This window comes from Cetorhinus maximus, chromosome 16, assembly GCF_964194155.1.
Source record: "Cetorhinus maximus chromosome 16, sCetMax3.hap1.1, whole genome shotgun sequence".
Classification (NCBI taxonomy): domain Eukaryota; kingdom Metazoa; phylum Chordata; class Chondrichthyes; order Lamniformes; family Cetorhinidae; genus Cetorhinus; species Cetorhinus maximus.
The window spans coordinates 46,554,589-47,131,304 of record NC_135894.1 but is presented as its reverse complement, the minus strand read 5'-3'; the positions used below and the strand labels follow the sequence as shown (position 1 = coordinate 47,131,304).

The 576,716-nt window shown below is 42.8% G+C and overlaps 2 protein-coding genes across 17 annotated transcripts; one reads left to right on the top strand and one right to left on the bottom strand.

Moving 5' to 3' along the window:
* Nucleotides 1-98,059: 98,059 nt before the first annotated feature.
* Nucleotides 98,060-430,975, top strand: zbtb20 (zinc finger and BTB domain containing 20). 16 transcript variants are annotated; one of them, XM_078559798.1, is made up of 12 exons: nucleotides 99,210-99,517; nucleotides 203,897-204,007; nucleotides 253,793-253,867; nucleotides 257,810-257,903; nucleotides 269,400-269,583; nucleotides 379,627-379,722; nucleotides 384,736-384,847; nucleotides 391,588-391,683; nucleotides 392,122-392,292; nucleotides 410,152-410,280; nucleotides 411,676-413,295; nucleotides 422,554-430,975. In XM_078559798.1, exons 10-12 carry the CDS (start codon nucleotides 410,214-410,216, stop codon nucleotides 422,910-422,912), a joined length of 2,046 nt encoding a protein of 681 aa, XP_078415924.1. In that variant the 5' UTR covers nucleotides 99,210-99,517; nucleotides 203,897-204,007; nucleotides 253,793-253,867; nucleotides 257,810-257,903; nucleotides 269,400-269,583; nucleotides 379,627-379,722; nucleotides 384,736-384,847; nucleotides 391,588-391,683; nucleotides 392,122-392,292; nucleotides 410,152-410,213; the 3' UTR covers nucleotides 422,913-430,975. The 16 variants fall into 16 exon arrangements, with proteins under 16 accessions (XP_078415933.1, XP_078415931.1, XP_078415932.1 ...); XM_078559802.1 differs by lacking the exons at nucleotides 203,897-204,007; nucleotides 257,810-257,903; nucleotides 269,400-269,583; nucleotides 379,627-379,722 and adding exons at nucleotides 324,600-324,706; nucleotides 336,585-336,757; XM_078559795.1 differs by lacking the exons at nucleotides 203,897-204,007; nucleotides 269,400-269,583.
* A 75,713-nt stretch (nucleotides 430,976-506,688) lies between these two features.
* Nucleotides 506,689-555,264, bottom strand: LOC144691950 (uncharacterized). The gene is made up of 4 exons (XM_078560517.1): nucleotides 555,140-555,264; nucleotides 545,331-545,651; nucleotides 510,553-510,656; nucleotides 506,689-508,628 (listed from the first exon to the last, which is right to left on the bottom strand). The coding sequence occupies exons 1-4, from the start codon at nucleotides 555,249-555,251 to the stop codon at nucleotides 508,464-508,466; spliced, it is 702 nt and encodes a 233-aa protein (XP_078416643.1). The 5' UTR covers nucleotides 555,252-555,264; the 3' UTR covers nucleotides 506,689-508,463.
* Between the last annotated feature and the right edge of the window lie 21,452 nt (nucleotides 555,265-576,716).

The following is a 576,716-nucleotide window of genomic DNA, read 5'->3' as shown; positions in this document are numbered from 1 at the left end:
AAATTAAGTTGGAGGATATGTAAAAATATGGCAAAGCTTTTGTGACACTTACAGATAGTGTGTGCTGCATGCAAGACTCTTAATTAGAGATAGAGTACGATAGAGATAGAATTAGATGGATACCCCAACAAAATTCTCAGCAACAATGGAGAGAGGCAATAGGACAAATTGTTTCCTTCGGCTGCATCTTCTAGTCGGCAAGCAGGGGGTGGGGCCCGCTCACCGACGCGTAAAATGACGCGGGATGACATCGGGCCGGTCTCCCGACGTCACCCCGCGTTATTTACATTTCCAGGCCGGCGCGCGCAGAGCCGAGTCAGCTGCGCACCCGCCGACCTGTCAACGGCCACTTAAGGCCATTAATAAAGTAATTGACGTAATCAATGGACCTGCCCATCCAACCTTAAGGTTGGCGGGCAGGCTGGGATCCCAGGCAGGCTTCTGAAAAAACATGAAACCTCATCCACCGGCGGAATGAGGTTTCATGAGGGATTTTAAAATTTCAGAATATTTTAAAATAAAAGTTATGGACATGTCCCAACTCATGTGACAGTGTCACATGAGGGGACATGTCAGTAAAATCTTTTCATTCTTTAAACTGGTTTTCACATTTGATCCAATCTCCCTGAGGCAGTACTTTGCCTCAGGGAGATCTGTGCAGTCTTTCACGCACATGCGCGAAAGAGCGCGCTCCCGGCTCAGGGAATTTCCCCCTGCCCGGACAGGGAGCACATAATGCTTCCTGGTGCACATCACGCTGGGCGGGCCTTAATTGGCCCGCCCACGTAAAATGGCGACAAGCCAACCCACACACTCACGCCCGCTCCTGCATAACCCCCCCAACGGGGGGAAGATCCTGCCCCATGTTTCATTTGGTTGGAGTCCAGGAAATAATGATCTCAACAGGGCTATCAAAGTATGATTCCTCTTCTTACCTCTCTTATTCTCAGCACTCTCAGTTCTTTCCTCCTCTACTTCCCATGCCTCTCCTCCAATCACTAAATATCATACACTCAACATCTGCTACCACCCCACAACTTCTTGCCCACACTAGCTGCTTATTTCTCTCATCATGCATATTTTGCTAAGCTTCCACTGACATCTTCAAAACCTCACAACAGAGAACAAACACAAATTCCATTCTACCTTGGAGGAGGAAGTGGCACACAAGAGGTGTGGCTCCTGGCTCCTATTGTTATCAGCTATATTGTTGGCCCACAATACAGTCATTTTGCCACAAGGAATATTATCAAGGGGACTGGTAAACAACGTTTCATCTGCCGTAGCATTTTGAAAGTTTTGCAGTGCCCTGACCATGCACCTGGAATGGTGAACATCTGTTGCATTCTGCAATCTTCACAATAATGAGGAACCAGCCCTTACCACATACCTTAATAGCAAGCAGTGCAACAGGAGGAGGAGAAACAGCATGTAGAGAGGGAAGAGTAGGGGAAGAATCAACCATCAGTGTCCCTAACTACCAGAATTCTCAGAGACGGTCACTCGAAATTTCCATGCTTATGGCGCAACGCCGTGCCACACCAACTGGGAAGTGAATAGCTTCATGCCCAATGTTTTTCTCACAGGTTGCTTACAGTCATGCTTGGGAGATTATTCTTCATTACTTGGAATCTGCAGGAACCCAGGAGGTTTGGAGCTCATGATGCACACATGGTGGGCTCCCAGTAGAATTTCTATCATAAAGAGAGAGTCTGTCAGTACAAAGGAGGAAATTCCAACAATGCTACAACAGTACACTGGAAGATCCAGTGAGGGACCTTAAAGGGGCAGAAGTGCCCTGAAAATTGGAATCCATGGCCCATTGTCTGCTTGTGCAAAGATCAAGGTCTTCAACTGGGCCAGAATGAAAAGAGGATACTATGGGCCATAACTTCCAAGCTCCCATGTTTGGATTGGGCGGGGTACCCTAAAGATGCGCTGGGGTACCCCTCTCGGAACTTTGCAGGTAAGGGTTTGCATGGCAATTTCCCTGTACTGAGAACCATCTGAAAGTGTGATTTAAATCGCAAACTTCGGATGGTTCCAACAGGGTTATACCAATAGTTACCAATAGTTACTCAGAAAAGGATAGGAGAATTAAAACCTCTTCTAACTTCGGGGTGACTGTTGTAAAGACCCAGACCAACCCCCCACCCCCACGGGACTAGACCCACACCCCCGACCCCCCAGGGTACTACCCCCACCCCCTGACTAACCACACCCCCATGGTATTCCCCACTTCCCCCAAAACTCCATGGGGCTCCCTCCACCTGCATGGGACTTCTTCCTCTCAGTGGGCCCGACTCACCCCACACCCACCCGAAGCCCAAACCCCTCCACTGCTGGCCGCAAGCCTGACCCGACCTCCCCCCCGACTGAAGTCTGACCCCTCCCCCGAGGTCCAAAATTCCCCCCCACTGAGGTCTGATCCCCACCCCACCCGAGGTCCAACACCCCCTTCCCGAGGTCTGACCACCCCCCAAGGTCTGGCCTTCCCACCCCCACTGAGGTCCAACCCTCCCACCTCCTCCTCCTGAGGTCCGACACTATCCCCTCTCTCCCAGGACCTCCTTTCCCCCCACCCTCCAAATCCTACCTACTTACCTTAGACAGGTACCTTCTCCCTGGCCTGTCAACTCCAATGGACCTTTAAATTTACCTGGTCTATGGCAACTAGTGATGTAAAAAAGAGGGCATGTCCTCCTTCACTTCGACAGAGCTGGACTTTGATGCTGGGCCTCAGAACGAGCTTTTCTGACTGGATCTCACCCGGCCTGTGTCAAAAGGTTGGGCAAGACAGGCACGGAAGAAATTTAACAGAAGTATTTGGGCCTGGAGTGGCAATCCGATGCTGATTACCACTCCAAGGGAGTTATGGCCCTGTAAGTCCTAATCCTCCAGGGGGGAGCTTCAGGATAATTACTGCCACTTCTCCATGCCAGTCTCAGGAAGTGGTATTAGCATAGATAGAAAGAAGAAAAAATTCTCTAATGCCCAGGCCCCTGCTTCCTCTTCCACAATTTTCATGCAACTGACTGGGAAAGAACAGGCGCTGGTTACTTGTGGATGATTGGAGGAAAAATTGTTCATGAATTTCATTGAAGATATGTGTGCTCCACCAGCACAACTACAACAAAAGTATGACAGAAGCCCCAATGAAGTTATATCAGTGGAGCAGGAGCAGCTCCAAAAATAATTTCCAGCTATTATTAGCATGGTAATTCCCATTACCAATGTGTTATAGAAATTTAACAGTATAAATGTTGTCATAAAAGCATTAGTAAAAAAATTGACATCACAGGAAGTCAGACTTGTGGGCAGGAAGTATGTACTTTGGCATGCCGAGCAGATATGAGGACATTACAAATTTTTAAAAACCAGTATGCCCTCTTTAAAAAGGACACTGTTGATCTTTAAGATGGCTGCCACAGGCCACCTGATGTTTGGAACTGCACATTGGCCAAGTTTTTGGAAGCTTCTAAAAGGTGAATTACAATGAATATGCCTAGACCACGTCCTTGTGGAATGTTGCACCAGCCTTTGTCAGGACTTACCTCAAAACAGCAAGGACACTCATGCCTCAGACTTTCTGTCTCCAGGACTACTAAAGAGAGCTAACAAAACTGATTATGCTAAGGACCCCTATCTGCCTTTATTGTATGTTGATGGTTTTGACCATGGGAAGTGGAAGCTACTTCGTTAATATGAACAGGCTATTGATTGCTTTCCATTGTTTATCAATGGTCAGTCATCTTATGACAAGAACTCTTTTTTGAAAATCTTTTATTATAAAGTACTGCTTGCTTTGAAGCAGAATGCAGAAGTAACAGCAGAAGAAACATCACTGCAAAAACCAGGCTATAACATTGGGCCTTTACAGAGCTATAAGGCTTAAAGTTTAAAGCCTCCTTGAAACCTGTTCCAAAAGTTTCTGATTTCGCATGGAAAATGAAACTGATCTTCTGGCCACAAGAATAACCAAGGCTATCTACACTATCTGTTGAACATCTCTTATTCCGAAGAACCTCCATAAAATTTTGTCTTCAGCTATCTGGGCTTGTCTGAACTTCAACTCCAGAGTGGAAAAGCTCCCCCTTTCACTGGACTTTTATAAAAAACCTGAACTGCTAGCTATTCTTTTTGGTTTAATATTTGTAGAAGTGAAACTCCTTTCTTTTACCATATCTTTCTTGTGTGTATTTGGTGTGTGTAAAGCAGCAATAAACCTTTCCAGGAAAATGTTTGTGAATAAATAATGCTCCTGGTTTAAAAATCCATGTAGGTCTGTTGCTAGTGACTTTGGATAAAGTGACCACACACAAATGGGGGTTTGGGAACACACCTCAGCCTCATCTAAATTAAGCCACACTGATTACAGACAGGAGTGGAAGAATTGGGTGAGGAAGTGGTGGTTTCAGCCTATATATCTCCCCTGTCTGTAACAACTTACATAAGTTGTTTTTAATAATATGGATAGATACATTTTATTGTATGAAGAGTGATAATTTCTATCCTAACAGAATGTAGAAAAAAAGGTTAATTTTAGTTCAGTGCAAACATATAACTTATTGTGGAGAAACAGGACCCAATTTTAATTCTGCATAAGTGAATGGTTTTGAGTGAGTTAAAATCAGGCCTATAGGACAAGATATTGGTATAAGTCTATTTATACATCTGATAAGGGCAATGTGCTTAGAGCACTTAACGAATACTGAATGTCTCAAGTCACTTGGAATGTATCCCTTGGTATTTATTTGATCACAAATTTCTGTTATCACTTCTAATTCTGTTTCTTCAAGGGCTTGTAGATGTTCTGTTGTTACTTCATCGATATCTGGAGCTTTTCCTGTACTCATCAATTTCAAAACATTCTTTATCTCTGATATCATAATGTTTGGTCCATTGCTTGCATCTATACCTTGAGGATTCCCTTGATTTGGATCATCATACAATTCATTTATATATTCTGAATATCTTTTTGATACTTCATCCCTTTCAAACAATATTTTACCATATTTGTCTTTTATGCACCACTATCTATTGTTATTGCTTTCTTTCTACCTGTCAAAGATTTCACCTTCTGGTACATAACTCTCATTTTGTGATTTCTTTCCAGCTCTAATGCTTCATCACACATCTTATTATACCATTTCTCTTTAGCTTGCCTACATGCATTCTTTTTTTTTCAATTTTGTCATACTCATGTATGTTTTTCTTTCCCCTTTCTATCATCATTGCTAGTATCTCATCTGTTATCCACTCTCTTTTTCTTTTCTGATTAGTAATACTTCCTTTACAGCATGTTGTGTACTCTCTTTCATGTTTTTCAATTTGCTTTCTACTTCTGGTTCTGAGACCTCTGCTTGTTTTGTTTCCTCAGTTCGGAGACATTCATACTTGTTTTTTACTTTAAGAGTGAATGCCTCTCTGGTGGTCTCATCCTTCATCACGTCAAGGTTGAAATGATCGCACATCTTTCTCTTTTTTGATATTTTCAGTTGTGTCTTAATTTTTTCCACAAGGAGTCAATGATCTGAATTTATATCCACACCGGGATACAATTCTTTATACTATTCTTAAAATTTCATTTCACCATCACATAATCTATTTGATTTCTATACACATTCCCTGGACTTCTCCAAGTATACCATCTTCTTTTTGGTTGCTTAAAGAAGGTGTTTGCCAACATCAGATAATTTTCTTGACAAATTTGTATCAGTCTCTCTCTTCTTTAATTTCTCAATCCATGGCCATATTGACCAAAGTGCATTCCTAATGTTCCTCCACTGACTTTTACATTTAAGTTGCCCATTATAATTACTACATCAATTCATTTGATTTGCTATAACACTTCACGATGTCACCATAAAATGCCTCTATTTCCTGCTCATTGTGATCTTGTGTCGGGGCATAAGCTTGTAGGGCAACCAGATCAAAAGGCTTTCCTTCAATTGTAATCATGATCACTCTTTCTGAGATTGGACAGTAGCCTTGAACTGATCTCTTGTATCTTTTGTTTACTAGGATTGTTACTCCATTCCTATGATTCTCACCTCCCAAGAAGTAAAGCTCATGATTGTTCTTTTCCATCTGACCAGATTCTAACCATCTTACTTCTGCAAGTCCTAGTAAGTCAATATAGTGTATATCCATTACTTGAATGCAATTATCAAGCTTTCCTGCCTGATATAAAGTCCTTATATTCCATGTTCCTATTCTCAAGAAGCTACGTTTTCCATTTAGCATAACAGGCTCAGAAGTTGACCTCTCTTGTAAGTTTAGGTCAACTTCATCATAAATGTGTTGCTTACTTTGTTGGGCACCTATCCTTCCCTGTCACTATTTGCAACAGAAGTGGCTCAGGGGACCCAACCTCTTTTGTAACTTCTATTCTTCGACTATGACTTTCCATGGCTAACTATAGGGTTAACACAGTGTGATGTCCCAGACTCAACTTATGAATAAGGCCAATGTGAGGCCACATTGCCTTACTAAATGTCATAACTGTGCCCTGAGTGTGTCACACACCTTGCTGGTCTTTGCCTTCTGAGCCACTGTCCTACTAACTTATAGAAATCTTCTGCTTCTTCGATTGTTTCCAGTCTTCATGCATATGAGAAGAGGTGACATCCCCACACCATGCCAGCTAAAGCTCAGTTTTAGTTTTGCAGGATTGCATAGACTAGATCCTGCTGAATGGCTGCTGGTGTGCACAACTAGCTTCTTGGAGTCATTAGTGAGTTACTAGCCCTCACAAACATCTCACATATATTCCAAAGCAATGGGGTGCAATCAATTTAGAACTATAAGCTTAATGAGTCATCTAATTAAAATTATATTGAAAATCATAATAGAAATAAATAATAACATATTTGAAGCAGAAATTGGTGAAACACAGTCTGAATTTAGACCTGAAGTAGGAACAAGAGAGGGAATATTTCACCTAAGAACAATTGCTGATAAATATCTAGAAGTAAACAAGAACATACACATACGCTTCATAGACAATAAAAAGGGCTTGATCGTGTTTATCGCCAACAGCCAACAGAAGTGCTGTTGAAATGTGATATTGACAGTAAAAATGTGAGATCTATCCAGAGCCTATATTGGGACCAAATAGGCTAGAAGATGGGCAATCAGTCATGTTTCAAGTGAAGAGAGGAGTACGACAATGTTGTATACTGTCACCAAAATTATTCAATCTGTATGCAGAACAAATATTCAGAGAATTAGATGTACTTCCAGGGATAAAAACTGAAGGCAAGATTATAACAAACTTACAGTATGCTAATGACACAGTGCTACTTGCAGAATCAGAAGAGGCCCTACAAAATATCATAGACCAAGTAACATTTAGAAGTTTAGACTATGGATTGAGTATCAACACCAAAAAGACAAAACAATGGTAGTTAGAAGGAATACATTAGAAGAAACTAGAGTGAAGATTGAAATGGATGGTGTCACACCAGAACAAGTAGATAAGTTTGTCTATTTAGGTCAAATGATAACAGAAGATGATAGATATAATGCCAAAATTAGAAGAAGGGTAGAGATAGCCCAAAGTATTTTTGTGAAGATGAAGTATGTGTTAACAACAAGAGCACTTAAGCTTGTAACAAGGAAAAAACTCATAAGATGCTACATTCTATTCACTTTCCTGTTTGTCTTGGAAACCTGGAAAATAAAGAAAGAAGTGTGGAAGAAAATAGAGGCCTTTGAAATGTGGATGCTAAGACATATGCAAAAACTTCCATATACAGACCATAAGACCAATGAAGAGGTGCTTGAAATTGCAAGAACAAGTGACATCCAGAAAAGAAAATGTCACTATTTCTGCCACTTGATCAGAGCTGAAAAGCTGCAGAGATCTCTTCTAGAGGGCAAAGTGGAGGGCAGCCAAAAGGGGGATCAACCTAGACTTAGATGGATGATGGACATCACAGAGCAGTTGCAGACCAGCTACAGTGGATGTATGAGGATGACGCAAGACAGACAAGCGTGACATACCATGACAGTAAATCTCCTGGTAGGAATAACTACAAGCAGCAGCAACAGCTGAGAACACATGCTAGAATTTGGAGGCTAGAAGCTCAACCAAAATATCACAATAATTTCAGCAAAAATAGAGTGGCAATCAAGGGTCCAAAGGCAACCCCTAAGTTGATTTCCTATCAATTTGGGTCAGCTACAATGCTTTCTACAACCCTGGGTAGGTCAAGAGGGAAGAGAAGAGGGGGAGTGCCAAGTGCAGCATGGCAATAGCCCTCAGTAATGCTACAGAGCTGGGAAGAGAGCTTCCCCTCTTTCTGGCTCCAAATGAAAATAAATGAAAACCAAATTTGCCATTTTGTTGGCTGCAAACTATGGCCCTATTAAAGCTGAAAATGCTGCAGCAAGAACAGGAAAACCTGTGAGTGTGTCCACCACATGTTCAGCTCAGTGTTGACTAATTTCTGAGAGGGACCATAAAACAAGAGTTAGGCCCCCCTCATTAGCAAATGCATGAGATTTAATGCACTTTAATACCAGCCACCAGAAAGAGCTTAATATTGTCTAAGCCAGTGGAACCTTCTCCCGATCTCACCCCTGCACCTCCCTCCAACCCCCCGACACACAGACTTTCCACACAATGAGCAAAATTAGGTTTCATTTCTCCTCCCACTGGGCATAATTTTCTCATCAACAATGAGCAGAAATAGATTTACCTTCAGCTGTATTAAATTTTCTGTGTTGCAACTTCCTTGTATCGTAAGTAGAAAAACACTGCTGAGACATAGAAAAAAGACCAATACAAAGCTTATTTTATTTCTACTGATGCTGAAAAATTTCTGCAATGAGATAATAAGTAAAGTCGGAAGTCCTGTCCTCAGAAATGAAATTCTAATACCAACAATGTTTTAAAACCTGTTTATGAAAAATAATAATATTATGAAAGCATATAAGTTGCTTGCAAGATTTTCTGGCAACTTGAAATAATCTGGAATAAATACCAATTGTATGGTCAGGTAGTTTTCATTTCAGTTGGGCTATTTAAAGTGGCCTTTGATTTAATCTTCAAAGCACACTGTCACCAGAACATGAACTATATATTTTTTATTCATTCATGGGATGTGAATATCCCTGGCAACCCCAATATTTGTTATCCATTCCTAGTTTCCCATGAGAAGGTGATGGTGAGTGGCACTCTTGAATCGCCGCAGTCCACCTAGTATATGTACACCCACAAATCTGTTAGGTAGAGAGTTCCAGGATTTCGATCCCTTGATTATGAAGCAATAGTGATATAGTTGCAAGTTAGGATAGTGTGTGGCTTGGAGGAGAACCTGCAGGTGCTATTGTTCCCAGAAGTTTTCTGCCCTTGTCCTTCTAGGTGGTAGAGGTTGTCACTTTGGAAGGTGCTGTTGAAGGAGGCTTGGTGAGTCTATCTTGCAGTCTATCTTGTGGATGGTACACACTGCTGGCATTCTGTGTCAGTAGTGGTGGTTGTGAATGCTTAAGGTGGCGGATTGAATGCCAATCCATTGGACTGCTTTGTCCAGAATGGTATCATGCTTCTTAAGAGATTTTCAAGTGGCTATCAACAAGGCAAGTGGATAGCATTCCATCACATTCCTGACTTGTGCCTTGTAGATGGTGAACAGGCTTTTGAGAGTAAGGAGATGAGTTACTTGCTGCAGAATTCTCAGCCACTGACTTGGGGCTGACTTTTACCTTCTGGAAAGCGGAGTATTTTCATCCCGCAGCGACGTAATATCTGGTATGATGATGTTGGGTGGTGTTCCCGATGTCATCACGCAGGTAGGCAATAAGATGATGGGTTGGAGAGTCCTGAAATTGGAAGCCTGCTCGCTATTTTGAAATTGATAATTAAGGAATAGCTAACCTCATTAGCAGTCCAATAGGCTGCAATAATATAATCTGGCTGCAGTAATTCACTCTCAGCAAAGGAAAATGCCCGGTGGGAAACTCAACTTTTTCATCATTGCTTGTCAGAGCTTCATTTGGGTCTGTGTGTGACTTCAGCAGGAGAGACTGCTGGGAGGTTTGTGACTTATAATTCTTGGAAGGTGCAGAATCCCTGGCCATTATCAGGGTCCCTAATCATTCGTTTGCCTGCAAACATGTGGACTTTGTGCTTTATCTACACTGCAACATTTCTGCTCTGAGGAATATGGGAATATGAGGGAGATACATCTTCCAGTAAGGAGAAGAGGAGGATCTGGAGCTGTAGAATGTGGAGAGGGAGGAGGCCAGATGTTCAGGGATAGGAGGCACAAGAAGTGCATGAGGGAGCACCACCCGCAGAGGAGCAAGGGACTGCAGCAGCCACAGAGGCGTGGGAGGAGGTCTTACCCACCCAATTGAGTCTACAGGGTAAGGATGACCTATCTGCAGATGACCGACACATAGTGCCTGAGAAGACTCCGGCTTTCAAGAGTGACTGTGACTTCTCTCTGTGAAATGCTGGCTGAGGAGATAGCATCTAACTGTGTGGGGGCCATCCAATGCCAGTTGCCCTGAAAGTCACCATGGCTCTTAATTTTTTTGCTTCTAGCCCACCACTGCCTAAACAGATGCGATGTTTGGATGTGTAGGACAATACACACTCCTTCACCACTGACCACGATAGTTTTTTTAAAATTAATTTACAGGGTGTGGGCTTCGTTGGCTGGGCCAGCATTTATTGCCCATCCCTAATTGCCCTTTAGAAGGTGGTGGTGAGCTGCCTTCTTGAACCGCTGCAATCCATATGGTGTAGGTACACCCACAGTGCTGCTAGAAAGGGAGTTCCAGGATTTTGACCCAGTGACAGTGAAGGAATGGTAATATTTTTCCAAATCAGGATGGTGAGTGATTTTCAGGGGAGCTTCCAGGTGGTGGTGTTCCCATGAATCTGCTGCCCTTGTCCTTCTAGATGGTAGTGGTCATGGGTTTGGAAGGTGGTGTCTAAGGAACCTTGGTGAATTCCCACAGTGCATCTTGTAGATGGTACACACTGCTGTTACTGTGCATCATTGGTGGAGGGAATAAATGTTTGTGGATATGGTGCCAATCAAGTGGGCTGCTTTGTCCTGGACGGTGTCAAGCTCCTTGAGTGTTGTGGGAGCTGCACGCGTCCAGGCAAGTGAGGAGTATTCCATGACACTCCTGGCTTGTGCCTTGTAGATGGTGGACAGGCTTTGGGGAGTCAGGAGGTGAGTTACTCATCGCAGGATTCCTAGCCTTTGATCTGCTCTTGTAGCCACAGTATTTATATGGCTAGTCCAGTCCAGTTTCTGGTCAATGGTAACCCTCAGGAGGCTGATAGTGGGGGATTCAGTGATGGTAATGCCATTGAACATCCAGGGGTGACGGTTAGATGCTCTCTTGATGGAGATGGTCATTGCTTGGCACTTGTATGGTGCGAATGTTCCCTGCCACTTGTCAGCCCAAGCCTGGATATTGTCCAGGTCTTGCTGCATTTGGACATGGACTGCTTCAGTACCTGAGGAGTTGTGATTGGTGCTGAACATTGTGCAATCATCAGCAAACATCCCCACTTCTGATCTTATGATGGAAGGAAGGTCATTGATGAAGCAGCTGAAGATGGTTGGGCCGAAGACACTACCCTGAGGAACTCCTGCAGCGATGTCCTGGAGCTGAGATGACTGACCTCCAACAACCACAACCATCTTCCTTTGTGCTAGGTATGACTCCAACCAGTGGAGTGTTTTTCCCCTGATTCCCATTGACTCCAGTTTTGCTGGGGCACCTTGATGCCACACTCAGTCAAATGCAGCCTTGGTGTCAAGGGCAGTCACTCTCAAATCACCTTGGGAGTTCAACTCTTTTGTCCATGTTTGAACCAAGGCTGTATCAGGCGCAAAGTGGCCCTGGCAGAACACAAACTGGATGTCAGTGAGTAGGTTATTGCTAAGCAAGTGCCGCTTGACAGCACTGTTGGTGACCCCTTCCATTACTTTACTGATGATCGAGAGTAGACTGATGAGGCGGTAATTGCTGGGTTGGATTTGTCCTACTTTTTGTGTGCAGTCAAAATGAACGAGCCAGAGGATTTGTTGCCATGGCTGATTTCCCTAGGTGCAAGGAGTGATCAACTGCAGCCATGTTGTCGTAAAGGCATCAGCAGGCCAGTCCGGGGCATTTTTTAACAGAAAGGTGAAAGTGCAGTTTGTGTGTGACCACAACAGCACACCCTGTAGGTCTGTGCTAGGAAACCTATATATTCAGGAACTCCTAGGTGTCAACTATGTTCTCAGGCCTGGTGCTTTGGAAGGATGGCTGCTGGGTGACAAAGGCTACCCATTGAAGAAGTGGCTACTGACATCAGTGCAAGGTCCTAGGGCAGATGCTGATCGCCAGTATAATGAGAGATAGGCACAATCAGGGCCATCATAGAGCAAACGGCTGGTTTCCTCAAGATGGAGTTTCACTGCTTAGATAGATAAGGAGGAGCTCTCCAGTGCGTGCCATCTAGAGTGCCCCTGCTGGCAGTTGTGTGTGCGCTCTCCACAACCTTGCGCTCCAGAGAGGGGATGCCCTAGTGGAGAAGGAGCCAGGTCAGAGCATTCATTTCTCTGATGAGGAGATAAAGGAGGAGGTAGGGAAATCAGCACTGGGACAGATATGCAAGGGAGCGACTGGATGATTAGGGACAAGGGAGGCCTTAATCCTCCAGTAGCTCAGACAATCGGAGCTTTTTCACATCTTCCACACCGTTTCTTTTCTTCCTCATACCTCTCCAGGAAATTAGTTCCTCGAGTCATGTAAGCACAACCACCATTACTATCATACTCCTCTGGTTGCAACTTGAGACGCATTCACATAATACCATCCACTGAATGTATCTACATCCAGTGTTTCACTCCAGAAATAAACCAGTGCTCCTCTCCATGATGTGCAAACAACGCATCATTTATTTACACATGACATTATTGGCCCTTGAAATTGATTCAAATTGTAAACTCATCCATGCGTACCAAAATTACATACTAATGTGGGGTCTGTTTGATTCTCTTCCGCTTGCTGCAGCATGGTGCTTCCCCCTCACTTTCAGCTGCAGTGGAGAGAGGCTGCTAACCATATGCCCTCTTGCCTTGGGGGACTTTGGCAGTGTCCTCTGGTCAGCTAAGGCTGTGAAGCCCCCCCCCCTCCCCCCTCCGTGGGAGTCTCCTGCACATTGACAGGAGACCCTTCTGTCGCGGCTGCACTCAAGGATATTTGTGCCAACGGCAGAGGGGCGGAGGAGAGACTGTCAGAAGTGCCCTGAGTGGCTTTTCGAAATGACATCAGCTCAAGCTCCACCATGAGGTCCAGCCTCCCTGCTTTCCTGAGAGAGGCCAGAAGCTGGTCCAGGCTCCTAGTCCCTCTATTGCCCTGGCTCTGGTCAATTGAGCACAGAAATAAGGCAATGGGGTACAGGTCGGAGCACATCCCCACAATTATTTCTGCAATCTGCTGGGTTTGCCCCTCCAAGACAGGTGTTAGTATGTCCATGAAGGAAGCCATATGCACTGTCGAGTGGGTGATCTAAGTGCTCATGGCCTGGATGGACACCTCCAAAGTTTGTGCCAGAACATGCAACCCCTCTGGTAACTCCACCATATTTCCATGCACTTTGCGCTGGACGTCTAGCGTCTTCCACCTTACAAACGTCTCCAGAGGCTCATCATCCAACTGGTACTTAGCATCTGGATCACCTCCAGCACTCCTCCAACTGCCAGAAGCCTGCTCCATTTCAGTCTCCAGCAGTTGCACGTGCGACTGTAGTGTGCCCTCACCAGATTGTATTTCCCCTTGTTCCAAGGTGCAATTCCCTACTGAGGTGCTAGTATCTGCACTGCGGCTTGACGAAGAGCAAGGATGTGTCACTGCAGCCTCTGAGGCTTCCTCTTCCTCCTCAAAGGTTAGTGTTGGACCCCATTGCGTATCAGCGACAGTACTCGATGCTTCACCTGTTCAGGAGATGAAAACAGGGAAGGTTACTGCCATCTTCAACCTTTGAGTTGAGTACACATGGAAATACTTCTGCATTGGCACCTCAGGCATTGTGAGATGTTACTCCATTATCTCATTTCACAGCTCCTAACATACATTCAGTCATTCATCACCAATGTATGGGAATGGTCTTGAGTAGGTATTATCAATTCCTCTTTCAACACAACATACAAGGCATGATGCATACTCCGTTTAGCCCTGTAGACACACATCTCTCTCGGTTGCACATAATGTCCCTTGCGATCTCAGCACTCTTGGCCTTCCTCTTATTTTGGCTCCCCCAGTGGATTGGCTCGACTTGTTGCATGTGAACTCCAAAACCTCTTCCTCCATTGGTGTGAAGATCACCAGATCTGATACACTGCCTTCTGCCCTCAATCTCTCAAGTGAGTTGTGTGCCCCCTTTTCCTGCAAAGAAAATGCAAATTGCAATGATTTGGCAGATACTGCACAATCATTCCTTCAGTTTTCTGACCTCTGAGAACTCAGCAAGCTGAGTTGCTGGAAACGCCAAATGAACAGTGCACCTTTTACATTTCTTCCCCCTCCAACCCCTGCCCCCTGAAAAACCCATTAATAGGCCTAATGGCAGTGGACAGTGGCATCAGTGCATCTTCTGCCTTGCACTTCTGATCAGTGCACAACATAATACTCACATTGAATCTTCCCACAGCCCTCTATGCTTGTGCATCTCCTAAGTGGATCCCCACTTACCCTTGCATATCACATTAAGGTTGTTGAGGTGCTTCCTGCATTGCATCCAAATCCTTCTGACAACTCCAAGGTTATTGACCTCCACTGCAACCTCCATCAAGGCTGCTTTGGTCAGGCTAGGAGGTCTCCCTTTACCATCAGCTAACATTAGAGCCTCCTGACTGGCACTTACAGCCTGGAGGATGGTTTGCAGGGAGGCGTCATCAAACTATGGGGCTTTCCTTTTCCTTGCGTGCTGGTCAGCAGTTCTCTGCTTTCTGTCGGCCATCTCTGGAGGCATAAGGAGAGGTTAAAGCCTGATTCTCAAGTTATCCCTGCAATCCTCAGGGTTATGCTTGAAACGCATTCAGCTTTCTCCAGCCTGCCACAGTTCCATTAATCTACCCATAGATAATTAAACACACAAACATATAAAAATTGGCACTCACCTCTGTGAATGAATCAAAATCTCTATCAGCAGCAATAAATTATTTGTTCACGAGTGCTCTCAACCCTGGGAGACCTGACACAGTCCCGTGCCAGGGGCTCCTTTAAATGAGTGGAAGTGACCACCTTCCGGGTCATGGCCTGCCAGGATAATGCCCAAACGTCCTGCCCTCCATTACCCATTAGATGAGCAGCCCACCCTCAGAAAGCCCCACTGGCTGAGAACACACTCGGCAGCAGTTAATTGGCCAATTAATGTATTATTCCAAGTCTATCCAAAGTGGGGATGGGAGTTGGCAAATCGCTCACTTCCAGGTCGGACTTCTGCCCACTGCAAATATATGGCACAAATCTTACCTGCCATTTACCAGCCCAAGGCTGAATGCCATCCATTGCTATTTACCAGCTTAAGCTTGAACGTTATCCAGGTCTTATTTAGGCATCCAGCACACACTAAAAAGGTCGTTATGCTTAATGGGAGTTAATTTATTTGTACCTATAATTTCAGATTTAAACCGGGCAAGATTTTAAATGATTACAGAAATGGCTTCCAGATTTAGGAAGTTGAGAAAGAAAAGAAAATGAAAAGAAACAAAACTGCTTTGTTACTCTACATCCCACAAGTGAATGCTTCAAAAATACATAGCATCAGAATGCACAAATATGTTACCAGTAATTAGTCATAAAATCATCAGAAATGGTCAGTTTCTGCTAATTGCTGATGGTCCTTCCGATGCATGTCGGGGCCCCTCCTCTTGACTGCAGTAAAAATCTCCGATGTGTTCCATCATTTATGCTCCTTTTCAGGGGATGGACCTGGGTTACCATATTGACAGGGCCATACTGTCACATGCAACTTCTCTTAAAAACACAATGACCAATTGTATGCCGAGTTCTTTATTTAAACCATAGGGTTTGAACCGTACCAGGAAGTTGTTCAAATTTCTTTGGCTTTCTTTTGGCAATCTACCACCACACAAAGCCCCTTGTAGTCAGCCTCCCTGATAAAGGTGTTTGTAGAATTTGTTAGATAAGATAGGGCCTAATGTTCCACTAAATCTGAGCCTGTTCCTCACAAATCCAAATATCAATGTTTCTCTTTGCCTGCATTATCTCTGCTCCTTTCCAATAACATTGTTTAGTTTCCCAGCCTTAACAAAGCTCAGCAACTTTAACTTTGAAAAAATGAAAAAGATAAGAACATAAGAACTAGGAGCAGGAATAGGCAATTCAGCCCCTCCAGTCTGCCCCGCCATTCATTACGATCATGGCTGATCTCATTTCGGCCTCAACTCCAATTTCCCACCCTCGCCCCATAACCTTTCAACCCATTACGAATTAAAAATCTGCCTATCTCCTCCTTAAATTTATTCAGCGTCCCGGCATCCACTGCACTCTGAGGTAGTGAATTCCACAGATTCACGGCCCTTTGAGAGAAGCAATCCTCCTCATCTCTGATTTAAATCTACCACCCCTTAGCCTAAAACTATGGCCTCTCATTCTAGAATGCCCCAGAAGGGGAAACATCCACTCCACGTCTACTTTGTCTATCCCCTTTAGCATCTTATATACCTCAATTAGATCTCCTCTCATCCTTCTAAACTCTAGCAAGTATAGGCCTAAACTACTCAATCTCTCCTCATAAGACAAGCCTCGCATCTCTGGAATCAATCTAGTGAACCTCCTCTGAACCGCCTCCAGTGCAACTATATCCTTCCTCAAGTAAGGGGACCAAAACTGTGCACGGTACTCCAGGTGCAGTCTCACCAATGCCTTATAAAGTTGCAACAATACTTCCCTATTTTTATACTCTATTCCTTTCGCAATAAATGCCAAAATTCCATTTGCCTTCCTCATTACCTGCTGTACCTGCATACTAGCTTTCAACGATTCATGTACGAGGACACCCAGATCCCTCTGCACTGAAGCATTCTGAAGTTTCTCTCCATTTAAATAATAAGTCGCCTTTTTATTCTTCCGACCAAAATGGATAACTTCACACTTATCCACGTTAAACTCCATCTGCCAAACTTTGGCCCATTCACCTAACCTGTCCATATCCATTTGTAAATTTTTATTTCTTCATTGCAACTTACTTTCCCACCTATTTTGGTGTCATCTGCAAATTTAGCTATGGTACCTTCTATCCCTGAATCCAAGTCATTAATATAGATTGTAAATAGTTGGGGCCCAAGGACCAAACCCTGTGGCACCCCACTAGTTTCAGCTTGCCATCCAGGAAAAGACCCATTTATCCCGACTCTCTGCTTTCTGTTGGTTAACCAATCCTCTATCCAAGCTAATATATTAACCCTAACTCCGTGTGATCTTATCTTGTTTATTAATCTTTTGTGCGGCACCTTATCAAAGGCCTTCTGGAAGTCCAGATATACTACATCTACAGGATCCCCATTATCCACTTTGCTTGTCACATCTTCAAAGAACTCTAGCAAATAAATCAAACACGATTTACTCTTCATAAAACCATGCTGACTCATGCTGATTCTTCCTTGAGCATTGTTTTCAACTTCACAAGGTAGGCTGGTTGAATGTCAAGCCAAAAATTATGTCAACTTGTTTCTTTTCCTTGTGACTGTAATGAGATTTGGAGCTGAGTGGCTTCAGCAGAACTCAAACTGAGCGTTGGTGAGCAGGTTATTGTTGAGTAAGCGTTGCTTGATAGTACTGTCAAAAACACTTTCCACCAATTTTTTTTGTTTTTCATCCAATTTTTAAAAAATATTATTTTAATGTATTCATTTATTCATCTTTTTTAACCTTTTTCCCCAACCAACCCCCCAGCCCCACCCCTGGGGAGGATTGGGAGGGGGGAGGGAGCAGGAGGGGAGGAGGATGTAATGGGGAGAAGACAGCAATGAGAAGGTAGGTGTATGGGGGAGTGGAAGATGTAAGGAAAGGAGTTCAGCGGGGGGATGGAGTGCAGAGAGGGGAGGGAGTCCAAGGGGAGGAAGAAGTGTGGTAGGGGAGGGAGTCCAGGGGGAGGAAGGAATGCGAAGAGTGGAGGGAGTCCAGAGGGAAGAAGGGATTTAAAGGGAGGAAGGGGTTCCAAGATGGGAAAGAGTTCCAAGGGGGAAGGGGTCTGGAGTGGGGAAGGGGTTCGGAGGGTGGGATGTACAGGTGAATGTGCAAGGGAGGGCTCTGATGAATTTCTGGGGAGCAAACTGAGGGTGGGCGTGGTATGAGGGAATGGTGAGAATGACCGAGGGAAGAGTGAGGCAGTAGAGTGGCAGGGAGAGGTAGAAGGGACAGCAAGGGTGGTAGACGTGGACCCTGGGGATAGGAAGGAGGGGGTTAATGTGGATAGGGGAAGTTAATGTGGTTGGGGTTGAGATTTTTGGGAAAGAAGGGAACGTGCATGTTTACCTGGACATTCCCAAAGGAAAAGGGTTGTGGCTGGTAGGTCACGGAGGGGAGGTGCAAGCTGATGCCAGCAGGGGGCCAACAGTGATGGGGGAAAGGTAATGTGTGAGTGGGGGAGGGGAAAGAACAGGGGGAGTGAATGAAAAACTGAATCACCACCATGGTGTCTAAATCAAAAGTGAAATGAGAATCATGGTGGGCGAGATCAGGTGGCACATGGGAGTGTGATCAGTGGGTGGGCGGAGATGCAGGTCAGCTCAGATGGACAACTGAAAGCAAGCCCTGGGAGGCAGCATTCAAAATGCTCAGGACATTGAGGTGCACGTGATACAGGAAGGATTTGCGAGCATGGGAGAATGCTTGCACCAGGCTCCGAAAGACCATCCGCCACACACACATACACACACACATACACACTTCTCCCTTGAGAATCACTCGTTGGCCAGATGCGCCCTCTGTGGTGACAGAGGACGAGGTTGAGGGGCTCACAGGCAAAGGGGGCATGGAGGGAGAGGACAGCTTCTGAGATTACTGAGTGGATGGCCCAGGGGTGTCCAGTTGGTGCTCTTCCTCCCTATGGTGCCCAGGGGCCCTGCCCGACTCCTTGAGGGGAAGGAGTACCTAGACTGACTGTCATAGCTCACTGAGGATAATGTGCTGTAATATCAAGTCCCACTGTTCCCGAGCCACGACAAATGTGAAAAGTTTGACCAAACCACCAGATTGCCCCAATTCTACCTGTTTAATTTAGGTTAACAGAATACGAGCACCAGGTTTGTAAACTTAAGAAGTAAATAACTGTTTATTGAACAAATTGTCTTTAACTAGTGGCAAAGGAAAGAAATATGAACAGCTAACTTCTAACTCAATATCTTAAACTCTATCCCTTTTTGAATCCCTATACACACATAAGACACACAAAACCTGGATTTTAAGGGTGAGATAAAACAGTTCAATAGCACCAATTCGGAGTACAAGATCAGGTGGATTGGGTTTCGATTGATGTCTTCCAAATTCCTTGCTGTTTGTTGTTGATGACACAAGGTGGTTTCCAAACACTTTCAGTCTGTGGTTCACTGGTTGAAACACTTGCCTTTCAATGTCTCTACTGGTGATTTTTTCCCTTTTCCTCTTGACTGGGATCTTCAGAGAAAGCAAGTCACAGGGATGTGAGGGATAGCCAGCTAGCTATTATGGCAGAATTGCTGGAATCTTACAGACACAGGAGAGAGGTTTCAGGTCTTCCCTCTTTGCAGGCCAGGAGCTGTTCTGTCTGCACTATTACCACACAAAACCCTGGTCATCTGGTCAGGAGCCAATTAAAATGCTGTCGTCAGGCAGTTCCCCTTAGTCCAGAACTCCTTTCCAGCACCATCCTGTTCTCTTATATTCCATTGTAGATGTTCCTCATCTTGTTTCAGCGAACATGTCTTTCAACTGCAGCATGGTAGTTTTTAAACCACAGTCCAATTTTAAAGCCACAGTCCAAGAAAGATTAAAAAAAGGTTCTTTACAAGACGTCAAGGTACCCTGTTTCCCTCTCGCATTGCCACCACACCCGTGGCTCCCGTGATGGAGTGCAGGTCCGCACACATCTCCGCGTTTTGCTGGATCAGGGTCTCCATGGCATCTGCCATCCTCCCCATGGAGACCTCCATACAAACAAATGCAGGTACCACTTCATCAGAGAGTAGTCGGTCGCTTGGCAAAGCTGCCTGTGAACCAAAGTAGAGATACTTTGTGCATGGCAGCGCAATCAAAAGCAGGAGAGAGAGTACTCACATTTGCATTGATAGAGGGATCATATGGCACAGGATCCTCATGAGGGTGTTTGCCACGAACCTCGCTGTCAGTTTCCATCAGTCAGCACAATGGCAAGATCCTCAAAGTGGGTGAGGGTCTAATGTGGGCCACTCCACTCCTGGTCTGGGACCTCTCCCTACTGACATGAGCAGGCTTCTCCTGCATGGAAACAGGTGGAGAGAGTGTGAGCAGGTCACATAGCACTGCATGGAATGTTTGTGTAGTGAGGGGAGCCATGGGTAGGATGAGGACACAAGCTCCAGAGCATATGAGCCTGATGGAGATATGAGAGTGTGTTTGAAAGTGAGTGGTGTTGCCCCTTGAGGTGTGAGATCCCTGAGGATGTGTGATGGGTTTGTGAATGTGAGTTGAGAGTGATGAGAAGAATGACTTATCCTGGTGGAAGGGATGAGACCATTCATCCTTTCAATGCACTGAGTCCTCTTTTGCAGGGCATTGGCACTGACCACTGCTGCCACCACCTCCCACGCTGGATTGGTGATGCAGCTGCCTCTCCTGTAGCCGGAGCATGGGTAGAGGACATCATGGCGAGCCTCCATTGTGTCCAAAGGTAGAAGAGGGGTGCATCAATAAACCGGGGGGGCTGCAGTCCTTTTGCCTTTTGGGGCCAAGCTGTCTTCTGTGCAGCAGTCCTGCTGGAAACACTGAGAGGTGTACATGCAGCTGCACTTCAGATGTGATGCCCGGCATGATGAAGCAGCGAGGTGATGGTATGGCAGGCAAATGAGAGCCTGGCTGCCATTGAAACAGTGTGTTTCTGGGAATGCGTACTTAATACACCGGGTTTGGGATAATACGTTGTTTTCCCCCACCTGTTATTGCACTTAGTGCAAATCTAGGATGATTCCACCCATTAACTCTGTTTCTCTCTCCACAGACGCTACCAGGCCTGCTGAGTTTTTCCAGCATTTTTTGCTTTTATTTCAGATTTCTAGCATCCGCAGTATTTTGCTTTCAACACTTCCCACCACCAAGGGGGTGAAAGGTTATCAAGGGTAGCCAGGAATGAGGAGTTGAGGTTACATTCAGATCTTGCTGATTGAGAATAGACTGATGGGCAATAATTGACTAGATTGGATTTGTCCATCTTTTTGTAGACAGAACATACCTGGCCAATTTTCCACATTGCTGGGTAGGTGCCTGTGTTGCAGCTGTATGGAACAGGTTAGTTAGGGGTAAGCAAAAACAGAATTACCTGGAAAAACTCAGCAGGTCTGGCAGCATCGGTGGAGAAGAAAAGAGTTGACGTTTCGAGTCCAACATGACCCTTCAACAGAACTGAAGTATAGTTAGGAGAGAGGTAAAATATAAGCTGGTTTAAGGTGGGGGGGCGGGGGGAGAGAGAAGTTGAGGGTGGGGTGGTTGTGGGGACAAGCAAGCAGTGATAGGAGCAGATAATCAAAAGATGTCACAGACAAAAGGATCGAAGAGGTGTTGAAGGTGGTGATATTATCTAAGAAAAGTGCTAATTAAGAATGGATGGCAGGATACTCAAGGTACAGCTCTAGTGGGGGATGGGGTGGAAAGACTAACAAGGTATTAGCTGTAGATTTTAAAATAATGGAAATAGGTGGGAAAAGAAGAATCTATATAAATTATTGAAAAAAATTAGGGGTAGGCTCGTTCTGAAGCAGAAGTCTTTAACCAGGATGCTGTTAGGGCCCATAGCCTTTGCTATATCCAGTGCCTTAGCTATTTCTTGGATTGAATTGAATTGGCTGAAGACTGGCATCTGTGATGTTGGGGATCATCTACTCCACACTTCAGGACAAAGATGGTTACAAAGGTTTCAGCCTTGTCTTTTACACAGGATAGATCAAAATTTAATTTTTTAATGGCAACTCATTAAAATTCAACATTTTATGATACATTTTCAGCTATTAAATTTCCTGTCAAAATATTCTTCACCACATGGCATAGAATTATTTTTCTGTGTATTCTATTGAATTACTTTCCTGTACCAGATAATATACGAACATACAAATTAGGAGCAGGATTAGGCCACTTGGCCCCTCGAGCCTGCTCCACCATTCAATAAAGTCATAGTTGATCTGAATGTAACCTCAACCCCACATTCCTGGCTACCCTCGATAACCTTTCACCCCCTTATTAATCAAGATTCTATCTAGCTCTGCCTTAAAAATATTCAAAGAATCTACTTCCACTGCCTTTTGAGGGACAGAGTTCCAAAGACTCAACCCGCTGAGAGAAAAAAATTCTCCTCATCTCTGTCTTAAATGAGCAACCCCTTATTTTTAAACAGTGACCCCTAGTTCTAGATTCTCACATAAGAGGAAACATCCTCTCCGCATCTACTCTGTCAAGATGCCTCAGGATCTTAAAGGTTTCAATTCAGTTGTCTCTTACTCTTCTAAATTCCAGTGGATAAAAGCCTAACCAGCCTTTCCTCATAAGACAACCTGCCCACTCCTGGTATTAGTCGAGTAAACCTTCCCTGAACTGCTTCTAACACATTTACATCTTTCTTTCAGTAAGGAGACCAGTACTGTATACAATACTCCAGATGTGACCTCACCAATGTCCTGTACAACTGAAGCATAACCCCCGTACTTTTGTAATCAATTCCCCTCACAATAAATGATAGCATTCCATTAGCTTTCCTAATTACCTGCTGTACCTGCATACTAACCCTTTTTGTTTCATGTACTAGGACACCCAGATCTCACTGAATCTCTGAGCTCTGCAATCTCTCATCATTTAGATAATAAGTTTCTTTTTTATTCTTCCTGCCAAAATGAACAATTTCACATTTGCCCACATTATACTCCATTTGCCCACTCACTTGACCTATCTATGTCACTTTGTGTCCTTATGTTCTCTTCACAATTTACTTTCCTACCTACCTTTGTGCTGTCAGCAAATTTAGCAACCATTCGTTCGGTCCCTTCATCCAAGTCATTTATATAATTGTAAAAAGTTGAGGCTGCAGCACTGATCCCTGTGGCACACCATTCGCCACATCCTGCCAATGAGAAAAAGACCCATTTATGCCAACTTTCTGCTTCCTGTTAGCTAGCAAGTCTTCTATCCATGCCAATATGTTACCCCTGACAATATGAGCTTTTATTTTCTGCAATAACCTTTGCTGTGGCACTTTATCAAATGCCTTCTGGAAATCTAAGTATGGTACATCCACCACTTCCCCTTGATCCACAGCACATGTGATTCCTTCAAATAACTCCAATAAATTGGTTAAACATGATTTCCCTTTTACAAAGCCATGTTGACTCTTCCTGATTGCCTTGAATTTTTCTAAGTGCCCTGCTATAACTTCTTTAATAGTAGCTTCTAACATTTTCCCTATGGCAAATGTTAGGCTAACTGGCTTGTAGGTTCCTGCTTTCTGTCTCCCTCCTTTTTTGAATAAAGGAGTTATATTTGCTATTTTCCAATCTAATGGAACCTTCCTCAAATCTAGGGAATTTTGGAAAATTAAAACTAGTGCATCAACTATATCACTAGCCATTTCTTTCAAGAACTTAGGGTGAAGTCCATCTGGGCCTGGGATTTGTCAGCCCACAGCTCCAACAATTTGCTCAGTACCACTTCTCCGGTGTTTGTAATTTTCCCGAGTTCCTCCACCTTTCCATTTCCTAAGTTACAGCTATTTCTGGGATGTTACTTGTGTCCTCTATAGTGAAGACCAAAGCAAAATACCTGCCTAATTCATCCACCATCTCCCTACTTTCCATTATCAATTCCCCAGACACACTTGCGAGAGGACCAATGCTCACTTTGTTAACTCTTTTCTTATTTAAATATCTATAGAAACTCTTACTATCCATCTTTATATTATTAGCTAGCTTTCTCTCATACTCTAATTTTTTCCTCCTTATTAATCTTTTTGTCATTCTTTGTTCTTTATATTCTTTCCAATCTCCTGACCTGCCACCCGTCTTTGCTTTTTCTTTAAGTTTGATACTGTCTTTAACTTCTTTAGTTAACCACGGATGGTGGGCCCTCCCCTTGGAATTTTTCTTTCGCACTGGAATGTATATATTCTGTGTATTCTGAACTGCTACTGAACTTCTATTGACCTATCCCTTAACCTCATTCGCCAGTTAACTTTAGCCAGCTCTTCAGCTTTCATGCCCTCATAATTGCCCTTGTTTAAGTTTAAAATACTAGTCTTGGACACACTCATTTCTCCCTCAAAATGAATGTAAAATTCAATCATATTATGATCACTGCTACCTACGGGTGCCTTCACTAAGGTGTTATCAATTAATCCTATCGCATTGCTCAATACCAGGTCTAGTATAGCTTGCTGTCTGGTTGGCTCCAGAATGTGCTGTTCTAAGAAATTATCCCAAAAATATTCTATGAACTCCTTATCTACACTATCGTTGTCCATCGGATTTTTTCAATCTATATGTAGTTAAAATCCCTCATGATCATTGCTGTACCTTTCTGGCCAGCTCCCATTATCTCTTCTTTTGTACTCTTACGGGATGTAGTTACAATTAGGGGGCATGTACACCACTCCCACAAGTGACGTCTTGCCTTTCTCATTCCTCCTCACAACCCAAACCGCTTCTACAGCTTGGTTTCCTGAATTTAGGTCATCCCTCTCTAATGTGCTGATGCCATCATTAATTAGCAGAGCCACCGCTCCATCTTTTCTTAACTGCCTGTCCTTTCTAAATGCCACATGCCCTTCAATATTCAGGTCCCAATCTATGTCATCCTATAGCCATGTCTCTGTAATGGATATCAGATCATACATATTTATTTCTATTTGCCCTATCAATTCATCTCTTTTGTTTCAAATGCTACATGCATTTAAATACAGGGCCTTTAGTTTTGTCCTTTTATTATTTTTGTAGCATCTAGCCTTATCTGCTGATTTACTCTTAGATTTGTACTTTCTGTCCATTCCTGTCACAGTCTGTTTATCACTTCCCATATTAATATTTGTCTCTCTTGCCTTCTCTCTACTCTTTGGTTTACCACATTTTCCCAAAGAGTAGAGACAATGCAAGAGAGACAGGTATTAAGTTGGAAAACGATAAACATACTGTCATATATATTACAAAAAACACTCCTTTGAGTACAAAACCATCTACAAAATCATGAAAGAAATTTGCAATGCCAAAATTTTCACAAAGTAACATTAAGGGCTAAATTTTACACTGATCGGGCAGGCGTGAATTGACTAAACCAGGTGTGAAACCATGTGAGATAATGTCGAGCGAGCATCCTGATGTCATCCCGCATTCACGCAATATTTTGGTTGGCGGGCATATGCGGGTGCTAGAGCTGGGCCCACATCAATTAAAAGGCCACTCAAGGCCATTAAAAAGGCAATTAACCAATATTTCACGTTGCCCATGCGATTTCACGCTCACTGCACAGGCAAAACAGGCAGGTGGGCAGCCGACATTTTGCAAAACCTCATCCAAGGGTGGGATAAAAAGGGTCTGCAGCATTGCCATTGTAAGTAGTGAGGAGTTTTGGAGATAGTTTGCTGCTGGTTGCTTATTGGTGCTAGGCAGCTTCATCTCTGCTCGGGGTTTCATTGTTAGCATTTCCAGGCTGCACGTGAGGACTCATTGGTGTGTCCAAGGTCCCCAGAGGATTTTGACCATGTGGATCCTTCCAGGTATCAGACAGCATTCTTTTACACTGGTAATGGGGATTGTGGTCTCTGCTGGTAGCACCTCCTCTGAGGAAGAAGAGAGGGGCAGAGGGGAAAGGAGGCGAGATGCCCCTATGCAGCTTCCAGGGAGTGACCTGTGGGAGGGGAGGCACAGGCAACAAGGGATGCAAGGCCAGCAGGCAGTCCAAGGTGGAAGGGGCTGCAGAAGACACCACTGTCCTGCTGCCAGGGTTTACAGGCAGTGATGCAGTTACCTCAACGTGTTCTAGGTACAATGCCGATGGAGGCTCCACCTCTCCAGGGAGACTGTGACCTCCATTTGTCAGATGATTGGGCCTGAGATCAGGTCTGACTGTGTGGGTGGACCCCATGCCAGTGGCTTTGAAGGTCACAGTGGCCCTCAACCTCTATGCCTTTGGCTCTTTCCAGGGCTCAGTGGGGGATCTGTCCCAATCAGGTGTCCCCAGTTGCATCAAGTTGGTGACAGAAGTTCTGTTCAGGTGGGTAATGACATTTATTCATTTCCATATGGAAGGGGCCAGCCAGGATGAACAAGCTAGAGGGTTTGCAGTGATTGCTGGGTGTCATGAAGCTATTAATATTTTGGAAAATATTTTTCTTTTAAAATAGAGGTTTAGAGGGTGTGTCTTAATTGGGTTAAATCCAGCTAGTCTGGGTGCTTTGATGGGTACTAGTTTTGATATGGGAGGGAGATATTTTGCATTTGCATATGTTGAATAGGGCATTCAAGAAATGGGGTGAATGCGTGATGCCTTTCTAGCAGCTACCAAGCAATATGTTTATATTAATAATAAAATTGATACTATGAAAGGGGTTTCATTGTTAAAAGGTGAAGTTCAAATAGGTTGTTGATACAATGAGAATTAACATTCAGTGGGGCTGGTAGGTATAACCTCAGTAGTTTTCGGGTGTACAGCACAAAGGCAATGTAAGATCAAAAGGCAGCTGTAAGCCTCCAACTGGCTCCACAGTGAAAAGTACCTCATTTTGAATTTGTAAGGTGAAAATGATTGCCTGGTGTTTGGTTAAGTCTATGGGTTGCTGTTGCCTTACTGGAGATTAGTTTGGGAATTTGTTAAAAGTTATGACAGTAGAAATTTGTAGCCATGTGTATACATTTTAACATGTGTAAATTAATAAAATGTTTCACTTATTTTAATGTAAAACCTCGGGAGCTGGTGGTCTGATTCCTGAATTTAGAGTCGCATCTCAAACATAACACTGAAAATGATAGGTTATGACAGTTGTTTCAAGTTTCCCTCTGGGATTTTTAAATAACTCCACTTTACCAACTGCATCAGTCATAACAATTTGGGGCTCGTCCGGGATAAATTATATTTCCAATTCCTTAATTGGTTAGGAATTGGTGAATCTCTAAGCTTCCGAGTTCGAGAGGCACTTTGAATTCAGGAATTGGTTAGGTAATGTTTAGAAGTGGTGAGACTGCAAGGTGGCTTTGGCAATTGCTAAGACTTATCTGAGAGTAGAAGAGATAACTCTGAGTGGGCAGGAGAAAGTAACCAAAAGTAAAGTTAACAGAGTTGGTGAATAAGATACAATTGGGGTTACCTGATGGTGTTGGGAAATCAGATATAGTTAAAAGTATAACACAGCATCTACAGTTGGAAGTGAAACTTGACACTCATGAGTCACAGCTGAAGGTAGTGAGACTTCGGTTGCAAATGAAAAAGCTTGAATTAGAAGCAAAGGACAGAGAAATGGCTTTTAAAAGGGAATTAGAAATTGTGAAGATGGAGAAGGAGGAAAGAGAGAGAGAGACAGAGAGACAGAATTCCAACTGAAAATGTTGGCAGTTAGAAAAGAGACTAGTAGGTGAGGAAGGATTTATCTCTAGAGTAGAACCCAGTGGGGATATGGTTAAATTTGTACAAGATCTTCCAAAGTTTGAGGAAACAGCTATTGAAGCATTCTTTATTTCATTTGAGAAACTAGCTAAACAGATGACATGGCCATAGGAAAACTGGATGTTATTATTACAGTCTAAGTTTTTAGGTAGGGGGCTTGAGGAATATGCTTCACTTTCATAAGCAATGTCGGTGAATTGTGATATGGTGAAGAAAGCTATTTTGTGTGCATATGAGTTGGTTCCTGAAGCATACAGGCAGAAATTTAGGAATCTGATAAAACAGCCTGGGTAAACTTATATTGAGTTTGAAAGAATAAAACAAAGTAATTTTGACCAGTGGCTATGGGTGTTAAAATAGAGACAACCTATGCAGCTCTTAGGGAAGTCATTCTTTTGGAAGAATTTAAATATTCAATCCCTTCGGTAGTGAGAACTCATGTGGAGGAACAGAGGGTTGATTCTTTAAGACAAGCAGCACAGAGAGCTGATGATTATGAATTAATTCATAGAGTTAAACATTTTTCCATCACCCTTTCAAATTGGAAAAGGACAAAAAGTGGGAAGGTGAAAGGAAGACAGGTAGTCAGGGAAGAGAAGGAGTAGCTGGAAGTTCCCAGGAAGTTTTTTTCTCAGAACAAAAGGAAGGTGCTGAAGGTAGAAGTGACATTCGAAAATTGAGGCGTTTTCATTGTAATAAAGTGGGACACATGAAGTCAGTGTGTTGGAGATTGCAGGGAAAATCTGTAGGAGCTATTGGGATACAGAAAAGCTGTGGAAGTAAAAGTACTGTGGGTTCTGAGGTTGAAGCACAGGAGAAACCAGTGGTTTTTTAAATAGGTGAAACAGGAAGAATCAGTGAAAGGTAAAGAAGTGGGAATGGGTTCACAGTTTACTCAAGAGTATTCTGAGGAGCAGGTTGCAGAAATGTTTAAAGACTTTGTATGTGAAGGGAAGTCTTTCCATGTGTACAGGGTGGAGTAGGCAAAGATGTTAAAATATTAAGAGACACAGGAGCTAGTCAATTTTTAATGTTGTGGGATAGTGATATTTGTTGTTCAGAGGGAATGCTGCAGGAGAAGGTAATAATAAGTGGGGTTCATGGAGATGCTAAATCTATTCCATTGTGGAAAGTAAATTTAAAGGGCAGATGGAAGACGGGTGAAGTTATAGTTGGAGTGGTGGAAAAATTGCCCATTTCAGGGATTCAATTTATTCTGGGTAATTATATAGCTGGATTGCAAATGTGGGTGATGCCTGTGGTAGTTGAGCAGCCTGTAGAAGTGATTTCAACAGAAGTGCTATAGAAGGAACATCCTGGATTGTTTCCTGATTGTGTTATAATGAGATCAAAAGCCCAGAGGGAAGAATAAAATATGCAAGATAAGCAGGCAGTTCAAAGGCAAGAAGAAGGTGTTTAAATCCAACTAGCTGGCACTGTATTTGATAACATTGTTCAGAAGGAAGGAAAGCAGGACAGTTCAGCTGAAGTGTTTAACTCAAGGAGGTTAGTGGAGTTACAGAAAAATGATTTGCAATTAAAACAGTTATATCAAAAGCTTATTCAGAAACCGAAGCAAAATGTATTCCAGTTTGTTATTATCTTCGAGGGAAAATATTAATGAGAAAGTGGCGGTCAGATCATGTCTCAGCAAATGAAAGCTGGAGAGAGGTGCATCAGATTGTTATCCCATTAGGTTATAGAAATGAGGTTCTGAGGATTGCTCATGAAATTCCAATGGGGGGACATTTAGGAATTAGGAAAATACAGAAAAAGGTACAGTGGTATTTTTTTGGCCTGGATTGCATAGGGATGTAGTCAAATTCTGCAGAACCTGTCATAAATGTCAAGTAACAGGAAAATCACAAGCAGTGATCAAGCCTGCGCCTTTAATTCCAATACCAGCATTTGAAGAGCCTTTTACCAGGGTCATGATTGATTGTGTAGGACCCCTCCCTAAAACTAAAAGTGGAATCAGTACTTATTGATAATAATGGATGTGCCTACTAGGTTTCCTGAAGTGATACCTTTAAGAAATATTAAAACTAAAAAGATTGTGGAGGAGTTAATTAAATTTTTCACAATATATGGTTTACCTAAGGAAATACAATCAGATCAGGGTTGAAATTTCATGTCACAGCTGTTTACGAAAGTAATGAACAGTTTGGGGATAAAACAGTTTAAGTCAACAGCTTATCATCCGGAGTCACAAGGAACTTTGGGAAGATGGCATTACGCTTTAAAAACTGTGATAAGAGCATACTGTCTTGATAATGCACAGGATTTGGATACGGGAATTCCATTTTTGTTATTTGCTATTAGAGGTGCACCTAATGCATTGACTGGTTTTAGCCCTGTTGAACTAGTTTATGGTCATGAGGTAAGGGGACTACTGAAATTGATTCATGGGTCAAAATTTCAGAAACTACTGGATTACATATTAAATTTCAGGGAAAGATTGAACAGAACATGTGAGCTGGCTGGGGAACATTTAAAGATATCACAGCAAGTGATGAAAATGAAAGCAGATAAGAAAGCTAAAATTTGCAGTTTTGTTTTTGGAGAAAAAGTACTAGCTTTGTTACCAGTGCTAGGGGATCCATTAAAATTCAAGATTTAGTGGGCCTTACAGGGTTGAAAAGAAATTTAGTGAAGTAAATTATTTAATAAATACTCCAGGTATAAGAAAGAAGCAGAGGGTGTGTCATGTAAATATGCTTAAAAAGTAATTTGACAGGAAAGGGGAACAAAAAGAGGTAGAAGTGCATGACTCTGAAACTGATTTTCCTCTAATCAAATTGGATAATAAGGGGGTGCTTTAAAATTTAAATGCGATATTGAGTTACCTTCCAAGCAAGTGTCAAAGTGATTTGGAAAAGCTATTGCAGTCACACAAATCTATTTGTGGAAATAAGTTGGGAAAGACACATTTAGCTTTACATGATGTGCATATAGAAATATCATCTTCAGTGAGGAAACAACCTTATAGATTAAATCCGGCAAAGTTATCACAAGTACAAAAATAAATTGATTTCATGCTTCAAAATGACATAATTGAATCTAATTGCAGTAACTGAAGTTCGCCTATTGTACTGGTACAAAAATCAGATGGAACACAAAGGCTGTGTGTGGACTATCAAAAGGCGAATGCGGTGACAAAAGTGGATTCATATCCCATACCATGGGTGAAGGATTACATTGAGAAAGTGGGACAATCTAAATTTATCACAAAGATTGACTTGCTAAAAGGATATTGGCAAGTACCATTGTTAGAGAGGGCAAGAGGGATATCAGCTTTTGTAATGCCAAGTGGACTATATCAGTTTAAAGTCATGCCATTTGGTATGAAGAATGCACCTGTGACATTTCAAAGACTGACAAACAAACTAATTGCGGGTCTAAGCAATTTTGTGGTTTATATTGATGATTTAATTGTTTTCAGTCAGACGTGGGAGAAGTATTTACAGCATCTGGAAGAATTATTTAATCGACTACAAGAAGGTAATTTGGCGATGAACTTCTAAAAGCATATTTGCAAAAGCGCAAGTTATGTATCTAGGCCATGGTAAGGTGGCTCCTAGAGATGTGAAAGTCAAGATTATCAGGGATTTCCCAGTGCCTACAACAAAACTAGAAGTTTTGAGATTTGTGGGCCTGAGTGGGTTTTACCACAAATTTGTACCAAATTTTAGCCAAGCGGTTGCTCCACTGACTGAACTATTAAAAAACAAGAAGTTTCAATGGACACTGGAGTGTCAGAAGTCATTCGATAGTTTGAAAATCATATTAACTACGACACCAGTATTGACAGTACCCAATTATGCCAAGCAATTCAAGTTGGCCATTGAGGCAAGCAATATAAGCATTGGGGCTATACTGTTACAAGAAGATGACACTGGGATTGAAAAACAGATAGGGTATTTTTCATGGAAGCTGAATGTGCAACAGAGTAGATATTCAACAATTGAAAAAGAGACTTCGAGCTTGGTGTTAGCATTGCAGCATTTTGAAATTTATGTTGCAAACAATTCATCAGAAGCAATTGTTTACACAGACCATAATCCTTTGAGGCTTTTGGACTAATTTCAAGAATAAAGTGCAAGGCTTTTCAGATGGAGTCTATTATTACAACCATTTAATCTATGTATTATACATATTGCTGGAAGAGAAAATCTGTTTGCAGCTGCATTATCAAGAGTTTGAAGCTTAAAGGAAAATGGGACATTTAAAAAAAAACCTGGACACTGAACTGGAGTGATTTCTGTTGATACCAAGGACTTATGTATACATATCTGTATATATATATATATAGTTATGTTAATGCATGCATCTGGTAATGTAATAATATAATGAGTATAGGAGATAGTGTGAGATGGGTTCTTAAAATGAAACCGTCTTTTAGCATTATGACAGTTCATTTTTCAATAAGGACGGGGATGTCATGAAGCTATTAATGTATATAATATTTTGGAAAATATTTTCCTTTTAAAATAGAGGTTTAGTCTGCAGGTATGTCTTAATTGGATTAAAGCCGGCTAGTCTGAGTGATTTGATGGGTATTAGTTTTGATATGGAAGGGAGATAGCATGCATTTGCATTTTTGAATAGTGCATTCAAGAAGTGGGTTGAAAACTTGATGCCTTTCTAGCAGCTACTAAGCAATATGTTTATATTACTAATAAAATTAGTACTATGAAAGGACTTTCATTGTTAAAAGGTGGAGTTCTAAGAGGTTGTTGATACAATGAGAATTAACATTCAATGGGGCTGGTAGTTATAATTTCAGTAGTTTTCGGGTGTACAGGGCAAAGGCAATGTAAGATCAAAAGGCAGCTGTAAGCCTCAAACTGGTTCCACAGTGAAAAGAACCTCATTTAGAGTTCGTAAGGTGAAAATGCTTTGCCTTGGGTTCTAGTTAAGTCCATGGGTTGCTGTTGCCTTAATGGGGATTAGTTTGGGAATTTGTTAAAATTTTTGATAGTAATAATTTGTAGCCATGTGTATATATTTTAACATGTGTAAATTAATAAAATGTTTCACTTAGTTTAATGTAAAACCTCGAGAACTGCTGGTCTGATCCTTGAATTTAGAGTCGCATCTCAAACATAACACTTAAAATGATAGGTTATGATAGTTATTTCAAGTTTCCCTCTGGGATTTATAAATAACTCCGCTTTACCAACTGCATCGGTCATAACGCTGGGTTCCCTGGCATCCAGGGTGCAATCAACTGCACACTTGTGGCCATCAAGGTGCCAGCAGTTCAGCCGGGTGCCTTTATCAACAGGAAGGGATTCCACTCCATAATGCACAGATAGTTTGTGATCAGTAGATGCATATTCTGCAAGTCCATGCAAGGTACCCTGGCAGCTCCCATGATGCTTACATCCTCAGACACTCCCAGATGCCAAGGCTCTTCCATGCTCCAGCTCAGCTGGATGGACGGCTGCTGGGTGAAAAGGGCTATCCGTTGAAAAAGTGGCTTATGATGCTTCTCCGCCACCCAAGAACAGAGGCAGAGCAGCATTATAATAGGAGTCATGCCTCCACAAGGCAGTGATAGAGAGGACCATAGGTCTTCTGAAGATGCGCTTCCGATGCCTGGACTTTCAGGGGAGCACTACTATACCCCCTAGAGCGGGTGTCACTGATCATGGTTGCATGCTGCACCCTCCACAATCTGGCCCTGGCAAAGGAGGGACTGGAGGAAGAGGACCTTGAAGCAGCTGCACAGGCCACAGAGAATGAATTCAGTAGTGAGTCAGAAGAGGAGCACAGTGAGGAGAATGCTGAGGGTGTGGAGGCAGGCCTCTGTAATCTTCAGGGAGGCAGGGACACCTTGATCCAGCGATCCTTCAGCTAGGCTGCCAAAGATCTGCTCCCACCTCATGCCAGGGCTGCCGCTTCCATCCAGGATGTCCAAAATGCCCCTGATATGTGAACCCAAAGCCTACTCAGTGCCTGTGCAATAAAGTTTAAAGCCATTCACATCCAGCATTACATACTGGCTGTTGTAGGGTGGCTGAGTTGTACTGTTAATGACAGAATTGATCAGCAGACATTACTTGAGTGGAAACCTTAACTTTATTTACAATATACTGAGCAGCAACAACATGCGTGCTTTCAACTCCAACTCTATCTCTACACTGACTGCTGAGGTAGCTCATGCTACTCTCCTATTGGTTACTACAGATCATGTGATCTTCCTTAACAAATATTATTCTTAAAGGTACATTACACACTAAATAAAACCCATAATTACTACACTGGCGTACCCTGCACCAAAAATAAAAGGTGAAGCATACTCAGGCCATCACAACAAAAGCAAATTTAATGTTATTGTCACATTCAAATCACATTGGGCAGAACTTTGCCCTTGGCGGGCGTGCTCGGCAGGGATGGATGGGGTGGTCAGGAAGCTGCCTGCCGTCTGCGATCAGCACTGCACTGCGATTTTACGTGGGTGGGCCAATTAAGGCCCGCCCAGCGTGGAACGCAAGCGGCAGCACTTAGCACTGCTTGTGCGGGCTGCAGGCCTAGCACGAACTTTGAACATGCGCGCATAAGAGCGCTTCAACCTCCCTGAGGCACAGAGCTGCCTCAGGGAGATGAAGCGCTGTTTAAAAAAACCACTGAACAAAACAAAAATGTCATAAAACATGTCCCCTCATGTAACTCTATCACATGAGCGTGGACATGTTTTTAATTCAAGAGTAAAATATTTATTTCATTTTTATTTGCTTTAGGAAACCTCATCCCGCCTGTGGATGAGGTTTCCTATAAAATGCAAAGGCTTCTTGGCCTTTTCGCCTGCCCATCAACTGTTAAGTTAAACGGGCAGTGAAAATTCCAGCTCAATTGTTAACTTAATGGCCTTAATAAGCCTTTTAGTTTCAGCGGGCGAGCTGCCAGCTCCCGCGTGCACCCATCGCTCTAAATATCGCAAGATTGTGCGTTGACATCGGCACACTTGGCTGATGTCAACGTGCTTTATTTCATGCTCAAGCGTGTCGGGCGCGCGCCCGCATGCCAAGCGAAAGATCCTGCCCATTGACATGACCATTATTGGTGTTGATGTCCACACCAGTAGACATATAAACCAAACATAACTGGACAGTCCCTCTTGTGCTCATGGTGCCTTAAACTTACGTCTGCGATTGCTGTGTCTTGGTGCCCCCCTCCACCCCCACCACCTTGTTGGCTGCAGCACTGGAGACAGCCTGCTGACTCTGGTGTCTTGTTGGGCTTGATGACCTTGGCAGTTGTCCTCTGGCCAGTGGGTCCTGTGCTGGCCCCACCTGGGAGGGAGCGGCCAGTGCTACGGCTAGCATCTCGTCACACAGCCTCATCAGATGCCAGGGTCACGAATAGAGGGGTGGAGGAGCTGCTGCCTTCAACTGGAGTGCCCTGAGAGCAGCCCGCAGAAATTACAAGCAGGTCATGTGCCAACATGAGTTTGCTTTGGAACTCCCTGCTCACCATTGTTGGACGGGCACCTAGCTGGGATCCAGGGTGCCTCACCCATCTCCCACACTGGCACTGACCACCTGAGGTCATTGCCTGCATGAGGGCTTGCAGGTCGGAGCGCAACCCCAGGAACCCCTGGTTTTGACCCAGCAACGTCCTGGTCTCCAGCAGTCATCCGACTGCCGGCACCCTGGGCACTCCCTGCCTCTGCCTGTACCTCAAGTGACTACGAAGTGCCCTCACCACTGTGCACTGACAATGTAGCCGACGATATAACGCCCACCAAGGTGCTGGTATCTGCGCTGCTGCCTGGTTCAGAGTGCGGGTGTGATGCAGACACTGATGAAGCCTGGCAGTCCTCTAGCTTCGGGGGCGGCCCTGCTGGGTCCTGAAAATGAGTGCGTGCTGGCAAATCTAAGGGAGAACAAGGACATGTCATTAGTTAAAGTCGTCACTCTGTCACTGTGCATGCCAGGCACCCTGGTGAGACAATGGAGATTTACATCACAGTGCCATCATCTTTGAATGATCAATGGGGACTCCAGGTTTGAGGCTCCCATCAATTAAGAGACTACACTAGAATGGTTGCATAAGCCAAAACTCTCACCTTTGCATACTTTGCTTTGTCTGACACCTCTGACACTTTTGTCTGACACCCCTGCCTCTCCACGGCCAGTTGCACGGGGAGCATGCCAGCTCCCCAGCTCAAGGGCGTCCTGCTCGAACCTAGCCAGCAGCAGCTGGTTGGGCGGGCCTCCTCCTGTCCGTGACCTCTCCAATTGGGGGTTATGGTTTGTTTTCTCCTGAAAGGACACAGGAGTATTGATTAGTTCTGCAGCGCCATAGCAGCCTGGCCGACCCCACCTGAGGAACATCTTGCACCGAGTCATGGCCCTCGAGCCGCAAAGCAATCAGTCCAAGCTGCCAGGGCTCACCCCCTTAGCCAGCCCCTTATCATTGTTAGTTCCCACTCAGACTCTAACTCCCCTGAGCTCCACGGAGGGATGGCCAGCCCTTAACACTTCACCACACTGATCAATGCCAACATGGTACTCACTCTTCCTGAGTGCAGCAGTTCATTGAACCTTTTGCGGCACTGCACCCATGTGCACCACACAACGTTGTGGCTGATGACCTACACTGCCACCTCCTCCCAAGCTCTTTTTATTAGGTGCGGTGGCCTCCTCCTTCCATCCCTTGGTCCAAGGGTGTTCCTCCTGGCAGCCACCTCCTCTAGGAGGACCACGAAGCACTCGTCCCAAAAGCGGGGAGTCGAGTGTCCACCCGACCTGCCCTCCCACCTGGCGCCTCCAGCCGCTGCCGAGGCCATAAGTACCGTCTCCGCAACACAGACTGTATGCTTCTTCACCAGCAGCCTTCATGGGGATGCCTGTGCCGCTTTTAAACTGGCTGCCGAGTCACCTTTGGACCCGGCAGCTGACAGGCCCCCACCACCGCGCGGCCCTTCCCAACCATTAGGAAGCCGAGTTTCATTATGGGCAGGCCTTAATTGGCCAGCCAGCGTGAAATCTCAGTCATGGGCCAATCGCATTCAGGGGCTTCTTTCCCAGCCGCTCCCAGGCCCGCCGATTGCGCCCACCCGACGAGCTGAAAATTCAGACCTAAGGATTGGGGTGGAGTTCACATATAAAGAAGTTTAGCCTTTTGCCCATCCATAGTGTCACATTTTGTACAGTTACAATTTGTTGATGCTTCATACAATTTTCAAAATGTAAACAAAAGCAAACAAAGCCACCCAGTTTCTTCTGCTTTTCTGATCTTGAGATAATCATGCCTTTTTCTAAGCCAAGCAGCTGCCAATTAAAAAAGTCAAACAAAAAGATGTACAAATAACTTCAGCATGTGCCTATTCAAACCACTTCCCCACAGGTACTAGTGGCCTTAAATGTAAGACCAGAGTGACAACAGAGTGTTTAAGACTGTAGACTATCCATTTTAAAAGCCAATGGAAGCTCATGCAGTAGATACTAACACAAGGGGAACATCTGCTCAGGCAATGCCATTTGGCTATCACACTAACAGAATACAAGGGACTTAAGTAATAGGACATCATTACCATCCACCTTCAGAATTTCAGGGATATTCAAGTCATTCTATATTTTTGGAGCATCAACATGATGGCGGAAATCCTAAATAAAAGTGACTACAGGGGAATATGCTTCATTAGAAATATGGACATTTTAAAACACAATTTTATTTGTTTATTTTTATTTGAAAATTGCGTTTATTTGGTGGTAAAGCAAGGGATACATTAGAATGCATAATAACACAAGACTTTGACGCATACATGCCCAGGTGCAAATCAGATTGGACAGTGACTTTCCAAACAATTAAAATCACCAACAGAAAAAGACTCACAGTTGTAAATACCCTGATTGTTTCAGTTTCTGATAGCTTCAGGCTCCAGAAATCTGGCATAGATGTTAAATTTGACTGTGGATCTAAAATGTTCTACTTATGCATTCTGAGGCCAACTTTATTCTCATTTGACAAATGTTTCATGCACCCTCTCCATGTCTGCAATTTCTCGCGTCAGTTAGGGTGTACTATGTACTTCATAATAGAAAGTGCAAAATGGGCTGGTACTGCAAAACTGTAGCTGTCTGAAACCTTTCTAATCACTGGCAGCACTGAAGAAAACCATCCCTCTCATTAGAAATATTCCATACTGCTGCTATCATCTGTATTAATGATAAAGAAGGGAGGAAGGAGGAAAATTTTGGAAATAGCTACTAATTAGGCTATAATGTTCTTATCTTGTCACAATACACCCAGCCCCCAAACGTATGCTGCTGCTTTAATCCAGATAGCCAAGACTCCGCTGCTGATGAAGACATTACTGCTTTCCTCCTCAAGGCTACATTTATCAGTTTTGATATTTCAATACAAATTACTTGTAAAATACATAATGAGCAACTACTATACATTTATATCTGTCCAATAGGAAAACATGACTGAATGAAATTGAGTGACAAAGTTACAAAGCTACAATGACCTGAGGTCTGTCTTTTGGATAAATATCACATATATTACTTCAGTAATATAGTTTGAAGTGCTAGAATTGTTAATAAAAAGTAAAACGACTCAACTTTGCTTACCACAGTTAATGATGGTGATGGAGTAGACATGGTGCACTACATTAGAGATTTTATGTTGATGCAAAACGGTTTTGATGTTTATTGGTGTGAAACTGTCAAATAACTTGAAGCAATTTCAATCCAGAGAATTCAGTCACTAAGAGATATGAGAGACCACTTCCAGAAGGTGTCATCTGTGTTGAGAACACAATTAGTATAAGTCAAATCTGGGCAAAGTTATAATTTCTAGTGCTAAGTTGTTCCAATGTTCTTCCCAAGAATTTTTAAACCTAATAAGAAAACTTTTCAATAACATCAATGATAGGAGAAAGCAGATTTTTAAAAAAAATTAAATTAAAATAATAACTATTCAGGAGTAAACTCTGTGTATACATACATAGTTCATTGTGAAATGCAGCCACGAGTATAACTTCAGTCTGCATCGCAGTCTATAAAAACAAGTCTGAGAATAATATTTTGATGGAAATGACACTCTTAATAATGTTGTGATATCACACAAGGCTATGTTGCCTGGAATAGTCGAATTAAAATTGTATTTAAGGGTATCATGGACTGAATACCAAGTCCAGGGTGTAAAATTACTAATAAGATTCTTAAAAGTCAGCATTAACTACTTTTAGGAACTTGATGATTGCCAAATATCTACACACCCAACAGTTATGGTACTTAAGATCATTGTGTTCCTGCCAAAACATTATTAACCTGACAATACATCACAGAAATTTAATTTCACTCCTATACTTCAATCTTGCATGTTTGGGTTACAAAGCAAAAAAGACTTAAAATGAAACATAATTAATATAGTTTGATGTGAAGAAACATATTTGGAAGAAAAAAATATAAAAAAGTAAAAAGAAAGATAAAAACATTAATTGAAAATAAAATCAGCAAGGCAAGTATAGCTGAGGGGGAACCATTCTTACCTCACCTTTCCACAGAAACCTATAATTGTCCCACCATGACATCTAACTGACTCTTGAATTATTCCAGAATCTTTGCCTCCTGTTAATTATATTGGGTCAATTTCAGATGTCAGTCATTTTTTGCTTACAGTACAATGAGTACACTTTACAAGCACTTCATTCGCTGTGAAGCACTTTGGGATATTCAGAGAATATGAAAGGTGCTATATAAATACAAGTTTGTTCTTTTTATGTGTGAAAAAGTGATTCCTGACATTAGTCCTCAATTTGCCTTTTACTAGTTTTTGTGATGTCCTGCATCTGTGTTACTGCTCAGGATTAACATTTCTATTCAACTTAGTATTTTATATACATCTATGATGTATCCTCTCATTTGTTTTATTTTGAGGATGAAGAGTCCAAATTTTCCAACCTTTCCTCAACTCAGATCTCTGACAAAGGGATCAGGCTTTTGACATTTCTCTGTTTCACTTCGGGACTTGGATATTTTCTTTGAGCATTAGTTGTCATAATTGAACTTAATTCAGGATGTCATAGAAAAATTAAAGCATAAAACTTAAGACCACGCAATAAAATGAATACAAGAACATTCAAATTGGGAGGGATATTATGTTCATAAATTAAACCGCCGAGGTTCAATAATAACACAAGTTTGAATTAAAAGATAATTGGCTTTCCTACTTAGGCTTACCGTTAAGGGTAAGTTTAGACAAGTTTTAGGCAAGTTCCAGTTCAGACACCTATAGAACAGGAAAAAAATGAGGTGGAAAGAATCCCTTTTCACATGCTGCAGATATGTCACTTGTGGGATGGCTAAGAAGTAAGTAAAAGGGATCCATAGAAATGTCAGATATACTTCTGCAATTTTGTTAGTGGAATCTTTTTACAGCAGAACATCTGCTTTGATTCTGCACACTTTCTATGACAGATGAGACAGAGAACTAAAAACTAAGTTTTGATAGTCATCCACAGCATAGTACATGATCACACTATCTCAAATATCTTCCCCCAATTCATTAAATGAGTTTGGAAACATGGGGGAAAATTTTCTCCCCGATGGGCTGGCTGTTTGGGGGCTGACGCGGATGGGTGCGGAGCCGATCACTACCTGCGATCGGCTCTGTGCTGCCATTTTACGTGGGCGGGCCAATTAAGGCCTGCCCAACATGAAAAGCGGCTCCCGAGGATAGCGGGAGTGGGTGGGCGGCAGTGGGAGTGCATTGACCGCCGGGTCCAATGGCGACCTGGCAGCTTGTTCAAATAGCGTGCAGGCAACCTTGCAAAGGCTGTGCATCATGGCAAACAGAAGTGCTCCCCAGAGCGTTGCTGGTGTTCAGGCCAGGCAGTAGTGTAGGGCAGCGGTGCACTGTGCCCCTCGCTTTTCTGACAAGTGCCTAGCTACCCTCCTGGAGGAGGTGGCAGCATGGTGGGAGGTCCTCGTTCCTAGGGATGGGAGGAGGAGGCCCCCCCACCTGACCAAATGTGCCTGGGAGAAGGTGGCAGACATAATTAGCTCCCATGACGTGGTGCGGTGCACTTGGGTCCAGTGCCACAAGCATTTCATTGACCTCTTGCGTTCGGGAAGGGTGAGTAATATGTTGGCAGAGGTCACAACACAGCAAGTAGGCTTTCCCTTCAGCAGCACCGTCCTCCCACCCAACTCTGAGTGCAGTTACAGCATTGAATCATTCATGTCATGTGTCCCTCGCTGGGTGAGCCAGCAGATATTACTCATGCCTAGTGCACCCTGAGAGGGTGGTGCTGAGGTGGGTTCTGCACCCGCAGCATGTGGTAGACCGACACTCAGAGTACTGTTTTGGGGACAGCCTCAAGGATCTACACCTAGGCACAGTGCTGGAATTGCAAAACATGTCAAAGTCAGGCTGCTGACATGCTGGGAGGGGATCTTCCAGGTGGTGGGGCACCCATCCATCTACTGCCCTTGGCATTCCACGTGCTTGTGCATCCTTGCTTTGCAAGGTTAGACCATGTGGTGGCAAATGTGATGGAGGCAGCCTGTGGGCAAGTGGGGGGTCAGCCTTGGCTTCTTGTGAGTGTGCGGCAGCTGCGGGGTGACGATTCACTGGAGCCCTGCAATGTCCCACTCAAATTGGGGTGGCAGGGATGCGATGGCAATCCAGGTACAGGATGGGCTAATCAATGCTCCTCTGTCCTTTTCAGGAGAAGACCGCACACGACGCTGCCAAGCGGATACGGACTGGTGGAGGCCAGGCCCAGTTGGCCATAATCACCAGATACAAGCAGGAGACGATGAAACTGGAGACGCGCCATGCACCCAGGTCGACCAATGGTGATGAGGCTGGGGTGCCACGGGGAGGTAAGATTGCCATGCACTGAGGTCACCAAATGTGTCGCAGCAGCCATCCCACTGTTGAATGTTCAGTGATTGAAGCTTCCAACTTGGGTTGACCATTGATTATGGAAGGATGAGTGCATACTGATCTGGGGGCCAGGCATGCACATTGACATTGTCTCACTTGAACTAATCAAATGTCCCTGTTCTTTCTTTCAGCATCACCAAAACAGGGCCGGGATGAGGAGGAGGCAGAGGGGCCACCTATGACACCTGAGGGTCCAGAACAGATGGAATCACCAGCATCACACCATCTCTGCCAGGCAGGCACCAGCGCAGGTACTAGCACCTCAGTGGGAATAAGAGGCTAGTGTCCCAGGGCACAGCGGTGAGGGCATTTCACACTCGCTTGAGGTGCGGGCGGAGACAGAGAGTGCCCAGGGCGCCGGCAGCCAGAGGACAGCAGGGGACCAGGCACATGCTCAGTCGGTAGCTGCTGCTGTGCCTCTGGAGTCGTCCGTGAGGCAGCAGGCGCTGGAAGTCCAGCAGGGTATGCAGGACTATCTGGCAGAAATACATGAGGCTATGCATGGCATGGTCCCCGTGTTGGAGGAGTCCATGCGGAGCATCACCGATGCAATGAGCCTCATGGCTGAATGCCATGCTTCCTCCATGGAGAGAGTGGCGATTCTTGTGGAGAGGCTCCTCCAGGAGAACCATCAGGGCTTCCTAGGGTAGTGCTCAGACCTGCAAGCAATCACAGTGGCACTGACCTCAGCTGGTCAGTGTCAGTGTGGGAGATGGATTGGACACTAAGTATTCCACCTTGGTGCCCATCCATCAATGGTGAGCAGGAAGGTCCGAAGCGATCTCACGTCAGCACAAGAGCTGCCTATCGTCTCTGCGGGCTCCTCTCAGGGCGCTCTGGATGAGGGTAGCCGCTCCTCCGCCCATCTGCCAGTGACCGCGGGATCCAATGAGGCTGCGGTGACTGGGGAGATGTCAGCTGTGGAACTGGCCGCTCCCTCCCAGGCGGGGCCATCACAGGCTCCACGGGCCAGAGGACGCCCGCCAAGGTCATCGAGGCCAACAGGACAGCACAGTGAACAGGCTGTCTCAAAAGCCAGTGCCAGCAAGGGAGGAGCATCTAGACGTAGCACCCGGAAACGTAAAGTTAAGGCACCTTAGACACACTATGAGCTTCTCAATGATGGTTTTATGTTGTCCCGCTATGAGTTGATGATGAGTTGGTCTGATGCCTAACACCTTTGCATTCAGTTTCTTTTCTGCTTTATTTTTTAATTCATTAAATGTTTACATGTGAGCATGGCTCAGGGTGATTCCTTACTTCTGCAGGTGGACAGGAACCCATGATTTATGAGTGACTTGTTTGTCATTGAGCTTTATTGACAAGGCACATAGCTAATGTTCCTAACCAGGGAGATGTTACTGTCAAGTATCAAGTATGGAGCCTGCAGCCCTGGCTTGGAGGTCCATCTGTGGTGGGCTAGCTGAAGGTTCATTGGATTAAAGCCTCCCAGGTGTCTCTGCCTCCCTGGAGGATGCCCGGGTCAGCATCTACCCCCTCAGCGTTCTCCTGTGCGTGGTCATCCTCGAACTCAATACCGGATTCATTGTGTGCAGCCGGAGCATCCGTGTCTTCATCTTCCTCCTCCACTGTGTCACCCCTTTCCAGTGCCAGATTGTGGAGAGCGCATGATCTGGGGGGTATTGGGGTGCGCCCCCTGAACGGTCCAGGCATCGAAAGCGCATCTTAAGAAGACCAATGGTTCCCTCTACCATAGGCGTTGTGGAGGCATGGCTCCTATTGTACTGCTGCTCGGCTTCTGTTCTTGGGTGGTGGACGGGCGTCATGACCCACCTTCTGAGGGGGTAGCCCTTGTCACCCAGCAGCCATCCAACCAGCCAGGCTGGAGCACTGAAGAGCCTCGGCACCTGGCGGTATCTGAGGATGTAAGCGTCATGGGAGCTGCCTGGGTATCTTGCACAGACTTGCAGAATTTGCATCTTGTGATCACACACTATCTGCATGTTCAAGGAGTGGAAGCCCTTTCTTTTGTTGAAGGCACCGGGCTCACCCGCTGGCGCCTTGATTGCCACATGTGTGCAGTCAATTGCACCCCTGAACGCGGGGGAAGCCAGCAATCGCTGCGAAGCCTCTGGCTCGCTCTGTCTGGCTGGCCTTGTCCCAGAGGTAGTGGATGAAAGTCACTGCATGCCTGAACAGTGCGTCTGTCACCAGCTGGACACAAGTGTGGATAGCTGTCTGGGAGACTCCACAAAGATCATCCACCGACCCCTGGAAAGAGCCGCAGGCATAGAAGTTGAGGGCAGCCCTGACCTTCAACGCCACTGGCATGGGGTGTCCACCCATAAAGTTGGAGCTGATCTCAGGGCCTATCATCTGACAAATGGAGGTCACTGTCTCCCTTGAGAGACGGAGCCTGCTTTGGCACTGCACCTCAGACATATCGAGGTAGCTGCTTCGCCACCTGTAAACCCTGGCAGCAGGATAGTGGCATCTTCTGCGGCCCCTTTCGCCTTGGACTTCCTGCTGGCCCTGCGCCCCTTTTGCCTGTGCCTCTCCTCCCAAAGGTGGCTCCATCTGGAGGCTGAATGTGGACTCCTGGCCTCCACCCCCTTCTGGCCCTCCCTTCATCCTCAGAGGAGGTGCCTCCAATGGAAAGCACAACCCTCATTCCCAGACTAAGTGAAGGCTTCCTGAAACCAGCAAGGCCCCAAAAATGATGTTTACTCATTTCTTGACTTGAAGCCTGTTACTCCTGTCCAAGCAGCTGTAAGAGTTTTGAAGTATTCCTGCTCACACAGGCAAGTAGCAGTAAGTGTAAGCATTAAATGTCTGGCAACTAACACTCACGCCCCTACTCACCCCTCTCATCCTGTGCCCGTGGATGAGGTTTATAAAAACTGGCCTACCCGCCTGCCCGTTTTGGCCGTACGACGACCTGAAGATCGCATGGGCCCCGAAAAATTGGCGTCAATTACTGCCTCAAGGTCCTTAAGTGGCCTGTTAATTAATGGCGGGCGTGCATCGGAGATCATCGTGTGCCCGTCCCCGAAATAACGCGATGGCGCATGGTGACGTCGGGACACTCGCCCGACATCACCACGCGTCATTTTACATGTCGGCGTGTGGGACCCGCCCCTGCATGCCAACATGAAAATTCTGGTCATGAGGTGAAAGAACAATACTTCTAAAAGATGCTCTGATGTAAAGTGAGACCTATTTTCCACTCTAATATTATTTCAATCATGGTCTAGATTGTTCTCTTTGGCACCTATGCTCCCTCAAGTAACAGTAACTGGATTTTATCCCAGTAGCAGGGAAGTGGGACTAGCTCAGTTGCTGTCACAGAGAGCTGCCATGAACACGATGGACCAAATGGCCTTCTATGATTCTGTGGTTCTATGATGTTAAGTGAGTTCTATAACGTGCAGTCACTGATGCAGTGAGCAGTGTCAAGGGGTGAGGGGGGTTGGTGGTTGCTGGAGTGCTTTGGCACTTCTAGTCCAAGTCATTATGGCCATCAAATTCCACTGTAATAGAGATTAATGGAGCAGCCTGGGCAGCATAAAACCAGCAACTGGAAGTTTAATCTTTCTGCATAAGTACCGTGTATATGCGCATGTTAGGACTTCCTCAGGGTCCTGACATTTATCAGCGGCTTGCATTGAGACATTTACCACTCCCAATATTGGAAAATTCAGAGCTGGAGGTTTCCATTGGTTTTATAGCCTTCCTGTAATAGGGTGACTAAAACAGTACACAATGCTCCAACTATAGCCTAAGGCCAAATTAAACCTAGGAGTCCAAAATTTCTTCCTTGTTTTCATACTCTATCCCTCCAGGTAAAAATCCAAGGATTATGTCTCCCTTTTAATGCCTCATCTGCTTGACTTCTATGCTTAATGGCTGGCCTATCTGTGCAGTAAGATCTTTCTACTTCTTCATTTAATTTAAAAGTCATCATTTAAGGTGTATTTACTTCCAAATTTACTTACAAAATGTATTACTTCACATTTTAACACTGAAGTGCATCTGCCACCTATCTTCTTATCATGTTAACATTTCTAACATGGATTGCAGCATACAAAATCAACCCGCCATACATTTTTCCCACCCCAAAAATCATGTTTTTGCATAAACCCAGCGCATATGACGACACACCCCCCTTTTCAGCCATGACATGCTTTACTTGCATTAGTAGTCAGCCTCAATTCTTTACCCCACAAATGCATGTTTTACTTACCCTACAACTGGGTTCAAGGGATCAAGCAGGCAATACAGGCTGTGCTGCGAAGATGCATGGAAGTTGAAGATATACTGACATGGGGCACAATGTGCATGGTGAACAACAAAGAGAAATGAATCTTCCAACAAAACGAATGAAGTATGAAGATGGTTTCGAGCTAAAAGTTGTAACATTTGGTCACTCATCAGTGAGGGAATTTGGCGTTAGTGAAAAAAAGGTGTGAGAATGGAAGACAAAGGAATTCGCCAGATGGCCAAGACCAAATGCGCCATGAAAAAAGAGACCTGCCACTGGCTTGATCTTGAGAAGCATGTATTGGAACAAGTCCTCAAAAATCGTCAAAATACATAGTCACCAGATATGCACACTTAAATGTGCCAAATCAAACCCTGAGTCCAGCAAAGATTTCAGGGCAACAGCTGTTTGGTGTAGCCACCTTATGGAATGAAAATCTCCAATGTTATGACAGAAAACCAAGATCGCTCAGAGATTACCAAACACCTCAATGCCAAAATGACCAGTTTCCAGTGATTCATCACCAAAACAGCGGCAAAAACACGAGTACCCATTCTGCCACATGAAATAGCCATGAACTTTGATATGCCCAGCAACCAAATTATAAAGTGGAAAGGTTTGAAAACAATTATAATGACAACCACAGGACATGAGAAGACATAATTCACGATGGTACTAGCCTGCATGGTTGACAGAACAAAATTAAAGCCATTATAATTTTCAAAAGCAAAACCATGCTGAAAATCAAGTTCCCTGGAGGAGTTTCTGTGCATGTTCATGACAATGGTTGGATGGATAAAGATGGAGTCAAGTTGTGGACTGATAATGTGTGGAATAGGCATCCTAGTGGCCTTTGCAAAGAATGCAGCTTATTGTGGGGAATGTTTAGATCTCATATAGCCAATGAGATGAAGAGGCGCCTGTGAAGAACTAACACCCAAACTGCATTCATATTAGAGGATCAAATGTCTGTAGTTCAACCTTTGGATGAGTGCAAGATCATGTCTGCACCGAATGGAATAGGTGGATGTTAATGGAGAAAAAACCTTCACAAAGAGTGCTGCCCTGCTAAATGTTTTGCATGGTTTGGTCATCAAATCACGGTGTGTTATTAGTGCCCAAAGTGTCATCAGATCATTTTTTAAAATGTGGAATATCCAACTCAATGGTTGGAAATGAAGATAATTTGTTATGGAAGGAAGATTATGAAACCGAAAGCGCCACATGATCCAGTGTCGGATTCTTAGGATGATGCCACAGCCAAAGCACACAAAATTAATCTGATAAACTCTTTGGCTAGAATTTTGACGTCGGCATGCAGGGGCGGGTCTGACACGCGACATGTAAAATGACGTGCGGTGACATCGGGCATGCTTCCCGACATCACTGCGCGCCATCGCGATATTTCGGTGGGCAGGCGCGCTATGAGCTCCGATGCACGCCCTCCATTAATTAATGGGATACTTAAGGCGTTTAAGCCATTAATACACCGTGATTTTCAGAGCGTCGCACGAGTGCAATGGGCAGGAAGGTAGGCCATATTTTTAAAAACCTCATCCATGGGTGGGATATGAGGGGTGAGTGGGCTTATGAATGCGAGTTGTTAGTCATTTACTTTAGAAACTTACTGCTACTTGCTCGTGTGAACAGGAGAACTTCAAATCTCTTCAGAACTGCTTGTACATGAATAACAGGCTTCAGGTCTAGAGTGAACATCTTTTTTGGGGCCTTGCAGGTTTCAGGCAGCCTTCCTTTACCAAGAGTAGGGGTTGTGCTCTCCACTGGAGGCACCTCCTTTGAGGAGGAAGAGTGGGCCAAAAGGGGGAGGAGACCAAGAGTCCATATTCAGCCTCCAGGGGAGCCATCTTTGGGAGGACAGATGCAGGCTCAAGGGGCGTACGGCCAACAGGAAGCGCAAGGCGTAAGGGGCCGCAGAAGATGCCACTATCCTGCTGCCAGGGTTTATAGGCAATGAAACAGCTACCTCAATATGTCTGAGGTGCAGTGCCGAAGGACACTCCGTCTCTCAAGGGAGACAGTGACCTCCATTTGTCAGATGATAGGCCCTGAGATCAGCTCCAACTGTGTGGGTGGATACCCTGTGCCAGTGGCATTGAAGGTCATGGATGCCCTCAACTTCTATGCCTGCGGCTCTTTCCAGGGGTCGGCGGATGGTCTTTGTGGAGTCTCCCAGTCAGCTGCCTACACTTGTGTCAAGCTGGTGACAGACGCACTGTTCAGGCATGCATTGACTTTCATCCACTCCTGCTTGGACGAGGCCAGCCAGGCTTTACAGCGATTGCTGGCTTCCTCTGCATCCAGGGTGCAATTGACTGCACACGTGTGGCCATCAAGGCGCCAGCGGGTGAGCCCGGTGCCTTCGTCAACAGAAAGGGCTTCCACTCCATGAATGTGCAGATAGTGTGTGACCATAGGATGCAGATTTTGCAAGTCTGTGCAAGGTACCCTGGCAGCTCCCATGACACTTACATACTCAGGCACTCCCAGGTGCCGAGGCTCTTAAATGCTCCAGCCCGGCTGGATGGGTGGCTGCTGGGTGACAAGGGCTATCCCCTCAAAAGGTAGCTCATGATGCCCCTCCACCATCCAAGAACAGAGGCTGAGCAGCGGTACAATAGGAGCCACGCCTCCACAAGGGCTGTGCTAGAGAGAAGCATCAGTCTTCTCAAGATGCGCTTCCGATTCCTGGACCATTCAGGGGGCGCACTGCAATACCTCCCCAGATCATGCAACACCGTTGCATGCCACGGTCTCCACAATCTGGCGCTGAAAAGGAGGGGCGCAGTGGAGGAAGAAGATGTAGACACAGATGCTCTGGCTGCAGACGATAAGTCCAGTAGTGAGTCCAAGGATGAGCATGCTCAGGAGAATGCTGAGGGGATAGACGCTGATGCAGGCAGACTCCAGAGAGGCAGGGACACCTGGGAGGCTTTGATCCAACGATCCTTCAGCTAGCCCACCACAGATGGACCTCCAACACAGTCAGGGCTTCTGGCTCCATACTCGATGCCTGAGAGCAACATCTCCCTGGTTAGGAACATTAGCTATGTGCCTTGTCAATAAAGCTCAATGACGAACAAGTCACTCATAACACCATGGGTTCTCATACACCTGCAGAAGGAATGAAGCATCCTGAGTCTTGTTCAGAGCTAAAACATTTAATGATTTCATATAACAAAACAGAGATGAAACTTCATTCAGAGGTGTTGAGCTGCACACCGACTAATAAGCAACTAATACGGGGGCAACAGGAAACCAACAATGAAAAACCCGTGGTGTGTCCAAGGTGCCTTACACTTACAGTTTCAGGTGCTACATCTAGGTGCTCCCCCCTAGCTGGCACTGGCATTGGAGACAGCCTGCTCATTCTACTGTCCTATTGACCTTGATGACCTTGGCAGGCATCCTCTGGCCCATGGAGCCTGTGATGGCCCCATCTGGGACAGCGTGGCCAGTGGCACGGCTGGCATCTCCCCAGTCACCGCAGCCTCATCAGATGCCACTGTCAGTGGCAGAGGGGCGGAAGAGCTGTTGCCCTCATGCAGAGCGCCCTGAGAGGAGACGGCAGAGATGACAGGCAGCTCATGCGCCAATGTGAAGTCGCTTAGGACCTCCCTGCTCACCATTGATGGATGGGCACCTACCTGGGATACTGGGTGCCCAATCCATCTTCCACACTGACACTGATCAGCAAGCAGTGCGAGGGCTTGCAGGTCCGAGCGCATCCCCATGAAGTCCTGATTGTTCTTCTGGAGGAACCTCTCCATGAGAGTCACCACTCTCTCCATGGAGGAAGCATTGCGCTCAGCCATGAGGGTCAATGCATTGCTGATGCTCTGCATGGACTCCTCCATCACGGAGACCCTGGCACGCATTGCCTCACGTATCTCCACCAGGTCTTCCCACAGACCCTGCTGGACTTCCAGCATCTGTTGCCTCAGGGATGACTCCAGAGGCGCATCAACAGCCACTGACTGAGCATCTTCCTGGTCCCTTGCAGTCCCCCGACTGCTGGGGCCATGGACACGCTCTGTCTCCGCCTGCACCTCAAGCGAGTGTGAAATGCCTTCAACGCTGTGCCCCGGGACACTAGCCGACGCTCATACCCCCACCGAGGTGTTGGTATCTGCACTGGTGCCTGCCTGGCTGAGATGGTGTGACGCTGGTGCATGCATCTCTTCAGGGCCCTCAGGTGTCAGTGGCGGGCCCTCTGCCCCCTCAATCCGGGCATGCTCCAGTGAGGCTGAGAGGAAGAACAAGAACATTTGATTAGTTGAAGTTATAACACTGTCAATGTGCATGCCTGGCCCCCAGATCAGGATATGTTCCTCCTTCCATGATCAATGGGAAACCCATGACGGATGCTGAATTCAATAAACAGTCAACAGTGGAATGATTGCAATGACAGACATTGTGACCTCAGTGCACGGAACTCTTACCTCCCACTGGTACTCCAACCTCACCGCTGCCGGTAGACGTGGGCGCATGATGCCTCTCTAGCTCGAGAGCCTCCTGCTCGTACCTGGTGAGTGTGAGTAGTTGGGCCTGCCCTCCATCAGTCCGCATCCATTCAGTGTTATTGTGTGCAGTCTTCTTCTGAAAAGAGAGAGGAACATTGATTAGTCCACCCTGTACCTGGATTGTCATTGCAGCCTTGCCACCCCCACCTGAGTGAAACATTGCAGGGCTCACTTGATTTGTGACCCTGGAGCTGCCATACACTTGCTCCAAGCAGCCAGGGTTGACCACCTTGCCCAGGTGCTGCCTCCATCACATTTGCCACTCACAATGTATGACCTTCCAAAGCAAGGAAGCACTACCACCTAGAAGGACAAGGGCAGCAGATGGATGGCTGCCCTGCCACATGGAAGTTCCCCTCCCAGTCAGTCAGCATCCTGACTTTGAAATGTTTTGGCGTTCCAGCACTGCGCCTAAGTACAGATCCTTGAGGTCACCCCCAAAACAATACAGCAGGTGTAAGTGCACCACATGCAGCGCATACGGAAGCCAGCTCAGCACCACCCTCTCAGGGGCAACTAGGCATGGGCAATAAATGCTGGCCCACCCAGCGAAGGCCACATGCCGTGAATGATTCAATGCAGTAACATGATTCAGAGTTGGTGGGGTGGGGGGGGGGGGGGGGGGGGTGGGGGGCGCGCGCGCGCTGTGGAGAGAGTGGGGGGTGGTGGGGAAGGGGCGCAGGGCGGCCAACCCAAATGCTATGCTAAGTGACCCATGCCAACACGGTACTCATCCTTCCCGATCGCAAGAGGTCGTGAACCGCTTGCAGCACTGAATCCAGGTACGTCGCACCACATCGTGCGCACTGACCCTTTCTGCCATCTCCTCCCAGGCACGTTTCATCATGTGGGGGAGCCTCCTCCTCCTGTCCCTTGGCACGATGATTTCATGCTGTGCTGCCACCTCCTCAAGGAGGGCAGCAAGGCACTCATCCGAGAATCTGGGGGCACAATGCCCCAACAACCTGCCCTCCTGCCTGGCCTTCTCTCCGAGAGCGCTCTTGGGAACCCTTCTGTGCGCTATTGTTGGTAGCCTTTGGAAGGCTGCCTGCACAGTTTTTAACAGGCCGCCATTGGACCTGGCAGTCACTGGAGTCCTGCCGCCGTCCACGCCCTCCCGCTGTTCTCGGGAGCTGCGATTCATGCTGGGCGGGCCTTAATTGGCCCGCCCATGTAAAATGACGGTGCAGAGCGAATCGCAGGCGGTGATTGGCTTCACGCCCTCCCGTGCCCACTCCTGCACAGCCCTCCCGACATGCTGAAAATTCTCCCCTTTGTGTCAGTTGCTGAAGAGAATGAATTTGACTGGTTTTAAAATGCTTTGTTTGTGGTTAAATGTATCTTTGTTGAATTACTTCATTCAATAAACCATGCCACATTAATTTAACGTGAACTACTGGTGTATTTAATGTTTACTGGTGTTAAGTTTTATTTTCAGATTTCAAAATGGTGAACATCCACCCCCCACACTGGGGGTTCACATTTTGTGCTCGATGTATAATTTGACCCCTGTGTTTGGAAGGATTTTTGGAGACTTCAAAGGTCAATTTATATGCCGCAATCTACTATAAGTTCTTCTGTTGTGTTTCATAATCTTTGCCACAATTTGTCAATAAAATAAATGGAAACAAATTTTGACTGATTTAATTTTGTTCAATGCCAACTCAGAACTTTGATTAAATAAGTTAAATAGTATTTATTCTGGGATCAAGCTGGAAGCAGTTTACTAATACCATGTTTGCTAATACCAGAACAGTAAAGCCCACAGTCAGAACAAATCAGTTCCCAATCCGCCACTGACCTCTGCGCTGCATGCGGGCCTGTTAAGATAAAATTCTACCTTTAACATTCCAACTCACAAATTAAGAATGGGAACTTGGTCAAAGTACTTGAAGGCACTATCAATTCATACTGCAACATGACCTGTTGCCTTCAGAACAGAATAGACAAGGGGAGAAAATCATAGGGAAACATGTGTCATGCCCAATCAAGACATGTCATATTCATAACTTTACACATGGATTGCGCTTGTAAGGAAGTTTCTAGAACTGTCTTTTATTTGTTTAAAATAGACACTGATGAACTGTTAAGGTGGCTGCCAAGGGATCAGATGGCCTTTGCTTATTCAACACAGATTACCAAGCCTCCAGCAAGTTCCAAATTGAATAATTATGGGTGGAACCTTTCCTTGGAATGGACATACCAAGACAAGTGTTATCTGTGAAATTTTCACCTGTCTTTGTTCGAAACCTACACAAAACACAGAGTCAATGGACTCCTAGACTCTATGTCTCCAGGTGAGACCAATTACCTACAAGTGTGAAAGATCACCATCTACATCCTATTGTACATCAATGGCCTTTTTAGCTTTAAGCCATTCTAGGTGAATAATGGCCATTGACCATGTGGACAAAACTGGCTTCTGATACTGAGATCCTTTATTATCCCAAGGCCCAGAAGAACCTGGGCAGATTGCAGATGAACACTGACATGACAACAGCGGCAGAGGATGGTTGTGTCATCTTTGCCTTTGAAGAACCATCAGTCGTCAGACAGTCAGAGAACCAGACTTTGAAACTAGCTGCAAGTCATCAAGCAGCCAAAGTATTTAACCTATCCCAATTTCAAAGTTCACCTGAGAACCAACCTCCTAGATACTTGGCTACAAGAAACCTTTCAATCTGCTGTGAACTCTTTGTTTTACAAGACCCTCACTTCAACTTTAAATCTTTGATCTGCCACCTGAGAAACTGGAAACCGAAAATCAGAGACTGAATTCGCCATAATCTGCAAAACTGGACTATTTTTATCTGTATCCAATGTTATAACGTGGCAAATGATGTGTGCCAGGTGGACCAAATCCACAAGGGTAACTTGGTCACGCTATCACAATGGTTTTGCAATTTGTAATTATTACGAGAAGATGTGTGTACTGAATTCAGAAGTAATGAATCCACCAAGACCTTTAGAGATTTTAAAAATTAAATTAAAATATTTATTAACAAAATAAAAGTTTTCAAGTGCATACATAAGACTACAATTACTTAATACTATAACAACTCCTAAAATTCCTAATTAACCTGACTTCCAATTACACACTCCCTTTAAGGCAGCAGTCCAAAATATATTTTAGATTTGAAAAAAAATCAGCAAGTTAACACAGTACCTACTTGACAGTGGAATTCCAAATGGCTTTCTCCAACCTTAGTTGCTAGACACGGCAGGCTTATGCACAAATGGCTGGATGCTTACCCAAGGTTGTTTCACGCACTCCTGTTAGATCTTACATGGCCTTCAAAATAGCCTTTCATTCTTCTTTATATGTTTCTCTCTCTTTAATATTTGAAGTACATTGTTCCTTTGTATCTTTGGAACTGTATCTTTCCCATAATATAAAAACTTTCATGTTGCCAATATTGTCAATAACCTTTGGGAAAAATAAGTCTTGTAAGCCTTGCTTATCTGGCTGGTTGTAAACAGACTAACATCCATTTGAAATCAAACAATCCCTTCCCTTATCTAAAAATGCAAATTCCCTTCACACCTTACATGCTAAGACAGCATCCATGTTTACTCATTAGCATTTCAAGTATATTTCTACGCTTAGCTTCTTTTGATAATTACAAGCTTGCAGTTAACCTGACTTCAAATGTAATTAAATCACACAGACAGAACCATCTACACTCACACCCATAAACCTACTTTATAACAAGCCAGAAAAATATTATGAAAATTATTATACTTTCGTAACACCAATCTTTGTGTGTGTGTGTGCTTGCATGAGACTGAGTCTGTGACATTGCATTAGTTCAGGATAATTGTGAGAATAAATGATCTTCTTTATTTTAACCTCACAAAGCTTGCTGCTGAATTATTTAATTGGACTAGACACTCCAAGGATAGGAAAAAACACACCTCTTTCCATACAAAACACAATGTTTGCGGACAGGAAGAGAACAAATAAATTCTGTCCATGATACATGGATGAGATGGTTAAATCTTTTTGTTTGTTTGTAGGTTAATAGCGTATGCATATCAAGTTTTTCTAGTTTGTTGTTGTACTACACTACTTTGACAATGATTATTTTACGCTTTTGCTAGATCACCAATACATTCCATTAGAGACAACGGACGGAATCTTGTTGAGGCATTAGGGGTCTCGCTTGCCAGTGAGACACCCGCACTGTCTCTTTTCGGTGCTGGTGTTACAGATGACCCGAGGTCAGCAAATCTCATGTGTGGTGTCTATACCCACTTCTAGCCTGTGCGGTGGTGCCTCATGCTGGGAAGGGCAATTGCACAAGAGTGCCTTGCATGCATCAAAAATGTCAGTGGTGTTCAGATCATGACATTTGGATTGTGATGGATGGCATTCCATCTGATTTGCATCTGATTTGATGCACAGATTTGAAACTTGGAACTTACAGGACCAGTAAGCTTCTGTGATAATCACTCGCAGCTGAACATGAATTCAAATATATAAGGCTATTTTAAGGGCCAGATATTCAACTTTCAGGTGAGGTGTTTTTGACTTACTTCTACTTTGAAAAGTTTGTTTTTGGAAGTGTTATAGTGAGTTGGTGCATCCATACAGAGAGGGCAAAGGGTTTGGTCAACTGCCCGCACCAAGTCTGCAACAGTTATGAGAGCTGTAGTTGTAGTGCCTTTGGGTCTGCAACATGACAGACAAATAGGGCTGAGAATGCAGAGAGGAGGAGGTCGGCACAGAAGAAGGAGGAGGGCTCTCCACAGAAGATGCTACCCTATGTGGTTTTTTAGTGACCACTTCTATGACCACGTCGGCTAGAAACAATGTTTGAGGTGTCTCAGATTCAGCAAGGGGATGGCCACAAAAATGTTCCACCTCCTTCAACAAAACATGCAGCTTTATAGCAGCACATGGACAGTGTTATTAATGGCTGTCAAGATTACTGTCACTTTAAACTTCAGATTCTTACATGCAGAAGCAAGCAACAAAGCAAACATCTCCAAGTATGTCATCCATCCCTCCATCCAGAAGATGATGGAGGCCTTTTCTTTCTAGGCAGAGAGAAGAAGTAGGATGAGCGGGCACATGGATTTTCCAAGATAGCAGGATTTCCAATGGTACATGGACCCATCATCTACATGTACATGACTTTGCGAGCTTCCCATGTCAACTGGGAAATATACAGGAGCCTCAAGGGATAGCATTCTATTAATGTGGAGTTGGTGTACGACTCTGCACAAACCATTCTACCAATGAATGCCCGTTATCCTGTCAGCAGTCACAATGCCTTAATCCTAAGGCAGTCTGTCATTCTTGTCATCTTCAGGGCACAAAGAAAAACCAAAGGGTTGCTGATCAGAGACAAAGAATATCTCCTCTACACATGGTTGATGACCCCCTCAACCACCTGACCACACGAGAAGAATGGCATATAATGAATGGACATACCAGGAATATTGAGGAGTAGGCCATCCACGTATTTAAGCAATGATTCCAAAGCCTGGATCGCTTAGAACTCTCTGGTGCATGGATCAAAATTTGTGGAGGTCTGCTACATCCTCCACAGTATTGCTGTCTTGAGAGCACAGCCACTGTCACCAGGCATCCACAGGCCATCCAGGGAGGAGGAGAAGAAGGAGGAAGCAAAGGAGGCAGGGAGAACCTTTTGTTCCAGATGAGCTGCCCAGGAGTGCTTACCAAGTCTCCACTTCCCTTAGGAATTCACCCCTTCACTGCTATGGCTCCACTGTTCCTCACCTTCCAATCCATCTGGGGTGCCCCATCACAGCGTTCTGTTGGCCAAGATCCTGCAATAAAATACACCACAAAAACCTTTCTATAACACCTTTAAGTACAACCAAGTATACATACATAAAATACCTATTCACCACGTATATTCTTTTAGTGCTTGTCTTGCAGGTGTCTTTGCCTGATCTAGTGTTCCTGTGCAGCAGCTGTATCATGGCTGGTGGAAGCTGCTGACTGATTGCAAATGGCCTCACAAGAAATCCTTGAGAAGATCTAGGCCTTTGGGGCCCATCTTCAGATTGCACCAACTCGTTATGGATGGCAGCAGTCTGAGCTGGCTGGCTGAGAGGAATTGGCAAGAGCACTGGCAGATTGGCAATTGTGGGGGCATTAATGCTGTCGTCCTGAGAGAGGGCAACAGGTTCATGCTCTAAAGTGCCACTGCCACTCACCCAGGGAGTGTCTCAGTAATACTAGTAATCTGTTTTGCTGGTGCAAAAATCTTCATGCCCCTTTTGGGCAGTGAGATCTGTAGTTATGATGGTAGCAATCTGAGTCTGCATGGCAGCAAGCATGGATCTCATGATCTCCACCTGAGTTTCCACTGCAGCACTAAGACTTTGGGTGGCTTCCACCTATGCTACAGTGGAAGCTGAGACAGCTGCACCAGACGTGCATCATGGCAAGTGCAGTCTCAGAGTTGGACACCACTTCTACAGTGGAAAGCCAACTCTGCATGATGCAGATTCAGACTTCTCCATGTTCTGTTATGGCCAGGTGAGGAAGGATGCAATGATTCCTATCTTCTACCACTCCTCATTTGGTTAAAGCAAGGACTTTAAATTTTAAAAGGATGTTGAATTGCCAGTTCAGTATGTACTTGGCTGTGTGCAGTTTGTAATAATTAAACCAGACACATATTCTTGAGTTAAATACATAAGGGATTAGTTTTATTGTGTTTAAACCCACCCAGGCAAAAAATGTTAGAAATGTAAAAATGTATCCTACTTCCCACCAATGCACGCAAACACACACTGAAACCACAAGCATGCAGAAAATATACAATGTTAGAGTATCAGAGGTAACATTTTGCCAACTTAAAGTGCAGATTATTAAAAAGAAAGTTAATAAGGCTGCTCAGATTAAACCTGGAGAAAAAAACAAAAATTAATGGAAAAACTCAGCAGGTCTGGCAGCATTTGTAGAGAAAAAGACAGAGTTAATGTTTCAAGTCCATTTTTAAAGTCGTGGCTGGTTCGTCTAGTATACCCCTTTTCTCCTGGAAACACTCTTTGTAGAAATCCAATGATTTTTAGTCGAGAGTCTCTGTAGGAATAAAAACACAGTAAAACAGGGTTCAAAGCTTAGGTGGAATATTGTAAAGAGAGAGAGAGAGAGAGCGAAAGACAGCCGCTCTCTCCAGCAGCTAGAATATCTCTGCCAAATCACAAATTGAAGCATCAACACAAAGATTGTATCACATGACCTCTCTCCATGTCACTTGTATATTCTAAAATATGCTAAACTCATGTCTGGCACAACTCCTCTTAGCCATTGTGTTAGCTGGGATGATAAATTTTTAGTGTTCAAGCAATTAACTCCTGAATGGTTCATTCTTCCATTTGGATGAGATTGAAAGGAAGCTTTTCACACCACCAGGGAGGTCGCTGTCTGTCAAAGCCTCCATAGGCTCTATGGGCAGAATTTTGCCCTTGACGGGCCCAACCGACTCGGCGGCGGGAGGGCAGCCAATTGCCGCCGCCGAAACGGGCCGCGCCACCATTTTGCGCGGGCGGGACACTTAAGGCCTGCCCGGCAGGTTAGTGACTCCCACGTAGAATGGGAAAATCGTTGCGGAGGCGGACGTGTTCAGACCGCTGGTTCCAATGGGGAACCGGCAGTCTGTATAAAGAATGGCCAGGCAGCCTCGTTGAGGCAGTGCACCATGGCCACTCACAGAGAGAGACAGGATTCTCTCGGAGCACAAGAGCAGGAGCAGGTGCAGGAGGAGGAGGAGGAGGGGGGCAGGCTGCTGGATAGGCCACCGGGGGGCCACTGTGCCCCTCGCTTCTCAGATGCAAGCCTTGCTGTCCTCCTCGGAGAGGTGTCCAGCTGTCGGGATATTTTGTATCCAGAAGATGGGAGGAGGAGAGCCCCTGACCTCACCAGGCAGGCGTGACAGGAGATGGGGGAGGCAGTAAGCGCCCATGACAATGTGCGGCGTACAAGAATACAGTGCCGCAAACGATTGAGTGAATTGCTGCGCTCTGGAAGGGTGAATACCATGTCAGCCTTGGCCATTTGACCCAGCAGGTAGCCTTAGCTTTTGAGTCACCCCCCCCACTGCGTCTTACTGTCGTTACTGCATTGGGCATTTGGCACATGCTGGGTGGGCAAACAGATAGTGACCATGCTTACATCAGCCTTAGCGGCTGAGGAGAAGATGGGTTCTTCCTGCAGCATACGTTGGTGTTTGTTGCATTTGAGTAGTCTGGGGGCAACCTGCAAGGGAGGCAGCTAGACACATACTCAGAACTCCAACACATGTCGTATTGACAGTGATGAGATGGTGGAAGGGGAGCCTCAGGTGTCGTGGCCAAGAGCCATCTGCTGGCTTCGGCGCCGCACCTAGTTGTGCCTCCTTGCCATGGGTGCTAAGACCCGTGTGTTATTCAAAGTGATAGACGCCGAATATGTCCAAGGTGACCGTTGGGGGAGGGGATTGGGACCAGCCGTACTATCTTCTGGGGACTGATGACCAGTAGTGTGGACAGGAGCCACTGGAAGCCTCAGATGGGCCACTGTGGTTGGGGTGCGGCGTGCGCGTGCAGAGTACATGAGCGATCAGCCCCAATAAATCCTCTTCTCTGTTCTGCAGGCAAAAACTGAACACAATCTCAGGGAGCGCCAGAGGACTGGTGGTGGGCACGCCATGCTCCAGGGCCTCACCACCTACGAGGAGCAGGCCATGGAGCCGGGGAGGAGGCAGGCGGCCAGTGAGGCAGGTGGCGGCAAGGTTGGGGTGCAGCGGCCAGGTATTTGAGGTCCACAGTCCCATCCACTCTGTCTGCCCACCATCCAAACCACTGATGGTTGCTGCAATCGTTAATGCTGCAACACTGCTCATTCACAGACTGAGACACTCAAACGTGTGGGTCATACACAAAGGTCCCTTGTCCCCTTGAGGATGCGCGTTTCCAGCACCTTCCAAAGTCGCCTTATCCTATTTGTGACCACTATCCCCATAGCCTAACATGCCATGGCATCCCTGCTGCACAGCCAAAGACGTTTTGCATCTTAGGAGTGCTGGTACCTCCACCACGCTATCAGGCAATGCGTCCCACATTACTCTGTTCAAAAGGTCCTCAGCACCTCACCTGTCAATCACATGGCACTCAACTTAAATAAATGCCACCACGTTACTCATCCCTGCGCCAAGGAGAAATATTGCCTTCTGCCCACCCATTCTATGCCCCTCATAATGGTATGAAGGTCAATAATGTAACCTGTCAATCTCCTGTGCTCCACGGCAAATGTCGCAAGTGTTTGCAATGTTTGCTCATCACCGCAACTCTCCAGGCCAGCATGCATCCAGGTCAGGTATCTCTGCACTCTCCCCACTCCAATGCCACATAACATTCCAGATGGCATTCCTTAGGCCATCTGACCAGCCTGTCTGTATGCGCGTCTAATGTTTGGTCCTCCTCTTGACTCTTTTCCACCCCATCAATGTTCGTCTCCTTAGGGTCTTGAAGGGTGAGCGACTTATGAGGCTGGGGGGGAAAGGGATGAAAGGTGTTACTGACTGAACGCTAACTGATGCACTGTCCTTGTTGTTAATTTCAGCATCACCACCGCATGGCCACGGCCAACAAGACCAGAGCCCCCCTCCATACCTGAGGGCCAAGACGTGCAACTTGCGGCACATCATTTCAGCCATTACGGCACAGCGCAGCCACAAACACTTCGGTGGGGAATGTAATGTCGGCTATTGTCCCGGGTCACAGTGGAGATGGTACTTCACAATCACTGGAGGAGATGGCAGGGACAGAGGGTGTCGATGGCGCCAGCAGCCGGAGGGCTGTAGGGCACCAGGCACATGCTGAGTCCGGGACTGATGATGTGCCCCTGGAGATGTCACCAATGCAGCAGCTGCAGGACAAGCGGCAGGGTGCGCGGGGGCATCTGGCAAGGTTGCATGAGGGTGCACTTCAGTTGGTCTCTGCAGTGAAGGAGTCCAGGCAGAGTGTAAGTGAAGGCATGAACCTCAGGACAAAGCTTCAGGCTCCTTCCACTAAGAGATTGGCGACTCTCATGGAGAGGGGCTTCGATCGGATTGAGACTCTCCTGATTGGGTTACGCTCTGACCTGCAAGCCCTCACAGCGGTAATGCCCACAGGTGGTCATTCCCAATGTGGGAGATGTTCTGGGCACCAAGTGTTGGTGCTCGGTGCCCATGCATCTGCGGTGAGCAGGAAGGTCCAATGTGACCTCACATCAGTGCAACAGCTGCCTGTCGTCGCTGCGAGCTCCTCTCAGAGCGCTCCGGATGAGGGCGACAGCTCCTCCGCCCCTCTGCCAGTGACCATTGCATCTGTTGAGGCTGCGACAACTGGGGCGGTGCCAGTTCTGGAACTGGCCACTCCCTCCCAGGCGGGGCCATCACAGGCTCCACGGGCCAGAGGACGCCCGCCAAGGTCATCGTCGCCAACAGGACAGCAGAGTCAGCAGGCTGTCTCACAAGCCACTCCGAGCAGTGGGACAGCACCTAGACATAGCACCTGCAAATGAAAGCATAAGGCACGTTAGGCACTCCATGGGTATGTCATTGGTGATTTTGTGTTGGCCTTAGATTATGGAACAAATAGTTATGTTTGTAAGAAAGACGTTTCTCTTTGATGTTGGACTGAATAAAGTCCAATTTTCTGACCATGGCTGAGGGTGTTTCTTTTCTGCTGCATTTGTATGTTTCACAGACATCTCATGAGTGTTTGAGTAGACATTGATGTTTCTGCACTAAGCTCTTAGTTGCAGCTGATGAGGTGGAAGATGTAGCATCTAAGTGCCACGTGTGGAAGCGCCAGGCAATGCTGGTCCTGCTGATCGATGTGTGTGGAGCTAGCTGAAGGTTCGCTGGATTAAATTGTCCCGGGTGTCCCTGCCTCCTTGGTGTAGTAGCGGGTCGGCGTGCTGCCCCTCATCATCATCCTGTGCTTCCTCATCCTCTGAGCCACTGCTGGATACATCATGTGCAGCCTCATCCACTGCGTCAAGGTCTTCATCGTCAACTGCATCCCCCCATTCCAACGCAAGATTGTGCAAAGTGCAGCATGCTACCACTATCAGAGAGACGCGATCCGGGGGTACTGGAGTGCGCCTCCTGAGCGGTCCAGGCAACGGAAGCGTATCTTGAGAAGACAGATGGCTCTCTCCACCACAGTTCTTGTGCTGCCGGGCTCCTACTGTAGCGCTCCTCAGCTTCTATTTTTGGACGGCGGAGAGGCATCATGAGCCACCTTCGGAGGGGATAGCACTTGTCACCCACCAGCCAACCATCCACCTGAGCCGGAGCACTGAAGAGCCCCGGCACCTGGGAGTGTCTGAGGATGTAGGCGTTGTGGGAGCTGCCTGGGTACCTTGCACAAACTTGCAGAATCAGCATCCTGTGATCACACACTATCTGCACGTTCATGGAGTGGAAGCCCTTCCTGTTGACGAAGGCACCGGGCTCACCTGTGCTGCCTTGATGGCCACGTGTGTGCAGTCTATTGCACCCTGGACGCGGGGGAAGCCATCAATGGCCACTAAGCCTCTGGCTTGCTGTACCTGACTTGCCTGGTCGCAGCGGAAGTGGATGAAGGTCAATGCCCGTCTGATCAGAGCGTCTGTAACCTGCTTGATACAAATGTGGACAGCTGATTGGGAGACACTGCAAAGGTCACCCACCGAGCCCTGGAAGGAGCCAGAGGCATAGAAGTGGAGGGCAACTGTGAGCTTCAGAGCCGCTGGCATGGGGTGTCCACCCACACAGTTAGGGGAGATCTCAGGGCCAATCATCTGACAGATATAATTGACTGTCTCCCTTGAGAGTCGGAGCCTCCTTCGGCACTGCACCTCAGTCATATTGAGGAAATGCTTCGCCGCCTGTATACCCTGGCAGCAGGATAGTGTCGTGTTCTGCGGCCCCTTCCACCTTGGACAACCTCTTGGCCCTGCACTCCTTGTGCCTGTGCCTGGCCTCCCAAAGGTGGCTCCCCTGGAGGCTGATTGTCCACTTCTGGCCTCCTCCTTATTCTACCCTTCCCTTCCTCCTCAGAGGAGCTGCCTCCAGTGGAGATGTCAGAACCCCTATCCAGGCTAAATGGAAGCCTCTGGAAAGCTGCAGACCCGATAAAGATTACTGTCTACAGATTGGTGAGCTGAAGCTTCAAAGTACACAGAAAGCTCTTGGAAATTGATGTGAACTGCTACCGATCACACAGGCAAGTTTAAAACACATTCTGCATTAAATACTTCATGAAAAACATGAACAGCCCCTCTGAGTCTACATATCCCGCTAGTGCATGAGTTTTAATAAAAAAAATCACCTACCCGCCTGCCCGTTGGGCCCGTGCTCCTCAAAATCCTCGTCGATTGGCAACTTAAGGGCCTTAACGAGGCCTTTTAAGCGCTGACGTGCGGACTCCGCCACCCGCACGTCAGCCAGAAAATTCTGCCCTACGTCTCCATGAAATGGAATGTAGCTACACAGATGCAAAAATTGTCAGCCATTTTAAGTCAGTGTCTGCGTTCCCGTGAAAAATCCCTTAATAAAAAGTTTAATATGTGAAGTCTGCCAATGAGATATCAAATTAATTCCATGTAGCACATCTTCATGACAGTTCCTTGTCAGTGATAACAGGCTGTCATTTGCCAAGCATCTCAGTGTGAATGCTCATCAGCGTTCTCCTGAATGCCACCCCATCAATGGCCTGATCTGAGTCCCCTCTGATGAGCTGGCACACAAATGACCCTTTCCCCCTAGCTTGGTTGCAGCCCACTCATGCCTAGTGATCCATCACATGCAGATCCTTACTCTATACTACCCTCTAAGGTAAGCACAATACCACTGTCTGAGTTGGTGGCTTCAATTGTCAGATTAAGTGATAGTGCTGCTTCATTAGTGCTGTGAGGTTGCTCTCTTACTTTTAAGGCTGCTGTGGCTGGGCAGGTGCCAGTTCCTGGGGTCTGAAAGCAGGAAATCAAAGGGGGAGGGTTGGCGTGAGGGAAGGAGGTTGGGCTGGAAAGCAAGAGCCATACCATCAGCAGCTTGCACTTCATTTCAGATAGTAATATGATGGTGAGGTGGGAGTTGGGAAGTAGCATATATCAGGAATATACTGTCATCCTTAATGTTCGCAGTGACGTTGGATTCAATGGCCTCAGTCGCAGAGGCCTTGTGATGCGGTGCACCATCTTCTCAGTATGGTTTAGGTATGCAGATGTGCCTGTTCCCCACCTGTCCTGTTCTGCTGCCTTTGATTCTATGTCATCGTGTCCTGCATGAGAAAAGGTAGAATATCAGTGATTGCGTGGCATTTTGTTTGTTTGTTTGATGTTTCTGCCATTGCTGCGCTTACCTGGAGGCAGCGAGAGGTGGGTGTGAGACTGATAGCATTGGCAGATGTGTAAGGATGAGGTGAAGCAGCTGAATGTCAGGCCTGAGTCATGATTTAGGGACTTCTGATGGATGAGAAATGGGGCATGGTGCATTGAGCAGCGTGAGAGGTTTGGTGTGAGATGTACTTTGAGGATGCATTTACTGACCTTGACCACCCACATCAGATCATTGAACTGTTGTCGGGTCCTCAAAGCCAAACTCTGGGAGTATACCTTAATGAACACCTGCTCCCCTTTTCTTCAGAATGTATTCCTTGAGAGTTTATGGTCTTCAACCCCCTCCACCCTTCTACCCATGGAAACATGAATTTTCTCTTCTTTTTGACCTCCATCAGTAAGGCCCGCAGCACCACATTCATGAACCTCGGAGCCCTCTCTCTTCACTGGTGCACCAATTATCACTTGCATTTGCAGCCAATTCTATTTCAGGCAGTCAGTAGCAGCTTCCTTCTAATGAATGCAGTTCCCCTTTAAGAAGGGCAGGCCACCTTTAAGAGCTGGAGGCTAGTTACAACATCTGCTAATCTCACACAATGCTAGGCCCCCTGTTGAGCGTTCAGCCTACCAGCAGCATAGGTCACTCTCACCTACAATAAAGAAATTGAGGAGGGAGCACAAAGTTTGCATGCTGCCTGCCTCAATGAGACTGGGCACAGGCAGCTCACAAATTGTGACCCCTCACACCCAAAAACAGGAACAAACAATTTTTTAGTCCGAAGTATGTGACAGTCATACTGAGGAGGAGAAGGGAGAGAGGAGAATAGAAAGAATCAAAGCTTGAGAAACAACCAATCAAAGTTACAGGAAGAGATGCATACTTTGGGGGTGGGGTGGGGGGAGGTTTGTGAGCAACATCACATGAGATTAAAAGCTGATTGAAGAACAAATGTGAAAAACCAAGTAAAAGGACATAAGAACTTAAAAGCAGCAAAAAGTGAAGAAAATGGGATTAAATTTGCAGTATTCTGTGATTTAATTTACAATTTAACACATTTTTCAGAATGATGCTAATAAAAATAGCTTACAAACTCCATAAATTACAAAGCAATAGTGATTTATGGTTTGCGATACTCTATTATCATTTACCGTTAGAGATTTCAGTTAACCAAGTGGATTCAACTAAAACCTCAAGTGATTATGCTGCATAAGTACATAAGTCTGTGGTCTTGTTGACTACCTTTGATCCTAGTTAGAACCAAATTGATTGACTACTCGAAAGGTAAACAGTTAGAACAAACTCTAAATTGTGTAATATATCCTCATAACTGCAGAAGAGACATGGTTTACTTTTTTAAGTTAGTTATTTTGGGTCATTTAAGTAACAGTTAATTCCACTGAGTAAACTGATTCTCCCCTGAAACCTCCCAAAAAGACATACGCTTTCCATTAGAAATATAAATATAACCTTACACATATGGCAATATGTTTCAAAGGAATATATTCCCAGTTAATGCTCTACAACGGTTTTATTGCTGACGATTTGTGTTGCATTTAAGGTCCAAAGCTGATAAGAGCAATGCATGGGTTGGGAATCATGGAGTCTGTCTAAGCTTTTGGTATGAAGCTCATGAACATGTATCAAAGAACCTTTAGAATTGATGCTTCTATGTCTAATATGCAGAAGTGAAAATTGATTTCTATTTTAAAAGCCAAATTTTGGGTGTCAGATTTATAAACTTGTCACAAGGCTATGCCTCTTTATTTTTTGAAAATGTGATTTTTCAAATGACTGAAAATTTTTCAATTTTAACTGAGACAGAACAAATTGCTTAAAAATGCAAGGCAACATTCCAAGGTGAAGGTGAGAAACAAAAAAATCACCCTTAGGGGAGTGTGAAGAGAAAGGCATTTCCTAATCCAGACACCCATCAAAACTCATCACTAAGGAAGAGACATTAAAAATGCAGAGTACTGGATATTCAAATAATGGCTGCCACAGACAAAAACACCCAAAGCCTCTTGAAAATACACATTGGGTTAAGTATTTCAAGGCAAGGCTGCTCAGAAGTTTGAGAGATTACAAGTAATACAGGCAGCGTGGAAAAAGTATCTCACCTGGTTCAAGGAGCCAAATCTACCATAAAACCTACCAGTGAACCTAGACGGCATAACAATTACAACATCTTCTACATCTGACTGAATCCAGGAACCCAGCTAACCTAAATCAGCTCAACGTTTAAAATCTACACTTTAAGGCCATATATTATTTTACCTTTTTTTATTGGACTCTAACTCCCCTTATTTCTGATACCTGTGTGTGTGTTTGTGTGTGTGGATCCAAATGACTGCATGAAGGCCACATAGTTATGGTTCTTTTACGGTTAATAAATTTGCTCTTTCTTTGACTCAAGAAGCCCTTGTTTGATTGGCTCCTTTTTGCTCAGAACTTAAATAGTTAAATACATTCTGATTTGAAAAAGGCATATCCTCATGAAAAAGGAACTTAAGTCTTTGTTGTGACCAACTGAGGAGGTTAAATAGATGGAAGCCAGTTTACCTCTTCTCACCTGGTTGTAACAAACTGGATTGCTACTTCAAGACTGGATAGGTGACAACCCTAATGACTATTCAAGTAGAAATTATCTTCTTCAACATATATATTTATATAACCTATTCTGTTTAAAACAGACTTTGAAAATGATCAATAAATAACTGACTACCGAACTGGATTTATCATTTTCTAACATTGGCAGCTCAAACAGCACATTTTATTTTAAATTGACCTCAGTTTCAAGGACTCAAATTGCATGGTTAAAAAGGTGTCTGTGGCCTTGTCCTTTAAATAGGATAGCTAATAAAGAATTGAAACATTAACAAAGTATTGTTTTGGAGTGTTTGGAGTGTTCCTTTAAGTAGAGTGGGCTACAAAATGTAGGATAATGTTTGGAGGAAAAAAAACTGTTGATACTTGACAGCTCAGACATCACATTAGAAAAAGTGCTACTGCCACAACCATGTGCTAGTGAAAATTGTACATCAGGTTATTTGCACCTTTTATAAATAGCCTATTAACACATTTTGAGCATTTGGTTATGTAACCATGAGTTGTTAATGGTTAATTAATGAAATAGACTATGAAACAATTAGATTTTGGAAATGGAATGAAGATCACAACCATAACAGTATTGTACCTACAATGCCTTGCTGCAGTCACATATTTAACTAAAACATGAATTTATGCAGAATACATCACTGCAAACCCACTATAACTTTATCCCTGTTCTATTTCAGAATCCATATTCATTATAAGATGGAACAATTGGAAATTTTGAGAAAGAAAGAGGCTATTCAGCTTATCTGGTTTAGTTTACAGCATTATACAATTCATAACGTTGGCAGCATTCCTACTTTCCTATTTCACTGTAAACAAAAATAGGCAATGCTGAAATTACATAGCAAGTCAGTCAGCATCTGTGAATAGAAAAAAGGCAGATTAACATGTAAGCTCTTCTTCAGAGCTGAAATACCTCAGAAATACATGAAAGTTACATAAGTGAAACAGGATATTGAACCCACCGTTTCATGTTGGTATCTATTCTCTATGCAAACCAATATTTCTAATCATAATCACCTACACTGTTCTCATATTCCTTCATCCTCTTTGGATATTGACATAGTTTCAGGACAGGATTTTCAGGCCCCAGTTGGGGTGGGGACGGAGGTGGATGGGGCCCAAAAAATGCCAGGGTTGAAGGTGTGCCGGTTTCTTGAGAAATGAGTCAGCAAATGGCTGTTACTTAATTTGTTTAGCTGAAACAGGCGCAATGTGTGTGCATGTTCTTTCTGTCTGCAAAGAACAGGGCCCTGTGCATTTATATATACAGTTTCCAGTACACGCAAACGAGCCACACTGTGAGCCAAACTGACAATCTTCAGTTGTCAGTGTAATTCATAGCACACAAAATAAGTGACAGTCATTCACTGACTCATTCCTCAGGACAATGCATTGACCAATCCGGGTCAAGCTGTCTGATTTAAATTTCAAACAATGATTGGCAGTTAACTGTCAGTCACCATCAATTGGTGCATTCTCCATGATAACGCCTCTACCAATCAGAGTCCACTTGCCAACCAATCAACACTCTCTTCTCATACAGTAAAAATTGCTGCTTTCCCTTTGTATTCTTGCAAAGTGTCCTTAATGAGTGGAAGACAGAAATCTTTGACATGTCTCTTTTTTCAGCAATACTCAAGTTCTGTACTACCAAACAACTACTTGCTTCCCCAGATGTTAGGTGAATGATAGGTTGTGCACTCCCAATCATTCCTGGCTGCCCATGTTCAAATTTAATATTGAGCTAACATGCAGATGAAGGCTGCAAGTAAGGAGGCAATAGGCAAGTTGGCCTTGACTGCAAACGGAATTGAGTGTATGATTAAAGACGGGCATGTGCAGTTGATTGTAGCCTTTGTGAGACCTCACATGGAAATTGTTTGGCTTGCTTGTTTGCTTATCAGTCCTGGTATACTCTGCCTTCCTTTCCCAGGCACCCTCTTAAACAAGCCCCAGTACGGCCTGACTTTCTTTCCTGGACACCTTCCCAACCTGCCCCGGAACAGTCTGGCTTCCTTTTCAACACACCCTCTTAAACTAGACCCAGTAGATTCCAGCTTTCTTCCCTGGAAACCCTCCTAAACAAGCCCCTGTAGAGTGTAACTTCCTTTCCCAGACACCCTCCTAAACATGCCCCGGTAGAGTCTGGCTTCCTTCCCTGGATACCCTACTAAATAGTCTGGCTTCATTACCCAGACATCCTCCTAACATGCCCCGGACAGTATGATTTTCTTCCCTGGACAGTCTAGCTCTCATCCCCAGACAACCCTCCCACACTTCTCCGCTCAGCCTGCCTGCCCTGTCCAGCCTTCGCTTCACCCTTCCCCACTTAGCCTGCCTCCCCTTTCCAGCCTCCACTTCACTCTTCCTCATTTGGCCTGCCTCACATCGAGCCTCCGCTCTACCCTTCCTTGCTTAGCCTGCCTCCCCTGTCCAGCCTCCATTCCACTCATCCGTGCTTAGTCTGGCTCCCCTGTACAGCCTTCACGCAGCTTGGACTACTAGCACCTGTCTCAATCAAGAGGCTGATATTTCTGAATGATCCCCAAGAAGGCAGTGACTATTCACTTCAAAATCCAGGAAGAAGTCTACCTCGCCATGCGCATGCCACTTTTATACAGTCGTAAATTTCTCGCTGGCAGAGAACTTAATTTGGAGGGGCACTTAATTATGGCAAGCTGGTCTTTTAATGAGCATGCATGACATGCAAATGCATGCAAAAAGGCTTCCCAATACTGGTCATTGGGAAGCTCGACCTGCCTTTAAAATCCTGAGAAATTAATTATATAAGTTCATCCCACCATTGGAAATTAATTTTTGACCCCCCACCAAATTAAGCACCCCTGCCTGCCAAGCTTCCCGCTTGGCAAAGGTCATCGAAAAAGTCATGGTTATAGATGGGTAGATACCGGGCAAAGTGGTCAGGGGTGGAGAGGAAAAATGGAGTTAAGACAAGAGAAAACTTGCTTGGTGCAATAGTCGCAAGTTGAAATATCTGGCCTTTTGGAAAACTCTTGTTTGTGTAATCCTATAATTCACCTTGTTTAAATCATTGCACATTGCAGAGGCTAAAACTGACTGCATTTTTGTAGGAGGACTGACATCTACAATCACTTGTTTTGTTTACAAGTGATACTTGATTTCTATTCTGTTCTACTAGTACTATTTCTTCCTCATCACAGAGCCAGAAACTAATGGAAAAGTACTGAGCAGATTTATAGATTAATGGGAGTTCTGCTGGTCAATTTTTCTTTCATAGATGAAAAATCCCTCTGAAGTTTGCATTTAAAATATAATTTTTAGGAAGTAGTATATATTTTAAAAAGAAACATAAAATATACATTAAGTCATCATGTAATACTCTAGCTTTAATATTATTAGTTTCAATATATACCACCATTTATGTATTAACATTAAAGGTCAAATTCCAATTATCATTTCAATCAAATCATAGTGTGAAGTGAGCTCCTTTGGTTACAGGTCAAGTCTCTGATATTTCTTAATCCCAAAAGCAACTGCGTCATTGTAAAATATTTTATAAAAATAGTACACTTGTCAAAAATATGCTTAGCTTTCAATTAGAAAATGCAATTCAAAGCTTAATTAATGATGCTATCAACCATGAAATGCTGGCATCCGATTTGGATGGAATTCCAAATTCTTTAGCAAAAAATCATTTACCCTAGATTTCTCTCTTTTCTAATGAAGGCTTTACCTCTTATTGAGGTATGATTCCACCATGCTTGACTAGTGAACATGGCTAGGCATTGCATTGCTCAGCCAATGTTCCAACGCATGCAATTTCCAACCAAAGTCTATAGGATCAGGGATAGGAACCCTTGCTGATATTCCTGTCTGGATGAGGGACACTGAAGCCAGTTGCAGCTTTTCAAGTGCTGTCCTGGCTGAGAACAGCTAACTCCACAGATCAGGAATCAGCAGCTTGGTATTACTTCACATTGTGATAACTTAGTGAGTGCTTTTACTAAATAAATCATTCTAAAGATACCATAGTTCAAATAAGGGATACTATTTAATTCAGGGAAATCTAAGGTTCTCCTCTCTGCCAACCCCCAGCCCTATATAACAGCATTCAACTACATCTTCATTGATTCTAGAGGTTTTTTTTAACTCCATTCTACCATAAAATCCATTCTAAATATTGATTGTTGTTTGTCTGGAGAAGTGTTTCCTGGCATCAGTCGTGAACAAAGTAGAAACTCAAAAGCCTCATGCTTCTTTCTGAGTGAGCTCCTCACTTAGTTCAATCCCTGCAGCTAAATATCCTTGTCCTTCTCCTCTCCCTCCTTCATCTTTTCACTGCCATTCCTCCTGACCACCTAGCCTGTCTCCAATTAATGACCTACTCTATTACACCATCTAGAATATTCATTGCCTTGCAAAGAGGTCCTTCTCATCCAAAAATTTCAACTGTACATATTCTGAGAATTGACCAAGTTATGGCCTAATAACAATGTCTGCCCTCACTAAAGCCACCCTACATCTCTTCCTGCAAGATGGCTACTGGGCAGTCAGCTCAATCATGGGTTTCCCGCTGTGCATGTTTATCTGTGGCCATCTGCTGCTATCCGTTGCTCTTTCTTCGCTCTAATCCTCTCTTCTACTGTTTAAGTATCCCTAATTATAACAGTGGGCAGAAATTTCTGCTCGGCGTGTGGGCGCGCGCCTGACACGTTTGAGCTTGAAATAGCACGTGATGAGCATCCCAACGACATTGCGCACTTGTGCGATATTTTGGTCAGCGGGTGCGTGCGAGAGTCGGCAGCACGCCCGCCGACAATTAAGAGGCCTGGTCAGGCCATTAATTTATTAATTAAGTGCCATTTTTCACTGCCCGTCCAAAGTTACGGCGGGTAAATCGGCCAGGTGGCCTTTGCATTTTTGAAGAAACCTCATTCACTGGCGGGATGAGGTTTCCGGTATTAATTTTAAAAATGTTTTGACATAGGGCGGGATTTTCCGCACTCGCCCGCCGCCGGGATCGTCTGGTCCCACCACAAGTCAATGGACTTTTGGCTGGGGCGCCGCCTTGCCTGCAGCGGGTCCCGCCCGTGACGGGGCCGGAAAGTCCCAAACCATAATTTTTATTATGTATATATACATGTGAATTCTCCATTTTGGAGACTAAGTATGGTGCCGAGTGGGACAAACAGTGCATTTCTTGCTGGGTGGCAGGGCAGGTTCTTGTGCCCAGTTGTACACTCGGAACCTCATTAATTATGCATCGGTGAGCCACTCACCGAACTGCATGACTGACAGGCTCTGATTTGTCCGCCCCACCGTCACCTTACAGGGTCGAAGGTACTGGCATTATATTTAAATGCCAGCCGGACACACATATACACTCTCTACAGCCCAGCTGTGTGGTCTGGTTTTCCTGAGATGGCCCCCAGGAGAAAGAAGCCATGCACCCCAAGGTTAAGTCACAATTCCCTAGTGGTCTCCTCCATGCGGTTCACAAATGCCGTGATGTCCTCTTCCCGAGGGATGGAACCAGAAGGTCCACCAACTTCACCTCGCCGGCCTGGGAGGTGTTCGCAGTGGAGGTCTGTGCCACTGGCATACAAAAATGAAATGCGCTACAGTGCAGGAAGAGGATGAATGATCTAACCTGCTCCGCCAGGGTAAGTCAACCTTCTGCTCACTCCGAACTCACAGTCCCATAATGCAATCAGGCACTCAAAGGGTTACACTCCTCAGGGATCTCATACACAATTAGCAGAGGAGACATCAACGCTGAATGTCTCACGCACACATTAACATCACCACCATCTGATCTATCATCCTGCACAGACAGAATCTTCAGTCCTTATTGGGGAGGGTTCAGCACACACCCATGTTTCCCAATCTCTTTTCCATCCCTTCTAATCACTTCCAATCTATTTGCCTTCATGCAGGCCAAGCTAGCCCACAACAGGAGGGAGAGATCTCAGATGGGAAGAGGGATGGTGGGCATATAGGAGATCATTCCCCTCGAAGAGGAGATAGCCGAGTTAGCAGGGGAGGACAGGGATCGTTCCTGTGGCGAAGGCGAGATAGGCCTCCCCATCAACCCAGTATAATGAGCCCTCCATTAGTTGATCACATCCTGACATTCACAGTGAGTGTCATGCAATGTTGCATTCTGCTTGCTTACGAACTAAATCTATCTTCTCTCGCTTACAGGCGTCAGCAGGCCCAGACACAGGTCCAGCCAACCCATTAGCCCCAGCCCACCTTAGGTGAGGAACCAACCAATGAAGACCCGTCACAGTGTTCACCTGCACCCTCCACCAGTGTAGAGACACATACCTTGATGCGTGCTAGATCTAAATTAGGCTTGGTTGGGGTCACTTTCTGGAGAACACCTCGCTGACACATCTCCACAGCAGTCGGAGGCAGTGACAGCCCAGGTCTCTGGCACTTGGAGGGCTACTGGAGAACAGGCACCTGCTGAGTCCGCATCAGATGATGAGCCTCTGGGAATGACCATGGCACACATGCTGGAGATGCACAGGCAGGTGATGGGACATCAGGCAGAGTATTGAGGGGCAGTCAACAGACTAGAGCAAAGGATAGAGGAGTCGGTCCAGTTTCTTTCTGATGTCGTGGCTCCGACAAGCGAGCACCTCAAGGTCATCATGGGAAGGGTGGTGCCTGCCTTGGAGACCTTGGACCAGCAGGTTCTGCCAGATTTGCGCTCGGACCTGCACTCTATTGCTCCAGGCATAGGTGGGATCCATCAGTGGCTAGGCAAAAGGGGTACGAGGTACCTTGACCTACCTCCAAGTGCCCCTTCTCCTTAAGGAGTCAGGCAGGGGCCCTTGGGCACCCATAGGGACAAGGTCCATCAGCTGGACACCCTGGGCCCAACTACCCAGGAGACTCCAACAAGTGTCCGACTGTGCCCAATCCCCTATGCCTGTGACCCCATCAGCTCTCGGTCCACAGGCCAAGGAGGGTGCATGTTCCCCATAGCAGGAGAACAAAGCAGACCAGGGCCCACCAGGCCTCGGCCCTCCAGAGGATGCCTACTAAGGTCATCACAGATAACAGGGCATAGCAGTCAGCAGGCTGCCTCCACTTCTGCTGCGGATGTCGGGGATGCACCTAGATGTAGTGATAGGTAAGAAAAATTAAGAAATACTGATAGCACAATTGTGGGACTAGTGTTCACTCATATATCATGCACCTTTGTGAATACATTTCGAGTTCATGATAATAGTCTCATCATGTGAATGCCTGTTGCATATGAATCTATGTGCCCTCTTATTGCAAGGGTCACCCAAGCTTTCACTCCCTTTGTGTGCCTCAGATTCATGTTTAATAGACTCATGATAGTCTCTTGCCCATCATGTAAGGGAGATGTGTCAAGCTATATCCTGAAAGTGATTGCACATTGAGATTTAATCTTTTAAGCCTTGCAAAACACCATAGAATTAAGTGCGCTCATGTCTTGGACGGTTAAATCTAATGTTGTGTCATCAACACAGAGCTGTGTTCATTGTGAATGTGAAAGCACATGACCTGGAACCAATATGGTCTCTACAATCATGTGCAAAACTCTGGGGCCGCTCAAGGTGTCTCCGTCAAGTGGCAACAACTGAACAATGTGCAGTTGATGCAGGTATGCCGCCTATCACCTCACATGCCTGATATATGCAGCTTTGGGTGTTGACCTTTCAAGAGTGAGGGCTTTGTGATCCTTGAGGGTTACAGATCCAAGGTTGAATGCTGACCTAGCTGGCGATGTCACTGCACGTAAAGCCCTTTCCAATCACTGGCATGGCGCTAAGGGACAGAAGTGCGCTCCGGTCCCCTTGCTTGGATCTTACTCCTCTAGATCCTTGTGGCTATCAGTGTGTTGCGGGTATGTCTTCTGCATTGTGCTGCTGTGATGGCATCCTCACATGGAAGCTGACCATCATTGCCCTCCTCAGATTCGTGCCCTTCCAAATCATCCTCGTCTGAGGAAATCTCAGCCATCTCCATGTATCCCTGTGGCAAGTGATCTCCCCTTTGAAGCACCAGGTTGTTCAGGGCAAACAGACCATGATGATGTGGGACACCATTTCTGGAAAGTACTGCAGAGCCCCACCTTAACAGTCCAAACAACAGAAGCGCATCTTCAGGATGCCAATGGTTTGTTCAATGATGGACCTTGTTACAGAATGTGCCCTGTTGTATCTTTCTTGCACTTTGTGGACGACGCACGGGTGTCATGAACCATCTCCTCAGTGGTTACCCCTTTTCACACAGCAGCCAATCCATAAGCTCTGCGGCCCTTCGGATATCTGAGGCACCTGGGAGTCACTCAGGATGTAGGAATCATGAGAACTCCCAGGGTACCTGGCACACATGTGCATGATCTGCTTCAGATGATCTCAGACCAGCTGAACACTGATAGAGTGGAACCCTTTCCTGTTAATGAAGATCAAGGGCTGCTGCTAGAGAGCTCTTAAAGTGAAATGTGTGTAATTGATCGCTGCATGCACTCCTGGGAAACTGGAGATCACTCCAAATTCCAGAAAACTAACAGTCTGGCTAGCTTCATCCATTGTGAACTTTATATAACGATGTGCCTTACTGTAGAGGGCATCCATCGCCCCCTTTATACACTTACGTGTTGAGCCCTCAGAGATGCTACATAGGTCTCCTGTGAATCTCTGGAATGAGGCGCTTGCATGAAATTTAAGTGTGGCAGTGATCTTCAGCGGCACTGGCAAGGGATGGCCTCCCAGTCCATGTGGCATTAGATACTCCCATAGAATGTGGCAGATATGAGTCACCACATCACTTGACAAATGTAGACGTGCACGGCACTGTCTCTTGCTCATCTCCAAATAGAGAAGCATTATCGGTATACCCTTGATTGTGCCAGTTGCCTCCTTGGAATGGGTCTGATCTCCTCAGCCTCTGGGTCTTCCTGGGGCACCCCTGGACCATGCGCCTCGGGCAAGGGCTCTTCTCTAAGCTGTGCTAGATGGCTCCTCCTTAATCTGAGCACTGACATCAAGAAAGCAGCATTGACTGTAGCTCCCATTCTACAATCCTTCTTCATGTGGACAGATAGATCCAAGAGATGAATGTATCTCATCCAACAATTACAGACCTCCCACTCCAAGCCAAAAAGCTACTGTCATGCCCTTGGGCTGTGCTTGCGCTACATGCCTTTCCCTATTCCACCTTTGTAGCTGAGGTGCTCCCTCACAGATCATAGGTGTGAAAGAAGCCACCCCAATAACTTGTTATCTCAATCCCATATAGGGTGTAAGAGGGTTGAGCGCAGCCATGTAATTTTGAGGCTCAATAAAGGTACTCATATGCTGCCTAATTTGGATTTGAGACTACCCTGCTTTGCACGATTGGAAAGATTGGATGCCTTGCGCTCTGTGATCCAGGTCAATTGGACAATGCAGTTTGCAAGGTTTGATAGAGCTTCTTGCAAATATCCAACAGCTGTGCTCCCTTAATGGCTGGCTGCCTCTTGACTTCTCACATTCCTCTGATGGTTATATGTTCAATGAGACCACCTCTAATGTGACCCCAATGCCAAGTGTAGTCTTGTGTAAAAGTGCACCCTGAGTTACTAGTTCCAACTTTTCAGTAGAGTCTTCATGAGTTTGCTCAACTGAGCCTTCATCTCCATGTTGAAATTCTAATAAGTTTGAAGTTGCCCCCTGAGAAGTCCAGGCGTGGACTCTTCCCACACTGCCTCAAACCACTCCCGTGTCAACTTTTTTCCAGTTTCATTATTAAACTGAAGCATTGCTTTGGGGACTCAACATCATGGTGCTGCATTTCAACTTCCAGACCAGCTTCGATCCTCCCCCTTTCACGTCCCTCCGATCATCCTGGAACCTGACGATGTGCAGGTAGACCTCCATCCAGTAATTCTCTAGACCCCGCCAGAACCCCTGGAGCCCATGGCGATTGTTGTGGACATTTCTGCCCTCCTCCCTGAACCCATCATTGTGGATGCCCCAATGCCCCCTATGGACCTCACCCCTCCATCTTGAGGCTGTGTGCACGGTCACATACAAAGCCCCCCCCACCCCCACTGCCGCCACTCACATGAAAGCTTTGAGTAGACCCCCCCACCTTTATTACGTTTTCCCCATTTACAGGCTGCGGATGCCTCCCCTGACCATGACTATTCTATCTGCAGTCCAGTACCAAGCCAGCCACCCAAGGACCACTGTGTGTGAGGCACTGAGCATGCCCTGCACACCATGCTATGTACGACCCCTATTGAACAGACAGGCCCTTCCTGGACCGGGATCAAAATGTACCTGTCAATCATAGCCCTGTAGCATGGCTCGCAAAGTCCCAGGACCACCTTCAATCTCCCACCCCGACAATGTGGTCCATACAGCCCCAGTCATGAGACTGCATTAAGCCCTTCTGTCTTGCGCAACATTAACCTCCCTTCCCCCAGTCTAGAGTCTGTGTGCATCCCCTCTCTCTCATGCCATACTCACCCCACCCACCCCCACTCCCGAGTCTGCATGGACCCCTTCCTTTCGGGCTCTTGCTCCTCGACCCCCAGTCATTCCTCTGCCTGTCATTTGCCCTTCCCTCCCTTGTTCCCTTCACCCTCATGACTCTGCCTATTCCTCCCCACTGTCCCCATGCTGGTCTCTGCTGGTAGAGTATAGTCCTGCCTGCAACCCGCAGCACCCTGCGTGAGCAGTCCTGCCTGCGCCATGCAACACTCTGGGCAGAATTTTCCCGTTGGCATGCGGGGACGGGTCCCGCACATCGATGTGTAAAATGATGCACAGTGACGTTGGGCGTGCGTCCCAATGTCACCGTGCGACATTGCGATATTTCGGAAGGCAGGCGCTATAAGTTCAGATGCGTGCCCGCCATCAATTAATGGGCCAGTTAAGGCCCTTGAGGCAGCAATTGAATACGATTTTTCACAGCCCATGTGATCAGGACATGTGATCAGGAGGTAGGAAACATTTGTATAAACCTCATCCATCGGCGGGAGTGGTGATTAGGGTTGTGAATGTGATCTTTCAGGTATTTAAGTGTGAAAGTTACTTATACTTGCCTGTGTGAGCAAAACTCATACCAGCTGCTTGAACAGGTGTAAAAGCCTTGGCCCAGACTCTACAGTAAAGATCATTTTTGGGGCCTGCATCTTTTAGGGAGCCTTCCCTTAGCCTGGGAATGGGAGTTGTGCTCTCCACTGGAGGCACCTCCTCTGAGGAGGAGGGGAGGGCCAGAAGTGGGAGGAGGCAAGGAGTCCACATTCAGCTTCCAGGGGAGCCACCTTTGGGAGGAGAGGCGCAGGTACAAGGGGCACAGGGCCAACAGGAAGTCCAAGGCGGAAGGGGCCGCAGAAGACGCCACTATCCTGCTGCCAGGGTACACAGGCGGTGAAGCAGCCACCTCAATATGTCTGAGGCCCAGTGCTGAAGGAGGCTCCGTCTCTCACAGGAGTCAGTCACCTCCATCTGTCAGATGATAGGCCCTGAGATCTCCACAAACTGTGTGGGTGGGCACTCCATGCCAGTAGCTCTAAAGGTCACAGCTGCCCTCAATTTCTATGCTTCCGGCTCTTTCCAGGGGTCGGTGGGTGATCTCTGCAGAGTCTCCCAATCACACTTGTGTCAAGCAGGTGACAGATGCTCTATTCAGGTGTGCATTGATTTTCATCCACTACTGCTGGGACGAAGCCAGCTAGACAGAGTGAGCCAGAGGCTTTGCAGCGATTGCTGGCTTCCCCCGCGTCCAGGGTGCAATTGACTGTACACGTGTGGCCATCAAGACGCCAGCAGATGAGCCCGGTGCCTTCGTCAACAGGGAGGGATTCCACTCTTTGAAGTGGAAGATAGTGTGAGATCACAAGATGCTGATTCTACAAGTCTGTGCAAGGTACCCAGGCAGCTCCCACAACGCTTACATACTCAGACTTTCCCAGGTGCCAAAGCTCTTCAGTGCTCCAGCCCGGCTGGATGGATGTCTGCTGGGTGACAAGGGCTATCCCCTCAAAAGATGGCTCATGATGCCTCTCCACCATCAAAGAACAGAAGCTGAGCAGAGCTACAATAGGAGCCATACCTCCATAAGGGCTATAGTGGAGAGAACCATTGGTCTTCTCAAGGTGCGCTTCCGATGCCTGGACCGCTCAGGGGGTGCACTCCAGCACCCCCAGATCGTCTGTCGCTGATAGTAGTTGCATGCTGTGCTCTGCACAATCTGGTGCTGGAAACGGGCAACGCAGTAGATGAGGAAGATGTAGAAGCAGTTGCTCTGGATGCACATGATGAGCCCTGTAGAGAGTCCAAGGATGAGCACGCACAGGAGAACGCTGAGGGGGTAGACACTGACCCGGGCATATGCCAGGGAGGCAGGGACACCTGGGAGGCTTGAATCCAAAGAACCTTTAGCTAGCCCACCACAGATGGACCTTCAACACATGCCAGGGCTGCAGGCTCCACACTTGAAATCTGATGCTAAATCAGCCTGGATACTAACATTAACTAAGGCCCTTGTCAATAAAGCTCAATGTCAAACAACTCATGCATAACATCATGGCTTCCTGTCCACTTGCAGAAGTAAGGGATCACCTGAGGCATGGCAACATGTCAAAATTTATTGAGGGAACAAATGTAACTTCATAAAGCAAAAAAAAATGTGTTGGACATCACACGAAGTCTTCCAGAAACTATTATGGGCCAACATAAAAGCACCAGTGAGAAACCCATGGTGTGCCTCAGGTGCCTTAAATTTATGCTTACGGATGCTATGCCTAGGTGCTGTCCCCTTGCTGGCACTGGCATCTGAGGCAGCCTATCACTGTGCTGTCCTGTTGGCCTCGATGACCTTGGCGGACATCCTCTGGCCCGTGGAGCATTTGATGGCCTTGCCTGGGATGGAGCGGCCAGTTCCACAGCTGACTTCTCCCCAGTCGCCGCAGCCTCATCGGATGCCACGGTCACTGGCAGAGGGGCGGAGGAGCTGTTGCCCTCATCCGGAGCGATTTAAGAGGAGCCTGCAGAGATGACAGGCAGCTGCTGACTGATGTGAGGTCGCTTCGGACCACCCTGCTCACTGTAGATAGATGGGCACCGAGCTGAGATACTTGGTGCCCAAACCATCTCCCAAACTGGCACTGACCAGCTGAGGCCAATGCCTCTGTGAGGGCTTGTAGGTCCGAGTGCAACCCCAGGAGGCCCTGAGTGGTTTCCTGGAGAAGCCTCTCCACAAGAGTCACCACTTTCTCCATGGAGGTAGCATGGTGCTCAGCCATGAGGTTCATTGCATTGGTAATGCTCCACGTGGACTCTTCAAGCAAGGGCACCATGCCAGGCATAGTCTCATGTATCTCTGCCAGATCCTCCCACATACCCTGCTGCACTTCCAGTGTTCGCTGCCTCATGGACGACTCCAGAGACACATCATCAGCCACCGACCGAGCATGTACCTGGTCACTCTCTGTCTCTGCCCACACCTCAAGCGAGTGTCAAGTGCCTTCACCGCCGTGCCCCGGGACACTAGCCAAAGATCTAATTCCCACTGAGGTGCTAGTATCTGCGCTGGTGCCTGCCTGGCTGAGATGGTGTGACGCTGGTGACAGCAGTGCCATGGCTTCCATGACATACATGGTGACCTGAATGCTCGCCAAACTTACCTCCCCATGGCACCCCAGCTTCACCACCACCGGAGGACCTGGGGGCATGGCGCCTCTCTAGAATCATGGCCTGCTGCTTGTAAACTGTTAGGATCGCCAACTGGGCTTGTCCTCCGCCAGTCCACATTCGTTCTGCGGAATTGTGTGCAGTCTTTTCCTGAAAAGGAGAGAAGAGCATTGATTAGTCCAGCCTGCACCTGAATTCCCATCGCATCCCTGCCAACCCAGCCAGAGTGGGACATTGCAGGGCTCCAGTTCTTCATCACCCCGCAGCTGCTGCACACTCACCCAAAGAAGCCAGGGCTGACTGCCCCCCCCCCAGTTACCCAAATGCTGCCTCCTTCACATGTGGCACCACAAGGTGTCACTTTGCTAAGAAAGGAGGCACAAGCACATGGAGTGCAAACACCAGCAGATGGATTGGTGCCCCACCAACTGGAAGCTCTCCTCCCAGTATGTTAGCACCCTGACTCTGACATGCTTCCCAATTCCAGCACTCTGCCTAGGTGCCGATCCTTGACTTTCAACCCCATTCTATACTCTGGGTGGCAGTGTCACACATGCTGCGGATGGAGAATCTTCTCAGGGTGAACCAGGCATGGGCAATATCTGCTGGCACACCCAGCAAGGGATACATGCCATGAAGGATTCAATGCCGTTACTATACTCAGATTTGTCAGGGCGGGGGTGGGTGGGAGAGGCGGTGGTATGGTGCTGGAGGGAAAGGATCACGGCTGCATTAAGTGACTTGAGGCAACATGGTACTCACCCTTCCTGAGCGCAGGAGATCGTTGAATCCTTTGCGACACTGGACCCATGTGCGCTGCACCGCATCATGGGAACTGACACTCTTGGCCGCCTCCTCTCACACACGTTTAATCAGGTGGGGAGGCCTCCGCCTCCTGTCCCTCGGAAGAAGAACCTCCCGTCGCACTGCCACCTCCTCCAGGAGGGCAGCTAGGCACTCGTCAGAGAAATGAGGGGCACACTGCCTCACTGGCTTACCCTCCAGCCTGCCCTGCCCCAATGGCCTATCCTCCGGACTTGCGTCATGCACATTGCCCCACTGATGTGCTCTTCTCCCAGCCATTGTGAGCAGCCTTGCAAAGACTGCCAGGCCTTCATTTAAACAGGCCGCCGGGTTGCCATTGGACCCGGCAGTCTGTGCATGCCTGCCACCATCCGCCCACTCCGGCTATCCACGGGAGTCATGAACTACACTGGGCAGGCCTTAATTGGCCCGCCCATCCACGTAAAATGGTGGCGCGGACCTGATCACGGGTGGCAATTGGGTCCACACCCGCCTGCGCCCACCCGCTCCCGCACGGCCTGCCCGACATGGGGAAAATTCTCTCCTATGTGTGAGCAGCCCTGCCCGCGAGCCCCACGTCTCACCTGTGAGAACAGCTTTGGCAATGGTGACAAGTCAGAGAATCACTGTTGCAAGTAGGCTTTCAATTGTTGTACGCACCTCGAAGCCATGAGTGAAGGGCAGATGCAAGCCACTTATATCCGGTTGTGATTCAGACTGATCTAATCTCCTGCTGGCATGGCACGTAATTAGGAGGGAAAAAGTGATTCTGGTGAGTTGCGTTTTTAATGAGCATTCATTAATGCATGCAAATAGAGTTCCCAACATGGAGCAATGGGAAAGTAGACTGGCTATTAGGCCACCATGTAAGTGCTGAGGGGAAAATTCCAACTTCTTTTCCCACCGGCGGAAATCTGACTTTTGGCTTCACACCTAATTTTCCATTCCTACCCGCCATGATTCCCGCCACTGGTGGGACTGGAAAATTCCGTCCCTGGACATGAATTTTCTCTTAAACTCTGCTTCAAATTATTAAACATCAAGACCATGGCTGGAATTTTACCGCCCCATCGGGGCAGGGACAGGGACGTAAAATGCAGCGAGCCATTCTAACCTCCATTGACTTTGGCGGAATGTAAAATCCCGCTGCCGTAAAATATTGTTTCATGTTTCTGCACTGGACAACACCGGAATAAAGAGTAAAACTTTGCTTCTTCAATGATATGTTGCTTTTCCTAACTCTGTAAGCTATCGATAAGGTACAGAAAAAATCTAGATCTATATCTTCCCTCAAACTTGGCTTCAAATTCTTCGACCTGAATTTTGCGCTTGTTGGGTGCGCTTGACCAGCGGGACCAGAAGCAGCCACGCTATGCGCTTCTGGCCGCAATCAGACCCCGACCCCAATGAAATTTGCACATGAAAAATGCTGCAAACTCTCTCTGTAATGCAAATTCAAGTAAGCAGAACTCATAACACCTCAACCCTCAAACATCTTTTATTTTATTTCATCCCGGACATTTTATCCTGCCCTGGATTGAGCATGGTGCGAAAATGTGAAGACTGCCTGGCTGATTGGCCCATGCGCCAACCGTAAAAGCACACGGCCCACGTAAAATCTCTACTAACTGCTTCCTTAAATGGGCTTAATTGCCCGTTTAATTGTCGGTGGGTGCACTTCCAACTCCCCCGTGCACCTGCCAATCGTAATGATGCACACAAGGGGGATGACATCGAGGCAGGGCTTTAAACTAAATAGGTAGGGGGGGAGGGTTCTGGAAAGGGGATACGTAGGCTTACAAAACAAAAGGATACGGCAGCATTGCAGGGCGGCTATTCAGGTAATGATTCCCAGAGAGTGACAGGAGGGGACAGAGTGTACAAACATAAAAAAGGCAGCAAATAGGGTCAAAGGGGGAAAAAATAGTAAGAAGGCAAAATTAATGGCTCTTTACTAAAATGCATGTAGTATTCGGAACAAAATAAATGAATTAATGGCACAAATAGAGATTAATGGGTATGATCTTATAGCCATTACGAAGACATGGTTACAAGGAGATCAAAGCTGGGAACTAAATATTCAGGGGTATGTGACTTTTCAAAAGGACAGGCAGGAAGCAAAGGGTGATGGGGTAGCTTTGTTAGTACGAGATGGAATAAGTACGATAGCAAGTAAAGATCTTCGATCGGAAGATGTAGAATCCATACGAGTAGAGGTAAGAAATAACAAGGGGAAGAAGATACTGGTGGGAGTAATATATAGGCCCCCTAACAGTAGCTATACTGTAGGACAGAGAATAAATCAGGAGATAATGGGGGCATGTAAAAAAGGCAGTACATTAATCATGGGTGACTTTAATCTTCATGGTAGATTGGGAAAATCAAATTGGCTGAGGTAGCCACGACCAAGAATTCATAGAGTGTATTCACAGCAGTTTCCTAGAACAATAAGTTGTGGATCCAACCAGGGATCAGGCTATTGTGGATCTGGTAATGTGTAATGAGGCAAGTTTAATAAATGATCTCAGAGTAAAAGATCCCCCAGGAAACCCTGACATGGTAGAATTTAGCATTCAGCTTGAAGTGAGAAACTTGGGTTGGAAGCAACTGTGCTAAAATAAAATAAGGGTAATTACAAAGGAATGAGGGCAGAGTTGGCTGGAGTGGACTGGGAAAGAAGTTTACCAGAAAAGACGGTTGATAAACAATGACACATGCTTAAGAAAATAGTTCATGACTCAAAACAAAGCTATATCCCAGTGAGGAAGAAGGATTCTAGGAAGGGGATAAACCAACAATGGTTAACCAAGGAAGTTAAGGATAGTATCAAATTGAAAGAAAAAACAAACAATGTGGCAAAGATTGGTGGTAAGCCAGATGATTGGGAAAGTTTTAAACACCAACAAAAAAGATGACCAAAAAATAATGAAGAGGGAGAAAATAAACTTTGAGGGTAAACTAGCAAGTAATATAAAAACAGACAGTAAGAGCTTCTTTAAATATATAAAAAGGAAGAGAGACGCCAAAGTAAACATAGGCCCCTTAGAGAATGAGGCTAGGGAAATAATAATGGGGAGCCAGGAAATGGCAGTGGAGTTGAATAAATACTTTGCATCAGTCTTCACAGTAGAAGTCACTAATAACATTCCAAAAATACTAAATAATCAAGGGGCAAAAGAGGGGGACGAAACAAATACAACAACTATCACTAGAGAAAAAGTACTAGGGAAACTAATGGGGCTAAAGGCCGATAAGTCCCCTGGACCTGATGGGTTGCATCCGAGAATATTAAAGGAAGTAGCTGCACAAATAATGGATGCACTGGTAGTAATCTTCCAAGAATCCTTAGATTCTATAAAAGTCCCAGAGGATTTGACAACTGTCAATTTATCGTGTTTATTCAAAAAGGAGGGAGAAAAAAATAGGTAACTATAGGCAAGTTAGCTTAACATTCATCATTGGGAAAATGTTAGAGTCTATTATAAAGGATGTAATAGCAGAGCATTTAGAAATGCATAATATACTCAAGAAGAGTCAGCATGGCTTCATGAAGGGGAAATCATGCCTGACAAATTTATTAGAATTCTTTGAGGAGGTAACAAGCAGCATAGATAAAGGGGAAATAGTAGATGTAATATATTTGGATTTCAAAAAGGCGTTTGATTAAGTACCACACATAAAGCTGCTTAACAAGATAAGAGCCCATGGTGTTGGGGGCAGTACATTAACATGGGAGGTTAGTTCAGAAGGTTCAGACACTTGGTATCCATGGAGAGGTTGTCAACTGGATTCGAAATTGGCTGTGTGGGAGAAGACAGAGAGTGGTAGTGGATGATTGCTTCTCAGACCAGAGGTCTGTGACTAGTGGTGTGCCTCAGGGATCTGTGCTGGGACCATTGTTGTTTGTTGTCTATATCAATGATTTGGATGATAATGTGGTGAATTGGATCAGCAAGTTTGCTGATGACACTAAGATTGGAGACGTTGTGGACAGCGAGGAAGGCTTTCAAAGCTTGCAGAGAGATCTGGACCAACTGGAAAAATGGGCCAGAAAATGGCAGATGGAATTTAATGCAGAAAAGTGTGAGGTGTTACATTTTGGAAGATCAAACCAAGATAGGACATACACAGTAAATGGTAGGGCACTGAGGAGTGCGGAGGAACAAAGGGATCTGGGAGTTCAGATACATAATTCCCTGAAAGTGGCGTCACAGGTAGACAAGGTTGTAAAGAAAGCTTTTGGCATACTGGCCTTCATAAATCAAAGTATTGAGTATAGGAGTTGGGATGTTATGGTGAGGTTGTATAAGACATTGGTGAGGCCAACTTTGGAGTATTGTGTGCAGTTCTGGTCGCCTAACTACAGGAAGGATATTAGTAAGATTGAGAGAGTGCAGAGAAGATTTACTAGGATGTTGCCGGGTCTTAAGGAGTTGAGTTACAGGGAAAGATTAAACAGGTTAGGACTTTATTCCTTGGAGCATAGAAGAATGAGGGGAGATTTGATAGAAGTTTACAAAATTATGAGGGGTATAGACAGAGTAAATGCGAGTAGGCTCTTTCCACTTAGATTAGGAGAGATAAACACGAGAGGACATGGCTTTAGGATGAAAGGGGAAAGGTTTAGGAGGAACATTAGGGGGAACTTCTTCACTCAGAGAGTGGTGAGAGTATGGAATGAGCTACCATCTGAAGTGGTAAATGCGGGCTCACTCTTAAGTTTTAAGAATAAATTGGATAGATGCATGGATGGGAGAGGTCTGGAGGGTTATGGACTAGGTGCAGGTCAATGGGACTAGTGGAATAATATTTCGGCACAGACTAGAAGGGCCGAATGGCCTGTTTTCTGTGCTGTAGTGTTCTATGGTTCTATGGATAGAAGATTGGCCAACTAATAGAAGACAGAGAGTTGGGATAAGGGGTGGGGGGGGCGCATTTTCAGGATGGCAACCTGTAACTAGTGGGTGGCCACAGGGATCAGTGCTGGGGCCACAATTATTTGCAATATATATTAATGACTTGGATGAGCAAAGTGAATGTACTATTGCCAAGTTTGCAGATGACACAAAAATAGGTGGGAAGGCAAGTGGTGAGGATGACACAAAAGGTCTGCAGAGGGATATAGACAGGTTAAGTGAGTGGGCAAAAACTTGGCAGATGGAATATAATGTGGGAAAATGTGAGGTTATGCACTTCTGCAGAAAGAATAGAAAAGCTGAGTATTATTTAAATGGAGAAAGACTGCAGAAAGCTGCAGCATAGAAGGATTTGGGGGCCCTCGTGCATGAATCACAAAAAGCTAGCATACAAGTCAGCAGGTAGTAGGGAAGGCAAATGAAATGTTAGCCATTATTTCAAAGGGAATGGAATATAAAAATAGGGATGACTTGCTAAAACTATACAAAGCACTGGTTAGACCACACCTAGAATACTATGAACAGTTTTGGCCCCTTTATCTAAGGAAAGATATACTGGCATTCCAGAGAAGGTTCACTAGGTTGATCCCAGGTATGGAGGGATTTTCTTATGTGGAGGTGTTGAATAGGTTGGGCCTGTACTCATTGAATGTTAGAAGAATGAGAGGCGACCTTATTGAAACATGTAAGATTCTTAGGGGGCTCAATAGGGTCAATGCTGAGAGGTTGTTTCCCCTTGTGAGAGAGTCTAGGGCCAGAAGGCATAAACACAGAGTAAGAGGTCGCCCATTTAAGACAAGAGATAGGGAGGAATTTCTTCACTCAAAGGGTAGTGAATCTGAGGAATTCTTTAGCACAGTGGGCTGTAGAGGCTGGGTCATTGAGGATATTGAAGGCTGAGATAGACAAATTTTTAATCAGTAAGGGAATCAAGGGTTATGCGGGAAAGGCAGGAAAGTGGAGTTGAGGATTATCAGATCAGCCATGACCTCATGGAACGTTGGAGCAGACTCGATGGGCTGAATGGCCTACTTCTGCTCCTATGTTTTATGGTCTTATGGACGTGTGCTACTTCACAAGTCAGGCGCACTCCTGCTAAGCCAACATAAGATTCTGGCCCTGGACTTCTCTCGTCATCAAGAAGACGCTCCGCTCTGACTGCACGGGTTATACCATAAGCCCCAACTTCTGTCTCTGATCTGTTGCATTTTTACGGTATTTAATTTTGATCAATTTACAGACTTCTCCCACCATTGCTGTGATTGAGAGACTTCAATCTCCTGTTGAGCTTGTGATTGACCAATTATTTGACTGGGTTTTCGGCTTTGGTCTGGCCAGAAAATTGTTTGCCTGGATCAAAGAACAAACCTCTGCTGCTTCTGGATTTTATGGTGTCCTTCAATTGCACCATCACCTTTCTGATCCTACAACTGACTCTATGCATATCCTACATCTTTATTCCTTCCATCAATGCTTCCTCTGATACTCTACCCTTATATAGTTTCACTTGCTAGTCTTGTTCCCGAGGTTGGACTCAGCAATGCTGACTCCACCCTACCTATAGTATCATTATCTCACCATAGAACTCCTGACTTTAACCTTGGGTTCCTTATTATCTTCCATCTATTTCCTATTTCCAATTTATTATCAGATACTAGACCTATGTAACTTGAGCATTCCAAGTCCATTCATGTGCACATCTACTGCCACTCCAAACCTGAGCCCATCACTCTTTTCACTTTTGTTCTGTTATTACATTTCTCTTTACCCTTTCTAGACCCTCTCTTCTATTATCATGCTTCCTTTCACTTCTCCCTTCTCAGGTACTCTGCCTCCCCAAATCTCTATCCTGACTCTTCAATGCTCCTCAAAGTTCTTGTTCACTTACCACCATTGCAGGCTTGACTCCCTTTTTGATAAGCCCACAGCTTCCCTCTGCATTTCTCTTGGCATTCTCTGAAGGGCTCATTGAGACATGTGGTGCTGGCTCATTAAAAGTAGCAACACCAATGGCCTCATCCAACTCTCTTGTTGACTTTCCCACCCAGTATGCCTGCTGGGTGATAATCTTGCCAGTTGCCTTCTCATCCAACTCACCCCTCCCACTGCTGACCCTGTGGACTTTGCCCCTGGTTAGCTCTCACAGCCCTCTTCTGCATCTCCTTCAGGATTATCTGACAACTTGTGCACAAGGCCCTTGCCATCCATGAACTTATTGTGGGTGATTGCCTTAATGGAAACCTGGATGAGGGGTGATAATTCTTTTCCCTTTAACGATGCCTCCTTGCCTGGCTTTACATTCCACCACTTGCTCCATCACGTCCAATGTGGTTATGTTGTGGTGCTTATCACCAGATCACACTTTGGCCTGCCCATAAACCTCTGGCACTTTCTCCTCCTTTAAGCATCTCACCATGTTCCACTCCTTTCACTTCTCATTCAAAATCATCGTTCTTTACTACCCTCCCAAGTATGATAAAAATGTTCTCACCAAAATATCTTCACTGCTTTCTTTCCTCAGCCTCTGCATTGAACAACCTCTCATCCTTGGTGATTTAAGAAGTTAAGAACATAGGAAATAGGTGCAGGAGTAGGCCACATGGCCCTTCGCACCTGCTCCGCCATTCAATACGATCATTGCTGATCTTGGGCTTCAACTCCATTTTCCCACAAGCTGCCCATATCCCTAATTCTCTTGGAGGCAAAAGGTCTGTCTATCCCAGCCTTAAATGTATTCAACGATGGAGCATCTACAACCCTCTGGGCTAGAGAATTCCAAAGCTTCACAACCCTTTGAGTGAAGAAATTTCTCCTCAACTCAGTTCTAAATGATCGGCCCCTTATCCTGAGACTATGCCCCTCTGTTTTAGATTCCCCAACCAACAGAAACAACCTCTTGGCGTCCCCCCTATCAAGCCCCTTCAGAATTTTGTAGGTTTCAATGAGATCACCCCTCATTTTTCTAAACTCCAGGGAATATAAGCCCAATTTACTCAGCCTCTCATCATAAGACACCCCCTCATCGCAGGGACCAATTTAGTGAACCTTCACAGTACCGCCTCCAGCGCAAGTATATCCTTCCTTGAGTGTGGAGACTAAAATTGCACACAATATTTCAGATGTGGTCTCACCAAAGCCCTGTACAAGTGTAACAAGACATTTTTTATTCTTGTGCTCCAATCCCTTTGCAATAAAGGACAACATGCCATTTGCTTTACTAATTGTTTGCTGCATCTGCATGCTAACTTTCTGCATTCCCTGTACAAGCACACCCAAGTCTCTTTGGATATTAACACTCACAAGTTTCTCACCTTTTAAAAAGTATTGTGCTTTTTTATTCCTACAGCCAAATTGAATAACTTCACACTTCCCTACATTATACTCCATCTGCCATCTTGTTGTCCACTCACCTAACCTATCTATATCTCTTTGCAGCCTCATTGTGTCTTCCCCATAGCTTACCTTTCTACCTAGCTTGGTATCATCAGCAAACTCTGATACATTACCCTTTGTCTCTTCACCTAATTCATTAATATAGATTGTAAATAGCTGAGGCCCCTGCACTGATCCTTGCGGTACTCCACTATTCATTGTTTGCCAACTTGAAAAAGCCCCATTTATGCCCACACTCTGTTTTCTAACCATTAATCAATCCTCTCTCCATGCCAATATATTACCCCCAATTCCATGAGCCCTTATTTTGCCTGTTGACTTTTTGTGTGGCACCTTACCAAATGTCCTTTGGAAATCCAGTTATACTACATCTCCTGGTTCCCCTTTATCTATCCTACTAGTTACATCCTTGAAAAACTTTAATAAATTTGTCAAACAGGATTTCCTTTTAGTAAAACCATGTTGGCTTGTTCTAATCATACTGTGCTTTTCTAAGTACATTGTTAAGACTTCCTTCGTAATAGATTCCTGTATTTCCCCAACAACTGATGTTAGGCTAACTGGCCTGTACTTCACTGTTTTCTCTCTCCCTCCTTTCTTGAAAAGTGGTGTAACATTTGCTAACTTCCAATCTAGTTGGACTGTTCCAGAATCTAAGGAATTTTGGAAAATCATAGTTAGCTCATCCACTATCTCTGCAGCTATCTCTTTTAGAAACTTAGGGTTTAGGCCATCACGTCCCTCAAGTTTCTCCAGTACGTTATCTCTGCTGATATTAATTCCCCTAATTTCCTCACTCATTTTAACCCCTAGGTTATCATTGCTTCTGCCATTTCCTCGTTCCCCATGATAATTTCTCCTATCTCTGCTTCTAAGGGTCCAATGTTTACTTTAATTACTCTCTTTTTATGTACTTAGAAAATCTCTTACAATCTGTTTTTATATTTCTGGCTAGTCTACTCTCATATTCGATTTTTTCCCTTTTTTATCACCCTTTTTTGGTTGCCCTTTGCTGGTTTCTAAAGCATTCCCAATCCCCAGACTTTCTACTTTTTACTCTACATTGTAAGCCTCTTCTTTTAACCTAATACTATCTTTAACTTCCTGAGTGAGCCACGGATAGGTCCTGCTTGCTGAGTTTTTATTCTTCAATGGAATGTATTTTTGTTGAACATTTTGAATTGTTTCTTTAAATGTTTCCCACTGTTAATTTACTTTTAATCCATTTACCCAATTAACCGTAGCCAGTTCTCCCCTCATGCCTATGTAATTGGCTTTGCTTAAGTTTAAGATTTTTGTTTGCGATTGGAACATAACTAATTAACTAGCATAACTATACTTAACTATGACATAACTAATTAACCCTGTTTCATTACACAATACTAGATCTAAGATAGCTTTATCCCTCGTCGTATCCACTATGTACTACTCCAAGAAATTGTCACAAAAACATTCTAAGACATCTTCTGGACCACTCTTGTCAATTGTCCTAATCTATATGAAGATTAAAATTTCCCACAATTTTTTATATTTTCTTCGTTCCAGGTTCCAATAATTTCTTGTTTAATGCTCTGCCCAATGGTATAACTACTGTTAAGGGGCCTATAAACCACTCCCACCAGTTTTCTGACTCTTGCTATTCCTGATTTCCACCCATACTGATTCTACTTCATGATCTTCAGAGGCCAGATCCTTTCTCACTAATGTCCTTATGTCATCCTTTACAAAGAGCTACCCCACCTTCTTTGCTATTCTGTCTGTCTTTCCAAAATATTGTGTATCCTGGAATATTTTTTTCCCAACCTTGATCACCTTGTAACCATGTTTCTGTAATGGCAATTAGATCTAAATCATTTACCCCTACGTGTGCCACTAATTAATCTATCTTAATGGAGATGCTTCGTGCATTCAGATAAAGAACCTTTAATTTCACTTTTTTACTTCTATTCCCATATGACCTTATTTGTTGATGTACATTTTTTGTTGAACTCTCTGTCCCTTCCTGTCCCACTCTGCTTGTCTTTGCCCACATCACTATACTGTTCCGATACCTAATCTTTCTCTTTGGATTTCCACGTCTCCCTTCATACAAACCCTCCCATGTTAGTTTAATGCCCTGTCCACAGCCCTAGTTATACCATTGGCCACAACACTGGTTCGAGCCCAGTTCAAGTGGAGCCCATCCCAACGAAATAGCTCACTCTTCTCTGAGTACTGATGCCAGTGCCCCATAAATCAAAACCCTTTATTTCCACATCACTCTTTGAGCCACATATTTAATTCTCTAATCTGTTTAACCCTATGCCAATTGGCATGTGGCTCAGGTAGCAATCCAGAGATGAATACCTTTGATGTTCTGCATTTTAATTTTGATCCTAACTCCTCAAATTCTCTTCAAAGAACATTATTCCTGGTTCTACCTATGTCATTGGTTCCTACATGGACCATGACAACTGGATCCTCCCCGTCCCACTCCAAGTTCCTCTCCAGCCGAGAGGAGTTGTCCTTAACCATGGAACTGGGCAGGCAACACAACCTTCGGAGCTTCCTGTCACGGCTGCAAATAAGAGTATCCATCCCCCTGACTATACTGTCTCCTATCACTACCACATTCCTCTTTGCTCCATGCACTTGAATGGCACCCTTAATTGTGGTGCTGTGGTCAGTCCGCTCTTCCACCTTGTAATCCTTTTCCTCATCCACACATTTAGCAAGCACCTTGTACCTGTTGGATAAAGTCAGGGACTGAGGCTCCTCCTTGACCACATGCTGGGTCCCCATGCCTGCCTGACCTGTAGTCAAACCCTCTTGTCCCTGACCACTGACAAACTCTAAAGTTCTGCCTAGCTTAAAGAGTGTGACCACCTCTTAAAATAAAGTGTCCAGGTAACTTTCCCCCTCCTTGATGCATCGTATGTTTGCAGCTTGGACTTCATCTAAATAATTCTGAGCTGAAGATCCTCAAGCTGGATACACTTTCTTCAGACGTGCCCACACTAGTGACCAGGATCTCCCACATTCCACAGTCGCACATATCATCTGCCCTGTCATCTTTATCATATTTAATTAATCATAATTAATTAATTACTTTTCCATAATTAATTTATAATTAATAAACCCCACTACTCCCAATAACCTTTCCTTAATACTACCAATAAAACCTTATAATCATTAATAAATTACACACAAGAGAAAGGAGCAAAATACTCACCAAACGATTACTTAGCTAGTTCCTTGTGACCTCATACTTTGATTATTACTTGCCTCTCGTGCTGTTTTCAATCTCCCACTGTTTTTTCCTCTTTCTCCCCTGTTTTAAAATATACTCTCGTTTCTCACGCGGTTTTCAATTTCCTGCTTCTCTCGCCTCTCTCTCTGCTGTTTTAAAATGAACTCTCACCTCTCACAAAGTTTTCAATTTCCTAGGAGCAGCGCTGTTTTATTCAACCTCCATTGCAACTCATCATGCTTTCTCCCCTCTGAGTTCACGGCCGTCATCACCCCTCTCCTTAACCCATTGTCCTTGCAAGCTACTTCCAACCTCCCTTTCCTTTCCAAAGTTCTTGAATCTGTTGTCGTCTTCCAAATCTATGCCCATCTTTCCTGAAATTCTATTGTTGAATTACTCCAATCAGTTTTCTGCCTCTGCCACGATACAAAGAAGGTTCTTATCAAAGTTACAAATGACATTCTACGTGGCCGTGACAAAACTAAGCCATCCCTCTCACCCTTCTTGGCCTGTCACCAGTGTCAGACATGGTTGACTGCTCTATCCTCCTCCAACACCTCTCCACTGTCATCCGGTGGGTGGGATTGTTCTCGCCTGTTTCCATTCTTAGCTATCCAATTGTAACCAGAGTACCATTTGCAATGGCATTTCTTCCTGCTCCCACACTCTGGTGTCTCCTAAGGATCTATCCTTCATCCCCTCCTATTCCTCATTTACATGTTACTCCTAGGCGACATCAACCAAAAGTGCAGCGTCAATTTTCACATGTACGTGGATAAAACCCAGCTCTATCTCATCATTACCTCTCTCAACTCTTTTGTTTTGCTAAATTATTAGACTGCTTATCTGACATCCAGCACTGGATGAGCAGAAATTTCATCCAATTAAATAATGGCAAGACCAAAAGCATTGTTTTCTGTCCCTGCTCCAAACTATGTTCCCTAGCTACTGACTCCATCCCTCTCTTTGGCAACTTTCTGAGACTAAACCAGACTGTTTGCAACCTTGGTGTCATATTTGAACTCAAGATAAGCTCCCGACTACATACTTGTGCCAAGTCCTGTTCACCTATCACCCCAGTGTTCGCTGACCTACTTTGGCTTTCAGTCAAGCAATGTCTTGATTTTAATATTCTCATCCTTGCTTTCAAATCCCTTCATGACCTCACCCCTCCCTATCTCTGCAATCTCCTCCAGCCCCATAATACCCCCTATCCCCGTTGTATCCACACTCATCTAATTCTGGCCTCTTGAGCTTCTCCAATATTTATTATGTCGCTATTGGAGGCCAGGCCTTCAATTGCCTAGGCCTTATGCTCTGGAATTCCCTCCCTACTTCCTTGCCTCTTTCCACTTTTAAGACACTCCTCAAAACATACCTATTTGACCAAGCTAACCTAATATCTCTTTGTGTAGTTTGGTGTCATATTTTGTTTTCTGCTCCTGTGAAATGTCTTGGCACGTTTTATTATATTAAAAGCTCTAAGCAAATATAAGTTGTCATTGTTGTTATGTTTCCTTTGCCTTTCCCTTGCAATTTCTCTGTCTTCACTCAAATTCACATTGTGCATTAACTTCCGCACCCACATCCAATTATCGATTTGCCACAATGCAAAACCTTGCCACCTTTTTCGAGTACTGATGTCACATTTACCCCATTTATATTTCTAACCTTTTATGCAGACTGTCGCTTTTAAACTGCCAGGTATTATTTGACTTGCCATGAACAATGTCGCAGGATAGTTAAAATGATTTACAAATAAGCATGTCTGGAACACATTCTAGTCAAGCTGACCATACATTTATGATTTTTGATGATTTAAGGTAAAGTGAGTATGTAGTTGTTCAAAATATGCAATCTGCTAAAGTCTCTAGATCCAAGCAATTTGTATTGGTGGGGGTGTGAATACACTTTCTAGCTGTGTGTAGAAGGAGATTGATTAACCTTCTCATCAGTGGGCTCAGAGAACTGGAGACCCCAAGACAGCAAAGTGGAAGTCTGGGTCCATTGTAATACTTACTATATTTATACTCTCTTTGAAGATTGTGACTCAGTACTTATAGGGAATTCTCCAATTTCTCATACCTCTCTCATGTTTTACCTTTCTCTAGAATGCAGTAGACTCCTTTTCTATCACTCAGAACTATCCTAGTCTAAAATACCTAATAGAAGTTGCACTTGTGAAGGAAAATATCAGGGGGGAATGAACAGACACCTCCTCATGGCTGTCTAGTGCTGATTGAGGGCTGTGAATAAGTCATACTCAACCTAAAAGAATTCCATGGGCAACATTTTCCCCCCGCTGGGGGGGGGATGTGCGGGAGCAGGCGCGGGAGGGCGGGTTCCCGATCAGCACACCTAGTCGGGGGTACGCCGCCATTTTACGTGGGTGGGCCAGTTAAGGCATGCACGCAAAAGAGCGCACAGATCTTGCTGAGGCAAAGTGCTGCCTCAGGGAGATCAGCTCAGGTTTGAAACATTAAATAAAGATGAGTAAAAAATTTCCCTGCCATGTCATCTCATGTGACACTGTCACATGAGTTGGGACATGTCCATAACTTTTATTTTAAAATATTCTGAAATTTCTGAAACCTGCCCGTTGGATGAGGTTTCATGTATTTTCAGAAGCCCTCCAGGGCTCCCGGCCTGCCCACCAACCTTAAGGTTGGACGGGCAGTTCCATTAATGATTTTAATTACTTTTTTAATGGCTCTATTAGGCTATTGACAGGTCGGCGGGCATGAAGCCGAGTCAGCTGCACGCCCGCCAATCTGAGAATGTAAATGACGCGGGGTGATGTCGGGATGCCCGCCCGACGTCACCCCGCATCATTTTATGCGTCGTCGAGCAGGCCCCTGCCCCCCGCTTGCTGACCGGAAGATGCAGCTCCTTGTATCTTGGCAAATGGGTGGTTAGGGTGTATATGTGGAGAAAATGAAAAGTCCTTATAAAATGTGGAAAAACACAACTTACACTTCTTAAATATTCTAGCATATTAGGCACAATATTGAAAAAATCTTTTAAAGCAAAGTTATTATTTTTCAACAGCTGACTTATTCAAAATTAAAAACATTTAAAATTAAATGAACTTTTTTTCCGACACATTTTACTCTGATCCAATTCCATGATGGCAGAAATCTGAAAAGAATGCAAATGTTGCTTGCACACAAAAGGCTGTTTAATTATTAAACAAAGTTTACCACTTGCTGTCATGATCTCTATATTAAAAATAAGCAACCTGTCCCTTCTTCTGAAATTCAATATGGCAGCCATGTAACTAAAAACATTTGATAAACAGAACAGCTTTGACACTTCCATATCAGTTACTGTAACATAATATGCACTGACTGTTATTTTCTTAGTAAACAACTGGATTTTCACTTGATAAATTTCCGGTAATTATGTCACAAATGTTAATATTTTAGCATGCGTATCATCACACATAAAATAAACAGGGCACATAAGTTAGCTTTTACTATGGCAGCTGTTGTTATCAAAAGTAATCGACACAGAGTAAAACAAAACAGTCCCTTAGAAACAGCACAGTATAATTTTAAAAAACTAACATAAGATTTTCTGTCAATGCTGTGATCTTGTATGACAGCGAGAAACTCTTTTTAAAAATTAATTCAGGGATGTGGGCATCGCTGGCTAGGCCAGCATTTGAGAACGTGGTGGTGATCTGCCTTCTTGAACTGCTGCATTCCATATGATGTAGGTACACCCACAGCTGTTAGGGAGGGAGTTCCAGCATTTTGACCCAGTGAGAGTGAAGGAACGGCAATTTGGTGCCAAGTCAGAATGGTGTGTGGCTTGGATGGGAAATTGGTGGTGTTCCCATGCACCTGCTGCCCTTGTCCTTGCAGTGTAGTGGTTGTGGGTTTGGAAAGTGCTGTCGAAGGAGCTTTGGTGAGTTACTGGAGCTCATCTTGTAGATGTTACACACTGCTGCCACTGTGCATCGGTGGTGGAGGGAGTGAATGTTTAAGGTGGTGGATAGGGTGCCAACCAACCGGGCTGCTTTGTCCTGGATGGTGTTGAACTTCTTGAGTGTTTTTGGAGCTGCACTCACCCAGGCAGAAGGACAGTATTTCATCACATTCCTGACTTGTGCCTTGTAGATGGTAAACAGGCTTTTGGGAGTCAGGAGGTGAGTTACTCACTGCAGAAAGCCCAGCCTCTGATCTGCTTTTGTAGCCACAGTAGTTATGTGGCTAGTCCAGTTCAGTTTCTAGTCAATGGTAACTCCCAGGGTGTTGATAGTGGGGGAGTCAGTGATGGTAATGCCATTGAATTTCAGGGGGAGATAGTTATATTCTCTTTTGTTGGAGATGGTCATTGCCTGACACTTGTGTGGCCTGAATGGTACTTGCCAATTATCAGCTAAAGCCTGAATGTTGTCCAGGTCTTGCTGTGTAGAACATGGACTTCTTCATGTTATGTCTCTGTGTTTTATATTATATAAACCTCCCAATAAGATTGTTGTTGTACAATCACTCCAGGCTATCTGCTTTTATCCAATTGAGGTAAACTAAATTTGGGCTAGTGAACTGGCAAGTATAGTGTCTGAAAGTGGGTCCCATAGCAACACTTCATCAATCTCAGTCAGTTTAACCTTAATTATTAGGTCACTTACATTTCAGGACATATTAGATCTTGCTTGGAAGTAGATGAAAACAATTTTTATCCAAGGTAGCACGAAGTTTAATTGGATATAGTGTATGGAATCAATTAGGTAACAGTCATTTATAATATTGTACATCAAAAGGGTTTCTGAAAATTAAAAGAAAAATGATGCAAACCAATCTGGAAAGTTGGGGAATTTGGTTCCTTCCTTAATTTAGATTTTGTGACAAAGTATAGTAATTCAGTTATTTTATTACTATTACATATTATTTCAAAATAGTCATAGGCAGAATTTTGGAACTGACGTGAAGTTTCCGTAAAATTATATTTTACAATAAAATACTATTTAAAGAACGTCTAGTTCTGAAATGTTTGAAGATTTTTCTTGTTAAAATAGACTTCCAGAAAGATTACTATCACATAATATTTGAAAATGTAATTAGTTAAGAGGTAGGAAAGATCGTGATGCAGTAAGCTTTCCTCTTTGCATTGAAATGTTGCTGTCTCGGCGGCATCCAGTAAAGGAGCTACAGCTGACTTTACAAAACTCTGTAAATCGATGTAAAAACTTGGGTTTTCAGACCACTTTAGACAGGCACAAACTCACTTTCGATAGAACTTTCAGCAGTTTAATTTCGCTATACTATCGGGAACCCGCTCCGAAAAATAGCTCTGCACATTAGTTGTATCAAAGTTTGCAATGCACCAGGGACAACATCATGTCGCTTCATAGATTACCTTACAAGCCACCTGGTAAAATGATACATCATTGGAATCATTTCACCAGAACAAGAAATACCTTTATATTTATTTATATATATATAAACGCCCTCTGCAAACCCAACCAAAAACTTTTATTAAAAAAAAGATAACTGGGAATTTATTTTCTAAAAAAGAAAAACGCCCTCAGCAAAACCAAAGCAGAAACTTTGAAGATGAGGATATGCTTCAGGCTAGTGTTTACAATGGCTACACGTGAGGACAGTGTTTGGGCTCTGAGCGCTGGGGCTCTGTGACGTCACAGGCGGACAGGTTGAATGACGTCACCGCTGTTGCTGACTCGCCGCCTCGCGCTCCCCAACAAACGGTAAGTTTAAAAAGCAGGCTCGCGCACCCTTTAACCTTCCAACACAACGGTCAGAGAGACTGGGGCAGAGAGGGAGGGGAGCAGGGGAAGCGGTACTCGGCTGCTCGTTAACTGCACAGTCTGACTGTTTGTTTGTCTCTCTCTGCGCGCTCTGAGTTGGGGGCGGGGGGTGTAAAGTAGGGTCGCCGCCGCCGACGCGTCTGTGAGTTAATCCCGAGTGTCGGAACCTCACAGATTCTGAGTGATGAACCTTCAGTATCTTCCCTGGGGCCAAGATAAAGCGCTATTCCTATAGCTCTAACCGCACCCCCCCCCTACTTTTACAATAATCTTTAAATGCCAGCGCTCAGGGGGGGGGGGGGTGCAATAAACACACTTCCAGCCTCTTCAGCAAATAAATTAAAACTAACCCCTTATCGTCTCTCTTGCGTTTCTATTTTATATTAGTTTCACGTTATATCTATAGTTATTTCAAAAGAAATAATGGGGCTGTTGTGTCACTTTTTATTTACAAAGAAAAATAATTATGGAGGTTAACTTTTCAGTTGTATATTTTTCTTTATACTTGGGGCTTTATTTGTACCTGTTTGGCTTTGTTCTGTCTGAGTTATGACTGAGGCCTTTCTCCCTTCAGGCGGGCAGTGAGTAGGCCAGTGGATTTTAGGCCGTTTTATTTTATAAGCTGTCACCTGCCGCTTCGAGGCGTCGAGAGCCGTCGGGGAAAAAGGACATAATACAAAACACAAAATGCGTAGAAACTAAACAGGCGACGGGTGGCGTCAACCTAACTTGATGTCAGAAAATTAAAAACTCGCAATGTCCGCGCCCGATTGACGTGTCGCGCGGCCAATCGCCTGCGCGTTCCGCGTGATTGACGTGGCGCGCACACACTGCACTGGCCGCTGGGCTGATTGACAGGTGACGGAACCAATTGGTGCTTCAGCTGCGCTGATTGACAGCTGACACGGGCCAGCCCGTGCCCTGGCTGGACTGATTGACAGGTTGGTGAGACAATGGGAGCTGCTGTGCGGCTGTGTGCCCCCGGGTAGCAGTGATTGATTAGACAGAGCATGTGATTGACGGCGGTCTGAGTCAACCGGGGAGCAGTGTGTTACATAACAGGAATTCGGACCTACCTTAAACCAATCAATCTGGTCAACAGGCAGCAGCCGGGCTGGTGCGATGCTGCACCAATCACTGTAGTCTCGGGGCTGGATGTCTGGTTATCATGTTAGGTTGTCTTTTGTGTATACAGAAGATGGATACAGTATTCAAAGTGTCTACTTTGGAAATGTGTTTTATTTCTGGGAATATATCCCTGCACTTGGGCAAGTAAGGTATGTGACATCTAAAAATAATAGCAGTATTGTCAAATAATTTGGAAACTTCTGTGTTTTTTTCGTTTTGACTGTCATGATCAAGTGAAATTTTAGATTAATTTGAGACTTTAGATGGTCGCTTCAGTGAATTATGGGGTTTTGAGGGCTGTAATAATCTGGTATCTGTGTCGAGCACTGGCTTTTTCAATTGTGCCCTGAGGGAAAAGGTGATGAAGGTTTGGGTGGGTATGGGAGGGGGTGGCTTGCGGGGGACATTAAAAAAAAAATCCAGGTCGAAGTGGGAATTTTAAATTCCTTTGTTCGTTTGATATTCAATGTATTAGTGAAAAAAACACAGTTCGCTGTTTTTCGTCTGCTGGGGAATCTTTGAGAGTAAAAAATGTTAACAGTTTGGTAAAAGTCTGGAAGTGCATTACCAGGCCCCAGCTGCAGAAGATGCAAGTAGTTTTCATCTGGAGACTGTTAGGTTGACGATTCTGAAAAATAATTTATTTAATCAAGGGAGGGGTGGGGGTTGTTTTTAACTTATTTATTTATGTATATACCCTGGAAAATGCTAACTGTTTTATCATCTTTGTTGTACTAAATTGAGCCAGTTTTTTTTTAACGAAGTTGTATTTGCGATTTCGTGTGCAGCAAATACTCTTTTTAATAGTTCTGACTTGCCACCTTTCTATTTATTTTTTATTTGAAAGCTATCGTTGTCATGGTCCATACCTTTCCTAAGATTTTGTTAAAACCATAGTCAACCAACATTGTAGCTTGTTATCAAATTTTTTTGAAAATTACTCATAATTAGATATTTTAATGTAAAACAGAGAATGCAACATTTAAGCAACACCCAAATTAAAAACTAGTTATTATTTTCCTGATTTAGTTAAAAGGGACACGTTAGTACTTTCTGAATTTTTCTCCAGATTTGTTCCTATTAAAATAATAACCACTATATTTAATTACATAATCTTTTAAAAATATTTTGATCAGTATGTTCATGTGTCACCTTATATACGAAAAGCACACCATTCTGACTTTCTGAAACATCGCCTGTTCATTATTTTGGTGTCTATACCTGAATCCATAGACATCTATATTTTTAATAAACTGATGGTCATTATTTACAAACTTCTTGACCTTGTCTAACTAGTTTTGTATTTACAGTTTATAAGTTATTTGAGACATTGTGCACCACCTATAATGACAGCAATGTGTATTACTGTTTGCTCATAAGGAATAAAGCTAATTCTAAGAAATCAGTGGCTTTACTTCTCTATAGATCCTGTGGTTATTAATAAAACTCTCTATAATTACCATGTATGGTGAGGAAGAACACACATGGAATCTTTGCTACAAATATATGAACATTCTCATTTTTTTATGTTACAATATCCTTTTAAATAAGTTGAAATAAAATTAACAACAGCGCCTTAAAGAATAAAGAAAATATGGCAAAATATTGCAGTGTAGATTTCAGTTTTGTTTCTCAAATGAAAGTCTGTTACAAATTAATACTGTTACAATAATGCTTTTTTAACTTGTACCAGGAAATCAGTAACTTTATGAATTTCAGAAAAAAGTTCTTAATATTAGATCTGTTGTTCATATATTTGATAATTTAATAGTTAAGTTGAAAATTACTTCACCCAATGGTAAGGTGGCCCCATCTTGACAAAGTTTTGAACGTATAAGCCACTTTTGTACAGTGAAGGATGTTTAAGGTAATGGGGCCTTGCAACAATATTCCGCATTTTCAAAAAACAACCCAGCCAATCTCCATTTAAACAATCTTAGATTCCTCTCTCTTCTCTCTTTCCCCTTTCTTCCCCCCCATTCCACCTTTGTTTGCTTATAAATATTTACTTCCAAATTATAATGTGATTTCAGTCCTACACTGATTGCAATATATGGACAAGATCAACCTAAAGACATAATCTAATAAGAAAAGCTAAATACAAAAACTGAGATTTTTTTCCCTAAATATAGAAGCTATTTTTTATTCGTTTATTTGCATGTGCTAAGCTGAAAAATAGCTACTCAGTGGAATCTTTATTTTAGTTAATATAATTGCTGATTTGATAATTTAAAAACTTCTTAAAGTTAAAAACTAGTGATATAATACTGTTGCTATGTCAACATTTTGGGTTGAACAGACTTCAGTTGAATTTTGTTGTCCACCTGCTGCTTGATTTCTATTTCTGAGTGGAGATGTCTTGGTCTTGCTGCAGCAGATCTTTTAAGCTAACTGGGAATTCCTGATCCAAATTTTAAATAAGATAAACGTCAATTTAGATGGACAAGGGTGCTTCTTTAATTTGGAAAAAACCTCAATTAGCAGTTCTGGCAAAGCAGCACTTTATTCCCATGGATGCAAAATGCAAACTTCTTATTTTTGCTCTCCTAAAACATTTCTCGAAACCAAACTTTCTATCTACTCATTGTTCACCATCATTTTATACACCAATTTACAAGATTCTTAAGTTGACCTAAAATTTGATTTCATCCTTGCAGAAATGTATAGCTTTACTTGTAAAGAGTTATTTGCATATATAAATCTACATTGTCACAATGAGAACTTCTGCTTTTGACATTAATTTGTTCATCAATGTTTCAATCTACAAATGCTTATCCTCCAGGCTGTGTATGGTTAGAGTTATTTAAATTGAAAGGTTTCTACATACCCTGTGACCTGTGTTTCCTGTGCTTAAGGTTAAGGCACAAAAAGAGAAAAAGAATTGACACATTGCCTAATCAAAAAGGCATAGATTTATGTTTTGCTAATAGGGGTCCATATTAAATCATTTGCATCCCATAATATTTACTAATGGTTGACCTTGTGCTTAAATTGAAAATACCATGTTTGTGGATGGATGGTATGCACCATTGTTTGGAACTTTTTTTTTTGCTGTTTGTAAAGAATTAGAATTTAGCCTGAATACTATATTTCTGCTTAAGTTTATTCTCATGTAGACAGCTAGATACTTGTACAAAATGGGGACATTGTGAACATTGCTGTAGATTTATTTGTAGAGCCTTCAGCAAAAGCTTGCTACCAACTTCTGGGTGTTTATGGCACATAATGTGAGCCAACTATCTCATGTTTTGGAAACATTCCATTTTTAACTGTTTATTTCCTCACATGGATAAAAATAATGGTTGAAATGCAAGGAAATGTTCTTTAATATATTTTGTTTTCGAGAACCACTCTCTGGTATCAAAGAACTTTTCGCATATCTATGTAAAAACAAAAATACACTACTAAAAGCTGCAAAACAAACTTGGTGTACTCTACCATAATTGCAGTTGCATAGATTGTAGTAACAATAATGACACCCTCACTCGTGAGGCCCAGGCAGTGGCACATGACTTAAATAATCTGTATACTAACCAAATCTTTGCATATTGTTACTGCAATAATATGATATTAGTGAAGCTGAGTTTACACATCCTTGTTAGTAGATTCTTTTATAAACCTATCTTTGGCACATATTTACCAGTTTGTGGCTTTTTCATTTCTTCATTATACGTCTCATGACCTAGGATATTCCCTACAGTGCACACACCTTGATGTTAGTATACTCCAAATGCTTGAAATACTTGGCTTCAAAGTACTGTGTTGTAATGTGAGTGTGGTGTACTTTACAGAATGTTTGATAACTGGTTTGTATGTACAAAGGCGGTAGTACAGATTTTAGCTTTCTAGGTTTCCAGATTTGTTTAGCTTTTTTCTTTAAGGTTAGATTTTTAAATAGCTGACACAAAATATATTTCTTTAACTACAGTTTGCTAGTCATATCACTAAAAGCTGAATTGTTAAGAGTATTTTTTGTTTCTTCGTTTCCTTTTATTTTTAAAAATCCATTTTATTAACATTTCAGTCAAAGAACTTTTTATAGATTTACCTTAAAAGAATTTAATTTCCTTTGCTGTTCTTTGTGCCAAATTGCCTTTCACTGGAGGGTGGGTTGTTCTCTATTTTAAATCTAAGTAAAAACAGAAGAAAATAATGCATTTATATGGCATCTTTCAAATCTCAGAATTTCCCAGACAATAGATTACCTTCACAGTTGTAATGCAAGGAACCACAACAACCAATTTGTACACAGCTAGGTCCTACAAACAGCAATGAAATGAATGACCAATTAAATAGTTTTAATAGTTGTAGGTTAAATATGTTTTTAGAGGGTACTGGGAGAAGTCCTTTGCACTTCAAATAATGCCGTGGGATTTTTTATGCCCGCCCTGCAGGCTGATGGCTCTCGGTTTAACATCTCATTAGAAAGCTGGCATCTCTAGCAGCACAGTACTGAATATGTGCTCAAGACTCGAGTAGGGTTTGAACTTAGCACTCTGTGACTCCAAAGTGAGAGTACTACCACAGAACCAAAACTAACATCTTCGGTTTCTCATTGGGCTTATATTCGAGATGAATAATGCATGGTTTCATTAAGTTAACCAGTTATTGTTGATTTCAAACAAAGAAACTGTTAGTTATTTTTAAAAATATAATTTTCATGAAAGTCTAGAATAGATATATTTCACTTATATTGTCCATATAGGAGTATTTGGCAATTATGTGAACACAAGCCACTTAGCTATGTGTGATAATTCTAGGTCAGGTATCTTACTTCGATAACAGTTCTCCAAGGATAATATAATTATAACATTTTTAAAAATTGTTGCTAAATCACACCACATTAACCTGTATTGTTGGTTTAGGAGAAAGACTTTTTTTTATTCATTTCTGGGATGTGGACATCAGTGGCAAGGCCAGCATTTATTACCCGTCCGGAACTGCACTTGAGAAGCTGGTGGTGAGCTGCCTCCTTTACCCACTGTACGTACACCCACAGTGCTGTTAGGAAGCTCCAGGATTTTGACCCAGTGACAGTGAGAGGCCAATGATATAGTTCCAAGTCAAGATGGGGTGTGCAACTTGGAGGGTAACTTGTAGTTGGTGGTGTTCTCATGCTTCTGCTGCCCTTGTTCTTCTAGGTGGTTGAGGTCATGGGTTTGGTAGTTGCTGTCAAAGGACCCTTGGTGAGTTGCTACAGTGCACCTTTGTGGATGGTACACACTGCTGCTGTTGTACGTCAATGGCGGAGGGAGTACATTTTTAAGGCGTTGGACAGGTGCTGATCAAGGCTGGTGTTAAGCTTTTTGAGTGTTAGAGCTACACTTATCAAGGCAAGTGGAGAATATTCCATCACACTCCTGACTTATGCTTTGTAGGTGGTGGACAGGCTTTAGGAGTATCTTGAATCTATATCAGTGTTTGACCTATTACTGGCTGGAATGTGAGGGTGGTAGAGAGAGGAGGAGCTTCTAGTGAATAGAGAACGCAACCGCAGAATGACCCAACACTGTGTATTTTCTCTTGTTTGTGTGGCATAGTCTTTTAAACTGGTTATCTTTCTTTGAAATCCAAAATGATATCTTCAGAGCTTTTGCTTTTTTCTAATTTTCATTGCATTATTAAGTTACAGTATTTTAAATTACATTTTTCTAACAATAACCAGTTTTATAATCTAAGAATTTATTGCAGTTCTGAGCTTTATCAGCAATTGTGGGTAGTCTCTCTTCTGATTTCTGGAGGGCTTCTGGTGTATGTAAACAAGTTAAAAAATGAAATGTGAAAAATTAAATTTGCTTTTAACAATCTGAACTAGGAGGAAATGTGAATTGTATGTAAACATGCCTTCTATTGTGCACTATATAAATCAGAAACTGATTTAGTAGACTCCATTAGGATTTAATTATTGTTGCTATGAAATCTGATTTTCGTCTTGCCCAAAAGAACAATCTGTCTTCATTCAGCATTTTCAGACTCTATTGAAGTTGAACAGGTGAATTCATTGTTCTGGAGGTAGGAGTTGTTCTCAATATCTCCTGATTGTTTCTGATGTCCCGGAGAGCCCACATGTAACCCCAAATTGAGGTTTTTCGAAGAAAGTATTGGAAGCTAAACAAACAGAAAATACAAAATATGTTTGGTAATTGCTAACTAAAAACATTTGGAATGATTTCAGAAAAGCAACACAGAGTTTGAGATATGTGATAGGGAATAGAGGGCATGCTGATAATTCCAATCTCAAAAACTAATGTTCTATCACAAAATGAGAACTTTTAAAGTGGGCATGCCATGTCGGCCAGTACTTCCCAACGTTGAAGACACATCAAAAACATCATTGGATGGTGAACAGTCTTCTGGTTTTCCAGAGCAACATATTAGCCTCAGCAGGGTGAAGATAATTATCATTTGAACAATAAAAACCCTACAAAATATGTGATCTTGTTTTACTGGTGATGGGTTGAAGAGTATTATGCTAGTGTTTAAACACAGAAGAGTACATTATTGTGAGTGAATACAGGTGAAACGCCAACGCACTGCTGGAACAAGGGAATTTCCTCCAGTTTAATTCTAGGAAAGTCTTGTCTTTATAGGAGTACAAATAATCCTATTGTAATAGATTTCTGTATCACCAGTTATATGGGATTGTGATCCTGGTTCCACAATTGCACAACCTTCTCTTGTGGGTTATTCACTGTATTTTTACCTACTACCTACACTGTTGGTTCTTAGAACCTTTTATCCCTTTGCCAGTGTGACAGTTCCATCAAAATAATGATTTTCTCCCTGATTGCTTTCAGTTCTGCTACATAAACAATAGCCAAGTATACTTGTGTGCCATTTCATTAGAACACTGCTACTGCAGGGGAGAAGTGTCATATTCCTTGTGCTGGCCCATGATCTGACAGTATAAAAATATTGAACTCTTGATGTTTTTTGAACATTCACAGTTTTAGTGATTCACTGTTTTTGCAATTTAGTACCAAGTGTTACCACAGGAGGCCCTCAGTCTCCTATGCAAATGTTGGCACTTCATATAGTGCTGGACAGTTGGCTTTTTAACATTTAATTTTATAGCTCCGTGGATTATAATAATATTTTGTGCAATTATGAGCCAAAAAGGTAGACCTCATGCCTGTGGAATTTAAAATCCCTTTATTCTTCCTTTCTGTCTGCGATAGTGCATTCTACTACCAGTAACACAGTAGAAAGCTATACTTTACCACAGAAAATATATTGTCTTAGATGTTGATTCAAACAAAATCCAGTATTATATTCCAAAACTCACTGAACCATCATGTAATGTATTAGAATTGTATGTAAAATAAGATTGTATTTTTAGAATAAAATTGTAGAGTTTCAGTAGTGAAGTATTTTATACTGCATTTTAAATTTTTATATTTGTGTGTGCAATAGATAATATGCAATATAGTTCTCTCCAAAGGGAACAAATTCAGCAGCATCATGACTGTTCTCATGGTATCTGAAGCTTCAGAATTACAGTGGGACAAGTTAATTTGCCCTTGGCGCTGGCAGTCTGAATTGGTTGAGAACCCATTTGTTTGTGCATTTGGAAGATTAGGACACCTCATTCAAATTAGGAACCATATGCCTGTAAGTAAAATAATATATAACTATGCCATTGCATTGATCATGGTGAATCAGTGGTTAGCCAAGTTAACAATAAAGCATTAAAGTAGAACATCTGCGTGAAGACTTTAAATATACTGAATCTCCCAGGGCTTTCCTGATGTGGCTTGGGTTGTTAGGACCAAGAAACTGGAAGCATTGGGGAGGGAGGATCTTGTACGTGGAACATCATGGGTAACACTGAGATGGAACAGTGAGCAGCCCCATGGTTTGGGAATGTGTGGGGTGGTTCCAGGGAGCACCAAGACTGCAGTTGAAGGTTTGAAAAGAGGGCCCTAAGAAGTGGAGACAAGCAGAGATCTGGGCTTCATGGTGACAGGGAGATTTTGAGCATGGTTGGGGGCAGTCTTGTTTGGGAGCATGGGGTGGTTTGGAGATGGAAGTTTTGGACTGGTAAAGGACTTCGGTGGGTGGGAGCTCAGGAAAATGGTACTGAAATTGTCCTTGGTTCTTTTAGGACTATCTAGTCACCATCTACACCTGTTCGTCTCCTCCCTGACCTGACTGCAGCTTCATTTGCTCTGTTAGGCCTCTCCCCACTTCTTTCCCTATTGTCAGTTGGTTAGGTATCAGACTTGGCTCAGTGGTAACTCTCATTTGAGCCGGAAGGTTGTGGGTTCATGTCCCACTCCAGTTTGGCAATTGTCCAGTTGCTCAGTCGAAAAATATCCAACTGACAGGCTTTTAACCTAGGCTCAGGCCTTGAAATAAAAAAGCTTAAAGAAAGACAGTGAATCATACCATTCAATAGACTTGTTTCATAAAAATAGAATATGTAATTTTTGAAGTGTTTCAAAATCTTACCTTGGACTTTAGAAATTCTAAACTTGTTGAATTAATTTTCAAAAAAATGTTTTGAATAATTTGATCTTAATTACCAGTCGGTTCTTTTAGCTAATCATTCGGAATTGGTTTCAGAAGTTACAAACAGTTTCCCATTGGCAGTTTTCTAGCCCCTCACATAGCTTTTGATTTTGTCCATTTTCCTATCTTTTTCCATCCTGATTGTTGATTTGATGCTGTTTTACTTTGACCCAAACTGTGATCTTAAAACGTTGACCCACCCCTCCTTATAAATGTCGACATTTCAAGAATTATGAAAAAAAATATGACCTAGAGAGGTTAAGGTTAACATGTAGAGAGAATACACACTTTACACACATAATTATTATCAGTGGCACTCCCTTTAATTGGTTCCGAGTATGGGTGACGCTGGCAAGGCTGCATGCAGTGTCCGTTGAATGTGATGTTGTGCTGCTTTGAGCTGCTGCACTCATTATGCTGATGGTGTTGTGAGGATTTGCAGGATACTGACCCAGCAACAATAAAATAGTGGTGATATATTACACAATACAGGTTAGTGTTTAACTTAGAGGAACATTTTGGAGATGATGCTCCCAAACAGTTGCTCTTGACTTCCTTGGTTGTTGAAGTTGGGGGAGCGATTTTCAGTCAAGACAGGCTCGACCAGTTGTTGAAGTGCACACTGTGAATAGTGCATACTGTAACCATTGTGTTCTGGTGGCAGAAGGGCAGATGTAGAGTCCAATGGAAGGAACACCAATCAAGCACACTATTTTGTCTTGTATGGTGTTGAACATAGTGAGTGTTTCAGCTATGCCCATGTACCCTACTTGTATGTATTCCATTACATTTTGGGATTGAACCTTGCTAATTGAGGGGTTTTGAGGTAAGCCACTCATTGCAGAGTATCCAGTTTCTGCACTGCTCTTGTAACTACGGTGTTGACATAGCTGGTCCAATTAAACTTCAGACCCATGATGACTAGCAAAATAATGATGGTGAGGATACCTAAGAACATAAGAAATAGGAGAAGAAGTAGGACATTTGAACCCTTGAAGCTTCTCTGCCATTCAGTAAGATCGTGGCTGATTTGATTGTGGCCTTGCTCCACTTTCATGTCAGCCGCCTATTACTCTTGACTCCCTGACAGATCAAAAATCTGTCTAACTCAGCTTTGAATAGATTCAATAACCCAGACTCTGCCAATGTCTTATCAATTACATAGTTAATGTTGTTACAGTTAAGAGAAACAGGTGATGGGTATTAATTGTCTTTGAGCACATAAATAGTGGATAGCTGGGACAGTGGGTTATGTGGAAAGAGAAATGCGAGACTGAACAAGCCAATAAACTCTCTCAATAAAGAAAAGCTGTGTTTTTGGCTTCACCAAATGGTTTGGATCCTGTTAACAGACTCCACTGCTCTCTGGGATAGTGAATTCCAAAGATTATGACCCTCTGAGAGAAGAAATTTCTCCTCATCTCCATCTTAAATGGAAGATCTCTTATTTTGAAACTGTGTCCCCTAGTTCTAGATTTCCCCCATGAAGGGAAACATCCTCTCAGCATCTACCCTATCAACCCCATCAGAATCATAGATGTTTCAGTAAGATCACCTGTCATTCTTCTACACTCCAATGAATATAGGCCCAGCCTCAACCTTTCCTGAAAAGACAACCCCTAACCCCAGGAATCAATCTAGTGAACCTTCTCTAAACTGCTTCCAAATGCAACACTATCTCTCCTTAAATAAGGAGACCAAAACTATATGCAGTACTACGTTATGTGTGGTCTCAGCAATGCCCTATACAGTTGTAGCAAGACTTCCCTACTTCATACCCTACCCTCCATGCAATAAAGACCAGCATACCATTTGCCTTCCGAGTTACTTGCTGTACCTGTATGCAAACTTTTGGTGATTCATGTACAAGAACACCCAGGTCCCTCTGTACCACAGCATTCTGCAGTCTCTCTCTATTTAAATAATTTACTTTTCTATTCTTCCCAACAAAGTTGATGATGTCACATTTTTCCACGTAAAACTCCATCTGCCAAATTTTTGCCCACTCACTTAACCTACCTATATCCCTTTGCAGACTTTGTATCCTCCTCACAACTTGTTTTCCTACCCATCTTTGTATCGTCAGCTAATTTGACTACAATACAGCATGCCTTTGCATGTAATTTCTCCTCTCTTGTGCTCTTTTTCTCGTCCTCTCTTGAGTTCTCTACCCCTCACTGCCTGCTCTCACACTTTTTGTTTTTCTTTTTTTATGCCCAGCACCATTACTCCACTTTGCTCTTCCCTTGTGTCTGCACTGACTGCTGTTCCTTCAAACACATGCTCTATGCAGCTTCCCCTCTTTATATTCCTTTGTGCCTATGCTCACTTGCACTCTGATGATCTCTTGCATGGACACATACTCTGTTTTGCACATTTTCTTTCACTTGGTCTTCATTTTTTCTGGTCTTGTACATCCTCCTGTTCCTTTGCCGCTTCTAAAGACAGAAGCTTTTGGGCATGGAACCTTACCCATCAGTATGTCAGACAGCATCTGTGAAAAGAACAGATAGGACCTTCTGAGGAAGGTCCGTACCCAAATATCCTGTCTGTTCTCTCGTTAGATGCTACCGGACCTGCTCAATGTTGCCAGTGTTTTTAGATTTCCATCTCCTGTGGTGTTTTGCTTTTCGTTCTGATTTTTGATTTAATAGCCCATGACCATGAAGGCCAAATGGGGCTAAGAAGTTTCTACCACTTTTTAAAATGTCATATTGTGCAGTAATTGGTTTTGGGCAATATTGATTCTACAATGAAATTATAATAAAATAGCACATAAAATCTGTTGGGTGAAGTGAATTCTGCAACACCAGGGCAAAGATCCAGTGAAAGGTTGGATCAAGAAATCAAGGAATAGATTGTCCGGTCTTCCCTGTCTCTTCAGGAAACTGAGTTGGAGAAGGATCCTGGACAGATGAATATAAACAGAAGTGGCATGAAAAGCTTTGTAAAAAAAAAAAGACAAGGAATAAGAACAAAATAAAATTTGCATGAAAGAGAGACAGGAAGAAAAAATACAATCTAGTACTTTTATACTGAACTAGCAACTCAGAGGTTGTGAATTTGCAGTTTTAAATTTGAATTCAATAAATCTGTAATATATGAAAGCTTCAGTTTGTTGTCACAACCTGGCTGGCTCATGAATGTTTGGGGGAAGAGAACTTGCTACTTCAAACAAGTCAGGTAGAACATGCGACTCCAGTCCCATAATACTTAGTAGCTTTTAAATGCCCTCTGAAGTTTTCTTGCAATCACCATTATGATACCAGGGCTTAGAGGATTAAATTAGGAAAACTGGTTGTATGTACAGGGCTTGTTTTCCATTGAGTTTGAAGGTTGAGGCTGATCTTTTCGAGGTGGTGTTTGAAATAATAAACAGGGTAGATGCATCTAAACTATTTCCTCTGGTAGGGGATAAAATAAAGTTAAACTATTCAGGAGGGAAAATCAGGAACCTTTTTATACAAAGTGCAGTGGAAATCTGGGACTCTTCTCCCAAAAAAGCTGTGGATATTAGGTCAATTAAAATTTTAAAGAATGAGACAGTAGGTTTCATTTGCTAGGTCAGGATTTTTCAAATTCATTTATGGGATGTGGGCGTCACTGGCTAGGCCAGCATTTATTGTCCATCCCTAATTACCCTTAAGGCAGTGGGGTGAACTCTCTTCTTGAACCGCTGCAGTCCCTCTGGTGTAGGTACACCCACAGTGCTGTTGGGGAGGGAGTTCCAGGATTTTGACCCAGCAACAGAAAGGAACAATGAAACATTTCCAAGTCTGGATGGTGAGTGGCTTGGAGGGGAGCTTCCAAGTGGTGGTCTTCCCATGTTTCTGCCATCCTTGTCCTTCTAGATGGTACTGGCCATGGGTTTGGAAGGTACTGTCTAAGGAGCCTTGATGATTTCCTGCAATGCGTCTTGTAGATAGTACACAGTGCTTCCACTGTGCAGTAGTGGTGGAGGGAGTGAATGTTTGTGGAAGTGGTGCCAATCAAGCAGGCTGCTTTGTCTTGGATGGTGTCAAGCTTCTTGAGTGTTGGTAGAGCTGCATTCATCCAGGCAAGTGGAGAGTATTCCATCAGACTCCTGACTTGTGCCTTGTAGATGGTGAACAGGCTTTGGGGAGTCAGAAGGTGAGTTACTTGCTGCAGGATTCTTAGGCCTCTGACCTGTTCTTGCAGCCACAATATTTATATGGCTAGTCCAGATCCGTTCCTGGTCAATGGTAACCCCAGGTTATTGATAGTGGATGATTCAGCGATGGTAATGCCATTGAATGTCAAGTGGTGATGGTTAGATTCTTTCTTGTCGGAGATGGTCATTGCCTGGCACTTGTGTGGTGCAAATGTTCCTTGCCGGTTGTCAGCCCACGCCTTGATATTGTCCAGTCTTGCTGCATTTGGACATGGATTGTTCCATGTATCAAGGGAACTGGAGCAATGTAGGGTGATTAAAGTTGAGGTACAGATCAATCACGTATAACTGAATGACAGAAAAGGCTTGAATGGCCAAATGGCCTATTCCTATTTCTGTGCTGGTAAGTTTTTTAAAGAAAGATAAAAACAGAACTATTAACTGGCCCAAGCAGCGTAATGGGGCAAGATTTGGGGAGTCTAAACCCAATTGCCCATGTAAAATTCTCTTAACATATAGGGACTAAAAACTGTATCATTCTGTATTTGCAGAATCATACCTATCAGCCAACATCTGTTTCACTGGCAGGATATACCCACCAGAGGTGGTGGCACAGTGCTATACAGTTGAGTGAGTATAGGCCTGGAAATCATGAACATCGACTCTGGGCCCATGAAGCCTTGTGGCTTCAGGTTAAACAATGTTGAGAAAACCTCCTGATGATCATTACCTACCTTCCACCTCAACTGACCAATTAGTAATCTTCCAAGTTGAACATAATTTGGAAGAAGCTCCAAAAGTAACGAGATATATAAGTTACTCTGAGTAAAATACTTGACCACTAAAACTGGCTTGGTAATATTATCAACAGGCCATGCCCTGAAGGACTGAGCCTATATCAACAGTTAAAGAAACCAAGATGAGGAAATAATCTACTTTACCTTTTTCTCACCAACCTACCCCCTACCGACATGTTGTTTCACAATAGCATTGGTAAGAATAACTATTACATAGGGCGGAATTTTACAGCCGTGGTGGGGGCGGGGCTGTAAAATGCAGCGAGCTGTTCAAAAGTCCATTGACTTTGGCAGGACTTGTAAACTCCCGCTGGCCCATTGTTCCTGTGAATCCAAAGTCTCACCTCCACAGTGAAAATAAATTTGTGTAGTATGAAAAAAACTATTGTGCTCATTGTGATAGGTCTAAGCACAGATTTAGCAAACAAAAACTGAGCCATTAATGAGACACTGTTGGCCGTGATCAACTGAATTTATACTTGCACAATTTATAAGATCATGGTCCAACACATCCCTCACTTCTTTCAAGCCAGGAAAGCAATCTTAATTTAATGAGTGCAGTGATACATGGCAGGAGCAGGGCCATGCAGACGTTAGAATAAGATCGATTTAGCGATAGTCCTCCACCAGTCTACCAGCATGCTAAGCATCAAAAGCAGCAAGTTATAGACTGTTAAGTGGTCCATAAATAAGAGGTTAGAGCAAAACAGTTGCCCTACCATATCTACTTGAATATAGACAACCAGGCAACTAAGATGGAGGAGTCTTCAAACTTTCTCATCTTCCACCATGTGCATGAATGCAAGATACCAAACTGATGAATTTTCAGGCAGAAGTGTTGAGTGAATGAAACAAAAATGAAAATTGCTGGAAAAACTCAGCACGTCTGACAGCATCTGTGGAGAGGAAGACAGAGTTAACATTTCGAGTCCGTATGACTCTTCATCAGAACTAAAGAGAAATAGAAACGTGGTGAAAAATAAGCTGATTAAGAGGGGTGGGACAGGTGGAGCTGGATAGAGGGCCAGTGATAGGTGGAGGCAAAGGAGAGATAGCCAAAGATGTCATAAACAAAAGGGGCATTAACGTGGTGATATTAGCTAAAGGATATGCTAATGGTGACATTAAGGGTAGAAAGCAGGATAAGCAAATTGCAGATGGCCCTAGTGGGGACGGGATGGGGGGAAGGGATCGAAATAGGCTAAAAGGTGGAGATAAAACAATGGATGGAAATACATTTAAAAATAATAGAAATAGGTGGGAAAATAAAAAAAAAAATATATATAAAATATAATTAGAAAAAAGGGATCAAAAAGGGGAGTGAGGATGGAGGAGAGAGTTAATGATCTGAAGTTGTTGAACTCAGTGTTAAATCTGGAAGGCTGTAAAGTGCCTAATCGGAAGATGAGGTGCTGTTCCTCCAGTTTGTGTTGAGCTTCACTGGAACATTGCAGCAGGCCAAGGGTGGACATGTGGGCATGAGAGCAGGGTGGTGTGTTGAAATGGCAAGCGACAGGATGATGCCACCACCAAACACATCTTCCCTTCACCACCCCCATCAGCATTCCATAGGGACAGTCCCCTCCGGGACATCCTGGTCCACTCCTCCATCACCCCTTACACCTCAACCCCCTCCCATGGCACCTTCCCATGCAACCACAGAAGGTGCAACTTCCTGCCCTTTACTTCCCCCCTCCTCACCGTCCAAGGGCCCAAACACTCCATTCAAGTGAAGCAGCACTTCACTTGTACTTCCCTTAATTTAGTCTACTGCATTCGCTGCTCCCAATGCAGCCTCCTCTACATTGGAGAGACCAAACGCAGACTGGGTGACCGCTTTGCGGAACACCTTCGGTCTGTTTGCAAGCATGACCCAGACCTTCCTGTCACTTGCCATTTTAACACACCACCCTGCTCTCATGCCCACATGTCCTTGGCTTGCTGCAATGTTCTAGTGAAGCTCAACGCAAACTGGAGGAACAGCACCTCATCTTCCGATTAGACACTTCACAGCCTTCCGGACTTAACATTGAGTACAACAACTTCAGATCGTTAACTCTCTCCTTCATCCTCACTCCCCTTTTTGATCCCCTTTTTTCTAATTATCATATTTTTTTATATGTATATTTTTCTTTTCCCACCTATTTCTATTTATTTTCAAATTTATTTCCATCCATTGTTTTATCTCCACCTTTTAACCCATTTCGATCCCTTCCCCCTACCCCACTAGGGCCATCTGCCACTTGCTTATTCTGCTTTCTACCCTTAATGTCCCCATTAGCACATCCTTTACCTAATATCACCACCGTTAACACCCCTTTGGCCTTCTGTTTATGACATCTTTGGCTATATCTCCTTTGCCTCCACCTATCACTGGCCCTCTATCCAACTCCGCCTGCCCCACCCCCCTTTAATCAGCTTATATTTCACCACATTTCTATTTCTCTTTAGTTCTGATGAAAGTGTCATATGGACTCGAAACGTTAACTCTGTCTTCCTCTCTACAGATGTTGTCAGACCTGCTGAGCTTTTCTAGCAATTTTCATTTTTGTTTCAGATTTCCAGCATCCGCAGTATTTTGCTTTTATCTTGTTGAGTGAATGGTCCTACTCTGCCACAACCTCAGGTGCTAGTGTCTATTTCAATTTGGTTCACTCCACATGACATTAAGAAGCAGCTGGGTGTGCTATGGACACAATAACAGCTCTAAACTCAGACAACAGGCTGAAGTGCTGTACACCAGAGATAAGTACTCCCCAGTCAAGCTGATCCAATCTCGGCATGAGACTAGTCTCAGCCCCACAATGTGGAAGATTTTCCATCCATGTTCCATCCACGGACAGCAGGATAAATCTCACCTAACCAATTAACATTCTATTTGTTTCCTCCCAATCCTCGCTAAAGTGATGACATTATTGATAACATCTGCCATTGAACGCACCTATTCACCAATAACATCAGGCACTTAGGTTGCGTTCTGCCAAAGCCACGTGGCTACAGACCTCATCATAGCCTAATCCAGACATGGATATGTGAGCTGAATACCAGAGGAGAGATGAGCTTTGCTTCTCTTGACATTGAGGCAGCCTACAACCAAATATGACATTTAGCAGTACTGGCAGAGCTGAGCTAACAACTCTATTCAAGAAAGGAAGGAGACAGAAAGCAGGACACTGTAGTTCAATTTGCCTAACATCTGTCATTGGGAAAATGCTTGAATCCATTATTAATAATAGGACATTTAGAAAACCATACAATCAGGCAGAGTCAAAATGATTTTGTGAGTAGGAAATCATGTTTGACTAATTCATTAGAGTTCTAAAATGAGGAGCCAGTTGATGTGGTATATTTGGATTTCCAATAGGCCATAGCATGGATAGAGGATTGTTTAGCTAACAAGAAGCAGAGGGTTGGGCTAAATGATTGTTCTCGGGTTGGCAAACTGTAACTAGTGGAGTGTCACAGGAATCGGTGCTGGGGCCTCAACTATTTACGATCTATATAATGACTTAGTTGAAGGGACCAAATGGTTGCTAAGTTTGCTGATGGTACAAAGATAATTAGGAAAGCAGGTTGTGATGAGGATACAAAGACTCCGCAAAGGGATATAGATAGGATAAGTGACTGGGCAAAAATTTGACAGATGGCGTATAATGTGGGAAAATGTGAACTTGTCCACTTAGGAAGAATAGAGAAACAGAATATTGTTTTAAGTGAGAGACTGCAGAAATTTGTGGTACAGAGGTAACTGGGTGTCCTGGTACACGAATCTCAAAATTGCTAACATGTAGGTACAGCAAGTGATTGGGAAGGCAAATTGAATGTTGACCTTTGTTGAAAAGGGAATAGGGTATAAATGTAGGGAAGTGTTGCTACAGCTGTACAGAGCCTTATTGAGATTGTATCTGGAGTATTTTTTACAGTTTTTCTCTCCTTACTTAATGATGGATTTCCTTGCATTGGATGCAATTCAGAGGAGATTCACTGGTCTGATTCCTGGGATAAAGGGGTTATCTTATGAGGAAAGGTTAAGCAGGTTAGGTCTACACTCATTGGAGTTAAGAAGAATGAGAGGTGATTTCATTGAAACATTTGAGATTCTGAGAAGAATTGACACAGTTGATGCTGGGAGGATGTTTCCCCTTGGGGAGTTTAGAACTAGGGGTCACAGTTTAAAAATAAAGGGTCCCCCAATTAAGATGGATATGAGGATTTTTTTTCTCTTGAGGGTCGCTAGACTTTGGCATTCTCTTCCCCAGAGAGCAGTGAAATCTGGGTCATTGAATCTTTCAAGTCCGAGTTAAACATTTTTAGATCGACAAGAAAGTCAAGGAACCCTATGGGAGCAGAAGAGAAAATGAAGTTAAGGCCACAATCAGATCAGCCATGATCTTATTGAATGGCAGAGCAGGCTCAAGGGGCCGAATGATCTACTCCTGCTATTTCTTGTGATTTTGAGGTCAGTGGGGGATTAAAGAGAAAACACTCCAGTAGTTGCTATCTTAACTGACTGTTCGAGTCCAGTTATCACATCCCCAGGACATCACTGCATGAGTTCTTCATGGAAATGTCTTCAGTCCAACCATGTTAATCAATGAGCTCTGCTTTGCCTTAAGATATGGTGTGGGACTCTTCGATAACAGTTTAGTGTCCAGCTTCATTCACAATTCTTTTGAAAATGAAACCGCTTATGCCAGCCTACACTGGAATGCCAGCCTACACTGGAAAGCATCCAGAATTGTGCTGATATATGGCATGAATATTACCTACCATGTAAGTGCCTGATAATGAAAAAGCCTAGCTATCTTCTCACAATCTTCACTGGCAGAAACAACAGTGAGCCCTCTCCCCTGAATATTTAACCTCTTAGAACATACCAATGACTCGAAGCTGAACTGGACCAGTCATAAAAATACCTGTCTACAGGAATAGAACAGAGGCTGGGCACATTGTGACAAATGGCCCATGTCCTGACCCCGCCAAGCCACTCCACCATCTACAAGGCTAAAGCAATGGAATAGCCTGGACATCTACAGCAACACTCTAGACTCTGGAGACCATCTGGTTTCTTGTACAGTTCTGATGTATAATTCAGGACAGTTCTTAAATATTTTGTACCTATGCTATGGCTGAAATGCACATATTCATTGTGAGTATATGTATGTAAACACAATGCAACACAGAGTAATAAATTAAGTAGATCTGTTGTGTCTGATGCAGATTAATTTACTGAATTCAAAATATATCCACTGATTTCTGTGTAAACCAGGTACTAAACTGGAGGGATAAACTGTCAATATCAGAGGAATGATGCTGCATTAATCTGATGGAATATATGTAGAGCCACAATATTTGGATTTACAATCCAGTCAGCTTTTACAACCTCTGTACTTTTACAATCTGAAGAGTAATACACAAAGGCATAACCAACATGTACCTCCAGCTGGCAGAGAGAACTAGTGTGTACATCTACCTATGCTTCTGATCACCTCATAACTTGATTGTTGGCAATTGTACGAAAATATGTCGTTAACTGTACTACATTTATCATTCAAAAAGCTATTGAACCAGAATTTGCTGCCAAAATTAGTTAATTTAATGTGTATACCAGTACTAATGTTTATGTAACCCAGCAATTTTGGTGAAGACGATATACCCAGTGAACTGTGAATTGGCACAAATTGCTGGACATTTTGCGCTGCTCCACTGTTAGCCTCAAACAGGAGCTTCCAGCTGTGCCATTAAGATATTTTCAATTATTGGTGGACTTTGTATAATACCAACATGTAAAATGAAACTGATGATTAAAATGCAGTGGACTGGTTTTAATATATACTAGCTTTACTTGGCTTTACTTTCTGCTTTTTCTCGTATTATTGTTAAGGTCTCTGAGATTATAGATATTGTCGCTTTACTGCTGAATGATTGCTGTTACAGATTTCAGCGCCGTTTTAGATATCCTCTTTAGTTCAACTGTCCTGTTCGCTCTTGTAAGTGGTCCTTGTATCTTAGTTCAGGAGCATGATTTCATTACCCAATATCTAACAGTATAATCTGGAGGCATAGCAATAGAACGCCTTGTGATCTGATCTAGATTTTGTGTTTTGTGCATTTTCACACACACTTACCCAGTATTTCAGTGGAGTGGCTGACCATGTTGCATATGATATGAATTGTTAAGTTGCTTTGTTTTACAGACATTGAGTTTATATATAGATTGACGGATACAATATTTCTAGTCCGTTAATCAAAAAGGGGGTCAAGCTCATAAGTGATTTTAAAATAGCTTATTAAGTAGTTTATTAAGCAACAGTTTGAAAAATGATGCGTAAGCTAAATAGACAGGAAAAGCATATGATCCATGACAGTTGGGGATGGTTTACCAGGCCTGGAGGGCAAACAGCTGGATGAAGTTGAGTTCTGCAGCTGGGGATGGCAGTTTCTATTTGCAGCCCCCTCATTTGTTCTCTCCCTCCTTGAGCTAACCATGGTGCTAGGAAGCTCTCTCTTCCAGTCTTCCTCCGTCTGAAGAAGACCGGCCAGCCTTGATCACTTTTTTAAAAAAAAACTAGAATAATAAACCAGACTACCATGCCCCTGTTAATCAGCTGAAAGATGCTTGCTTTTAATTCATCTTGAATCCGGCCAACAATTAGCCCTTGTCTTGTAATAAAGTGCCTAAGCTTTTGATGTTTTTTTTTGCAGCAGATTTTGACTGCACTAAATCCTTTGTTACTTAGTCTGTTTTTTGTTATCCCTGACTGGAAGAAGTGGGGGTGGGGGGAAGGTTGTGTGGTGGGGACTTTTGCTCCAACTTCTTTTCCATTTAGCAATTCACCTATAAGCCTGTCAATAAAATTGGATACTTTCCTGCTGCTAAGCATGGAACCTTCGTAAACCTCCAATTTTGGGTTTGAATGAAAGAGTCATACAAGTGAAAGTTGTGGAGGTTGTAGGGGGCATGAAACAGGATGACAGATTAACTCGGCAGGGCAAGCAATACCTGTGGAAAGAGAAGCAGAGTTAATGCTTTGGGTCGACAACTTTCCAGCTGAAATGTTAACTCTTGTTTCTTTTTCCCATAGATGCTTCCTGACTTGTTGAGTATGTCAAGCATTTTCTGTTTTTAATTCTAATTTCCAACATTCTTCATTTGTGGCAGATTAACTGTTGTCCCTGATCATAAAAACACATTAATTACCAGACTTAATTGACATATAAACTTAGCTTTGTCCCAATGACTGCAGTATAATAAAAAAGCATTTTAAACTAGTGTAAACTCATTTAAATATAAATTGTTTCCAATCAGTGGAGAATTGGTCAAAATTCCTCAGGAGTGACAATTGCCATTGCTTCTTTATGCCATTTTTTTGGGAGCATCATGAGTGGGAACTTGAAGTGTAACTCATAAAAAATACATGTCAGATGTATCATTTTATAATACAAGTTGATTAACTCCTAAGCAAAACCAGGAAATGTTTGAAATACTCAACTGGTCAGGTAGCCAATAAACTCTGAGACACTGGCCATACATAATAAGTTGCATTATACTTTATAAGGCCAGAAATTGCATATCACAATGAATAACACATTCAGCTAAGGTAAATATGTGTTTCTTTAAGGCAACAAAGTCTAGTTATTAAGGAAGCATAAAATCAAGTCACTTAGATTCTAGCAAATTATCATGTCCTAGTTGTTTTGGTTCCAGGTCAGATGCACACAGTATTCAGTAACTGGCTTTGTTTCATTGTCTTTAAGATCATAGTGTGTCTTTGAAACTATGAAGGTGCATATTGCGGTGTGAATTTTAATATCATTGGTTGAACTTCTGTGATAGTGTTCACAAAGACTTGTATAAGGAAGTGGATCTTCTTTGGTGGGAGTTATTTGGGAGGGGTGCCTTAGATTTGAAAGGTGGGGGAACAACAAGGGAATTGGCAAAATGAGAAATGTGGGGGGCAGAGAAAGTGAGTTGATTAGTGAGGAATTCCGTGAGGATTAGTGAGGAATTCCGTGAGGACTAGCGGTAATGGGTACTTGATAAGAAATAAATGACTGAGAAATTAAGGGGACAAGTGAGTGCTAGGATAATGGGTATTTGGGGATGGGTCAAGTGGTGTGGTGTGTTGGCATGCTGACCAGTGGCTAGAGTAGATGAACTCCCAATAAGTAATTGGGAAAGTGAATGAGTAGTTGAGAGTGGGTTTTATGATGTTAGTAAATGGGGAGTTGGGTACATAAATATAGGTATTTAGGGACAAGAGCATTTTTAAAAAAAGTTGATACTTGGGAAAGTGAATATTTTGGAGATAGTCAATGAGCAAAGGTTGGGAGCAGAACATTATTACACTGTGGAATCTAACTCTTAAACACAGGTGATGGTCATCAAAAAATTGTATCTATTTGAGAGGCTTTCAAATGCAATTAATTTTCCAGGAGGAGGACTATTTGAGATTGGATCCCTTTCCCTCTCTTTGAATTGTGCATTAGAATTAAACCTAAAAAGCTACCTAAAAAATTAAATCTGCACAGATTTTCAAATCCTTTGGAAAACTCCAAGAAACTCAGAGGATCCAGATTTTGAGGTCAACGACGAAGGTATGGTGCTCACCGCTTACCTAAAAAAAAACTACCCATAAAGATTTAGTGGACTCCAGAGCATAGATTTTGCTTTATTACAACATCACTTTGAATTTGATACCATTTTTTGGGGGACCTGTGGCATTCAGCAACAGGGAGGTTGATTAGTCAATCAGCTGGAAGAGTTGTCATAGACAGAAAAGCAGCAAGTAAATATAATTCACATTTAAATCATTGTAAAGAAAGAAGAATAAAGATTGGGGCATGCACATAGATTAAGGGAGAAGATGAATATCATAAAATAAACTTTGAAAAATAGAGTAAGATTTTAAAAAATCTAATTTAAAATATTCTGAGCAAATGAGTTGCCACACTAATAAAATTAGTTTTTTTTTAGGTTGTAATTATGACTTAGTACACCATTAAAAACTCAGTTACCCCTGACTGAACAAGACTTAACATTTTCATTTTTTTTACAGCAAGAGCAGTCTGTAAGTAGTTGATGTTCGCGTCAAATCAGCAATTGTGTTTTCATCTGCACAGACTGCAACAGCACACCCTGTGGAGGAACAGGGTATTGCTGACAGCAGTTTCTGGGTATCTGTGTTTAACGGTTCTCGTACAGATGCCAGAAGTTGCTGTCAGTTTTACACAGTGATTATGGTGAGCGCTAACAGTTTTGCTGTCATTACAGCCGCAAAGTCTGTAAGACCTTCATGTAAAAGCATAAGATACTCAAACACACATATTTAAAACAAACTTTTGCAATTTAGTTTACCCATGTAAACTGTGAAACATGCTCTTATTTTATTTTGCCTCCATATTCATCAGGCTCAGAAAGAAGAGTTTGTAACTTTTTAAAAGATTTCTGCAAGCATTAAATTAGGTGATGGGTTTCTGGAATTGTATTGCCCTGTCTTTTTGCCTCATACTTTCACTATCACTTCTGTACAGTCTCTTAGCTTAGTACAACTTTAAGTTATAAAGTGCTTATAACTCAAAACCAGCTAAAGCTGCAATAGGGGAGGTGGTGGAGTAATGGTATTGGCACTGGACTAGTAACCTAGGGACCAGAGTTTGAATCCCACCATGGCAGATGGTGAAATTTGAATTCAATAAAAAAATCTGGAATTAAAAATCTAATGATGACCATGAAACCATTGTTGATTGTCGTAAAAACCCATCTGGTTCACTAATGTCCTTCAGAGAAGGAAATATGTCATCTTTACCTGGTCTGGCCTACATGTGACTCCAGATCCACAGCAATATGGTTGACTCTTAAATGCCCTCTGAAATGGCCTAACAGGTCACTCAGTTTATAAGGGCAGTTGGGGATGGGCAATAAATGCTGGCCTAGCCAGTGATGCCCCCATCCTATGAACGAATAAAATACAAGTAATTAAGTCTGTTGTTTTTCTCTTTTGTCTCATATTTGCTTGTGTAGCTCATGTACACATGGTTTTATAAAATGCTTATAAAATTTTATTTGAACTTTTTTTGAAATTTGTCCTTTCAGCTGTTCAAATAATGTGGAAAAAATACATTCAAACAGATTTGCTTGTGACTGAGTAACTATTTGGCTTTTGGCTCGCTAAATACTACTGATACATCCAAGAAAATTATGCACTTTGCATATGTTTAAAGTGCAGAATTGAAGACCAGAGAAGTTGCTGAGATAACTTGGAGAGGATCCAAACAGTTGCCAATCTAGCAAAACATCCAGCAACAATGATTAATCTCTAATAGATTTTAGTGCACCTATTTTAGACTCTTCTCAGCAGTGCTGAGATATTAGCAACTAAATACAGCCAATTTCTAGACAAAAAATTATCCAGGACCAGCATCACAGGAAGTCAGCTGTTTTGAAGACTATATTTCATTGGAACACAAATGGTCATTGCAACATAACTTGCTTCAAAGAAGTTTCATGGGTATTGCATATCTTCGAACCCCATGGGCCATTGCTTTTGTTGTGGAATGGTTTCATAAGTAAAATTTGAAGGCTTTTTGTTAGAGCATTGCTTGCTTAAAAACAGTAAATTATTTACATGGAAAATTCATACTGTAGATGCAAAGGCTTCATAATGTAAATATACAAAAGTGCCAACTGTATACAAAATATCAGTTCAAATTCCTGCACGGATTTTGCTGATGGTTTCCTGCCTGCCTTTTACCTGAGCCAATATTAAGCAGATAATGGCTTGAATTATCATTACAGGTAATAAGGGAGCAGTGATATTCCTAGTAGGCATTTGTAATTTTTTGTTGATAAATTTAAGGTAATTACTGGCTGTCATGGTTACGTTTTGCTGTTTATGCAGCAGTTATGTAAAACCTGTATCTGAAATTTACAAAAGTAGTGATGTTTCTGTTCCATCACTATACAGATTGTAAATTCTACATTTTACAAAGATCATACTGCAACTTTTAAACAACAGCCTCACAAGTGTTACATTATGCTTCTTAAAATATTGGCTTGGGGTGTAAGCTAATTAATGAACTGTTTTATAAATTAATTTAGTAGAATCAATGAAGGAATTATTAGGAAAATACTGATTTTTTTGAAAAAGCTGTGTTTGAATAATTTCGATTTTAAGTAGGATGCTGTATATTAAATGGGGAAAAAAAATAATGGACAGCATCTTTTATTTTCCTTCATTTCTTACCTTCCAAGAGCATGGCATGGTACTTTTCTTTCTTCTCTGTAGTGGTTGGAGTCAATTGATAATAGGTGTGATTCAATGTGATTAGTTTGCTGGTATAGTTACCTTGTTTTTCCGTTATTGGTCTAGCTGATCCATTTCCAAAGTCCAACAAATTAATTTAATCAAATTAAGCTGGAATTTGAGTTTTCAACTCACTGACAAGAAACCTTGTGTTGCTGTCACCATTAGATCACCTCTGAACTTTACGCTTCATCTGTATTAGACATCTGTCAAAATAGGGGATAGGGGAAGGGTTATGGTGTGCCAAAGAAAATCAGTTTACTGGATAATTACTAGTTATATTTGAAACTGTATAACTACTGATATATCATGGAAGCCAATCTTAAAAAAAAACAATAAAACCTGATCAGCTTCAAAAAGAGCTGGTATAACTGGGGAAAAAAATAAACTGATGACTGAAAAACTGCTTTGAATATACTGAATACGGTATGTTGTGGAATGGGACATGTGCTTGTCATGGCTTGAGCTTTAAGTACAGCCACATTCCATTACCTGAATTGTGGAAAATCGTGGCAGCAATTGTACAACTTATTCCTTACTTCTGTGGCACAATTGTAGGTTATTGCATATCTGTATTGACATTCTCTTGCTAAATCTGATAAATCGTTTTAAAGTAGATTTAAAATCTTGTCACACGAAGGTATTGAAAAACACATTGTTGCCACCCAACTTTGCATTCACCTTTCCAACCGCTCATTGTTCAAATCCCTTCAGTTCCCTTTTGAGTTTTCCAAAACACCGATATAGCCACTGTAAAGATCATCAATAATATACTACATCACTGGGACCACAGCCTTCTCATCATGCTTGGCCTCTGTGTTACTTTTGATACTGTCACTCCATCCTCCATCTTCTCCCCTTGGCTTGAACTCTGTGACACTCCATGGTTCCATTCCTGCTTTCCCCAACACCTATCTTCAGATCAGACGTGTGGTATTTCCCAGGGTTCCATGCTGTAAAGTATGTCCTATTCCTCATAAACCTAGTGGCCCTTGGAGACAACATTTGTAATCAAGCAGTCAACTACTATATATATATGCCAATAGCACCTTTCTTCACTAGTTGGTCACCACTATTTTTTAATTCATTTACAGGATGTGGGCGTCACTGGCTGGGCCAGCATTTAATGCCCATCTCTAATTGCCCTTGAGAAGGGGTGGTGAACTGCCTTCTTGAACCACTGCAGCCCCAGTGGTGTAGGTACACTCACAGTGCAGTTTGGAAGGAAGTTCCACAATTTTGACCCAGCGACAGTGATGGAACAGTGATATATTTCCAAGTCAGGGTGGTGAGTGGCTTGGAGGGAAAGTTCCAAGTGGTGGTGTTCCTATGTATCTTCTGCTCTTGTCTTTCTAAATGATAGCGGTTGTGGGTTTAGAAGGTGCTGTCTAAGGGGCCTTGGTGAGTGTCTGCAGTACATCTTGTAGATGGTACACACTGCTGCCACTGTTCGTCAGTGATGGTGGAGGGAGTGTATGTTTGTGGAAGGGGTGCCAATCAAGTGGGCTGCTTTGTCCTGGATGATGTCAAGCTTCTTGAGTGTTGGAGCTGCACTTATCCAGGCAAGTGGAGAGTATTCCATCACACTCCTGACTTGTGCTTGTAGATGATGGACAGGCTTTGGGGAGACAGGAGATGAGTTACTCGCTGCAGGATTCCTGGCCTCTGACCTGCTCTTGTAGTCACAGCACTTATATGGCTAGTCCAGTTCAGTTTCTGGTCAATGGTAACCTCCAGGATGTTGATAGTGGGAGATTCAGCGATGATAATGTCAAGGGGCGATGGTTAGGTTCTCTTTTGTTGGAGATGGTCATGCCTAGCACTTGTGTGGCATAAATACTACTTGCCAATTGTCAACCCAAGCCTCGATATTGTCCAGGTCTTGCTGCTTGGGACGTGGACTGCTTTAGTATCTGAGGAGTTGTAAATGGTGCTGAACATTGTGGAATCATCAGTGAACATCCCCACTTCTGATCTTATGTTGGAAGGAAAGTCATTGATAAAGCAGCTGAAGATGGTTGGACCAAGGACACTACCCTGAGGAACTCCTGAGCGATGTCCTGGAACTGAGATGAATGACCTCCAACAACCTCAGCCATCTTCTTTTGTGCTTGGTATGACTCCAACCAGTGGAGAGTCTTCCCCCGACTCCCATTTACTCCAGTTTTGCTAGGGTTCCGTGTGTCACACTCCGTCAAACACCTTGCTGTTAAGGACAGTCACTCTTGCCTCGCTTCTGGAGTTCAGCTCTTTTGTCCATGTTTGCACCAAGGCTGTAATGAGGTCAGAAGCTGTGTGACCCTGGCAGAACCTAAACTGAGCATCAGTGAGCAGGTTATTGCTAAGCAAGTGCTGCTTGATGGCACTTTTGATGACCCCTCCCATCACTTTACTGATGATGGAGATTAGAATGATGGGGCAGTAATTGGAGGGATTGGATTTGTCCTGCTTTTTGGGTACAGGACATACCTGGGCAATTTTCCACATTGCCAGGTAGATGCCTGTGTTGTAGCTATGCTGGAACAGTTTGGCTAGAGGCATGGCAAGATTTGGAGCACAAGTCTTCAGTACTATTGCTGGAATATTGTCAGGGCCCATAGCCTTTGCAGTATCCAGTGCCTCAGCCATTTCTTGATATCACGGGGAGTGAATCGAATTGGCTGAAGATTGGCATCTGTGATGCTGGGGACCTCTAGAGAAGGTTGAGGTGGATCATCCACTAGGCATTTATGGCTGAAGATTGTTGCGAATGCTTCAGCCTTATCTTTTGCACTGATGTGCTGGGTTCATCCATCATTGAGGATGGGGATATTTGTGGAGCCGCCCCCTCCAGTGAGTTGTTTAATTGTCCACCACCATTCATAACTGGATGTGGCAGAGCTACAGAGCTTAGATATGATCTGTTCTTTGTAGAACTGCTTAGCTCTGTCTATTACTTTCTGCTTATGCAATTTGGCACACAAATAGTCCTGTGTTATAGCTTCACCAGGTTGACACCTCATTTTTAGGTATGCCTGGTGCTGCCCCTGGAATGCCTTCCTACACTCTTCATTGAACCAGGGTTGATCTCCTGGCTTGGTGTTAATGGTGGAGTGGGGGATATGCTGGGCCATGAGGTTACAAGTTATGGTTGAGTATAATTCTGCTGCTGCTGATGGCCCACAGTGCCTCATGGTTACCAAGTCGAGTTGCTAGATCTGTTCGATATCTATCCCATTTGGCATAGTGGTAGTGCCACACAACAAGATGGAGGGTATCCTCAATGTGATGATGGGACTTTGTCTCCACAAGGACTGTGCAGTGTTCACTCCTACCGATACCGTCATGGACAGATGCATCTGTGGCAGGCAGGTTGGTGAGGCTGAGGTCAAGTATGTTTTTCCTTCTTGTTGGTTCCTTCGCCACCTGCTGCAGACCTAGTCTAGCAGCTATGTCCTTTAGAACTCAGCCAGCTCGGTCTGTGGTGGTGCTACCGAGCCACTCTTGGTGATGGATGTTGAATTCCCCGACCCAGAGTTCTGCGCTCTTGCCTTGATTCCATAATTGGTATTGTGCTGTAAAGCTGCATATCTGACTTCAAGTCATGGATGATCCAGCATTTTCTCCAGTTCAACTAAAACACAATTAAGACCATTGTGTCCAGCTCTTGTCAAAAATTTGGGGCTGACTCCATCATCTTTCCTAACCACTCCTGCAGGCTAAACCCAATTTATATAATGTTGATGTTCTGTTTGTCTCTGGTTTTGATTTAGAACTCTGAATCTAATCTGCCACCAAGACCATGTAAAATTATGTCTCTACCTTGAATAAATTTCTGTCAATGCTCTTATCTCTGTACCTTTGCTGCTTCCGGAAGGTGATTCCTCCAGTGCTCTTCCTGTGAACCTCCTGAAATCCACTTTGAGTAGATTCCAATTCATTTAGCATTCTGCTGCTTTGTTTTAAGCTGAACTAAGTACCATATTTCAATTGCATTTATCTCCATTGGTCCCTTGTCCTCCAACACATCAACTTTAAAATTCTTACCCTTGTTTCCAAATCGTTCCATGGCCATGTTCCATCCTTTGACTGGATTGTTCCCCAACCTTAAGCGCCAGAATGAACTTCCATTCTTCAAACTATGGCTTATTATACTTCACTTCCTTTGCTTACTACTGGTGCCAGAGTTTTCAACTGTATCTTACTACCTCTTATCCCATCTTCAAATCCTCTTCATAACATTTTGGTTTCCTCTCTGTTTTGCCTATTAATAAAATGTGTACTAAAAGTGTATTTGTTGGCCTACGTATTCTCTACAGGGCCAACGTTTTGAAATTGTGAAAATCTCATTTATTGTATTGTAAGGGCCAAATTATTCAGCCCATTAAGTATGATTTTTTTAAATTTAAAAACTTGGATAATGGTGGATATGAGCATAGCTTAATTCACTGAATAGGCTCAAGCAACATTCCCTTTTCACCTGCCCATTACAGAAAGTCCTGTGCTAAAGAACAGATATGCTCCCAAACATCTGAATTTACAAATTTTAAACTAGCCTTTAGTCACAGCACGGGAACAAGGGGTCTTTGATGCTTGGAAACAATCATTCATGCAAATGCTTAGAATCTTCGGATGTCAGTGTGTTCAGTGCCAGAGCGAAGGAACATAGCTGGATAAACAGGAGTTGTGTATGCAACCAAAGCGTCAGAACTCAAATCTGACATGAGCATTGAAGCAGAATTAAATTAGCAACAATTTGGAGCACCAAAACTTTGCTACAGTCCTAAGGAAAAGAAAGGAGGTTAATGAGTATGTGTGGTTGGATTTAACCTAGTTTCCCAGAAACTGAAGCAAGCTCCTTTTACAGTCTAAGGTTTTTGGATGATTTGAGCATGATAAAAATAGAACATATATTGTCATGTGTATGCGTTAATAATTCATGTGGAGGAATGTGAACTTTTAGGCTGAATGGCTTTCTTTTGCAAAGAATTTAAAGATACATTAAGCAGATACACAGTATTTTATTAAACAGAATTTTATGTCTGTATACTTTTTGGTTCTTAAGAGTTGGGAAAAAAGAATTTTGGTATTTCTAAGAACTTTTTCATTAAGTACATATTAATTCCTACTTACATTTTAATTTCCTTATATTGTCTTTATTTACATATAGTTGCTTACCTGTAAACCATCTCCTTCAGCTGTGGGATGATCATGTCACAGGCTTCTCGATGTCTATAGTTAATGGCGCTCGATTATCAAAATTCAGAGTATTAAATGAGCAGAGATGTAGGTGGGAAAAACTGACTCATTACTGCATTAATGGACAGTGCCAGTTCAAATTTAATTGACAGTGTTTGAATGCTTTCCTGAGTTGCAAATAAAATCTGAATATGTCTACTCACAACAGCCTGGTAATGTAGTTGTTAAGTCCTCATTAACACTATGTTTATAGATACTGAGTGTCAGTGGCAGTTATCATTCTATGCCACTTCTTTGAGCTAATAGCCAGGTTTCAGCCCATCTTGTTTGCTGCCTCTGTTCAAGCAAGAATCAGCATGGTCATGATGAGCTAAATAGTCTCCTGCTGTGCTGTAACCAAAAGTAGTTCCATAATTTGAATCTATTTGAGGATGAAGATCTGATTAGATCAATCTGAACTACAGGAGAGTAACAATTCTGTAAGGCCTATGTAAAGAGATTGATAATGCAGAGCTCACTGGAGTGATGTTTTTAAATTAAGTTGTTACTGAGTTTGCTGTGATATATTTTTATTCCACAGTATATGTCTCCCGATTGAAGAAAGGATATACTTGCATTGGAGGTAGTACAGCAAAGGTTCACTAGATTGTTTCCTGGGATAAGACTATTGTCCATTGATGCAAGGCTGAGTAAATTGGGCCTACACTCTTCAGAAGAAGGAGAGGTGACCTCATTGAAATATGCAAGATTCTGAAGAGGCTTGACGGGGCAGACACAGAGAGGTTGTTTCCCTTCCTGGGGAACCTAGAACATCGGGGCACAGTCTAAGGACAAGGAGTCAATCATCTAGGATTGAGATGAGAAATTTATTTGCATTGTGAATCTATAGAATTGTCTACCCCAGAGGGTTCTGGGTGCCCCATTGGTGAGTGTATTTAAGACTGAGACAGATTTTTGGTCTCTTGGGGAATCAAGATATGGGAAGGAAAGTGGATTTGAGGCAGAAGATCAGCCAAAATCATATTGAATGGCAGAACATGTTCGGGGGGCTATATGGTCCACTCCTCCTATTTCTTAAGTTCTTCTGACCAGACCTGGAGTACAGTGTACAATTTTGACCACTATGTTATAAATGAAAGTTTTAGAAGCGATGGAGAGGGTGTAAAAAAATTTACAAGGATGTACAGAAATGCTTGGGTTTACATATCAGGAAAGGATGAACAGGGTGATTCTCTTTTTTTCTTATAAAGGGATGGCTAGGGGGTGTCCTAACAGAAATCTTCAAAATTCTGAAGGGTTTTGATGGAGTATACACAGAGAATATTTCCACTAGAGGCCAACAATATAAGATAGTCACCAAGAAATCAAATACGGAATTCATAAAAATATTTTTCATCATGTGGTAAAAATATGGAACTTGTTACCATAGACAGTGGTTGAAGCGAATGGTATAAATGCATTTAAGTGGAGGGTGGTACAAATGCCTTTAAGTGGAGGGTAAGACAACATTTGAGGGAGAAGGTTATATATATGCTTATAAATGTGGAATGATGGGAGGAGGAGCATAAACAAAGCATGAAGTAGTTGGGCTGAATGGCCTCTTTCTATGTAATACATCCTATGTGATTCTTATGTAAGCAAAATCCACAGTGGCTTCAGTGGATGAAGATTTGGGGGTGCAGGGGGGGTTGGTTTGTGGGAGGTATAGTAAAAGACTAGGGAAATTGGAATAAGTAGACATCTTTTTCAGAGAACTGCTGCAGGCTGAAAAACCAAATTACCTAATTTTCTGTTGTAAAATTAAATGAATCAATAAACAGATGATTTTTATGGGTGGAAGTACAATGGGCATCGGGAGCCCTCCAATCAAGTCACTATTCATCATGTATGAGGCAAGATGGTTAGTCTCTACAAAATATTTGACAATAAGGAATATTACAATCAAGACTGATCCTGTCCTTCCCTGGGGTCCACGCCTAATATATTTTCTAGTGGGGATAGCTTTGGCTAATTGCATGCAAACGTACAAAATAGCAGCTGTAGGTCATTTGGCCCCTCGAGGCTGCTCCACCATTTGATCAGATCATGGCTGATCTGATTGTGGCTTCTACTTTCATGACCATCCTCTAGATGCTCTGACTCCCTTGTCAAGAATCTTTCCAACTCAGCTTTCAAAACCTGAAGTGACCCTGCCTCCACTGCTCTCTGGGGAAGAGAATTCCACAAACTAGTGCACTTCTGAGAGAGACAAATTCTCATCTTTCCCTATTTCCAGAGTCAAATTGATAAGACATATTGTAGATAAGACACCACATGGGAGATTGTTAGAAAAGAATAAGGTGTATCGTTTTGGAGAGGGAATAGCAAGCTAGTGCTCCCCTGTCCACAGGTGTTGCATTTTCAGTATTTTCTGTTTTTATTTCAGATTTCTAGCATCTGCAGTATTTTGCTTTTAGATGAAAAAATGGTTAGAAGGGGGAATTAAAGATTATTTTTAAAATTGGTTAGAAATACGTTGTAGTACCCTATAGGGTTCAGTTACTTGTGTCTGTATCCATGGTTTGAATATAGATCCTAGATGAACTGTTGTCAAAATTTGCAGATGACACCAAATAGGTATAATTAATTCTTTAGAAATCCAAAGGAAGCTGCAAAGGGATATAGTTAGAGCCATAGAGGTCTACAGCACAGAAAAAGCCCTTCGGCCCATTGAGTCTGGACCGGTCAAATAAGTACCAAACTATTCTAATCCCATTTTCCAGCACTAGGCCTTGTATGCCATGGCATCGCAAGTGCACATCCAAATACTTCTTAAACATTATGAGGGTTTCTGCCTCTACCATCCTTTCACGCAGTGAGCTCCAGGTTCCCACCACCCTCACATCCCCTCTAAACCTCCTGCCCCTTACCTTAAATCTATGCCCCCTGGTTATTGATCCCTCCACCAAGAGGAAAAGTTCCTTCCTGTCTACCCTATCTATGCCCCTCATAATTTTATACACCTCGATCATGTCCCCACTCAATCTCCTGTGCTCCAAGGAAAATAACCCCAGTTTATCCAATCTCTCCTCATAACTAAAACTCTCCAGCCCAGGCAACATCCTGGTAAATCTCTTCTGCACTCTCTCTAGTACAATCACATCCTTCCAAAAGTTCGGATTCCAGAACTACATGCAATACTCTAGCTGTGGCCAAACCAGCGTTTTGTACAGTTCCAGCATAACCTCCCTGCTCTTATATTCTATGCCTCGGCTAACAAAGGAAAGTATCCCATATGCCTTCTTAACCACCTTTATCTACCTGTCCCACTACCTTATGGGACTGGTGGACATGCGCACCAAGGCCCCTCTGATCCTCGGCACTTCCCAGAGTCCTACCATTCATTGTGTATTCCTGTGCCTTGTTTGTCCTGCCCCAGCGCATCACCTCACACTTATCCAGATTAAATTCCATTTGTCACTGATCAGCCCATCTGACCAGCCTGTCTACATCCTCCTGTAACCTAAGGCTATCCTCCTCACTACTTACCACCCCACCAATTTTTGTGTCATCTGCGAAATTACTGATCAGCCCTCCTACATTCAAGTCTAAATCATTTATATATAGCACAAAAAGCAAGGGACCCAACACCGATCCCTGTGGAACCCCACTGGACACAGGCATCCAGTCACAAAAACACCCCTTGACCATCACCACTTCCTGCCACTCAGCCAATTCTGGATCCAAATTGCCTTGGATCCCATGGGCTCTTACCTTTGTTATCAGTTCCCATGCGGGACCTTATCAAAAGCCTTGCTGAAGTTGAAGTAGACTATGTCAAATGCATTGCCCTCATCTACACACTTGGTCACCCCTGCGAAAAATTCAATCAAATTGGTTGGACATGATCTCCCCTTAACAAAACCATGCTGACTGTCCTTGATTAATCCCTGCCTCTCCAAGTGTAGATTAATTCTGTCCCTCAGAATTGCTTTCAATAGTTTCCCCATCACTGAGGTTAGACTGACTGGCCTGTAGTTCCCTGGTTTATCCTTTCCTCCCTCCTTGAACAACAGTGCCACATTGGCTGCCCTCCAGTCCCCTAGCACCTCTCCTGTGGCCAGAGAGGTATTGAAAATTATTGTCAGCGCCCCTGCTATTTCCTCCCTTGCCTCACTCAACAGGTTGGGATACATTTCATCTGGGCCTGGAGATTTATCTACTTTTAAGCCTGCCTGACCACTTAGAACCTCCTCCCTTTCAATGCTAATTTCTTTAATTATATCACAATCCTACTGCCTGATTTCCATACCCATGTCGTCCCTTTCACTTGTGAATGCCAACAGAATGTATTCATTTAGAACCCTACCTATGTCTTCCGGCTCCACACAATTATCACTATGGTCCTTAATGGGCCCTACTCTTTCCCTGGTTATCCTCTTACTCTTAATGTACTTGTAAAATAACTTAGGATTTTCCTTTATTTTACCTGTCAATGTTTGTTCATTCCCCTTTTTGCACTCCTAATTTCCTTTTTAAGTTCCCCCCTACACATTCTATACTCTAGGGCTTCCGCTGTTTTGAGCCCTCGGTATCTGCCAAAAGCTTCCCTCTTTCTCTTTATCCAATCCTTTATTTATCCCTCGACATCCAGGGCTTCCTGGATTTGTTAGTCCCGCCCTTTATCTTAACTGGAATATGTTGGCCCTGTACTCTCCCTATTTCCTTCTTGAATGAGTCCCACTGTTGACACAGAATTCCCTAAAAGTAGCTGTTCCCAGTCCACTCTGGCCAAATCATATCTGATCTTATTAAAATCAGCCTTCCCCCAATTTAGAACTCTGATTTCTGGCCCATTCTTGTCCTTTTCCATAACAACCTTGAAATTATCTGCAAAATGCTCCCCCACTGATAGCTCTACCACTTGCCTTGCTTCATTCCCTAAAATTAAGCCCAGGACCGCCCCCTCTCTTGTAGGACCTTCTTCGCACTGGCTTAAAAAGCTCTCCTGAATGCATTTTAAGAATTCCACTCCCTCTAAACCTATCACACTATAACTAACTCAGTTAATGTTGGGGAAGTTGAAATCCCACACTATTACTACCCTATTATTTAGATAAGGTGGTAGCATAGGCTAGGAAGTGGCAGATAGAATTTATTGTTAGTAAATGTTGATGTAGTAAATGTTTTTTCAAAAATTACAACAGCAATTATATTTTAATGGAAATAAGCGTGGTGCTGTGAAAGCAGAAGGATTTGGGTTACAGCTTCAAAGGACAATAAAGACAGCATTGCAGATTGACAAAGCCTCAAAAACAGCTAATGGAATTCTAGGTTTTATCATGACGTATTGTATATAAAAGGCCAAGAGATAATGATAAGCCCATTATAAAATGTTAGTAAGACCTTGGAGTACAGTGTGCATCATTAGACTTCACAGTACAAGAAAAATATTAAGGCTTCAGCAAGGCTACAATGCTGATTCATTAGGATGCTGTCTGCTTTTTTAAATTATTTGTTCATGTGATGTGAGCACCACTGAAAAGGCCTTTATTTATTAACTATCCCAGTCAGGATGGTGTGTGATTTGGTGGGCAGCTTGCAGGTGGTGGTGGTCCCATGTGCCTGCTGAACTTGGTCTTCTCAGCAGTAAAGGTTGCAGGTTTGGAAGGTGCTGTCAAAGGAGCCTTTGCAAGTTGCTGCAGCATAGATGGTACGTAGTGTTTACATAGTGTTTAAATTAATATTGTCACTTGGGTAAAAGGGATTCTGTAGAAATACAAAGTAGCTTAGTCCTACTCTGTTCAGGAAATGTGGTTTAAGGTTCCTTCTAAAATGTGTGAAACTCACACCATGTGGACCTGATTATTGATACATTTTGAGGACTGAAAATGAATCCCACTCCTGATTTTCCCCTGTGCGCTGTAAAGCAGTAAAGGTTGCACGTTTGGAAGTTGCTGTCAAAGGAGCCTTTGCAAGTTGCTGCAGCATAGATGGTACGTAGTGGAGTGAGTGAATGTTTAAGGTGAAGGAGTGGGCTGCCAGTCAAACAGGCCAGTTTGTCCTGGATAATGACAAACTTCTTGAGTGTTGTTGGAGCTGCACTCATCCAGGCAAGTGGGGAGTATTCCATCACACTCTTGTCTTGTGCCTTGTAGATGGTGGAAAGGCCTTGGGGAGCCTGCATGTGAGTTACTCACTGCAGAATGCCCAGCATTTGACCTCTCATAACTGTAATATTTAAATTACTTGGTCCAGTTACCTTTGTGGTCAGTGGTGACCTTTTTGCCCCCCAACTGAAAGTGGTTGGGCCTAGGACACTACCTTGAGGAGCTCTTGCTTCGATGTTTTGGGGCTGGGCTGATTGGCCTCCAACTGTTAACCTTCTTACAACCAGTTGGTAGAGGAGGAGACCAGAAGTCAATCTTTACTCAGTTTCAGATTTATTCACAAAGTGAGACATTACAAATGTATAGCTCCTAACTCGACAACCCACCACCGTAACGGTCTCCTTTGAGTATGTCAAATAAACAAATTAATTAATAATCAAATTAACAGCCCCTTAAAGCAGCAAGAGAAACATAACAGCCCGACAAAAAAGGTGCTGGGGATTGAACCTAAGGCCTCATACTTGCAAAACATACACTTGACCACTGAGCTAGGTCCCCATTGGGTCTCTTTATATCCGCACAAATATATCCAGTGAGTGCCCCAAACTGTACAAACTTTTAAATTTATACAGTTAACACCATCAACCACAATATATTCCTTTGTGCTAGGGGTGACTCCAACTGGTGGACAGATTTCCCCCTGATTTCCATTAACTTTGATATTACTAGGGCTCCATGATGTCACACTCTGTCAAATACTGCTTTGATGCCAAGGGCAGTCACACTCACCCCTGGAATTCAGCTCTTTTGTCCATGTTTGAACCGAGGTCAAAATGAGATCTGGAACCAGGTAGCCCTGGCAGAACCCAAACTGAGCATCAATGAGCCGTAGCTCAGTGTTGATAGTACCGCCAACAAAACCTTCTATTACTTTCCTGAGGATTAAGAGTACAACTGATGGGAGGTAATTGGCCAGGTTGGATTTGTCCTGCTTTTATGGGCAGGGTATACCTGGGCACTTTTTCACTTTTTGGAGTAGATGCCAGTGTTTTATTTCTATTGCAATAGCTTTGCTAGAGGGACATGACTAGTTCTGGAGTTCAAGGCTTCAGCATCATAACTGGGGTGTTGTCAACGCCCACAGCCTTTGCTTTATCTATTGTGCTCAGCTGTTTATTGATATCATGTGGCGTGAGATGAATTGGCTGAGGATTGGTAATGTTAAAACAACACATTACAAAGTAATATGATAACAGTTATGCTTCTAATAGTAGAGTGGTAACAACATACATGCAGGATTAAGTGTAAGAGCTTTAGAGTAGAGAGCAAGAGAAGCTTCTTTTCACAGAGTTGGGAGGGCGCAGAATTTATTTTCATATTGGGCTAGGGTTTAAGTTGGGTGGATGAGTGAAGGAAAAAGGAATAAAGTGATATGGGAATGAGGTGACTAAATGGTCTTTAGGACTGTTTGCTTGTGTGAAGAGTATGCATTGCCATGGACTGGTTAGACCCAACGACCTATTTCTATCTTCTACCTTTGTAATTTTGTGTTTCCTGTGGTAGTGCAAAATTACAATTCAGTTTTAGTCCAGGTTTGGATTGCGTATTCTTCAGGACTCTTTCTTCCTGTCGTGTCATATCTCTGGAGGGGGAATACGATGGAGGGAACTTTAATTTTATCAAACTGAGGCAGAGTGATATTAATTAAACAGGGACTAAAAAGAAACAATTTTGGATCAAAGTATGACCTAATTAATGAGTCAATATTGCAACCAGGGTTTGAAAATCTAGATTATTGAAAATTAAAGGTTTTTTTTGTTTGTGGGCAGGGATGAGAGTTATTTGGATAGCTTTTAATGGGGCATAAAATGCATGGTTTAAGTTTGGATGGGGAAGAGAATTCGGGGATTGGGCATCTGGATGGTGAAGGAGCAGACTTTGCTGAGGCTCTTTTCCAGAACCATGGCATTAGCATCCTACCCTTGGGTTCCCTGATCAATCAGGAAGGGCAGGCAGGATGGCATCTCCATTCTACCAAGGGAAGGATTTCCAATTAAACGGATGGGCCAACACTTGCATTTTTGAGGCTGTAGCAGCCACAGCATTGGAGAGGAGATATGAGAAAGCTGCTCCCTGGTATCATCCAGTGACAGACACCTTATCAGCTACTGGCAAAATGTTCCCATCTGCTCCATTCGAAGGAGGTCTTAATCCAGGAGGCTGTAGATTCCAGTTGTGACCTACCTTAGGAACCTGAGCCTTCTGAGGCTCTGGTGCTCAGACATGTCAAGAGATCTGGCCTTCTGCCAATAGACCCTGTGTTGGGAATCTTACCTCTTTTCAGATGGACCTTGGTGCCCATCCACTCTGTCCTGTGGAAGGGCATGCAGCTGAGGTCCTGCTGCTGTTGTTGCTCCCAGTTGCTGGTGCTGATAGCTGAAGTGTTGCTTCTGCTCTTGCTCTCTTCGGAGGTGCAAAGTGCAGATGCATAAGTTGTTCCCATGCAATGATGAAGGCTGACAGCAGGAAAGTGCAGCTGAAGTACAAGAGAGGTGAATCCCAGCCCAATGCCAATTTCAGAGGAATTAACTCTCTGCATGCACACAAACACATTTCCCCTTGCTTGGAAAAAGCCTGCCCTGAGTACCTGATGAGGATCATTTTAGAGCATTTATTATAGAAAACAAATATACTACACTCTTGTTAATTCTAATTCTTCTGTGCTAAAGAATTATATATTCATATGAATTAAGTGTTTTAATCAAAGGAAGTAGATTGCAGTCAAAAAACACTTTTTTAAACAAGTTAATGGGACCAAAGGTCACCAGACCCAGATGGGTACTGATGGAGGTTGGGAGGAGATGGTGGAGGAACTAAAAATTCATACAGGAATTGGACCAAATGGTGGCAAACATTTTCTTTTAAAAACAGGGAAGGGATAAACCATGAAATTGTAGGCTGGTTAGTCTTACTGCAGTTACGGATAAACTTCTAAACACCATAGTGTGGAATGAAATTAATTAATTTTTAGAAAGGTGTGTCTAAACAGGAACAATGAACATGAACTTGTAACAGCAGCTTTTGCATGAGTAATTTAATGTTGTAAGGAAGTCAAAATACAAGTAGAGAGAATGCAGTGGATCCTTTGTATATGTGCATTTTTGGAAAGTATTTGAAATATTACAAGAAATTTTATGAAAAGTTAAGATGCTCATTGGTAGTACAAAACTTGAACATTGCTGAGAAAAAGATTTTTTGTTGAAGTTTTTCATCTTGCACTCATCGGGAGAATTCACAAGAAAATACCAGCGTCAGGGTCTAAGCGGTAGTTAAATGCAGAGAAATGTAAGCAAGTATATTGACTAAAATATATGACAAAATTGAAACAATTTCCCCATTGTGCCTGATTTTGAGATGAACAGTAGCTGGGGGGATAATTTCTTGGTACAATATCCTTTTCCAAGTCTGTGTTCAATGCCACCTGGAAGTGTACTACTTAACAGTTTGGCAGGTGGCAACTTCCAAGTTCCTTAGGTGATCATTGAAAATAGGCATTAAACCACTTGAATATGATAGTAAGGGGTCTAATACTTGATGTAGGATTCCAGTGCCAAATTTAGTAAGATCTATGTAGAACATTCATCAGGCAATATTGTGCTCAGTTTTTCCCAGGTCTGCAGTGGCTAAACTATTGTGGGCCTTAAGGGTGTAGGCAAGTTTTTTTTTAAAAGATGTGCTAACATGAAACCAATTGGAGCAGGAATGTTCTTTCCCAAGTGTGACCTCTGGAGCTCGCCAGATATTTTAGGACACCATTTCCAGTGAGTCTTGGACTTTCATCTTCAGGCACATATTGCCCACTTTGTGCCAGTGTCCTGTGTGAAATCACTTTCCTACCCATTGTTAGCCAAACACTGCTTAGTAATTCTAACAATGTGGTCTAATGGGTGTTCTTCTGATTTAGTCAAGAAGGATCATATAAATAATTAAGGATGGACCTAAGGTAAGATTTGGAGAGGATAAATAGAAATTGTCTTTCCTAGTTGGTAAATTGTAACAAGTGAGCATAGGCTCTGAATTATCAGTAGAAGAATAAAGGGAGAAGTTTGAATTTTTTTCACACATTGAATCACTAAAAGAGAAAGAAAGAACTTGTACGTATATAGTCCCTTTCATCACCTGAGGACATCCCCTTTCAGCCTCCCTTTTGAATCAGGGCCTGTCTTTAAAAAAAGATATAAGTTTTGACCACAGATTCCACCACAATTTCAAAAGGGGAAAAAAAAGTCAAATTGTCCGAATGTAGATGATTTATATGTATGCCCATTCTCATGAGTTAATATCTGCCATTTCAGAGAGAACCAAATAATTTAGTGTGAGATTGTGTTGAATCCAGTAAATAGTGGGCTATTAAACTCTCATGGTGTATCTTTTCCAAGGACAGAATAAAAAATTGCTTCCAGATTGTAGCAGATAGGTGTCAGGGGACTAAAACCCACACTGGATTTTTAAATATTATATACATTCATGGCTAATTTGTAAAATTTTTAAAAATTCAGCAATGACCTTTTAAAATGGCTGAAGCTATGTCTGTCTGTGACCCCGAACACACACAGCTAACATGGCAGTTTCGCATAAACTGACACGCTCCCTTCCCCTGTGGGCTGCAGAGACCAAATTCAAAAGGAATTCAAAGGCCATCTATATTTCATAAACCAGGCCTGGCCAACCGGAGCTGATTAATTTGCTAGGACAAAGGACCCCACAACCACCCTGGTTAGAATGGTTAGGACATTAACAATCTCAGGGACCCACACAAAGGGATACACACCCTTTGTCAAAGCCAGAGTGGAGAGGTGGGAGTCATGTGACATGACCCTGTAGCTGGTGGAACCACTTATATTGCCTTGTGGAGCTGCAAAGCTCAGTCTGCCATTTTACCATCTACAAGCAGCATCACAGAAAAGTGGCTTTCTCCAGGTTTGAATGCCTGGTCCCATGTACACTTTCCACTGGAATTTCACTAGCATCGCCTAAAAGATTGACTCATCTCTGTGTTTACCTCATCGTGGAAGTCAACTCTACTGTAAAAGTGAACTATACAGCACCAGTTTTCAACCTGCGGACCTCTGTGAAGGAATGCCTCATTGGACTTTGATTCTGGACTCTGGACTCAGGACTCACGTGAGACAGTAATTCTTTTCTCTGTCGTCTTTGCTCTGTAAATATTTATTTTCTCTATCCTTCGTTTACTGTGAGTGTGCACAGGAGGCTACATGGCGACCCCTCCTCCCATGTTTGAGTGTGTGCAAATAAAACTACCCCTTTGAGCTCATCCTGTCTCGAGCTTGCTGTGGGGTTATTAATAGAAATTGGATCACACCAACATTGAGGGTTTGGGAAATATGTCACCGCTTATATAGAAAGCAAATCAAAACACCTTTTTGTTTACGGACAGGTGGTGAGAGGAGAAATCAGGGCTGTTTAAATAAACTCCCTCCTGTCTGTAACATAAGACTCACCTAGAGAAATGGCAGTTAAACTATTGAGAAGATGAGTTATATAAAAATTCTAAATTGTAAATCAGAAGAATATGACATTATAGGCTGATTTGATGGATGTACAATTTACCACATAGCCAGGGAATGGAGAAGTCAGATGAACTGAGAGCTGGAGCATGAAAGCAGTGAGACAATGAGGCCCAAGTCGAAGCAAGGATTGACTGGGATCAGCTTCCAGTTATTTGGCAGCTCAGAACAAAGACCAACATCTTGAGACAGTTGAAGCCTTTTTCTTACATACCTTTTTAATCTTCAATCTCCTGTGTTCTAGTTCATTTTACTTTATCTGCTTCTGGTTTACATTTCTTTTTCATTCACTAGTTTCTTTTTGCTTTATTTTCTTATTTTTGTCTCCATTGTTTCTTTAATGTGAAAGCACTGAAACTGAAGCATAAGGTGACTGCCAGAGAAACAGACATAGTGAAATATTTAAGCAGGTGATTGGCAAAATCCTATGTTGGGTGAAACATTTGGATATATGGATGAACTATCTGGTAGTGAGAGGATTGACTTCTCTGAACTTAATTTGAGGGTTGTCAGGCACATTTTTTTTCAGAAAAAGATCTCCCACGATGGCATTGCTGAGGGTTGCATCTAGGTGCTAGAATGTTCACCATAGCAGAAGTCGAGAATGGCCAGGCCTTGGGACAAGGCTTAATTGATGCATTTGCAACTGTTGTTGAGCATTTTATATGAAACTTGAAATATTTTATACAGCTTATTTGCTTCCACATGTTTTGTTATAAACTGTATTTGTTACCTGTGTGTGTTTGTCAGGCTAAAGAAACCAGATGCAGTGACTTATTTCATTCTCTTTTGGACCATTGCTTTTGATAGCAGTTTTTAGGCTTCCGGTTTTAGAATTAAATTTTGGAAATTGTCATCATCGTTTTATTCCTATTTGCTATGTCTTGATTGGCATGTATGTTCTGTACGTGTTCACTTGTGCTTTCTCTATTTTATGGATATCGAATCAAGTGTGGTACTGCAATTTGAAGATTTGCGCCATGCAGTGATGGGCACATAGTGGACAAAGCAACTGGTTACAAGAAGGGGGAACACTGGATTTGGAAATTGGGAAGAAGTACACATCTCTACCATTGAGAATTCAGAAATAAAGTTATAAGAGACATAGTTTCTGGAAAATAAATAAAAACTTTTCTTACTACAGATAAGTAACTTTTCTCTTTTCGCATACCAGAGTCACACAGTTAAATAAATATGAATAACATGAAAAGAAGGGTGGGAAAAGACCATTTGGTCCATGAAGCTTGCATTATCTTGATATGGTGGAATAGGATACACTATTGTTGCCACCCATCTTCCAATCTTGCAGTCTCCTGGGAGAGAAAATATGAAATAAAGACCAATTTATGAAAAGAATTCTAGAAAATTTCTGCTGACTCCCAATGCAATCAAGCAACCTCCAGGAGAATGCAGTGACGTGCAATTCCTTCCAGCAACCCTGTAACCTAACTTTTTTAACATGGAATGCATGCCTTTCTCAAGAACCTGATGGAAATCTATATACACTACTTCGGTGATCTGACATACTATCAGTATGGTCAGAAATGGTTTTTAATAGCAAGAGCTGAGAATTACATAAAACTTAAAAAAAAAACCACTGATTTGCCTTTTCTGTCTTTGACAACATTTTTGCAGTGGTACTTAGTGTTACTGAAATGTTCTGCTTAAATACGTTTTAAATTCAGGATTTTTATTTGGAGCCTCAGTGACTTGAATAATTCAGTCCTTTCAGAGTTTGCACCATTTATAATTTTGCTTGATTGAGTTCTCTGAGATGAAGCGAAATAAAATAAATGCAGTTAGTAATCATTTATATTCCAATTTGTTTTTAAAAATTGAAAAAAATGTAAGCGCAACAGTTTTTGTCTCATAACATTCTAGATTTGCTCTATAGAGTCTCTTAAATATATATTTATTTACTTATTGAAGAAAAGTTGTATCAAATATTTGAGGAAATTATGCTCTACCTTGTTTTGACATTTGATACTAGGACAAATTCCTCATTCTTCCTTAAATTGGTCCCTCAGAGGGCTTTTGCAGTCAGTTAATTTCTATCCAGAGTAGAGGAAGAACAGCAAGTCCTGGCACTGCTTATAAATCACTGCCCTTTCTGTGTATGTTGTAGATGTAAAGTGTGACTTTTAGTTGTTATTTTGAGTTTTTTCAGGTAACATTACTGAAGCACTAGGCTTCTCTGACAGACTCAAACTTCCAAAAGAAAACATTATTTGACAATAAGAGGGAAAAGAGTCAATATCAAGAACTAGAGGGCACAGATTCAAAATAATGGGCTAAAGGGAGTAGAACGGATGTGAGGATTTTTTTTTTCAGTTGGAGTCTGGAACAAACTTTCTGAAAGGGTGGTGGAGGCAGGTTCATTTGAGGTATTCAAAAGGAATTGAATTGCTATCTGAAAAGAGAATGTGCAAAGTTACAGGAATAAGGCAGGGGAGTGGGATTAGGTAGAATGCTCTTTGTGAGTCAGTGCAGACTCGATGGGCTGAATGGCCTCCTGCACTGTAACGATTCTGAGTCAGAGAGTCATAACATTAGGGCAGCGGTCTCTTAAGCAGGCGAGGATTTTCCTGCCTGCCCTGAATGAGTAGAGTGGAGCCAGCATCTGCTCTAGCCACTGGTCCAGTGGTGCAATGTAAATGAGGCTGGGAGAGGCATTTCCCCATCCTGCCTCAATTTTATCTTTTCCAGGGCCACCCAGGAAGCTTTCACCAGGAGGCCACTATTCCTTCCCCTTCCCCCCCCCCCCCCCCCAAAAAAAAAATTAGATCACAGGGCAAGGTGAATAGAGCCCAAAAGGCAAGTCTTCAGTAACCCTTTTGGGGGACCCAGAGGACTTCATGGACCTTATTGGCCTTTATTCTTCACAGCTGTGCCCTTGATTCAACTTCTGATCCCTAATACATAGTCCTGCCAGGAGGCGGGCTTGCAACAAGATCATGCTAATGTCCTAGTTAACTAAATTTGAGCACATGACAAGTGAGACAACACACTTCTGATGCCTTGCACCTGGTAAGATGGTGTAGGACTATCACGGTTGGGGGTGGGTGGAGTGCGGTGTGGGGAACATGACAGTAGCACAGTGGTAATGTTACTGGACTAGTAATCCAGAGGTCAGGACTAATGCTTTGGAGAAGTGATTTCAAATTCCACCTCAGCAGCTGGAGGAGTTTAAATTCAATTAATCAATAAGTCTGGAATAAAATTAATAATCATGAAACTATGTAATTGTTATAACCCATCTGGTTCACGCAAACCTTCAGTGGAGGGAATCTACTGTACTTACCCAGTCTGGCCTATATGTGACTCGAGACCCTAGAAATGCAGTTGACTCTTAATTGCTCCCTCTTAAATGCCCCTAGGAAGCTACTCAGTTGTAGGTGGTTCACCACCACCTGCTCAAAGGCAATTAGGGGGTGGGCAATAAATGCTGACCTTGCCAGAATGCTCACATCAAAAGAAAAAATGTTTTGATGTTTTTAGAGTTTTGAAATAATAAATACCAATTCCATATTGAGCTGAAGAATGACCATGAAATATATGGAATATCAAATTTTGAGCTGTGTTCAATTTTCTCTTTTGTGCAGGAGGAATGAAAGCATTGATAATTCTATATTGTATTTTTATGCTTGTAAGAAAATGATAGGACCACTTCATTATTGGTATGATATTTTGAGCTTAACTGTAAGAACCAACCTGAATAGTGATAGTACCATTGCACTAAAAGTTGAGACCTACCTTTAATGAGTTGATTGAAGGAAAGCAATTTAAAGTATTACCTGAAAAGTAAATAGTACAGAGGAGTTTTCTGCATGATAGGATGGCTGCAATGGCCTTTGGCGAGTATACTGCAGTGAAATAGGATAGGATGGCCCAGGTGCATGCTTGAGGCATACGAGACACATGCCTTGCAGTTGGTTTAATAGGTGTTTCATAGTCTTATCTGGGCAAAGTGGAGGAACAAATGGATGAGAAGGCTCGGATCTGGCTGTGAATGGGTTGTGCTACTTGTGTACAAATACTGCAGGAACAGTCAGCATCTGTAGTGCAGTAACAGTCATTATGGGCAGAATTTTACCCTCATCAGGCGGGCTCGGTGGGGGCGAGCCGGAGTGGCCACGAAAGCGACCGCAGTCTGCGATCGGAGCCTGACTGCGATTTCACACTGGAGGGCCAATTAAGGCCTGCCCAGCGTGAAACACACACTGCAGTGCTCAGCAGCCCTATGTGGCGGGAAGGGGAGGAGGGTGAGTGCGGAAGTACACGCATGCGTGCAGGAAAAGCTCCTTGAGGTACAGAGCTGCCTTGGAGATGAAGATTTTTGAAAATAAAAATGAAAGATTTTAAAAATGTTAAAAACATGTCCAGAATCATATGAGGGGATATGTTATGAATGAAATTTAAACATTTCTATTTAATTTTTATTTGCTATTGGAAACCTCATCCTGCCCGTGGTTGAGGTTTCCTAAAAAACCCAAAGGCCACTTGGCCTTTTCACCTGCCCGTCAACCATAATGTTGGACGGGCAACAAAAAATTGAACTTAAGTTATTACTTTAATGGCCTTAATAGGCCTGTTAACTGTTGGCGTACACACTGCCAAGTCCCCCATGCGCTCGTCAACCGAAATATTGTGCGAGTGCGCGATGATGTCAGGACACTCGCCCAACGTCATCGTGGGTTATTTTTACGCTTGTTCGGGTCGGGTGCATGCCCACCGACGTGCGGAAAATTCTGCCCTATGTGTCAGTCTTTGACTACGGGACATCTCTGCAGTCAGCCACCTTGTTGACTTTTGGGAAGCTGAGGAGTTATTTACTTGTCATTAAAAGTGAATATATCTTATTTAGTTGTGTAGTGGTTATGTATTTTTGTTTTAATGCTGCGCTTCTATCGTATGTCGTGAACTTCTCCATGTTGGTCGTGGATCTATCCTAACTCTAAGTGCCTCTCTAATGGAGTAGCAATCATGATGGGCTGAATTGCCAACTTAGTCTCATTATCTGCATTTACAACAAGCCCTGATGGATTTGCATCAGTGTCAAAGGTTTCTATTGCTGTAAGCATTGTGGGCTCAGTGATTTCAGAGGCATTACCTAGTGTCAATTTTGAAGGGCTATATAATAGCACAGAATCTCTGCTGATATGTGTCAACAAGCTGCTTCTGCACTTCTGGTTTTTTTTAAAGTGGCACATTGGTGCACTTATTATTTTTTTGCATATTTGGAGTTGTCTTTCGATCACCAGCTTTGTGTCACTCAGTGGCCTAACAACTTTTTGCATTACCCATTCTTAATTCTGTTATTTTAGGGATTTTAACCAAAAACTGTAAATTCCACAGTTGGATAATTTTTGATATTTATCGTGATCATGTAATCTGTTCATTTAACAGCTTAAGTGGCATAATATTGCTGTTTGTTTTAATGAGAAGAGAATTGTACATTTTCAAAGCTGCATATTCCCTCAGTTTTATTATCAGTCTGTTATGTTTGGGAGAAAATAACACTTCTCCCATTTTTTTTTACTAAAGGGTGTTAGGGCTCCAGTTTGTTGCGAACAGTTGACATTAATAGAACAGAAAGAACAATTATGAGCAAGTTATGTCTTTGTACAGCACAGTACCTATAAATGTACATAATTGATTGAAATTGCAAATCTGTGAACAAATTGTGGATATATATCATATGAGTTACTGTTGAGGAAGAGCTTCCCTTAATCTTGCTGATTGAGTAAGAAGTTGTGGTATTCAACAAAGTAAGAGATAGTCAGACTTGCTGAGTTTTTCCAGGTATTTTGGTTTTTGTTTTGGATTTCCAGCATCCGCAGTTTTTTGCTTTTATCTAAGAGTCATTTTGGACTCAAAACGTTAACTGTGTTCCTCTCCGCAGATGCTGTCAGACCTGCTGAGTTTTTCCAGGTATTTTTGTTTTTGTTTAAGAGATTATTGCATTAGTGTCTTGGACTGCTTAAAATTTTATTTTAAACATGCTTAACACCAGTAATTTAGTGTGTGATTTAAACGCATGTGTGAGTAGGTCATAGAATGTGAGAGCCTCACGCCTAATGTGTGAGATTTCACAGGTATCAATGATTGGGCTATGAGAGATAATGAAAAAAATATTAAAATAAGGACTTGGAGGAATTTTTAATTATTAAGCAGGAATGGCCGTTACAGACGTAATGTGATTTGCATGTTATAGTGAAAACAGATAAAAGCCAGTAGAAGCACTTCCAATGTTATTTGTGCATGCTGCTCCTGCTGGCACTGATCATTAACAGCTTATGTTAAACAGCTTGGAGCCAGCAGGAGAAGCAGACGCTAATATGCGGACATAATGGTAAAATATTGAAACCATAGTAGTAGAATTTTCCATTTCTTGTTTAGAATACCAGTTATAAGAAATAGAAGCAGGAATAGGCCATTCAGCCCATTGAGCCTGCCCCACCATTCAATAAGATCATGGCTGATCTGATTGTGGCCTTCACTCCACTTTACTGCCTGCCCCCATAACTCTCGATTCCCTTGTAGAACAAAATTCTGTCTCACTCAACCATGAATATATTCAGTGACGCAGCCTCCGCTGCTCCTGGTGGAAGAGAATTCCAAAGACTAACAATCCTCTGAGAGAAAAAAATCCTCCTCAGCTCCATCTTAAATGGTAGACCCCTTATTTTTAAACCATGCCCCCTATCTTTAGATTCACCCACAAGGGTAAACATCCTCTCAGCATCTACCCTGTCAATCCCCTCAGAATTTTATGTTTCAATAAGATCACCTCTTATTCTTCTAAACTCCAATGACTTTAGGCCCAATCTACTCAACCTTTCCTCATAAAACAACCCCTGCATCACAAGAATCAGCCTAGTAAACCTTCCAATGCAAGTATATCCCTCAAGTAAGGAGACCAAAACCACTACTCTAGGTGTGGTCTCATCAATACCCTGTACAATTGTAATGAGACTTCCCTGCGTTGTAGTGTTTTCCCCTTGCACTAAAGACCAACATTCCATTTTCTTCCTAATTACTTGCTGTACCTGCATATTAACTTTTGTGATTCACGTAAGAGGACACAGATCCCTCTGTACTGCAGCATTCTGCAATCTCTCCCCCATTTAAAAAATATTCTGCTTTTCTATTCATCTTGCCAAAGTGGACAAGTTCATGTTTTCTCACATTATACTTCATCTTCCAAATTTTTGTCCACTCACTTAACCTATCTATATCCCTTTGCAGACCCTTTATATCCTGCCCCCAACTTACTTTCTACCTATCTTTGTATACTCAGCAAATTTGGCTACAGTACACTCTGTCCCTTCAGCCAAGTCATTAATATAGATCATAAATAGTTAAGGCCCCAGCACTGATCCCTGTGGCACTCCAGTAGTTACAGTTTGCCAACCTGAAAATGACCCATTTATCCTGACTTTCTGTTTCCTGTTAGTTAGCCAATCCTCTATCTATGCCAATATACCACCCCAAACACCATGAGCTCTGATCTTGTGCAGTAACTTTTTAGGCTGCACTTTTTTCAAATGCATTCTGAAAATCCAAATACATTATATCCTCTGGTTCCCCTGTTTGTTATATCCTCAAAGAACTCTGATACACTTGTCAAACATGATTTCCCTTTTACAAAACCATGTTGATTCTGCCTGATTATTTTCTGATTTTCTAAGTGTCCAGCTACTACCTCTTTCATAATGGATTCCAGCATTTTTCCAAGACAGCTGTTAGACCAACTAGCCTATAGTTCCCTGCTTTCTGTCTCCCTTCTTTCTTGAACAGACATGTTATATTGCAATTTTCCAATCTGCAGGAACCTTTCCAGAATCAAGGAATTTTGGTCTTTCCCCTATAATATGAATATATCTACCAGGGTATTGTCACCTACTTACTGCTCTATGCTAAATAAAATCTGTGTTGTATTTCTCCATTTAACTTGTAGGCTCTATGCTAATTATGAGTGTCATATCAAAGAATGATACAGCACAGAAGGAGACCATTTGACCCATTGTGTTTGTCCTGCCACTTTGAGTGGCTTATCCAATTTAATTCCACTCCCTTGCCCCCTTCCCCATTGCCCTGTCTTGCTTAAAATATTTATTCAATTCTCTTTGAATATTATTAATGCATCTGTTTCCGCCACCCTCTTAAGCAGAGCATTCCAGATCATCATCCAGATCACATGTTAAAAGAAAATTCTCATGTTGCACCTAGATTTTTGAAAATCATCTTAAAATCTGTGCCCTTTGGTTACTAACCTTTCTGCCACTAGAAATTTCTTATTTACTCTGTCAAAACACTTCATGACTTTGAGTACCTAACATAGCTCCCCTTAACCTTCTCTGCTCCAAGGAGAACAACCACAGCTTCTCTAGTATCCCCATGTAACTGAAGTCCCACATCTGTGGTACCATTCTAGTAAATCTTCTAAAACATGGTGCTGGGAATTGAACACACTACTACATCTGGGGCCTAACCTGTGACTTATAAAGGTTTAACACAATGTTTTATCCTCTTGCGCTCCTGTCTATAAAACCAAGATCCTGTATGGTTTTTTAAATAGCCTTCTCAACTTGTCCAACTACTATCAAAAAAAATTTTGTATGAACACCCTCAAATCTCCCTGTTCCTGCACCCTCTTTAAAATTTACTATTTAGTTTATACTGCTTCTCCTCATTCTTTCTACCAAAATGCAGTACTTCACACTGTCCCTGGCTCTGCCAAGAGATGATTACCTATAACAATTCTTTGCTTCTTAGGCATATATGTTACCCATATGGATGTACTTTGAGTTCTCAGCCACTTGTTCTATAACTTTGTAGTCAGTTTACAAATTACTTTCTGAGTTTAAAGTAGGACAAGTATTGCTTAAACCGAAGCAGCTTGTTTTACATTCTTTCTGATTTTCTTCCCCACAAATGAAAATCAGGTAAGCTGTAAACTGGGCTGCCGATTTTGATTGTCACTTGTTTTGTGCCACTTTCAAAGACCAATTTTACCTCCATGTGTTCATTAATATTAAAGTTTTTTTTCATTTCCTCATAAGGTACACTAATCCATAAGTCACAAATTAAATCTAGCTGGATTCATGAATGAAATTTTCCAAGTGATTGGAGTTCCCGGTATTCTGCTTTCCCCTACAAAGTAAAAATAAAGGCCTAGGTTGATGTAGCATTCGAAGTAAAAGCAAAATAATGCAGATGCTGGAAATCTGAAATAAAAACACAAAATGCTACAAAAACTCAGCAGGTCTGGCACCATCTGTATAAAGAAAGACAGAGTTAACGTTTTGAGTCCGTATGACTTCAGAGCTGAAGAGAGGTAGAAATGTAATGAATTTTATATTGTTGAAGAGAGGGGGTGGAGCAGGTGAAGCAACATAGAAGATCAGGGTTAGGTGGGAGCTCAGGAGAGATTTGACAAAGCTGGCATGAGCACAAGACAAAGGGAGTGGTAATGATAGTGTCAAAGACTAAGGCAGGTGCTAATAGTGGCATATAGGTCAGATAGCAAAATGTGTTAATAGCAAAACAAGGGTTAGCGCTCCCTGAAAGCAAAACATAAGAACAAGTTACAAACTGGCCCGGTAAGGGAGGGGGTGGAGGAAAAAAATTCAAACTGGAGGACAGAGTTCATGGTCTGAAGTTGTTGAACTCAATGTTAAATCCAGAAGGCTGTAAAGTGCCTAATTGGTAGAAGAGTTGCTGTCCCTCCAGTTTGCGTTGGACTTCACTGGAACATTGTAGCAGGCCGAGGACAGAAATGTGGTCATGAGAGCAAGATGGTGAATTGAAATGGAAAGTGACATGCTTGTGGACTAAGTAAAGGTGTTCCACAAAGCGGTCACCCAGCTTACGTTTAGTCTCCCCAATGTAGAGGAGACCACATTGTGAGCTGTGAATGTAATAGACTGTATTGAAAGAAGTGCAAGCGAATTGCTGCTTCACCTGGAAGGTGAGGAGGTAAAGGGGCAGGTTTTGTACCTCCTGCGATTGCATGAGAAGATGATGTGATAGGGAGAACACGAAGCGGCACCGATAGCGTCATTGATGCACTGGAAAAAAGAGTCGTGGCAGGAGTCCTGAGTAGGACTGGAACAAGGAATGATCCGCATACCTCACAAAAAGACAGGCATAACTGGGACCCATGCAGGTACCTATAGCCACACCTTTTATTTGGAGGAAGTGAGAGGAGAAGTTATTCAATGAGAGAACAAGTTTAGCCAGGTGAAGGAGGATAGTGGTGGATGGGGATTGTTTGAAGAAGAAGCAGAGAACCTTCAGACCATTCTGGTGGGGGATGGAGGTAGAGTGCGATTAGACTATTCTAAGTGATGCCCACCTGCCCCTTTAAAAGTATTTGACATCCCTTTTCCATAACCTGTATTGTCCATATCCTATCTTTTTCCCCAACTGTGGTAGCAACTCTCCCTAAAATTCCCTGAAAATGATAATGCGTCATTTGAGACTTCTTCAAGTTGGGTTTATGTTTGGATTTATGCAGATTATCTAATTTCTGTGTTCTTTTTGAGCTAATTGGAAGCAATGGCCTTTAGCTTTTCACAAGCATTGACTCGGCATTGCATTCAACACACTTGCATTGCACCTTGAATGGTTGATTCTCCTTTGGTGTTGTATTAAGGACATGATTGAAAGCATTTTGGCATCACAAAGCTAAATTGTACAGACCATGATAGCCTGCATTGAAGTTCTGCCATCTGACTCCAGGATTGAGAAGAGGACTTTGCTGTTTGTAATATCCCAAGAGTATATTACACAGCACATATTGTAATGCTTGTTAACTGAGTTTAAAAGAAATGTTCTATGGAAGATTTACAGATATCTTTTCATGTGCTGTGCCAGTGATTTTAGCTTTTTAAATAAAGTCACAAATTAATTAGTGGTTTTGAATATTTAAAATGGCCATTCAATGTCACAACTGTTGGTCTGTGCTAATTTTTCAATTTAGATAACTTAATAATTATGAATGCACTGATTTAAGTTATAAATCAAGTATTTACTCCTAGAACCATTTTATAATTTAGATTTTGATTATTAGACTAATCAAACCAAATAAAATGGGCCAACTAGACAGAATATTTAGACACCTCAATCCATTGTCTAAAATGTTAGGCAAGTCTATTGAAATGTATTCTGAAGAAGAGTCATCTGGACTCGAAATGTTAACTCTGTCTTTCTCTCCACAGATGCTGTCAAACCTGCTGAGTTTTTTCAGCAATTTTTGTTTTTGTTTCAGATTTCTAGCATCCGCAGTATTTTGCTTTTATATTATTGAAATAAATGGTTAAGTATGCCAATGCCATTTCCAGTGCCCAATGAACTAAAATAAAATCTGCAGTTTTCTAGCATTTCAGTGTTAAAGTATTGCAACAGTGTTAACTAATTTTCTTCTGTGGTAATAAAACCAGAATTACATAAGTCAAATATGTCTAAAGTACCATGTTTAATGAGTGGAGAGGATGGAGTCCACTTAGGGCAGAGGTAAGATGAACACAAGACTCTAGGTGAAGATTGTTGTAAGGGTTTGTTCAGTAGGTCTTGAAGAGGTTGAGGTTTGTAAGGTTGAAGGTTAATGTTTATTGGTACTACCTAACTGTTTACATAGTTTGGACTATACCTTGTTCCTATGTGCTAACTCCATGCTTACTTTTACACCGGTCTCTGCATACTCTTGGACTGACCTTGGTCCCTTGTCATGTGACCCTTTACATCACATTCTGGGTAGTGCTGTTCTCCAGTACCACATGAACCCTTGCTATAACAAACACCCTTATACTGCAGCTCCCCCAAGTCTTTACCCAACATATTTACAGTATAATCTTTCTTTATGTGCTACCCCTTCTCCCCACTTCAAGTCTCTGACTTTATTAATTCAGAAGGTCTGGAGGCTTGACAATTCTTCCAGATCGCATTCTGGTCACATTTGGAGGAGTGGTAGTCTCAGTTGCTTTGGGCATTCCTTGTTAATTTGGAGTTTGAATCGTAGTGTCCTGTGTTTCTGGTATCTGCAGCCCCTCTGCAGGTGGGACAATAGTGTGCTTATCCTTGTTGGGAGGATTACCTTGTGAAGGATTCTTTATAAACAAACATGTTTAAAGCACATTTCAAGAGTTCAAGTTTCTCAACAATTATGAGAAATCTCATTTGGAGCCAAGGAAGGAAATAATGTTACTGGTATATGTTGCAGTAATCTCTGTGAAGAATTGTTTTACTAGCAATTAGTTTTATAGTCTAAAGGTAAGGAATTATCTGACGTCAACTGTGGGCATAAGAATAGTACATCTCCTCACTATTCAGCAGTGAAATTAATCACTATGTTGGTTTGTGACATCTAGCGACTTCTTTCCATGCATGTTATGGTCTGTGCCAAAGATCTGCTAAGGGTTTGGGTTGAATGCTTGAAATTGTAGAAAATAATTATTCCTGGAAAATTAAATGTCACATTCAGTTTTTCAAATATTTGCATATTCATAGTTTTTAAAACAAAACACTGAAAATGGAGATCATCTTGGATGGGATGCTGACTTTATTAACGGAGCAGTCCATGAAGTGTAACAAAGTTGTTGATGTGCTAACATGATGTGATAACAAATGATGCATAATGATCGATCACCTTCATACTTAGGCCTCTGTAGGCTGTAAATGTTCAGTGTTCAATGTTATCTGACAGACACTGCCTTTAAATTTATTACTAGTACTTGAAAAAAGATTGAGTATAAAAACCAGCAGTTTGCCTGGCAGTTGGGTGTTTATCTTGCTGTGGTGTATGGAGGATAATTAAGCGCTCATTGTGCTTGTGTAATTGTGAGAAAAACCTATTCTGTTTTCACAAAGCAACAAGATTTCTTACTTCCTTTCTGAGAAATATTTTATCTTGAGTTCTATAAGAGTATTTCAAAGGGACCTGCTTGACAGATTTTCTTGATTAACCCTTTCTAGACTTCTGGTTCTACTGAACCATTCAGTACTTTACCTTTATTGCTTGTGTTATGATCCCCTTGGGGGGTCTGTAAACCAAATTATCTCTTCCTAGACTAATACAAACAAAACTGAAGGGCAGGCATAGAGGCTGAACAGGAAGCATCAATGGAGACGTTGTATAGCTTCAGCTTACATGTGCTAACTGATCGTTACAAACTAACAAAGATGGCCACCATATCAAATGATGTTACATCACTTCCTGTAATGGCATAACTCCTCACAAACAGATATTTAAATGATTATATTTAACATACTTCCAAACACACTATCACAACATTCCTCCTTTCCTTGAATAGAAAAAAGTCCACATAGTTGTAACATTCTATAATGGGCAGGGTCGGGAGAGAACTTGAGACCCTTGTACCCTTTTCCTTACTGTCTGTAATCAGCATGGCTTTGGAGCTCAGGATGTGTGTGTTTCTTAGTCCTCGGAGTGTGTGATCGATTTTTAAGTAACAGCAGCAAGCTTTCATGGGTTTAAATAAATTTAGAGGATTATTTATTCACGCATTCACCCCAAAGCCTAAATGCTACATCACTCACATACACCATAAAGTTCAAAAGAATAGTGCACTCTTTCAAATTGTAAGCAAAATAATAGTTCATGTGTTTGGCTTGTTGCAGGAGAAACAGTGATGTGGGCCCGGCGAAAGCGGCATTTTTACCTCAAGAGGGTAGTTTAGGTGGTTTCAATAACCGTAGTCGTATATCAGAGATTATTGTAGGATTCCCTCAAAGAGATGGATGCCCAGTGGTTTGCAAAGTTAGTCACTTGTAATTCCTCCTGGTAGGAAGTTTCTTTACAGGTGGACTTGCAATAAGAATCAGGCTGGGAGACTTTTTAGATGTAATGGTCTTCAGGTTTAAAAAGGTGTGGGTCTCCTGCCTTTTCTGCAGTTGATGGGTTGTAGCTGGTGGTCTGTGTGGACTGACTGAGATTCTTTCGAGACCCAGAAAGAAAAAAGGATTTGGTACCAGAAGCAAGTTTCAGTCACATGATGGCATAGTGCCTTCCATTGTTCACATAACGGGTTGGATCCAGGGAGATTGATACACAATGGGGGAATGATTGGTAACCCATTAACATACCAGCTACGATTAGCTCACTGGAAGACCTTATTTGATATTTTACCCTAATGGCTCCAATATGTCTGGCAGCCAATGTTAGTTAGATCTCTTCCATTGAGCTGGTAAAGATGGTCCCTTTGTCCCTGTGAAACCCATTTGCATTTGAAAACTTTCCAGAGGTGTTTTCAGACATGAGTTGATCCTTTGTGCAGAAATTGCAAAAGTCACCTGTCCCTTGGTAGCCATCTTAACAGTTTTGTTAATGTTTCTTTTTTTTAAATAAAAGTCAGTTTCAGAAAATTACCTACAGTAAAGTACCGCCGTTTGCGGGGCTTACGTTCCTGCAATATCTTGCAAACGGTGAAATTGAGGACGGGAAACATGTTTTTGAATGGGATTCAATTAGATAGGTTCTAGTCATGCGAGGGCAGTACTGGACTCTCCAGCAAAACTGTGGAGCAGATTGGGGAGCCTCTGAGCAATACATCGGTGGAGATTTAAAATTGAATAGAGGCGTTATTGCAGCTCTGGATCCAGGAATTCAGACATTTCCGGGTTAATCCTTTCATTCAGGTTGCATTTCAGCTGAAACCATTCCAGTCTCTGCTCTGACATGGCTGCCATCTCCCTTGGGAAAGGAGAGAGAGAAGAAACCATGGATAAACAAACATTACTTACCTGATGGGTGATGCTGTGTACAAAGCATGGATAAGGAAGTTGCAAATGGCAGGACTTTACTGAATGCAGTCCATGTTTCCTTCACTGTGTATGACACTGCTATGCACATGAATAAGTATCCCTATGGAATCTGAAAAAAACAACTATAACACTATTTACAGATAACGTTCAACTGTGACAAGAACATTTGCAACATTACCCTTGCAAGTGCTGTCTACGTTTTGTAGTCTCGGAAACGTACTGGTTGCTAACAGACTCGACCAAACCTTATGACAGTGACGTGTGGGTGTGTTCCTCAACTGTCTGTCCTTTCACCCTGAAGATATTATTTTGGAGGATTGTCCTCAGTTGTTGATGTGTTACTGGTTGTCGCTTTGTCTGCAAAATGTATGGGCGTATGCTTAGGTGATGCTGGTTGGTCACCTTGTACATGGCTAGCAGAAAGTCCCCTGAGGTGAGATTAATTCCTTCGCTGTACTGCACCATTTGGTGTTGTCACTTTATGAACCTGATTTGTTGCATACCTCGGACACCTCCACTGGCATCCATGTCTGTTCTTGCAGATGTAGGATCCTCAATTTCTGACCAATGTATAGAGGCAGTAATTCTGCACCTGTGTGCATCATGTGTGTCTTTCATCTTGTTTTTAGGTGCAGACAGTCTGGGAACATGGATGACTTGGTGAGATGATAACTTGGAAATGTGATTCTCACCAAACAGAATCTCAGCTGGTGATGGCATTGTGTGAAGATGCAGTAAGACAAGTTGGGATAGATTAAACAAAAACAGAATTACCTGGAAAAACTCAGCAGGTCTGGCAGCATCGGTGGAGAAGAAATCAGTTAACGTTTCGAGTCTTCATGACCCTTCGGCAGAACTGAAGCATAGTTAGGAGAAAGGTGAAATATAAGCTGGTTTAAGGTGGGGGGGCGGGGGGAGAGAGAAGTTGAGGGTGTGGTGATTGTGGAGATAAGCAAGCAGTGTTAGGAGCAGATAATCAAAAGATGTCACAGACAAAAGGATCAAAGAGGTGTTGAAGGTGGTGGTCTTTGTCTGAGAAAAGTGCTAATTAAGAATGGAAGACAGGACACTCAAGGTACAGCTCTAGTGGGGGTGGGGTGGAAAGACTAACAAAGTTTTAGTTTTAGATTTAAAAATAATGGAAATAGGTGGGAAAAGAAGAATCTATATAAATTATTGAAAAAAAAGGGAGGGGGGAGAAATGGGGTGGGGATGGGGGGAGGGGGAGTTTAAGATCTAAAGTTGTTGAATTCAATATTCAGCCCGGAAGGCTGTAAAGTGCCTAGTCGGAAGATGAGGTGCTGTTCCTCCAGTTTGCGTTGGGCTTCACTGGAACAATGCAGCAAGCCAAGGACAGACATGTGGGCAAGAGAACAGGGTGGAGTGTTAAAATGGCAAGCGACAGGGAGGTTTGGGTCTTTCTTGCGGACAGACCGCAGGTGTTCTGCAAAGCGGTCGCCCAGTTTGCGTTTGGTCTCTCCAATGTAGAGGAGACCGCATTGGGAGCAACGAATGCAGTAGACTAAGTTAGGGGAAATGCAAGTGAAATGCTGCTTCACTTGAAAGGAGTGTTTGGGCCCTTGGACGGTGAGGAGAGAGGAAGTGAAGGAGCAGGTGTTGCATCTTCTGCGTGGGCATGGGGAGGTGCCATAGGTGGGGGTTGAGGAGTAGGGGGTGATGGAGGAGTGGACCAGGGTGTACTGGAGGGAACGATCCCTACGGAATGCCGTCAGGTGGGGTGAAGGGAAGATGTGTTTGGTGGTGGCATCATGCTGGAGTTGGCGGAAATGGCAGAGGATGATCCTTTGAATGCGGAGGCTGGTGGGGTGATAAGTGAGGACAAGGGGGACCCTATCATGTTTCTGGGAAGGAGGAGAAGGCGTGAGGGAGGATGCGCGGGATATGGGCCGGACTCGGTTGAGGACCCTGTCAACGACCGTGGGTGGAAAACCTCGGTTAAGGAAGAAGGAGGACATGTCAGAGGAGCTGTTTTTGAAGGTAGCGTCATCAGAACAGATGCGACGGAGGCGAAGGAACTGAGAGAATGGGATGGAGTCCTTACAGGAAGTGGGGTGTGAGGAGTTGTAGTCGAGGTAGCTGTGGGAGTCGGTAGGCTTGTAATGGATATTGGTGGACAGTCTATCATCAGAAATTGAGACAGAGAGATCAAGGAAGGGAAGAGAAGTGTCAGAGATGGACCATGTGAAAATGATGGAGGGGTGGAGATTGGAAGCAAAATTAATAAATTTTTCCAGGTCCCGACGAGAGCATGAAGCAGCACCGAAGTAATCATCGATGTACCGGAGAAAGAGTTGTGGGAGGGGGCCGGAGTAGGACTGGAACAAGGAATGTTCCACATACCCCATAAAGAGACAGGCATAGCTGGGGCCCATGCGGGTACCCATAGCCACACCTTTTATTTGGAGGAAGTGAGAGGAGTTTAAGGAGAAATTGTTCAGTGTGAGAACAAGTTCAGCCAGACGGAGGAGAGTAGTGGTGGATGGGGATTGTTGGGGCCTCTGTTCAAGGAAGAAGCTAAGGGCCCTCAGACCATCTTGGTGGGGGATGGAGGTGTAGAGGGATTGGACATCCATGGTGAAGAGGAAGCGGTTGGGGCCAGGGAACTGGAAATTGTTGATGTGACGTAAGGTGTCAGAGGAATCACGGATGTAGGTGGGAAGGGACTGGACAAGGGGAGAGAGAAGGGAGTCAAGATAACGAGAAATGAGTTCCGTGGGGCAGGAACAGGCTGACACGATCGGTCTGCCAGGACAGTTCTGTTTGTGGATTTTGGGTAGGAGGTAGAAGCGGGCCGTCCGAGGTTGGGCGACTATCAAGTTGGAAGCTGTGGGAGGAAGATCTCCAGAGGAGATGAGGTCAGTGACAGTCCTGGAAACAATGGCTTGATGTTCTGTGGTGGGGTCATGGTCCAGGGAGAGGTAGGAGGAAGTGTCTGCGAGTTGACGCTCAGCCTCCGCGAGGTAGAGGTCAATGCGCCAGACAACAACAGTACCACCCTTGTCAGCGGGTTTGATGACAATGTTTGGGTTGGACCTGAGAGAACGGAGTGCAGTGAGTTCAGAGAGAGACAGATTAGAATGGGTGAGAGGAGCAGAGAAATTGAGACGGCTAATGTCACGCCGACAGTTCTCAATGAAAAGATCAAAAGAAGGTAAGAATCTAGAGGGAGGGGTCCAGGTGGAGGGAGAATATTGGAGGTGGGTAAAAGGATCCGTTGAACGGGGAGAGGACTCCTGCCCAAAGAAGTGAGCACGGAGACGAAGACGGCGGAAGAAGAGTTCAGCATCATGCCGAGCCCGAAATTCATTGAGATGAGGGCGTAAGGGTATGAAACTAAGTCCTTTGCTGAGCACTGAACGTTCACTATCGGAGAGGGGAAGGTCAGGGGGTATAGTGAATACACGGCTGGGGCTGGGATTGGAAGATGGGGTGGGGACGGAGGGACAAGCAGGGGTGGAGGGTCCCAGATGGGTGTTGGTGTCGATGATAGCTTGTCCAGTTTCTGAACACCTTTTGATCAAGCATTTGACAGTCCTGACCATATGTATGGCCATCCCATTCGAATGAGGGTAAGGGGTGATGATGTGGAATGGCTGATGGACCATTGTTTGCACAAATCCTGGAACAGTTTTCCCATGTATTATGGACCATTTTCAGATACCACATCTACCGGGGCACCAAAAAGACTGAAGATGATGCTGACAGTGTTGGCTACAGCTGCACTTGATGTGTCTTGAAGTTTCATCACAATAAGAAATTTGGAATGATAGTGACTAGCAGATAGCCTGCCTACAGCGAACAAATCAGTTGCCACCTTACTCTATAGTGATGGCGGTATGTCATGTGGTTGGGGAGGTTCTTTCTGTTGACGAGTTTGGCGTTCCTGGCACACATTATAAGATCTCAGCACCTGATCAACGTCCCTGCTGAAGCCAGGCCAGAACACTGACTTGCAAGCAAGTCGTCTCACCTGCTCTACTCCCATTTGTCCTTGGTGGAGCTGACCAAGCATGTCAGACTGAAGTCTTGCCAGAATGAGCAGTTGGTGTCCTTTCAGTAGCATTCCATTGGACATACTGATTTTGTCTTGATATGGCCAATAAGTTCTCATACCAGTAGGGATCTCCTGGATAGTCCTGAGCCAACTCTTGATAACGACCTGCCACAGAGCTCTAAGTATTGTGGTCTTGAGTAATCTCCCCATCTCTTGTTTTGACCAAAGCATGAGATCCCCATTGTAGTCATCTTCCAAGCTTGCACAGACTTCATCCACTTGGAAGTCGAGCGGTATGTCTAGCTTCTTCCCAGGATTGGACAGCATGTCTGATGGGAGCATCACAGTTGTAGTCCTGAATTTTGATGAATAACCTCTGGAGTCAAGGTAGTGCACTTGTGAGCAGTTTTCTCCAGATCATCTCCAGAGGCTTATGCTCTGTGTCGAATGTGAGCTCTTTCCCAAATAAGTAATCTATGGAACCTGGTGATCTTGAAGAGGAGCAAGAATTTCTTCTTTGAAATTCTCTTGATAAGTATATGGACCAATATCTGTTTTATACATCTAATTTAGAAAAATGTTTTGCTCCAACAAACATTGGATGAACTCTTCTCGCGTTGGTATCTTAGGACATCTATTTAAGGCTGTGTTTAGCCTACTCTGGTCTAAACATAATCAAATTGAATTGTCCTTCTTAATGGCGGTAGAGTTGGAACTGCACCAGTCTGTGTGATGTTGCACCCATCGATTGATGCCTTGTTTTTCCATTCCATTCAGTTCCATTCTCAACTTTCTGGAATGTGCCTGCTGCATTTTTGTGTTGGATCGATTGTGGCATTGCACCTTCTTAAAATGTAGGACTGCATACCCTGTGGAAATCCCCAACCGTGTCAAAGCGATCCGGGTGCAACGTCTGAAGGTCTTGTACCAATCCAATGAGTGCACACCTGTTTTGACGGATGAGGTCCTTGGTGGGGGTCAGCTCATGAAGATGGTTACATACCAGCAACCCTGATACTGCTGGTCCTGATATATCTACAGAACGCCTGAGTAGACTTTATTGACTCTTTGGTTAATCAATAAAGTGCCTAGGCTTCCTAGACCTGGAATGCAGGTACATTGTATACTGTAAGCTTTAAGCTTGTGGGTTGGACCACAGACTTCCATGCCTCGTGATATGTGTCTTTGAGAATGCGAAACAGTAGAGTGCACCTGTGTCAACCTTCACTCTCAGTTGGTGCCGTCCAGCCTTATCGGGGCAGATGACCTGCAGTTTTTCAAAAGCTTCTGTTTTGTTAATGGAGTTGAACTGTTCTGATACGGTGATCTTGTGGAACACTGTTCATCAGTAGCATCTTCATTTATATCCACCTCTTCCATTTTTATCAGGCTTTCCTTGATCTCATGGATTAGCCTATGTTTTTGGCAATTCCTGGAAGGTGTTGCACCTGCTTTCGCCCTGGGTGGTGCTCTTCTGCAACCTAAGCACTGCCCGTTCTGGCTTCTCCCTACCCAGTTCCTGCGGCTGGACCTTCTGCAAAGTTAGACCAGTGCCTTCTAAGACTGTATGTTTTGCACATGTTGGGGTATGCTGGGCATCTACAAGGCTTGCAGAGGAATCCGCAGTTACTGTACACCATGTTCTGCCTGGGTGTCTTGGATATTGCTCTAACAGGCATCCTGGATCCTAAGGTTGGCAAACACTGTCTCCCTGCGATAATTGCCTCATGCCCTGTAGAATGATCCCCACATCCTGTCCCTTCAGTTTTTCCAGGAAGTCCTCCTGGAACACCTCAATAGGGATGGAGGCACTAACCAATTCCATCATTCGCTGAGAGTTCAGCATCAGATAAATCACATCCCTTTGCCTTTTTTCTGCACTGATTAACAAAGTTGTCTAAGTCATTCGCCGGCTTTGTCTGCACCACATGAATTCCAGGCAGCGTATCCTGAAATTCACTTTAATCTTAAACTGTTTTTCCAATGTTGCCCATATTTCTGCTGGATTCTTCTAGTCATCCTCTGACAGACCAGAGACATTAATCCTGCACAGACCTTAGGATCGCCATTTGATAGCTTGCTTCTCTGGATCCACAACCTCGTGGTCTTGGAAGCATTGAACCACAGGACTATAGAAAAGTTACAGCACAGAAAGAGACTATTCATCCCAACGTTTCTGCACTGACCGGAAAAGAAAATATAAAGAAACTAGCTGCCCGTTCTAATCCCACTTTCCAGTACCTGGTATGTAGTCTTAAAGGTTACAGCATTTTTTAGGTGCAGATCCAAGTACCTTTTAAATGACTTGAGGGTTTTGCCTCCACCACCAAACCAGGCAGCAATTCCAAACGCCCGCCGTCTAGGTGAGGACGCTTTTCCTCATGTCTCGTCTAATTCTTCGACCAATCATTTAAATTTGTGCCCCCTGGTAATTGGAATCTCTGCTAGGGGAAACGGGACATCCCTGTCTACTCTATCTAGGCCCCTCATAATCTTGTACACCTCAATCAGGTCACCACTCAGCCTTTCTCCGTTCCAAGGAAAGCAGCCCTAGCCTATCCAATATTTCCTCATAGCTGCAATTTTCAAGCCCTGGTAACATTCTTGTAAATCTCCCCTGTACTCGGTCCAGAACTATTATGTCCTCCTTGTAATGTGGCGACCAGAGCTGTACACAAAAGTCCAGTTGTGGCCTAACCAGTGTTTTATACAATTCCATCATTTCATCCCTGCTTTTGTATTCCATACCTCATCCAATAAAGGAAAGCATTCCATATGCTTTACTTACCACCTTATCCACCTTCAGGGACCTGTGGACATGTACTCCAAGGTCTCTCACTTCCTCTCCCCATCTCCCCCCCCACCACCCCCCCCCCCCCCCCCCCCCCCGCCCCTGTCAAATATCCTCCCATTTATTGTATATTCCTTAGCTTTGTTTGCCCTCCCCCAATTCATTACCTCCCATTTCTCTGGATTGAGTTCCATCTGCCACTGTTCCGCCCACTCAACCAAACCATGGCTATCATTCTGGAGGTAACAGCTACCCCTTTCACTATCAACCATATGGCCAGTTTTTGTGTCATCTGCAAATTTCCTAATTATGCTATCCACATTTAAGTCCAAAACATTATTATATACAGCAAACATCAAGGGACCCAACACTCAACCCTGTGGAATGCCACTGGAAACCGTTTTCCATTCCCAAAAACATCCATCAACCATTGTTCAATCCTTTGCCTAAACAGCCTGAATTCTCCTGGGATATCAGATGATTTCCAGTCTATCTTTGGAATTCTTGCTGCCATTGCCTCAGCCTTTTATTCTTTTCTTCTTTAAGGAGCAACTGTTGCCTTAAGAGCTGCAGTGAACTACAGTGGCTGCAGAGCTAAGGAGGAGCCATGCCCTGAGCTGTGCTGCTGCAGTGTGATCCTTTATCTTGCAGGAAGGTAGGTATTCTGGTGTCCAGGTCGGCTAATGGTGTACCAAATGCAGTGATGGCATGAAGGATTCTGTGCCAAAGCACAATGCTGTACTGACCTCAGCGGATGAAAATGTAGTTGCTTTTACTTTGTCGGCACAGGGTAAAACTGGGTGTGCGCACAATTCTACTACTTGCACTGCTCCCAGATGTGAAAATGATGATCTACTTGCAGCACTTCAGTTGGGGCTTCTGGTTTAAATCACTGTTTTCAGCTGCTGATCAGCGCTATTGACTCACCACTGCTGCCACCATGTTGTATTATCTTCTTCTAGATTAATATAAATGAAGCTGAATGTCCGGCATAACGGTCAAACGGGAATTTTGATCGAGACATCTTGCATCTTCAGCTTACATGTGTCAACTGAAAGTTGCAAGTTAACTAAGATGGCTGCTGCATCATGTGCTATTACATCGCTTCCTGTGATGGCATAATTACTTACATGAACATATTTAGATTATTATTTCGCATACTAACAAATACACTATCATAACAAAAATAACCAAATGTACCAAATAACCCTAAATGAAGAAATTACCAACAAGGGTTTTACCTTTTTGTAACTTTAACACAAATCCGAATCAATGCAAATCAACCAGCAAATGACTGTCAGGATGACTATAAATGGCACATGGAATAGTAGATGCAACAAAAGACGATTGCACAGCAGTAGTAGGCAGTTCACCCTGCCTTTATGGTTCTGGTTTCAGCACCGTGGTTCTTCCAAACAGAATTCTAGTCCTTTTCCTTCAACGTACAAACATACGAAATAGGAGCATGAGTAGGCCACTCACCCCTTTGAGCCTGCTCCACCATTCAATAAGATCATGGCTGATCTGATTGTAACCTCCACTCCACATTCCTGCCTATCCCCGGTAACCTTTCACCCCATTCTTTATCAAGAACCTATCTACCTCTACCAAGAAAACATTCAAAGTCTCTGCTTCTGCTGCCTTTTGAGGAAGGGAATTTCACTATCTTCTGAGAGGAAAAAATGTCTTCTCATCTCTGTCTTAAATGGGCGACCCCTTATTTTTAAACAGTGACTCTGAGTTCTAGATTCTCCCACAAAAGGGAACATCTTCTCCACATCCACCCTGAAAAGACCCCTCAGGATCTTATATGTTTCAATCAAGTCGCCTCTTACGCTTCTAAACTCCAGCGGATAAAAGCCTAGCCTGCCCAGCCTTTTCTCATGCCTGGTATTAGTTTAATAAACCTTCTCTGAGCCGCTTCTAATTTATTTACATTCTTCCTTAAATAAGACGACCAATACTGAATGCAGTATTCCAAATGTGGTCTCACCAGTGTCCTGTACACCTGAAGCATAACCTCTACTTTTATACTCAATTCCCCTCGCAGTAAATGATAACATTCTATTAGCTGTACCTGCATACTAGCCTTTTGTGATTCATGCACTAGGACACCCAGATCCTTCTGCATCTCAGTGCTCTGCAATTTCTCACCATTTAGATAATAAGCTTTTTTACTCTTCCTGCTGAAATGGACAATTTCACATTTTCCCACATTAAACACCATTTGCCAGCTCTTTACCCACTCACTTAACCTATCTATGCCCCCTTGTACTCTCCTTATGTCAAGGAATTAGTAGATTCTCCACAGGCAGCGGTTTCCGCGTAAACAAAGGTCTACCAGTGCAATATTGGTACACTTCTTTCTGGAAATTTCTCAACTCTCCGCTCCCATCGCTTGTGGTAGCATGGATCTGCTGGAAACCCTTTTTTCAGCTTCTCCCTTTCCTCTTTGTGTCTATGTACCACACCGCCTCTGTATTTTAACTTCCTTCCTGTTTCCACTGTTTCCAAGATGAGGATTGCCAGTTCACATAAACCAGTGTTTTGCATTATCCAAACATTATAATTGATCCTTTTACAAGTGATTCAAACTCCTTTGAAGTCCTTTTTAAACATTTTTAAAAACAATTGCAGATTTCCTAAACATTTTAAAGTAATTACAATTTTTTTCTTACTGTGACTGCCTACCGGTCAAAGGTTGTCACACTTGCTTATAAATAATGGTTTCTGTGAATTACCTGTTTAATATGTGATGAATATCTAATTCATGGTCCATGTTAATATTTTAGAGGTAATGTTTAGCTCTGAGAACATCAAAGTCTAACTGTTGAAAATCAGATAAATGCAACTAAAACAGCTTGAAGTCTATTGCCCTTAAAAGGTTGGGGACATGTTGACCTAAGGGATTAACAGTTATTAAGGTAAGAGCCATAAAAAAGCAGATGGGCATACATAGCTGGAGAACTGGAGACATGATGTCTACACTGCTTGCAAAGAAGTGCAGCCCAGAGAGATATTTTGGGAGTTGGAGCTAAATTAGTTTAAAGGCATTCATTGAACCTTAAAAGGCAACGTCTAATGGAGATAGGTGGAGCTTAAGATGATTCTCTGGTTTCGATTTATCTATGAGTTTGTTGGCAGAGTGAATGTTCTGCAGCGGGGGAAGAAGCTGGATACCAATAAGGTCCTGCTGTTAGCAGACTGTAAGCGCTTAGGACTCAGAAGTCCTTGGGAGCTGAGAACAATGCAGAAGGTCACTAGCTCCCTGCTGAAGGCAGTCATGGCTCAAGAGAAGCCCTGGAAGCCATCTATAGCTCAATGCTGCTGGGAGACTGGAGTTCTGAGAAATACAGGGGTAGTGCCAGCTTAGTGAAGTTAGTGGTCTGCGAAAGAGCTGGAATTGTACTGAGGCAGAAGTGCAGTGTTGTGAATCCCGTGGAGTGCGGTCTCAGGAGGAGAAATTGAACCATCAGGAGGTGACCAGTCGTTGAGGCAGTCCATGCTGGAGCAGCCTTTGAGGGAATTCAGAGGCTAGATCGTAGAAAATGAAGAATTGAAGTCTCTAGTGAGGGGTACAGAGTTTTAACACAGTTTTGGTGTTGGAGGGTGGTATATTAGCATGGATAGAGAACTGGCTAACTAATAGAAGACAGAGAGTTGGGATATGGTGGGCATTTTCAGGATGGCAACCTGTAACTAGTGGAGTGCCATAGGGATCAGTGCTGGGGCGACGATTATTTACAATATATATTAATGACCAGCATGAGGGAAATGAATGTACTATCGCCAAGTTTGAGGATGACACAAAAATAGGTGGGAAGGCAAGTGGTGAGGATGACACTAAGAGTCTACAGAAGGCTACAGACAGTGGGCAAAAACGTGGCAGATGGTATATAATGTGGGATAAAGTGAGGTAATGCACTTTGGCAGGAAGAATAGAGGAGCTGAATATTACTTAAATGGAGAAAGACTGAAGAAAGCTGCAGCACAGAGGGATTTGGGGGTCCTCGTTCATAAGAAGATAAGAACTTGGAGCAGGAGTAGGCAATTCAGCCCCTCGAGCCTGCCCCGCCATTCAATGCGATCATGGCTGATCTAATTTCAGCCTCAACTCCAATTTCCCGTCCTCTCCCCATAACCTTTCAACCCATTACGAATTAAAAATCTGTCAATCTCCTCAAATTTATTCAGCGTCCCGGCATCCACTGCACTCTGCGGTAGTGAATTCCACAGATTCAGGACCCTTTGAGAAAAGTAATTCCTCCTCACCTCTGATTTAAATCTACCACCCCTTAGCCTAAAACAATGGCCTCTCATTCTAGAATGCCCCACAAGGGGAAACATCTGCTCCACATCTACTTTATCTATCCCCTTTAGCATCTTATATACCTCAATTAGATCCCCTCTCATCCTTCTAAACTCTAGGGAGTATAGGCCTAAACTGCTCAATCTCTCCTCATAAGACAAGCCCCGTGTCTCTCAAATCAATCTAGTGAACCTCCTCTGAACCGCCTCCAATGCAACTACATCCTTCTTCAAGTAAGGGGACCAAAACTGTGCGCAGTACTCCAGGTGCAGTCTCACCAATGCCTTGTACAGTTGCAGCAACACTTCCCTGTTTTTATACTCTATTCCTTTAGCAATAAATGCGAAAATTCCATTTTCCTTTCTTATTACCTGCTGTGCCAGCATACTAGCTTCCAGCGATTCATGCACGAGGACACCCAGATCCCTCTGCACTGAAGCGTTCTGAAGTTTCTCTCCATTTAAATAATAAGTCGCCTTTTTATTCTTCCGACCAAAATGGATACCTCACACTTATCCACGTTAAACTCCGTCTGCCAAATTTTGGCCCATTCACCTAACCTGTCCATATCCATTTGTAAATTTCTTATTTCTTCATTGCAACTTACTTTCCCACCTATTTTGGTGTCATCTGCAAATTTAGTTATAGTACCTTTTTATCCCTGAATCCAAGTCATTAATTTAGATTGTAAATAGTTGGGGCCCAAGGACCGAACCCTGTGGCACCCCGCTAGTTACAGTTTGCCATCCAGAAAAAGACTCATTTATCCCGACTCTCCCTGCTTTCTGTTGGTTAGCCAATCCTCTATCCAAGCTAATATATACCCCTAACTCTGTGTTATCGTATCTTGTGTATTAATCTTTTGTGCGGCACCTTATCAAAGGCATGAATACCAAAAAGCTAGCATACAAGTTCAGCAGGTAATAGGTAAGGCAAACGGAATGTTGGCCTTTATTTCAAAGGGAAGTCTTGCTAAAACTATACAAGGCACTAGCTAAACCACACCTAGAATACTGTGAACAGCTTTGGCGCCCTTATCTAAGGAAAGATACACTGGCATTGGATGCAGTCCAGAGAAGGTTCACTAGATCGATCCCGGGAATGGAGGGATTTTCTTATTAGGAGAGGTTGAGTAGGTTGGGCCTGTACTCATTGGAGTTTAGAAGAATGAGAGGCGAACTTATTGAAACATATAAAATTCTTAGGTAACTTGACAGGGTGGATGCTGAGTGGTTGTTTCCCCTTGTGAGTGAGCCTAGGACCAGAGGGCATAATCTCAGAGTAAGGAATCACCCATTTAAAACAGAGATGAGGAGGAATTTCTTCTGAGGGTAGTCCATCTGTGGAATTCTTTACTGCAGAGGACTGTAGAGGCTGGGTTGTTAAGTATATTCAAGGCTGAGATAGACAGATTTTTAATCAGTAAGGGAATCAAGGGTCATGGGGAAAAGGCAGGAAAGTGGAGTTGAGGATTATTGGATCAGCCATGATCTCAGTGAATGGCAGAGCAGACTCGATGGGCTGAATGGCCTACTTCTGCTCCTACATCTCATGGCCTTTTTGTGATTGCCAATGGCAACTGATGTCTGAGTGGGTTGCTGAGAAACACATGGAATGTGTCATGGTCACATCTGGCATTTAATGTGCATGTGGCGCATTCAACTGCAGTTTGCCTGTTAATTCATATTTACCTGGTTAATTCTGAATGTTAGAGTATACAATAGATATTGTAAATTGTTTTACTTTTCTGACTTGGTATAGTAAAATGAAACTTAGTGGGACCCCATGCATGATAACAATTTTGGATTAAGGTCTGATGGTAGGCAACTGCACTTGGCTATGGAGGCTTGGTTTTGTGGTGAAAATGAAAAAGAGGTGCTAGGAACAAGCCCAAATTGTATCATATGGTGACAGTTAAGTTTGATTAATGCCACTTGCAATACAGACAAATTTAGAATTAAACTGAACAAGCAGAAGCAACCAGTAATGAAAAATGCCCATCAGGACTCAAAGACATTGGCCACAAACTAGAATTAGCTTGTCAGATATGAGCATATGATTAGGAAATGTTCAAAGCGAGGATGCAAAGGAGCATTGTGGATATAGAGAAAAAGACAATAAATGTTCATGTAGCACATGGAGGCTCTGCACAGCCATGATACTGCAGAAATGAAGGAATGGCACCATGGTGTTGCATAAACATGATGATTCGCATTTCTGGCCTGGTTAATAAATCCACTTTTGCTCCATTTAATTATGGAAAGACATAGATGGATTTTTAAAGAGTGTTTAAATTGCTGACACAGATGGGTTGTGAAACATGGGGAGAAAGACTGTCACTCAATTGGAAAGTAATGACTGTATTCTGACACACAGTATGCAGAGTAAAATATAATAAAACCTATAATAAAATGTTCTTTAATTTCTATAATTGTTAAAATTTCACGAGAAACTTGTAGGCATAAATTTAGAATGGTTTAGGAGATTACATAATCGTATGTACAAAGCATTATCTGTGGAGATGAGAAATGTTTGGAAACAATAATCAGAAGCGGGAGGTAAGGTATTGAAGTAAGATGTAGGTGAACCTAAGTATAACAAACTTGTTTCTAGAGTTTGTTCAAGACAGTTCAAATGCAAGGCTACTGAGAAACAAATATAAAGCTCTTAACTATGCTTTGTGGACTCATGAAATGAGTGGACGGGCAGACCACTCTCATTGGTTCGTCAAAAGAAAATCATCAAAAAGGGATCAGCTACTGCTTCGGAATAAATTTCAAAAGGATGATACCATGGGCTCATTAATTCAAGTATAAGAACATGGGCCACAGAGAGAGTGAATACTTACTCAAGTGTAGATGTGGACCAAATACTATCAAATAACTTGATGCTATTTGATTATTGAGTGAGTAACTCAAATCCTTTAGGAATTTGGAGTCCCAGTACTCATGAATGATTAACCCATATCCACATTACGGCAGGTTGTGCTTTCATCTTGGTAAGCTCATAGTTGGTGCAGGCAGATCAATATGTGAAGGAGAGAAATGTTTTTGCCCATGATTTTATAAATTGTACTCGCTGAGCTGGTGGTAGACCATTCTGGAAAAGGGAATGTGCATTAAGAGCCATGAAAGAACTAAACATCAAATTAAAGGATGAGGAAGAGGCAGCTTGGATAATTACCCAGTATCATGCCAGACTGAAGCAGTGGCAGGTGGCAGTTAAACTGTGCCAGAGCATATGATTTCACAATTTGAACCAGAGGCAGTGGCCAAGGCATGTGCTGACGCCAAACCTCCTGGAGGCATTTGAGGGAGTAGAGGATTCCTCCACTTGTTATTTCACAGAGTACAATGAGAACGAGAGCCCGAATATATTTAACTGAACTGTGCTGGTCAAGGCAGGACCAATTTACCCCGTGCTAGAAGACATGCAAGCTCAGGCCACGGATCTGTGAGCCTAGTATGGAATCTGAGTCAACAGTGTGGCCTAGGTATGAGAAGAGATTTTGATTTAATAATCGAGATTGGAAGCAAAAATGTATTTTGATTTCCTCCTAATAGGATATAAAGCAGTTCAACACACTAGCAGCAGATTGTTTGACATTCATTCTCCCAATATCACTCAGGGCACAGCCAAATTTTACAAAACGTATATATGGTAAATCAGGGGCAGCCACAAAACACTGCTTCAATCCATGCCTATTAAGAGGGTGCGCATAGTTACATTAGGTTATGTTGAGAATATATCTAGTTCATGTATTTTAGGATATAATTTTTAGTTTTAGATATTGAAGTTTAACTTTAGAAAATGGGATAACCACGATTACAAGCTTGGAACCCATTACACTTAAAAGGTTGGGGTTATGTTGCCTTCAGAGGTTAACAACTAGAAGTAGAGTCATATGGACTCGACATTAGCTCTGTTTCTCTCTCCACAGATGCTGCCAGACTTGCTGAGTTTTTCTAGCATTTTTTGTTTTTATTTCAGAGTTCCAACATCTGCAGTATTTTGCTTTCTTCAAGGTAATTAAAATGCTGGGCTTTAAAAATGGCCAGAACACCTCAAGAAATGGCAGTTCAAAAGGTGACCCATGTATGCTTAATCAAGTCAGAATAGAAGAACAAGAACTATAAACAGCAGGTGGGTTTACTTAGCTAAAGATCCGGAGACATGATGTCTGCAAAGCTTGCAGTACGCAGTCCAGAGGGATGTTTTTGTTTTGGGAGATGTAGCTGCAGTAAATTAGTTTAAAAGCATTCAGTAAACCTTGAAAGATTATAAAACCCTTTTACTTTTCATCAGATCAGAAAAGAAATTGTAAATGAGGGATTATTAACTTAAACCTTGGTATGAAGACAGCCCAGAGCAGGCTAAAACAAAAACAGAATTACCTGGAAAAACTCAGCAGGTCTGCCAGCATCGGTGGAGAAGAAAAGAGTTGATGTTTTGAGTCCTCATGACCCTTCAACAGAACTGAGTAATATTAGGAGAAGGGTGAAATATAAGCTGGTTTAAGGTGGGGAGGGGGGGGGGGGGGTTAGGAGGAGAGAAGTGGGGGGTGGGGGGGTGTGGTTGTAGGGACAAGTAAGCAGTGATAGGAGCAGATAATCAAAAGATGTCACAGACAAAAGAACAAAGAGGTGTTGAAGGTGGTGATATTATCTAAATGAATGTGCTAATTAAGAATGGCAGGACACACAAGGTACAGCTCTAGTGGGGGTGGGGTGGAAAGACTAACAGGGCATAAAAGGTATAGATTTAAAAATAATGGAAATAGGTGGGAAAAGAAAAATCTATATAAATTATTGGAAAAAACAAAAGGAAGGGGGAAGAAACGGAAAGGGGGTGGGGATGGAGGAGGGAGTTGAAGATCTAAAGTTGTTGAATTCAATATTCAGTCCGGAAGGCTGTAAAGTGCCTAGTCGGAAGATGAGGTGCTGTTCCTCCAGTTTGCGTTGAGCTTCACTGGAATAATGCAGCAAGCCAAGGACAGACATGTGGGCAAGAGAGCAGGGTGGAGTGTTAAAATGGCAAGCGACAGGGAGGTTAGGGTCTTTCTTGAGGACAAACCGCAGGTGTTCTGCAAAGTGGTCGCCCAGTTTTAAAAGCATTCAGTAAACCTTGAAAGATTATAAAACCCTTTTACTTCATCAGATCAAAAAAGAAATTGTAAATGAGGGATTATTAACTTAAACCTTGGTTTGAAGAGCAGGCTATGTCATCATGGAGATAGGCAGAGCTTTGGAAGGTTATCTGGTTTCAATTTATCTGGCTGTTTGATGTGAGAGTTTGTAGTTACAGTTTCAAAGTGATGTGGTTTGCAGCTCACTGAGAGAAGATAACCAAAAGTAAATGACAGTTAGATAGACCTGCACTCTAAGCAGAGTAAAATACTAACTTCTTCATTGAAGTTATGGAAAGCAGGTAGGGCCTAATCTGTTTGAGTCTTTTGAGGAAACAGATGTAACTAGTGGGAGAGTGCACAGTGGGTGTCTCAGTTTCTTATTGCAAATGAAAGTAATCTGCTGAATTAGCTTGGAAGAATTGAAAAGTAACCACAACAAAGGACTGGGGTATCCATAGTCAAGAGATGGCAAATGAACGTTTTATCTCTGAGAATAGCTGGAGCTGAGGAGAATTCTCCAGAGGACTGTGGCATACTTACGGCTGGTGCCTACAGAAATAAACAACTTTGAGATTGATGTGTCTTATAAGAGAATTCTAGGAGAAAGTAAGAAATAAACCTGATTGGATAACATGTAGTTAAGCTACAGTGTTAATCATTTTTGTTTTGTTGACTTACTTTATATAGCTTGCTTTGTTTTTAAAAAAAAGTGAAATCTTGTGGTGTGGTCCTATTGGTTAAAACAAGGTATTCAGATTTATTTTTAAATGTTAACGGTCTCTAACTGGATCATAACAGTTGTGATTTCTTTCATTGTTACTACTGTTAAAGAGCCATATTTGAGGTATAGTCCATATTGTGAACTAGGTGTCAGGGTTATAATCTCAAGTCCTCTTTGAAGGGCCGAAGTAGATTGACATTGTGCTAAAATTGCCCCAATCCAAATGATGTATATTTCAACTTCTCATCAGCAACCTCAAGATGGTCATTGTTTAGATGTCTCTATGGTGTTAAAATTGTTATTGTGTAACCAATCACCTTTATTTGGTTAAATCGCTTTCAAAGCAAGTGCATGTTCTTGAAAGGAAAGTCTTAAAAAAGAATCAGCAGTGTTGGCTGTTTTATTATCTTGCTGCGAGGTATGAAACTAAACTAGACTCTTTACTGTCATTTAATTCTTGTAAAGATTATACTGTTCTCACCAAGTAACACCTTTTTAAAATTTTCTTCCTAAAAGTACTTCCTCTCAAATTCTGTAAGAACAATTCAGTGAGTCCAATTAATTTATTTCATTAGGCTTTACCAATAACTTAATTTTTGAATAACCTGTGATATGGTCGTTGGCCAGATGCCAAGTTGTTGGTGATATCTGATTAAGGTCCAATAATGTTTTGTTTAAAGTGGACAAAGTTTGAGATTCCATGGAGTTCGCAATAACCTACCCAGACATCTGTAACACTGTGAATCAACAATCTCACTGAGACTTCATATCTCTCTCTTATGAGGGTTTCCAGTCTTCATCTTTTGAAGATCTCGCCTTGGAGCGACCTTTGGAGAGAATTCCAACTCAGATAGCTTCGACAATGGCCCACCTTGCTGCCCCAGTGGCCTGCAGCACAGAGTCACCAACCTTCGAATGCCTTCTGGGATCTTTGGGACTTCTCCTGAGTCCTCTTCACTTAGTTTGCTAACCACAGCCCTTTGGCTACTTTTAACTGAGACCTCTTCCTGTCCCTATCCCTTGTCTGGGACTCTGCCTTTGGGACCTCTCCCTGTCCCTTGCCTGGGATGCTTGTTTCCAATGGTACTCCACTCCTTGTGTCTCAACTTAGATTTTCACACCGTTTTTCATCTCTGCATTGGCATGCTGGACCTGTCCTCGGACCAAAGATCTTAAAATGTTGAATTGTGCTTGCGCAGCTCATTCCCAGTCTGCGCATGCACGGAAACTCCAAGGTCTGTCAGGGTTTGGAGACCCAGACCTCTGCTCTCGACGCTAAGATAATTTGACTTTCATAACACCTGTTTTATTTTACACCCTGTTTGACAATGAATCTGGCATACCTGATGATTTAAAGTGATGCAGGCATTCTATATGTGCCTACCTGTGAGAAGCAAGAATGCAAGAAACATAACTGAGGACAGCAGTACTGGTCCGTGAACTATGTAGACCCAAAATTGCATTTGTATTTACCCTTCAGTTTGGAGAGAATCTATCTTCAGTGCCATATGCTACAGGAGTAGGTTCTGTTTGAAAAGTTCACTCGTTTTTATTCATCTAATACTTTGAAAGGAAAAATATATTTGCCAGTCGTGCCTGATTCAGCCATTACTTTGGTGAGTATGGATATAAACATAACCTTCAACTTTGGCTAGGATATTAGAGTTCTTCCTGCTTCTCCAACCATAAATATTTGTTATAACCAACATAGCAAAAAAGACTGACAAAGTTTCCAATGGTCGTCAGATATATCATTCTCTTCTAAAATCTTGAAGGTCGATTTTGATTCAATAAATAGCCCTCAACAATCTTGTCTTTCAGATTGCTTAACTGGCATAACCTTATCAAACTAGTGGGGATGTCAACATATATTTCCACATGCCATCCCATCTGATGCTGTAGGGTCTTTGACTATTCTTCTCTTGAGGCAAAGGAATGATATGGATTTCCAGGCATGAAGCTTTTTACCCTTTGTTCTTTCATGGGATGTGGGCATTGCTGGCAAGGCCAGTATTTGATGCCCGTCCCTAATTGTCCAGTGGCTTGCTGGCCAAATCAGAGGACAGTTAAGAATCAACCAAATTGCTGTGTGTTTGGAGTCACATGTAGGCCAGACCAGTTAAGGATGGCGGATTTCCTTCCCTAAAGAGCATTAGTGAACCAGATGGGTTTTTACAAAAAATTAATTATAATTTCATGGTCACCATTACTGAGACTAGTTTTATATTCCAGATTTATTAACTGAATTTAAATTCCATCACCTACCATGGTGGGATTTGAATCCATGTCCCCAGACCATTACCACTGCAGTAAACCAGTGACCAGTAAATGCATATTGACTCTGTTTATAAATGAGTAATAAGAATGTTGTTTTCCAATAAGCTATTTGTCAGTTTGTGATCAAAGGTTAAATCAAACCACCTGACGTGTCAGCTATCTCGATTTTATGGGTCAATTCCAATCCGGCCCATTGCCCTGACTTCATTTGGCTCCATTATCCTTCAAGCCTTTTCCAAGAATTTCAGCAGGCTCCCTGCTTTCTGATTTATGAAATCTCAGTATATCCATACTAATGCCCCAGAAGAATCTCTGGAAGCTACTTCTGTACTCTTCTAAGGAGTCTCTAAAGTCAGCCCTGACTATCTGCTGAGAAGGGAAAGATTAAATAAATAAAGTACCTGCATTTTAAGTAAATACCACAAATCCATCATGGTACATTGACCAAAAAATACTTAGCATATAAATAGCTATGTGCCTTTGGCTGGTTTCCTGCAGGTCCAGGGAACCATCGATTGCACACATGGCAATCAAGGCGCCACAGATCATAATGGAATTTTCAACAGCCACAGGGTTTCCACTCATCAATGTGCAACTCATGTGCAATCACAAAAAGGTTATCATGCTTGTTTTCCCAAGATTTTCAAATAGCTGCCATATTGCTTCCACATTGCACAATCTTCCTGAGCTCTCCACACTTCGAAGTGGAGTTGGTGGCTGGCTACTTGGAGATGAGAGATAACCACTGAAGACGTCATTGATAACACCCTTTAGGAGTCTATGCAATGTTGCCTAGTGAAGATACACTCAAAGCCACCAAGCCATGAGAGCTGTGATCAAGCAAGCAATTGGATGCTGAAGATGGGCTTTAGGTTCCTTGACAGATCTGGAGGCACCCTTCATTATAAGCCAGCTCCAGTGTCGAGAATGATAATGGTATGATGCACCTTGCATTAACATAGTGCAGCAGCAACAACTGGAGCTACAGAGGGAAGAAGGTTTTGAGCGTACAGCTTCTTCAGAAGAAGAAAAGGCGGGTGTGGGGGCTTAATGCAGCAACAGTGCATGCAGATAGTTGTCAGGGATGGCCTAATTCTGGTACACTTCAGTTAGACCGAAGCAATGAACCCAACTGGCAACTAAATTCTGTACCAACCTCCAGCACCCCCGACCCTCACCATCTCCCAAGAGAAAGCAACATAAACAGAGTGCTCTGGCATTGGCATCCATTTCATGTCTTTAACTCTTGCCTTACCATTTGTCACAAGTGAGCAGGCAGTATGGCAAAATTGGAAAATGATGCAAACAAATGTTTCTAATCTTACAGAAAAGAAGAAATGTAACAATCCAATGTTTTGTCAAACACCCATGTGCATACCATTGTGCAATTACAGTTCTTTACTCTTTTTTAAGCTACATCTTCATGTGCAACCCTGTCACTTCAGAGGCAGAAGGCAGGCTGCTCCTATCCCTCGGCTGACTGCTGAGATGCTTTTGGCGGACATCCTCTAGGTTTGTGATATGTAAGACTCCATGTGAGAATCCAGCCACCTTTCTTGGCAGTCTCACTGAGACGTGTATATCTGAACCTGTGGATGCACTGCATGACTCCTGCAATGGCGCATCCTCAAAGTGATCTCCTCCACTTCCTGTACCACTACCTGTGGGACGTGTGTGGGGGATGAAAGTCATGATTTTGAACTTTCAAATTAAGAAAAATATTAAACCAGGCACTGGCTGCTGATGTTAAGTCAACATGAGTGAGCACAAATGTATGCCATATGGCTGTGTGATCTTTAATTTCACCAGGTAGCTGGGAGATCACCATTTCTCCATCTTCGATGACCTGACATGCTGAGACTTGGCTTATCTCCAGCGCTGCTTCGCTTGCAGCTGTCAGTATGAAGGTGGCAGGAGGACCACCTCTGATTCTCTGCCTCTCCCTAGTGTTCTGTGTTCTCATCTGCAAGGAGTGAGAAATGAGCAAGTCTAATGGAATGTGTTGAGTGGGTGGATGGACAACATGCTTGGAGAGTCACTACGATGAGTAGTTGTAATGTTACATTAAGATGAGAGTGTGTGAGAGTAGTGGAAGGTCAGATGGGAATGTGAGAAGGTGCATAAACAGAGAGGAATGGGTGCATCTGCAAGGTAAGCTGATATGAGGAGTGACGTGCACTAGGAAGTTTAAGAACGCAGAGTGAGGGAGGTGTTGGGGTTAGACATGCATCAGAATATACTTGAATGCAATTCACCGCTCACTACAGGGCACTAAACTTCTGCTAAAACAAAAACAAAAATACCTGGAAAAACTCGAACAGGTCTGGCAGCATCTGTGGAGAGGAGCACAGTTAACGTTTCGAGTCTGAATGATCCTTCAACAGAACTAAGTAAAAATAGAAAAGAGGTGAAATATAAGTTGGTTTGGGTGGGGTGGTGGGGTGGGACAAGAAGAGCGAGATAGAGGGCCAATGATAGGTGGAGATAACCAAAAGATGTCACAGACAAAAGGACAAAGAGGTGTTGAAGGTGCTGATATTATCTAAAGGAATGGCTGATTAAGGGTAGAAAGCAGGACGAGCAAGGTACAGATAGCCCTAGTGGGGGTGGGGTAGGGGGAAGGGATCGAAAGAGGCTAAAAGGTAGAGATAAAACAATAGATGGAAATACACTTAAAAATAATGGAAGTAGGTGGGAAAAGAAAAATCTATATAAATTATTGGAAAAAACAAAAAGGAGGGGAAAAATCGGAAAGGTGGTGGGGATGGAGGAGAGAGTTCATGATCTAAAATTGTTGAACTCAATATTCAGTCCGGAAGGCTGTAAAGTGCCTAATCGGAAGATGAGGTGCTGTTCCTCCAGTTTGCGTTGAGCTTCACTGGAACAATGCAGCAAGCCAAGGACGGACATGTGGGCATGAGAGCAGGGTGGAATGTTGAAATGGCAAGCAACAGGGAAGTCTGGGTAATGCGGACAGACTGAAGGTGTTCTGCAAAGCGGTCACCCAGTCTGCGTTTGGTCTCTCCAATGTAGAGGAAACCGCATTGGGAGCAACAAATGCAGTAGACTAAGTTGAGGGAAGTGCAAGTGAAATGCTGCTTCACTTGAAAGGAGTGTTTGGGCCCTTGGACGGTGAGGAGAGGGGAAATAAAGGGGCAGGTGTTGCACCTTCTGCGGTTGCATGGGAAGGTGCCGTGGGAGGGGGTTGAGGTGTTAGGGGGTGATGGAGGAGTGGACCAGGGTGTCCCGGAGGGAACGATCCCTGCGGAACGCCGCCGAGGGGGTGGGGGGGGGGAAGGGAAGATGTGTTTGGTGGTGGCATCATGCTGGATTTGGCAGAAATGGTGGAGGATGATCCTTTGAACGCGGAGGCTGGTGGGGTGATAAGTGAGGACAAGGGGGGCCTTATCATGTTTCTGGGAGGGAGAAGAAGGTGTGAGGACGGATGCGCGGGAGATGGGCCGGACACGGTTGAGGGCCCTTTCAACCACCATGGGTGGAAAACCTCGGTTAAGGAAGAAGGAGGACATGTCAGAGGAACTGTTTTTGAAAGTGGCATCATCAGAACAGATGCGACGGAGGCGAAGGGACTGAGAGAATGGGATGGAGTCCTTACAGGAAGCGGGGTGTGAGGAGCTGTAGTATACTTCTGCTAACCTCGTCAGCAATTTCCACCCAGGCTACCTTTTCCTCTGTGGCAGACCTCTTCCTCCTGACAGCAGGGAAGGGAATCTCCCTCCAGGCATTGACAGCCTTCAGCATCAGCTGTGGAGAGGGATTGTGAAGCAAGGTGCTGCCTTGTAACATTGTCCAGGTGTTTCTGCAGAAGACTCAAATGCTTTCAATTTTCACCTTAACAGTGTTTTTTTAAAAAACTTCAGCTGAAGTATGCTCGTGTGGCGCCATCATGTATGTTCGTGCTAATTGATCAGGAAACCCAGAAGTCAGAAGCAAATGTATTTTCTTGAAACCTCTGGGTTCCCCATGTGCTACCAGGCTCTTTTGCCAGCACATGAATGGTTTAAATCCAGCTCTATATTTTTAATGTCCTGTAATTTACAACACCTGCAAGATTTGTAAAATTTGATCTTGTCAGCTTATTGATACAGTGCTGTACATAGCTATATTGCAGTGAGGAGCAAATCATTGTCTTGTTTATATTGGTGCAAAACTGCTCTAAACGTTAGAAGTTATGTTTTATGTGCCTATGAGTAATGACTCAAGGAAAGGAGGTGTGTGATGACATATTGTACACTAAAAACCTGCTTTCACACCAGTGCTATATAACCTGTTGCTATTGGGAGTGGATTAAAATTTAAATTAAAAAAAAATGACCAAAAGATAAATGGGATTGCAGTGCAATATAGAAACAAATTGTTGGAATTTCAGTGTACTGATGAGGGAATTGCAAAGACCAGGACAAAGGCTGCAAGTTCCCAGAAATGTGGATCTTTCACAGACTGCTGCAAGGTGAATGTGCAATTGCTGGGAATCATTAAGACCAGCAGCTAGAAGACCCACTAAAAATTGTTGTCCAAATGTCTGGCATAATGGTTCAAAGCATCTACAAGTAGACATCATAGAAATATTTATTATAGATTCTAACATGAAAAGAATATGGTCAAAATATTCTACCTGTTAAATAAGCAAAATAATCATTACATTGCTTAAAACAAAATAGTAAATACTATGACTATCATTATATACATGTCAGTAATGTATTATGGAGTATTTTTATATCATTATCTAGTTTTATGCAAAATTTGTAGTTATCTATTCTTTAAAAATCTTGCATTTATACACACTTGTCAACTTTTTTTCATTATAAATTCCTACATCTACATTTCTACTAGAAATTGCTTATGTGAAGTTGTCATGTAATTACATCTTTCACACTCTGCATGTCTGTTTGAATACAACATGGCTGAGGAGAATGGAATAGCACAGCTATCAGCTGCTAAGTTTCAAACAAGTTTCTTAAATAGCCAGAAGCAACAGATGTTTTGAAGGCATACATGAAAGGAGAAATCTGCCAGTGGATGAATTTCAGTGCCCTGACTAAGAACTTGCAAGAGCCTTGAAAAACTCAAGCGACTAAGTGTTTTTCAGCTGCACGGTGACATAACTGTTTGGAATCATACAATGCAAGTAAACTGAGTAGAGTTGTTCCAGATGCATCTGCTGAAGAAATGAGGGCCCAACCAGAATATTTTGAATCCCACCCTGATTGCTGACAGCTTTGGCACAGTGATAGCACTCTTCTGAATCAGAAGCTTGTGGGTTTAAGATCCATTCCAAAGAATTCAGCACATATTTTAGGCTGACACATCAGCGGTGTACTGTCAAAGGTACTACCTTTCAGATGAGATATTAAACCAAACCATTGTTTGCCCTTTCTAGTGGTTGTAAAGATTCCCTGGCATTTTTTTAAAGAACAGTAGGGAGTTTAGCCAGTGTCCTGGGCAATACTTATCCCTCAACCAGCATCACTACATCAAATTATCTGTTCATTTATATCATTGTTGTTTGTGGAGTCTTTACACAAAATAGCTGCTGTGTCGCCTACATTATAACAGTGAATATACATCAAAAGTACTTTGTTAACTGTGAAACACTTTGGCATGTCCAAAAGTAGTGAAAGGGCTGATATAAATGCATTTGTTCCTCCGGTGTTGAGATTGTTTTGAATGTCGTTCTAGTTAATGTGCTATTTCATCAGAGGTTGAACATGCAGATGCTCTCCAGTGACTTGAAGCATCCAAAATTCTATATCCATTCTTTTCTAATTTGTGCTTTAGGGTTAATAGTTAGCACTTTATTTTACAATAGTGCCCTATTTTCTCATCAATACAGGTAATTGTTGTTACTTAAGATTAAAATAACAGAATTTTTCCTCTTTTGAGTTTGCCTTTTGAAGAGTGCTTTCAGTTTCTGTTCCAGAGTACATGTTGTCTTATCTTGAGTTCTGATTGCTTGAATATGTTCATGGAGAAAGTGGCCTGCCTTGTGCAAAGTGAACTATGTCTAGCTTTACCTGCCTTCATCTAGTGTATTTAAAGTAATTCATATATTGTATACAAATTAGAAATGAGAAAAGCAGTGTGTATTAAAAAAATGCATCCCTATGCAAAACACACGATGTCATGGGGAGTAAGCTTCACTGAAGGTATTAAAAGGCTGTTTGAAGTTTGAATTGTTGCACCCATGTTTCATGCTGCTAAAAATTCTGAAAATGGTAGTGTGACTTTATTCTAGTAAGGTCTGCTCTTAATAATTATCTCAATTAGTGTTTTTAGTAAATAGATGTTAATCCATTCATCCCATTGCCTTACTCATTTGCAAGAAACACGGCCCGAGAACAATGGTACTGAAACTGCATTGTTGCTACTGGTAACACCTCGGCACAGTGGTGCATTGTAATAGCCATTTACAATGGTCATATTTTGAGTCTAGACCTCAGGCAGACTCCTTTAGCATATAATGTATGCATTTAAGAAAAATTGCAGCAATTTACTGAATGAATATGAATGTTGAATTGAAAGGGTGGCTACAATTTACTGAGCAGAACTGTTTATTTAAAGGAATGATTAATTAAATTTAGCAAGAACTTGGCACTGCCGACCACAGGAAGGCAGTCCTGTGTGCAAACTTCACTCTAAGGATGGGGAAAAATTTCAAGAATGCTACAGGATTGTAGGAAATAACTTCAAATTAGTAGAATTAACAAAAGTTGAATACAAGCAGCCACAATCCAAGGCATACCAGACAATACCGGTATCTAAGAGACTAGGGTGGTAGGCTGTAACAATGCCTTACTCCACCTGCTACTAAAACTTTCAAAAGAACACCACGTCATTGATTAATAGATTTGAGAGTCAAGTTTTGGGCTGAATTTTTGTCAGAGAGGCAGGAAACAAGAGCTGGCTCTGTTTTGGGTCAGAAACCCACTTCCAGGAGGGAAATTGATTCAAGTTCAGATTTCACGGGGGTGAGCCCCTAATTGGTATGGAGATGGTTTTCCTGTTGACTTCGAACCAGTGGGGGCAGGAACAGGGGCAGGTAAGATGAAGTATGGGACTCATTTAAACCCCTGAGGCAGCCATCACTGAGGCTGCTGGTTCTCCTGAGGGAGAAATCTATCAATTGTGTTGAAACCTCCTACTGCACCAGAGGGAAGTGAGATGTCACGGGGAGCCGGGGTCAGGGCATATCCTTGTTTCATTGATGTTGACCTGGACCTAATTCCGGAGGCTGTGAGGGAGAGGAGGGAGGTCATCTTCCTGGAGGATGGCAAGAGGAGGCCATATTGTCATGCATTAGGGGCACCTTTCTATTCAGTGTCATCTCCCTCCTCTCTTAGCTCCTGCTCCTGCCCAGATGAGTTCTCTCCTTCCCTCATTGCCCTTAACGTCCACACCTCTCTGGAAGCCCTGTCATGGTTTTATGGACATCACCAGACTTTTAATTCCAGATTTTTATTGAATTTAAATTTCACCATCTGGGATTCAAACCCAGGTCCTCAGAGCATTACCCTGGGTCTTTGGATTACCAGTCTAGTGACATACCACTATGCCACCACCTCTCCAAAGCATGAGCACCACTTACACAGCACACATTTCGAACAATGACTTACCTGTCCATTGGGGAATTGAACCCCTGTTACCCGGGTGATAGGCGGGGATACTACCCACTATTCTAAAGAGGACAGACTTGCAAAATTTCACTATCTGCCATGGTGGGATTTGAACCCAGGTCCTCAAAGCATTACCGTGGGTCTCTGGATTACAAGTCCAGTGACAATATGGAGAACTCAGCAGACCATCATAATAATTGAAACCCTTGGAGGAGGATATTGGAGGGCACTCCCTGACCAGTTCATGCACCAGAGTTGCATCTTCAGAAACCCAATGGCCTGCTCAGTAGTTGTCCAACTGAGCAGGTCCCTTTGGTTGCATTGCCTCCCACTGGGGCTCCTTTCAACAGGTCAGAGGCCATGCCTCCAAGGAATATCCCTTGACCCCAAGGATCCATCTAAGTGCTTTGAGAGTTGGAGTGAAGATTTGAGGCAGTCTGTACTGCCAGAGGATTAAAGAGTCATGGCAGCTGCATGGAAAGTGAGTGCACACATGGTCGAAGCTCTTGTTGTGGTCGTTGATCAGTTGGATGCTGAGAGAGTGAAAGCCCTTCATGTTAATGGATCTTACTGATCAGTCGTGGGGTGTGTTGATGACTACATGGGTGCAGTCAATGATCCCCTTGGCAAATCCCAATGATGGAGGCAGAACCTAATGTTCTCTGCCCCTGCAAGGTCATGTCCATTGTCAAATGAATATGCTATGCATCTCTGGCAAAGAAGGCGTCATTGACCAGCGAGATGCAGTGGTGCACAGCCATTTGCGATATGCTGCTAAGGTCCACAGCTAATCTTTGGAAGGAGCCAGAGGTGAAGTACTTCAAGGCCCCAGTGATTTTGACAGTTACTGAAGAGCATGGCGACCAGTTCTGCAAGGTGCAAGATCTTCAGTGGTGAGGGCAGAGAAGTCATTGACCATCTACCTGAAGAGTTGCAGCCTCCTGCAGCACTGGATGTCGGTCATCTCCAGATAGCCCTGTCCTTCATGGTAAATTCTGTGCTGACGATATGGCCTCTGTTGCTTTTCTGCCTCACTTTCATCTCCCGTGCCCTCCTGCTGTTCCGGGTTCCACCCTTCCTGAGGAACGCATTGCCCCTCTTCATCACTGGGCCCAAAATCTGACAGTTATGCCCCCAGTGCCATTTGCAATCTTCCATTTAGACAGGGGGCTGGCGTATTGTGATTGACAGCCTTTTCCCCAGCTCTTCTGCCCCAAGGTGCCAGGGGTGTGACAATCCCATTTGATGCCTGAGCACTAAGTGGCCACTCTTGTTGCAATGTGTGCAGCGCCAAGGTAACTTACCAAGTACCGATTTCTCCCTTTGCCCCATTGACCCCCTTTCTGAGCCATGTTGTTGCGTTGGGGCATCCTGGATTGGCTCTTGCACTCAGCTTCTCAAACCAGTGTGCCCCCCCTTTTTTTTAAATATTCCACCCACCCTCCAACAAGCTGCTCCTGAGCTTATTTGACATACTGCCTGGCGCTGGCATTTTTGGGGCTCCCCTGCCACTGTTCCTGTCTTCAGGGGGCCCCAAAAATTCAGTCCTTTAATACAAGAATTACAACATTAGGAGATAAAAGCAAAATACTGCAGCTGCTGGAAATCTGAAACAAAAACAGAAAATTCTGGAAAAACTCAGCAGGTCTGACAGCATCTTTGGAGAGAGAAACCGAGTTGACGTTTCGAGCTCATATGACCCTTCTTCAACATTAGGAAATGTCTGTCAGCTACCTTATCTTGCATTGATGGATCAAAATGTCTGTAATGCCTGTGATACGTGTCTGCATTAAACACATCCAGCTAGCTTGCAGGATGAAACCTTCAGACTCCTTGAGCTTGAATCTGGTGCACTCAGTTCTTGCTGACCACCTTATATCAATAACCTGTCACTTTTATATCCTCCTCTATAATGCAATGGATTTTGGTGACAGGATATGATGTAACCATAAGCAATTTGTTTGGCTAGAATAGAAAAGTGATAGTAATTTATTTTGTCTGGTTCTATAATGCAGGCAGAAGGCACCACTCGTTAATCCTTTTTAGCTCCACACTTTCTATGCATTAGTCCATAGTAACCCTGTTTGCAATTATTAACTTATACACTTGTAAAATAATTGGATGAAATTCTCATCTAACGGCCTATTGTCTACAGGAATGTAGTTAATTTGCACCAGATGTCATATCTTGTTTTGGCTGCTTATTCTGTGCAAAGATGTTTGGGCATATGCTGAACCTGTCTACGCTAAGTTAATCCATGATGCTTTCTGTGCATGTCAAGATATCCGTAGTCATTTTTTTTATCTTTAACCCCTAAAAGCTGCATTAAAAAAGCTTTGTCACCTTAAAACTGACCTATTCAATGCTCTTTCAGATGGGCTTTCACACTTCACTCTGTTGTGTCTTGTGGTTCCCAGAAGTTTGAAATAACCATAAAGCTCCTGTATTTATTTCCTGCAACTTTCCATGTGGCTGGTGGACTGATACATTGTTGTTTTGGTATCTGAATGTAGTGCAGTAGTGAGTGATATGGCACTTGGATACTTATGCATACAGGTTTGAACCTAAAGTTCTTAAAATCATATTTGAATAATATAACAATATAGCATTCTTCCATTTTAAAAAAATATTGCTTCTATATATCAATATCTCTGTTTCAATCATTTAATTTCTTTATTATATCTAAACTAAAGATCATTAACAATCTGTTTTCTTTTTATAGCTTGTTTTCTCAAAAAATGTACACAGTATCGCTTGGGTGGTAGAATGTTGTGCCTCTTCTGAGCTGAAGCAGCATGCTGCAAGTTGGTCTTTTGGCCTGGCAGTACTAATCCTCTAGCTCATCATTACAATTCTGAAGCTTATGTTTCCCTTCCAACCACTCTATGTGCCTGAATTAAACCATTTTTTAAAGCTTCCTTCTGTACCCACTCAGCTTGGCTTTTTGCATTTCGTATTTCCTCTTTTAAACGCTCCAGTATTTCACATTTTAATATTGGTCTGCAGTGTATTATTCTCCAACTGCGCTATAGTGTAAAGTTGCATCTGCAGTTCACTAGTTTGCTGCCTGAACTCAGCAGTGTCATTCTTCTCTTTTTCAAGCTCTTCTATTTGGGGCATATACTGTTGAAGTTTTGACCTGAAGTTCAGGATCTTCATCTTGGATGCCTCCGCCGCTAACTATATAGCACACAGTTTCTCCTTTTCAGCATAACCATAATATCCTGCTCAGCTTTCAGTTTTTTCAGGTCAATGACATTATTCTCTAGTTCTAACTTTGCATCTTTGGAGTGCTGTAGGTTTCTGGAAATCTTTAGCTGCCTGCACTTTCTGAATTAACGTTCATTCCTTTTCTATCAAGAACGATGGAATTTATCCAATTTTTGGGCTTTGTGACTCTAGGAATCACTTCCTTTTCTTCCATCTCTTGGAGCTTTCTTTCAAGCTCTCCTTTGAGTTCTGTTGGTACTTTACGTGGGGGCAAATCATTTTTTTTTCTCTCTGGATCAACAGAGATCTGATGTTCAAAATCTTCAAAACATCCATCCATTTTATCAAAACACTCTAGGTACTTGTGGACGAGATATATCGTGCATCTGATTGGAGGGTGATTTTCAATGGGTACACTCCCTTCAACCGTTAGTGATGCCTCCTTCCTCTCCTGGTTTACTGAGGTCATATGCAGCTCTTCACACCTGCTCAATCCCATGATAGCAAAACCACCTGTTTGTATTGTAGAACATGCAGTTAACGTATTTTCCTTTGTGTGTCCCTCAGCGAGAGGAATGGTCTTAGGGCAGAGGTTTATTTTTATTCCTAGCTGTCGAATCTTTTCCACAATATGCTATTCAGCATGATGTTGCTCTATTTCAGAGCTTATTTCTTTGGGAAACCATTTTCATTCAAAATTTCAGAAAACATCTTTTGTTATAATCTAACTGTTATGTCTTGTGTTTCTTAGAAGTTTGAAATAATCTCACTTTTAGGCTCCTATTCGACGAAGCTCCAGCATTTATTTCCCAGATCTCACGATGTGCTACGCACTGATACGTGGCTAATTCAATACACATACTGTCATGATATAGTGAGTGATAGAACACCCTGGATATTTATGTATACATACTGTTATGATCAGGTGAGAAGGGGTGAACTGGCTCCTGTCTATTCAACCTCCTCAGTCGGTCGCAACGAAGGTTTAAGCTTCTTCTTCATGACGGTATATCTTTTCCAAATCAGAATGTATCTAACTATTTAAACTGTGAGCAAGAAGAAGCCTATCAGATAAGTTTTCCTTCAGCCAAAGAGCAAATTTATTATCCACTAAAGCTGGAAAAAAGATTAAAAACACAAAGGGCAGAATTTTACGGCCCCGTTTTGGCGGGGACAGGACCGTAAAATGCGGCAGGCCGTTATAAATCCCATTGACCACAGCGGGAAAGTAAAATCCCGCTGTCGCAAAATTCTGCCCAAAGTCAAGCATTCGTCCTTCATGCAATCAGGCCCACATTTACACAGGTATCAGAAATAAGATCAGCTGTCTGTAGTGTCACTTCAGTCTCTTCTGATGGAGTTTGTCTGGTCATAGCCTGGATTACCACACAATCAGTGAAAATGCCAGGTACTTTCTTCTGTAGCTGTTCTGTCTCCCTCATCTCGGTCGGCTTCTCTGAGACTACTGTGGATGCTATCACTTTTGATCCCACCAGATCATTGCCAAGGAGCAGGTTAACCCTGTCCGCAGGCAAACTGGAGACGACTTCCACGGTCACTGGTCCAGACACATGGTTGCACTCCAGGTGCACCTGTATAAGGGGATGGGCCTGTGCCCTCTTTCAATACTCTTTACCAACACCTTCGCACTTACTGCACACTCTGGTGGGAAGATCATGGCTTTTCCCAGCAGTAGAGTTTGGCTGGCCCCTGTATCCCTCAGTAGCACTATAGGCTTACTCTCCTCGCTCTGGGGAAATGTGGTCAATCTTTCTTCTGTTACAAAATCCTTGTAACACTCAGGGATACTTTTACGTTCACCCACACTCTCAGTACTGCGTCTACAGGGATTTGCTGCTGTAGTCAGAGCCATAGACTGACCTGCTATGCTCTCTGACTCCCATTTTTCTGCAGGGGGTTTGTATGCCCCAACAAATCCCACAGGCTTTTCCTCTAACCTTCAGTCAGCACGGAGATGTCCTGCCTTGCGGCAGTTAAAACACAAAGGGTTCCTGGCCTAATTTCTCTTCTCAGCACCACCCTTTCTGGCCTGAGGAGAACCCCCTGTGTTTCCAATTGTCCCTTCTCTCCCATGGGTGCTCAGTTTCCTGTCACTCCCCCATTTTCTATCCTTCTTAGTTGGTTAGGAGTGACTAGGGAAGGGTTTCGATTGGAATGCGGATTTATAGACAACCTGATAATCATCAGCCAGGGTTGCTGAAGGCCTGGCTAATGTTACTCTCTGTCCCCCTGTGTGAGTACATAGTGTGAAGAGTGTGGAGGTTTGAACTCCTCAAGAAGAATTATTTCATAAAGCTTTATGTTGGTGGAAGTTGGAACTGGAATTGGAACTTGGTTGCTCACAACAAAGGTTTAAGCTTCTTTTTCACAAGGATATGCTTTTTCCAGTTCAGTGTGTTTTTAACTATTTAAGCTGTGAACAAAAGATGCCAGCCAACCAACCAAGGAGGTTGAACAGAGGAGTGCCAGTGCACCCTTCTCCCCTGGTCGTAACAAAATTGGGAATTCGTGTCCGGAATTGTTCCCACAGACTGACAAAAGCATTGGCGTGGAGAAAATATATTGTTCCTTAAAAAGCTATTTAAAAATTACTAAAGGTTTTCTTCAGTCTCAAAAAACATTACTCACTGCATTGCTTCGTTGATGAGATGTTTCATCCCCATTTCGTGAATTTGGTAGTCACCAGATTGTAAAGAATTGGCATGCTGCACTGGCACTGTTGTGCAAGTTGTTGCTGATGTTGTGTCACTTGCTGGTGATATTTTTGATGTTGCACCCTTTGTTGATGATGCTGTTGATGTTGATGTTGTCTCGCTTGTTAGCGATGTTCTTAGTGTTGATGTTGATGTCTTTTTCTCCTTTTCCAGCTCTGATGTAGGTCGAATCTGGACTTTGTTCTTTCTCATTAGCTTACCCGTTTCAGTCTCAATGATTTATGACCTTGGAGTCTCAGTTTCACCAGCAACTTTTGTTGAGCTCCAGGAATTCATGATTGGATCCTGCACATTAACAGTTTGTCCTCTCAACAACTGAAGCAATGATTTGGCAAGTTTGTTGAAGTCAGTTGTCACCTCCTTGCTTGGCAAAGTGTTCTTGTACTTTGTGCCATTGAGTAGCTCTGTAGGTGATTTAATTTCAGTCTTGAACATCTCTTATCAGCTCTCGTAGGTTTACTGTGTGTTTTGACATGTGAGGTATGAAAATGTCTTACTGAATCAAGCCAAGGAAACTTCTCAGCTCTTTCTTGTCTAATGGAGCTTCCATCTCAGACTTTTTCAGAACTCAGCTGGGCTCCATCAGGTGTGTGCACCATTCCGAAGATCTGGCATTCTGACAGCTTCACAGTGCATTTGTCTGCATTTTGCTTGGTCCTACTTTTCCTGGTTCTCTCCATGGTTTCATGTAGATCATAGTCATGATCTTTTTCATCCACACCATAGACCTAGATATCATCAGCTATGCCAAATGCTCTCTTATATAATCTGTATGTCTCATCTACTTTCTGCTGAAACATATCCTGACTCACTTTAAGGTAAAAAAGGTAGATGCAGGAATTTGTATTGTCCGAAGAGTGTATTGACTGTTGTCAACAGCGAATTCCTCGTCAAATTTCACATCCCAGTAGCCATTTCTGACATCAAGCTTTCTGAAAACATTTGTCCCTGTTGATATCTTTCAGTGTGTGGTCGTGATTCCTCTGTATTGCTTGATTAAGATCTTTGGGATCCAGGAAAATTCTTAGCCATCCATTTGGCTTCTTCCTCACTATGATGGAATTTTCCCAATTTGTGGGGCTGTGACCCTGGTGATCAGTTTCTTTTCTTCCAGTTCTTTGAACTCCTTTTCAAGTTTCTTTTAGTTCTATTGTCCGAAGTAATTTATGAGAGTGATACATCACTGGTTTCTTCTCTAGGTCCATAGTGATGTGATACTCAAAATGTTCAAAGCAACCAACCATCTTATCAAACACTCTGGATACATTTGTACCAGATCTTTTCCGCTTCTGATCTTCAGCTACCTTCAACGTGCAGTGTCACCTCCTTTATCTCGTGGTTTACTGAGAGAAGCTTCAGCTCTTTGCAACCGCTGAACTCCAGGATAGCAGGACTATCTGTTCAGTGATGTAGAACATGCAGTTTGGGTTGTTCCCAGCTGTTAAATCTCTGTTCCACCTTATGCCATCAATATGATGTTGCTTGGTTTCAGGCCACCTTTCCTTTGACACCCACTTTCAAATTTTCAGGAAAGATCTTCTGGTATTGTCCGAGTGGGGTGATGTTACTCTGCTCCAGTATCAAGCTTCAGATTTATGGTTGTGGGCTTAATTCTCACCTTCCTGATCTGAATGGTTGTGTTAATTTATTTTCTTTGGGAACTGTCGCATCCTAGCATATCATGCAGTTGTATGGTTCCTTTACCTATTGTATCCTCAAACTCACTGTCATCTTCCAGGGTATGGATGTTCTGGTTTCTTTTCCTTCTTCTTTGCCCTGCTGCTCTGTCTCTGGTAACTCATTTACCATCTTCTTTCATTGTTCTGCACACCTTTTCCAGTGATATAAGAACAAAATACTGCGAATGCTGGAGATTGAAATAAAAGCAGAAAGTGCTGGAAAAACTCAGCCAGTCTGGTAGCATCTGTGGAGACAGAAACAGGCTTAATGCTTCAAGCCCAATATGACTTCTACGGAACTGAAGAGATGTAGGAATGTGAGGGGTTTCATGCTGTTGAAAAATGAGGGAGAGGCAGGTGGAGAAAAAGGGAAGTTCAGGGATACGTTAGAAGGCAGGGGAGATTAAATAACAAAAATGCCATGGAACAGAAGACAAAGGGAGTGTCAATGATAAACACAAAGCATTGGTCCAGAGTAGGTATTAATAGCAGAAGTTAGGTCAGCACTGTCTGAAAGCAAAATAGCAGAATGTGTTAAAAGCAGAATAAAGGTCAAATTGGGCTTGAAATGTTAACTCTGTTTCTCTCTCCACAGATGCTATCAGTTGAGTTGTCCTAGCATTTTCTATTTAAATTTCTTTTCCCAGGGATTGGGCTTCCCACAAGCTCTCCAGTTTGATCCACATGTGGGACATTTCTTTCTGTCCATGAACTCATGGTCATCCACAACTCTTGCATTTCTTTCTCTCTGTCTGGTGTACATTCTTTCATTGCTGCCTCACTGCACCAATCCTGCTGTCATTCCCTTGACTTAACTGAAGTCTAGCTATTGGGTAGTCAGCATCTTCATCTGTCAACTCGTGAATTCATGTGCACTGGCAGTGTCAACAGCCTCTGATGTTGTGAGCAGGAGCTTGTCCTGTCCAGTCAGAGCTTTTTGTACATCAGGGTGTGCAGACCCCCACATGAGCTGATCTACCAGTGTTTCATTCCTTTCTTTTGAGTTTACATTTTCTGGCTATATTTCGCAATCTCGTTAAGAAATTGTCTACAGGCTCACCTGTTTCCTGTCTCGGGCTTTAAAATTCATATTGGTAGATTGGATGGTTTGACTCTGGCTGGAGATGTGTACTGAATTTCTTAAAATGTTTGTTTGGGATATTATTGTCGGTCTCATTGATCTCCCAAGCAATAGTCAGATCTAATACTTTCTCTCCTGCCCACAAAAGGATGTAACTGACCCTTTCCCCTTTGCTTGTGTCTTTTGGAAAACTACTGAAAGTCAATATGCACTTTTTTGTTTAATCGCCTCAAATGCCTCTACAACATCATCAGCCTCCCAATTCATCCTGAGCTCGAGCTGTGCGTGCGTTGCTGTGGCTGCAGCCAGTTTGTTTTTGCTCGATTCACTCAACGCTTATTTCCTCTCTTGTGGCACCAACTTGGGTTGTTTTTTCTCAATCTAATTCAGCATTTATTTTTTATAATGCTTGGGTTTTACTCACAAATACCTGCTGCCACCATGTTGTGGCTTGTGGTGCACTGAAGTTCAAAGTAATCACACTTTTAGACTCAAATGTAGGAGCTTCATCAAACCTCTCTCTTGAGACCTGATACGTTGTTAATTCGATATACCCAACTGCCATGCAGTAGTAAGTGACGTGACACTCTGGATACTTGGGTATACATTTTGTTACGATCTTCGTAGGGACCGATGGCATTGTGGGGATTCCTTTCTTTTTAAAAGCTAATGGATAGAAAACTAATGGACAGGATTGCACTTATTAAAACTTTATTGTAACAATCAAACCAAAATCAACATACTTCAAACATTAATTAATAGGAAAATAATACTTCAAATGAAAAAGTAAGTTTCGCCTAAATAGTTGATATAACAGATAAGGCTCATGTAGTTACAAGCGCTCGCATCACTTCCTATATAAATATGGCAGCACGTGCAATCTCACATTCTAACTCTGCCTCTGATACATAAGATCCCTCACTTGCCACTCAATGGATTTGGCCAATCAGCTGTTTTCACCTGCAGCTGTATTCTATCTGAATTTCCCGGATACCGCTGACATCCAAACAGCACATCCCTGCAGAACCTCCCCAGCTAGGCTCTCAACAGTTTGATGGCACAAAATACCCAGAAACTACCTTCCCTAACCCTCTTTAAACAGTGTGGTTGGTTCTGGCAAAACTAAAGCAACAACAATGGGGAGGTTGTTCGATCCACAATCCTTGCTCTCCCTGCCCTATTCTCAGAGTCTTCTTGCTTTTTCACCAGGATGTGCTCTGAACTGCAGGTTCGGAGACCAGCTGTAATTTTATCTCCCAATTAGCTGTCATTTTACCCTTTTCTTTATTTCCATCCCCATAGCAACCTCTGTCCACATGGTCATTTCTCAAAACTAAAATGCTTGCCACAAAGTCTAATTCCACCCTTTTCAGAATACTCCCCAGATTCACTTTGGAATTAAAGGGACATTCCCAAAAGAAAATATAGGATTTTCTCCAAAGAACAAGAGTCATTGCAATACACATGAACATATAGTTCCTAGATCATATTGGAATAATACAACAATGTAACATTACAACAATAATATAACAGTATTCCCTCTTCATTAGTGCCTTTTAGAAAATCACTGTCAATTTCCCCTTTGTTTAAACTTCTCATGCCTCTGGAACTTCATCAGCCTCCTAATTCATACTGAGCTGGAGCTGCATGTTCATTGCTGTACTGGCAGCCATGTTGCATGATTCACTCAGTTTTTTCTGTGTCTGTCTGGCACTAATTCAGGTTGATTTTTATCAATGTAATTCAACATTTATTTTGTTTATAATGCTTGCATTTTACTATGGAGACCTGCTGCTGCTATGTTATGCCTTGTGACTCTCAGAAGTACAAAATAATAGCCTGAATCTTCCAATATGGGGAGCGGCGAATGACCCAATTTAAATTGCTGATGCGCCTAGGGACCCTGAGGCACACATGCATAGTACTTACACAGGACATGTAAATTTCCAATTGCCAGGGTTTTTTAATTTGTTCATGGGATATGGGCCTTGCTGACAAGGCCAGCGTTTGCTGCCAATCCCTAATTGTTTTTGAGAGCAGTTAAGAGTCAACCACATTGCTGTGGGTCTAGACTCACATGTAGGTCAGACCAGGTAAGGTCAGCACATTTCCTTCCCTGAAGGACATTGGTGAGCCAGATGTGTTTTTACTACAATCGATGATAGTTTCATGGTTACCATTACAGAGACTACTTTCCATTCCAGATTTATTAATTGAATTTAAATTCCACCAACTGACGTGGTGGGCTTTGAATCCATGTTCACCGAGCATTAGCTGGGCCTCTGGATTATTAGTCCAGTTATATTACCACTATGCCACCATCTCCCCTATCCTGCACGGACTTCTGCATGATTCCCTATGACAGTAGGATCAGTTGGCCAGATCCATGGAGACCTGTGCTGTTTGCCCTATACTTACGCTGGTTTTTACACAGATTTGCTTAGAACTTTCCCTAGCAGATGTGAAGCCTGCTGAGGAGCAGCTTGAAGTAAGTGAGCTGGATGTCAAACCACACCACCACAGCAATGGGCAACCTTGATACAGCTTACCGGCTGCCACACCCCACTCCCTCGGAGGATGCTGTCACCTCTCTCAGTGATGGTTATCCCCCTCTCCCTCCAACCTGATGATGCTAAGCCCCCATCCCGCTGACAATGCTAACCTCCACCTGGAAATTGCTCACCCCTCCATCCAGCAACGTTGACACCTCCCCCCCTATCCACTGACTATATTCACCTACCCCTCGCGGCAATGCTCACACCCACCTCTGCCCCGGCAATGTTCACTCCCCTCTCCTGACTCGCCTTTTGGAATCCCTGGCTGTTGTCTGGCCAATGTTGGGAGAGTCAGCATTGTTGGGGAGTGCGTGGAGAGGGATTAATAAACATTCTTCAGGGTAAGGTGGGGTGTAGATTGAGCTGGGAGTGTTCAGAGTGAGAAGGGGGGAAGGTGAGCCAGGAGGTAGGGAGGGAGGGGCGTGAGTATTGTTGTGGAGATGAGCACTGATGAGGGTGGAGGGGTGAGGGGAGTGGGTGAGGGCGCTGTCCAGGGAGCTGAGCACTGTGAGGGGGGGGTGAACATTGTTGGTGTGGGGTGAGGGTTGAGCACTTGTGGAGTTGAGGGAGGGGGTTAAGCATCATTGGTGCTTAACACTTGTGGAGTTGAGGGAGGGGTGAGTACCGTCAGGGGCGTGAGGGAGGATGGTGAGCACTGTTGGGGTTTGAGCACTGTCGGAGTGTGAGGGAGGTGAACACTGCCGGGATGTGAGGGAGGGCGGTGAGCACTGGCAGGGGGTTGAGCCCTGTCGGGGGAGGGGAGGGGGGGGGCACAGTGAGCCCTGTTGGAAGGTGGGGGGGGGCGGTGAACACTGTCTGGGGTCTTGAAAGATGTTGTGAGAACTGTTGGTGGGGGTGACGGAGGGGCGGGCACTGTTGGAGGTGAGGTGCATTGTTGGGGTCACAACTCCAAGTCAATGGACTGAAGATAGACTTTAAGGGACGTAGCTTTAGTTCATGGCAAAGTGTAGGGGCAAGGCTTCACTGGAATTGCACTCACCACTTGGCCTCCCAACTCTGTTCTTCACAGGATCCCTGCTAGAGTCAAGACAAGAAGGTGCAGAAACTCCAGTGAGTGGGTGGTTTAAATCGCAGTCAGCAACAGATCCGGCACCTGCTCTGCCACTGACAGGAAGATCTGGTCCAGCCACATTTTAGACACAAATGCTGGATGGAGTTCATCAAACAGATTTCTTGCAAACTCTCCATATGCTGTTGGTACATTGTTGCTCTGCTACCTAACTGGTAGTGCATGGTGGGGTACTCTGGATACATATGTATACATATGCATGAACATACAATTCCTAAATCATATTGTATTAATTGAACAATATAACACACACTTTGTAAACTTCACTTCATCCAAAGCACTGCAGTCCATAATCCTATCCTGCGCCAGATTTTGCTTGCCCATTACCCCTCTCCTGATCTTTCAGTAACTCAAATGTTGAATTCTTATACAAAATCAAATTACTGTGGATGCTGGAAATCTGAAACATAAAATGTTGGAAATACCACCCTATTATCGACCTTCACTTTTATCCTATTATCCTCTTCCCCTCCCCCCCCCACCTCTCTTTCCTGCCTCTATATTTGTTATAAGCCTGTCACATCTTTAACCTACCAGACCTGCTATGTATTTCCTGAAGTTTGTTTTTATTTAAAATTCTTATACTTGTGTTTAAATCCCTCATGACCTTGCCCTTCCCTGTTACCCTCCTACAGCACTACAACCTCTCGCCTCCCTGATATCTTTGTTCCTCTGATGCCCCTCGTGTATTCCCATTCCCTTAACCTCACTAATGGCAGCGGAGTCTTCAGTTCACTTGGGCCATATGGTCTGAAATTCCTTCCTGAAAACACTCTGCTTCTCTATCTTTCCCTTTTCCTTTTAAGACCCTGTTTGAACAAAATTTTGTTCACCGCTTATAATGCCCTTCTTTGGCTTCTTTTTTATCATTACACACCTGTGAAGCCCCTTGGGAGCATTTTTCTACCATAAACACTCTAAGCTTGCTGGTTATTAGTTTGAAAAATTATTGACTAACACAAAATTTCTAACGTCTCACACTATGTTAAATATTCTCTAGCGTCTGAGCATTTCCAGAACATGTACCAGTGATTGAATCATGTCCTTCATGTCTTCACACTTAGGAGTCATCCTTGTCCAGTTTTGCTGTGCTTCTTTGAGGCTGTAACATCCCTGAGCAGGACTATGACTAGCCATATAAGGATGAGGTTTCCTTTGGGAAACCAGTATCCACTATTGAAGATGTGTGATCAGGGATCATAATTCAGTTTGAGCAGTAGGAAGACTCTATTACTTGTTACTGAATTTCTATAGAACTTGTTTGGGTGTATAATCATCAGACTGCCTGCAACATCAGACAGGTCATCGGCCTGGAAAGCTAACTGTTTCTCTCTCCACAGATGCTGCCTGACCTACTGAGTATCTCCAGAATTTTCTGCCTTTATTCTGACTCATTAACTTCACATTCATATTTACGTTAGATTTTAGTAGTCTACTAAGAAATCTCAAAGATATCCATCATTTCTGTCAGTGCTTACATTTACCTTTAATACATATCAGAAACTGAGTATTTTGAAAGTTAATTGTGGGGTTTGTAAAAAAAATCTGAATGTCCTGGCTATTAGTCTAAAAGTAGTTAATAATAACAAACTAATTTTTACACACTTTTGGCATGTAACAGGAGCATAGTGTTCTTGCTTAATTTTTATCTACAGTACATGAAGTACTTAAAAATAAGCTACAGTGACTCTACTGAATGTTAAGGTCAATATACCCTGTAACAATTTAACCTGCCAGTAGATTTGTGAAATTCACAGTTGTATGATTGCACGGTTTAGATTTCTGTATCTAATTAAATGCTCAGAGCAACATAATCCAATTGTCCAAATGTAAAAGATAAGTTCTCCTCTGCCAATACAGGGCATAGTATCTTGAAATGTTTACAATTTCTGCATGAATTTCTTTTCATGAAACTTTTTGGAATTAATTTTAAGCACCTTGTTGGCACTTGTTTACTTCACTATATAAAATGCTGATACTTGAGTGGGAATTAATTTGAGTCTACAGTCATCAACATTGCAGTAATCATTTTATCTGACGGATAATCACAAAATGGTAAGGAGCTAAATTACATTTTTGAAGCCAAGTCTTATGGGCTAGTGGGAACCAAGTAATTTAGAGATTGTAACTGCTTGAAGTATTTTAGGGCCTTAATTAAATTTGCTTTTAGAAAAAAGACTTTCATTTATCTAGCACCTTTAATGACCTCGGGACGTCCAAAAACACTTTAAAACCAATCACATACTTATGAAGGATTGACACTGTTGTAATGTAGGAAATTACAGTGGCAAAAGCTGGTGACTGTTCAAGTGACAAGGAATGGTGTTTGTCTGTGATGTGAAGAGAGTAAAGCAAGTGGTGAATATGTTTGGAATGATCAAGAGGTGGAAGGATATGATGGAGGGAAAGTAATAGTTGACAGTGGTAGTGATAAGATTGTAAGATGCTGGTGAGAGAGGTGGAGAAATGAAGAGGTGTATTTGTCCTTGTTTCTCTTGAGGCCATTAAACTTTCTGCATTGAACCCAGGTTGTGGCTATGGTGCTGTTGGCACTTTGCTTGTAATCATCTGGACACTGGCTTTGAGATTGCTTCTGTGGGTGCTAGAAAAGAGTGCAACGTTTCTGGCCCTCATTTCCATCCAGGTTCGGGTGGATGGCACAGCAGAAAAGACCAGGGCCTGCAGGATATTTTTTGTAAAAGTCAGGTCATCCTGGTGCTTCCACCTAGAAGTTGTAACACTTGCCCAATTCACCATGAATCATAGCAAAATGATGGTAATTTACATTGTGTCAAGCCAAGTGGAGGAGCTTTCTGCAAATAATTGGATCAGAGTGGTCACAGAGCGGCATCTTCTAGATTTTGTCAGTAGTTTCTGCCTTTATAAGATTTGATCATTTAACTAACTTGCTACACTTAGGAATAGCGTGGAACATTTTAGCAGACTGTAAAAGGAAGGAGAAGGGGTCCTTTTTCAATATTTCACAATCACAGGAATTCTACCCTATGTTGGCCCTAAGCAAGCATCCCAATTGGAGTTTAGAATATTTATTTGCTATTCATTTGGACAGTGACCCCAAGCTGTTGGCTCAGCATTATCAACTTAGAGTGTGCCTGCCTCTTCTGACTTTATCCTTTGTCAAGCTGGGCTTAACTGCAGGGATTTGCGCAGGATGCTTGTATTTGTAATGGGGTAATTTTCCAAATTTGCACTCCTGCTTAGGGTGGCTCGCTTGCCAGAAGTACATGGTAGAAATTCATGTAGAGCTAGATTGCATCTTGAATATTCCTTTGCACAAAGTCCTAGAAGCTCACCTCATTAGTCAGGTAGCAGTGCTTGACCCACTGTTGTATAGCTGTGGACTCTGGAATGGATTTGTTTTCATAATTATACACACCAGGCAGTTCTTGAGATTTGAGATAAATATCTATCACATACTTTGTGACTTGTCATTAGATTTTAATGTTGCTGGCTGCTTGTCCTGCTGTTTTTGTCATCAGTACCCAGACCATGAGCTTAATGTCTAATAAAAGTACATAGAAGTTACAACACAGAAATTGGTAATTCAGCCCAACCAGTGAGTGTTAACGTTTTATCCTCCATGTCAGCAGGTACACAGTAGGCCAGTCAGCATCTGTGAAGCGAAAAGGGATCTAATATTTTGGGAGTAAGGCTCTTCCTCAATCCTGAAATTGAAAGAAATACGCATAGAAATACTTGACCTTTTCAGAATTCTGAACAATACTACCATATCACTTTGTAAACTGTTGAAATGAAAATAACTCAAATTTTCCAAATATTTCAAAAGTGTTTGCATTTCCTCATTCCAGTAATCCTTTGCAAAGCCTCAGTATCCCTATTATAATATGAGTCCAACTTTAAGCCATTTGGTTTTCAGACTACATTGAAACCTGCCTTGAGGAAGGGCATCTGTGTACCAGTGCTGCATAAGAGCCTTGTTCATGTTGAATTCGCATGGTAATATCTTTCTTCCTGTAGCCTTCACTAACTTGAACTTGATGAAGCAGAACAGCTCCTGCTCATTTCAACTTATTATTTGAAGTTAAGGATTTAAAGTTAAGATTTCTGGTGAAACATCAATTTTGTAACCCTGGACTATTGTCAGATTATTTTAATATGCCTCTACTAATTTTCACTCTCTGAGCTATTCAGAGGGCTTTGTTTTTGTTTGCAGTAGATAACTTTGGAATGTGTGCAAGTGATGTGTAAAGTACCTTCCAATTTTATTTTGTTGAGGTATTTACACATACTGGGCACGTAAGGATTTTGTACATTTGACATAAATTAATCTCTTTCTCAAATTTTCTCTCCTGTTTGAATGAGGACAATTAGCTGGGACTGGCAACCATCTGATTCCTCCTCAAGTATCTACTCATGTGAATCCAAATGATGAATGTTGACTGGTTATTCAACCATTGGATGGAAAGCAGCAGAGTCGAGCTCAAAGTTGGCCAAGATATATATTATGCACCGTCTTGGAGAGGCCAGTGATGGGAACCATGGCTAGATTTCTTTTACCTAGATAGGGTATGCTAAAACCCATTGTAACACCTTGACTGCTGCCTGAATCTGCTAAGAGAGATCAGGAATTTGGAGGTCTATACAAAAACATAAAGCGTGGAACAAGGAAACACTGTTTAGCCTCAGCAAGCTTTGCCCCTTCCAAAGTTCCAATTAATTTTCTCAATTTTTGAAGAAAATTTCTCCCTATTTCTCAAAGGTAAATAAACAGCAGTGAATTGTGATTATGTAACCAAACATTCTGTATGATATATGTCCTTTATGTATGCTGTTCTTGGTATAATATTTCTATTGTCTCATAACCTCAAAAGCAATCATTTTTCTGTGTTTTATCATCTCCCTCTCTTAATGTACTTTTATGTACCAAGTGCATTTCCATTTATCCATCATTTTAAAGGTTACTTGATATGCCTTTAACTTATTTGGACATCTTGAGCAGACAATTTCTTAATGTCATGTCTCCCTTCAGGTTTGAAGGTATTTTGCTCTTGCTTACTAATTTTGCTTTCAAAGCCAGAATTGGATAAACCTTGGCTCAATGAGGACGGTAGGAGCGCATGCCAAGAGTAGCAACAGGCATACCTAAAAATGAGGTGCCAACCTAGTGAAGTTACAACACAGAACTAAATGCATTCCGATCAGTGGAAGCAACATGTGATAGAGCAAAGTGACCCCACAACCAACGGACTGGATCAAGCTCTGCATTCCCACAACATCCAATCGTGAATAGTGGTGGAGAATTAAACAAACACCCAAAGAAGGAAGCTCCACAAATTTTCCCACCCTTAACTAAAGCAGAATCCAGCACATCAGTGCAAAAGATAAGGCAGAAACATGTGCAACCATCTTCAGCCAGAATGGGTGATCTATCTTGGCCTCCTCCTGAGGTCCTCAGCATCATGGATGCCAGTCTTCAGCCAATTTGATTCACTCCACGTGATATCAAGAAACAGCTGAAGGCACCGAATGCAGCAAAGGCTATGGGCCCTGACAACATCCCAGAGGTAGTACTGTAGACTTGTGCTTCAGAATTAGCCAAGATGTTCCAGTACAACGACAACACTGGCATCTACCCGACAATATGAAAAACTGTCCAGATATGTCCAATCCACAAAAAGCAGGACAAATCCAATTTGGCCAATTTTTGCTGCAATCATTTTACGCTCAATCACTAGCAAAGGAAGGTGTTGTTGACAGTGCTATCAAGCCATGACGTGCTCATCGATTGGTTTGGTTTTTGCCAGGGCCACTCTGCACCAGACCTCATTACAGGCTTGGTCCAAACATGGACAAAAGAGCTGAATTCCAGAAGGTGAGGTGAGAGTGACTGCCCTTGAAATCAAGGCAGCATTTGACCAACTGTGGTATCATGGAGCCCTGGCAGGATTGAAGTCAATGGTAATCGGTGGTGGGCTGGTGTAATCTAGCCACAGGCTGGAGTCATAACTAGTGCAAAAGAAGATGGTTGTCAGTCCCATAACATCTCTGCAGTAGTTCCTCAGGGCTGTATCCTAGGTTCAGCTGCCTCATCGATCACCTCCATTATAAGGTCAGAAATGGCGATGTATGTTGAAAGTTAGTGTTCAGTGCTATTTGCGATTCCTCAGATATTGAAACAGTCCATGCTGCATGCAGCAAAACTTGGACAACATTCAGACTTGGGCTGATCAGTACCAAGTAGCATTCACACCACACAAGTACCAGGCAATGACCTCCTCCAACAAGAGAGAATTGAACCATCTCCTCTGGTTCGATAAGGAATGTAGGAGAGGATGCCAGGTGCAGCACCAGGCATACCTAAAAACGAGGGGCCAATGAGTGAAGATACTACACCATTACCGTCACTGAATTCCCCACCATCAATATCCTGGGGGCCACCAGTGACCAGAAACTGAACTGGACAGCCAAATAAATACTGTGTCTAAAAGAGCAGGTCAGAGGCTAGGAATTCTGTGGTGAGTAACTCACCACCTGACTCCCCAAAACCTCTCCACCATCTACAAGGCACAAGTCAGGAGTGCGATGTTGTTGAACTTGTTAAATTAAATGTTGAGTCCAGAGGGCTGTAAATTGCCTAATCAGAAGATGAGGTGCTATTCCTCCAACTTTTGTTGCACTTCACTGTAACATTGTAGCAGGCTGAGGACAGAAATGTGAACAATAGCTTGTAGATTGGTTATCCCAGGTCTGCAAGGAGTTTTGACTGACAATGAGCACCTAATAACTCCCAGGTTATGGGCCAAGACGTAGAGACTCCACCTTTCATCGTACTCCCCACTTGTTTCGATGAATGCAGCTCCAACAACACTGAAGAAGCTTAACACCATCCTGGTCAAAGCAGCCCACATGATCACCATCCCATACACCATCGTATACATGCACTTCCACCACAGTGCACACTGGCAGCAGTGTGTACCGTCTACATGGTGCACTGCAGAAAATCGCCAAGCCTCCTTCAACAGCATCTCCCACACCCATGATCTCAACCACCTAGAACAAGAAGGACGGCAGAACAACATTGGAGCACCACCATCTTCAAGTTCTCTTTCAAGCCACACACCATCCTGACTTAGAACAATATTGCCATTCTTTCACTGTGGCCGGGTCAAATACCTGGCACTCCCTTACAGCACTATGGGTGTATCTACACCATGTGGATTTCAGCTATTCAAAGGTAAATAGGGATGAGCAACAAATGCTGGCCTTGCCAGCGATGCTCACATCTCGTGAATGATTTTTTTAAAAAATTGTATTATATTACACAGAGCTTTCACCATTTAAGAGATCTCTATCATATCCTTTCTGAATCTTCTGTTCTCTAATGTAAGAAGGTTTAGTTCTGATTCTCTGCAGAATTTGGAGGCATTATTCCTGGATTCATTCTTATTAATCTTTAGTGAACTCTCAAGGTGCCAGTCTTGGCTTAATAGTAACACATCTACCTCTGAATCAAGTTTGTAGGTTTAAGCCACATAATCTGGACTAACACTAGTACAGTACTGTTGAGACCTAAATCAAAACTCCATCTGCCAAAGCTAGAGAACTTAAAAGATCCCATGACATAATGTAAAAAAAAATCAGGGCAGTTCTACCAATTGCCACATTTATTCCATAACCACCATCATCACTAATAAACAAATGATCTGGTCATTTATCCAGTTTACTATTTGTGGGATAAAAACAAAGTGTTGGGAAAACTCAGCAGGTCTGGCAGCATCTGTGGAGAGAAAAACAGAGTTAAATGTTTCAAGTGCAATATGACTCCTCTTTGGGAACTGAGAGCTAGAAATGTGATGGGTTTTATACTGTTGAAAAAGGGAGGGGAGCAGGTGGAGCAAAAGGGAAGGTCAAGGATAGGTTAGAGGATGGGGGAGATTAAATAACAAAGATAACATGGAACAGAAGGCAAAGGGAATGGTAATAGTAAAGAAACAAAGCATTGGCCCAGGGTGGGTGTTAATAGAAAAATAAAGGTCAGCATTGTCTGAAGGCAAAAAGTGTGAAAACAAGATACAGACTGGCACTTGGGGAAAACAAAAATCAACAAGGAGGACAGAGTTCATGGTCTGAAGTTGTTAAATTCAATGTTGAGTCCAGAGGGCTATAAATTGCCTAATCAGAAGATGAGATGCTATTCCTCCAACTTCTGTTGTACTTCACTGAAACATTGTTGCAGGCTGAGGACAGAAATATGAACAATAGCTTGTAGATCGGTTCTACTGGGTCTGCAAGGAGTTTGATGTGCACCTATAACTCCAAGGTTATGGGCCAGGACGTAGGGACTCCACCTTTCATCAATGTTGACAATCTCATTCTGGAGGTTGTCGACAGCTTCACATACCTTGAATCAACAATTACCAGCAACCTGTCCCTTGATGCTGAAATAAGCACCAGAATTGCCAAGGCTGCAGGTGGTGAGTTGAATTAAATTGAAATGGCAACCACCTGGATGGTTGGGGTCATGCTTGAGGACTGAGCAGAGGTGTTCTGCAAAGCAGTCACCCAGTCTGTGTTTGATCTCCACAATTTAGAGGAGACTGCGTTGTGAGCAGTGAACACATTCTACTAAATTGAAAAGTACATGTAAAATGCTTCTTCACCTGGAAGCAGTGCTTGGGGAGAGATAAGGTAAAGTGGCAGATTTTACACACCCTGTGATTGCATGGGAGAGTGTTGGGTGTTAATGTCTTGTTAATTAGTTTAAAATGTGTTAATGTCATGAAGGTCAGGAGAAACAGGTGATTGGTACAGTTGTCTTTGAGCACATATAAATAGGGGATAGCTGGGACACTGGGTAGAAGGGAGGAGAGCTATGCGACTGAACAAATCAGTAAACTCTCTTGATAGAGAAAAAGATCTGTGTCTCGGTTTCAGCTTCACCAATCGGCTTGGACGTTAGTAACTTTGGGGATGATACAGACATGGACCAGAGTGTCATGGAGAAACTGAGAATGGAATGGAGACCTTACAGTAAGCAGGGTATAAGTAAGTATAGTCAAGGTAACTGTGGGAATCGGAGGGCTTGTAATGAATAGTATCCCCAGGAATGGAGTCACAGAAGTCAAGGAAGGGGAAGGGAAATGTTGGAGATGGACCATGTGAAGAAGAGAGAAGGGTGGAAATTGGAAGCAAAATACATGATTTTTTTCCCGTTCTGGAAGAGAGTAGAAAGCGGCACCAATATTGCCATTGATGTACTGAACAAAAGAGTTCAGGGAGGGATCCTGAGTAGAGCTGGAACAAGGAATGTTCCACATTCCCCATAAAGAGATAGGCATAACTAGGGCTCATCCAGGTACCCATTGTTGTAATATGGTGTCGCTGTTTTAGCTCATTGAAGAGATCTTGAGACTTAATATATTTAAACATGAACCCTTTATTGTTAGTCTTTAACTATTTACAGATCCCAGGTTACTGTCATGCATGGTGCTGTTACCTCCATACAAGCTGGTTCCAGAGTGTCTTCACTAGACTGTGTTCTTAGCCTATTACCATTTTACTCTATAGATCATACCATGGGCAGGGCTATTCTCCAGTCCCATGTTAACCCTTGCTCTGCCGAGCACCTTTACATTAAAATGGCATGCAAGGATGCCATACAACATCCTCCTTTCTTCTCCAAAGAAAACTTTCCTTTCCAACAGAGGAAGCTATTTGTAATGCAATCTTTACTTGCTATCCCTGCTCCCCATCTCAAGTCTCTGACTTTATAAATTCAGCCAGTCTTGAGACTTGACAGTTCTTCCACATCTCAGTCTATCACGTTTGAAGGAATGGTGGAAGTACGGTGTGTTTCTGGTACTTGGTTATCTCCATTTGATTCGCTTTTTGCACTCCTTTGAGTTGCATTTCTCTTTATTAAGAACCCGTCCGTTTCTTTCGGACACTGGGTTTGTCCTGTTCCATCTGAAAGGAATATGTACTCCATCCATTCCTATAGTGGACTCGAATTTTCTTTTTCCATGGTGTCCACCATGTTCTTGCTGGACCTTGATGTTTCACAGATGGAGTGTTCATTTCTACTTGTTTCACAATCACAGCCAAACATTTATTTGCTGTTTTATTTTCAATCCATTTTGCAAACTTATGAATCCTTTCATTCAGCCCAATGCTTCTCAGTATGTCTGAAACATCCAGTGCTCTTTCTTCTTCTAGTTCCTTGCACTTCAGTGTTGGATTTACATTTTCTGATCTTATTTCTGTCTTGCTCTGTCTGCAACAGAAATTTGTCTTTGCAATTCATTTTGGATGCACTGTTTTCAGGTCTGTCTCCGGCCAAATCTTAACTTGGTTCAGTTCTGTAATTGTGCTACTCACGGCTTCAGTATCCACTCAGTTTAGAAAGTTCAACGGCTTTTCCTTTCAGTTTCCCCTCTTTTGCATTTAACTGCTTCTTCATCTCGGCCTGTCATGTTTGGAGGAAAGGTAGAAGTACTCTGTGTTTCTGGCACTTAGTTATCTCCATTTGATTCTTGTAGCTTTTGGCTTCCTCCTGGAATATTGAACATTGCTGAGTGTTCTCTGCCAACTCGCTCTTTGGTTTGCTCAGAGCAAATTTAACTTCATTTTACTTCTCTTCGGAATGTTCCAGAGGAATAAACTTTGACCAGAGTGATTCTTGTAGTCTGTGAGAGTAGTTCAACAAGTTTTCCTTTTCTTTGCGAAGCTCGCTTATTTCATCTTGAGTTTTCCTGTAATTCAGCATTGTCTCCTCGAGTTACTTCTGCTGTGCTTCCATTCTGCTGTTGAAGACGGTCTTCATTTCTTCATGTTGCTGAATGATAATGCATTCTTTTTTCATTTGATATTGAAGGACAATCAACTGCTCTTTCAACTGTTTGTTTTGTTGTTGATCTCTTGCCAACTCTTTCTTGGCCTCAGTGCATCGTTTTGTTGCTACCGATAATTCCATCACAGCTTTTTCTGAAATAATAGTCAACATCCTCTGTAGCTGCCCATGTCTTTCCATGGCTACATATTGATTCTTCAAGGAGCCTTTTAGGGTTGCAATTTTTTTGCATGCCTTTTCTATCTGCTGTTTTGCCTGGCTGTACATCTGGTTGTGTTTTCCCAACTCCTGCTTTGATTTGTCAACTGTGGAATTGAAGGTCGTTACTTCCTCCTGATACTTTTTGTGTCATCTCTGAAATTTTGTTTATTTACATCTTGGAACAGCATGGTTCATTGAGGACTTCCATTTATCGTGCATTTTCAAAGGTATATACTCAGCTTGAATCTTGTGTGCCAAATATTCTAATTCAGCTCTGATGCAAACATTTTCCTGTAGAACAGCTTCCTTTACATTTTGCATGTTTTGCTTCTTTTGAGTTACCTCAGATAGCTTTCCTTCATTCATAGCCACCTGTGCACTCTGCACTACCACCTGTCTCCCTCGCTTTGGGGTCTTTTGTTGCCCCCGTTCCGGGACATTTTGTTGCCTCAGCTCCGGGGTCTTTTGTTGTCCCCGGCGCTTTATTGGGAGTTTTAAATACCTATCAAAGCATTTTAATATCTCATCAAATGTTGTCGAGTATGGATCTATACGTTGGCTGTGTAGTACTTCACCAGAAAATCACAGAATCACACAGTGCAGAAGAGGCCCTTTGGCCCATCGAGTCTGCACCGATACGTGAGAAACACCTAACCTACCTACCTAATCCCAGTTACCAGCGCTTGGCCCATAGCCTTGAATGTTATGATGTGCAAGTGCTCATCCAGGTACTTTTTAAACGATGTGAGGCAACCCTTCTCCACCACCCTCACAGGCAGTGCATTCCAGACCGTCATCACCCTCTGGGTAAAAATGTTTTTCCTCACATACCCCCTAAACCTCCTGCCCTTCACCTTGAACTTATGTCCCCTCGTGACACAAATCAACCAAACATGAATAAAATCTTATCAACTTGTACTTCTGCTGATTCCTTTTTTTTATTTTGTGGTTCTCCTATGAACTAAAAGATTGTCTTCTCCAAGACTCTCACTCTTGGGTCTGGATTATCCCTTTCCATAGCAGAAACGTACCTGGCTCTTCTAATTTACTGTCCATGACTGCTTTTTTTCTCTTGTATTTACTGCTTTAAATTGTTACCTCTTAAGACTGACAGTGAGGTACCTTGTTTTCCACTTGAGCTGTCTGCAGCTGTCGTCTTTCAGTGCTGTGGCTTTCCTGCATTTTTTCTGGTTTTGGTGGGCTCTCCAGCGACCATGGCTGCTTTTGTTTTTGAACCTCTAATCTTTCAATATAGGGATATTGATTTTCCTCTGTGATTCTTTCCTTTTTTTTTCTCTGCAGGTCCTTTTCTTGGGAGTTTTGACAGGCTTGTGGTCCATTTGGGGCCCTTTTTTTTTCCACTTAAAGCAACAGCACTTTTCTCCTCTGCACTGCCTGCCCTTTTGTTTTTCTTTTCAGGTAACATTTCAGCAGATTTTTTTACTCTCCAGTTTTTATTCTTAAACTTTTGACTCTGCCAACCAATTTTTATTTAGCTTCTTTATTTTTAACTTCACCGCAGCATGGCCACCACTGCTGCAATCTGCTGAGCCCTGGGACTGCCACCTATTCTATAATGTAAGTACACCTTTTTTGTAACTTTACTCATCATCTTGTTAACTGCCCAGGTTCTTTGACTCTGCATTACACAGGGCCTTTCAGTTTTTTGTATTTTTGCTCACCCTTCTTTGTGATCTGACCAGGTATTTTTTTCTTTTTACTCTGCATCACCCAGAGGTCTTGCTCTGGTGGATTCCCCAACTTCTAAGGCTCGAGCGAAGCTTCTTCAATTGTTTCTTCAATTTTTCTCCTTAGGTGCACGTCTCTCTAGTTTGGCTTCAGCTGTTTCTAGTTTCTCATACCTTGGGATACTGTCCTGGTTCATCATTTAAAATGCTGCCTGATGTGGTATCTTTAGGTCTCCCACCACAGCCAACCATGTTGTAATATGGTGTCGGCTGCTGTGGATCATTAATGAGACCCTGTAGGGTTGTATATTTAAATATGAACCCTTTTATTGTTAACCTTTAACTATTTACAGACCCCAGGTTACTGTCACACATGGTGCTGTTACTTCCATGCAGGTTGGTTCCAGAGTGTTCTGTCAAGACTGTTCTCAGTTTATTACCACGTGACTCGATGCACCATACCGTGGGAGGGGCTATTCTCCAGTCCCATGTTAACTCTTGCTATGCCAAGCACCTTTACATTACAATGGCATGCAGACACTTCATACAACACCCATAGCCACACATATTTTATTTGGAGGAAGTGAGACACATTAAAGGAGAAATTGTTCAGTGAGAGAACAAGTTCAGCCAGGTGGAGGAGGGTGCAGAGGATCCGCAGAGACCCTGTGGACTTTATCCCTAATGCCCATCCTCCAAAGCCTATCTCTGTAGAGAGACTCTATCTGTTTGTCCTTTGTTTGTGCATGTGCTGGGGGAATTCTTTAGGAAGAGATAGATATACTTCCCGATTACAATTGTATGTTAACCAGTACTTGCTACTTGTTAAAAGAAATTTTGTTTTTAAAATAAATTAATCATTGAGTTTTTTGAAAGAAGCCTGGTCAAGAGTCTCTTTTCTTCTGAGTACTAAAGGTATAGGTACACAATTGGCCATTTTGGTGAGAAAACGATCTGTGCTCAACAAAGGACTCAGTTTATCTCCTTACACCCTCACCTCAATGAATTTCAGACTCGGCATGACATTGAGCCCTTCTTCCGTCACCTTCATCTCTATGCTCGCTTCTTAGGGCAGAAGTCCTCCCCGTGCTTCACAGACCCGTTCACACGTATCCAATACTCTCCCTCACCTGGACCCCTCCCTCTGGCCTCTTACCTGCTCTCAATCTTTTCATTGAGAACTATCAGCGTAACATCGGCCATCTTAATTTCTCCGCTCCCCTCACACACTCTAACCTGTCTGCCTCTGAGCTTGTTGCACTCAGTTCTCTGAGGTCTAACCCTGAATTTGTTATCAAACCTGCTGACAAGGACGCTGTTTGTTATCTGACTTACTGACCTCTACCTTGCAGAGGCTGAGTGCCAATTCTCAGACACTTTTTCACACCTCCCCCAGGTCGTGACACTACCACCAAACATCAAGCCATTGTGTCTAGGACCATCACCGACCTCATCTCCTCTGGAGATCTTCCCCCCACGGCTTCCCACCTTATTGTTCCCTAACCCCAAACCCATCGTTTCAGCCAGTTCCTACCCCACTGAACTTATTTCTACATATCTTGACTCTATTTTTTCTTCCCTTGTTCGGTCTCTTCCCGCCTATATCTACGGTTCTTCTGACGCCCTAAGTCATTTCAACAATTTCCACTTTCCTGGACTAAAAGCCTCCTCTTCACGATGGACATTCAATCTCTCTACACCTACATCCCACAGGAGAACAGCCTGTGTGCTTGCGACTTCTTACTTGAATGGAGGTCTGAAAATGCCATCCACCATGTTGGTCCTTGATGGACGTCTGGAAGTTCTCACCAACTGGTCTTAGCTTTGCAGGTCTAAATGCAAACTACAGTAAAGTCCCACCGTTCATGGGGTTATGTCCCCACAAAACCTCGAAAATGGCAAAATCGTGAATAGGGAACGTGCTTTGCCATGGGGCTGAGTTAGATGGGTTCCAGCCATGTGAGGGGAGCATTGGCTTGGGCAGTTACTCTACTCTAAATTCTGGTGCAGTATCTGTATCCAACAGATGGGGGAGCCTCTGAGCAATACATTGGTGAAGATTTCAGAATGAACGCAGCCATTGTTGCAGCGAGATTTGGGCATTTCCGTGTTAATCCCTCCGTTCGGGCTGCACTTCAGTTGCGACCATTCTGGTGTCTGCTCCATTATGGCTGTTGTCTACCTGCGGAAAGAAGAGAGAGGGAGAAGAAACTACGGATGAGCAAACATTGCTCACGTGAGACACGATTCTGTGTACAAAGTGCAAAGTATGGGTAAGTGAAAACGTGAACCAGGTAGTCGCAAACGGCGAGACTTTAGTGTAGTTACACTCAGATGCGGGTTCTCTGGCTACAGGCTGATTGCCACACACAATTTTAGACAAGGTAGAGAGATGGAGCTAATTAGGGTAGCCTTCCTTCCTCAACTTGTTCTCAAACAAGACTGAAAGCAAAACCACCGGTTCAAACTTAAGGTTTGCCTCTGCCATGTCTTTGCCCTTTGGTCTTACAGCTTTTCATTAATTAAACTGTTTTGCAGTTTAAAACAAACAAACAAAACAACTTCTCAAGTACCATACAGGTGATTTCTTGGAAGAGGCATGTTTGCTGTTAGTACCAAGATGAACTTATGACTTTTTAAAAAAAAAATCCCAGGTGAGCATCCACATGTGCAGTTAATGCCAAGTCCTTCCGTTCTGTAAAAGAAAAATTCAGTCTTGAGACCAATATGATTCTAACAAAGAGAAAGTGTTTCTTGTTATGATGTTGGATGAGACGAAGAACAAAATGAAACTAAGGAGCAGTGCTATTAACATCTACTCTGAAGGGATGCTTTGTTTCTTTACTACTGCCACTCACTTTCTCACTTTGCCTTTTGTTCCAATACATCTTCAGCAATTTCCACCCCCCTGCCCAAACCACCATGCCTGACTTTCCCGTTTGATTCACCTGACACCCCCCAACCCCTTTTCAATGACATAAAACCCATAACATTTCTACCTCTCTCCAAAGAGGAATCATGCTGGATTTGAAATGTTAACTGTTTCTCTCTCCACAGATGCTGCTCGACCTGCTGAGTTTATTTCTGTTTCATTTCAAATCTCTAGCATCTGCAGTATTATGCTTTTATTTTGCTATTTGTGGGACCTTGCTGAGTGCAAATTGACTGCAACATCTCTAAGTTCTTGAACCCAAGTTCTTAAACTCTACTCCAGTACAGGGACCCTTGAAAATAGGGCACATATAATTCCAAAGCCTTATTGATTGTCTTTACAAGGTTAAAATTTTATTCTAGATTAATGCCCTTGATATAAATTTCGGCAATCGATAACTTTACATTAGTGCTTTCGGTGAATAATTTTTTTCCATTTGTTAGTCTTTTGTGCTGCATTGTTTCCCAGTTTAGCAATGTATCGATTTTGAAATTCACACCCTTGTTTGCTCCTTCTTCCGTCTAATCTTTTCCATCCTTACAATCCTCCAAGATATGATTACTGCTCAATTCTGACCTCTTGAACATCCGAATTTTTATTTCTCCACCATTGGCAGCCACATCTTCACCTGCCAAGACCCAAAGCTTCAGAATTCACTCACTAAGCCTTTCTGGCTCTCTACTTCACTCTCCTTTAAGGCATGGAACCTCTGACCAAGCTTATGACCATCTGTCATAACATATCCTTTGTTGTATAATCCTCCCATAAAGCACCTCATGATGTTTCAAAATGTTGATGGTGTTATATAAATAAAAGTTGTTGAATTTGGTTTGTGATCAGGGGAGCTGCAGTGTTGAGACGATGTTCATGATGCCAGTAATCCTTATGGTACAGGCCGACTTCAATACAATGCAATTCAATCACAAACAATGCATCATTAGTTTATTAACAATTTATATGTTTCAATTACAATTTCCATAAAGTATAGATAAAAATAGCCAATTGGGGAATCTTTGTATCATAACTCATTTAGTTCAACTTAAGTTAAACAGCAGGAAGCATTGGATAAAATATGATTTGCATAAAATAAATTAGATTTTTAAAATGTTCCTTTGCCTCTGGAAAAACATTGACAATAGACTAATTGTACTAACCGAGTATTTAAAATTGCATCACTTGGGAAACATTGTGATTTGATCAGAAATTCTCTGCAATGGGAATGATTGGAAATTGATATCAAACATTGGTAATGGATTTATCTGCTGTCATGAGCCCTGATCTATTTGACATACTTTAACATCAATTTTTTGTTCTTTCTATACACAATATAAGTACTGACTTGCTAACTTTAGTTTGGACAGGCTGTCTTGTTTCTTTTGCATTATGTAAACAGTAAATTTGCTTCTAAAAATGAATACCATCTATTTGTTTACTCTTAGTCAAGGTTGGTGTGCCACCTCAGTATCTTTAAATCCTCTATTTACTGCCACAACTGATAACTTGGTGAGCATAGAGCATACGAATTAGGAGTAGGCCATTCAGCCCCTGGGGCCTGTTCCACCATTCAGTAATACCACCTGATTGTGGCATCAACTCCACTTTCCTTCCTACCCCCATACACTTTGACTCCCTTGTCAATCAAGAATCTGTCTAACTCAACCTTAAAAATATTCGATGACCCTGCCTCCATCGCTCTCTGGAGAAGAGAGTTCCACAGACTCATGACCTTCTGAGAGCAAAGATTTCTCTCTACCTCTGTCTTAAAAGGAAAACCCCTTATTTTTAAACCATATCCCCTAGTTCTAGTCCCTCCCACAAGGGGGGACATCCTTTCAGCATCCACCCTGTCAAGTCCCCTCAAGATTTTGTATGTTTCAATAAGATCACCTCTCATTCTACTAAACTCTAATGGATACAGGTCCAACCTTTCCTCATAGGATAACCCACTCGTTCTTCTTTGAACTGCTTCTAATGCAATCATGTCCTTTCTTAAACAAGGAGACCAAAACTGTGCACAGTACTCTAGTTGTGGTCTCAACTATGCCCTATACAACTGTAGCAAAACATCCCTACTTTTATATTCCATTCTCCTTGCAATACACAACATTCCATTTGCCTTCCTAATCACTTGCCGTACCCTGCATACTAACTTTGTGATTCATGTACCAGGATTCCCAGACTCCTCTGCACCTCAGAGTTTAGCAATCTCTCCCTGTTTAAATAATATGCTGTTTTTTTTATTCATCCTGCCAAAGTGGACATGTTCACATTTTCTCACATTATACTCCCATCTGCCAAAGTTTTGCCTGCTCACTTAACCTATCCGTATCGCTTTGCTGACTCTTTGTGTCCTCTTCACAACTTATTTTCCTACCTATCTTTGTGTCAAGAGCAAATTTAGCAACCAAACTTTTGATTCCTCATCCAAATCATGAATATAGATTGTAAATAGTTGAGGCCTCAAGACTGATCCCTGTGGCACTCCATTCATTACATCTTGCCAATCTGAAAAATGATCCATTTATGCCTGCTCTCTGTTTCCTGTTAGCTAATAAGTCCTCTTTCCATGCTAATATGTTAACCCTACACCATGAACTCTTTATTTTGTGTAGTAACCTTTTATGTAGCACCTTGTCAGATGCCTTCTGGAAATCTAAGTACACAAGCAGCTGAACTTGTAGATTGTAATCATGCTGGAGTATATTTCTATGGGTGTGGGTAATTTGGTGTCTTGCCTAAGACACTCTTTCTTTATGTGAGCATAAGTGATGAGATGTTTTGTTGGAAAGGAATGGAGGAGGGGAACATTACAGCTAAGTCCATGCCTGTCCTCATCTAACACCTGCAAAATATACCTTGTTTAGTAGAGACCAGAGAATTGGATCTTGGACCTATGTGGCTTAGCAGAACACCACCTGGTGCACTTGCATATTAGGCCAATGGGAGGAGCTGATCCTTTTCTCGGAATTTTGTTTCAGTCTGTATGTGTATTACAACAAAAAGTAATGCTGGGGTAATGTGAGATCAGTATCTTAGCAGTCATAGAAAATGCTGTTTGGAACTTGCTACTTGGCTTTTGTAGAGCTGAAGATTATTGTGGCGGGGGGGGGCGGGGGGAAACAAACCATGCTTTAAGTTTTATGAAGCTTAAAAAGATTGAAATGCAGCTGGTTTACCCTCCCAGCTCTATTTTTGAAAAACATTAATTCAACACTATTTTATATTGATATGGCTTTCTTTAGAATTAGTTATCTCCTGTGAGATTGCACACCAAGTGGCTGAGGTGGTTGCAGGGAGTGGTGGGGTGATTGGGGGAGGTGGGGTGCAACTGGAACCAGGAAACTGAAGGAAAAGGAAATAAGAGAAGTGGAGACAGGAAATTATGGTGGTTGAGGACATGCAGTAATGGAGAATTGTTACAGTATATAAAAAACAGAAGAGAGAGAGACAGATAAAAGGCAAAGCAAAAAAAAAACCCTAGAGTAATTAAAATCTATTTCATAATCCATATAATGAGATTGGGAAAGAGAGACAGGAGGGCGATGGTTGATTGGGCAGACAGGAGAGCGGAAGGGAATGGAATGGAGTGGAGAAAGGACGGAGAAGGTTTGGGTAGCGTTGAGCCTGGAACAATATTCCCCTGCCGCAAAGGGCTATGTTCTGGGTCGGGATCCATTTCCAACTCTGATTGGAAGACTATTCTCTTCTCACTGATGGGGAGGAGTTATTTTGCAGAGAGAAAGGTTGATGTAGGGGGTTGGGGATAGAGGGAGATTGAAGAGGTCGAGTTTTAAGCTCTGCTTGGAGAGGAAGAGGGACACCATGGTAATTATAAGCTTTCTAGTCAGATTGGCATCTTTACTGTTCTAGAGTTAATGTTTCTACAGGGAGCCTTGAGTTTAGTATCACTGTACTGCATGAGGCATATAATGGCCTGAATTTTATGATAAGAGTAATAATGAGGCTATCAAAGCTCATTGTTGTTACGGGGAGAAGCAGTATCTGCATATGTACAGTTAAATGCGGAAATCAGACAATTACTGTCTGGGCTACTCCACTGCTCCAAAATCTATGTTATATCATACCCCACCGTGAGCTTCATGCATTCACACACGAATATGAAGAGTGCAAATTATGGTACTTACCCAATGAATACACACTAAACTCACCAGAAGTAGTTATGGCTTGTCCATTCAAGTGTTAAGAGAATTTTTACCAGCATAGTTACTGCCAACCAACACCTCTGGCACTGAGAACTTTCTTTTAAAAGTGCGGAGTCTCATTCCTTCAGATTGTAATTACTTTTTTTTTACTTTATCTTTTATCTGTCTCCATCTCTTCAATCCTATTTTTTTCCCTCATCTTCACTTTCTATACATGATTTTACATTGAATTAACTATTCTAACTTTTCACTGGTTTAGACTTTGCATGTCTCACTAAGGATTCAGCTTCTAAAAGCGACACTTGATTTTGACTTTGCGTGTGAAACACAATGGGAAATATACCATTTATGACCATTCACAGTTTTCAATTTATAACAATCTCATGATAGCACACCTGAAGATAATGCTGTGTGGATCACAATGGCTTGGAATTTGAGAGGAGATGGGCTGTATTTTCCACATTTCGGGGTTGGGGAAGAGACCAATTTTTGTAAAATTAAGTTCCAATGTGCTGCTCAGTGATTGTTAATGCGGCTGATAATGTTGGTGGAAATACCTATGCCAAATTTCAAGATGTTGTTTAATGGGAGTAGATTTGGAGAAAACGTTTGTGTAAAGTTTCAAAATGTTACTCAACGGAAAGGAGGATTTTGGATTTCATGACAGAGGTAAAATGGGTGCTGAAGAAGATTTCCATGGATCTCTGCAGAATTTTCTCATTGTAAGCAGCAATAAGTTCTGAGAATGATTGGGTTTGCATGATCCATGAGCATTTGACATCACCTAATACGTGCAGGTTGTTCCAAGTGGCCCTCAGACATGATCTGCATGTTTAATTTGTGTAGAGGCCAATTTTTCCTTTAAGTTTCAAGGTTGTTAAATTGTTAAGGTTGACTTTGTTAATGACTCGGGATATTGAGTTGGGGCTGCTTGGGAGGTGAATGTGATTCTCTGTCCTGATTGTGTGCTGTTCCATTTTTCTTCTGGAGCTATGCTTTTGGGTTTATACCTACATCAGAATGTCAAGGTGACACTTAAATGTTAGAGTTCAATTACAATTTGTTGGGTTTTGAACGGAGACTACCACACACAAATTCCAGGAGGGTTTAGTTCACTGTAGTATAATGGCATTGTCATTTAAATGTTGGGCGGAATCCCATTTTTTTCATGATGTCACATAACATTATTTCGAGCGGCAACTACAGGTACAATCCCTTATGTGATCTTTAGCTCAGTCATCTTAATATAAAATAGATCGATATTGATTTTGTTGTGCTGCTCAGGTTTCAATTGATAGGTTATTTGCAGATCTGTGCACATTTATGAATAGAATTTAAATATTTACATTGTAATTGTTTGAATACCAAATTATGGCCACCTTAAATTACATGCACATGATTAAATATTAATGGATCAATCAAATTATAAGCAATGTATGATACTTATTTCCTTGGCAACTCTTGGCATGAATGATTTAGAACTATAGAAAGCACTTCATACAAAGCGGGGGATGGTAGAAATTTGAATGCAAATAGTAGCAATCTGGGGATAAGAACAAAGTATAAATAGTGATAAAGGTAACATAGAGGTTAAAGGAAGTAATAATGAAACATGTTAAAAGTAAAGCAGTCATGATGGAAAAACAATTTTTTTGATCCTTTTTGGGGTACGTGGACGTCACTGGCAAGGCCAGCGCATGTTGTCCATCCCTAATTTCCTTTGAACTGAGTGACTTACAAGGCCATTTCAGAGGGCAGTTAAGAGTCAATCACATTGCTTTGGTCGTGTAGGCCCAGATTAGGTAAGGATGGAAGATTTCTTTCCCTAAAGGGTGTTAATGAACCAAATGGGTTTTTATCACAATCAATGATAGTTTCGTGGTCACCATAGGAGATGAGCCTAGCAGGAAAAACAGTGGAACAGCAATGGCAGGAGTTTCTGGGAGTAATTTGGGAGACACAGCAAAAATTCATCCCTAGGAAGTAGAAGCATACTAAAGGGAGGACGAGGCAACCATGGCTGACAAGGGAAGTGTGGGACAGCATAAAAGCTAAAGAGAAAGCATACAATGCGGCGAAGAGCAGTGGGAAACCAGGAGATTGGGAAGCCTACAAAGACCAACAGAGGACAACTAAAAAAGAAATAAGGAGGGAGAAGATTAAATATGAGGGTAAACTAGCCAGTAATATAAAAGAAGATTGCAAGAGTTTTTTTTAGATATATAAAAGGTAAGAGAGAGGCAAAAGTGGACATTGGGCCGCTGGAAAATGACGCTGGAGAAGTAGTAGTGGGGAACAACGAAATGGCGGAGGTACTGAATAGGTACTTTGCGTCAGTCTTCACAGTGGAAGACACGAGTAACATCCCCAAAGTTCAAGAGACTCGGGGTCTCGGGCAGAGGTGAGTATGGTGGCTATTACCAAGGAGAAGGTGCTAGGAAAACTGAAAGGTCTGAAGGTGGATAAATTACCTGGGCCAGATGGATTACACCCCAGAGTTCTGAAGGAGCTAGCTGAAGAGATAGTGGAGGTGTTAGTGGTGATCTTTCAGGAATCACTGGAGTCAGGGAGGGTCTCAGAGGACTGGAAAATCTCTAATGTAACCCCCCTGTTTAAGAAGGGAGTGAGGAAAAAGACGGGAAATTACAGGCCGACTAGCCTGACCTCGGTCGTTGGTAAGATTTTAGAGTCCATTATTAAGGATGAGATTTCAGAATACTTGGAAGTGCATGATAAAATAGGGCAAAGTCAGCATGATTTCATCAAGGGGAGGTCATGCCTGACAAATCTGTTAGAATTCTTTGAGGCGGTAACGAGTAGGTTAGACAAAGGAGAGCCAATGGATGTTATCTACTTGGACTTCCAGAAGGCCTTTGACAAGGTGCCACACAGGAGGCTGCTCAGTAAGATAAGAGCTCATGGTGTTAGAGGCAAGGTACTAGGATGGATAGAAGATTGGCTGTCTGGCAGGAGGCAGAGATTGGGGGTAAGGGGGTCCTTCTCAGGTTGGCGGCCAGTGACTAGTGGAGTTCCGCAGGGGTCAGTGTTGGGACTACAACTTTTCACTTTATACATTAACGATCTAGATGAAGGAACTGAGGGCATCCTGGCTAAGTTTGCAGATGATACAAAGATAGATGGAGGGACAGGTAGTATTGAGGAGGCTGCAGAAGAATTTAGACAGGTTAGGAGAATGGGCAAAGAAATGGCAGATGGAATATAATGTGGGGAAGTGTGAGGTCATGCACTTTGGTAGGAAGAATAGAGGCATAGACTATTTTCTAAATGGGGAGAGAATTCAGAAATCTGGAGTGCAAAGGGACTTGGAAGTCCTAGTCCAGGATTCTCTTAAGGTTAACTTGCAGGTTGAGTCGGTAGTTAGGAAGGCAAATGCAATGTTGGCATTTATTTCGAGAGGACTAGAATATAAAAGCAGGGATGTGCTGCTGAGGCTTTATAAGGCTCTGGTCAGACCACATTTAGAATATTGTGAGCAATTTTGGGCCCTGTATCTCAGGAAGGATGTGCTGGCCCTGGAGAGGGTCCAGAGGAGGTTCACGAGAATGATCCCAGGAATGAAAGGCTTAACATATGAGGAACGTTTGAGGACTCTGGGTCTATACTCGATGGAGTTTAGAAGGATGAGGGGGGATCTGATTGAAACTTACAGAATATTGAAAGGCCTGGATAGAGTGGACATGGGGAAGATGTTTCCATTAGTAGGAGAGACTAGGATCCGAGGGCACAGCCTCAGAGTAAAGGGAAGACTTTTTAGAACAGAGATGAGGAGAAACATCTTTAGCCAGAGAGTGGTGAATCTATGGAATTCATTGCCACAGAAGGCTGTGGAGGCCAGGTCATTGAGTGTATTTAAGACCGAGATAGATAGGTTCTTGATTGGTAAGGGCATCAAAAGTTACGGGGAGAATGGGGTTGAGAAACTTATCAGCCATGATTGAATGGTGGAGCAGACTCGATGGGCCAAATGGCCTGATTTCTGCTGCTATGTCTTATGGTCTTATTACTGAGACTGGTTTTTGATTCAAGATTTTATTAACTATTAATTATTAAATTTAAATTGCATCAGCCCTCATGAGATTTTAGCCCGTGTACCCAGAGCATTAGCTTGGGCCCCTAGTCCATCAATGTTACCGCTAAGCCACCTCCTCTCCCCCTACCATCTGCTTGTATAGCAATGTACAGAGTATCAGTAACCAAAAGTGTGATGGCTCGAAATGTTTTGAGAAATACACCATCAGGGCATATGGATGGATATTGTTACATGAATACGAGTTTAGTAGCGAATGCATGTTATATAAGAAATAAAACAAACTCGCCTTTGAATGGCCTTCTGCTCCAGTGTAAATGCAAAATGTAGAAGCAAAATTCAGTGCAAAGGATATGATGTAATAGTCATTACTTAGACTTGGTTACAATATGGGCATGACTGAGGACTAAATATTCCAGGCTACAAAATTTTGATGAAGGATTGGGAAAGGATGAGTAGTAGCAATATTGGTATAAGATACATTGTGCACGTCCCTGCTTCTTATACATAATCCTCTAAATTCCTCCATCTCAAGTACCTCTTCAACTCACTTTTACAATTACTTCACTTATATAATTATAAAGTAATTATTCACAATTATTTTATTTCTTCATCTTTCCTCTAGATCATTTGTCAATGATTTTCAATCTATGATCTTTAGTTATAGTTTTTCACCAACTATTCCACCAAAACCTCTCATCATCTTGAAAACTTCTATTAGGCCACCTGTGATCCAAGGAAAATAGTCCTAACTTTTCCACCCTTTCGTCATAACTGAAATCCTTCATCCCTGGTGACATCCTCTACATGTACACTTTTGAATGTTTTTTTCCATCTTTCCTGAAGTGTGGTGTCCAGAATTCTCCACTATGTACAGAGGCCTAACCAATGATTTATAAAATTCTAGCGTGATCTCTTCGCTTTTGTATTCTATTCCTTTATTTATAAACCCAAATAGCCCATGTACTTTTTAACCACATGAAACATTTATAAAAAAAATTGCAAGACTGATGGATCCAAAACAGACTCTTTGGAAACACCACTGCAAACTATTTTCCAGTCTGAAAAACATCTGTCCACCATCTGGCACAGTGCCAACTTTTATCCATACTTGCACTTTCCCCTTAATTCCATGGACTTCTACCTTCTTAATAAGCCTCCTGTGGCATTTTGAATGATTTCCGAAGGTCCATATATACAACATTTACTGTGCTATCTTTATCAACCTTCTTTGTTATCTCATCAAAGAACTCAGTCAAATTATTCAGATGGTCAGAGAAGCATTTAGCAGAAACTACTTAATTATAAAAGCAAAAAACTGCAGATGCTGGAAATCCAAAACAAAAACAAAAATACCTGGAAAAACTCAGCAGGTCTGGCAGTATCTGCAGAGAGGAGCACAGTTAATGTTTCGAGTCCATATGACTCTTCAACAGAACTTATAAACCAGCTTATATTTCACCTCTTTTCTGTTTTTCCTTAGTTCTGTTGAAGAGTCATACGGACTCGAAACGTTAACTGTGCTCCTCGCCGCAGATGCTGCCAGACCTGCTGAGTTTTTCCAGGTATTTTTGTTTTTGTTTTGTATTTAATTATAATGCGAGATCTTTATTTGCACAAGAAATATTTAGAATTAATTTGGGGCATGTTTCTAGAACAATATGTTTCAGAGCACTGGATAATGTCTTACTAGATTTAGCAACATAGAATGAACCAGAATTAGTTAACAATTGGACAGAAAAGGGGATATCAAATTGATACTGTGTTTGAGAAGGGAGAGTCTCATGTGGAGGTTTTAAATTTATGTAAGGTGAACTTTGGAGGGATTTGAATTGAATTGGCTTTTGAACATAGTAAACTAGACTGAACTGTTAAAATGGATAAACCTATAGATAAACAGTGAGAATTATTAAAATAGGTTTTTGGTCCGGTGCACAACCATTACTTATTCCAGAAAGGCAACAGTACCAATTATGCAATTAAGCAACCAGGCTTAACAAATAAGGTAAGAAACAGATCAAGATAAAACAAAAGATGTACACAACTGTAAGGGAAAATTGGAAAGCTAGCAGGCTGGATGGGAGATCTATGAAAAAAAGTAACCAGGTGATGCAATGTTCTGATCACACATCCTCTTTGCCCCAATCTGTCATCTACCATCTCTGTCATATTGCCTATCTCCATCTTGTCTCGGCCCATCTGCTGCTGAAACCCTCAACAATGCTTTAGTTACCTCTATACTCAACCATTCCACTGCTTTCCTGGTTGGCCTCTAAAATTCCGTAAACTTCAGCTTAATTAAACTGCTGCTCACGTCCTAATACGTGCCAAGCCCTGTTCACCTATCACCCCTGTGCTCACTAACTCATATTGGTTCCCAGCCCAGCATGCCTCAGATTTAAAATTATCATCATTGTGTTTAAATCCCTGCATAGCTTCACCTCTTCCCATCTCTGGTCTCTTGTGCAGCTCTGATTTTCTCCGCTGCAATATTGAAGGTGATGTTTTCTGCTGTCTAGGGCCCTGAAATCCCCTCCCTCAACCTTATCACATTAGATTAGATAATTCTGCCTTGGGATCATAAAATTGTAAATGCCACTCCACCACATAAGAAAGAATTGAGGGAGAAACCAGGAAATGTAGATCTGTCAGTTGAACGTCAGAAGGTTGGTAGAGCCTGTCATCAAGAAAAGAGTGACCTAGCACTTGAATAAATATGCACTGGCCAGAGAGAGTCAGCATGGAATTTTGACTGATAGATCATGTCAGACTAATTAAATACAAATAGTAATTTGGTAGTACAGAACTTGAATATTGCTGAAAAAGGAGGTATGTGGCCGAAGCTTTTCGCCTTGCACTCATTAGGATAGTTCATAAAAATACTGACAATAAAGGGAACAACAATTTATACTGCCTGAGGAGAGAGTGCTGATTGGTTGGCAAGTGGACTCTGGTAGAGGCGTTGCCATGGAGAATGCACCAGGGAACAGTTAAGTGCCAAGCTTTTGTTCAAATTCAAACTAGGCAGGTCACCTTGTCTTACTGTTCATCACAAGTGAGAAGGCCACTTGCCAGGCAACAGGCTTAAATAGGAAAGTGATGCAAACCATCAACGTTTTTTTTAGGTAACTCGAAAAATAACCAGAAACTTAACAATCCAACATGTAATACATCTATGTGCATACGCTTGTACAATTAGCAATAGTTGAGGAACCAACCAGGGAACAGACTATTTTAGACCTAGTATTATGCAATGAGAAAGGACTGATTAATAATCCTGTTGTAAAAGAACTATTAGGGAAGACTACCCAAAACATGATAGAATTTTCCATTAAATTTGAAGATGATGTAGTTCAATCTGAAATTAGGGTCTTAAATCTAAACAAAATAAACTGAAGGTATGAAGGGCAAGTTGGCTGTGGTGGATTGGGAAAACACATTCAAAGGTATGATGGGAGAAAGGCAATGGATAATATTTAAAGAAATAATACATAATTTAAAACAAATATACATTCCCTTAAGGCACAAAAACCCAACAGGAAATGAGAGTCAACTGTGGGTAACAAAGGAAGTTAAAGATGGTATTGGACCAAAGAAAGAGGCTTATAAAGTTGCCAAAAAAAGTGCTAAGCCTGAGGATTGGGAACATTTCAAAATTCAGCAAAGGAGAACCAAGAAACTGATAATGTAAAGGAGAATAGAATATGAATGTAAACTAATAATAAACATAAAAATGGACTGTAAAAGCTTCTATAGGTATATAAAAAGTAAAAGATTAAAAAAGACAAATGTGGTTCCATTAGAGGCAGAGACAGGAGAGTTTATAAGGGGGAATAGGGAAATGGCAGAGAAGCTAAATAACTTGTATAACTAAAATTACTTGTGCCTGTCTTCATGGTGGAAGATAGGAAAAAACTTCCCAGAAATAGAGAACCAAGGAACTAGCGGGAATGAGGAACTGAAAGAAATTCATGTTAGTAAAAATGTAGTCTGGAAAAATTACTGGGACTGAAAGTTGATAAATTCATTGTGTCTAATAATCTGCATCCCAGAGTGTTGAAAGAGTTGACTGTGGAGATAGTGGATGCTTCGGTTGTCATCTTCCAAAACTCTATAGTTTCTGGAACAGTGCCTGCAGATTGGAATGTGGCAAATGTACACACACATGCACATGCAAATGTACTCATGCATACCCTCTTTGTCTCCCTCACACACATGCTCGTTCTCTCCCCTCGCGCGCTCGCTCTCTCCCCTCGCGCGCTCGCGCTCTCCCCTCGCGCGCTCTCTCTCCCACAGTCTCCACTCACCCACTCAGACGCTCGTGGGCCCTGTGCCCTGTCCTTCACCCATCTGGCCCTTGAACTTGCGTTTAAAATATTACCTTCCCGTTGTTCGCTGCTCACCCAATCACAGGCTAGTTTCTCTCTGCATTTTCTGTTCATAGACTCACTGTGGTGAATCTTCAGAATTCTCTACCCCGGAGGACTATGGAAGCTCAGTCATTGAGTATGTCCAAGACAGAGATCTATAGATTTCTAGATACTAATGATTTGGGGATAGCGGGGGAAAGTGGCATTGGGGTAAATGATCAGCCGTGCTGTTGAGAGGCGGTGCAGGCTTGAGGGGCTGAATTGCTTACTGCTGCTCCTATGTTCCTAAGCTGCAAATAGACTGGTTGACTGAGCAAATAGCTGGAGTGGGGTGGAACTGCTGGCAAGGGTGTGGAGTTTTTGGACGTTCCAAAAGCAATGAATTTAGCCTTATCAATGTTGTAACTGGTGGAAATTGCAGCTCATCCAAGGCTGAATGTTTGACAAGAAACCTGACAACACAAACAGCGGAGAGGTTAAGAGCATTGGTGGATGGATAGTACTGGGCATTTTCAGCATGCAATTGGCAGTTGACCACGTGCCACCTTCAGGTGATATTGAAGTAAGCTGATGAAGAAAAGGGGGACAAAGATAAACCCTTGGAGGACTCCAGAACAATGATGTTGGGATATGAAGAGAAACCATTGCTGGAGGTGCTTTGGGTACAATTACATGGCGTAGAAACAAGCAAAGTCCCCCCCGAGTGACACTACAGGGATTTGGCAGGCTATAGGGAAAAGGCAGGGGAGTGAGTTGCTCTAGCTGAGACCTGGCACAAACACGACAGGCCGAATAGCCTTCTGTGCTATAACAATTCTATGATTCAGTCTTTACTCTGCCTTTTTCTGCTCCTCCTACATGTGTCTACCTTGTGACTTCAGCAGAGGTAGAAGCAGGCTGCTCGTATCCCTGTTCTGACTACTAAGATGCTGTTGGATGATGTGTGGTTTTAGAGACGATGAGTGCCCTGCTGAAGACTGCTCCACCTGTATCTGTGCAGCGTCAGACCCGTCCATTGGGCGCAAGGTACCATGTGGAGTACTGACTTCGGGTGGGAGGGGGCAAGGGATGAGAAGTGAAAACGCTTTGAGTAGAGACCACTTCCATGTCCTCTTTCACCATCATTCCTCTCATGGATCATCCACGCTTTTTGTTAACAATGAGCTGGAGAAAATTTTGCTGTACATCATTCGGGCACAGGCAAGGTTTTGATCAATCCTATTAAAGACAGCTTTCAGAGTGTGCAAGCCATTGATGAGGGACAGCATGCACTTGTTGGACTGAGACGTTTGATGCTTCATGCAGATGGCCACTCAATCTATGGATGAATACATCATCACAAAGGCCTACATGTCGTGGCATTCATGCTTGAGATGGACGCCTCCGATTTCTCTGTAAGCATGCAGTATGCTGCTGGAAAGCCTGTCATTATCTCTCATGTTTTTTGCTGCTGCTCCAAAATTATTCTTTTTTTTTCCATTTGTTTTTGAGGTGTGAGTGTCACTGGCGAGACCAGCATTTATTACCCAACTTTAATTGCCCTTCATGAGGTGATGGTGAGCCGCCTACAACTGTGGATTGCTAGGGTATTTCAGAGGGCAGTTAAAAGTAAGTCACATTACTGTGGGTCTGGGGTCACATGTAGGCCAGACCAGGTAGGGCGAGCAGATTTCCTCTACTGAAGGACACCAGTGAACCAGATGGGTTTTTATAGCAGTCCGATAGTTACACAATCATTATAAATGTGACTCTCATTTTTTTCCAGATATATTAATTAATTGAATTTAAATTCCTTCAGCTGCCTTGGTGGGATGTGAAGTTGTCTCCAGAACATTCATCTGGCCCTCAGGATTGCTAGTCCAGTAACATTACCTCTATTCTAGCAACCCCTGACGCCCACCATCTGCGCCCAGACAAGTAGGAGGGCTTGGAACATCCTGCACCATCTGAGAACTCTCCAATGCTGTCCCTGTTTCAGCCATTTGCTATTGCTCACTAGTGATGTGTGACATACCATGTGAAAATCCAACTACCTGTTTACTAATCTAACTGAGGTGTGTGTAGCTGAGCTGGTTCATGGTCTACATGAATCCTGTGATGATTCAGCCTCAGAGTGAGTGACCTACTCTGAGGAATACTTGTCCTCTTTCTGCTGGACTCTTTATGAACTTGTGGGAGATTAAAAGACATGAATTTGAAATGTCAAGATTAGAAGGCCCAAAGTGAACATTGTGCACACAATTATTTTCCATTGGCTGATGACATCAAGTCTACATGAGTATATCTGGCATGCCATGTGCTGTGTGAAACTTAATTCTGTCGCCAGCTGGTTGGGAGGCTGTCAGGAAGATATAATTCACATAATGTTATTAGAATTTATTGTAAAATAGAGTAATAGTGAGAAGTGTGTGTGTGACTTAATTGGATTAAAGGTCGCAGGCCTGAATGCTTCGATGTAAACATGGTAAACTTGGGGGAAGTTTAGAATGTAAAGTATAAAGGGATATTTGCATTTTTAAATAAACTAGACTGGATTGTTTTCAAAGGAGGGGTGAAATGTGTCACCTAGCCAGGTGAAGTTTCGGAACAGCGTGTTTATTTTTTCCCAAAGATTACTGGTAAAATTCAGTGCTATGAGAGATTTTTATTATCAGGAAGGTAAAGTCCAAAGACATAGTGAAACAATGGGTATTTGCATTCAAAGGGGAAAATATGTATAAAGGATTGAAAGCTGTGTGTAAGGGAAGGTAGCCTAAGATTCAACAAGTGTGAAATGCCTTCAGCTTGTATGTACCAAACTGCTGCCTTCATGGACTGAAGTTAAGAGAACTCACTTCAAATTCAACTGTTCAGGGTATCGTTTACTTTGCCTGGGTCTTTTAAAAATATGTGTTGCCTTAATGAAAGTATAACTGGGAATCAGATTAAATAGGGGATTTAGAAGTTATCAGAGTAGTAATTTGTGGATGCATGTACGTATTTAAAGTCATTTCTCCTATTAATAAATGTTTAATCTAGTTTTTTTTTAAAACCTCAAGACTTGCTGGTCTTATTACTACTGAATTCAAGGCATGCATCTCGAAATTTATACAAATTGCAAAACAAGTTGTGGCAGTTGTTTCAAGTTTACCTTTGGGATTTGAACAACTCAGCATTTACCATTAGCTGTGCCATAACAGAGGCCCCCAGTGCTTTATTTTAGATGGCTAGGCACTCTGAGAAATGGCGTATCCCCAGTGCATCTTCCTCTGCATCTGTAAATATTGCGGTGTCCAGGGGCCACCTCTGATTCTGTGCCTCTCCCTTGTGCCCTATGATATTTACTCCTGCAAGGAAGGGAAAAAGAGACCTACAAGTGGCAGTAATAGTGTGCTGAATGGATGAATAGACAAACAGTTGTTAAGGGTGACTATGAAAGATGCATGTGACATTATATTAAAATAAGGGTGAATGTCAGTGATGGGTGGACAGATGAGAATGCGAGGAAGTGCATATCCAGAGAGGAATGGGTGTACCTGCAAGGTAAGTTGATGTGAGGAATGATGTGCAGGTGTAGGCTTGCGAAGGCAGAGTGAGGGGATTGGGGTGATATGCACATCAGAATGTATTTGAATGTGCCATTGTACAGATCCTTCCTGCCCTGATTAGTGCATTTAACTGCATCCGACATTGTACCCATGATACATTAAGCATTCTTGCTTCTAACCGCAGCAGTATCCAAACATCGGTTTTCTTTTTTTTGCTCTCTGAGGTTTTTCTTCTACTTGCAGGGGAGAGTATTGCCTTGTGATTCTTCACTCCCTGTAGCAGCAGGTGCAGGGAGACATCTATGAACTGAGACATAGTCTTGCTACATTGGGAATCCATTGGTACAGTTGCTTCCCATTCCCCAACTGCACACTCCTTCAGCTGTCAACTTTACAATTCCTCTTCAAATAGTTAGATTGAAATAGACTCGTGTGGGTTGTCATCTTTCCTTCTAAAGCTAAATGGTTGGGAAATGTGGAAGTCAGATGCGAATCCAGTGGCTGGTTTAAAAAGCCATGAACAAATGCACTGCAGATACTTCTAGGTTCCCAACATGCTATTAGCCTCTCTTGCTCCCGATGACTCAAAACTTTAAAATTCCACCTGTCTCTAACGAAAAGTTCGCATTAAAGATGCTTTATAAATTGTGGTTGCAATGGTGGTTGTTGTTCCCCTTATTTTCATCCTGCATTGGCTAAATAGGCTGATGGCTCCAATCTGCCTTGTAGTCTAAAGAGATAGCTAATGCACAAGGGCAAATGATGAGGCGAGGGGACCTTCCTGACCTGTGGATGAAGGTATTGTCATTTGGTCTGTTGTGAAAAACTATTTTTCACTGTTAAAACAGAAATAGCTTGACAACAGTTTCTCTGCACAAATTGCATCCTTTATTAACTGAAACTTACATAATTTGCTTTCGGCCACATCAGCCTGTATAACGTTGGTAACAATGGATCCTGATTAGATAAATTGCTTACTGGAAAATACAATGTTCACTGTGTCTGCCATCAATTCAGAGTATGGATGTATCGTACCGTTGATCATATTATACAAATAAGCTACAGTTCTGGATTAAATTATAAATAACATGATTTGCAGAAATACATAGGATAAATGACACAGAAACAGGAAATTCAGCCCAACAAGTCCATGCTGGTGTTTATGCTCCGTTCAAGCATCCTCCTATCTTTGCTCACCAAAACCTGGCATTGTAACAATCTATCCCCTTCTCCCTCATATACTTGCCTGGTTTCCCCTTGAATGTATCTATACTATTCGCCTCAACCACTCCCTGTGGCAGCAAGTTCCACATTCTCACTAAGTCTTTGGATGAAGAAGTTTCTTCTGAAGTTCCTATTGAATTTCCTGGTGACTACCTTATACCGATGGCCTCTAGTTATGCTCTTCCACACAAGTGGAAACTTCCTCGCTGTATCAACTCTATCAAAACCTTTCGTAATTTTAAAAACCTCTATTAGGTCACCCTTCAGCAGCCTTTTTTCAAGAGAGAAGAGATCTAACCTGTAAATCCTTTCCTGATATGTATACCCATGAATTTCTGGCATCATCTTTGTTAAATCTTCTCTGCACCCTGTCCACAGTACTTATATGTCCATTATTTAATGTGGCAAGCAGAGCTGCATGCAGTATACTTAACTGTGGTCTAACCACGCTTTGATGCAGGTTTAGTATTATTCCCTACTTTTCAATTTTATCCCTCTAGAAATAGAATCTAGTACTTGGTTTGTTTTTTAATGGCCTTGCTAACCAGTGGCACAAATTTTAGTGATGGATGTATTTGCACTCCAACATCCCTTTGCTCCTCTACCCCACCCAGACTTTCAGCTTCCTAGTAATAAGTGAGCTCCCTATTCTTCCTACCAAGATGTATTCCTCACATTTATGTGTTGAACTTCATTTCTGCAAGTTTATTGATGTCCTCCTATGATATGTTGCAGTACTCCTCAGCATTGACTATTTTCCCAATCTGGTGTCATCCATGAATTTAGAAGTAAAATGAACAACTTATATTTATGTTAGGACTGAGGACAGATCATATACAGCAGTTATACTGCAGATGCTGGGTTAAAAAGTACCAGTTTCTTCTTATGTTCTTGATAAATTGTAGTGTTTGATGATACGTACATATGTGAAGTTCTGTACACAAAGAATGCAAATAAATTGCATAAGCAAGCAGATAAAGAACAGTTACAGTTTTGCAGATGATTGATGTACGTATAAAGAGGATGGGATTCATTGGTTGATATCAGTGATTTCTTTCATCGTTCTGATCTGCTTCAGTTGAAGCCAGTGTGAGAATCAAAAGACTAGGGCTTAGTTGAAGGATGAAAGTGAGGGCATAAGGGAGGTTTTAAATTGGAGTTTACATAGAGACCCTAGTGCAAGACATGCCTGGAGGCTAGAAATCCAAAGTCAGCCTCATGGGTCCCAACAGGAGATATCCCTAGGAATTGTTTGTGGTAGTCAGCTTTGGCAGTTTCTCCAGAGTTGCTCCTCAGGTTGGTTTTTTTTGTGTTCCTGTTCAGGCTAATAATTTTGTGTTCTTGATGTTCCAAAGCATTGTTGCACAACATTATATATCATTACTGTGTGAATTTACAATGTTTATCCAATATTCTTGTTTATCGTTTTAGACAGATATTGGTATGACCAAACTTGCAGCATGCTCAAACAATTTAATCAGATACTCACCTGAGATAGAAGTCACCTCATAGTTGAACCTCAATTCATATGTGCAGTTTAGATTACAAAACAGTAGTTAGACCAATAATATTTTGATAGGATATTATGAATTTCAAAGAAAAAAATAAATTTTAAGAATTTTATGGTGCTGAAAATGCAGCCTCGTTTAAAAAAAAGTTTTTGTTGCCAATGATGAAAAGAGTCATGAGATTATAAATGGAAAAGTTTAAATTGTGTAAAATTATAACTTGAAAATCAACTGATCCTCTTTGAATATTATCATAGAAGTAGATTGGACCTTGAATTAACATCTCATCCAGAGGATTATACTGAATGTTCCGGCTAATTTGTGTGCTTGCCCGGCTGCATAGAAGCAGCCTGGAAGATATTGCACAGAAATTGTTCTGTGTTAAAAGCAATGTGTAAAAAAAATAAAATAAAATATATTAAAGGTACTGTGCATTGAAAAACTAGCCATGCTCAACAAAATAATTTTATTGGGAACATAGACAATGTAGTGTTTTCCCTCCATAAAGAATGTCATCTGAAATTGTCAGATTTGGTAGACATATTTGCCTTGTGTGATAGTAATAATGAATAATTTGATTTTATTAACTGCCACATGGCCCCTGTTTAATAACAGTAAATACAAGTTGGTAAATTGTAATGTGCAGTTAAAAAGCAAGGATTATCTTCAGAAGCATCCTAGAATTGGTCAGTACATTGTTATGATCCCTGTCGAGACCAGTAAATTTAGAAAGATATTTGAAATACCGGTGACTGACTGGAAGGATTGCACAAGATTTCACGTTTTAAGACTTTTACTGTGACGTACTAAAGCAATGTTGACTAAATATTTCAGTAGGCAACTTATACTGTAAACTCCCACTTAACTTTTAAAATGACCAAAACTCCCCCTCCATGGTAATAGTTTACCCTGTCCCTTAAGTGAACACTTCCTTCTCCAGGAACCATTGCAAATCTGTTCTCAGCTGCCAATGGCTTGCTTTATTTTTCCTTTCCCAGCTGGGTACCATCTAATCCCCAAACTGACATTCACGGTGACAGTTACTCTGAAGATTTCCCCCTCTAGCCAAAGCTAGGTGAATCCTCCAGCCTCATTTAAATCCTCACGAACTTCATCTCTTCAATCTGAGCACAAGCTCCCCAAAAAATGGCATCTAGCTGCCTCTTTTTCAATTGCTTGCCCGCCCTCATTCTCTCTCACGCGCGCTCTCGCATGTGTGTGGATGCTCAGACCTGTCTGTGAGGTTCAGGGATATCTTAAGAAATCCCTGTAAGTTGATACTACAGTGGCTTTCTATAGTGTGTTCCCTCTCAAAACCCATCTCCATGGCAACATGTATCACATGGGTCTTATATCCAGGTAGAAATGCTAAGAGGCTATCCTTTTCACTCTCAACTGTCTTCTATTTTAGAATTAAATGGACAGTTTGAAGTATAAACCTTGTGTAAAGCTTGACATTCCTAACACCTCCCTGTGAGAATTGGAGACTAACAGTCTACCCAAAGTCAGCACACATGCCTTTCCCATTGTCTCCAACTGTGAACATCTTGCACCTTCTTCCCAATAAAACAATCTGGGCCACACTGTCCCCATAGCAACCAGACCACTCAGGCTGGCCGAGCAGGATCCGGAGCTATCACAGGACACCCTACACTATTCCATTTTCCCTCAAAGTCGCAAACAACTTAAACTTTTAAACTTCTTATTTGTAATAACACTAAATTCCCTTTTACTTTTTGGAACAATAATGTACGCTTCTAAGTCACTTTGTCAATAACTATTTATAATGCAATGTTTGACAGGTTTGAAATGAAATAAAGCAATGGACAGTGCAGTCACAAAGTGCAATAAAACATTTCCATGGTGCTTTTTGGTAGGAATTTTTTTCAATTCATTCATAAGATGGGAGCTTTGCTGGCTGGGCCAACATTTATTGCCCATCCCTAGTTGCCCTTGATAAGCTGGTGGTGAGCTGCCTTCTTGAACCACTGCAGTCCATGTGGTGTAGGTATGCCCACAGTGCTGATAGGAAGGGAGTTCCAGGATTTTGACCAAGTGACAGTGAAGGAACGGTGACATATTTCCAAGTCAGGATGGTGAGTGACTTTGAGGGGAACTTCCAGGTGGTGATGTTCCCATCTATTTGCTGCCCTTGTCCTTCTAGATGGTAATGGTCGTGGTTTTGGAAGGTGCTGTCGAAGGAGCCTTGGTGAATCCCTGCAATGCATCTTGTCGATGGTACACACTGCTGTTACTGTGCGTCGGTAGTGGAGGGAGTGAATATTTGTGGATGTGGTGCCAATCAAGTGGGTTGTTTTGTCTTGGATGGTGTTAAGCTTCTTGAGCATTGTAGGAGCTGCACTCATCCAGGCAAGTGGGGAGTATTCCATCACACCCGGCTTGTGCCTTGTAGATGGTGGACAGGATTTGGGGAGTCAGGAGGTGAGCTACCCATCGCAGGATTCCTAGCCTCTGACCTCTTGTTTCCACATTATTTAAACGGCTAGTCCAGTTCAGTTTCTGGTCAGTAGTAACCCCGAGGATATTGATAGTGGGATATTCAGTGATGGTGATACCATTGAATATCAACGGGTGATGGTTGGATTCTCTCTTTTTGGAGATGGTCATTGCCTGACATTTATGTGGCGCGAATGTTACTTGCCACTTGTCAGCCCAAGCTTGGATTTTGCCTAGGTGTATCTGCATTTGGACATGGACTGTTCCAATATCTGAGGAGTTGTGAATGATGCTGAACATTGTGCAATCATCAGCGAACATCCCCACTTTTGACCTTATGATGGAAGGAAGAATCATTGATGAAGCCGCTGAAGATTGTTGGGTGGAGGACATCATCCTGAGGAACTCCTCCAGTGATGTACTGGAGCTGAGATGCCTGACCCCCAACAACCACAATTGTCTTCCTTTGTGCCAAGTATGACTCCAACCAGCAGAGAGATTTCCCCGATTCCCATTGACTCCAGTTTTGCTGCAGCTCCTTGATGCCACACTTGGTCAAATTCTGCCTTATTGGCAAGGGCTGTACCTCTCCCCTCACCTCGGGCGTTCCACTCTTTTGTCTATGTTTGAACCAAGGCTGTAATGAAGTCAGGAGCTGAGTGGCACTTGCGGAATGAAAACTGGGCATCAGTGAGCAGATTATTGCTAAGCAAGTGTCGCTTCATAGCACTGTTGATGACCCCTTCCATTACTTTATTGATAATGAAGAGTACACTGATGGGATAGTAATTGGCTGGAACAAAAACAAAAATAGCTGGAAAAAATCAGCAGGTCTGACAGCACCTGTGGAGAGGAGTACAGTTAACGTTTTGAGTCTGTATGACTCTTCAGAACTAAGGAAATATAGAAATGAGGTGAAATATAAGCTGGTTGAGGAGGGTGGGACAGGTAGAGCTGGATAGAGGGCCAGTGATAGGTGGAAGCAAAGAAGAGATTGCCAAAGATGTCATAGACAAAAGGACAAAGCGGTGTTGACAGTGGTGATATTATCTAAGGAATGTGCTAGTGGTGACATTAAGGGTAGAAAGCAGGACCATAAAGTGGCAGATGGCCCTGTTGGGGCTGGGATGGGGGGAAGGGATCAAAATGGGCTAAAAGGTGGCGAAAATATGATAGATCAAAATAAATTTAAAGATAGGTGAGAAAAGAAAAATATATTTTTTTAAGTGATAAATTATTGGAAAAAGGGGGATCGGAAAGGGGGTGGGGATGGAGGAGAGAGTTCATGATCTGAAGTTGTTGAACTCAATGTTAAGTCCAGAAGGCTGCAAAGTGCCTAGTCGGAAGATGAGGTGCTGTTCCTCCAGTTTGCGTTGAGCTTCACTGGAACATTGCAGCAAGCCAAGGATGGACATGTGGGCATGAGAACAGGGTGGTGAGTTGAAATGGCAAGCGATAGGGAGGTCTGGGTCATGCTTGCGGACAGACCGAAGGTGTTCCGCAAAGCGGTCACCCAGTCTGTTTGGTCTCTCCAATGTTGAGGAGACCGCATTGGGAGCAGCGAATGCAGTAGACTAAATTGAGGGAAGTGCAAGTGAAGTGCTGCTTCACTTGAAAGGAGTGTTTGGGCCCTTGGATGGTGAGGAGTGGGGAAGTAAAGGGGCAGGTGTTGCACCTTCTGCGGTTGAATGGGAAGGTGCCGTGGGAGGGGGTTGAGGTGTAGGGGGTGATGGAGGAGTGGAGCAGGGTGCCCCAGAGGGAATGATCCCTGTGGAAAGCCGCCGGGAGGGGTGAAGGGAAGATGTGTTCGGTGGTGGCATCATGCTGGAGTTGGCGGAAATGACGGAGGATGATCCTTTGAACGTGGAGGCTGGTGGGGTGATAAGTGAGGACAAGGGGTCCCTGTCATGGTTCTGGGAGGGAGGGGAAGGTGTGAGGCCGGATGCACAAGAGATGGGCTGGACACGGTTGAGGGCCCTGTCAACCACAGTGGATGGAAAACCTTGGTTAAGGAAGAAGGAAGACATGTTAGAGGAACTGTTTTTGAAAGTGGCATCATCAGAACAGATGCGTTGGAGGTGAAGGAACTGAGAGAAAGGGATGGAGTCCTTAAAGGAAGCAGGGTATGAGGAGCTGTAGTCAAGGTAGCTACGGGAGTCGGTAGGCTTGTAATGAATATTGGTGGACAGTCTATCACCAGGAATTGAGACTTTTAGAGAGGTCAAGCAAGGGAAGGGAAGTGTCAGTGATGGACCATGTGAAAATGATAATTGTCTGGGTTGGATTTCTCCTGCTTTTTGTGTACAGGCATACCTCGGCAATTTTAATTTTCCACATAGTCAGGTAGATGTCAGTGTTGTAGCTATACTGGAACAGCTTGGCTAGAGGCGTGGCAAATTGTGGAGCACAAGTCTTCAGTACTATTGCCGGAATATTGTCAGGGCCCATAGGCCTTTGCAGTATCCAGTGCCTTCAGCTGTTTCTTGATATCACGTGGAGTGAATCAAATTGGCTGAAGACAGCATCTGTGATGCTGGGGTCCTCCGGTGGTGGCCGAGATGGACCATCCACTCGGCACATCTGGCTGAAGATGGAAGCAAATGCTTCAGCCTTATCTTTTGCACTGATGTGCTAGGCTCCTCCATCATTGAGGGTGGGGATATTTGTGGAGCTCCTCTTCCATTGAGTTGTTTAATTGTACACCACCATTCACCAGAGCCGTTGAATGTGGGATCGCTTAGCTCTGTCTATCACTTGCTGCTTATGCTGTTTCGCATGCAAGTGGTCCTGTGTTATAGCTTCACCAGATTGACAGCTCATTTTTAGGTTTGCCTGCTGCTGCTCCTGGCATGCCCTCCTGCACTTTTCATTGAACCAAGGTTGATCCCCTGGCTTTATAGTAATGATAGAGTGGGGGATATGCTGGGCCATGAGGTTACAGATAGTGTCCTAGTACAGTTCTGCTGCTGCTGCTGCTGCTGATTTGAATTGTTCACTTCACCTCATGGATGCCCTGTCTTGAGTTTCTAGATCTGTTCGAAATCCATCCCATTTAGCACGGTGGTAGTGCCACACAACACAATGGAGGGTATCCTCAATGTGAAGGCGGGACTTTGTCTCCACATGGACTATACGATGGTCATTCCCACCGATACTGTCATGGACAGATGCATCAGCGGCAGGCAGGTTGGTGAGGCTGAGCTCAAGTATGCTTTTCCCTCTTGATGGTTCCCTTATCACCTGCTGCAGACCCAGCCTAGCAGCTACGTCCTTTAGGGCTCAGCCAGCTCGATCAGTAGTGGTGCTACCGAGCCACTCTTGATAATGGACATTGAAATCCCCCACCCAGAGTACATTCTGCACTCTTGCCACTCTCAGTGCTTCCTCCAAGTGGTATTCAACATGGAGGCACACTGATTCATCAGCTGAGGGAGGGAGGTAATCAGGAGGTTTCCTTGCCCATGTTTGATCTGATGCCATGAGACTTCATGGGGTCCAGAGTTAATGTTGAGGACTCCCAGGGCAACTCCCTCCCGACTATACACCAACGTGCCGCCACCTCTGCTGGGTCTGCCCTGCCACTGAGATAGGACATACCCAGGGATGGTGATGGTAGAGTCTGAGACATTATCTGTAAGGTATGATTCCGTGAGAATGACTGTCTCAGGCTGTTGCTTGACTAGTCTGTGAGACAGCGCTCCCAATTTTGGCACCAGCCCTCAGATGTTAGTAAGGAGGGCTTTGCACCTTTTATGAAGTTCGGACTTTTTAAGAAGTTTGACATTGTACATTGAAAAATGACACACTTACTATGAATCAATGTTACTTCTATCGCTTTTTGAGATGATCAGTTTTACCTTTTTTTGGAGGAGCGAGCGGGAGGCACACCAGAGCTTTGACCTCATTTGGCCTCAAGTTGTTCACTTCACCTCACAGGAGTTAGGGTTGTTAAAATGATATCACTTTTCCACGTAGACCAGTAAACTGAATGAGCAGATTGCTTTTAAAAGCTCTTCCTGTTCATGTAAACAGCACTTCCTATTGGCTCATGATTTTGACAGTACTGTATGAGAGTAGTTTATTTTGTAGATTATGTGAAACACATATCAATCATGCTTGAACATGAACTTTGTTTGTAAGCAGCCGTTAGCACTTAGAAATTAATATTCACAGATCAAATATCATTTCACAGTTCATGATTGCCAAAGTTAACTGTGGGCATGCCATTGGGAGTATGGTCTAAGGACTGGGATAGCTAGAAATCTCTTCATATTTAAAAATGGCATTTAAACCTAGCCAGAAATGAGAATGAAACCATTAAATGTTGGGAAGATGAGTACTATTCCATTGTAGTATTGCAGATTATGATTAACAATGGAAGCTGGAATGGAGTAATATCACAGTACTGGAAAAGTGGAATACATTCCTTCCAATTGTTTCTCTCCATTGTTGCTGTGCCCCACTATTGGTGTTGAGATGTTTCAATGCAAAATTTCCTCTTCATGCTCCATCCCAGCTGGGAAGGGGGACTCTAAAAGAGCTCAGGGGTATAAAAGCTAATTAGTGTAATGGGCAGTCAGATTACAGGTGCAATTGAATATGGGAAAGTATGTGTAATGCATTTTGGAAGGAAAACGAGGATGGGGAACATACACATGATGGAAAGATAGGTAACTGTTTGGATGAACAAAGAGGCTTAGGGCTTCATATGCATAGTTGCTTAAAGTTGCAAGTGCAGTTGGATCAAGGAGGACTTGAGATACTGGTACCAGTTTTGTTGCAGCAGTGAAGATGAAGTAGTGACTTCATAGAATTTATTAATTTAAGAGGGATTTTGACTGTAAATAGATTAAGATAATTTCCTTGGGTTAGAGAATGAGAAAAGAACTTAGGAAATAATTGTTTACACAGAGTTGTTAGAGACTGGGATACCTCACCGCAAGTGATTGTTAAGGCACAGGTTTGCAGAGAATGGTAAGATCTAAGAGAGCAAGACAGTGGAATTAGTTTTGGGTTGCTCTAATGAAGAGCCAACACAGGCGCAACGGGCCAGACTATGGTTCTTCAGGATTTTCTGGATTAAGTATCTGGTTTTAGCTAAGTACTTAAATCTGTATTGTCCAGTAGGGACCACAGCAAATGTAAGTGGGAGCTCTTGCTGATTTCCTCCCCCATCCCTTACTTTAGCCACGTTTGCTACTTGTTTTGCGGGTGGGTTGGGTGTCCCCAAGCTGTGAAGCACTGGCTACTATTAGAATGAGTGGAGCTACTCTGAAAAGAAGAAAAACCAGAATCAGCAGATTATTAGGCTGAAAGATAACCCTTGACAGATGAAAAAATACACCTAGAATTTTGGGGGAGTACTTAGAATAGAAAATACTTTGTTTAAAGAAAGGCTGTAGTTTATAGTATTCTAAGTGGAGGAGAGATTTTGCCTTTTTTGGATAAGTACATTAGCAATTGAGATTGCACTGGATTACCTGGCTCACGTGCAGTCAAATAGCTCTCAAAATAAACAAATCTGAAAAGCATTGAAAAAGCAGCTCGAAAAAATGTTGCCCTAAAGTAATGAGGAAGGCTTTGTGTGAAGAACAGAGAAGCACTGAAAAACTGTATCCAAGATAAATATATTTATAAGGCAAGCATACTATTATAGCACCTAAGTTTGTGAAGCCAAACAGACCTAGAGCCTTTGTAATAAAAACTTTAATTTCAAGATGATGATCTAATTTGTTGAGCTTTAAGAGAGTTTGGAGAGGTGGAGTGTCAAGGAAGAAAAATGCCTAGTAGTAGAAGATGATGGTGATTTGCATTTATTCTGTCCTTTATATCATTGAGTTGTCTCAATGTTTTGGATGCAATGAATCATTTTGAATTATAATGACTGCTATGTAGGCATACCTGGTACTGAGATAGGTTAGTTAACCAAAGATTGGTTAATGTGTTTTTCTTGTGATATTCATTGACAGAAAGCCATTGGTCAAGAAACTAGGAGATTTTCTTGTCATCTTAGATTATGTGCCTTGAGTCCTGGAAGAGGGTTCAAACCCACACCTTATTGAGTGGGTTAAAGACAGTGATCACAAGTAGAGAAGGAAAGCGATCCAGACTTTACTCGGAAAACATTTTCTTTCCAATCGGCAGATTAATAGGGCTTGAAACACGATCATGGAACAGTGAAGAACAAAGCAACATAAGGCTGTAATTACTAAAGAGTGCAGGGCAACAAGCCAAATATAAAAGGAAATAATAGGGCAGATGAGTAAGAGAAAACAAAAATTAGCATTTATATAGGGCCTTTCATGACCATAAGATGTCCTAAATTGCTTCAGAGATTGAAGTACTTTTTGAAGCACACTTGCTGTTGTAATGTGGGGGAAAATGGCACCCAATTTTCACACATCATAGTCCCACAAAAGCAAAGAAATAAATTACCACTTAAAGTTTTTTTGTGACATTAATTGAGAAAAAAATGCTGACCAGGACATTCCTCTTCGTTAGATAGTGCCATTGCACCTTTTTATGACCACTTGAAATGGCAGTTGGGACCCTAGTTTAACATCTTATCTGAAAGACATCACCTCCAACAATTCGACAATCCCTCCATATTGCATTTGAGTGTCTGCCAAAATTATTTGCTCAAGTCTTGGAGTAGGATTTGAAGCCCTGGCCTCTGTCAAATATGAGTGCATCTGAGTCCAGGCTGACACCTTGATGGTTCCAACAATAAGGATTTTTAGATAAGTGAGAAGTCCAGCAGATGCAAACAGGTCTGACTTTTTTCATAGATCAATCTGATTTTTCCCTTTTCATGCTATCTATTCCTGCTCAAATTCCTCCTTCCTCAAGAAATGTTTCTAGATATGGTATGCTTGATATTGTTTGCTTCATGGGTCTTAAGTGGCTATCTATTCCACAAGAGGGATAAACCAACTTGATTCTGCACTCAATCTACATGTCACAGATACATCTGTAATGGTAGGAGTGACCATTGTGCAGTTCTTGTGCAGATGAAATCCCATCTTCACACTGAAGGGACACTTCATGTTTTGTGGCACTGCTTCCATGCTGAATGGGAAAGGTACAGTACAGATCCAGCAGCACCAAAGTGGTCATCTTGGAAGCACTGTGGGTAACCAGGAGCATCAGAATGTATTTCGCAAAAATCTGTCACCTCATGGCCCAGCATTCTACCATTACTATCAAGCCAGGAGACCAACCGTGATTTAATGAGAAGTGTAGGAGACCATGTCCAGATGAACCAGAGATACCAAAAAAGTGAGGTGCCAATTTGGCAAAGCTACAACACAGGACCACTTGCATGCTGAACAACAGAAGTATGCTATAGACAGAGCAAAACAATCCCACAACTTATGGATCAGATCTAAACTCTGCAGTCCTGCCACATTCAGTCATGAATGGTGGTGGACAATTAAACAACTAACTAGAAGAGGAGCCTTGATAAACATCCCCATTCTTCATGATGGTAGAGACCAGCATATCAGTACAAAAGAGAGGTTTGAAGCATTTGCAATTGCGGCCTCCTCCTGAGTTCCCCAGATTCACCCCAGGTGATATCAAAAAGTGGCTACAGGTACTTGGTACAGCAAAGGCTCTGGGTCCTGACAGCACCTGTAGTGTTGAAATAAAGGCAAAATACTGCAGATGCTGGAAATCTGAAACAATAAGTGCTGGAAAAACTCAGCAGGCCTGACAGCATCTGTGACTGAACAGTTCTGAAGAAGAGTCATACGGACTCAAAACGTTAACTCTGTCTTTCTCTTCACAGATGCTGTCAGACCTGCTGAGTTTTTCCAGCACTTTTTGTTTTTGTTTCTGTAGTGTTGAAACCTTGTGCTGTAGAACTAGCTGCGTCCTTAACCAAGTGATTCCAGTACAGCTATAACACTGGTATCGACCCGACAATGTAAAAAATTGCTCAGCCATGGATTCACAAAAACTAGAATAAATCCAGTCCAGCCAATTACTGCCCCAGCCGTTGACTTTCGATCATCAGCAAAGTGATGGAAGGTGTCATTGCTAAAGGCACCTACTCATCAATAACCTGCTTACCGATACTCAGTTAGGGATCCACTAGGGCCATTTAGCTCCTGACCTCATTACAGCCTTGGTCCAAACATGGATGAATGAGCTGAATTCAAGAGAGTGACATGAAAGTGACTGCTCTTGACTTCAAGGCAGCATTTGACTGTGTGACATCAAGGACCCTTAACAAAATTGAAGTCAATGGGAATCAGGAGGAAAAATCTTCATTGGTTGGAGACATACCATGCACAAAGAAAGATGCTTGTGGTTGTTGAAACCTAATCATCTCAGCCCCAGGACATCACTGCAGGAGTTCCTCAGGGTAGTGTACTTGACCTAACCACCTTCAGCTGCATCATTGATGACCTTCCCTCCATCAAAATGTCAGAAGTGGGGATGTTTGCTGATAAGTGCACAATGTTCAGTACCATTCTCAACTGCTCAGACATTAAAGCTGTGCGTATCCACATGCAGCAAGACCTGGACAACATTCAGGCTTGGGTTGATAAGTGACAAATAAAATTCACACCGCATGAGTGCCAGGCAATCACCATTTCCAACGAGAGAAAATCTAACCATCTAACCATTCAATGGTATTACCATCGCTGAATCCCCCACCATCAACATCTTCCAGGCCACCATTAACTAGAAATTGAACTGGACCAGCCATATAAATAATGTGGCAGATAAAAGACTGGGAATTCTGGGGCAAGTAACACACCACCTTACTCCCCAAAGCCAAGGCACAAGTCAGGAGTGTGATAGAATACTCTCCACTTGCCTGAATGAGTGCAGCTCCAATAAGACTCAAGAAGCTTAACACTGTCTAGGACAAAGCAGCCCGCTCGATTGGCACCCCATCCATCACCTTAAACATTTACTCCCTCCACCACAAAGTGGCAGCAGTGTGTACTGTCTACAGCAGGCTTGTCCAACCTTCTCGCGTGTGGAGGGGGGGGGTCACATTTTTTTTTCTTACTCAAGGGCCTTTGAGCAAGTTTTGGAAAGATGAGGTTTGGCACAACATTAAGCTGAATTTCAAAATAAAATAAAGAAAAGAAACACCTTGCTGAGCAAAAATAAAGCAATGGCAAAGTAATAAATTGTTAAGTATAAGAAGAGTAATTAGTAAAAATTACTATTAGAGTGTAGGAGTGTCAGAGTGCATGCCTGGCTCACTCCCAGTCTCACTGCTTGCTCACTGCTCATCCTCACCCCCACACACCAGCACATACTCACACAGTGGGTGAGTGAGAAACCTGAGACTGGGAGTAAGACAAACACACACTCACTCTCACATCTCTGCTCCCACACACACATTCCACACCCCCACTTACCCCCATGCCCCCACTCTTCTCCACTTCCATAACAATCCCACTCTCTCCCTCTCCCACACATGCCCTCACTCCCACAGACACTCCCACACATGCCCCAACTCTCTCCCACTCCCACATACACCTCCACTCTCTCCCACTCCCATACACACCCTTACTCTCTCCTACCCGCATTCTCTCGCACTCACACACACCCCCAGTCTCTCACTTCCCCACAAACCCCCACTCTCTCTCTCTCTCTCTCCCCCACACCACCCCCCCCCCCCAACCCTCTCACTCCCCCACACACCCCAACTGTCACTCCCACATGCGCCACCATGCTCTCACACCCAGACACACTCGCACACACTAGGCAGCATCACCCCCCGCCCATGCCCCTCCATCCACCCCAACAGCCTTTCGTCAACATGACCCTGGCAGCAACAAATCCCCATGGCCCCAGCAGCCTGTTTTCTGCGTGGCTGCTGCAGTCTCTCTCACTCTCACACTCTTTCGCTCCCTCTCTCTTGCTTTCTCTTTTCCAATCAGAGACTATTTCTCTCTCACATTTGCTGTCGATAGACTCACTTATGAGTCTATCAATAGCACGCAAGAGAAACCGTCTCTAGCTGGAGGAACAGCCCTTTGCAGAATCTTCAACTTCTAACTTACCTGCCTTACGGGTACTTTAAACAATGGCTCTGGGGGCCACATAGAGGTGCTTCGCAGACCCCAATCCAGCCCAAGCGCAGCAGGTTGGACAAGTCTGATCTACAAGATGCACTGCAGTAACTCACCAAGGCTCCTCTGACAGCACCTTCCAAACCCGGGACCTCTACCACCTAGAAGAATAAGGGCAGCAGATGGAACATGGACACCACCACCTGCAAGTTTCTCTCCAAGTCACACACGATCCTGACTCAGAACTATATTGCCTTTGCTTCACTGTCACTGGGTCAAAATCCTGGAAATCTGCCCCCCCCCGTCTCACCCCGCCACCCCCACCCCCCAAAAAGCCATGTGGGTGTACCTACATCATATGGACTACAGCAGTTCAAGAACACCACTCACCACCTCTTTCTTGAGGACAATTAAGGATGGGCAATACAAGTTGGCCTTGCTAGCAACACTGGCACTGCATGAATGAATGAAAAATAAATCATTGGATGAGAATGTTCCACCTTCACTTCTCACTCATAACTTGATCACTTTTAAATTTTTCCTTTGACATTTGAATCCTTTGCCAGAGTGAGTAACTTGTCCTGATTAATTTTGCCGCTGGCCTTCATATAACTTTGAAAACTTCAATTAGGCCACCTAGTGGTGCCCTCTTTTTTTAAAAAAAGAAACAAGAAGACTGGCTTCCTTAAAGGTGTTTCATTATAGGAATTCCTGATAAATACTTAAAACAACTCTGCCAATATTTGAAATTGAAAAAGGAAATTCCATGAAATACCCAGCAGATCCATCCACCTCTGAAAAGATAATGGTCCAGATCTTGCTGCCAAAATAATGATGGGTTTAATGGTGCTTACTATTATTAGTATGAAAATCATCTACCCACTTATGGCAAAGAAGAGATACCAAGTGAATTATGAATTGCCAAAGTTGCTGAACAATTTGCGTCACTCCCCCTTGAGCCTCACGAAAATGGACCTTGCCCTCTTCCCCGTGAGTTTCAGTAAATTGCTGTATTTGCACATTCAATGCCAATTAAACTCATCACAAAAGATTAGAGCTAGAACTTAACAATTGATGTACATTTTTAATGACAGATGTATTTTCCTGCAATGCTGCTCAACCTCTCCAGCTAGGGAGAGAACAATTTAAGCCGTGGAGTCTCGTTCTTACAAGTAGTAACTTGTTAGATTTTAAATATTTTTTATTAGAAAAAACATCTTTTTCTTTGTCTTTTTCCCTCTATCTCAGTTAAATCTTGTATTTCTCTTTCTGTACCTGATTTTGATACTAATTCACCCTAATTTCTTCTCCATCATTTCAGCTTTTTTCCTAATCCTTATATTTCGTTGGTCAAGGAGATAAATCCTTACCATGCTGTTATCAGCTCGCACTTCTAGCAAGTTGCAAAGCAAAGAAATTTCAAGCTGAAGGGTGAGGGAAGTCTAACTGAGTACGCTGAGATGATGACCTGCTCCAGAAAAATCTGGGCCATTGTGTTTCAAGTGAAGATTGGCTGGCTGAGAGAAAACGGAGAGTATGCATAAATGTGTCATTTTCTGATTGGCAGAATGTAACGAATAGAGCCCCACAGGGGTCTGCATGAGGGCCTCAACTTTTTACAGTTTAGATCAGTGATTTCAATGAGTGCAGCAAACGCATGGTAGCTAAATTTGCAGATGACACAAAGCTTGGTATGAAAGTATGTTGTGAAGAGGACATGAGGTTGCAGACGGATATAGATAGGTTGAGTGATTGGGCAAAAATATGGCAGATGGGGTACAATGTGGGAAGGTGTGAAGTTGTTCACTTCGACAGGAAGAATGAAAAAAAAGCAGAGTATTACTTAAATGGAAAACGACTGTAGAATTCTGAAGTGTAGAGGGATTTAGGTGTTCTAGTACGTGTCACAAAAAGTTAGTATGCAGGTACAGCAAGTAATTAAGGCCAAAGGAATGTTATCCTTCATTACGAGAGGAATTGAACATAAAAGTAAGGATGTGATGCTTCAGTTATACAGGGCATTGGTGAGACTACATCTCAAATATTGTGTGCAGTTTTGGTCTCATTTAATGAAGGATGCTAATGCATTAGAGGTGGTTCGGAGGAGGTTTACTAGATTGATACCTGGAATGAGTGGGTTGTCTTATGACGAAAGGTTGGACAGACTGGGCTTGTTTCCACTGAAGTTTAGAAGAGTGAAGGGTGACTTGATTGAAGTATACAAGATCCTGAGCGGTCTTGACAAGGTGAATGCAGAAATGATGTTTCCTCTTGTGGGTGAGTCCAGAACTAGGGGGCACTGTTTTAAAATTAGGGGTAGCTCTTTTAGGACAGAAATGAGGAGAATTTTTTTTTTGAGGGCTGCTCGACTATAGAGCTCTCTGCGTCAGAAGGCGGTGGAAGCGGGGACATTGAATATCTTTAAGACGGAGGTAGATTCTTATTAGGCAAGGGAATCAAAGGCTATGAGGGGTAGATGGGAATGTGGAGTTAGTAATACAAACAGATCAGCCATGATCTTATTGAATGGCAGAGCAGGCTTGAGGGACCGAATGGCCTACTTTTGCTTCTATTTTGTATGCTCCTATGGAGACTTGTCAGAAGGTTCGACATTAGAAATGTTACCCCTAACTTTCCACTTTACAGGTGGTAACTGATCTCTGCATTTCCAACATTCCTCATTTTTATTTTAAGTTCCTATTGCCCTGAATTATCTGTTTTGTGGCATCTCACATCAGTGGTTATAGCCTTCTTATGAATAGCCTGAAATATGTGCAGTATGGAAGATGGAATCTAACCAATGTCTTACTCATCAGAAAAGAAAAACCCTTTTTAGACCTGTGCTGTGACCTTGGCTTTTGTAACTATTGCCTTATTTGCTTTTATTTTTACTGCAGCTGCTGATGATTTTCTGTATTTCTTATCTAGTCAGTATGCTGCAGTACTGTTAGGACTTCAGATATGCCTGCTGCTGTCCTGGCATGTCCTCCTAAAGCCCTCATCAAACAAGGGTTGATCTCAGATTAATGGTGAAGGGAGAGTGAAGGTTGTCGTGTTCCCTGAGGTGACGGATTTTGGTACTCTACAATTCTTTGTGCCTCATGGGCATTTGTTTTTTTACTTGCCCTATGTTTGCTCCAGTTTGTGCAGTAGTATCACATGGTTGGAGTTTCCTATCTTGGAGATGTGCCTCTTCACAAGAACAGAATGGTGGTCACGCCTGCCAATATTTTATGGATTGATGGGTCTGAAGCATATAATTTGATGAGGGTGAAGGCAAGGTCAAATAGGTCACTTCTTCATTGTTTGTTCCTTCACCAGTCTGATTTCAATGTCCATTGCTACGAGCTTGGTCCGTAGTAATACTATTCAGCCAGTCTTGAATTCATCAACTCAAAGTGCATGCTTCCATTCCTCAGTGTTTCCTTCAAGTTGCATTCAACATGGCAAAGTACTGACTTTGTCGGTTGAGGGGGGTTGTTACGTGGTGCACAACAGGACATTTCCTTGATCTTGTTTTACCTGAACTTAGTGGATATTCAACCCAAGGATGGTAATGTTGGCTGATGGATATGATTCTGAGTATGACTAAGTCAATCTGTTGCTCTCCTAATTTGGATGCCAGCCCCCTGGAGATCTTTGCAGAGTTGACTGGGCTGAGATTGCCTATGCTTTAACCTTGTATGATACCTGAGTCATTGCTGATAAATCAGTTTAATTTCCGTGAACTTTTTAGTGGTTGCTTATAACTGAGTGATTTGCTGAATGCCACTTTGGGAGATATTAAATCCAGTATGTGACTGGAGTCATATGTACACCATATTGGGTAAGGGTAACATGCTACCTTCCCTGAAAGACATTGGTGAGCCAGTTGAGTTTTTATAACAATCCAGCAAGATTATTGAACTCAGTTTTACAATTTGACATGGTGGGATTTGAACTTTCTCTTCTGGGTTGCTAGGCGAATACCATAACCATTATATTGTTTTATTCCATAAACTAAGTATTAACATGTTGAAAATGTGCCTTAGTTAAAAAAAGATGCGACTACCTATATAGCAAGTGAGAAAGCTTTAAAAGATAATGCTGCCAGCATTTTTACTATGATGTATCACCATGTTATGATTTGTATTTTTAGTCATTTATGGGATGTGGGCATCGCTGGCTTGGCCAGCATTTATTGCTCATCCCTAATTGCCCCTGAGAAGGTGGTGGTGAGCTGACATCTTGAACTGCTACAGCCCCTGTCGTGCAGGTACACGCACAGCACTGTTAGGGAGGGAGTTCCAGGATTTTGACACAGCGACATGGAATGAATGGCGATTATATTTCCAAGTCAGGATGGTGCATGGCTTGAAGAGGAATTTCCAGGTGATGGTATTCCCAAGTGTCTGCTGCCCTTGTCCTTCTAGATGGCAGTGGTCGTGGGTTTAGAAGGTGTTGTCTAAGGAGGCTTGGTGAGTTCCTGCAGTGCATCCTGTAGATGGTACACACTGCTGCTACTGTGTGTCAGTGGTGGAGGGTGTGAATGTTTGTGGATGGGGTACCAATCAAGCGGGTTGTTTTGTTCTGTATGGTGTCAAGCTTCTTGAGTGTTGTTAGAGCTGCACTCATCCAGGCAAGTGGAAAGTTTCCATCACACTTCTGATGTGCTTTGTAGATGATGGAAAGGCTTTGGGGAGCCAGGAGGAGAGTTACTCACTGTAGGATTCCTAGCCTCTGACCTGCTCTTGTAGCCACAGTATTTATATGGCTAGTTCTGTTCAGTTTCTGGTCAATAGTAACCCCCAGGACGTTGATGGTGGGAGACTCAGCAATGGTAATACCATTGAATTTCAAGGGACAATGTTGGAGATGGTCATTGCCTGGCAGTTGTGTGGCGTGAATGTTACTTGTCACTTGTCAGCTCAAGCCTGGATACTGTCAGGTCTTTCTGCATTTGGACATATGAAATAGGAGCAGAAGTAAGCCATTCAGCCCTTCGAACCTGCTCTGCCATTTAGTAAGATCATGGCTGTATGTGTTTCGAGTTCCACGTTCCCACCTACCCCCAATAACCTTTGATTCTTGTTAGGCAAGGGAATCTATCTACCTCTGCCTTAAAAATATTCAATGATCCCGCCTCCACTGTCTTCTGAGGCAGAGAGTTCCAAAGTCGCACAACCCTCTGAGAGAAAAAAAATTCTCCTCATATCTGTCTTATAAGGACAACCCCTACTTTTAAAACAGTGCTCCCTAGTTCTGGACTCACCCACAAGAGGAAACATCCTTTCCACATCCATGTCAGGACCATTCAGAATCTTATATACTTCAATCAAGTCACTCCTCACTCTTCTAAACTCCAGTGAAAACAAGCCCAACCTGTCCAACCTTTTCTCATAAGACAACCTGTTCTTTCCAGGCATCAATCTAGTAAACTTCCCCTGAACCGCCTCCAACGCATTTACATCCTTACTTAAATGACTCCTTCCTTAAGTGACATGGACTGCTTCAGTGTCTGAGGGGCCTTGAATGGAGCTGAACATTGTGTAATCATCAGCGAACATCCCCAATTCTGACCTTACGATAGAAGGAAGGTCATTGGTGAAGCAGCTGAAGATGGTTGGACCTAGGACACTACCCTGAGGAACTCCTGCAGTGATGCCCTGGAACTGAGATGGTTGACCTCCAACAACCAGTACCATCTTCCTTTGTGCTAGGTATGACTCCAGCCAGCATAGGGTTTCCCCCCAAATCCCATTGACTCCAGTTTTGCTGGGGCTCCTTGATGCCACACTTAGTGAAATGCTGTCTTGATGTCAAGGGTAGTCACTCTCACCTCACCTCTAGAGTTCAGCTCTTTTGTCCACGATTGAACCAAGGCTGTAATGAGGTCAGGAGCTGAGTGGCACTGGCAGAACCCAAACTGAGCCTCAGTGAGCAGGTTATTGCTAAGCAAGTGCTGCTTGATAGCACTGTTGATGACCCCTTTCATCACTTTATTGATGATCAATAGTAGACTGATGGAGCGGTAATTGGCCAGGTTGGATTTGTCCTGCTTTTTGTGTACAGGACATACTTGGGCAATTTTCCACATAACCGGGTAGATGCCAGTGTTGTAGCTATACTGGAACAGTTTGGCTAGAGGCACAACAAGTTGTGGAGCACAAGTCTTCAGTACTATTGCCGGAATATCGTCAGGGCCCATATCCTTTGCAGTATGCAGTCCCTTCAGCCGTTACTTGATATCATGTGGAGGGAATCGAGTTAGCTGAAGATTGGCATCTGTGATGCTGGGGCTCTCCGGAGGAAGAGGCCAAGATAGGTCATCCACTCGGCACTTTGCAAATGCATCAGACTTATCTTTTGCATTGATGTGCTGGGCTCCCCCATCATTGATGATGGGGATATTTGTGGAGCCGCCGCCTCCTCCAGTGAGTTGTTTAATTGTCCCCCACCATTCACAACTGGATGTGGCAGGACTGCACAGCTTGGATCTGATCCATTAGCCGAGGAATCACTTAGCTCTGTCTATCATTTGCTGCTTATGCTGTTTGGTATGCAAATAATCCTGTGTTGTAGTTTCACCATGTTGACACTTTATTTTTTCGGTATGCCTGGTGCTGCTCCCGGCATGTCCTCTTGCACTCTTCATGATGTGTGTGTCTTGAGTGCCAACCATCCATTATTTGTATTCTACTGTCCTTTTGCCTTAAGCCTTAGACTCACGAGCAGTCAACTTTTTTTGCATTATTTTAATTAAGTTTGCATCCTGCACCATACTGACCAAGCGGGTGGGCATGCAGTTGGGCTATTGACCAATGACTTTTGAATCAGCCAATAAGAAGCATTTAGCATGGGTCCAAAGTGAGTACCATTTGATATTCTCTGCCTCCATCCAGTATCTTCACCGGCACTCACAATTAGCGCCCCAATCTTCATTTCGATAAGTAATATTATGGACAGTGAACTACAATTAAAATTCAGTAATTTGAGTCTAGGGGATTTTTCCGAGTCTATAAGTTCTTTACACCTGACTAACTTAGACAACATTTTTGTTAATATAACTGATTTATTAGGCTCTAGCTGCAAGTAGCTAATTTCTTTTTGATAAAAAATAGTCACAATCATTGGCTATATAATCTCAATATTCATATCTGCACAGCGTATGTATGTGTACTTTTAACCTTTTGTGTGCATATTGATAAAATAGTAAGATGAAATGCAGAACGTGCAAGTGCTTTTTGATAGCTATGTGCATTCCTTTGTTATCTGCTAAAATGTTATTAGCATTGGTGAATCGCCAGACTCACACCATGAAAACACCACTAACATTGTCTGAATTTGGAAACTGTCATCATGGTTAACTTGCCCAATCAAAGTAACTACTTCAGGCCAACAGAAGAAATCAAGCCAAACCAACAATGAGCTGGACCATAGGGATCGGCATCCAACCACATTCTGGATGTAGTACTGGGGCAGATCTGGTGCATCTCATGCATTTCAACATTCTCAGCAGTCAGGAGTCGAGGTAATTCCCAGCACTGCGTAAGGCATGTGACAAGAATGGTGTTGCTGTTGTCACATCTGTGGTTAGTCAGCAATTTTTATTGGACAACATTGCATTCGGTTGGGTGTGTGAAAGGTTTCTTTTGCGATGTAATTTCTATGTAATAAGATGTCGCATACAGTTTTCCAGTGCTTACATATGAACATACGAATTAGGAGCAGGAGTTAGGCCACTCGACCCCTCGAGCCTGCTCCGCCATTCAATAAGATAATGGCTGATCTGATTGTGACCTTAACTCCACACCCCTGCCTACCCCCGATAACCTTTAACTCCCTTGCTTATCAAGAATCTAACTAGCTCTGCTGTAAAGATATTCAAAGACCCTGCTTCCATCACCTTTTGAGGAAGAGTTCCAAAGCCTCACGACCCTCAGAGAAAAAAATTTCTCCACATCTCTGCCTTATATGGACGACTCATTTTTAAACAGTGACCTCTAGTTCTAAATTCTCCCACAAGAGGAAACATCCTTTTCACAACCACCCTGTCAAGACCCCTCAGGATCTCGTGTTTCAATCAAGCCGCCTCTTACTCTTCTTAACTCCAGTGGATACAAGCCTAGCCTGTTCAACCTTTCCTCATAAGACAACCTACCCATTCCAGGTATTAGTGTAGTACACCACCTCTGAACTGCTAATGTATTTACATCCTTCCTTAAATAAATAGCTTAAGTGACTGCAACTGAGCACTGAAGTTAGTAATAAGATGACATATTTTCCAAAATAAACTTATTCGAACGTAGGGTTCCTTATTCAATGTAAGGATAAGGTTGTCCAGTGTTTAATGAAAAGTGCAGGAAGGCACGCCAGTAGCAGAATCTGAGGTGTCAACCTGTGAAACTACAGCACAGGACTACTTGCGTGCCAAACAGCATAAGCAGCATGTGATAAAGCTAAGCGATCCCACAATCAACGGATCAAATGTAAGCTCTGCAGCCCTGCCACATCCAGTCATGAATGATGGTGGGCGACTAAACAACTAAGTGGAGGAGGAGACTCTTTCGAGTTACCAACAGTCACAGATTGCAACTTCTTTCGAGTACAATCACAGTTCTTGGTTTTCCGGGAGTGGGACATGAACCCACAACCCTCTGATTCAAAGGTGAGGGTGCTAAGTGGAGGAGAAGACTGCACAAATATTCCCATCTTCAACGATGGGGGAGCCCAGCACATCAGTGCAAAAGATAAGGCTGAAGCATTTGCAACCATCTTCAGCCAGAAGTGATTAGTGGATGATTCATCTTGCCACTCCCTAAGGCCCCAGCATCACAGATTCCAGTTTTCAACCAATTTGATTTACTCCACATGATATCAAGAAGGGGCTGAAGACACTGAATACTGTGAAGGCTATGGGCCCTGACAACATTCTGGAAATCCTACTGACAATTTGTGCTCCAGAACTTGCTGCGAAATCTAGCCAAGCTGTTCCAGTGCAGCTACAACACTGGCATCTACCTGACAACAGGGAAAATTGCCCAGGTGTGTCCAGTCCACAAAATGCAGGACAATCTGACCCAGCCAATTACCAGCCCATCAGTCTACACTTGATCATCAATAAAGTGATGGAAGCAGTCATCGCCAGTGCCATCAAGCAACACTTGCTTAGCAATAACCTGCTCACTGATGCTTTGTTTGGGTTTCGCCAGGGTTACTCAACTCCTGACCTCATTACAGCCTTTGTCCAAATACGGACAAAAGAGCTGAACACCAACCAGAGGTGAGGTGAGAGTGACTGCCCTTGACATCAAGGCTGCATTTGACCAAATGTGAATCAAGGAGCCCTAGCAAAACGAGTCAATGGGAATCAGGGGGAAAGCTGTCCCCTGGTTAGAATTAGCACAAAGGAGGATGATTGTGGTTGTTTGGTGGTCAATCATCTCAGTTCCAGGACATCACTGCAGGAGTTCCTGAGGTAGTATCCTAGGCCCAGCCATTTTCAGCTGCTTCATTAATGACGTTCCCTCCATCATAAGGTCAGAAGTAGGATGTTCATTGATGATCGCACAATGTTCAGCACCATTCATGACTCCTCAGATACTGAAGCAGTCCATGTCCAAATCAGCAAGACCTGGATAAGATCCAGACTTGGGCCGATAAGTGGCAAGTAATATTTGCACCACACAAGTGCCAGGCAATGACCATATCCAACAAGAGAGAACCCAACCATCGCCCCTTGACATTCGGTGACATGATCATCGCTGAATCCCCCACTATCAACATCCTGGGGCTTTCCATTGACCAAAAACTGAACTCAACCAGCTACATAAATACTGCGGCTACAAGAGCAGGTCAGAGGCAGGGCGTCCAGCAGAGAGTAACTCACCCCTTGACTCCCTGAAGCCTGTCCACCATCTACAAGGCACAAGTCAGGAGTGTGATGGAATACTCTCCACTTGCCTGGATGAGTGCAGTTCCAACAACACTCAAGAAGCTCGACACCATCAGGACAAAACAGCCCACTTGATTGGCACAGCATCAACTTTCATTCCATCCACCAGTGACGCACATTGGCAGCAGTGTGTACTATCTATAAGATGTACTGCGAATTAACCAAAGCTCCTTCGACAGCACCTTCCAAACCTGTGACCTCTGTGACCTTGAAGGATAAGGGCAACAGATGCATGGGAACTTCAGCACCTGCAAGATCCCCTCCAAGCCACTCACCATTCTGACTTGGAAATATATCGATGTTCCTCCACTGTCGCTGGGTCAAAATCCTGGCACTCCCTCGCTAACAGCACTGTGGGTGTACCCACACCATATGGACTGTAATGGTTCAAGAAGGCAGCTCATCACCACCTTCTCGAGTAATTAGGAATGAGCAATAACTGCTGGCCTAGGCAGCAACACCCACATCCCATGAAACAATAAAAAGAATTTTGAAATTAGCAATATGTCAAGAGTCCTTGATTTGGTCTTGCATATGTGGTACACTTATGCTTTGGGTACAAGAATGAAGTCAAGCATAATGCAAAAAAAAACAAAGACTTGTTGTTTTGTTCACCAAGAAACTATAAAATATTAAAAAATACATGTAGTTTTTAATGTCTCATGTCACTTTCTCCCTCAAATTCTAATGGATAATTGAAGAGTTGGATAATTGGAAGCATGGATGATGGAGGCTGCACTGCATTGGAGGAAAGCAGATGAAGAATTTATCATAACTATACATCATTATATGAGCCTTTATGGTGCAATTATTGCTGCATATTATATCTGTGCATAGAAACTTACAAGCTAGTTCTGAGTTTTCACTTTTTCTGACTGCTGTACCTAAAATGCATGCAGAGCAGTAAGTACTTCAGTGGCTCTGAAGTGCTTTGGGATGGCATGAGATGATATGAGTTTGAAAGATAGTATATAGATACAAATTATTCTAACTTGTTTAGTTAATCAATTATGATACTGAGTTTTGCATCATTTCTTCCACTTCTTGATGAGCACAATAGTGTTTGTCTTCATTCAGTGTTTGCAATATGATACAAAAACAAAAAATGCTGGAAAAACGCAGCAGGTCTGACAGCATCTGTGGAAAGACAGAGTTAACGTTTCGAGTCTGTATGACTTCTTCAGAGCTTTGAAGAAGAGTCATATGGACCCGAAACATTAACTCTGTCTTTCTCTCCACAGATGCTGTCAGACCGGCTGAGTTTTTCCAGCATTTTTTGTTTTTGTTTCGGATTTCCAGCATCTGCAGTATTTTGCCTTTGCAATATGATGTTGAATACACACCATTATTCAATACATGATAATGGGCTGCATTAAAACTGATTAATTAATTAGATTGAGGTCAATTCAGCTCAAAAGAGTGTAAATTCTGTTCCATGACACTTGTAGCCACGTGTGCCTTGGTCTGGCAAATCATATGAATTAAAATAGAAAGTATGTTGTAGCAAATTACAACCCTGATCAGTTCAGTTGCAAAGTTATCTAGGTACCTTCAAGATAATGATCAATTTTTAAAAATTCATTCTCAGGATGTGGGCGTTGCTAGCAAAGCTGGCATTTATTGCCTATCACTAGTTGTCCTTGAAAAGGTTGTGTGGTGGGTCCTCTTGAATCACTTCAGTCAGTATGATAAAGATGCTCCCACACTGCTGTTAGGTAGGAAGTTCCAGTATTTTGACCTAGTGACAATGAAGAAATATATTTTTTAATTACTGCAATTAAACATTAAATGCGGGTAAATAAAATAAACCCACATGTAATGTGCACATCATATAAGTTAAAATGGGGACTGATAAATACAATTTAAAATGGCTCATAATTTTCTTGCAGATTATGTGAAGTCCGAGTTGAATTTAAGTTGGAATAGAGTTAAAGAGAGCATTGCTGGAAGATACTCTTCGTACAGTGAGTATGTTTATTATAAATAACAAAAGCATGGTCAATTGGTTACAAATGAACAGGTAGTGTTTGTCTGACAAGGAACTGTGTTAGCACTGAATCTCAGTCACAGACCTACATATTTGATCCTAATTTGCCTTCAATTTCCAGCAGTGGAAACTTATAAAGTAAACGTTTGATAAAATAAGAAAATCATTGCTAGGATTGACAGAAAAAGTTCAGTTAGTGGGTTGAATGTTCTGTAGAATTTCAAAACCAAAGCCATTTGGATTTGGGCACAATAAGGTTGTCTATGGCTCTTTAACTGTAGGCTTCTCAAACATCTGAGCAGCTCTAATTTTAATAAAAACATGTTTGTAATTAGCAAGTGACCTGCTTATCATCTGTTTCCTGAAACAAGTAACATTTAATGTACTTTATTATATCAAGTGACCCTGTTGCTTCTTCAGCCAAACCTCCCTTCTCCCACTGCCTCAACCCCTGAATCCATGTCTTCCTCCAGTTTTTCTCCTAACTACTTTATCCCTCCTCTGAGCTATTGTGTCCATGAGACACACCTCAGTCCCACTCAGCTGTTGACTACCCAGCTTTCTTTCCTTGACCCCATGCTCGCTGTCAGTGTACATGGTTCTTCTCAAATATTGTTCAACTGACTCAAATTCCACCCACAGTCCCTGTGTTCATGCTATCATTGCATCATCAACAATGTGTCCATCATATCAATATCTAATAGCAATCAGTTTAAACATCAAGGCCCAGAACATCAAAGCTCCAGGGCAGTGTATCTGGGGGGGTGTATCCCAAAGATGCACTGGGGAACCACTTCCCGCTCCCCTGCCCCTCCCCAACCCAACGGAAGTTCCTAGGTAAGGATTGCACAGCAATTGCATGGCAATTACTCAAAGTTCAAACTTCTGAAGGGCAATAGGCCTACACTGGGAACCTTCTGAAAATGCGATTTAAATCGCAAACTATGGATGGCTCCAACTGGATTACATCAATAGTTACCCAGAAAAAGTTAGAATTGAAACCGCATCTACCTTCTGATTAATTATTGTACTGACATCCCCCGACTCCTCACGGTACCCACCATATCATCCCAACTACAGCCACACCCCACTACAATCTCCCGACCCTGACATACCCATGGGATGCCCCTACCTGCCCCTGACCTGCACAGGCCCCCACAACTGCACCCTCCCCTGACTCCATTCCCCTGCCCCCTGCCAACTGCATCTCCCCCCAATTGCATTCCCTCCCCCTGCCACTCCTGCTTTTTGCACTATTTTGCATCAGGCGTACTGCTCTGATGATCACTCTCACTTAAGGTTGAGAAAGACCAGCCCCGCGCTTAAATGGGTCTGAAGAACTTATCTAACTCTCTCAGAAGGAAAGGAATCACCAGAAACATTACCACCCTCCAGGTAGCCATTTTAACTAGATTATAATAAGCTGGATGTTGTAAGGCTCCGCACATTTCTCCTCAACAAGTATCTCTCCGCTGAAGAGTGTACGGTGATGAGTTTTCGAGTTTGCATACAGAAAACCATATGAGACAGTATACTTTCTAAATTCTATAAAAGTTTATTAAAGATCCGAACATGCAATTCACTTTTGATTATAATCGCAACGTTGATAGTTCTAGGAAAGGTTTGTATAATCTTGTTTTTAAAAGAGAATCCAAGTTTTATTAATATTACAGAGCGGTATTTAAAATATCCATCAATGTATCAAGTAGTATTTACCTTAAATCCCTAAGTAGAAAGCTACCGAGTCTAACAAGACACCTCTATCCCAATTAAGGGGAGAACTATCATCACTACACTATAGTAGCTACCTTTACCTTGAGAGATGCTGGAGTGAATCCAATGAATCTAAAAATCCTACTGTGTAGTCCCAATATTTATACCCTAAAAGAACCAAACCAGCAGGAAGCATGGTGAGCACTCATGCTTGGACAGCATCCTTTGTTTTTTGTCAGCATGCTTCAATCAAACAGGATACTGAGAGGTACAGACAGTGGTTACTTCTTTGCAACACCCAGTTTCTGGAATACAGTTAACAAGTTGTTTCTGATCATCCTTTAGGTTATCCATTGTTAGATTGTAGTATATTATAATTTACCAATACCTTGCTGAGGTGATGTAAAGGCCAGTTCCCATTTTTATAGAACTGGCTTGTGTTAGAGGACATCCCGCAGGATGTTGTTTTCCTTGAGCGCACAATTATGCCCAGGTATGTTTATAAACTTTTAAATCTACATCTGGCTGATGAACTCTGCTTTTAATTTTTAATCCCTGCTTCATGTCAGAATCATTCTTTCTAAACTTATAACTCCTTATTTATACCTGGATTCTCATATCTCCATCTTTATAGCTGCATTCCTTCACAGAGAGGCAATTGCTAGTGCATGTTCCCAGGCAGAAAGAGCAGATTTGGAAGGAGCACAGTAAAAGAAATATGACAAAGAGACTGAATAGGGGAAATAAAGACACAGGGAAAGACAAAGGCAGACAGAGGGGGAGAATCTTCTGATTACGAGTGACACCAGGGACCTCCGCTAGTGCATAGCAAGCAGTTTTTCTTAGAATCATGTGAGTCTTTAAAAGAGTTATTCAGTTAATCCCATTGTCCTGTCTTTACCCACCTTGGCCTGAATTTTCTTTCTTTTCAAGTATACATCCAGTTTCTCTTTTCAAAAGTTACCATTGAATCTGCTTTCACCACCCTTTCAAGAAGTGCATTCCAGATAAACTCACTGTATTTAAAAAAAAAATAATTCTCCTCACCTCCCATCTGGTTCCTTTATAGCACTTACTCCCTGCAACATTTTCTTGCCTTCTGTCTGGCCTTTCCCTTAACCTTAAACTTCCTGGTTTTTATCCCTATTTTTTATGCACACCTCTCTGGCTTTCAACGTGACTCACTAGCATTCTAATGCTCGTAGTGTCTACTAGTTTCAAGCTGCATCGTTCTTAGCAACGTGTGAAAATATGCCTTTTTAGCCGACTGAAATTTCTTCCTCTTGCCACTTGCTGACTGCAGCTGCAGCTGACTAGTAGAACTGGAGTCTACTTCTGGTGCTGCTGAACATCACAACCCTCCACGGACTGTCCTAACACAGCACTTCACCTACATTTGAGGACCCACCACAGTGTTCACAGATCCTGCTGCCACCCTCACACAACTGTCACCATCTACCATGCTCCTTGTATCACTTCCCTACAGCCTTGGGACACTCCCATAACTCTTGCATTTTCCCCTAGCCATTAGTTCTGTTCACAGCAGCACCCTTCCCAAATGCTCCAATCCCTTGCCGCCTCCAACCTAGTGCTTCCACAAACCAAGGCTGCCCCCCCATCACTATTAAATTACAACAGCCCTCTGCCAGTACCCCAGACCTTGAGGTTTCCTCCCATCATCAATGGTCAAAATATCCATATCTCTGATGTTGCCTGATCGCACTATCACTTTCCCGATGCCTCTAGACCCCAGGACCACCCTCCCAGTATCCTCAAAATATGCTGCCCAGTACTCCTACACATCTACTGAAACCTCCCTGTGTGTCTTGGACTATATTTTAGGAAAAGGAAAAGATTTAATTTATAGATAAAACCAAGTATGTAATCGCACAAGCATATAATAATTTTCATGAAAATATGCATACAGTGTAATTCCGAAGCTGAAAATACCGCCATCACTTCCAGAATTATGAGTAATAAAAATGTGATTTGACTTATTCAATCTTCATAAATCAGTGGTCCTCTTAAAATATGTATAAAATAATATATCCTTTGATTTCCCATGTGCCATGCCACTCGAGATCCCCTATTGTTAATAAGTCAATGTGTAGTTGTGTTAGAGGGTAATTTCAAATTTTTAAAAAGCAGAGCACTCAAATTTTGCTTACAATACTCAACACAAATCAGAAATTTGATTTTTTATTAGAGAATTATCCAGCCTCCTGTCGCGTTGTAGATGAGGAGTGACGACAAAAAGCACCTTTCAGGAGAGTGAAGGGAAGAGGAGAGAGGTGAAGAAAGTATGTGGGGAAAAGTGTAGAAAGGAGGGAAGAGGAAGAGAGAATGGGAGATGTGGGAAGGGAGGAAAGAAGAGGGAATAAGGTATCAAGCAGGTGTTCCCCTCCCTTTTTGAACTGTTGTCATCACTCTCTCCTCAATCCCAACCTTGGCCCATTTGTCCTCGTCCAAATATCTTGGTGTATATTTTTGTTTTATTACATTCCTATGAAGTATCAAACTGTTAAGTGTTATGTAAATGCCAATTGTTGAGATGGTAGAGAGAGAGAGAGAGAGGAGGAGAGAGATAAAGGCAGAGAGAGGAGCATAGAGGGAAAGGCAGAGAGAGGAGGATAGAGGGAAAGGCAGAGAGAGGATCATAGAGGGAAAGGCAGAGAGAGGAGCATAGAGGGAAAGGCAGAGAGAGGAGCATAGAGGGAAAGGCAGAGAGAGGAGCATAGAGGGAAAGGCATAGAGGAAAGGAAAGAGGGAAGTAGGCAGGGAAAGGGTGGAGAGAAGAGGGAACAATGTATAAGACAGGAGATAGGGGGACGTAGGGAGGGGGAGGAAGTGAGAGGGAAGACATCACTGCATCCAACTCAAATCTCCCAACTAAATTTGTAAATTGGGCCCTGATTTTTTTTTTGCTTTAGAAAATATTCCTTGATATATTTGAGGATTATGTGCTTTTCAGGCCATTTCCACTCCTCCCCCACCTCCTCCTATCCCCCTTCCTCACCCTCTCCCCACTTCTTTCTCTGTTATCCATCATTTCTCCATCTGCTTTTCCTTTCCTTCTCTTCAGTGCAGATTTATTAATACAGCTGAAAATGGGTTCATCACAAATAAAAACGTTTTTAATAATCTAGTGCACTACCTGTGAGTGATCCAATTTTAAATAATTGAAGATGACTTTAAAATCTATTCACAAGTTAAATCAGCAAATAGTAGAAAGTTTCTAAGTTTTTTTAAAAAGCATGGATTTTGCAGTGGTAATGGTGGTGAAATTGTCACTGTTCACCATGATTTCTCCACTGAAGCTGAAAGCAAATTTGGGAGTCTGCACATGTGAATGGAAACCCAGAAGCTGCTGTCAGCATTCTGCACTCCTCTAGCGGATGCATTGTTGAGCTCCTCCACCCAATTCTCCCGTGAATTGACAAAACAGGAAAAACTAGGAGAGGCAATATAAAATAGAGTAGAATTCTAAAGGGAGCGCAGGAGCAGAGGGACCCAGGGCTGTTTGTGCAAAAATCATTGAATGTGGCAGGACAGGTTTGAAAAGCAGTTAGTAAAGCATATGGGATCCTGGGCTTTATAAGTAAAGGCATACGTTGATCCCTGTATTTGGATGGATTTTTCGAGGTTTCAAAGGTCACCTTATACGCAAAGTATAAAAGCGAACCACCAGAGGGTGTGGGTGGTAACCATTTTGAAATATCATCGGCATCCCACGCAAAGAGTGGGTGTGCCTTAAACTCCCGCGCATCTTTGCAACATAGCTTGACCAAGGCCTAGTTATAAGGTACCAGTAAAACATGTATTTTAGGGGTGAAAAATTGAGGCTGACTGCTAATGCGAGTGGCTGAAAATGTGGGGTGGGGAGGGTGCAACTTATATGCCGAGTATATGCAATTAAATGATTTTTGGGCCAGGGAAATGGGTCATCTTATATGCTTATATGTTGAATTATAATGTCGCGATTTACAGTATTTGCTTTCCCAACGGCCTTGTACAATTTGTAAACCTTTAATAATATATCAACTATTACACTCAGTTTCCTCCACTCCTTATACTTTAGCAGGTGCCTTAGCATTGTACACCACGGTGATGTCTTTATTGCTGCTGATCAACATGCCAAAGTTAGCTTTTGCACTTGTTTACTTCACTTTGGTTGCTGGGGTGGTTATTTTTAATTTAAGCAATGTAGCTAAGTTCATTAAGAAGTTATGAAGCAACTGTTTCACAAAATTAATATGTATACTGATCCTCCTGGATAATAAGTCGTCTTTCACCTACATAAACCAATAGAAACCAATTTCACGGCGGTTTGTCTTCAATACTAATGTTAAGTTAGGCCCACTTATTATGGGGTCTATTGTGCATTAACAGGAAATTATGCAAATTCTACATGTTAGTTACAGTTAGCCCTCATTTATTTATGAAAACCTCATCAATGTTTATTGTGTAGAGCAACAGTACTTCTCTGCATGCAAATGAAATTTTGGCTATTCCATTTGTTTACGTTATTATGGGTGCTAATCCGGTAATGGATCCTGCAAAGTATATTAAGATACTGAAATATCAGGAATATCATTATTATAATAGCTACATAAAATGGAAAATTAGCTAACATGTTCCCCCTTGTAATACTTTGGTATAGTTCAGTTGTGCACATTTACATAAGTATACATGTACAGGATATATGGGTCTATTGTTATCCTGGTATAGTTATGTTAAATGCCTCATATAAATGCAAGTTATTCATGATCTTGGGACAAAAATAAACCTTAAAGTTTTCAGCTTATTCTGCCTTCCCTTGGCTCCACCAATTATCCCTAGTTATTTGAAGCTTGATTAGCTAAAACTATTTTTTTTCTCTTTTAATTAAAATGCTACACTCATCTATCTTCCTCTATTTCCTGACTTTCACAACTACTTTGGAGGTGGGAGCACCTTGAAAATACTTTGCTTTTGATAGGTTAAAAACAACTTCAATTGGTTGTTTGGACATGAGAAGGCCATAAATATTTGGATCCATATATTTGTCGTGAAGGTACTGAATCAACCATTCACACGATGTCTATGTCTAGTTGGAGTACTGCAGCAGGATAAATCCTCTGAACTGAATTGTCAGTAATACATTGCATTGTAAGTTATCCACAGCGTAGTAGGAGTTAAATACTGGCGGAGCAAATATTTTCTTTAACCAAATGTTCCCATTAACTGGGTGTCTATTAACTAGCATGTACTGTACTACCTGAATGCTTTGCCTTATAGATTAAATGCTCTTGCGCACATATTTCTACGGTATACAAAAATGCTTGTTAATACAGTTTTGTATTAACGGAGTAAAGTGTTCCTTGTTTATTGGCTCATTGGAATGTTACTATTTGCATAATATGTGAGAATACGAGCATATTCCAAAAGCAAAAATGAAATAGGCATTTTTTGGAAGTGCTGTAAATAGATTTTCAGAAACAATGTTCTTTGCAATAACTAGCTATGTTATTGCTGAATCGAATGATACAATCCTTCCTCATTATCATTATCATTATAGTTAAAGTGGAAATAATATCGTGTTTCTATTTTATAACTTAAAGAATCTGACCTATAAAGCCAAGATTCCAACCTTTAAAGACATTAATGATTAAGTAGCACTGTTTTACACTGACTTTTTTTCTGTTTTGGTTTAGTTTATTATAACTTGAGAGAACTATTTTCTGAACTGTTCCTATCTGTGCATTATTACAGCAGATTATTCTCCTGTGCCCCCTACTGGGCACTTGATAGTCAGATGTATTTGAGGTCAGGTGCATTACATCTGTGAGGAGAGTTTTCTGCAATATTCTTCTCCCAAACTGTAGGTGCTGCCCAAGGCAGATCACCCATCGGCAAAGCCTTGTCCTGGGGCAGAAACATTCCTTGCTGCTAGCATTGGGACATGATGGCTGCTTCTGTAGAGCTGTAGTTAGAAGGCCTACAGCCTAGTGATTCTCTGAGGAATAGGGAATGATTGCAATAAAGAGGCAAACCTTGTTTGCAATAATCTTCAGCATTTCCTTCAGTCGTTCAAGATTCCAGTGCAAGCCCTAGGCCAAGATTCCTGAGGTGCCCTTCATTGTGAATTTCATAAGAACATGCGTACCAACATACGAACATGCAAGCATACATACATACAAATTAGGCACAACAGTCGGCCATTCAGCCTCTTGAGCCTGCTCCTCCATTCAATAAGATCATGGCTGATCTGATTGTGGCCTCAACTCTATGTTCTGTCTACCCCCCCCCATAACCTTTGACTCCCTTGTTAGTCAAGAATCTGTTTACCTCTGCCTTCACCGCTCTCTGGGGAAGAGAGTTCCAAAGATTCACGACCCTCCGAGAGAGAGAATTTCGTCTCACCTACACCTTAAATGGAAGACCCCTTATTTTTAAACTGTGTCTTCTAGTTCTCATCTCTTCCACAAGGGAAAACATGCTTTCAGTATCCACTCTTGTCAAGTCCCCTCAGGATTGTATATGTTTCGATAAGATCACCTCTCAATCTTCTAAACTCCAATGGATACAGGCAAAGCCTGTCCAACCTTTCCTCATAAGATAACCCCCCCACTTCCATCCCAGGCCAATCAAGCTTCAATGTTCTCTGAACTGCTTCTAACAGATTTATATAGTTTCTTAATCAAGGAAACCAAACTGTACACAGTACTCTAGATGTGGTCTCACCAACACCCTGTACAACTGTAGCAAAATATCTGTACTTTTATATTCCATTCTCCTTGCAATAAACAACAACATTCCATTTGCCTTCCGAATCACTTACTGTACATGTATATTAACTTTTCCTGATTCATGTACTAGGACACCCAGATTCCTCTGTGTCTCAGAGTTCTGCAATCTCTCTCCATTTAAGTAATATGCTGCTTTTCTATTCTTACAACAAATATGTGCAAGTTCATATTTTCCCACATTTTACTCCATCTGCCAAACTTTTGCCCACTCGCGTAACCTATCTCTGTCCCTTCGCAGACTCCTTATGTCCTCTTCACAACATACTTCCCTACCTATCTTTGTATCAAGAGCAAATTTAGCAACCATACATTCAGTCCCTTTACCCATGTCATTGATATCAATTGAAAATAGTTGAGGCCCCAGCACTGATCCCTGTGGCATTCTACTCATCACATCTTGCCACCCCAAAAAAGACCCATTTATCCCTACTCTCTACTTCCTGTTAGCTAATCAATCCTCTATCCATGCTAATATAAAAGCAAAATCTCCAACAAGCAAAAAGCAAGCTCTAACAACTCATTGATAACAACGCCCACCCCAGGACCCTCCACCCCTTCCCATCCCTCTGACCCCATCCTGTCTTCTAATCCCAGCCCTGGCCATACCCCCTGACCTTCCCCTCTCTGATGCTGAATGTTCAGTACTCAGCAAAGGACTCAGTTTCATACCCTTATGCCCTCACCTCAATGAATTCCGGGCTCGGCACAATGCTGACCTCTTCTTCCGCTGCCTTCGTCTCCGTGCTCACTTCTTTGGGCAGGAGACCCCCCCCCGTTCAACGGATCCTTTCACCGGCCTCCAGTATTCTCCCTCTACCTGGACTCCTCCCTCTGGATTCTTATGTGCTCTTGATCTTTTCATTGAGAACTGTCGGCATGACGTCGGTCGTCTCAATGTCTCTGCTCCTCTCACCCACCCTAACATATTTCCTTCTGAGCTTGCCACACTCCGTTCTCTCACGTCCAACCCTGACTTTGTTATCAAACCTGCAGACAAGGGTGGTGCTGTTATTGTCTGGTGTACTGGCCGCTACCTGGCAGAGGCTGAGTGCCAACTCTCAGACATTCCCTCCTACCTCCCCCTGGACCATGACCCCACCACCGAACATCAAGCCATTGTTTCCAGGACTGTCACTGACCTCATCTCCTTTGGAGATCTTCCCTCCACAGCTTCCAGCCTCGTAATCTCCCAACCTCAGACAGCCCGCTTCTACCTCCTCCCCAAAATCCACAAACAGGACTGTCCCGGCAGATTGATCATGTCAGCCTGTTCCTGCCCCACGGAACTCATTTCTTGCTATCTTGACCGTGTTCTTTCTCCCCTTGTCCAGTCTCTTCTCACCTACATCCGTGACCCCTCTAATGCCCTACATCATATCAACAATTTCCAGTTCCCTGGCCCCAACCGCCGCCTCTTCACCACGGACGTCCAATCCTTCTACACCTCCATCCCCCACCAGGATTGCCTGAGGGCTTTCCGCTTCTTCCTTGAACAATCCCCATCCACCACCACTCTCCTCTGTCTGGCTGAACTCGTTCTCTCACTGAATAATTTCTACTTAAACTCGTCTCACTTACTCCAAATAAAAGGTATGGCTATGGGTAGCCACATGGGTCCCAGTTATGCCTGTCCCTTTATGGGGTATGAGGAACATTCCATGTTCCAGCCCTACTCAGGCTCCCTCCCACAACTCTTTCTCTGGTACATCGATGACTGTTGCGGTGTCATTTCATGCTCTCATCTGGATCTGGAAAAATTTATTAATTTTGCTTCCAATTTCCACCCTTCCATCACTTTCACATGGTCCACCACTGGCACTTCCTTTCCCTTCCTTGACCTCTCTGTCTCAATTTCTGGTGATAGACTGTCCACTAATATTCGTTACAAGCCCACCAACTCCCACAGCTACCTCGACTGCAGCTCCTCACACCCTGCTTCCTGTAAGGACTCCATCCCATTCTCTCAGTTCCTTCGCCTCCGGTGCATCTGTTCTGATGATGCCACCTTCCAGTGCTTCTGACATGTCTTCCTTCTTCCTTATCTGAGGTTTTCCACCCACGGTGGTTGACAGGGCCCTCAACCGTGTCTGACCCATCTCCCGCGCATCCACCCTCACACCTTCCCCTCCCTCCCAGAAACATGATAGGGTCCCCCTTGTCCTCACTTTTCACCGCACCAGCCTCCGCATTCAAAGGATCATCCTCCGTCATTTCTACCAACACTAGCATGACGCCACCATCAAGCACATCTTCCCTTTACCCCCCCCCCACCCTGTCGGTATTCTGTAGAGACCGTTCCCTGCAGGACACCCTGGTCCACTCCTCCATCACCCCCTACATCTCAACCCCCTCCCACAGCATCTTCCCATGCAATTGCAGAAGGTGCAACACCTACCCCTTTACAACCCCCCCCCCCCCCACCCCTCCTCACTGTCCAAGGGCCCAAACACTCCTTTCAAGTGAAGCAGTGCTTCACTTGCACTTCCTTCAATTTGGTCTACTGCATTTGCTGTTCCCAATGCAGCCTCCTCTACATTGGAGAGACCAAACGCAGACTGGATGACTTCTTTGCGGAACACCTTCGGTCTGTCCGCAAGCATGACCCAGACCTTCCTGTCGCTTGCCATTTCAACACACCACCCTGCTCTCATGCCCACATGTCTGATGTCTGTCCTTGGCCTGCTGCAATGTTCCAGTGAAGCTCAACACAAACTGGAGGAACAGCACCTCATCTTCCGATTAGGCACCTTACAGCCTTCCGGACTTAACGTTGAGTACAACAACTTCAGATCATTAACTCTCTCCTCCATCCTTACCCCTTTTTGATCCCCTTTTTTCAAATATTTATTTTTTTAAAATTTATTTCCATTCATTGTTTTATCTCCACCTCTTAGCCTATTTCGATCCCCTTCCCCCACCCCCACTAGGGCCATCTGTCACTTGTTCATCCTGCTTTCTACTCTTAATGTCACCATTAGCACATCCTTCAGCCAGTATCACCACCATCAACACCCCTTCGACCTTTTGTTTATGACATCTTTTGCAATCTCTCCTTTGACTCCACCTATCACTGGCCTTCTATCCAGCTTCACCTGTCGCACCTCCCTTTAACAGTATATATTTCACCTCATTTCTACTTTTCTTTAGTTCTGAAGAAGCCATACAGACTCGAAACGTTAACTCTGTCTTTCTCTCCACAGATGCTGTCAGACCTGCTGAGTTTTTCCAGCAATTTTTGTTTTTGATCCATGCTAATATATTACCCCCTACACCGTGAGCTCTTATTTTGCGTAGTAACTTTTGATGTAGCACCTTGTCAAATCCCTTTATCCAAATTGCTTGTTACTTCCTCAAAGAACTCCAATAAGTTAGTCAAACATGCTTTCCTTTTCACAAAACCATGTTGCCTCTGCTTGATTGCATGGAGATTTTCTAAGTGCCCGGCCATAAGCTCCTTAATAATAGGTCATAGGGAAATTGCTGGAATCTATGTTAAGCCAACTGGCCTGTATTTTCCTGCTTTCTGTTTCTTTCCTTTCTTGAAAAGAAGAGTCAGATTGGCTACTTTCCAAGCCGATGGGAACTTTCCAGAATGTAGGAAATTTTGGAAAATTAAAACTAATGCATCCACTATCTCAGCAGCCACTTCTTTTAAGACCATAGGATGAAATCTGTCAGGATCTGGGCACTTGTCAACTCTATAGGGAGAATTTTCTCCCCATCAGGGAGTGCTGAGCGGGAGTGGGTGTGGGCGGGCGCTCAGCCAATCGCTACCCGCAATCGGCTGCGTGCCGCCATTTTACGTGGGCAGGCCAATTAAGGCCCGCCATGTGTGATGCACACCCAGAAGCGCTGTGCGCTCCCTGTGCGAGCGTGGGGAGTAAGCTGAGTCGGGGCCTGCGCTCTTTCGCGCATGTGTGCAACAGAGCACCAAAATCTCCCTGAGGCACAGGTAAATTAGTTTGATTGTCATAAATTTTAATAAAGAAAGAAAATTTTAAGACGTCCCCTCGTGACAGAGTCACATGAGCTGGGACTTGTTGATGAACTGTGATAAAAAGCTTTATTCTATTTATAAACACTTCATGAAACCACATCCCACCCATGGATGAGGTTTCATGATAAATGTGAAGGCCGCCTGGGCTCTTTGCCTGCCCGCCAACCTTAAGGTTGGAAGGACAGCTCAGTTAATTATTTTAATTAGTTTTTAAATGGCCTTAATAGGCCTTTGACAGTTCAGCGGGCACACAGCCGATTCTGGGGCGCGCCCGCAGATCTGAAGACCTGAATGACGCACGGTGACATTGGGACACACGCCCAACGTCACCGTCCATCATTTTACGCATCGATGAGCGGGGCCCGCCCATGCACGCCAGCCTGAAGATTCTGGCCTTAGTTCTAATAATTCTCTCAGTACTCTTTGCCTGGTGATTGTAATTGTTTTAAGTTCTTCCCCCCCCCCACCCCCGCTTTCACCTCCTGATTCACAATTATTTCTGGGATGTTATTTATATCTTCTACAGTGAAGACATGCAAAATATCTGTTCAATTCAGCTGCCATTTCCTTATTATCTATTAAGTTCCCATTCTCACTATCTGGAGGACCAACACTCGCATTACTTACTCTTTTCCTTTTTAAATACCTAAGAAACTCTCATTATCTTTTTTTTAATATTTCTAGCTAGCTTTCTCTCGTACTCTAATTTCTCCCTCCTTATTAATCTTTTAGTCATTCTTTGCTGTTCTTTATATTTTGTCCGATTTTCTGACCTGTCACCCATCCTTGCAGAATTATACGCTTTTTCTTTCAATTTGATACTATCTTTAACTTCTTTAGTTAGTCACGGATGGTGCGTCCTTCCCTTAGAGTCTTTCTTTCTCGCTAGAATGTATCTCCTCTGAATATTCTGAAATATCTATTTAAATGCCTGACGCTGCATTTTTACTAACCTATCCCTTAACCTAATTTCCCAGTTCACTTTAACCAGCTCTGTCTTCATGCCCTCATAATTGTCCTTATTTAAGTTTAAAACACTAGTGGTAGGTTCATTCCTCTTTCCTTCAAACTGATTGTGACATTCAATCATCTAATCATCACTGCTGGCTAGGGGCGCCTTCTCCACAAGGTCATTAATTAATCCTGTCTCATTGCATATTACCAGACCTAATACAGCCTGCCCTCTGGCTGGTGCTGAAACATACCGCTCCAAAAAAACTGTCCCAAAAACACCCTATGAACTCATCATCCATGCTACCTTTGCCAATCTGATTTATCCAATCTTTATGTAGATTAAAATCACCCATGATTATTACTGCATCTGTCTCACAAGCCCCCATTATTTATTCCTGTATACCCCATCCTGCAGTGTGGTTACTGTTAGGGTGCCTACAATCTACTCTGACAAGTAACTCCTTACCTTTACTATTTTTCATCTCTACCCAAACTGATAATTCACCTTGATGTTCAGAAGTAACGTCATCTCCCTCTATTGTACCAATGCCATCCTTAATTAACAAAGCCAACCCTCTCCCTTTTCCTAGCTTCCTGTCCTTCCTAAATGCCATGTATCCTTCAATATTCAGGTCCCAGTCTTTGTCATCCTGCAGCCATGTCTCTTTGGTGGCTGTCAGATCATACATATTTATTTCTATTTGTGCTGTCAGTTCATCTGTTTTGTTACGAATGCTGCATTCAGATACAGAGCCTTTAGTTCTGACTTTTTACTTTTTTTGTAACTTCTAGCCTTATCTGCTGGTGCACTCTTAGGTTTGTACACTCTGTCCCTTCCTGCCACATTCTCATCATCATTTACTTTATTCTTATCTTGCTCTTTTGCCTTGTCTTCTCTACTTAGTTAATCACATCTTTCCAAACTTGATCCTTGCCCCCACTATGAAGTTTAAAGCCCTCTCTACAGCCCTAGCTATACGGCTCACCAGAACTCTCATCCCAACAAGGTTCAGATGAAGACCGTCCTAATGGTACAGCTCCCACTTTCCCCATTACTGGTGCCAGTGCCCCATGAATCAAAACCCATTTCTCCCACACCAATCTTTTAGCCATGCATTTAATTCTCTAAGCTGAGTTACCCTACACCAATTTGCTCATGGCTTAAATAGTAATCCAGAAACGATTACCTTTTGAGGTTCTGCTTTTTAATTTAGCCCCTAGCTGCCCATACTCCCTCAGTAGAATCTCTTTCCTATTTCTATTTATACCATAGGTGGACCACAGCCACTGGATCCTCTCCAGCCCAGAGCAGATTTCCAGAACCCTGGCACCAGGCAGGCAACACAGCCATCTGGACTCCTGTTCTTGGCTACAGAGAACTGTGTCTATCCCCCTGACTATACTGTGCCCAACTACCACTACATTCCTATTACCTCGCCCTGCTTGAATGGCTTCCGGTAACATAGTCAGTTTGCTCATCCACCTTGCTGCCACCACTTTCATCCATACAGGCTACAAGAACCTTGAACCTTTTGGATAATTGCAAAGGCTGAGGCTCCTCCACTTCTACATTTTGGGTCCCCATACCTGCCTCGATTGCAGTCACACCCCCTGACCACTGACCAAATCAGAAGACCCTATCTTAAAGGGTGTGTCTGCTTCTTGGCACAAAGTGTCCAGGCACTTTCCCCCTCCCTGATGCATCGCAGTATCTGCAGCTCAGCCCCCAACTCAATGACTCTGAGCCAAAGCTCCTCAATATGCGGACACTTAACTGCAGACATGTTTGCCCCGAATCGCCCCCGTGTCCAGGAACTTACACACTCTGCAGTTGCAACACATCAGCTGCACTGCCATCTTTATTGTTTATTGATTAATTTATAATTAATAAATACTGCTACTCCCAATAACCTTTACTACTGCTAGTAAACCTTACTACAACTAATTAAACCTTACAGTTACTAATCAACTACATTAGTTTTGAAGATAAATGAGCAAAATATTCAACAACCAATCATTTATCTGTTTTCCTGTGATGTTACACTGATTTCTTTCAGAACACAGTTGCTGCGCTCTGGAGCCACAGTCTGGACTGGATTGGATATAGCTTTACTAGGTGGTGGTTACTGCCTCTGGGTCCTCTTTTTGCCTGCTTTTCCAGGTGCTGCTCACTGGCTCCCAGTTCTCTTTTCATCCTCTCACTTGGTTTTCAGTCCCTAAAATTTCAACAGACAAAGCCGGGTAAGTCGGATGGTAAGCCAAGAATGCCCCTTCCTTAAGTTGGTCTAACCTAGGTAAACTACCATCCATCAGGAAAATACAGTATAATCAGTGAGAAAGAGTAGTGGCTCTTGGTCCCACTTTTCACTGCCCTTAATAACAAGTGATCCTTGGCTGCAATCACAAGGAAACTTCATACTCTTGTAGCTAATAATTTCAGATAGCTCCTGGTTAAAGAACTAGTGAAAACAGCTTCACCGCATGAAATGCAAAATGCAGTTTTGTTGATTTCGGTAATTCTCAGAGAAATCAGTTAGAGAATAAAATTTGAAATCTGTATAAATAATACCAAGGTAACGATTATCGTATTGAGCTGTTGTGGGAACACTGCAGCAGCTACCTGTCCTAAAGAGAATTTCTTCTCTGGCTCTAATCTGCAGTGATCTTGGGAAAGAACGTTGTACCACCGTTATATTTTGCTTGACGATTTTGACCAACATCAAGTTTTATCCCTGACAATTTGGACTGTCCACTCCCTGGCCTTTAAGTCCTCTGGTCAGGATGGTGATCCTCTTTATTGATCTCATGATTTTTGGCTTCATACTTTCCCAGCAAATGCCATTTTGATCTTTCTTAGTGCAGCTTCATCTTTATCTTTGGAACATTGCTCATGTTCACCCTATTCTCAAGAAAGCAATCCTTTTGCCTTTCAAACTGTCCTATTGTCCTTAAATGAGTAGTTTTAAAAAAATTAGCGAGCTATTGTTAACTCTCAAATTATCCCTCAACAATAAAATTCTGATCTCATTCATAATCACCAATATTGTTATGAGCATATTTTCAATTGTGGTGATTTTGAAGAGCATCTTTGTTCTTGAATGCTTTGGTAAATTCTCTGTTATAATATTGGCTGTTTCCAAATCATTTGGAGTGTATGTTCTACATTTGTACAAAGCCACATTCATACTCATGGCAGCATAGTGTCTTTGAAATTGTGCTATATCTGACGATTCATGTTCTTGACTCCTTCTCCGTTCACTCAAGGATTCTCCTTAACTCTATTTGTTCATGTTAATAACATCCTTAACTGCACATTTCATCCTTTCCGCTGTTCTTTGATTGTTTATGTTCTACATTTAGCTTCTTCCTTCAGATTATTTGCCCTTTGTGTGCACAGCCTCCAGCCCAATTGCAGTGCAATCGCTGAATTGCACCATCTTGATCTCCTTAGTGCTTCCAACTGGGAAATAGAAATCTGATTCATTGTTTTACAGAAAGTTTCTTCATGTTTCCTGCTACTACCACTTTCACTTTGGCTCAACTATTAAACCTTTGTCATCAATCAACATCTTAACCTCACCATCTTCTCTGACCTAAATTGAAACTGCTTAATTTTCTCCATTGCTTAAACTGTCTCCAAGGGGCTTGGTTTCCTGTTTCATGCCAGACATGTAAAGGGTGATTTTAAGTCTCCCTGATCTACAGGAAAGAAGCAGAAAAGTAGTTTAAATGGAGCGGCTCCATTTCTCGCTCTGTACCCAGCACACTCTAATTTTAACACAGCTGTTTTTTGAGGTTGGCGTGGCTCCTGCTGGACTTTGGCAGCAACCTCACTAATAAATGCAAATCAACATGCCAGGGCATGCATAGGTCCCTGACAGAATTTTAACGTGGTCCTGAGCCTCTCCACCAAATGTTATGGTTTGGTTGCTTTTGTTTAGAGGAAAGGAGTGTTTTTAATTGAAGTACAGGTTGTTGATCTTTGTATTGTACCTATGTGTAACTCTGAAATTTGAGCCGTTTAGAACTGTGATCACACTTGATCAGTATTTTGCAATGAAACTTAACTTCCTTTCTTTAGTAGAGACTGGGAGAGTTGACATGCTCCTCCAAGTCCCTTGAGGAAATACCAAACCTCAGCTACAAAAGGCTCCCAGCCCCCAGCTACAACACCCATGAGGTACTCTTTCCCCTTCCTGAACTTGCCTTATTGCTGGCAACTTCCTTCTGATTCCGGCGGGTAGCCCTGGGCATCCTTCCCTGCTGCCATGTTCTGCTGGAAGCAGCCAAATAGTTGAGCGATGTGATTGAAATAAGGTGCAGTGTTAAAATCTGCCAAACTTTCTCCTGCCACTCATGCACAGGGCAGTGATCTGTTCCAGCCACAATTTTAAATTGGTCCTTTAATTTCCTCTCAACTACTCTTAATTTTCTATATAGTATCTGTGATACTGCAACATTTCTCTTTTGCAAACCTAGAGAGGCTACAAGAAAGTGCTTGCATTTTTTTTAAAAATTAGGACTCCGTGAAGCATCTTGGGAGATTCTTATGAACTAAAAGCAGTATGTAAATGAAAGTTGTTGTTTGAGATTCATACCTCTGTGGCTTTTTGAATTTTTCTTCCATGGTACAATGAAATCATCCTGCATCCTCATCCTTGTATCCTTTATATATTAAAATTAGAACTTGTAGAAGTCTCGTGCTGAACTAATTCTTTCCCATGACCTCAAATTTTTGAAACCCATTACTTCCATTCCCAAACAAATAATAGATGAAAAAATGCATCACATTTACTTTATTTTACATATCCAGTTGGTCATAATGAATTAAATTTGAAATCAGCAAAATGCCCCTGTCATCCATGAGGTTTTTGTTACATTTATCTAACAATACTTTTGTCGGTCTGGAGTAAGACCATAAGACATAGGAGCAGAAGTAGGCCATTCAGCCCATCGAGTCTGCTCCACCATTCAATGAGATCATGGCTGACCTGATAATCCTCAATTCCACTTTCCTGCCATTTCCCCATAACGCTTGATTCCCTTACCGATTAAAAATCTGTCTATCTCAGCCTTGAATATACTTAACAACCCCACCTCTACAGCACTCTGTGGTAAAGAATTCCAGTTTCACTACCCTTTGAGAGAAGAAATTCCTCCTCATCTCTGTCTTAAATGGGTGACCCCTTATTCTGAGATTATGCCCCCTTGTCCTAGACTCTCCCACAAGAGGAAACAACCTCTCAGCATCGACCCTGTCAAGCTCTCAAAGAATCTTATACGTTTCAATAAGATCACCTCTCATTCCTCTAAACTCCAATGAGTATAGGCCCAACCTACTCAATTTCTCCTCATAAGAAAATTCCTCTGTACCAGGGATCAACCTAGTGAACCTTCTCTGGACTGCCTCTAATGCCAGTATATCTTTCCCTAGATAAGGGGACCAAAACTGTTCACCGTATTCTAGGTATGGTCTAACTAGTTTTAGCAAGACTTCCCTATTTTTATACTCCATTCCCTTTGAAATAAAGGTCAATATTCCATTTGCTTTCCCTATTACCTGCTGAACTTGTATGTTAGTTTTTTGTGACTCACGCATGAAGACTCCCAAACCCCTCTCTGTTGGAGCTTTCTTCAGTCTTTCTCCATGTAAATAGTATTCAGCTCCTCCATTCTTCCTGCCAAAATGCATCGCACATTTTCCCACGTTATATTCCATCTGCCAAATTTTTGCCCACTCACTTAACCTGCCTATATCCTTCTGTAGACTCTTGGTGTCATCCTCACCACTTGCCTTCCCTATTTTTGTGTTATCCACAAACTTGGCAATAGTACATTTACTTCCCTCATCTAAGTCATTAATATATATTGTAAATAATTACGGCTCCAGCACTGATTCCTGTGGCACTCCACTAGTCACAGTTTGCCATCCTGAAAATGCCCCCTTATCCTAACTCTGTCTTCTATTAGTTAGCCAATCCTCTATCCATGCTAATATACTACCCCCAACACCATGGGCTCTTATTTTATTAAGTAGCCTTACATGCGGTATCTTATCGAACGCCTTTTGGAATTCCAAATATATTACATCTACAGGTTCCCCCTTATCTACCTGCTCAAAGAATTCTAATAAATTTGTCAGGCATGATTTCCACTTCATGACTCTGTTTGATTATATTATGCATTTCTGAATGCTCTGCTATTACATCCTTTATAATAGACTCTAACATTTTCCCAATGACAGATGTTAAGCTAACTGGCCTACAGTTACCTGTTTTTTGTCTCCCTCCTTTTTTAAATAAGGGTGTTACATTTGCAGTTTTCCAATCTTCTGGGACTTTTCCAGAATCTAAGGATTCTTGGAAGATTACTACCAGTGCATCCACTATTTGTGTAGCTACTTCCTTTAATATCCTAGGATGCAACCCATCAGGTCCAGGGGACTTATCAGACTTGAGCCCCATTAGTTTCCCTAGTACTTTCTCTCTAGCGATAGTTATTGCGTTTATCTCCCCCTCTCCCAACTTTTGCCTCTTGATTATTTAGTATTTTTGGAATGCTATTAGTGTCTATTATTATTGGTGTTGCTATTATGATTAGTATTACTATTATTAGTGCTATTAATATACTTGCGCTTTCTGCTCATATATTTGTCTCAAAGTTTACCTCTGACATTTTTTTAACTTGTTGAGCCTTTGCTTATTTTTGTCATGGTGTGATCTAATTTTTCATGTTTTTATTGCTGCTCTTTTCTCTTCTGAATGCTCTGGGAAACAATAGAGTAGCAGGTCACTGGTCATAGAAATCCCTAGTCTAAATGAAAACACGTTGGGCAATTTAATAGATGCTTAGCAATATTATACCTGTATTACTTGCAACATGTGATGAAGTATTTCAGTGCATACCATGCAAGTTTACATTCTATGACTAAGAGATTGCATTGACAAAGAATGACAACATTTTGTTGCATTATTTAATAGTCTAGATCTTACCGTTATCTTTTCTAATGGAGCAAATAATAAGGAAAAAGAGAGAAATTTTTGTAGGAAGAATAGAGGTGACGGTGGGGTGACCTAGGGGTATATGTACACAAATCTTTGGTGGCAACTAGCAAGTTAAGATGAGAAGGCCACTTAAAAAGGTATATGAGATCTTTGGCACTTTGGATACTCCTTAAAGGGGAGGGTGGAGGGGTGGCTATCAGGTAACAAAGGATGTTCTCTACAAACTTGAGTGAAGACACCTCTGAAGAACCCTATCACTGAACACCAAGGGTACTCCAATGTGAACTATATGAGAACTTGATGTATCATCAAGCAAGCCAACAGCATGCTTAAGGTACATTTCAGGATTGGGGTGAGTAGTGATGTATGGAGAAAAGGGGAGGTGAAGAAATGCACAGAAAGGAACGATGGAAGTTGATAAAACTTAAGTGGCTGTGAGGAGTGATGTGATAGAATAGATTTGACAAGAGTGGGCCAGGAAGGAGGAGCACAACAGGATGTAGTTGAATCTGCAACTGTGCTTACCTTTTCTGATATAAAGGCAAAGTACTGAGGATGCTGGAAATCTGAAGCAAAAACAAAAAAATGCTGGAAAAACTCAGCAGGCCTGACAGCATCTGTGGAGAGAAAAACAGTTAATGTTTCGAGTCCGTATGACTCTTCTTCAGGGCTAAAGAGAAGTGGAAATGTGGTGAAATATATACTGTTTGAGGGGGGTGCAACAGGTGAAGCTGGATAGAAGGCCAGCGATAGATGGAGGTCATACTTTTTCTGACCTTGTTAGGTTATTAAACCACTCCCTACACTGCATCCAAGTGTGGGCACTATTTTTCTGCAGCTGCTGACCTCCTTAGCCACCACCAGCCATGCCTTCTTGGTCACAACTATGACTTGGTTCTGACTGCAACCAACGGTACATCATGTGTCAACTCATTGCAGCAGGACACAGCCTTTGTATATTCTCAAAATGCTGTCGGCTCCTCCAAACTCCATGATTGAATTGGCCTTTTAAATATCCCAAATAAATTGTAGGTGTGCATCATGCATATTGAAGGTGCAAAACAAGATGTAAAATGATACTGAGGCATCCCTGTCAAAATCGGGCATTCCCATGCGACCCAGAATCTTCTGAGTTTGGTGCTAGTTATCACTCATACCCTACTGTCCACTCAGATCTTGCCTCTCCAGTATGATTCTATAAATTCAAATCAGGACAATTGCCATTTATGAAAATAAATGTAAAGTTATAAGTACAACATTGGGTGCATTGGCAGTACCCTATTTGTTTTTAATTTGGACAGCTAGGTTATGGAAAAAGCAGGTGGTATATTGTTATGGTGTTGCTGACTTTTTAATCTTTCTGTACAGTGGCTCATGTTTTAATCTCTGTTCAGTATATAATTCTGCTCCTTCAGTGAACAAGAAATATTGCTGTGTCTTGAAAGATTAATAATACCATAGACTCTCTGGAGGCTTTTCTTAATATGTGAGCATATTTGAGGTTATGTACTGTAATTTATCTAGTCTGTTTTGAATTGCAAATAGCTGTAACTGTCATCAATGACTTAGGAATAATTTTATTGATCAAGCCTCAAGCCTGTATATAGTTATGTAAATATTTACTGGGCTAGGAGAGAAAATTGCAAGGTTAAGGTAAAAGTTGAGTGACAAACTAAGATGATTTTTCTCATGTTAATTGCAAATTCAAAAGCTAAGTTGATGTTACAGTATTATACATTATTAGTTTGGGGTCTCTTGTGCTCTATTTATGCTCTAGAAAATGGAGATCTTCCTGTTTCTCAAGAACTGATATTTGCAAATTACAGTATTCATTTCCTCAGCCTCTTTAGTGCAACCAATTTTTGCAGTTTGGCAGACAAAATAGGATTAGTCTCAGATCAACCCAAGCAGGGAGGTAATATAAACAGGACATCAGTGTATTCTGATATCTTATGTCAGCTAAACTTAAAAGTATTTGAAAGATATCACCGTGTGGATGGTTTAGGGTTTTTCTGATTGAATAATAAATTGCTAAGCAAACAAAATTATTTTCCAGAACTATGTCTACAATAACAACACTAGATAATTGCTAATTTTTTACAGGCCCACGTTAATATTTCACATTCGTGATAATTTTATATGTGATAAAATATCAAATAATTCTTGCTAATGTATTGATAGTCCAGTATATTTATAAGCTATAGTATATCAACTAAAAAGCAGATCATCATACTAGGTGCCCAGTGGAAACCACCAATGTTATATCTTTTCAACTTTTAATACCTTTTTAAAAAAAAATACTAACTTTCCTTTCTCTCTTGGTTAACTTTGCACCTGTAATAGCAAGGTATCCCATTGCTCAGCAACCAGTCAATATCAACTGTTCTCTGATCAAGCACAGTAAGCTTATACTGCTACGCTGCCACATCAATATGTCCAGCCTCAAAGAGAGCACTGACCTACTGCATCAGCATGGAATGCCCATTTCCCACACCAGCTATCTTTGTCAGCATTTCGAAGTGATGTTGTCAAATTGGAGACCGTTTTGTGCTTTAGGTCCTTGAGGAACCAGTTTCAGGCTGGCAAACCCATTTCAGGTTGGACCTTTCTACCAGCAGAGAGAGAGGAGGCTTTCTTTTGATCATTCAAGAGAGTGTAGTTCATTTGATGACTCAGTTGGTTAGGGCAGGGCACAGCTAACCATGTAGACAATAAATGTTCCTGATTTGGCTCCAGTCTGTGCAGAGTTAGTTAATGTACTTCAAGATGGCAATAGAAGTGTTGCAATTAGCCTCGGCACCTCTGAGTAAGGAGGCTGAAAATCAACTAAAGTTCCTGTTTCTGATCTCTATCTGGGAGCACCTACTGGAAAGTGTGTATTGGTTAAGATGAGGACAGATTGGCTTCATGGATAAATTAAACATCCAACCAGGGTTAGGAGAAGAGTTCCGGGAGGTGAGCAAACGTATAGTGAATGAGATAGATTCTGAACTTGCATTTGAAGTTGTTGAAAATAAAGCAAGGTTCAAGAGAGGGCATTCAAAAATATGGAGCATGATGATGAAATGAATAGTGTGGGTGATGCACCATAAGCCAGAACCAAAGAACAAAGCGTGCAGGCTGGAATGTAGGCTTGGAGGAGATAGATAGATAGATAGATAGATAGATAGAGTTGAGTAAATTTACCAATAAATAAAAACTGACTATTTTGAATTATTTTACTGAACAGCAAAGAATGTTGGTGATGCCTGGAGTGATTGGCAAGTAGGACGTGATGCAAGATAAGATGCACACAGTTCAGTTTGTAGGCGTTGGATTGTGCGTTTGATGCAACTTGAGAAACTAGCAGTGTGCTACTGTAATCAATAATTAGGAAATGGCAGACTTGTTAAATAAACACTTTGTATCAGTCTTCACAGTACAGGAACAGTATCAAAATACCAGTGGTACATGGGAAACTAAAAAATAATCAAGGAGAGGAACTTGCTGTATTTATTTTGTTTTACGTAGTATAGCGAGACTAATAAGAACTAAGACAGACAAATCTACAGGAACTTATGGTTTCCACTACAGGGTATTAAAAGAAGTAGGTGCAGAAATTGCAGATGTAGTGCTAATAAGCTTCCAAAGCTTTCTCTCAATTTGGGAATTGTACTGTTGGATTGAAAACTGTTAATATCACTTCATTATTTAAGAAAGGTGGGAGAGAAAAATCAGGTAATTACAGACCTCTGTCAGTCTAATGTCAAAAGTGAAATGTTGCAATCCAGTTAGGGACCAGTTACTTTTTGTTTAAAGTACACAAAGTTTGAAATCCCAGTTACCCACTAGGAGAATAAAGCCACAAGATTACACAGTTTTAAATAAACAAAATAAACTTTACCATACAAAGTCAGAAACGTAAAACAATTTACAATATCTTATATTCTTACATTCAGAATTAACCTGAGGTAAATATGAATTAACAGGCAAACTTTGGTAGAACACGCCACACTGCACATTAAATAGCAGATGCGCCCAAGACAGGTCCCATGGATTTCTCAGCAATCCACGCAGACATCAGTGACTGCTGAGAATCTCAAGATCTCGGTAAAATACTCTCCTTCGGGAAGGATTTCAACTGTTTACTTCTGAATTTTTAGCCTCTGAGTTTCCTCAAAAGCCACTCCAGCTCACCTCCCGATGGTGCTGTCCCTTCTTCTGAGACTGCATTCCATGGGATTCACGACGCTGCACTCCTGACTTTAATTACTGGCACAATTCCAGCTGGTTCGCAGATTGCTAGCTTCACTAAGCTGGCACTTCCCTGAGTTTTTCTGAACTCCAGTCTTCCAGCTGCACCAAGCTATAAACAGCTCCCAAGACTTCTCTGAACCCTAACTGCCTGGCATGGAACCAGTGACCTTCCACCATCTTCTTGGCTCCCCAGGACTTTGCTGAACCCTAGTTGCCTGGAGCCTGCCAACAGTTTCCAGGACTGCTCTGTGAGCTGCAAACCACATGAGATCCAAACTGCAGCTAACAGCTGCACCAGTGGCTCCCATGGCTTCTTTGAGCCCTAACTACCTGGAGTCTGATAGCAGCAGCACCTTTTCGGCATAGCCTCTTTCCCTGCTGCAGAACAGTCAGATAAATTGAAGCCAGAGAACCTTCTTAAGCTCCACCCATTTCCATTACGATGTGGCCTTTCAGGTTCACTGAATGCTTTTTAACTTATTTGGCTTTAATTCCCAAAACAAAACACCTCTCCCACTGCACCTCTTTGCAAGCAGTGTAAACATCACATGGCCAGCTAAGTAAGCCCATGCTGTTTTAGGATCTTGCCTTTCCAACGTTTAACTCCTTCAGTCAGCATAGCCCCAACCTTTTAAGTGTAATAGATTCAAAACTGTTTTAGTTGCATTTATCCCACCTTCTACAGTTAAACTTTAATCTTCCCAGACATAATTAACTGTTTAGTTAATATTTTACCTCTAGAATATTAACATGAACCATGAACTAGATATGCACAACAGGAATATAGGAACATAGGACTTAGGAGTAGGGATAGGCCCTTTGATCTTGCTTTGCCATTGGATAAGATAATGGCTAATCAGGTTGTGGTCTCAACTTCACCTACCTGTCTGCCACCACCTCACTCAGTAATCCTTGACTCCCTTGTCCATCAAAAATCTAACTCAACCTTGAATATATTCAATGATTCTGCCTTCACTGTTTTCTGGGTAAGAGAATTCCACATACACTCCTCTGAGAGAAGTAACTTTTCTATTAGAGTTACTAGAATATGTCATTAGGGTTACTAGAATATGTCATTAGGGACAGAATACCTAAGCACTTGGACAAATTTGAGCTGATCATAGGGAGTATACGGAGTCGGTATGGATTTGTGAAGAGTAAGTCATGCTCAATTAATTTAGTGGGTTTCTTGAGGAAATCACAGCCATCCAGTCTGTGGGTGTTGTTTGTATGAAATTCCAGAAGGTGCTTGATAAGGTTCCGCACAAGAGTTTAGTAGCAAAAATTAAAGCAATCAATGTTGGAGGCAGCTTTGTGACAGGTTGGCAATAAGTTGAGATAGGAAACAGAGAAGCGGAATAAAGGGCTATGTACTCTGATAGGTAGGATCTGATGAATGGTGTTTCCCAGGGATTTATACCAAGGACTCAGCTCTTATTATTTATTAATGGGTGAAGGAATGGAGAGTTGTATTTCCAAGTTTGTAAATGACACTAAGTTGGGAGACATGGTAAGTAGATTGGTGCTATCATTTAAGTAGAGCAGATGGGGGCAGGAAGTTACAAAGGGGCAAATATAGATTAAGTGAGTGAACAAAACTGTTGCAAATGGAGTTTAATGACAGGAAGTTTGAGGTCATTCACCATGGATTAAAGAAAGATAAATTGGAGCAGGGAGGTTATGCTGAATTTATATAAGACACTCATTAGACCTCAGCTGGAATATTGTGTACAATTCTGGGTGCCACATTATAGGAAGGATGTGGAGAGAGTGCAGAAGAGGTTTACAAGAATGGTTCCAGGGATGAGAAACTTCAACTATGAGGATAGATTGGAGAGGTTGAGACCGTTCCCCTTGGAGAGAAGAAGGCTAAGAGGAGATTTGATAGAGATTTTCAAAATCATGAGAGGGCTTGACAGAGTAGATAGGGAGAAGCTGTTCCCCGTGTAAAAGGATCACAGATTTAAAGTGATTTGCAAAAGGAGCAAATGTGACATGGGAGAAAGCTTTTTCACACAACGAGTGGTTCGGGTCTGGAACGCACTGCCTGGAAGTGTGGTGGAGGCAGGTTCAATTGAGGCATTCAAGAGGGCATTAGATGATTATTTGAATAGCAACAATGTGCAAGGGTATGGGGAAAAGGCAGGGCAATAGCACTAGGTCATAATGCTCATTTGGAGAGCTGGTGCAGACGCGATGGGCCGAATAGCTTCCTTCTGTGCCATTAAAATTCTGTGATCCTTTCTAAATGAGGAGAAAGTAGGAACTGAGGAGGTTTGGTGTCTATATGCACAAATCACAAATTTAGAGAAAGGTTCAAACAACCCATGAAAGGCACTAATTATATGTTGGCCTTTATCTCAAGGGGACTGGAATATTAAGGAGAGTACTTGTATTAAACTTTGGTCAGACCCCATCTGGGCACTGCACTTTAGGAAGGATATATTGATCTTGGAGGAACTGCAACACAGATTCACCAAAATGATATTGGAACTCGAGTTAAATTACGGTGGCAGGTTGCATGCATACAGCTTGTATTCCCTTGAATGTAAAAGATTGAGGGGGGAGGGTGGGGGGGGGGCGGTGATCTATCTAATCGAGGAATTCAAACTAGCAAAAGGATTCAATCAATAGATAAAGGGGACCTGTTTCCTCTATTGTGGAAATCCAGAACAAGGGGGCTACAATATTAATATTAGAACCAGATGATTCAGCAGTGTAATCAGAAAACTCTTCTACAAAGGGGAGTGGAAATTTGGAATACCCTGCCCCAAAAGGCTGTGGCTATTGAAGCTTTCAAGTCTAAAATGGAGAGATTTTTGGCAGGTAAATTTATCGAGCAATTTAGGTCAAAGGCAGGTAAAGCAGGTTGAGGTACAAATTGGCCTTGATCTAATTGAATGGTGGAATATGATCAAGGGCTCCTCGTCTCCCTGTGTTTCTATTGATATCTAAAATGAATCGTAGGAACATTAAAAAAAATCAGCCTGTTGAAGTCATCTCTCTAGAATCCCAAATTCTCCCATTATAGAATCTAGCTGCAACTTGAACTTCCTAAATGTTTTCATCATGACTTTGTGTGAAATTATTCAAAGCATTTATCATTATTTGGGTCTCGTGGATGATTTCTTTGATGGGATAAAAATTGAGTTCTATGGCTTCCCATAGATTTTTCTATTCACATCAGATTACTAAAAGTATGAAAAACAATTTACATTTTTTATTGAGAGTACCATCTTTTGTAGGGATTTTAATATTTCTTTTAAAATAGTTTCTTTTCAATCTGAAGTTTGCCGTAACAACGGCAAACCACTGAAGTATTTTGCCAGGCATAATCGTGGACCAATCCAATGGAAGTCCATGATTGCCACTGCCCTCTTAGGGCATGGTACATTAAGGAGGAGGTTTGCCCGAAGATCATTTTATCCCAAGAAATGCAAACTGCTTTACAGAATACACACTCTGGAGTAGGTGGGAAAAGTTGTCATTCTAGCAGGTATAATTAGTGGTTATTTTGAATGAACCTCGACAGTTATTATTGTTGGCACAGTTTCATCATATGAAACTATTTATCTTTAATGGACACATTGGAGTTACGGCATACACACATTCTTCACAGTGAGAGAAACCCACTAGGCTAAATATTTTTTCCCCAATAGCCCCCTCTTCCACAAATGTATTCCCTTTATGTAAAAAATTATATACCACTCCCTTACTTTGATTTTAAGTTTAAAATTATGCCATTCTCTTCCAGAGCTATTTGCTGTTGTGAACAATTAGTTTGATTAATTTTGCTAATCCCCTTGAGTACTTGAAAACTTCAATCTAGTGACCATAAGCTCTCCTCTTCTCCAAAAACAGCACTCCCTACTTTCTTAACATGTCTTCATAAGCTTAGTTTACTGGTACTTGGAATCACCTTGGTTGTCAAACTCTGTAATCTCTCAAGCACATTAATATCTTCCTTTAATTAGTTAACCAGCTTGTTCTCCAAATTGAGTGTGACCAGTGCTTTGTATAGCAACAATACAATTTATCTTAATGTGTGCACAGTTGTTCTGCTATTATGGTCTAGTGTTTATTTATCTTTTTTTACTGCAACCAAGTATTAGCTTCATACAATTATCCAAATAAAACCCTTCTATATCTTTCATCAGCATGCACTTCTACTGTTTCACCTAATACTTTGCTTTAACAATTTTTGTTTTCATAATTATTTTACACTTTGCTGAGATAGTTGCAGTTCGATGTAGCAATCTAAAATATTTAAATCCCCTCAATCTATTTGAATTGTTTCTTATTATTTGAGTTGGTGCCTATTTTGCTGGTACCTGCACATATCAAAGATATTAAACATTGAAAGGGCCACAAGACTGACTCCTGGAATACTGCATTTTTCGTCTCCTTCCAGTCTGTAAAGCTCTTAAACAAGAAGAAAGTTCACAGCGCAAAAGGAGCAAAATGTTGGCACAGTCAAAAACTAATCTGACTACTGCTCTCTCTCCCATATCTCTGCATCTTCCTCTGCTTCAAATGTTTAGTCACTTTTCCCTTAAAAGATGCAATGGTCTCTGCCTCATTAACTGCCTGTGGCATAGCATTTCAGGCTCCAACAGCTCTACACAAAGTAATTTCTGCTAATTCCTCTTCTGGCTCACTTACTGACTCTTGTAAATTGATGACCCCTTGTCAGCAGTTCCCCATCTAGAGAAAATGGTCTTTCCTATTCCTCCTTTTAAAATTTTACAAAACCTCTATTAAATCTCCTCCAAGCCTTTTCTGTTTCATTAAAAATAGTCCCAGTATTTCATCTTTCTCCTCATAACTATTTCTCCATTCCCAGCATCATCTTGGTGAATCTATGCTGTATGTTGTCTATGCCTTTAAAATCATCTGTATAATAGGGTACCAAAAACTGTGCACAGTACTATGGTTATGACCTAACCATTGCCTTATATAAACTTATCATTGCTATTTTACTCTAGTTGTCTATATTCCAAATTATAAAAACAATGATATTGATCTTTTTTGTAACTTTATTTACTTGCACTATCAAGAATTGTGTGTTTGAACAGATCTGTCTTCAATATCTTGCGTAGAATCAGAGAATCATACAGCCCAGGAGACTGTTTGGCCCATCCAATTAGTTCAGTTTTCCACCTTTCCCCCAAAGCCATGCAACTTTTTTTTCAAGTATTTATCCATTTCCCTTTTGAAAGTTACTACGGAATTTGCTTCCATTACCTTGTCAGGCAGTGCTTTTCAGATAATCATAATTTATTGCATACGAAAAATTCCCCTCATCCCCCCTCTGGGTCTTTTTCCAGTTAGCTTAAAATAATACTATACTGTTAACCGGTCTATATGCTCCGGAAAACTGAGTTCTCCTTGTTGTTTTCAACTGCCGTCTCCAGTGTTGTGGTGTGACGTGCGCCTCCTTTGCTCCAGCAGTAAATTTTAGTATCATGTTCCCTGTGCACAAGCCCAAATCTTTTATAAATACTGAGTATAAAAGTGCACTCAACCCTGATTTCTAGGGTACACAGTTTCCAACTTTTACCTGGTCCAAGCAATACCTGTTAACTCCAATCCTTAATCAACCCATATTTACTGATTCTGCTGCATTTCTTCTTGGACCATACAGCTAAATTTTAAGACCCATCCAGGGAATATCTGATAAAATATCTTTTGAAAACCCATACACATCGCATGTAGATTTATTTTATCTTTGCAATCTTGTCACTTCAAAAAAGTAACTACATGTGCAAATTTGGTTTATGTAACGCCACTGGAGCTGACACTATGGAAGACTAGCGCCCTTTTGCCAGGGTGCGTTCCGCTGTCAACCGCTTCCAGCATGGTCTGTTTGATACAGTGTCATGAGAAGGAAACTCGTGTGGACACCCTTGCATGCACCGCAAGCACCTGACTTGGTGCTAACTTGAGGTCTCATGGCCCTACCAGTTGATGGGACACTGACCAAATTTGAACCACTTAGATCCATTGGGTGAATGCGCACATCACACCACAAAGATCAAGTGTTCAGATGCAAAACTGGCCCTGCATTATTTAAAGGGCTATTCAGGAAGTTTCAGGTGAAGTGCTCTTGACTTGTTGTTACATAGGCTGAGTTTGTGAAAACATTGTGCTGGTTTTTTAGAGTTGATTTTTGGTAGGTGGCGGTTACAGTCAGGGAGGACAGAGGAGTACTGACTAAAGCATTGGGGCTGTTGTTGTAGTGCTATTTGGTCCACAGAAAGCAGGACAAATTCAATATAGCCAATTATCACATCAGTTTACTCTCAATCATCAGCAAAATGATGGAAGATGTTATCAACAGTGCTATCTAACAACACTGACACAGAAATAACCTGTTCACCAAAGCTCATTTTGGGTTCTGTCAGGACCACTCAGTTCCTGACCTCATTGTTTAAGAAGGGTAGCAGGGATAATCCAGGAAATTACAGGCCTGTGAGCCTTACATCAGTGGTAGGGAAATTATTGGAGAAGATTCTTCGTGACAGGGTTTACTACCATTTGGAAGCAAATGGGTGTATTAGTGAGAGGCAGCATGGTTTTGTGAAGGGAAGGTCGTGTCTCACTAACTTGATCGAGTTTTTCGAGGAAGTGACAAAGATGATCGACGATGGAAGAGCAGTGGATGTTATATACATGGATTTCAGTAAGGCCTTTGACAAGGTCCCTCATGGCAGACTGGTACAGAAGGTAAAGTCACGGGATCAGAGGTGAGCTGGCAAGATGGATACAGAATTGGCTTGGTCATAGAAGACAGAGGGTAGCGGTGGAAGGGTGCTTTTCTGAATGGAGTTCCACAGGGATCAGTGCTGGGACCTTTGCTGTTTCGAGTATACATAAATGATTTGGAGGAAAATGTAACTGGGCTAATTAGTAAGTTTGCAGACGACACTAAGGTTGGAGGAGTTGCAGATAGTGAAGAGGATTGTCAAAGGATACAACGGGATATAGATCGGTTGGAGACTTGGGCGGAGAAATGGCAGATGGAGGTTAATCCGGACAAATGCAAGGTAATGCATTTTGGAAGGTCTACTACAGGCAGGAATTATACAGTAAATGGCAGAACCCTTAAGTGCATTGACGGGCAGAGGGATCTGGGTGTACAGGTCCACAGGTCACTGAAAGTGGCAACGCAGGTGATAAGGTAGTCAGGAAGGCATATGGCATGCTTGCCTTCATTGGCAGGGGCATTGAGTATAAAAGCTGGGAAGTCATGCTGCAGCTGTATAGAACCTTGGTTAGGCCACACTTGGAATATTGCGTGCAATTCTGGTCGTCACATTACCAGAAGGATATGGAGGCATTGGAGAGGGTGCAGAGGAGGTTTACCAGGATGCTGCCTGGTCTGAAGGTTATTAGCTATGAGGAGAGGTTGGAGAAACTCGGATCGTTCTCACTAGAGCGACGGAGATTGAGGGGTGACTTGATAGAAGTTTACAAAATTATGAGTGGCATGGACAGAGTAGATAGTCAGAAGCTTTTTCCCAGTCTGGAAGAGTCAATTACTAGGAGACATAGATTTAAGGTGAGAGGAGAAAACTATAGAGGAGATATGCGGGGCAAGTTTTTTACGCAGAGGGTAGTGAGTGTCTGGAATTCGCTGCCAGAGGAGGTGGTGGAAGCAGGTACGATAGTGGTGTTTAAGAGGCAGCGTGACAAATACATGAATAGAATGGGAATAGAGGGATACGGACCCCGGAAGAGCAAAATGTTTTAGTTCACGGGCAATATGATCGGCGCAGGCTTGGAGGGCCGAAGGGCCTGTTCCTGTGCTGTACTTTTCTTTGTTCTTTGTTCTATTACAGCCTTGGCACAATCATGGACATAATAAGGACATAAGAAATAGAAGCAGGAATAAGCCATTCAGCCCATTGAGCCTGCTCTACCATTCAATAAAATCATGGCTGATCTGATTGTGGCCTTAACTTCAATTTCCTGCCTGCCCCCATAGCCCTTGACTCCCTTATATATAAAAAATCTGACTCACTCAGCCTTGAATGTATTCAGTGACCCAGCCCCCACTGCTGTCTGGAGTAGAGAATTCCAAAGACTAATGACTGACTGAGAGAAGAAATTTCTCGTCATCCCCATCTTAAATGTGAGACCTCCTATCTTTAAACTGTGTGCCCTAGTTCTTGATTCCTCCGTGAGAGGAAACATCCGCTCAGCATCTACTCTATCAAGCCCCTCAGAATCTTATATGTTTCAGCAAGATCACCTCTTCTAAAGTCTTCTAAACTGCAATGTATAGGCATAATCTGCTTTTCCATTCTTTCTGCCAAAGTGGACAACCTCCTATTTCCCCACATTATACTCCATCTACAAAATTTTTACCCACTCACTTAACCTACAAAAAAGAACTGAACTCAAGGTGAGGTGAGAGTTACTGGGTTTGACATCAAGGCAGCACTTCACCAAGTATGGCGCCAAGGAACCCTATCAAAATTGAAGTCAATGGGAATTGGAGAGGTGGTGGGGTTTGGTAAATCTCCACTGGTTGGAGTTATGCCTAGCACAAAGGAAATTGGTTAGGGTTGTTGGAGGCTAATCATCTCAACCCCAGGAATTCCTCCGACTAGTGTCCTAGGCCCAACCATCTTCAGCTGCTTCGTCAATAACCTTCCATCCAACATAAGGTCAAAGGTGGGAATGTCCGCTGATGATTATACAGTGTTCAATGCCATTCACGACTCCTCAGCTACCGAAGCAGTCAGCGTCTATATGTAGCAAGATTTGGACAGCATTTAGGCTTGGGTTCGTAACTGGCAAGTAACATCTATGCCACACGAGTATCAGGCAATGACCATCTCCAACTAGAGAGAATCTAACTGTCTCCCCTTGATGTTCAATGGCATTACCACCATTGAATTTCCAGCCAGCAACATCCTGGGCGTTACCATTTACCAGAAATTTTAACTGGATCAGCCATATAAATAATATGGCTACAAGAGCAGGCCAGAGACTGGGAATTCTGCAGCAAATGACACACCTCCTTGTCCCAAGGCACAAGTCATGAGTGTGATGGAAAACTCTCCACTTTCCTAAATGAGTGTAGCTCCAACACCACTCATGAAGCTTGACACTATCCAAGTTAAAACAGCCCATTTGACTGGCACTCCATTCTCCACCTTAAGCATTCATTCCCTCCACCATTGACGTACTGTGGCAGCAGTGTGTACCATATACAAGATGCACTGCAACAACTCATCCAAGCATCCTTGAACACCTTCCAAACCTGCAACCCCTACGACCTCGAAGGACAAGAACAGCAGATTCATGGGAATACCACCACTTGCAAGTCCCCTTCCAAGCCACACACCATCCTGACTTTAAACTATATCAGTGTTCCTTCATTGTCACTGAATCAAAAGCCTGGAACTCCCTTCCTAACAGCACTGTGAATGTTTACCTATGCCAGATGGCCTGAGAAGTTCAAGAAGGTAGCTTTACTTCACCTTCTCAAGGGCAGTTTGGGATTGGCAACAAATTCTAGCCTTGACAGCAATGCTCACATCCCACAAAATAATTTTTTTAAATGACCACGAGTTAGAGCAGAGAGTGCAGAGAGAGGAAGCTATTTGAAGGAGGAGGAGGTCTCTCCACAGAAGACTCTATCTACCAAAGGTTTTCAGAGAGCACGCCAACTACCTTCACTTGTCCCAGGAGTAATGCCTGTGGTGACTTAGGTTCAAGAAGGTGGTCACTGAACTGTGCCATCTCCTGCAACCCATCCTGGAGGCTGAAACTGGGGTGAGAACAGTCCTGCCAGTGGCCTTGAGGGTCACCCTCAACTCCTACCTTTCCGAGCCCTCCCAGGTGGTTCAGGCAACATTGCCAACATATCCTAGTATGGCGTCCAGTGCAGCATTCGGGGGTAAACGTTGCCACATACAACAGACCAAGGAATTCATAATCTCACTGAGGAGGGATGAGTAGGATAAAAGTGCACGTTGCTTTGCTAGGATAGTGGTATTTCTAATGGTGCAAGGCACTATTGATTGCATTCATGTAGTGGCCCAGGTGGGCCCTCCATGTCAATGTGGACAGCTACAAGAACCACAAGGGGTTCTATTCAATAAACATGTGGTTGGTGGGTGACCATGCCAAGACCTTCATCTTGGTGAATGCATGCTATCCTGGTGGAAAGAATCAGCTCCAAGCTCTGCACAATGCCCTCTACCATGTTGGAACTTGACTCTTGGCTCCTTAACAGGGGCTGGACACTCTGCGGCAGTGCACCAAGCATCTTGGTGTGCATCATTATCAGCCTTATCCTGTATGCTGCCCAATCAAATTCCTCACCTGAGCAGACTTTTGTGTGACCTCACCCTCTGGTGAGCTGGCACACTTGTCACCCTTGCCCCTTCTCAGCCCTAGCTTGAATTCAGCCCATATATCGCTGATAATTCATTAAGTACTGATCCCAACTCTAAACTAACCTCTAAGCTTCACCCAGTGCCAATATCTGAACTGGCAGCTGGGATTGTCAGACAAAATAACAGTATTTCTTCGTCAGTAGTGTGGGGTTGCACTGTCATGTCCTCTGGGCAGCATTGAAGCTGACCAAGTGGCCTTCAGATCTTGGATATCTGAAAAGATACAAGCAGAAAGGGGGTGGGATGGGTGCGATTGGGGTGAGAGTGGGGTGATAGGCAGCAAGGCAAGAGGTCCATGGTGACACTACCTGCAGGTTTGAATTCATAGCAAATCTCAGGATGAATAGAGAGATGAGAAGGATCACAAGACTGTAATTCACCGTCATCCCCGATGTTCTAGGTGGCACCAGATGTCACAGATTCTGCTGCTATCAGCCCTGTATTGCTGAGCACCATCTCTTCCAATGGGATGAGTGAATGTAATGGTGGCCCCATGCCATCCTGTTGCCCCTTCTGTCATGGGCTCCCTTTTCCTACTGGAGGGCAGAATATCAGTAATTCTGTGCTACTATTCATGGGTAATGTGCGCATCTGAATGTCAGGCTTGAGTCCTGACTGCTGCTGGATGAATGATGGAGGTGTGATACATTGGGCAGCATGACAGGCTGATGGTCTGATGTGTATGAGATGTGGTATGAAAATGCATTCACTGACATTGACCAGACATGTGTCATTAAACTACTACTTGCACTGCTACCAGGTCCTCAGGACAAGACTCTGGGAATCCACCTCCCTGGCTGCCACCTCCCACTCCTTTCTTTGGAATTGCCTTGAGGGTTTCCTGGCCCCCTGAGGAAATATAGTCCCCCTCCTTCTATCCAGCTCCATCATCAGTGTATCCAGAACAGCATTGATGAACCTTGGAGTCCTCTTGTGATTTAAATCACAAACTTCAGATGGTTCTGACTGGGTTACACCAATAGTTGCCCAGAAAACATTAGGACAATTAGAACCACTTCTAGCATCTGGGTAACTATTGCACAGACCCAGACCAACCCCTCACTGGACTCCCGCCCCCAGGGGACACCCCCCCCCCCACAGACCTTTTAGGGGTCTCCCCACCCTCGCCGACTACGCCCCTCCCATAGGACTAACATCGCCCCCACGGGAACTCTTTCCGCACCCACACCGCCAGGCCTGACTTCCCCTCCATAGCAAAGTCCTACATTCACCCCTCTACTACACCACCCCACCCCTCCCCTGCCCACCCAATCACCACCTTCAGGCCAGACCCGACTGGTCTCCCCCCAACGGCCGAGGCCCGACCCAACAACGCCCCCCCCCCCCCCCCCTCAAAGAGCCAATCCCTCTCCCCCACCCCGAGGCCTGACCTGACCACCCTTCCCCCATCCTCCCCACCACCAACCCTATAGTTGGACCTGAGGCCCAAATCTCCCCCCTTCCCCCACCCCCTAAGGCCCAATCTGACTCTGATTGCCACTCCAAGGGAGCTCAGGCCCACTAATCTCTCAGATTAAGCATGTTAAGTATTTGATGGCTGATAAACTGACTGGTATGTGGTCAGCCAATTTATGTGTTTTTCCTTGAACAAAAACATTACGTTAGTACCCTCCAGTGCATCAGCACAATTTACATATTTAAGGAATTTTGAAAAATTATGATCACAGCCTCTTATATCTCCTCTGAATTCTGTCCACTTTAGAATACGTTATGTTAAGGCCCAGTATCTAATAACCATTTTCTGTTCTGCAAATGTTTCAGCATTGATACGCTTTCTACATCTATCTTCAATTGTCCATCATCATCTACATACTACTTGTGCCATAATTCATAAAAGTGGCAGAATATTCACAGGAAATACCTGAATTGCTTTCATTTCTGAGTATATTTCCCACCTGATCCATGACCTGCCTTCATTTGAAATTAATGTAATTTCAAATATTTTTTCAGTAATTTATTAAAAGCAGAGATTAGTCTAAAATAATAAAAGTTACAGCATACGAAGAAAAGAACAGAACAAAGAAGGAAGAGAAAGGAGAGGAAGGGGAAAGAACAGGACTCAGCAAGAATATGAGTGAGTGGAAGACAAAGGGAGGAGGGGGTAAGGGTAAGAAACGGAGTAATAGGAAGGAGAAGAAAGAGAAAGGGATGGATAAGCAAAAGACAGGCGAAGAGGTGAAAGCGAGACACGAGAAGGGTCTTAAAAGTGGAAGTGCTGGGGTGAGATGGGCTGGGGCAAAGGGAAGAGGCAACTTACAGTTGACCTATATACTATTTTCCCATAGGTATGTGGAAGGATAAATATGAGGAAGAAAATCTGGTTACTGACTGACATTTTCTCACGCTTCCTTATTACACAAATGCAGTTTATCATCCACGTTCTTCACACCCATCCCTCCTTTTTGGTATGTTTCCAATTGGGATAAATCAGACTGGGATGATTGCTCAGTTTTGGGTTTTGTTTGAACAGTTTAAAAAATGTTAACCTCGAGAAAAAAATTGTTTACAAGCTTAAAAAAAAAATTTCTGTAGAGCCAAGGCTTTTTTGTTGCCTTTTTAAGCACTGAACTGCAAGTTTACCTGATGTTTTAAGAGATGTTTTGAGATCTTTATTGAATTGTTTAGTTGAAAGTCCATGAAGAAGTCTGTTTTGTATTCTCCCTGGAGAACACTTGCTTTTCATGTGACAGTTTGCATACATTTCTCTGTGACATCATCCATTGGAAAGTGAAATACTCAATCATACTGGGCAATTGTTCCATAGAGGAAGCATATTTAAAAATTCCAATAGCATGCGTTTTATTCTTAAAAACTAGATCAGTTATAGAATGAAAAAGTTAATCTTTGTGTATTCTACAGAATAGAATACCAACACTGCAATGAGATGGTGCATTCACCATCAATGAAACAAGTGACAGTGAACCAAACACCACCTTCAGTTTCAATGCATTTAGCTTTAAGCAAAAAAGTGTTTGTGCCTAACAGCATAGTATGTAGTTTTGATAGCATGTACTGATTACAGTAAATGTAAAACTGCTCAGTGTCCCAGTTTCACATACAAATATAATGTGGAGGCAGGGGGTCCTCGAAAATACCAGTGTTGGGTTTGCATGTCAGTTGCAGGACATCGTTCCCAATGCCAGCAATGTTCACCAGGGCAGGGAGGAGGGCAGCACAGGAATTCTGCTCCCCCCCATTTGAGGCAAATTAAAACTGTTTAAAAGCTCATTAAGAGCTTGTCAAGGCTGGAATTTTAAATTTTAAAGGAATGCACTAGTTACCTGCACCATCAGAAACAGATCTGCTGAAGGGAAGCAGTTACAGAGTGGAGAGCCAGTCATGGCTGCCTCGGGGCATCACCCCAGCCCCATAAGAGGGCCAGGGGGGCAAAGGGGGACTCGGCACTTGGAATAGAGGTGTCCATGGCGCTCCGCAGGTGGCAGGAAGAGTGGACACTTAGTGCCCGCTCTTTGAATGGGGTCAGCACTCCCATCAGGATTATGGGGTCAGATGAGCAGGGGGTAAAGCTGCCAAGGATAATTGGATAGCCAGCTGCCAAGAAGGAAGGCTACAGCTGAAAATGAGGACATGAATGTCAATTTTAGAGTCCAGTGGTGATGAGGGACAGCACCCTCCACAGGAAAGCAGAATTCTCAGCCGTAGGAGGCCACAAGAGCGGAAAGAAGGGCAGGTAGGCAGCAGAGGTCATATCTTGAAGACCATGTCTACTGCTGAAAGCTGAGCTGCCTGGAGATGACTACTGCAGGATACTACGTCTATCCAGGTAGATGGTCACAGACATCTGTGCACTCATCATCTTGCAACACTGATCTCCATACCCTGTCAGTAGCCCGCAGTCGCTGTGGCATTGAAGTTCATTGCATCTGGCTCATTCTAAGAATCAGGTGTGGATTTCGTGACAGCTCACAAATGGCTGCACAGCACATTCATTTCACACCAGACAGAGCTACGCAATGACAAAGGGCATCAAATATTGCCATCATCACTGGATTCTCCCAGGAGCAAGGGATTCATTGATTACACCCATGTGACCATCAAGGCATCCAGTGACCAGCCAGTGAGATCCATCAATGTGAAGGGCTTCCAAACCCTCAACGTCAAACTGGCCTGTGACCACAGCAAGAACGTTTTCCATGCGTGCACCCCCTTTCCTGGCAGCTGCCATGACTCCTTCATCCTCTGCCAGTTCAGGCTGCCTGAGATCTTCACCCCAAACCCCAAAGAGTATGGATGGATCTTAGGGGATAAGAAATATCCCTTGAAGAAATAGCTACTTATCCTTCTATGGGAGCTCCAGACAGAGGATTAGAGGCAATACTACAAATGCCACATACTCATTAGGATTATCTTTGAGTAGGCCATCAGGTTTTTGAGGATGTGGTTCCAGTGCTTGGACCAGTTAGCTAGCCTGCTACGCTCTCCATAACATGGCCCTCCAGAGAGTTGTGGATCTTGAGAATGGTGAGGCCCTGGTAGGAGACAGCTCATCCAGGGTGGAGCAGGAGGTAAGAGAGGCGATGACACAGTGAGATGAACAAAAAGTTGCCCCTGCTTCATACAAGGTGGGCTCCTCATGTCACCCTCCAGGAAGTTGACCTCCCTCCGCTCTCTCTCATGGGTTACAACATTAGGTCCAGGCCAGCATTGATGAATCAAGGGACTGCTCTACCTGAGGTGCGAGATATCCACCTCTCCTCTAATAACTCTCTCCATTCTGTTACTGTGGAAAGCTTTGGAAGAATCAGCAGAATTTTCCCTTCGAACAACCAGCAGCTCAGTGATGTCTGACGTACATAGTCCTAGACTTAATATGACCCTCCTCTGTTCCTGACCCCAGTGGTGCTAAGTGGACAAGAGACATGTCTCCATACCAATTAAGGGCTTGCCCACGAGAAAATTGGAACTTCAGGTTTTTTGACTTGACAACAAATTTGGCTCCTGTTTCCCACCTCTTGGCAAAATTTCAGCCCCAGGTCTCAGGAATAATTTTAAAGGTAGCTTATGTGGAATACAAGGCTGAAGTGTGATAGCATTTGCATGTTATTATTGCTCAGTAGCGAATTGTTTTTTTTTAAATTTAAATCTACTTTGGGGATTATTGCTACTAACTTAATTTAGTTCTGCAAATTAGTGCCAGATATTAAAAACTGCTGCCAAATTAGAAAACCAGTAAGCCAAGAATTAAGGGGTTTCAAAACTTAATAAATTACATTATCTAGCATTGTGTTTTTGAGTGGTATTTATGGGTGCTACCGATGCTTCTGTGAGTTGTGGTCAAATGCACTTCTTCATAAGAGAAATACTTGGACACAGCTCTATAAGGTACAGGTTAAATTTTAATTCTGCTGTCCTGGAAGATATTAGGCTGGCAGGCAGTTTAATGGTCTGTGCAACTTAGTGGCCCCAAACGTGCTGATTTTCTGCTGGCTATGACCTTAGCCTGTTTTTCTGAGTGTGCAAGAGAAACATCTGTTGGAAGGCAGCAAGCTCCTTCTTTAAATATGCAAATCGAGCTCCCATTACATCATTGGGGACCAACTACAAGTTTAACCATGAGGACGGCACAGTGGAAGCTCTTGTGGGTTCTGTGCCAGACCAACCTGACAGCAAGAGGAAATGAAATCAGAATATGCCCAGTTACAAAAGGTAAATGTTCTTTTTTAGTGTCCTTGGGGTCCTGGAGGAGCAGGAAATCTTGGGCCTCCCCTTTCTCATGGAGTTGCTCGGAGACTTTCATAACCATGCTGATGTCAATTTATTGACTGAGCACCTATAGTGTCACCCTGGCAACCCAGTGAAGTTCCACTGCGGTGCAATCTTCAATCCCTTTCTCTGTTTCTTCAATCCCAAATGGGTGTTGCTCAAATCCACCACAACAGCGAATAACACTGGAGGAGGAGTATGATGAAGAGGATGAGCAAGATCAAGCCACCCAGGATTTGCAGCTGCATGATGCTGCCAGCCCTTAGCGCAGCTGTTCCGCACTCCCGCCCAACCCTCAGAACACTGAAACATGGGAGGTGAGACCAGGCTGCCTGGAGTATTGTCCAGAGATGCAGCCAGCAGTGGCTCCATGCTATGATTTGGCTTTTTTTTGCAACATGTGGAACTCTCCACTTCCCACTCATTCCCTTTGCTAAAAGTCAGACGCAAGTGCAGTTGTTTGGAGGCAGAATGCAAAAAACAGCATTTGGTTGACCCTGACAGAATCTTGAATGCATAGTGGGTAAGTCCAAGAAACTCCAAACTACAGCACCACTGGCTGGTATGCAGCTTTGTGTAACAACAACCAGGTGGACCATGGAATGCCTGGAGTCTGGGGCAGAACCCATTGAGGCCATTTAAAGGCACGCGAGTACCAGAAACACCTTCCCATTGAAAAAATTCCCTACATGATTCCAGCACTCCTAAACTGCTGGAAGCGCTAGTGAAATTCACTCCCTTCTCTCCTCACTGCTCCCCCCCACAACCCCATTTTATTCCAAGCAGATACAGAATGTGTTTATTTGTAGACTTAATTTTAGAGTTGCATCATGCTTTTTTTTTTAGCATTGGACAAAATATATCATGAACAATCATCTTTTGTGAGTCACAGGGACTGATGTTATACACATCTAGTATTTAAGTGTGTAAATAATGTGGCCCAGCCATGGATCATATTCTGTGCAAGTTTTGAAAGAGCCGCAGTTGTGTTTTAGAACAACTAGCTTGAATTTTGAATTACAAATGCCGGTGAAAAATGGCAAAGAGTCTTAACTACAAATTTGTGATTCTTAAAGCTGAAACTCAAATGAATGTGGCACTCAAAACACATGAGTGGGAGGTGTCCTTGACCTTGGTTTGTATTCTTGCTCGTTGCACTTAACTGTTGTTATGCACAACAGAACATCCAGTTAACTTGAACTTTGTATATATTTTATATATTAAAATGTACTGCAGCTTTTATGTGAGTTGAAATATACAAGGCGGGGTACCTATTATAGTTTGGATTTCTATAAATACAATATAAACACAGTTCAGCACTATCATCAACATTCCTCGCCCCCACGCAGCAGTTGCACAACTGTTCATATTTCAAATTTGTATTAAAATTGTTGCCTAGTTTTTTTTATTCATAGGTAGAGGATTTGGAAAATTAAAATTTTGCCAACAAAGTGGAAATTCATTAAGTAATGACTCTTAGATTTTGCTGAGTATCACAGCTTTGTTCATCGACACATTTATAACCTTAGCATTTATGCAAGTTCTTTTTGTTACTGTTTTTATTGCAATTGACACAAAAGGATTTAGCGTAATCCATAAGCAAATTCAGAATCGCAAACAGGAAATGCTTTCCATGGTACAATTGTTTCATTTTGTCAGTGATGTAGTAACCATGCTGTATACACTAGATTGAACAAAAATGTATGTTTTCATAGAATTGAAAAAATTAAATCATCATAGTAGTGTTCTGAGTAAGTGAATTTTTTAAAAAATAAAAGCAAAATACTGCGGATGTTGGAAATCTGAAACAAAAACAGAAAAAGCTGGAAAAACTCAGCAGGTCTAACAGCATCTGTGGGGTGAAAAACAGAGTTAACGTTTCGAGTCCGTATGGCTCTTCTTCAGCTCTGAAGAAGAGTCATACAGACTCGAAATGTTAACTATTGTTTTTCTCTCCACAGATGCTGTTAGACCTGCTGAGTTTTTCCAGCATTTTCTGAATTTATTTTAAAGTTCCTGCATCATATACAAAATATGATAACTTAAGCTTAATTAATTTACTGTTGGACAGCATATCAGTAGACAGTGGTGCATTTGAAGTAAGTTTAAAAACATAGCCTAAGTACATTTATTTCAAAAATAATCAGAACAAACTACATAATGCAGTTAGATCACAATACTGTTGGGAGCAAATGGAAACTTATCACAACTCCCAAAATGCAGTAAGAATTATAGAACTTCAGCATTAGCATTTTGTAGTAATTTGTTCAATTGGAGATCAAACATTGCCCCCCCCGCCCCCCGCACTCTCTCATACACACACACACATACCCATTCCCACGACCCATTATGGTTTTTGTCCCTTCTCACTGTACAGTACAACTGGTCAGGTGGGGCAGCCTTCCATTAAGTTGCTTGACACAGGGAGTGCTGACATAATCTCTGACAGAAAAAAAAGGTCAAACTCAACGATAAAGAGAGTATCACAGGAATTTAAAGAGAGAGCTAAAGGAGCACACAGGCACAAGATGAACGCCACAGACACAAGGACAGAGAGACCTTCAACCACGAACCTGTATGGTATTGAGAGAATAGGAATGACGTTCTTCATTTGCAGTCAAAAAAAGACTTCTGCCAGCCAACTGCACACACAAGCGCCCTTATAGAAGATCATTGTCCTAGAAAGTGCTAACTACTTATAATGTTCATTATTGTAATCCTATCTATAAAATGATCATTTTAAAGACTAAGTTGATGTTTACTTTTCAAAGAGTTCTTTCCTTGTTTTTAATGTTGAATCCTATAGTTGATTATGCACTTTTGACCCAATGTTCTCTTTGCTCATGACAACACTAAATCGATTGTAATTTTAATATCAGTTCTGTGTTACGTGCCATTTGATTTGAGAGCTAATTTGGGATGCAAATAGTTTTATTCCTTGCAGAGAAACATGTCAGATTGAAAAGATGAACTGTGTAGCAGTTGTTAGTTCACTGTGTCAAACTTCTCTCAAAAAACTGATGCTTCTTGGTCAAGCATACTTCAATGTATTTTTACTAAAATAACAACGTCCCCAATGTGAGCGATGCATTAGACTTCCTTTCCACCAAAGAGTATGGGCACAAATAAGGGCACGTTATAGACTGTGGCCAAAGGCTACAGATCGGTTCCAGTTTAAAAATAAAATGGACAGGCTAGAAACAAGTTTTAAACATGAGTAAGCAAGCATGGCAGATTCAAAAACATAGGGTGGAATCATCCCAGATTTGCACTAAGTACGGTAGCGGGCATGAAAAAAGAAATTTTACCCGTTGGCCGCAATGGCGGGTTTCACACCGTATCGTCCCCTTTGCACCTAATAAATTATGCAGTCACGGGAAACACGCCGAATCACTGGCGGCTGGCCTTCAATTGGCCTGTCACGCCGTTACCTCGCTGCTTCCTCATGCTGGGCGCCATATTTAAACTGCAGCTGTGCTCAAAGTTCTTGATGCTTGCAGTCCAAGACTACTCCATTGAAGACATGGCCCTGGAAGCCAAGAAGAGTGAAGCCCTCAGATTCAGTGACACATCCCTGGGACGCCTCCTGCACGCCATGGAGGCCCGCCACAATGTCCTCTACCCCCGATCTGGCTGCAGGAGGCCCAACAGTCTCACCAGTCCAGCTTGGGAGGCAGTGGCAGGGGTGGTCAGTGCCAATGCTGCACAAAAGGTCAGCCATCCAATGCAGAAAATGGAAGAATAATCTCATCTGTGCTGCCAGGGTAGGTCAAACATCTCATCAATCTCAATTCATCCACTCATAAGCCCATCACACGTTCATTGGCATTTCACTCACTGCCAGTTCAAGGGACATCACCATTCACTCTCTCACACACCCCCACATCTCCATCTGGCTTCATCTCCTCTGGAGACTACCTCTTCATCTTATCCATGGCTCCACTCAGTGCACATGCACACCTGCCGTCCTTCTCATTTGGCCTGGCATACACCTTGCTCACATACTCTCCATCTGTCTTTAATCAGCGGGAGAGGTTGCAGATGGGGGGTGGAGTGCCAGACATCAAGGTCCTCACTCTGTTTGAGAGTCATGCATTGGAGCTGGCCGGAGAGGATGTGGACTGTTCCTGCAGTGATGCTGAGGTTGGCGGCGAACATCCACATCATGGATCCTGCACCACATCATCCCTCTCTCAACGCTACTCTGAGACCACTGCTCTGTGTTCAATGCGGCTGCCAAGCACTAATAATCTCTACTCTCTGTTCTAGGCACATCTGACATGTCGCCCTCAGGCAACCTTGATCCCGACCCCAGTGCCGAGTGCACATCAGATGAGGACCCTGAGGGCAGCACTGTTAAAGATCCAACACAGCGCTCACCTACACGTTCCATCAAGGCAGCGATATATACCTCGGTTGGATCTAAATGTAGAGTAGCCTTGGGATCACAGTCTGGTGAGCACAGCACACAATCTGTTCCACAACAGGCAGAGGCAGGGACATTGGAGGGCTGCTGGGGATCTGCTGAGTCCGAGTCAGATGATGAACCTCTGGACCTGGTCCTGAATCACTTGCTGGAGCTGCAAAAACAATCACGGGAACATCAGGAAGGGAGGCCTGATGCACTCCTCAGATTGCAAGGGACAATGGAGGAGTCCATCCACCTTCAGGCTGAGGTGATGGCGTTGGCATGCCGATACACCGAGGTCAGCACTGGTAGGATGGCGGTCACCATGGAGACCTTGGTATAGGACATCGGTTCTGCACTGCTGCATGGGCTGAACTCCATTGCTGGTGCCATAGTTGGTCTCCAACAGTGTCAATGCGAGAGGCGTGCAGGGCAGCTCAATCTCACTCCAGCTTCCCCTTGGGCATTCGGGCCAGTGAGGAGTACCAGCAGCTTGACACCCCAGGACCATCCACCCAGGTGACTCGGGGAATGTGCGGCCGACCCAAATCCCCTCTTCCTGTGACCTCTGCAGCTCCAGCTGCAGAGGCCAGTGAGAGTGCAGCTGGCCCACAGCAGGACACCCAAACAGACCGGGGCCCTCCAGGTCTCGGCCCTCCAGAGGACGCACATCAAAGTCATCACAGACAGTGTAGCAGTTCAGCTGACTGCCTCCACCTCCGCTGCAGATGTCAAGGGAACAACAAGACGTCGTGTCTGCGTTAGGAAGGCTAAGGAGATGGTTAACAAGGAGAGCGTGAGCAGGAATTGTAGCAGTGACCGAAGGATGCCTGTTTTACAATTACCTACAGTCCTCTGCCCTGTCAGCTGAGCTATCAAAGGGCAGCACAAAACATTGAAAGCTTTGCCCCTGGTTGGTCTTGAACCACCAACCTTTTGGCTTACAGCCAAACGCACCAACCAATTGCATCAGAGACTGGTTGCACAGCCTGGGCACGGGTGTTAGTCACTTGTACATAATGTGCACTATTGTAAGCAAACTCCCAAGAATGTCTTTCTGTCTACGGCTCCTTGTTCTGATGAGCAATGTTTATGTCGTTCAGATGTGAAACCCTGGCCCCTGCACAAGGTAAAGGCAAGGGTCTTGGTCCAGGGCCTCTTCCCTGTGCAGCTTGTAACCTTCAGAGCAAAGTGATGGTCCAGCTTCACACTCACTGGACACATCAGTGATGCCTGCTGTCAGAATGTCATGGGCAGGCGTCACAAGAGTTCGGTCATTCTCTCTGTGTGCTCTCAGCACCTTTTTGAGGTGGGGCTCTCTGGCCCCCTCCGCCCCACCCCCATCTCTTCAGCATCTGTGTCCGATGATGGTTGCTCCTGAAGGGGTCAGGTGCATTTTAAGTTTCACGGCTGCATCTCCATGATATGACCCTGATCACAGAGCGCAAACGAACTACTCTCAGCCAGACATGAGTCAGACATTCACACAGGCAATAGAGTGTCCTCACTGCATGTCGTCGTCATCCTCCTGGAATCTAGCGACTATTAGGGCCTCCGCTGTGTCTCCATGACATGAGCCTGAGTACTGAGGGGATGTACGCTGCCATCAGCCACACAGGAGTCAAATGCTCACAGATGCAAGGTGAGGATGTCAGGACTGTCCTCACTGTATCTTGTCATCGTCCTCCACGAATCTTGCAGCTATAAGGGCCTCCCGAGCACACCTGCCTGGTCTGGCCAGTGCTTGGCCTCATTAACGTCATCCTCGCCTTCGAAGACCTCATCACCGTCATCCCCTTTGATGTCCTCCTCATTAGAGGAGACATGCAGCTCTTCCAACTCCTCCTCAGCCAGGTCTTCCTCTTCCTTGATCCTACAGTTGATGCTCGCGAGCACTGTGCAAGGTTGTGTGCGCTCACCTCCAAGTCCCCTTCAAAGTTAAGCTCGCCAGGTGCATGCCTATTAAAGGCAGTCGTGAAGCATGCCGTTGTGAAGTCACTCCGACGTGGGCAGTAAATTTGACATGGGGGATGATTCTGGCATGAGGGCACAATAATGAGATGCAAATTTATTCAGTTCCCAAGGTTGGACAGTGGGAAACGCGGCCCGCCATTACGGGCGGAGCGGACAATCGCAAATTGGTTTCATGATGATGTGAAGCCGATTTTTGGCCTTGTCCTCTCACAGCTGCCATGTCGCTTTACGCCAACGGGACAGGACAGTTCTGCCTATTGATTTACTTTTTACCTAATGTTATAACTGGAATGTATAATGTTTAGAGGAGAAGCTACAAGAGCGTAATCTAATTAATGGGTTCAGATGTATAAATTGTGGGAGCAACGTTCATGTTGTTTATAGTCATCATATGATTATAAAGTGCCAGCTGTTTTTAAAATATTTTAAGTTGATTTTTCGGTTTTTGTTCTCCTAAGGAACCTGCAGCAGCAATCAGTGACGATGCTGATGGCTGCTGTGTTCCATGTCATTGATGTGTGAGAAGTTTAATGCTGAAGGATCAATAATTTTGACATTTTAATTCAAAGATAGGTTTTTAATTAATAATTAAGATTGATGGTCATAATGCCTTTATAATAGAAGAATTTCAGCTGGATTCCCGAATGCTGGTGTTTTATTATGTAAGAAAGCAATATTACTGATCGTAAATCTAGCCCACATGTTACTGTGCGATCCATCTGTGTTTACTGTAGTCTCCTCAAACTAGCTGTTTTAGTAGGGAATCTAATGTGTGCTTGAAAGCTATCTAGGGTTTAATGTGATGTGAATTTAACCTCTGTGTAATAGTGTAATAAGGTGGGCATGCTGGTGACACTCTTGTTTTCCAAAATTACATTTCTGAAGTACGTTGTAAGATTTATCCATTAATAAATAAAACATTTTTGTTATTAAGTCTTTTTGAAACATCACATTTCTCATCTCTCAGCTCTTCTTTGTGAGGCTTCATATTACTGGCTGAGGTCTGTAAAGTAACAATGCAGCTTATTGTTTATTAATTCCAGACAGAGACACGGTAGAACATCAGAGAACGCCAGACAGTTCTTAAATTCCAGGAATTTATTTTCACTGCCTGAGAGAGTCTTTACAAATCTACTTCAAATTTCGTAATACGCAAAATTATCAAGATTGCATGTATCAATGTTCTTTTACTTTGAACTTTTGGTAGAGTAAGGATTAGCCCAAGATGGGCAAAAAAAGTCACAACAAATGATCGAAGTTGCTTACTTTAAAAGGCTGGGAGAATTTGATTCTGGATTTTGCACATTAAGTCTGATTTTTATTTCTATATAGAAAGACCATATTAGCTACTGTTGAATGCTTTTAAGAAATTGAGTCACGACTAATTGTATTTTTTTTGTTTCCCTTACACTGATGTAACATTTTGGATGAGAGATGGACAACAACTGTTCCTTAGTAAGGAAATTACTCAGCAGGGATCAAATAGATCTCAGCACAGCAACAAACAAACCAATAGTATTTGATTACACTTATCCTCTTCAGCTTCTGTCCTCCCGCTAACCAGACTCTGCAAGCTCTGCTATTGTGTGCTTGTGTTCAAGCCACCGAACCTCCAACTTCTCTTCTCAACCTGCTCAATTCATGTGGACCTCAGATATGTTTATAGAATCTTGCTGCAGCCAGTTCCCATACCAACCCCCACTGATTCATTAGGCTATGTTACATCTCAACCAAGCAATTGACTTTACCCTGAAATATCAAGTGGGTTACAACTTTTGGGAGGGGTGGTGTCAGTACTGTGGACAGGGGGAAAAGAGACCTCTCCTGGAGCCCTGTAGGTTTGTGGGATCTTAAAAGAGAACGTCAGTAGTTCCTTCAATGTAGAAAGGCTAGCTCATGGGTTTCTAGAGACTCAGATCATTTGTGGTGTTTGTAAATTAGGAGCATTAAATGGTGGAGATTGGGGTCAGGGAACATTATTGAGCGTCAGGGTTCTGAAATGTGGCAGCTTAGCAGGGGGGGATAATGAACACTGGAAAATTTGTGGAGAGGAGGAGACTAGGCTGTGTCAGACCAGGTGGGGAGAATTTCTGAATTACATCAGGGGGATGAGTTAAGAGATCTGATAGCACTGATGGAGCACAATTTGGGAGCACTGTGGAACTCTGGATTTGCAAGAACTGGGAAAGAGTATGAGACCCTAGGAATGCAAGGTGGGGTGTCCTGGCCTTCAGAAACATGAATGGTCAGGTGAGGTATGTCTGGGCCTGGAGCATTGCCAGTGGACACCCTGATCCTTTGAAAACATGGAGTGGCAAGCAGGCCAAAATCATTTGCCAACCCACTTGCAATCCATGCTCCCATACCTCTCAATTTCTTGACCATTCCCCAGAATTTGAAAAGATTGTTCACAGAGCAGATTTTTAATGATGCAGCTGTGGTAGCTATCTTTTTTGGCCACAGTAGGTAAGAAAAACATTAATTATTTGTTTTAGTGGAACAAATCAATAATTTAATCATCAACTAAAGCTACAACAGCTGTGTCATCATTACAGTCTATCATAACTCACTGGCTCCATGTTTGTTGGGAGGGAAGCAGGGTCATGATGTTTGTGGGCAGTGCGGGTTTGGGGGGTGGGTGGTCCCAAAACTACCAGAAAGTAGTGGTCCTGCTGAATTTAACACAAAATTCTCTAGCCTTTATTTTACTCTTTTTTTTTCTTCCCTCTGCCCGGCAGCTGGCCTGAATGAGAGGCTGACCAGCTGCCGGGTGGGAAAGCCAGCAGTAGAATGCCATAGCCAAGAATTGCTGGCCACGGTCCCCGAGAGTTAGAAAATTTCTATGTATGGAGTTGGGGGGATGTGTTGGAGAGAGACGAGCAGATTATTGTGCATGGTCAGCAGATCGTGACAGCAGGCATTGGCAGATTGCATCAGCAGGTTTGTTTGGGGCAATGGGGGTAAATGCTCCCGCTCTTCCAGGCCCACAAGCAGTGCTGTGAAAAACTCTTGACCTGCTGTGGGTGGCATCTCCTGCTTCCATTTAGCTGCCCTTGTTCCCCAAACTCGGAGAAACCCCATAATTCAGCATTAAATTTAAATGGCTGCCAAAATAGGAGGAACAAAATCTCATTTGAATATTCTGATCACTGATCCAGCTCTCCAGAGGAGACTACTCTGGCAGCCCCCAAGCCCATGGCTCCCCAACACTCCCCCCACCCCCCAACTCCATACATAGAAATTTAATCCATGTCAGCAGCCGCTTGGGGTCAAGTTTCACATTTTTACCAAATTAACAACCCACTCCCTCTTCCACCGTTCATCGTTGGGGAAAAGTAAAAATTGCTCCCATTCTCATTCATAGTCTCAGGATGGAATCGTCCCAGTTTTGCACAAAATGCCGCAGCGAGCGGGAAAAGGGACATTTTACCCGCTGGTCACAATGGCGAGTTTTCGTGTCGTATTGTCCCATTCCTGGCGCATCCCGTCTCATTAACACTGCCTTCACGGGAAACACACCGGATCGCTGATGGGCAGGCTCAGATTTGCCTACCCCGCCATGACCGCAGTGCTTCCTTGCGCCGGGCGCCATATTTAAAGTGCACCAGAGCGCATGCATACATCATACCTACAGACCAGGACTGCTCCAGGTGACAGATGGCCCTGAAAGCAAAGAAGACAGCAGCCCCCAAATTTAGTGATACCTCTCTGGGTGCCTGCTGGACACAGTGGAAGGCTGCCACAATGTCCTCTACTCCAGCACTGGCGATAGGACACCCACCAGAGTGACCAATCTGGCCTGGGAGGTAGTGGCAGCAGTGGTCTCTGTCACCGTGGCACACAGGAGGTCAGCCATCCAGCAGGAAGAGGATGAACGCTGTCATCCGTTCCGCCAGGGTAAGTCAACCACCTCTCACTCTCAACACTCACACTCGCGAACCCATCACACATTCACAGGGATCTCACACCTCAAGGGACAACACCACTAACTCCCTCACACACCCTCACATCACGATTGGCTCTCATCCTCTCGAGTTTGCATGGTCATCCTGTCCATGTCTCCACTCACCACACAAACATTCCATGCAGTGCCATGTGTCCTGCTCACACTCTCTTCATTTGTTTTCATACAGGAGAAGCTGGCTCACATCAGCAGGGAGAGGTCTCACAAAGGGCTGGAGAAGCTCAAATTAGGCCCCTAACCCGTTTTGAGGAGTATGTCATCGAGCTGACTGGTGAGAATCGTGACTCCGGCGATGGTGAGGTCAGCAGCGAACACCCTCATGAGGATCCTGCATCACATCATCTCTCTCAAAACAACTGTGAGTGCTCTCTCTCCTGCTTTTGACTCTGCTGCCATGCAATAATTATCTCTACTTTGGTTCACAGGGAGCTCTGCCAAGTGACCGAAGCCCTCAGCCAACCAGTCCTTTTGCTCCATCCAGATCCTCATCACCAGCCAAGAGGACACCTCCTTCATTGAAGAGCTAGAAATAAGCAGCATGGAAGACCCATCACAGCGCTTACGCACACCCTCCACCAGCGCAGACACGTACACCTCAGGTAGGACCAAGATCTAGAGCAGGCTCGGGTTCACAATCTGGTGGTCACCGCATGGACACGTGCCCGCTGCAGGAGGGGAGCTACCTGGCACTCGGAAGACTGCTGGGGAAGAGGCACCTGTGAGGTCTGAGTCAGATAACGAACCTCTGGATTTGGCCTTCCAACTCATCCTGGAGAGTCAGCAGAAGGTGAAGGAACATCACGCAGAGCAGTTGGAAGCCCTCAACAGAGTGACACGTGAGTCGGAGGAGTGCGTTCGCCTGCGCTCTGATGGAGTGATGTCCACATGTATGGAAGTCTCCAGGAGAAGGATGGCGGATGTCATGGAGACCCTCGACGTCCCTCCAGGTGCTCCTTCCCCTCAAAGAGTCAGGCCAGGGCCCTCGGGCACCCGAAGGGAGGCGCAGCAGCTGCTGGGCACCCCTGGGTCATGAACTCAGGAATCTCAGCCCCCGACACATTTGTCTCCCCTCCCAAACTTAACCTCTGACAACTTTGGCCCCCCTCCCAACCTCTCTGCCCCCCCACCCCCTCGGTGATCATCCGTAGCAGCCCATGACCAAGATCATGATGTTCCGAAGCAGACCCGAGACATCAATGGAGACCTCTCCCTTCCATGAGCTGCTTCACGGCAGAGTCATGCCCATGAGAATCCACCCAGCAAGCGATGCACGTGTTCCTCCCCAGGGTCCAGCGTACCGGAAAACCTGGCGTGTGGGGTCAATTCCAGTTGGGCCTTACTTTACATCTTGTTAGCAGAATGTTCGCGCTAGCCTCAAGTGGGATTGGTGTTCCGCCATGATGGGCACCATTGGATGATCCTGCTGTGCATTCACGGCAGTGTGAAATGGATTTTTGGCCTTCTCACCATATTGTCTCCCCCGCCTGCCATGACGCCTGACATCAACGGGGCCAGAAAATTCCAGCCTCAGTTTCAATCTCTGTGTCTTATGCTTTGCAATTTTCCCCCTCAGGAAAAACAGAAATACATGCACACACATATAGCCATTCTCTGTTGGAGAAAGGTGATGGTGTGAAAAGAAGCACAAAAATGACAGCTCTCAGCTGGAAGAGGCAGCCCACAATTTCATCCCTGAATGGTGGGCGTGGGATAGCAGTTATTGCAGAGATATGTCCTTCCCACCTTGCTGATCCTGAATTTCCTCTTGCCTGTGGAAGGGGAAATTTGGGAAGCTACATCTTTGCATTAGACTGGAGGGAGGAAGATGGTTCCTTCCTGAGCCAACTACACTTTGTTCTCAGTCGACCAAGAGGTGATGGAAAGTTGTGTTTCTCCTCAATGGCCCCAATGTTTGCATCAGATTTTCCCCTTCCCACCTATGCCAAGCCCTTTCCCCATTTCTCTGCCAATGCCTACACTCACTTTCTCTCTCCCCATCCTGTTCACCCTTCACTCGCCTCTTATCAGTCTCCTTCCGACTATTGCCTTCCTCTTTCTCTGCGAGTTAGAAAATGTAAACATGTTATTACTGACATCTGTAAGACACAAACAGAAATTGAAATAAACACAGACCAAGTTCTAGGAAGCCATTACAAAACATCAAACTTTATGTTTGCAGAGAACTTTTATAAAGGAACAAACCACTGGAGAGATATCTCACATGGAATCTATCACTGAACTAAACCCTATGTTTCACCCCCGTGATGCCACACCAAAGGGCACTATCAAATCTCAGCAGGTCATTGCTGCCAAAGGCAAGAGCCACTCCTTGCCATATTGAAGCTCCAGTCTATTCCCAGTCCCCAAATTACAGGCAACCTCCATTTGGCTAAACCCCACTCTCCATTCTGAGTACTGCTAAATTCCAGATATTTGACTTCAGAAGGTATATTGTGTGTGTTTGTGTGCATATAAAATAAAGCCTATGCTTTTCATGTTTGCACAGAATGCTCATTGAGAGCAATCCTGTGGATCATCTGCTAAGTTACATATGTCTTGCATCTAGTATGTCAATCACACTTCACATATTGCACTTCATATAAAACAATTAAGAAATCTCTTAAAAATTATTATCCTGCTGTTTTTTCTTAGCATGCAATAACCTTGCACACCCAAAGGAGAGGAGTGAAGCAGCTGTTGGTTGAGACAAACATCCAACTGCAAATTAGTTAAGCTAGGGTGATAGGAACTGGCCAGCGCAAAGGATATGTTTTATATGAATTTCTAAGATAAACTGGGCAATTTTAATGCCAAGTTTAATGCTTTACTTGAAAATGACCTTTTCATGTAGTAGTTATGGATTTTTTAGATATGGTTTTTTTTAAGAATTACTTGCAACACGTGCACCAAAAGAAAATGGTTCTGTGCTATTTGCGGGTTTCTGAACTGTTAGTTGGCAAATACAAGTCTGATCCATGCCTCACTCAACATTGATTCCTCTACACCTTTGGTAAGGGTAACTACGTAGTCATTAAGTACTGGAAGCCAGGCTAATTTTTCTTTTCCTTTCCTAACGTATGGGCTCCACGTTGCAAAAGAAGAATTTTGTCGGAAGTCATGTTTTTATTTCTTAGGTTGTGGTTTCACAGAGTGTTTTGTGAACTTCACTTGTACTCCCAACTAGCTGCTATTCATGTGTGAGGCTTGAAACAGAGTGCTGGAATCTGTGGCACAGTTTGATCCTCTCAGTGCCAAGTATCTACACCATTTCCAGCAGGTGTTTCAGCAATCAAGAGTGGGAGTGGTCTATTTTTCCCTTCCCTAATTTGGGCATAATGATCAATTATAGCACCTTTACAACCACTCCAATTCAAAACAGCTAACTCAATAATAACGGAAATGAACCTGGGAACAACCTGATCTCTGGGGCTGAGACAAATTTTTAACATTTTGCTTCAGCATGACAGCAATTTCTTGTTTAGAAGTGGTGGGCTGATTACAAATTATTGGTGCGACTCAATAGTAAATAGTCTGTGCTGAATTAACTGCTTTTGATCAAGGCAATGGTGGAAACATTACAATTAATCAGATAAGGGGCTGAAATTTAATAAGGTTCATGTTGCTGTGCACTGTCCAAATGACCCCTTGTGGACATAAGTTTATGATGGAAGCGGCCTCAGCTATGATACTGACCTGTGTGGTTGAACATCAGCTACATTCACTGTCACAGGGGTCCTGTCCATGTTTCTTGGTCACATGCAGCCCTTGAGACCTGTCAGAATGGCTCCCAATGTTCCAGTAGGCTTGATTTTGTTTCCACTCACATTTCTTCTGTGTTGATTTGTCCTGTTTCCATTCTGTCGGTCAAGAGATTTGGAAAGTTCTGTCTTTGCATTAGTACCTCTTTGATGCATAAATTCTAAATCAGAACACAAAATTCTTGAAATATCAGAAATTTGAGAGATACACAAATTAATGGGAACAAGAATTTTGACTGCTCTGCAGGCTCCAAATAGCATTCCCATGCAGCTCACAAAGGCAAATGGTTTGTATCTGTATGCTAAGTTCATACTCAAAGGATGGACAATTGGGTAAGGTATTCAAGGGCTACCAGCTGCAACAGCAACCTACATTATTCACTGCCTTAAGGAGAAGACATGACAAATTCTCATCTTCCTCCCTCTGCCTATTGCCTTAGCAGTATGTCTGATCTATAGGAGAGTTTCCACCCAAGAGTGCAATCAATAAATTGCACCCAAAATGTACTTGAAGTTGTGCTGGTTAGGTTAAGCTTCAGGTATTCGCTAAAATTTATTTACATAACCACAAACTTCAACACCAGCTTATATTTGTATAGTACCTTCTATGCAGTGAAATCTTCCAAGGCATTTTTCAGGAGCGTTATAAAACAAACACCCAGACGCAAAGGAGATCTTGGGTCAGATGATCAAAAGGTTGGTCAAAAAGGTAGTTTTAAGAATTGTCTTAAAGGAGAAAAGCAAGGTAGAGAAGTGGAGAGATGTAGGGAGGGAATTCCAGAGCTAGAGGTACGGCCATTATTTTTGACTCAACACAGTGTTTAATTCATGATATCCCCATACTGAGTTTTCTTTCCTCCAGTGTCAGTGTTTTCCCACACAGTCAGTCTTCTGATTCTTCATAGCTTTATCAGGCTTATGTGGCATTGCTCCAGTCTCAAGGTAAACCCATAGGTTTGAGCACTTCTGTGTCTCCACACACATCACTGAATAACTCAGCAACAACCCTGTTACTATTGACAGCAACACATCCCACGGCACTGGGAGAGGGAGCTTCTTATTCAGCAACCTCTGCATAACAAATGCAGCACTGGTACCTAATACAAGTGTGCCAATGCCCTTCATAAATGTGTGTGACTGGCTTCGCTGCCACCGACTCCCCCACTCTGCTCAGTCCCAGATTCACCATGCCTGCCTTCCAATGAGCAACGCCCCATTAATGGTGGAGCACTTATGATTGAAAATGCACAAGAGGCCAGAATTAGAGGAGTGTAGCTATCTCGGAGGGTTGTGATGCTGTAAAGCCTTCCATGAGCCACCGTAATTGGGCAACATTACAGAACGTGATTGTTTTGTTTTTTCCTTTCCATCGAAAAGTGTTCATTGATGTATTAAAAAGTGTTCATTGATATATTTAAAAGTGTTGAAGTAGTTTTATTAATAAAACTAACTAGGTTTATTATCAAAAGTAAGCAAATAAATGACCCAGTTTAAAATCACTGAAAATTACTTTAAAAAGAATAGTGCTGCTCGTTTAATAGTTTTATTGGTGCACAGAGGTTTCTTAGTAAATTAAATGTTTTTCAATAGTCCTACAGCAAACAAAACTGCAACAGAGTTACAGATGCAAATAAGAAACAGCAAAGTTCCAGTTATATATCACTCACTTCCCCAAGATATCCCAAAGCACTTAATAACAATTAATTATTTTGAAATGTAATATTTATTTTGTAGGCAAATGTGCAGAAAGTGGTCCCACTAACCGTCAACTGGATAAATGACCTGTTAACGTATTTTGACGGTTAATTGAGGGAGAAATGTTGACCTGAACATCAGGCAAACACCAGCTCCTCTATGTATAGTACCAGGCATCTTTTACAACCACTGGAATGAGAAGATGGGGCTTCAGTTTAATAGCTCATCTGAAACACTGCACCTCTAACAATACAGCAACTGTCAGCACTGCACTGAAGTATCAGCCTAGAATATGTGCTCAGGTCGTCCAATGGGATTTGAACCCACAATCTTCTAACTCCGCTTAGTGTTTTATGATTGAGAGCAACAGTCTGTCCTTTAATTATATTCAAGAATATGGACCAATTAAATTAGAAAGTACTTCCTCTAAACTAATGAAAACGATATTTCAGTAATGCTCAGAGTCGGCTCCACGATTTTATGCTAAATTCATTCAACAAAGCTAGAATCCACCACATGGTTAATCCTGATGAACTAGTGGGGTCTCAGGCTCCAAGGCAGCAATGGCTGCTGTGGGGCTCGGACTGATTTCTGACAGCCATGAGACCCCTTTAAATGCTTGTGTTTCTTTCTAATGGTGGGCATGGCGTAATGAACAGCTTGTAAAGCCTGATTGCTGCTGCAATAAAGCTTGAGAAGGGTAGATATTTAGTTTTTTTTGGATAAGTACTCAGCAACTGAAGCCCATACCTTTACCCCCCCTCCCACCCCTGTTCAACAGCTATTGTACCCCAAAAAAAAATTTCACTCTTGTGTTACGCAAAGTTTGGGGCATTAAAATGGGGTCACACTGGGAAAAAGTATGGGAAGCACTGTATTAATTGACATTTTAAAGCCAATAAAGATTAAAGTGATATGGTTCTCATAGCTGGTTGACTTGGGTGGATCCAGGTTGGAATCGGTGGCCCTGCTGACTTTAGCGTTGAGCCGGTTTAAAGATGTAGACAGATGGTTTATCTGTTCTTCTAGAGACAGCAGCTGCTGGGTTGAGTTCCTTTTAAAATCTCTGTCAGCAGCACATGGATAGTCAAACAACAGGCAGGGTTTAAGTTTGCAAGATGGATGGCAAGAATGAACAAGCACACACAAGGGTCTTTCCACTTCAGTTTCTTTTCTGCTTTGTCTCTGGTGTGGAGAAAATGGTTTCTTAAACACAAAAAGAGGTAGCTGGCTTGTCATATGATCCCATCTCTCCAACTCACCAGTGACCTAAATACGATCATGGATAGCGTATTACAGGTGGATGGTTTCAACTTGATTAGATTATTGCTGGGGTGGATTCCTTAGCCAGAGTTCTTTGTGTTAAGACTACATGAGGGTGAAATGACACCCCTATTCCCCCACTTCAGGTTTGACCATAACAGGGTTTTATGTGAATTTAGAAATGATGTAGTTTATCAATTCTGAAAGAGTCCCACTATTCACACTTTTAGGTTGTAAAGAACTAGTCAGACATGTTTTCTTAAATAAAACAAAGAACAAGATAAGTTCATTGAAACTATTTCCTGAACTAAAAAAACTAGGTAAATCGGAACTACCGTTCATATGTCACACACATTCATCTGGGCCCATAGACACACCAAGACAGATGGCAAAAAGGATAGGCTTATAGAATTTTTATAGTTTATGAAAAGTAAAACAGAGGCTGTTCCTTGTCTGGTATCAACAGGGTGATTCCATGTTGTGGCCATTTTGTTCAATTGTCTTCCTGGGTGTAGTTGTATGGAGCCAATTTTCACATTTTTGTCCAAAAAGATCTCTGCTCGCAGTAGATTTCTCTTTTCAGGGTGGTTACTTTGCAAACCAGGCACAATACTTCTAAGAGAGAGAGGGGCAAAGGGGGCACACAGCTTCAACAGCCTGTGTTCAGTATAGCATTGTCTTCTGTTCTCTCTCTCTTGCTTGTTCAGGAGTCCTTAAAACACCTTGCTTGCTGTATATTCCAGAGAAATTCTATTTATTTATGTCTGCTGCAGTTATTGTTTCATAACAGGTAATTACATTTTGATGTCTCATCTCAGAAACATCTGAATAGTCTCAGAAACTTCCCAGAAATCCTTCCCAGAAACATGATAGGGTCCCCCTTGTCCTCACTTATCACCCCACCAGCCTCCGCATTCAAAGGATCATCCTCCGCCATTTCCGCCAACTCCAGCATGATGCCACCACCAAACACATCTTCCCTTCACCCCCCCTTGACGGCATTCCGTAGGGATCGTTCCCTCCGGGACACCCTGGTCCACTCCTCCATCACCCCCTACTCCTCAACCCCCACTTATGGCACCTCCCCATGCCCACGCAGAAGATGCAACACCTGCCCCTTCACTTCCTCTCTCCTCACCGTCCAAGGGCCCAAACACTCCTTTCAAGTGAAGCAGCATTTCACTTGCATTTCCCCTAACTTAGTCTACTGCATTCGTTGCTCCCAATGCGGTCTCCTCTACATTGGAGAGACCAAACGCAAACTGGGCGACCGTTTTGCGGAACACCTGCGGTCTGTCCGCAAGAAAGACCCAAACCTCCCTGTCGCTTGCCATTTTAACACTCCACCCTGTTCTCTTGCCCACATGTCTGTCCTTGGCTTGCTGCATTGTTCCAGTGAAGCCCAACGCAAACTGGAGGAACAGCACCTCATCTTCCGACTAGGCACTTTACAGCCTTCTGGGCTGAATATTGAATTCAACAACTTTAGATCTTAAACTCCCCCTCCCCCCATCCCCACCCCGTTTCTTTTCCCCCCCCACCCGCCTTTTTTTTCAATAATTTATATAGATTCTTCTTTCCCCACCTATTTCCATTATTTTTAAATCTAAAACTAAAACCTTTAGTCTTTCCACCCCACCCCCACTAGAGCTGTACTTTGAATATCCTGTCTTGCATTCTTAATTAGCACTTTTCTCAGACAAAGACCACCACCTTCAACACCTCTTTGACCCTTTTGTCTCTGACATCTTTTGATTATCTGCTCACACCACACCCTCAATGTGTCTCTTCCCCCCCACCCACCTTAAACCAATTTATATTTCTCCCTTGTTGAAACTATGCTTCAGTTCTGCTGAAGGGCCATGAGGGCTCGAAACGTTGACTGATTTCTTCTCCACCGATGCTGCCAGACTTGCTGAGTTTTTCCAGGTAATTCTGTTTTTATTTTGTTTTGAATAGTCTCAGGATGGTGTGAAGCCAACAGGGAATGCAGTCTTTCACACTCCCAAGGGGGTTGAGTTTTTTTTCATCCTTCTTGGCGGAATGCAAAATTTTGTGTATTGTAGCAGTCTGGGCAGTTTTGTCATTGTTTCTAGTGGATTCCAGTTTTTTTTTAAATCCAGCCAGCAAAAGAAAAATTAGAAATTCTATCTTTAAAAAAGCACATCCTCCTAACACTTATGCACAATGTGGAAAGAAATGACATTCACTCTCATTTCATTACAAGACTGGGAAAGAACACAAATAATAAAAATAAACGGAACCCAAACATACACATTCATCCACACGCTCACATCTGCTCTTTTACTCTGGTTGTGCTGTTTAGATTCTGGTTATTGTTCCTATGTGGGTTTTAAACTCTGAACAGAGCGTTCGCAATCACATTATTTTTCCCTGCAATGTGGGTAATTTTTCAGTTTTACAGTTGGAGGAACAAACTCAAAATAGTCTTGCATTTTTGGTTTTGAATTTTTCCACAAATGTCAAGGGATTGTGAACCATATAGACTGTGGTCGCTGTGTAGCCATTTCGGACATATATCTCAAAGTGTTTGAGAGCCGTAACAATCCTAAGGTTTCTTAGTGGAATATCATTTCTGGTGTTTGTTCAATTTCTTGGAGCAATACCCAATCGGTCCCTCTATGCCCGATTCATCCTCCTGAAGTAGAACAGTCCTTTTCTGAGGTCACTAGCATCGATGGCTACTTTAAATGTTTTGTTGAAGTCTGGAGTTGCTGACACTGGTTCATTTGCTAGAATAGGTTTCAGCTCCTCAAAAGCTATTTGGCATTTCTCTATCCACACTACCTTTGCTTTTTTTCTGTAATAGGTCTGTTAGTGGGCAGCTATAGTACTGAATTTAGGGGAAAACTTGCAATAGAAACCTCACATCCTTTGCAGCTCTGGGAAGTACTTGTCCTCGACCCACCACATGTCCTAGGTAGGTCACCTGAACCTTAGTGGTCAATCTCACAAAAAGCAGGTTCACTAAGTCAGCTGACTGTAATCTTTGGAACAGGGCTTCCAGTTGTTCTAGGTGGCTTTTTCAGGCGGCACTGTACACTAGCAGGTCATGTAGGTACACTACACAGTTGGGTAGGCCTGCCAGTACCTGGTTCATCAGCCTTTGGAAGGTGGCTCGGGCATTTCTGAGTCCAAATTGCATGACTCAACACTGGAATAACCCATCTGGAATAATGAAGGTCGAGACCTCTTTGCTCGAGTAGTTAAAGGGACTTGCCAGTATCCCTTTCATATGTCTACCTTAGTGATGTAGGCTGCATTACCTACTCTGCCTGTGCAGCCTTCCAGGCAGGAATTGAGTAGGAGTCAGCTCTGGTTACTGCATTAATCTTTTGGTAATCAATGGAGAGCCTTGTGGAGCCATCCAGCTCCAGTCAGATCACGGAGAAAGGAGAAAACGGATGGACTCATTAGATGATTCCCTGGTGGTGAACAAGAAGAAACCCCAGTCCTTTATCCCAGTCACTGGGCAACTTGTAACAGTGTGCCCTGATGACTGTTTTTAGGGTCTGATGGTACCTTTCTAAAGCTCCTTCTGACTGTGTGTGCTGAGGAAATTAGCTGGATTATGCCCAGGTTACCCATGACTTCTTGGAATATTCTCGACGTGAAATTTGAACCCTGATCTGACTGGATCTCAGCCCATATTGGGTAAAGAGTTATGTTAATCCCTCCACCATTACCTTGGCAGGGATAGTGGTCAGAGGAATGGCCTCTGGGAATCAGGTAGCCACATCCATAATAGTAAGAACATACTAGTAGCACCCTTTTGTTTTTGGCAGGGGTCCCACACAATTTAATAACACCTTGCTGAAGGGTTCCCTAAAGGCAGGTATTGGAATCATAGGTGCAGATTTAATTGCAGGTTGTGATTTCCCCAGTACCTGACAAGTGTGGCAGGTTTTGCAGAACCTCACCATGGCCAGAATTTTCCCCTCGTCGGGCAGGTGCGCGCCCGACCCGACAAAGCGTAAAAAAAACGCACAATGACACCGGGCAAGCGTCCCAACGTCATTGTGCACTCATGCGATATTTTGGTCGATGGGCGCCCGCGGGAGTCAGCAGCGCGCCCACTGACAATTAAAAGGCCACTAAAGTAATAATTGAATTTAATTTTTCGCTGCCTATCCAACCTTATGGTTGGTGGGTAAGAAAAAAAAGGCCAAGCGGCCTTTGGATTTTTTTAGGAAACCTCATCCACAGGTGGGATGAGGTTTCCAACAGTTATTAAAAGTTAAATTAAAATTTTAACAATTCATTAATAACATGTCCCTGCTCATGTGACAGAGTCACATGAGGGGACATGTTTTTTAACATTTTAAAGTTCTTTATTTTTCATTTTTAAAATCTTCATCTCCCTGAGGCAGCTCTGTGCCTTAGGGAGCTTTTCCTGCACACACCCGTGTGGATGCGCTAAGTTCCCTGCTCGCCCTCCTTCTCCACCGCCACCCCCCCCCCCCCCCCCCGAACAAGCCCACCAGCTTTAATTGGACCGCCCAGTGTGAAATCACGGTCAGGCCCCTATCACAGGCGGTGGTCAGCTTCCCAACCACTCCTGCCGAGCCCGCCCAACGAGGGCAAATTCCTGGCCCATATCTTTGTGGAGAGTGAGGGAAGTAAAAGCACTGTCTTAAGATGGCTTGGGTTTTTTCATATACCTGCCCAGCCATCAGGATTTCATGGGCTATATTCTCAGTATTTCCCTTCGGTGCCTCTGCGGCACCACTATTTGGTGGATCAATGTCCACTCCTTGCCTGTGAGGTCTCCATTTTTTCATAAGTATGTTTTTTTTAAAATAATAGCGCTCCGTGATTCTCTCAGCTTCAGTTTGAGCAGTCTGTGCTCACTTTTTTTCTTAGCACCAGGTCGGCTTGCTGATCCTCAACCAAGGAAGACCTACTCATTACACCCTTAGGGCCTTCTAAATCCCAAAAAAGGTTTCAGATAACCAGATGGCGGGGCATCCATCTGCAGTGCCGATTTAGCCTCCTCTGACTGGGCTTGTTTGACCATAGACCTAGTTACAACGCAGCCAGGAAAAATGCCACGGTCTTCCCCCTGCAGGCGCTCTGACTCCCTGACCTCCCTCGGCTTCTCTAAAACCAATGGGGGCGCAACCATCTTTAATCCCACTAGGTCATTGCTGGAGAGTAGGTCGACCCTGTCCACAGGTAACCTGGGGACACTTCCACAGTCACCGGCCCTGAATTAAGGTCACATTCCAAGTGCACCCTGTATTCAGGTATGGGCATGTACTCTCCCTTGACACCTTTTACCAGCACATTGGCCTGTACTGTAGACTCTGGGGGAAAGGTCATGCCTCTTCTCAGCAGTAGAGATTGGCTGGCCCCAGTATCCCTCAGTACGACTACCGGCTTACTTGCCTCACCCTGTGGAAATGGAGACATCAGGATTGTGTCTCAGAAGGAAAGTTAGGTCTCAGGGACTTTGATAGACTCACCTGGACTCATGGTGTGCATTTACAGGGTCTTTCGGCTGTGGTCAGTGTCATAGCCTGGCCTGCTACACTCTATGCCTGACTCCCTTTCTCTGCACAGGGTCTGTGTGTCCTAATAAATCCTACGGGCTTTTCCTATAAGCTCCAGGAATCAGCATGAAGGTGTCCAGCCTTACGGCAATAGAAACACACAGGCTTCTGGCCTCGCTCCTCTCCTCAGAGGCATCCTTCCTGGCCCTATGATTCCAGCCATTCCTTCTCTCCCATGGGTGCTCAGCTTCTTATCTCTCCCCCCAACTTCTATCCTTTCCAGGTTGTTGGGGATGATTAGGAAAGGGTTTCCTTTGGGATGAGGGCTTGTGGACAAGCTACCTGCCTGGCCCTTTTAATATCCTCGGGTCCTATCCTAACTGTCCAGTCCAGGAGACAGGAATAAAAATATATATATACATCTACGTCAGCCTGGCTACTTGATAAAATTATTTTTTTGGTTTTTCAAAATGGACAATTGCTGGGCTGATAAAATGGCTGCAGCTGATCACATGCTAGTTTCTGGAAGCTTCTGAACAGTTTGAAAGTGAGCAAAGGCTAAAACATCAAATCCCCTAGAATGTAAAACGCCTTGCATCATATAAACATTCCAGCCATGCCAACTCAAAGGATTTGTAGATTATAGGCCTGCACCAGCCAGCTGTGGACAAAGGTAGAGCAATTTGTGACTCCTAATCTCCAATGTTGTGCTAATGGCCCCACAGTTGCCTGCTCCAAAACACAATAGGTTTCAACTAAGGGCCTTGTTAGCCGAATAGCTCAACCCGAAACAATCCTGTCACATGACCGAGACTTGAGCTGTTTGAATTCATTTAATTATACAGCTTTTGAATTTTATCATCAGTTGTAGTTTAAACTCCGAGGAGAACTGGACTCCAGGCGAGCAGCCTGCCTTTGACTTCCGTCTCTTTCCAAGTGTGATTTCCAGAAAGAAACCTGTATTTCACCCACAGAGTGAACTAATACCCAGGATACAAGAATACTTTGCTGCATCTTCAACACACTCAACCTCCAACCAAGTTCCTGGGAGAAGGCCAGGAATTCTGCCAGACAATGCCAGTGAAAGAACCTTCCTTCGACATTGATTCTGGACCCTGGACTCATGTGAAACAATAATTCTTATTTTCATCATGGCCTTTGACCTGAACCCCTTTCTTTCCCTTATCCCTCTTTTATTGTATGAATGCAAAAGGAGTGGACATTGCGAAACCCCTTCCCATGTTTTGTGTGTCTAAAATAAACTACCCCTCTTATTTTACCATATCTCGGGTTTGCTGTGGGGTTATTAATAGAGGATTGGATAACTCCAAAACTGAAGGTTGGAGAAAATATGCCACCACTTATCAAGGGGGAAATATATGAAGAGTCATATGGACTTGAAACGTTAACTGTATTCCTCTCCGCAGATGCTGTGGGACCTGCTGAGTTTTTCCAGGTATTTTTGTTCTTGGTTTCAAAAACACTTTTCTGTTTATGGACAGTAGAGAGTGGAAAAATCAGGGCTGTTTAAATTAATCCTCCTCCTGTCCATAACTGACTGTTTTTAATTCTACGGCCGGGCTTTAGCCTTTTTGAAATCAAGTGGCTTCTCCTTAGAACCCGTGAGGGTTGAAGTGACTATCCCTGTAGGGCCTCTGAACCCCTCTCTGCAGATCCCTGCTGGTTTTCTCCAGCCTGCCCAGCCTCTCTGGACTGTCCTTGACTTTTCAGGGGTATTACCCTCCAGTCTGCCTTGGCTACCTCTACCTCCCTATGCAGTACACAGATTCTTATCTCCCTTTCTTGCTGTTCCTTTTGGAAAGCTTCCTCTGCCTTTCTTCTCTCTCTCTCTCTCTCTACTTTTCCTCCTCCTCTCCCCCTTTCTGCTTTTCTTTCTCTCTCTCTCGCCCCCCCTCTTTAATTCCCCCTCCCCCACCTTTCCCTGTGGAATGCTAGCTCTAGTCAACTGTTCTAGCTGTAATGTCACTGAAGCTAATTTTTTCTTCTTCAATTTTCTCAGGTTCGCAATCCAATTCTATGGCCACCAGTTTTAAAATTTCGTATTTCCTGGCTTTTGGGCGAAACCCTAATTCCAACTCCTTAGCTATGCTTTTTAACTATTGAGGGACACAACCTTTAAACTGTCAAAAGTAATCGCAACCAGGTCTAGAAAGGCTTCTGTTGGCTTCAAATGTGGCCATTTTATCACTTTAGTTTTGTAGACCGAAGAATACCTGTATGGCAGTTTATTTTAAACTCCTAGGGAACAATCTACTATTCCCCCATTCCAATTCTCTTATATATCTGTGGGATCAGTCCTAGACTTAAGCCCTCAAATTTCTGTTACGACCACGAGGAGGGGTGAATTGACTCCCCTATTCTGCTGCTCCCGGTTTGACCATAACAGTGTTTTATTTTAATTTAGAGAGAATGTGCTTAGCAAATTCTGTAAGATTCCAATTGTTTACTCTTTTGGGCTGTAAAGAATTAGTCAGATAGGTTTTCTTAGGTTAAACAAAGAACAAGATAAGTTCGTTGAAACTATTTCCTGAGCTAAAAAAAAAGGTGAATCGCAATTAGCATTCATACGTCTCACACATTCATCTTGGCCCACACACACACCAGTACAGATGGCAGAGTAAGAGGATTTTTACAGCTCATGAAAAATAAAACAGAGGAGTATACAGTTAGCTGTTGCCTGGCTGGTCTCGATGGGTTGATTCCACATTGTGAGCGTTTTGTTCAGCTGTCTTCCTGGGGTGGAGCTGATTTCCACATTTTTCTCCAAAAAGGTCTCGGTTTACAATGGACTTCTCAGGATGGTTACTTTGCAAACCCAGCACAATACTTCTGAGAGAGTGAGAGATAGGCAGAGGGTACACAGCTTCAGCATCCTGTGTTCAATACAACATTGCCTTTTGTTCTCTCTCTCTCCTGCTTGGTAAGGAGTCCTTAATGTACCATGCTGGCTGTATTTCCAGAGAAATTCTGATAATTCATGCCTGCTGAGGTTATTGTTTCAGAACAGGTAATTACATTTTTATGTCTCATCTCAGAAACTTTGAAAAGTTTCAGGATGGTATGAAGTCAACAGAGAATGGGGTTTTTCATGCTCCCCAGGGGGTTGAGTGTCTTTTTTTCATCCCACTTGGTGGAATGCAAAATTATATTATCTGGGCAGTTTTCCATTGTCTCTAAAGGGCTGCAGTTTTTTTTAAATCCAGCCAGAAAAGGAAAAATTAGAAATTGTATCTTTAACAATTGACCGAGGTGCTTACATCTGATGCAGGTGATTGTCAGAATGTTGTGTGAATGGGTTAGGAGATGATCCCATTCACACTCCTTCAAGATAATTGTCTCTGCAGGGGTTTTCTAGACAGGTTGACTCCATTTAATGGCTTTGGAATTCATCATGTATTGGATGCAAATTTTCAGCCATTTTAGAAGCTGTGGTTTTGCGTCACTGGAACGTGGCTTCAGTCTTTCTAAAATCCAAACAGCGGTTTCCAGCCAGTAAATTCATAAGGTCATCTTTTATTTATAAAGCATGGCTTCATAGCAAATGATTGAAAAGTAATGTGCTACATTTTTGCAAATAATTGTTAGAATGGAAATGACTCTTGCAGCCTCCCCTCTGTAAACAGTTGCTATGGAGTTTTCTGTCGATCACAATTTTAGCTTACTGGTAGCAATCTCCTAAGGCACAGAATTCAAACCACAGAAATTCAAGACCTGGAAAGTAGGGAATTTGGCTCTCCATTCTGGGTTCATGGTGTTGGTTGAGAGGAAAATGTTGACCAGGCGATTGGGAAAAGTGCATCTCCTCTTTGAATAATGCTAGGGGATCTTTTGGGTTCACCAAAGTGGATAGGTGGGATCACAGAAATATGTCTGTCTGCTGGTTGTAAATTTTGCCTGCTCTTTCATTGTATGTATTGTGACAGTCCATAAAACCCTCCTGATATATAAAACTATAATGATAGTTACAACCATGGATGGATGTTTCCATTGCTGCCTGTCGGACTGTTTTAATCAGCCTGTGAATCCTAATACTTGAAGGGAAATGTGAAGGTACAACAACAACATGGATTTTTCAATGTACCTGTTGTGTTTGTGGATAGTGTTGCAAGCGGGTTTTTACAACTTAATAGACTTGGGTAAGATTTTAACTGTCACAAAACCGTATGAATCAAGTTAAGTATAGAGAAACTTCATCTGAGCTTACTTGTATTTATAGGTTCTAGCCTCTTGGTGACACTGTGGAGCATTTAACTTTCATTCTGAGTGCCATGTTCAGTTTCTACTGTAACAGTTAAAGTTTTTCAACCTTTTTCTATTTTCATGTTTTTCTCCTCACTGTCCTCAGGCTGATTGTAGTCATACATTTGTAGTCATACGTTAATGTGTATTACAGCACAACCAACAAATTTAGCATGTAGGTTTGGATGTGTTTAACGTAAAACTGCTTACATCTTCACAATCTTTACACTTGTCATTCATTCCCTGTGTGCAACACCACAGAAGATCAATTACTTATAACAAAAACTCACAAACAATTTAAACTGGCACCTTGGTTCCAGCATTGTAGCTTTCCTTTGCCACGAGTACGATTATGCCCCATGTTCTTACCTTACAAAACCTGAACATTACACTTGGTGTTCATTCCCTGTGTGTGCAACACCACAGGAGATCAACTAGTAATACTGTAGGGAAAAATTGCAAGTAATTTATGCCATAACTATTTTCTTGTGTAGAGTAATTTGATTTCAAATAAAGGTATTAGGACAAAGCACCTTACTGCTTCTAGTGTCACTCTTTGAAAATGTGCTACATTCAGGGTGCCATTTATCCAAAGTTGCTTTGGACAGTCCAGATTTGAAGAGGATAGTCCAGAAAGTCAGAAAGCTTCTAAAATTTAACTGAATACCTAAAGTCTGTTCGTTAAAATGCAAGTTAAGTTTTTCCACTTTTGAATCTGTGCCTTATAGATTAACATTGGTTATTAAGTTAAAGTATTTAATTCTACGTTGAATAACTCCTCAAAAAAGATCCACTAAATTCTTGTTTGGGAATAAAATGTTAGGTCATTGAGTAACTAACTGTTCACAGATTTTTCTGTTGGGATAGAAGGATTAGAATTTTTTGTGGAGGACAGGGTTAAATAGCAGAGATACGAGAATGAATAAATAGCCAGAACTTTTCATGGTTACCTTTTAAACCAGGAAGCATTTATATAGAACGTACCGCAAGGTCCGGAGTGTCCAGTCATTTTGTATTCACATGCCACATAAGAGTGCAGCTTAATCTCGCAGCCACACACAAAATTTGGATATACGTTCCCACTTTTTGTATATGTTCTAAATTGTTAATACCATTAGATCTTGGTGATCTGATTTAGTGTTTATCTACTAATAAGGTAACATGGTTAAGTACAGTCTAACTGATGCTCCAGAAACGTAATGTCAAACAAGACTAGCGAATAGATAAGTGTGGAGACTTGACACTGTTACAGCAGGGGATCTGCTCTTGGGAGTGTTTTATGCAACTTTAATGCTGTAAGCTTATCTTGCCATACCTGGTCCACTGTTAAAGTTGTACTGCTACTGAGGAGTAGATATAATTGCAGCAAGGAGGCCACTGTGGCTAGGAAAGAAGAACGACCAGAAGTCATGATTCATGTTGGATCCAATGATGAGAATAAATAGACTTGAGGTCCTTAAAGGGTTTCTTTTTGGGAATTAGGAGGTAGCTTGAAGAGAAGTTTCACTTCTGCTGCCACCTGTTAATTGATATAAGATTGGAAATAAAGAGAAGTAAATGATTGATTGGAGAGATGGTGTAGGAGGGACGAATTCAGATTCTTGAGACACTTTAACTGGTTCTAGAGCAGGGCTAACCTGCACAGGGTACATGGATTTCCCCTAAAGACCAATACAGGATGGACAGAACTTGCCTCAACAGACTTCGAGCAATATCTTTGCTGGGAGGATAAGTAATGATGCGGGAGAGCATTGAAACTAATGTAGGAAAGGAGGGAATATAGTTAGATAGGGAAAGATAAGGATGAACAAAAGATACAGGGCTATGTGAAAGGAAGAGGACAAAAATAAGTGTCTTTTTAAAATTCAGAAGGAGGAGGAATTAAACTGCAAAATTGCCAAAGAAAATTGGAGTCAGGAATGAGTGAGCAACGTTTTCCAGGCTTCCATGCCCAAGAAGTTTAAATAGCTGAAACTGAACAGAAGTCAAAGTCAACATTGCATACAAGCAAGCAAAGAAGAAAGGAACTAGCAACAGCTTTGTGAGCTGGGTAAAAGTAGTTGATTTGTCTTCAGACATCACTCCCCTATGATAGGATAAATTGCACATAGACTCTGGAAGAAATTAGCTTGACTGATGTTTAATTTGAATTTTAGAATTATTGACATGAGAGAAGTTTGCACTGGCGCAGGAAACTATTTTCATTTTGGCATCTAGTGCAGTAAACACAATCTTTATTAACTCTCTTCTTAATGTATCATCAGCAAATTTTCAAATTGCGTACGTCCAAATTTTATATTATAGAAGGTAATATTTTTATCTCCATTTTAGAATTGTAGCAGTTTCTGTTTACTTTTGTCATATTCCTTCACAAACCAAGATAAAACTTTTCAGTATTCTCTCGGTCTTCACACTCCAAATACAAAATCACCTGTAATTGACTAGTATTGTATCAATTTAGTCCACATGAAAAGTTTGAAGAGTTACAAGCACTTGTGTGCCTTTGTTGAAATTGTTTTTGGTGCCACACACACAGCCACTCCTCCTGTTCGACCTATCTGGATGGTAGTTATTAATTTTAATGACGTTGAATTTTCTTCAACTTGCAGACCTGTCTTCAGGTTTTGTCGGCTTTATGTTGATTTTACCTGGTTGCTCTTTCTTATATCTTTTCATTTTACTTCCATTTTTTTGGAGCTACCAGTGTAACTTTGAGACCAATAATTTACTGTAACCAGCAAATAAACAACACAAATCCCAGAATAACTACTGTAAACTTGCCAGCCATCCAATCTCCAAATGCTATTGGTTGCCACAAAAACCTTAAAAATGACTAGAAGTAACTAATTTTCAAACGAATATGAATTGAATGCAATGCTTGTTTGTATAGCGATAGATTTTTTTAAAAATCCACCATGTTCACATTTCTGACCTGTGCCTGTGTTGTTTAGGATTTTTAAATACAGTGCCACTTGATACGACTTTCTAGAATTCAGAGCTTCTTAATTTGTGTTTTTTTCTATAGATGCTGTGGTCATGTACGAGACTGTTCAGTCAATCCTATGCATCACTTGTATAACTAGCAGATAAATTATGTGAATTATGATTTATATCCCATAAGTGGATGTCCAGGTATATTTGTGTTAATTAAAGCAGTCTTGAAGATGACGTTCGAAATAACACTATCTGAAGTGTGTGAAAAGGGAATAATGAATCACTGGTTGAGATGAAGATACAAAACCCAGAAGTGAAGCTTGAACTCTGAACAATTGTAAAGTGTGATACTCTTTTTAGTGTAGAATAATACACAATTACTTACATTTTTCTAGCTTATTACTATGATAAAATTTAAAGCACAGTTACAATGCAATCAGTTACATGCATATCGTATTAATTGCACAAGAAGTGATATTAGAATTTGAATGCTGATTAGTAACTATCATAGCCTGTACATATACAGCCATAATGCAGTATGGCTAACTTGAGGCAGAGCACAAGAGATAGGAGCAGGAGTACAACATATGGCCTGTCGAGTCTGCCCCGCCATTCAATACAATCATGGCTGATCTTGAGCTTCGATGCTCCTTTACTGCCTGCTCCCCATATCTTTTGATCCCTCAGAGACTAAAAACCTGTGTATCCCAGCCTTAAATATCTTCAGTGATGGAGCATCCACAACCCTCAGGTAGAGAATTCCAAATATTCACAACCCGTTAAGTGAAGAAATTTCTCCTCGCCTCAATCCTAAAATTTGGCCCCTAATCCTGAGACTGCGCCCTCGAGTTTTAGATTCCCCAGCCAGCGGAAACAACCTCTCAATGTTTTCATTTAGCATTTGTGGTATTCGGTGACTAAGCAATCGTTTAAAATTAGCATTACGGGGAAAAAAAAGGTGTGTGTATGTGTGTGTGATTATATATAGTATATATTTGAATAAAGTAGCTTCCCAATGATTTACTTAGTAAGCATTACTAAACCTTTCTGAGTAGAAGTTTCCAGATTCATCTTCCAGTCTCTGCTGAGCTAGCTGCCTTCATCTCAAGTAGCGATATAGCAATACAAATGGCTTCAGTTTCCCCTGAACCAGAAAGGGGAAAGAAAGCAAGTATTCCCATTCCTAATTAAAATGATGTGATCCCTGCTGGAAGTGTGTAGTTGTCTGGTAAGCTTAACTATGACTCCTTTTCTTCCCTTACTCCCTCCACCCAGCTGCTCACCAAAAAGAGCTCTAACACTCCATACCAATGCTCATTTGTGGAAAAATTATCACTTGGGTGTGAGGTTCAGAGGGTAGCTATGGCACGTGGAACCTTAACCCAGCAGGATTTAGCCACCTTCACATTAAGAGAAAAATGGCAGAAAATAAGTGATTTTCTATTAATATCTTGAACCATAATTTTAACACCTGACAGAGTAATAATGCTGGCAACAACCAGGACCGAAGGGAAATCATTGAGACTTCCTCACCACGAGGCCAGGGAGATTTGAGCTCTGGAGCCTTTTCTTGATTCAATCTTGGGATGTGGGTAACAGTGGCAAGGCTGGCATTTATTGGCCATCCTTAGTTCCCTGAGAAGATGATGGTAGGCCGCTTTCTTGAACCGCTAGTGATTTTGATACAGTGAAGTTGCTTGCGCTTATACTTCAGAGAACATTTAAGAGTCAACCATATTGGATGAGACTGGAGTCCTGTTTAGGTCAGATCATGTAAGGATGGCAGGTTTCCATATCTAAAGGGCATTAGTGAACTAGCCAGATGTTTGCGACAGCTTCTCTTTTCTTGCTTCATTGCAACAATAAAATCCTTCTATTAAAACTAATAAGCTCCGCAGGTGCTGAGAGAACTTTCAGAGATGCTTCTCGATTTATCTTGTGCTCCAGCATGTCCATGAGAAACACTACCTTAATCAGGGGTTCGCATTTTGTCCGTTTTCATGCCTTTAGGCCGGGAACCGGTCCTGCACAAATACGCTAAAGCAAAAGGAAGCATGGTAGTGAAACAGTACGAAACTGCAGGTCAGGAGACCTGAACCGGAGCGCCATTGAAGAGAAGATGTTACAAGGAGGGGGGCAGGGAGAAGGTCCCAAACCAAGAAGGCAGCAGCAAGGGGAGGCAATGGCGTAGTGGTATTGTCGCTGGACTAGTAATCCAGAGACCCAGGGTAATGCTCTGGGGACCCGGGTTTGAATCCCGCCACGGCAGATGGTGGAATTTGAATTCAATAAAAATAAGAATAAAAATCTGGAATTAAAAGTCTAATGTTGACCATGTTACCTAGTCTAGCCTACATGTGACTCCAGGCCCACAGCAATGTAGTTGACCTAGCAAGCCACTCTCTTGTAACAAACCGCTACAAAGTCACAAGAAAGGAATGAAACCGGAGACCACCCAGCATCAACCTAGGCACTGGAAGCAAGAACAACTCAGCCCTGTCGACCCTGCAAAGTCCTCCTTACTAACACCTGGAGGCCAAAATTGGGAGAGCTGTCTCACAGACTAGTCGAACAACAGCTTGACGTAGTCATCCTTATCATATCACAGAATCATACCTTACACATAATGTCCTAGACACCACCATTACCGTCCTGTCCCATCAGCAGCACAGCGGTATACAGTCAGGAGGGAGTTGCCCTGGAAGTCCTCAATATCAACTCGGGACCTCATGAAGTCTCATGGCAACAGGTCAAACATGGGCAAGGAAACCCCCTGCTGGTTACCACGTACCTCCCTCAGCTGATGAATCAGTGCTCTTCCATGTCGAACACCACTTGGAAGAATCACTGAGGGTAGCAAGGGAGCAGAATGTACTCTGAATGGGAGACTTCAATGTCCACCAAGAGTGGCTCAGTAGCACCACTACTGACTGAGTTCACTGAGTCCATAGCTGCTAGACTGGGTCTGCAGCAAGTGGCGAGGGAACCAACAAGAGGAAAAAACATACTTGACCTCATCCTCACCAACCTACCTGCTGCAGGTGCACCCGTCCATGACAGTATCGGTAGGAGTGACCACCGCACAGTCGTTGTGAAGATTAGGATACCCTCCATTGTGTTGTGTGGCACTGCCACCGTGCTAAATGAGATGGATTTCGAAAAGATCTAGCAACTCAAGATGGGCCATCATCAGCAGCATAATTGTACTCGAACACAATCTGTAACCTCATGGCCCGGCATATCCCCCACTCTACCATTACCATCAAGCCAGGGGATCAACCCTGGTTCAATGAATAGTGCAGGAGGGCATTCCAAGAGCAGCACCAGGCATATCTTAAAAAAAAAGATAAACACAAGACTACTTGTGTGCCAAACAGCATACGCAACAAGTGATAGACAGAGCTAAGCGATCCCACAACCAGCGGATCAGATCTAAGCTCTGCAGTCCTGCCAGATCTAGTAAAGAAGTAAAGAACGATGGTGGACAATTAAACAACTCACTGGAGGAGGAGACTCCACAAATATCCCCAATGATGGAGGAGCCCAGCACATCAGTGCAAAAGATAAGGCTGAAGCATTTGCTACAACCTTCAGCCAGAAGTGCCGAGCGGATAACACACCTTGGCCTCCTCTGGAGGTCCCCAGCATCACACATGCCAGTCTTCAGCCAAGTCATTTCACTCCATGTGATATCAAGAAACGACTGAAGGCACTGGATATTGCAAAGGCTATGGGCCCTGACAATACTCCGGCAATAGTACTGAAGACTTGTGCTCCAGAACTTTCTGCGCCCCTAGCCAAGCTGTTCCAGTACAGTTACAACACTGGCATCTATCCAGCCATGTGGAAAATTGCCCAGGTATGTCCTGTACACAAAAATCAGGACAAATCCAACCCGGCCAATTACCATCTCATCAGTCTACTCTCCATCATCAGTAAAGTAATAGAAGGAGTCATCAACAGTGCTATCAAGTGGCACTTGCTTAGCAATGACCTGCCCACTGACGCCCAGTTTGGGTTCCACCAGGGCCACTCAGCTTCTGACCTCATTACAGCCTTGGTTCAAACATGGACAAAAGAGCTGAACTCCTGAGGTGAGCTGAGAGTGACTGCCCTTGACATCAAGGCAGCATTTGACAGAGTGTGGCATCAAGGATTCCTAGCAAAACTGGAGTCAATGGGAATTAGGGGGAAAATTCTCTGCTGGTTGGAGTCATACCTAGCACAAAGGAAGATGGTTGTAGTTGTTGGAGGTCAGTCATCTCAGTTCCAGGACATCACTGCAGGAGTTCCTCAGGGTAATGTCCTCGGCCCAACCATCTTCAGCTGCTTCATCAAAGACTTTCCTTCCATCATAAGGTCAGAATTGGGGATGTTTGCTGATGTGTTTGGTGATGATTGCACAATGTTCAGCACCATTCATGACTCACCAGATATTGAAGCAGCTTACGTCCAAATGCAGCATGACCTGGACAATATTCAGGCTTGGACTGACAAGTGGCAATTAACATTGGCACCACGCAAGTGTCAGGTAATGACACCTCCAACAAGAGAGAATCCAACCATTGCCCCTTGATGTTCAATGGCATTGCCATCACTGAATCCCCCACTATCAACATCCTGGGGGTTACCATTGGCTAGAAACTGAACTGGACTAGCCATATAAATACTGTGGCTAGAAGAGCAGGTGAGAGGCTAGGAATAGTGCGATGAGTAACCCACCTCCTGACTCCCCAAAGCCTGTCCACCATCTACAAGGCACAAGTCAGGAGTGTGATGGAATATGCCCCACTTGTCTGGATGAGTGCAGCTCCCACAACACTCAAGAAGGTTGACACAATCCAGGACAAAGCGGCCCGCTTGATTGGCACCACATCCACAAACATTCACTCCCTCCACCACTGACGCACAGTAGCGGCAGTGTGTACCATCTATAAGATGCACTGCTGGAATTCACCAAGGTTCCTTCGACATCACCTTACAAACCGACGATTACCATCTAGAAGGACAAGGGCAGCAGATTGATGGGGAAACCACCACCTGGAAGTTCACCTCCAAGTCACTCACCATCCTGACTTGGAAATATATCGCTGTTCTTTCACTGTCGCTGGGTCAAAATCCTGAAACTCCCTTCCTAACAGCACTGTGGGTGTACCCGCACCACATGGACTGCAGAGATTCAAGAAGGCAGCTCACCACCACCTTCTCAAGGGCAACTAGGGATGGGCATTAAATGCTGGCCCAGCCAGCGAAGCCCACATCCTGTGAATGAATTAAAAAAAAACAGGGAGTGGGACAGACAGAGATGCCAGAAGAAGGCCCCAGGTAAGGGACGAGGACAGAGATCAGAAACCAATTGGTTAAGTAAAGTTGAGAGAAGGGAGCAGGGAAATAGCCTCTGAGTTAAAGAGAGAGCTGCGGAGAGCAAATTTGAAGCCCGAGAGAAGCCCAGAGCACCTGAGACAGCAGTCAGAGGTTGGGTGACTCCATGCTGCATGCCGTAAGAGCAAATGTACCCTTTTGGAGCAGTGGTATTCTGCTTGGCACAGCCGAAAATGTGAAGATTGAGTGCACTCGGGGATCCAGGGGAAAGGAATCTCGGAAGGCGAGATTGAGACCCTGGAGGCAGATCCTTGTTGAAGCGGTAAGAGTGGGAGCAACTTTTGGAGAGAATTCCAAGGTGAATTCTTCAAACGTGGAGATTGGAAACCCTTGTGAGATAGACAGAGTTTCAGTAAGACCGGTTGGCTCACGACGTGACAAGCGTCTGGGTGGGTTGTTGAGAAATCCCGAGAATATGCTTTGGTCCCATCTGTCATTTACTTCGTCGTGTGGTGTGTCCGTCCACAGTTCACCTGTTAATTCACATGTACTAATACCCTGAATATTAGAGTATAAGATAGATATGTTAAGTTGTTTCATCTTTCTGAATTTGTATGGCCAGAATTTTACATCCCGTGGGTGGGCATGCGCCCGACCCATCTGACCACAGTTTAGAATCATCATCCTATTGAATATTTTTGTTTTAAATTCTGAAGTTTAATAATGAGGAATCTTGGTCAGTAGGATACTTGATAATGTTTCTTCACTACAAGTGCTGTCTAATTTTTGCAATTGTTATTGCACTAGATAGGACTTCTCATGTCCTATAGAAAGACTCAGGGGATTAGACACAAGGGTTTTTGTAAAGTGATACAAAATCATCCATTAAAGAGACGTCATTGCAATACGATAGCTACAATTGTACAAAAACCACCTAGAATCAGGTTATGCTTGAATTAGATAGACCAGTTTTCTTTTTAATTAGAAAGTACCAAAAGGTAGATTAACGCAGTGGATGTGTTTCACTTAGGACCCAAGTTTACAATTTTCTTTAGAAGTGCTTTCTGAAATATCCATTTGTTCTTAGCCACATCAGACTCTAGAAATAAAGCATAAAGTTCAAATGAAACCAAAGGTTACAGATTTTTTTGCCATCTGTCAAACTGTTTTTGAAGCTTTTATATCATTTTAAACACAAAAAGCCCCATATAACTTAGCTCAAAATCATCTAAAATCCGTCCAAGATCAGTAAAAAGAACTTAAAAATCAAGTAGTAATACAATCACCTGGTGTTGTGAAATTGCTTTTTTAGACTTAATAATCAAGTTTAATATTCTAATTAGAATTACTCCACTTAACAATGGACATAAATAGTACTGAATTAGCTCAGGGTCAAACTGAGGCAATAGGTCAGTATCCAAAAGAAGTAAAGGCAGTAAGTGCAGAATAATTTCCCACTTTTTCAGAATTTATAGGAAAATTCTATTTTGAAATGTTTATATAAGATAGTTAAATGAATATGTCCTAGTTTTGCAAGAGGCAATATAAATCATTAGCTCAGTTGAGCACAAAGTGCAAATATATGCGCTGTGGGTCTAAATGGGAGGCACAAAACTTGTCAAACACCTTTTAAAATTAATTTGAGGTTGGACGTTTCCACAGTTTCCTTTTATATATTTCTAAAAGCACTTTCAAAAATACTGATGGAAAGAAATACCAGAACCCCAATTCATTGTTAATTGTATTTGTTTACATTTGAGTTGTTTGTTAATTATGTGGGTGTAGCTAAAATCACAGAATCTAGTCTTATGGCAACCCATGGCCTGAGTTACACCCATGTGGTAAACAGACAGCTGAAGATAAACATGCAAACCAGCTGGCTATGAAGGAGCCTTGCCAAAAACCCTTTTTAAATAAAGACAAAACCTTAAAAAAAAATAATTTGGTAGTTTTCTTTCATATGAGGATTTAGGTTTGCTACCCATTAAAGTGAGTGAGGTCATAAATAACACTATTTTCTGCTTCTGACATTTATACCAATTTTTTAAATAAATATGTGCCAGTAATCCTATTTAGATTTGTGGTGCCCAAGATCTGTGGTGAACATGAATATCTGGCCTAACAGCATAGAATTGGCTATTTTTTTTTTTACAAATGAATGATTAAATTCTTCCTCACTACAATTTCTCTCTGCTGGGAATCCTCCTCCATTATAAACAGGACTGAGACTGTAACCAAGGGGAAATGTTGGAGTTAGTACTAAGGATTGACTTGTTTTACCCTTGCCACTACACTTTTTTTTGAAAGATCAGGATTTAACTTCCCCCTACCTTGATCTGATTAAAATAATTGTCACAAATGGATGATGAGCCACAATTGCATGGTTGGTTGTCCAGTTGAAAATTATTTGCACTGTGGTGCACTGAAAAGTTAATTTTAGTGCCAGTGCTTATTCCTATTAACAGGAAAATTATATCCACTGATACTAACTAAAAAATAAACCGACATTACTAAAATTCTGTAGTCTGTGGTTTCATACATTTAGTTTCTTTCTTTCAAAATGAGGCATGTATCAAGTCTTTGTTTTTGCTAAGAGCCTACATATTATAAACATCCCATCAAGGCAATGTCATAATATATAAAGGCAATATTACATTGTTGTTTTCCAAGAATTCTGGTTGTAGTCTGTGTAATATATGTAAAATTCAAGTGGCTATGTATGAGAGAAAGAAGAGATTGGAAAAAGGGTATTCATTATTTGCACTGTGGTGCACCGAAAAGTTAATTTTAGTGCCAGTGCTTATTCCTATTAACAGGAAAATTACATCCGCTGACACTAACTAAAAAATAAACCTACATTACTAAAATTCTGTAGTCTGTGGTTTCATACATTTAGTTTCTTTCTTTCAAAATGAGGCATGTATCAAGTCTTTGTTTTTGCTAAGAGCCTACATATTATAAACATCCCATCAAGACAATGTCATAATATATAAAGACAATATTACATTGTTGTTTTCCAAGAATTTTGGTTGTAGTCTTTGTAATATATGTAAAATTCAAGTGGCTATGTATGAGAGAAAGAAGAGATTGGAAAAAGGGTATTCAGGCTATTGAATTTTATATTGAATTAATTAAACATTTGCATAGGAAGTCCCAATAAGGTAGAATGTCTTCACATGTTGTTATTGCTGAATGATAATACATTTTTGCATCTTAAAACCACTACGTCGCACCAGATTAAGATTCACTCATGCTTCCCTGTACCAAACAATATCCTGTTCCAATCATAAAAATCCTCCAGATGCTATCCTGACAGGTACACCAAAATTTCAGCAGGAGAGCACTCAATAGGATAACACTCAATATGCATGCGACAGGCAGGCATAGGCATTATTGCGGGCACCCCACCAGTGCCTGCCTGCCTCATTCAGCCAGAAAACCCACTGGATGCTTCCTTTGGAAGGATGGTGGACATGTGGAATTGCCTAGGTCCTACCCAAGCACCAGCCTCCTGTGTCAGGGGGTTAAGAAAATGTCTTCCTTTTTCCAGCAATCCCTCCACACCACATGTCTGCCCCCTAGTGGGGCCCAGTTCTGGCCATCTAGAATCCACCATGTCTTGTCTAGCTCAAAGTAGGAAGTCCCAACTACTGCCTCTATCCCCAGTTACGTTTGCCTTGTAAGACGCTACCAGAGGTTTCACCTCTTGCAGTGGATGCTGGAAACATGTTGTAAGAGGGCCTTGCCTTACAGTCAAAGACTGGTTGAACCCCACCCCAGAGATATTTGGGGTGACAGTGTAAACATAAGAGATCATGTGTACCTACAGTATAGCTGTATTCAATTTATATGACGATGTTAATCCTGTGCTCACATGGTGGCCTAGTATGACCATAACTCGCTCATAATCAAAGGTGAAGATAGGACTTAAACTACATTCACCCTCAAATAAGCACAACATTTAATGTCTTTCATGGTCCTGAGTTATTTGGTCCCCTGGATGTGGGATGTGCTCCAGATTCAATTCTTAACCATCTATTTAGTTCAGTATAAAGCATGCTGTATACGTGTTTTCTACAGAGGAGATATTTTTGGTTAGAAGGCTGTGTTTAACACAAGGGTTTATGGTGATTAAATACTTATTTAAACATTACAAGGTTACTTGGCATTAGAATGAATATAACAAAAGAAATGGTTGCTTGTAAAAGTTTGAGAAAATATTATGTGTAGTATGTGGTGTTCCCGCTAGGTCTTTTGATATCCTGCTGAAGAGCAATACTGATAATTCAGATTGATACTAATGTCTCAATGGGCCGCTTGAGCAACATTGTGTGTCAAAGAGCATGCAGCCCCATATCCCTAAAGTATTTTGAATCAGATGCATACCACTCACCTAGATAAGCAAAAATGCATGAGTACATAACAAAAATCACTGGAAATCAGATATGTGACCTTTATGTTTTGTTCAATCTACTTTCCTCTTATAAATGGTTACTATAGATCTGTACCTTAATTTTTAATCCATGTGCATGTCCCTAAGCTTTCCTAGTCTTTTATTATTGGAGATTCATGTTAAAATTGAAAGCATAAGACTCCGGGATGCTTCTGACCTTGATTTTGAAAGAAATGTATTGTTGTTCACCTTGGTAGGAAGAATCAAAAGGCAGACTATTATTTAAATGGAGAGAGACTCCAAAAGAGTGCAGCATAGAGGGATCTGGGTGTTCTTGTGCATGAAACACAAAAAGTTAGCATGCAGGTGCAGTAAGTAATTAAGAAGCCAAATGGAATTTTGGCCTATATTGCTAGGGGGTTGGAGTTTAAAAATAGGGAAGTCTTGGAGTATTGTGTACAGTTTTGGTCCCCATGTTTAAGAAAGGATATACTAGCACTGGAGGCAGTTCAGAAGAGATTTACTAGGCTGATTTCTGGGATGAAGGGGTTGACTTATCAAGAATGGCGAAACAGGTTAGGCCTTTATTCATTAGAGTTTAGAAGAATATGGGGTGCTTTTATTGGAACGTACAAGATTCTGAGGGGGCTTGACAGGGTTGATGTTGAAAAGATGTTTCCACTAGCGGGGGAATCTCAAACTAAGGGCACAGTTACAGAAGATGGGGACACTTATTTAAAACTGAGATGCGAAGGAATTTCTTCTCTCAAAGGGTAGTGAATGTTTGGAATTCTCTACCCCAGAGAGTTGTGAAGGCTAGATCACTAGAAGTATTTAAAGAGGAGGTAGATAGATTTTTGAAATATCAGGGAGTTGAGGGCTGGCACAAATGAGGAGTTGAGGCCGGGGGCAGATCAGCCATGATCTTATTGAATGGTGGGACAAGCTTGAGGGGCCGAATGGCCTACTCCTGTTCCTATTTCTTATGTTCTTATGTTTTTTTTAATACACGTTGATGTTTTAAAAGCGAGAAGATTAGTTAGATATGAAGAATACTTGAGCATTTTCAAAAGCAAAATACTGCAGATGCTGGAAATCTGAGATAAAAACAAAAAATGCTGGAAATACTTAGCAGGCCTGGAGCATCTGTGGAGAGAGAAACAGAATTAAAATTTCAGATTGAAGACCTTTCATCAAAAGTGAAAAAGTTGGTGATGTACTTGTTATATTAACTCAGTTTCTCTCTCCAAGGATGTTGCCTGATGATCTGAGTATTTCCAGCATTTTCGGTTTTCATTACTAGTGCATTTTGTTTTCCAATCCCACAGTAGTGGGATCACAAATGCCAAAGTTTGAATACTGTATGGTGTAAACTGGAAAGGTTGTTAATCCATTGTGTGAAAGGAAAAGTAGTTATTTTTCTAAGGAATCATTAACCAACTGTACATGTTTTTATAGAATAGAGGATGAGGAGGAGTGAGAATTGAAGTGAGATTGCTTATCAAAACAAATTAGCAAGTTCAGGGAGTGATCCTAATATGAACAATGTTATCGTCTTTGTAGAGGCTCATCTAAAACTGGATGCCGCCATTACATTTCTGTTGCAAGGAAATTTAAAAGCAAGTTGAACATTAACAAAATCAGAGTTGTATTTTGCTTTATTATAGAAAATTACATTTTTGAAGGAGTGAAAAATATTTAAAATCCAAAGTATTCGATTCAAAGCGTGTGTTCACAGTGGTTTTTAAATGTTTTGCTCCTGGTGGTGCTGTATTACTTGTGTTCTGATACAGATAGGCGTTTAATTTTGCAGAAGATTGTATTGCCAAAGCGCTGCCATACTGAGCTGGATTTAGTGGTAGTAATAACTGTGAAACTGTCAGCATTCACCATCATTACTCCTTTGAAACTGACAGCTACGTCTGGAGTTTTCCAATGCACATTTAAATGTGGAAATACAGAAATGCTGTCAGTGATTCTATGCTTTCTCACAGGGTGTGATGTTGAGGTCCCCCAGAATGCAGTGCAATCAATCAATCAATAAACTAAAGAAACTTGCCTGTTTAAACTATTAGTCTCACTGTAAAAATCCTTGGAAAAAGTTACACCTTGTTGAATGAAGTGGGTTTTTGGTGCTGTACCCAGTTCATAATTGTCACTAAACAGCCTCATTGTAAGAGAAAAATTATTTACATGGTTTTGAAATGTCAGATTTCTACATTATAATGAATGCGTTTAAATAACTTTGGTATTTCAGCTTCTAACTTAATCCATGTGTATGTCCCAACCATTTATTTCTGTCTTTTGTAAGTTTTAATTAAAATGAAAATTTTAGTGCTTTTTTTACTTCCCGTTTTGCAGTCTGTGAGAATACTTCCATGTGATTGGCTACCTACCCTGCTTGATGACATCATTGTTGCTGGACACCTGGAGGTTCTCTTGAATTGGCAGCAGATTCAAGCTGATATCAGAAAAGGGAAATCCATGTCACACAGATCACAAGATCTTGTGGGCTTCTTTCTTCAATACCAGCAGTAAGTGCTGTTGGTTTACCACTGACTGTGAAATCCAGGCTATTTTAAATGAGAGTTCCATATCTTGAAGAAAAGTGCCTTGTTGCCATTACCAGATCTATACTTTCAGGTTGTGGATCAGTAATATCTGCACTTTAAAAACTATTACAGGATTAGTCCAAAAGTTTCAACTTCTGAACAAAGAAGGTTCATCTGTTACCCTCTGCTGGTCTTTCTCAAAAGCTGCATTGTCATTTAAAGTTAAGGCTTTATTTATTTCCTTTAATCTTATTAGATTTTAACTGAATTGACTAAAATCCAAAAGTCTTAATTGTGTTACCTGCATTTAATTATTTTAAAATTATATTTTTTTGGCATTCAGCCTTGCTGTTGCCACAGTCTTCCGCAATAGCTCAGCCAGCACAGAGTTTATTTTTTTACTTGGAGGGTCACTGAAAAATCCTTCAGATTTGATTGTTTCTCTGCTACACAGCTAATTAAACTGGGGATGATTAACCTGACTTGCGGTGTCGCTCTTGATTCAGTATTACGTGGACTGTGTGTAGATTACAGCATGGTACACTGATGTGCATTGTGTCTGGTTTTGAAACTGCAGACTGACCCAATACCTCTTGGGAGTATTGATAGAGTAGAGCAGCACATGGAAAAAAAGAGCAGGGGGATGGGGATCAATACCAGTCCCAAGGAGCACTGAAGCCATTTTTCAGGAATACTGTGTCAGAAGAAAAGGGAAAAAAATCAACAAAAGACTTACAGCTGGATTTGATGAATTTGAGGGAAATGGTCCTTGTCTCGGAAACCAACACTTGGCTTATTAATATGCACAGCAGGTAGACGCCAGCTAAACATGTGGTATGTCGCAACTAAAATTGAAATGGCTGTGGGGGTGGTGTGTAATGTCTTTGTGATCAGACTTAGAGTTCACCTGAGTGTGTCTAGCAGGTGGCTATGTTGAGAATAAAAGTACCCGCTTTTGTTGAAATGTAATAATTATGTACTATATATAAGCAGATGTTTAATTTTTGTAGCCTAGTACTGGGTAATATGTGGATTGTTGCCAAGCTAGAAAGACAGAAGTATTTAACATTTGTTCCAGTGATCAGTGCAAAGCAGTGTATGTATCTGCTGCACAGCCATGATGTAAGCTGATAGCTGGCTGTATTGAATTCTTTCTGTGGTGACCTGCGTACAACGTACATATATAAAAAGCTCTTTGACCAAGAGTACACTGGGTCTTTCATCTTAACCAAACTAGTTGGCTCTTGGCTCAGCTTCCTGCAGTATTGAATATCATATGACTTTATAACTTGAGCTTGTTTGTACAGAAGTGCTTAATTTGATTTTAAAGGATTTTGCTCAAGCAAAATGAAATGTTGTACCAGTATAGTTAGTAAAATACAAAGCAGATATCACCATGTTTTTAAAAATACTATTTGAAAGGGTCCAAAAAATAAATGTTATTCTTTTTACTAAGGGCTGTATGCATTTAACCCAAAAATATAACTCCCCTGGTGTCTATGTGTAGATCATAAGTGTGTCTGATTGCTACTGATAGTTTTAATATCTCACTGACTGAGTAAGCATTAAAAGTGTTTGATGAATCCAACATCAGCTAGCTTCAGATTTCAGAGAAACGTGGCTTTGGGTGCTAATAAAGTAAAATTATTGATTACCAGTTTCCTATTTGTTTATTAAATCACTATCTCTACGAAATTCATAGTTTTATGATGCATTTAGCTTAGGGAATTGCTTATAATGACACAATTAGTTTTAAATGTCATCCTGATTTTAGCAAAAAGGTTTGACTCATTATGACATGATTAATTTAGTAACCTCTCTGGAATTATATAGACTGATACTAAACCAATTTTCAATACTTTGCTTTCTCTAAAAAAAATTTCAAAATATTATTTAAAGTATAGTATATGTTTTAGAAATTGTACAAGACAATGCAAGCTTTAATTAATTACTCCTGTGAACACTGGAGCAACTTTTTTGTATATAAACAAAAAAGTGTTCTATTATTTAATGTGGATATGCCGAGATAATTTTAGTTCTACATATGTTTTAACTTATAAATATATTAAAATGTCACATTACTGTGTACCTAAAAGAATGAATACTATTTAGCTCTTTTCGAGACACTGTTGCACAGCCCTATGTAATGTTAGCACAAGGTTACCTTCCAGAGATTTCTCCCCTTTCTTGCTTTCTGCTGATGGGAAGCAATAAGTTGTGATTTTGTCACAACACTCAAAATGAATGTTTAAAAAGTCTGGCAATACTTTGAATAGCTTGATTTACTTTGATATTTTTATAAAGCCAATAGAGAAAACCTTGCTAAACAAAATGTCACTCACAAAGAATTGAACACTTTTAAAATTCACGTTCACTATCTTCTACTTGTGCACCTATTTTGTTTGCCCATTATTACTTTGTTGCAACTATTAATGTAATCTTAATGAGTAATCTAATGTAAAATTAATAAATGTAAAGAAAATTAATTATGAATCGGTAGCCTTTTACATGTATGAAGGTATGAATGATGCTTAGAATTTAATCTAGTCTTGCAATGAATTCATGGACCTGTCCAGTTTGCTATTTTGTCATCATTGATAATGACAAAGAAACTCAGAAATCATATAATTCCAGAAAATGGCATCTCTTTTGCTTTTCATATCATGGATCCTTATAGAGTCGATCTTATTTCTTTATTATAAAAATATATGTATCATTGTATCTTTGTGTAATGTAAAATATTGACAAAGACTTGGTCAGTTACTTACAGCTTTCCCTCATGGGTGTTAGGAACATGAAGAAATGTCATAGAAAAACAAAAGAGCAATTGTCTTAAAGTCAAATACATAGGTATCAATGGCAGTGGGATGTACATTTTGTATTTACTTTCCTGTTATTTATAGTCTTCTGAGTTTACATAAATTTTGGAGCCAATCACCTAGTTAGTGATTAAACTTGTTCTATGCTGTCTATCCCAGACATTTATGGTTTAGTTCTTAATGTAGAAAAATTGGACATTAAACTATTCACTTGAGGATTAAATGACCTGAAGGTCCTTTGGGGAAATAGGGCCAAAGCAGCCCTTTTAAACTTGTCAGCACTTGTAATATTAGAGAATATTTTAAAACCAGATAATCTTTAATGTATATTCTGCCACAGGCAAGCTTACTTATCCATCCAATGTTGGCCTCTGGGAGCTGTTGCCAAGTATATTCATTTTGCAGAGCCCCTCTCTGATTTGATGAATGTACATCAACGGGTTGAGCTAGTTATGCCTGACTCGTCCATGTTGATTTTAGCTTGGCTTTACAATTGGCTGAAGAAATGTGTTTTCAGCCAATGAAAGCTGTATTTTTGGAAGCTGCTCCCACCTTTGAAATGGATTTGGAAGCCAGGAGGAAGAGGAACCTACACAAACATAGAAAAGGATTAAAACATTTAGACAAGTGAAATAAAGGTTTTTTTTCTTTTAAACGGGGAAAGAGAATAGGAGAGAAATTGTATAATGCATTTGGTGTTTAAAGTTTGTTTATTTTTACATAGAATTGTGATTGGGTGTCTTTGCAGTTGAAGTTAATAAAATAGTATATCTACTAATATTTAAGTAGCTATGATATTGCTTAATTCATAATATATGGCTTGAAAAGTACTTGATCAAAGTGTGAGCAGGCAAAGGGTTAAAATTGTTTTACAGCTTCCAAGGTCTTCAATAATGCCAAATGGTCAGAATAGCCAATATTGAATATTCCAATTACTAATATCATTATACTCATTATAACAAAATAGAACATGAAATCTCAGCAACTTGGTGAAACAACATTAATTATTTTATTATATATATCTCTCATAATTATATACATTTATAAGTTTTTTATACTGATGAGACATTTGAAATGATGTTTGAACCAATTTTTAAAAATTTGGCCTCAGCAGTCCTTGGAGCTCAGCTGGAGAATGGAGTGCAGGAGTGATGTAATGCCCTGGAAGGTCTTTTCCACAGTAGCCTACAAAGTCAATATGGCAACTGTTTAAGCTTCCATATCAACAAGGTGAACTAGCATAGTAGCCCTATGAGCTTGCATAGAAATTGTCATGAGGGATTCCATTGCAGTGTTGATGGATGTGACCACTTTGGACAGAATGGTCTGCACACCTTACACATAGCCTTGAGACAACTTGGCATTGACATACTCAGAAGTCTCTTCACACCTGCAGTCTTGAGTAGATGCCTGGAGGTGCCGCCAAGAGTAGAATGAAGTATAGCCTCATCTCCACTCCTGTACTATGGGAAACTTGCTGCTTACTAGGTCCTCCATTCAGCCATGTGTGGAGTGGCTTGTTTCTCTGCCTCTACAGCCAGAATGCACCTCTGCTTTAAGAACTGCTCACTTCCTTTTAGCGACATTTCTATAATTGGACTCCTGATATCACACTCCGATAAGCATGCAGTCTCCACTTTCTAATTCATTTTACCTAACTCTGGTTTATTGTTTGTATCTGTATGTCAACAACTTCCTGGCTTCAACATACTGACTTTTATTCTGTCTCTGAATCTTGGTGTCTCCAGCTTTCTTTTTCTTTGCCCCTCTGCTTTTATACATTTCTCAATTTTCTCTGTTTCTAACTAGAGCCACAAGCATATCTAAAAATAACGTCTGTAGTATTGCAGGATAGGTGGTGGGGGTGGGTGGCAGTGGAGATGGAGGAAGGTCCCTGCTGCTTGGAGAATGCAAATGTTTGGACCAAGAAGGAAGGGGAAAGACAACTGGGCATAAAATCACAGCTCCAGCTATAGAGTAAGATAGTGATCAAGAGGTGCTAAGGCCACACGTTTAGTAGCTACCAATGGGGATTGTCGCAACATGTGGCTGTCACTACTGAAAATCACATTGGGCAGCAGCAGGAAAGTACTTTTTTTTATTCGCGAATGTTGTGCATTTTCTGCAGATCGCCGTCTGATGTAACTGCATGGTGTTATTCAGCAAGCGTGCAGCTAGCTGGGGTTTGCTCTGAGCAGCAAACCGTTACTCTTCCACTTGCCCATTGACATTCTACAGAGTTTTGCACAGCAAGTTATCATCAGCCAAACATCAAAAAGCACAAGACCCTCAACAGGGAACTGCAACCTCATAGAGTAACAGAATGGTTACAGCAGAAAAGGAGACTATTTGGCCAGTTGAGTTCATGCCAGCTCTCTGCAAGAGCAGCTCAGCTAGTACCACTCCCTGCCTTTTCCCTATATCCCTGCAATCTTTCCTAACCAAGTAATTATCCAATTCCCTTTTGAAAGCCACGATTGAATCGGCAACTACCACCCTTTCAGACCATGCAGTCCAGATTGTAACCATTCGCTGAGTAAAAATGTTTTTCCCTTGTTTTGTCTTTAGATCTTTTGCCAATCACTTCAAACTTCTGTCCTCTGGTTTTTGACCTTTCTTCCAGTAACAGTTTCTCTTTATGTACCCCTCATGGTTTTGAACATCTCTATCAGGTCTCAACTTCAGCTTTCAGGAGAACAATCCCAGTTTCTCCAATCTATCCACATAACTGAAATTCCTCATTCCAGGAACCATTCTCCTAAAACTTTTCTGCACCCTCTCTAATGAATTCACATCCTTCCCAAAGTGTGCACCCAGAATTGAGCACAATGCTCCAGTTGAGGCGAAACCAGAGTTTTGTAAAGGTGTTCTATGTTTTCCTTGCTTTTGCACTCTGTACCTTTATTTATAGAGCACAGGATCCTGTATGCCTTTTTAACCACTTTCTCAACCTGCCCTGCCACCTTTTGCACACATACTGCCAGCTGTCTCTGTTCCTGCATCCCCTTTAGTTTTTATTGCTGCTCCTCATTCTTCCTACCAAAATGTATCACTTCTCTGCATTAAATTACATCTGCCGTAAGTACCTGCCTGACCCACTAGCTAGTCTGTCCTCTTGAAGTTTACCACTCTACTCCTCACAGTTCATTATCCTTCCAAGTTATGTGTTATTTGCAAATTTTGAAATTGTGTTCTGCACACCCAAGTCTAGGACATTAATATAGATCAAGAAAAGTAGTAGTCCTAGTACCGACCCCTGGAGAACCCCGCTGTATATCGTTCTCCGCTCTGAAAAACAACCGTTTGCCACTATTCTCTGGGCTGAATTTTCCCCCTCCCGTTGAGGGGGAAGTTGATAGGCGGGCGCGCTTCCGATCGGCACCCCCGATTGGAGGTGCAGCGCCATTTTACGTGGGCAGGCTAATTAAGGCCCGCCCAGCATGACGTCTGCAGGGAAGCGCTATGTGCTTCCTGTGTGGGCAGGGGGGAGTGGAAAGCCTAAAATCAAGAGTGCACTCTTTCGTGCATGCACATGAAAGAGCGCACTCATCCCCCTGAGGTTAAATGCTGCCTCAGGGAGATCGCCTCTACTTTCAAAAATATTAAAAATAGAAGAAGAAAAAAATCCCCTTACAATGACACATGAGTTGGGACATGTTCATAATTTCCAAAAAAAACTTTATTAAAATTTTTAAAACCCTACATGAAACCTCATCCCACCCGTGGATGAGGTTTCATGTTTTTTCTACTTTCCGCCGGGGCTCCTGGCCTGCCCGCCAACCATAAGGTTGGACGTCAGGTCCACTAATTACTTTAATTGATCTGTCAATGGCCTCAATTGGCCATTGACAGGTTGGCTGACACGCAGCTGATATTGCTGCGCCCCTGCCTTCCTGAAAATTCCGCCCGACGTCACCGCGCGTCATTTTACTTGTCGGCGAGCGGGACCTGCTACTGCTCGCCGATGGTAAAATCCTGCCCTCTATTTCTGTCACATTGTATCCACCACTTTGCCTTTTACTCCAAGGGCTTTGGCTTTGCTGACAAGCCTGTTATGTGGCACTTTATCAAAAGCCTTTTGGAAGTCCATATACATCAAATCAGACCCATTCCCTCATTTTAAAAAAACTTGATCTAGTTAATTAAACACAATATACCTTTAACAAAATGCAGTGGCTTTCTCTAATCCACTCTTGCCCACATGAGTGTTGATTTTGTCCCAGATTACTAAGGTTAAACTGATTGGCCTATAGTTGCTCGGTTTATCCTCACACTTTCTTGAACAAGGGTGTACATTTGCAATCCTCCAGTCTGCTGGAGCCACCCCTGCCCCACATCTAAGAATGATTGGAAGTGCCTCTCCTATTTGCCCGTTTACTTCGTGCAGCATTCTCTGATGCATCCGATCTGGTCCTGGTGACTTATCAACTTTAAGTATAGCTAACCTTTCTAGTGCCTCCACATTATCATTTTTTAGCCCATCCATTGTCTCTACCTCCTCGCTCACTATGGCATTGGCAACATCCTCCTATTTCTTGCTAAAGACAGATGCAAAGTATTCATTTAGTAGTTAAGTCATCTCTTCTTCCTTTTTGCGTGAAAACCATTCCAGGTCCCCACTCCTCCTTTTACTATGTAAATTACCTCAAAAAAAACTTTTGAATTCTCTTTTATGATAGCTGCCAGTTTCTTCACACACACTCACTTTGCTTCTCTCTTTTTTTCCCCATCCCCTCTGAACTCTTTACATTCAACCTGATTCTCACTTATATTAACAACCTGACATCTGGCATGTACCCCATTTTTTAGCTTCATTTTTCTCTGCACTTCTTTCACCATCCAGGAAGCTCTGGCTTTGGTTCCTCATGATGGTTGAGGTACACCATTAATTAAAAAATAGTCTATTTGTATAGTTTTGCCTGTCAATCTCTGATTCCTGTTTAGTCAAGAAAGGTCCTTCCTCAACCCACTGAAATTGGCCCTCCTCCAATTAAGTATCTTTACTCTAGATTGCTCCTTATCCGTTTTCATATCTTTTCTAAACTTTATGATACAATGATCACTGTTCCCTAAATGTTCCCCTATAAACTTTTAATCCACTTGACTTATTTTATTACCTACTCCCTGCCTCGCTGTTTATACCTGCGAGAACAGGGTGAGCAGCTGTGTGTCTCCTTAACCAATCCGATTGAAGAACTATAGAATGGTCACAGCATAAAAGGGGGGGTCATTCAGCTTCTCATGTCCATGCCAGTTCTCTGCAAGAGCAACTCAGCTATAGTTCCACTCCCATGCCTTTTCCCCTGAACGTTGAGATTTCTTTTTCGTCAGCTAATTTTCTGATTCCCTGTTAAAAATCATAATTGAATCTGCCTTCACCACACTCGGGCAGTGCATTCCAGATCCTAACCACTCACTGCATAAAAATGTTTTTCCTTATGTTGCCTTGGCTCTTTTGCCATTCACTTTACATCATTGTCCTCTGGTTTTCGACTCTCCCAACAATAAGAATAGTTTCTCCCTATCTACTCTGTCCAGCCCCTTCGTGATTTTGAAAACCTCTATCAAATCTCCTCTAAACCTTCTCTAAGGAGAACTCCCCCAGCTTCTCCAATCTGTCCATGGTAACTGAAGTTTCTCATCGCTGGAACCATTCTTGTAAACCTCTTCTGCACCCTCTCTAATGCTTTCACATCCTTCTGAAATTATAGTGCCCGAATTGGACAGCGATTTGTAAAGGCTCACCATAACTTCCTTGTTTTTGTACTCTCTGCTTCCATTTACAAAGCCCATGTTAATGAGCGGAGCAGAGTCTGAACCAAAACATCAGCTAGAATATTGAATTCAATGCCAAATCAAGTACATAAATCCAAATAAAAGGAGAGAAAGGTTGGATTAAGAGGTTGAGATAAAAGAGACAGAATGAAAAAGGGAGGGAAAAGTCCAACAATAATTAAGAGCTGAAGGAATGAAACTGAAAACTTGTGAAAGTTCATTTTCAATGCCAGAGATGTTAAGACTTATCATGCTGTAGAAAGGAGTATTTGGGGAGATGGTGGCATAGTAATCCAGAGGTCAAGTTAATACACGGATTCAATTCCCACCACAGTAGCTGATGAAATTTAAATTCAATTAATAAATGTGGAATATAAAGCTAGTCTCAGTAATGGTGACCATGCAACTATCAGCGATTGTTGTTTTAAAAAAAAACAACCTGGTTCATTAAATATCCTTTAGGGAGGAAATCACCACCCGGTGTGGCCAACATGTGACTCCAGACCCACAACAATGGGGTTAACTCTTAACTGCCCTCTGAAATGGCCTAGCAAACCACTCAGCTCAAGGACAAATCTGCATGGGCAACAAATGCTAGCCCTGCCAGAGATGCCCACATCCCATGAAAAAATAAAAAATTCAGACTGTAAAGGATATGTCCTAACTTATTTTGTAGTTTAATTCATACCTATGAGTTAAGTCCAACAAATTCATGCCTTGCAATATATTTCAATGCCAAGTTTCTCACTGATTTTGGGGAGGCTTTTGGAGGTTCAGGGCATTTCATACAAGTTCCTGATTCTCATAGTTGGCTGAACACATATAATTGCCAGAAATTGCTGTCCAATTTCCACCTAAATAGTGGTGCATTCTATTAGTGTCTCTGTTACTTTTATAGCAAAATCCAGCCCATTTTGTTCCACAAGAATTCAGGTTATATGGTTACAAAAACATATTATTGGATTCAAAAATCGAGTTTAAGACCAAAGGCTTGAAAAGACAGCGTATCTTCATATTCACAGATTAGTCATGCTCTACAGGGAAGGAGGTTCCACCATAGTGATCAGATATTCTATTTCTTTAAAATACTTGTAATTAACAATGCTACTATTCCACCTATCCATCTGTGATATTACTGGTCTAAAGTAGTCAAGTCCACAGATTTCTTTGATCTGAACTTTAGATCTGTTTATGATGATGGTGCTGTTAACAAGGAGATTGAACTGTATTTGTCAATAAAACCTCAGGTTATGCAATGTTTTTGAAAACTTTAATTTAAAAAACAAGGGAAGTGAGCACAGGTTTTGTCTGTGGCAGTGTTAATATTCTATTGTCGTCTATGCTGTCAGTAGATAATTGTACTGTATAAAATGAGATTTCTTTCCAACTATTTTCAATTCTGATTTTTTAAAGTAATTTGAATATGACAGTTAATATTTGAATAGTCCTACAAAATAATTGCATTTACACTAATGCATTAATAGCTAATGCTACAGTAACTGTTTACGACTGCATATTTGGCTTTCATCTTGTTTCAATTAGCAAGTTTTTTTTTACATCCCCTCACTTGGTACACCTCTTATTAGCACTGTTTCATAAATATCTGTTCCGTGGGTGACTCAGGAGGGAATTGAGGAGGACCCACTGTCAAAGAACGGAATAGCCCCAAACATTACATTGCTGTAGTGTTTCCATCCCTCCCTCCTCCTCAAACCTAAAAAAAAAGAGAAAGAGGCAGTGCCTTCAGGAGTGCACCTGACCTGCGAGGGACACTCTTCTGAAAGTAAATTTTAAAGAAAAGCAGCTGATTGGTGAGTAAATCCTGGGAGCAGACTCGGAGGGAGGAGCACCGGAGCGGTGTGTATAAATCTAGCTTACCTTGGGGATTTGCGGCCTTGTCTCCAGGGAGCAGACTTGGAGGGAGGAGCACCGGAGCGGTGAGTATAAATCTAGCTTACCTCGGGGATTCGCGGCCTTGTCTCTAGGGAGCAGACTTGGAGGGAGGAGCACTGGAGCGGTGACCTCGGGGCACAGAGTAACTGAAGCCAAAACTGAAAAAGTGACGTCACAGGAAAGCTGTGACCTGATTGGTTAGTAGGAAATCTGCACCAAATTTGGAAAAAAAAAACCACTGCAAAGCTAATTAATCAATTAATTATCTAAGTAGAGATGGCTGGGCAGGCGATGTGCTGTAGCTGTATGATGTGGGAGCTGGCAGATCCCATTACGAGCCGCAATGACCATATCTGCAGCAAGTGTTGGTTGCTGGAGGAACTCCGGCTCAGAATTGCTGAGCTGGAGTCCGAGCTCCAGACGCTGCAGCACATCCGGGAGGGGGAGTGTTACCTGGATGCTTTGTATCGGGAGGCGGTCACACCCGGTAGATTAAGTACCTCAAGTCTGGTCAGTGGTCAGGGTCAGCAGGGTGTGACTGCAAGTGAGGCAGGTAGAGGGATCCTGTGTTCAGGAACAGAGGAGCCTCAGCTCTTGACCTTGTCCAACAGGTACGAGGTACTTGCTCCCTGTGTGGATGAGGAAGAGGGCTGTAGGGAGGATGAGCCAGCAGACCACGGCACCGTGGCACAGGAGGCCATTCAAGAGGGGGGAGCAAAAAGACAAGTGGTAGTTGTAGGGGATTGTATAATTAGGGGAATTGATAGCTTCCTTTGTAAGCAGGATCGAGAGTCCCGCATGGTATGTTGCCTGCCCGGTGCCAGGGTGAGGGACATCTCTGACCGGCTTGAAAGGATATTGGAGAGGGAGGGGGAGGATCCAGTTGTTGTAGTCCACGTCGGGAGAAATAACATAGGTAAGACTAGGAAAGAGGACCTGTTTGGGGATTATCAGGAACTAGGAACTAAATTAAAGCACAGATCATCAAGGGTTATAATCTCCGGATTACTACCCGAGCCACGTGCAAATTGGCATAGGGACGCGAGAATAAGGGAAGTAAACACGTGGCTAAAGGAGTGGTGCGGGAAAGAGGGGTTCCATTTCGTGGGGCACTGGCATCAGTATTGGAACAGGAGGGATCTGTACCGTTGGGATGGTCTCCACCTGAACCGATCTGCGACCAATATTCTAGCGAAAAGGGTAAATAGGGTGGTCAACAGGACTTTAAACTAGAAAGTGGGAGGGAAGGGAAGGGTAAAACTCCAAGAAGTATGACTAATGGGAAACAAAGCAGTAGGTTAGCGTGTGGGGGGGTGGATTCAACTTCATCGAAAATTATGAAAAAACGGAAAAGAAAGGAGAGCCCAGGAGAGGCTATTAAAGTCTCCAGAACACAAAATAGGACAGAGTGTTTGGAAAGGGCTAGGAATCTAACTTCAAGCACATCAGATAAAGGGACGACAATGAAAAAGGGGACAGGAAATACTGGACTGAAGGTGTTGTAGCTGAATGCACGCAGTATACAAAATAAGGTAAATGAGCTTGTGGCGCAGATTGAAATTGACATGTATGATGTGGTGGACATTACGGAGACATGGCTGCAAGGGGATCAGGACTGGGAGCTAAATATCCAAGGATATACATCCTATCGAAAAGATAAGCAGGTTGGCAGAGGGGGTGGGGTTGCTTTGTTAGTAAGAAATGAAATTAAATCGATAGCAAGAAATGATGTAGGGTCAGATGATGTAGAATCTGTGTGGGTAGAGTTGAGGAACCGCAAAGGTAAAAAAAACATAATGGGAATTATGTACAGGCCAGATTTGATAAGGGAGCTTAAGGTAAAGGAACCCTTAGGAGGAAGTGACCATAATATGATAGAATTTACCCTGCAATTTGAGAGGAAAAAGCTGGAATCAGATGTAATGATATTACAGTTGAATAAAGGCAACTACAGAGGCATGAGGGAGGAGCTGGCCAGAATTGACTGGGAGAGGAGCCTAGCAGGAAAGACAGTGGAACAGCAATGGCAGGAGTTTCTGGGAGTAATTTGGGAGACACAGCAAAAATTCATCCCTAGGAAGAAGAAGCATACTAAAGGGAGGACAAGGTAACCATGGCTGACAAAGGAAGTCAGGGACAGCATAAAAGCTAAAGAGAAAGCATACAATGCGGCGAAGAGCAGTGGGAAACCAGGGGATTGAGAAGCCTATGAAGACCAACAGAGGACAACTAAAAAAGAAATGAGGGAGAAGATTAAATATGAGGGTAAACTAGCCAGTAATATAAAAGAATATTGCAAGAGTTTTTTTAGATATATAAAGGGTAAGAGAGAGGCAAAAGTGGACATTGGGCCGCTGGAAAATGACGCTGGAGGAGTAGTAGTGGGGAACAAAGAAATGGCGGAGAAACTGAATAGGTACTTTGCGTCAGTCTTCACAGTGGAAGACACGAGTGACATCCCCGAAGTTCAAGAGAGTCGGGGGGCAGAGGTGAGTATGGTGGCCATTACCAAGGAGAAGGTGTTAGGAAAACTGAAAGGTCTGAAGGTGGATAAATCACCTGGACCAGATGGATTACACCCCAGAGTTCTGAAGGAGATAGCTGAAGAGATAGTGGAGGCATAAGTGGTGATCTTTCAGGAATCACTGGAGTCAGGGAGGGTCCCAGAGGACTGGAAAATCGCTAATGTAACCCCCCCTGTTTAAGAAGGGAGTGAGGCAAAAGACGGGAAATTACAGGCCGATTAGCCTGACCTCGGTCGTTGGTAAGATTTTAGAGTCCATTATTAAGGATGAGAGTTCAGAATACTTGGAAGTGCATGGTAAAATAGGGCAAAGTCAGCATGGTTTCATCAAGGGGAGGTCATGCCTGACAAATCTGTTAGAATTCTTTGAGGAGGTAACGAGTAGGTTAAACAAAGGAGAGCCAATGGATGTTTCTACTTGGACTTCCAGAAGGCCTTTGACAAGGTGCCGCACAGGAGGCTGCTCAGTAAGATAAGAGCCCATGCTGTTAGAGGCAAGGTACTAGCATGGATAGAAGATTGGCTGTCTGGCAGGAGGCAGAGAGTGTGGATAAGGGGGTCCTTCTCAGGATGGCGGCCGGTGACTAGTGGAGTTCCGCAGGGGTCAGTGTTGGGACCACAACTTTTCACTTTATACATTGATGATCTAGATGAAGGAACTGAGGGCATCCTGGCTAGGTTTGCAGATGATACAAAGATAGGTGGAGGGACAGGTAGTATTGAGGAGGCGGGAAGGCTGCAGAAGGATTTGGACAGGTTAGGAGAATGGGCAAAGAAGTGGCAGATGGAATACAACGTGGGGAAGTGTGAGGTAATGCACTTTGGTAGGAAGAATAGAGGCATAGACTATTTTCTAAATGGGGAGAGAATTCAGAAATCTGGAGTGCAAAGGGACTTGGAAGTCCTAGTCCAGGATTCTCTTAAGGTTAACTTGCAGGTTGAGTCGGTAGTTAGGAAGGCAAATGCAATGTTGGCATTTATTTCGAGAGGACTAGAATATAAAAGCAGGGATGTGCTGCTGAGGCTTTATAAGGCTCTGGTCAGACAACATTGAGAATATTGTGAGCAATTTTGGGCCCCGTATCTCAGGAAGGATGTGCTGGCCCTGGAGAGGGTCCAGAGGAGGTTCACGAGAATAATCCCAGGAATGAAAGGCTTAACATATGAGGAACATTTGAGGACTCTGGGTCTATACTCGATGGAACTTAGAAGGATGAGGGGGCATCTGATGGAAACTTACAGAATACTGAAAGGCCTGGATAGAGTGGATGTGGGGAAGATGTTTCCATTAGTAGGAGAGACTAGGACCCGAGGGCACAGCCTCAGAGTAAAGGGAAGACTTTTTAGAACAGAGATGAGGAGAATCTTCTTTAGCCAGAGAGTGGTGAATCTGTGGAATTCATTGCCACAGAAGGTTGTGGAGGCCAGGTCATTGAGTGTATTTAAGACCGAGATAGATAGGTTCTTGATTGGTAAGGGGATCAAAGGTTACGGGGAGAAGGCAGGAGAATGGGGTTGAGAAACCTATCAGCCATAATTGAATGGCGGAGCAGACTCGATGGGCCGAATGGCCTAATTTCTGCTCCTATGCTTTATGGTATGGTATTTTGCTCGGTTTGTTTTTGCTCATAGGAGATTCACTACCTAGTTCTACAAGTTGGTGTGTGATTTAAGAAAATGAAAATCCAGAATATAAATCATTCTGGTGTATTGGATGGCATGCTGTTCTTGTGTCTCGTGTTTTGCTTACAGGGAAAAAATAAATTGTTGTACCAGTGTATAATATTTCTGTAGTTAGAGTTCATTAAAAAGTGCATGGATGTGACTTATGGAGTTGTTTCAATTGGTGGTTAAAGACAAAAAATCTAATTGTTTAAAACAAATTTTTGACAAAAAATCTAATTGTTTAAAACTGTTAGGATTTTGTTCCTTTCACTGTTTGTTCCTTTCATATTGTTAATATCTATTAAGTTTTGCTTAAATCAAACTTTTGACCATTTCTCTTGGTCAATTTTTTAAAAATTGACAACATAATATTCTATGATGAAAACACTTCTCCAATTTATTACATCGTTGTTGATCGGTACTAAGAAATTATTCCTTTTGGAATGGAATCTTGACTAAAAATGTTTTTGTTCAGTATATTGTTTGTAGTAAAAATACCTTTTATATTAGGGTGCTTAATAATGATTTTTCTGGTGTGTGCAACCATGCATAGATGCATTGTATAGTATGCTCACAATACAGTGTTATATCCACCATCTTGCATTAATGACTTTATCTAAAGAAATGATGGTTAGTTGACTTGATAAATGTCTTCCATCTCTTAGTATAGAAAGAAGATCTTCCATTCAATGACTTTACAATCAGTGAATTACTTTTGAAATTTTCATTTCCATGTCGTTTGGATACTGCAAAGTCCAAGAAACAAAATGAGATAAATGACTAGTGCATCTGCTTTTTTAAAATTCATTCATGGGATGTGGGCTTCGCTGGCTGGGCCAGCATTTATTATCCATCCCTAGTTGCCCATTAGAAGGTGGTGGTGAGCTGCCTTCTTGAACCGCTGCAGTTCATGTGGTTTGGGTACACCCATAGTGATGTTAAAAGGGAGTTCCATGACTTCGACACATTGAGTTAAGATGAATGTTGGCCAGGACACTGGGAGTACTTGGTGCTGTTCTTTTGAACAGTGCCATGGGATACTTATGTCCACCTAAACAGGCAGTTAGGCCACAGTTTAAAATCGCAACCAAAAGATAGTACTCCTGACATTGCAGCACTCCCTCCATACTGTTTTGAAATCTCAGTCTATATTATATTCAAGTACCTGAAGTGGCTTGGAATTTCAGTCCAGAAGAACACAGTCTATGGAATAAAGGAAGTTGAGATCGAGCAATGTTAAATTGATATCCATGATTTTCTTTTTGTTTGCTTCTGGGAATTATTTCTGGGATTTCTTTCTGTGTTGTTATTTCTCTTCCTCAGGGCCCAGCACAGCACAAGTTGTATACAGGCAGTTGGCTTGAATGTTTATTGGTTCTGTCTCTTTCCAAACTTAAAGAACATTTAGTTCGCAAAATATAGACAATAGTATTTAGTTTCTCCTGCATTTCCCTTATCACTTTTGTTTCAATTCTCCTTCAGTAACTGCAATGTTGTAGGTCATTTGTAAATAAACAACCATGCCTTGAAGATACAATGACTAAATAAGAAACTAACCTTTTCAGAATACTATAATTTCCATAACTGTACTTATTTTTGGGGGACTTGTGCACAAATGTAATCAACAAATGGAGATTCCAATACAAAGCCCTAAGAGACAAAGACCGAATAGTTTACGGGATAAAGAGTTTGCAAAGTGAATAATCAAGCTGAGTTTTAAAAAAATATATACACACAAAAACGATGATAAAGAAAGAATTGCATTTATTTAGTGCCTTTTACAACCTTAGGACGTATCTAATCATTCAAAACCAGTTAAATGATTTTTGAAATGTAGCCACTGTTGTAAATATTCCAGTAAATGAATGAATTTATTCATCCCTTGCCACATTACTTATGTATTTTTATTATTTACGTCAGCCTTGCAAACACCTTTACCTTTATTGTTCAGTCATGTGGTCTGATTTGGAATACCCTGCACTATTTTCAGTAAACGTGGTTATATTAAACTATATAGCAAATACAATTGCAGTGAAACATAAATAGATAGGGAAATAATGAAATTGCATGACAAAATATCTCAAATATATTTTGCAGATAGCCATTTAGTGTTAATCTAATATGACCTACAAAGAGGCACAACTCACATCTACATTTTTAATGTGCCCTCCTGGTAAGTGCTATGTTGCAAACATTTGCCACCACTATATCAGTGTGAAAACCAGTACACCACTTTCCTCTCATTAATATCCTACTCACTCTACAAAGATTTTAAGAACTTTCTTTAAATTGTAAAGTTTATGTCCAATTACCAGCCTAATACAGTATTTTTAGTCTGTATTACTATTTTAAGTATTCTGTTGTGCAAATTAGATTATTTAAGATATAGATGCCCAGCATAAAAATAATTTAACATGTTTTTATTCACTATGTTTACATTAACTTAGGTTTAGGGACAGAATCTTTGCCTGATATGGGGGCAAGAGCAGAGGTGGGTGGGTGGGTAATTTCGGTGTGCTGTTTTGCTGGCACCGTGCTGTGCCCAAGGCATTTTCCTGGAGGCGGGATTGGATGCAGGAGCACTATCTGCCCTCAAGCACTGGGTAACAAATTGAAGTCAGTTAAAGGCCAATTAAGACCAATTATCAGAGACTGATTTGAATTTTCCAGTCAGCCTATGGGCACCTAGCAGCATTGGGAACAAGCCAGCTGCCTGAAGGCAGCCTCTTTGCGGCAGACTTAGAGTGCCAATGCTCCAGGGTACCTTTGAGGCCCTCCTTGTCTACCTGGCCACAGCTGCACATACCTGTTGAGGGATTTCCCCTTCACAATGTGACCGAGTAGCTTTGACCATTTTTTAATTTGAAGTTGTTAAAGTTGCTGAGTGGGCGCATCAAGATGAGCTCTCTCTTCCTTGCCTACAACAACAGGCTGCAGTTCCTTCTGTGCTGCAGGGCCTTTTATGGCCCTCCAGCTTCAAGAGCCCATCCGCCATCCTTAATTGACAGTAAGCACACCCTCTGACCACTAATTGGCCAGTCAAGAGAAAATGACTGATGGGTGATTGTTCCCAACATGATGTGAGGTCAGGACCCCCATTTGAACCTGACATAGGGATCCCTACCCAAAATGCATAATCCTGCCCTATATTAGTTGAGTTCTATAGCTAAATCACCTGTATCAATATGTTAATAAAAGGGCAAACAATAGTTGCATTTTATATGTAATTTTATGCTATGTAACAAACAAGAATGGAATTAGGGTATAAGAAAAATTGGTTGCTTAAAGGAATCTAAAACTTTTTTAAAGTGAAAAAATGCATTATTGAAGCTGTTACAGTACTTCTCTACTTCTCCAGAAGTATTTGGATGTGCACTTGTGATGCCATGGAATACAAGGCCATGGGCCTAGTGCTGAAAAATGAGATTAGAATAGTTAAGTACTTGTTTGACCGGCACTGACTTGATGGGCCGAAGGGCCTTTTTCTGTGCTGTCGATCTCTATGACTCTTTTGAACAATAACCTGCTCTGAAATCTAACATCCAGCACATTTTGAGCTTTAAATGTTAGTCTTATCTAGCATTACTGTAATACATATCTGAAACCCTAAAGAAAAAGTTGAATTTGTTAGCTATTTTAAAAAAAAAAGCAGCCAACACTACATGTTCTAATGCAATTGTATTTGCAATATGTTTTAATACAACCATTCTTATCGAAAATGGCATTTTGATTCAGACCGCATGGCTGAATGGTGTGATGACCTTTGACCTGGAGGCAGTACAGTAATGCCTATGTAAGTGATAAAAGTACAGAAGTTACATTGCCAAGAATGAATAAATTCATTCATTCTCTGGAATATATTTATCATTCTTAAGCAGAAAAATTGCTTTCTGAAATGTTTCTACTGTAATGTTGCATGCCAATCAAATTTGAACTAAACATATGCTGAGCTAACATAAATTAGTTTTCTTTTCAGAACTTATTTGGTAATTTATTACCTAAAATGTTAATACTGAGTTCTTTCAGGCATTTTTCAGTGTTTTCATTGTTGGACTATATCCAAATTAATGTTTCATCTTCATACTTGGGTCAGTTGAAATACAATTCAATTCTGTCAAATAATTGGGACATGCAGAGATAAATTTATTAAGCTATATCCAGCGCTGTGGAATCCTGAGAAATTCATTTGGCTTATTTACTTTTTTTTATCTTTAGATGACATTGTTCCCTCTGCGTTTTTCCATCCCCTTCTGCGTTAATTCCATCCCCTTCCCTATACCATGGTCTCAGGCTGAGCCAGGCCTAATATTGATCTTGAGCTTAGCTTCTGACCCCATTTCCTCGCCATCACAAAGACCAATTACTTCCGTTACCATAAGACTGCCAATCTCTGCCCCAGCCTCAGCTTATCCTTCTGCTGAGCCCCCGTTGATGCTTTTGTTATTTCCTGGCCAGCCTCCCATCTTTTTAGAGAAAGACAGAGTTAAGAGTCCATATGACTCTTCTTCAACACTAAAGAGAAGTAAAAATGTGGTGAAATATATACTGTTTAAAGGGGGTGGGACAGGTGAAGATGGATAGAAGGCCAGTGATCGGTGGAGGCAAAGGAGAGATTGCAAAAGATGTCATAAACAAAAGGTTGAAGGGGTGTTGATGCTGGTGATACCTGTCTCACCCCCTTAAACAGTATATATTTCACCACATTTTTACTTCTCTTTAGTTCTGAAGAAGAGTCATACGAACTCAAAACGTTAACTCTGTCTTTCTCTCCACAGATGCTTCAGACCTGCTCTGAGTTTTTCCAGTAATTTTTGTTTTTGTTTCAGATTTCCAGCATCCACAGTATTTTGCTTTATCCCATCTTTTTAGCTTTTTTGAGCCCATCCAAAACTGAGATCACAAAAGTGGTAAGTGAACTCGGAGGACAGAAGGCAAGATGAGTTAGGATGCAGGTTGACCTTGCTGAGTGCAGTGGCTGAGGGAGGAAGTAAGTGAGAATATCTCAGTGAAATACTTGCCATGGAATCTGGTGTGCAGTAGAGGACAAGGATTTTAAAGGAAGGATCAGAAGTTTGGGAAGTGCTCAAAGGAGGAGAAAGTGTAAGAGGAGTAAGGGACGGATGAAGGTGAGTTTTAGTGTTGAGGGCCACTGCAGTTTGGGCAAAGCAGGTGGTGAAAGGAATAGCCAAGTAGGTAGACTTCAGTAAGGGGAAAGGTGTCATCAAACATTTATTAAGTTTCTGTCAAGGCTATGATGTGAACACTATCATTCATAAAAAGGTTATGGAAGGCGAAGGCCTTAATTGCAAGGGAATAGACATACAGGGGAGGGCAGCAATTCTTGAACCACTGGCAGAGTCCACTGTAAAGAATTGAGCAAGATGGAAAGAAGATGGGTACAAATAGTACCCAGCGAGGGAGGTCAACCAAAGAACCAGATAGGATAGTTGTTGTAAGGGGCAGCAATAAGTGTCTCAATGGGATATTTGGAGAATCCTGAGAGAGGCGAAGGCCCCGAAGGGGTTTATCAAAGAGGGACTCGAGCCTCAGAAGGTGGCAGGAGAAGAATGAGAAAGGGTTGTGGTAGGGATTTGGAGGGTGGGGGAAAGGGTGAGAAACAAAAGGAAACATGAGTGGGTAACAGACAGTGAAGGAGACAGGAGCAAAGGACCCATAAGGAATAATGAGAAGAGAAATAAAAAGGGAATTAGAAGAAATGGACTCTGGCCCAGAGAGGCAACTAAAAATGCTTTTGAGTGGACTTAGAGAATATTCAAGTTACATAGGCATAGTAAAGATTAGGATAGATATGTTCTGGTTGTAAATGGAGGTCAATAAGAAAGAGTCAGAAGTTAAAGTCAGAGGTCTCATGTTGGGGTGAAATTGACATGTTGATAGGCTGGGTCCAACTTGGAGAACCAAGGAACTGATGTCCAGGTTTAGTGACATGTGGAGGGCAAATGAGTCCAAGAGCTGTTTCAGGAGCAGATTATTAGATGGCACACTGCCTCAGATGTGGAAAACGGAGAGCGGAGCAGGCATAGAGAATCAACCTTAAGCCAGCATGAGGTTGATCCAGGAGTCTGGCATAGATGATTGGCGACTTTAACGGATTAGTGTATCATTGAAGGTACATCAGCAACAATGCGGAAAGGAGCAGAGCAAAGGCTATCTGGCAGCAGAGCTAGAGCAGAATGGGAGCAAACAGAAATGTAATGTCTTCAGGGCAACTAGGAATGGTCAACACTGGCTTCTCAGGCTGAGAACAAAAATAAATCAAACTTTGCTGTTTCTCTTAAGTCAGGAGGCTCTTGTTTGGACCTAGGGCTAGATTGAAGAAAATGATTCTGGTCTCCCCAATATTTAAATGGAGGAAATGTATGCTTATCCAGTACTGGATATCAGACAAGCAGTGTGACAAATTAGAGACAGTGGAAGGGTGGAGAGTGGTAGTGGTGAAGTATGTCGTCAGCATACACCTGCTTTCTAATGATGTCATTGAGGGACAGCATGTAGAAGGGATAAATGAGGTTGGTGGGTGGGGGGGGTAATCAAGAATGGATATCTGGGAAATCAGGAGCTCATGGTGCAGGATAGATCTCAGATTTGAAGTCAAGCGACCTGACAGCACAGGTGCAGGATTACCAGAGAGAGCTGGTGGAGAGTAATTAGTGTACCAGATCTTATGTGATGGACATTGCCAAAAGGCAGCATACAAATAAGGAAAAAGAGGGAGAAGCAAGGGATGGATATTTGAGAAATCAGGAAATTATGATGCAGGAGTGGAAAGAGATGCCATTGGTAGATATGTTGTGGCTGTGATTGGATAGGCAAGAATGAAAGTGAGGGCAGTTGGATAATGGAGGAGAGGCACTGGAGTAAGATAGTGTGTTCAACAAGTTGAAGTCACAGAATCTTTAGTTTTGCAGCTGTGGAAAGGATGCAAGCTAGACTGGAGGTTTTAAATTGGAAGCTGGGACAGAGATGGGCACATCTGGAAAGCAACATGTTAAAGGGACTTAAAATGGGAAAGGAGGTTGCAGCTGCTAGCATAGTTAGTGAGCACAGAATGATCAAAAGTGGTAGTTTAAGGAAAGAATGATGACGTCTGTTTTGACGGTGTGGGGATGGGAAAGTAGAGACGGTACTGAGGAAGAGGAATTTTTCACACTTTAGGCTAACATGGGAATTGGAACGGGAAGTTTGGTGGTCAGAGATTTCTTAGGTTTGGAGTTGAGCAAGCAGAAGTTAGATGGAATCAACAAGGTGAGGGAAGAACCAGGACTGAGTTCAGGACTGGAGCAGCAGTGAATTGGGAGTATTTTGCATAAAAGGCAGGGGAAAGAGAGAAACAGCTGATCTAGCTGAATGGATGGTTTCCAACTTGGCAATGAAGAAATTCATAAGTTCTATGTGCTTGTTAGTAGAAATGAGGGTGAAAGTGGCAGGAGAGAGAGATTTAAGGGGCCCTCCCCCAACCCCCAACTCATTCACACGTCTTGTTGCTTCTAGACTTGACCATTCTAATACACCTCTGGTCGACCTCCCATTTTCCACCCTCTAAGTTTGAGGTCAGTCAAAAGTCTGCCTGTTTCCTAACTCACAGCAAGTCCCATTTACCCATCACCCCTGGGCTCACCGACCTATGTGGCTTCCAGATAAGCAATGCCTCAATTTTAAAATCCCCATCCTTGTTTTCCAATCTCGACATAGCCTTGCCTCTCCATATCTCTAACTTCCTTCAGCCCTCAGATATTGGCACTCCTCCAATTCAGGCCTCTTGGGCACCCCTGATTTTAATTGCTTTGCCATTAGTGGCCATGCCTTCAGCTACCAAGGCCTTAAGCTCTGGAATTCTTTCCTTAAGCCTCTCCACCTTTTTTACCTCTCTTTTCTCCTTTAAGATGTTCCTTAAAACCTATTTTTTTGACGAAGCTTTTGGTTTTCTGCTCTAATGTTCTTATATGGCTCATTGTCAGATTTTGTTTGGTAACGCTTCTATGAAATGCTTTGGGATGTTTTGGTACATTAAAGATGCAACATAAATCGAAGTGTAGTTGTTGATACTGTTGGATAAGCCTTAATTATCTCTAGTTAAACATTAAGAAGACAGAATTCATCATGAAGAACCCCATTCATAAAGTTCACTCCCTCACCACCACATCCATTCCCCTTCCCTTCACTCTTACTGTTTATTTGCAACCTTGTCTCCCCACCACACAGCCTATTTGCCACAAACTTCCATCCTTACCTTTGTCATTTCAGACTGGACTATTCCAGTGCTCTTTTCCCTGCCCATCTATTCTCCATTCTTCGTAAATTTCAAGTCATCCAAAAGTCTGTCCTCTGCACCATATCCCATACCATTTACTGCTCACCCATCACTATTAGTGGCCACACTGTCAGGCCTGTAAACTACGCTCACTAATCCCTCTGCCATGTTTCCTTTCTCCATGCTTTCAAAATTTTCTTTCAAATCTTTTCTCTATGGGATTTCATTCGTCTTTTACTGATTTTTTTTTTCTGCTTAGCGTCATTCTTTTCCTCTACCATGTAAAGCATTCCAACTTCTTCCTCATGTGAATCTACATTTTTGTTGTTGATGCAAGATAAACAGGTGACCAGACTTAAGGAGCAAAGGATGGCATTGGTTGCGTAAAATGTTTATATTCTGATGGACACATGTTTGAATGTGCTGCGAGTAGTACGGTAGCAAAATACTGCGGATGCTGGAAATCTAAAATAAAAACAGCAAATGCTGGAAATGCTCAGCAGGTCTGACAGTATCTCTGGAGAGAGAAATATTTCCATATTCCATTTGAGAGTGACATACTTCAGCCTCAAACAAGAATCTTAAACTTAAACAAAGCCATTTACATAGGTATGAGGAGAGAGCTGGCTAAGGTTGATTAGGCAAATAGACTAAAAGGTGGTAAATAAACAGTAGGAAACATTTAAAGAAACAATTCATAATGTTCAACACAAATACATTCCATTTAAAATAAAAACTCAGCAAGAAATATCTATCCATGGCTTACTAGGGAATTTAAGGATGGTATTGGATTAAAAGAAAAGGCTTATAATGTTGCAAAGGGTAGCAGTAAGCCAAGGATTGGGAGAATTTTTAAAACCAGCAAAGGGCAACTAAAAAGTTGATTAAAAAGAAAAAAAAAAAGCATATGAGCGTAAAGTAGCCGGGAATTTAAAAAGATATTGTAAGAGCTTTTACAAGTATATAAAAAGGAGGAGAGTAGCTAAAGTATACATTGGTCCCTAATAGGCAGTGACAGGAGAAATTATTGAGTGGAATGATGAAACGGCAGAGACATTGAACAAATATTTTGTGTGTGTCTTCACAATAGAAAACACAATTACATACCAGAAATAGAGGATAACCAAGGAGTGAGTAAATAAGAGTGAAGAACTTTTGGTAATTAATATCAGCAGAGAAAATGCATTGGAGAAACATAGGGACTAAAAACCAATATATCCCTAGGACCTGATAGCCTTTATCCTCTAAAAGAGTTAGCTGCAGAGATGGTCGATACACTGGTTATGAATTGCCAAGGTTGAGATGGGCAGATTTTTGGTGACTCAGCGATATGGGATGCGAGCGAGAAAATGTAGTTGAGGCAAGATATCAGCTGTGATCGTATTGAATGGCAAGTCGGAATGGGGCCATTTTGTCTATTCCTGCTTTTATTTCTTCGGTTCTTGCATCCTTAGAAATTGAGTTAACATTTCTGGCATGACCTTGGAATGGTCATAGATCTGAAACATAACTCTCTCTTTCTCTCCACAGATGCTACCAGACCAGCTGAGTTTTTTCAGTATTTTCTGTTATTTAATTTTTGAGCAGTACAGTATTTGCTATCTTAAATAATACCAATGGATCTCCTTGGCGGACTCTGAAATCAATCCACCTGATCTCACTCTTTTCACCTTTTCTCTGGATAAGGTAGAGTGACTGATACGGAAAACCTGTCAATATAGTGATCACGTACAATGGGATAGTATGAGGCATAGATAGACTGATATTAGTAATTCAACAAAACTAAGGAATTTAAACATTAACATTATTCTGCAATATTACATGTATGTATCTGTATAAAATTGCTGTTTTCAAAGAAGGAACCCAATCATTAATTAAATGCAAAAAAAAGCAAAGTAATTTTATATGAACATGCAAATATTCACACCCTAATACCGCACAGCTTATAGTCTCTTTTTAAGATTTTAAGACTCCATAATCCATTTTCTACTACAATAAACTTGCTAATCAAATCAGTATTTGAATGGAGTCCAAAAAGGCATAATTATTGAGATTTTTCAGTTCTGGCCAGCAAAACAAAATGTTACAACATTAGATGCCATGGAAGCATTAAAGGGGAATCTTTTCTTAGTTCATTCAAATGTACAACCCTTCTGATATGTGTGGTGAAAAATATACTCCACTGTGTATGCATCCATGGTTACTGAGGGAAGTAAGAATATAAATTGCAGAGGTGCTGGCCACAATCTTTGGCTCTAGGCCTTAACACACAGCCTCAGTCCAAACATGGACAAAAGAGCTGAATTCAAGAGGTGAGGGTGAATGTCCTCATCACCATTTGACCGAGCGTGGCATCAAGGAGCATTAGCAAAATTAAAGTCAGTGGGATTTAGGGGAAAAATTGTCCTATCTTTGGAATCATAGTTGGCACAAAGGAAGATGGTTTGGTTGTTGGGGGCCAATCAGCTCTGCCCCAGGACTTCACTGCAGGACTTCCTCAGGTTCACGTCCTATGCCAAACCATCATCAGCTGCTTCATCAATGACCTTCCCTTCATTATAAATTCAGAAGTGGGGATGTTTGTTGATGATTGCACAGTGTTCAGTAACATTCGCAACTCCTCAGATAATGAAGCAGTTGGTGTCCACATGCAGCAAGAACTAGACAACATTAAGACTTGGGCTGATAAGTAGCAAGTAACATGCTACACAAGTGCCAGGTAATGACCATCCACAACAAGAGAGAACCTAATCATTACCCTGTGATGTTAAAAAGCATTCCTATCATTGAATTTCCCCACCATCAACGTGACGGGGGTCACCATTGATTGGACCTTAATTGGAACAGCCATATAAATACTGTGATTATAAAGAGCAAATCAGAGGCTGAGAATTCAGCGGCAATTAACTCAGCACCTGATTCTTCAAAGCCTGTCCACATTTATAAGGCATAAGTCAGGAGTGTGGTGGAATACTCTCTAGTTACCTCGATGAGTACAGCTCGAACAACACTCGAGTAACTTATCATCTAGGACAAAGCAGTCCACTTGATCGGCACCACATCCACCACCTTAAATATTTACTGCCTACACTACTGGCGCACAATGGTACTTCTACAGCCGCAATTCACCAAGCTTCATTCAGCAGCACCTTCCAAACTTGGAGCTTTTGCCGCCTAGGAGAATGGGGGGGAAAACCACGGGATTGCATGGGAAAACCACAAGCTACAGGCTTTCTTCCAAGTCACAAACCATCCTGACCAGGAAATATATCCCCTTTTTTCACTATTGCTGGGTCAAAATCCTGGAAATTGCTCCCCAACAGCACTGTGGGTGTACCTACACCATATGGACTGCAGCAGTTCAAGAAGGCAGCTCACCACCACCTCCTCAAGGGCAATTGTGGATGAACAACAAATGCTGACCTTGCCAACCAGGTTGACCCCATGAACGAATTTTAAAACAAGAAATCCTCCTTAGACACAAGGTTGGTGCCAGATGACTCGAGGGTTGCAAATGTTCCATTATTGTTCAATCAAGGGGAGAAGGAAAATCCTGGCTATTACAGGCCAGTCCGTTTAATGTCAGAGGTGGGAAAGCTTTTGGAAACAATAATTCACAGCCACTTAGACAAACATGGACTAATAAAGAGCCAGTGTGGATTTGTTGAGTAAAAATCATATTTAACTAACCCTGATTGGGTTTTTTTAGTGATGTAACAGGATGGGTCAGCACAGTGCAATCGATGTAGTTTATACAGACTGCCAAAAAGCATTTGATAAAGCACCACATGATCTTGGAGTATGCAAGTTGGTTGTGGGATCTATATATGGCGAGAGATATAAATAAGATTCAAGCAATCCAAAAATTCTGATAATTCTGCACAAATGAGCATGGGAAGTACACCAGTGTCACATCCTTGGTCAAATATTTAGAATAGGAATCACTACAGCAGTTCTTCCCAAACATTTTTCGGGTGTGACCCCATTTTTATGCCTCAGACTTCTTGTGACCCACAGAGAGGAAAATTTGGGTTGTACGAGAGTTGTTGAGCAGGGATAGGCAAGCTTTAGTTGTTGGGTGGGGGGAGAACAAAAGTTGAGCGTGCGGGAAGTTGATGAAAAGGCAGGGTTTCTTCAAAAAAAACGAACACCTACCTCTTCACGGGATTTTTTTTTGCAGCTATCAGGCCTCAGAAAGCAATTAGACCATGCCCACCAACAAAAAAATGTGAGCATTTAAAGGTGCCTCGCAGGTGTCAGAAATCAGTCCAAGCTCCATGGCAGCCATTGCTGCCTCAAAGCTTGCGATCCCAAAATCTCATCTTGTGATCCCACTGGGCAGCATGACGCACAGCTTGGGAAGACCTGCACTACAGCAAAAGATGGAGAAAAATAGACACGCCATGTTCTATAAAGTATGGAATGGACTGGTAGGAATTGACAGAAACAAGTACCTGGTGCCCTCTGGCAATGACAAAACACGGGTAGCCATCCGCACAAACTACAAGATCATTTGTTTCCGAGACAGTGTATCAACAATCTTTCTTCCCAAGGACAATCCCACAATGGAACAAGTTGCTAAAGGAAATAGTCAAAACCCCATCACTTGAAATCTTCAAGACCCATCTTTAGATTATTTCCATTTGAAAGTTTTCATTATCAAGTCTACCATTTCAGCAGGTCATGCCTGGTTTAGCTAGCGCTACCATATAAATGTTGGTGGAATAAGAGTATTAGTCTATGGTGTCGACACAGCTGAAGCAGAAGGCATGTTAGGAAAATTGAAGCCTATGTGATAAAAGGGGAACTATCAAAGTGGATACGAAATTGGTTTAGGAATAAAAAAAAGGGAGATTAGTGGTGAATGGTTGTTTTTCAAACTGGAGACAGGTATGTAGTTGGGGTCCTTGGGTCCTATGCTGGAACTATTGCCAATTTGGATATATATTAATGACTTGGATATAGGGACACGGCGCAACTTCAAAATTTGCAGATGACAAGAAATGTAGAAGCGTACTAAACAGTGAGGAAGATAGTAATACACTTCAAGAGGTTATGGGCAAGCTTGTTGTTTGAGCAGACATATGGCCCATTAAATTCAATACAAAAGAAGTGTGAAATGATGCAGTGAGGAAGGAAGAATGAGGAAGACAATGCAAGCTGAATGGTACAGTTTTAAAGGGGGTACAAAAGAGAGAGATCTGACAGTGTTTGTGCACAAACATTTGAAGGTGGTAGGACAAGTCAACAAAGCAACTAATAAAGCATATGGGATCCTGGACTTTATAAATAGAGACAAAGGGCGGAATCGTCCAGTCCCGTTGGCAGCAGGCGTCATGGTGGTCGTGAGTGGACAATATGGCAAGAAGGCCAAAAATTGATTTTACGCCACCATGAAACCAGTTTGTGATTGTCGTCTCCACTTGTCAATTGCAGGCCGCATTTCCCACTTTAGCATCTCATTATAAATCCTGTTTGCCGGAATCATCCTCCCTGCACCGAATCATCCAGGCACATCGGTGTGATTACATGCCAACTTGTTTCACAACTGTACATAAGCGACGTACAGCTGGTGAGCTGCACTTCACTCAAGACTTCGATGTTTGTTTGCCTACCTTGCTTCAGACAGCACTCATGGTCATCAGTGCCAGGCTTCGCAGGCAGCACCACATCACTTTTAGGGGACTCATGGGCAGGTATTTACCTACCAGACCAGCTGTAAGGCAAGGATGGCTTTTCAATGGATGCAGGGCTAGGGCTTGCTTGGAGAAGGGAGAGAAGTGGCCTCAGGCAAGGGAAGAGGCTGCAGGGCAAGGGCTGTACTGGGGTATCCCAGGGTGTGTGTAGGGCGGGCACATGTTGATCTGTGCAAGTGGCCTCAAGGTGGTAAAGGCTGATGAGGTCAGATGGAGATATGAGGGTGTGTGAGAGAGTGAGTGGTGATGTCTCTTGAGCTGGCAGTGAGTGAGATGCCAGTGAATATGTGATGGCCTTGTGAGTGTGAGAGTTTAGAGTGATGAGATGGTTGCCTTACCCTGGCAGCACAGATGAGATCATTCAACCATTTCTGCACTCGATGGCCAACCTCTCCTGTAAAGCATTGGCACTGACTGGCACTGACCACCACTACCACCACCTCCCAAGCTGGAGTAGTGAGGTTGCTGGGCCTCCTGTGGCCAGAGTGGGGGTGGAGGACACCACAGCAGGCCTCCAAATGGCATTCCAGTGATGAGCCACTGAACTCTTCTTGGCTTTCAGGGACATGTCTTCACTGGAGCAGTCCAGGGCTGCAAGCATTGAGAACTGTGTACACAGCTGCATTTTAGATATGGCACCGGGACTGAGGTAACAGTGTGGCGGGCGATTCAGAGGTGATGGTGTGTTTCCTGTGGCTGCACAATTAATGCGGCAGGAAGCAGACGACACTTCCACACTTCGTGCAAATTTGGGCCAATTTCACCCATAGAGTACAAAAGCCTGGAGGTTATGATAAACCGATAAAAATCACATGTTCAACCCCAACTGGAGCATTGTGTCTAATTCTGGACAGGATGTGAAGGCTTTGGAGATGGTTCAAGTTCTCCCACAACTTGCAAAACACATTCCTGCCTGTGTTTACTACATTATCCCAAGGAAGAAAACGTTTAGTGACAGAAATCATTAACACTTGAGCGGGAGGAATATTGTTTTCATTTCAAGGGAGTATATCGATAATTAATTTTAATTATTTGTCTTTGAGATTAGCTCCCACAATAATATATCATGAGAAGAAATGCTAACTATATGGATGCACTCTATGAGATTGCAGGCTAGAGATAGTTCTATTACACTACAGGGCTGATTTAGTGCTCCCATAAAGCATGCCTCCATACCAAGATTGGAGTCTCACAAGATGATCCCTGACACTTCATAACCTCAGCCTACTGGAATAGGTGAGCCTTTATTATTTCCCCAGAAGTTTTGGGCAAGGACACTCTCTTTTCACAGTTCTTAAATTTATAAAAGATAGATATATAAATGAGTATGTTATTTAGTAGAGTAATATAGTGGTTGAGCAAGTTATGCTCACTGATATCCTTATTCAGCATCTGTTACTTTCACAGATACTGTTTAAGTAAAAGTGTATTAAATGTTTCCAAATTTTAAAAAAAAATGCAATTTAATTAGTGTGGATGATGAATAATCCTAGAGCCCATAGAACCATAATAAGCTGTGGTAATTCACACCTGAAGGCACCATAGTGCAAATGTCAGACAGAAAAAGAGGTTCATATTTGTTTATAATGTCTTCCCTTCATTGACAGTAAAGCTTGTGAAATGAGTTGGACAAACTTAATCTAGTTTCTAAGTAGGAGTTAAGTTGTACAAAACTTATTTATAATTTGGCACAACAAACTGACAGTCTCACACTGAAAGATAAAAATGACAGATGTTAGAAGAGAAGAAATGTCCTACCGTTGTAGTTGGTGTTCGTTTGAGCTTGGGTTAAGGCATGGTGTTGGGACAAAGTAGAGATAACTTTACTCAAACTTTACCTCAAAACTATGCTATACTTAAGCTGGGAATGTGTGATCATGATGCCAGGTGAGAAAATTGGGGCAGGAGAGAGGAGAGGAATAAGCATTCCATTGCCTGGTCCAAAAATCATTTACTCTGGCCAATAAAACTCTGGAAAAAAATAGAAAAAATAACTTCTGTAATCTTAATAAAATCATTGTCGAGGGTAGTGTTGTGGGGGAAGGAAGATCTGTAGATCATGCAATGCACTGACTATACTGTCTGAGTCCTGAAGTAATTACTGGTCAAACTTGACTTGTATTAGTTCAGATGTTCTATATTCTTTTGACTAAATGTTGTCTTTTAAATTTTAAGATAGATTTTATTTCTGTTTAAATGCATTCACTCAGAGATTGCTTTGGTTTTGGGAAAGCTTAGTTAGTTCTTTTTAAATTGGCTTTGTAAAAGTTGATTGAGGCATTATAGATCCAGTTTCAAAAATTGTTACTTTGTCAACGATCCCTTCTTAATGTTTGCTATATATGTAATGTTCTTTGAGAACTGTTGTCTTGATTCTTATAAGACTTGTGTGAAGAGTGTTTTGATGTACCCTAAAGTGCAACCTCCCATATGCCCATTCTCTTAGGGGTGATTGAGTTGGAGAATTTGCTATTTGGGGAAATTAGCAGCAAATTCCTGTCATTCCACAGAGGATAGCAGTAGTATAACATCACTGCAATACTGGGTATACCTATATGTTTAGAGTATTTGTAATAATCGGATGTCCCAAGCAACACTCTTCATGCATATTTTGTCAAATTCAATTAAACTTGAATTTAGGATACTTAATGTTGATTAGAAACAGGCTTCTGTACATTGTGAATTGTAACCTGCCATCTAACCATGAAGTTTGAAGAATCGCACCACCCCATTACTGTGATGAAATACACTTTGACAGTTTTTGTGATTTTAGCTTCCTACATATCTACAGGATTATACTTCGGTTCTGAGATTTTTGAGCTTTGATTCCTGCAAAATTAAGGTCAACTATTATATGAAGTATATGAAAAATGACAAATTTTTAAGCTAAATATCATGGGTCAACTATCACATGAGCTCGACTTTTACGTGGGGATATATGATAGATCTTGTAGTTTTACAACGCATCAAATGGGAAAAATACACATTTGATTTTAACATCTGTTAACTGCCATTAATCTTTTTTTAAAATCCAAAGATGAGTATATTTTGCTTTATTCACTATCAAATTTAATGACTTATAGTTTTAAAAGCGTAGAATTGAAGAATTTGTGTTGTCAATGAAAGCAATTCATAGGAACCACGGTGGCAAAAGATGTCAGTCATTTAATTTACGGTGGGTCCTAACAGTTGCATTATATATTTAGAGTGTTGTGAATATAAATGGCATGTAATTCAATATGTCGGGAGCAGTTTTAATCTGGAATTATTTCTTGCCATCCACTTTTTATTGGCTCCAAGTATGCATTCTGCACGGGACCCAATTGTGACAGCTGCTAGCCAGAAAATTGCATTCTAAGTACAGGCATTTTTCAAATTGTTGTTATTGGTAGCTGGCTGGAGGGTTACACTTTGTGTTTAAAACTGCCTCATTTTCACCAATTGCAGCTTGCTTGTATTTAAAAATAGCTTCCTCCAATCTAAGGTGACAACGCAACAAAATTACATATGCACTAAACACCTAATAGCTTGTCCCAGCTGCATTTTTGCAACTTGGATGATAATGAAAAACAATTGTTTTGCCCTATCCCCCATTTTTTAACCCTTAATGAAATTTCAATTGTCACTTTTTAAGCTCAATTGTATGCAAATGATTCCTCTAAACATATGCACGGGCTTTTATCGTCTTCTCCATCCGAGCTTCAGACTTAAATTATGCTGTACTCCAAATGTTGGTGGGGCTTATTCATTGTCCTTGGTGCATTTGAAAATCCCTTAAAATATGCAGAGAGTTTAAATGGTTTTAATCTGTGCCGAGGAGGAAGGATAATATCCTCATCATTTTGAACAATGTACGGTGTGGCTTGGGGCCAGGTGAGTGAGGAAAAAATGGAAACAAACTGTTTTTAGCAAGTACACTTTAAATTGCTTTTAAAACTACCTTACTTGCATGTAAGTTTGTTTTTTGCACCTCAAGTCACACTTTAAGCCTGATTGAGTATATCTGAGTCATGGATGTACTTTGGCCTTCCAGATCCTTTTAAAATAAGTCAGTAATTAGAACTTCATACTAAACCTTATTACTTTGACTATCACTAGTTTTAAAATTTGTACCAATTTTGTTTTGCTTCTGCTAAAATTTATCGGGGATTTCCTAGTATACACAGGCTCATTGGAAAGAATGAAGTGTTCTCATTTAGTCCAGAAATTAATTAGGTCCATCTGATTAATGAATTTGGGCTGCAAAATTGGGTTGTGCTTAATAGATAACTGACCTTGATTTTCTTAATGATGCTGCCTTCTTGGCACCACTGATCATAGAAAACTACAGCAAGAGGCCTGTAGTGCCTGTTCTGGGTTTTTGAAAGAGCAGTCATGCTTATTCCCACATCCCTGTTTTTTGTCCATAATCCTGTAAGTTTTTTGTCCTCCCTTACCTATCCAAACTAGCTTTTAAGCTTATTTATGGAATTAGCTTCTAACACCCTTTCAAGTATAAAGTTCCAGATCCCAAAAACTCTCTGAGTGGAAAGATATCTCCTCATCGCCCCTTTAGATCTTTTGCCAGTAATTTGGGATTGATGACCTCAACTTTTTGACCCCCTGGCCAGAGGGAGTTATTTTTCTGTACTTACTCTAGTGAAACCTCTGATCATCTTGAGAACCTCCATTAGGTCACCTCTTAACCTCTTTTCCAAAGAGATTGGATCTAACTTTTCCAACATTACCTATTAGCCGAAGTCCCTCATCCCTGGTAACATTGTGGAGAACTCCTCTGAATTCTTTCTAAAGCCTTTATTTTTTTTCCTGAAGTGTGAGGCCCGGAATTGCCCAAAGTATTCCAGTTGAGGTCTAACCAGTGATTTATAAAATTCTAGCATGATCTCTTTGCTTTTATATTTTATACCTCCCTTTATATGAGGTAAATGAATAGGTCAATAGAGGTGCATGACAGACTTTTAAAGGGATAGTTCAGATTACACAGAATAGTTACACTTCAATGAGAAAGAAAACTTCCAAGAGGAGGACCCACCATCCGTGGTAAACTAAAAATGTTAAAGACAGTATCAAACTTAAAGAAAAAGCGTATAATTGCACAAAGGTGGGTGGCAGATCAGAAAATTGGGCAGAATATAAAGAAACAAAGAATAACAAAAAGATTAATAAGGAGGGAAAAATTAGAGTATGAGAGAAAGCTAGCTAAAAATATAAAGACAGTAAGAGTTTCTTTAAATATTTAAATAAGAAGAGTTTTTTTTAAAGTGAGCGTTGGTCATGTAGAAAGTGAGTCTAAGGAATTAATAATGAAAAATAAGGAGATGGCAGACGAATTGAACAGATATTTTGCATCGGTCTTCACTATAGAGGATACAAGTAACATCCCAGAAATAGCTGTAAATCAGGAAATGGAAGGGAGGGGGGAACCCAGGAAAGTTACAATCATCAGGGAAGTGGTATTGAGCAAATTGTTGGAGTTGCAGGCTGACGAATCCCCAGGTCCTGATGGACTTCATCCTAGCATCTTGAAAGAAGTGACTAGTGAGATAGATGATGCGTTGGTTTTAATTTTCCACAACTCCCTCGATTCGGGGAAGGTTCCATTAGATTGGAAAATAGCAAATGTAACTCTTTTATTCAAAAAGGGAGGGAGACAGAAAGCAGGAAACTACATGCCAGTTAGCTTAACATCTGTCATAGGGAAAATGTTAGAAGCTGTTATTAAAGATGTTATAGCAGGGCACTTAGAAAAATCCAAGGCAATCAAACAGAGTCAACATGGTTTTGTGAAAGGGAAATCATGTTTAACCAATTTATTGGAGTTCTATGAAGGAGTCACATGTGCTGTGGATAAAGGGGAACCAGTGGATGTACTGTATTTAGATTTCCAGAAGCCATTTGATAGGGTATCACATCAAAGGTTTTTGCAGAAAATAAAAGCTTGTGGTACAGGGGGTAACATATTGGCTAGCTAACAGGAAACACAGAGTAGGAATAAATGGGTCATTTTCTGGTTGGAGGAATGTAACAAGTGGTGTGCAGGGATCAGTGCCGGGGCCTCAATTTTTTACAATTTATATAAATGACTTGGATGAAGCGACTGAAGGTATGGTTGCTAAATTTGTTGACAACACAAAGATAGGTAGGAAATTAAGCTGTGAAGAGGGCGTAAGGAGGCTACAAAGCGACATAGATAAAGTGAGTGGGCAAAAACCTGGCAAATGGAATATAATGTGGGAAGAAGTGAAATTGTCCATTTTGGCAGGAAGAATAAAAAAGATGCATATTATGTAAATGGTGAGAGATTGCAAAGCTCTGAGATGCAGAGGGATCTGGGCGTCCTTGGGCTTGAATCACAAAAAGCTAATTTGCAGTTGCAGCAAGTAATTAGGAAAGCTAAGAGAATGTTATAATTTATAATAAGGGGAATTGATTACAAAAGTAGACGGTTATGCTGCAGAGACCACATCTGGAGTGCTGTGTACAGTGTTGATCTTCTTATTTAAAGAAAGATGTAAATGCATTAGAAGCAGTTCAGAGAAGGTTTACTAGACTAATACCAGGAATGGGCAGGTTGTTTACGAGGAAAGGTTGGACAGGTTAGACTAAACCACTGGAGTTTAGATGAGTAAAAGGTGACTTAATTGAAACCTTTATGATCCTGAGGGATCTTGACAGGGTGAATGTGGAGAGGATGTTTCCTCTTGTGGGAGAATTTAGAACAAGGGGTTATGGTTTAAAAATAAGGGGTCGCTCATTTCAGGGTGAGATGAGGAGAAATTTTTTCCCTGCAGCTTGAGTGTCATTGGAACTCTCTTCTTCAAAAGGCACTGGAAGCAGAGTCTTTGAATACTTTTAAGACAGAGCTAGATAGATTCCTGATTAACAAGAGGGGTGAAAGGTTATCGGGGTAGGTAGGAATTTGGAGTGGAGGTTACAGTCAGATCAGTCATGCCCTTATTGAATGGCAGAGCAGGCTCGAGGGGCCAAGTGGCCTACTCCTGCTCCTAATTCGTATGTTTATATGCTCGTATAGACACAAGTAGTCCATATGCGTTTCTAACCACCTTATTAACATGTTCTGCCACCTTTGAGGATTTGTATATATAGTAACCAATTAAGGCCCGCCCAGCATGACGTCTACACGGAAGCGCTATGCGCTCCCCGTGCGGGCGGGGGAATCCCAAAATCGAGAGTGTGCTCTTTCGTGCATGCGCACAAAAGAGCACACTCATCTCCCTGAGGCTAAGCACTGCCTCAGGGAGATTGGCTCTAAATGTGAAAAAGACAAAAATAGAAACATAAAATTTCCCATACATGACCCCTCATGTGAGAATGTCACAAGAATTGGGACATGTCCATAATTTTCACAAAACCTTTATTTAAATTTTTTAAAGCCTACATGAAACCTCATGCCACCCGTGGATGAGGTTTCATGTTTTTTCTAGTTCCTGCCAAGGCTCCTGGCCTGCCCTCCAACCTTAAGGTTGGACGGGCAGGTCCTTTAATTACTTAATTGACCCTGTCAATGGCCTCAATTGGCCTTTGACAGGTTGGTGGGCACGCAGCTGATTTTGCTGCGCTCCCGCCTTCCTGAAAATTTAAATGGGGCGTGGTGATGTCGGGAGCTCCCCCCGACATCACCACTTTGTCATTTTACGCGTTGGCGTACGGGTCCCGCCCCCGCCTGCCGACTCGTAAAATTCTGCCTCATGTTTTTAATGTATACTGTCTTTCCCTATTAATCCTCTCAAGTACAGCCCATCACACTGCTTTGAACTCTATCTGCCATGCTTCTGGCCATTTTACCATCCTGCCTATGACATTTTGAAGCCCATAACTACCCCCATCACTATCTATTCCAAGTTGCATGTCATCAGCAAATTTTATAATGCTGCTCATTGCCCACTAGCCTAGGTCATTGTAAAAATTGAAAAATGCTTGGGGAACACCACTGCAAAACAACTACCAGCCTAAAAAGACATCCATCCACCACCATCCTTTGCTTCTGATGAAACACGGTGAAGTGTAAACATAGACAATGTACAGTTGATAGAATTGTGAAGCTATGGATTTAAACCAAGTGGTAAAAGTGTTGTGTGTTGTGACAAGAAGCTGTTGTGGTCAAGGATCTAGATAGGATATACAAATACAAAGCCTTTAGAGTTAAACCCAATTGTCGCTGATAATTACCTCCATTTGCAAAACATAATTCAAAATTAAGGTTCAACCTCTAGGTCAGCATACTGTAGATTTCGTATGACAAATGCAATTACTTTTCCTGTTTGCTGCAGGAAGCACTTTATTGTCTTTCTCAATCAATGTACAGAACCTGTATAGAACCTATTGCCTGCGTTGCTTACAGACAATTGAACAAAGGAGCTATTAATTTATCCCTGTTTGTTTTAGCATAACACTTTTTAAAGGCAGTTGGAAATGTTGTTATTTCCATAAAAGTATTTTCTTTGTTCCGTGCAAAATTACATACCAACATAGGAATTTGGAGCAAGAGTAGGCCATTTGGCCCTTTGAGCCTCCTCCGTCAATCAATAAGATCATGGCTGATCTTACTGTGGCCTCAACTCCATATTCCGCCTACCTTCGGTAACCTTTGATTCCCTTGTTAGTCAAGAATCTCTCTACCTCTGCCTTAAAAATATTCAATGACCCTGCCTCCACCTCTCTCCAGGGAAGAGAGTTCCAAAGACTCAACCTTTGAGAGAAAAAAGTTTCTTCTCATCTCTGTCCTAAATGGGAGACCCCTTATTTTCAAACTGTGTCCCCAAGTTGTAATCTCTCCCCCAAGGGGGAACGTCCACCCTGTCAAGTCCCCTCAGAACCTTATATATTTTGATAAGATTGCTCTTCATTCTTCTAAACTCCAGTGGATATAGGCCCAGCCTGCCCAACCTTTCCTCATAAGATAAATGCATTTATATCCTTCCTTAAATATGGAGACCAAAACTGTACACAATCCCCCAGATGTGGTCTTACCAATACCCTAGACAACTGTAGCAAAACATCCATACTTTTATATTCCATTTCCCTTGCAATAAATGACAGCATTGCATATGCCTTCCTAATCACTTGCTGTGCCTATACACTAACCTTTTGTGGTTTGTGTACCAGGACACCAAGATCCCTCTGTACCTCAAGAGTTCTGCAATCTCTTTCCATTTAAATAATATACTGCTTTTCTATTCTTCCTGCCAAAGTGGACAAGTTCACATTTTCCCACAATATTTTCCAGCTGCCAAATGTTTTCCTACTCACTTAACCTATCAATGCCCCTTTGCACACTCCTTATGCCTTCTTCACAACTTATTTTCCTTCCTATCCTTTGGGAATCAAGTTCACCTTTTACAATTTTAAATTATTCTGTTTTAATTTGGACCTATAAAGGCACACATTGACACAAATCTTAACCAGATTTTTAATTTAAATTCAGGAATAAATGAAACCCAAAAATTGGAAAGGCTGGACATCATATCAAAGCTAAGGTTCAAACTCATAATTGCTATTGTAAAAAAGGGATCCATATTGGCCATAAAAGCAGAATGATAATTACTAGCCCAGGTTCCAAAAGTGCCTGAAAAATGTGTTTTAGAGACTCATTAACAATGACCAGTTTGACTTAAGACTGGGCAATATGAGGTCTATTTTTATTTGGATAGTTTGAGGTCATCTTGCCACTTTTTAATATTTATATGAAATGAACAAGCCAGTAGACTCAGCAGGAATGGATTTTACTAGTTGAAACTTTCTTTGTTAGTCCAACTGTTTTTTGGGAATATAGATCTCATATGGGCAGTTACATCGAACAATAACAATTGTTTTGTATCTGATTTTGTTTGTTGAATGATTACATCCTTTATGACCGAGATGGTAGCTACCCTGTTGGTAATAACAAAAAAGAAAAGAAGTGCTGAATGGATCTGCGTTTGAAACATTAACCTGTCTTCGTTTTTCAAATGCCAACAGACCTATTATGTACTTACAGTATTTTCTGTTTTTATTTCACATTACAACATTAGTTCTGTTAGCAGTATTTTTAAACCCTGTACTCTGTCCTGACTAGGAAATAGATGGCCCTTGTTTATATTGCAAACAGGAAGACCTTACACCCACCACCCCCCATCACAGCAGCAGTGGGGAAGAAATGTCTGATCTTGAATGCTGTTTTGTTACTCATAACTCAAAAATATTTTGCCAGTCTTTATAACCAAGCGTAATAAGTATTTTGGCATTGGTTTGTTTTTGAAAAACAAGCTCTCCTCATTTACCAACTTAGCTTGCTCTTAGGTTTTTCAACTCTGGAGGCATTACTGGACGTTTGATCACATGGTCTGACGTGCCATCTGGTCATGTTATCTAACAAAAGGTTGAGTTCCTTGCAGTTGAGTAGTTTTGCTCATGGTTGTGCATCAGCAGCTGCTGTGCAAAAGATTCCAAGACCGAGGGAGGTTACAGTGAGTAGGTAAAGAAAATAGACTCAGGTGGGGAGGAGGGCAAACCAAAGATGGGAGAGGGGCTTGCAGAGGGCAACCAAAGGTGAAAGGAAATTTGATTCTATCAGTAATTAATAATTCACTAAAATTGCACAGATAACTAACAGCAATACTGTTAGCACTCAGATTTTCCCTCAGAATCGATAGTAATATAATCACCCATTGATGATATGTACGGCACTGGTAGTAAGTAATAGGTGGTAACAACATTATAATCCACTGATATTCGCTGTTTAAAACTAAACTCAGCACCCTCCTGCTGTACTCAAGCTGCAGTCAAGCTCCCCACTTGATGTCACTCTTAATATGCCCGATCTCTCTCCCATCTCCTAGCATTCTGGTTTGGGCTCAGTTGACAATGAGCCTCAATTAGAGCCAATCTGTACCTGGATTTCAGCATGTCAAAACCATTGTTCTTGATCACTGATCCAGTAAAAATCCTCAATCCTTGTTTCCTTGATTCGGATTTTCCCACCGGAAACAGCCTTTCCCTATTTACCCAGAGTCTTCTGCAAGTTTCGCTTATGCCTTTATTGGCAGCTCCTTTCTCGACACCATTCTCTCTAATCACTTTGCTACCGCTGCTTTCAGCTCTTCAGAAAATGGTGGTCTCCACACCTATCCCATTTGCCAGTTTCTCCCTGACACCTATCCCCTGGTTTCCCATTCTTTTGCCAACTTCCAGCTACCTGACTCTCGACCGCCACCAATTTGACTCTGATCGTTCCCGCTGCACCAGCCAGTCCCGGCTCTATGTGGTGGGGTGAGAAGTTGATCTCTCCCAGATGGAGACGTCCCTGCAGCGGAGGCTGGTGACATCAAGGGGCAAGTGGTGGTGAGTGGCTGTTGTTGCAGTGGGAATTTCAAGTGCCAAAATTTCCCTGACTGCCAGAAACAATCTCTATGATATTTAGGTCCTATTCTGGGAGTCTTTAGTACAATCCGGGAGGGCTAACAACCCTGCTGCTTCTTGTATTTATGAAAATTGTTCTGTGAGGTGTCCTAGTTGTGGTGCAGTACCATTGCTTAGCTTAGATTATTCAGGCGTACTTTTATGCCCATCAATTTTGAATCCAGTGACTTTGCCTTTTTTTCTAGAATACTGTGTTCTGGGTCTAATTATATAGTGAATTTCAAATATCCTCCCTAAATTATGGGTGTCTGATTTTAAATGGTGGTAACATACCCAATAGTTTCGTTGCTGGATTTATTTTTTTAGTGCAAATATGGACAAGAATTGACTTATCTCATTAATGAGCACCTTAATAAAGCAGTTACAAGCCCTTCCAATTGCAACTCTCAGCAGATGACTTACACTGAAGACAGATTAATAGTTCAAAATTTGAACTACACATTGTTTTTGGTAAAACACAGTTAACCTTCTTCAGCAAACAACTTAGGTTGTGTTTCTGGTATAATATGACGAGCTGGGGAAATAGAGGAAAGGATCGATTTAGAGAAATCCACATTTTTGTAGGGATTTTGTATATTCTTCCTCTTCTCTGAACTTTATATTAGTTGCCTTTTTAGTTTTCACAAGTATTAAAATGGTGGCCTTCCTCCTGCCCTCTGGGTGAATTCATGGTGTGGTATGCTGTGGTACTAAGTCCTTAATTAATCTGAACTTTTCTCTCCACTCAGTGTTTTGGCTACTAGCAAGTAAGACTGTTACTGTCTTAAAGCCAAGTTCTGTAGGCATGTATGCTAGGAATTTTGGTTGTAACTTGAGGACATCATTTTAAATAATTTTCATCCAGATTCGCACTGTGAATGTATTTTCTTTAGTGGGATCAACTCCTTTCAGAGAAACGTTAGAGGATTTAACATGTAGTGGGGATTTAATTGGATCAGTAGTATTCTGCTGCTCCATTAGATTGGGGGAATATTCTGGTAGCTTGTGTACCAGGCCAAAATAATTACTTTTCTCTCGTAATGTCTTGGGGTCATTTAATTCTTCATTCTAACCTATAACAATCACGTGTGCTAGACATTTGAGGAATTGCTGCCTAAGTTGTGTTAGCTTCCTCTCTACTCAGCTGTTATTACCCTAACCAAACTTCTAGTATTAACACTTATTCACTACAAAAATGTAGTGCAGTTCCCTTCCCAATCCTAACTTTTAAATGCCATACCGAACTCCATTCCCTTGACACCAACTCCATTCTTCTCCTTGGGTACAGCATGAGGTTAAACCAGACTGTTCACAATATAGGTGTCACATTTGACCCCGAGGTGAGCTTCCGACCAGATAGAACCATAAAATGTACAGCACAGGAGGAGGTCATTTGGCCTGTGGTGTCTATGCCAGCAAGAACAACTCAACCAGTCCCAGTCCCCCATCTTTTCCTCCAAATCTTTGCTTTTCAGATAATTATCCAAATTTTCTTTCGAAAGCCATTATTGAATGTGCCTCTCTCAGACAGCACATTCCAGATCCTAACGGCTCACTGTGTAAAAAAAGTTTTTCCTCATGTTGCCTTTGTTCTTTTGCCATTCACCTTATATCGGAGTGCCCTGGCTCTAGACCCTTCTGCCAATGGGAATGGTTTCTCCCCATCTACTCTGTCTAAAAGTGCCTATTTTTCTTTCTGTAACCTTGCCCAACTTCACCACTATCTCAGAGTTGTTGCTGCAATTTTTATCCATGCCTTTTTTTGCTTAGACTTGACCAAACCAAACCACTCCTGGCTAGCCTCAAATATTCTAAGCTTGGTAAACTTGACGTCATCCAAAACTATGCTGCCTGCCTACCCATCATTCACTCACTCACCTACATTGGCTGCCACTTAAACAATTCCTCCATGTTAAAATCCTCATCCTTATTTTCAAATTCCTCTTGACCTTGGCCCTTCCCTTTCTGTGTAATCTTCTCCAGCCCTACAATCCTTCAGAATATCTGTGCTCCCTCAATTCTGGTCTCGTAAGCATCCCTGATTTTAATTGCTTCACAATTGGTGACCATGCCTTCAGCTGCTCAGGCCTTATGCTCTGGAATTCCCTCTCTAAACCTCTCCACCTCTCTTCCTCTTTTAATATGCTTGTTAATACAAGGTTGTGTAGTAGTAATTTCACTGAACAGATGCACAGGCTAATGCTCTGGGGACATGGATTCAAATCCCACCAGGGCAACTGGTGGAATTTAAATTCAATGAATAAATCTGGAATATAAAGCAGGCCGTAATGGTGACCAAGACAGCTGTCATCGACTGTTGTAAAAACTCATCTGGTTCACTAATGTCCTTTAGGGAAGGAAATCTGCCATCTCTGCTTGGTCTGGCCTACATGTGACTCCAGACCCACAGCAATGGAGTTGACTCAACTGTCCTCTGAAATGGCCTAGCAAGCCACTCAGTTCAAGGACAATTAGGGATGGATAACAAATGCTGGCCTTACCAGTGATGTTCACATCCCAGGAAAGAATAAAGAAAATCTATTTAATCATCTTTTGGTCATGCCCTGATATCTCTCTTTGTGGCTTGGTGTCAAATTTTGTTTGAGAACAACCCTGTGAAGTGCCTTGGCACATTTTACTACATTAGATACACATATGAATACAAGTTATTGTTATAATGTCATTTTCAATCCATTTTGGAACTTTCTGTTGGATGTTTACAACTGCACGCACATCTGCAGTATTGCCTCTCATCATCAGAATACCTGTTGATATTGATAACTGACCATCAGTTAATTCTATCTATCTAGAGCAGCGGTATTCATCATATGACCCTTGGGCCGCTTGTCTTTCCTGTGGCCCACTCAACGAGGGAAGCAGCGAGTGGGAGAGTCAGCAAGCGGGAGGTAAATAGATTTAGTAAGTTATTATTAAGAGTTAATAAGAGTATTTTTGAGCCAGTTAAGTTCAAGGCAGCCATTAGATTTTTAATTTACGGGTCAGGAATGTATCCCACCCTTAGTACATGGTTTCTTAAGGGAAAGTGATTTTCGTTTAGCTTCTTATCATTTAGCACACCATTTTTTTTAGGAATATATTATGTGTGCTAAACGAGGGATGGCTGTAAAGTAATTAAGAGAATGTGAATATAAGGAATTAACATACATATTATATAATGATTATCATTAGTTGCTGAAAATTTGAAAAAACGAACTGCTACAACCAACATCAGTCAGAAGACGAGAATGCCTTGCATAAGGAAAAGTAGAGAAACTATGCTCAATGCATATCGAACCTTGGTTAGATCACACTGTGTACAGTTACTAATGTGTTTTACATAGCAAGATACTATTTTGAAGAAATAAATCGCAGTGAATCTATAAGCATTTTTTATGAGTCCAATAAAAATTTTCCAATATCCCAATTGGTCATCACTGATCAAGAGGCACTGCAGCATCACCATTGGTGGGAATGTGTAATTAGAGCATGTCAAGTTTATGTGGGCAATTTTCATTTCCAATGTGGACATAAGAATTTACAATGAAAATATTAAATTAAAGTTAAAATGGGGACTGAATTATACCTCTGTATACTTGTTTGATTATCTCTCATCCTATAGCCTCACTTCAGCTGAAGGCCACATTACTATGCTTGTTCTTAACTATGTACTATGCCACAGGAAATCAATGTATGTTTTTATATAATTATATAATGGCCCATATTTTGCAGAAAGAATAACGGTGACATTATCAGCACAAAGTAGCAAATTGGGCTGTAACTTCCAGTGGCCGCACATGCACAGTTACATTTGGAAATACTACATGGGCTGCAGCGGTTCAAGAAGACAGCTCACCACCAGCTTCTCAAAGGCTATTAGGGATGGGCAACAAATGCTGGTCTAGCCAGTGACATCCACATCCCATGAAAGAATTAAAAAACAATCAGACAGTTGCTGTAGAATTTTCCAACTCCTCCAGAAGGTGCGCTTATACCACTACCTCACCCAGAGATTCAACATTGAAACACAGTATGAGGACATGGAGTGCAGTACTTATACGCTAGGTACCCATTAAAATCAACAGAAAAATTTGTCTTGTCAATGTAGGTAATTTATTTTAACAGTGTAAAAAGTATTGAATACTACCAAGCAACCTCTCCGGCACTGAAAGTTAACTTTTACAAATGTGGAGCCTCATCTATTTGGATGCTAATTATTTTAGGAGATTTTTTTTTAAACTAGGAAAACTGAACTTTTTCTTTCTGACTCCTATCTCTCTCAATCCCAACTTTTTCTCTCTGCTTTTGCTTTCAGTACGTGAATTAAATATTCTAATTGACACTTCATGGTTGTACACTATGCATGCCTCAGGTTTCTTCAACCTGATTGGTTCAGGAGACAGAGATGCGCTGTTGGTTGCCTGTTTTCGCAGGAATCAGGTTGCCTGCTGTTGGCGATACACTGTTTTTGATTCTGAGTCACTGCAAGTTCCAGCACAACAGCCCAGAAAGAGTCTATGAGCAAATGGGAGTGTAATGAATGGCTTAGCCTGTTCAATCGCTGCTGATCACACGATTTGTGTCAATATTGAAAGCTGGTACATGGGACAGGTGTTTCTTTGATAAAATCTTTACCTGAAGGTGAATGTGTATTGTATATTAAGTGCATTTAATTGTTTGCAGGTAGTGGGCATCAATTGGGGTTTCACTTAAGCCTATATCAATAGACACAGATTAAAGCTGTGGCTGCTCGGTCAAAAGCTACATTTCTGTAATGTGTAATTCTGTAAATAAATATGAAAGTGTGTCAAGTTGGCTCCAGTTCAATCCTTCAACAGCTGGCTTTCTGAAATAGGCCTTTTCCTGCCACAACATCCCATGCCACCCGTTGCTTTCTACCCAAATAAAGAGAGATATGGGGAGAGAAGCTGAAGAGAAAGAGAGAAGAAGCAGCGGAAGCAATGTCACTGGAAATCAACTAATATTGCATTAAATTCAATACTTGGGACTCGGGTTCCATTGAAAATGTATTATAAGTACCCGCAGTATTTATTGCTACTATAGGTGGTACTATGACAGGTATTTTCATTATTAAAGCATCACACTGTGTGTCATACAATAACTGTCACTAGTTAAGTATCCTGTGGTATCGCTCACACTGAGCCATAAGTTTTAAAAGCACTAGAAGGGAAGTCTAAAATAGTCTGTCAGGTTTTCGGATCTGTAACTGCTGGGAGAAGGATCCTGATTTTGAGGCATTGGAGAGAAAGCTCTTGAACTCTGGGAATAATTGGAGTAGTTAGGTGATTTGGCAGAACTGGGAATGCTGTTTCTCAAAAATGGGGGGTAGGTGCTGTCGCAGGATCTAGCAGTGCGCATGGTGGGAAGTCTGAGAGGGGTTGATTCAGAGGTCCAGCAGTGTGCATGGTGGGAAGTCTGAGAGGGGTTGATTCAGAGATCCAGCAGTGTGCATGGTGGGAAGTCTGAGAGGGGTTGATTCAGAGGTCCAGCAGTGTGCATGGTGGGAAGTCTGAGAGGGGTTGATTCAGAGGTCCAGCAGTGTTTAGGAAGGAATTTGGAAGCATTGGGAGCTCCTGAGGTTTGTTATTGGATGCACCAGAATAGAACATCCTTTTGAAGGAGGGGATCCTAGTAGAATAGGACCCAAACTGCCATTAGCTTTTTTTGAGCAATTGGACAGCACACCTTAGAAAACATACATTGACCTTGGAAGGAGTGCAACACGGATTTACCAGTATGGTACCAGAGACCCAAGGATTAGAGTATGAGAAGAAATTACATCTACTAGTCTTGTATTCTCTGAAAGTTAAAGGGTGCTTTAATGAGGTTTTTAGGATTGTGAAAGGAATAAATGGGATAGATAGAGAGAAACATTTTTCCACTGTTGGAGGAACTTTAGGATTAGACGACATAATCTTAAAATCAGAGCCAAGCCACACAGGAGAGAACATAAGAATTAGGAGCAGGAGTAGGCAATTCAGCTCCTCAAGTCTGCGCTGCTATTCATTACAGTCATGGCTGATCTCATTTCGGCCTCAACTCCAATTTCCTGCCCTCTCCCCATAACCTTTCAACCCATTACTAATTAAAAATCTGTCTATCTCCTCCTTAAATTTGTTCAGCTTCCCGGCATCAGCTGCACTCTGAGGTAGTGAATTCCACAGATTCACGACCCTTTGAGAAAAGTAATTCTTCCTCATCTCTGATTTAAGTCTACCACCCCTTAGCCTAAAATTATGGCCTCTCATTCTAGAATGCCCCAGAAGGGGAAACATCTGCTCCACGTCTATTTTGTCTATCCCCCTTAGCATCGTATAAACCTCAATTAGATCTCCTCTCATCCTTCTAAACTCTAGCGAGTATAGGCCGAAACTGCTCAATCTCTCCTCTTAAGACAAGCCCCGCATGTCTGAAATCAATCTAGTGAACTTCCTCTGAACCGCCTCCAGTGCAACTACATCCTTCCTCAAGTAAGGGGACCAAAACTGTGTACAGTACTCCAGGTGCGGTCTCACCAATGCCTTATACATTAGCAGCAACACTTCCCTATTTTTATACTCTATCCCTTTAGCAATAATTGCCAAAATTCCATTTGCCTTCCTTATTACCTGTTGTACTGTTATACTAGCTTTCAGCGATTCATGCAGGAGGACACCCAGATCCCTCTGTACTGAAGCATTCTGAAGTTTCTCTCCATTTAAATAATAAGTCGCCTTTTATTCTTCCAACCAAAATGGATAACCTCACACTTATCCACGTTAAACTCCATCTGCCAAACTTTGGCCCATTCACCTAACTTGTCCATATCCATTTGTAAATTTCTTATTTCTTCATTGTAACTTACTTTCTCACCTATTTTGGTGTCATCTGCAAATTTAGCTATAATACCTTCTATCCCTGAATCCAAGTCATTAATATAGATTGTAAATATTTGGGGCCCAAGGACCGAACCCTGTGGCACCCCACTAGTTACAGCTTGCCATCCAGAAAAAGACCCATTTATCCCAACTCTCTGCTTTCTGTTGGTTAGCCAATCCTCTATCCAAGCTAATATATTACTCCAAACTCTGTGTGATCTTATCTTGTGTATTAATCTTTTGTGCGAAGTTAAGAAACAGTTCCTCACACCAAAAGTGGCAGAAGTGTGGAGCTGTCTGCCACAAAAAAGCAGTATATTTAGTTTGGTTAAAAATTTTAAACCTGAGATCAATAGATTTGGCTTGCCAATTAAGGGATGTGGAGCCAAGGCAAGTGGATGGAATTAGAGTATGGATTAGCCAAGATCTCATTGAATGGCAGAACAGGCTCAAGGGGCGGAATGGATCGACTCTTGTTCTTATTTTCCTGTCAGTTGCGTCATTGTTTACCCCATCATCAGCTGGTTCATTTTTTGTTCTTGTCTTCAAACAAATGAACATAAAATTTCTACTTGTTAAAATTAAAGGACAGAAATTTGTGAGCTGGAGTACTGTCACTGTCCATCAACAGTGCACTTATATAATATTTCGATAACATAAATTTGTATATTTATATAAAAACATCAATTGCCTGAATGAAAGCTTGGAAATTTGAATCTATTTCAAAGTCTTCTGGGGAAAAAAAGTAGTTCTCAAATTGTCATAGGATGAGGGAACATACCTTCTACTTTCCTGTCCTGATGATGCACAGATTGCATTCTGGAAAGTCCTGCAAACTGCACAGGCTCAAAATGGATAGATATATAATTGCTGTATCTTAATTGTTGGAGGATAAAAATATTCATTCAAAGTTCAACCTTTTTGAGACAAGAAGAGGCCTAAATGAGGGTAGTAAAATGCACAAAGACAATTAACTGAATATATTTAATTATGCAATTGAGAAATGTATCTTTTTTTAAAATTTCATTTCAATTTTTATTTTAGGTTACTGAGAAATAAAATGGCAGCTGGAAAATATTTGTGGAAAGCATGAGAAAGTTTTGTGGACCCAGTAACCAGAGTGTGCAATACAGGGGCTATATTGCAAAGTTTCAAGGTAATTTATTTTATATACGCAAGTCAGCATAATTGGTACATGTTTCATTGAAAGCCATTATAAGTACCTGTAATATATGTTCCTCCTGCAGGTGATGCTGGGGTAAGTGTTGTCACTATTAACGGTGTCACACTGTTTTGCACAATACTTGGTACATTATAGTGAGAGTATATCACCTGACAGTTATGCAATCTGCAGCCAGTTTCTACAAATTCCGCCATTTGTTTTCTGAAAAACGTTTTGGGGAATGAAAAGAGAGACTAGTCAAAAGTACAGGTGTGAGGGAATTAAAGAAGGGAAATGGAGATAGAGGTAGTAGAGAGAAGGGGTTCAAGTGTACAAAAATGCCCAACCGGAAAAGACTAGCTGATCCATCAACCTGTCCCATTCATTTGGAAATGATTGGTTAGTCACCTTGACTTAGTCTAGCTCTGTGTCCTTTTAACTTTAGGAACATGCATGGTTTCCTTGTTTATTTTCAAAATCAGCAACATCTCCACGAAGTTGAGTTAACCAATTGACGCGATTAAGTTTTACGCCATTTTAGTAAAACTAATTCTTTATAAAACCTTGAATTAACTATAGATTCTCATTACCAATGGCTTTACTAATGAACTGAAATTGAATTATTTTTGTCATTGTTTCTCAAGTGTTCACCCACATATAGAGGTCTGATACCAAGTCTGTTATAATACATGACCTCCCTAGTTACCACATTAACATGCTGAATATGTTTGTATATTTCTAGGCCCTGAAGGCCAAACATCAGCAGCTAGGGAGGTTGTTAATAAGTGGGATTTCAAATGCCGTAAAGGCTGGATTACTCTGTGTCATGCACAAACCAGCATACGAATGGTAGGATAAAACAGGTTATCTGTGCTTTGACAAATGGTGCAGGAGGAAAGGCTTCAGATTCCTGGGGCATAAGAACCAGTTCCAGGGCAGAACCTGTTCAAAGTGAACAGGCTGCACGTCAACAGAGCTGGGACCAATGTCCTCATGAGAAGGCACTCCTTTGGAGAAGGGTTTAAATTAGTTTGGCGGGGGCTAGGCACCAGGATGAATTAGACAGGAGAAACAAGGTGCACAGAGGGCTGGGAGAGGAAAATACAGTAGCACTAGAGTCAAGAATTGTTCAGAAATATGTGGAATCAGACAGGGAGCAAATCAGAGGTAGTCTGAAATGAATTTGGAGTGAATATTCATAGATGTGCTGAGCGCAGTAAATAAGGTTGGTGAGCTGCAGGCACAAGTCACCACACAGGCGTAGATATAGTGGCAATAAGAGGCCTGGCTCAAAGAAGGGGAGGATTGGAAAAATGCAGCTAAGAAGTCACAGACAGAGACTATTTGGTTAAAGTGTGACACTGCAGTGTGTATGCTATAGAACTCAAAATAATGGGAAGGTGATAGATGAGCAAGTTTGAAGGCAAATTGCAAAAGGTTTCAGAAACTACAGCAAGAGTGATAATGGAAGATTTTAATTATCCTCATGGCAAATCTGACAGCATCTGTGGAGAGAGAAACAGAGTTAATGTTCCGGGTCTACGACCTTGTGTCAGAAATTTAGTAATTCCTAAAATGTGCACGCAAAAGCTTTCTTGATTTCTAACCAAATGAGGGAGGAGCAGTGTTAGATCTCGTTCTGGGGAATGAAATGGAGCATGTTTCAGTGGGAGTGCACTGGGGGACAGTGATTGTGATATCATCAAGTTTAGAATAGTTATGAACAAGGACCAAGGTACAATCGAACATAAAAATATTTAACTAGAGGAGGGATAATTTCCGTGAGTTGAAAAGTGATCTGCCGCAGGTGCATTGGAATCAGATATTGGTAGGCAAAACAGTGTTTGGAAGGCCTTCAAGGAGGTGATGGTTTGGGTACAGAGTTCCCGTGAGGGAGAAAAAAATGGCATTCAAAGCTAGAGATCCCTGGATGCCTCCAGCAATAGAGATTAAAATGAGACAAAAAAGGAGATTAAGAACAATTGTAACGCCCATAATACAACAGAGAACCAAACTGAATATAGAAAGTACAGAGGAGATCTTAAACGAGAAGTAAGGGGAGCAAGAAAAAGCAAAGAATAGATTAGCAGCTAAAATAAAAAGGAAAGGAATCCAAAGTCTTTTATGAACAAATAAATAGTAAAAGAAGATCAAAGAAAGGAGGGACCAAAAAGGTGACTATTGTGTTTTTTTTATTTGTTTATGCGATGTTGCTGGCAATGTCAGCATTTGTTGCCCATTCCTAATTGCCTTTTAGAAGCTGTTCATGAACCACCTCCTTGAACCTCTGTAGTCCGTAAGGTATAGGTACAGGTGGGAATGACTGTCCTTGACATCAAGGTAGCATTTGACCGAATGAGGCATCAAGGAGCCCTAACAAAACTGGAGTCAATGGGAATATTGGGGAAAACTCTCCACTGGTTGGAGTCAAATCTAGCCCAAAGCAAGATGGTTGAGGTTGTTGGAGGTCAGTGATCTCCGTTCCAGGGCATCACTGCAGGAGTTCCTCAGGGTAGTGTCATAGGCCCAACCATCTTCAGCTGCTTCATCAATGACCTTCCTTCCATCATAAGGTCAGAAGTGGTGATGTTTGCAATGTTCAGCACCATTCGCAACTCCTCAGATACTGAAGCAGTCCATGTCCAAATGCAGCAAGACCTGGACAATATCCAGGTTTGAGCTTATAAGTGGCAAGGAACATTTGCCCCACACAAGCGCCAGGCAATGACCACCTCCAATAAGAGAGAATCTGACCATCGCCCCTTGACATTCAGTGGCATTACCATCGCTGATTTCCACACTATCAACATCCTGGGGTTACTGTTGACCATGAACTGAACTGGACTAGCCATATAAATACTGTGGCTACAAGAGCAGGTAGGAGGCTAGAAATCCTGCTGCAATAACTCACCACCTGACACCCCAAAGCCTGTCCACCATCTACAAGGCACAAGTCAGGAGTGTGATGGAATACTCTCCACTTGCCTGGATGAGTGCAGCTCCAACAACACTCGAGAAGCTTGACACCATTCAGGACAAAGCAGCCCTCTTAATTGGCACCCCATCCACAAACATTCACTCCCTCCACCACTGACGCACAATAGCAGCAGTGTGTAGCATCTACAAGATGCACTGTAGGAACTCACTGAGGCTCCTTAGACAGCACCTTCCAAACCCACGACTGCTACCATCTAGAAGGACAAAGGGAGCAGACACTTAGGAACATCACCACCAGGCAGTTCTGCTTCAAGCCACTCACCACCCTGACTTGGAAACATATTGCCGTTTCTTCACTGGGTCAAAATCCTGGAACCCCTCCTAAACAGTACTGTGGATGTACCTACACCACATGGACTGCAGCGGTTCAAGATTTTTCTGCACTTCCCCCTATACCCACACCCCAATACCGGACCAGCACCCCCCCAACCTTAGTGCCAGACTTGACATACCACCCACTGCAGACACCTGTCATCTCAACTTCTGAATCTACCTGCAGCTTTCCCACTATCCACAGCCTTCCAACTAATAGGTAGCTGTTAGTAAAAAGACAATCTTGTGTAATTACGTATAACTGTGGAAAACCACAAGCACCCTGTATTTTCAGCTTACCACCACCTTCTCAAGGGCAATTAGGGATAGGCAATAAATGCTAGGCCTAGCCAGTGATGCCCACATCCTGAAAATTAATTTTAAAAATTTATACTTCCAAGTCAGGATGATTTGTGACTTGGAGGGAGCTTGCAAGTGGTGTTATTCCCACGTACCTGCTGCCCTCTTCTTCTGGGTGGCAGATGTCGCTGGTTTGCAAGGTGCTGTCAAAAGAGCCTTGGCGAGTTGATTGCAGTGTACCTTGTCGGTGTGGCACACTACTGCCAGTGGTGGATGGGTTGTTAATGAAGCAGGCTGCTTTCTCCCGGATGGTGTCCGGCTTGTATAAAACATTTTTTGTAATTGAATAGAATAATTATAATGGAAAACATTTTAAAATGATTTGCCTTATAAAGTGTTGAAAGTATGGAATATTTTTATATCCTCTGTGTCTGATGTTTCATGTAGAAGTTTTCTGATTCATTCATTGTCACTATATTGCAAATATAATGTCACTCCTTGTCGATAACATTTTTATGAGTGACGCAATCACATTATGCCAAAAACAATTCTAATCGGTCACTTTAACATTTTTATGACAAACCGATGGCATTGCACGAACAAACTACGGCTACCATGAGAATTCCTCTCGGTCTGTCCATTATTTAAGTTAACCAGGTCTGTTATAACATTATTTAAAACATTTAATTATAATTTCTAAATTAATGAATTATACATTCAAATGAATAAATCTTGGTAAAACAACAGAAAATGGTGGAAACAGGCTGGTCGGGGAGCATCTGCAGGGAGAGGAAGGTTGAGTTAACGTTTCAGATCAATGAAGTTTACAGATGAATAGCTTAGAAGGGAGGGACAAAGGCAGGGAAGAAAGGTGGGAGGAAAATAAATGAAGTCTATGATGAGATGGAGAACAAGAGATGATTAAATGACAGAAGTTTAATGGTGTGACAAAACCAGGCAGTAATGAGAGAAGTAAAAGATGTATCAGAGAAGTTGTAAATGGCAGTGGCTGCTGAGGGGGAAAGTGAAGACTAGGAGAACTTACGGCCCTGAGGGGAGGAGAAAGAGTTCGTGCAAAATTGCAGCAAGAGAGACATTTTACCAATGTAGAGGGGAATCTTCAGTCGAGGAAAAAGGACCCCACTGCTATGTCCATGTGTACTTCACTCTCCCTCCATTGATTTTTCTGCTCTTTCCCCTACTATACCCACATCCCAACACCGCACCGCACCCCCACCCCCCCCCCCAACCTCGGTGCCAAACTTGACATATCACCCACTGCAGACACCCATCCTCTCAAATTCTGAATTTACCTGCAGCTTTCCCACTATCCACAGCCTTCCAACTAATAGGCAGCTGTTAGTGAAAAGACAATATTGTGTAATTAAGTATTACTGTGGCAAATTCCAAGCATCCTATATTTTCACATGTTAATTGTTGTTGCTACCATTGCATCACAGATTAATAAGAAAGAAAAAAGACTTGCACTTATTTTGAATCACATCATGCCTCTCAAATATCTCAAAGCACTTCACATACAATGAATTACTTTGAAATTCACACATTTGTTAAGAATACTGCCACAGCTCAGCTGCCATTTTGGTTTTGAGTTGAAAGGAGCTTGACTTGAGCATTATAATATATGCATATAAAGAGAAAACTGCATTGAACAACTTGCAACGCCATCTAGTGCATACTCAACTTTGGATATAGTTCAGCACAGTGCCATCTGGTGGATAATTTTAAAAATCATATTGACAATAATTTATTTAGCGTATGAAGACTTGACCTGTAATTCCAGCCATTTTAAATCATCAGCATGCAAAACAGGTAGGACACCAGGTAGTTTAGCAAGTTAACATAATTCAACAACATAAGGCATGGTTAAATTTGCCTGCAAGGACATTTGTTATTGTTACGAAGGGCCCAAAGGTGAATATTTGAGATGCACTCTCCTTGCCTAGTTTGAAGGTGTTATGAAGTACTCTAATACAAGGTGGCCAAATGAACCCTGGTTGACTGTCCATAGAAACATGGTATGATGACCTATAGGACTTGTCTCTTCAAAGAATTCTGAGGTTTGCCAAGCAATGGTTTACAAAATGACATAGATGGTATTGTAATTGTTAATCCTCTTGGAATTTAGCTTGCAAGTAGTTAAAGAGATGTTTTGCTAAACACTTTTCTATTAAGACGATGCTCATCTTTCACATCAAGCTAATAAACTGTCAAGAAAGTAACAATGTGTAAATGCCCTACCTTGAGAGAATGGCAACTGGCATGATAAAGAAATCATCCAGGGCTCCTATTGCCACTGATATTTTAGGATGAAATGTGTAAAGCTCATCATGATCATCTAGAGTAAGCAAATTGCAGATGTTCAACAAGATATAAGGAGTTCAGATCTCAGATGTACTCGTGTGGTAGTGAGGTAAATGTAAATTGTTTATTAATAAGCTATTAAGTAAAGAAAATCTAAATTTTACTGTTGAATTCAGTTTTAAGATTTGAACATACAATAACAAAATTATAGATTCCATTGAAGTGTAGAGCAAGGTAAAAAATTAAGGTCCCTGACTTATTTCAAAGCTTATAGTGGAACACCCATTCTGTTTTTACACCCATGCCTTTTGTGATTCAGAGTAACTGAAGATGATACCTCTGGGGGCATTGTATATAGGACATGGGAAGATAATGTGGATAGGGTGTAATTTCGTATCCTTTTAGCTTTCTGAATTTCCCTTGGTACTACATATGGATTTCAGAAAGCCTAGTGATTAGTAATCTGCCTTTTCTCCCCATCCAAGACAGTAATTTAAGCTTGAGTACAAATTTAGAGAATGCTTAAATGTGAGACCAGTCACCCACAAATGTAACCTATCTTCAACAGTTGCTGGATAATATTTGTACATGAGGAAATAGACCACTCATTCTCTCTCCCCATCCCAGGGAAGTTGAAGTTAAGCTGTGCCATGACCACTTTGGCTTAGATCAGTTCATTCAGCATAAACTCCAGGTTAAAGCTTGTACATTTGCAGTACATATGGCTCAATGACCCATGCATTAATGTGACCCACTGAACCATTATGGAAACTCCTCAACATTTTATTTTTATTTTGCTTCAGCCTTATCGTCCTTTTCTCCTGTAGCCCTGATGCATATTGGAGTAAGACTGTCTGGGTGCAGCAGCCTTCTGGTCCCTTGATCAAGCAGCACTCTGCGTAAGTAAGTTTAGGTACAGTATTTATGAATGGGAATTCTTGTTTGATTTTCAGTCCCAAATCTGAAGACTATAAATAGTAGCCAGTACTGATGTATAACCTTCCACTCAAAAGTAGGGTGGATGATTTGAATTTTCACCAATTTTTGATATGTAGCGAGGCATGTTTTAGAATCAGCTTGATGCCTTAGTGGGAAATGTGTTGCCTGCTGATGTCACTTATAGAAAATTACAGTTAATGAAATTGGTTAGGAGGCAATGATGCAAACAATTCCACATAGTTTGGTAGCAGTAATGAATAGTTTATGCACAGCAACACAAATGCACATTATTTGTTTCTTTTTTTGCATTTGCTAAAATTGCTGGTATTTAAGAAGATTGAATTGCTAATTCGGAAGTCTGAGGTTTGTGCTTAGTTTCTATTTATTCTCTCTTTCAGTAAAAATAAAGATCAACTGAGTAATGAAGGATTGGAGTAACTGCAGTCCTTGAAGAATGAGAATTGCGCAAACGGATAATGCTCCAGGACTAGTCTTCCCTAACAGAAGACTGTAGTCCTCCAGGTGAAAGTTCAGAGAGACGGCTGCTTTACCCACCTTCTCTTCTGATTGTATGTATTTTCAATAATTTTCATTGATTTATTTATTTTTTAATGGATACATTTAGTTGCATTTAAGAATGAGGAATGCATCCAGTTGCCAAAAGTACAAGTAAATCACACTTTACATTATAGCTCATAAGGTATCAGTCAGACTTGTATTAGTCAAGTCAGGCAATTAGCCAAATAATGATTTCAGAAATGCTTATATTTACAGCATAGAAACAGGTTATTCAGTCCCACCAGGTCCATGTCAATATTTATGCTTCCTTAGCCACCTTAGCTGATGTTCTTCCTATATACATACTTTTATTTCCTTCTCCTTCATGTGTTGATGTACCTTCCTCTTAAGTGCATCTATGATAGTTTCCTCAAATATTGCTTGTGTTAGCAAGTTCTGCATTCTAACCCCTCTCTAGGTAAAGATGTTTCTCCTGAATCCCCTATTGGATTTATTTGTGACAATCCTTGTATTTTTGGCCCCTAGTTCTGTTCTTCCCCAAAAGTGGAAACATCTTTTCAACCCTTTCATAATCTTGTCGACTTCTGTCAGGTCGCCTCTCAGCTTTCTCTTCTCTAGAGAAAAGATTCCCAGCCTATTTTCAACCTTTCCTGATATTACTCTCACTTCCAGCACCATTCTTGCACCTGCTCCTGTGCGTGTATATTCTTTGTCTAATATGAAGTACAGGACTGTACAAAGTAATTCCAAGTGTGATCTAACCAAGGTTCTGTATACGTTTAACGTAACTTTCCTGCTTTTCAATTCTATGTCTCAATAAATCAAGGGTCACATGTTTGTTTAAATTTATTCAAAGTGGACTCTTTTAAATTAGGAATATAATTATGATTTCAAAAAATCAAAGTTTCACTTCTACCTAGCAAATATCTAGTTACTTGTCAAGGAGTGGAGACTGGTGCAAGGCATTTTTTTTTTCATTGTTCTTCAGGGTCACCAAGCATTGATTTCTTTACTTCAAGCTACAGGAGTGGAGTTGGTTTTGAATTGAACTGAAATCCACTTAACATCAATTTGTATTTACATAGCATCTTTAACGTGGTAAAATGTCCCAAGGTGTTCCACAGGAGCATTATTGGCACTGAGCTACATAAAGAGATATATGGGCAAATGACCACACATTTGGTCAAAGAGTAAGTTTTATGGAGTAGCTTAAACAGGAAAGAAAGGTAGGGAGGTTTAGGAAGGCAATTTCAGAGCTTAGGGCCTTGACAGCATGGCCACCAGTGGTGGAGCAATTAAAATTGGAGCTACTCAAGTGACAAGAATTGGAGAAGCACAGATTTCTCTGAGCATTATACAATGGAGAAGATTACTGACACAGGGGCAATAGAGGGATTTGAAAAGGATTTTAAAATCTAAGCATTGTTTAATTGGAAGCCATGAGAGGTCAGTGAACACAGAGATTTTGGGTGAATGGGACTTGATATTAGTTAGAACATGGATAGCAGAGGCTAGTGAACATGGGAGGCCAGTCAGGAGTGCATTGGAATGGTCAAAGCTAGAGGTAACAGAGACGTAGATGAGGGTTTCAACAGCCGCTGAACTATGGCGGGTGGAGTCAGACGATGGAAATAGGAGGCCTCAGCAATGAGACAGAAATGTGATCAGTAGCTCATATCAGGGGCAAATATTGACACCAAGATTGTGAACAGTCTGATTCGGCCTTAGACCATTGCCAGGGAGAGAAGATGGAGATGGTGTTTAGGGAATTAATTTATGGCAGAGCCCAAAGAAAATGAATGTCAGGCAAGCCTGACAATTTAGAGAGAGTAGAGGGGTCAAAAGAGGAGGTGGCAGGGTAGAGCTGGATGTCGTCCGCATACAAGTAGATGATATCGCCAAGCATTATCATGTAGATGAGAAATAGGTGGGTGCTGAGGATAGATCCTCCGGGCCACCAGAGATAATGGTGCAGGAATGGGAACAGAAGCCATTGTAGTAATTCTGTGCTACAACTGCACAGATAAGAATGGGACCTGGTGAGAGCAATACCAGCCAGCCTGACGATGGTGGAACAGTGATGGAGGAGGATGGTGTGGGCAACACTGCCACAAGTTGCAGATGGGTTGAAAAGAATGAGAATAGATAGTTTGCCATTGTCACAATCACATAGGATTGATTTGTGACTTTGATGTGAGTCATTTCAATACTGTGGCAGGGTGTAGCTGATTGAAGGAAATCAAACATGGAATTCCATGAAAAGTGGACAGGGATTTTGAACATACGAATTAGGATTAGGCCATTCAACCCCTCCAGCCTGCTCCACCATTTGATAAGACCATGGCTGATCTGGTTGTGGCCTCTACTTGCCTGTCTACGCCCTATACACTTTGACTCCCTTGTCAGTCAAGAATCTGTCTTTCTGAACCTTAAAAATGTTCAGTATCCCTGCCTCCACCACTCCTAGGGAAAGTGAATTCCACAAACAACCATCTGCGAGAAAAAATTCTCCTCATCTCCGTCTTAACTGAGAGATCCCTTATTTTAAATCTGTATCTCCTAGTTTTAGTCTCTCCCATAAAGGGAAACATCCCTTCAGCATCTACTGTGTCAGCTCCCCTCAGGATCTTCTAAGTTTTAATAAGGTCACCTCTCATTCTTCTAAACTCCAATGGATACAGGCTCAACCTGCCCAGCCTTTCCCCATAAGACAACCCCTTCATCCCAGGAATCAATCAAGTGAGCCTTCTCTGCACTGCTTCTATGCAGCTATATCCTTTCTTAAATAAGGAGACCATAACAGTACATTGTACTCCATGCTTGGTCTCACCAATGCTCTATACAACTGTAGCAAAACTTCCCTACTTTTATAATCCATTTCCCTTGCAATAAATGACAACATTCAATTTACCTTCCTAATCACTTGCTGTACCCGCATACTAACCTTTTGTGATTCATGTACCAGGGCACCCAAATCCTTCTGCACCAAAAAGCTCTGCAAGCTTTCTCTATTTAAGTAATGTACTGTTTTCCTATTCTTCCTACCAAAGTGGATAAGTTCATATTTTTCCACATTATATTCCATCTGCTAAATTTTTCCCACTCACTTCAATGATTGCTGACTCCTTATGTCCCCTCTTCACAACTTACTCTTTGACCTATCTTTGTATCATCATCAAATTTAGTAACCATACATTTGGCCCCTCTATCCAAATCATTGATATAGATTGTAAATAGTTGAAACCCCAGCACTGATCCCTGTGGCACACCACTCATTACATTCCCCCAACCAAAAAATAACCCATTTATACCTACTCTCTGTTTCCTGTTAGCTAACCATTCCCCTGTCCATCCTAATATGTTAGCTCTACTCTATAAGGTCTTACTTTGTGTAGTAATCTTTGATGTGGCACCCTCTCAATGGCTTTTGGAAATCCAAGTACACCAAATCTACAAGTCTCCCTTCATCCATCTTGCTTGTTACTTCCTCAAAGAACTAGTCAAACACGATTCCCCTTTCACACAACCATGCTGACTCTGCCTGATTTCATTAAGATTTTCTAAGTGCCCTACTATAAGCTCCTTAATAGTCTGTTCTAATATTTTCCTTATGACAGATGTTAGGCTAACTGACCTGTAGTTTCCTGCTTTCTGTCTCCCTCTTTTCTTGAATAGAGGAGTTACATTCACTATTTTCCAATCTGATAGGACCTTTCCATATCTAAGGAATTTTGTAAAATTAAAGCCAATGCATCTATTACCTCAGGAGACATTTCTTTTGAGACCCCAGAATGAAGTCCATCGGGACCTGGGTATTTGTAAGCCTTTAATTCTAATAATTTTCTCAATACTCTTTCCCTAGTGATTATATAAGTTCTTCCCTCCCTTACACCTCTTGATTTACGAGAATTTCTGGGATATTATTTGTGTCTTCTTCTGTGAAGACAGACACAAAATAGATGTTCAATGCATCCAGCATTGCCTTATTTCCCATTATTAATTGCCCGGACACACTTTCTCTAGAGGATCAACACTCACTTTAGTTACTCTCTTTTTAAACACTAGAAGGTATTGAATACTCAAAGGTGAAGCATGTTCCAGGAAATGTTTGCTCATCCAGTTTTGATTGTTGGACAATCAATTTAAAGAAAAATCCTAGTTTGGAAGTTGGTTTTTAAATTGTTAGTAACAGGAGCAGTGCTGCAAGAAAATGTGCAGTTGTTTCTTTAAGGAAAAAAACTCACATTACAAAAGTGCATTTGTGCTCATACTACCCTGTAAAGACAAAAAAGAATATGTAGCACAAGGCATACTAAAAATTTATAATCTTCCCAGTGTGCTTTTTCCCATTTTAACGAATTATATGATTATTCAAGTAATTGCTAAAGTGAAGGAAGTGATTTGCAAAGTGTTTTTGATTGGGAACTAAAAGCCAAAACAGGTAGGGATGGCATTCACTGCAATATCACATGGAACTCACTATAGAATGTGGGCTCCTTCATAAATCATGTAATTTATGAAATAAATATTTCCTAAACATTTTTCATGCATGCAGTGCCTGTGGGAAACAACGCATACACTTGTCTTTTTTTATTCATTCGTGGGATATGGGCATCGCTGGTAAGGCCAGCATTTATTGTTGATCCCTAAGCCCCCTTGAGAAGTACGCCTTGTTAAAACACTGCTGTTTAGGTAGGGAGATGATGAAGGAACGGTGATGGTAATTCCAAGTCAGGATGGTGTGTAACTGTGAGGGGAACTTGGTGGGTGGTATTCTCATGCACCTACTGCCCTTGTTCATCTAGGTGGTACAGCTGACAGGTTTAGGAGGTGCTGTTGAAGAAGCCTTGGCAAGTTGCTGCAGTGCATCTTGTAAGTGGTACTAACTGCAGCCAAGGTGAGCTGCTGGTGGAGCGAATGAATGTTTAAGGTGGTGGATGGGGTACCAATTAAGTGCACTGCTTTGTCCTGGATGGTGTCAAGTTTCTTTAGTGTTTTTTAAGCTGCACTTACCCAAGCAAGTGGAGTATTTTGTCACACTCCTGATTTGTGTCTTGTAAACACTGCATGAGCTTTGGGGAGTCAGACAATTAGTCACCCTCCACAGAATTGGTTCTGACCTGCCAATGTAGGCATAGTAGTTACATGGCTGGTCCAGTTAATTTTATGGTCAATGGTGATCCCTGGGATCTTGATGCTGGAGGATTTAGAGATGGTTAGACTCTCTCATAACCATCAAATCTCATGGGGAGATGGTTAGTCTCTCTCTTAAATGTTGCCTGGGTCTTGCTGCATGCAATCATGGACTGGTTTATTATCTGAGGACCTTTTAACTAGCCCTTGGAGTCCAGATATTATTGCAGTAAATCTATGCTGCACTTCCTCCAAGGTAAATAGATCCTTCCCAGGATGTTGGATGTTGTATCCAGAACTGCTTGCAGTATTCCAGGTGTGATGTAACTAGGGCTTTCTGTAGCTGTAGCTTGTATTCTAGTTCTCTAGACATAAAGACCAGCATTCCATTAGTCTTTTAATTATTTTATGCACTTGCTCATGACATTTTAATGATCTATGTTCCTGGACCCCCCCTGTTTCTAGCTTTTCACCATTTAGAAAGTATTCTGTTCTATTCCTTATGGTTCAAAATGGATTATTTCAGATTTTCCAAATTGTAATCCGTTTGCCACAGGTTTGCCCATTCACTCGATCTATCAATATCTCCTTGTAATTTTGTGGCTCCATCTACACTTTCTGACAGTGCTGCCTATCTTTGTGTTATCAACAAACTTGGATATGTGGCTTTATACCCCATGGTCTAAGTCGTTAATTAATACAGTGAATAGTTGAGGCACGAACACATCTTGTGGGACACCACGAGTGTCAATTGATTTATTTTTTGATGAGGTAAGAGAAAGGTTTGATGAGGGCAGTGTGGTTGATGTAATGTATATGGACTTCCAAAAGACGTTTTATAAAGCGCCACATAATATGTCAGCAAAGTTGAAGCCTGTGGAATATAATGGGCAATGGCAGCTTGGATACGAGATTGCTAAAGGGCAGGAAACAGAGTAGTGGTGAATGGTTGTCTCTTGGACTGGAGGAAGGTATACAGTGTGGTTCCGGGGGAGTCAGTGCTAGGACCACAGCTTTTTGTGATATATATTAATGATTTGGACTTATGTGTACAGGGCACAATTTCAAAATATTAGAGGTGACAGAAAACTTGGAAGTGTAGTTAACAGTGAGAAGGATGGTGATAGACATCAATAGGACATAGACAGGCTGGTGGAATGGCAGACACATAGCAGATTAAATTAAACACAGAGAAGTGCAAAATAATACATTTTGGTAGGAATATAGAGAGACAAAATACACATAAGGGTACAATTTAAAAGAGGGTGTAGGAACAGAAAGACCTGAACCTGCTCAAATCATTGTAGGTAACAGGACAAGTTGAGAAAACAGTGAAAAAAGCAGAGTGGATCCTGGAGTTTAACAATAGAAGCAATATAATGATGAACCTTTATATTTAAAAAAAAGGCTTGGCCACATCTGGAATATCGTGCTCAATCCTGGACACCACAGGAAGAATGTGAAGATCTTGGGAAAAAGTGAAGAAAAATTTACTGGAAAAGTTCCAGGGATGAGGGACTTAAGTTACATGGATTGATTGGAGAAGCTAAGGTTGTTCTTGTCTGAGCAGAGAGGATTGAGATTAAATTTGAGAGAGATGCTCAAAACAGTGAGCGGTCTAGACAGGGTGGGCTGACCAAAGGGTCAAGAACTAGAGGATACAGATTTAAGATGATTGGCAAAAGAATCAAAGGCAAAATGAGGAAACTTTTTTTAACGCAGCAAGTGGTTATGATCTGGAACACATTTCCTGAAAGGGTGGGGGAGGCAGGTTCAGTTGTGGCTTTCAAAAGCAAATTAGATAAGTACTCGAAGGGAAATAATTGCAGGGCTACAAGGAAAGAGCAAGGGAATGGGAACTAGACTCTTCTTGCAAAAAGCTGGCATGGAATTGATGGGCTGAACATTTGCAGCACAAGAGGCTGCTGTATGATTCTATGTTTTAGATCACTTGCCCAGAGTTCCTACCCTCTTTCTCCTGTCATTCAGCCAATTTCCTAATCAACTCAATAATTTGTCTTCAATTCCATGAGCTTCAGCTTTAACAGTGTCCTAGGAGGAACTTCATAAAGTACCTTGTAGAAGCTCATATAAACACCATCCATAGATATTTCCTTGTCCGCTATTTTAGTCATCTCTTCAAAACATTTAATCAGGTTCATCAAGCATGATCTACCCTTTACAAATCCATGTGGTTTTCTCTGATCAGCTGAAAATTTTCTAGGTGTTCAGTCGTCCTGTTTTTAATTATAGACCCAAATAATTTCCTTGACAATAGATGTTAGGTCTGGTCTATAATTCCATGATTTCCCCCTCTCACCCTTACGGAGTAACATGCGCAATTTTCCAATCTAAAGGAAAGGCACTTGATAAGGTGCCACATCAAAGGTTATTGCGGAAAATAAAAGCTCATGGTATAGGTGGTAACATATTGGCACGGATAGAAGATTGGCTAGCTAACAGGAAGCACAGGGTAGCCATAAGTGGGTCTATTTCTGATTGGCGGGATGTGATGAGTGGTGTGAAACAGGGATCAGTGCTAGGGCCTCAACTTTTTACAATTTATGTAAATGACTTGGATGAAGGGACAGAAGATTTGGTTGCTAAATTTGCTGATGATACAAAGATGGATAGGAAAGTAAGTTGTGAAGCGGACATGAGGCTACAAAGGGACATAGGTAGGATAAGTGAGTGGGCAAAGATCTGGCAAATGGAGTATAATGTGGGAAAATGTAAAATTGTCCATTTTGGCAGAAAGAATAAAAAAGAAGCCTATTATCTAAATGGTGAGAGATTGCAGAGCTCCAAGATTCAGAGGGATCTGGAAGTCCTAGTGCATGAATCACAAAAGGCTAGTATGCAGGTACAGCAAATAATTAGGAAAGCTAATAGAATGTTATTGTTTATTGCGAGGGGAATTGAATATAAAAGTAGAGAGGTAATGCTTCAGTTGTTCAGGATACTGATGAGACCACATTTGGAGCTGTGAACTTCCTTGTTTAAGTAAGGATATAAATGCATAAGGACAGTTCAGAGAAGGTTTACCAGACCAATATCAGGAATGGGTGGGTTATCTTATGAGGAAAGATTGGACAGGCTAGGCTTGTATCTGCTGGAGTTCAGAAGAATAAGAGGCGACTTGATTGAAACATATAAGATCCTGAGGGGTCTTAACAGGGTGGATTGAAGATGATGGGAGAATCTTGTGGGAGAATCTAGAACTAGGGTCACTATTTAAAAGCAATGAGTTGCCCATTTAAGACAGAGATGAGAAGAATTTTTTTTCTCTCAGATGGTAGTGAGTCTTTGGAACTCTTTTCTTCAAAAAGCAGTGGAAGCAGAGTCCTTGAATGTTTTCAAGGCAGAGGTAGATAGGCTCTTAATAAACAAAGGGGTCAGAGGTTATCGGGGGTAGGCGGGAGGTTACAGACAGATGAGCTATGATCTTATTGAATGGTGGAGCAGGTTCGAAGGGCCAAGTGCCCTTCTCCTCCTAATTCATATGCTCGTACATATGCTCATATGTCCCCTGAGTCAAGAGAACTTTGGAAGATTATAGTTGGGGCGCATTTGTATTGTTCACACCTACTTTCTTTAAAACCCTGGGATGGAAACAATTTTGTTCTGGGTACTTACCACTCTTTAGTGCCATTATTTTCTTCATCATTTTTCCTCCATATCCCTGATTCAATATTAGTTTCATTGGGATGTCTGGCATGCTAACTCTTCCTGTATTGTAAATATTGGCACAAAGTAATTATTCAGCTTGTCCACCATATCCTATTGGCAATATCATCGTTATTAGTTTTCAAGGGGTCCACATTGTCCTGAGCTTAATTTTGATATCCCTGGCCAGTTATTTTCCATTCTCCATTGTTGTAGCTCTTACTTTGTTTGGTCCCCTTTGCTGTTCTATGTACCTATCCCCTTCACCAGGACCTGTGCTATTTTTTGAATTTCAGTATACTTTTTCTTTTAGTTTTATCAGAAATTCTTTTTTAAACCCTCACATTGATCTTCTGTTGTTTTACTCATTAACAGACTTGCCTAGCTTACTGTGGACAATCTCTTTCTCACCGCATTGAAGTCAGCCTTATCTAACCTAGAATCCTGGCAGCTATTTTGCGCTTCTCTCTTTCAAAGCCTATCTTGACCTCAATCATATTGCAATCACAATAGATAAATATTCACATACTGTTAGGCTGTTAACTAAATCTGCCTCATTACTCATTACATAATCTAATATGACTTCTTTATTCAATCATGGGATTGAGCGTCATTGGCTAAGCCAGAATTTATTGCCCATCCCTAATTGCCCTTGAGAGGGTGGTGATGAGCTGCCTTCTTGAACCGCTACAGTCCATGTGATGTAGGTACATCCACAGTGCTGTTAAGTGAGGAAGTTTCAGGATTTTGACTTAGCGACAGTAAAGGAACGGCGATATATTTCCAAGTCAGGATGATGAGTGGCTTGGAGGGGAACTTCCAGATGGTGGTGTTCCCATCTATTTGCTGCCCTTCCCCTTTTAGATGGTAGTGGTCGTGGGTTTGGAAGATGCTGCCTGAGGAGCCTTAATGAGTTTCTGCAGTGCATCTTGTAGATGGTACACACTGCTGTCACTGCACATCAGTGGTGGAGGGAGTGAATGTTGGTGGAGGGAGTGAATGTTTGTGGATGTGGTGCCGATCAAGTGGGCTGCTTTGTCCTGGATGACATCAAGCTTCTTGAATGTTGTTGGAGCTGCACTCATCCAGGTTAGTGGAGACTATTCCATCACACTCCTGACTTGTGCCTGGTAGATGGTAGACAGGCTTTGGGGAGTCAGGAGATGAGTTACTCCTGCACGATTCCTAGCTTCTGACTTGCTCTTGTAGCCAAATTAGTTTTATGGCTAGTCCAGTTCAGTTTCTGGTCAATGGTAACCCCCCAGGATGTTGATAGTGGGGGGTGATGGTAATGCCATTGAATGTCAAGGGTTGATAGTTAGATTCTCTCTCATTGGAGATGGTCATTGCCAGGCATTTGTGTGGCGCAAGTGTTACATGCCCCTCTTAGTACTTCTATGACATATATTTGCAGAAAATTATCCTGGCCACGCTCAAGAAATTCACTATTTTTCTGACATGTGCTAGTCTCTTTATCCCAATCTATATGGAAGTTAAAATCCCCATGAAAAGCACAATGCCTTTGCTACGTGCTTATAAATTTCTGCATGTTTGCAATCTAGCACTTCACTAGAGGGCCTTGCGCACCTCCCACTACAGTCTTAGATCATTTTCTATTAATTCTACCCATAAAGTCTCTACTGTTTGCTTACCTCTCGTTATATCCTCTTAACCCCTCCCACACCTTCGACACCACTGCCCCCCCCCCCCCACCCCGCCCACGGATCTGCACTCCTCCGATCGCCGCTGTGGGCCCGATCTGATACCCGCCAACCTCTGACAACCTCCCGGCCTCTGATTCCCCCCACCCGAACCTGCCAACATCCGACACCCCCACACGCCAGCCCCATCCCTCTGACCCTGACCTCCGACACCCCTGCCCCGCTGATGCCCAACCCCCCCAACATCTGACCCTCCCAGACCCTCACCTCCCCAACCTCTGACACACCCCAGCCCACCCCAAGGCCTCGGACACCCCCTACCCAAACTCCAACCTCTGACCTCCATGACGTCCGACCCCATCACCCCCTCCGCCCCAACATCCGACCCCCCATACCCCTCAAATCCTATGCACTTAACTTAGACACTTACCATCTCCCTGGCCTGTCAATTTCACTGGGCCTTTCAAACATACCTGCTTTTCGGCAGCTAGTACCATAAAAAAGGAGGCATGTCTTCCTTGAATCCCCCAGAGCTGCACTTCGCTGGGGCCTCCGAGGAGTCTTTTGATGCAGGCCTCAAGCAGCTCCAGCGATCGGAAGTGTCAGTGTAATTTTAAAGGACAGGTAAGTATGTATTTATTTTTTCTAATTTCTGCAGGCCATCTCTTTAGTTACGACCCAATGTCTCTTTCTTAGACAGTTACAAGTTTTGATGGGCGTCTGGATTATAGTAAATGCCTTTCTCTTCACACTCCCTTGAGGATGATTTATTTGGTTCTCACCTTGGAATGCGGCCTTGCATTTTTAAGCAGTTTGCTCTGTCTCAGTTCAATTTGCAAAATCTCCAGTCAGTTGAAAGCTGAAAAATCATATTTTCAAAAATAAACAGACATAGCCTCATGACACATGACATACCGTCCAAGGTGATCCAGAGCGAACACATCTGTAGTGTTTGCAGCTTGAGGAACTTCGGATCCGAGATGAGGAGCTGGAGTCTGAGCAGCAGACATTGCGCCACATCAGAGAGGGAGAAAGTTACCTGGATACTTTGCTCCAGGAGCTGGTCACACCCCTCAGATTAGGTAATTCAAATTTGGTCTGTGAGCAGGGATAGGAGGGTGTGACTGCAAGTGAAGCAGGCATGGGGACCCAGGGGCTGGTGTTCGAGGAGCCTCGGCCCCTCCAATTATCCCACAGTTACAAGGCTCTTGCAAGCTGTGTGGACGAGAGTGGGGACTGCAGGGAGGATGAGCGAACTGACCACAGCACCATGGTACAGGGAGCCATTCAAGTGGGGGGGAAATAGGAACGTGGTAGTGGTAGGGGACAGTATGATTAGGGGGATAAATACTTTCTCTGCAGCCATGAGCGTGAGTCCCAAAGGCTGTGTTGCCTGCCCGGTGCTAGGGATAAGGACATCTCCTCAGGGCTGGAGAGTAACTTGGGGTGGGAGGAGAGGGATCCAGTTGTTGTCGTCCAAGTTGGTACCAATAACATTGGTAGGACTAGAAAGGAGGCTCTGCTGAAAGAATTTGAACAGTTAGGAGCTAAATTCGAAAGCAGAACCTCCAAGGTGGTAATCTCGGGATTACTACCTGAGCCACAGGCAAACTGGCATAGGGTAAATAAAGTCAAGGAGTTATTTCCTTGGTCAAAGATTGATGTGGGGGGAATGGGTATCAGTTCATGGGGCATTGGCATCAGTACTGGGGTAGAAGGGAGCTGTTCTGGTGCGACGGGCTTCACTTGAACCATGCTGGAGAAAGACTGCAGAAAGCTGCAGCACACAGGGATTTGGGGGTCCTCGTGCATGAATCATAAAAAGCTAGCACACAATTACAGCAGGTGTTAGGGAAGGCAAATGGAATGTTGGCCTTTATTTCAAAGGGAATGGAATATAAAAATAGGGAAGTCTTGCTAAAACTATACAAGGCACTAGTTAGACCACACCTAGAACACTGTGAACAGTTTTGGCCCCCTTATCTAAGGAAAGATATACTGGCATCGGAGGCAGTCCAGAGAAGGTTGACAAGGTTGATCCCGGATATGGAGGGATTTTCTTATGAGGAGAGGTTAAGTTGGTTGGGCCTGTACTCATTGGAGTTTAGAAGAATGAGAGGTGACCTTATTGAAGCATATAAGATTCTTAGGGGGCTTGACAGGGTAGATGCTGAAAGGTTGTTTCCTCTTGTGGGAGAGTCTAGGTCCAGAAGGCGTAATCTCAGAGTAAGGGGTCGCCCATTTAAGACAGAGATGAGGAGGAATTTCTACTCTCAGAGGGTGGTGAATCTGTGGAATTCTTTACCGCAGAGGGCTGTAGAGGCTGGGTTGTTAAGCATTTTCAAGGCTGAGATAGACAGATTTTTAATCAGTAATGGAATCAAGGGTCATGAGGAAAAAGGCAGGAAAGTGGAATTGAGGATTTTCAGATCAGCCATGATCTCATTGAATGGTGGAGCAGACACGATGGGCCAAACGGCCTACTTCTGCTCCTACATCTTATTGTCTTATGGTCCAATGAAATGGAACTCTCCTTTTCTACACTACTCCTTCAGCCATGTGTTTACTCTAATCTTTTTATTCCTACACCAATTAATATGTGGTTTGGGCAATAATTCAAGGATTATAATCTTTGAGATCCAGTTCTTTGATTTAGCTCCTAGTTTCTGTTACTCTCCAAACTCTCCAATTAGGGGGAGATGGTGGCATAGTGGTAATGTCAATTGACTAGTAATTCAGAGGCCCAGGCTAATGCTCTGAGGACATGGATTCAAATCCCACTGTGGCAGCGGGTGGAATCTGAATTCAATTAATAAATCAGGAATTAAAAACCAGTCTCGGTAATGGTAACCATCAAATTATCATTGGTGTCATAAAAACCCATCTGGTTCACTGAATGTCTTTGAGGGAAGGAAATCTGACACCCTTATAACCCTTGAGGGCCGGGATTTTCCAATCCCACTCACTGTAGGACCCGTCGCGGCAGGACAGAAAATTCAGCGGACCAGCAAAACATATGACACCAGACCCACAGCAATGCGGCTGACTCTTATCTGCCTTCTGAAATGGCCTAGCAAGCCACTTAGTTCAAGAGCAATTAGGGATGGGCAACAAATGCTAACCTTGCCAGCGATGCTCACATCTCATGAAAGAATAAATTCAAAATAAAAGGTCCTCTTGCATACTCTTTCCTATGTTACTTGTCTCAATATGTTTCAAACTGTATCCTCCCCCTTCCTCTCCATTTTCCTTGCAAGCTAGTTTGAGATGTCCCTCACCCTGGTAACAGATAGGCAACATACTGTTTACAAAGGATGCTATTTGGTCCCTAAAACTACCACATTACCTTCATCCTCCGCCTCCCACCCACCCCTTTTGAACAAATCTGATCTTTGCCTCATCTCCATTTGACTTTGATTCATATCATTTGATAAAACTTTCACATGCTATTCAAACCAAAGATGAGCTTTGGGCCCTATGTACTATCCATTATCAAGAGCACTTTTCCAAATTCACAACATCACCCACATCCACTCTACCTGTTCCACACTGCTGCTGAAACCCATACCCATGCTTCTATCATCTGAAATCAATGTTCCATTTGCCACATTCCCACCCTCCATCTTCTCTACCTGTTCAGAACTGAGCTACCAGTATCCTGTACTAGTTATTATTAGCTGGGAGAATTACTTTTCTTCAAATCGTATTGAGCGATCTGTGACATTCACCTGAACAGACATACTTAGTTTTAAAATCCCTGAGGATACCTTCCATCGTGTTGTGTGGCACTAGCATCGTGCTAAATGGGATAGAGTTGGAACAGATCTAGCACTCAAAACTGCACATCCATGAGGTGCAATGCGCCTTCAGCAGCAGCAGAATTGTGTTCAACCACAATCCGTAACCTCAAGGCCCAGCATATCCCCCACTCTACCATTATCATGAAGCTGGGAGATCAACACTAGTTCAAAGAAGAGTTCAGGAGAGCATGCCAGGAACAGCAACAGGCATAGCTAGCAATGAGGTCATAACCTGGTGAAGCTACAAGACAGGACTACTTGCAAGCCATACAGGAGACGCAGCATGGAATAGACAGAGCAAAGCGATCCCAAAATCAACAGCTCAGATCAAAGCTCTGCATTCCTGCCATATCTAGTTGTTAATGGTGGTGGACAATTAAACAACTAACCAAAGAAGGAGGCTCCAGGAATGTCCCCATCCTCAATATTGCGGGAACCCAGCGCATCAGTGCAAAAGACAAGGCTGAAACACTGAAAATCATCTTCAGCCAGAAGTGTACAGTGGATAACCCATCTCAGCCTCCTCCTGAAGTTCTCAGCATCACAGATGCCAGTTCTCAGCCAATTTGATTTGTATCAAGAAATGGCTGAAGGCACTGGGTACTGCAGAGGCCATGGGTCCTGACAACATTCCAACAGTAGTACTGAAGTTTTGTGCTCCAGAACGAAAAACGCCACTAGCCAAGCTGTTCCAGTACAGCTGCAACGCTAGCATCTACCCGACATTGTACACACTCCTGGGCAATCCTCCATAATGTACAAGAAGCACTGCAGCAACTCACCAAGGCTCCTTTGACAGCATCTTTCAACCCCATGACTTTTACCACTTAGAAGGGCAGGGCAGCAGATGCATGGGAACACACCAATTGCAAGTTCCCCTTCAAGCCACACACCATCCTGATGTGGAATTATATTGCCAGTACCTTCACTGTCACTGGGTCAAAATCCTGGAAGTCCCTCCCTAACAAAACTGTGTGTACCTACACCACATGAATTGCAGTGGTTCAAGAAGGTAGCTCAGCACCACCTTCTCAAGGGCAATTAGGGATAGATAAGAAATGGTGGACTAGACCGCAACACCTGCATGCCATGAAGGAATTTTAAAATAAATTATACGGCGCCTTTAATCTAATTATAAGTCTCAGGGTGCTTCACAGGAACATTATAAATCAATATACTTGCTTATAATTATAATTGCAATATAATTTAGGGGGAGACAGTGCTGTAGTAGCAATGTCACTGGACTAGTAATCCAGAAGCCCAGGCTAATGCTCCGGGGACATGGGTTCAAATCCCACCACGCCAGCTGGTGGAATTTAAATTCAATTAATAAACCTGGAATAGGAAGCTAATCTCAGTGATGGTAACCATGAAAACTATCATTAATTGTTGTAAAAACCCATCTAGTTCACAAATGTCCATGAGGGATGGAAATCTGCCATCGTTACCCGGTCTGGCTTACATATGACTCCAGACCCATAGCAATGTGGTTGACCCTTTAACTGTCCTCTGAAATGGCCTAGCAAGCCACTCAGTTCAAGGGCAATTAGGGATGGGCATCAAATGCTGGTCTTGCCAGAGATGCCCACGATGAAAGAACAAAGGAAAAAATATATTAGATGCTAAGCCACATTAAGCAATATTAGGATATTTGGCCAAAAGCTTGATCAAAGAGGCAGTCTTTAAGGAGCATTTTAAATGAAGAAAAAGAGGCTAAGGGAGAAGATTGGTGAGCTTCAGCCCTAGGCAGTTGAAGGCAAAGTCACTAATGGTGGAGTAATTTGCTAAGGTAATCTCAAGTACTGTTCTTAATACCCATCCTTCTTGCTCTCCTTTTTGGTCCCGTAATCTGCCATTGTGAATGTGTAAACTCATGTATCGTAAGTAACTGTAATTATCTCAGTACATAACATGAGGCTTCAGCTTTCTGGCTTTCTTTCCTATTGTTACATTGTGACTCTTTCTCCCCCTGTGTTCCTTGAGGGGAAATCAAATTTAAAGCAAATGCTTACTACCTCCCCCTCCCTTTTCAATGTATAAGAACTGATGTATTTGAATCTCGCAATTGTTGTAAATCATAACCATTTGTATTGTGTGTGAATTGTGTAGAAATAAATAAAATCAAGATGCTGAAGAAGCCAGAATTAGAAAAGTACAGATATCTCAAAGGGTTGTGGGGCTGGAGGAGATTTAAAAAAAAATAGGGAGAGGCAGGACCATGGAGGGATTTGAAAAAAAAGAATGAAAATTTTAAAATCAATGATTTGCATGATCCAATTCCAGTGGAGGTCAGCGAGCATAGGGGTGATAGATGACCCAAGAGGTTCAGAGTCAATAAGTTTCAGACGAGGATGCGCTTTATTCAGAGTTCTCAGGACAATTTATTATGCAGCAAAGGTTATACTTAACAAACAAAGACAATCGATATCCTAGTTCAAATGGTTCTTGCTTCCCATCATGCTAGGGGCTCCCTTCTCTCCTTGTCTCTTCTTGAAATAGGTGCAATGAATCTCTTTGAGTGATTTATTTTATTTAAGACATGGGCAGCAGAGTTTTGGATGAGCTCAGGTTTATGGAGTTAGAATGTTGGAGGGCAGTGAAGAATTTGTTAGAATAATCAAGTCTACTGGTAACAAAGACATGAATGAGGGTTTCAGACCTGAGGCAGGGGTGAAGTTGGGCCATGTAATAGAGATGGAAATAGGCAGCCTGTGATGGCATGGATATGTGATCAGAAGATCGCCTCGTGGTCAAATATGACACCCAAGGTTGCGAACAGTCAGGTTTAGTCTCAAACAGTTGCCAGGGAGATGGATGAAATCAGTAGCTAGGGTGCAGAGCTCAGAGCAGGGAGCAAAGACGATGGCTTCAGTCTTCCCAATATTTAATTGGAGGAAATCTCTATTTATCCAATGCAGGATGTCAGATAAGCAATCTGATAATTTAGCAACAGTGGAGGTGAGGTAGAACTGGGCGTTGTCAGCGTACATGTGAAAGTAACACTGTATTTGTGTTTCTGTATGATTTTTGTTTTGGTGAAATCATATTTAATTATCCTATTAGAATAAATAAGAAATCAAAACTAACAATGAAAATTTGCCAAATTTCCTAGACTAAACTCTAATCAGAGCTTTTGGTTTGTAATTTGTGGTGCTATGTTTATGGTTGTCTTGAAAAATCGCCCAGTAATTACTTCAGATTGTTTTGTTTTTTAATATTACTTTATCGGAATGTATTAAATGGAAGTATTTTGTCAGTTTAATTGGACTTCAGAACCCCTTTTTAACAATTATGATATGTCATGTAACATGCTATACCAGCAGTATCTATAAAATAACTGGCATTCATTATTGCTCAGACAACTTTGAATTAAAGTATGTTCCTAGTTTTTCTTGGCACCAAGCCTTCCCCATCCTCAGTTTTTGACCACCATTTTGAGAATCTCCATAGTACCGGTGAAAAATAAAATTCCTGGTCTCCTTAACTCAATAACTGAACACATTCTGTGTTAGGCTAATAATTTTAGCTAGGTTTTAGCTCTGTGCCTTTTTATAATATAGTTCATAAAATCAGTGTTGAGTGCTTTACAAAATTGTACCATACAAAGTAGATCTGTAGTTTTTGAACTTTTTTTTGTCTTTATATACAGTAAAGTCAAACATCTTAGCTCCATGAATCATTCCAGTAATATGTTCAATTGCAAGAAAGGAGATGGCCCATGAATTTCTTTCTTCACACAAGGAGATTTTCAAGATGGTGGCCACATACATCTGCAGTGGTGAGAAACTTCTGCCCTTGAAATATATTTTTTAATTATGGATTTTTAAAAATCTCATTAAATATGTACTAGAATTTTATTTTTCAGTGATCAGCTGTAGATTAAATTTCAGTAATCTTACAATGATTGTATAATGTGTTAATGGAGCATCATGGCTATTGACACCTGCCTTGATGCCTGTCCCCCAAGGGAGAGGGAGGGAAGAAAGATTGAAAAAACACACTGCCACAAATTTTAATATACATATTATACAATATAATGGACAGGAAGGAATGATTACAAATGATATGACTTAATCCCTAGATTTGGATGTCATAAATCACTTAAGCTTTGGTTTCATTTTGCCATCATTTGATTAGGCTGTAATCATTCCCACTTACCCATCTTGTTCCTTTTTTCTCTCCCTCACTCATATATTGATAGTTCTTCATTGAGTGCTCATATGATCACAACCATGAGCGCACATTTAATTTGCAACATCTTGATATTTAACGAAATACTGATGAGCTCTTTTATATATACTTGAATAAAATCAAAATGTGTTTTTTAATAGATTATACATGTACAATTTACAGGATATTAGGTAGAAAGAATAATGCCAGCCCTTTGTAAAAAAAAAAGGACTTAAAGGTTTTCTTTTAGACGTTGAAATCAATGCTAATGATATTGTTCATGGGGATCACATGAAATTAATCTTATCATTACTATGAACAGTATCCTTATCAGTGTAAAATAGATTCTGAATATAGAGTATCCTAGTGATCACCTGCAAATGGTGTTATTAGAGAACCTGAAGTGATATCACAATTAATTATTTCCTACAATGTGCACCATGGTTGTAGTGCACCATGGTTGTAGAGCACATGGACATTCAGCATCAGTGCTGGCACTTACTGCTGGCACATAAGCTGACCAAAACAGACTAAAATTGAAATTGTATAAATAACCATAAGATAATTATGAGCATTGTTAATCAATACTAAAACAAAATCATCTAATCCCATCGTTCAGATGATTAACAATCTGTTTGACCTTGGTTCCTGCAATTTGACTTATGACCCCTTCAATTTGTTCGGATGTCTTTTATTCACTCTCAATTATATAATTTCCTATAGTTATAGTTTTAGTTTAAAATATTTATTTTATATTCTTCTTACTATCAGACAATAGCAGACTAACAATGTTCTGCATTAATTTCGGAACTTTAATGGCAAGAAAATACCATCAATGTTGTTTTTAATGTTTGTGTTTTGAGGGCAGCAGTGTAATTTTCTTTTTCACTGTTTTCACTTATGGCATTTGGTTTTAATTCAAAGTAGCATGTTATCTCTCTGTACAGGTCATTAGCTAACTTTTCTGAAACTGCAAAAACAAGTATTTTTTGTTCAAAACTAGGTAACATCAATGGGAAGGGAATGACAGAGCGCATTCATAGTATCAACCTTCACAACTTCAGCAACTCTGTGCTCGAAACACTAAATGAGCAACGAAACCGGGGGCATTTCTGCGATGTGACCGTCAGGATCCATGGGAGCATGCTCAGAGCTCATCGCTGTGTGTTGGCCGCTGGCAGCCCCTTCTTCCAAGACAAACTGCTTTTGGGCTACAGTGACATTGAGATTCCATCTGTAGTCTCAGTGCAGTCTGTTCAGAAGTTAATTGACTTCATGTACAGTGGAGTGCTCCGGGTGTCCCAAAGCGAAGCCTTACAAATCCTCACAGCAGCCAGCATACTGCAGATCAAAACAGTTATTGATGAATGCACCCGCATTGTCTCTCAAACAGTGGTGAGTAGTGGTTACTCTACAACAAGGGACTCAAACCAAGTAACACCACGAGGAACACCGGAATCTGGTTCATCGGGGCAGAGTAGTGATACTGAATCTGGCTATGTACAAGCCCACTCCCAGCATAATGTTGAAAGAATTTATTCCTCCCTTTATGCCTGCTCTGGAATGCCAGTACAAAATGGCACTGGAGATAGATCCCTTTATAGTGCACCAGTGATCAGCCATCACAGCACACAACTAGTTATGCAGAGAGAAGAGAATCTAAATGATCCAGCATGGATAACAAGAATACAAGAACGGACACAGCAGATGGAAAGATATCTTTCCACCCCAGAAACAACACACTGCCGCAAACAACCACGGCCAGTTCGTATCCAGACCATAGCAGGCAATGTTCACATCAAGCAGGAGGCTGAAGATGAATACGATTATGATTACTATGGGCAGCAGAAAAGAAACACTTCAGAGCAAAATGAATCCGAAGAGTGCAATGAGGATACTGACCAAGCTGAAGGTACCGAGAGTGAGCCAAAAGGAGAAAGCTTTGACTCTGGTGTTAGCTCTTCCAATGGGACTGAAACTGATCCAATAGACCAACAGTTCATTGCTGGCATGAGCAGAGGGGGACAATCAGATGTAAGACCAGCTGAGCAGAATGAGCTTCCTGCTGAAGACAGCCAGCAGCCTAGCAGCATGAATCCTTCTTCCCCAGATAGGGCTTATGAAACTGAAATGGACACCACAGGGCCTCAAAGCAGTGATGGAAACATTGCAAGTGAAAAAGAATTGCAGCAAGCTGCAATGAACTCTGTGATTTCAGTGACACAAAACACTCAGCCACTGGCAACTACCCAGCTTTATCTGAGGCAATCAGACACCCTTGCCACCAATTTGAGAATGCCACTGACCTTAACCAGCACTACTCCAGTCATCGGCACTGCTGGGAGTACGTACATACCAACACTTTTCACCACTCAGAGCACTACCAGTGGCAAACTGTTTCAGTTCACTTTGCCACAACCACTGACAAGCCAACAGACACAATTTATCACAGTTCCTCAACCCAATATTACAAATTTTACTACACAGTTGCACCCCCAACAATCTCAGTCAACAATGCAGGGTACAAGTGGACAAACTGAAAAGAAACCCTATGAATGCACTCTTTGTAATAAAACCTTCACTGCGAAACAAAATTATGTGAAACACATGTTTGTCCATACAGGTAAGTGAATAAATATCGTACCAATAGTTCATCATGTAGTAATATCTAAATATTTTTATGATGTTGTAGATTACAAAACTAAAAAGATATTAATGTTAGGGTATCTTCGTTCATAGTTTCTACAATATGATTTAGCATTTTTGCTTTATAATATAACTATTTTAGTCATTTCTAATATACAGATTTTAGACATTTTGTTTGTGTACAAATCCAGAGATCTAAATTGTACTGTAATAATATTTCACCATAAGATGCATAAAATTGCCTACCTGAAAATTTCAGTTCTTCATTTATCATTTGCATTCTTTAGAAAAGAACCATGGCCCATTGGAGAACAATTACTTAGAGTAGTATTCTTCAGAGTTTTGGACTGCCAAAAGTCTTGGAAGACTACTATCACTTCCCTCACCGCTTAGCTATTTGCAGACTAGTATGGAATTATCTTTCCTTTCCTCTCTGCAGTGGGAAATATTCTCTGAGGAACTTTTGCTTTCTGTTTTGGTCACAGCCAATCCCAACTTGTGAAATTTCAGTATTATCTCCAATGTTACCTCAATGAAGGACATCTGTTAGTTCGTATCTCCTTGTTCAAAATGTTTCACTTTTGTTGAAATTGTTTTTAAAAGACACAGTGAAATTTCTCAACCTGTTACGAAATAATTTTCTCAGTAATGAATCAGCTCCCATGAAATACAATTTCAAAAGGTGTGAATTTGCTTCCTTTTGTTCACATAGTCATTTGAGAAGTACTAAAGAGCTTGCAAACAAGACATCTTATTTTGCTGCATCTCCATTCAGTAGGAATAGTGAGCTGGTTCTGCAATGCAAATCGAAAGGGAAGCACACACTACAGATTATGGAGAGATTTGAACAGTAAAGGATGAAGTAGTAGAAACATAACAAGTATCCATTTAAAGAGCAATAGCTAAGTAGTGTTTTATATTGTCTCAAATGGCCAAAGTGAAAGCATCAGGTTGTTCTGAAAATAGAGGCACAGCTTACAAAAACCAGGAAGTCATACGAAATTTATATAAAACACCAGTGTCACCCCAGCTGCAATATTGTGTCCAGTTCTGGGCACTACACTTTAGAAAGGAAATGAAGGCTATGGAGAAATTAAAGAAGAAATTTACTAGAATGTTTTCAGTGATTAGGAATTATAGTTGTATAGATAGACTGGAGAAGCCAAGCTGAAGTTGCTCCCCTTGGAGCAGAGAAGTTCAAGAGATTAGATAGAGGCGTTCAAAATCATGAAGGGTTCAAATATAATAAATACTGTATATAACTCGACCCGACACATAAGGCAATCCTATTTTTTTGGCTCCAAAATCACGTCTGCATAGCATATAAGTCAACACCCCGCCAACCCCACTTTCAGCTATGACGTGCTATACTTGCATTAGTAGCCAACCTCAATTTTTCACCCTACAAATGCATGTTTTACTTAACCGGTACCTTATAACAGGGCACACTGGATCAAGCAGGCAATGCGGGCTGTGTTGCAAAGATGCGCAGGAGTTTAAGGAATGTCCACTCTTTGCGTCGCATGCTGATGACAGTTCAAAATGATGACCACTCACAACCACGCCAGTGGTTCATTTTTGTGCTCAGCGTATAAGTTGGTCCCCATTTTGGAGAGATTTTTTAAGGCTTCGTAGATTGACTTATACACCAACATCTATGGTAAAGAGAAACTTTCTAATGGCTAAAGGATCAATATCCAAAGGGGACAGATCTAATATGATTGGCAAACAAATGGGGGGATATGAGAAAAAGATTTTTATCTAGTCTCAAAATTTGGTTCCTTCCAACACCACTCATGACTCCATCTAGGCCTTTAGATCTCACTCTCTCTCACACACACATGCACACACATTTTATCTGTGCCTTCCTCTTTACCTCTTTGTTTTATCCCTATGTTACCAAAAACGTTTGGTTTTTGTTCTTTTTTGTGTTCTCAGTTTTTTAGATGTTGATTTATTTTTGAGTAGCAGCTGGAGAATGGGGAAAAGGAGCAGTCCCAGATGCCATATTTTCTTGCCGCAGGTTGGGGAAGAATTAGGCCTGAAGGCTGCATTTTTGAGTAACTTGTTTGGCAGGGAACACGTTTTAAGACTAATTGTTCAGGCTTGGTGGGTAGTGAGCAGAGAGAAGTATTGGGCCTATAGACTGTAATTTTGGTTGGCAATGAGGGGAGGAAACCATGCTTGGGGCTTGGGAATTGAATGTGGTGGGGTTGGGGGATGAGGAGTGAATGCAGGGGAATCAACATGGAGGGGGTTGCTATGATGTTCACAGTGCTGCCTAAAGACACAAACATCGGAAACTTGGTGGAACATAAAGTGAATGAATTGGGAACATGAACCTCACCAGACATTATGAAGAGTATATGATCTTGTAAACACAGGAAGTGCAGGATATAACTAGCATTTTGTAAGTAAGAAATAGATATGAACTTAGCATTTAGAATTTGCATATAGTGTCATGAAATGCTTCCTTGAAGATGATGCTGTATCTCCACTCATGAGGAGTCAGTCTTTAAAGCTGTGAACCTTGACCAACTCTAGTTATTTCCAATATTTATTTAGTGGAGTTTTGAACCTAACATCTGAGTTCATTTTGCTACGGCTACCGTTTTCCATCTGTCCATGATGGCATTGGTAAAAGTGAGCATTACAAAGTCCTTAAGAAGACAATGTCAGCTCTAACCTCCTCTATCTTGTAGCAACAATACTAGTACAATCTAACTGGGGCAGATTAAGGACAGATATAAGAGCCTTAGGCTGGTTATTAATCAAGTACTGTGAGAAATCAGCAGCAGCAGCAAAATTGTATACCAGCACAATTAGTAATCTTGTGGCCCGGTATTTCCCTCACTCCTCAATTCCTATCAAGCCAGGAGATAGATTATCATTCAATGGGAATAAAGAAGGGTGTGGCAGGAACAGCACCCTACACAAATTGGAATGATTTACTAACCTAGTGAAGTTATTACACAAGGCTACATGTATGCTAAACAACAAAAGCTGCAAGTTGTAGACAGAGCTTAATTGTTTCACAGTCAGATCAGGACAAAGCATTGTAGTCCTACCACATCTAGTCAAGAATGCTGATGGACCATGAGCCGGCTAACGAGGAGAAGCCTTTCCACCTGTTGTTGAGCCTATTACCTGAGTGCCTGAGGCAAGTTTAAAGCATTTGTAAGTACCTTCAGCAAAAAATGTTGAGTGGATAATGCTGCTTGGACTCTTCCCGAGCCTGCCATTATAGATGCCAGCATCTAGCCAATTTTGGTTATTCCACATGAGAATCTGCTGAATGCATTGGCAGAGTAAAGGCCATGTGCCCTGACAACACCTTGGCTATAGTGATGAAGACCTGTACATGATCCACTTCCTTAGCCAAATTGCTGAAGTACAGCTCTGACACCGGCATCTAGCTGATTTGCTCTTGCTGTGTGCCAACAAGGACATGATGGGCTGAATGGCTTCCCTCTGTGGTGTAACCATTCTTTGATTTTATCTATTTCGACAATGTGTAAGATCGTCCAAGTTTGCTCTGTTCATAAAGAAAGCGGGATAAATTTAACCTGGGTAATTGCCACCTTTTCTGCCTTCCTCCAAGTGAAAAACTGAATAATTCATAGTGCTGTCATGTGACAGCTGCTCACCAATAATAGTTCTGCTTCCAGCAGAACCACACTGCTGTAGACCTCACCACACCTTTCATCCAGACATGGCACAAAGGCTGAATGCCAGAGGAGAGATAAGAATAGTTGCCCTCGACATTAAAGCAAAGATCAACAGAGCATGGCACTAACGCGCTCTAACAAAACTGAAGTCAGTCGTTGGGTTTAGTGGAAGACTCGTTAATGGTTGGAGTATAACTGGTACAAAGAAAGATGGTTGTGGTTGTCAGAGGCCGGTTATCACAGCCCTAGAGCATCATTAAAGGAGTTTGTTAGGGAAGCATCTTTACTCAGGCATCTTCAGTTGCTTCATCTTTCCTTTCCCTCTGATTATTTGTCAAACTTTTAACTGACAGCTCCATTCATAACTTCTCCAAAAATGAAATGGCCTACAGCAGGAGTTGGCTAATATTTAGAGTTGAACTAACCGTGGCGGGCGACATTTGTGCCACATAAGTGTCAGGTAATGACCACCTTAAACAAGAGAAAACCAGCCATCTCCACATGACTTACATGTGCACCGCTATTGCCATGTTCCCCCACTGTCAACATCTTCCAAGAATAACATTGACCAGAAGCTTATCTGGATCAGCCATATCAATACTGTGGCTACATGATGAGTGAAAAGACTGAGTACCCTGCGGTAAATAGCTCCACTCCATCAAAGCCTATCCACAATCTAGAAGGCTTAAGTTAGGAGTGTGATGGGATACTCACCAATTGTCTGATTGAATGCAAAAGTAAAAACAGCAAGAAGTTCAAGACCTTGCAGGATAGAGAAGCTTATTGAACTCAATAACCACAAACAAAAGCTGACTACCGGAGAAGTGAGGAGAGTGACTGCAGTATGTATCATCTGCAGGATGCATTGCAGCAACTCACTGAGGTTGCTTTGATTATGGTTCCTGTGGCTCCAGGGGATGTGGTTTTTGACAATTAAAAAAAATCAACAACTTATTTTTGGCTGTCAGCCAAAGGAGCCTCAGCGGAGTAGGCTCAAAATCTGCCTTGTTTGAGGTGACCAATTTGTATAAGGTTGTGATTACCAGATGTTAGGCCTCTAATCTGGATATTTAAGGTTCATTAGTTAATCAAGGATATTGGTGCTGGTGGTTCTTCTCACAAACTACAGGAAAATACATTACAGTATAGGATGCAAAAAGATTCATTCAGATGTGGTGGCCTTTACAAGCTAGAAGTGTGCTGCCCAACATACTGTTGTTGACAAAAGAAATAGGTGTCCAGGGCTAATGCCTAAAATGGGTATTGTGTCCTTTACATGTTCAAGTAAGGATCTTAATGGCACTGCTTCAGAGTGCAGCCAACAAGGTGGGCAGAATTTTGTGACAGCGGGATTTTACTTTCCTGCTGTCGTCAATGGGATTTATCACAGCCCCCCACATTTTATGGCCCCATCCCCGCCGAAATGGGGCCGTAACATTCTGCCCGGTAAGTATTTAAGATATATCTACTTAAATGTGGAACTGGGAGAATGAGAACTCCTGCCAACTGTACAGTCATACACAAAGGCAGCTGTGAGCCACAGACCCCCCCCTCTTCTTATTGTGACCTTGACTCACCCCACTCCAGCTTCCTGTACTGTACAAGGACACTTCGCTTTCTTGTTTGTTAAATATATTTTTCTGTTTATTTATATTCTAAGCCGATGTCTGATGGAACATTTATTTATTTGCCTACCAAAGGTGAGATTGTGTCACCATTGTATATTTCGGAAATCCAGAATAGTGAGTCTTATTCTGTCCTGGGGTCTCACTATTTTTACCCAGATATTGTACAAATAAGACATATTCTGGTTCACAGTAGATGTAAAATCTCTGTATAGGATTGGTCATCAACACTGGATCAGAATAATACATTTAACATAAACCCAAAAGCATAACAAGCTCCTGCCCTCCCAGAAGCACAATACAGCAGTCATCACAATCAGTCGTTCAGTTGATTAGGCTGTGTCCAGAATCCAGAGTACAGGAAACGAGGTGAGGAAGAATGCCCTTCTCAAGGGCAATTAGGGATGGGCAACAAATACTGGCCTTGCCCACATCCCATGAAAGAATAAAAGAATAACAACAAATGCATGAAGGAACCAACCAAGGTTAATGCTATGTCCTCCAGGAGTTAAATACCAGTATGCAGAGTAATATTGTGACATTGTTCGTATGTATTAACTGTTGCGCTACTGGCAGAAACACAGTGGAACACTAGAACAATCCCATAAAATAGCAAGAGCAAAGTTGGTGAAAGAGCCAGCTTTCAGCTACATTTACTTGAGCTATATGCACATGACTTCAAGCTATCCTAAAGCAAAATTTTGCTACTCAACCCATCTTGTCTCTGCCGGATCTTGGATGGACCAATTTATCTAGTGCCACTCTCCTTTTCCCTGTAGCACTGCAAATTTTTGCTTTTCAAATAATGATCCAATTCCCTTTTGAAAGCCTCAATTGACCCTGCTTCCAACACACTGTTAGGCAATGGATTCCAGATCCTAACCACTTGTTGTGTGAAAATGCTTTTTCACAGGTCACCGTTGTTTCTTTTGCCATTTACCTTAAATCTGTGCCTCCGGTTCTGGACCCTTACATCAATGAGAACAGTTTCTCCCTAACTACTTTGTCCAGACCACTCATGATTTTGAATACCTCTATCAAATCTCCTCAACCTTCTCCAAGGAGAACAATCCCAACTTCTCTAATACTTCTACGTAACTGAAGTTCCTCATCCTTGGAACCATTCTCATAGTCATAGAGTTATCAAGTTATGCAGCACAGAAACAGGCCCTTCGGCCCATCGTGTCCATGCCAGCCATAAAGCACCTATCTATTCCAATTCCATTTTTCAACATTTGGCCCATTGCCCTGTATGCTATGGCATTTCAAGTGCTCATCCAAATACTTCTTAAATGTTGTAGCGTTCCTGCCTCCACCACCCCTTTAGGCAATTTTCATGAATCTTTTCTGCATCCTTTCTAATGCCTTCATATTCCTCCTAATGTATGGTGCCCAGAACTGGAAGCAAAACTCCAGTTGAGGCCAGACCAGTGTTTCATACAGGTTTAACATAACTTACTTGCTTTTTTACTCTATGCCCCTATTGACAAAGCCCAGGATACCATATGCTTTATTAACCAAGCACTCAGCCTATACTACCACTTTCAGTGATTTATGCACATTTACCCCATATCTCTCTGCTCCTGCACCCCCGGTAAAATTATATCCTTTATTTTATATTGTCTCTCCGTGTTCTTTCCACCAAAATGAATCACTTCACACTTCTCTGCATTAAATTTTATCTGCCATTGTCTGCCCATTCCAGCAACCTGCGTATGTCTTTTTGAAGTTCTACACTATCCTCATGGTTCACAATTCTTCTAAATTTTGTATTATCCATTAATTTTGAAATTGCACCCTGTACACCAAGGTCTAAGTCATTAACATAGGAAGAGTAGGGGTGCTAACATGGTTCCCTGGTGAAGTCCATAATAAACCCTCCATCAGTCCGAAAAACACCCATTCACTACTACTCTTCATTTCCTGTCACTCAGGCAATTTCATATCCATGTTGCTACTGTCCCTTTTATTTTATGAGCTCTTACTTTGCTCACAAGTCTGTTGTGCGGCACTTTATCAAAAGCCCCTTGGAAGTCCATATACCCAACAGCATTACTCTCATCATCCCCCTCTGCTACTTCATCAAAAAACTCAAACAAGTTACTGTTGTTAAACACAATTTCACCTTAACAAATCCATGCTGGCTTTCCTTAGTTAACCCTCATTTACCTAAGTAACTATTAATTTTGTCCCAAATTATCGTTTCTAAATGCTTTCCCACCACCAAGGTTAAACGGACTGGCCTTTAATTGCTGGGCTTTTTGTTGTCCACTGTTCTATCCTGAAGAGAGATAAGTGCGCTGAGAGTTATCCTCCTGTGTTTCATTGTTGAGGATCAAATGTTTTGCTCTCCCATTGACACCAACGTTGAACATCACATGCATACAAAAGAGACAATTAAGCTGCATTCAGGACGTGGCAAACAGAACTGTCAGTGACATGGTTCGCTCACTACAACCTAAGTGTACAGTCAATAGGTATAATGCCACAAGATTCTCAGCATATTTGCAATAATGACCTGCAACCAGCCACCATACCTACTCTTTCAATTATGGAATTGTAACCTCATGATTAGAGATTGCGACATGTAGATTGGCACAAGGGAAAGTAGTCATAAAATCATGCTGACAACATTCATAAAACTTATTAAAATGAGAAGAGTACTTTGTATATTGCACTGAAGGTTTGGTATGTCATTTTGAAGGGTGCAGATAGACCAGACTGTAAGATAGTAAAAGATCTTATGTGAGGAACAGGGCAGGGAAGTTGAGAATCTTTGGTATTTTCAAAGATCAGTTACCTGAGGAAGGTTAAGTTTGTTGTGGAAATTCTAAAAACTATGAGGAGACAATCCTGTATGACTGCTTTTTGCATAAGTGCTGTTTTCTACGTTGGGGATTTGTAGTTTCTCCATCGTCACTGCTATCCTCTTTCTGTGCCATGGCTTGACTGTGCTATTTGTTCTCCTCTATGGGCCATGTTGCTTTGTAGGAGAAATTATGCATAATTAGGCACTTATTGGAATAGCCTCCTTTGATTGTTCTGGACTGCTGCTCTCCGATAATTTTTCCAATTCTCTTGGAAGGGTCGACACTCAAAACGTCAGTCTTCTTTCTCCCTGGGTGCTGATGGATCTAGTTTTGCTTTTCCACCAGTTTTTGATGGTGGTATATTAAATGATGTTATTTTCATTTCTGATCAGCATTTATGCTTGTTTCATCTTTGCCTATTTGTTAATTCCTGGTATTTTGTTTTCATAGCGAATAACAATAATCTCATATAGCTATGAGGAATTTTGCAGTTTGATGATGCATCAGATCTGAATTAATATTTGTGCAAACTATGAATTCAGGATGCTTCAGCTATTTCAATTATGTAATTCAGCTTGGTCTCACATACATAATTGCCCAGAATTTCTTGGAATGGCAACAACACCACTGATTTTGCCGTTCATGTCACAACCTACCCATTGCAAAACCAATTTTAAAAGTTGCTGGGACATGCCAGATTGAGCGTATTGGTGAATCAGGGATCCCACAGGAGGTTCAGCCAATGGCAAACCCCATCTGTACTGATTTGTATTTCCATGTTGATTCTCTAGTACCAAAGACCAAATCCATGCCAGTGTTTTTGGACTTCATGGTGACAAAATTTTACAGTCGTGTTACCCACCCTTCCTTCACCGTGCCCCCCAGCACCACCCCAATAAAGCAATTTGTGAAACAGTAGAAATGCTGACAAAAGAAAATTTATAAAAATGATCAGTTTTATTTGTGACACTGCTCAAAGAAATTTCTATCACTTTATGTAACTCAAATACAGATAAGCATAAACAAGCAGCTCTCTTTACCTTACAGCACTGCAAAACAAGTTGAAAAACTGCACCAGTTAAAGCCTTTGAAATGACTAACTTTGATGTCTTTGTTGTTAAATGTTCTATAGGGGAGAAGCCACATCAGTGCAGCATTTGTTGGCGATCTTTTTCACTGAAGGATTATCTGATTAAACACATGGTGACACACACTGGTGTGAGAGCCTATCAGTGTAGTATCTGCAACAAGAGATTCACCCAAAAGAGCTCCCTCAACGTCCACATGCGGCTTCACCGTGGTGAAAAATCCTACGAGTGCTACGTCTGCAAAAAGAAGTTCTCCCACAAGACCCTACTGGAGAGGCACATGGCACTCCATGGCACTGGCTGCTCTGAGGTGACTACATATGTCTGCTCTGTCTGCCCAGCCAAGTTCGACCAAATCGAACAGTTCAACGACCATATGAGAATGCACGTTTCTGATGGTTAAGGATCTATTCTAAGAACAAATTTGGAATTAATTTAAAAAAAAGAACAGAAATTTTTAAAACAAAAAGCGCTGGCACATTATTACCAGCAGCAAGATGTTCAAGAATTCTTCAGGATGGTGGCCTTAATGCCTGTTATTGTGTGTGCTCCACTGGCTGGATGACCACTACAGGCCTCAAGATTTTTTCCTCTCATTCAGCTCTCGTTTATTGCTAGCGTGTTGAACACTACAAAGGCCTACTATCTCTACAGATCTAATCCAGTGTTGCATTATCTAAGGTGGAAATTTTCTTTGAGATCATTACACAGCATGAAGTCCAGTAAACTGTGGTATGCAACATCTTTTGAAGTACAATACTTGGTATGTATTGACATTTCTGTGTTAAGATGGTCACGAAATTTGCCTTTTACCGAAGATGACTTTGTATGTATAGTGGTTGTAATGACACTGGCAGATATTTATTATTTACCTGCTGTGGACAGGTCACTTACACAGAGGGGTTTCATTTTGAAAATTATAAGGTTTAATATATAATGCAGCATCCATGCAACTGCAGTTAGGTACAAGAATTTATTTCTCAAATGTGCAAATAACTCATTGTTATTGAAATATGAGGAAAAGCGCAGTGAGTTTTTTTTCTAATTGCAGATGGTTTCGATAAAGTTTACTACATGGATGTGCATTTTTTTACAACAGTATTTGAGCAGAGGTGAGGCTTTTTGGAACTTTTGCGTACACTGCCACTAATATTCAGAAGACTGTTAAGGTTGTAAGATCTCTTCCAGACAGATGAGCTGAATTGAAGGAATTTTTTTCCCCCACAATGTGTGGTTGATAACATTCAAAATTAGCATATAATCAATGTGGTCTGTTTGACATGCTGTCATTTTGATTGCTGCTCCTTTTTTGTCTTTTATTTTATCTTCAGATTGTCAATGATGATTATTCCAATCAATACTACAATATTTTGATTAATTTTCTGTTGCCATGGACGTAATTAAGAGTTTCACGGTGCACCTATTTTCAGTGCCCCAAATCAGACAGTCAGTCATTATAATGAATATGAAGTTGAGAACAGCTTCAGTTGTGCACTATGAATAAAATTTGAGAGCAGAGGGTCTTGATCAGTGCAATTATGTATTTCCTCAGACATCATGTTCAAATTTCTTGTCCTTAATTAATTGTTTTAAAAATTGAACAACTGCAGAGGAATGTTGCAGTGCAAGGGTTTTGTGTTTTTTTGTGTATCTGTGTAAATCGATGCAAATACTTGAACTTTTTCATATGCGCACAATTTTAGCTGGAAGTAAACATTATACTGCATATATTAGCTTTAAATCATTACCATATGAATGGCATTTTATAGAGCCCATCAACCAAGATGAGTGCAACACAAAAGTGCTTCTGAGCTTGATTTGTCCTTTTTAAATTCTGTAGTTGACCAGGTCGGAAACATATCACTGATAGATATACAACTTTTTGTTTCATTTACGATATTTTAGAATCAAATACTTAAAGCAACTTACCTATCTGACTACAAATTTATCTATAGGCAAGCATGATTTTTATAGACTTTTTACATTGTACATTTCCTATTAACTGTCCTACTATTTTGAATCCAGTGCATTAGACTGGCCTTTACTGCATCAGTATTATTTGCAGGTTCTTATCTGTCAGCACTTACTACTTCTGTATCTACGTGGCGAAATATGCTTATTATCATATCCTCTTGTATCATAATCCATTCACTCTGAAACACCATACCGCTCCCTATATAGTCCTATATTGCATTTGATGCCCATAATACACCTGTTTAACAAGTTAAAGCACTCGGCTAGATTAGTCATAGATAATCTCAATTTAATATACAGACGCACCTAAATCTTTTCACACTTAGCTACGATGTAAAACTTTCTGCATCAATTCATTTATTTTTCAGATTAGGTAATGAATAACCACACTCTCTCATTTAATCTCTCTTGTCTCCCATGATGCACTTTGCTTAATTTTACTTCTGACATTTTCTTGCATCTTTCATTTTCTTCGCCCTCCTTCAGTTTGATTTCTACCAATAGAAATTATTTTCACACACGAGAGAGAGAGAGAGAGAGAGTTTGCCATTTATCCCAAGATAAAGGCAAAATACTGCGGATGCTGGAAATCTGAAACAAAAACAAAAAATGATGGAAAAACTCAGCAGGACTGACAGCATCTGTGAAGAGAAAGACAGAGTTAACGTTTTAAGTTTGTGTGACTCTTCAGAGCAATATGATGTATGGCTGTTTTACTGGAATAGCGTCCTGTGGAGGGAATATTTAACCAAGCTCTGAAGAAGCGTCATACGGACTCAAAACGTCAACTCTGTCTTTCTCTCCACAGATGCTGTCAGACCTGCTGAGTTTTTCCTGCATTTTTTGTTTTTGTTACCATTTATCCCCCCGGTTGTTAAAAGCCTTTGCTCTGTTGATTTGTTTTGAATGTTTTTTTGTCCATGAGTATGATGATCTTGGAAAGTAAACTAGTTTGTAGTGGTAGAGAGTTGTTAAATCTAATGGTGCAAATGAACTTAATTAAATAATAGGACTGTAATTAAATAATGGTTGGTACATCCTAGATTATTGACTCCCTGTCATTATAGGGTTGACTGTTCCTCCAAGTCAGTTCCACTAATTATGTAATAAACACTTAAAAATGATCATATAGGAAATAAAAGTAATTCTGATGACTACACTCCCTTTCTGATATCCTAGTTTGACACAGGCCCATACAAAAGTAGTACACACTTTTATTTGTTTTTCTGTGCTTGGCACTTCTTTAGATGCTTCACCTTTAAACATTTTAGCCATGTAATACAGTAAATCTTTCACTAAACATAATGCATGTTTCATTTGATTATGGATAAATCATGACCACATACCTTGTGATTATGAATGTTCTATTAATTGTTAGGTTGCTGCTGTACGCTGTTATATGCTGTTCTCTTTTAAAACGAGTGCTGACATCAAGCTTGAATAATTGTTATCTGAAAAAAATTAGAAAACAGCTTGGTCAGCATTTTGTAATTTGAAAATCTTTCTGTGGATGTAATAATTCACTTTCAGTATTTTGACTGACTGACGATTGAACTCTACAAAAATGTGGCAACAATTTTAGTTAACCTTTTAGAGGCCAATGGGTCTTATAAGAAGTCCTGTTGGCGTAACATTATGGAGTACAGATTTAGATCTTGAGATTTTAAGGTGCAAATATGAAAGGAAGGGTAATTGGCTTTACGCTAGGCATTAGCCGCAATAAGTGGAAGCCTCTTAAATGATATACGGCTGTTTTACTGGAATAGTGTCCTGTGGAAGGAATATTTAACCAAGCTTAACTTTGCGATGCAGTATTTGTTTATACAATAGTACACATTTACATTTTATTACAAAATAGATCTGCCTTGCAATATTTAATGCAATCACTTTGAATCACTTGCTTATCACCAGCCCGCTGCATTCACAGTGACTCTTGGTTTCCATAGTATTTGTCCTTTTTATTCGGTGAACCCATCAGTCAGACATAGGAATGTGTACTAACAAGACAGTATTAGATTACTGAAGTTCAATAGTTCAGAAATTGTGAAATGTAGAAATTAGTCTTCTGTATGCACAACCCACTGTGTATGTACAGCACACTCCAAAATACCTCCTTGGGTATTTCACATTATATTTTTGGAGGCTTATAATTCTAAACCTTGGAGGCAATGAACAGAAGTAAAGAAATTGAACATGCATTTTAATAAGTGTGACCAATTATTCATCCCTATCCTTGACATGGCTTATTGCTTGGTTTATTGACATATTTGGTACCATCAATCCATTTTATGATGGAAATTATATTTTCTCTAGTCTTGGATTGTACATATAACTTTGCATTGTTTGCTCTAGAAACTAACCTGAACATGTGTGGAATCACATGATTCAGAATTTTTGCAGGTTTATCACATTTAAAAACTACTGAACAATGTTTAGTTTGTTTATGTTACCTATGTAGTACCTGTCATTGACAATGCGGGTTAGTGCCTTTAAATAACGTATCAGAACATGGATATTAAACTGTAATAAATGTGAGCAGTCTTACAAAACCACATTTAGTGCAGGAAAACAGTAGGCATTTTTTTGAAGGTGCTGGTAGATCGTGATACTTTTAAAGAGGATATCGTTAAGTAGGCTTGTGGGACAATTAGTGTTACAACTTTCAATGTTGTGGAGCAATAGTGTTCAAGTTTACATCTACAGTTCCCAGACCCAGTGATATTTTTGGATTCTCTGTTGAAAATATTTGATAAAACATCAAATAAAACCAGCGCAACTTCCTTGAAAGAAGGGGGAAAAGTATAAGTTAATCAGCTGATGCGCCCACAAGGTTTGAAGTAGGGTATTTCCAAATTGTACCCTGGATCCCTATTAATCCTCGGCCTGAGAATTTAACTTCTAAAAATTCCAGCAGTAGCTATTTTAAACATCATGTAAATCGCTGTCTGTAGATTTGATTAAGATTCAACTTAAAGTTACTTAAACTTGAAGACATCATGCCAATAGAACAATATGGGTTTGTGTCATATGAAATTACTGAGAATTTTCTGTGACAGCTTTACTGTTGCAACTTTAATTATGCACACTTTGTGTCATATTAAAAACCAAAGAATAATTTGCAGTGCAACTTGTAAACCTTAAAAGTTAGTGTATTTGAAGTAATATCTCAAACCCAAGATTTTAAAAAAAACAATTAACTAGGCTTCCCATTGATGATTGTTTTACAAGGATGGTCCCATTGCTAGTTATAAACTTTCATACTTTAATGCAACCTAAGAATATCATTCATTAATGTAGTGTAAACAATTTGTAAATTGTCCATTTCTAATATTGAGTATTATACTGATATTCTAGCAAATATTTAGGCCACTTCTTCTCCCTCCTTTTCAAGAAAATAAGAATACTGTGCTGTTATAAACTGCACAGAGTAGAATGTAGCACATTCGGATAAGGCCGTGAATTTGAGATGTATAATAGATTTCTTTTTAATTGATGTACCTTTCTGGGCGATAATAAACTTCCTACGTCTAGTCTCATGGAGAATCAGCCCTTTGACTCTGTCATAAGGCTGATTCCCTTGATCAGTTGCTGCCACTGTTGAGTGGGCTCACAGACCACTAGTTGGAAAATTAACGGTCTCCAGAGTCTGATTTTCTGACTATTTAAATTAATGGAGAGAAAATCAAGCACTGTGGTTCCATAATTTCCCAACTAATACTACCTGTGAGCACCGCTCCACCCTGGGGAATGAGCTATCAGGGTAATCAGCCCTCCTGCCCTTTCCCTGCCACAAACCATGACTATAATGAGTAGAATTGGTAGTCTGTATCCTGACTGTGAATGCTAGGTCAACAGCTTGAAGCACTCACAATGCTTTCAATAGGATATGAACAAAATACTACCCCCAACTGTCAATTAGATAATTTGTTTGACACGGAATTCCTGGATCAAATAACCAACTAGACTAACAAAACATTTACAGAAATGACTAAACAGCAACTTAATAGACACAAGATGTTACATGAGTTTTCCAGGTTTTTAAATGTAATCAATGGTGAGTTATAGTACAACCCATGCCCGTGTGGTTAATTGAACCAATTAAATCACAGCACAGAAACATTGCACCTCATAATGCATTGATGGTACTTTATATTTTTTCTTCATGAAATCACATGTAGTATATTCATACAAAAGTCCTTAGATTTGTAAAACTGTAAAGGCCTTTATTCCTGGAAGGATGTTAACATGTTAATGTAAATGTTCAGTTTATGTTAGGTGTATCAATACAGTAGTGACAAAGTCACTTAGAAAGAAATGTAATATTACATCATTTATGGATTAATAAATTCATCAGGATAAGTATGAGAATTTAACAGCATCTTTTCAGTTGCTGTGTTTGCCATTAACTCAACCCTGCACAGATTATATTCAGTCTGCTGTCACCTAGCACTGCTATTATTAAAGGAAAAGTGATTTGCTGAATGTCCTCAAGTCAGTCAGATATAGCTTAAGAGTCAGAGCAGAGAAAAGACTAAGAAAGGTGTATGTAATTCATTGTTTAAAGAACTTACTGTTTATTTTCAGCTCTAAATGAGATGAAAGAACTAATGAATGAGCTCTTGAAAAATGGCAGCACTATGTGTGCTCTTATAGCCCAAAGGTTTTGCAATAACTCTAAAAGTGAGTATAGGATAACTCACCATTAATGGATCTGGTTGTGATGGATACAAATATCCATTTCCCCTCTAAAATTAGGGTGTTCACGTTTTTTCTATTTATTAATGCATGTGATGATTGAGCAATAACATTTCAACTAAAAAGTATTTTATTTTTAAAAATTTAGTTCTATTGTGAATTTTATGACAATTTAGTAAGTGACCAAACTGCAACTTTAAACTGTTCCCTTCAGCATTTGGCAATTCTAATATGGGATAAAATGAAAATGCAGACATGAGCTGTTGCTGCCTTGGAATGAAAAGATGGTACTTTAATGTATATCTTTGAGATGATATAGTATATTTAAGCAAGAATTACAATTATTTTACAGTATTGTGTTAACCTCCATAAATTAAGAGTGTGCATGGCAATAATAAGCACCCACACTGATCATAGAGGCTGGAGGTCAGGGCATTTAAACAAATTGTTGCGTACCATTAAGCCACCCCCCACCTACTTTCCAAGGTTGTGACAACAAAGAAAATTCATAGCTGTTTTACTTGATTTTAAAAATTAAAACCTTAAAGTCTGAATATTGAAAATAAGTTTTAAATATGTTGGTGATAGCATTGTCATGTTTCCTTATGCCTTGTAACAAAATTTGTGCATTGTGATTATATAGTGGCCAAGTAATGTACATAAGTACCAGTCACATAATCTAATTCCTGCCTCAATTGCCTTGTAATTTTGTCACTTAACAGAATTAAAGAACTTAATATAACCTATTTCAGACTACACATGAACAGGGATAATTATACAGATAAAAAGGCCTGTACAGCATTAATTTTGTTTAAAGAACTAGTAGAACTGCCTCTGTCTGATGCTCAACAACAAGTGGGTTGTACACAGAAGATTAAACAGATTAAGGTGTGCATTCGGGCTGTGCCAGTGGAATAGTCCATTGATACTGAATTTAATCAACTAGCCACCTTTTTTCTTAACATGTAAATAGAAGATATGGGTCAGCATAAAAACAACTTTGGTAAAGATCCAGAACTTTGTATTTTAAGGTTTTTTTCATTTAATCTGTACACCTATGTGGTTGTGCATTCTTTCTTTCAGCTTTTAAATCATATTTCCATTATGATTCTTTGCTTCATTTAGAATTTGTTAGTATAATTTCCTAGGGTACAGTTCTTTTTTATGGAGCAGGAAACAAAGCTTTTTGTAGCCCTTTTGCTATTATATCTAAAGCTACAATTTGAATTGAAATTTTAACCATTTTTCTTTCATCAAAACTAACGTGTAATGAATGAATTTCAGAATTGGATTACAAAGACTTGTACCAAGTAAATTCACCAGTCTCCATGTCTCAGCTTTAGCCCAGAACTACAGTATTTCATTTTAAATAAAGTCTATTATCTGAAACCTTAGTGGCTTGAAAAACATGAAGCACTACCAGGTTGTCAGTAGTGTTACAACTTGTTATTGTTTTATAAATCTCATGTAGCTTTAAGGTTCATACCGTACAGAAAGGCAAATAAAACCCAGTCAGCATCGGCAGTAGTACACTCCTGTTGTATTTCACAATTCTAAACTTTGAGTTGCAAAATTAATAATGATCCTACTCTCTGGATGCCAATGTAAGATTTTAAAAGTGTCCAAGTGGTAATACACTATTTTGTTGCTGTCTCATAAAGTCAGCACAACCCTAGTGTGCAAGTTAATGGTGGTGTTATGCACTGAGATAACTGCACTGCATGTAAGGTTTCCACTACTGACCAGAATTCACACTCAAACATTTGCACACGTAAGGGCTAAAAATTAACTTTCTTTTGTGAGGGGGGAGGGAGGGGGGTGGGGAGGGAGTTATTGCATTTGAATAGTACCAAACCAGTGTTAGTGTCACATCCAGTCAATGCTCAAAGTAGTCACCTAAAGTAAAGTTAAACCCACAGGTGGGAACACTAGTACAGGATACTAGCTGGTAACACATAATTTGATATGACACTAATTCAGCACTTTGCTTTCCCTGTAAATGAACACTAACCCAAAAATTTAAATCGGTTAACATTTGTGACAAATCTACTGAATTATTATGCCTTGACATCTGCATTTTTAGTTTTATTGTTTCTGGCAATTAGTTTCATTAAAAAAATTGAATTTTAGGTCAAAAAAATTAAGATTTCTTATTTCTACCTAAATTCAGCTGTTTTATTCAGACTATTCAAAATCAGTTTTCCTTTTTAAATCTGTGTTCAAATGCTTTGGTAGCATGAACTTTTACCTGGGGAAAGAGGTTGAAAGCCTTCTGTGGATAGGCTGCTAAAAAGACACATGGTTCTCCACATGTTATTACATATGAAATCTTTCATTGGGTTTGACTTTAGTTAAATTATTAGCCAATAAATCAGGAATTGCTAAAGTAAGCAGCTTTGATGTCCACAATGATTGAACCTTTGTACCATTAAAGGGAGTTCCTTGCCATTGGACTGTCTCTCCTATTGAGTTTTGGAACTCTTGACCCAGGACCAAGTCACTTTGAGCAAATAGCAATTTTTGCACTATTGGTGCAGAAGAGTACTCATTCAATTGGAAAGATGAGTTCATGGAAAAATTAACTGTTTTTTGGAATAAATTAGCTCAAAGACTCGTCCTTGTCTTATAAATTGAGTGATTTATTGGTTTTAATGTGCTAACATCTATCATTTCTCCAAATTTCTGCAGTACCTTCCCTGCTTCAAATTTTATTTGACATTATATTAAAACATGGCCCTTTTGCATTGGAAAGCATCAATTCATGTAACAATTAATTCAGCCTTTCTGAATTTGGCATTTAAATGGTTTCATCTCCAATTCAAAAAACTAAACAATTAGGTAATAATGACTTAAAATGCAGATGTCTATTCCAGCCTTTGCCAAAATCTGATTTGTTTCAAAAGTAGAATCTGATTGCCTTAAGACACTTAAGCAACAGCCAACCATTATGTTGGAAGATCAGGCAGTAGCATAGTTTTCCTTAGGTACAGTATATCAGATTCATACAGTTTACTGTTGTGCACCTTCTTTCTACTATATTAGCCCAACACTGTCATGATGATAATTATTTTATATTTGTTTTAATGTGACTACTGTAGACCAAAAAAACTTTAATTTCACTATTTACCCAATCATATTCCATTTAATTTATTTTACAACTCATGTTGGGAAAAGCATATAGTAACTTTAAAAGATGACCTGAGAGCATCATAAATAAAAAAGTGAAAAATTCTGAGACTGCAGTTGCAAAAATATGAAGGAAGATAAGGTTTGGTTGCTCACAGATTATTGTAGATTAGTGGGTAAAACCGTTTCTTGACCTTTATCTTACATTCTCACTCTTTCTTGCAGCTACTGTTTCTTTTTTTATAATCTGCTTTTTTTATTTTTGTAAGCAGTTTATCTCCATTTAAGATGAAAATTTATCACAGATTGTGTATGTTTTTTGTTTTGTTATGGAAAGCACTGGACAAGTTTGACATCTCCTTTAATAATAGGTGATGTACAATGATTTTGATTGCTTGCTGAATGTTTTTTATTCCTAATTATAAAACACTAGGATGGTTTTGCATCTTCCATATTTTATGCAAAAACATGTATGTGCCCTATACTTAAAAAGAAGCTCTAGGTGGCATTTTCTATGTTTTGTGGAGAATAATCCTTTTGAATGGTAGGAAAATATTTTTTGTTGTGTACTATTTTATATTTTTAAAATGATACATTTATTGGTATAAGACTGTTTTGGTGAAGGAATTAAATGAAAACAAAGTCTGCCCTTAAGAATGCTGCAGTAACCTGTTTTGAAACTAATTATTGATGTGTGTTCAATTGGTTTTTGTCTGTTTATTGTTACAACAGTTTGTATTTACTGCTGTTCCTCTGATGATTAATTAGGGGTTTTTAAGGGCGTTTTTTGATTTGTCAAACACACTGGATTGTGAGTCTTTTGTAATGTGTAGGACTATTTTTGTGATACAAAAAGCAGCACTGTCTCAAGCTGTTCCTTTTGACTGCCAATGCCCTTGCATATAAAATAATAGATTGAAAACTGGGCAGAGTATTGAAAGGGACAAACTGGAGATATTTAATGCACACCTGTATGGGAAGACTGAAGTTCCTTGATAGTAACACATGTTCTATTTTAGCTTTTCACAAACTTCACCTGAGCACTAACACTGTATAAGGATTTTGCTTGGTTTTTCTTGTTTGGATCGGAAAGATCTATACAAGTTATGAAAAAAATCCTCCAAAAATGATATCGCCAATCATACATGCAATTGCACACTCTAGTATTATACAGATTTATAAAAATTCTAATCTCATAATGAAATGCAGATAATAATGCACCTAAAAACATGCATATGTATTGCCTACATTGAATAGAATATGCCCCTTTCTGCTTGATCTTGATTGTCTGTGACATTAAACAGGTGCCTATAATTCTGTAGAAATTCTGGTCCAAGCTAATTGTTCTTCCTGAGTATTCAGTATTGCACATATGCCTTTCCACTTCTATAACATATACATTAAGTCTATGTGCCTTCTGTTTTTATTTCTATTATATTGACATTTGAATGGTGAAAATCAGAATAAGAGCTTTTAAACCATTCCAAATAAAGGTTTGTCTTGTTCTAGAGCCCAGCCTTCTTCCAACAAACAGCATTCAGACTTGTGAAAATATCATTACAATATAAGCACTGAATTGTAGATTTTTGTTGCATTTGCAACTTTATAAAAGAGTCTATATAAATTTAGATTCCACTGTGATTTTAATGTCCAAAGTTATAGTTTATACTTTTTCACATATTAGGAGTACACTTTTTAATAAATATAAATATTACCTTGTTTGATGATGTGATATAACAGGCTGAACCTATTTTTGTTGACAATTCTATCGAATGAATTAAAGTGCATTTTACTTCTGAATTTCTATGGTAGAACATCCATGTTGCCTTTGGTATACACTTGCTGCTATTCATTCTGAACATTCAACACCAGTAAAAACACAGTTGTGCAAGTGTAGTAGACATACTGTATTTGGGGACTCTCTGGGCTAACAGATTTCTAAAGTAGCATCGGCATCATAAAAAGTAATATTTTAGGTCTTCATTAGTGTGCCTACTTTATACTCATTATCATATTGCTCTTCCTAACAAACACACCATGTCTGTAGAAATCAAATAGCACAAAATTCTACAGATATTGTGCTTTATGCACTAGTCAATTTATTTATATGTAGGCCAAAAGTACAGTAGTACAAAAATTGTAACTTTCACATTCTTTGCACATGTTTCTAGTTCACTAGTTGAAGATGTACCTAATCAACTTGGCCATAATTAGTTAACACCTAAAATAAACACAGCTTTGTTTTGAATCATAGCACCTTGGATTGAAATGTCATCAATGTGTCCTTTCAAGCCATCTTCTCATTTACAAATAGGCCTTTATAGGCAAAGTAGACGATAGAGTTTGGCTTGAAATGTATATTTTGACAAAGTTCAAAAGGTGAATAGTGTTCTGGTAAAGTATTCAGTAAATGTGTTAATGTATTCTCACAGTGTATAATTTGGTACTTCACAATAATTCTGTAATATCTATTATCAGAGAATATTTTTGCACCAGATCAATTCTACTTCTCGACCAAAGTAGAAATGATTCAACCTGGAAAACATATATAGGAGCGCTGTTTCTTATTTTTCAAGGAACATTGAAATCATTTATCTGAGAAGCATAAAGATTCCTTATATGTATTCAGTACCTTGCACTTGGATTTTTAGTCCATCACTTCTCTGCCAAATAAGATAATGGATAACTTGGGAAGTCTTTATTGATCTGTATGGCTCAGTGCTAATTAGTGCTGTTATTTAACCCAAAAAGGTCCATTTTCTCACACTGTCAGCTATACCAGCAATGAACAGTGCTAAATTTGAGGAAAAGCTATGGTTTAATTCGAAGCTGTGTATCACAGGGTAGGTTTACTCTTTGCCAAAGTCTCCTAGGAGGATGCTTATTAAATATTTCCAGTATCAGTGCTGCTACAATGTATTAGAAATGAGACTCTTATGTCAGTACAAATTTGCAGTGGTCTGTGCTGAAGGAGATTAGTTTAAACCATGCAGTGTTCATTTCAATGTTCACTTGTCATGGTTGAGCCATCTTGGTACAACAGGTGAAAACTAGCGTTTTGGGTTTTTCAAACAGCTGAATAAACTTGTCTTGGTGTAAGGGATCACTTTAGAAATGTTGGCTTGTTATATTTCCAAAAAATTAGATTGTGAAGCACCTTATGCTTGTTGACCAATTTTGTAGAGGTCAACAGTTTACTGTTTCTGTTCTGCACCTTACCTGTGGTACGGAACACGTACCCTAATTTTCCCTTTTATAGCATCCTGCCTTTTTTGCCTTGTGTATGAACCCTTTATCTAATATTAAGGGATGTGTTAATTCGCATTAAGGGTCAAATGAGAAATTTACAAAACTACCCTGGGTATAGTGCTTAAGATAGTTTTATGGCTGTTTATTCTTCCCTCTGAATGCAAATGTGTATTTTAACACAAGAAGAGGAGTTTAGAATGCAACAAAGGAGAATAATCTCTAACTGAAAGCTAAATTTAAAAAGAGTTAGAGAGAGGCTTTCACTGCAGTTAAATTCTATTTGTTCTTCTGACCATTTCTTAGTTTTAACCAGAAAATTTAAAACTATCCTTGGCAGTGAAAGACTAGACTTAATGTCTGAAAGGACAAATCAGCTTTGCAATGTGACTTTGCAAAACTAGCAAGCACAGAATTGTGGTATTATTACTTATGAGGTAGCTTTTTGAACTTTTCAGTTGACCCTCCAACCAACAAGCTAGCATTTTTGAGGTGATCTCCAACTTATCCCCCATTTATTATAGTACAGTATGTTGGTATAAATTCAAGTACAATTTTCAAGTGCTTTAAATCCTGCCAGATTTATTAAAGCAACAGTATCCTAACTTGCCATTTATTAGACTGTATTTCTCATGTATTACCTGTGACATGTGTATTGTTAACTAGCTGTATGCTTCATTATGTTATTGTGACATTTGAATACTGTGAAGTTTTATCTGCATACTTACTTTATACTGAAGTATTAAGCCTTAAATTTGTTCGTGTGAAAGAATAATTGACATTCTGGGGATGAAGATTTCTTTTTTTAATGTTACCAGCACTTTTTTGTAAGTTTCACTTTCCAAGTTATTGTAAAGTTCACGCTGTAGTGAAGTTTGAACATGAAGGAATAAAAACTCTAGTACTTTCCTGTACTGAAAAAGTGTATTTACTGTTCTTTTAAAACTCTGATCATTGTACTGTAATGTAAATGGTCATAAAGGTGTTTTAATAATCCTATTCAGGACTTCTTTTTATAGCTGCAGAGTTGATACACATTTTCAGAATACCTTCGTACACTGTGTTTCTATATAATTTGTACCATCTTAGAATCTTACAGCACAAAACAAGGCCATTTGGCATGACATGTCTCTGTTGGCTCTTTAAAAAAATGTTGTCCGCTTTAATCCCATACCCCTGTTTTTTACCCCATAATCCTGCAAATTAGCCCTGTTCAAGTATATGTTCAATTGCCGTTTAAAAGTTCCCATTGAATCTGATTCCACCATGCTTTCAGTAGTGCGTTCTAGAGATTAACAACCCTCCTGTGAAGAAGTGTCCCCTAATTTCTCCCTCTGTGCTTTTGCAAATTATTTTAAATCTATGACCTCTGATAACCAGCCTAAATTTCCAGAAGAAATAGTTTATCCCTAATTGTTCTATCAGAATCTCTCATAATTTTGAATATGTCTATTGACATCCTTCCTAAAATGTGATGCCTAATTTTGCACACGGCACTCCAGTTTACTTGTCTAACCAAAGATTTGTAAATGTTTAGCATGGCTTCCTTGTTTTTGTAAAAGTCTAATGATGACCACGAAACCATTGTCAATTGCTGTAAAAACCTATCTGGTTCACTAATGTCCTTTAGGGAAGGAAATCTGCTGTCCTTACCTTGTCTGGCCGACATGTGACTCCAGACCCACAGCAATGTGATTGACTCTTAAATGCCCTCTGAACAAGGGCAATTAGGGATGGACAATAAATGCCGGCCTCGCCAGCGATGCCCACATCCCATGAATGAATTGTAAAAAAAACACACCCCCAGGTTCAGCTGTTCTTGCACACCCTCAAAATAGTACCATTTAGATTATACTGCCTCTCCATGTTGATTTTCCCAATGTGTATCACTTCAAACTTTTATCCACATTAAATTGCATTTGCGAGCAGTCTACTCAATTGACCAGCCTGCCTACGCCCTCTTGAAGTCTGCTACTATGGTGCTGACTATGTTGTCGAGTTTTATATTGTTCATAAACTTCAAAATAATACCCCCTATTTTCAAGTGCAGGTCAGTTATATATAACAAAATGAATGGTTCTGGGCGACACCACTGCATTCTTCTATCCAGTCAGAAAAAACACCCACTCCCCACTACTTTCTACCTCCTAACCCTTAATCAATTTCTTACTCAAATTAAGGTCATCACTTTAATACCATTATCTTCTATTTTCTGAATAAGCTGGTTATGAAGTACTTTATCAAGTGCCTTTGGCAGCCCACATGCCCAACATTTGCTGCGCTACCTTCATCAACCCTCTCTGTTACTATGTCATAGCACTCAATCGGGGTAGTCAGATCCAATTTGCCTTTAACAAATCGTGCCTTATTAACCCATGCTTCTCTAAGTGAAGATGAATTCTGCTCTTGACAAAAGTCAAAAGTTAGTTTTTCCACCACTGATATTAAACCAATTGGCTGTGGTTTATACCAAGTTTTGCACACTTTTTTTGAACAGAATATAACATTTGTAATCCTCCAATTCTCTCGCACCATTCCAATATACAAGAAGGAATGAAAGATTGTAGTCAGAGTTTTTACTACCTCCACAGGCTCATTTTCCTAGTTTGCATCTGAACCAGGTAACTTGTGAACTCTTGAGTGATGCCAAACAATTCAGCACCTCCTTTTTATCCAATATCTCTACTCTGACATTAATTTTATCCTCATCTTTTGTGAAGACAGATGCAAAGTATTTCTTCAATACCTATGTCCTCAGCCCCCACAAGAAGATTGACCTTTTTTTCCCTATTGAGCTTCAACATTCTTTTATTCCTTTAATTTTCATATGTTTATAAAATATTTTTTGGTTTCCTCTTTATGTTACTTGCTGATCCGTTATCATACTTTCTCTTTACCTTTCTTATGTCCTTTTTCAATTTTCCTCTGCACACTCTGTATTCTACCTGGTTTTCTACTGCATTCTGTATCTAAATGATCAATATAAGAATAACACCATTATGAGTTATTACAAATTTTAAGTATGTACTGGATATTCTGTTGGGTACAGCAATAAGCACCATAAGTGGCTGCAATCTGGAGAATATTTTTATTGTCCTATAGCTAAGCATACCTTATCCAAGGTCATCACAATGAAATCACTCATCGGGGAGGATTTTCCCCACGGCGAGCAGGCCTGGGAGCGGCCAGGCAACAGTCCGCGGCCTGCGATTGGACCTCAATTGCAATTTCACACTGGCTGGCCAATTAGCAGCCAGCCAGCATGAAACACATGCTGATAACCTCAGCTCTGCAAGGCTGGGGGCGGGAGGAGTGTGAGCGCTGAATTGTGCGTGTACGCGGGGGTGTGGTCAGTGAAAACTCCCTGAAGGCACAGGGCTGCCTCAGGGAGCTGAAGATTTTTAACATGAAAAATAAAGATTTTAAAATAAGGAAAACATGTTCCCACTTGTAACTCGGTCACATGAACAGGGACATGTGAAAAATGAGTTTAAACATTTTTTTTTAACTTACTGTTGGAAACATCATCCCATCCGTGGATGAGGTTTTGCAAAAAATGCAAAGGCTGCTTGGCCTTTTCGCACGATCCTTAACCATAAGGTTGGACGGGCTGTGGAAAATTCAATTTAATTAATTGATTAATGGGCTTAATGACTCTCTTAATTGTCAGTGGGCGCGATGACGTCGGGTCGCTTGCCCGACATCATCGCGCTCTATTTCACACACATGCATGTCCAGTGCGCACCCAGAGCTGAAAATCCTGCCCATTGTGTCCATTTGTTACAAGTAACTTGCATACACTTTTGTGTACATTTTTCCCAACTTCTGGAAGATGAGGTGAGAATGACTGCCCTTGACATCAAGGCAGCATTTGACCAAGTGTGGCATCAAGGAGCCCCAACAAAACTGGAGTCAATGGGAATCAGGGGGAAAGCCCTTTGCTGGTTGGAGTCATACCTAGCACAAAGGAAGATGGTTGTGGTTGTTGGAGGTCAATCATCTCAGCTCCAGGACATCACTGCAGGAGTTCCTCAGGGTAGTGTCCTAGGCCCAACCATCTTCAGCTGCTTCATCAATGACCTTCCATCATAAGGTCAGAAGTGGGGATGTTTGCTGATGATTACACAATGTTCAGCACCATTTGCGACTCCTCAAATACTGAAACAGTCCATGTCCAAATGCAGCAAGACCTGGACAATATCCAGGCTTGAGCTGACAAGTGCCAATTAATGACATCTCCAACAAGAGAGAATCTAACCACTGCCCCTTGACGTTCAATGGCATTACCATCGCTGAATCCCCCACTATCAACATCCTGGGGGTGACCATTGACCAGAAACTGAGCTGGAATAGCCACATAAATACTGTAGCTACAAGAACAGGTCAGAGGCCAGGAATCCTGTGGCGAGTGACTCACCTCCTGACTCCCCAAAGGCTGTCCACCATCTACAAGGCACAAGTCAGGAGTGTAATGGAATACTCTCCACTTGCCTGGATGAGTGCAGCTCCAACAACACTCAAGAAGCTTGACACCACCCAGGACAAAGCAGCCCACTTGATTGGCACACCTTCCACAAACATTCACTCTCTCCTCCACTGATGCACAGTAGCAGCAGTGTGTACTATCTATAAGATGCACTGCAGGAATTCACCAAGGCTCCTTAGGCAGCACCTTCCAAACACACTACCACCTAGAAGGACAACGGCAGCAGACAGATGGGAACACCACGACCTGGAAGTTCTCCTCCAAGCCACTCACCAACCTTACACGGAAATATATTGCTGTTCCTTCACTATCACTGGGTCAAAATCCTGAAACTCCCTCTCAAACAGCACTATGGGTATACATCCACCACTGGGACTGCAGCGGTTCAAGGAGGCAGCTCACACCACCACCTCAATGCCAATTAGGGGCTGCACTCATCCAGGCAAGTGGGGAATAAATGCTGACCCAGCCATAAAATAAAAGTGGGCTCATGAGCAATCTAGTGAGACAAAGGCCAAATTATTTACTTTTTGAAGGAACAAAATACAGTTCATAAGATGATAAATAGGAGCAGCAGTAGTCCACTCTGCCATCTCCCTTGTCAGTCAAAAATCTGTCTAACTAAGCCTTGAATTTTTCTTTTTATTCATTCATGGGATGTGGGCTTCGCAGGCTGGGCCAGCATTTATTGCTCATCATTAGTTGCCTTTGAGAAGGTGGTGGTGAGCTGCCTTCTTGAACCACTGCAGCCCATGTGGTGGATTTTGACCCAGCAACAGTGAGGGAACAGTGATATATTTCCAAGTCAGGATGGTGAATGATTTGGAGGGGAACTTCCAGGTGGTGGTGTTCCCATCTATCTGCTGCCCTTGTCCTTCTAGGTGGTAATGGTCGTGGGTTTGGAAGGTGTTGTCTAAGAAGCCTTGGTGAATTCCTGCAGTGCATCTTGTAGATGGTACACACTGCTGCTACTGTGCATTGGTGGTGGAGGGAGTGAATGTTTGTGGATGTGCTGCCAATCAAGCGGGCTGCTTTGTCATGGACAGCGTCCAGCTTCTTCAGTGTTGTAGGAGCTGTACTCATCCAGGCAAGTGGGGAATATTCCATCACATTCCTGACTTGTGCCTTGTAGATGGTGAATAGGCTTTGGGGAGTCAAGAGGCGAGTTACTGGTTGCACGATTCCTAGTCTCTGACCTGCTGTTATAGCCACAGTATGTATATGGCTAGTCCAGTTCAGTTTCTGGTCAATGGTAACCCAGGATGTTGATAGTGGGGAATTTAGTGATGGTAATGCCATTGATCATCAAGGGGTGATGTTTGTATTCTCTCTTGTTGGAGATGGTCATTGCCTGACGCTTGTGTGGCGTGAATATTACTTGCCACTTGTCAGCCCAAGCTTTGGTATTGCATTTGAACGTAGACTGCTTCAGTACCTGAGGATTCACAAATGTTGCTGGACATTGTGCAATCATCAGGGAACATCCTTATGATAGAAGGAAGGTCATTGATGAAGCAGCTAAAGATGGTTGGGCCTAGGACACTACCCTGAGGAACTCCTGCAGCGATGTCCTGGAGCTGAGATGACTGACCTCCAACAACCACAACCGTCTTCCTTTGTGCTAGGTATGACTCCAACCAGCAAAGAGTTTTCCCCCTGATTCCCATTGACTCCAGTTTTGTTAGGGCTCCTTGATGCCACACTCGGTCAAATGCTGCTCTGTTGTCAAGGGCAGTCACTTTCACCTCACCTTGGGAGTTCAGCTCTTTTGTGCATGTTTGAACCAAGGCTGTATTGAGGTCAGATGCTGAGTGACCCTGGCGGATCCCAAACTTGGGCATCAGTGAGCAGGACATTGCTAAGCAAGTGCCGATTAATAGCATTGTTGATGACCCCTTCCAATGCTTTACTGATGTTCGAGAGTAGACTGATGGGGCGATAATTAGCTGGGTTTGATTTGTCCTGATTTTTGTGTACAGGACAAACTGGGCAATTTTCCACATTGCCGGGTAGATGTAGCTGTACTGGAACAGCTTGGCTAGGGGCGTGGCAAGTTCTGGAGCATAAGTTTTCAATTCTATTGCCGGAATGATGTCAGGGCCTTTGCAATATCCAGTGCCTTCAGCCATTTCTTGATATCACGTGGAGTGAATCGAATTGGCTGAAGACTGGCATCTGTGATCCTGGAGACCTCCGGAGGAGGCCGAGATGGATCACCCACTTGGCACTTATGGATGAAGAATTGTTGCGAATTCAGCCTTATCTTTTGCACTGCTATGCTGGGCTCCTCCATGATTGAGGATGGGAATACTTGTAGAGCCACCTTCTCCAGTGAGTTGTTTAATTGTCCACCACCATTCATGACTGGATGTGGCAGGACTGCAGAGCTTAGATCTGATCCGTTGGTTGTGGGATTGCTTAGCTCTGTCTATCACTTGCTGTTTATGCTGTTTGGCATGCAAGTAGTCCTGTTTTATAGCTTCACCAGATTGACACCTCAGTTTTTAGGTGTGCCTGGTGCTGTTCCTGGCATGCCCTCCTGCACTCTTCATTGAACTAAGGTTGATCTCCGGCTTGATGGTAATGATATAGTGGGGGCTATGCCGGGCCATGTAGTTACACATTGTGTTTGAGTACAGTTCTGCTACTGCTGATGGCCCACAGCGGATGCCCAGTGTTGAGTTGCCAGATCTGTTCGAAATCTATTCCATTTAGCACGGTGGTAGTGCCTCATAACACAATAGAGGGTATCCTCAATGTGAAGGCATGACTTCGTCTCCACAATGACTGTGCGGTGTTCACTCCTACCGATTCTGTCATGGACAGATGCATCTGCAGCAGTAATGTTGGTGAGGATGAGGTCAAGTATGTTTTTCCCTCTTGTTGGTTCCCTCACCAGCTGCCACAGACCCAGTCTAACAGCTATGTCATTTAGGACTTGGCCAGCTCAGTCAGTAACGATGCTACCAAGCCACTCTTTGTGGTGGACATTGAAGTGCCCCACCCAGAGTACATTCTGCGCACTCGCCACCCTCAGTGCTTCCTCCAAGTGACACTCAACATGGAGGAGCACTGATTCATCAACTGAGGGAGGGCGGTATGTGGTAATCAGCAAGAGGTTTCCTTGCCCATGTTTGACCTGATGCCATGAGACTTCATGGCATCCGGAGGCATCATTGAGGACTCCCAGGGCAACTCCCTCCCAACTGTATACCACTGTGCCGCCACCTCTGCTGGGTCTGTCCTGCCGGTGGGACAGGACATACCCAGGGATAGTGATGGTGGAGTCTGGGACTTTATTTGTAAGATATGATTCATGAGGATGACTATGTCAGGCTGTTGCTTGACTAGTCTGTGAGACAGCTCTCCCAGTTTTGGCACTACCCCCAGATGTTAGTCAGGAGGACTTTGCAGGGTCAACAGGGCTGCAATTGCTGTTGTTGTTTCTGGTGCCTAGGTCGATGCCAGATGGTCTATCCGGTTTCATTCCTTTTTTGTGTCTTTGTGGCGGTTTGTTACAACTGAATGGCTTGCTAGGCAGTTTCAGAGTACATTTAAGAGTCAACCACATTGCTATAGGTCTGGAGTCACATTTAGGCCAGGCCAGACCAGGTAAGGATAACAGATTTCCTTCCCTAAAGTGAACCAGATTGGTTTTTTCAACAATCGACTTTTAATTTCAGATTTTTATTGAATTCAAATTCCACCATCTGCCGCAGCGGAATTCGAACCCAGAGCATTACCCTGGGTCTCTGGATTACTAGTCCAGTGACAATATCACTACGCCATCGCCTACCCCCATTGAATATATTCAATGACCCAACCACCCTGCTCTCTGTGGAAGAGAATTCCAAAGACTAGTGACCCTTTGAGAGAAGAAATTCCTACTCACCTCCATCTTAAATGGGTGATCCCTCATCTTTAAACTGTGCCCCTAGTTCTAGATTCCCCAATGAAAAGAAATACCCTGTCAAGCCCCTTCAGAATCTTGCACTTCAACAAGATCACCTCTTATTCTTCTAAATGCCAATGAGTATAGGTTCTTCTTCAACTGTTCTTCATAAGACAATATCTTCATCCCAGGAATTGGCGTGGTGAACCCTCTCTGAGCCGCTTCCAATGCAAGTGTAAAATATCCTTCCTTAAATAAGGCAATCAAAACTGTATACAATACTCCAGGTGCAGTTGCACCAATACTCTGTACAGTTGCAGCAGGATGTGCCTACTTTTATATTCCACCCCCTTGCAATAAAGGCCAACATTCCATTTGCCTTCCTAATTCCTTGCTGTACCTGCATGCTAATTTTTTGTGATTCATGTACAATGACACCCGGATCTCTCTGTACTGCAGCATTCTGCATTCTCTCTCCATATCAATAATGTTCTGCTTTTCTATTCTTCCTGCTAAAGTGGACAAATTCACATTTACCAAAATTATATTCCATCTACAATTTTTTTTCCTGATCACTTAATCTTACTTTTTGTACAATATTGGTGTCCTTATTTAAGGAAAGATATAAATGCATTGGAAACAGTTCAGAGAGGCTTTACTAGATTAATATCTGTAATGGGCAGGTTGTCTTATGAGAAAAGGCTGGACAGGCTAGGCTTGTATCTGCCAGAGTTTTGAAGAGTAAGCGGTGACTTGACTGAAATATAGGGCAGGATTTTTTGATCGGTGTGAGGGAGGCAGGCCCGACATGCCGATTCGTAAAATGATGCATGATGACGTCGGGCATGTGTCCCGACATCATTGCACTGTCTTGCGATGTTTCGTTCAGTGGGTGCATGCCAGAGTTGGCTGCGCACCCACCGACATGTAAACAGCCTATTAAGGAATTAATTAATGTATTTGTTAACGTTGCCCATCCAACCTTAAGTTGGAGGGCAGGCGAAAAGGCCAATCGGCCTTCACTTTTTTTAGGAAACCTCAACCATGAGCGGGATGAGGTTTCCTAAAGCTGTCATTAAATAAATAACAACATTTCCGACATACAAAAACATGTCTCATCTCATGTGATATGTTCAATTAAATTTTTTCTCCATTTATTTAATTATTTCAACATTGATTAATCTCCCTGAGGCAGCTCCATGCCTCAGGGAGATTGAAGCGCTCTTTCATGCACATGCGTAAAAAAGCGCTGGCCCTGACTCTCCCTCCTCCCCCCGCCCGCAGAGGTAGCGCTGAGCACTATGGCTGACGTCTTACACTGGGCAGACCTTAATTGGCCCGCCCGCGTAAAATGGCAGTGCGGAGCCGATCGTGGGCAGCGATCAGCTCCACAACCACTCCCACCAAGCCCGCCCGCCGCCTGAAAAATTCAGGCCATAAGCTCCTGAGGGGTCTTAACAGGGTGGATATAGAAAGGACGTTTCCACTTGTGGGAGAATCTAGAACCAGGGGTCACTGTTCAAAAATAAGTGGTCGCCCATTCAAGGCAGAGATGAGTTTTTTCTCTCTCGGAAGGTTGGGTGCCTTTGGAACTCTTCTTCAAAAGGCGGTGGAAGCAGTATTTGAATATCTTTAAGGCAGAGTTCGATAGATTCTTGATTAGCAAGGGGGTGAAAGATTATTGGGGGTAGGCAGGAATGTGGAGTTGAGGTTAAAATTAGATCAGCCATGATCTTATTCAATGGCGAAGCAGGCTCGAGGAGTCAGAGTGACCTACTGCTGCTCCTAATTCATATGTTCATAAACTTTGCAGACGCTATGTACCCTGCTTTCCTATCTATATTTGCATCATCTGCAAAACTGGCTACAATACAGTTGGTCTCTTCATCTAAATCATTGATATAGATTGTAAATAGTTGAGGCCCCAGAGCTGATCCCTGAGGCTCTCTATTAGTTACAATTTGCGGACCTGAAAATGACCCATTTATCCCGTTACTCTGTCAAAAGTAGCACATTATGCCAGCCTAATTTTATTGTTACAAGCCATTATTTCTTGAATTGACTGTCTTTTAAGTTAGAATAAAATTCTCTACCTTTGTAACTTTCTTCAGCCTATATTCTGCAGACTGAGCTGTATTCCATAACATGCGAAACAGAAGTAGGTCATTCAGCCCCTTGAGCCTGCTCCACCATTCAATAAGATCATGGCCGATCTGTTTGTGTTTCTAATTCCATATTCCCATCTTCCACCAATAACCTTTGATTCCCTTGCCTAACAAGAATCTATCTACCTACTCCTGAAAAAATATTCAATGAGCCAGCCTCCACTGCCTCCTAAGTCAGAAAATTCAAAAACCACACAACCCTCTGAGAAAATTTCTCCTTATCTTTGTCCTAAAAAGGCGACCCCTAATTTTAAAACAGTGCCCCCAAGTTCTGGACTCAACCACAAGAGACCATATCAAGGCCATTCAGGATCTTATATACTTCACCCAAGACACTCCTTACTCTTCTAAACTCCAGTGGAAACAAGCCCAGTCTGTCCAACTTTTCCTCACAAGACAACCTGCTCATTCCAGGTATCAATCTAGTAAACCTCCTCTGAACCACCTCTAATGTATTTACATCCTTCCTTAAATAAGGAGACCAAAACTGCATACGGTATTCGAGATGTGGTCTCACCAATGCCCTGTATAACTGAAGCATAACGTCTCTACCTTTATGTTCAATTCCTCTCGTAATAAAGGAGAGCATCCCATTAGCCATTTTGATTCTGTGATGTCCCCTGAATACTAACATTTTGTGACTCATGCACTGGAACACTTAGAAACTGGAACACTGGATGCACTCTGCACCTCTGAATTCTGCAGTCATTCTCTGCTTAAGTAATACTCTGCTTTATAATTCTTCCTGCCAAAGTCAACTACTTCACATTTTCCCACATTATAGCCTATCTGCCAGATTTTTGCCCACTCAATCAACCTATCTATATCTGTCTGCAACCTCCTTATGTCCTCTTCACAACATACTTTCCTACCTATCTTTGTGTCATCTACAAATTTAGCTGCCATGTCTTCACTCCCCTCATCTAAGTCATTGATGTAAATTGTAAAAAGTTGAGGCCCCAGCAAAGACCCCTGCAGGACTCTGTTTGTAAAATACTGCCAATCAGAAAAAGACCCATTTATGCATACTCTCTGTTTTCTGCCAGCCAACCAATCTTCTTTCCATGCTAATATGTTACCCCCTACACCATGAGGTTTTATTTTCCGCAATAACCTTTGAAGTGGCACCTCATCAAATGCCTTCTGGAAATCCAGGTTTAGCGTGTCTACAGGCTCCCCTTTATCCACAGCGCATGTTACTCCTTCAAAAAACTCCAATAAATTGGTTGAACATGATTTCCCTTTCACAAAACCATGCTGACTCACCCTGATTGCCTTGAGCTTTTCTAAGTGCCCAGCTATAACCTCCTTAATGATCAATTCTAATAACCTCCCTACAACAGACGTCAAGCTAACTGGCCTATAGTTTCCTGTTTTCTGCCTCCCTCCCTTCTTGAATAGATTTGCTACATTCCAGTCTGATGGAACCTTTGCAGAATCTAGGGAATTTTGGAAAATTAACACTAACGCGTTTACTACCTCATTAGCCACCTCTTTTAAGACCCTTTTAAGGATGAAGTCCATCCGGACCTGGAGACTTGTCAGCCCACAGCACCACCAGTTTACTTAATACCGCTTCCCTAGTGATTGTAATTTCACCGAGTTCCTCTTTCCCTTCCACCTCCTGATTTGCAGTTATAACTGGAATGTTTTTTGTATCCTCTATAGTGAAGACAGAAGCAGAATATTCGTAAATTTAATCTGCCATTTCCTTATTATCTACTATTACCTCCCCATTGTCACTATCTAGAGGACCAACACTCACTTTACCTACTCTTTTCCTTTTTAAATACCTGTGGAAACTTCTAGTTAGCTTCCTCTCATACTCTAATTTATTTATCCTGGTTAACCTTTTAGTCATTCTCTGCTGTTCTTTATATTCTGACCAATCATCTGACCTGCCACTCATCTTTGCACAGTTGTATGCTTTTTCCATAAGTTTGATGCTTTCCTTAACTTCTTTAGATAACCAGAGATGGTGGGTCCTCCCCTTAGAGTCTTTCTTGATAGTAGGAATATACTTATTCTGCGTATTCTGAAGTATGCCCTTAAATGTCTGCCACTGCTTCTCTATTGATCTATCCTCTAGCCTGGTATCCCAGTTCACTTCAGCTAGTTCAGCTTTCATGCCCACATAGTTGTCCTTATTTAAGTTTAAAACACTAGTCTTAGACCCACTCGTCTTCCTTTCAAGCTGGATGTAAAATTCAATCATATTGTGGTCATTGCTACCTAGGGGTGCCTTTACCCTGAGGCCATTAATTAATCCTGTGACATTACACAATATCTAGTCTAATATAACCTGCTCTCTGATTGGTACCAGAATGTGCTGCTCTAAGAAACTATCTCAGAAGCATTCTGCAGACTCCTCATCCAGGCTACTACTGCCAATCTGATTTTTCCAGTTTATATGTAGATTAAAATCACAGTTCCTATATCACAAGCACCCAATATTTCTTCTTGTATACTTTGTCCTACATTGTGGTTGCTGTTAGGGGTCATGCACCACAACAACTGGATCCTCCTCACTCTCACTAGCAACTTGTTTCTGCTACTATTCTTCATCTCTACCCAAACCAATTCTACATCCTGATCTCCTGAACCAAGGTCATCTCTAACTGTTGCACCAATGCCATCCTTGATTAACAGCTACCTCTCTACCTTTACCTAGCTTCCTATTCTTCTTGAATGTTATATACCACTCAATATTTAGGACCCAATCCTTGTCATCCTGCAGCCACGTCTCCGTAATGGCTATCAGATCATATTTGTTTACTTCAATGAGCACTATCAATTTGTTTACTTTATTATTAATGCTCCGTGCATTCAGATACAAAACCTTTGGTTTTGCCTTTTTGTTACCTTTGTAACCTATAGTCTTGATTGTTCGCATATTCTTTGGTTTTTTTCTCTCTGTTTCTTCTTGCCATTCGGACCCTCATTTCCCCTATTACTGTTTTGCTCTCCTACCTTGACTCTACCCCTTGATTTGCTACATCTACCCAAACTTGATCTCTCATCCCTCTCTACTTCCCTAGTTAGGCAGATTGCTAGAATGCTGGTCCCAGCACGGTTCATGTGTAGACCGTCCCAATGGTAAAGCCCCCACTTTCCCCTGTACTGATGCCAGTGACCCATGAACCAGAACCCATTTCTCCCACACCAATCTTTGAGCTACACATTAATTTCCCTAATCTTATTTGCCCTATGCCAATTTGCATGTGGCTCAGGTAATAATCCATAAGTTGTTACCTTTAAGGCTCTGCTTAATTTGGTGCCTTGCTCTTCATACTGATTATGCAGAACCTCTTTCCTTGTCCTACCTATGTCATTGGTATCTACATGGACCATGACAACTGGGTCCTTCCCCTCCAACTGTAAGTTCCTCTCCAGCCCTGAGCAGATGCCCCAAACCCTGGCACCATGCAGGCAACATGGCCGTCTGGGCTCTCAATCTTTGCTGCAGAGAACAGTGTCAATCCCTCTCACTATACTGTGCCCTACAATCACTATATTCCTTTTTACTCCTGTCGCTTGAATGGCTTCCTGTACCATGATGCCACGATCAGTCTGCTCATCCACCCTGCAGACCTCGCTTTTGTCCACACAGGTAGCAAGCACCTTGAACCTGTTTAACAACTGCAAAGTCTGAGGCTCCTGCGCAAGTGTCTGCTTTGTCCCTTTACCTGCCTCACTCATGGTCACATCCTCCGCCCCTCACCACTGTCTAAAACTGAGTCAATTATAAGAGGTGTGACTGTCTTCTGGGACAAAGTGTCCAGGTATTTCTCCCTCTCCCTTATGGTGCACAGTGTCTGCAGTTCAGCTTCAATAGTCCTGATCCGGAATTCCTATGGCTGATTGCACTTTCTGCAGACCTGTTTGTCCTGGATCACCTTGGTGTCCAGAATATCCTACATTCCACAGCTGCAACACAACACCTGTCCTGCCATTGTTTGTTATGTTATTTAGTTGTTAATTTAATTACTTTCTTAATTAACTTAGAATAATTCCTATTCATACTACAATTTGCTGTGCTTATTAAATCTAGTACTACCGACAACTCAAAGTCATGCATTAGTTAATTATACATGTATGTTTCAGGTATTTATTTTAATTATTTTATTTTATTTATTTTAAAGTTTTAGTTATTTTTATTTGTATTTACTTTTTATTTTTATTTATTTTAATTAATAAACCCTAATAATTCCACCTAGCTAGGAGCCAAAGAATTTACGTGTGACTCTTTCCCAGCTCTTCCAAGATCGCATATTTTGCCAGTTAAGATGCCAGTTCAATTGGCTTCTACATTTTTTGTACAATTCCTGGAAGTTCCCTCTTGATGGGATCACATGAATTAAGTCTTTCTAACAAACTATGTATCAACAGTGGCCTTAACAACCTTCCAATATTTCAAACTATTGTGGAAATAGTAGATCCCCAACCGCTGACATTAGACTAATTGGCCTGTAGATTACCAAGTTTATCTCTCTGGATCAAATGACCTGATGTACATTTGCAGAAGCAGTATATGTTATTTGGCTTTTGTCTTATGGGATGAATTTACTTTGATGGCACACTTTACCATAAGTTATTCTGAAGCCATTTAAATAGTCAAAAATCCTGAAACATGACAAGGATTTTCATTATAATTATATCAGTTGCCCATTCAGCACCCTGCCAGATTTTCCACAGACTTTAAGAAGTGCCGACATTTAGGAGCCTCCTTATTAGGGCAAGTGGTCAAAAACAAAGCAAAATAAAATTGACATTGGTATCCTGCCCACAAGTCTTACAAGAAAAAAATCCAAAGTTTCGTTGTTTGGAACATAAGATAATTGTTGGCCAATTACATGCTCAATAACCGCATAGATATTTCTTTTCTCTTTTAAAAACAAAAGTTTTTAATGTCACCATATTTACTTTAGAAGCAACAAATAGGCATGCTACAGCAAAAACAGAAAATGCTGGGAAAACTCAGCAAGTCTAACAGCATCTGTGGAGAGAAAAGCAGAGTTAACTTTTCAAGTCTGTATGACTCTTCAGAGCCATAGGCATACTCTTTATATTAGCTTCCTACTGGTGGATTTTTTAACTTGCTGTCAGAACCCTTGGCCATTTGATTCTCTCATGGGAAATCAAAAATTCCAGTTTGATTGTTTAAACAAATCATTACAAATACAATCGAGATTCACCTATAATAATAAGCATTTTGCATTTCTAAAGTGGTTTAATAGTCAATTAACTAGTCATCTAATAGACAAGTACACAGGCCTAGATCCAGTGTGCAGGAATCTCTGAAATTAAACATAGAGAAGAAAATTTGTACAGCCTGATTTACTGGCATAGCCATTTCTGTACTTTGGAAAACCAGTTTATTGACCTATGACACGAGAACCACTGTATTTGCTCTTGTGTTTGTATTCAAGTTTTGAAATCTGACGCCACCATTTAAGTTCTAAATTAATGTGTATTTTCTGTTGAAAATTATATTTACATTAATGGTTCTGGGCTTTTTTTGTATTTGTAATGGTTTATTTAACCAGCCAAGCTGGAATTTTTGATTTCCCATGAGAGAGAATCAGATGTACAGCTGAGTAGCAGGGCTTCTAAACAGTTTACTGCACAGCTCATCTGCTTAAAGTGCCTGTGGGTGGAGTGCAGCCCAGCTGATTAAAATGATGTGCACAGCACAATAAACCATTTAAAAGCCACGAAGGTCATTTACTGGATAAATGTTTAAAGTTCCACTGGAGACTGTGCTCCTAGGCAGCTTTGTAACATAAGTGTTGATGCCTGACCAGTTAATAGCAATTTGTATAAAATGCAAGTAAACTGCAAAAAAAAAAACTGTGAAAGAGTTTAGTTGCTTCACTGTTAAATGAATTCCAATTCAGCAGGTGAGCTAATTTCTCCCAGTGGAAAAAGACCATGGCCTGAATCTTCTGAGCAGTGGCAATGTTGAACGTTGGGTGAGTGGGTGGGTGATGGGGTGGGAGTTGTTAGGTTGAGGGGTAGTAGGCAAGTCTGTTCGGGGGTGGTCAAGTCGTGGGTAGTCAGCTTTGGGGGATAGTCAGGTGGTCGTGGGGTAGTCGGCTCGTGGGGTGGTCGGGTCAGGAGTAGTTGGGTCGGGGGTTTTTGACGAGGTTTTGAACCTGACTTACATTTCCTGGGTAACTATCCAGGTAAGTCCCATAGATTTCTCCCAAATCTCTGACCCTACCTCAAAGTCGGAGAGATTCACAGGGTCCCAGGCAGCAGGGGAATTGCCCATTGAAAGTTAAAACTTCCCAGGCAATTCCCATGTAGGTCCATGCATCAGGACTCCTGCGGGGCCCTGACACAGAGCTTCAGTTGTACGTCTGGTCTCCGCCGATCCAGAGACCGGAAGATTTGGCCCCGTAGTTTTCTTGGACCTTGGTGTCCACCAATGAGTTGGAGGTGGGTAGAACTTTACAAGAGGACTTAAAGCCAAAATGTGTATCTTACAGTAAACAAGGCAAACAGTAAAGCAAAGTTATTTGCTCATTAAAAATCGCCACTCAGGGTTAAAAGAGAACCAAAGCAACCAAAACAAATGTTCAATGACACAGATACTGCTGAACCGGTCCAGGAGGGAAGGGTTTCTCATCTTTTTGGGGGGTCGGGGGTTTCAGGTCGGGGGGGAGGTGGGGGGGGGTCAGGGGGGTCGAGGGAGTGGTTGGGGGGTCGAGGGGGTGGTTGGGGGGTCGGTGGGGGGGGTTGTGGGTGGGGGGCGTTGGGGTGGAGCTCTGGAACAAATCAAAGCTATATTGAAGAGAACCTGAACTAAAATGTCATGAATGTCCTTTTAAAAAGGGTAAATAGAGCAGTGGGGAACGACTGAAATGATTGGAGGTAGGGCAAGTCATGGTCGGAGTTTAGAAAGGGAGGCAGAATTCATAAAGATGCTGAAATAGAAGCACGTGATTTAGCTAAAAAGTGGTGAGTAAATGTTGCTGGATGGGAAAAGGAATGGAATAGACTTTGAGATGATGAATGATAAAAAGCACTATTATAAAGAGGGAAATGGAATATTAAACTGTTAAATAGAAGAATGCAGGAAAATAAATAAGAGTTAATGCGACTTTTATTTGAGTCAGCATTCACTGATTTTGTAATACTGTATATAGTTACGGTCCAGTTAGGGACCGTTAGCATTTAAGGAGAAATCTGAACCTCATTTTAATCAATAGAACCATGCCACAAGATTTATTGTATGAAACAAATTAAACAAAGCAAATACAAGTAAGTTAACACTATAGCTTATACGCACATATGCTAGGCCCTTAAGTTTACTTCTTACCTCTGCAAGAATTCTCTTATACTTTACAGTATCTTGAAGCTATTTACTTCTATAGGGAACAACTGTCACTGTCCACTGGAAACTATTTTTAAAAAATTCTCCTCACCTCCAGTTATTCTCAAAAGTAAAACTTTAATTTACCATCTCTTGACTGTGGATGCCTCGGTCCCTTCTTTTGTTTACTTTTCAATAACTTCCAAGTTAATCTGTTGTTTGCTTTCTTTGCCACAGGACTCAGTGATGGCCACTGTGGATTCTTCCACTAGTTTCACACTAGGCAATCTCCCGGCCACACCCGCATTCCACACAGTGGGTGATGGGCATGTGCGGGTGGCATGAGCTGGTTTCACGACATTGTGAAATCAGGTTGCGATCGTTCGCTCTGCCCGTCAATGGCGGGCCACGTTTCCCACCATCGGACATCGGGAACCTCATTGCAATACATCTACTTATTATTATAAGGCCAGCCTGCCGGAATCATCCCCCCCACACTGGATCTTCCGAGCACATCAATGTGTTTCACAACAGCATATATAAGGCAGGCACTTGGCTGGCTGCACTTCGAGGAGAACTCGAAGGTGAGTGCACAGTAACATTGCACAGCGCTCACGAGGGTTGCCTGTTCAACTCCAAGGCTGAGGCGCGTTGAGGGGTAGGTGCAAGGGCTGCCCTGCGGTTGATGGTGGTGCAAAAGCATGTGTGGGGTTGGGGGGAGGGAAGCGGTCACGCATTAGGGGAACCCTTGTGTAAAGTGACCATTCCTCCACAGCTGAGACAGTTCGGACGCAGCTACACTGCCATGCTTAGAGTTGGGCCCCTAGCTTCTCTGCCCACTCGAGCAACGCAGAGGCATGAAATTGCCACCAAGAGAGCTTTTCACCCCTCGGGCACAGACTGCAGAACAGTTGGATGACTACGCATGTCGTACAATCTCCTTGCAAAAGCTGGTTTTGGAGAAGACACTGGTGGAGGCGCTCACAGCCCCTTGCAATGCCATCATCCCGATTTGGACCAGTCTCCCCCATGGTTGAAGCTAACAGTGCAGCCTTGCAGTGCGGGTTAGGAGAATTCCTGCGCCTGAGCTGAGGGCACAGCATGAGAGGTTCTTAGAGCACCCAAGCTAACCCACGCATCTCTCTCTTTCATCCTGCAGTACATCAGGAACATGGAGCCTGGTGAACTAGCTGTATGCCTTGTGGCGCATAGAGAGCAGAGATGAAGGACAAGAGAGCAATGGAGGTGCCTGGCTGAGCAGAGGGAGGACCAGCATCCTCAGGAAGAAGGGGCGGCTGGGGATGGGGCTCCCTACAAGCTGCTGAAGAGCCACAGAGAGCCGTTGCTGGTTGGTGTCTAGCTAGACCTAAGGTCTATAGGCGCCACCTTTCATTTCTGCAGATGACTGAGAACCAGTGTCACCGAAGACTGCGTAAGTCCAGGGAACTGATTGATCAAATCTGCCAGCTACTGCAGGATTTGGCTCCAGGGGGACATGGAGGGCATCCCTGCCAGTGACCGTGAAAGTGACCACACCGTTCAATTTTTACGCCAGTGACTCCTTTCAGGGCTCCACAGGTAACTTCTGTGGTGTATCGGAAACCTCCACCCACAAGTGCATCCATAGGTCATGGACGCCACCTTCACGAGAGCACACTTTTGTGCATTTCGCCCCGGACCAGGAGAGCCAGGATGCAATAGCAATTGTATTTGCCCAGATCTCAGGTTTGCCGCAGGTGCCATCAACTGCAGTCACAGGGCGCTCAGATCTCAGTCACAACAAGGGGTCGACTACATCGATTGAAAAGGCTTCCATTTGCCGAATATGTAGCTGGTATGCTACCACCAGACACGTGTCCTGCAGGTCTGCGTACGGTTCCCAGGAGGTGTCCCTGACACCTGTGTTCTCAGTCAGTCACAGATCCCTGACATCTCCCAGGGTCTACAGAAGCTGCAGGCATGGCTCTTCGGGGACAAGGACTGGGCCGTGGCTGATGACACCCGTGCGGCAGCCTCAGACTACAGCAGAGCGAAGGTATAACGAGGCTTATGCTGCAACTTGCACCCTGTTGGAGCAGACCATCGGGGTGCTGAAAATGAGGTTCTGGTGCCTGGACCGGTCTGGTGGAGACCTGCAATATAATCCACAGAAGGTGGCATGCATCATCGTCGCCTGCTGCACCCTTTACAACCTGGCAATGCAACGGGGAGAAGAGCTGGCTGAGGAGGGGATGGAGGAGCTGCAGGTCTCCTCCAATGAGGAGGACATCGATAGGGATGAGGGTGAGAAGATCCTCGAAGGCAATGATGATGGTGATGAAGCCATCACACTGGCCAGAGGAGGCAGGTGTGCTCGGGAGGTCATCATAGCTGCTAGGTTGTGGAGAATGATGATGGTGACATGCAGTGAGGACACTCCATAGATCTTCACATTGCCTCTGTGAGTGTCTGACTCCTATCTGGCCAAGAGCAGCTTGCATGCGCTCTATGATCAGGGTCATATCATGGAGATGCAGCTTTGCAACTTTAAACGCACCTGATCCCTTGTCAGCCTTCAGCACCTATCCTCTTCAGGAGCACAGCGCCATTAGTCACAGATGCTGATGAGAGGGGGTCAGCCCCACCTTAGAGGTGCTGAGAGCACACAGAGAGAATGATAGAATACTGCGACACCTGGCCGTGACATTCTGGCAGCAATGACAAGCACCAGCAAGGTGCAGGCATCAGTAATGAGGCCAGGGAGTGTGAGGCTGGACCATCACTGTGGTCTGAAGGCTGCACAAAGCACAGGGAAGAGGCCCTGGACTGAGACATCTGCCTTTATCTTGTGCAGAAAGATTTCACATCTGAGTAACAAGAACACTGCTCATCAGAACAAGGAGCCATAGGCAGGGAGATATTCTTGGGAGTTTATTAACAATAGTGAACATTATGTACAAGTGATTAAAACCCAGGCTGTGCAACTATATCTTCACTACCTTCCTAACCCTGCCACTACACCTTGGTACTCCCCGAACATCCACAGTGGAGGTGGAGGCAGCCTGCTGACTAAGCCCTGTCTGTGATGAAAATGGCGGGCATCGTCTGGAGGGCCGAGGCCTGGAGGGCTCCGGCCTGCTTTCGGGGTCCTACTTTATGGGAATGACACCCATTTCAGCCTGTAGAGCTAGAGCTGCTGAGGTCAGAGGAAGAGGGAATTCGGATGGGCCAGACACTTCCAGAGTCACCTGGATGGATGGCCTTGGGGTGTGCACCTGCTGATCCTCCTCCCTATGGGTGCCTGAGGGCCCCTGACTGACTCTTCAAAGAGAAGAGGTAGCCGGAGTAAGATCGAGTTGCCTCGCACCCCTCTCACATTGACACTGTTGGATGCCAACTGTGGCATCAGCGATGGAGTTCAGCCCGCGCAGCCGTGCAGGAGCGATGTCCTGGACCAACGTCCTCATGGCAGCTGCCATCCTACCAGTGTTGACCTCAGTGCATTGGCATACCAGCCAGAAGGTAGACGGGCTCCTCCATCATGCCTTGCAACCTGAGGAGTGCAACAAACATCCCTTCCTGATGTTCCCGGGCTTGCCTTTGTAGCTCCAGCAACTGAAGCATGACTGATTCCAGAGGCTGGTCATCTGACTCAGACTCAGCAAATTTCTGATCTCCAGCAGCCCTCCGAGTGCTGGAGACCTGGAAAGCTCCTGCCGCCGCCTGCTGTGGATCAGACAGTGTGGTGCACTCACCAGATTGTGATCCCAAGGCTACTCTAAAGCTAGGTCCCACTGAGGTGTGTGTCTCTGCGCTGGTGAAGGGTATGCGTGAGCTCTGTGACTGGTCTTCAATGAAGGTGCCTCAAGATTCCTCTTCAGACGTTTCTTCGGGACTTGATTGGAGGCTGGGTTGTGGACTCCATTGGCTGTAACCCAGGTGTGCCTGCAGAAGCAAGGAGAGATAATTAGTGCATGACAGGGACTGTGGAACAGGTCACATGAGTCACAGCATGGTTGTCTGATGGATGTTGCACTGCTGGATCCTTGCTTGGTAGAGCATCACCAACCTCACCGTCAGTACAGGACCGGTCCCAGTCATTGCCGGCCAGCTGGATGACTCTGTTTTCAAAGGCCGTGATGACCTTGATTTCAGGTGTTCCTCCACCAGCCTGCAACATCTCCCTGTTGTTGTGTGCCACCCTGTCCTGCATGAATAGAGATGGAGAGAGTGTAAGCAGGACGCCTGTCAGGTCAGATGATAAGTATGCCTGACGTGTGTCAGTGGGTGGTCACATGGAATGAGGACAATGAGGGTGTGCGTGTGAGAGAGTGAATGGTGATGTCCCTCAAACTGGCAGTGAGCAAGATTCCTGTGGGTGTGTGATGGGTTTGTGAGTGTGTGAATGGAGAGTGATGAGAAGAGTGACTTACCCTGATGAGATCATCCTTTATCGGCACTGGGTGGCTGTCCTCTTCTGTAGGACATTGGCGCTGACCACCACTGCCACCGCCTCCCATGTGGGGTTAGCAATGATGCTGCCCATCCTGTGGCCAGGGCGGGGGTAGAGGACATCATGGTGGGTCTCCAAGATGCATCCAAAAGGCACTCGAGGGACACATCATTAAACTGGGAGGGCTGCAATCTTCTTGCCTTTCGGGGCCATGTCTTCTTTGCAGCACTCTTGTGCTGGAAGCACTGAGAGGTGTGCTCACGGCTGAACTTTAAATATGGCACCCGGTATGATGAAGCGACGAGGTGATTACATGTGGGCGAATGAGAGTCCAACCGCCATCGAAACGGCATGTGCCCTGGGAATGCATAATTAATAAAGCGCAAGTGGGATGATACCATGTGAAAAGCCACCATTGCGGCCGGTGGATAAAACGTCCTTTTTCCCACCTGTTATCACACTTAGTGCGATTCTGAGACAATTCTGCCCAGTGCATGCTGAAGTTAGTTTCTAATTCTGCTTACAGTGCAGGTCTAGCTAACAATCGATAACTTTGGCTATCTCTGAGTTGCAATCACACCGGATACAAATTGCAATTACTGAACTTGAATGGTTTTGCATCCCTTTATATAGCTTCAACCTGATAGCCTGCATCCTAGTGTCTTAAAAGAAGCACCTGCAGAGATAGTAGAGGCAGTGGTTATAATCTTCAAAAATTCCTTAGTTTCTGGAAAGGTCCCAGAAGATTGGGAAATAGCAAACATAACACCTTTATTCAAGAAAGGAGGGAGCCAGAAAGCTGAAAACTATAGGCCAGTTAGCCTAATGCCTGTCATAGGGAAATTGCTAGAATCCATTATTAAGGAGGTTATAATAGGATACTTAGAAAATTGTAATGTGATCAGGCAGTGTCAACATGTTTTTGTGAAAGTGAAAGTTTAAATAATTTATTGAAGTTCTTTAAGGAAGTAACAAGCAAGGTGGATAAAGGAGAGCCTGTAGATGTGGTGTACTTGGATTTCCAAAAGACATTTGATAAGGTGCCACATCAAAGATTACTACACAGGGTAAGAGCACATGATGTAGGGGGTAACACAGTCAAATGGTTACATGATTGGTTAGTTAACAAGAAGCAGAGAGTAGGGATAAATGGGTCTTTTTTTGGGTTGGCAAGCTGGAGTGCCACAGGGATCCGCTCTGGAGCCTGAACTTTTTACTATCTATATTCAATGACTTGGTTGAAGGTATGGTACTTAAATTTGCCAAAGACACCAAGTTAGGGTGGAACCTAAATTGTCAAAAGTAGGTAAAGATTCTACAAAGGTATATAGATAGTTAAAGTGAATGGGCAAAAGTTTGGCAGATAGAGTATAATGTGGGAAAATGTGAACTTGTCCACTTTGGCAGGAAGAATAAAAAAGCAGTATTGCATTTAAAAGGAGAAAGATTGCAGAACTCTAGTACAGAAAGATTTGGGTATCCTGGTAGATGAATCACAAAAAGTTAGTGCGCAGGTACAGCAAGTGATTAGGAAGGCAAATGGAATGTTGGCATTTATTGCAAGGGGAATGGAATCTAAAAGTAGGGAAGCTTTACTGCGGCTATACAGCGCATTTGTGAGACCACACCTGCAGCATTTTGTACAGTTTTGATCTCCTTATTTGAAAACGAATATAATTGTGTTAGAAGCTGTTCGGAGGACGTTCGTGTGACTCATTCATAGGGTGAAGGGCTTATCTTATGAAGAAAAGTTGACCAGCTTGTACCTATACTCGTTGGAGTTTAGATGTACGAAAGGTGATCTTATTGAAACATAAGATCCTGAGGGGACTTGATAGGGTGGATATCAGGAGGATGTTTTCACTTTTAGGGGGACACAGTTTAAGAATAAGAGGTCTCCCTTTTAAGACAGAGATGAGGAGAATTTTTTTCTCTTGAGGGTTGTTACATTGTGGGATTCTCTTCCCCAGAAGTAATGGAGGCTGGGCCAATGAATATATTCAAGACTGAGTTACATAAATTATTGGTAGACAAGGGAGGCAAGGGTAACGGGGGTGCAGACAGCGAAGTGGAGTTGAGACCACAATCAGATTGGCCATAGTTTTATTGAATGATGGAGCAAGCTGAAGGGGCCGAATGGTTTACTCCTGCTCCTAAGTCCTATGTTCAACCAGTTTCAGCCTGCCCAGTTTTCAAATCTCAGTTTCAGTTTGTGTTTCCTGAGAAAAAGGGAGGGTCACTTCCCTTCCAAGGGGAGAATTTTCTCCCTGTCAGGTGGGCTGGGCAGGAGCAGGTGCGGGCAGACGCACAGCCGATCACCGTCCACGATCGGCTGCACGCTGCCATTTTACGTGAGCGGGCCAATTAAGGCCCGCCCAGCGTGACATGCACCCGGAAGCGCTGAGCACTCCCTGTGTGGGTCGGGGGGTGGAGGGAGATTTGGGGCCTGCGCTCTTTCGTGCATGCACGCAAAAGAGCGCATAAATCTCCCTGAGGCATGGAGCTGCCTCAGGGAGATTACTTTGATGTTGAAAAATTGAAATAAAGAAAAAAAAATGTTCAGACATGCCCCCTCATGTGACAGTGTCACATGAGCTGGGACATGTCAATGAATTGTAATAAAAATGTTTATTAAACTTATACACCCTTCATGAAACCTCATCCTGCCTGGGGATGAGGTTCCATGAAAAATGCGAAGGCCTCTGGGCTCTTTGCTTGCCCACCAACCTTAAGGTTGGACGGACAGCCCTGTCAATTGTGACAATTGGTATTTAAATGGCCTTAACAGGCCTTTAACAGTTCGGCAGGCGCGCAGCCAACTCCGGTGCGCACCTGCCGAACTGAAGATCAGAATGACGCACGGTGACATCGGAACGCACGCCCGACGTCACCGTGCATCATTTTATGCGTCGGCGAGTGGGGCCCACCCCTGCACGCCGACCAGAAGATTCAGACCTACGTTTACCTTTTCTGTTTCCGTTTTCAGTTAGGTCCTGCACTATTTAAGTGTCTCCACCTGCTGTTTTATAGCTCTCTCTCTTCTATTCTGACCTTTTAAATGTAATATCCTCCCAGCTTGTCTACGTTGCATTTACCTCATTTTCTGTAGTTAAAACTTTAATTCTTAAAACAACAAGTTATATTCTAAAACTAAAAGGTATAAAATACATAAGCTAGATATTTACAACTATATGCTCAAAATAATCAAAACAAAATAAAATTATGAACATAATTGTGGAGGGATAAGTTCAAATAGCTTTAACAGAGAGGTGACTTAGGTTTGCACAAGCATGGGAGCTTAATGGGACCACTAATCCTTTCTAGACTTCTGCTGAGAGCCCATTAGATATGCCATACTGCAAATGTGCTGCACATGCATGAGACAAAATTAGCCACACTTTCCTAGCTTTGTTTGGAGTCTCTCCTAGTTCAGGTCTGCATCCTGATAGCACTTTTCACTGGTTAGGCCAAATTTAATGTTTGTGATGGATTCTCACCTGCCGGCTGGTGAACCATCAGGAGACCTGGGTTGCCCCTGTTGGGGACGGCCTGCCAGTATTGTGCCCATCAGACACTTAAGTGGGGCTTTCCCCGGGATTAAGGACCTGGGGGCGGAAATCCCGCCTCTGAGTGCTGCTAACCAATCAGAGGGGCTCCCTGTCCCATCTAGACAAACCCGCCCCATTCAACTGTTTCCTGGGGCTCCATCATCAAATTTCTGCCTAGGCCTCACAGCAGTACTGCACTGCTGGTGCTGGAGAGCTGCCAGCCTCTGATTGGATGACAATTCTTGGAGGTGAGACATCCACTCCGCACCAACATTTCTGGGGGGAATTTCCCCTCACGAGAGCTGGGAAGTCTTACTGTGGGCAGGTAAATGCCCCGTTGGGGCTTAATCTCATGGGGCTTCCCAAAAATGGCCATGGCAGGGTTGCCACCAGCTGGTCGACAGTTCCACAGATGCAACCATTAAATTCTACCCAATATGTGAAATAAGAGTTTCTCTGGATGGGGAGGGAAGAATTAACGGGCTACTTGAGGTCACAGATATTCTCTATGTGCCATTGTTTCCTTTTCATTTCTAGCAGCTTTGTAAAAAATGATTTTTAGTTTTTATGGTTTGAGGCTCTATTTCTTTGTGTGCTGCACTTTGAGGTGTTTGGATAATTCCCCCTCAGTTTTGTATGACTACCTAAAAGATATGTTATTACATTATACCCTTGTGTTAAAATGAACCACAACATGCTGATTATGGATTGAGGGTCTTTCAAATCCAGTTGTTCTGTCTTATGTTATGGTATGGCAATTTGTAATTGCTGAGCTGACCAAATCTCAAAGGGAAACTTGGTCAAGCTATCACAATGGTTTGCAATTTGTATTTTCGTTACGAGAAGGTATGTGCACTGAAGTCAGAAGTAAAGGTTCCGCTACCACTTTTGGAGATTTTAAATATTAAATTAAAACATTTATTAACAAAGGAAAAGAAAACTTAAACACACAAGATTACAGTTACACAGTTAAACCTAAACTTACGACATTTCCTAAAAGATTTCTACCTAGCTAGACTCACAAATAAACAGCCTTTTCCAGGCAACAGTTTCTATAGATTCTTAATCTATAAAATATCCAGTAATATTACCTCAAGGCACCCACTGTTGCTATAAGGGATGTATCTCATTTCCCTCTCACTCGACAATGGAAATCCAAGGCTTGTAACAAAACCTTGCTTTCTGAAACAAGCAAACACTCCTCTGGGGTGGCTAGAGGCTGCTCCCTTCACAGGCCTGTCTTCATACTGCACACTCTTCAAGATCTCACATGTCCACACCTCATACAACTTTCAATATTTCCTTAAATATGTTTTTTTTCCCTCTTTCACCTTTAAACCCATTGTTATTAACTTTTTTTGGAAGTTACCTCTCCCAAAAATATAAAAATATTTCATATTGTCTTTATGGCCACTACTTTCAGGAAAAGTAAATTAATAACTTTGCTGTATTCATTTAAAATCTTTCCCAGTTGTAAAACTTCCCTTTCTTTCTCATTGAAATTCAACAGCTAAATATTCAACTCCTCATTTATCTCCTAATGCAGATTCCTATTCATGTTTTATTTACCCATATCCCATCTTAGCTTGTCCATTTCCACTTCCAAAATGGCTGATTTTACACCTAACCCTTTGATGATTTAAACCTTGCAGTCTGATTGTCTTCAGTTTAATTAAATTAATCACACATACACAATATACACACAGCACCTACAAGCCTGCTTCACAGTATCCCACAGTAATATTGGAAAAATTATATTTTCTTTACAATTATACAATTCTTGTACAGTTTCATGACCTGTTTTATCTGCTTCCATTTTCCTGTACTCCCTCATCTAAATGGTTGCTATTTTACTTTGATGTGTGTTGTCATGGTGTTTGTGAAATTAATGCCATGCGTCATGAGGTCTGAGTGACACATATTTAAATACTTATCTTTAAGTTTTGAACCATTTATCATTTTCTTTTACAGTTTTAATCAATTTTAATTTAAAATTGTTGCTATATCATATAAGAACATATCTTTCACTATCAGACCAGTTTGTAAACGTGTAATATTTTAGTTATGATTTCCATTATTCTTGTGTTTCTGTGAAGAAAATTTACATTTGTGATAAGTATTATTTTCTCATAGTTTTCTTTGGCATTCTGGTCTGTACCTTCTCCTCTCCTCCACCCACACTTCCAAAAGTTTAGTTTATGAAGAAAACATGTGAACTATCTGAAGCTATTAAATTTATTGCCAAAGTGTAATGATACAAACTTCATAAAGTGAGTTATTATTCTGCAGTACTATATTTAATATTATGCACTAATGTGTTTATTAAACTGATATACCAGCAACAGTCTATGTATCCCTTTTTCTATCTGTAAACTTTCAAGTTTTATTCCAATAAAAACCATGTTTGATTTTTATGAAATTTAATAATTCTATTTGGTTTTGTTACAGAACTTGAGTAGTATCTCTCTAATGATTCAGTGGCTTTATATATTGATTTAGCATGTTTTACACTGTGTTGGCACATGAATGCTACACAGATCAAGAATACTCCAGGTTCAATTTCTGACCTGTGCGAAGTCGGTTAGTCAGTGGTAGAAGAGAACCAATCCCCTAGGTTAGGTAAGGTAAATTGGTCATGGGGAAACCACTTCTGATTACCATACAGTATCTCCATATAGAGGAATGATAGAGCACTCTGAATTTTTGGGGCAGGAAATAAGGCAAATCTCTTCCTAAGATCTTATTTAATAACTGAGAGATTCTCTCATGTATGTAGATTGACATGTTGACAGAAAGAGCTAAGAGTACTTTTCACTATGGTTGGAGCTACTCTCCAGTTCACCTAGTGAAGTGGACAAGCTATCACATCCAAACAGTTGCTTGTCTGTTTAAGATATTGGCCTGGATTTGGTGTTGACAATAATAGTGAGGCTGTCAGCACTCACCAATGTTATGGAATAATTTGGACAGCAACTTCTAGAGCCGCACATGTGCAGTTAAATCCAAATGTTGCTGTCTGAGTTACCCTGCACCTCCACAGGTTTCACTATACAAGTACTTTGCCAAGAGCGTCGCCGTTAAAATCAATGTAAGGACGTAAAACTGTGGTAACCACCCACTAATCTTCTCAAATCCAACCTCACCCTCATCCTGCTATTTCGTATGATGTACAAGTAGCAGATGGTGTGACTATATGCGCTTGCTTTCCCCCAACTCTGCCTTCCCTCATCCCAGCCCCCCTTCTCTGCACTTATGCTTTCTGATACTCAAGAAGTGCTGTCTGGCTAGCCAGTGGTTCTTGAGGATGAAGACCAAGAGCAGACCACTGAGGAAGAAAAATCATCACTTGATTTAACACTCACAGCTACCAGCACAGATAATGGCACAGTGCCTACCTTAGTGTAGAGGTGGGATCTGCAGGTCACAAGTGGGGGCAATGAGGTCAGGGGGAAATGACGTGTATGCCAGCTTACTGAAGGTTGAGATCGCTGTAGATAAGTCAGAGGAGGACTTCAATGGGATGGCATGCACACATAAATGCTTGGTACAGTAGCAGGCCTGCCACAGAATATCTTATCACTGTCAGGGAGCATGGAGGAAAGCAACTTCAACTTGACACAAGGTTTCACACAGTGCTTGGAACGCATCCTGTTGAGTGTGGAAATGGTGATCAATGTCATGAGAATGCTTGCGGACCCAGTGCCTGATGCCGCAGCTTCCATTGCAGCACAGGCAAAAATCATACAACATTTTGAGTGCTGCAGTGGAAGCTCGGATTGTTGCCATGCAAGCTTAGCTTATTGCAAGGGAGCTTGAGACTGCTGTTATCATGACAGCAGATACCTGCGCTCAAAGGGGTTTGCAGGGTCACTGCATTCAAGCAATCTATGTGATAACAGGTTACTAGTACTGCTGAGGTGTTGCTCTTGGGGGGGGTGGCAGTGCACCATGGAGCACAAGCTTCATGTCCTCTGGATAACAGCATTCATGCTCCCATCACCATTCTACTAGTGCCCTTTTTGCCTGTCTGCCAGCCAGCCTTGACTGCTACCACCCATGTGAGGATGGTGCAGTTGAGAGCTGAACCATCAAGATCCAGAGCTGCCCCGGGTGTCCTGCAAGGCCATCTGCAGTCTCACCCATTGGAAGTCAGTAGCTTTTACCAGCCATGCTGCAGCCACTGGGATAGCACTGCATAGAAGCACTAGGATAGGCAAAGGCACATGCAAGACAGGCACTTAGGGAATGCAGTTGAGCATTGAATGGATTCTTGGAGAAGTTGTAGGATAAAAGTGGGATGGAATGATTGCTTTGTGATGCCTTTCATTTCAGGGTTGAGTCCAAGGGGATGCTGTGATGCTCCATAACAGAATATGGTAAAATGGCTAAGTGTTGACCAATAGGGATTTATTCAGGGGAATTGGAGTCTGATGAGATGCTCATGGACAGCTTGTTTGGATTGTGGATGTGCCAGCTGCCTCCTCTCTTCCTCCTCCTCCTATGGTGGTTGCCAAAGTATGGTGACAAGGACCAGGATGTGGAGGATGGAATGGAGAACCACGAATTGGGGGAGACAGTCTTGTGAGTATTGGAGAACTCCACCTGAGTGGTCCAAGTAGAGGCAAAGGTGTTTCAGGATGCTGATGGCCTGCGAATGATGTTCTTTGTTGTAGCATGACTCTCATTGCAGGCATGTGGCCACGTGTGATCGGGTTGCAGAGAGGAGTCGAGCCAAGTGTACTGCAGATATTTCTCGTCACCGATCAACCACCCTCTGGTTTGACATTCTGGCTCAATGATGTCTGAAACTGTGGACTGGTGCAGGATGAAAACATCGGTGTAGAAGGCATTCACCAATATGGTGTTCTGGACATGGTCTCACATCATCTACTCATGGAATGAGTTGAACCTCTTGCATTTTTGATACATCTCCTCATTGAGTTGCGGTACCTGCAAAGCCACTTTCTGCATTTGCTGCTTCACTGAACCATGTGGAAGCCCGCTTTCCTGGTAAAACCATGTGCTAGCTCCTCCTGAATCTCTTTGTTTAGAGGAAGACAATGAAGTACTCTTTCCTGGTGTACAGGGCCTCTGTGTCCTTCTGAATTCAGCGATGCACGGTGATGCCATCTGCTCCAGCCTGGAAGGATCATCTGATATAGCAATTAAAGGGCACAGTCACATTGATGATCACGGCAATGCTGCCTTTGCCATAGATGACAAGGACTATGTGGCTGAAACTGGGACCGTACAGTTGGAGCGGGCTGCCGACTACCTCCATGACATAGTCTTTGCTGTATCTGCTAATCCGTGTATAATTTATAGTTAGTATTGAATGTGATTTGCTTGTTAATTCATGTTTCATTTGCATTGATTCTGATTTGTGTTAAAGTAAATTGACAAAATGTGAAGCCTTGGGCGGAATTACCCCAGATTTGCGCTAAATGTGGTAGTGGGTGGGTAAAAAGATGTTTTACCCACTGGCAGCAATGGTGGGTTTTCACGTCATATTGTCCCAAACCTGTAGCAATAGTTATGCATTTCCAGGAAACACGCCATTTCGATGACGGGCGGGCTCTCATTCGCCAGCCAAGCCATCCCCTTGACACTTAATCATGCCGGGGGGCATATTTCAAGTCAAGATGCATGCACACTTCCAACTCATGACTACTGCAGGGAAGTTGGCCATGAAAGACAAAAGACTGCAGTCCCAGGTTTAGTGACGTGTCACTGGAACACCTTTTGGACACCGTGGAAGCCGCCGTGATGTCCTCTGCCCCCACTCTGGCCACAGGATGGGCAGCGGTGTGACCAACCAGGCTGGGGTGGCGGTAGCAGTGGTGATCAGTGCCAATGTTGCACAGAAGATGCAGATAGAGGATGAACGTTCTCATCCATGCAGCCAGGGTATGGCAACCACCTCATCACTCTAAACTCACATAATCAAGCCCATCACACATTCACTGGCATCTCACTGCCAGCTCAAGGGACATCACCACCCATTCTCACACACATACCCTCACATGTCCATATGGCCTCATCTCCGCTGGATACTGCCTCCTCAGCCCTCACCATCTTGAAACCACTTGCACAGATCAACATGTGCCCCCAGACACACCCTGGGATACCCTCTTTCCCCAGAACAGCCTTCGTCCTGCAGCCTCTTCCCTTGCCTGAGACCACTTCTCCCCCTTTGCCAACCAAGCCCTAGCCCTGCAGCCATTGAATAACCAACCCTGCTTTACGGCTAGTCTGGTAGGTAGAGACCTGCCGTGAGCCCCCCTGAAAGTGATGCGGTGCTGCCTGAAGCCTGGCACTGATGACTGTGAATGCTGACTGAAGCAAGATAGGCAAAAAAAATCTTGAAGTCCTGAGCGAAGTGCAGCCTGCCAGGTGCACGCTGCTTATGTGCCTTTGTAAAACACGTCGGTGGGAAAACATGCTGATGTGTTTCACAATGGCACATAAGCGGCGTGCAGCTGGCGTGTTTTCCCCCCGACGTGGTTGGATGATCCAATGGGGGTGGGATGATTCCGGCAGGCTGGCCTTATAATGATATGCTGATGTATTACAATGGGGCTCCCAAGGTCCGATGGCGGAGAACATGGCCCGTCATCGGCAAGCTGAGTGGACGATCGTGAACTGGTTTCATGCCGTCATGAAACCGATTGCACCGTATTGTCCACTCACACCACCGATCATACCCGATGCTGTCGGGCACGGAAAATCCCAATCCTTATCCAGTAATTTTTCATTCAGGTGTCATTTGGTAAATTTGGTTATTTTGGTTACAGACCTCAATGGAGATTGTAACAATAGTCAAAAGTACCTCACCTACAAGTTGAATGGTGATCTCCTTAAATAGTGCTGGTGGAATGGGGAGGTCCCTTGTCCAGCTGAACACATATCCAACTGTCCATGTTTAAGGATGTTAACAGGAGAAACAAATTCAAAATGTCATATCCAGCGTTGCATCCTGACTAATCTCACAATGTGGCCACATTCAATATTTCCGGTGCAAATACAGAACACTGTACTATCAATCTTCAAACATGGAAATTAACACAAAAAGTTGTCAGGAGCCCACAAAATCCAGGCCAATGTTGACCCTTACCTGGAGTACACTTAACCTCCTTAGATTTGGACTACATATAAGGGACTTTGCTATAATTACCAGCAACCAAAGAATTAGTAGAGTAGAATATAACTTCTATTAGCTCGGCCCAGAAAGATAAATTGCATATGAGCTTTGAGGTGGTTATGTACCCATTTATTTCTGTTTTACTACCTTCATAAGAAGGATTACTGGAAAATGCATTGTTCCCATAATATGAATTATGTCTATTCATATGAGATAAATATTTCAGTAAAGTTTCATCAAAAGTTTATGGAGGCTGCAGTGCTTTATGAATCTTCAGGCCATCCAATTTCATAATGACACTCATTATAAACAGTTATTTTCTACTTGAACATGGATTTATCACTATCATATCAGCTGTTGCATTGAGAATGCTATCATGGCCTTATATAGTGAAAATAAAAGAAGACATTTTTGGACTTCTTCCCTTTCTGTTATGCCTCATCTCATTCTGAAACCTCGTGCTGTTAGGCTTCAAAATTTTACTTGCTGAAATGTAACAAACTATTTCCTTTATTTCAGGCCTTAGGCCTTAGTTTTTGATATTAGCCTCGTTATTTAAATATAATATTTAAAATGTCCACGATTCAATCTTTAGTTTGTGTTTTTCTCTCCAGCATTACTTCTTGAAGTGTTCTTCCCATTTATTCTCTCATTGACTGAAAATCAGCTTGCTATAAATCTGATATTATTTATATTTTGCCAGACAAAATTGTCCTATTGCTGTAGTTCTCCGCTTGACTCAAGAAAATTGAATCAACCTTCATACCTCAACTTATTGAAAGAGTAGATATTCAAAAAGGTTAAAATATGTAATGTAAAGAAAAATTCTGGAAATGTTAGAACATTATGTTTTAGATGAATAGAAATAAAGCCAAAATTGTAAAAGTTTGATAGATGGTAGGAGTTTAATATTACAGTAATGATCCTAAACTTTGTTTTGTTACTGTTTCAGTTCTTTGTTTCAGTGTCAATCTTTGAGCTGAAAAGCATCTTTTTTTAGTAAGCTGGTGTAAGGAATTCTGTCTAACTTGGTTGTTTAAGGGTTAACATACTGTGTCAAAAAGTAGCCTTCACAGCTTTGAGTTTATCTCACCTCTCCCCACCCCCCCAACTCAATTCAAATTGAACTTTAAAATGTTCAGTCAGGAAAATAAAATTACATCCTCCCTTCAATTAACTCGTTTGATGAAATAATCCCATATGAATTTGACTTGCTGGTTTTAAGCAAATGTAAATTATTAGCTTCTTTCCCTTGATGTCACAGGTTTGTAACAAAACTAAATGCATCTCCCACTCATCAGCTTGTTAAATCGACTCTCTTGGTAACTGGGATTCTTTCTTGCTGCAGTGCTACATCTCCCCTCAATTTATTTTCTATAGTTTCTCAGCATCGCCATTGTATGAAATTATGCTCACGCTTACCTTAGACTTTTACCATGGTTCTGTGAAGCTGATTTATATCCATCTTGTCAGTCTATATGTAACCGTCAAGATACAGTACTCCATTCTCCATGCTGTTTATATTGGAATAGGTATCAGACTTTATCATTGTAATTCCAGGTGTCATTGCTTTCTAAATAATTTTTGTTAAGGTCCATGTTTTCATTTTACTATTTTCCCTGATTTGATTCTCATTGTTTTCCATTTCATTTTTTTCTCCTCCATCATGCCATTTGAAATTTCAATGTTGCATTTCATCAAAATAGATAAACTCTTTAACAGTTGCTAGTGGTGATCCTGAATGGACAATGTTAGAAGAGGTAAAGGATCAGGATCTCGCCCTAGCTTTTGCACTGCAAATACTTCTACTTATTTCAAGTTACTCAAATGCCTTCATTAAAATAGTACTTAATATTACTTAAACATAGTTTTCAAAGACAGTGCTTATAAACATGATGGCTGGGTTCTCAGCTGTTACAACCTGATCCCAATTTTTCAAGCTGATCAAACCTTTTGAATCCAAATGCTTACTATAAACTCACTTTTCATACATTTTTCCTACCCCGGCTATGTGCCAATTTGCACATTTCTGCATTACATGATTGTACCAAAAGCTAAAATATAACTTCATGTAAGGAGCATCTAATTATGCTTTCACTTTATCAATAATTTCAGTAAATATGCTGGTTTCTTTAATAACAAGCTTTTTTTTCCATTTGACTAACAAATTTAGTATAACTTTGTTATCTCATCAATAATTTTGCTCAATACCTATAATTGCTATTCCACCAAATAATACCTATTACTATGCATATGAGGAGAATTTTAACCCCCAACCCTTCCGCTGAAAGGCAGTTTTTTTTACAAAATCTCAAACTCAACTCGAACAAATTGTCCGATTCCAGTTTTAATGGAGGCAATTTGGTGTACAGGTGGCTAAGAAGTGGGACAGGCAGTAAAGTCTTTTAAGGTGGTTTTATGCTTCCATTTTAACAGGATTTTATTTTTATTTTAATCCAACAAAGTGTATTTTCCTAGGGCTCAAGAATTGGCAGGTAAAAGAAAACATGGAGGGCCAGATCCATTATGTAAGTGCCTTTATTGTATTGCTTGTGGGCCAGGAGGAGCAGAATTGTTTTCTCCAGGGCCAACAAGCTTACCTCTTTACACACACCACGATCAGCTGGTCCCTCACAATCTCCTGTCTGCAGATCTCTGACTTGTCGACACCCAGGATTTCTGACTCACCCTAGTATCTGATTGTACTGCCAATCTCCGACTCCCTCCCCCACCCGGTCTTAGGCTCCCCTCCCTCTCTACCGGTCTGGTTTCCCCCTCCCACCCCCCGGTCTCTGAATTTTCCCTGATCGCTAACCACCTTTCTACTACAATCTCCCACTAGCACCCCCAATCCATCCTCTCTTGACTCTACCCACACGCCCCAACCTCTGACCCCCTTCAGTACCCCCACTATCTCCAATTTGATCCCCAACTCCCACCACCACCCCCCGACCAAATCTCTGATGTCACTCTGTTCACTGATTTTCTTCCTAGTCTCTGACTTTCCGCCCGTCTCCATCTGCAGCTTTCTTCCCCTGCTGAAAAAGGTTACAAGAGGTCCTGAAGTTAATTTCAGCATGGCCTCTGGGATACTCATTCATCGAGGTTTCATGTCTCGGAATTCCAACACCTTTCCCTTTTGCAATCTTTTTCTGGCCCTGAGTAATTATCCAGGCCTTTGTCTTTCATTTTCACTATTCAACACCAGCTGGTTCACCCCTTTTACAGAAAATTCAACTTAAAAGATAATAGCCCAAATCTTCCGATTAGCATTGGAACAACCAACAGTAATCACAGTGAAAAATTTACCTTTACCTGCCAGCATTTTTTAAGGCCAGACTTCCGATGCTGGCTGTGTCCTGTAGCCTCCATCATAGAAAACCAGGCAGTCTACGGCACGGCGCAGCGCAGGGGAAGCCTAGCTTCCTTTTTACAACACTAGCTGCCATTTTCTGGTAAGTAAGAGCTTAACCCAAAGCTTGTGTTAATTGTGCTATTTCCAGCTCTGTTTCACAGTAGAAAATTAGATTTTTCAGTATCCACCATTCTTAAATATCTTGTGGCCAGCATTTCTAAATCAAATTACTTACAATTCTTAGAATGAACACGCTGAAACTGAAGGAAAAACTTATGGGTTTAAAATTGCTTAGAGCTGTCAACCTCCAAAACTGCATAGCATCATCACACTTACAATGCTAATCCACCCCCAAACAATGTCCACCGTCCCTCCCCCACCCCCTACCCTCCACAGTGTTCACCACCATCACCAATATTCAGCTTCTCTCACCCCAGAAAAAGGCTTTAGTGGGAGATGGTGATGCAGTGGTAATGTCGCTGGACTAGTACACCAGAGGCCCAGGCTAATGTTCTCAGGACACAAGTTCAAATCCCACCACTTAAACTGGTGGAATTTAAATTCAATTAATAAAATTAATTAATAAAATCTTCAATTGAAAACTAGTCTTATTAATGGTGACCATGAAACAATCATTGATTGTTGTAAAAACCCATATGGTTCACTAATGTGCTTTAGGGAAGGAAATCTGCCATCCTTACCTTTTTATATTTTCACTTGTGGGATGTGGATGTTGCTGGCTAGGCCAGCATTTATTGCCCATCCCTAATTGCCCTTGAGAAGGTGGTGGTGGTGGTGAGCTGCCTTCATGAACCACTGCAGTCCATGTGCTGTAGTTACACTTTTACTGCTGTTAGAGAGAGAGTTCCAGGATTTTGATCCAACGAAAGTGAAGGAATGGTGATATATTTTCAAGTCAGGATGGTGAGTGGTTTGGGGGGGAATTTCCAGCTGGTGGTGTTCTCATATATCTACTACCCTTGTCCTCCTAGATGATAGCAGTCTTGGGTTTGGAAGGTGCTGTCGAAGGAGCCTCGGTGAGTTCCTGCAGTGCATCTTGTAGATGGGACACATTGCTGCTACTGTGCATCAGTGGTGGAGGGAGTGAATGTTTGTGGGAAGGGTGCCAATCAAGCAGACTGCTTTGACCTGGATGATGTCAAGCTTCTTGAGTATTGTTGGAGCTGCACTCATCCAGGCAAGTGGGAAGTATTCCTTCACACTCCTGACTTGTGCCTTGTAGATGATAGATAGGCTTTGTGGTGTCAGGAGGTGAGTTACTTGTCGCAAGTGGCCTAGCCTCTGACCTGCTCTTGTAGCCACTGTATTTATTTGGCTAGCTCAGTTTCTGGTCAATGGTAACCCCCAGGATGTTGATAGTGGGGGATTCAGTTATGGTAATGCCATTGAATGTCAAGGGATGATGGTTAGGTTCTCTCTTGTTGGAGATGGTCTTGGAGATGGCCTGCCACTTGTGTGGTGTGAATGTTCCTTGTCACTTGTCAGCCCAAACCTGGATATTGTCCAGGTCTTGCTGCATTTGGACATGGACTGCTTCTGTATATGAGGAGTCACGAATGGTGCTGAACATTGTGCAATCATCAGCGAACATCCCCCGACCTTATGGTAGAAGGAAGGTCATTGATGAAGCAGCTGAAAATAGTTGGGCCTAGGACACCACCCTGAGGAACTCCTGCAGTGATGTCTTGGAACTGAGATTATTGACCTCCAACAACCACAACCATCTTACTTTTGCTAGGTATGACTCCAACCATCTGAGACTTTTCCCCCTGATTCCCATTGACTCCTGCTTTGCTAGCGCTCCTTGATGCCACATACAGTCAAATGTTGCCTTGCTGTCAAGGGCAGTCACTCTCACCTCACTTCTGTAGTTCAGCTTTTTTGTCCATGTTTGAGCCAAGGCTGTAATGAGGTCAGAAGCTGAGTGACTCTGGTGGAACCCAAACTGAGCATCAGTGAGCAGGTTATTGCTAAGCAAATGCTGCTTGATAGCACTGTTGATGACCCCTTCCATCATTTTACTGATGATCGAGAGTAGACTGATGGGGCGGTAATTGGCCAGGTTGGATTTGTCCTGCTTTTTGTGTACAGGACATATCCGGGCAATTTTCCACATTGCTGCGCAGTTGCCAGTGTTGTAGTTGAACTGGAGCAGCTTGGCTAGGGGTGTGACAAGTTCTGGAGCACAAGTCTTCAGTACTATTGCTGGAATATTTTCAGAGCCCATAGCCTTTGCAGAATCCAGTGCCCTGAGCCATTTCTTGATATCATGTGGAGTGAATTGAATTGGATGAAGACTGACATCTGAGATGCTGGGGGCCTATGCAAGGGGCCAAAATGGATCATTCATTCTGCACTTCTGGCTGAAGATTGTTGCGAATGCTTCAACCTTACCTTTTACGCTGCTGTGCTGGGCTCCTCCATCATTGAGGATGGGGATATTTGTGGAGCCACCTCCTCCAGTGAGTTGTTTAATTGTCCGCCACCATTCATGACTGGCTGTGGCAGGACTGCAGAGCTTAGATCTGATCCGTTGGTTGTGGAATTGCTTAGCCATGTCTATCACTTGCAGCTTATGCTGTTTGGCATGCAAGTAGTCCTGTGTTGTAGCTTCATCAGGTTGACACCTCATTTTAGGTATGCCTGGTGCTGCTCCTGGCATGCCCTCCTGCACTTTTTTTTGAACCAGGGTTGACCCAGGGTGGTAATGGTAGAGTGGGGGATATGCTGAGCCATGAGGTTACAGATTGTGTTTGAGTACAATTCAGCTGCTGCTGATAGCCCAAGGTGCCTCTTGGATGCCCAGTTTTGAGTTGCTAGAACTGTTTGAAATCTATCCTGTTTAGCACATTGGTAGTGCCACACAACATAATGGAGGATATCCTCAATGTGAAGATGGGACTTTGTCTCCAAAAAGACTGTGCAGTGGTCACTCCTACTGACACTGTCATGGACAGATGCATGGACAGATGGCAGGTTGATGAGGATGAAGCCAAGTATGTTTTTCCCTCTTACTGGATCCCTCACCACCTGCTGCAGACCCAGTCTAGAAGCTATGTCCTTTAGGACCTGGCCAGCTTGGTCTGTGGTGGTACTACCAAGTCACTCTTGGTGATGGACATTGAAGCCCCCCATCCAGAGTACATTCTGTGCCCTTACCACCCTTAATGCTTTCTCCAAGTGGTGTTCAACATGGAAGAGTATTGATTTGCCAGTTAAGGGAGGGCGGTACGTGGACATCAGTGGGAGGTTTCCTTGTCCATGTTTTACCTGATGCCATGAGACTTAATGGGGGCCAGAGTTGATGTTGAGGACTCCCAGGGAAATTCCCCCCTGACTATATACCACTGTGCTACCACCTCTGCTGTCTCTGTCCTGCCGGTGGGACAGGACATACCCAGGTATGGTGAAGGCAGTGTTTGGGACATGATCTGTAAGGTATGATTCCATGAGTATGACTATGTCAGGCTGTTGCTTGACAATAGTCTGTGAGACAGGTTTTCCAGTTTTGGTGGTTTGAGTGGCTTGCTAGGCCATTTCACAGTCAACCACATTACTGTGGATCTGGAGTTACGTGTAGGCCAAACCGGGTGAGGACAGCAGATTTCCTTCCCTAAAGGGCATTAATGAACCAGATGGGTTTTTACGACAATCAATAATGGTTTCAACGTCATCATTAGACTTTTAATTCTAGATTTTTAAAAAATTCAAATTCCACCTCACCAGAGCATTACCCCAGGTCTCTGGATTACCAGTCCAGTGACAATACCACTACACCACCACCTCTCCCTACCTGCCCTGGCCTACACATGACTCCAGATCCACAGGAATGTGGTTGATTCTTAACTGCCCTCTGAAATAGCCTACCAAGCCACTCAGTTCAAGGGCAATTAGGGATGGGCAACAAATGCTGACCTCTACAGCAACACCCACGTCCCATTAGAGAACAAAAAAACCCTCCCTCACTCACTGATGATGCTGCCTCTTCTGACATCGACCAGAGGGGAGCCAGGGATTCCAGAAGATGAAAAACAAAAATAAAAATACCTGGGAAAACTCAGCAGGTCTGGCAGCATTTGCGGAGAGGAAAACAATTAACGTTTCGAGTCCGTATGACTCTTTAACAGTACTAAGTAAAAATAGAAGAGAAGTGAAATATAAGCTGGTTTAAGGGGGAGTGGGACAAGAAGAGCTGGATAGAGGACCAGTGATAGGTGGAGATAACCAAAATATGTCATAGACAAAGGGACAAAGAGGTGTTGAAGGTGGTGATATTATCTAAGGAATGTGCTAATTAAGGGTAGAAAGCAGGACAGGCAAGGTACAGATAGCCCTAGTGGGGGTGGGTTAGGGCGAAGGAATCGAAAAAGACTAAAAAGTAGAGATAAAACAATGGATGGAAATACATTTAAAAATAATGGAAATAGGTGGGAAAAGAAAATTCTATATAAATTATTGGAAAAAAAGGGGGGGATCGGAAAGGGGGTGGGGATGGAGGAGAGAGTTCATGATCTAAAATTGTTGAACTCAATATTCAGACCAGAAGGCTGTAAAGTGCCTAGTCGGAAGATGAGCTGCTGTTCCTCCAGTTTGCGTTGAGCTTCACTGGAACAATGCCAAGGACGGATATGTGAGCATGAGAGCAGGGTGGAGTGTTGAAAGCGTGGAGTGGCAAGCAACAGGGAGGTCTGGGTAATGCTTGCAGACAGACCGAAGGTGTTCTGCAAAGCGGTCACCCAGTCTGCGTTTGGTCTCTCCAATGTAGAGGAAACCACATTGGGAGCAACGAATGCAGTAGACTAAATTGAGGGAAGTACAAGTGAAATGCTGCTTCACTTGAAAGGAGTGTTTGAGCCCTTGGACGGTGAGGAGAGGGGAAGTAAAGGGGCAGGTGTTGCACCTTCTGCGGTTGCATGGGAAGGTGCCGTGGGAGGGGGTTGAGGTGTAGGGGGTGATGGAGGAGTGGACCAGGGTGTCCCGGAGGGAACGATCCCTGCGGAATGCCGCCTGGGGGGGGTGAAGGGAAGATGTGTTTGGTGGTGGCATCATGCTGGAGTTGGCAGAAATGGCGGAGGATGATCCTTTGAATGCGGAGGCTGGTGGGGTGATAAGTGAGGACAAGGGGGACCCTATCATGTTTCTGGGAGGGAGAAGAAGGTGTGAGGGCGGATGCGCGGGAGATGGGCCAGACACGGTTGAGGGCCCTGTCAACCACCGTGGGTGGAAAACCTCGGTTAAGGAAAAAGGAAGACATGTCAGAGGAACTGAAAGTGGCATCATCAGAACAGATGCGATGGAGGCGAAGGAACTGAGAGAATGGGATGGAGTCCTTACAGGAAGCGGGGTGTGAGGAGCTGTAGTCGAGGTAGCTGTGGGAGTCGGCAGGCTTGTAATGGATTTTGGTGGACAGTCCATCACCAGAAATTGAGACAGAGAGGTCAAGGAAGGGAAGGGAAGTGTCAGAGATGGACCATGTGAAAATGATGGAGGGGTGGAAATTGAAAGCAAAATTAATAAATTTTTCCAGGTCCAGACGAGAGCATGAAGCAGCACCGAAGTAATCATCGATGTACTGGAGAAAGAGTTGTGGGAGGGGGCCAGAGTAGGACTGGAACAAGGAATGTTCCACATGCCCCATAAAGAGACAGGCATAGCTGGGGCCCATGCGGGTACCCATAGCCACGCCTTTTATTTGGAAGAAGTGAGAGGAGTTTAAGGAGAAATTGTTCAGTGTGAGAACAAGTTCAACCAGACGGAGGAGAGTAGTGGTGGATGGGGATTGTTCGGGCCTCTGTTTGCAGAAGAAGCAGAGAGCCCTCAGACCATCCCGGTGGGGGATGGAGGTGCAGAGGGATTGGACGTCCATGGTGAAGAGGTGGCGGTTGGGGCCAGGGAACTGGAAATTGTGGATATGATGTAGGGTGTCAGAGGAATCACGGATGTAGGTGGGAAGGAACTGGACAAGGTGAGAGGGACTGGAGTCAAGATAGCAAGAAAGGAGTTCCGTGGGGCAGGAACAGGTTGACACGATTGGTCTGCTGGGACAGTCCTGTTTGTGGATTTTGGGTAGGAGGTAGAAGCGGGCCGTCCGAGGTTGGGAGACTATCAGGTTGGAAGCTGTGGAAGGAAGATCTCCAGAGGAGATGAGGTCAGTAACAGTCCTGGAAACAATGGCTTGATGTTCAGTGGTGGGGCCATGGTCCAGGGGGAGGTAGGAGGAAGTGTCTGTGAGTTGACACTCAGCCTCTGCAAGGTAGAGGTCAGTGCGCCAGACAACAACAGAACCACCCTTGTCAGCGGGTTTGATGACAATGTCAGGGTTGGACCTGAGAGAACGGAGTGCAGCAAGTTCAGAGAGAGACAGGTTAGAGTGGGTGAGAGGAGCAGAGAAATTGAGACAACTAATGTCACGCTGACAGTTCTCAATGAAAAGATCAAGAGAAGGTAAGAATCCAGAGGGAGGAGTCCAGGTGGAGGGAGAATATTGGAGGTGGGTAAAAGGATCCGTTGAATGGGGAGAGGACTCCTGCCCAAAGAAGCGAGCACGGAGACGAAGACGGCGGAAGAAGAGTTCAGCATCGTGCCGAGCCTGAAATTCATTGAGATGAGAGCGTAAGGGTATGAAACTAAGTCCTTTGCTGAGCACTGAACGTTCAGCGTCGGAGAGGGGAAGGTCAGGGGGTATGGTGAATACACGGCCAGGGCTGGGATTGGAAGACGTGATGGGGACAGAGGGACAGGCAGGGGTGGAGGGTCCTGGATGGGTGTTGGTGTTGATGAGTTGTTGGAGCTTGCCTTCCTTTGCACCGGAAAGAAAGAGACAAAGTTTCTTGTTGAGGCATAGGATGAGACGAAGAATAAAATGAAACTGGGGGTACACTACGCCCTCATCTCAATGAATTTCGGGCTCAGCACGATGTGGAACACTTCTACCGCCGCCTTCGTCTCCGTGCTCACTTCTTTGGGCAGGAGTCCTCTGCCCATTCAACGGATCCTTTTACCCACCTCCAATATTCTCCCTCCACCTGGACCCCTCCCTCTGGATTCTTACCTTCTCTTGATCTTTTCATTGAGAACTGTCGGCGTGACATTAGTCGTCTCAATTTCTCTGCGCCTCTCACCCACTCTAACATGTCTCTCTCTGAACTTGCTGCACTCCGTTCTCTCAGGTCCAACCCTGACATTGTCATCAAACCCGCTGACAAGGGTGGTTCTGTTGTTGTCTGGCGCACTGACCTCTACCTCGCAGAGGCTGAGCGTCAACTCACAGACACTTCCTCCTACCTCCCCCTGGACCATGGCCCCACCACTGAACATCAAGCCATTGTTTCCAGGCCTGTTACTGACCTCATCTCCTCTGGAGATCTTCCTTCCACAGCTTCCAACCTGATAGTCTCCCAACCTCGGACGGCCCGCTTCTACCTCCTACCCAAAATCCACAAACAGGACTGTCCCGGCAGACCGATCATGTCAGCCTGTTCCTGCCCCATGGAACTCCTTTCTTGCTATCTTGACTCCAGTCCCTCTCACCTTGTCCAGTTCCTTCCCACCTACATCCGTGATTCCTCTGACACCCTACATCATATCCACAATTTCCAGTTCCCTGGCCCCAACCGCCTCCTCTTCACCATGGACGTCCAATCCCTCTGCACCTCCATCCCCCACCGGGATGGTCTGAGGGCTCTCTGCTTCTTCTGCAAACAGAGGCCCGAACAATCCCCATCCACCACTACTCTCCTCCGTCTGGCTGAACTTGTTCTCACACTGAACAATTTCTCCTTAAACTCCTCTCACTTCTTCCAAATAAAAGGCGTGGCTATGGGTACCCGCATGGGCCCCAGCTATGCCTGTCTCTTTATGGGGCATGTGGAACATTTCTTGTTCCAGTCCTACTCTGGCCCCCTCCCACAACTCTTTCTCCAGTACATCAATGATTACTTCGGTGCTGCTTCATGCTCTCGTCTGGACCTGGAAAAATTTATTAATTTTGCTTCCAATTTCCACCCCTCCATCATTTTCACATGGTCCAACTCTGACACTTCCCTTCCCTTCCTTGACCTCTCTGTCTCAATTTCTGGTGATAGACTGTCCACCAATATCCATTACAAGCCTGCCGACTCCCACAGCTACCTCGACTACAGCTCCTCACACCCCGCTTCCTGTAAGGACTCCATCCCATTCTCTCAGTTCTTCGCCTCCATCGCATCTGTTCTGATGATGCCACTTTCAGTTCCTCTGACATGTCTTCCTTCTTCCTTAACTGAGGTTTTCCACCCATGGTGGTTGACAGGGCCCTCAACCGTGTCTGGCCCATCTCCTGCGCATTCGCCCTCACACCTTCCTCTCCCTCCCAGAAACATGATAGGGTCCCCCTTGTCCTCACTTATCACCCCACCAGCCTCCGCATTCAAAGGATCATCCTCCGCCATTTCCGCCAACTCCAGCATGATGCCACCACCAAACACATCTTCCCTTCACCCCCCCCAGGCGGCATTCCGCAGGGATCGTTCCCTCCGGGACACCCTGGTCCACTCCTCCATCACCCCCTACACCTCAACCCCCTCCCACGGCACCTTCCCATGCAACCGCAGAAGGTGCAACACCTGCCCCTTTACTTCCCCTCTCCTCACCGTCCAAGGGCTCAAACACTCCTTTCAAGTGAAGCAGCATTTCACTTGTACTTCCCTCAATTTAGTCTACTGCATTCGTTGCTCCCAATGTGGTTTCCTCTACATTGGAGAGACCAAACGCAGACTGGATGACTGCTTTGCAGAACACCTTCGGTCTGTCTGCAAGCATTACCCAGACCTCCCTGTTGCTTGCCATTTCAACACTCCACCCTGCTCTCATGCTCACATGTCCATCCTTGGCATTGTTCCAGTGAAGCTCAACGCAAACTGGAGGAACAGCACCTCATCTTCCGACTAGGCACTTTACAGCCTTCTGGTCTGAATATTGAGTTCAACAATTTTAGATCATGAGCTCTCTCCTCCATCCCCACCCCCTTTCCGATCCCCCCCTTTTTTTCCAATAATTTATATAGATTTTTCTTTTCCCACCTATTTCCATTATTTTAAAATGTATTTCCATCCATTGTTTTATCTCTACTTTTTAGCCTTTTTCGATTCCTTCACCCCAACCCACCCCCACTAGGGCTATCTGTACCTTGCCTGTCCTGCTTTCTACCCTTAATTAGCACATTCCTTAGATAATATCACCACCTTCAACGCCTCTTTGTCCCTTTGTCTATGACATCTTTTGGCTATCTCCACCTATCACTGGCCCTCTATCCAGCTTTACTTATACCACTCCCCTTAAACCAGCTTATATTTCACTTCTCTTCTATTTTTACTTAGTTCTGTTGAAGAGTCATACGGACTCGAAATATTAATTGTTTTCCTCTCCGCAGATGCTGCCAGACCTGCTGAGTTTTTCCAGGTATTTTTATTTTTGTTTTGGATTTCCAGCATCCTCAGTTTTTTGCTTTTATTCCAGAAGATGAGTTGGGGAAGAGGTTTGGGGGTGGATGAGCACTGTTGGGTGAGGGGAGGGGATGTGCACTGTCGAAAAGAGTTTGGGTTGTGCACTGTCCGGCGTGTGGGAGGGGGATGAGCACTTTCTGAGGGGAGAGGAGTAATGTGAGAAATTCATGTTATTTAAAAAATATTTTGGCGGAAAATTCTGTTATTCTGTGAAGTCAGCTGTGTGTGTATATGATTTAATTAAGCTGGGCAGAGATTAATGGGAGACAGGTTGTCTGGGGGGGTTAAAACATGGAAAGAATAGAGGCATTAGATTTGAGGTACAAGTGAACGTGTTAGATCTAACATTTGCGGTTTTAGATAAATTGAGTTTGTTTGAATATCAAAGGGAAGTCAGAAGTGTGAAGATACATGTTTGCATCTTGCAGGAGGTTCCATAGGTAAATAGAATTGGGGATATTATATTTTATTGACCCGAAAGCAAAGACAAAATAGAGACATGAGAGATTTTATAATTGGAGGGATTGGAGTTTCAAAGAAACATAAGAACAATGGAACCTGAAATGAAAGGGGAAAAAAATGTATTTTAAAGTTACAGTAGCTGGGAGCTGGAGCATTAGTGCTGGAGCTTTGAGCTACAGCTGGTGCTGAGTTGGGAGCATTCAGATCTCAGCTGGTAGAAGATGCAGTTCGAATCAGCATTCCAGTCAAGCAGAAAAATCTTAGGCTGCAAAAAGCAGTTTTGTTATAAAGTCTTGGATTTCCACAGCAAAGTGGAAGTGAGTTAGAGGTGATGTGGTATGCCTGTGTTAAAGCTGCAGCAGTTTGCCTTGAGTAATGTTACTGGATTTTTATAGTTAAACATCTATAAGAGAGTGTTGCCTGGAAAGTGTTTACATGTGGGTCTGACCAAGTAAAGAGTCTTTCTGGGGGAATGTTTTGTAAGACTAACCTTAAGAGAGCAACTGTAATCTTGTGTGCTTAAGTTTTCTTCTATTCTTGTTAATAAAACTTCTACTTTTAATTTTTAAAATCCCAAAAGTGTTACTGGACTTCTTTCTGTTGAGATCAGTTGTTGTCGTCTTGTTTTTGGAATACAAAACAAAAGGGTACGGCCTGTAAGCCAAGTTTCCCCCTGGGATTTGGTTTGTGCTGCAATTAACATAGACTGTGGTCATAACTGTAGACTCCTGTCCGAGGTACAAAAGGTGGTGAGCACTGCCTGGGCTGTGGGAGGGAGGTGAGACTCTCTGGGGTGCGGGAGAGGGGTGATCATTGTCCGTGGTAAGGGAATAGGTTGAGCACTTTCCAAGGGGGGAGGGGTGGAGTACTGTCTGGGTGCAGGAGGGGGTGAGCGCTGTCCAAGGTGCTGGAGGGTGAAAAGCACTGTCAGGAGGAAAGGTGTTGAACATTGCTTTGGGTTCTGGAGCACCTTGAAACTCCAGCTGATTTACTTAGGATGACACTGGCTTTATACCTGCTAGGAAAATCTCTAAGTAAATCCATGTCAAAACCAGGTTTCTATAGGGAAGACAACCCAAGTCAGCATGGTTCTGGCCAATCATGGAGCAACCTGGGCAGGGTAAAATTGGTAATGGGAAGTTTAAACTTCCCACTTAAGTACCAGGGATGTGAGCACGTCAGGACCTCTGAGGGTCCTGCACATATCCTTCAAGGTACCTCCGGTTTCTGACAATCTGGGCCAATAATTAGCTAGGTGTTATTTTTGCAAAGTAATTGCATCCATTATTAGTGTTTACAATGCCCCGAAACATAGGAACCAGTATGCATGGGCACAGCATAATGAGTTTCCTCATTAAGAAGATGATTGGTTTATATTGAAAACTGCCAGGGTTTTGGGATCAATGTTGGTTCAAGCATTTAGTTGTTATAATATTAAAATTAAATCTTACCACCTGACTTAACAAGCAAAGGGTAAGAACTAGCGTTACTGCAAGGTAAAGAAAAGTCAGCAGCAGTCTTACATTGACACACTAAAAGTCAATCTGATTAGCCTTTTCTTTATGGACAAAGATATTTTATAATTTGGTTATGGGATTTGTTACTAATAGTACACATTGTGAGTTCAACCCATAGATTCTCCACGTGTTAGTCTTGGCTCAGTGGTAACATTCCTGCCTCTGCTTCAGAAGATGGTTGGGTCAAGCCCCACTTCAAAGGCTTGAGTGCATAATCTCGGCTGACACTCGATTACAATACTGAGGGAGTGCTGCACTGTCTGAGGCACCATCTTTCAAATGAGGTGGTAAACTGAGACCTTGTCTGCCTCCTCAAGTGGATATAAAAAGTTCATGGCATTATTCAGATAAAGGCAGGGAAGTTCTCCCCACTGTCCTGGCCAGTATTAAACACTCAGCTGTCTTCAGTAAAACCGATTCCATGGTCATATATCTAATTGACTGTTGGGTTTCCAGCAACTGCTCAAAAGCACTTCATTGTCTAAAAGGTGCTTTGCAAAGATCTGAGATCATGCATAGCACTATATAAATATGAGTAATTTCTTTCTTTTTCTGTAATTAGCAGCTTGGAAGTTAGTGTTTTGCGATGCTAGTGGTAACAAAATCAACCCCTCTAATATTTTAAAGTTTAGTCTAGAGGGTTGCAAAGATCCTAACAGAAAGGTGAGGTACTGTTCTTCAAGCTTACACTGATCTTCATTAACCAGTGGCCTCAACAATCACTGGGGAAAGGAGGAGTTATGATTGATAAACCTGGAAGTCCCGGTTTTAACTATGTGTTACGCATGTTTCTTTTTATACAGATTCCCTGCCTGGAAGCCTGTCTGACAATTATAAGAAAAAGAGAATATAAGAAATAGGAGCAGGAGCAGGTCATTTGTCCCTTTGAGCCTGCTCTGCCATTCAGTAAGATCATGGCTGAACTTAACTCCATCTTCTAGCACTATCCCAATATGCTTTGGTTCCTCTACTGCCCAAAAACCTATCCTTCTATGTCTTGAACCACATCCATGGCTGTCTGCAATAGAGAATTCCAGAGATTCACAATCTCACCTCAATCCAAAATGGCTGACCCCTTATTCTGAGACTATGATCCAATGTTCTGAACTCCATAACCAACATCTCAGCATCTACCCTATCAAGCCCACTAAAAATTGTATATGTTTCAATGAGATCACCTTGCATTCTTTTGAAATCTGGGGAATATGGTTTTGATTTGATTTACCCAATCCCTCCTCACAGGATGATACCTGTAGGAGGATGTATATGATTAGGTTAAAGACTAGGGGGGGATATGTGGAATTAAGGGTTAACATTATAAACACCTGATACTGATGTAACTGCTGATGTAATTATGATGCAATGTCACATGACCAAGTAACAGAGATCCGGAGTGAAGTCTAAGTTCAAACTTGTGTAAAGTTCCTAAGATGCACATAGAGCTGTAAATAAATAATGGTCTTAGGGAAACAGTCAAACTCTAGTGAACTCCATCTAGACCCTGAACACAAGACAAAACAGAGTGGCAGTGGACAGCAAATAAAAGACCCAGAAAAACTCCCAAGAAAAGATTACAGACCTGACACAGATCAACAGGTTCTTGGAAGAAGGATAAGAAGAAAATTGATTGAAGCCTCACCTGAAAAACTCAGATCATCGTGGGTGCAGCAGATGCAAGCTGAGACACAGACCCAGAATGTAGACAGTAGTGAACACAGACCAGAATCTATAAGCCAGACTACTGAAGCAGCAGCAGATCCAAAGCTTAGGGTAAGCATGGAGTCTACACTGCCATTCCAGAACCATTCTGCAGTGCTCAAGGCATGCAAAAGGCTCAACACTGGGACAATTGGAGAAAGAGATTTTTCAGGTATCAAACAGCTTCAGGTTTGTACAAAAAGGAACTAAGATCAGGACAGTACTTTATGCAGTTGGAGCTATTGCTGAAGACATAATAGCGAGGCGGGAAATTGATGAGGCTTCAAGCTCTTGCGATAAAGTCCTCCTGACATTTGATTTGTATTTCAGCATTTGAAAAAATGTAATAATTGAACAAGCAAAATTTAATAAGCAGAAACAAAAATCAGGTGAACACATGGGTTCATTCATTAATGACCTGTACAGGCTAGCAGTCAAGGTTGTGACTACAGGACCCAGAGAGGCGAATTCATATGTAATTGCATAGTAGTTGTTGTCCTGGATGAAACTCTTCCAGATCTCTTGCAAATGTAAGAACATCTAACTTTCACTAAGACAGTACAAATTGCATGACAGACTGAGATCAGAAAACAAAATAGAGCGGTTGTTCATGGAGAAAGTGATGCCCCTTAGAAATGGATCAATGAGACCATTCAATATGTCAGACAGAAAAGAGAAAGCACATTAAAGCAGAAGCCCACAAAATCAGGGAAAAGCATGCCAACTACATCTTGAAATGCTCTCACTGTGGCGGGAAAACCCTGCACAAATGGGAAGAATGACCATCAGGGGGAGCAGAGTGCCACAACTGTGGGAAGTTAGGGCATTTTGAAATTGTCTGCCAATCTAAAACCCAAGAATCCCACAAGCAAAAAACAAAAATAACAAGGCCAAACCAAATACAGGAAGTGGAAGAGCCAAGTCAAAAAACAAATAACTTCCCAGGGGAAGTTATTGAAAAATAAAATAATTACTGGGGCATTAAACTAGAAGTAGACCCACACTCCACAGAGTTGAAATTAGACACAAGCACAGGTGTTTCAGTCTTATATGAAGAAGTAAAGTGACTTCAACATATCACACTACAGCCATCTTCCATCCAGTTACAAGGTCCAGGAGGGACTACACTGAAATTTATAGGTCAACACTTGGCAAGATTAAAATACAAGGGTAAATAAATCACTGAACTTTTGTACGTCATACAGAACCAAGAGTCATCATTATTAAGCAGGAACGCATGCTTACAATGGAGGCTGATCTACAAGTTGATTAAACTGCTGATGAACATTCCAATAATGTGCTAATGAATGAATTCCCAACATTATTTTCAGGCTTAGGAAAGCTGAAGATGGAATATCATGTAACCCTAAGAGCTGATGCTATGCTAATTTGCCTCTTTACACCGAGGAAAGTCCCTCATCCACTTTTAGACAAAGTCAAGAGTGAGACTGAATGCATGTTATAGCTGAGGGTTGTCTCTCCAGTAGTTATACAAACAAAGTGGTGCTCTGGAATGGTCACAGTACCAAAGCCTAATGGTTCAATTAGAATCTGTGTGGATTTGACTCAACTAAATAAATCCATGTGATCCACCCAATGACTTTAGCGGAAGAAAGTCTTGTCAAATTAGCTAAAATAGCTATTCACCAAATTAGGTGCAAACAATGGCTTTTGGCAGTTAGCTCTGGACAAAGAATCCAGATTGCAGACCACATTTATAATGCCATTCGGTCATTATTTTTTAAATAGGTTACCATTCAGAATTGCTTCTGCACCAGAGATATTCCAAAGAACAATGTCTCAGACTCTGGAAGGAGTAACATGCCAGACGAACAACATACTTGTACACGGTTCCTCGAGGGAAGAATGTGACCGTAGAGTGAGAACAGTCCTAAAAGTTCTATAAGAAGCAGGTCTGACATTGAACGAATTTGCAAAGCCAATGATTAAATTCCTAGGGCACATTGTGTAGCTTCAAGAATAACAGCTGGATCACAGAAAACCAAGGTGACTAGGGAGTTCCCACAGCCTAGGAACATAACAGAGTGGCAAACACTTCAAATCAAAATTCTCCGACAAAAAAATATGCATCAAGGTCACTTGGGGAAAATGAAATGTCAAGCAAGAACCTATGAGTCAGTCTGATGGCCAGGTATTAGTCTTTCTATAGAACGAATCTCGAATTGCCTTTCATGTGCAGTGAACAGCCAGCGGCAGAGTGAACCACTGACCCTTCACTTTTCCTTCAAGGCCATGGCAGTGCCTGGAAATGGGTTGATTTGAGTTCAAAGGCAAAGTTTTCATCATTGTCATTGTCCACTGCTCCAGATGGTTTGAAGTGAGTAGACTGCATAGCAGATACAGTCATTACATCGCTAAGAAGAATCTTCATGACACACGGCATCCTGGATTGTGGCATCAGACAGTGGTCCTCAGTTTGTTAACGAGCTTTCTACAACTTTGCACAGGAATATGGTTTCATGCGTGTGATTAGCCTGCCTAGATATCCTGAGTCAAATGGAGAAGCCGAAAGAGGAGTTTGAACATTTAAGGAATTGATGAAAAAGAACAAAGATATTAACTTAGCCCTTCTTAACTACACAACTTCACCACTAAAAAAACGGGTTCTCACCATCAGACTTGTTGATGGGAAGATGGCTGTGAGCACAACTTCCAGCTGAACAACAAAAACTGCAACCGAACATTATATTAGATCAGATGATCATGAGAGAGTTAAAAAATGTGAGGAACAATAAAGACGCAATCAAGTTTGTAACTGCAACTTCAAGCAGAGCACGAGACTTAAAATTGCTACAGCCCGGGGAGAGAATATGGAAACAGAAAGAAGGTATAATAATAGAAAGACCTCCGCAGCCGAGATCTAATAAGATTGTGACAGACCAGGGAAATATAAGGAGAAACTGAAGCTCCTTGATATCCTTGGACAGGAAGCCAATAAAAACTCGGGTTTACTATTTAGATCCAGATGGAAATAAGGAACAAGAAACAAGACAAAGCTTTACAGCCACCCAAGAGAAGGACACTCGTATCAAATGAAGAGAGATGCAGAAGGCCCTTGGCCTCAGAAAGAGATCAGAACAAGATCAGGGAGATTGGTCAAGGCACCTCAGAGACTAATTCTGTGAAGTCTGAGACTTTGTGGGTAGATAAAGGAGGATATAATTGTAATAAAGACTGGTGGGCCAGGGGGAATGAAGAATAAAGGGTTAACATCAGAAGCACCTGACACTGATGTAACTGCTGATGTAATTATGATGCAATATCACATGACCAAGTAACAGCGATCTTGAGGGAAGGAGAAGTACAATCTCGCGTAGACTTAACTGAGGTGTACATAGAGATATAAATAAATAATGTTCTTACAAACTACAGTCTTAATTAACTTTCTTAGGGAAACAGTCAAACTCTTAAGAACTCCATCTAGACCACGAACACAAGACAGAACAGTTATTACCTCCCAGGACTCAGTTTAGTGAACCTTTGTTGCACTTCCTCAAAGTCAAGCATATCTAACCTTAGGTAAGGAAACCAAAATGATGCACAGTACTCCAGGGGCAGGATTTTATGCGTCGGCGAGCGGGGACGGGGCCTGCTCGCCGACGGGTAAAATGACACGCAGTGGCATTGGGGGGAACTCCCGATGTCACCGCGTCCCATTTAAATTTTCAGGTAGGTGGGGGCGCAGCGAAATCAGCTGCGCACCTGCCGACCTGTCAATGGCCAGTTGAGGTCATTGACAGAGTCAGTTAAGTAATTAAAGGACCTGCCAGTCCAACTTTAAGGTTGGCGGGCAGGCCAGGAGCCCCTGCGCGAACTAAAAAAAGCACAAAACCTCATCCACCGGTGGGATGGGGTTTTATGTAGGTTTTTAAAAATTTCTCGGCCTTTTGGCTAAGATCAAGTGTTGCAGGGGCGACACCATGATCCTGCCAAGGCAAGGTCGGGATGGAAGGGCTACAACCAATAGAAATCCATACCGTGGGTTACCTATCACCGTCCGAGTCACGGTGAACGACAGCGAAGGAGGATCACCTATGGATCGGGACTTCTTCGCCAGGAGGATCCTGTTGAAGGCGTGCGGCTTCGAAGCTCCGGAGATCTACACCCTGCAGGACTTCCGCAAAGCTGGTTATTTCGACGTGACGTTCAAGCGGGTGGCAGACTGCGTCCAGCTCCTGAGGGTGTTCGAGGAGAAGAGAGACCTGCCGGAGATGAAGATCCTGACGGCGGAGCCGCACTTTTCTCTGCCGTTGCAACGGGAACATGTGGTGATGGTGCATGTGTACAACCCCTTCGTCCCTGTCGCCGACGTGGTCACCTTCCTCACCAGGTACTTCGATAACGTGGGGAGCGGCACCGAGATTCGAGACGACTTGGGGATCTGGACAGGCAAACGCCTGTTTAAGGTCACGCTAAAGACCGATGGTAAGGGAGCCATTTTCCACCCTCCTTCCAGTTTCGCTATCGGGGGAAACCGTGGCTACCTGGTCTACGCTGGGCAACCCAAGCATTGTCGCTCATGCGGCAAGGCTGGTCATGTGGCGGCCAACTGCAGCGCCTCCCTCTGCAAGATCTGCAAACAGGAAGGGCACCAGACAAAAGACTGCAAACAGGCCAAGTGCTGCAACCTGTGTGGCGAGGCAGGTCACCTCTACAGGACCTGCCCCAAACGCTGCCGTACTTACGCACAGGCAGCCAAAGCCGACGAGGGGGAAGCAGAAGAAATGTTTCGTGTCACTCCAACCACCAAGGCCCCCAGGGAGCTCAACGGGACAAAGGAGGACACAGAGAGAGACAAGGTGGAGAAAGAGATTGAGGCAACAGAGAGCAAATCAACGGCACTACCCCCTAAACCTCCCAGTCCTCAGGACAGCGAATCAATGGAGGAGGAGGCAGCAGTGGAAAAGCAGCAGGGGGAGTGGCGGACGGTGAAGAACAACAGAAGTAAGAAGGAGCGAAGAAGAAGCAAAGGCATTTCCCCGAGAAGCGGCAAGAGGCGTCTCCCATCCGAGATGGATGACAAGGGCAGCAGCTCTTCGGACGATGAAGTGCCAGGGCGGCACCGACAAAAGAGGCGGCAAAGCTCCAGGGCGTTGGAGGACGAGACACCCGAGCTCCAGAAAATTGGAGACAACAAGGAGACCAGCGCACCCCAACTTTGCCTGCAACCTGAGGAGGCCAGTGCACCACAGCCCCTGGAATCTGGGAGCAGTGAGGCAATCATCGCACCCCAGCTCCAGGAAGCCGGGAACAGCAACACCCCAGAGGGGGTGAGTTTTGGAGAAGCTTCTCCAGCAAAGGTCATCTCAAAACCCGCTCTCTACGTGAACCTCCAGATGCCACCTGAGCAGAACACTGCCAAGGAGATCTACCTCAGCCCATCCAAAGTGAAGGAATTTGAGCTCACTACGGGTATGAAGGAGCAGACTAAAGGTCTGGGACTCTCAGAGACAGTGGGTTTGGTAGGAGAATAAATGCTTTAAAATGGGTTTAAAGATTGTATCCATAAATGTGCGTAGCATTAAATCTACTACGCGATGTGTTGCGACCTTGGACTACCTAGCCAAGGTCAAAGCTGACCTGTTGTTTCTGCAGGAGTGTGCGATACCGCACCTCAGCTCCTACAGGCAATGGTCACGATGGTGGTCCCATGGGCCATCGATCTGGTCGGGCGGAAATGACTCTCGTTCCTCCGGCCTGGGTATTCTGCTGCGGGGAGGCAACTTCACCGTCTCCGAGGTTAAGGAGGTGGTGAGCGGGTGACTCCTCGTAGCAGACGTAATGTACAAGAACGCTCCACTCCGGTTAATTAACGTGTATGGCCCGGCACAAGGGGCTGAGCGGCTGGAGGTTTTTCAGCAGCTCCCACTGCTGCTGGCGACCTCCAGGCCGGTCATTCTGGGCGGTGACTTCAACTGCATCATCGATGCGGCTGGACGATCCAGCAGGGCCGGCAGCAGATTGGACGCTATGTCCAGATCCCTGATGGAAACAGTTAAGGATGCCAAGCTGCACGACGTCTTCAGCAACCCTGCAGACGGAGCGCAGCGTAGATACACCTGGTCGCGGCCAGACGGGTCCATTCGTTCCAGGATAGACTTCCTGTTTGTGTCCCGTGCATTCACAGTCAGATCCACCGAGGTCAAGCCGGTGTTCTTCTCTGACCACTGCCTCCTACTGGCGGACTGCCACTTGGAGAAGGACCTGAGGGTGGGCAGGGGGGCATGGAAGCTAAATGTGCAACTGCTGACCCCAGAGAACATTGAGGAGCTCAAGAGGGATTACAAAGGTTGGAGAACTGTGAAACCCCTCTTTGAGTCCCTGACACACTGGTGGGAAGTGATCAAGGGAAACATCAAGAGCTTTTTCATCCTCAAAGACACCCAGAAAGCTAGAAAGGAACAGAGGGAAATGTCCCGACTCCAGAAAAACATGCAGAATCTGCTGCGGCTGCAGTCGATGGGGATCGATGTCAAGGAGGAGCTCCAAGAGGTGAAGAGCCAGCAAGCCTCACACTTTGCCTCGGAGGCCTCCAAGATCATCTTCCGTTCCAGAGTCCGCTCCGTGGAGCAGGATGAGACGTGCTCACGTTTCTTCTTCCAAAAGGTACACAGAGAGAGCTCTGTGATCAGCAGCCTGAAGGAAGAAGACGGCTCAGTAAAGTCATCACGGTCCGACATTTTGAGGATCAGCAAATCCTTTTATGCCGGATTGTATGACGTGAAGCCCACGGACAGCACGGCCTCCCAGTCCTTCCTGTCCTCTATCACGGAGGTCTTAGACGACAGTACGCGGGAGAGCCTGGACAAACCGCTAACTCCTGACGAACTGACTAAGGCCCTTGAGTCCTTCGAGAAGAGTAAAACTCCCGGAAGCGACGGCTTGCCGGCGGAGTTGTATTCGGCTCTGTGGGACTTGATCGGCCCAGACCTGCTAGAAGTGTACGAGAGTATGCTCCTGGCCGGTAGTATGTCAGAGTCCATGAGGAAAGGCATCATCACCCTCATCTACAAGCACAAGGGGGAAAGGGAGGAAATTAGAAATTGGCGACCCATTTCACTGTTGAATGTGGACTATAAGATCCTGTCCAAGGTCATCGCCAATCGGGTCAAATCCGCTCTGGAATTGGTGATTCACCCTGACCAGACCTGCTCTGTGCCAGGCAGGAAGATCTCTGACAGCCTCGCGCTGCTCAGGGATACGATTGCCTATGTACAGGACAGGGGTGTGGATACCTGTCTCATCAGCTTGGATCAGGAGAAGGCCTTTGACAGAATATCGCACACCTACATGGGGGATGTGCTCTCCAAAATGGGGTTTGGGGAGGGAATTCGAAATTGGATCCAACTGCTCTACACTAACATCAGTAGCGCAGTCTCAATCAATGGGTGGGAAACAGATAGCTTTCCGATTAAATCTGGAGTCAGGCAGGGCTGTCCTCTCTCGCCTGTTCTTTTCGTGTGTTGCATAGAACGCTTTGCCGAGTCCATCAGGAAGGATCCGGGCATAAGAGGAGTGACGATCCCAGGCAGTGGAGGCACTCAGGTAAAAGCCTCCCTGTACATGGACGACGTCGCCGTCTTCTGCTCGGATCCGCTGTCGGTGCGCAGACTGATGCACATCTGCGACCAGTTCGAACTGGCCTCAGGAGCCAAGGTAAATCGTGGGAAGAGCGAGGCCATGTTCTTTGGGAACTGGGCTGACCGATCCTTTGTCCCCTTCACTGTCAGGGCTGACGGCCTGAAGGTGCTGGGGATATGGTTCGGAGGGACCAGGGCATGCGTTAGAAACTGGAAGGAGCGAGTGGCTATGGTGAAAAGGAAACTGGGCATGTGGGAGCGACGCTCCCTCTCCATTGCGGGTAAGAACCTGGTCATCAGGTGTGAGGCACTCTCGCTGTTGCTGTACGTGGCGCAGGTCTGGCCCATTCCAGACTCCTGCGCGATGGCGATCACTCGAGCCATCTTCCGCTTTATCTGGAGGTCGAAAATGGATCGTGTCCGCAGGGACGCGATGTACAAGCCTCTAGATAAAGGGGGAAAAAACGTGCCCAACATCGCCCTCATACTGATGGCCACCTTTGTGTGTGGCTGCATCAAGCGGTGCGTAGACCCTCAGTACGCAAACACCAAGTGTCACTACGTGCTGAGGTTCTACCTGTCCCCGGTGTTGCGAAGGATGGGTCTGGCCACGCTGCCGCGGAACGCTCCAAGTAGTTGGACCGTGCCGTACCACCTGTCCCTGGTGGAAAAATTTATGCAGAAAAACACCTTTGACCACAAGTCCATCAGGCAGTGGTCAGCACGTAACGTCCTAGAGGCCCTGAGGGAAAAGGAGAGGGTGGACCCTGTGGGATGGTTCCCCGAGCAGACTGTCAAAGTCATTTGGCAGAATGCCTCATCGCCAGAACTTTCCAACAAGCACCAGGACGTGGCTTGGCTGGTGGTGAGAAAGGCCCTCCCCGTCAGATCCTTCCTACATGCCAGGAGTCTCACCCCCTCTGCACGTTGCCCTCGAGGTGGCTGTGGTGGGGAAGAGACCATTGGTCACCTCCTTGTGGATTGTGCCTTTGCAAAGAAAGTCTGGAGAGAGATGCAGTGGTTGCTGTCGAGGTTCATCCCGAGCAGTTCTGTGACACAGGACTCTGTGCTCTACGGGCTGTTCCCAGGGACACACATCAATACAAACATCAACTGCAGCTGGAGGATCATCAACTCGGTGAAAGACGCGCTTTGGTCTGCCCGAAACTTGTTGGTCTTCCAGCACAAAGAGTTGTCCCCGACCGATTGTTGCGGACTGGCACAATCCAAAGTCCAGGACTACGTGCTGAGGGACGCACTAAAGCTTGGGGCAGCTGCCGCAAAGGCGCAATGGGGAAGGATTGCTGTCTAAGACCTTTCTACCACAGCGCACCGAGAGACTGGGAACTGTTTAGAGCCCCTCGGGCTGTACAGCTCAAAATGAAAGGCTGTAAATGATTGTAATATTGTTTGTACTGATGCACCTGGTGATACATTTTGTAAAAGTTTAACCGGATTGTACCTTTGTAATGGTGTTTTTGAAATGGTTTGGAATGTGATTGAAGATATTTTATGAATAAAGTATATTTTTGCAAAAAAAAAAGTTTTTAAAAATTTTAATAAAGTTTTTGTGAAAATTATGGACATGTCCCAACTCATGTGACATTGTCACATGAGGCGACATGTTAGAGAAATTTTACTTTTCTATTTTTAGGTTTTTTACATTTTGAGCTGATCTCCCTGAGGCAGCACTTAGGCTCAGAGAGATGAGTGCAAGTGCGCGAAAGAGCGCACTCTCGATTTTGGGATTCCACCTCCGCCCGCACAGGAAGCGCATAGCGCCTCTGTGCAGACATCATGCTGGGCGAGTCTTAATTGGTCCGCCCACGTAAAATGGCGCTGTGCCCCCAATTGGGGGGCGCCAATCGGAAGTGCGCTTGTGCGCACCCACCCTTCAACTTTGCCCCCAACGGGGGGAAAATTCAGCCCCAGGTGTGGCCTCACCAAGGCCTATACAATGATGGTAAGACTTCTTCACTCATACTCTAGCCCCTTTATGGCAAAATGCTAACATAGCATTTGTCTTCCAAATTGCTTGCTGTGCCTGCATGTTAACTTCTGTGATTTGTGTACAAGGACACCCAGGGCCCTCTGGATACCAACATTTTTCACGGTTTAGAAAATATTCTGCTTTTCTATTTTTCCCATCAAAATAGGCAGCTTCACACTTCTCGATATTATCTTCTATCAACTGGGTGGAAACATCCTGCGAAACAAAGCTATAACCCAGGAGAAGGTGGGTTTAGTGGAAGTTGGGTTGGGGGGAGGAGGCGTGTGGCTTGGGTAGAGCATGGTTGGGAGAGTTGAGGGTGTTTGTCTGGGATCGGTGAGAGATCAGAGGGAAGTTGAAGATTGGTGACGCAAAGATGGGCAGGGGGATTAGTAATTCCAATTTACATCCTCCCCAAAACCCAGGAATTCCAGAATTGATCTATTCTGAAATGTGTAATGGCCCAGAATGAGTCGTGACTCTGTATATTTGGCAAACTTTGGCCTCTGCAGGCAGGTCTCTTTACTTTGTCCTGTTACAATTATTTAGATTAGCTAATCTTCATTTTTTTGATCAGGTCAACCTCCTCCTCTGTAAATTTAGATTGTTTAAAGTTCTCTTCTCTGTGCTGCTAAGTTCACCTTTTGTGTGCTTTTTAAATGACAGTTTACATGAAGTAACTTCAAAGGAGGAAATAAAGATTACCTTAATCATCCTGCTTCTCTTTTACACACACACAAATATTTACTTGTATGCCACTATAAAGAAGGATTTTGCCTAAAGCATTAATCTACCTTTTCTCTCCACAGATGTTGACTGTTGTGATGAATATTTCAGATATTTTTCTATTCTTTTTCAGTATATGGGTGTCGCTGTTGCCCATCCTTAGTTGCCCCTACAAAGGTGGTGGTGCACTGCCTCCTAGAACCACAGTCCATGTGTTGCGGGGGCAGGGGAGGGGTGGGCGGAGGTGGAGTTCGAGAATTTTGACCCAGTGCGAGTGAAAGAGTGGCGATATAGTCCCAAATCAGGATGGTGTGTGGCTTGGAGGGGAACTTGCAATTGATGGTATTCCTTTGCATCTGCTTGCTTTGTCCTTCTAGGTGGTAGAGGTGGAGGGTTTGGAAAGTGCTGTCTAAGAAACTTTGATGATGCCGCAGTGCACCTTGTCAATTGTACACATATTGTTGCCACTGTGCATCGATGGTGGAGGGAGTAAATGTTTAAGGTGGTAGATGGGATGTCAAGCAAGTGGGCTGCTTTGTCTTGGATAGTGTTGAGCTTCCTGAGTGTTTTTTGAGCTGCACTCATCCAGGCAAGTGGAGAGTATTTCATCACACCCATGCCTTATAGGTGGCGGACAGGCATTGGAGAGTTAGGAGGTGAGTTACTCTCTGCAGAATTCCCAGCCTCCGACCTGCTCTTGCATCCACAATATTTATATTGCTGGTCTTGTTCAGTTTCTGGTCAATGGTAAACCCCAGGACATTGATAGTGAGGGATTCAGTAATGGTAATGCCATTGAATGTCAAGGGTGATGGTTAGATTCTCTCTTGTTGGAGATGGTCATTGCCTGACACTTAAGTAGCGTGAATATTACTTGCCACTTGTCAGCCCAAGCCTGGATATTGTCCAGGTCTTGCTGCATTTGAACATGGACTGCTTCAGTATCTGAGGAATCGCAAATGGTGCTGAACATTGTACAATCATTGGCGAACATCCCCACTTCTCATCTTATGATAGAGGGAAGATCATTGATGAAGCAGCTGAAGATGGTTGGGCCAAGGACGCTACCCTGAGGAACTCCTGCAGCGATGTCCTGGAGCTGAGATGACTGACCTCCAACAACCACAACCATCTTCCTTTGTGCTAGGTATGACTCCAACGAGCAGAGAGTTTCCCCCCTGATTCCCATTGACTCCAGTTTTTCTAGGGCTCCTTAATGCCACACTCAGTCAAGTGTGGCCTTGCTGTCAAGGGCAGTCACCCTCACCTCACCTCTTGAGTTCAGTTCCTTTGTCCATGTTTGAACCAAGGCTGTAATGAGGTCAGGAGTTGAGTGGCCCTGGCAGAACACAAACTGGGCGTCAGTGAGCAAGTTATTGCCAAGTAAATTCCACTTGATAGCACTGTTGATGACACCTTTCATCACTTTACTGATGATTGAGAGTAGACTGATGGGGTGGAAATTGGCTGAGGTTGATTTGTCCTGCTTTTTGTGTACAGGACATATCTGGGCAATTTTACACATTGCTGGGTAGATGCCATAGTTGTAGCTGTACTGGAACAGTTTGGCTAGGGGCGCGGCAAGCTGTGGAGCACAAGTCTTCAGTACTATTGCTGGAATATTGTCAGGGCCCATAGCCTTTGCAGTAGCCAGTGCCTTCAGCCGTTCATGATATCGCATGGAGTGAATTGAATTGGCTGAAGACTGGCATCTGTGATGCTCGGGGCCTTCAGAGGAGGCCGAGATGAATCATCCACTCAGCATTTCTGGCTGAAGATTGTAGCAAATGCTTCAGCCTTATCTTTTGCACTGATCTGCTGGGCTCCTCCATCATTGAGGTTGGGATATTTGTGGAGCCTCCTACTCCAGTGAGTTGTTTAATTGTCCACCACCATTCACAGCTGAATGTGGCAGGACTGCAGAGCTTAGATTTGATCCGTTGGTTGTGGAATCGCTTAGCTCTGCCTATCACTTGCTTCTTATGCTGTTTGGCACACAAGTAGTCCCGTCTTGTAGCTTCACCAGGTTGAAACCTCATTGTTAGGTATATCTGGTGCTGCTCCTGGCATGCCCTCCTGCACTTTTCATTGACCAGGGTTGATCCCCTGGCTTGGTGGTAATGGTAGAGTGGGAGAAATGCCAGGCCATGAGGTTACAGACTCTGGTTGAGTACAATTCTGCTGCTGCTGATGACTGCAGTACCTCATGGTTGCCCAGTCTTGAGTTGCTAGATCTGTTCAAAACCTATCCCATTTAGCACAGTGGTAGCACCACACAACATGATGGAGGATATCCTCAATGTGAAGATGGGACTTCATCTCCACAAGGACCATGTGGTGGTCTGAGGAGTCACAAATGATTCTGAACATTGTGAAATCATCAGCGAACATACCCACTTCTGACATTATTTGGAGGGAAAGTCATTGACAAAGTAGCTGAAGATAGTTAGGCCTGGGACACTGTCGTGTTATTATAATGATGTAATACCTTGAGCTTACTTATTGTATAAGGCAAAAGGCAGCAATCATTCACCACGGATTGGATAAACACATTGTGTGTTCGTTTATTAAGGCTAGGTACAGGAGAAGTTATACATAGGTATAAGTTTGAAGACATCAGTGCTATGTGTGTGCTCTGCCCAAAGCAAAACTGAAACTAAGACTGGACCATATGACACGTTTTCCTTCTAGTGATGCCATGCTGATATCCCCTTTTTTAAAATATACTTTACCCACTTCTAAAGAAGTATAACTATTTACAGTACACGTCATGTTTAGTTATCATTACATAAGTCCATAGAACTGATGAATCCATGCGCCTCTAAAGCATAAAGATAAAGCATGAAGATAGTATGGCCAGATCTTGTCATGGTAACCTTCTCTGGATGAGTCTTTCATTGCTCACAGTGATCTGTGGGATTGTCATTTTTGGATGTTGTTCCCGGTTGCATTTGGGATCTTGTCCTAGATGCAATAGGACTGTATGGTGGTTGAGGAGCTGGAATGGATCTGATTTGTCCTTGGTTATGCCTTTGTGTGTAATAACTTCATAGGACCACGGTTCTGAACAAACCCTTGTCACCTCAGAGTCGCCAGTTGGGACAATAAGTTCACATCCAAGATTCCACAGAAGGTGGAATGTGACATTCCACCTTCTGTGGGATCTTGGATGTGAACTTATTGTCCTAACTGTAAACTTGGCGACTCTGTACCTCCATTTTTATGGAGCACGATGGTCATCTTTTCTTGTAGTTTTAAAAGTTGCTCTCTAGTTTTTGAGAGTGTAGAATGGATAAGGGTAGGTAAATTAGTACGCACTGGTCTGCCAAACATGAGCTCTGCAGTGATGGAATAATTGCACATAAAGGTGTCACTCTCAGATGTAACATTGCAATATGTACCATTGCAATCTGCTTGATCTGTCTACATCTGAGAATTAAAGATTTCACTGTGCGAATCATTCATTCAGCTAGGCCGTTAGATCAAGGGTAACGAGGAGAAGGAGTAGTGTGATCAATATCCCACATCTCACACATATCCTGAAATGGCTTATCAATAAATTGCAGACCATTATCCATAACGATCTCTCTAGGCACACCAAATAAACTGAAAATAACACTTAGATTGTGTGCGACAGTTGGGCAATTGTCGAATAATGGGGTATTTGGTAAAGTAGGTGGTGGGGAGCCATCTTCTTAACCGCTGCAGTCCACGTTGTGTAGGTTCACCCACAGTGTTATCAGGGAGGGAGTTCCAGGATTTTGACCCAGCGACAGAGAAGGAATAGTGGTATAGTTCCAACTTAGGAAAGGTGTGAATCGAATTGGCTGAATACTGGCATCTGCGATGCTGGAGACCTCAGGAGGGGACCGAGATGGATTATCACTAATTGGTACTTTTGGCTGAACATGGTTGCAAATGCCTCATCTATTGCGCTGATGTGCTGGGCTCCCCCATCATCGAGCATATCGATATTTTAGGGTAATTTTAACTCCGGGCATTTTAAAGGAGGGAAGCCCTGCAGAGAATTAAATGCAAAGCTCGGGCCATTTTAACACAAAGACCTCATTAGCATGTGACTCGGTTGCCTCCTCAAAACCAGTGGGAATTAAATTAGGGTTGGCAACAGAAACCTGAGGAGTGAGGGGAAGGTGTGGTGGGTGGCGAGGGTTGACAGGAAAGGGAAGTGCTGGGAGGAAACAGCAAGCCTGAGCTGGGGCTGGAAAGACCCAAGACTCAGAGAAGCACTCCTGTTCTTTCTATGCCACAAGCTGTCCTCAGAAAAGTTAAACAGAGCGTGCACTTGGTGGGCTGCACTTCAAGAGGAACACGGAGGTGAGTGCACAGTAACATTTCTCAGTGCTTGCGAGGGATGCCTGTTGGACTTCAAGGTTGAGGCACATTGTAGGTGGGGAGTAAGGGCTGCCCTGCGGTTGAGATAAGTTAGGGAGGTGGGGCAAGGGCTGCCCTGCCATTGATGGTGGTGCATAAGCACGTGCAGGGTGGGTGTGAGGGAAGCAGCCATGCATTAGGGAAACCTTATATAAAATGACCATTCCTCCACAGCTGAAACAGTTCAGATGCAGCCACATTGACATGCTTGGAGTTGGACATCTATCTGCCCACTTAAGCTACGCAGAGGCATGGAATTGCCATCAAATGCTCCAGAGCTTTTAACCCCTCAGGCACAGGCTACAAGCTAATGCAGCCTTGCAGTGCAGGTTAGGAGAATGCCTGCGCCTGAGCTGAGAGCACAGTGGGAAGTCCAGAGGGCAAAGTTGCCTCCAATCGCTTAGGTGGAGTATTTTTAGATATATAAAGGATAAGAGAGAGGTAAAAGTGGACATTGGGCCACTGGAAAATGACACTGGAGAAGTAGTAGTGGGGAACAAAGAAATGGCAGAGGAACTGAATAGGTACTTTGCGTCAGTCTTCACAGTGGAAGACACGAGTGACATCCCCAAAGTTCAAGAGAGTCAGGGGGCAGAGGTGAGTATGGTGGCCATTACCAAGGAGAAGGTGCTAGGAAAACTGAAAGGTCTGAAGGTTGATAAATCACCTGGACCAGATGGATTACACCCCAGAGTTCTGAAGGAAATAGCTAAAGAGATAGTGGAGGCGTTAGTGGTGATCTTTCAGTAATCACTCAGGGAGGGTCCCAGAGGACTGGAAAATCGCTAATGTAACCCCCCGTTTAAGAAGGGAGCGAGGCAAAAGACGGGAAATTACTGGCCGGTTAGCCTGACCTCAGTCATTGGTAAGATTTTAGAGTCCATTATTAAGGATGAAATTTCAGAATACTTGGAAGTGCATGGTAAAATAGGGCAAAGTCAGCATGGTTTCATCAAGGGGAGGTCATGCCTGACAAATCTGTTAGAATTCTTTGAGGAGGTAACGAGTAGGTTAGACAAAGGAGAGCCAATGGATGTTATCTACTTGGATATCCAGAAGGCCTTTGACAAGGTGCCGCACAGGAGGCTGCTCAGTAAGATAAGAGCCCATGGTGTTAGAGGCAAGATACTAGCATGGATAGAAGATTGGCTGTCTGGCAGGAGGCAGAGAGTGTGGATAAGGGGGTCCTTCTCAGAATGGCAGCCGGTGACTAGTGGAGTTCCGCAGGGGTCAGTGTTGGGACCACAACTTTTCACTTTATACATTAATGATCTAGATGAAGGAACTGAGGGCACCCTGGCTAAGTTTGCAGATAATACAAAGATAGGTGGAGGGACAGGTAGCATTGAGGAGGCGGGGAGGCTGCAGAAGGATTTGGACAGGTTAGGAGAATGGGCAAAGAAGTGGCAGATGGAATACAACGTGGGGAAGTGTGAGGTCATGCACTTTGGTAGGAAGGATAGAGGCATAGACTATTTTCTAAATGGGGAGAGAATTCAGAAATCTGGAGTGCAAAGGGACTTGGGAATCCTAGTCCAGGATTCTCTTAAGGTTAACTTGCAGGTTGAGTCGATAGTTAGGAAGTCAAATGCAATGTTGGCATTTATTTCGAGAGGACTAGAATATAAAAGCAGGGATGTGCTGCTAAGGCTTTATAAGACTCTGGTCAGACCACATTTAGAATATTGTGAGCAATTTTGGGCCCTGTATCTCAGGAAGGATGTGCTGGCCCTGGAGAGGGTCCAGAGGAGGTTCACAAGAATGGTTCCAGGTTTGAAAGGCTTAACATATGAGGAACATATGAGGACTCTGGGTCTATACTCGATGGAGTTTAGAAGGATGAGGGGGGATCTGATTGAAACTTACAGAATACTGAAAGGCCTGGATAGAGTGGACGTGGGGAAGATGTTTCCATTAGTAGGAGAGACTAGGACCCGAGGGCACAGCCTCAGAGTAAAGGGAAGACCTTTTAGAACAGAGATGAGGAGAAACTTCTTTAGCCAGAGAGTGGTGAATCTATGGAAATCATTGCCACAGGAGGCTGTGGGGGCCAGGTCATTGAGTGTATTTAAGACCGAGATGGATAGGTTCTTGATTTTAAGGGGATCGAAGGTTACGGGGAGAAGGCAGGAGAATGGGGTTGAGAAACTTATCAGCCATGATTGAATGGCGGAGCAGACTCGATGGGCCGAATGGCCTAATTTCTGCTCCTATGTCTTATGGGCCCTGGACTGAGACATCTGTCTTTATCTTGTGCAGAAAGGTTTCACATCTGAGTGACACAAACACTGCTCATCAGAACAAGGAGCAGGGAGACATTCTTGGGAGTTTACTGACAATAGTGAACACTATGTTCAAGTGATTAATGCCTGTGCTCAGGCTGTGCAACCACATCATCTTAACCCTTCTAACCCTGCTGCTACGTCTTGGTAGAGGTGGAGGCAGCCTGCTGACTGCTACACCCTGCCTGTGATGTCCTTGGTGGTGTCCTCTGAGGGGCTGACACCTGGAGGGCCCCGACCTGCTTTTGGAGTCGTGCTCTGTGGCAGTGGCACCCTCTTCAGCCTGTGGAGCTGGAGTTGCTGAGGTCACAGGAAGAAGGGATTCGGATGGGTCAGACAATCCTGGAGTCATCTGGCTGATGGCCCCGGTGGGGGGGGTACACCTGCTGATCCTCCCCGCTATGGGTGCTCAAGGCCCCTGGCTGACTCCTTCAGGAGAAGGGGTAGCTGGAGTGAGATTGGGCTGCCCTGCACCCTTCTTGCATACACACTGTTGGAGGCCAACTATGGTGTCAGCGATGGAGTTCAGCCCACGCAGCAGTACGGGGGTGGTCCCCTGGACCAAGGTCTCCATGGCAGCCACCATCCTACCAGTGTTGACCTCAGTGCATTGGCATGCCGGTGCTATCATCTCAGCCTGAAGGCAGACGGACTCCTCCATCTGGGGGGGTGTAGCGGACATACCTTCCTGATGTTCCCAAGTTTGCCTTTGCAGCTCCAGCAACTGTGACATGACCAAGTCCAGAGACTTGTCACCTGATTCGGACTCGGGAGATTTCTGGCCTCCAGCAGTCCTCTGAGTGTCAGACACCTGGGAAGTCACTGCCGCCGCCTGCTGTGGATCAGACAGTGCGACACTCACCAGATTGTGATCCCGAGGCTACTCTAAATCTAGATGCCCCCGAGGTGTGTGCCTCTGTACTGGTGGACGGTGTGGGTGAGCACTGTGACGGGACTTCAGTGAGAGTACCTCCAGATTCCTCCTCAGAGAGTTCTTCCAAACTTGATTAGAGGCCCTGGATCATGGATTCTGTCACTTGTTTCCTGGATGCCCCTGCAAAAGCAAGCAGAGACAATTAGTGCATGGCAGGGGACTGTGGAACAGGACACATCTCTCACAGCATGGTTGTCTGATGATGTTGCACTGCTGGACCCTCACTTGGTAGAGAACCGCCGACCTCACTATCAGCACAGGACTGGTCCAGATCCTTGCCGGCCAGCTGGTTGGCTGCATTTTCAAAGTCGATGAGGACCTTGATTTCAGGCATTCCTCCACCAGTCTGTGACCTCTCTCGGTTGTTGTGTGCCAGCTTGTCCTGCATAAATATGGAGAGAGTGTAAGTAGGATGCATGTCAGGCTAGATGATAAGTATGCCCGGCATGTGTGGGTGGTGAGGTGGCCCCATGGATGGGATGCGGGCAATGAAGGTGTGTGTGGGAGAGTGAATGGTGATGTCCCATGAGTTGGCAGTGAGCGAGATCCCTGTGGGTGTGTGATGGGTTTGTGGGTGTGTGATGTGTTTGTGAGTGTGTGAGTTAAGAGTGATGAGAAGAGTGATTTACCCTGGCGGAACGGAAGAGATTATTCGTCTTTTTTCGGCACTGGGTGGCTGTCATCTTTTGTAGGGTGTTGGCGCTGACCACTGCTGCCACCGCCTCCCTTGCTGGATTTGTGTTGTTGCTGCCCATCCTGCGGCCAGAGTGAGGGTGGAGGACATCATGGCAGGCCTCCACTGCATCCAAAAGGTGCTCAAGGGATGTGTCATTAAACCCGGGGCTGCAGCCTACTTGCCTTTTGAGGCCATATCTTCTTTCCAACAGTTCTGGGCTGGAAGCAATGAGAGTTGTGCACGCAGCTACACTTTAAATATGGTGCCCGGTGTGATGAAGCGGCGAGATGATAGCGTGGCGAGTGAATAAGAGCCCACCCCCCCCATCGAAATGGCCTGTTTCATGGGAATGTATAATTAATGAGGCGTGATTGGAATGATACAGCATAAAAAGCCACCATTGCGGCTGGCAGGTAAAACGTTCTTTTTCTTGGCCGCTACTGCACTTGGTACAAATCTGGGATGATTCCACCCTATGTGTGGTACAAGTGGACAAAATTCAGAGGTAACAAGAAAAATGTTGGAGGACTATTATTTCTATGGCATTTTTTAAACCTGTAGTTGTATTCTTGACTGTGTTACGTTACCATATTAAATTATAGAAACTTTTACATTCGGGATCCTCTGTTGGAATCGTAAACCAAGCTCATTTCTCATCTACTGAAGGCAATCTATTTTCTCCATTCACTAATTTTAGCAGAAAAGTAAATCTAAATATGAAATGTGGTTCCCTGCTTTATACCCCTGTTTACTTTGATACCAAAATTAATAATTTGGCATAGAAAGAAAAGCTTTAATATATTCATGTTATACAATAAGCTCCTACCACCAAGTTATGCTCTTATGTGTAGTGTTTCATTAAAATTCTAGTTAGTTTGAATAGCTCGGCTAAGTATTAGCAGCCATGCCTGACGTTTCCAGAAGTATGCGTTTAATGAAGATTAGAGCCTATGGATGGTGCACCATAAAACATGGTAATTCACTCTGACTCTTACATTTTTTATGGGATAAAACAATTAAGAATTCATACTTAGTTATTTAAAGTACAGAATCGAAGAAAATACATTTTGCCTCAATTGAACTTCATTTTTGTGAGTATTGAATATTTCATAAATACTGTGCAGGGTTTGTCAAATATGTGCAAATGTGCCTGATTGGAAGTACAGTCTATTTTACTGAATTATTAATTTTGGCAATTTGCTTGATTAAAAATAACTTGTATTCGAAACAGAAAAAATAGTTGTGTGTTCACCATACTTATTAGAAAACTTGCAACAAGCAAGTGACAACAAGCTGACTGACCTATTTGTTTGTTCTTTCAAAGAAGAGGCTACCTCAGATAAAAAACATGGCAGGTTAAAATGTAGTACATAACATCTACATGTGCAGTGATTAAATGTCCTCTACAATGCTTACATTGACTGCTTGTGGCCAGTTATCTATTACACTTGCTTTAACAATTGGAATGTAGACCATTGTTATTAATGCTATCAATTCAAGCACACCGGCTTCTTCTTCACACATGCACATGTCATCATGACAATAGCTACAGAGCAGTTTGGGGAGCCAGAGGAGCCTGTAGCAAAGCATGCATCAGTCCACTGAAGTGAAGGAAGCCTTTTTTCTATTGGCAGTTACCAAGTTACAACAGGTGGAACAGTATTTTTCAGACTGCATTGCTTATGTGTTGTACAGGCTTTCCATCAGTCAGCCCAACCTTGAGGGCCATCTTCAGATCAAAGAATGTCTTTCTAATTTGCTCCCCTGACCTGTGTACATAAGAGACAGCATTAACAGGGCTTGCCGTCTCTTTCCACGCTTTCTTCAGGTGTTTGAGTGGGAGGCTTCAGCACCGAAACAGTAACCTCTCGCACCTACCTCGCTTCAGACAGCAGATCCAGAATTTTAGTTGTCAGTTTTATCACTTGTTCCAGACTTCATTTTTGTGCAGGCACGAAGCAAAATGTCAGCCGCTCTTTAAGAGACTCTGCACTCACCATTTCCTACCCTCCTGTTGCTGTAGTGCTCCCCGTATACTGGGGAAATTCTGATTGTCTTGACATACATATACAAAACCTAACTATGATTTTTACACAACTAATTATATAGACTTTCCCGGGTTACGTAATATTGAACCTTTATGGCTGAAAGCACGGAGGCCACTTCTGTCTTTGTCCCACTTGGGAGGGACTTGAGATGTCCTCCTCGAGGCTTTTTAAATTTGTTTTTGTTACCTTTTACTGCCTGTAGAAAGCAGACAGCACAAGATCAAACTATACAGTGACTATTTACAAGTCAACAGAATCCGAGGTCTGATTCATAAGCCAACACTAAATTAGTATAAGGCCTGCATTTAACTGATGGCTGAAAGTCTCCACTGTTGGTTTTTGATTGTGGCATGATGAATGCTGACAGATTAGAAAATATCTTGGAAAATGTATGGGAGCCATAGTATTAATAAATTGAACTGTGATGTAACTCCTAAGAAACTCCTTTAGCAAATTCAGATGCTGATTAAGTCAAACAGAAAACCGGATCATCAAACAACACATTCTCTATCTCGGAGAGTGCCATTCTTATTTAAGAAATGACTCCAGTCCCAATCTAGGGATTATTTACAGAGCTCCAGAGCTGGTAGAAGCTAATTTCAATATTGGTTCAGGAAAGTGGAACAGGACAAGCTGTCATATTTTACAGGATTTCAGTTGCTAGATATGGCACAGATTATGTAATCATTGCTATTTTATTGTATGTCACTATAAATTACGGATTTTGTAATATTTATTTCAGTTGAATCCCTGCAAAGCTGTCTTTCTATCTACAAACATGTTTTGTATGCCATTATGGAATGATTTGCCTTTTGTTTTGATGATTTGTTTTCAAGAGAGAGCTGTGCATTGTTTTCACTTTCTATTGTGTCTGCATTTTGAAGTAACATTCTCAGGAACAGAATGTGTGTATCAGGGCAATTTAAACAGTTAATTCATCTACATAAAGTAAATTAGACCAGCAACCTTTTTAATCTGAAATTGTATTAGAATGTTTTAATATACACAGAATATTAGCTGAATACAATGCTAATCTTGTTTATTTATGAAAAGCAACAAGTACTACACAGCAATCATTTCATACTTTACATCCAGGCATGCCATCTAACATTGATTAAATTGATCACTTGGAAACTAAGTTAAAAAACACACAAAAATTTCAACAACAATCCAAACATTTCTGGGAAGGCTAACTGTGCCGAAAGGTGTAGACGGATTCCTTGTCAGTCTTTACCAGGCTTACCCGAACATATGGCAATTAAGGCAAAAGACAATACAGTAAAAGTTTACAGGGAAATCTTAAGAAAATCTTATATCTTGGCAGTCTTTGGATCTTAACAAGTCCTCATAATGTACTTTGTTAGCACCAGTGAAAACGTTTTCAAAAATTATGCTATATCTTCTACACAGTAAGAATGCTGAAGTGTATACAAAACAGAGGTGTCATGGTCTCATAAGAAACTAGATGTGTAGCTGTTTAGCAATAACTGTCCATGTCTCTCTATTGGCCTTTTTGCCACTAACTATGAAATTAGATATAATAATCAAATCTGAGTCAGATTAAGAATTCATGGGGCCTTGAACCTCTGTTCCCAACCATCCCCCTCAATGCATTAAGACAGAAAGTGTCAGGATTCCCAGGACGGGGAGGGTAGGGGAGACCTAGGGGTGGTTGCGATGTGGGCGATTGGGGTCTCGGAGGGATAGGCCGGGGCGGGGGGAGGTCCGGAGGCCTCTAGGCCTTAAGGGGGGGGTGCTCCCTGTCAGAAGGGGGCCTCTAATGGAGGTGTCCCCACCCCCCTTCCTTCCCACCTGAGATCGACCGTTCTTCATTTCAGGCTTTCCACCCCTGAGCTGTCATCTGCCCGCCAGTCTAAAAATTGAGGCTGAGTGGGAAACGGCCATTAATTGACCACTTATGGGCTTCAATTGGAGCAATGATGGGCTTCCTGTTCGAGGTCCTGCCTGCCCCAGCCTAAAATCTCTGCGAGGTTGGGGCGAGTGGGAACCTGGAGGGAATCCCTTCTGTGCAATTTCATGCTCCCCGCATGTCTCAGAACCTGCCGTGGTGGGGGTGCATAAAATTCTGGCCATGGTATATCTAGGCTGAACAAGCCCAGTTCTAGACCAGAGATGGTCAGGAAATCTTGTCATAGCACTTTCAAGAGGGGATGAAAAACTGAAAACTATGAAATTGCAAACATCTCTTTAAAAATAAGTCTGTAAAACAAATCACAGTATAATGATTGCAAATCTTAATTTCTTCTACATTAGTCTATTCCCTGAAGCAAGACAATAAAAGTTTAATCTTTAATATTTTTGAATATTCTTCATTTTCATGGTTAATTTATTGCAAATAGTTTCCCTGCCATTTAAGCATTTGCATCAGTGTATGACGTACATAATTCTGGAAGTTACCCAGAAATACCTCCACGGTGGTGGACTATTTTCACAACAGATTTTTAACATGGCTTCAATGTTTTTGCACATAAAAACATCACAACTGATGTTGCTGAACCACAAAATATTTTGAAAGCTTAATTACAATGCAATGTCAGCTGACCCATTTTTTGCACAATGGCATCTTTGGAAACCTAAGTATAATTTGCAATAACAAGTGTTGAGCTTTCATGTTTTTTTTTCTTTATTGAGTATTATTCTTCACCAATATTCAGTGTACATCCTTACCAATGAAAAAGCTGTGCAAAAACCATGAATTTATAGTTTCTTGGTTAATCTCAAAACTATCACTCGAATGAGATGTTCATATAATTATCACCTATGTCTTCGCAATCACTGTTGGTTACCATTGGCCTGTCCAGCTTCTGTTCATTGTCCTCATTATCTCTGTCAGATGTGTTTTTCAGGATTATATTGATTTGGTTTGGTATGTTGACTCTAGACTTCCTCTGCTGCAAAGCAATTTAAACATGAAAGGAAGTTCAGACAAGGAACACATGAACTGATACGTTGATCAAGGTTTTCTGATATAAGAAGTCACCTTTCTACAAAGGAACATTAGGAACACACAAAGGGTGGTAGAAATCTAGAACTCTCTTCCCTCAAAAGGCTGTGGATGCTGGATCAATTGAAGAGTTCAAAAAATGAGATCTATATGCTTTTCTCATGATCTAATTGAATATCTGAAAAGGCTCAAGGAGCTGAATAGCCTACTCTTTTATTCTACGTTCCTATGTCATCCCACCTCCAGTAAAGTGTAATGTGATAGTGTAACTTGCATTGAAAAGTAGCCCCTGCTGCAGTACTGAAATGACTCTCATCAATGTCAAAAATGACATCCTATGTGACCGTGACAAAGGTAAACTTTCCTTCCTTCTCAATCTGCCTGCAGCCTTTGACACAGTTGACCACCCCATTCTCCTCCAATGCTTTGCCACTGTTATTTAGCTGGGTGGGATTGCCCTCACATGGTTCCATTCTTATTTAATCGCAGCCACAGAATCAGTCGCAAAGCCTCTTCTTGTTCCCGCACTGTTATCTCTGGTATTCCCAAAGATTAATCCTTGGTCCCCTCCAATTTTCATCTATGTTCTGATCTTCGGTGAAATCATCTAAAGGCACTGTTAGTTTTCACGTGCATGCTCCTGACACCTAGCCCTACCTCACCACCACTTCTTTCAACTCCTCCACTGTTGCTAAATTATCAGACTGCATATCCAACATTCAGTATTGGATGAGCAGAAATTTCCTCCAATTAAATATTGGGAAGATCGAAGCCATTTTTTTCAATCTCCGCTCAAAACTTCGATCCCCGACTATTGACTCCAACCCTCTCCTTGGCAATAGTCTAAGAGTAAGCCAGTCTGTTCACAACTTCGGTGTCACATTTGATCTCAAGATGAGCTTTCAACTTCATATTCGTGCTAACAATATGACTGCTTATTTCCACCTCGGTAATGCCTCTAAACTTCGCCCCTGTCTCAGCTCATCTGCTGCTGCAACCCTCATTCCTGCCTTTATAACCCCTAGGCTCAATTATTCCAAAGCACTCCAGGCTGGTCTGCAACATTCTACCCTCCATAAACTCGAGGTCCTCCAAAACCCTGCTATTTGTGTTTTAACTTGCAGCTACTACAATTCCTCTATCATCCCTTGCTTGCCGACCTACATTCGTTCCCGATCAAGCGATATCTTGACTTTAAAATTCACAGCCTTGTTTTCAAATCCCTCCATGGCCTTGTCCATCCCTATCTCTGTAATCTCCTCCAGCCCCATAACCCTCTGCTCCTCTAATTCTGGCCTCCTGTGCATTCCTGATTATAAAGTACTCCACCATTGGTAGCTGTGCCTTCAGAGGCCTAGGCCACAAGCTCTGGAATTCTCTCCCTAACCACCTCTCTAACTTGCTTCCTTAAAACCTATCTATTTGATCAAGCTTTTGGCCAACTGACCCAATATCTCCTTATGTGGCTTGGCATTGTTTTATAATGCTCCTTCAAACATTTCATTATGCTAAATGTGCTACATAAATGGCTGTTGTTGTTTATTACAGTTCATTACATTGAAAGGGGTGCATGCCTATTCTAGGCTTTTCAATCTCCAAATGGTAGTCTAATTTTAAGGGTTTGTTCTTTTTAAATAATTAACTTACTATTAGACCAGCATGAGAAGAATTGAGTGTACAAGTAAACATGTGTGAATAACCATAATTCAATTCAACAACTACAAATTAATTGGACAAGTGTGAAAATTATTTGAGGGCAACAAGTTAAAGGAAGTGTATATTTATTATATTATGTTTATTAAATTACTTAGTGTAGCCTTAATAATCAAGTGTATATTTATGTTTAAATATAGTAAATTCTTGTTACTTACATGAACATAACGTAGCAATATAAGAATGATTCCAATAGCTAGCACTGCTAGAACCACACCAATGCTAACATATGCAGTTAGATTGAAGGAGTTGCTTACTGCATCTAGAAAGAGATAAATCATGGTTCTTTACATTGAAAATAGCTATCAAATTAAGCAATTCCAAGTTTACATAACAGTATAATACACCATTGTTAATTCATGCAATTAATGAAGCTTAAGTTTAGATATAAATAGTTATTTTCTGATATAACTTCTGAAAATCAAGACAATGCTGTATTCATTTGTATCACTATGATGTGACATTCTAATTCTGTGCTGGAACATGCAAAAGCAAATTGTCAAAGTTAAATCAAATTATGTTACATATATTCATCTATTTACAGCTATACAAATCTTGCATGTAACATATGCATTGAATTGAAAGTGTCACTTAGGACAAATCTATCACCTTTAGTACTACCCTATATACTCAAGCAATGGTTGATCTTGTGTAAAAGTCGACCTCTGACTTTAGGCCAAAACTAACCGTTAATTTTTCATTATTCTTGAGTATAAGTTGATTCCCGACTTATGGCCAAAAATCCAAACCCTTTGTTCTTGCCACCAGCTCGTCACTGAAGTCAAACTCGCCCTGGTGCCAACCTACTCTTTGACAGAATCACAGGATAGCACACCATTGAAGGTGGCTGTTCAGCTCCTCATGTCTGGGCACATCAGCATGTCCTGTGAAGGCTACCACCTCACTGGTGCATGCTGCATTCCTGCCAATCCCACCATGTGCGCAAATTGATTGGTGTGTTTCCTATATTTACAGCACTTCAAGAGAAAAGTACTTCATTGGCTGTAAAGTGCTTTGAGCATCTAGTGTTTGTGAAGAGTACCTCTTTGATAGAATCACAGAATAGCATACCTTTCCTGTTCAGTAGCACTTCAAGTAAGCTCCTACTCTTGGGGCCCTGTGCAATTTCTTCTGCTTGTTGCTTCTGAAGTGTGAATACTTCATGACACTTCGTATCATTTAGGATCTTCCTCAGAAGTAAATCATATAGGAAACAGGAAAAGTTTGGAAGTTTCTTCTCCACCGATGCTGCCAGACCTGCTGAGTTTTTGTTTTGGAAATATGCATGACTGCATGCTTAATAAAGTGGGTGCTATGACCAAAGTTAGTATGACATTGGCTTGAAAAGATCAGTGCCACCCAGCGCTACAGACCTCACCATTTACCATACGATCAGATTGCATTTCTCACACACATACCAAAAAAACTATGAGAAAGGATTCTTACTTCTCATTCCCTTCCTGTATATCTTGTCAAGAGCCCCTGAATGGCATAAAGTTGATGGAGGAAGGAGACCACAGAATCAATCAAGGACTGAAGCTGGGTCATGGGTAAGAGTGAACGTCAGGGGATGAGGAGAAAGCACAAATCTCAGAGTATAATCAGATAGAGCTGCTCAAAATATAATTTTGCACTTATATATTACTCTTTTTTTTTACCAGGGTCTGAGCTGAACCATCATTGAGGGTATGTATGTTTTACCCAAACTGCTCTGGTTAGACTGTTTACATTGTATATGTAGGTTCTATGCTGCAGGTTGACAGCTTATTTAACCTGTTTGGCCAATGAATCTTTTATTGCTGGTGACTGTATTATGTGTCTGTCATTGGCAATCATCATCATTTCTTGTTTATTTAGTTCTACAATTGCCATGGTTGAGAGCTCCCGGTGCCTGGTGCCACACAACCCTCCCCTAGAGGGTCTACAAATTTCATCTATCCTCTAATCTTCCAGCCACTGTTTGTTTCATAGAATCAAACCAGTGCTTATCCTCTCTTTCACAACTTCTCATGACACTGACATGAGGCTTCATTATGTAGATGGCAACCTATCAATGGCAGTTCATTCAATGCATCCAAAGTGTTCAAGCTGTCCCTAGTTGTAAGCAGAGTAATTTTTACTCTGACTTATTGCTAATTACCAAGCTACCTTAATGGAGATCTGATAAGATTACTAGTGGCAAGTACATAACAGCTTGTCCTACAATATGAATGTTAGTTTTTATGGATAAAATTGAGACAAACATTGACCTGATGAAGCAATTAGATTTTTTAACATGCATCATATCTGCAAAGTGGATGACAGACACCAGAAGGTCAGCAATGGTAAGAAGTAATAGTTGGTAACTTCTTTCAAAGGTGGTAAGTAATGGTGTGGTGAACCTAGGTTTTGTCAGCTACAATAAAAGTTAATGGAAAATTAACAATGAAAACAGAAGATTGTGAAACAACATGGAACAAGGAAGTATGTAAAGTATCTTATTTATACTTTGCTTTAAGCAGTTATTTTCATTAAATAGTAATGCAGTATAAAAACACCTGACATTTGAGTAGCTTCTTTGTGATTGTGTCAGATTGTTGAGTGATATTAAATCAAAATTTTAAATGGAGGTTAATAATGTAGTAAATTTCAAAGTGAAGATCGGGATTTAACAAAATTAACAAAGGAGAGTAAGATTTATTAATAGTAATAAACTTATTGCTGTTTTCTTGCAATTCACTACTGAAGGTGTGGTGCCAACGTCAAGAAGCAGCATCTGATTTAGCAAATCCAAACATATCAACATATTTCTAATTAAAGGTCTTCAGTAAGGTGGCTGTTTGGCATTATTCTAACAAAACAAGCCAAAACCAGAATTTGCACATGGGGTTGAATTGTGCTGCTGTTATGTCATTCAGAAGAAAATTGTGCACAAATCGTCAGGAGTGTTCCGTATGTGAGGGTTTCCTTGGTCAGCTTATTGATACATCTATTGGAGCAGACATTGGTGTAAATCCTGTGTAACATGCTGTCATTTAATAGAAATCTTGGTGTGGCCTTTAAAAAGAAAGATCTGTTCATTGGGTTCATCACCCACTACCAAAACCCCCTGCACCTTTCCTATCTTCCCATTATTATCAAGCTTCTGTGATGTTGCCACAAAGGACAGCTACAGACTCAACAGTTGCACTTGTTAGTTGTTATACATACTAACAGATTGACCTCAGAGCCTACACATAGTTATGTTATCTTCAAACATATTTTCATGACTTCTGGACTCCATGGGCAGGATTTTTCGCTGAGCGGGCAGGCGCACGCATGATCCATTCGAGCATAAAATTGTGTGCGGTATTTTGGTTGCCAGGCGCGCGCGGGGGTCAGCAGCGCACCCTCCGGAATTAAAAGGCCTATTAAAGCCATTAAAGTCCCAATTAAATGATATCTTCCTTACGGTTGGTAGGCAGGTGAAAAGGCCAAGTGGCCTTTATACTTTTTAGGAAACCTCATCCATGGGTGGGATGAGGTTTCCAACAGCAATTAAAAATAAACTATAAATTTAACACTTCATTAAGAACATGTCCTTGCTCATGTGACAGGCCTTAATTGGCCCGCCAGTGGGAAACCACGGACCAGCCCTGATCGTGGACCACTTCCCGACTGCTCCCGCCCGACGAGGGAAAACTCCTGGCCGATGGCAGCTCTGTCCTTAGTCTCTGATGGGAAAGCGTCGCATCTTGACTAACACTGTCTAATTGCCGTCAAGTGAAAGTATCTGAGCAGGTACTAGGGAGTGGATAAGCTAGTCACCCTGAGGATGAATTGGAGCCTTTCATTTGCGCAAGTAGGTAGTTATCTTAGAAACTTTCGTAGCAGTAAAAATAATGGCTACTAAAATAAAAATGTCTTCAAAAATGATTTGACCTTGCTGTCAAAATCAATGTATTTTGGAATTACTTATATTGAGTTAACTAATATTCATTTAAAAATATCTTCCAAAAGCTGAGCTTTTTGTTAGATTACAGGGGCGGGCGGGGTGGGGAGGGGGGTAAATTTTTCCTGTTTCTGCTGTTTTTTGGAGTTCCCACAGCTCTTTTGGTGAAATTACAACAGACTAGTGGGGGAGTTGCTGTCAAATTCATCCCGTATATTTTTTAGCTTTATTGAATGTATTGTGCATAAGGTCAATGCAACTTCAAACCATAGAACCATGGAAGTTTACAGCACAGAAGCAAGTTATTTTGCCCATCATGTCTGCGTTGCTTCTTTGATGGTGCAACTTCAAATTAATTCCATTGCCCTGCTCTCCTTCCATAACCTGAACCACCCTTTGCTTCAAATGTTTAACCATTCCACCCTAAAAATGATACAAAAGTATCTGCCTCAATTACTCCCAGTAACAAAACATTTTATATGCAAAGATATTTCTTCTAACTTCCCTTTTCACTCTTTCAGAGACAATTTTCAATTGATGAGCCCCTCAATACTGACTCCCAAAGCAGTAGAAATAGAATTTCTCTATTTGCCCAATCAAAATACTTAACAAAATTAAAATTTTATATTCAGTCAACACAAATTTTATTTCGATTTCACAATTGGTGTCATTCAAACATATTGAATAATGTGGGTGTGATAATATGCAGTGACAACATGCTGTAGTGGGATTAGCACTAGGTGTATGAGAGGGAGGTGCAGAGGTGTGATTTGCAAAGAACAGGGGTTTAGGTCGCAGGAGACGCTATCTAAGTCACAGGGACTCAGCTTATCTTGATCTCTCAGAACAGCAATGCTTCTACAGGCTGAAGTTGTCATGTCACCTTATTTAAGGAGTTAGATACCGCCTGCAGGCTGAAGTCATGATCTTCATGAACTCAGTTGAGAGCCTTACTTGATTCTCTGTGGAGATGGCCACTCTTTCCATGGCAGATATTGTTACAATGTTCGTAATTCTCCATGCCACCAATGTACTAGTGATCAAGTTGAACTCCTCCTAATGTGAAGTGTGTGTGTGTCATATCTAAGTTGGTGATGCACCTCTAGCATTCTCTTTCACAATGATAGCTCCAAGATTCAGAATCTGTGCCCCACTGAGCAGAGATTGGAGAGGATTGGGCTCCCCAGGCTCCCACCCCTGAAGCAGACTCTCCGTAAGTCTCCCTCCCATCACTGTCTGTACTGGTGCATGGCTCTAAATCCTGAAACTATGCACCCTCAGAAGAATATGTCCTTTGTGGAATCACCCTCGTGGATGTCCTGCAATGCTTTTTGGTATGCTATTAGTGTCTTCTACCATGAAGACGGATGCAAAGTGTTTATTCAACTCCTCTGCCATTTCCTGATTCCCCATTATTATTTCCCTAGCTTCATTCTCTAAGGGGCCTGTAATGACTTTGGCCTCTATCTTCCTTTTTATATACTTAAAGAAGCTCTTACTTTCCATTTTTATATTACTTGCTAATTTACCCTCAAAGTTTATTTTCTTCCTCTTTATATATTTTTGGTCATCTTTTGTTGGTTTTTAAAACTTTCCCAATCCTCTGGCTTACCACTAATCTTTGCCATGCTGTATGTTTTTTCTTTCACTTTGATACTAACCTTAACTTCCTTGGTTAACCATGGTTGGTTTATCCCCTTCCTACAATCCTTCTTCCTCACTGGGGTATATCTTTGTTTGAGTCATGAACTATTTTCTTAAATGTCTGCCAATGTTTATCAACCGTCTTTTCTACTAAACTCATTTCCCAGTCCACTCCAGCCAACTCTGTCCTCATTCCTTTATAATTACGCTTATTTAAGTTTAGCACAGTTGTTTCCAAACTAAGTTTCTCACCCTCAAACTGAATGCTAAATTCCACTATGTTATGATTGCTGTTTCCTAGGGGATCTTTTACTCTGAGATCATTTATTAAACATGCTTCATTACACATTCCCAAAATAGCCTGATCCCTGGTTGGATCTACAACATATTGTTCTAGGAAACAGTCTTGATTACACTCTATGAATTCTTGCTCAAGGCTACCTCTGCCAATTTGATTTTCCCAATCTACATGAAGATTAAAGTCACCCCTGATTAATGTACTGCCTTTTTTACACGCCCTCATTATCTCCTGATTTATTCTCTGTCCTACAGCATAGCTACTGTTAGGGGGCCCATAGAATGCTCCTACCAGTATCTTTTTCCCCTTGTTATTTCTTATCTCTACCCATATGGATTCCACATCTTCTGATCCAAGATCATTCCTTGCTATCGTACTTATTCCATCTCGTACTAACAAAGCTACCCCACCACCCTTTCTTTCCTGCCTGTCCTTTCGAAAAGTCCCATGCCCCTGAATATTTAGTTCTCAGCTATGATCTCCTTGTAACCATGTCTCTGTATTGGCTATAAGATCATACCCATTAATGTCTATTTGTGCCATTAATTCATTTATTTTGTTCCGAATACTACATACATTTAAGTAAAGAGCCATTAATTTTGTCTTTTTACCATTTTTTTCCCCCCTTTGATCCTATTTGCTGTTTTTTTAATGTTTGTACCCTCTGTCCCTTCCTGTCACACTCTGGGAATCATTACCTAAGTAGCTGCCCTGCAATGCCGCCATATCCTTTTGCTTTGTAAGCCTACTTATCCTCTCTCCAGAACCCTCCCCGCGCTTCCCTAAAAATAAGGAAAACTATAGTTACTATACTATAGACCACACCTCCAATATTGTGAACAGTCTTGGCCCCCTTATCTACGGAAAGATATACTGGCATTGGAGGTAGTGCAGAGAAGGTTCACTTGATTGATCCCGGGGATGGAGGGATTTTCTTACGAGGAGAGGTTGAGTGCATTGGGTCTGTACTCATTGGAGTTTAGAAGAATGAGAGGTGAACTTATTGAAACATATAAGATTCTTAGGGGGCTCGATAGGGTAGATGCTGAGAGGTTGTTTCCCCTTGTGGAAGAGTCTAGGACCAGAGGGCAATATCTCAGAGTAAGGGGGCACCCATTTAAAACTGAGATGAGGAGGAATTTCTTCTCTCAGAGGGTAGTCAATCTGTGGAATTCTTTACCGCAGAGGGCTGTGGACGCTGGGTCATTAAGTATATTCGAGGCTGAGACAGACAGACTTTTAATCAGTAAGGGAAAAAGGGCTATGGGGAAAAGGCAGGAAAGTGGAGTTGAAGATTATCAGATCGGCTATGTTCTCATTGAAAGGTGGAGAAGACTCCTTCGACCGAATGGCCTACTTCTGCTCCTATGTCTTAAGGTCTTATGGTTCCTGCTGCTCAACTCAGTTACCTCAAACCAAGCCTTCTTAGTGATAGTCATAGGTTTCTTTCTTCCAGTGTTGGAGAAAAGTCCCTTCTCCTTCTGACCGTAAACAGCAGTAATTTCAGTGATGCATTATTGAATCTGGGTGCTGCCCTTCCTCTATGTTCATCATCCACCCTAAATGCCTCCAATTTATTTTATGCATTGTTTCTTTGGCCGAGGTTTTCCATGTCCGGCAGCATTGGGCGTGTTCGGAGGCATGAGCGGACAATATGGCGCAATTGGTTTCAGGGCGGCGTGTAACCAGGTTGCGATCGTCCCCTCAGCCTCCAATTGTGGGCCGTGTTTCCTGCCATCGGATATAGGGAACCTCATTGTAATACATCTGCATATGATTATTAGGCCAGCACGCTAGGATCGTTCACCACACCCCACTTCCACCTCTGGTTCGTCCGCCCACATCGGTAGGAAAACACGCCAATGTGTTTCACAACATAAGTAACGTACACCTGGCGGGCTGCACTTCGCTCGGGACTTCAATGTTTCTTTGCCTACCTTTCTTTGGTCAGCACTTGTAGCCATCAGTGCCAGGCTTCACAGACAGCACCACATCATTTTTGGGGGGGCTCACGGCAGGTCTCTGCCTACCAGATCAGTCATATGTGGCTGGCTTTTCAATAGCTGCAGGTCTAGGGCTTGCGTGGAGAAGGGCGAGAAGTGGCCTCAGGCAAGGGCAGATTCTGCAGGACGAGGGCTGTACTGGGGAAGGAGGGTATCCCAGGGTGTGTGTGGAGACACATGTTGATCTGTGCAAGTGGCGCCAAGATGACGATGGCTGAGGAGGCAGTCTCCAGAGGAGATGAGGCCAGATGGAGATGTAAGGATGTGTGTGTGAGAATGGGTGGTGATGTCCATTGAGCTGGCAGTGAGTGAGATGCCAGTGAATGTGTGATTAGCTTGAGCATGTGAGTTTAGAGTGATGAGATGGTCGCCATACCCTGACTGCATGGACGAGATCATTTATCCTCTTTGCATTGGATGGCCAACCTCTTCTGTGCAGCATTGGCACTGATCACCACTGCCATTGCCTCCCAAGCCTGGGTGGTCACCCAGCTGCCCATCCTGCGACCAGAGCAAGGGTAGAAGACATCGCATCAGGCCTCCACGGCGTCCAAAAGCCGTTCCAATTATGCGTCACTAGACATGGGGGCTGCAGTCTTTTTGCCTTTCATGGACATCTTCTCTGCAGTAGTCGTGGGCTGGAAGCACTGAAATGAGTGTGCGTGTCTGGGCTTTAAATATGGCCCCCAGTGTGATGAAGCGGTGAGGTGATGGCATGGCGGGCGAATGAGAGCCAGCCTGCCATCAAAATGGTGTATTTCCCGGGAATGCATAACTAATGTGGCGGGTTTGGGACGATGCGACGTGAAAACTCGCCACTGCGGTTGTGGCACTATCACTGTGCTAAATAGGATAGAATCAGAACAAACCTAGCAACTCAAAACTGGGCATCCAAGAGCCACTGTGGGTCATCATCATCAACAGAATTGTGTTCAACTAGAATCTATAACCTCATGGCCTAGCCATATCCCTTACGCTACCATTCCCATCAAGCCAGGCGATCAATCCTGGTTCAATGAAGTGTGAAGGAGAGCGTGCCTGGAGTGGCACCAGGCATACCTAAAAGTGAGGTATCAACTTGATGAAGCCAGAACACAGAACTACTTGCATGTTAAAATGTGGAAGCAGCATAGACAGAGCTAAACAATCCCACAACCAGCTAATCAGATCAAAGCTCTGCAGTCCTGCTACATCCAATTGTGAATGATGGTGGACAATTAAACAAATAATAATAGGTGAAGGTTCTACAAATATCCCTGTCCTCAATGGTGGGGGACTCCAGCATATCTGTGCGAAAGACCGGGCTGAAGCATTTGCAACCATCTACAGCAAGAGGGCCGAGTGAATGATCCATCCCGGCATCCTTCTGAGGTCACCACCAGCACAGATGCCAGTCTTCAGCCAATTTGATTCACTCCACGTGATATCAAGAAGTGGCTGAAGGCACTGGAAACTGCAAAGGCTATGGACCCTGATAACATCCCGGCTGTAGTGCTGTAAAGACTTGTGCTCCAAAATTAGTTGCACCCTTAACCAAGCTGTTTCTTTACAGCTACAACACTGGTATCTACCCAACAATGTGGAAAATTGGCCACAAAAAGCAGAATGAATCCAATATGGCTAATTACCACCCCATCAGTCTCCTCTCAATCATCATCAAAGTGCTGGAAGGTTTTGTTGATAGTGCTATCAAGTGGCACTTAGCAATAACCTGTACATGAGTGCTTAGTTGGGGTTCTGCCAGAACCACTCAGCTCCAGACTTCATTCTAGCTTTGGCCCAACAAGGGAAAATGGGTTGAATTCAAGAGGTGAGTTGAGAGCAACTGTCCTTGACAGAAAGGCAGCATTTGACTGAGTATGACATCAAGGAGACCTGACAAAATTGAAGTCAATAGGAATCATGGGGAAAACTTTCCACAGATTGGAGTCATGCCTAGCACAGAAGAAGATGGTTGTGGTTGTTGGAGGTCAATCATCTCAGTCCCAGGACATCACTGCAGGAGTTCCTCAGGATAGTGTCTTACTATCTTCAGCTGCTTCATCAATGACCTTCCTTCCATCATGAGGCCAGAAGTGGGGATGTTCATTGATGATTGCACAATGTTCAGCACCATTCGTGATTCCTCAGATACTGAAGCAGTCTTTGTCCATATGCAGCAAGTCCTGGACAACATTCAGGCTTAGGCTAATAAGTGACAAGGAAAATTCATGCCACACAGCTGCCAGGTGGTGACCATCTCCAACAAGAGAGAATCTAATCATCTCCTTTTGACATTTAACAGTATTGTCATTACTGAATCCCTCACTATCGACATCCTGGGAGTTACCAAACTTAACTGGATCAGCCATATAAATACTGTGGTTACACGAGCAGGTCAGAGGCTGGGAATTCTGCGGCAACTAACTCACCTTTTGACCTTCCAAGGCCTGTCCATCATCTACAAGGCACAAATCAAAACTGTGATGGAATACTCTCCACTTGCCTGGATGAGCACAGTTCAACAGTACTCGAAATTCAATACCATCCAACCTGCTTTATTGGCGCTGCATCCACTGCCACATATTCTGCCCATCCCTCGGCATACAGTGGCAGCAGTGTGTATATCTACAAGATGCACTGTAGGATCTTGCCTAGCCTCCTTCAAAGGCATCTTCTAAATCTGTGCCCTCTACCTCAAGAAGGATAAGAACAACAGGTGTCACCGCCTGCAAGTTCCCCTCCAGGTCATACACCATCCTGACTTGGAATCACATTGCCGTTCTTTCACTGATGCATGGTCAAAAACTTGGAACTCCCTTCCTAACAGCCCTGTGGGTGTACCTACAGCAGATGGACTGCAGGGTTTAAGAAGTGTGGTTCTGAGGTGCAATACACCTTGAAGAGAATGTGAGCAGATTGACCACGTGACTCTATCACCCAATAGCTGTATAGCGTGGGCTACAATGTTAATGTTAGTCTAGTGTAGTGTCTGGTTGGAGAAGCACACATCATGAAGGTGCCCTGTTGCCTGTGTAAATAAATAGCACGTGCTTCACCCCATATTGGTCTCTGCATCTGCAATATGTTGTTATCAACATGCCCACCGACAGATAAGTGTGCAACCGGTACACAAGCAAAGCAACCCCACAGTAGAACATAACAAGTGGCGATGAGGAAAAACACGATCAGTCAACGACACCAAGGAAAGCCACGAAAACTCAACTGAAGTGGGTCAGCTGTGCCTTGCAGGCCGATTGTAAGTAAAACCCTCACCATAGTCGTCGAAGTTATCGCCCTCCAGTGTGCCACAATTGGGCCGCATCGAACCGTTTGATCAGACCACCGATGACTGGTCACATTATATTGAATGCCTCACGCTTTTCTTTTTGGCCAATGACATATCAGGGGAGGAGAAAAGGCGGGCGGTCCTCTTATTGACATGTGGCAGTAAAACATACGCCCTAATTCGTAGTCTAACTGCACCCAATGTCCAGATTCCCAGGGCTATGGTGAGTTGGAGAATCTTATGAAAAGCCACTTTCAGCTAAAACCCACTTTCAGCTAAAACCCTCGGTAACAACGCAACATTTTAAATTCAATTCGAGGTGTCACGTTGCTGGAGAGACAGTTGCTTGCTATGTAGCAGCCAGGAAACAACTAACAAATATTTTTAAAAACTGGAAGAGCTGAAGAATCAGCTATGTGGAAGCCAAGAAGTTTTAAAAATAGACACCCCTGAGTTTTCAAAGGAGCTGATAGGTGAGGAAATACTGGAAGACTCAACCACTGAGTTCACTCAAGTTGAGCTCATATTTGAGCCTAGTCTGGCCAATAGGGAAATTGAAAAGAAAGCCGAGATGAAAGTCAGTGCTGCCAAGAGAAAACCCATCAAAAGAAAGAAAAAGCGGAATTACTAACAAGGCCTAGAATTTTATTACACATGGCAGGCAGATGATCATTCCATGTTGAATTTAGCCTTGCCAACATCCTGATTTTCAGAACCTACCTTACAATTGCCCTTCATATTCTTGAACTTGGAGGGGAGGGGCAGACGGAGTGCATGCGATGGGGGTCGAATGAGAGTGAAGACATTCCAGTTGGAGTCTACACCACCGGCAGGAGGAACTCCCCTTGCTTTGGAAGTATCTTTAGGATCTGATGACCCTGAGAGAGTCGAAGAGGCAAATTTACAGTTCCTACTGGGGAGCCTAGTGGACAGGTAACTCCTGAGAGGGAGGCCTCAGATAAACCATCTGAAGTGGTAGAACTACGACGGTCGACACATTTGAAAAAGCCTCAGGAGAGACTGAATTTGTAAATAGTTTATTTATGTAAATAGTTAATATATTGTAAATTGTGCCTTCAAGTAAAGGGGAAGGGATGTGGTAATCTGAGGTACATTACAACTTTAAGAGAATGTGAACAGATTGACCATGTGACTGTATGTCCCAAAAGCTGTGTAGCGCGGGTTACAATGTTAAGGTTAGTCCAGAGTAGGGTCTGGTTGGAGAAGCACACATCATGTTAGCACTCTGTAGTCTGTGTAAATAAATGGCATGTGCTTCACCCCATATTGGTCTCTGTGCCTGCATTATATTGTTATCAACGCACCCGCCGACAGATAAGCATGCAACTGGTTCACAAGTAAAGCGACCCCACAGTAGAACATATCAAGAAGGCAGCTCACCAGAAACTTCTCAAGGGAATTTAGGGATGGGCAAATTTTTTATTTTTTTTTAATTCATTCACAGGATGTCGGCTTTGCTGGCTGGGCCAGCATTTATTGCCCATCCCTAGTTGCCCTTGAGAAGGTGGTGCTGAGCTGCCTTCTTGAACTGCTGCACTCCAGATGGTACACCCACAGTGCTGTTAGGAAGGGAGTTCCAGGATTTTGACCCACCGATAGTGGAGGAACGGCGATATATTTCCAAGTCAGGATAGTAGTGACTTGGAGGGGAACTTCCACTTCCATCTATCTGCCTCCCTTGTCCTTCTAGGTGGTAGTGGTCGTGGGTTTGGAATGTGCTGTCTGAGGAGCCTTGGTGAATTCCTCCAGTGCATCTTGTAGATGGTATACACTGGTGCTACTGTGCGTCAGTGGTGGAGGGAGTTAATGTTGTGGATGTGGTGCCTATCAAGTGGGCTGCTTTGTCCTGGATGGTGTCAACCTTTTTGAGTGTTGTGGGAGCTGCACTCATCCAGTCAAGTGGGGAGTATTCCATCACACTCCTGACTTGTGCCTTTTAGATAGTGGACAGGCTTTGGGGAGTCAGGAGATGAGTTACTTGTCGCAGGATTCCTAGCCTCTGACCTGCTCTTGTAGCCAGAGTCTTCATATGGCTAGTGCAGTTCAGGTTCTGGTCAATGGTAACCCCCTGGCTGCTGACCTTGTCAGCGAAGCACACATCCTATGAAAGAATAAAAATAAATTCTGGACCAAAAAGATTCAGTGACGTTGCAAAAACATAAATTGTGTCATTGCAAAGGTACTGACACTATGAATTAGCAGCCTGAACTCTATGTGGCAAATTCAATTGGAAATTAATTTGCAAATAGAGCCTTCATGAAATTAACAGGGAGGTTGGGCTGAACTGTTGTTTTCACTGAGTTCAACAGCAACCTCCAGTGACTCACTATTCATGGGGGATCTCCTTCTCACCACAAGTTGCTGGACAGTTCACAGATTAATAACGGAGAGCCCATTAAACTTCCCATTTCTTTGCAGCAAAATCGAGGCCAATGAATTTGACCAGTACTAACTACTACCAACACTTCAAGGAGAAACTGCCCAGTCACCAAAGTAAAATAATTTCTGACTGTAGGTCGTGACATCTACAAAGAAATTTAGTTGACTCAACGAATATCACAAACCTGGTCAGATTTAATCCTTTGATACAAATGTTACAGAATTCCTTTTCGCCTTATATCTGGCTGAGACCATTTTCTAAAACACATTTATATTGATATGACAAATATTTTAGTCTTTTCTAAAAATTGTGGTTATATACACTTGCTTGTTCTGCCACGTAAGTAGGAAATGTAGGGTGAGAAATTCTTCTTTCATCTTTGTGAAACAGCGCTGCATCAGGAAAAAGGTACCTATGCAGGCATCCAGTGAAGCCTGTGAATCAACCAGCTGATGTGATGCCAGGGTACCAAATTTGGCCCATGTGAGTCCCAGAAACTTAATTCTTTGTCACTCCTTGTACAACAAGCTTCAAGATGGGGCCTTGCTCTAGCGCTACTTAATGAGCCAGGTGCCCATATTGTGGGTAAGGTCCTTTTTAAGAACTTATGTTTGTGCAAGATATTCTGGAGTGTTTTGGGTTTGCTGAGGGCAAACTCTGCCCAATGTCCAGTGCCAACTTGGAGCTGGATGTCTGAAAGCAGGAATCTGAAAGAGGAAGGTTGGCCTGAGAGAAGATGGGAACAAGAAGTCCATGATGATCATGCCATCAACAGTTTATGTATTATTCCAGATGGCAGGATGAGATTGAGCTGGGAGTTTTGAAGGGCCATAAGGCAAGAACATACTATCATACTCCTTGTTCTCAGTGATGATGCATGCCACAGGCTCTGTCACAGCTGACCCCATGATGCTAAGCCATCCCCTCCATAGGGCTCAGGAGATACATTTGTCCTTGCCCCCTGCTATGCTCCCTTCTATAGTGTGTCACTTTGCCCTGTAAGAGAGAGGGTAAAATGCCAGTGATTGTGTGGCACTGTGTTTAGGTATGTGTTTGCCATAGCTGAATAGCTAGATGGTATGTGGAGACTGTGAATGGTGGGTATGAGGTTGGCAATGCTAGTAGGTGTGTGAAAGTGAATCTAATCCTGGATGTTAAGCATAAGTCCTGAGTGCTAGGGATGCTTCTGGGCAAGTGTTGGGGATTTGGTGCATTGAGCAGCCTGAGAGGCTGGTGGTGTGGTGGGTAGGAGATGTCATGTGAAGATGGATTCGCTGACTTTGACCGCCTGTGTGAGGTTATTAGACTTCTTGTGGCACTGCTGCCAGGTCCGAAGGTCCAGACTGTGGGAGTAGACCTTCCTGGCCACTTGCTCCCACCCTCTTCTGAGAGTTGTCCTTGAGGGCCTCGGCCCCATGTAGAAGCATGGCATCTCTCCCCTTTCCCATCTTACTACTAATGCCTCCAAGACTGCAATCATCACCCTTGAACCCTCTCTCTGCCCTGTTGTTCCATTTTCCATGTTTTAATTTGCAGCAATCTTATTCAGTGCACATTATCTTTAAAAGGAGCAGACCGACTGAGCCACTTGCTCTCAGCACAACACTTTCCTGGCCCTTTCTCAGTGCAGGAAGCAAGCAGAGCAAAGAGGCAGTCAGCATCAAGTAATCCTTCTGGCTGCAATCAGGTAAATGAGGTGGGAGGACCAAGTTTTCACGCTGTCCACCTCCAATAGGACTGGCACGGGCAGGTCATACGTTGCGACAACTGTGCCCAAAACCTGGGGAAAACTAACAATAGAAAAATATTGCTGAAACTGAAAGGAAGAAACTACAAGACAGTTTTGACACCAGCCTTATTATGTAGTGCAGAAACTTGGGCAATATCAAGGAGAGGGAAACAACAACTGGATAGTAATGAGATGCAGATGTTGAGATGTATGTGTGGAGTTACGAAAAAGGACAAAATCAGGAGACAGCACATTGGGGCGGGGGTGTGAAGATTGTGGGAGAATCAAGGAAAGTAGGCGAGAAGAGTTTGAAAGGGTATGGTCACCTGCTGCGGAGTGAGTGAGAGAGAGAGGAAATGTGGTGAGGTGAGTGATGGAGATGGGACTGTCAGGAAGAAGGAGAAGAGGAAGGCCTAAGGCCAGATGGAAGGATATTTCATCCTTACGGGATTGGACGAGGAATGGGTGACTGATAGCGAGAGATGGAGAAGGGGGATCACCCAGCATTGTGATGACCCTGAGTAAAATGGGAGAAGTCGAAGAAGAAGAGGTTAAAAAATTTGCTAGCTTTTGGAAAAAGCAAACTATTTCAAGAATGCCCTTCAAACCAGTCTGACCTATATGCGATTTCAATCTCACGAAAGTAGGTCAAACAAGTCAAACCCTCACCTTCTCTGGGCAATAACTCACACTGGCAGAATCACCCACATCCTGACAACAAATTAAAAGCAAAAGAAAATTGCAGTAGGATGCGAATGGAATTGCTCAAGCAAAGACCTGGCAAAGAGCTGAAATGCTTCTTTGTAAACATCTGTGGATAAACATGTTAACAAATACTTCTAGTTAAAAAGGATTTAGGTAAGTCACATTTATAGAATAGATCTCTTTTGGTTACCATCCTCTGAATAACCCCAAAATCAAAATTTTCACGTAAGAAATATATACAATTTTTCACCTAAGCTAAACCTTTCGGTGAACTTTTTCTACTCTCAGGAGTCAACTTGGTTGCAAAAATATAATGAGAAAATTGAGGAAGTGAGATCCTTCAACTGTATCCCCTCCCAGTCCCAGATTGTAATCTCTTAATGGGCTAACCAACATCGCTGTTGATGATGCTAAACATGTTGTTTAGCATCATCAACAGCGTGGACCATCATGCATTCCTCTGCAGAGGGATAACTTGATTTTTGGTTGGAGTTATAAATTAGGAAAAGATTCTACTTAGCAAGAAATTAGTAACATATCATGTGATAATTAGCATGTGCAGCTAAAATTAGAATCATTCTTGTAAAGTGCAGTATTATACAATTAAAAGCCATTAAATCTCTTATCAATGCAGTTTATTATCCTCAGAAAATTTGTTTTACTTATTTTCAAAATGCAATGGTTTTTAATATTATTAATTAAGTTATCTGTAGTTTTCCTAACATAGCAGCTGCTCTCTGCTGATCACTATATACGGTGATGCAGAGGCATTAGGAGATCTCCCATGGTACTGCTCATGGTGAGCTGGAGAATATATTGGTTTGACCATGGGAATTAAAGAAAGAAAAATGTTTATTTATATTGGATCTTTCATCATTGTAGGATATTCCAAAGTAGTTTACAGTCAATGAAGTTGTTTTGAAATGTTGTAACTATTGCATTGTAGGAAACAAGGTAGCCAATAAAAGATCCCACAAACAGCTGGTGACTAGATAACCTGTGTTAGTGATGTTAGATAAGGAATAAATAATGACCAGGAGATCAGGGAGAAACTGGAGAAAGCTCCTGTTCTCTCTTTCAAATAGTGCCATGGGAATTTTTATTCACCTGAGATGGCGGAAAGGGCCTCAGTTTATTGTCTCACCTGAAGATGGCATCACTGACAATGCTGCATCCCTTCAGTGTTGCACTGAAATATCAGCTGAGATTGTGCCTAAAGTTTTTGGAATGGGGTGTTAATCAACATACTTCTGGCTCAGATTCAGGGGTGCTACACCTTGGGTTCCATCAGCAAAGTGTGACAACATAAGTGATACAGAAACTAAATGCAACAATTACAGAAAATGTACACAATATGTATGGAAACATATAGGGCGGAATTTTCTGAGCCTGCTGGTGGCAGGCGTGATGGGTGATGTGTGTGGAAAATATGGCGGGACCCACTTCACGACGGCGTGAAGGCAGAACGTGACCTTCCACTCAGCCCACTGACGGCAGGCTACATTTCTCGCCATCGGTTGGCGGGGAGCTAATTGTGATACAATAACATATAATTAAAAGGCCATCCCACCAGGCTCTTGGAACCCTGTCATACCTTCAGTCCACATCAGTGGGAAAGCATGCCGATGTGTTTCACAACAGCACGCAGGGAGGGGGGTGGGGGTGGGGGCAGGGAGGGTCAAGTGCTGCTCTGGCGCTACATCCCACGTACAGGCAATCGAGGTGGGGGCAGGGTAAGCGAGGGAAGTGGCCACACATTAGGGACACCTATGCAAACTGACCAGGCCTCTGCAACTGAGACAGATTAGGCACAGCCACAGTGATATGATTGAGGTCAGGCTCCTAGCCTGTCCGTCCATACAAGCATCACAGAGGCAACAAAGGGCCACCAAGTGCTCCATACCTTACCCCCACCCCACCCTGCCCTGCCCCCACTCCCTACCCCGACCCCCCCACCCCACCGGCACAGATTTTGAGTCTGCCACCACTTTATTGGACCGTGGAGCAGTTGGACTCCACATGTTGTACAATCTCCTCGCCAATGCTGGTCATGTAGCAATCACTGCTAGAGGCGCGCAATGTCAGCATCCTGGTTTGGAACAGTGTCCCCCATGTCGCAGGTTGACAGGGCAGCCATGCAGCGCACTCATCTCTGGTCATCCGAGGGGTGACCAGCACTCTCCGGGAAGCATTAAGGAGCGGTCACACAGGGCCAGGAACGGTGCTAAGTACAGCCATGATAATCACATCTCTCACTCTCTTTCATGCTGTAGGAGGACCATGACAGGCTGATGGATCCTGGTGATCTAGCTGTATGCCTGATGGCCTACAGAAACTGTAGAAGATGGAGGAGAGAGTGACTGAGGCACCTGGCCGCACAAAGGCAGGAGCAGCCATCTCATGAAGAAGGCGCTGCTGGGGCTCCCGCACACACTGCCCAGGGGCGACAGTGAGCCGTGGCTGGTTGGCGCCTAGCAACACCCAGGTCTACGGATGCCGCCTGTCATTCCTGCAGGTGACTGTGTACCAGTGTTGCCGATGACTGCGCATGTCTAGGGACCTGGTGGCTCACATCTGCCACTTACTGCAGGTCTTGGCACCAAGGGGACATGGAGGGCATCCACTGCCAGTGGCTGTGAAAGTGACCGCGGTGCTTAATTCCTATGCCAGTGGCTACTTTCAGGGCTTCACAGGTGACCTCTGTGGGATTTCACAATCCGCCACCCACAAATGCAGCCTTGAGGTCACGGATGCCATCTTCTCCATGGCACACAACTTTGTGCATTTCGCCCGGGACCGGGACAGCCAGGATGCAAGGGCCATTGGATTTGCCCTGATCTTGCGATTCCCACAGGTGCAGGGTGTGATTGACTGCACTCATGAGGCACTCAGGTCTCTGTCGCTACACTCAGTGGACTTCATCAACCACAAGGGCTTCCACTCACTGAACATACAGCTGGTATCCGACCACCAGAAACGCATCCTGCAGGTGTGCACACGGTTTCCAGGGAGTGTGCATGATGCCAACATCCTGATTCACTTGCAGACCCCTGCAGTCTTCCAGGGTTCACAGAGGCTTCAGGGTTGGCCCCTTGGGCAGAGGCCGTGGCTGATGACACCGGTGCTGCGGCCTCAGACTGCAGCAGTGTGACGCTATAATGAGGCTCATGCTACAGCTTGCACCTTGGTGGAGCAGACCATTGGGATGCTGAAGATGCGGTTCCGGTGCCTGGACCGGTCTGGTGGCCACCTGCAGAGGGTGTCACACATCGTCGTTGTCTGCTGCACCCTTTACAACCTGGCGCTGCAACGAGGTGAGGAGCTGGCTGAGGAGGAGTTGGAGGAGCTGCACATCTCCTCTGATGAGTATGTTGCCGACGGGGATGAGGGTGACGGGGTTCTCAGTGGTGACGATGGGGATGAGGCTCTCGCACTGGCTAGATGAGGCAGGCGCACTTGGGAGGCCCTCATAGCTGCCAGATTTGTGGAGGATGATGACGACATGCAGTGAGGTGTCCTCGTAAATCCTCACATCGCAGTTGTGAACATTTGACTCCAGTCTGGCTTATCGCAGCGCCAACACCCTCTGTGAGATTGCCCCTGTCATGGCGATGCAGTGGAGGCCCTAATAGTCGCTTGCTCGCAGGAGGATGATGACAACACACTGTGAGGACACTGCATAGATCTTCACATAGCCTCTGAGAATGTCTGACTCCTGTCTGGCTGAGGGCAGCTTGCTTGTGCTCCATGATCAGAGCCATCTCATAGACACAACCATGAAACTTTAGACGCATCTGATGCTGTGTCCGCTTTCAGCATCTCAGTCCTTCAGGAGCTGGTACACAGCATCACTGGTCACAGATGTTAGTGTGATGGGGGCCAGCCCCACTTTAAAAGTGCTGAGAGCACACAGAGAGTATGAGAGAACTCTGTGACGCCTGCCCACTTCATGCTGGCAGCAATGACCAGCACTGCAGAGGTGCAGGCATCAATAATGTTTTCAGGGAGTTGTGAGGCTGGACAATCACTGTGGTCTGAAGACTGCACAGAGCACAGGGAAGAGGCCCTGGACTGAGACACCTGCCTTTTATTTTGTGCAGAAAGGTTTCACATCCATCTGAGTGACAAGAACACTGCTCATCTGAACAAGGAGCCATAGGCAGGAGGACATTCTTAGGAATTTATTATGACAATAGGGAACATTATGTACAAGTGCTCAATACTTGGGCCCAGGCTGTGCAACTACTTTTACCTAACTTTCCTAACCCTGCCCCTAAGCCTTGGCGCTCCCCGGACATCCACAGCAGAGGTGGAGGCACTCTGCTGACTGTGATGCCCTGTCTGTGATGACATTGGCGGGTGTCCTCTGGAGGGCCTAGACTTGGAGGGCCCTGGCCTGCTTTTGGGGTCCTGCTGTGTGGCAGTGACACCTACCTTGGCTTGTGGAGCTGGATCTGTGGAGGTCACAGAAAGAGGGGAGTCACATGAGCTGGTCACACCCAGAGTCGCCTGGGTGGATGACCCCGGAGCATGCACCTGCTGATCCTCCTCCCTATGGGTGCCCAAGGATCCCTGGCTGACTCCGTGAGCGGAAGGGGTAGCTGGAGTGAGATTGAGCGGCCCAGCACCTCTCTCGCATATACACTGTTGGCACACTATGGCATCAATAATGGAGTTAAGTCTGCGTAGCAGTGCAGGAGTGATGTCCTGGACCAAGGTCTCCATGGCGGCTGCCATCCTGCCAGTGTTGGCCTCGGTGCATTGCAATGCCGGCACTATCACCTCATCCTGAAGATGGACAGACTCCTCCATCATACTTTGCAATCTGAGGAGTACAGCGGCCATCCCTTGCTGTTGTTCCTGAGCTTGCCTTTGCATCTCCAGCAACTGTGACATGGCCGAGTCCAGAGGCTCATCATCAGACTCGGACTCGGCAACGTTCTGGCCTCCAGCAGTCCTCCGAGTGCCGGGGACCTGGGAAGTCCCTGCCTCCGCCTGCTATGGATCAGACAGTGCGATGTGCTCACCAGATTGTGATCCCGAGGCTACTCTAAAGCTAGGTTCCACTGAGGTGTGTGTCTCTGCGCTGGTGGACGGGGTGGGTGAGCGCTGTGATGGGACTTCAGGGAGGGTGCCTTTAGATTCCTCTTCAGAGGTTTCTTCGGGACTTGATTGGGGGCCCTGGGTCATGGACTCTGTCGGCTGTTTGGCAGATGTGCCTGGGAAATCAAGGAGAGATAATTAGTGCATGGCAGTGGCCTGTGAAAGAGGACACGTCACTCACGGCATGGTTGTCTGATGGATGTTGCAATGCTGGATCCTCATTTGGTAGAGCAGCGCTGACATCACCATCAGCACAGGTCCGGCCCCAGTCATCGTCGACCAGCTGGATGACTCTGTTTTCGAATTCTGTTAGGATTTTGAATTCTGGCATCCCTCCACCTTTCCCTCCTGTTATGAGCCAGTTTGTCCAGCATGGATAGAGATGGAGAGAGGGTAAGCAGGATGCCTGCCGGGCCAGATGATAAGTATGCCTGGCCTGTGCGGGTAGTGATGACAATGACAGTGTGCGTGAAAGAGTGAATGGTGATGTCCCTTACACTGGCAGTGAATGAGGGCTCTGTGGATGTGTGATGAAAAGAGTGACTTACCCTGGCAGAACGGAGGAGATCATTCATCCTTTTGTGGCACTGGGTGGCTGTCCTCTTCTGCAGGATGTTCGCGCTGGCCACCACTGCTTCTGCCTCCCAAGCTGGGTTGGTGACATTGCTACCCATCCTGCGGCCAGAGCGTGGGTAGAGCACTTCCCGGTAGGCCTCCATGGCATCTAGCAGTCGCTCGAGGGACCCCTCGTTGAAGCGGGGGGAGCTGCAGTCTTTTTGCCTTTGCAAGCCATGTCTCCCGGGCAGTGGTGGTGAGCTGGTGGTGATGAGCGCTTTGCTGGTGGCTGCCTTTTAAAGATGGCGGCCGGCGCAATGCAACAGCAGGGTGATGGCAAGCAGGTGAATGAGAGCCCATCCGCCATGGAAACAGCGTATTTTGCAGGAGTGAATATATAATGAGGCGAGCTCAGGAAGGTATGGCGTAAAAACCCGCCATTTCCATCAGCGGGTAGGATGCCATTTTACCCATCTGCTACTGCACTTAGTGCAATTCTGGGAAAATTCCGCCCATATCTTCAACACTGGTCATATCATTGATATTGTCATATCATTAATCATTTTGCTGCAGGTTGTGGAAGTGCTATTTTATACCCATTTAATGGATACAGATTACCTGGAAACTTATCTGACTTCGGTTGACTTTTTCAAACTTCTGATATGAATACTGTGCCTCTTACTGTAACACACAGGAAGTGGCTTACAGTCATTACACTGTATCAAAAACACTCTGTGTATCAGTAAATGTTCAAATGAACATTCAATAATTTAGAAAGCGCATATGCCCTTTCAAAAAATATCTTTTGCAGTACTAAAATGAAAATATTTTAGTCATTGCTGAAGTTATTTTACTTTTTCAAAGGGGGTCTTCAACATTTACAGTAATGGTACTTTGCATTGCAAGAAATGTGCAAGATCTAATGAAACTTTTTCAGATTACCTGTTTCATTAGATCACAATGTTACCATGTGCTGATACAAGTTTTAATTTTGGCATGTAAAATAACAAGGCTTAATTTAATCCAGGGGTAAAGTTTGCACTTTTAAACTGTTCTACTTTAGACACTTAAGGCATTAGCATCATCTAACCACCTCCATTGTTACTGCCTTGTATTACATGCCCTGTGTCTGTTTTCCTAAATATATATTATTGTCTAATGAGGTACCTGCCACTGCTAACAGAGCGGTAAAAGCAATATGATTGATAGCTTAAATGACCTGTATCACAAAATCATATTTAGTACTTAGCAATGTCAAAAGACATTATTTTCAGATTCCCTCAGTGTTAACTATTTAATCGACTCAAAGGCATTTAAAAAATATTAGGTTTTGTTTATATCAAAATGAATATGTGAAAAATAATCCCATTTTGGGAAGAGATCATTGTCCTATTTATTTCAGAAGGTGAAGACAGTCTATTCTAAATGATTTGGAAACTGAAAATGCTGGAAAAACTCAGCAGCTCTGGCAGCATCTGTGGAGAGAGAACAGAGGGCAGAATTTTGCCGTCGGTGAGCAGGGGTCGGGGCCTGCTCGCCGACGCGTAAAGTGACGCGGGATGATGTCGGGTGAAACCCCCGATATCATCCTGCCCCATTTAAATTTTCAGGTGGGGGGTGCGCAGCAAAATCAGCTGCGGACCCACCGACCTGTCAATGGCCAATTGAGGCCATTGACAGGATCATTTAAACAGTTAAAGGGCCTGCCCATCCAACTTTAAGGTTGGCAGGTCGGCCAGGAGCCCCAGTGGGCTTCTGAAAAACATGAAACCTCATCCACTGGTGGGATGAGGTTTCATGTAGGGTTTTAAAAATTTTAATAAAGTTGTTATGTAAATTATGAACATGTCCCATCTCATGTGACATTGTCACATGAGGAGGACATGCTAGGGAATTTTTCTTTCTATTTTTAATCTTTTTCAAAGTGGAAGTGATCTCTCTGAGGCAGCACTTAGCCTCAGGGAGATGTGCGCTCTTTTGTGTGCATGCGTGAAAGAGTGCATTCTCGCTTTTAGGGAATCCCCCCCTGCCTGCACAGGGAGCGCATAGCGCTTCCCGCCGGATGTCACGCTGGGCGGGTCTTAATTGGCCCGCCCACGTAACATGGCGGCGCGGCCGGCTTCTCCTGCGGGGATCGGCTCCCCGCCCGCCGGAGATTGGGTTGGGCCCGCCCCCGCCCCCGCCCCCGCCCCCACCCCCGCCCACCCAACAGGCGGAAAATTCTGCCCAGAGTTAACGTTTGGAGTCCGTTTGACTCTTTTTCAGATGTCTTCTACTCTAAATGATCATCCGCTGTTAAGGTGGCAAACTTATACAACAGCTGGAGTGTAAAAAATAGACAAGGTAATTAGAGGTTAGGAGACCATCTTATTCAATTCCATCCTATTTTGATTTTATTTGATTAGTCAAACACTAGCAAAGTAAGAGCTATACAGAGGAATGAAACTAATCTGCCTTTGTATTGTTTGTATTGCTGTTGCTTGACCTGTTTTAGAACACTGCAAGCTAGCAGCTCTGTGTTGATCTGTAATGGGGAAGAGCTCTGTTCTGTGTGCTTACTTGAATTCATGCGGAGTCTGGAATGCTAGCCAAGATGTTTATGGTCCCAATGGTCTAGAGCAGGAGATGCATGCAGGTCCATTGCACTCTTGTTGGAGCAGTCAATGGGCTAAAACTGATGGAACGAACTGAACTATTTGACAACTTCTGTGCAGCAATAGACTGGGAGACAAAGATACAAAAGAGGACCACTGATTGGTCCTTTCAATTCACTGGGGGAGGTGATGACATGGCGGTATTGTTGTTGGACTGGTAAACCCGAGACCTAGGGTAATGTTCTGTGGACCTGGGTTCGAGTCCCACCATGGTAGATGGTGAAATTTAAATTCAATAAAAATCTGGAATTAAAAAAAGTAAATTTAAAACATAAAACCATTGCTGACTGCTGTAAAAACCCATCTGTTTCACTAATGTCCTTACCTGCCTACATGTGACTCCAGACCAATGTGGTTGAGACTCTTAAATGCTCTCTGAACAAGGGCAACTAGGGATGGGCAATAAATGCTGGCCTAGCCAGTGATGCCCACATCCAATGAATAAAAAAAAAACTCTCTAGTAATTTCATGTATTATCAACATTTTTATTATACTTGCAGAGAATGACAACACCAACTGGATGGGGCAGGACACCAAACCAAGGTAGAGCTCAGAACTTCAGGAATTGAGACCCCCAAGTCCTCAGGAAATCAAAGGCAAAAGGTACAGAATCCTGAGTGTGAGTAACAAGCTACCTAGTAATTCATGTTATCTGGAAAGAGAGATTAGTAGCTCTGAAAGTGTCAATATCCTTACCACCAGGCTTGTGGAACAGTGTTGCAATAAGTTTAAGGACGTTACTTAAGCTGGCAAGGTAACATACTGGGCACACTCTCACTTCTATTCCTTACCCATTCTGGGCACTAACATACCCTTCAACCTCTTAAAGCAATGCTGCCACAACTAACCATCCACACTACATTCTGGTCTAGGTCTCTGGTCTAGCTCGACACCTTGCAGAATGACTGCCCCACTCACACCAGTTATTTACATGCACAAGTTTAAAGCCCCTTCCTCTCCTTTAACAGTGTCATACCATTACATCTTTCAACTTTCACTGCTAGCCTTAATCTCATTCACACTCTCTTCTTACAAGACAAATTGGAACATAATTCATGCCAAAGGCAGGCCACCATTAAACCCCTCAGCCCCTACATCTTCTGAGCACTCGCTTAGCACTTACTGTGGATGATGGCTAAATCAGCAGCAGTCTGCCAATGCCAGGTTATTAATTGTACATCTACATTGTTCTGTTGGGATTCCTCTGAAGCAGCACACAGATAGAACATCTACCCTCTTTCTCTGTCTCTTCAATTTCAAGAGGGTAATGCTCACCCATTCTTAGATCCTATCCTCTTTGCTGGCAGATCTATACAGTGAAGGTTGGCATAAGGGGAAATGATGATGAAGAGAAGGAGAGGTAGGTGGAGCTGTGGAGTACTTTTCTGCTTCGTTGTGCATGGGGACGATGAGAAAGCAGATAAGGCACATCCACCAATGGCAGTTGTTTCATCCTGTCCCAACTTCCTTTTCCCCAAAGGCCACAAACATAACCACCTGCCTCTCTCCCAGACACAAGATCAGGGACTTGAACCCAGGGGAATTTTGTAGTGGTAGTGAGGATGTATCAACAATGTTTCAAAGGAATTGGAGCAATGAAGAATGGGTGAGATATGTTGCATTTCCAAAAAGAAGCTGGGGAGAAAGCTTTAAAATGTGTTTCCCAGCTATACAATATCTCCAGACTTCTATCTCAGCAACTTCTCACCTTCTGCCTTCATCCGCTGATCTCCTAAGACTCATTTATGTTACCCTGAATGTATTAGCGGTGCAAAACCTGGAAATTTGCAGCTGTTAAACCAGGGGCTTTCACACTGGGTCATGCAGACAAGGCCAGTAAGGACACAGTGTGAAGGTTCAAAAAGTACAAGGGAACTTGGGGAAGTGTTTTAAAGGTACACCAGCAGCAGAAACAACTTTCACGCAAATTTCTCCTGTAAACGCCTTTACTGCATTACACACACTGCGGTAAGACCAAAGAAGTTCACCTCTAACCTGTGACATTCAGGTGGCCGTTTACATGGAGCTACAAGTGTCAATTTCATTTACAATCGGGAAAAAGCGCTGGAGAGGAAATATTTTGAAATTTCATCCTAGCCCATAGGTGCAATTCTTGGGTGGTTTCAAAAAAATGATGTTAGTGGGGCGACAGATCATTTTACACTCTGTCCGATTTCTTTATTGACTTCAATGACTGCCCAAAATATAAATCAACTGTGTCTCTTTTAAAAGAGAATAGAAAAAATAGCCTTTAGCTCTGTTGCTAAATTTGCTGCTATGATTATATAACACCCAACCACGAGAACAGGAAACCAACATCGAGATATGGAAGAGAACTGCATAAGCCATATAGAATATGTGCACATGTAGTGATGGTGTAACACAAAAAATAGCTGCAAACTGCAAATTCTGGTGAGCTGGGGGGTTTCTAAATCTGAAGAGAGACAATTAGCCAAGTATGGTATTCTTATATTAAACTTAAATACACTTAAGGATCATAAAATCTTTTATGGCACAGAAGGAAGTAATTTGACCCAACAGGCTGGCTCTCCCTGGAGCAATCCAGTTAGTCCCATTTCTCTGCTCTATCTCCGTAGCCTTGCAAGTTTATTCCATTTAAGTGCCCATCCAATTTTGTTTGAAATCATTGATTGTCTCTGCTTACGTCACCCACATGGGTAGTGAGTTCCAGGTCATTACCACTTGCTGCGTAAAAACATTTTTCCTCACATGCCCCCTGCATCTCTTTCCCAAAACTTTGCATATGGGTCGCCTAAACCTTGTGCCATCTGCTAATGGAAAAAAATTTTCTTTGTCTACCTTATAATCCAAACCTGTAATAACATTGCACACCTCTATCGATTCCCCCCTCAATCTCCTTTGCTCCTGGGAGAACAACCCCAGCTTTTCCAATCTAACCTTGTAGCTAAAATCCCCTCCAGAAACATTCTGGTAAAACCTCCAGTCCATCCTCTCAAGAACCCTTGCATCATTTCTAAAATGTGGTGACCTTAGGTGAGGCTTCATGAAAAATGTAAAGGCAGCCTGGCCCATTCGCCCACCTGCCAACCGTAATGTCGGTGGACCACGAAAAATTGGAGTCAATTGCTCCGTTAATGGACTTAATTGCCCCCTTAATTGTCGGCAGGCGTGCTTCCGACTTTTGTGCGCGCCCACTGACCGAAGTATTGCTCGAGAACGGGATGGCGTCGGGATGCTTGCCCCATGTTATCTCATGCGATTTCACGTCCGATCGGGTCAGGCACGCACCCGCCCGATGGGTGTAAAATTCTGCCCTATGAGTCTCTGTTTTGTTAAGCAGCCTTTTCTGTGGTACTTTATCAAATGTTTCTTAATATTCATATAGACAACATCCACTGCATTTCCTTCATGAACCTTCTCTGTTACTTCATCAAAAAGTTAAGTTAGATTAGTCAAGCACGATCTGCCTTTTACAAATCTGTGCTGGCTCTCCTTAATTACCTCAAACCTCTCCAAGTTTCTGTTGATATTTTTCCCTGATTATTGTTTCTAAAACCCACCACTGATGTTAAACTAACGGGCCTCTGGTTGTTAATATTGTTGTTACACCTTTTCTTGGATAAGCGTGTCACAGTTGCCACTCTCCAATCCTCTGGCACTTCTTCCATATCTATGTAAGATTGGAAGAGTATGGCAAGCCCTTCTGGTCCAGCAGACTTATGTACCGTAAGTGTACCCAGCCTTTTTCCCGCCCCCTCAATTTTCACCCCATCTACTACCTCCACTATCTCTGTTTCTACTGATATATTGTCAGATTCTTCTTCCTTAGTAAACACGGACACCTTCTTTGTCCCTAATAGGAGCCATGTCAACTCTTACCATCCACTTGCATTTTTGGGTTCCCTTTTCTGTTGACTGCAATCTTATTCTCATATTCTTTCTTTGCCAGTCCTATAGCTGACCTAGACAACATTCAGGCTTGGGCTGATAAGTGGTAACATTTGCTCCACACAATTGCCAGGCAATGGTCATCTCCAACAAGAGACAATCTAACCATTTCCCCTTGACATTCAATGGCATTACCATTGCTGAGTCCTCCACCATCAACATCCTGGGGATTACCATTGACTAAAAACTGAATTGGACCAGCCACATAAACACTGTGGCTACAAGAGCAGGCCAGAGGCTGGGAATTCTGCAGAGAGAAACTCATCTCCTGATCCCCCAAAGCCTTCCCACCATCTACAAGTCTCAAGTCAGGATTGTGATGGAATACTCTCCACTTGCCTGGATGAGTGCAGCTCCAACAACACTCAAGAAGATCGACACTGTCCAGGACAAAGCAACCCGCTTGATTGGCACCACATCCACCACCCTAAACATTAACTCCCTCCACCACTGACGCGCAGTGGCAGCTGTATGTCTACAAGATGAACTGCAGCAACTCACCAAGACTCCTGCAACAGCACCTTCCAAACCCACAATCTCTACCACCTTGAAGGACAAAGACAATAGATGCATGGGAACACCACCATCTGCAAGTTCCCCTCCAAGCCACACACCATCCTGACTTGGAACTATATTGACATTCATTCACTGTCGCTGGTTCAAAATCCTGAAACTTCCTTTCTAACATCACTGTTGGTGTACCTACACCATATGGCCTGCAGTGGTTCAAGAAGTCGACTCACAACCATCTTCTAAGGGCAATTAGGAATGGGCAATAAAAAATGGCCGAGCCAGTGAAGCCCACACCCCATGAAAGAATAAAAAAATCCCCCTTGTCTTCCCTCTCAACCTATTGTATTTGACCTGGGGTTCTTGCTTGAAGAATTTACCTGAAATGCATCATACACCCTCCTTTTTTTGTTTCATCATATTCTCTATCTCCCTCTCATTACCCAAGGAGACCTGGTTCTGTGTCAATATTTCTGGCCCTTGTTGGAATGTAGTTAGCTTGTATCTGACATATCTCCTCTTTAAAGATCACCAATTGTTTTATTACAGTTTTTCCTGGCAATCTTAGGTTCCATTTTACCCTGGCTAGATCTCTTCTCAGTCCATTAAAATTAGCCCTCTTCTAATTTAGGCGTTCCACCTTAGGTTATTCCTTACTTTTCTGCATTACTAGTTTAAACTTTCTGATCCAATGATCACTCTTACCCAAATGTTCTCCCACAGACACTTGGTCAATGTGGCCCAGCACCAGCCAGCAATGCCTTTCTAGTTGGGCCAAGAACATACTGATCAAGGAAGTTCTCCCGAGCACATTTCAGAAATTCCTTCCTCTTCTTAAACTTTAAACTAACACCATCCCAATCAATATTTGTATAATTAAAGCCCCCCAATATCAGCACTCTATAGTTCTCGCACATCTCTATAATTTCCCTAAAGATTTGCTCCTCCATTTCTCTCACTATTTGGAGGCCTATTGAATACCTTCAATAATGTGATGATACACTTTTTGCTTCTTAATTCAGATCACTGTGGATTTGAGATTTGATTTATCATCAAGCCCTAGAAATTGCCTCTCATTGCATTTGTTTTCTGAGGGGTGCAAAGGAGCAAATTGTGCAGGGGGCAATATCCCACACCTGATATGCTCCTGCATTATAGATGTTCTTATATTGGCGAAGGTATCGTTTAGGCACCCCGGATGGCCAACTAACACACCAGACACCTTACACTTGGGGCTAACACTTGTTTTCAGCTTCCTTACAGCAATTGGGTCTTGTGAGCATTGCAGGAGGTGGGCATGCTCTGCTTCTTAAGCAGTTGTTGTGGCCTAAGCAGTGACTGCCACAATAAGGAAAAATGTTTCAGTGGAACTAGGAAGAGTAGATCTGCTTCCCCATTTCCATAAACTTTGCAATCGTACCCCCTGTTGCACAAGAACCTCCCCATCCCATAGGACTTGCATTCAAATTGCTAACACAGGATGAATGAACCATGACAGTTGCCAGGAACTTGCATGATATACTACCTGTGGTCACAAACAAAGTACACATTCAGAGAGTGGTGTCCCTTTCCATTGTGAGACATGTCAGGCTCCAACAGGGACCATGCAAGGCAATGTGGATGGAGCCTATGGCATCTTGGATGCTGCAGAGGACTAATGCACCCTCATTGTTCTTCGCTATTTTCATTGGCAAGTTGATGCATGTGTATCTCCTGGTGTAAGGAACCTTGGTGATATCCCTGATATAGTAGTACAAAGCAAACTGCAGTATGTCTTTGGTTCACTTTCAAGATCCCAACTGTCCAGACTTTGGCCCTCCATTTGCCAAGCATTTCTGCAGCCACCGTTCTTCTCAATCGCACACTCACTTCCACCTTCAACACCCTTGTCCTCATTCAAACCAGCACACTCTCTCACACTGGCCGTTCCTCATGGTCCAGACCTTTTCTCCACTCCCTTAAGTCCAAGGGACGCATACTTGAAAGGATATGGTGGACAATTGGTTTGGCCATCCACTGCCAGGTCTACTTGGACCACACAAAACACTATCGGGCCCTGCTCTCATCTGCCAAAACTGCCCACTATTCCAGGATCATTTGGAAATGCCAAGAAAACCCCAAGCTTCTTATCTCTACTGCAAACCCTCTTATTAAACCCCTTGACACTGTTCTCTGCAGCAAAGAACAAGAGTCCAGACGGCTATGTTGCCTGCCTGGTGCCAGGGTTTGGGATATCTGCTCAGGGTTGGAGAGGAACTTGCAGCGGGAGGGGGAGGATCCAGTTGTCATGGTCCATGTAGGTACTGGTGACATAGGTAGAACTAGGAAAGAGCTTCTGCAAAGTCAGTATGAGGAGCTAGGTACCAAATTAAGAAGCAGAACTTCAATGGTAATAATCTCTGGATTATTGAGCCGCGTACAAATTGGCATAGGGTAATTAAGATTAGAGAGACAAATGCGTGGCTCAAAGACTGTTGTGTGAGAAGTAGGTTCTGGTTTGTGGGACACTGGCATCAGTAGTGGGGAAAGTGGAGGCTGTACCATTGGGACGATTTACACCTGAACCGTTCTAGGATGAGTGTCCTTGCAAGGAAGGGACAGAGAGAAAAAACCTAAGAATACATCAGCAGTCAAGACTAGATGTTACAAAGGTAACAAAAAGGCAAAACTGAAGGCACGTAGCATTCATAACAAAATAAATGAATTGATGGCCTACATTGAAGTAAATAAATATGATCTGATAGCAACTAAGGAGACGTGGCTGCAGGGCGACAAAGACTGGGTCTTTAATATTGAAGGGTACATGAAGAAGAATAGGAAGCTAGGTAAAGGTGGAGGGGTAGCACTGTTAATCAAAGAGGACATTTGTGCAATAGTTAGAGATGACCTTGGTTCAGGAGATCAGGATATAGAATTGGTTTGGGTGGTGATGAGGAATAGTAGGGGAAATAAGTCATTAGTGGGTCTACAGGCCTCTTAACAGTGGCCACAGTATAGGACAAAGTATTCAAGACAAAATGTGCTTGTGATAAAGGGATGGCAATAATTATGGGTGATTTTAATCTACACATAAACTGGAAAAATCAGATTGGCAGTAGTAGCCTGGATGAGGAGTTCTTAGAATGCTCTCGAGATAGTTTCTTAGAGCAGCAAGTTCTGGAACCAACCAGAGAGCAGGTTGTATTAGACTTGGTATTGTGTAACGTGACAGGATTAATTAATGATCTCAGAGTAAAGGCACTACTAGGTAGCAGTGACCACAATGTGATTGAATTTTACATCCAGTTTGAAAAGGAGAAGAGCGGGTCTAAGACTAGTATCTTAAACTTGAATAAGGGCAACTACGTGGGGATGAAAACTGAGGTAGCTGAAGTGAACTGGGAAACTAGTCTAGAGGATAGATCAATAGAGAAGCAAACATTTAAGGGGATATTTCAGAGTATTCAGAATAAGTAGATTCCTACTATAAAGAAAAGTTCTAAGGGGAGGATCCACCATCCGTGGTTAACTAAAGATGTTAAGGAAAGCATCAAAGTTAAGGAAAAAGCATACAACTCCGCAAAAATTAGGGGTCACCTTTTTAGGACAGAGATGAGAATTTTTTTCTCTCAGAGGGTTGTGCGACTTTGGAGCTCTCTGCCTCAGAAGGTGTTGGAGGCAGGGTCATTGGATATTTTTAAGGTAGAGGTAGATAGATTCTTGTTAGGCAAGGGAATCAAAGGTTATCAGGGTTAGATGGGAACGTGAAAGTCGAAACACAAGAAGATCAGCCATGATCTTATTGAATGGCAGAGCAGGCTTGAGGGGCTGAGTGGTCTACTCTTGTTCCTATTTCTTATGTTCTTATGTTCCCTTGTTTCCTCCAGCCTCACCTCCAACAACTGGGGGAGGGATGCTCATGGATTTCTTTTTCACTAAGATAGAGACCATCTGATTTGCAGTCTCTGCCACTTCCCTCTCTAGGTCAAACTTACTCTACTATTTAACCTGCCTTAATCTTGAAATTGTATATTTCTCTAGTTTGTCTCCTATCTTTCCTCATGCCCTCTCTGAGCTCATTTTACCCATGAGACACAGTTCCTGCTCTCTTGACCCTATCCCCACTAAACTACTGCCAACCAAACTTCCCCTCCTGGTTCCCACGTTAGCCAATTTTGTTAACTGTTTTCTTTCCTCATGTTCTCTCCCTGCCTCAGCTCCAACATCCCTTTCTCTCTAAAGTCCTTGAATGTGTTGTCACCTCCCAAATCAGTGTCCAGCCAACTCAGAATATCTCTAATCAGTTTGCTGGCCCTGCCACAGTACCAAAAGTTAAACTGTCCCTCATCTTCCTTCTCAACCTGTCAGTACCCTATGACATGGTTGATTACACCATGCTCCTCCAACGTGTCTCCACCATCATTCAGCTGGGTGAGACCTCACTCATCCAAAAACATGTCTGTTTCCACATGTGTGTGGATGATACTGAGCTCTACTTCACCATTGCCTCTCTCAACCTTGGCATACTCCAAATACACTGCTTGTTCAGCATCCATAACTGGATGAACAGAATTTTCCTCTGATTAAATATTGGGAAAACTGAAGCCAATGGCTTTGGTCCCCATCACAAATTCTGCTCCCTCATCACCAACACCATTCCTCTCCTTGGCAACTGCATGTGGCTGAACCAGATTGCTCACACCCTGCTGTCATTTTGACACCTAGATGACCTTCCTAACACATATGCATGCCATCACTAAGACAGCTTATTTCTATCTCTGTAACATTGCCCTGCTCTGCTCATTTGCTACTGAAACCCTCGTCCATGCCTTTGTTATGCCTAGACTTAGCTATTTTAATGCACTCCTGGCTGGTCTCCCATATACTACCCTCCATAAACCTGAGGTCATCCCAAACTTTGTTACCGATGTTCTAACTTACACAAAAATCTGTTCACCCACCACCCCTGTGCTCGGTGAACTAACTGGCTGCTGGCCAAGCAATTTTCAAACTCAATTTTAAGATTCTCATCCTGGTTTTCCAAATACTCCATGGTCTTGCCCCTCCCTATCTCTGTAATCTCCAGCCCCACAACCCTCTGAGATACACTCATCTAATCCTGGCCTCTTGAATATCCTTGATTTTAATTGCTCCACCAAACACTGTGCATTCAGCGGTCTTGGCCCTAAGCTTTGGAACTCCCTCCCTTAACTTTCCCTCCTCTCCACCTCTCTCCTCTTTTAAGAAACTCCTTAACATCCACCTCTTTGAACAAACTTCTGGTTATTTACCCTAACGTCCCTTTAGTAGATTTGTTTCGTATTTAGTTTCATAGTGGCCCTGTGCAGGGACTTGGGACTTTTTTAGGTTATTTTGAACCTATTTTGAAGGTGCTATATAAAAACTAGTTGTTGTGGTTGCTACCTGCTGGAGCCTGGAACAGACCAGTGGTACAAAGATTAAGGGCTGTGGTGACAGCCAAAAGCAATGCCGCTTACACCCTGGGTTAGATTTCTAGTTGTGACTGCGCAGCAGGTGACATAGCTCAGTGACAGCCTCCTGGGTGAAGTGAATGCACTTCTCACATTGTTCCTTGGTGAAGTTGAGGTATGAAAATTGCTTCATGAAGACCTGCTATGGGAATGGCCTCCTGTGTAGGACCTTCTCCTAGAATCTGCCCCCTTATTCTTGTCTCCCAGGCAAAAGGCAGCATAGTGGTATGCATCCTCTTCTTTCTGAGAGACATCATGGCTTCAGGCTTTGTTTTTACTTGCTAGACTGCTAGACTCCCGCAATGACCCGAATATATAAATATGAATATCAAACTTGACTAACTGAGTTTCTTTATATTTGGAAACCCCCATCTCCAACACACAAGAAAAAATCAATCCTCTTCTATTTTCAGTATTACACCACATATATGCACAGAGAAACATTTTGTCTCCAATGAAAACACAGATTTGAGAATCTGGGTACCTTTGTCTTTTAATGGTTAGTAATTGCAATCTTGTAGGATATGCAGGCTAGGAGTAGAAGACTGCAAGCTAAATTCATTTGAATATTAACTCAAATTATGCAGATTGGGTTTTTGTAAATCTTTTATGTATGTTAACTGATCTAAAACATAACCAGTCATACAACTTCTTGCTCATCACATTTAAAAACCCTATAAGCTTTATTATTTTGATAGTTCATATCTTTCAGGTAGTTTATAAATGTAGGAAATTTTTCAAAATTCTGACTTTACCTTTGACATCCAAGTACATTTTTTCCTCTTGTTTTCCATTTGGAAAGGTATGAAATATGCAGGAATACCAGCCTTTGTCAGATTTGAGAGCTTCTCTGATTGTGATTGTGGAATGTTGATTTTTGACTACCGTTGTTATTCGCTGATCGTAATGATGTGTACTGTTTGAATGGTACACAGCAAGTTTTCTTCTGTTTCTGGATTTATTCCATTCAACTAATACCAACTGGCCACCTTCATCAGAAAAGCCACATTGTAAGGTAACTGAATTGCCCTCTGCAACGGTTACATTCCCTTTAGTTGTAAGCTTTGGTTGGACACCTAGGTAGAAAAGAAAGAGAATTCAGATATTATCGATTCACTTTGTATTGGCTTTATCATAATAACCCCAGATACAATTACAGTAAATACTGATGTAACAGAAAGAATTGAAGGGTGTCATACAGTGTTTCATAGCCAGAGACGTACACTTGAAAAATAATCACTGTTGTCTGGTAGGGCTGTGAATTTCCTCAGAGTTGCTTCTGCTCCGTTGTAGCAACATTGCTGAAAACTTGTATATTTGCCTAAAAGGGGTTTCTACCATACAATTCTGGTAAAGTCGAGAGGAGAGGCAATAAAAACTAATGGGTACAATGCTAGAGAGACCTCAGGTTATATGTAGGCAAATTATTGAATGTGGCAGGCCAGGGTGAGAAAATGGTTACGGGGTCCTGGGCTTTATAAATAGGTGCATAGAGAATAACAGCAAAGAAATTATGATGAACCTTCTTAAAATATTGGTTTGGCCCAAACTGGAGTAGCTGTCCAATTCTGGAAGGCTTTAGAGAAGATGCAGAATAAAATTATAAGAAGGTTCCAGTGGCAAGAGACTTCAGTCATGTGGATAGATTGGAGAAGCTGGGGTCATTCTCCTAGAGAAGGATGATGGAATATTTGATAGAGGTGTTTAAAATCATGAGGGATCAAGTCAGGGTCGATAGAGTGGAACTGTTTCCAATGGTGGAAGGATTGGCAACCTGAGGACAGTAATTTAAAGTGATTGGCAAAAGCACTCAAGAATTCTTTTTACACAGCAAGTGTAATCTAGATCTGGAATCCACTGTCTGAGAGTGTGTTGGAGGGAGATTCAATTGTGGCTTTCAAAAGAGAATTGTACTTGAAGGGGACAAAAATGTAGGGTTATGGGGAAAGGATTGGGGAATGGGACTAGCTAAACTGCTTTTCCAGAGAGCCGGCATGTACTCGATGGATCTAAGGCCTCCTTATGTGCAACAATAGTTCTATGATTTTATAAACTATTACAGTGGATTGGGAGTAGCTCCAAAGAAATTTCCGGCCTAGGTAAATTTGCAGCAGCCATTTCCACACTCCATTTCCCACAAAGAGTAATGAGATGAAAATCTGCTTTAGGACACCAGGAGAATTTACTGCCCTTTGAAAAATGACTACTGGAACAGAAAATTTAGCCTGTCAAACCTGTTCTGCAAAGCCAGGTCTCCTGAATAGGAATTGAACCCATTGAAAACACTGAGTCTGAACCATAACTGAATTTTTTCACATCAATCTGAAGAGACAAATGGGGCTCCAATGAACACCTCCTTCAAGATAGAGCCCGCTGAAATTTCAGCCTAGATTATGTCTTCTCAAGTCATGGGACTTGAAGTGGTAACAGAGGCCTGAGTTTTTAGCTCAGTGGGCGGGTGCGATTGACCCCTGACCGTGATTTCACGCTGGCTGGCCAATTAACGGCCAGCCAGCATGAAACGTGTGCTGAAAGGTTTAGCACTGCGGGGTGGGAGGGCGGGAAGAGGGCGGGCGATGACGTCAACATGGGCACAGGCGAGCGCTAAGAGAAAGCTCCCTGAAGGCAAAGAGCTGCCTCAGGGAGCTGCAGACCCGAAAACCACCAAATAAAGTTTCAAAAAGCCGGAAGAAAAAATCAGAATCCGGCACTGGAAAATACAGATGATAAAAATGCTGCTCACAGATTTTTGTTATTTTATTTCATAACAGAAACCTCATCCCGCCCTTGGATGAGGTTTCGTGAAAAATGTAAAGGTGCTTGGCTGATTTGCCCATCCGCCAACCGTAAGGTTGGACGGGCCACAAGAAATCGGAGTGAATCGCTCCATTAATGAGCTTACTTGCCCTCTTAATTGTCGGTGGGCGTGTTTCTGACTTCTGCACGGGCCTGCCAACCTAAATATTGCGTGAGCATGGGATGACATCAGGACACTCGCCCGACATCATCTCACACACCTGCCTGATCAGTGGAAAATTCTGCCCAGAGAGGCTGGGGGCTGTCACTGAGCCAGCCCTGATACTGATCCAGTAGGTGACTATATAGAGGATATAGGATTGAAAATTGTGGAATGCAGTATTTATTTCAGGAATGAATGTGACAACATGAGTCATCACTTAGGCAGAAAGTCCCAATTTCAATACCCATTGCGCGTTGAATTAGTTGATCAAAGCTAAGGAACAATAGAGGTTTTCACTGCAATTGGCCTTGACACACGTGAGTTCGGGAGGAAAAATATCAACACTTCTGATCACTGCCTTGTGATTCCTGCTGCAAACTGCACACATCCGGATGGATATCTGGTGAGGCCATGTGGAGGCTTTAACGTCTGAGCGTTGAGTGCCTTGTGCGAACTAATCATCAAGTACAAAGAAAAGTCATTTGAGTATTTCAGCTGTGCCCCAGTTGGTAGCAGGCTGACATTTAAGTCAGAAAGTTATCGGTTCAAGTCCCATTCCAAAGACTTGAACACAAAATTCTAGGCTGATATTCTAACAAAGTAGTGAGGAAGTGTTGTACTATTGGAGGTGCCATCTTTTGGATAGATGTTAAAGTGCTCTCAGGTGAACATAAAAGATCCCCTGGCACTAATTCAAAGAAGGTCAGGGGAGTTACCCCTGGTTTCCTGGTCAATCTTGTTCCCTCAATCAACATCACACAATAAATAAAGATTGTCTGATCATTACATTTGTGTTTGTGGGACTTGCTGTCTGTCTGTCATGATTCCCACATTACAACAGTGTCGGCACTTTAAAAGTATTTCACTGGCTAAGTACTTTGCAATGTTATGAAAGGGTCTATACTTACGCATGCATTTTTTCTTTTAGATATTGTAGCCTGGTCAGCATCCATGAAACCATATCTGCCAGTGGTGCCCCTGGTGCCCTCCAGCACTGATCCTGCTAGAATTTGTATGGTCAGTGGGAGAGTACCTCACTAGCAAGGGCAGCAAGCACAAGTGCCACTTTGGGTGTATCTCTGGCACTCGCTTCCCCATGTTGCTTGAAACTTCAGCCATGGGGTGTTAGGGGGTTGGGTGGTGAGGAAAAGTGGGGGTGATGTGGTTTGATCAGGTGGGGTTAATCTAGCTCAAACACCAGCAATATTTTTCTTTCAATCCATTAGTAGTTCAAGCCACATTGGTAGCCTGGCAGCACTGGTGATGCCCACATATGCCTTATGGAAACTGCATGCCTCACCTCACTGGGCATATTGGCAGTCACTGCATTGCTGTTTCCAGGTCCAGGAGTGGGAGGTCCAAATATAGAAAGCGACTGCTGTACCTCTGCTCCATTATTTGCATTGTAAGGGTCAATCAAAGTTGTGTCCTTTACAAGGCATTAGGAAGTCCTGGAAGGAACAATAAAGCCTTTGGAACCAGTCACTTGCCTGACCACTCTGCTTGAGTTCTGCTGGAGTTAAGGTGGGTGACTGGTGGAATCTTCAAGGCTGATTAGTAAATTCTGAAGGGAAAAAATGTGATTTGCTGCTAATAGAGGCTTGATATAAATCTCCTGTATGAATGTGATAAACATGATAAATAGATGAGTTTCCACTGCAATATTTTACCTGCAGATTATGTATTTCAGCTTCACAATGCTTTACTGAGAACACTTAAATAAACTTATCGTTTACTATTATAGTTTGGCCCTGTATACAGCATTGTGTTTCACGGAGAGAAGTACAGTGTTTGATTCTATGGTTGTCTTAGTGATAGACAGCATGTGTATAGAAACTGAAAGCCAGCATGTTCTTATTACATTGTGTCAGCTGTGTGGTACCAATTTGCTTTGTCTGTGATACTGATGCCACAGAAAGCTCACTGCCTGTTGGCAAATGTGAGTTGCTATGGTTACAGATGGCACTTGATGCTGATGAACCCCAGTGTGCCACTATTTGAATTTATTGCAACTCTTATTGGCTTGTGGCAAAGTTGCTCTGATTGTAGATGGAATTAATCTTGAATTCTACTGGTTGTGTCACAGCAATCATTTTGTATCGTAGCTTCATTGCCCTCATGTTTTAAAATTAAAAGCAAAAATTTCAAGAACTCTAAGACTCACTCACTTTTCCAGAACAGCTTTATCCAATTCAGGGTGGCAGGGAGTTGGAGCCTATCCTGACGGGCAATGGGCGCTAGGCGGGGTATGCCCAGGACAGGATGCCAGTCCATCACAGGGCACACACTCTCACGCGCACGCGCGCACGCACACACCCACACACACTCACTGAGGGGCAATTTACCATAGCCAATCCACCTAACCAGCACTTCGTTGGACGGTGGGAGGAAATCTATTAAAATAGTAAGAACTAATTAATATTTTTAAAAACCTGATGTGTTTTGAATTGGTTAGATTTCTGAATAAAAGTGTTGACTTGGTGTATGTTTTGGCATCTCCCGGATGCAAGCCCATGGCGTCCACCCTGAGATCCAGGTAAGCAACTTCTGGTGCTTGAAATGTGCATTTTTCCTTCTTTAACCATACACCAGCTTCCATGAACCTCTTAGCACCTCCTCCAAGTTGACCAACTGTTCGGTCTCAGTGGACCCTGTGATCAGGATATCTTCTAGGTATACTACCACTCAGGGAAGTCCTTGCAAAAGACTCTCTATTGTTCTCTGGAAGATTGCATATGCAGATGATAGTCCAAATGGTAGGCAAGTGTAATGATAAAGATCCTCGTGTGTGTTGATAGTCACATATTCTCTTGATGTGCTATCCAGTTCTAATACAAAAACAGAATTATCTGGAAAAACTCAGCAGGTCTGGCAGCATCGGCGGAGAAGAAAAGAGTTGACGTTTCGAGTCCTCACGACCCTTCAGCAGAATCCGCAGTAGTTTTTTGTTTTTATCCAGTTCTAATTGTTGGTAGGCGTGGTTCATATCCTATTTTGTGTAGGACTTGCCTCTAGCCAGCTTTGCATATAAGTCATCTATCCTTGGAATGGGGTACTTATCTAGTTTTGCTGCATAATTTATGGTCAATTTATAGCCCACAAATGCGTATAGTTTAGTCAAGTTTAACCACTGGAACTATGGGTGCTGCCCTTTCTGAGATTTGAACAGGTTGGATGATGCCCAGCTTTTCTAACTGGCACAGTTCTGCATCCACCTTCTCCTTCAATGCATAAGGCACAGGTCAGGCCTTAAAGAAATGTGGTGTTGCCTGAGATCCACATATATCTTGGCCTGCAGGCCTGTTAACTTTCTTAATTCATCCTGAAATACCATGTTGTATTTCCTTAGCAGTTCAGGAACTCCTCCTGTTTGCAGATGAAATATCTCAGACCAGTTGAGCCAGAAGACTAGGTCCTTCTCCTTTCACTATTATCCCAGGAAGCTGGGCTGTCTGTTGCCTGTAAGACACTGGTACTGTGGCGATGCCCTTTACCTGAATAGATTCTCCAGTGTATGTCTTTAATTTAGTGGTTGTGCGCTCCAGGTTTATTGGCTGTCTACCTTCATTAAGGTATTTGAAGGTGTGCTCTCTCACCATTGTAGTTGAGGCACCCGTATCCACCTCCATTATTAGTGGCTTCTCATTAACTTGGATTGTCACAGTGAGAGGTGCAGTTTTTACAGCGGCTACGTTATACAGGGAATAAATGTCGGTGTCGGCAGCTTCAGGTTCTGCTGTATTCTTTAATTCAGTCATGTTGGTTTGCTGCTTTATGGGCTGTATTGATATTGCTCTGCATTGCCTTACCAAGTGACCTTTCTTATGGCAGCAATGGCATTCTGCCTCCTGTAATTTATTACAGGTGTCTGGTCTGTGTCACCTCCACATCTATAACAACTTAATTTTAGAGTCACTGCTGAAGTGTTTCTACTCGGCCTTTCACGTTTCTAACAACGGACATTGCCTCTCGCTTCGATGTTGTGGGTCTGGTTTTCACGCCATGCCCGGTGGTAAGTTCCCACTCCACATGAGGAACAGCGCCATATTGTATGTTTACAAAGCCTGCGAGTCTCTCACAGCACTTTCCATGGCGAGGGAGATTCCTAAGGTGCGCTTAAAGGCGATGTTGACCTCGATGAGTAAACGGTGCTGAATGGCATCGTTCTGAATGACACAAGCTAATTGGTCTGGCAGCATAACATTTAATATGTCCTCAAAGTTGCAGTGTTCTGTCAACTGCTTAACATTCGCTACATAGGTTGCAATGGACTCTCCCCGAGCCCTAACTCTGCAATTAAGTTTAAAACGCTGCATTATTACGGATGGCTTCGGCTGGAAGTGCATTTTCACGAGGTCTACTAATTCAATACAGGACTTTGAGTTGGGCATGCTCGGGGCTGTCAGGTTGTGAATGAGATTGTGTGTCTTACTGCCACATACACTCAAAAGGATGGTTTTCCACTTTTCCTTCTTGGTAATTTCGTTTGCTATGAAATAAAAACCAAGGCGCTCTACATACTGGCTCCAGTCTTCAATAGTCACATCGTAAGGATCGATTCTGCCGAAGGCTGGCGTAACTGGTGAGTAGTCTTTTCTTTTTCTTAAGACTCGACGTACTCATGTTAACAAGGCTAGGTGCAGCATCAGAGCTATCACATCCTCATTGCCAAATGTAATGACTTGGCGGACCGGACAGGTTTCAACAAGAAACAGATAAACTTTATTACAAAGAGCTTTTAAGGTGCTACATGCTCAATCAGGACTCTTGTGAGGAAGCCCGACCCCTTGAATTGCCCTCGCTTAGGGCTCATTTGTCAGAGCCTCCTAGAATACCACATTACCCCTAATAGACAGCAGGCGAGGCTATACCTTCAGTTATTATATTCTTATATTTAATGTCCACCCAAAATATTGGCATATTCAGACAAGGCCTCCATTCAATAGTTCATCTGAAAGATATAGACAATACAGCATTCTCTTAGTACTACACCGAAATATTGACTATTACTTGGGCATGAACATGTACAGACCTACATGTATGAATGAAACAGATCTATGCATGCAGAAAACAGCCATACATATGTGAAAAAGGCATAAATACGCCTGTACTATAAATACATTTAAACTGGCAATGTTTAAATACCAATTAAAATATGGAATTATGGGATAAAACAAACCTAGTATCATCTTTAACAAAAACAAAAATACCTGGAAAAACTCAGCAGGTCTGGCAGCATCTGTGGAAGGGAGCACAGTTAACATTTCGAGTCCGCATGACTCTTCAACAGAACTAAGGAAAAATAGAAAAGGGGTGAAATATAAGCTATTTTTTGGGTGGGGGGGGGGGGGGTGGAGGGGGTGGGGGTGGTGGGGGGGGTGGTGGGGGTGGGTGCAGTTGGGACAAGAGAGCTGGATAGAGGGCCAGTGATAGGTGGAGATAGTCAAAAGATGTCACAGACAAAAGAAGAGGTGTTGAAGGTGTTGATATTATCTAAACGAATGTGCTAATTAAGAGTAGAAAGCAGGATAAGCAAGGTACAGATAGCCCTAGTGGGGGTGGGGTGGGGTGAAGGAATCGAAAAAGGCTAAAACGTAGAGATAAAACAATGGCTGGAAATACATTTAAAAATAATGGAAATAGGTGGGAAAAGAAAAATCTAAATAAATTATTGGAAAAAACAAAAAGGAGGGGGAAGAATCAGAAAGGGGGTGGGGATGGAGGAGAGAGTTCATGATCTAAAATTGTTGAACTCAATATTCAGTCCGAAAGGCTGTAAAATGCCGAGTCGGAAGATGAGGTGCCGTTCCTCCAGTTTGCGTTGAGCTTCACTGGAACATTGCAGCAAGCCAAGGACGGACATGTGGGCATGAGATCAGGGTGGAGTGTTGAAATGGCAAGCGACAGGGAGGTCTGGGTAATGCTTGCGGACAGAACGAAGGTGTTCTGCAAAGCGGTCACCCAGTCTGCGTTTGGTCTCTCCAATGTAGAGGAAACCGCATTGGGAGCAACGAATGCAATAGACTAAGCTGAGGGAAGTATAGGTGAAATGCTGCTTCACTTGAAATGAATGTTTGGGCCCTTGGACGGTGAGGAGAGGGGAAGTAAAGGGGCAGATGTTGCATCTTCTGCGGTTGCATGGGAAGGTGCAGTGGGAGGGGGTTGAGGAGTAGGGGGTGATGGACTACGCACCATACATAAAACAGAGTAGTACACACCCCAACATGCATTAAATGGAAATGCTACATGCATACATGAAACAGATATATATATGACCATATGAATGCACAAGTGCTTATTTGCACTTAACACTGCATAACATTTGTTTGATGTATAACCATGATAATTAGGTATATTTTAAAATTAAGGAATCTAGCTGATGAGCTCAGAATCGTAATCCAGGATACTAGCAAGATTTAAAAGAGTTGGGGAGAAGACAAAATATATTATTTAATAGTCAGATAGCTCCAATTTTGAGGTTTCAAAGCTTGTAAACTTGGAAAGAGAAAATAGAGGAAGGTAAGCAGTTCCACAATCTTGAGATTCTGAGAAAGAATGAATTGTAGTACTGTAGGTGTTTATGATGAGTCTTGGTTTGGAGGGAGATGGAACTGAAAAATCTCCACTCAGTTTCTAACTAATTTCAAAGAGCAGTCCTCAAATAGGCATTAGATCCCTCATTGGCATATTCAAAAAAACTAATACCTGTTAAATGGCATTCAGGGATACCTGATTATTGCATCAGATGTAATTTTGCTGTCCTTGGAGTGGAGGCAGGACATGAGTCTGCCAAAATTTGAGCCTCTGTTTCTTGCCCAAGAAATGGGTGAAGGAAGGTACAATTTAACCCCCGGTTGCTTCGATAGCTTAAATGATGAATGCCATCTTCTAAATATATAATTAAAAATATGTAATTTCGAATGTTCCTGAAAATGGAATATAACAACTGAATGCTCATAGTTCATAGAACAACATAGTTCAAACAATTAATTTCAGTATCGTGAAAGGATTTGAAATTCAGAATTCATTACTTTAAGTCATTCCAATATTGATCTGCTTATTCAAATTACTTTTCCCGGAAATTTTGGATTGAATTCATAACAGAAAGACTGGGTCACAAAATGGTGTAATTTACGGCGTAAGTCACAGATCACATTGTGCTACCGGGTAATCAAAATTTACAAAATAAATCAAGCCTTCAAATTCTGAAACAATTTTTCTTAGAGCTTAGGTACTCATGACAAGTAGACGTTGGTCCACTTGGCCCAGATTATGATATTAATATTATTATGGGATATTTACATTTAATCATACCCCTTGCTCCACACACAATAATCCCCATTTAAAGAAACCATATAAACCTGCTTCTCAACACTGTAACACTCTTTCTAAGTAGTTTGCAAAGACAGTGTTTTGGAGGTGCCCCATATGTTTACAAAAGCCTTTGCAATGCAAACCATATCTTCTTAGTTTCTGTATAAGAGATGTTCCTGAATTCAAATGTTTTGTTCTGACTAGTTTCACTGAATAATTTTTCACTTTGGACTAAATGAGTCCTTTGCCACTTTGAATAATATCCCTCAACAGTAAAAATGACAGACTTACCAGTCACAATCAGCAAGAACACGACAACTGTTTTTATCATGATGTTTCTGAACAATTGTCTCATGATTATTCTGACAGCAAAATGCCTGGTTCTTGAAAAGTAAAACAGCATCAGTAACAGGAAGCTGTGATTAAAAGGAAACCACAGATTCGCATGTGCTGGCTGTTCAAAATGTCCTTAACTTTACATTTGTACTAGTACATTCCAGCCTGAAATCAACTGTGTTTATTTTTTCTTTGGTTGAAATGACAAAATCGAGATTACTGTTTATTTTGAATTATAATTCATACTAATTTATCTCATGCAGTATTTCCTGAGTACTTTTTTTTTAAAAGACTGTAAATACATGATTTTCCTTAAAACACTTCTGCCTTTCTCTCGGGTATAAATTCATCTTGGGGTGGACTAGGGGTAGTGGTATGCTGAATAACCCATTTTAGTATAGTGGATGGAATTTCTAATAGAAAGTGGCATCATGCCACCCAATCCTGCTTTAAGTTTGATATGCTACACTGGATGTGTCGTGGAATCTAAAACATTTCCGTTTTCTCCTGCAGATATTTTCCCACTGTTTAAATATAGGATACAATGTATTATTTTTGGTAGTATGATTCAAATGAGATAAAATTGCACTGCATGATATGAACATATGAGTGCGTTAGCATATCTGGAAGCTAGTGCTATTTCACCTCCAAAAAAAACCTTCTTGTCAATAAAATGTGAAACAATGGATTTTGATTTCTGTTGGTGGCAAACTTCTGGCAAAACTGTGTCTGGGTTATTTTTGTTCTTCACAAAGCTGAATGTGTTTGCCAAGAGTGAGATGAGGCAGCTTCTTAAGCCAAGTTTCATTTCATTTTCATATGTATTTGAAGATAGATCACAGAATCACACAGTGCAGAAGAGGCCCTTCGGCCTATTGAGTCTGCGCCGACACGTGAGAAACACCTGACCTACCTACCTAATCCCATTTACCAGCTCTTGGCCCATAGCGTTGAATGTTATGACATGCCAAGAGCTCATCCAGGTACTTTTTAAAGTATGTGAGGCAACCCGCCTCCACCACCCTCCCAGGCAATGCATTCCAGACCGTCACCACCCTCTGGGTAAAAAAGCTTTTCCTCACATCCCCCATAAACCTCCTGCCCTTCACCTTGAACTTATGTCCCCTCGTGACTGACCCTTCAACTAAGGGGAACATCTGCTCCTTATCCACCCTGTCTATGCCTCTCATAATCTTGTACATCTTGATCAGGTCGCCCCTCAGTCTTCTCTGCTCTAATGAAAACAACCCAAGTCTATCCAACCTCTCTTCATAACTTAAATGTTTCATCCCAGGCAACATCCTGCTGAATCTCCTCTGCACCCCCTCCAGTGCAATCACATCCTTCCTATAATGTGGCGACCAGAACTGCACACAGTACGCCAGCTGTGGCCTCACCAAGGTTCTATACAACTTACTCCCTTGAAACTTAATGCAGCTGTACCCCTCTGACTTGAGAATGTGGGCAGAATCTTCGGCCCGCTTGACGAAGCATAAAATGATGCGCGGTGATGTTGGGCGTGCGTCCCGCCATCACTGCGCGTCATTCAGATTTTCAGCGCACCAAACTGTCAAAGGCCTATTAAGGCCAGTTAACTATCAATTAAAACAATAAACAGAGCTGCCCATCTAAAATTAAGGTTGGTGGGCAGGCGAAGAGCCCAGGCAGCCTTTGCATTTTTCATAGAACCTCATCCATGGGCGGGATGAGGTTTCATGAAGATTTTTAAAGGATTCAAAAAGTTTTGAATAAAATTCGTAGACATATCCCAGCTGATATGATAGTTTCACATGAGGGGACATGTCCTAAATTTTTTTTTTCCTTTATTAAAATTTTTTAAACTTAAACTAATCTCCCTGAGGCAGCTCTGTGTCTGTGCCCACTCCCGCACAACCCCCCATCAGGGAGAAAATTCTCCTGTGTTGTAATATGCTGAAGTAGAATATGGGCCCAATAACACAGCTTGAGCACAGCAGTACCTAGATTGTTAGGCATAGCCATTGTTAGATTTGCGCTGGTCTGGAAACTGCAAATGATCCCTTTACAGAACATTTAAGCCTGTGGCACACTGGATGTTGGGCTTTGGGCAACCAGGAACATGTTTCATGTATTTTTGGCTCCATGGTGCTGGATGAATTTCAGAATGAAACATGCCCAACTGAAATCCCAGCTGATAATGCATAGACACCCCTGACTATCTGGAATGACCAGATGCCAGAAAGGTTTATTTGAGGTTATGACTTACATAGTCTCCTCATGCAAGCTGAAGAGTGTGGTGTAGGGCCTCATGCAGGAGCTGGTACAGCTGCTGTATTGCCTCTTTAATGGAGTGCAATCACCTAAAACAGAACCCCACTCTAGAATCTATGTTGCTCCTATATCCTTTCAAAGAGGGTGAAATCTTGAAAGCAGCATCCTTCTTAAATGCTGCCATACTTTCATCACCTCCTGTTCCTCCTCATCCTTTTCCAACACGATAGTAAACAATCGTATCCCCATTGAGAAACCATGCTCCTAAGAAATGCTCACTGTGGGTGGGGATAAAGGTTCCCAAGGCTCCCTTGATTCTATAGTCAGTTAGACCAGCGCTGTCAATGCAGACAATACTTGGACAGTTTTCAGGAGCAAAACTTCCTCACTCCCTCCAGACCTGGGCAATAGGTTACCCTTACTACATCACAAATATATTTTCTAGAACGTCTCTAATTTGGAGTGTTGTTTCTTTTGGTTTTGGTAAAATGTGCATGTTTATGTATTTGTTGGTGGGAGTTGGACTGTTGACATATCAGCCCTGATTTTAACATAATCTGTCAGTAGCCCATTTACATAGGATAAACACACAGGAACAGGCCATTCAACCCAACCAGTCCGTGCTTATGCTCCACTCAAGCCTCCTCCCAAAGTTCCTCATCTGAATTTATATTTTAACCCTCTATTCCCTTCTCCTTCATATGCTTGGCTAAGTCCCCCTTGAATGCATCTATAATCTTCGCTTCAACTACTCCCTGGGTGGAATTTAATGATGATTCCAGGAGTGGGAAACGTGGCGGGTGGGTGGAGTTAATTATGCGGGAGCCAAAATTTCAAAATTACGACCGCAGATTCAGACTGAAAAATTCAACCAATGCATCGCAGTGGTGCATCGGGCCTCACAGTGTCCCATGGTGTGTTCCTACTTGTAATACATTTGCATACATGAATATGCATTATCTTAAAACTTTGTGCAATTAAGTCCTACCTTCAAGATTAAGTCAGCAGTGCATGGGAAACTCATGGGAAACAGAAGTGCATGGGTCCTGTTTTATGTTTGTTTGATAGTGGCATGCACCAGTAAGCTTTGTGCAGTTGTGTCTGAGAGTTGTCTTTGTTGAACTCTGCGGCAAAAGGGAGGGGAGCAGGAGGATGGCAGCTTGCATGGAGGGTCAGGACCTGAAGGAGTGAGTCAGGGGTTGGGGCAGATGGGGTTTGCAGCGGCGAAGGGGCATGGAGGACTGGAAGAGGGCTTTCAAGAAGGACAGCAGGTGGTTTCGGGCCATGGAAGAGTGCAATTATGGTCTGGCATCTTGGGTGTGGTTGGTCTGGGGTTTGGGGACTGCCAGTGAAGATAAACAAAATGACTTGCTTAAAGGGCAGGATCAATATCCAAAGTTAGGTCCTGTGGATCAAACTCAGGGTGTTGGCTGACAAAGGGAATGTTCACAGATGCAGGGGGAGTTCGATTCGGTGGTGGCAGGTCCATTCTGAGGTTATGATATTCAAAGGAATGTTGCTCCAGGTCCAGGGTGATGAGGAGAGGTTCAAGGGTTACAAAGGGAAGGAGCACAGTGATGTTGGGAGGGTCAAGGGTGATGGGGACAAAGCCCAAGGTGATGGGGGTGGGGGGTTGGAGGGTCACAGGTTGCAATTCACAGTCACTCATACAGTGCTGCTGGCCATGTCCAAAAACGTACTTGTAGTTGCCAGGGGTACAGATCCAAGTGGGAGGAGGTCAGTGTGGAGTGAGTGGAGTTTTGAGTGTGGACAATAAGAGGAGTAGAAAATCTCACTGCTCAGCAGCTGTATGGATGAAACCCCTGGACACACAGGTAGCCATATCACTGTCTGCCTTTCTCACACCGTTAATAGAATACCACTGGATCTCATACACCCAATATTTCTACAATCGCAAGAGCAGGAGAGGACCTGACAAAGGAGGGCTCTTGTTGGTCAACAATTGAGGCTGCAATGCCAACAGCAGTCAGCACCGGAGGGGCAGGCTGGTCTGGAGGCAGCCATACAGGGGACACATCGGAGAAGAAGATTGCTGGCACATCAGCAAGATGTGAACAAACTATCTCTAGATGTCCGAAAGGTTATGCCAGAGACTCCAACAGTTGTCCTGGGAAGTGGTCACCAAAATTTGTCAGATCATGCAACAAGACCTGCAGCCACATGGATTTGGCAACAACCCCATGTTCGTGACTCTCAAAGTGACTGCGGCGCTCACCACCAGCTACTTCCAGGTGACATGTGTGGCAATTCACAGGCTGCCACACACAAGTGCAAAGAGGTGATTGATGCCCTCTTTCATCATACCAATGAGTTCATCAGATTCACCACAGATGATGACAGCCAGGGCAATGTGCTTCGCGACCATTGCTTATTTCCCTTGAGTGCATGGGTTAATAAACTGCCCTTATGTTGTCATCAGAGCTCCCTGGGAACAGCTAGTTTTCATATGTGAACCACAAGTGATCCTACTCTCTAAACTTGCAACTGGCCTGTGACTATAGGCAAAGAATTACTCGGGTCTGTGCTCATTTCCCATGACTTGTATATCTTGTGAAACTCACAGCTTCCTGAACTTTGAGGCCACTGCTCAGATTGACGACTGGATCTTGGGTGACAAGGGCTACCCCTTCTGCACATGCTTGATGACACCAGTAAGACACACCCCACAATGGAGGATCACGACACTACAGCCCACACCTTCACCAGAGCCGTCAATGAACAGACCAGTGTTGAAAAGGCACCTTCGCTGCCACGACAGGTCTGGAGGGATTCTGTAGCACGCATCTCCGAGGGTAGTCGTATGTTGTGCATTGCACAACGTGGCCATGCAACGTGCTGAACCCTTGGATCACGATGACAGGGAGGAACAGCATTCCTCCCCAGATGAAGATGAATGAGGAAGAGGTCATGAATGTCATCTTGATCCAAGGGTTCACCATGTTGTATGGCCATGTTATGCAGTGCACAACATACCACGACTATTCCTCAGTGATGCGTGCTACAGAGCCCCTCCAGACCTGTCAAGGCAGTGGGGGTGTATTTTCAACACTGGTCTGAGGAAGAGGACATGAATGTGCTTGAGACTCTACTGGATGCCAGGACCATGAAGAGACATGCCAGGGATACCAGTGACAATCTCATATACACGAGATTCGCCCAAGATTGAGGGACCTACATGACAACTGTTTGTCTCCTCGGGATGTAGAACACATCCTGCCAGCCTCCAACCTAGGAGCTACCTCTGAACCCGTGTGTCCTCTACCACCTAGAATAGCAAGGACAATGGAAATCCGTCACACGTATTTGCTACTGAAGACTGTTACCCAGGACAACTGATGTGCTTGTGGGCATATGTCAAATAGCCTTTCACAGGAATTTCAGAACCTGCTCCATTGTTACAGATCATTGATTTTGCATAAGGCAGTTCAATTGTCCATTTGACAATCTCCTTGACACTATGTGATGGAGAGTCTGCAGAACCCGCATCTTCCTCTGTGCCCCACAGATGAACCAACATAAAAATGGCCACATGCTTGAACATTAAATAAAGACTGATTGTAAACATACAACACCATAGTCACCTACACAATAAAGGAGATGTCTAACATAACATTCCATGCAGCCATCAAGAAGTGCCTACTATGAGACATGCCTGTATAGTTAGTTATATGACTAATCAAGTCCCAAAAAAGATAATGATGCAGAAGTGGGGATGTTCGCTGATGATTGCACAATGTTCAGCACCTTTTGTGACTCCTCAGATACTGAAACAGTCCATGTCCAAATGCAGCAAGACCTGGACAATATCCAGGCTTGGGCTGACAAGTGGCAAGTAAAATTTGTTACACAAGTGCCAGACATTGACCATCTCTAACAAGAGAGAATCTAACCATTGCCCCTTGACATTCAATGGCATTACCATCACTGAGTCCCCCACTATCAACATCCTGGGGGTTACCATTGAACAGAAACTGAACTGGGCTAGCCATATGAATACTGTGGCTACAATAACAGATGCACTGCAGGAATTCACCAAGGCTCCTTAGACAGCATCTTCAAAACCACGACCACTACCATCTAGGAGGACAAGGGCAGCAGATAGATGGGAAAACCACCACCTGGAAGTTCCCTTCCAAGTCACTCACTATCCTGACTTGGAAATATATCACTGTTCCTTCACTGCCCCATAAGTTCCGATCTTCGGGGATTATTGCCAGGAGGTACCCCAGGAGATGCTCTGGGGAAAGCGCTGGAAATCCCCCATGCAGGGACTGTACAGAAAGTTCAAACCCGGGAGTCTCTAATCCCCCAAGTACACCCCCACCCACAATGGACCACCCAATCCCCCCCACTGACCACATGACACCCCGCCCCCGACTGACCACTGGAAAGCCCCGATTGACCGCTCGACTATCCCCCCGACTGACTGTCCACCAAATACCCCCACCCGACCAACTCCCGATCTTACCACCACCTCTCTTCCCCCCGCTACCCACTTACCTTCCATACTTACACACTTACCTTGTCCCTGGCTTCTCAAAGTGGCTGGGACATTTAAACTTACCTCATTAATGGCAGCTAGTGCTGTAAAAAGGGGGCATGGCCTCCTTTCCTCCAAAGCTGCTGCTTTTGACTGAAGGCCTCGGGAACCTGCTGCACTACACTATTCTCAGCCAGCCCATGTTGGACAGTGAGAATTGTGTAGTGCAATCTGATTGTGTTTGCCATTTCTTGGAAGTTCCGACCCAATGTATCATGCAACATTAACATGTGATGAAGTGAATTTCATAAAAAAAACACTAGTGCCGCCTTTGTGCTCTCATAAATTCTTAAGTTTTTTTTTCCTACCATTATTTGTTTGTGTGACCCTGACACCAGCAGCTGAGGCGGAGGCAGCCTGCCAACTGTGATGCCTCATTGCTTGCATTGGAGGGTATCCTCTGGAGGTCAGAGCCCTTGAGTGCTCCGACCTGCTGGGGTGTCCTGCATGGGTGCAGGGGCAACCTTCTCAGCCACACCTACTGGAGGCAATGGGGGTCAATTACAGGGGGATGAGGAGAGGCTGCTCACTCAGGGAGTGCCCTGACAGGAAGACCCTGGGGCAGCTGGCGTATGCTTCTCCTCCATTGAGGTGTGCAATGACACCTCCCTGTCTCCCTGAGGAGAAGGGACACCTGGAGAAAGGTCCAGGTGCCTCATTTTCCCCTCTTGCCTAGTCACTGCTGTATGGAGCCCACGGCTAGAGCAATGGAATGCAGGTCAGAGGGCATATGGGTCGATTGTTCAACTTGGTTCTCCATGGCAGTTGCCAACCTCTCCATGGAGGCTATAGCAGAATTATAGCAGAACTCATGGCATGAATGGACTCCTCCATAGTCTACACAAAGTTGTGCATAACCCCTGGCATCTCCGCCATTTGTTCCCCTAATCTCTGCTGCATTTCCAGCAAGCTTGTTGTGGCTATAACCAGAGGCCAGTCACCATTAGTTACCTAGATCTTGGTGTACAGGGCACAATTTCAAAATTTGTGAATGATATGAAACCTGGAAGTATTGTGAACTGTGAGGAGGATAGGGTAGAACTTTAAAAGGACATAGGCAGGTTGGTGGAATGAGCGGACAAGTGGCAGATGAAGTTCAATGCAGAGAAGTGTGTGAAGAGTATAATTCAAAAGGGGGTGCAGAGCAAAGGAACCTGGGTGTATTTGTGCATAAGCCATTGAAGGTGGCAGAGCAGGTTGTAGGAGCAGTTAATAAGGCATATAGTATCCTAGGCTTTATTAATCGGGACATAGAATACAAGAGCAAGGAAGTTATGTATAAAACACTGGTTCAACCTCAACTGGAGTACTGCATCCAGTTCTAGGTGCCACACTTTTGGAAAGATGTAAACACATTAGGAAAAGTGCAACAAAGATTCATGAGAATGTTTCTGAGGAAGAACTTCAGTTACGTAGATTGATTAGAGAAGCTGAGACTGTTCTCCTTGGAGAAGAAAGGTTGAGAGGAGATTTGATAGAAATATCAAAATCATGAGGGGTCTAGACAGAGTAGATAGGGAAAAATTGTTCCCATTGATGGAAGGATCAAGAATAAGAGAGCTTAGCTTTAAGGTAATTGGCAAAAGAAGCAATGGAGACATGAGGGAAAACTTCTTCATACAGCAAGTGGTTAAGATCTTGAATGCTCTGCATGAATTGGTGGTGGAGGCAGGTTCAATTAAATCATTCAAAAGGAAATTAGACTGTTATCTGAAAATGAAGAATGTGCAGGGTTATGGGGGGAAGGCAGGGAATGGCACTAGATGAATCACTCATTGAGAAAGCTAATGTAGACACAATAGGCCAAATAGCCTCCTTTTGTGTTGTAACAATTCTGTGAATCTATGACTTTATAATCAGCATGGGGCTCAGTGGGACCTGCTTACCAACAGTCTTCTGAGTGCCTGAGATCTCTGCTGTCACAGCCTCAGTTAGTTGCTGGGACGTGTCTGTGCTCTGCTCTCAAGAATGTGGCCCCAGTTCTAAATGCGATCCCTCGATGACCCAGGTGGGAATAACTGCACTGGTGGAGGGTGTGGCAGATGCAGGCGATGGTACATCCTCTGGGTCACTGGTGACATCACCTGTAGAGATGCAGTCTTCAGTATTGAAGAGTGGCTGAGTCCTGGGATCTGGATTGTAGGGGCCTGTAAAAGAGAACAAAAAGATACACATTAAGGTTCCACTGAGTCCATGGCCGAAACTTTCCGTTTTTGTTGGCGTCAGGCGTCATGGCAGGTGTGAGCAGATAATATGGCAGGAAGGCCAAAAAATCGATTTTGCGACACTGTGAAACCAGTTTGCGATCGTTCATTCTGCCCATCGATGGCGGGCTGCGTTTCCCACCACTGCATGTCAGAAATGCCATTTTAGTACATCTGCATCTAATTATAAGCCCTGCTTGTCCCCCCCAATATCAAATTTACCACCCACATTGGCTGGAAAAATTGCTGGTGCAGGACACGTCTTGACAAGTGTGATGTGCAGAAGTCGGGACTTACCGTTAGGCTTTCTCACGGACACCTGAGGAACAGATGATGCTGGAGCCCTACAGTTATCGGACCTGGAGGAACATGTGTATCGCATCCTGGATGGATTCTGATGGACGTGGATCTGCCACAAAGCAGCTCATGGAAGGTGGAACGCCGTTGTTGATGTCTGGGGTCTGCTTCTGGAGATCGGTGTTTTGGCCATGGACTGCTACTGATGATCGTTGAGGGGGTGGAGAGAAAAGTGTAGGTTTGACTGGGAGAGGAAGGTTTACCGGCAGGGCGGGGGGGTGGGGGGTGGGGGGGGGGGTGGGGGGTGCGATTGGGGGGTTGAGGTTGGGAGGTAGGTAACGAATGTGTTGGGGGGTTGAAGTTGGGAGGTGGGGAGGGAGTATGGCGGGGAGAGGGTAGCGTAATGGAGGAGAATACGGCAACTGAGGTGGTAAGTCTAAGGGGGGGAGGAAGGTTTAAGGGAAGGAGTTCAGAGGGGGAAAGGAGTTTGGAGGGGAGAAAGGAGACCAGGGGAAGGAGGGAGTTGGTGGGTGGGGAAGGACTAAGGGTGGAACAAGGAGTTCAGGGGGGTGTGGAAGAAGTCCAGGGGGAGGAGGGAGTTAGTGGGGAGGAAGGAGTAAGGGTGGAGGAAAGAGTTACGGGGTGGGGTGGGGTATCCAGGCGAACATGCAAGATAGGGGTCTCTAGAGTTGATGACTGCCTTCTGGGGAGCAAATTGAGGGTGGGTGTGATAGGAGGGAATGGTGTGAATGAGGGAGGGCAGAGTAAGCCTGTAGGGTGGGAGTGCAACAGTAATGGTAGAAGGGACAGCAAGGGTGGTTGGTAGGGACTCAGAGGCAGACATGGACCCTGGGTGTGGGAAGGAGGAGGGTTTGGGAGGACAATTTGGATGGGGTGGGATTCTCCGGAAGATAGGGAATTTGCACGTTCACCTTGAGATCCTGGAAAGAAAAGGTTCCGGTTGGTAAGTGACAGTGGGGAAGTGGAAGGTGGTGCCAGGGGGGTTCAACAGTGATGGGGGAAAGAACATGGGTGACTGGGGGAGGGGAAAGGATGGGGGAGCTGAAGACACACCTTACAACAATCATCTTGCAAAATCAAAAGCGAGCAGAGCTTCATGTTGGACGGGCACAGCTGCTGCACGGGAGAGTGATCGGTGGGTGGGTGGAGATGCAGGTCAGATGGACAACTGAAAGTCAACCCCAGCAGGCAACATGAAAATGCTCAGGACATTGAGGTGAGTGTGATGGAGGAAGGCTCTGCGTGCGTGGGAGAATGCTTGCACGAGGCTCTGAAAGACCCTGCCACACACACACTTCTCACTCCAGAATCACTTGTGTGTCAGCTGCGTGCAGCTGAACTGCTGGTGGGGTGAGATGCAGGGGGAGGACTTGCGAAGCCTGTAAATGAAGTGCAAACACACTGTTACGCGTTATTCCGTGAAAGTGAATATATTTTCAGATTATAAGGTGACAAAATGTGTTCACCCATGTAACCACTTGTGATGAGAACTTGTTAACTTTTCTAGCCCTACCACTTCTTCTGGCATCTGCAGTGGGGTGGAGACAGTCTGCGCAATGGTTGGCCCTGTTGCCTCTGATGACTTCGGTGTGGGTCCTCTGGAGGGACAAGGCCTTAAGGCCCCCGGCTTGCTTTGGCTGCCCTCCTGTGGGCCAGCTGCACCCTCGGCGATGACAGAGGTGAGGTTGCGGGGGTCACAGGCAAAAAGGACTTGTTGGGAGCGGACAGCCTCTGAGATTCCTGAGTGGATGACCCAGAGGTGTCCAGCTGCCATCGCTCCTCCCTTCGGGTGCCCATGGGCCCCGGCCTGACTCCTTGAGGGGAAGGAGCACCTGGAGAGCCGTCGAGGTGTCCCGTCACCCACTCACATTTCCACTGCAGGAACTCACCCATGGCTCCCGCAACGGAGTGCAGTTCTGTGCACATCTCCGCATCCTGTTGGAGCAGGGTCTCCAAGGCATCAGCATGTCACTCTGTTGAGGGCTTTCAACAGCTCTGTGTGATGTTTCCCCGCCTTCTGCTGTCTCTCCAGGAGGAGTTGGAAGGCGGAATCCAGAGGCTTGTCACCTGACTCAGACCTCACAGATGCCTCTTCCCCAACAGCCCTCCAAGTTCCAGGGAGCTCGGTTGAATCACCACCTCCTGCTGCAGATACGTGTCCATGCAGTGACCACCAGATTGTGAACATGAGCCTGCTCCAGATCTAGGTCCCACCGAGGTGTGTGTCTCTGCACTGGTGGAGGGTCTGGGTATGCGCTGTGATGGGTCTTCCAGGCTGTTTATTTCCAGCTCTTCAATGGAGGAGGTGTCCTCTTCGCTGGAGGTGAGGACCTGGATGGAGCTGAGGGACTGGCTGGCTGAGGGTATCGGTCGCTCGGCAGATCTCCCTGTGAGCCAAAGTAGAGATAATTAGCATGGCAGCAGAGTCAAAAACAGGAGAGAGAGGCACTTGAGAGAGAGGCAATGAGGTGTAGGATCCTCACATGGGCGTTCGCAGCCGACCTTGCCATTGCCGCAGGCACAGCCCACGTCCTCACCAGTCAGAGCAATGGCACGCTCCTCTAAGTGAGTGAGGGGTCTAAGGTGGGCCACTCCACCCCCAATCTGGGACCTCTTCTTGCTGATGTGAGCCAGCCTCTCCTGCATGAAAACAGATGGAGAATGTGTGAGCAGGACACATGGCACTGCGTGGAATATTTGTGTGGTGAGCGGAGCCATGGATGGGATGAGAATGCGATATCGAGAGGATATGAGCCTGGTGGAGATGTGAGGATGTGTGTGAGAGTTAGTGGTGTTGTCTCTTGAGGTGTTAGGTCCCTGTGGATGTGTGATAGGTTTGTGAGTGTGTGAGTTGAGAGTATTATGAAGAGTGACTTACCTTGGCGGAGCAGATGAGACCATTCTTCCTCTTTTGGTACTGGGTGGCCGTCCTCTTTTGGAGAGCATTGGCGCTGACCACTGCTGCCACCACCTCCCATGCTGGATTGGTCACCTTGCTTGCTGGCCTTCGCCCAGAGCAGGGTAGAGGACATCGCAGCGGACATCCACTGTGTCCAGTAGGCGCTCGAGAGAGGCATCGCTAAATCTGGGGTCTGGGGGCAGCACGTTTCCTCCCTTTGGTAGCCATCAGTTCACAGCAGCTTCCTGTCCCTTGAAAAGTGCTGGCTCTTTGCAGGGGCAGCCTTTAAACATGGCGGCTGCCTTACTGAAGACCTGAGGTGACGGCGCGAGGCATGTTTCCCAAGAATGCATAATTAATGAGGCAGGAGTGGGACAATACAGTGCAAAAACCCGCCATTGTGGCCAGCAGGTAAAACATCCGTTACCCTGCCCGCTACCGCACTTCGTGCAAATCAGGGACAATTCCGCCCTATGAGAATAGCACAGTTCCTCGGGTGGACATGAACACCCATATGGCAGCACAGCTTTGATGCATTCACACTCCTGACATGGAACTATATCACCGTTCCTTCACTGCTGTTGGGTCAAAATCGTGGAAGTCCCTCCCTAACAGCACCATGGGTGTACATACATCACATGGACTGCAGCAGTTCAAGAAGAAGACTCACCACCACCTTCTCAAGAGCAATTATGGATGGGCAATAAATGCTGACATAGCCAGCAACACCCATATCCCGCAAAAGAATATAAATAAAATCCCCATCACACATGCTCGCATATTGATGTGTTAGATTGTACCCAATTGCTCACTCATGGCAAATTTTATCAGGCTTTGGCCTCAAATGCCATGGAGTCCTGAGGCAGATCATACACTCACCTGCCTAGTCTAGCTGCGCACTTGCACAAATACATAGCCTAATGCCCATGACAGACAATCCCATGCTACCATGACACTTACCCGGGAGGATCAAAGGAGGTCATTGACCCTTTTCCTGCACTGGACTTGGGATCTTTGGTGACCCCCATGGTTGCTAATCTCCTCTGTGATCCGCATCCAGGTCACCTTGGTCAGACAGGAGGGTCTCCTGTTGCCATCACTTGGGAAGAGCACCTCCTTCATTCCCTGATGGCCTGGAGGGGAATCTGCAGAGAGGCATCACTGAACCGTGGGGCCGGTGTCTCTCTTGGTTCTGAAGTCTTTGAGGTGACATGTAGGGGGGAGGGAGGTGGGAGGGCTGATGTCCCTGGACAAAAAAGATTAATAAGGAGAGGAATGATGAGGGAAGAAGATTGTGTGGGGCTGAGGGAGATGAAGTTGTGCACTGAAAAAGTAGCTCAGACTTCTGACAAAATGGTGGTGGATAAGAAATTTGCAGCCTTGATACAGACCCTCCTTGCTTGTCCAGGTGATTCTTTTATAGCCCACCCAGACCCTGTTGAACTGTTACCTGACGGTGGGATCCTCCAATGGAAACTCACCCCAGTCACATAATTGCACGTGTTTCACATGTCCGCCACTGGCCCTTTAAATTTTGAAAGGAATTGCACGGCGGCCAACTCCCGACACAAAAGCAGAAGTGGCTCCCTATTCCAGCCCACCCTCAGGAATGGTGTGCCATGGGTTAAATTACGCCCACTGTATTATTGAGTTCCAGGTTCTCACCACTCTTTCGGTAAAGATGTTTCTTCTGAATACCCAATTGGATTTCTTTCTTGCTGACTATCTTATGTTGGTGGCCTCTAATTAAAACCCGATCTCAATTTAGTTTCCATTAACTTCAATGGAGAGTAAAATGGGATAGGATGTAAAACGAGCATCAGGACCGAACCTGGTGGTTGGGTAAAAATTGGGATTACCGATTCACATGAACACTGATCCCCACACTTCTCCCAGGCTTCTGATTCCACTAGCCAAGTAAGATCAGGACTTCATTGCTGAAGTTGCATCGTTGAAACTTTCTCATGGACCAAATATAATTTGAATGCTTTAATTATTGAAAATCATGGCCAGGATATTGAGGTCGGTGAGCAGGGGGGCAGGGCCCGCTCGCTGATGCGTAAAATGACACGGGATGACGCCAGGCGGAATTCCTGACACCACCCCGCGTCATTTCAATTTTCAGGTCGGCGGGGGCATAGCCGAATCAGCTGTGCTCCCTCCGACCTGCCAACAGCCAATTGAAGCCATTTAAAAACTAATTCAAGTAATTAATGCACCTGCCCGTCCAACCTTAAGGTTGGTGGGCGGCTGGGAGCCCTGGTGGGCATTGGAAAAAGCATGAAACCTCATCCACGGGCGGATTGAGGTTTCATGAGGGTTTTCAAAAAATTAATAAAAGTTTGATTAAAAGTGATGGACATGTCCCAACTCATGTGATAGTGTCACATGAAGGGACATGTCAGGGAAATTGTATTTTGTACATTGACCATTTTAAAATCTGGCATTGATCTCCCTGAGGCAGCACCTAAACTCAGGGAGATGAGTGCGCTCTTTTGTGCATGTGCGAAAGAGTGCATTCTCGGCTCAGGGAATCCCCCCCACTCCCCCACCTGCACATAGCTCTTCCTGGCAGATGTCACGCTGGGCGGGCCACACTTAAAGTGGCAGCGCTCGCTCCTGCACTTCCCTCCACAACGGGGGGAAAATTCTGCCCCATGCGAAATACCATTTTGGCTCTTAATTTTATGTCATTCCTACCTTATGTATCATTTATTAAGAGGATGTGTGCATTATAACTGTCAGAGACAAGTGTTTCACTTCATTATGGGATGGTAACACTTGGAAAAATGTGTGTCCGGTAGCCCACACGGACATGCATGTGGCCACAGTCATCTGAAACTGCTGTGCCAAAGTAATCTCAGCCTTGTGAGATTTTGCAAGGTAAAATGGTTACTTTTTCAGGAACAATGATATTCTTAACGGTCAGCCAGGAGCAGAATCTGGGAGCAGGGACAGACTTCCCTTGCATGCAAAGGCTGAACTGAAATTATCTATATTATCATTGTTAATTTTCGAGTTGGGTCTGCCATAAAAAATCATGCACGAGAAAACAAAACTGAAACTATTAAGTAACATTGGAGTGAAATTCTTCTAAAGAATAAAAGTTTTATTTCCCTTTTCCCTGCCTTTACAGCAATGATTTTAATAGATCAATTTGCCATGGGAACCTCTGATATCCTTCCTTGCTAAAATTATTGAGAGACAGTATTTTACCCACATTTTGCTGAGAAAGCTAGGCTGAGTTACCAGACCAGAAAAACGGACTAGTTTGTCAAAGTAACATGGGCAGAATTTTCCGGTCGGCATGCGGAGACGGGCCCGACATGCCGACATGTGAAATGACACGTGATATTTCATTCGGCTCCGTGCCTCAGGAAGATTGAAGCGTTCTTTTGCGCAGGCCCCGGCTCTCCCTCCTGCCCCCGCTTGCACAGGTAGCGCTGAGCGTTTCTGGCCGCATATTACACTAGACGGGCCTTAATTGGCCCACCTGCGTAAATTGGTGGCGCGGAGCCGATTGTGGACGGCGATTGGCTCCGCTCCCGCCCAGCCCACCCACCATAGGAAAAGTCCTGGCCCATGTTTCATGGTGTCATGAGGTTCATGTCTGTAAATCTCCATATTTCTGATCTCAGCTGAACGATAATGAAGGGTAGAAAACACAGATTGAGAATTTCCCCCACAGTGAATGACTCATTTCTGAGCACTTCCTAGTGGCCAGTGACAGAGGTGGGATTTGAAGGAGTCTGGACAAGGTGACAGGGCCTCCCTTCCAGTTAAAGAATGGGGTCAATAGAAGAATCAAAAATTTGAAAGAGGAAAGGATCAAAAAAATGGAATAATTTAGTCAAATAGAATTGCATGTGTTCAAGATTCTAAATTATTTCTTGCTTCTAATTCATAAAAACATTATTGTTGCCCCTGTTTATATAATGCTCATTTTATTGGACTTGCTGTGGCTCTTTTTACATGGATGAATGGGTGAACCTCTGCAGAAATTCACTCACATACTGTGCTATGCAGTGCCTCCTTCCATATTTAATGTGCTGGAACCTGCCACTGGAAAATTTTAGAGCAGCTTCAGCAAGAGTGTTTTGATCCCATTATTATGGCCTTGTTCCTGCAATTTGTCTTCAATTTATTTGTATATACCTCCTTTCTGCAGTTTGGCAGCCTATAATATACTCCCAATAAAGCAACAGTTTGCTTCCTATATCTTAACTTTAATCAAATAGATTCAGCTTTAGCATCATCTCTAATTCCTACTGATGTAATAGAATCTTTGATTTGCACTGTTACCCCTTCTCACTTTATTCCTACACCTTCCGAATATTTTCTAAGGGAATGTTCAGGTCTCATTTTCTCTAGCCTGAGCCACGTTTGTTACTGATAGTTATTCATAGCAATTTGTGCCTCTAAATCATCAATTTTGTTCAAAATACTTGATGCATTTATGTACATACAATTCAAATCTGCTTTTGTTTTGGCAATCTTATTCATTATATCCTTTATCCCTCTGATCTGCTCATTAAAGTTATTTTTCCTTTATCTTTTTGGATCTCCTTATTCATTTTGCTCTACTTTCTGCTTGTTTATCTTGTTTTGCTGTCCACATTTGAATTCTCACCCCCAACAATAGTTACTCTCCCAGTGAGAACACTGAACTCAGCCTTATTCAGAGTGTCATTGTGTCATGCGCTAGTCACTCTTGTCATGGAACTTATCCCGTGTTTCCATAAATTATGTTAAAATGCTATCATCAAATCCATGCCCAGCAGTATCCTATTTACTATAATATGAGGACAACAACAGATGTACACAACGAGGACATTTTGTCATGTCAATGGATTGTAAATATCATGTTTTGGTCAACCAGACATCAACATTGAATCAAAGAATCATAGAGCAATACAGCTCAGAAGGAGGCCACTGAGTTTTCATGGCTTTTTCAAAGAATAATCCAGTTAGTTCCAATCCCCCCACACTTACACCAAACCCTGCACTTTTTCTCTTTCAGATGTTTATTCAATTCCTTTTTAAAGGGTGTTCTTGGATCGATATCCACCAGCCTAGCAGGCAGTGCAGTCAAATCCTACCACTCATTGTGTAAAGTCGTTTTTCCTCAGGTTACCTCTGTATTTTTTTGCCAATCGCCTGAAATCTGTGTCCTCTGTTTATTGACCCTTCAGGCAGTTTCTATTGATTTACTCTATCTGAACTCTTCATGATTTCAAACACCTCTCTTGAATCTCCTCTTAGCCTCTTTGCTCTAGGGAGACATGCCCAAAAGCCCATCACCATCATTTAGAGTCTCCAAACCAAGTGCTGGATTTTACAGGGCACTGCAGTCCCTGTCCCCCAACCCCAGCTAAAATGTATGTTGGGGCAGTTGCTCACAATCTCGACAGCTGCCTTGATCAATTTAATGCTGGGAACAGTGTTAATTGCTTTAAGGCAAGACTTTCACCCCATCTCAGTTGAAAGTCCAGCCTTAGCGAGCTTCCAGCTGTTTGGATGAAAGCTCTGTAACCCCAGCATCTCCAGCCGGACATGGGTGGCCACTGTTGGGACTACATTCAGTCCCACCATGCCGAGGATTCCAGGTAAGTCCTGGGTTGGGAGTGTCAGCAAAAGGTATGAGGGGTTTGGGGGGGTGGGGCTGGGTTCAAGAGGATGGGGGTAGGGCTAAATGGTGAGGGGGTTGGGCGGGGGGGATGACCGGTTTGGGGTCCACAAAGGAGGTTCTCCCCCTAGCTCAACACCAATCCACACACCTAAAGCTGCCAGGTTTCCCAACTGGTGTGGGCCTCCCCACTGCTGCAGGTAAAAAACTGGCGAAGGTGGGATGAGGCCCTTAAACGTCTATTAATTGGCTACTTAAGGGCCTCAATAGACCCAAGCACAAGTGGGCCTTACAGGTTGGAGATAGATGAGTACGCGGTGCGTAGGTCACCTGCTGGATTTTACTGCCTTCAAATCAGTGGAGGAGTGTAAAATCCAAGCCCAAAGTTACTGAACAACTTGATTCCAAAGCCCAGCATTTTAAATGTCCTTAATAGCAGCAATGCTGCACATACCAGGTGCCATTTTCACAATTACTTTGTAATCTTCAGATGCATTTTTCTCCCTTTGGTGTCCTTTGTAGTCATCAGTTTGATTGATAATGATGGGAAACAGAACCATTTTCTAGTGCAAATGAAATGCTCCCAAGATCAGCTCTAGCTTGGGTGAGTTTTCCAGTGTACTGTAGCCTGAGAATGGGTAGCTCAAGCTGCAGCAATGATGTCTCCATTTTGTAACAGCAATCCTCAGTAGACTTTCTAAGTGAGATTATCATTTATGGTACGCTTTGTAGTTTGGATTTATACCCATTAGCAACTGAATTGAGAATATGCAAATTCTATATATTTATAGATAGCTCCTACAGAAGATTTTGATCTGAATTCAGTTTGAAGTTTTAAAATAATCCAGTCGTTTGACTAATTGTTGATGGAAACAACTGTTGCTACATTGGTAAAAAGTACGGTCAATAATTAGAATATTCCTTTCTTGCTGTAAAAAAAACAGGACAAGCTTGTCAAACTATGCTTTCATAATGGGAATTCACAGATCCCTTATGATGAATACACCATTTAAATTAATTTTATGTGTAGTCCTCAAGTTTGGGTGGATTTTCTTCCAATCTGATATGGAGCTCTCACTCACACTATACACCACAATTACCCCTTTTATGATTCACATCTTTAAGCATAAAGTGCCATTTGCCTCAGCTCAATCAACACTAGCTTTGTCGTCCTTTCTTTCTTGCCTGTTCTTGGCAAAATGAAGGAAAGCGATGAAGATGACAACGTATGTCATCTTGCTGCTTGTCAGGCAAGCTCTAAAAAGAATGAAGTCTGTAAATAACGCACATGAGTGAAGGAAATATTTAAAACATTGATTGTCTTCAGAATGGCCTTTGTAAAAGCCATAACTTTTGTACATAGTTGTTTGCTAGCTTGTGGTCGTATTTTGTTTAGCTAATGGGACAGATAAGGTACTTTGATACATTCATTGTTAAAAAAATGACCTTTAACAGTATGTTCATTTCCTGTAGCCCAGTGTGGTTACAAGCTCAGTCTTGTTTTTCTGAATATATAAAGCACTGTTTTCCGATCTGTTTCGTGAATCTTTTGTCAGCAAAATTCATGTTAGTGACCATTGTTAAATGTTTCTGTCTCAGTTTGCGTGACCTAAATAACATAGACTTTGAAGGGGTGCAATGATGATGAAAGAATAGTTGGTAAAACTTATTTGTTCAGAAAGTCAAGAAGCCACATGTGGTAACAATGACAGCTTCCTTTAGCACATTTAAAACAAAGAGATAATTTAACATGATCCATATTGTTTCGTTACTTATTTTTAAATAATTACTAATGATAGACCGAACACTTTTCATAAAACAGGCGACCCTTGAAAATAATTGTACCTTCTCAAACTCTGAGATATTTAAAGCATTATGAGTTTTTTCCATTGCACAAGATATATGTGCCATTATTGTGGTTTTGAGCCACAATATTTGCCTGATCAAACATTATCACAAACATATTGACAGGTTACATTTTACAAGATGCCACAGCAGATAGCCTACTGGTTTTTTGCAGGCGCCCCACCCCGAAATATCTATTGTACAGAGATATTGTTTAAACATGGTTCCTGGAATTGTCAAAATCTTGCTCATAAAAACTAACAAATTGGAGATTATTATTTAGGTCTTATGCAGTGAGTTAAGCCTTTTGTAGCCTGTGTACAGCACTGTTATGGCAGGCGGATGGTAAATGCCAAGCTGCCCAAATGCCAGAGGGAAATTTGAAGCAGCTGCCACAACTATTCATACTTATTCGTACTTTTTTCGAGATGCAGGGCTGAATTTTCCCAAAATTGCACTAAGTGCGGTAGCGGGGGGGTAAAATGGAGTCCTATCCGCCAAAGAAACTGACGGGTTTTCACGCCGTACCTTCCCGAGCTCACCTCATTGTATATTCACTCCCGCGAAACAAGCCGTTTCCATGGTGGGCGGGTTCTCATTCGACCACTCACCATTACCTCGCGGTTGCATCACGCCGGCCGCCATCTTTAAAAGGCAGCCGCCAGCAAAGCGTTCATCACCACCAGCTCACCACCACTGCCTGGGACACATGGCCAGAAAGGAAAAAAGACCGCAGCCCCCCGCTTCAACGACAGGTCCCTCAAGCGACTGCTGTATGCTGTGGAGGCCCGCTGGGAAGTGCTCTACCCCCGCTCTGGCTGCAGGATGGGTAGCAATGTCACCAACCCGGCTTAGGAGGTGGTGGCAGCGGTGGTCAGCGCGAACACCCTGCAAAGGACACCCAGTGTCACAAAAGAATGAATGATGATCTCTGTTCTGCCAGGGTAAGTCACTCTTTTCACAACTCCCAACTCACACACTCACAAACCTTTCACACATCCACAGGGCCCTCACTCACTGCCAGTGTAAGGGACATCACTATTCACTCTTTCACACACACCGTAGTTGTCCTCATCCCATCCATGGGGCCACTCACCACCCACACAGGCCAGGCATACTTATTGTCTGGCCTGGCAGGCATCCTGACATACTCTCCCCATCTCTATCCATGCAGGACAAACTGGCTCACAACAGGAGGGAAAGGTCACAGACAGGTGGAGGGATGCCAGAATTCAAAGTTCGCACAGAATTTGAAAACAGAGCCATCCAGCTGGCCAGCGATGACTGGGACTGGTCCTGTGCTGACGGTGAGGTCGGCACTGCTCTACCAAGTGAGGGTCCAGCAGGGCGACATCCATCAGACAACCATGCCATGAGTGATGTGTCCTGTTTCACAGGCCACTGCCATGCACTAATTATCTCTCTTGCTCTCGCAGGCACATCTGGGAAGCAGCTGATGGAGTCCATGACCCAGAGCCCCCAATCAAGCACCGAAGAAACCTTTGAAGAGGAATCTGAAGGCACCCTCCCTGAAGTCCCATCACTGTGCTCACCCACACCCTCCAGCAGCTCAGAGATACGCACCTCGGTGGGACCTAGCTTTAGAGTAGCCTTGGGATCACAATCTGGTGAGCACATTGCATTTTCTGATCCCCAGCAGGTGGAGGCAGGGACTTCCCAAGTCCTTGGCACTCGGAGGGCTGCAGGTGGCCAGAATGTTGCTGAGCCTGAGTCAGATGATGAACCTCTAGACTCGGTCATGTCACAGTTGCTGGTGATGCAAAGGCAAGCTAGGGAACAACAGGAAGGGATGTCCACTGCACTCCTCA

Coding starts and splice junctions, on each gene's coding strand:
- zbtb20 (XM_078559805.1), top strand. CDS start 410,214: ATGGCCCATGAATTTCTTTCTTCACACAAGGAGATTTTCAAGATGGTG. Junction 410,281..411,675: donor GGCCACATACATCTGCAGTG/GTGAGAAACTTC, acceptor GTTCAAAACTAG/GTAACATCAATGGGAAGGGA. Junction 413,296..422,553: donor ACACATGTTTGTCCATACAG/GTAAGTGAATAA, acceptor AATGTTCTATAG/GGGAGAAGCCACATCAGTGC.
- LOC144691950 (XM_078560517.1), bottom strand. CDS start 555,251: ATGCTGTTTTACTTTTCAAGAACCAGGCATTTTGCTGTCAGAATAATC. Junction 545,652..555,139: donor GTTCTTGCTGATTGTGACTG/GTAAGTCTGTCA, acceptor TTTTCTACCTAG/GTGTCCAACCAAAGCTTACA. Junction 508,629..510,552: donor TATTGCTACGTTATGTTCAT/GTAAGTAACAAG, acceptor ATTGCTTTGCAG/CAGAGGAAGTCTAGAGTCAA.